Source organism: Megascapheus bottae, chromosome 2, assembly GCF_031878675.1.
Source record: "Megascapheus bottae isolate mThoBot1 chromosome 2, mThoBot2.hap1, whole genome shotgun sequence".
Lineage (NCBI taxonomy): Eukaryota > Metazoa > Chordata > Mammalia > Rodentia > Geomyidae > Megascapheus > Megascapheus bottae.
Window position 1 is genome coordinate 24,219,420 of NC_143510.1, and position 576,716 is coordinate 24,796,135.

At 38.9% G+C, this 576,716-nt stretch overlaps 1 protein-coding gene and 1 pseudogene across 8 annotated transcripts; both read right to left on the reverse strand.

Annotated features, from left to right (window-relative positions):
* Nucleotides 1-23,142: 23,142 nt before the first annotated feature.
* Thrb (thyroid hormone receptor beta) lies at nucleotides 23,143-372,659 on the reverse strand. 8 transcript variants are annotated; one of them, XM_090322280.1, is made up of 11 exons: nucleotides 372,583-372,629; nucleotides 367,900-367,972; nucleotides 228,686-228,754; nucleotides 131,563-131,626; nucleotides 99,932-100,189; nucleotides 51,802-51,902; nucleotides 46,715-46,862; nucleotides 44,227-44,432; nucleotides 36,187-36,333; nucleotides 32,052-32,310; nucleotides 23,143-27,028 (listed from the first exon to the last, which is right to left on the reverse strand). In XM_090322280.1, the coding sequence occupies exons 4-11, from the start codon at nucleotides 131,582-131,584 to the stop codon at nucleotides 26,787-26,789; spliced, it is 1,383 nt and encodes a 460-aa protein (XP_090178406.1). In that variant the 5' UTR covers nucleotides 131,585-131,626; nucleotides 228,686-228,754; nucleotides 367,900-367,972; nucleotides 372,583-372,629; the 3' UTR covers nucleotides 23,143-26,786. The 8 variants fall into 8 exon arrangements, with proteins under 8 accessions (XP_090178406.1, XP_090178421.1, XP_090178389.1 ...); XM_090322295.1 differs by lacking the exons at nucleotides 367,900-367,972; nucleotides 372,583-372,629 and adding exons at nucleotides 223,295-223,454; nucleotides 372,156-372,268; XM_090322263.1 differs by lacking the exon at nucleotides 372,583-372,629 and adding an exon at nucleotides 372,156-372,268.
* Nucleotides 49,116-49,539, reverse strand: LOC150066583 (small nuclear ribonucleoprotein G-like; annotated as a pseudogene).
* Nucleotides 372,660-576,716: the final 204,057 nt, after the last annotated feature.

A 576,716-nucleotide genomic window follows, 5' to 3' on the forward strand; every position in this document is an offset into this window, starting at 1 on the left:
TGAGCTTCCTGAGAAGCTAGGATTACAGGCATGAGCCACTGGCATCTGGCTCATGAATGTTATTTAGCAGCAGATGCTTTTATTTTTTTCTGTCTCTAGTTATTTTCTTTCCTGATGCTAAATGAACCTCACAGGATTCCATGGAAGGGAGGAAGAAACGTGCAAAGGATGGGTAATGAATGTTAGGATTCAAAATGGTAGAGATAGGGTCTTCTTGCCTCCAACTACCTACCTCTAACCTAGATCTGAAATTCCAGTATTACAGACCCATGAATTTCATCTTCAAGACTCTTCAAGGTTTAAGTGCTGTATTATAAGCACTTAAACCTGCAGCGAGCACTGCTGCTGGGCTTCTGGAAGTTGGTTCCTTTGTTCTGCATGTGGGAAGAGATCCACAGGAGACTGTATGGGAAATAGGATGGGCAGTGCAATCTTACTCTTACTGTCAGCATGATTTTGTGGAGACCCATCGTCCACTAGGTGACTTAAATAAGAAACAAAAGAGGAAAACCTGATTCATGTTCAGTGCCTGCTCTGTACCAAGTGCTTTATTAGGCTGCCTCATTCAATCTTTCAATAATTGTGATGGCTGGGCACCATGCTTTAACACCTGTAATCTCAGCTATGCAACTGCAATCTCAATCTCAGATTGGGAGGAGTATGGGTTTGAGGTTAGCTAGGCAAATCATGAGATCCCAATCTCAACTAACAAGTAGGCTTGGATGCATGGGTAGATGGAGAGAATAAATAAGATCATGGTCTGAGGCCATAATGGGAAACAGTATAGGAGGTGTGGCTCACGTGGTGAAGCACTTGCATAGAAAGCACTGTACTTCTGCACTGATGACTTGAACTATAACAAGCTGTCTGCTGACTTAGGAGGGCAGCGAGTTCAATTTTTTTTTCTTAGATGGACTGTATATAGTCTTGGGTTCTTATTGGCGAGAGCGGTCGAAGGAAGGATGGTAGAAGATGGGGGTGTGGATGTCAGGATCTCTAGGATGGTGGAGAATATAGTTGGTGCAGAACAGAGCCCTCCATCTGACTTTCTGTGCAGGCTCCAGGACTCCCCATCCCACCAGCTTGACTGCACTCCTTGCTTTGTTTCAAGCTACCTTGGGCCACCAGCTCCTCTGGACCACTCCCTGTGCCAGTGACTGCACGTGGTGAAGAACACACAGACTAGGCCGGTTCTTCCACCTTCACTGGCCTCCAGATACCATTGCCTGGGCCTTGGATAACTGTTTGGTGGTGTTGAATTTGGGGATAGTTCCTGGTCAGTATGAGGGAAGGGTCTCTGTCACCAAAATGTTTCCTGCTGGAAAAAAACAGACATTAAGCTCTCAGAGGTCACCAAGAAAGATGGTGAGTGGCAGCAATCCCCAGCTGAACTGTGCCACTCCCACATTCTGATAAAAGCTGAGGATGATGTGAAATATGATGTAAAATCAGTGTTAATAAAATCTTTTAATAAAAAAACTGAGGATAATTATTTTATACTTTCGACATTATAGAAGTCTGATATATATATATATATATATATATATATATATATATTTTTTTTTTTTTTTTTTTTGCCAGTCCTGGGCTTGGGCTCAGGGCCTGAGCACTGTCCTTGGACTTTCTCAAGGCTAGAGCTCTACCACTTGAGCTTCAGCACCACTTCCGGCTTTTTTGTATGTATGTGGTACCAAGGAATTGAACCCGGGTCTTCGTGCATGCTAGGCAAGCACTTTAACCACTAGGCCAAACTCCTGGCCAAGTCTGATATATTTTGAAAAAGGTCATTGTTTATCTTGTATCTAATTTATTTATACTACTTAATTCTTGCAAAGGGACTCCAGCACTTCATGACATTTTCCCATTCTTAAATGCAATTTGGGAAGGCCTGAACTGTATCCTCAATTATGATAGCTCAAGGTTATCTCACTGGCTGCTGCTGAACCATTTGTGCAGTGAATGATATGCTGTGGGTTTTTTTTTTGGTGAACTACCTTTTTATATACTTAATCTTTTGTTGTTTGAAATAGGTAAAATATATTACCTTCGATAAAAGGCATCATAAATATAAATGTATCTTCATAGGTTGAAAATTTTAATTTAAAATTAACATTGTATATATGAAATACAGTGTAACATTTAAATACATGTATACAAGGTATAATAATTGGAACAGGTTAATTGACATATTTCTTACTTTAAGCATGGGGAGTGTAAATATTTAGGATCGTTATGTCTTCCTGGAGGAAAGATCCCTTTAGTAGTATGTAGTAACCTTCTTTGTCTTTTCCTACTAATTTTAGTTTGAAGTCTATTTTATCTGATATGAGGATGGCAACTCCAGCCTGTTTATGGAGGCCGTTAGCTTGATAGAGTTTATTCCAACCTCTCACTTTCAAAAGATGATTTTTTTTTTGGGTAAGATGTGTCTCTTGAAGACAGCAGAACGATGGCTCTTGCTTTTTGATCCAACTAGAGAGCCTATGCCGTTTAATTGGAGAGTTAAGTCCATTGATATTGAGAGTTAGGATTGAGAGATATTTATTAGGTCCTACCATTTTTAAAAGCTTTTATTTGGGCCTGTGTCTTGACAGTTCTTGTGGTCCTTAGATGGTATGCTGTTTAGGCGCCATTTCTTTCCCTATATTGCATTTATTTTGGTTTTCTATGTATAGAACATCTTTCAGAATTCTCTGCAGTGTTGGTTTTGTTGCAACATATTGTTGCAGCTTTTCCCTGGAATGGAATGTTTTTATTGTTCCCTCAGTTATGAATGAGAGCTTAGCTGGGTACAGTATTCTTGGTTGGTAGTTATTTGACTTAAGGGCATGACATATATGCTTCCAGTCACTTCTTGCTTGCATGGTCTCTGCTGAGTAATCTGGGGTTATTCTGATTGGTTTTCCTGAGGACCCAGATATTAAACCACAGACCTATGGCCACGTAATCTTTGACAAGGGAGCCAAAAAAATAGAATGGAAGAAAGACAGCCTCTTCAACAAGTTGTGCTGGCAGAACTGGTTAAGCACCTGCAGAAAACTAAAGCTGGATCCTTCTTTGTCACCTTGCACTAGAATTAACTCCAAATGGATCAAAGACCTGGAGGTAAAAGCTGACACACTGAAAACTCTACAGGAAGGAATAGGAGATACACTAGGCCTCCTTGGCCCAGGTCGAAACTTTCTTAATAAGGACCAAGAATCACAACAAATCAGAGAAAGGCTGGATAAGTGGGACTGCATTAAACTATAGAGCTTTTGTATGGCAAAGGACATAGCTAGTAAACTAATCAGGAAGCATACAGAGTGGGAGAACATCTTCACCAACCAAACAATGGACAAAGGCCTCATATCTAAAATATATCAACAACTCAAAAAATTGAATCACTCCAAAACTAACCTCCAAAGTAACAACCATCCCATTAAAAAATGGGCCAAAGACTTAAAGAGAGTCTTCTCTGAAGAAGAAACAAAAATGGCCTATAGACACATGAAGAAATGCTCAACATCTCTGGTCATAAAAGAAATGCAAATCAAAACAACTCTAAGATTCCACCTCACTCCAGCTAGAATGGCCAGGATCAGGAAAACGAATGACAACAGATGCTGGAGGGGATGTGGCCAGGAGGGATCACTACTACACTGTTGGTGGGAGTGCAAACTCGTTCAACCACTATGTAAAGCAGTGTGGCAGTGCCTCAAAAGGCTAAACATAGAACTCCCCTATGACCCAGCAATTCCACTACTTGGCATTTACCCAACCACCCAGAAACAAGGACATACTAAACCCACTAGCGCAACAATGTTCATTGTAGCACTGTTCACCATAGCAAAGATATGGAACCAACCTAGATGTCCCTCAGTTGATGAGTGAATCAACAAGTTGTGGTTTTTGTACACAATGGAATTCTATGCTGCTGTCAGAAAGAATGACATCGCCCCATTTGTTAGGAAATGGAAAGACTTAGAAAAAATCATATTAAGTGAAGTAAGCCAGACTCAAAGGAACTTAGGCTCAATGGTTTCCCTCATTCATCCTAATCAGTAGAAACCTTGGGCTCTAGTAGCAGAGATTTGCAATAGAGCAAAATCTTGATACATAAGGCCATATAATGTGAAGCTAATTGAAAGGACCTCCAGAATATTGAAACAAAAGCCATATAATGAATGATTGTTGTCCTTAATGTACTATGTTGTCTCTCATCTCCTTTGCTGGCCTTGGTTATCTCATATTGTTATCTCACTTTGTTATCTGATATATTGAATTTATTTGTATTTGGATATTTGAAATTTGATAGGGAAGGGGGGAAAACCAAGACGGGTGGAGGGTGTGGGGGGGAGGGAAATGGGTACCAAGACATGTGAAAGGGTATCAATGTATTTGAATTAATGCACCTTCTATCTGGCAAATATCATGTAACCCTTTTACTAATTACAATAAAAAAATTAATTAAAAAAAAAAGCATGGGGAATAGTCAGCCCTTCTTTCTTCCCTGCCATTGTGAAACATTCAATAAATTGCTGTCATTCACACTTAGGTCACTGTGTGGAAGAACATTAGAAGCTCTATCCTCTTTCCATCTTTCCAGTTTTTTTTTTTTTTGCCCTTTTCCCAGTCTCTAGTAACTACCATTCTGTCTCCTACTGATTTGTGACCAATAGTTTTAACTATGTAAGAACACAGTATTTGGTTCTTTTTGTCTGGCTTTTTTTTCACTTAAATCAGATCCTCCAAGATTTTTTTTTTTTTTGCTAGTCATGGAACTTGAGCTCATGGCCTGAGCACTGTCCTTGGACTTTCTCAAGGCTAGAGCTCTACCACTTGAGCCACAGCACCACTTCCAGCTTTTTTCTATGTATGTGGTATCGAGGAATTGAACCTGGGCCTTCATGCATGCTAGGCAAGCACTCTACCACTAGGCCAAACTCCCAGCCCCCCTCCAAGTTTTTCTATCCACCTGCTGCAATCAACTTCATTTTATTCCTGTTTTGGTGACTGAATTATACACTTCTTTGTACAGTCATCCAACCCGAACACCTAGGTAGATTCCATATCTTGGCAATAGCGGATAGTACTTCATTAAATTAAGCATGGGAGTGCAGGACTTTCTTTGGTTTTACTTTCTTTTTTTTTCTTTTTTTTCAGTATTTTTTTTTATTGTAATTAGTAAAAAGGTTACATGATATTTCCCAGATAGAAGGTGCATTAATTCACATACATTGATCCCCTTTCACATGTCTTGGTACCCATTACCCTCCTGGTTTTACTTTCTTGGGAAACATCTACTAATGGGATTGTTGGCTAGTGAGCTAGCATTTCTAGTTTTCCCATCACGTATTAATTTACATGCTCATCAACATAGAAGAGTGCTTGCTTCATTTAGCCAGAATTTGTTATACTTTGTCTTTTTTGGTATCTGTTTTAGAATGAGGTCAGATGATAACTCATTATGGTTTTGATTTGAATTTCCTAGGTGATGTGTGGTGTTAAAAATATTGCTTCTCAATGTTTTCCCTCATTTGTAATAATTAGTACATACCTAGGACTTTCCTAGCAGAGGATTACAATAGTGTAAAACCTAGATACATAAGGTCATATAGGATGAGGCTAAATGAAAGGACCTTCAGGATATGGAGACAAGAGCTTTATCCTGTGATTGTTGTTCTTAATGTACTATATTCTTTTTTCTTTTGTTGCCCTATGGTTAATCTCATATTGTTACTATATCTGCCTTTGTTACCTGGCATATTATATATACGTTTAGTTGTTTATTTGAAATAGGAAAGGGAAGGGGGGAAAACAAGATATTGGGAGGGGGTAGGGGAAGCGAAATAGGGACAAAAACATGAGAAGGGGTATCAATTTGTGAGAAGTAATATATCTGGCGAATATAACCCCTCTATACATTACAATAAAAATATTGTTTCTGTACATTTTTGATCATTTGTGTATCTTCTGCAAAAGGGCTAATGAACTATTTATACTTTTTAAGTTAAATGTTATTGTTGCTATAATTATTGCTGTTGAGTTGTTTGAAAATCTTATATTCTGGATATGAGAATATTTTCTTCGATTTTGTTGATAGGCTGTTAATTCTATTGTTTCCTTTGCTGTACAATAACTTTTAGTTTTATATAATCCCATATCAATGTTTTCTTTTTGTTGCCAATTGGAGGTATAACTAAAAAATTCTTGGCCACATCAGTATTCTGAAGTGTTTTCTCTGTTTTTTTTTCCTAGTCTAGTTATGTTTTACTCATTTGTATACATACACCAATTTTCTTAACACCATTTATTGAAATGATTGTCCTTTCTCCAGTGTATGTTCTTAGTCATTTTTTTCAAAAATCAGTAGGCCATAGATGCATGGATATCATTCTGGATTTTATTTTTTCTTTTATTGTCTCTATGTATATTTTTATGCCAGTACCATACTATTTCAGCTACTATAGCTTTGAAGTATGTTTTGAGGTCAAACATACTGCTTTGGCTAATAGAAAAAATTAAAATCTCAAATTTTGACTCATGAGCACAGGGTACATTTCTCTTTTTTAAATGTCCTATTCAATTTCTTAGTGTTTTATAGTTTTCATTGTAGAGGTTTTTGTCTCAAATTCTTTGCACTTTTTTTTTTTTAAAAAAAGCTTTGTGTATTATATGGAGTGCTTAGGCTTTCTGTATATAGGACATTTTCTGAGACTAGGGCTGGTTTGACATTATACTTTGATATTTTGATGCCCTTTATTTCTTTCTTTGGCTCAATTTCTGTGGTTAGGGTTTATAATACTAACCAAGCAGGATCCTTATCTGTTGGATCTTGGAGGAGCCTTTTCTTGGTTGGATCTGATGCTAGCATTTGTATCTCATTTGTTGAGAGTATTTACCATGAAGAGATACAGGATTTTATCAGATGCCTTTTCTGTATCTATTGAGATAATAGTAAGGTGGTTGTTCTTCCTTCTTTTGATAAAAGGTAACCTGATCACCTAGGTATGTGCTTCACTGTGGGGGGGGTGGGGGAGGGAATCCCACTTAATCAAGGCATATAATCTTTTTGATGTGTTCTTGGGTCAGGCTTGATCACATTTTGTTGAGACAGCTTACATAGATATTCATTCACCCAAGGATATTTGTGTATCACTTTATTTTTTCATTGTCTTTAACTGGTTTTGGTGTCAGAGCATTTTGGTGAATGAGTTCAAAAGACTTCTGTCCATTTCATTGTTTTGGAAGTAGTATGAGAAGAATTGGCACGAGTTTCCCTCAAAAGTTTGGTACAGTTGAGCTGTAAAGCAACTGTCTCCTCAGCTTTTCTTTCAGAGACTTAATATTTATTCAGTCTATTTAGATTATTTAGTCTATTTAGGTTACTTTTTCACAGATGAAAATTATATCTGTTCAAGAACATATCCATTTCCTCTAGGGCTTCTGTCTTATTGGGATATAGTTAATCATAGTAGACTGTAGTCTTTGATTTTTTTTGTAGCATAAGTTGTAATATTGTCTTTTTTCATCACTAATTTTACTTAAGTTGAGTCTTCTCTCTTTTTTTGTGTGCCTAAAGGGTCAGAGGTCTTATTCTTATTTTTCTAAAACCTTGTTTTCCTTTTTTTTTTTTTTTGGCCAGTCCTGGGGCTTGAACTCAGAGCTAGTGTGTTGTTCCTGAGCTTGTATGTTTTGCTCAAGGCCAGCACTTGAGGCACAGCTCCATTTACAGTTTTTTTTTTTGCTGGTTAATTAAAGTCTTAGGGAATTTTCTGTCCTGGCTATGAATCACCATCCCCAGATCTCAACCTCTGAGTAGCTAGGATTCGAGGCATGAGCTACTGGTGCCTGATTTGTTTTGCTTTTTATATTTTTTTAGTCCCAATTCCATTTATACCTGTTCAAATCTTTTTTCCCTAATAATTTTAGACTGGTTTTGTTTTGTTTCTTTTTTTTTTTTTTTTGCCAATCCTGGGGCTTGAACTCAGGGACTGAGCACTGTCCTTGGACTTTCTCAAGGCTAAAGCTCTACTGCTTGAGCCACAGCACCATTTCTGGGTTTTTTCTATGTATATGATACCAAGGAATCGAACCCGGGTCTTTGTGCATGGTAGGCAAGCACTCTACCACTAGGCCAAACTCCCGGCCCTAGATTTGTTTTGTTTGTATACTACTCATTCCTTGAGCCATGTAGTTAGGTTATGTATGTGAAATGGCATATAATTAATGCTATACAATACTTGATACTTGTAATCCCAGCTATGTGGGAGACATAGGTTGTAGGTCAGGAGAATTGCAGTCTGGTGCCAGCCTACAACAGCAAAATTTGAGACTATATTAGAAATATCAAAGCACAAAGTATCCTTGGCTCAAGTATCCTTGAGTTCAAACCCTAGTATGGAAAAAAAATCTCTAATATTCTTTTTCTGAATTCCAAAGGTTTTGGTATGTTTCCTTTCCATTTTTGTTTTTAAGAAAACTTTTAATTTCATTTCACTCTGATTTTCGTGTGTGTGTGTGTGTGTGTGTGTGTGTGTGTGTGTGTGTGTGTGTGTGCATACAGTTCCTGGGGCTTGAACTCAGGGCCTTGGTGCTATACCTGAGCTTTTGTGCTCATGGCTAGTGCTCTACCACTTGAGTCACAGAACTACTTCTAGCTTTTTGGTGGTTAATTAGAGATAAGAGTCTCATGGACTGTATTGGCAGAGCTGGCTTCAAACTGTGATCCTCAGATCTCAGCCTCCTGAGTAACTAGGATTGCAGGCCTGAGCCACTGACTCTCATCTTCATTCACTGGTTTTTAAAGAGCATATTGTATACTTTATGTACTTGCAGACTTCCCACAAATAGTCTTGTCAATGACTTCCAATTTTATACCTTTGTGATCAGATGAGATAAATGATAATATTTCAATTTAGAAAATACTGCTGAAATTTGGATCACTGACTAACATACTTGTCCTGCAGAATTTGCAGCTGTTGGGTGAAATATTTTATGATTGTTGATTAGGTCTATGTAGTAGTATACCATAAGTGAAAATATGTGATATTTGGATCTTCAGCTTGACTTTACCTTGGTCACAAGTTCCTCCATTTTCCTGCAGAGGATATAATTTCATCTTCATTTTGGTTAAGTGATATTCTATATGTACCATGTTTTCTTTATCCATTCACCAATTGTTGAATGTCTCCAAATTTTATTGTTGGAGTCTCTTCCCCTCGCCTTTTTTGCCAGTCCTGGGGCTTGAACTCAGGGCCTAGGCACACCTTGAGCTTTCTCAAGGCTAGAACTCTACCACTTGAGCCACAGAACCACTTCTGGCTTCTGTGTATGTAGTAACAAGGGATTGAACTCATGGCTTCATGCGTGTTAGGCAAACACTCTCCGACTAGGCCACTCTCCCGGCCATCTCTCCATTTTTAATAATATTTGAATCACATATTTGGTGGTTCTGAGTTGGGTACAAATTAATTTGTATTTTTCTGTATCCTTTCTTTTTTTTTTTTTCTGGTTGGTCATGGGGCTTGAACTCTGGGTCTGGGTGTTGTCCCTGGGCTCTTCAGCTCAAGGCTAATGATCTACCACTTGAACTACAGCACCTCTTCTGGTTTTCTGGTGGTTAATTCTTATAGACTTTTATGTTTGGGCTGGCTTTGAGCCATGATCCTCAGATCTTAGCTTCCTGAACAGCTAGGATTCCAGACTTGATCACTGGGGCCTGGCTGTATACTTCTGTTGAACTGATCATTTGTCATTACATAGTATCATTGTCTTTGTAGAGTTGGTTTTTCTTTTCTTTTTTTTTTTTTGTGATAGTCCTAGGATTTGAACTCAGCACCTAGGTGCTGTCCCTGTGCTTTTTTTGCTCATGACTAGAGCCACAGTTCACTTCAGGCTTTGTGGGGTTAATTGGAGATAAGAGTCTCACAGACTTTCTGGCCTGGGTTGGCTTCAGATTGTGATCCTCAGATCTCAGCCTTCTGAGCAGCTAAGGTTACAAGTGTGAACCACTTTGGATCTTTATACAGTTCTAAACATTATTTTTTAAAATTTTAGTAAGATATATTAATTGCTTATTCTTTCAGTATGATTTTCTATACATGCAAATATCATGCACAGGTCAAATGTAACCTTCCTTTTTCTACTTTTCCCTTCCTAGATCCTTCCACTCTACTAATCATTACTATAGTTAACTATCAAGTTGACTTTTAAAAACCTTGGACACATGAGAAAGTCATGTGTCTCTCTATATAGAAACACACACATATGCATGTGGGAGGAATATGTGTCTGTATTCTTTGTGTCTATCTTATTTAGTTTAACATACTATTTTCCCTTTGCTGCAAATGGCAGGGTTTTGTTTATATCTTATGGCTGTATAATACTCCATTGTGTAGAAGACCTTCCTTTCTTCATCCATTCATCTATTGATGGGCATCTGGGCTGATTCTGTATCTTAGCTATATGCAAAGTGCTGTAATAAACATGACAATAAAGGTAAATCCTTGGGTATGCTGATTTCATTCCCTCTATTCACTTAGAAATGAGTTAGCTAGATTTATTTAACTTTTCTGCTGTTTTTGGTAGTGGCTGGAATAATTTACATCTTCACTAGCAGTGTCTAAACCATTTTATCCATATGGTGTGCAAACATTTAAAAAAATAACAGCTATCCTAAGTAGAGTGAAACGGCATCTTATGTTTTATTTGCATTTTCATGATTTCTAATGATATCGAACATTTTCACTGATTCATTTATATTCATATATTCACTTGTAATTTTTCTTTTTAGATGTGCTATTCAGATCACTTGTCCAATTTTAAATTGAATTACATGTGCTTCTGTAGTTAAGTTTTTTGGATTCCTTTACATAATCTGTGTATGATTCTCTGTCAGATGGGTAATTGGCTATTATTTTCTCCCATAATGTAGGTTGTTTCCACTGTTGATTACTTCCTTTGCTGTGTAGAAGCTTTTTAGTTTGATGTAATCCCATTTGTTAAATTTGCTTTTATTTCCTGTACTTTGGGGGTCCTATTAAAAAAGTCATAACCTGTATTAATGTCTCCAAGTACTTCCTCTAGATTTTCTTCTAGTACTTTCAGAGTTTTAGATTTTACATTTGACCCATTTTGATTTTTAGGGGTCTAGTTTCAGTGTTCTACCTATACGTATGTTGAACATACATTTTCATACACTCACTGAAGAGTCTGTTCTCTTTACATAGTTTGGTTTTAGTATCTTCATTTTAAATAAGTTTGAGAATGTATTTGCTTATGAGTTTATAATGGTTTATTTATGGTATCTCTTATTCTGTTCTGTTGGTCTGTGTGCCTGTTTTTATGCCAATATTATGATTTTTATCCTGTGTCTTAAAATCAGGAACTGTGATATCTACAGTTTTATTCCTTTTGTTCAAGTTTGCTTTGGCTATTTAGGCTTTTTTTGTCTTTCTATGTCAATTTTTAGAAGCTTTTTTTTCTAGTTCTGAGAAGAATATCTTTTGTTAAGTATTTCACTGGGGATTGTAGTTCACTTTTGGATTTTTGGACATTTTAACAGTATCAGTTTTTCCAATCCGTAATCTTGGGGTGTCTTGCTATCTTCTTGTGTCTTCATTTTCTTTCAACAATGCTGTATAGTTTTTACTGTAAAGGTCTTCCACTTTCTAGGCTAAATTTTGTCCTTTTTTTTTTTTGAAGATGTTTCTTTTATGCTTTTTTTTTTGCTTTTGATATTTATTTATTTTTTAGGTTGTTTTCTTTCTTTTTTTTATTGTAATTAGTAAAAGGGTTACATGATATTTGCCAGATAGAAGGTGCATTAATTCACATACACTGATACCCTTTCACATGTCTTGGTACCCGTTTCCCTCCACCCCCCACCCCCCACCCATCTTGGTTTTCCCCCCTTCCCTATCAAATTTCAAATATCCAAATACAAATAAATTCAATATATCAGATAACAAAGTGAGATACTATACCAATATGAGATAACCAAGGGACAGCAAAGGAGATGAGAGACAACTTAGTACATTAAGGACAACAATCATTCATTATATGGCTTTTGTTTCACTATCCTGGAGGTCCTTTCAATTAGCTTCACATTCTATGTCCTTATGTGTCAAGATTTTGCTCTATTTCTTTTATGCTTTTCTTACACACACACACACACACACACACACACACACACACACACACATATTTCTAGTGGAACTCATAGTTTCATATGGTTCTCTAATAGTAACTGTCTTTCACTTCTGGTTATAGGACTTCCTTAAGCATCTTAGTCCGTTTTTGTTTGATGGTCATGAATTCCCTCAGTTTTTATTTATCTTGGGGAGGACTTGTTTCTCCTTCATTTCTGAAGGACAGCTTTGCTCAGTTGTATTCTTGGCTGATAGTATTTAACATTCAGAATTTATCATCTTCCCTCCCAATCGTCAAGGTTTCTGTTGAGAAATATCCGGTTATTCTAATTGGGAATTCCCCTTATATGCAACTTAATATTTTTCTCTTGAGCATTCTGTGACTTTGAGTTTTGACATGATTATCATGTGCCTTGGAGAGGGGTTTGTGGCTAGTTGGTGCCTTTCTTGAGCCTCATGCATACAGATATCTATACATCTCATAGGACTTGTGAACATTTGAGCTATTACTTCATTAACTGTACGCTCTCTGCTTTTCTCCCCGTCTTTTCTCTCTGGAACTCCCCTAAAGCAAGTATATGTTCACTTCGTAGTTTCCTCTAGTTTCTGTAGGTGTCTTTGCTCTCTTTATTCTTCTCTTTCTTCTCTACATTTAGTCTAATTCAAAAGAGCTGTCAGGTTGAGAAATAATTTTTTTTTTTGCCAGTCTAAGTGCTTAAACTCAGGGCCTGGGCACTGTCCTTGGACACTTTTTGCTCAAGGCTAGCCACATCACCACTTCTGGCTTCTTCTGTGTAGGTGGTACCAAGAAATGAAACCTTGGTCTTTGTGCATGCTAGGCAAGCACTCTACCTCTAGGCCAAGCTCCTGGCCTGAGAAATTGACTTGTTGGATGTAGTATGCTATAAATCTCATATATGTATATATATACATGTCATATACACATATATGTATATATTAATACACATATACAAATATGTACACACATATGTGTATATATATATATATATATACACTTTTTTCTTTGTCTCTAAGCTTTGTTATTCAAAGCTAGCACTCTACCACTTGAGCCACAGCTCCACTTCTGGCTTTTTTGCGCCAGATGTGAGTCTCATGGACTTTATTGACCTTGCTTGACTTGAACCATGAACCTCAGATCTCAGCTTTGTGAATAGGTAGAATTACAGTCGTAAGCCACTGGCACCCGACGATTATATTTTTTTATACCATTCACTGAATTCTTCAGCTTAAAGATTCCTGTTTGATTCTTTTTAGTGGTATCTGTATCTTTGCTGAATTTCTCCATTATGTTACAGTTTATTTCTCGGATATGTGAATTGTTTGCTTGTATCATTTTGTAATGAAATGAACTTTTTTTACTAAAGAATTTATTAACCTTGATTTTTACATCATATATCTTTTTTCCATATATTTTCTATTGTAATTAATAGAAAGGTTACATTATATTCACCAGATAGAAGGTGCATTACTTCACAAACATTGATATCCTTTCTCATGTGTTGGTCCCTATTTTTCTTCTCCCACCCGCACCCCTCATCTTGTTTTCCCCCTTCCCTACTCAATTTCAAATAACCAAATACGCATATATACAGATATCAGATATATACAGATATATCAGATAACAAGGTAAAATACTGTAACAATATGAGATAACCAAGGGACAGCAAAAGAGATAAGAGATAACATAGTACATTAAGGACAACAATCACTCATTATATGGCTTTTGTTTCTATATCCTGGAGGTCCTTTCATTTAGTGTCATCCTATATGGCCTTATGTATCTAGGTTTTGTTCTATTGTAAATCTCTGCTAGGAGAGCCCAAGGTTTCTACTGATTATGACAAATGAGGGAGACTCTTGGGCCTATGTTCCTTTGAGTCTGGCTTACTTCACTTAATATGATATTTTCTAAGTCTTTCCATTTCCTTACAAATGGAGTGATGTCATTCTTTGTGACAGCAGCATAGAATTCCATTGTGTATATATACCACATCTTGTTGATCCACTCATCAACTGAGGGGCATCTAGGTTGATTCCATATCTTTGCTATGGTAAATAGTGCTGCAATGAACATTGTTGTCCTAGTGGATTTAGTATATCCTTGTTTCTGGACGATTAGGTAAATGCCAAGTAGTGGAATTGCTGGGTCATAGGATAATTCTATGTTTAGTCTTTTGAGGAACTGCCATACTGCTTACCATAGTGGTTGAACGAGTTTGCACTCCCAACAACAGTGTAGTAGTGATCCCTCCTGGCCACATCCCCTCCAGCATCTGTTGATCCTGGCCATTCTAACTGGAGTGAGGTAGAATCTCAGAGTTGTTTTGATTTACATTTCTTTTATGGCCACAGATGTTGAGCATTTCTTCATGTGTCCATGGGCCATTCTTATGTCTTCTCCAGAGAAGACTCTCTTTAAATTTTTGGCCCATCTTTTAATGGGATGGTTGTTTCTTTGGAGAGATTCAATTTTTTGAGCTGTTGATATATTTTAGATATGAGGCCTTTGTCTGTTGTATGGTTAGTGAAGATCTTTACCCACTCTGTAGGCTTTCTAGTTAGTTTGCTAGCTATGTCCTTTGCCATACAAAAGCTCTGCAGTTTAATGCAGTCCCACTTATCCAGACTTTCTCTGACTTGTTGTGGTTCTTGGTCCTTATTAAGAAAGTTTCAACCTGTGCCAAGGAGATCTCTAGTCTATCTCCTATTCCTTCTTGTAAAGTTTTCAGTGTATCTGCTTTTACCTTAAGGCCTTTGATCCATTTGGAGTTAATCCTGGTACAGGGTGACAAAGAAGGATCCAACTTTAGTTTTCTGCAGGTGCTTAACCAGTTCTGCCAGCACCACTTGGTGAAGAGGCTGTCTTTCTTCCATTCTATTTTTTGGCTCCCTTGTCAAAGATAATGTGGCTGTAGGTCTGTGGTTTAATATCTGGGTCCTCAGTTCTATTCCATTGGTCTTCAGGCTTGTTCTTGTGCCAGTACCAAGCTGTTTTGGTCACTATAGCTCTGTAATAGAGTCTAAAGTTTGGTATTGAAATTCCTCCTGGGCTGTTCTTTCTGCTAAGAAGTGTTTTTGCTATACAGAGTCTTTTATTATTCCATATGAAATTTTGGATTGCCTCTTCTATTTCTTTAAAGAATGACATTGGGATATTGGTGGTATTCTGTTGTATTTGTTGATAGCCCTTGGCAAGTTTGCCATTTTCATGTTGTTAATTCTTCCAATCCTGGAGCATGGGAGGTTTTTCCATTTCCTTAGTTCTGCTTTAATTTCCTTTTTCAGGGTTTTAAAGTTTTCATCAAAAAGGTCCTTTACATTCTTAGTTAAGCTAATTCCTAGGTACTTTATTTTCTTTGAGGCTATTGCAAAAGCAGTTGCTTTCCTGATGGTTGCCTTGTTCCTCTCATTGTGGACATATAGGAAGGCAGTTGATTTTTGAGGGTTAATTTTATACCCTGCTACTTTGCCAAAGTTTTGAACCAACTCAAGCAGTTTGGGAGTGGAGTCTATAGGGTTCTTTAAATACAGAATCATGTCTTCTGCAAAGAGGGAAAGTTTCACTTCCTCTTTCCCTACTTGGATGCTCTTTATGGTTGCTTCTTGCCTTATTGCTCTGGCTAGGAATTCTAATACTATGTTAAAGAGGAGTGGAGAGAGTGGGCATCCTTGTCTCATTCCTGATTTTGGAGGAAATGACTTTAGCTTTTCCCCATTAAGTACAATGCTAGTTGTGGGTTTATCAGACACAGCCTTTATTATGCTGAGGAATATTCCATGGATTCCTAGTTTCTCCAGAGCTTTTAGCATAAAGGGGTGTTGGATCTTGTCAAATGCCTTTTCTACATCTATTGAGACAATCATGTGTTTCTTGTCTTTGCTCCTGTTGATGTGTTGAATTATATTAATTGGTCTGTGTATGTTGAACCAGGTTCCCATTCCTGTGATGAATCCTGTTTCATCATAGTTTACATCATATTTCAAATGGCGTATTTAACAAACAATAATTCAAGAAGGGAATCTCTATAGAACATAGTTAAAAGTAGGCTGAGGGTTCATATGTCACAGATATATATTAATCTATGTAATAAAACATTATGTCTATGGATTCATAAATTTTTATGTCTATGTAGTTGTGTTTATATTTTCAATACCATGTCCATAGCATTGGGTATGCAAACATTGAGTCCTTGTTCTTGTACTCTTTGGATCTAATAGCCACATATTAAGGATACCATGCACCTTTGGTTCCTTTGGTCTTGACTTGTCTCACTCAACATGATTTGTTCTAGATTCATCCACTTCCCTGTGAATGTCATTATTTTATCTTGTCTATTGGCTATGTAGAATTCCATTGTATGCATATACCACATTTTCTGTATCCATTCATCTGCAGTAGGGCATCTGGATTCTTTCCATCACCTGGCTATTGTAAATAGTGCAGAGATGAACATAGCTGAGCAGGTGTCCTTATCATATCCTGGGTTATGATGCTCAGGGTAGATGCCCAGGAGTGGTATGGGGGTATCATAGGAAAGGTCAATTTTCAGTTCTTTAAGAAACCTCCACACTGCTTTCCAGAGTGGCTGAACTAGCTTACAATCTCACCAGCAGTGTAGTAGGGTTCCTTTTTCTCCACAACCCCACCAGCATCTGTCATTGAGTTCAAAATCTTGACCATTCTTGTTGGGGTAAGGTGGTATCTTAGGCTTGTTTTTATTTGCATTTCCTTTATGACCATGGATGATGAGCATTTTCTCATATGCTTTTCTGCCATTTAAACCTCCTCTTTTAATAAGAATCTCTTTAGTTCCCTTGTCCATTTAGAGAGTGGTTTGTGGGGTTTGGAGGGGTTTAGTTTCTTGAGTTCCCTGTGAAATGAACTTTTATTTATTTATTTATTTTAATTATTATTATTATTTTTGCCAGTCCTGGGCTTGAGCTCAGGGCCTGAGCACTGTCCTTGGACTTTCTCAAGGCTAGAGCTCTACCACTTGAGCCTCAGCACCACTTCCAGCTTTTTTCTATATATGTGGTACCAAGGAATCGAACCCGGGTCTTCGTGCATGCTAGGCAAGCACTTTAACCACTAGGCCAAACTCCCGGCCTGAAATGAACTTTTAAAAGATGATTATTTTGACAGTCTTCTCAGGTATTTCTAAATTTCCTTTCCTTTGGCTATATTACTGGAAAATTACTGTGTTTCACTTTCTGGCCGTCCCTATATTGATATTTGCATGCCGAGAACAACAGTCATCTTTTTCATATTTGTGGAGTATTTCTCTCTTCATAGGAGAGACATTTTTCTATGAGTGAGTGTTAAGGTGTTGGCTGGATATGGTGGTGTGTTACTTTTAAGGTTAGGTGTACTTGAGAGTGTGAGTCTCGTCAGTAGTGTCTGTACCAGTTACACAGTTAATATGCAGTTTCGCTGGGTATTAATTACAGTGCATGTGCATGTGGGGGCTGTAGGTCAGCTGGCTTTGGAGTGGTGAGCCACTGCAGGTGTAGATGATGCTCTGGCCAGTTGGTTATACAACTGAGATAACAGCTTCATCTCTGTGTATTCCACCCATTCCCTGCTGTGCGGGTACTATTTGGTTTAGGAAGCTGGACTCTAGCCTTTTGGCTGGATCTGCTTACTGAGGAATGAAGTACATGTTGCTGCAGCTATACTTGAGAGTATGGTGGAATGATGGCTGAGTCTCAGGCGTAGAGATACGCCATGGCTACCAGCTCCCATTGTGAGTGACAGCAGGGCAGTGAGTCTGATGTTAGAGTGATGCTGAGTCACAGCAGTTTAGGTTACGGGAGGTAGGATGCATATTGTGAACTTTTACTCGGTGAAAATAACAAGTGCATGAACTCTGGCAGCTCTGTAAATTCTGTTCAAGAGCCAGTGAGGACCCCATAGGTCTTCAGTGCACTCTTGTATTCCAGTTTACTTTTTTCCTGTAAGAAGTTTGTCTTGGTTTGAGTTAATCCAGGCAAGGTAGACAGTATGGGTGAGGCTGTTTCTCTCCTTCCTGTGGCACTGACAAAGGAATTTACACTCTATCAGGATGTTTCCTCTTCCCTCTAGCTTCCTAGCATACTCCCTTGATCTCTCTAGTTCCTTCCTGGTCTCTCTTTTTGGAAAGAATATGTTACAGATAAGTCTATTCAACCATCCTGTTGATGCTAATTGAAATGATTAAGTTGCTGTGTATGTGTGTGTGGCCTGATACTAGGGCTGAATTTAGGGCCTAGGTACTGTCCTTAGCTTTTCCACTCAAAGCTAGTGCTCTAGCAGTTGAACACTACCAACCTTAATGGTTAATCATCTTAGGGACTTTTCTGCCCTGACTTTGAACTTTGTTCCTCAGATCTCAGCCTCTGTAGGTAGGATTACAGGTGTGAGTTACTGGTGGCTAGCCTAATGGTTTTGAGTTGATATGTATGATTCATTGTAAATTTGTTTGTACTTTAAGTTGAAAATTATCTTTGGAGTGACACTTGAAATTGTTAAAAATGTTTTAATAAAGATTTTGATTTCTGTCATTACCTCCTTAAATCCCAGGGTTAGTTGGATTTAAGAATGCACTTTCTAGCTGGATTGAGGACAATACCCAGGCCCTGATTCAAGCCTTAGCATTGGCAGAAAGAAAGAAAGAAAGAAAGAAAGAAAGAAAGAAAGAAAGAAAGAAAGAAAGGGAGAAAGAAAATCACTTTCTCTGAATTGCTGAAATTAGTAGTTTTATTTATGCTGGGGACACAACACTTCCAGATATATTCCTCTCTGCCACCTCTGCCTCAGTATCTCTCTATATACAAGATATACTTCTGCCTTTTTTTCCCTCCAGAGAGAGCTTGGGCTCTTATTTTTGTAAAGAAAGAAAATATTGTAGTAAGTGTAATGGAGAGATTCCTGGAGATGATTAGTTGATTGTGTCTGAAATTATTTTTCATGTCAAACTGGATGTCATCAATTCTTGTAAATATGTGATTTCCTCATTTAGAGGAAAAAGTTGTACTAGCACATTTTTGTCCTATATGTAATCCATAGTAATTTAGAGTGGTCAGAATTGAATTATGACCATGTTTGAAAGACATTCAAAATAAGCCCTCTTCTTGGCTGGAAAGCTTTGTGAGGCAACCATGCAGAAGCTTCTGAGATTTTACAGGGGCTTTCTGCCTATTTTAAGGTAGCAGTCTGTATCACAGGACACTCTTCAGTGCCCAGAGATGTTTCTACAGTACCTGCTCATGGCATTGAATAAAAGTATTCTGGAATGCAGGAGAGGGATTAATTCATCTCAGGACAGTTTTTAGAAGTTCATCTCTAACCTATGAATTGTTGGAGAAGCAACTCACAGTGCCTGCTGGCTATGGTTTTTGGCTGTACCATTACCCAGTTAAGCTGATTAAGCCTAATTTTGGTCAAAATAAGTTTATGCCTGGGCAAACAACCAATGTGCAGTCTCAACCTGAGGCAATTAAATTGAAATTCATTTTGTGATGGAGACTCTTAATAACTACTGTGGTATTCAACATCATTCTGATAAACCAAAGACACCATAATGTCCCCATTGTGTCAGACTGTCCTAGAATTTATTGGCTATATTTTGAGTCATATTTGTGCTCTTTGATTCTGGCACCTCCTTGTCTCTGCTAATGGTTCATATCAGCCAGTCTGATTCATGGCTACAGGGAAGGTTTTCACAGGAGCTGCTTGGATGGTTGTTAAAAGTAATAAAAAGCCTGGAGTGACAGATGGTAGACTTTATTTTTTTGGATCATTATCTTTAGGAAATAATTATACATTCCAAGTAAGAAGATCGAGAAGTCAGATGCTCCTAAGGTCTACCTCACATGTTCCCTTATGGAGAAGGTAAGATACAGCAGCAGGGAGAACAAAGCAGGGAGAGACCCACTGAGGACACAGTGATAATGCCATCTGGGTCCTTTCTTATGGTGTCCTAAGTCTTCTTACCTCATTGTCTGCCCATAGACTAGGCTTTGCTTGAATGCCTTGAGTTACAATGGGAAGCTTTATTTCCCTGTATACACAGTAATTATGATCTTTCTTCCTTCTCCTCCTCTTCTTCCTCTTCCTTCTCCTTTGTTTCCTCCTCTTCCTCCTCTCCCTCCCCCTCCTCCTGTCCTCCTCCTCCTTCTCCTTGTCATCATTGTCTTCTTATTGTTCACTGGGGCTTGAACTCACTGAGCTGTTTTGCACAAAGCCAGTGCTCTATCCCTTGAGCTTCACATCTAGCTTTTGGTAGTTAATTGGAGACAAAGGTCTCATGGATTTTCCTATTTGGGCTGGCTTCAAATTTTAATCCTCAGATCTCAGCCTCCTGAGTAGCTAGTATTACAGCCATCCATACCAGACTGACACAGTTCTTCTTTTGAGCTGATGTTGACTAACATTGATTTCTGGCAGCTGGCTATCTTAGAACGAGCTAGAATGCCATCTCAACTCTTTTTTTTTATGGCAATCCTGGGCTTGAGCTCAGGGCCTGAGCACTGTCTTGGACTTTCTCAAGGCTAGAACTCTACCACTAGAGCCTCAGCACCACTTCCGGCTTTTTCTATATACGTGGTACCAAGGAATCGAACTTGGGTCTTCATGCATGCTAGGCAAGCACTTTAACCACTAGGCCAAACTCCCGGCCCTCCCATCTCAACTCTTTTTTTTTTTTTTTTTTGCCAGTCTTGGGCTTGAGTTCAGGGCCTGAGCACTGTCCTTGGACTTTCTCAAGGACGCTAGAGCTCTACCACTTGAGCCTCAGCACCACTTACGGCTTCTTTTTCTAGCTTTTGGTAGTTAATTGGAGACAAAGGTCTCATGGATTTTCCTATTTGGGCTGGCTTCAAATTTTAATCCTCAGATCTCAGCCTCCTGAGTAGCTAGTATTACAGCCATCCATACCAGACTGACACAGTTCTTCTTTTGAGCTGATGTTGACTAACATTGATTTCTGGCAGCTGGCTATCTTAGAACGAGCTAGAATGCCATCTCAACTCTTTTTTTTTATGGCAATCCTGGGCTTGAGCTCAGGGCCTGAGCACTGTCTTGGACTTTCTCAAGGCTAGAACTCTACCACTAGAGCCTCAGCACCACTTCCGGCTTTTTCTATATACGTGGTACCATGGAATCGAACCCGGGTCTTCATGCATGCTAGGCAAGCACTTTAACCACTAGGCCAAACTTCCGGCCCTCCCATCTCAACTCTTATAAGCATTCTCATCTCAATTCCCTGGATGGTTTTCCTTATTAAATGATTGAAAATCCTGATGTGTAAGGCTGCTGAATTTACAGGAGCTGAGCAAGTATAGAAATAGCTTAAATGTGCAAAATGAATACTTGAGAAAAAATGGAAATTCAATACCAGGATCATGAAAGTAAGAGACATATGGATTTGGTTTTGGGGATAAGTCAGGAGTAATGGTAGCATGTTCCTGTTTTTGTCCCAGGCAGTACAGCTAGGCCCAGACTCTGTCTCTTGGAACTCTTTATAATATTAAGGAGATCTAGCAACAACATCCAAATCACATTGGTCACTGTCACCCAGATTTTGCTTCTTAGGACCCCCCCAAGGGTTTTTAGAGCCTGACAGAGAAGTAGGTCTCTCTGGAGTCTTTGGGGGTGGTTTGATGGATAGGCTTTTTCTGCTAGAGCCTTCTCTCTTTTATTTAGCAAGTTTTTCACATCTCATATGATGGATTACAAAAATAGGTTCTGCATCTGGAAGGCTATTTGTCAATGGGGACTCTTCCTTGCTTTTCCTCCTCCTTTTGATCTCTGGTTCTGTAGCATGGTCCAGGACTGGTCATTTAGTGACCATTCTGTAATGTGGTTGATCCAGTGAAGAGTCCTAAATAATATGTTTAAGACATCGAAATTGAAATATATGTTGGTAACTGCTGCTGGTATGATTCTATGAGTAGTGTCCTGGGATATTCTGATATATGAAAACGAATGTCATCCTTGAATTACTAAAACCTCTTGGCCCATCCTTCCAAAGGGACCATCTTCAAGCAGCTCCACCCCTCTCCCCTGGGCCCTCTCTCTCAACTGAATCTACTTGTCCTAATTGGTGTGTTCCTTGGTTCTTCTCTCCACCTGTGGCAGCATCAGAGGCGGGAAGAGGAGGCAATTCTATGTCTAGGTAGAGAGCAACAATATTTAAAGAAAGAGGCAGGAAAGTATATCCATATAAGCTTTTTCTTTTTTTTCTTTTTCTCTTTTGTAGAATTGAAGCTTACGAGTTTATCTATGCCCACTATGTTCATAATTACAATTTAATATCTGCATACAAAAGCTAGGTAAAAATCCATTGTTTTCCCCAAATATACAAATTTCCTTTTTGGATAGTTTAAAACATTTTGATCACAGATTTCAACAGAGTTTTAGGCTGAAAAAAATATATATAACCAATCTACCAGTATCACTTGACACTGTTTGCAAACCACACATCTTCCAAAGACTGTAAACCTCTCTGTTCCATAGCATTTTTTTCTGATCTTTTTCCCCAGGGCATGAAAACATTATCAGGTGGAGGAATGTCTCAGACTTCAGAGAAGTCTGAAGAAAGTAGGGAGAACTAATTTGGCTGTACAATCACATTAAAGATGTTGGGTTCATGAGAAAGAGATGGCATAAATCATCATGTCAGCTCATCACGCCCCGATAGTGTTTGTATCCAGAATGTGTGCAAACAGTGTCTCCTGTCTTCCACTGTGCCCATAGCCTTTGTGAGAGATGCCTGAGCCCCGAGGAACACAGGCTTCTGATTGTCTTGTGCACTAGGGGAGTCAGTGTGAGCTGAGCAACAGAAAGCCACAAACAGCATTTTACCTGCACAGTATTGCTCTTGAAGGCGGCATTAAGTAATGTGGAAACACACTAGAAATGTACACTTTTTGCATCGGCAAATATTTATACAGCACAGTTAAAAATTCTGTGATAAGGCCAAACCTTTTTCTTTTCCTCCCTAGTCTGTTTTTTTTTTAAAAAACTGTGTGTGTTTTTAATGCATTTTTTTTAAAGATGAAAGTGAAACATTTCAATTGTAAAAAATACACACCGGGCAAATCCTTACCTGGATAATAAATATCTACATCACAGTACAATAAAATTTCTTCTCTATAAAATTTACATATAGATTATAGCCTGTCACTATTAAAAGAAGCACTAATGCTAATATTTCCATATTATTAAAATAACAGGAAAATTATGAGCTTATTTTAGAACCTGATGCCATCACCATTGGAAAGGGCAGAGATTCAAATGTTTGCCAGCACTCTCCTTTTAAGGAGGAAGTGAGGCTTGGTTATCCACTTAAATTAAGTTCATGTAAAAAAAAAGGTTTAGCCTTATAAACACTGGCTACATTTCAAAAACCATGATAAGACCGATTTCATAATTTATGACTCATGCAGCAAATGGTCAATATGACACGAACAGGTTCGAGTTCCACAGAATAAAGGTGTCACATAACAACATCATGCTCTCAGGGGCTCTGCAGGGCCACGAGGCTGTCTGGGAGTTATGGGGAGCTGTGTGGAGGGGGAGGCCAAGGCCGATACACCTGTCACAGAGCAGAGCCGGGCCAGGCAGCCCGGTCTCAGGATGGAGCTGCAGACCGAGGTGGTGACCCTGAGGGCACAGGTGGTGGCAGCGCTGGGCTGGGTTGAGGTGTCAACAGGTCAAGCGCGTCTTCGAGGACGGTGACTAGAAAAAGCAGTGAGGCAGCACGTGATGGTGGTTTTTTTTTTTTTTTCTTTTTCGGCAGAATCAGAAAGAAGGAAAGATCTTTTGTTAGATTCTAGCAATTCTTCACATCTAAGTTGAAGAGCAAGGTATATCCGAGTGTACAAACATACCTGTTCACGCATGTCCGTGCCCACATAACAGGTGTGGTGTGTGCACCAACTCCTACTCATCCCTAAAAATAAGTGATTTCTAAAGAACCCCCCATCAATGGGGGGAAATGTCTTCCCCACTATAGTGCACACTTGATTTGAAAGTCTGAACAGTGGTAAGGAGAAAAGAGTAAAGTAAGTCAGAATAAATCCCTTAATCTGATTGCCTGTTATAAGATGGAGTCTTATGATGCACTAAGTATCCCTGCTAGCTTCAAAAGGAATGAATGGAGTCCCTCCTTCCAGCAGTCAGGATTCTTGGAGTCCTTAATACTTTTTCCTTTCGATTGTTCTACTCAGCACGAAATACTCAGCCTTCAGCAAGGCTTCTAGACCAGCCGTTTGCCTATTTAAAGGCAGTTGCTCAATAAGCTGAGGATGAAAATTTGCTTGGGGCTGGATGGATTGTTGATATCTAATGTGCCAGCCATTTGGCCAGGGGCCAGCAGTGGCTAAATCCTCAGCCCTGTGATGTTGCTGGAGAGAAACAGATGAAGTAACTTTCCCCACAAACTCCGATGCTCTCGGAATTTCTGCTTTTGCTCAGCAACTCACCTGCTGGCTTCTCCCCCCTTTCCCTTTGGGAGGAAAATATTTCTCCTATAGCAAACTTTTTTGATTCCTGGTAGAGTGCTGAGTGTTTTTCAGAGTTTCCTAAGGAGAGTTCACAGAGCGAGCCAAGATGGTCTCAGAGCAAGGAAGGAGACTGCCAGACAAAAATGAAGCCAGCACTTGTAGGTACCAAAGGCAGGCACTCTGCCGATGAATTTCATTCTTACCATTTGAATGTCTTCACATTGTTTTTCTCATTTCCTTTCCTCCAGAAGCCAGTTTAGGTGATTTAGTGCATCAAATATATCCCCACCCCACAACCCCTCCTCAATTGTTTCCAATCACACTTGGGATTTTCAATGCTGGTCCTTTTTGTACAAGGCCATTCTGCCTTCCTCTGATGAGTGAATTAATATTGTGTCATATATATATATATATATGTTTCTTAATTGCGAAGGGGCCATACCCTTTGTGTAATAAGCTAGATATTTAAACAGGAAAGAAATCATCAAAAGAACCACATATCCCTTACATAATTTCATACAATATTGAGGATCAGTAGGCATTTTGGAGACCATAACTTATTCTGATTAAAAACAAAAAACAAAAACAACCTAAGGTCCTGAATCTACTGGCTGACAGAGCATAAACAAGAATGCAGGCACCCTGACTTCTCCAGTTATGCCCCACTAAACCTGAAATTAAAATTTCTACTTGGTTTTCACAGTGACTTTCATTCCTTTGTAGGTAACTCTCACTGATATGGCTTATTTTCCCCAATATTTCCAGGATAAGGCAGTAAAAGGCAGGCAAGGAATAGTTCATATCTACTATGCCGGTGAAGAATGAGATACATTCAATTGCATGGGTACATTCTTTGCCCATTTTCTGGTGTTAAAGTGATGATGTGTCACCATTTGTTTTCTGGACACAACTACTCTCATTGGTCATTCGAGTGGGCAAGCTGGGCATGGAAGGGAGAGTGTTTCCATAAGTAGTCCACAGGAGTTTCCCTGTTGAGTATCTGTCAGGGTAACATTATTGAAAGGATGGGAGGGCCATCGGCATGACCAGTGTCAGAAAGTCGAGCTATTTAGTACTTCAGAATCTGATGGGAAAGGGGACTGAGAACAAAGCAAAGAGCTTGAGGGTGTAAGAGCAGAGGACAGCATCATCCAGCCTCTATACAGGAACCCTGCATTTCCTTCAACTTTAGATGCACCTACACTAATCTCTCCCCAGAATTCATCCCAGCAAGACTAAGGAGTTCAACTTTCTATTGCTCCTTGATTAGAAGATTTGATCCACAGAGAAATCTTCGGTTAGCTCAGCAATAATGCAGCTTGGGGAAGTTTTTTCAGGACCTTGACAGAAGACAGACCAGATGCGATTGAGAATGGGCACCTCCCTAGATATAGGTCTGATTTTTGTGGGAATGTGGGGAGCCTAAACCCACAGGACAAGTCTTCCTGAACATTTTCTGCTGTGAGGAGAATTTTGGGAAACTACCAAAGATTCCTAATTTGGGGGAGGAGCTCACTGAAAAAAAAGTTTTCTTCCTGTGGCCCCAACCAGTCAAATTCCTGTATACCTTGGAGCCACTGGTGAAACTTGAATCATAGTTACAAAAAATGATAATTGAAAGGACGGCTGATATGTTAGGACACAAATAGTCCTGTACATTCCTCCTTCTTGGAGGGAGGAAGAATGCTGAACACAACATGCTCCCGAAGAGTGGAAATTAGTGTGAATCTTTCCCTTACAAAGCTACCGGTCACATCTAACTGATGATAGGTGATCTCTGTTCTGTTCGCTTGAGCCCTGGAAAGAATCAGGATCAGATAGTCTAACTAAATTGTCTTGGTTTTCAGGCTTCTTTAGTCTTCTGCAATGCCATTTTGGCTCACTTAGGTCTCTGATGAGGACAGGTGGGAGCTGGTGATGGCTTGGTGCTGGTGAAATGATCCTTCCCCACCCCACCTCTACCTCCACTGCTGTGAAACCTCCAAAGCATTCACATCCAAGGACAAGAGAAGTAAATGCAATAGTGACAAGTACCTGTGTTTACACGCTCCCTCCAGACACAAAGAAACAAGGAAACAGAGAGCTTAGGCAATGGAATGAAATGACACCCAGCAGTGCTGTAGGAATTATGAGAATGAATCCAGTCTAATCCTCGAACACTTCCAAGAACAAAGGGGGAAAGAGCTCTGTGGGGCATTCCACCTTCATGTGGAGGAAGCGGCTGGCGTGGCAGGCTCCGATCATCCGCAGGTCTGTCACTTTCATCAGAAGTTTTGGCCAAAAGTGTGTCACGTGGTGTTTTCGGTAATTGATATAATGTTCAAAGGCCAGCAGGAAACTGTCTTGGTATTTCTCTATTCTCTCAACACAGGCCAGCCCTGGGCGATCTGAGGGGAAGGAAGCAGAAGAGTATGAATTCAGGGGCAGATATAGTCCAGGTCCAGTTGTTTAGAGGGTGGTGAGAAGAACTCGGATTTTTTGACCCCTAGAGATGGGCAGGAGGCACTATGCACTTGGCACCCAGGGGCGAAGTTACAGGGAGTGGCAGTGCTTGGTTCAGGTAAGTGTTTCTAGTTTATGCTGATCATTGTCTTCTTCAGTCTGAAAGGTGCCGCCACCCTTTCCTAGATTAACGCAGTTTGGCACATTTTTGCATAGTGAGGGACAAGATTCTGAGTTTCCATAGTCTGCCCAGGAGAGAGGACAGACAGACTTGGCAACGAAGAGGCAATGGGAGGAGTGAGAAGAGACTGCAGACTTCACAGGAGGTCTGGATTCCATGGGGCTCCATTCTGAATACCAGGTGGGAAGATAACCAAGTCCCTCAATGGTGTGGGGCTCTGCATAAGACTTTCAATATCCTCCCTACGTGATCTCTGGATTACTTATGATCGAGGGCAACACGAACGCTATGGAAAAGGCTTTTCTACTTAGCTGCTAAGGAAGTGACAAGAAGGGAAAGCCAGTGCATGTTCACTTAATATAGATGCATTTTCCCTTCCAAATATTCTCCACCAGTGGTTGGTTGAATCTGTAGATGGCTTGAGAACATGGAGGCCCTGATGCACCTTTTGTTTGTTTGTTTTTCTGATACATATACACCTCTGATAAAGTTTCATTTATAAATTGGGGAAAGGAAAAGATTAACCATAATAGCAATGAGCAACTGTAAAGAACAATTACAACATATTATAATAAAAGTAATATAGGGCCAGGAGTTTGGCCTAGTGGTTGAGTTCTTGTCTAGCATGCACAAAGACCCAGGTTCAATTCCTCAGTACCACATACATAGAAAAAAGTCAGAATGGTGCTGTGGCTCAAGTGGTAGAGCTCTAGCCTTGAGAAAGGCTGATGACAGTGCTCAGGCCCTGAGTTCAAGCCTCAGGACTGGCAAAAAAAGTAATATAATGTGGTTTCTCTTTTCCCAAATAACCTTAACCTACTTTTTCAGATACAGTGATTGCCTGCTTTTAAAAATTTGCATATGCAAATTGCCAACGTTAATACTCTTGTGCTTTGGGGAGCACTGCTAAAGGAAATAATTTTTTTGTCAGGTATGGGGCTTGAGCTCAGGGCCTGGGTGCTGTCTATGAGCTTTTTTGCTCAAAGTTCTCTACCACTTTGAGCCATAACGACCCTTCTGGTTTTCTGGTGGTTAATTGGAGATTAGAGTCTCATATACTTTCCAGCACTGGCTGGCTACGAACTGCAATGATCAGATCTCAGCCTCCTGAGTAGCTAGTGAAATAATTGTTATCTGAGTAGATGCACAATGATAAGTATACAGTGGATGTGAGCACCGAGATGCCTACTAAGCCACTCGTGGGCAGGTAGTGTGTACAGCATGAATACTCTGCATAAAATCTTGGTTCATATCCCAGGAGAGGGAAAACAGGCAGGAGGAGTTTCCATCATGATACTCAGAATGGTACATAACTTAAGACTTCTGAAATTCTTTCATATGGAATTTTTCATTAGTAGTTTTGGATGATTGACTAAAAGTAATTAAAACTATGAACCTGAAACCACAGAGGAGGGAGTACTGTCTCTTTTGTAGAATGGCAGCCATGTGGTATGGTGGTTTGGGGAACTAAATTGAAAAGAGGGGACTGTGAAATGAGACACACCAGAATCACCTTGTATGGAGAAGAGAAAGTACCAGTGGGAAACCAAAGAAAACCATGACCACAGAAAGCCTGGAAAATAATCCTAGTCTTAAAAACCCCTGTTCTCTCCACTGCATGTGTCAGACATGAGAAAGGGATAACATGAGAAGGACTGATGCTATTGTTCAGACAGGATTATCCAGGCTGTGAGCCCTTGGATAGCAAAATCACTTAAAAACCCTGCTGAATTCCTCAAACCAGGCAGCAAGCATGCTCTCCTGCTCAGTTATCATCAGTTGGCTCTTTGCAGCACTGATCAAAAGGATGCTCGGTTACTCAAGGTCATTAACATAAACTTGGAAATATAAATATAACTATATAGACATAAGTCCATGATGGGCATATATTCTATAGACATATTGATGCATAGATTGATATAGATAGATATGTATCTGTGACATACAAGGGCTCAGCTTAATTTTAATTTTGTTCTTAAAATTTATGTGCCAGTGATTGCATCTAGAGATTCCATTCTTGAATACTTGTGAAACTTGACATTTGAAAGATGATGTAAAAAAAATCAGTGTTAAAATCTTTTAATTAAAAAAAACCCAAAACGGTTGCAAGTGTTGAGAGTCCAGTTGCTGGAGGGTCTGTAGTAGTTGGATACTACATAGTGTTCTGCTTTGTGTAAAAGGAGGTTGCAGGGTGAATGTCTCTTACCACCCTCTGAATCTACATGAACCCCATATGGCCTTTATGACATATGGGACAATACTGTTCTGTGGATCTGGTGGTTCCCTTTGTTTTTTTTCTTTTTGTTGGTCATGGGGCTTGAACTCAACGCCTGGGCATTGTCCCTGAGCTTTTTTTGTTCAGCACTCTACCACATTGAGCCACAGCGCCACTTCAGGTTTTCTGGTAGTTAACTGGAGATGAGAGTTTCATGGACTTTCCTGCCTGGGCGGGATTTGAACCATGATCCTCAAGTCTCAGCCTCCTGAGTAGTTAGGATTATAGGTGTGAGCCACCAGCACTCAGGTTGATTGTTCCCTTTCTTTTCCTGTCTTTCTTTGAGCATGCAGGAATTTACCATGCATTCCTTTAAGTTTTGATCCCAATAGGAAATCAACATAATGTTGCTTTGGATATATTCTTTCCAAAGGAAAAACTAGCTTGGATTTTATGGCATTAAAATTCTGTTTTGATAAGACATACAGATGAGATGGTCATATAAGTGATGGAGAGAGAATGGACTGACATTTTGTTGGTGTGCAAATTACATTACACAGGTTTGTGAAGAAAGCAACATTTGAAAGATGAACTTTTATTTCTTAAGACAACAGATCTTACTGGGAAAACAGAAATATGGAGGAATTTTTTTCCTATGGGGTGTGTGTGTGTGTGTCTGTGTGTCTGTGTGTGTATGTGTGTGTGTGTTAGTGAGATCATCTCAGCTAAAGAGCCAGAAGTAGTTGCACATATCTGTAATCCCAGTTAGGTAAGTACTGGTCTCACAAGTGTGAGGTACTGAGTTTAGCATCCTATTACTTAAAAAAATTATAATGGAAATGCCAGACAGAGCACTGACTTAGAAGATAAGGCTGCTGGGCCAGGAGTGTGGCCTAGTGGTAGAGTGCTTGCCTAACATACATGAAGTCCTAGGTTCAATTCCTCACGACTCCATACAAAGAAAAAGCTAGAAGTGGTGTTATGGCTCAAGTGGTAGAGCGCTAGTCTTGAGCAAAAAGTGTTCAAGGACAGTGCTGGCAAAAAAAATATTAAAAAAAAGATAAGGCTGGGGGTGTTTGTAGCTTTTGTGTTCTAACATGTAGGCTTTATTTGTCAAGTGTACGAAATCTTGCTTGTGATCTTTTTTTCTGGTCTATCAGTGCTATTGAAAATGTCCCTAAGTAGGATAGGGTTATTTAAAATGTATAAGCATGTCATATGACTATCAGCAGCTGTTCTTCTAGTCAGAGGACTTAGATGGATTGTTCAGTTAGGTGCTTGGCCATGTTGGTTTAGATCTTAAATGTCTCCTCAGCCTTCTGTGCTGGAGACACAGTCCCCAGTGGTTCTGCATGCACAGAAGTAGAGGTTTATAAGAGGGTGGGAAACAAAAGGTAAGAAAGGGGTCCCTTCATAGGGTCCATCCACCAATCTCCGAGATGGTTCATTGGGCTAGTCCGACTATTTGAGATTTGTCATAAACAATGATTGAAAAAAAACCCCACTGCTCTAAAGAAGTCTGCTGTAACTGAATTTCCTGTAACAAATGCATTTCTAGATCATTTTAAGAACTATGACTCTCAAGTATAAAGGACTCTCAGTATACTTGTGGGTGCAATTTTATTCCTGTATTCAGTGGAATTAAACACATCTGTGTCATCAGAAGACGGCCCCTTCCATGGAGACAGACAAGCAGGAGTTACAAAAGAAATGTCAAGAGCCAAAGAGAATGTTCATCATGCTCAGAAATCAGCTTTAGTTAAAGTCTAGCTTCCCTTACACACTGTGGTATGTTGTATATTTCCTATGATATAAACAACAAAGAAGTGTCATCATCACCATCACCATCACCATCATCATTATCATCAATAATTAGTCACACACCCCTTACAGTTTTGACAAGGAACTATGGTGGGCTGCCTATTTCTTTACAACTCCATCTGGCAGTGGGTTGCTGAACCAGGGCAGGAGAGTGAGGACTGGTTGGCTCAAGTGAACGTGGCTGATGAGACTTAGGACTGGGCCTGCAACTTTGGTGTGCTCACCACACTCCCTTGCAAAAGCCAACAACTGTGGAAGAAGTCTGATGACCTGCTAAGATGAAAGGCTGAGCAGAGAGGAGAGTGAAGTGGTGTTCAAAGGCCCATTCCTCAACTTCAGCCATCTTGGATATTTTATGCACATAAATTTTGTATTGTTAAAAAAAAATAAACCCTAAATTGTGACTGTGATTTCCACACACAGAACTTAACAGGCAGTGGTTTGGCCACTCGTATTTCTATCTAGAATATATAAAATCAGAAGGTGGCAGAGCTGGCCACAAAACAGGCTAGGTGGTGTCTGCTGGAGATGGGTCATGTCATGTCTTTGCTTTCTTTCCACACCCCTGGGAGAATTGCAAAAAGTATCAGATACCCGACACCCTGGTCCAGTTTCCAGCTCCCTGGCAGACCCCATCATTTCTCCTTGAAGGAGAGTGAGCAGGGATTGAAAGCTTACTGAATGATTTAAATTAGGGCTAGACACAGGCATTTCCCCCCACCCCTGTCCACAGTAAGCTTGCCATACTCACCTGAGGACATCAGCAGGACAGCCTGGAGGAGGGCGACTTCCGTGTCATCCAGGTTGAAAGAGGACAGAGACATGCCCAGGTCAAAGATGGCATCTGACACCACCCCAAGACCTCCATTTTTCAGCTGGCCCCGTGTCACAGCCATTTCTCCATTCAAGGTTAAAGTCTCGCTTTCTGGGTCGTAGCGCACGGCGGCTCGGAGTGACATGATCTCCATGCAGCAGCCTTTGAGGAGGATAATCTGGTCTTCACATGGCAGCTGGAAAGAAACAGCCACATCAGCAAAGCACAGGACAGCTGCCTGTCACAGGCAGTAAGAGTCCTCCTGTGGTCTGGAGCCTAAGCCTCTCCCTTTCCCAGCGTGGTGGCAGGATTCTGGACCACCATTTATTAAGCTGGAAGTTGGTGGTGCTTCTCACTAACTTTAATCTTAGTAGTTTGCATTTTTTTTAAAGCCAGATAGAGATGTCCTACTGAAACTGTCACTCACCCCTTTCTTTGGGGGTCTGGAGTATGCCTCTGTGTGGTAATTGTACGAGAGCAGGATTTTTGTTAAACTCATCAGTGTTTGTCTTGTGGCACCTAAGCTTAGCAGCAGACTCATGGTTTAATAGTGACAGTGCTTCAGGTTTTTATTTTTATTACTGCTTTTTGCCAGACCTGGGCCTTGAACTCAGGGTCTAGGCATTGTACCTGAGCTTCTATTTGCTCAAGGCTAGCTCTCTACCACTTGAGCCACAGTACCACTTCTGGCCTTTTCTGTCTATGTGGTACTGAGGAAATGAACCCAGGACTTCATTCGTGCTAGGCAAGCACTCTAACACTAAGCCACATTTCCAGCCCTAAGTGCTTCTAAGAGCAAGTTTCTTTCTTGAGTATCCTCAAAGGCACAGTACTAGGAGATCATTGACAGATGTGGACTAGAAACAAGGCTCAGAGATAGAAAAGGCTCTCCCAGTGTTGCCCAGTGAGTGAAGGGCAGATTTGAGACCAGAATGCAGACTTCATGGCTCTTCCGGTTATGTTCTTTATAGCAACCCAGACAGGAGAATTGCTTAGCACCATGAGATCTTTTGCTGGTGTTGCAATCTCACTGTAAGCTCATTTGCTTATTCTGTTAATTAGGATTTGGGATAATAGGATAAGTAAATTTTACAAAATGTTACTAAATAGGATGTTGCTAAATTTTGATAAACTTCATTTATGTAAATCATACATAATATCTTCCTCTTCATTAAATGTGCTAACAACTTTCTGGAAAATTTTCTTAGAGATTTCGAGCTATTCCAATAGGTTATCATGTAGATGAGCTGAAGCCCAATCTCCTCTACAGAGCCAGCTGCTTGCCAGCTTTTACTAGCTCAGAGCAGTATCCTTGGTGTTTCACATTGCTTATATTTTCCTACAAAATAAAAGTCATTTGATTTTGAGATTTGTACACAGATTCTCTCCTTCCACCCATTGAGAACTGACTGGGATGTGCTTTTATTTAGGTTTTCCACATGAATGCCTCAATTACAGCCTAAGGTTCCTGTCCAGAGGTATGGCAGGAAGCAGGAATCTTGTGCCTGGTAAAGTACTTCGCAGGTGAGAGGAGAGGAGGCTGGTGTGGGCAGAGGCTGGCTACCCAAGGCTCTGGGGTTCCCCATTTTAGCTCCTCAGGCTCAACTGAGGTCTCTTGAAAATCACCAGTCCCACCCACAAATATCTGCACTTCTCCAGGTTCTCCAGTAATACTTCTGCTGCAGGTATTTGGGCCCCATTGTGTGTGTGTGTGTGTGTGTGTGTGTGTGTGTGTGTGTGTGTGTTTTACCGGGGTTTGAACTCAGGGCCCTGAGCTTCCAAGGCAAGTGTTCTGCTGCTTGAAGGGCATCTATAGTCCTTTGAATTTAGTGATTTTAGTGATTTCTTTTTCCTTTCTTCTTTTTTTTCTGAAAAGGGTTTTGTACTTTTTGCCTGAGTGAGCCTCTTACCCCCCCCCCCCCAGCATAGCTAAGAAGTGTTTACTACCATGCCAAGCTTGTTTGTTTGAGATGGGGTTTTGCTAGCTTTTTTTTTTTCTTTGTTGGTCTCTGCTGGCCTAGAATGGTGATCTTTTTGTCTTTGCTGTCCAAGTAGCTTGGGATTATAGGTGTGAGCTCCTACCCCCCCCTCCCTGCAATGGACTGTACTCTTGAGAACCCCTGGAATAGAAGAGCAATGAAAATTTGTAATTGGATCAAACTAATTTATCTGTCACAAAGTATGCAAACTCAGGCAGGCTCCATCTTCAAAGTTAGATCTTATTGATGAAGTCAGTTGAAGTCTTCTTTTTAAAAAAACCTTTTGATGACCAGTTTACATTTAAATAAAAGCGGAATAAGTATTTGCAAAGGATCACCCAGGGCTTAGCAACTGGGCCAAATGCCTTTTTCTTAAGGGGTTTACAGCGTCCTGATGAGATTTGTTTCAACACATGGTGAATAATCTCTGTGGCACCTGCCACAGACCTTCATTGTGAGAACAGGCCAATAAGGGCCTGACAGGCAGTGGGGAGAAGCAGGAGGCCTCCACAGGCTTCCTGTCTCCTTAGGACAGAATCATTCAGGCTGATGGGCAGAGACGTTGCACTCGGAGTGGTTCTCAAGTGTGGGGTTTGGCTGCTCTACTGATAATGGCTGTAGCGCTCACAAAGGCTCCGTGTCATACCAGCCTTCTTTTGTAGGTGGGCAGAATCTCAGTAGAGTAATTACCCCACAGACACAGTTTGAACTGCAGATGCATGAGACTACATTTGGCAAGAGTTCATTTCCCTCTGTGGGTATATAAGATTATAAGGTTGTAAGGCGGATGGGTGCTCAAGAGTCTAAAATTGTCTTTGCTGTTATAGCGCCTCCCATACTCTTGCAAATTGGAGATGGTAAAGTATCATGCATATAAATTTGCTAAGTTTCCATAAACAATGAAGTGTTGAAAGACAGAGGGAATTGTGACAGCAAGGCATTCTCACATTTCTAGAGGAAACTTGGAGAGAGAAGCTCACCGTAATTCAGGCTTGGAAAGCCCGACTCCACCTTCGTCCATGCCACAGACATAGGCATGATGTCTGTTACTTCAGGGAAACCTCCTCTTCATTCTCCTTATCCCCCTCCTCTCACTGAATTTTCTTTTTCAGTGGTTCACATGCATAAGTTTTTTTATTATTATTTTGCCAAACGTTGGGCTTGAACTCAGGGCTTGATGCTGTACCTGAGCTTTTCTGCTCAAGACTAGTGCTCTACTATTTGAGCTACAGTTCCACTTTCAGCTTTTTTTCCTCCCAGTAGCTAACTGAAGATTAGAGTCTCACAGACTTCTGCCCGGATTGGCTTTGAACCACAATCCTCAGACCTCAGCCTTCTGAGTAGCCAGGATTACAAGTGTGAGTCACCAGTGCCCAGTTTAAGCTTCACATTTTTTTGGGGGGGGGGTAGGTCATGGGGCTTGAACTTTGGGCCTGGGTGCTGTTCCTGAGCTCTTCAGGTCAAGGCTACCACCCTACCCCTGGAACCACAGTGCCAATTCTGTTTTTTCTAATGGTTAATTGGAGATAAGAGTGTCATGGACTTTAATGCCTGGGCTGCCTTTGAACCACGATCCTCAGATCTCAGCCTCCTGAGTAGCTAGGATTACAGGCATGAGCCACCGTATTTGGCAAGCAAACAGTTGTTAGTTTAGTTTTGTTGTTTCATTTTTGCCAGTTCTAGGACTTGAGCTCAGGGCCTGAGCACTGTCCTTGGACTTTCTCAAGGCTAGAGCTCTGTCGCTTGAGCCACAGCACCACTTCCGGCTTTTTCTATATATGTGGCACCAAGAAATCGAACCTAGGTCTTCATGCATGCTAGGCAAGCACTCTACCATTAGGCCAAACTCCCGGCCCAAGTTTCACATTTTTTAACAAACATTTCTGGTGGACGTTTGGAGGTTGTCCACTCGGACAAACTCATGAGTGAACTGAGTAGAGAAAGATATTTTCACTTTGCACTGACTATGCATTCAAATGACTAAGCCTTGCTAGTTAATAGCCATGTAAATTATTGTAAACAATAGCCACTATTGCTGGAAACTGATGGGGCTATGATGAAATACAATGCAGAAGGAAAAACAATGTCCTCACCTCACAAAACATAGGCAACTTTTTGGCAAAATCCACCACTCTGGTGATCGCTGGTGTGATGATTTTTGTAAAATGGCTGAAGGCTTCCAAGTCAACCTTCCCACCTTCTGGGGCATTCACTATTGGTGCTTGTCCAATGTCTTCTGGCTGTGGGGTAGAAGCAAAAGGGATTTCACATGCTGAGGGAAGCCTGGCTTACTGTCCTTCTTACATGGCAGAAAATCACTTCTGAGTTGACATCTAGTTATGATATTTTTTTGATTTCCACTTTGTCCATTAACAAATGGCATAGTTTTCACAGCATTCATTATTGAGCTGGGTTCAAAGCCAGCCCAGGCACTAAAGAATGTGACACTTATCTCCAATTAATCACTAGAAAACAGGAAATGGAGCTATGGCTCAAGGGGTAGGGTGGTAGCCTTGAGCTGAAGAGCTCAGGGACAGTGACCAGGCCCAGAGTTCAGGCTCCATGATTGACAAAAAAAACAAAATAAAACACTGTGTGTGTGTGTGTGTGTGTGTGTGTGTGTGTGTGTGTGTGTGTGTGTAAGAGAGAGAGAGAGAGAGAGAGAAAGAGAGAGAGAGAGAGACAGACAGACAGACAGACAGACAGACAGAATATGAATGTAGAAAAAGGGAGGGCAGAGATTTAGAGGTTCTATTTCTCCTAGCAAAAGAGTGTAGGCTTTGGCCAGGTGTGGTATGCATTCTGGGGTGACATTTTCACAGCACTGCACACTGGTATGTTAGTAGGGGGGAGGAAGGCACAGTGTAGATTGGAGGGAGGAGTCAAGGGTTGGGTGTGCCTGTGGAGTCATTCGTGTATCTGATCTTAAGTTCCTTCTGCTGTTACACAGTTTGAAATGGTGTCTGTGGAACACCTAGGGGACAAATCTCCTGGCTGGGAAGTGAGTTGCCCAAGCCTTGGGGAAGGATGGGAGTGTTAGACTCCGCTATTTACTTGTTCAAGAAGAATCTATGACCTTGCAATTTGAAGGGGATGGGCAGCGTAGGTAAAAATCAGCTGGAGCTGATGATGCACCTTTGCTGTCACTTTTGGTGTTTGTGGAAATTGGCTTCTCTGTGGCTCTTGGTCTTGCCTGTCTTTGTGACACCACTAGCCAATGCTTACTTGTGGTGGTGACTTGCGAGCTGCCCCTGCACATAATCTCAGGTGACCCTCATTGAGGGCCAAAGGGGCAGGCAGGCAGGGACTGGGAGCCCTTATCCCCCTTCTGAGGGGTTTTCTGCCCCCCCCCCCCGCCCAGTCCTGATAGCACTTTCCCCGACTCTTCACACTGTTCTTGCCATTCTCTTCACGTTTCCTCCAGGACATGGTGACTATCCCTAAAGAGAACATGGAGGATCACGGCCTGCTTTGTGGCGGCCATAGACAGGAACAAGGCCTGGTCTCTTTCAGGCACCCATGGTGCGGGATAGGGAGGAAAGGGAGGAACTGATGCTAGGAAAGAGTGAAGCAGGATATTGCTCCTCACTTGCCCCAAACTTCCTAGGCTTGAGAATCCCCTAGATTTTCAGGCCCTTCATCCTGGTTCTGTTCTGGCAGAAGCTGCATTTCTGCTATGTTTGCAGGACACAGTGGCTGATGCTGCTGGCCTGGGGCCACCCTGAGGACACTGGACTGGCAGTGACCAAATTCAGCTTAGAACGATCAGCAACCATCTTTCTTCCCACACGGCCCCTTAGCTTCTAGTAGGAAGAAGAGCAGGCGAGTCTCACTGTTAAGCTGCCAGCATAGTAGCATGGACTGGGACAGGCAGGCCCTGGAGGGCTATGGGAGAAGCCCATCTCGGCTCACCAGGAATCATGTTAGCAAACACTCTGCACTATCCAGGTGGTCTTCTGTTGATTTGTATTGTTTGCTTTGGTTGTAGTGAGCAGACAGAACTTCAGTTCCGTCCTGTTTTGGTAGTGAAGTGACTGGGGCAAGGACTGGCATGCTTGCCAGGCCAGATTTGGGGCTTTTGTGGGTGCAGAGGGAATGACTAGAAAAATCACAGACATAGTTCCTGTTCTGCCACTGGTGAAGGCATGGGACAAGAGATATCATTCGCTCTTTGGGTGACACTGCTCCCTGAACCCTGCTACTATGTACATGGAGCTTGCTTCCCTCCTCATCTACTTCACGAGGCTGCTGTGAGGCTCGGCTGCTAAGAGGAACGTGACACATTCTAAAAGGAAGAGAGTTTTGCAAGAAATTCATCAGTATATATTTGTAGGAACACTTCCAAAGAATCACATGGTTTTTGGTTTAGCTGACCCAAACGCCTCCTGGCAGAATACTGTTAGGTCTAATGTGATTGTATATGACTGGTAAATACAGTGTCCTTTGAAATGCTCAAGAGTTAATATGGATCTGTAATCATATCCATTCAATCTGTGGGTATACAAGGCATTTCAGTCAAGACCTGTGAGCCCTCCAATGATTTGAAAGAAGTGAAATTATGCCAGGAAATAAGGCAACATTAACCAAAGTAACATCTCAGATGTAATTTTACAAACTTTGCTGTTGATACATTTATGTCAGGGTAGGAAAATGTTTCCTATTATGAAAGTGGCAAATATAGTAGCTGAATGTCAAACTATGTATATTGTAAAAGCTTTCCTTTATATCATGAAGGTTTCTTCACATAGTGGATCTTAGGAATAGAGAAAAAGGGGAAATCTATGAATTAACAGGGCTTAATATCAGGTGTGGATAGCCTTGTGACTGTCCCCTACAGTTTGTGCCTGTAAATACAGCACAGCTTGGCTCTCCTTAAGCTGTTAGTTATCTCCCTCTAAAGCTCTTAAAATTCTCATTCTAACTTCTTTCCTATACCATAGATACATGTCCTGGGCCAGCCCAGCTGATCATACCATATCACTTCCACAATTTCCCTTACACGTTTCCACTTTGCCATTGCCTTTGTACTTTGCTTTCTTCTGAAACCCCCATTTCAGTCTCTCCTATCTGTTCACCCCAGAACCTATACCAATCTACACCCAACTTAAGTCCTGTGATGTAGATATCTTGTCAGATGATTTCAGTACAAATTCTACCTCATCTGAACACGTGTGTCCCTCCTGCGGTGTTAAAACAAATACCACTTTTTACATGGAGGTAGTTATACATCAAAGATGAACTTTTCAAAGGGAGGAGAAATAGAGTTAATGTCTATTTGCTTAATCTAAATGCAAAAGGGGTCCACCAAAAGGCTTCATATGAGAGAGGCAAGGGGAGACTCATGATTGTGTGCCAAAGAAAGGATCTGAAAATATCAGTAGCTTGGGAAAAAACTTGAGAGTAAACTATAAAAATGACATGATTTCAGTGCTTTTGGAAGCAGCTCTGCTCTGCTGAAGTGATCTGGACTACAGAATTGCAGTCCAGATGGACAGAGATACAAGGAGATATGTTTTGTAGAGGTAGAGAAGATGTACTGGATGTGAAGTAAGGAATCCAGAGTAGCCTCTCTAGCCAGCTTTAATGGTTTCCTCAGAATTGTTCTAGAGAAGTAGGAAATGATGCCAGCTGGCCTTGGGACAAGTGACTGGCTTAGCACCAAGGGCTTCTTGGCTTGACCTGGTAGTTCTCTGGCACAGGCAGAGTGGGCTGGGGCCAAATGGACCCTGCCTTTCCTCTGCTTATTCACTGGGTGTCTTCTTGCATTTGGGCAGGGGGCCTAGGTAAGTGGAGATTCTAAGTTCTGGGCCCACTTTCCCTGAGACCTGAAGGTGGTTGTGATAGGGGTTGATGTGCCAGGTACTATTGCATCCTTTCTTGTTTGTTTGTTTTTTTTAACTCTGATAAGGGCATTTGATAAGGGCACAAAGTAACTGAGCCTTATACAGGTGAAATGACTCACTCATGGACACACAATTAAAAAGCAACTGCTGATCCAAGCTGTCTGGTTCCAATGCCCATTGTTCATCCCCTGTGATTCAGGCTCCCCTGCATTCTCTGAAATCATAGCTTGATTGCATCTGTTCTGTAACCTGTCCACGCAGACCACATGTGGCTGAATCACTCATCAGGATCCACCCTTCTGTGGGTGCCATTCTGGCTGGAATAAAAGAATCAAGCAATGATTTCTTTCTTGGGTAGAATGTGCACCCAAAGCCACTGCACCTTTGCATATGCACTGGGGAGAATGATAGTGTCAAAAGATGGTAAGAGGACTCACAGACAAGGCTATGGGTCATGCTTGCTGCTTCTGGCAGGCACAGAGGTAAGTAGCCCTTCCTCCAAATAAGCAGGATTGCTTTCCTTTTTTTTTTTTCTGGCATCAGGCCTCCTTTGCCTACTTTTTCCCCCATCACTGTCTATATACAAAATGATTGGTAAAATTGGGCATTTCTGTCATCACAAGCCCAGAGATGGGAGTAGGACACTAGAATATGGCATGAGTTAAAAGGTTTTGGGGAACAATTTCTATAGCATGGTTTTTGATGTATTATGGAACTCCACATGGCTTTTGCATAAGTTCCTCATTTTTGTCAATGTATCATTTTCCCCAAAGATAGATTTAAAATTGAGGTTAAACCACCAGTCTTTCTGATTTGTATCTTAGGAGCAGCTTCTTTTGAGAAGAAACTGCTTACCCATTAATGTGTACTCCTAGCTTTTGTGACAGCATATAATTTTTAATCTCTTGTGACAGATTACTGTATTATTAACATAAGCCTTTTCAATTTTATTTTGAGAACAGGATGGGACATCACATAAAAATGAAGGAAATATGTGTAGAAGCCTATTTTGTTCACAATTATCTTCTGGCACATGGACACCATTGAGCAAAGCTGTCTCTAGGTAAGGATTCTGAATTTGTTTGCTGGACTAACTCCCCCAGAGTGCAATTTTTGGCCGGGAGTTTGGTCTAGTGGTAGAGTGCTTGCCTAGCATGTACAAAGACCTGGGTTTGATTCCTTGGTACCATATACATAGATAAAGCCAGAAGTGGTGCTGTGGCTCAAGTGGTAGAGCTCTAGCCTTAAGAAAGCCCAAGGACAGTGCTCAGGCCCTGAGTTCAAGCCAAGCCTGGAAACAAAAAAAGAAAAAAAAAGAGTGCAATTTTCATTTTGGGCATAAATATACAATCAGAGTCACCCCTCAGCATAGAGTACCTGTAAGTGTGCAAACTAGACATAGCTTAAGCATACGGTCTGTATGTTCAATTTTTAAGTATTTATTGAGTCTGTTCTGATTATCTATGATAATATAACTATGCCAAAGCTTATTGACTACAATATTAGAAAGAGTGGGGCTCTGCCTGGAGTTTCCCAGGCAGCTGCCGTCAGATGGCAGTACAGGCTGTGATCACTGAAGGCTTTTCTGGTATCAGAATCTTCTTCCACACAGTCAGCTTACACTTCCTTGGGGTGGGCTCCGAACATTTGGAGGGAGAGGAGGTTAAATTAAATTCCAAGACACCCAAATGGGAACAGCAAAACATAAACTCTAGTGTGAGAGGCCACTCAGGCATCTTTACCTGCCCCAAATCCATTGTTTAAATAGGAATCAGATTTGCCCAGATTCAAGGAGAAAGAGTGACAGGAATTCTCTGTGGGAGAGAACATGGAGGGCTGGCACTGAAAGGGCGACTGACTGGCTGCTGGAAAGGCAATGCACGCATTGTGGAGACAGATGGGACTGTGGAGTTCTGGTCTGCCTGGCATGTCTCTAAGAATAAGTGGACTGTGGATGGTTAAACAGGTTATATTGTGATCAAGAGGGACAGTTTCATATCAGCTCCATGGGTAAAAGAAGACGGACAGGTACAAGAGTGGCTTAGCTTTCGGGAGAAAATTCTTGTTAGTGCAATCATTCTTTGATCTGCTTTTTTTTCTGTCTGTCGTGGAGCTTGAACTCAGAGCCTGGTAGCTGTCCCTGAGCTCTTCAGCTCAGTGTCACTTTTGTTTTCTTTTTTTTTGTGGTTAATTGATGATAAGAATCTCACAGACTTAAGTGCCTGGGCTGACTTTGAACCACGACCCTCAAATCTCAGCCTCCTTAGTAGCTTGGATTACAGGTGTGAGCCATCAGCCTATCTACCTTGGTTCTTCTTTAGGCATTGGATTCATGACAAAGGCCTTTTAAAAGTATAGACCGCAAGGCTGGTTCTCATTTCTTGACACTGTGCTGTCTCTGCTGAGACCAAGAAAATGGAGAAATCTGTGTTCATTTTGCTATGAATTTGGTTTCTCAAACGTCATCTCAGATATCCCCTTTCTCTATAGACTATTTGATTATTGCAAGCGAATCTCTCTTCATCTTCAGTTTATAAACACTATTGTCTTACTTACCTGCATTTATCTCATTTAACCCTAATCATCTGTTTGTCTCCTTCCACTGGATTGTGGCTGATTTACTTCCTGGTACCTGGTGGCTCCTTAGTAAATGTTTCAGTCTGGAAAGAAGCACCTTTTAGTGACTACTGAAACTAACTTTAGATTTGTAATGGATCCATTCTGTGTCTGTGAGTAAAGAAAATAGGTGTAAAATTCCCCGTGAGAAGTCTGCGGTGTGCCCTGATCTGCATGGGACTCAGCTTGGATCCCACTGCTGGGTTATCATGTAAAACCAGAAGGCAACTACAGGCCTGGAAATGTTTTTTTTTAATTTTTCTTCTGATTTAGGCTAGTGGTTATAGGACTCTGTCTTTCTTCTAAGTCCTAAATCTATGGGGATAGAATGGGCCTATTGGTCCAGAATGAATGTTTTTGGATTTTCTGTCAGGGTTGCAAGGTAAAGGCATTAAGAGGTCATCTTTGTGTATTTTGGGTTTGGATAGGTGTTGAGGCTGCCTGGAAAAGGGAGCAAAGTACAGACTGGAGGTGCCTGCACCCACTACCCCACCACCCTGGGTGTGGAAGCTTTATTGTAATATGGAGATATTTCTGTATTTATCATAGGGTTGGTGGACGGAGACAGCACTCTGATGTAGTATTCTAAGGCTTTGCTGCCAGAGGAGGCCATTAGCAGAGGTGGAATAGTCTTTTCAGTTCCACAAGAATGAAGGTAGTTGTCTTAGGGCAAGTGAATTATGGTGTAAGCTTTTCTCTCTTTCCCAAATCTTCCTTTAAAGTTATCATTCTATTGGTTTAATGTATCACCCCAACCCTTAAGATGGGGAAGGAGCTCGGATGTGTCCTAGTGGAGAGAATCAGATTGGAGCAGGACTTGGTGAGGTCTGGCTCACATAGGGCTTCACATCTCCCTGGCTGGGCAAAGCGGTTGAGCGAATGAGGCAGACATAGAGCCTGCGCTCAGGAGAACTGAATCAGCTTTTAGGCCAGCCATTGACCACATCATCTGGACTTGATAGTGCTAGAAAAGCTTAGGAGGGGCTTCCCTAGCTACACAGCACTATATAAAATATCAGTGTTCCATAAGTGTAGAAAGGTCTGTTTTCTCTACTGGCTTCCTTCCCACCATGCCCATTGTCTTCTTGGACTCAGATTCATTATTCCAAGCCAAGTAAACATTTTGACTCTGGTCACATAAAAATACACCCGAGGTCTGGGGCCTGTGTCCTAGAGGTGGTCCTGAAGAGACACGACACCATGGAGAAGAAGCACAGAAGGTAAGTCACCATGCAGTCACAGGAGGGAGAAAATGAGTGTAAAAGGGAAAGCTGGCAGGTAATAAATTCTGCTAAGTACTTGGTCTTCTCAACAGCAGTAGTAACCTAATGTCACCTGGCCTAGGGAACTGCTTTGAAAATCAGTGAACCCCAGAGCAAATACAAGTGGCTGTTATGTTTTCTACAGACCTGCTTCCAATCACAATGCTGCAAGATTGTTTTCTCCTCTCTTTCACCTCTCCTCTTGCTCTATTTTCTTTTCCTTCTCTCCATTTCCTCCCTTCTGCCTTTCTTCTTACTCTCCACCCTCTCCCCCCTCTCTCTGCCTTACAGTTTATCTCTGACAGAAATGGAGGAGAGAGCACAGCAGCCCAGGGTTAGGAGGCCAGTCTGAGTTAAGTAGGAGCCCTGCGAGCATACAGACAGTGCTGAGCTCTGCAGAAAAAAGCCTTACCAGAAATTTCCGTTTCTGCTTCCAGTGGCTGCCCTGGGCGTTGGTGGCCACGTGTGCTTCTGTCACCGTCTTGATGAGCTCCCATTCCTCATCTGTGGGCTCTGGCTTGTGCCCGATGGACTTCTGCAGCTCTTCCCGCCGTCTCTTCTCCCGGTTTTCTTCAATCAGCTTCCTCTTGGCCAGCCGCTTGCTGTCATCCAGCACCACTGGAGAAGGGGAAGGTGAGATGCACACAGCGACACTTTCAAGACATCTGTTAGACTGCACACCCCACAGTCTGGGGGGCATGGAGGGGTGGGAGTTCAGAGGGTCGTTCCCTATCTCCTTGGACTTGCCCCTGTTTAATGGGTGCCTAGTATCCAGCCAGCTTGTAAGAGAAAAGTTCTGAGGGAACTTGGACACGAGGTGTCTTCACTCCATAGAAGGTGGTCACAAGTGAAGCAGAGAGAGGTAGAAGTAAATTCTGTACCATTCACTGTACCATAGGTAGACATGTCTACTTGTTATCTGAATTCACTCTCAAGAGTTCTCCCCTCTTCCCTTAGAATGGTTCAGTAAGGCAATTCCACCTTCCTGTGCCTTCCCCCCCCCCCCACCGCTGACTAAGGTGGATGTGCCTCACAGGCACCATCTTTGTACCACTCCTTATACCCGGACAGTTCTCAATGACAGCTAAAGGGTGGCAATTGGAACCTAACCCTCCCAACTTCATCTCTGAAATGAGAGCAATATTATCCACTGCACATGGTATGCAACATGATAGTGCATTCTAAGTACTCAGTAAATAGAGCCACACTGTTTATAATTTGTACAAAAGGGAAAGGAGAGCAGGTAATAAGAAACCTATACTTCTATGGTTAATTTCCAAAACAAAACCATTTCACTAGACTTGTAATTGCAGTGGAAAGGCTTGGATCTTATGTCATATACCCAGCATGTGTTAGAGTATGAAGGGAACTTAGATATTACCTAGTACATCTCCTTCCTTCACACAGGAGGACATTGAGCCAGAGAGGTAGGAACTTGCCTAAAGTCATCAGCAAGGCCCCGATGGCAGCTCTTGACTGCCGGTGTCCTATGGCCATTTTGTTGATGACCAGTTCTCCTCAGCTGTCCCGCAAATAGAATATAAGACCCTAGAGCAGCCACCCTGAGTTGGATGGTAAGAGCTATGTAAGTATTTACAAATGTGGGAAAGGCAAGTGAACTTGTTTGATGTGGACTTTCTTACAGAAGGATAATTATAGCCATACCCTCATTTCCCCAACTACTTCCATAGTACCAGAGGCTACTGCACTTACATTTGAGATGTTACACAGCTTAGTCCTGGATGCAACCACCTATGGCTTCATTTTAGAGGCCTCAGAGCTAGTAAGCATGAGACTCAGAAGTTTTATAAACTCTGAGCTCTTAACCTCACAAACAAGTAAAGGACACCCACACTCTTTTAGATGAACACTGAAACATGTTTAATCTCATAAACACTCATATCTTTATCTTCTTGGCAAAATAGATATCCAATAATAAAGGCTTATTATTAGTGACATATCTAAGCATTTGGTTCTGAGTTGCACAATCGCATATTCTTATCAGGAACACTGCTGGCAAGAGCAGCCATCTCTAAAGATCAAGAACACTCTCTGTGGAGGTAGGCTGAGGTTTCCAGCCTTACATCCTAATACTAACACAAGCCTCTTCCAAGACTCTCATTCTATTTTCCTATTTGGGCAAAGGGGGACATTCCATGGATGTTTTGGTTCTCTCCAAGAAAATCCTATTTATTACACAAATGGCAGTCATGAGTATTTTCTCTTACATCAGGAAAAAAATGTTCATTTTTCACCTTTCCTTTAAACATTTTTAACTCATAGCAGGAACCTCTCATTTGTGTGCAAGAATTTATGACAAGAAAACTCATGAATCCTGTTGGCCTGGCAAGAGAGAGGCTATCCCTTTCTAGTGATACGATGAGTTGAAATGACCGGTCTAAATCTCTCTTACAGTGCTGGGGAGGAAAGACTCCCATACGTGGTACTTTGAAAACGGGGTAGACTTTAGCTCTGGTGTCTTTGGCTAAAAATACAAGCAGCCAAGTGATAGGTGACTCATGTAATGACATTCAACACTGAATTCTTCAGACATTGCTGAATACAATGCTTTCTGCCACTGCCCATCTCAAAAAAGTCCATAAATCAATTTCCCACTCTTTTTTGAGACTAGATGAGGACAATTCCACAAGGCTCTCACCAAATGAAACCTGTGCAGAAAAGTATAATCTCATGTTGCTAACATTCTGCCCTGTAGTCACCCCTCAGAACTCTTGAGAGTTAAGAGATAATATAGAATGAGATAAGGGCTGCTGGGAAAACCAGGTATTCCCCTCACTATCCTCCAGTTCTTTCTTTTTTCCTACCTAGTTGATCTTGGGCCAAAACCCTTCCCCAGTCAACAACACTCCCTGAATATGAAGCAAATGAAATCTACTTACAATCCGTTGCCATGCCAACATAGATGCATTTCTTAAAGCGACATTCCTGGCACTGATTTCGAGTGACTTTGTCTATGACACATTTTCCTTCATATTTGCAGGAATAGGATGGATGGAGATTTTTCTGAATGGTTCTTCTAAAGAAACCCTATATGGGAAAGAAAGGCCCAAAACAACAGTTTCATATTTTCTAAAAGTAAATGTTTCTGCAGTTTGGTGTCCATATAACTAAAGTCCAAGATCAGTGGACTTCAATTAACTTGTGTTTGGACCTCAATTTCAATAAAACTTCAATCTGAATATATTCAGTTACATCCTCAAACATAGGACAGGAAGCCCAATGTAAACTGAAGGAGCGGTCTCAAGACTGTAGAGTCTATGTCTTTTTGACATTTGTTCAAGGAAAAAGCAAAAGGAAGAATTGAGTGCTTATGCTTCTATATCGTACATTGAGTAATAATTTATTATGTGGAGTGATAAATAGAGCTGTGCTAAATACAGCTGTGGACACAAAAACTTTTATAATGTAACCAGTAATTAAACATTTAAAACTTGTTGCATTTAGAAAAATTGTTTTTTGACTCTGGAGAGGGCTGTGACCAGCCCAGTTCAAATAATAGAATTTGGGTGAGAGGGAATTCTGTGTTTTCTACCCCAAAACTTAGCTCCTAGCATCTAGGATTTTCTTCTAATTCTGGTCTTTTTTTTCCAGTATCTACCTCCAAGCACAATGCTTCTTTCTTTCTGATGCTACTTAGCCCTAGATCTGAGCCCCTCCCCCCTGACTTTAGCGTTCTCAGGGGATTGTGCTGCATCTTTCTGGACATGATCATGGGATCCTAGCAGCTGTACTCTGAGTTGCAGGAACAGGAATTAATAATGGCAGTGAACACAGTACAGAGTGCCGCAAACCCATTCATGTCCTTTTATGTTCCAGACAACTTTATGAAAGAGATACTCAATGACAATACATTGAATGAAAAGACAAATATTAAGCCCAGGCTCAGACTGGAGGTAGAAGAACCGAACCCCTTGTAAAGGTGTTTTGACTTCCAAGAGGTAAGATGCTGCCTGTTGCAGCTGGTGATTCTGTGTACCTCCTTCACACTGGAGGGATGAGCTTGCAGAGCTCCGGGACCCAGACATCTCTAAGGGTGAGATATGCTACAATAATAATAGTCTGTGCACTTTTTGTTGGAATGATTGAAACTTTTGCTCCTTTACAAAAATAAAAGAGTGCTGTTGACTTCTGTGTCCTACCTCTCTGATGACTTTCCTTGAATATTTCACAGGCTTGAATCCTTCTATGCTATTACCCTCCCCAAACATGGAGCATATTTTGACATGCAAGGAACCACTTCACCTGAACAAATGTAAAACTGCCAGGTGCCTTGATTGTAAACAATGAGGAAAATGAACTCCTGGGAGTAAATCCCAGTCTACTTAAATCCTCTTAGTGGTTGAGAAGTTAATGATGGAGTATGTACATAGCAAGTGTGAGGTTCTCATGTCCCTGAACAAATAAATGAGGACAGACACACACACACACACACACACACACACACACACACACACACACACACACACACACACACACACCAGTGACTTGAGCAGGTTGCATTTATACATGCACAGCTGAGGAGGAACTGGGTCCATTGCTCAGTCGTTGAGACACCACTAACTGGAAGGACAAGGAGCTAATAAGTGCTGCCCACCTAGTTCAGTATGTATGCAACTGTTAAGTTGTGAGTCTTTCTTAGGAAAGAATGTATTATGGAGCAGTGTGATGACATACCTTTCTTACAAATAACAAACCTTTCCTCCTACAAAAATGTATTAAAAAAAACTGGTACATCACGATAGAAAATATTTCCAAAAGATTTTATTGGGCAAAGAGTCCACTCATACTCAGATTCTTTGAAGTATAACAGTTTTGAAGTTGCAGCTTTAAATAGATAGTATATGATGCATTAACCTTGTGTGCTTTATTTTTCAAATTTCATTTGAAAAACTCTTATCACTTCCTAGGATGTTCTGTTTTTGGTTTTGGTATTGGTTCTGAGGATTGAACTCAGGTCCCGGGCATTGCTCAAGGTTAGTCCTCTATTAAATCGAGCCACTCCCAGGTTTTTGGTGGTTAATTGGAAATAAGAGTCTTATAGACTCTCCTGCATGATATCTGTCTGATCTCAGCTTCCTGAGTAGCTAGGATTATGGGTGTGAGCCTCTGGTGCCAGGCAAGAGGCTCTGTTATTATTGTTACTATTATTATTATTATTTTGATCCTGCAAAAGTTTATTGAAAAAGTTAACTATAAAAATGCACATGACCAAATTTTATACAGGAACATAGTCCCTTTGGAGAGGGGATGCAGATTTCTGATGAGCTGTCATTATTAAACTCATTCCAAGTCTTCTAACAGAATGATAATATTTCCTCATATAACCACCATTCCAATATTGTTTTGTTGCCCACCAGTAACCATCTTCACACATTCATCTATTACCAAATTCAGAAATGGATCAAATCTACACAATATTCCTTGGACATGTCTGCCACCATTTAATTTCAATGATAGCTTATTGTCCATTTCTTTTTTTGCCAATCCTGGGCCTTGAACTCGGGGCCTGAGCACTGTCTGGACTTTCTCAAGGCTAGAGCTCTATCACTTGAGTCACTGCACATTTCCAGCTTTTTTCTATGTATGTGACACTGAGGAATGGAACCTGAGTCTTCATGTATGCTAGGCAAGCACACTTACATTAGGCTAAATTCCCGGCCCCTGTCAATAAATTTTTTAGCTCGGGAGGGTGAGCTTTTCTCATGGTTTTTACTCGGTGGGCTCAGAGATGCTTTGGAACCCAACTTGCTGGCTCCTTCACACACCTGCGAGAGTAAGTCTGTTCTGCCTCTGGCCAGGTCCCTTTCTTGTTTTATGTTTTATGTTGGAGGCAATCTAGAAACAGGATTCTGATCAGAGACAAAGGCACAGAGATAGAAAAACCTAGTCCTCAGTTGAGGGACCAAATGTGATGCTGGAAGCCTGGCCATTCAATAGGTAGAGGTAAGATAGTCATGGTTCAAGGCTGACCTGGGCAAAAGTATGAGACCTTATCTAAAAGCAAACTAAAGCCAAGGGATTGTGGCTCAAATGGTAGAGCTTCTGCCTATCAACTATGAGGCCTTGACTTCAAACTCTCATGCTATCAAGAAATGGAAGAAGAAGTGGGTAAGAGAGATGAAGAAAATAAATCTCAGCTGAATCAGGCCCCCAGATACCTGGTGGTCTCAGCAGAGAGGTTTGTTGACGTGAGTTGGGCACAGCTAAGAGGTTCAGCCCTCCCTTTGTGAAGGGTAATTGCTGGTAATTCTTTTAGTCAGCTTATAGATCCACTTTGGGAAGTATTAATTGGAATTTTTACTAGATTTTTCTCCAAGAAGTCATCATTTATCCCAAGAAACTGATGTAAAAGAATTTTAATGTTGCTTGACCGGGTAGGTAAAGACTTAATGAATTTGTGCTAACTTAGGAAAAATGAAAAAGGCCGGTTTCAATTACTGGGCTTTGGGAATGAGGGAAATATACCTAAAGCTAAAGAATTTTATTAATTTCACAACAAACTAATAAACTATGCTTTCAAAAGAGAGAGTCTGCTGGTTTCCTCATGAATAAATAGCCACGATTTACTTGTAATCAGGTTGTATAAACCCCTAAAGACATTATTTTCAGAGCTATTATAGGAAGCAACCTTTAGTCTAGTTTATAGAACTGCAAATTGCAGATCTAAGGTATTCAGATGCATGAAGGCAGGCTTTTCCACACTGCAAATAACATTGCTGCAGAGACTGGGCCTTGGAATGCCAGAAGTGAGTTAATTCCTTAGGTGGGCCAGGTAGGAGTGAAAGTAGAGTGCTAGCCTTGAGAAAAGCCCAAAGACAGTACCCAGGCCCTGAGTTTAAGGCCCAGGCCTGGCAAAACACCAGGTTTTAGTACAATTGCCACAGTGCCATTTATGGCTTTTTCAGAGTAGTTTATTAGAGATATGAATCTCAAGGATTTCCTGCCTGGCCTGGCTTCGACCTGTAATCTTCAGGTCTCAGCCTCCTGAGTAGCTAGGATTATAGGCATGCGCCTCCAGCACCTAGCTAGCCCTTAGTTTTTTTTTGAGATAGTCTCAACTCTGTAGATCAGAACATCCTTGAATGCAATATGGTCTAGGCTGGCCTCTAACTGACAATCCTCTTGCTCAGTCTCCCAAGTGCTGAGATTACAGCATGGGAACTGAACTTTAAATATAAGAGGCAAATACAACATCCCACAAAAAATTATTTCTCTGACTTTAAGTATATCCTCATTTGCAAAACATTGCCTGAATGCTGAGTACAACATGAGATTAAACTTTAAAAAATGCTTTTGAGAGACTATTTTCTGGGTGAGGTTGATGAGGCAAAGGATATTATTCATAAAGCCTAATTTTGTCAGTAAGATTTTAAGTAGGCAAATTTTGCCTCCCTTTGGAAGTGACTGTACTGGTATGCTCTTGTCAAGTTATCGCCTCAAGAAAGGTCTGTAAGAAATAGAATTACCTGATGGATGACTAGAACATATTTAAAACAGACTGTGCAGAAAGCCACTTTGGATAAATTTCAGAACATAACTGAACCTGAATAACCTCAAAGTGATTTCCTAATGAAACCCTTAAAGATGGGCCAGTTCATGAAATTCAAAAGATCCTCTCTAGATGAAAACAGTACAAGAAAATATTTATTGTAATGATAAAGATAAGGCATTTTAAAAAACTTAAACCAAAAGCTTAACTGATTTCATTTTATTCCCTCTAGAAAAGCTACTTGGAAAGGTAAAAAAACCAAACATCACATTCTAGCAAAGTTTCGTGCTATCGCTTATGATTTGTGATAAAGAAAATTTTAGATCTTGAAGACATCAGGAATGAAGAGTGACACTGGCCCCTGAGTAGTCACAGGCCATCAATGCTGTTGCTTGGAGTGACATCAATTTCTGGAGGAGCCCTGGCAGGGGATCGGAGTTAGGCAGAGGTCTGCATGCTAGGCCCACGGGCACTTACCTTGCAGCCTTCACAGGTGATGCAGCGGTAGTGATACCCTGTAGCCTTGTCTCCGCACACGACACAAAGCTCGTCTTTGTCTAAGTAGCTGGGGATGTACCCTGTGAGAGAAGTACAGAGAGAACAGTGAGAAAATAGCACCACCTGAAAAGATACACCATACCCTCTCATTGTCCGGCCAGGAGCACAATGCTTTGCTAAGAGGAGCAGGAAGCTACAAAAGCCTTCAGTGAAACCAAACAGTTTATCATTCCTCGATTTCAGAGTGCTGTAGACTCAGATAGAACCTGTGCACTGTGCAGTGGGAACAGGCAGGAAGACTACCGGGTCCTGTGAATCAAATTGTTTTGAAACTGTTACCATGCCCTGAATCCTGAATGACACCATCTCAGTCATATGGATAATTTCAGAACTTGTTCCTAAAAGCCTATCAAGTTACTCCATGCAACAAACTCAGAAAGGCCCTGAGAGATTTTTTTCATATATTTTTTATTGTAATTAATAGAAGGGTTACATTATATTCACAAGATAGAAGGTGCATTACTTCACATACCTTGATACCCTTTCTCATGCCTTGGTCCCCATTTCCCTCCTCCCACCCTTCCCCTCATCTTAATTTTCCCCCTTCCCTATCCGATTTCAAATAACCAAATAAGCATATATATAATATATTAGATAACAAGGTAAAATACTGTAATAACATGAGATAACCAAGGGACAGCAAAAGAGATGAGAGATAACATAGTGCATTAAGAACAACAATCACCCATTACATGGCTTTTGTTTCTATATCCTAGAGGTCCTTTCATTTAGCGTCACCCTATATGGCCTTATGTATCTAGGTTTTGCTCTATTGTAAATCTCTGCTAGGAGAGCCCAGGGTTTCTACTGATTATGACAAATGAGGGAAACCATTGAGCCTAAGTTCCTTTGAGTCTGGCTTACTTCACTTAATAGGATTTTTTTCTAAATCTTTCCATTTCCTAACAAATGGGAAGATGTCATTCTTTCTGACAGCAGCATAGAATTCCATTGTGTGCAAATACCACATCTTGTTGATCCACTCATCAACTGAGGGGCATCTGGGTTGGTTCCATATCTTTGCTATGGTAAATAGTGCTTCAATGAACATCGTTGTGCTAGTGGATTTAGTATGTCCTTGTTTCTGGATGATTGGGTAAATGCCAAGTAGTGGAATTGCTGGGTCATAGGGGAGCTCTATGTTTAGTCTTTTGAGGAACTGCCATACTGTTTTCCATAGTGGTTGAACGAGTTTGCACTCCCACCAACAGTGTAGTAGTGATCCCTCCTAGCCACATCCCCTCCAGCATGTGTTGTTATTAGTTTTCTTGATCCTGACCATTCTAACTGGAGTGAGGTGGAATCTTAGAGTTGTTTTGATTTGCATTTCTTTTATAACCAGAGATGTCGAGCATTTCTTCATGTGACTATCGGCCATTTTTATTTCTTCTTCAGAGAAGACTCTCTTTAAGTCTTTGGCCCATCTTTTAATGGGATGGTTGTTTCTTTGGAGATTAGTTTTGGATTGATTTAATTTTTTGAGCTGTTGATACATTTTAGATATGAGGCCTTTGTCTGTTGTATGGTTAGTGAAGATCTTCTCCCACTCTGTAGGTGTTCTAGTTAGTTTGTTAGCTATGTCTTTTGCCATACAGAAGCTCTGCAGTTTAATGCAGTCCCACTTATCCAGACTTACTCTGATTTGTTGTTTCTTGGTCCTTATTAAGAAACTTTCAACCTGTGCCAAGGAGGCCTAGTATATCTCCTATTCCTTCTTGTAAAGTTTTCACTGTATTTGCTTTTACCTCGAGGACTTTGATCCATTTGGAGTTAATCCTGGTGCAGGGTGACAAAGAAGGATCCAACTTTAGTTTTCTGCAGGTGCTTAACCAGTTCTGCCAGCACAACTTGTTGAAGAGGCTGTCTTTGTTCTATTTTTTTTTTTTTTTGGCTTTGGGAGATTTTTTTTTTTTTTAAAAGCATTTCTGAAGTGAAAAAAAAAAAAAAAACAAAACTGGCCTTGGGAGGGAATAGTCCAACATACATTACAATTCTCTTTGTTAGTTTAAATTGCTGTACCCAGGATACTGCTGATGTTTAAAAACAGCAACATAAACTGCCGGTTTTCCACCAGTCACTGTTTCTTCCTTACATGTGGAGAAGATACCGCACTCTGAAAGTACCTGCCCGTGTGCCAGCCCTGTTCACAGGTACCAACACTTTACTGCAAAAGCCAGGTTTAGATTAAGCCCACAGTCAAAGCAGGACTCGATTTGTTGGGATTTGAATGAGGGAAAGGCTGAGAAAAATATAAGTCTTTTCCCCATCACGGTGCTTAGAAGCTCTTTACCTCCGTAAGCTTTCCCTAGTTGGAACAGATTGGTTAGGTTAAAATGATTGATGACAATGACATTTTTCCCTAGAACTTTTATGGAAGTTCTAGGTCACTGAAGGCTCACTTTTCAGGGCACAAAAGCATATAGAAAATAGAAGAGAGGGAATTGTTGCCATGATGTGTTAGGAACTACTTTGCTGAGGCTTCCATTTAGAAAAGTGTTACTTCCTGGATGGCAGATAAATGACTTCAGCATGGGATTTGGTAATGTGTAGGATTATATTTTTAAATATCACAGCTTTTCTTAGTTTACTTTTACATCAGGCAAACCATGATTCATCTGTTCAGTTTACTTCAAAGTTTCCAAAACTCCCATCAGACATTTTAAAAACGAGATTTCTGGGAGGAAAAACAAGGAACTGCAATCGTTTGTGTGTTCAATCACTCACTATTCAAGAAGTCAACAAACATCTATTTAGCATATGCTAAGTGCTAAGCACTTTGGAAGACACGGAAAATATAAAAATGAATGAAGGATCGAGTTCTGTTTCTCCAGTTCCTTTTTGCTTACAGAGGAATGATTTGCACTCTTCTTTCCCTTACTTCTGTACAGTGTGTTTGATCATTCCCAAGTCTTTATTGGAACAGCTGCACACAGTGCTTGTGGGAGATGCTATAGGAAGAGACATGGCTGGGGTTCGGGGTGGGGGGTACCTTCACCAGAGTTGGAGTAGCCCAGGAAATTCACCTGCCCACCCTCATCCTCACCACCCCTCATGGCTTTAGCTTTTGGAGTTGGTAGAACACTGAAGTTTTCCTTCTCTTTGTGGCTCAGTAATTTATTTAGGTGGTCACATAGTCCAACACTGAAAGGTTCTTACAAACCTTGGAACCCACTGCTAACTCAGAAAATGAAATAAGCTCTTTTTATACTCTGGAAAGTAGTGGGGGGGGTCAATGGTTTGCTTTTCTCTTTGCTTTTCCTAGATTATTTTCTTGGTGGGTGGAGGTGATTAAATGTCTTTTATCATCCTACCTTCTCTAGAGCCATCTACTTGAGTCAGTGGCAGTTGCTTACAGGATCACACCAGTGCTCTCAACCCACCGATTTCTTTTCCCTACATTAGTACCATACAGACATTCATTGTATTTAACTAAAACAGTCAACGCAAGCAACAGATATATCCATCATGATGCCCCAGTCCATTATTCACTGTGAAATAACTTCTGGCAAGGCAAGGTGAGTTGGGGATTCTTTTCAAGGACTAGGTGCATCATAGACGATTGTCACATTTTGCTGTTCTGTTTCGAGGCCTTCCTAGACTTCCACAGACAAGTTACATTCTGTCCAGCGTACTCACAAAGGAACATGCAACACTAGTTTCATTTCCAAGGAGGGACACCAGTGGGTGTTAATCCCATTGGTGGTGGCCTGTCTAGAAAACAGACAGCTCATGTGAGAAACTACATCCACATGATATGCCACGGGACTGCTAAGAAAGCCTACCTAATTTCCACCCCCCCAACCCTGACTCCTTCAGGAAAACAGCTGAGCCCCAAGACAGTATATAGTCAAATACAGTTTTCAGACCAGTAAACTCTGGTTTCATAAACATATGCTTGATAAAGTGGCAGCAAACAGGCTGCTTGTCCAGCAAAGGACCTGGAGATACCATTTGTAATTGACATTTGGAAATGTCAAATTAGTTAAGTGCTATCCTTCATTAAAAAATAGCTTGCCAAGATAAAACATAAACTTTGTTGTTGATGGTGGTGCTGGGTTTTGAACTCAGAGCCTACAGCCTCCTAGGCAAGTGTTCTACCACTAGAACCACACCACCAGCCCTTTTTGTTTTAGTCTTCTGCTTTTTCCCACCTCTGTCTCTCAAGTAGCTGGGAACTACCATGTCCAGCTGACTTTCAAACAATATTTTTTTCAATAAGAACTTTATAATTAACATACTGTACAATTAAATAGCTTTTAATACACCCACAGAGCTGATTAATCATCAACACTACTAGCCATAGAACATTTTGATCATTCCCAAAGCAACTTCATAGCTTTAGGAGTCACTCCTCCATCCCTCTCATCTCCTCCACTCCTTATTATGCCTTAGGCAATCATGAATCTACTCTGTATAAATTTGTCTATTCTCGACATCTCATAAAAATGCCATCATACCACATGTGGTCCTTTGTGATGGCTTTTCACTTTGTTTAAGGAATGTCTTCCTAGCTTTTACCTGAGCTGGCCTCTATGGGATCTTCCTGTCTTGCTGAGAAGCTGGGCTTATAGTTAGGTATCACCATGTCTAGATAGCAGAATATTGTCAAGGGACATGGAACAGAAGAGAGGAAAGCTTTGTGCAGTTGTGCTGTAAATTGTGCCAACAGTAAGCTTGCTTCTTGGATTCCACTAGATTCCATGCTTTCTCTTAGAGTAAAATCAGAAGGCTGCCTGGTTTAGTTCTTTTTAGTGAATTATAACAGCATGGACAGGAGGAGGAGGAGAAACCTGGTGCCCTAACAGACACATGGTTCTAGGTAAACAGAGTAGAAAGTTGCTCAATCTTGGTGGAAGATCCCAAAGAGACGAGGTGGTTCTGCCTTGCAGAACCAGTCCTGGCAACTTCAAGGGAGCAGCTGTGATTGGAGATGGAAGGAAATCCTCTGAGCAGGTGAAGTGTACTTGGATGCTATGTTGTTTTCCTGAGGAACCACATCTGCTACCTGCTGAAGAGTCCCCGGTACTAACCCTAGAAAACGGTTTTGACTCTCACCTAGCCTGCAGATTATCCTCTTCGAGCCATTAAGTTCCTCACATTAGCTCAGGTCCTAAGTGGAGACTGCATTTTAACACGCATGAAGAAATGAACCTATTAGCATGTGTACTTTTGCTTCCAATTTTATACTGAAATTCCTCAGTTTACCTCATGATGTAGATTCTTTAAGCTGCCCTTACCAGAATCTCCTTTAAGTCAATTCTTTACATACTTAAAAAAATCTTGTGCATTAGTCTTTTCTGACATACTAATCCTGCTCCCTTTTGTATTTAATTCTTGGTTCTAGGAATCAGGCTTTGCCTCACATGCATCATTAACCCTCTGATAAACACTATGGCAATTAATTAAGCCATTTATCCATGTATTTATTTAGCAAACATCTATGGGCTTACTGTGTGTAAGTCACTGGGCATGGATTTGAACTGATATTAATGCAGAGAGGCTTTCTTTTATGGCTGTCCAAGAACCCCAGCAAAGCTATGCTTCACTGACTCTTCAGAACAGCCATTTCTCTCCTTCCCTTCCTGCTGCCCTTCTGGTGGCACTGAACTTTTTTTTTTTTTTTTTTTTTTTGGTCTGTCATGGGGCTTGAAGTCTGGGCCTGGGTGCTGTCCCTGAGCTCTTTAGCTCAAAGCTACCACCCTGCCTCTGGAGCCACAGCCCCACTTCCCGGGACTGAGATTTTTATACTTCACCCTCTGGGTGGCTGAGAGACAGCAGACGCTGAAGTCCAAGGCTTCAACCTCTCACACACTGGGAGGGGAGATGGTTGAACCAGGACAGGAATTAATTCTGGAATAGGGATATAGACATGACAGGGACTCTGGATTCTCAACCAAAGTCCCAGGACAGTAAAAAGGGTGAAACAGGTGCTATATTAATGTTTAGTCCTAGGCTTTGAGTATAACAGTTTCATGCACAAGAAATTCTAGTTAAGCTTCCTTCTTCCTGTCCCTGTAGACTCAAATTCTTAGTAGCTGACATAATTTTCCAATCTGCAATTCAAAAAAAAAAACAGTGCAATTTACTGAGAGGAAATAGAGTGGCATAATGAAGTTTCAATCAAAAGGGCACATGCATTGGCATTCTACTGGGTTTGCCTTACAGAGTCTTTAAAAAAGTCATAGCCAAGATTTAAAACCGAGACTGCACACAAAATCCAGCATTCTTGCCTCATGTGAGAGAATTGGGACACCTGACAATTCTGAGCCCAAAGCCTGGCAGGGTAAAGACTGACTGAACTGAGAAGGCAGTAAAACCCCCCTGTTCCCCAAGAAAGAGACATTCATGTTCGTTCTCTACAGTCATCAACACACTCTACTGTGCCTCATCTCCACAATGCCCAACCTTAGCATAACTTACATTTAGTTTTATATTTTGTTTCTTTAAAAGGAAAACGTATTTTTATTTATTTTTTTATTTTATTTTACTGTCAGGGTGATAGAGGGGTTACAGTTACATACATCAGGGGATGGGCACATTACTTCTGGAACATTGTTACCCCTTCCCATGTTTTTCTCCCACTTTCTCTCCCCCAACCCTCTCCCATTCATCTCGAGGAAAATAATCATAGATACTTTACCACAAGTAGGAAGACCAAAGAAGTCTAAGGGAAATAGAACATACTCCAAATCCAAGTTAGAAAGGCTCGTATTGTGTAACATAAACATTATGTCTTGGCTGAGAATTAGGCAGTGATTATGAATTATTACTGTCTTCCATTAACATATCACCAATGATAGCGCTGGCACTGATGGGCACTGAAGTTTTAGATGGTTGGTAGGTACTACTGAGACTGCTTCCTAGTTGAAAGGAGCTAGGGAGATGCAATGGACTGGAGTAGAGAGTGGAGAGAAAAAGGGAGGCTTACCAGAAGTGGGCGGCAGTTGCTTCTGATTTTGCTTTGAAAGTCAGTGTATGGCTTTTTAGGCACACTCATTTGTTCCTACAGATATTTCTTGTCTCAGATACTTTAGAAAATGCATTTGAAAATCTATTTGGAATACAATTTAAGGCTACATAACCCTCAAAATGTAGATTATCAGTTCCTCAGCTGTGCAGTGTGTACTGTGGGACTTGGACAATGTCACTGTTGCTGTGTCAGTTACACTTATCTCCCCTCAGGTACGTCTTAGAGTCATGGTCCAAGTGTACTTTGTGCACAGCGCACAGTAAAAGGACTTAGTGCCTCCCTCATGCTTAGGAGCTAGAAAGACATTAGATAAACAAGTGTACATGGCTTGTTGCATGCATGTAAGCATTGAGTCACATGAAGACTTGTAGATATATGTTCAGGTGTACTCCATGGGCTATCAAAATGGCCAAATAGTCTATAACACACATGCAAGTATTAAGTTGCATGAATCTCTGTCACTGTCTGTTCAGATGCATGCCACAACCGTTTAATCACTTGGAAAATAGAGAAAAGAATTTTCAAAAAAAAAAGACCCCTTACAAAATGAACTTTATATCCTGTGTTCTGAAAATACTGAATTCTTCACTATCAAGCCAATAGCTCATCAGCACTAGGGGGTGATTTTGCTGTTTGGGGGACATTTGGCAGTGTCTGGACATATTTTCATTCTCACAACCAGTTGTGTACTACAGGCATGTAGTGGTCGGAGGTCAGTGACCTTCATAATCATCTTGCAGTGAGGCCTCAGTCTGAAACCCAAAAATCACTTATCTTGCTTTATTTGTTTATTTAGCCAGTCCTGGGCTTGAGCTCAGGGCCTGAGCACTGTCCTTGGGCTTTCTCAAGGCTAGAGCTCTACCACTGGAGCCTCAGCACCATTTCCGGCTTTTTTTCCATGCTGCTTAATTTTTAAAATAGAAAGTGACAACCCAGTGTCGGTGGCTCGTGCTTGTAATCCAAGCAATTTAGTAGGCTGAGATTTGAGAATAACAGTTTGAAGCTAGTCCAGGCAGCGAAGTCCCTGAGACTCATATCCAATAAACTACTCAGAAAAAGCTGGAAGTAGTGCTGTGGCTCAAGTGATGGAGTGCTAGCCTTGAGCAAAAAGAGCTCAGGGACAGAGCCCAGGTCCAGAGTTCAAGCCTCAGGATCTTAAAAAAAAGTTACATACATAGGATTCAGTGATATTGTGTAAAACAGAGGACACTTGATTTTGAAAGAAGCTTCCAGGATGATGGCAGGAATATGGCTCTAGGGAAATGGCAGAAGCTGTGACCTAGGGTGACATTGGACATATCTGCAGTGGATCTAGCTGGAAGAATGCCTCATTGGTTCAGGGCTGGGGTTGTGGCACACAAAGGAACCCAGGGAGAGACCAGCCAAGAGTGTTAGAACAGAGGCTGTAAGTATTAAGCCAGATCAAAATGGAGTGTCTTGGGGCCATGAAAAGTCATCTAAATGTGTACTATTTAACAGGCCATGGAGGAAGACCTGAAGCCTTGAGTCAGAGTCCTATGGTGGGACAGAGAGCTGCAGCAAGTGGCGGGAAGCCGGAGGAGAGCAGGACATTGTGCTAGCAGGCATTTCCAGGTAAACCCAGAGCTCTAAAGCAACTTGTGCTGAGGGAGCTAGGAAAGGGTGGTATCAAGGGCAGTGCCTGGCAGCTTGGCTGTCCAGATACTCTGGAAATAGAAAGAATATGGTAGGTAGCAAGTGGGTACTGGCGAAGGAAGCATGCTGAAGATGGTTCCCAAAGCTGGACTAGTACACTGGTAGAATGCAGGGCAGCTTGACCTCAGGTTGAATGCATCCGGAGGCTGGGAAGTAAACAAAGGACTTTGCCCTGGGCTGTGGACAGTATCCACGGAGGGATGCAAGCACAATTCGGTATGCAGGAAATCAGGAGGGTCACTGTTCCTTCCCAAGTCTGCCACGCATCTGACTACTTCAATTGTTCATTGTGCCTTGGATTTCTACCGGTGGCTCTCAGAATAAGCAATGACAATGTGTGCTTCAGGATGAGGTTAGGTGTCCAATGCAAGAGCTGAAGGACATTCTGTTGCTAAGACAGATGCTTAATTCTCAGGAAAGAAAAGGAAGAAGAGCACACTCATTTATCTGCACTTGAATTTGGTTTGGAAAGGTATTGTTCTTTGTTTTCATTTCTGCGTGCAGAGAGACACTTTCATTTAGCCTTGTGAGCAGCAAATGCGTTTAGAATTTTAAAAAGTAGCATTTGTTGGATGGCAGTGACTCACACCTGTACATCCTAGCTACTCAGGAGGCTGAGATCTGAGAACTGAGACTCAAAACCAGCCTGGCCAGGAAAATCTGGGAAACTCTTGTGTACCAGTAACCACAAAAACAAGAAATAGAGCTGTGGCTCAAGTTGTGGAACAAAAGCTCAGGGACAGTGTGTAGGCTCAAACTCTAGGACTCCCTCACCCTATCTCTACACATACCAAGTAGTATTGTTTTCTGGAGTGATATTATCTTTGTATAGTGTATGGGCAGAAGTGCCTAATTTAAAAGATGAATCTTCGTCACTATCCCAGTGGCACATATTGTAGATAAATCTACAATCACAGTTCACTGGGGACGTTTCTGAATTTAATAAGCTAAAAAAGTTCAATTGGAGGGCAAAGGAAGGATGAGAGGGGAAGAAAGGGAGTAGTGGGAGAGATGGAGAGAAGTGTTGGGAACTGCTGAAGAGACACTGAAATAATGTGATTATCTTATGTTCATGTTTATGGGTTGCAAGTGATTCCATGATAAAATTCATGAATCATTCTGTCTTTCTGCTTTACATGTGACTAGGTGTGGCTCGGAGGCTTGACAGTACCTGTTTGTCATTTTCGATGTGACTCTATGGTAATCCTTCTCTAACTTAAAAAGAGGCCAAAGACTTTCTACATTGTGATTCTATTTCTTTGGGGCTTTTTAAAATCCATTCCCCTTGGTGTGAGTCACTTCAAACATCTTCATCTTGCTACACATGGACCCATTTCATGGAGACACAGAACACAGAAAAGGACTAAGTCCTGTTAAGAGACAATAAAGCAGACTCAAACAGTATAGTTCTTATATAGAATTTCTACTTCACTTAAGTTTTCTCTCTGCAGAACTAACACTGAGCATGGAGCAGGAGCATGTCTCATGGGAAGCAAAATTAACAACTGTTTCCTTGACAATGGATGGTTCAGAGGTAGTGAATTCTCAAGACTGATAGCAGCTCCACTGGAAACACTCCAGCAACTTTTGGACATGGGTTCCTGTAAAGGTGGGGTGGAGAAGGTCATGTAAGAACCATGTGGAGGATACCTGCCCAGGTCAGACTCCCGGGAAGGATTCTGGGTGAGTGGACTTTGAGGCTGGCCGGCTCAAGCTGCCTTCAGAGCAGCCAGATGCAAGCGTTTGGAGGACTGTGGAATGTGATGAAAATTTCTGATGAAACCAGCCAACCAAAGCAGAAAAGCTGGGAGGGAAAAGATGTAGTCACTTTTTAACCACAATCACAAAGCAGAAGGTTCTTCAACTTCTGTCTGCTAATTCTCCATCTCATTTTATAACCCATTCTCTTTTTGCTCTTGAACAAGTAGTGGTGGTAGGGGGGCCAAAAAGTAATCACAACTAGCCACCATGCCACCATGACCAATTTGAATAAAACACGTGCCAAAGACAAAGATATGTCTTATGAATGCTTGATAGGTAAGCGATTTTTGTTGTTGTTGGTCATGGGGCTTGAACTCAGGGCCTAGGTGCTGTTCCTGAGCGTTTGTGCTCAAGGTCATCATTCTACCACTTGGAGCCATAGCTCCACTTGTGGTTTTTTTTTTTTGTTTGTTTTTGTTTTTTTTTGTTGTTGAGGAATTTACTGTCCAGGCTGGCTTTGAATTGTGATCCTCAGATCTCAGCCTTCTGAGTGGCTAGGATTATAGGCATGAGCCACTGTAAGATTTTTTTTGGTTGGTTCTGGGGGCCTGGGCACTGTCCTTTGGATTTTTCAAAGCTAACACTTTGCCCTTGAGCCATAGCACCACTTCTGTTTTTTTTCTGTGTACATGATACTGAGGAATCAAACCCAGGGTTTTGTGCATGCTAGGCAAGCACTCTACCACTAGGTCACGCTCCCGGCCCTCTGTAAGAGATTTTATGTGTCCTAACTTGTTAAAATTTTGTTTTCTTATCAACTGTGGTGGTATACATCTGTACATCTGGAGGCTGAGGTAAGAGGCTTGTGAGTTTGAGACTAGTCTTGACTATAAAGCAATCTGTGTCTTAAAAAGATGAAGGTTTGTTTTCTCATATTCCTTTAGGAAAAATAAGAGTATGTATCTTCTATTTCAGCATTCCGAATGTGACAATGATATTGATCTTCTTTTTCAAGATTCTTGTAGTTTTATTTTAAGTCAGAATCCCTGGACTAAATAAAGCATAACTCCTTCTTGGTACATTTCTTCAGAGTCTGATAACATTTTCCTTCCTGGCTATAAGTACAAACACACAGAAAACTAAAGGTCACTCTAAAGTCTACCAATTAAGCAGTCTTTGTTTTCATATTTTTATAAGTGAATATTCTCCAGTTCTGGTTAAGTCTATTGTTATAGTCACCTTATGAAATGTGTACATCTCATTAAGGTACATTTTACATGAAACCAGAGTATGGCAACTCTCTACACAGTAGAAAACTCCTACTAAAGGCTACAGAAGAAAACATCCTTAAAGAAAGTTGACAACCATCACGACAACCAAACACAATTATGAGGCTCATGAAAATAGGGAAAATTTCCATTGAAAAATGAGGCCTGCCCCACTGAACACCTGCTTGCGGTCTTAATTTTGCCTTAATGAGACAAACTTATGTCTTTCAACAACAGCAAAAATCAATAATGGAGCACTAGGGATAAACAAGTTGGGTATGACCTTTTGTCTTAAAAGCCAGTTAACAGCTGGGTTTCATTTTTCTGGGATTTACTTAAAGAATCATACAGTAAATAATAGTGCATTTAAGACTATTTGATTTGATTTAGTAGGTTTGGCAGGTGGCAGTGGCTTCTCAATGGCTTTGTGAAATTACATAAATATATGCATACAGTGTGTCTTTTCTTCTAGTTCATGCATCAGATTAATTAGTAAATAATCCCTCGTTTCACATGTTATAAGCAGATATTTCCTAGTGCTAGTTGAAGTAAAATGGAGTGAAAAAGACAAAAGGAAAGAAACCAAAAAGTTGTGCAGGAATTTTTTTAAAGACAGTGGTATGACAGACAGATAGTGGTTATTATAATTCTGCATGTTACAAAAGGACTAGACAAGCACGCTTAATGAGGTAATGTTGATTCCTTTCTTCCTTATAAATAGAAACATATACCACTTTACTTGTAGTTAAAAACTAAGTAGGGATTTTAGTTTTTTTAAAAAACTACTTTTAATTAAGTGACACTAAGAAAAAACATTTTTATAGAAACTGCAACTAAATGAATCATATTATTTTTAAAAGATGCATTTCATTAATTTCACAGAGAAATTTACCTTTGAAGATCATAAAGCATCATATTCTTGCAAATTATAGACATCTGCAAGTTTGGTTCTCTATGAAAAGAGTTGTAGCTTGTATTCAGGATGTACAAGGTGAGTTTGAGTCATATTTATGGTGGAATTTAAACTTACTAAAAGCTTTTCTGGGGCATTACTTGTTTGCCTCTTTTATCTTTCGATAATACAAGAAGTATTTTACTGCTTGGGAATTAAGAATTATTATGTTAAGAGAAATGTATACTGTACGTATTTTAATATTGAATATTCTGAAAGTTATTTCACTTGATTTTTCTATAATGAGCTCATTTCTTATCATTGCAAACAGATTTTAGGGGAATAAATGTTAGGGTACATAATATATGTTTTTGTTTAAGTTTTATAGTGTTACTGTTTGATTTGGTTACACATATCTTCATTAAGCATTCACATGAATAAATGAATGTATGAAAAAGAACATTTACCAATCTAACATAACCACATTATTACAGTGTCAAAGAAATCATTCAACTATTTCACTAGATAACAAAAAAACTTTCAATACTGAAGAACTACCAAAAAGTCAATCGCAATTTTGGTTTGGACATGAACTGAGGAGAATTATCTCACTTCAGACACTACCATGTCTATCTAAGAGGAAACCTTATGCCTATTTTCCTTAGCAAAGAAACCAATACCAGTCCTGTCGGGTGGTAGGTATAGACCAATGGGCCCACAGGTACATATATCCTAGAAGAGCAACTTTCTCCAGCTTTCACACACAAAGAAAGAAAGTGTTTGGAAATCACTGTGGCCAACAGTCTTTCAATCACCTAGCAACCTCTCTTTCTGCTGCCTTTTAATGTCGAATACTCAGCATTCATATACAAAAATGTGACAAAAGAGATGCACACTAACTTCAAAAGGAAACAGAAACAACACTGGAAGTTGGGGAACACGCGTAAGCAGAAAGGGTCCCTACCTTTTTTTTGAGAGTGCGATGGTGACTGCACTTGAGGAAAAGTAGGCTTTTCTTCAGGGAGATATGCAGGCTGGCTGTACTGATGCAGGGCCATATCCAAGTCAGAGTCCTTGCTTTTCAACATGTTTCCAGGGTAACCACAGGTGTACGGCTGGTTCACTGCCCAGGCCTGTTCCATATATACGCTGTTTCTGGGCACTGTCTGAGCAGCAGCACTACCGAAGCTCGGACTGTCCTCCAGGCACGTGTAATAATCAGTGGCCTGCATGTAGCAATTGCTGCCGGCTGCCGGGCACACTTCATACATTTCTTGCATACAGTAGTTCATTTTGTTATCCTGGTTCACCGTCTCCTTTACATATACATACGCTCTACACACGCATTCACCAGCCCCCTCCACGGCCTATACGCCCAGACGCATATATACATACACATGGAAGGACAGGGGACGATGAATAACCACCAGCGAAGCCAGCCAGCCTGCTTCACTTGGGAATAGCACCTGATGTGCTAAAATCCTACCCAGATGGACGTGTCTTTAGAGCTCTCCTGCTCTCCACACACAGTGGAAAGCAGATTTATGACTAGAAAGGTCTTAAGCTGTACATGCAGCTAATTCCTGGGGAAGATGGTGGGCAGGTGCAAGTGGCCTTACCCAGATAGGAGCGTTCCTGCTCTTGCTCCCCTGTACTGTGAGGCTGAGAAAGATTCATTTTATACATGGGGTTTAACCCTTTTCAGCTTGATTAGAAAATTATTACTCATCGTTATGTCATTATAGTTGACAACTTAAGCGTGAAATGTGTTGAAGACATCTTAAGAGAATATCCGTGGATATGCAGACAATCCTAAAATCAATAATCTAGTTTATTAGCATCAACCAGAGAAAATCTAGGAGTAATGAGCCCAGCAACTGACTGGGAGATTTTAATCTAGTTGTATGAACATTAGTGCATGATTCTGTCCTCAGATACTACCATCTGGCTTTTAATAGCTGGTTCCAATCATTCTTCCATGATCCCTGTGTCCCACTGGCCACCTTGGAAAATGTGCTTGGTGTTATTTGCTCTATCCTCTTCCTTGAACCTGGACATTTTCCATATTGTTGGCACTGATCGACATTAAATCTAAAACAAATCAACTGTCTTCCTGACTTAAAAAAAATAAGGGTGAGAGTGTGCCAGCGAGTCACTATGAGGAAGGGACCTGTGTAAGAGCCACTTTCCAGTTCCTTTGTGCTGAACACTGCTGATTGGCAATGAGTGGAAAACTGTGCACCTGTTTGATTTCCAGTCACATCTTTGTAATTACTTTTAACTTCAGTGTAATTGAAGTAGAATTCATGGATTTGTCATTTAAAGATAGTGATCTGGGAGGAAATGTATTTCCTGTAAGAATCACCGTGTCTTTTTAAAGAATTATCCAATTTGACTAGAGATGCTTACAAGGTGATTATTGGTGGTTTCCTTTCTATGGACGGTGGCTGGTGTTGTACACATATACACACGGTTTCTAGAGCATGGCATCAGTGAGGTAGGAGGTGCTTACAGTTATGCTTGTGGCTCCTTCTTTGTTCTGGTATGTTAAAGTGGACTGTATTTGCACACCACTTTATAAATGTATCAAAGGGGTCACTGATTTAGAAAATAGCTAACAAAGCAAATTAAAATGAAAGAGACCCAAGTTGACCCATGTGTATGGCTGGTAACAAGACTTTACAGATGCCAGGCATGTGCTTGTAATACCAGCACTGAGAGGATTGTGAATTTCTGGTTACTCTGGGCTATACAGCAAGACCATGTCAAAAAAGGAGGAGGTAGAGAAGGAAGAAAGAGATGGAGGAAAAGTACAAAGAAAAGCAGGCAACGAAGAAGGAACTATCTAGAAAACAATTGAGCTATAAGTGAAGAAATGTCTTCTAATTGGTATAATTGAAAGTGGAAAATGAATTAAGACATTTCATAAAGTTTCCATAAGGAGTAAGAACTAAGTATAACATTTTTGCCTGGGCTTGAACTCGGGGCCTGAGCACTGTCTTTGGACTATCTCAAGGCTAGAGCTCTATTTGAGCCACAGCACTACTTCTTGCTTTTTTCTATGTATGTGGTACCAAGGAATTGAACCTGGGTCTTCATGCATGCTAGGCAAGCACTCTACCACTAGGCCAAACTCCCGGTCCTTAAGGATAACATTTTATTTTATTTTTTATTTATTTTTTGTCATGCTGTTTTTTTTATTGTAATTAATAAAAGGGTTACATGATATTTGCCAGATAGAAGGTGCATTAATTCACATACATTGATACCCTTTCACCCTGTCTTGGTACCCATTACAAGGATAACATTTTAATAAAGGCTTGACAATCTTCTTCCTCTTAAAATTATTTAGAAGCATTTTTTTATTAAAGAATTTATTAACGTTGATTTTTACATCATATTTTAAATGACAAGTTTAAGAAACAAGTGTTCAAGGCGGGAATCTCTATTTACAATCACTGGGACTTAGTATTTAGAACTTAATCAAAATCAGGCTAAGGGTTTGTATGTCATAGAAACATTAATTTATGAAATAAAACATTATATCTATAGAGTTATAGGTTTTTATGTCTATATAGTTATGTTTATATTTCCATTACCATGTCCACAGCTTTGGGTATGCAGTTATTAAGTATTTAGAAGCATTTTTAAGAACACACGTACATTATAATGAATATTTCCTCCCTCAATACATTGTGTTAGAAGTAATGACTATTTTCTGCAAACCAAAGAAAAAAAAGATCCAAGGTTTTTTTGTCTAATCTCATTTATCTTCCCAAAATGAAACTGAAAAAAAATCAAAATATGGCAGTTTTCTTCCCTGGCAATCATGCACTCTCTAAGTCCCTCTTTTTCTGGTTGGGGGCTGGATGTGGAACCCATCTGAACTTGTAGTTATGCCCAGAGTGCTGTTTGGTGTCCCTTCCTGCTTAGTGACAGCCCACATCTAAGCTTCTCCTTGTTTTCATCACTAACAATGCCAATGAAAGCCAGAGCATGAATGGACATTCCAAAGGCATGCTTATACACAAATTTCAGACGTCTCTAAGTGGGCCTGAAAACCCCAGTGCTATCCCTCCTCTGGAGTGAAAGAGGGTGAGGACAGATCATGAAATCTTTCTTCCTCTCACTTTTTTTTTGGTCACTAGTTATTGGAAGAGTCAACTGCATTTTTATTGAATTTAGGAAAGGGTGAATTCCCTCCAAAATGTTTGACTAGAGTTATCTTTGACTTTTATCTTTTGGAGAAAACAGAACAAAACTCTCACCCCAAGCTGGAATACTCTACTTGTAATGAATCTGTGGAACCCGTGCTGCTGTCAGCTGAAAATGGAGCTCAATGCTTACACTATGTGAGAAACAGGATCTCTCCCTGTCACTCCGTGGAAGCAATTATACTCATTACTGAGACTTGCATGCTTCCTTTTAAGTTGATAAAGCCCTCGGAACTTATTACATGTCGTGAGTGAGGTGGGATTCAGTAAGGGCATCTTCTGATTTCCTTGACTGACTGCTCTAATCTAATCATTTAACTGGAAGCTTAAGAAATATTTGGCTCATTGTACATCAAACTGACTTAAATAAGCTCTGAAGAGCTTCAAGAATGCTTATTAGACAAAGCATTTCAGTCAATACTTATGATATGAACATATCTTTTTCTATGGCAGAAGGAAATAGCTTAGAAGACTAAGCACCTATGCTTGGAAAAATATCACAGGTGAATAACAGATCCTCCAAGTCTTTGAAAAAGAAAAAGGTGCATCTCACATCTTTAAATTTTCAATTATTTTGAAAATATGAATATATATTAAAACATACTAAAGTCACCCAAGAAATTTTGTTTTGCTAGTTCTGGGACTAGCAAACTCAGGGCCTGAGCACTGTCCTTGGGCTTTTCTCAAGGCTAGAGCTCTACCATTTGAGTCACAACACCACTTCCAACTTTTTTCTATGTATGTGATACAGAGGAATTGAACCTGGGTCCTCATGCATGCTAGGCAAGCACTCTACCACTAGGCCAAACTCCTGGCCACTCAAGTGGCTTTTAGAAGCATTGATTACCTACTGATCATCTTCAGGAAATCTTATTCAACCAACAGAGTGAAACTTTAGCATGAAGACTTGTGGTCCTGGAGACTAAACTCAGGGCACCATACTTTCAGGGCAGGCTCTGGTTCTAGTACTTGAACCATACTTCTAGCCCCCTTTGCCTTGGTTATTGTTTTAGGATCTGTGTTATGCCAAGGCTATCTGGAGTGTGATCGACTTACACTTTTCCTGTGTTGTAGTAAGTGACAGGCATGTACCACTATACAACTATACTCTGCCAGTGATGGAGGAGTATCATGATGTGTATTTCCTGATCTTGGGGCTTGAACTCGGGGCCTAGGTGTTGTCTATAAGCTTTTTTTTTTGTTCGAGGCTTAGTGCTCTATACCACTTGAGCCACAGCTCTACTTCCAGCTTTAAAAAGGCTCAGGAACTTTCCTCCCCAGTCTGGATTCAAACCATTATCCTCAGAAGCTAATATTATAGGCATGCGCCACTGGTGCCCAAAGTCTCTAATTGTTATGTCCAGGCTGGCCTGGGACTTCTCTCAGATGCCTTCCAAGAATTTAGGATTATTGACTCGAGTTACTTTGGCTATCATTAAGATTTTTTAAAGTTCATGTTATTGACATAAGCAGTGGAATTGGAAAACAACTGTATAACCTCCCTCACCATCCAGACCATCCAGAAAATTTATGCCTATTCTTTGTGTATTTCCTTTATTTTATTTTTTTTGCCAGTCCCAGGTCTTGAACTCAGGGCCTAGGTGTTGTCCTTGAGTGTTTTACTCAAGGCTTGTGTTCTACCATTTAAGCCACAGTACCACTTACTTCTCTTTAGTTTTTGTTTTTAAATTTAGTTTTTTTAAATTTTGAAGTTGAATATTCTATGTTCAAATTCTATTGGAAAGATTAAAAAAGTATCAGTTTGTAACAGCCAAGTTTTTAGAGAATTAAATATAGTTTATAAAATAATTTCACATGTTTAATTCTTCAAAAGATCCAAATACATACGATGAAATTACATTATTTTTAAAAATAAGGGAAATATTAAGTCTTCTCTCTTTACATGTTTTCCTTGAAATGTTTTTGTTGAATAAAAAAATGTATCATGTAAATTTTTACTATACATGTCATAAGGCCATATAGTATGATGCTAAATGAAAGCATCTCTAGGATATAGAAACATAAGCCATATAATGAATGATTGTTATCCTTAAGGTACTATGTTATCTCTCATCTCTTCTGCTGTCCCTTGGTTATCTCATATTGTTACAGTATCTCACTTTGCTACCTGATATATTAGATATATTTGTATTTGGTTATTTGAAATTGGATAGGGAAGGGGGGAAAACAAGATGAGGGGTGGGGGTGGGGGGAGGGAAATGGGGACCAAGACATGTGAAAGGGTATCCATGTATGTGAATTAATGCACCTTCCATCTGGCAAATATCAGGAAACCCTTCTATTAATTACAATGAAAATAGATGAAAAAAAGTTGGAAAAAAAGAAAAAAATAAATAAAAATAGACACAATTTAGGAAAAAAAATGTATCATGTAAGTTTTTACTATACATGTTGCTGATTTTCCTGTCTGCCAACAGCTTCCTCTGTTCTGATTCCTGTCAATAATGTCTACATGTCCAATTTGATTTAGGCTTAAATTTTTAGCAAGAATATGTCATAAACTGTACTGTGTGCTTTATCTTTAAATAGTCATACAAAGGAGTTGTCATTTAACAAAAAAGTTTATGAATATAATCTTGATCAATGTCACTCTTCTCAACATTCTCACTCACCCATTCCTTCCTTCTTGATTTTATTGTACATACATTGAATTTTTTTACTGCATTCTCTTACCCTTTTCCTCCTCATTCATCTAACACTCTCCCCTTGGCCCCATCCCACCTCTTACAAGTATCCTTTTCTTGGTGCTTATTTTGTTAGGTCTGACTTTGCATTTGTAAGAAAGGCATTCTTTCAGTTCTCCTTTGAACCTATTGTATTACAGTTAATACAGCTGTAACCAGTTGCATATTATGTGTTTACTTTCAGGTTTATAGGCTAAACTTTTAAATTCTAGCTTCAACATGAGGGAAAACATGCACCCTGTTTCTGAGCCTGACTTACTTTACTCAATGTCATTTTGTCCAAGTGCTTCCATTTCTTTACAAATGGTACAATATTATTGATTCTAATGGATGAATAAAATTCAATTGTTTTTATATACCACATTTTCTTGATCTTTGTTCAGTGGCGGGGGGGGGGCATTTGGGCTGATTTCATACCTTGGCTAGGGTGAATAGTGCTGCAATAAACATAGTTGTGTTTGTGGCTTTCCTGTGTCCAAGTTTGTGATCTTTTGGATAAATTGCTGGGTCATAGGGTAGTTCTATGTTTAGTATTTTGAGAAGCCCCTATATTGTTTTCCTGAGTGGTTGAACAAGCTTACACTCTCACCAACAGTTGAATAGAATTCTCTTTTGGCTATATCCTTGCCAGTATTTGTTATTGTTTGTTTTCTTGATATTGGCCATTCTAAATGGGATGAGGTGGAATCTCAGTGTTGTTTTAAATTTATTTTATGGCCAGAAATGTTGAGTAGTTTTTCGTGTGTCTGTTGTCCAGTTTTACTTCTTCTGCGATGTCTCTAGGTTATTAGCTTATTTATTAATAGGATTGTTGGTTCTTTGAGGGTTTAATTTTTCCCCTATTATAAAGTGGTTTTATTAAATCTATTTGGACATATTGGAGGTCAAATAATATTTTCTGAAGAAAACCATTATGGACTTTAAAGCTTGACATAAAATTAGTAGCTTCAAAAGTGTTAGTCATTTTCCCAGCAACAGCATGATAAAATAATTCAACTATGTACAAATATAGAACTCTAGGACTAGTTGGAAACTCAGAAATTTAGGCTAATGTCCTCATTTTGTGAGAACTAGACTCAAAAGATTAAATAATTTTCCCAAGCTCACATATCTAATAGTAATGAAGCTAGAAATCAAACCAATTTATCCTAAAACTAAAATCCTACCAATGGTATTTCAACTGGTTCTCTATTAACTAAAAGTCTAGGCTTTTCTCTAATGCTCCACACTATCATGACATGAAGTAATAAGACACTACAGTAAATTGCTGTGGCGGCCATAAGGCCTGGGGCAGCTGCAGCTGGTACCTGTGCCCGGTGCTCTGGACAGGGTAGTGGTGGCAGCAAATCAGAGCTTGTCAGAAGAGGTATAAGCACTGAGATTTGGGTGGTGATGGGCAATCTTGATCTCGCATTGGCCTCAGTGCATAAAACCCCCTTCTAGGTGACCAGAGACAAGGTGACCCTTGAGGGTCATCTTGGCACTGCCATGGCCACCTGGAGAAGCCATCTCAGCCTCTTAGACCGCTGATAGATGCCACCACCTGACCACCCACTTCACAGGTCCTTAATTTCCCCAAAGACTTCCTGAGCAAAAGGACTGTATGTGGGACACACATGAGAATGGGAATGAGGAGAGAAACAATGTTAAAAACTGATCACTTTTTGTTCTTGTCACTGGGGACTTTTGGTCTTCTAAACATTCCTTGAGTTCCTCCATTTAAGTTTATAATAATCAGCAAAATCAAGTCAAAACAAACAACAGGTCTACAGAAGTCAAGATACGGGGCAGGCCAGCATCTTCCCTCCCCACGCCAATGCCAATGCCTGCCTCCCTCCTGTCTCCAGCAAGCAGCACCTGCACTGTGGCCTGGCATCCTCTCCACCTGGCCCCAGGTGCCCTAAGCAAGGCCGGCTGCTGCCCCGGACCCTGGTGAATACTATCCCCCCCACCTCTCCACTACATACCACCCTAGTTTATGTCTTCATAGCACTTAATCACTATCTCAAACTACATTATTTGCTTACTTGCTTATCATCTGTCTGCCCCACTGGAAGTCACCTCCATGAGCTGCGTCCTTGTCTGTATTGCCTGTCTGATCCAGTGGCATCCCCAGTACCCAGCACAGTGCCTGGCACTCAGGCCTTCAATAAATATTTGTTGGATGAATGAAAATGGGAAAAAAAGATGGGTTAAAAATACACATCCATGCCTACAAAGGAATTGGTATGTGGTCTAGTGTGCTATGATACGGACACACTACTGCCCAAGACGACAGAAACGGGGACAGGAGCTCCTCTTGACCTCCTTCCGAAGGCCCCCACCCTAGAGAGAGCCTACCTGGGCAATGCTGGAGACAAGTGGGCACACCTTTCGTCTTCATCCTGCTATTTACACTCAGTTACTTCAAACAAAACAAAACCAAGTCTAACATGGAGACAAATGATTAGCAGAGTCCCCAAACTAAAAAGTTCCAGGGTAGACATGCCTGCTGATAACTTCTTGACAGGCTGAGTGAGTCAGCTAATCTAAAATGAATCAATGCCATCTAGGAAGGGCAGTGATGTCATCTAGTTGTCTCAGAGGCAACAGGAGCTATGGAAGGTTATGGCAGGCCAGGTAAAATGGCCACCTCAGAATATGCTCTTAGTGGGATTGTCCATTTTCAAGTGCGTTGACTGGTAGACTTGAACTGAGGGGAAGGAAGGGGCATGAGCTTCAACGGCAAGCTTTGAAGAACAGCACAGACAAAAAGCGACTCGGGGCACTGCTCAAGGGTTTTGGGTAGCATTTCGACCACTGAGGCCCAGTGCCAGAATCTCCGAAAACATCTTATGACCGGCAGGGATGAGAAAGGCTGACTGCCTTGGGCACACAATCAGATTCCACGTTCAACGCCAAGTTGAGGGACACACTGGTATGAATGAGTGACCAAACAATGCCTCACCTAGGCCTCCTCAGTGTTCTGCCAGGGATTGCTGCAAGAATTCTGGGTCAATGAAGGTACTCAGGGTTACATCCTAGCGGCACTTAGGGGTTTCCGGATGATTAACTCTCAGCAAGTGCTCTCTCTATATGACGGCTATCTTCAGATGGTTTCTCTCCTTGCTGTGCATTCTCTGGTGGATGCACAAGCTGGTGCTCTGGCTGAAGGCCTTCTCACACTCATCACACTTGAAAGGCTTCTCTCCCGTGTGCACCCTCTGGTGGATGCACAGTTGTTACTGAAGCCCCTTCCTCACTCACTGCAGACGTAGGGCTTCTCTCCTGTGTGTCTCCTCATGTGAATTTGCGGGTGGGAGCTCCAGTTGAAGGCCTTGCCGCACTCGTAGCCCTTAAAGGGCTTCTCCACTGTGTGGATTTTTCTTGTGCCTGTTAAGCTTGGTGGTCATGCTAAAATCCTTCCCACAATCATCATATTTATATACTTTCTTTCCTGTGTGGTCTCGCCAGTAAATATGAAGCTCTGATAGGTGAAAGAAACCCTTGTCACACTTGTCACATTTATGGGACTTCTCGGCGTGTGGATTTTCTGGTGCATGAAAAGATCTGCTCCCTCACAGAAGAACTCCCCGTACACGGGGCATGTAGATCATTTTTCCTATTTGGTATGGTGACTCAGAAGACAAACTTCCTTACCAGCACTCGTTCCTAGTTTCTTCTCAAGGCCTTCTACTTGGCCATCCTGCAGTCTATCTCAGGCTCGCAGTGCGTGGCAAGCTTGCAATCAGCCTGTGCTTCTCCCTGCCTGTCTTTCTGTGGAAGGTTTCTCCCTGCATAGTGCTCCTCACCCAGTGGCATTATTGACTATAAAGTGACATTACTTCCATACAAACCCTACAACACATCAATAGAGAACTTTCTCTTAAGGCCCTGAGTGGTCCACATTGGAGATGTTTGAAGCCCTGGAATCTTCCTTGTGCAGAGCAACCTCAGCTTCTTCTGAAAGAGATATGCACAGTGTGTCTGTGAGCTGAGACACCCTGTCAGTCTGTGTGCCTCTGCCGCCCAAATACCAGGCAAGTGACCTTGCCAGTGCACAGGCTCCTTGGCGCCAGGGACAGCTGGTGCTGCTCTGTCTCCCCGCAGGCAGCTTGCCAGGCTCCACAGTGCCAGGACATTCCAGTAAGGAAGAGGCAGGCCCTTTGATGGCTGAAGGGCTTCAAAAACTTGAGGTCCTGGTGCAAGGCCAGCCCTAGTTGTGGTCACACAATGGAGGCGTCCAGCAGCCTTCGGCGCTGGGTGCACCCCGCATGCCTCATCACCTGAGTGGGATGCTCGGGGATCACGGCCGGACATGGAGGCTTTATCCAAGTGCGGGATGTGAGCATTCCAGGCCGCAGGCTCCGTGCGCCCACTGGTCCGCTCCTTAGGGGACTGAGGGTTTAATTTTTGAAGATATAATTTTTGACCTTTAAGTGTCTTTTGGATATTAGGCCCTTGTCTGACAAATAGCTATCAAAAATCTTTTTCCATTCTGCAGGTTTTCTTTTTGGCATATTGGCTGTGTCCTATGTCCGATGTCATGTTGGCTGTAAAACTTTAAAATTTTCTTTAAGTGGTAGAACAAAAGAGTTGTCATTCAATAAAGCAATTTATGAATATAGTGCCTCTTGATCAATGTGACTCCTTTTAACATTCTCAACTACCCCACACCTTCCCTCACTTTTCTAGGTTACATATTGGATTTTTAAGAAGTCATTTAACAATGCAAATGGATTTTTTAAGAAGTCATTTAACAATGCAGTTTATGTGTCCAATGCATCTTGATGTGTGCCATCCCTTCAATATTTCTCTCCCACCCTTCCACTTACCCTTTCTCCCCTCATTTTCCTCAGTTCTGTGGCTCATTTCCCCTATTTATTCTTCTACTACTCTTCTCTTGGCCCCCTCCCCCATCATCTGCAAGTATCCATTTTTTCCATATATTTTTATTATAATAGAAGGGTGACATTATATTCACCAGATAGAAGGTGAATTACTTCACAAACATTGATACCCTTTCTCATGTCTTGGTCCCCATTTCCCTCCCCCCCTGCCCCTCATCTTCTTTCCCTCTTCCCTAACCTATTTCAAATAACCAAATAAAGTTATATACAATATATCAGGTAACAAGGTAAAATACTGTAACCATATGAGATAACCAAGGGACAGCAAAAGAGATGAGAGAGAACATTGGGCAAGAATCCATGTCTTATTACTCATTTTGTTGGGCTTTGACTTAGTCTTTCTAAAGAATTACACTATTTATGTTTTCTATTGATTCTAGCATACTTAATTCATTTATAACTGCTTGAATGCCACCCAGTGTGATAACTTCTAGATTTACAAGAACTTTCTAGCTCCCACTAATCAGGAAAATCATGCAAACCATATGTCTCTGGGTCTGGCTTACTTCACTTAACACAATCCTCTTCCTTATGAATGGTTCAATGTTATTCTTTCTAATGGATGAGTGGAATTTCATTGTTTGATAAAATGTCTTTCTTTGTTATTCAGGATCTCAAAGTTTCTGTGTTGAGACGATCTAATGTTTCTCCTTCTTTCTGTAATAGTGTCATGGTTAAAAATCTTACATTGAGGCCTTTGATCCATTTTGAGTTGATGCTGGTGGAGGAGATGTATAAGAATCTAGTATCAGTTTTCTATATGTGAATATCCAGTTTTCCCAGCACCATTTGTTGAACAGCCACTCTTTCTTTCATCCTATGTTCTTGGCTCCCAAATATTAGATGACATATAGGTCTGCAGGTTATTTTCTGGGGTTTCTATTCTGTTCCATTGATTCACAGGGTTGTTTTTTTTTTGCCAATATCAAATTGCTTTCATGACTATAACTCTGTAATTGAGTTTGAAGTTTGGTATTATTATACAGCAAAGCAGGTCATGTCAAATCACCACTTAAAGCTTTCAATGACTTCGCAATGCATTTGGGATCAAATCCACTCTATCAAAAGGCAGTCCTTCTCCAGTTCCCATCAATCCCTTCTGTTCTTGTATACTTAACTGCAGCCCAACTAGTGTCCTTGTCCAGTGAATACTCAAAGTTCTTGTCCACATCAAGGGTATCTCATATGTTTTTTTTTCTGTCTGAAATATCTTTTACTTGAGCTCTTTATAGAACAGAGCCCTTTCATCTTTCAGGACTAAGCTAAAATGTTACTTGCTCTGCCTTTCAGGAGCCACTTGATTCCATTATAGGTCTGGAGGCCTGTGACAATCATCACATACAGCAGCATTTGCTCTTAGAAAAAATATGAAGGACTAAGTGCATTATAAAGAAAGATACCACTTTCTGGATGGACCTAGACAAGTTATGTGATGTGAAAGAAGACAGACTCAGAAACAAAACATGCGCATTTTCTCTCATGTGTGGGAGGGAGATCTAAAAAACAAACATGCATAATAACATACACAGGCTTTTACACACAAATTGAGTAAAGGGTGGTATATGTAGGGGGAAAGTCCAATAGTATAATTCCTCTTGACTAGTTAACTGCATAAGAAAATAAATGCTAAGTTCGGGGAGAGGGAAACTGTGGGGCAACAAGAATGAAGGAAGAGTGAATAAATGTATTAATTGTATTCAAGGTACATTATGTCAAAATTGAACTACTTAACTTGAGGGTAGTAAGGGGAGGGGGAAAGATAGGAGGAACAATAGAGTAATACAATGCATTGTACTCATAACCCGACTTATAGAAGTATAACTTCTTTGTACAACTAATACTTAATAACATTATGATTAATGCAATAACTAAAAAAGGATACCATTTGAAGACACACAAAAAATGGGGAACTGTTTTGAGGAGATGGCCAGTGGGAAGGAAGAATGAAAGTGAGGGTGGAGAGTATGATCAAAGTAAATTATATGCACATATGGAAACATCTTAGTGAATCTCCCTTGTATAATTAGTGATATTTTACATATGGTAATAAATGGATTGTCTTAGGTTCTGAGCATTCCTGAGAGATAGGAATGGTATAAAATCCATCCAGCTTTCTCTTTTTTATAATCTATGGCAGTAGGGAATTTTATATCTCTGGCAGTAGAGAACAAAGGTAGAACCATTTAGCTATTTAGTCTCTCTCAAATGAGTTTATAAAATTGTGATTTCTTATCACTGCAGAAAACTCCCTGCTCCTAAAGAGACTATATATAAAAGGCCAAAGCATTTCTTTCTCTCTAGAGGAGCCCAAATTACTCAAAAGGCAAGTTTACTTCCTAAATGTAAAGCGGTAGGGCTTTCAGTTTCACCATCTAAATGCTAAAAGACACCTAAATATTAGCTAATATTTTTGGGTGAAAGATATATGCTTACTTTCTTGGTCTCTTGTTTAGAATCTTGACTCACCACTTTTATAAATAAGGACTGTGAAAAAGACATGGGAGATACATTAAAGACAAAACAATAAAAAAGAAATTCAATAGTCAAATGATTCTGGGGAACAATTCGCTGTATAGCTTTCCCTTGGAGATTCTCTCTCTCTCTGTCTCTGTCTGCCTCTCTGTCTCTGTCTCTGTCTCTGTCTCTGTCTCTGTCTCTGTCTCTGTCTCTCTCTCTCTCTCTCTCTCTCTCTCTCTCTCTCTCTCACACACACACACACACACACACACACAGACAAACACACATACTTCTGCTGTGCTTTGTTAGCGAAATGCTGCTGCAGAAAGCCAATAAGTCTTGTCACAGAACTCCATGTGTCTTGTGACATTACAAATACCTGGTGAAACAGATTCTTAGAATGCTATCAGGCATTGTCAGGCATCATCACTTTGGCGCTGTTTGGTAAGTACGCAGGATCTGAGGCCATCTGCAGGGATAGGGTCTCACCTGGAAAAGTAGCACCTTTCTCAAGCTACCCACCTAAAAGAGGCAGGGGCCTGGGAAGGCACTGAGAGTGAGTTTTGTGTTTATCTAGGAAGAAAGCTACAGACAAGGGTTTCACAGAACAAGATTCAGATCTCTTCTCTTTCAAAACACGTTGTACTCTGCATTTGTTTCTATTTTTTCCCTTTTAGTACTTAATAAAAGCTTTGTGACAGTGCCAGCTTGTTACAGCTCCACAAAAGGATAGCAAGGGGAGCCTCTGGCTCACAACTGATATGAAGTGAAATGTAGTTTAACAAAAATGTGCTTAAAAAAATGACAGAACAGCTTACTACACAGGGAAAGGTTTCTGACCTGGCACAGTGGAACAAATAAAGTGGGGTCATGATACTTTTGGGGCCCACTGACAAATGGAGAAGTTAGCAAGGGAAGTTCCGGTGGCCTCCCCCTTCACTGGATGCTGTGCATCTGGGTCTGAGGATTATTGGATGTTTTATTTCCCTAAAGTGGGCTGGATGTCCTGGCACAGTCACAAAAGACAGTACAGCAGCCTTCAACTAGGTGAAATGCAGTCAATATTTACAATTAGTAAGTGGATGAACAGACCTGGCATGTCTAAAACAAGTTTTCGAATAGGCCCTAAAGCATTTGGATCCTCAAAAAGTAGTTCTTTGACCTACACATTAACATCTCCAAGCACTACTTAGAAACACAAACTTTTCAGCTCTATCATTGAGCATCTGGATTAGAAGCTCTAGAGGGAGTTGACATTCCTGGGGCTTCTGATGCAGCTGAAGTTTTTAAAATTTAATCTATTTACTTTATTGTTATTATAAAGGTGATGTAAAGAGGGATTATAATGACCAGAGCTGGGTATTGAGTACATTTCCCTTTGCACACTGTCTTCCCTTCCTTCCTTCTCTCCCAGTCCCTCCCTCCCGTCTCCACTCACAAGTTGTACAGCTCACTTTTATTTTAGCATCCCGTGGGGATCCACAGCTATGCAGATCAGGTGTGAGGGCCACCACCCTGTCAGGTAGACCAGGCACCTCTTCGGATGTCTCTCTTGACTATTCTGCCTGCTCTGGCTGTTTTGGGAGGTCTGGATTCTTAAGGTTTTTCACTCACTCTTTCTTCTGTTTGTTTACTCCAGGTCTTGAGGCAGGATAACATAGAGGAGATGAACAGGGAGATTAAATTTTTTTTTTATGTGAGCTGTTAGTAAAACTTGACCTTAAAGGCTTCACATACTTGCTTAGTATATTAGCTCAGATTTGTACTAACACTTGAGTTACAGCTCCACTTCGAGCTTTTTTGGTGGTTAGTTGGAGATAAAAGAATGTCTCAGATTTGTTTGCCTGGGCTGGCCTTGAGCCAGAATTCTCAGATTTCAGCCTTGTGAGTAAGAATTATAGGTATGCTGGATTATAGAAGCCCAGAGAAAAGCAAGATTGCAAGGACTAGACTCAAAACAATAACAAAAACCCTATAACAGCTAAGTGGATCAATCAAATGTGGAATAGATATACAATGGGATTTTTCTTATCCACTAGGAAGAATAGTATATCATTTGTAGGCAAATAGATGGATCTAGAATAAATTATGCTAAGTGAGGTAAGCCACATTCAGAGAGAGAAACAACTCATGGTTTCATATGTGGAAGCTAGATCTAAAGTATAACTAGACATGATAACTTACACAGGACTCAAGGCTACCCTTAGGGAGGAACCCAAAATGTAACTTCTCTGAACCTTTAAAATGTTATTTATTTATTTAAATTTTGCCAGTCCTGGGCTTGAGCTCAGGGCCTGAGCACTGTCCTTGGACTTTCTCAAGGCTAGAGCTCTACCACTTGAGCCTCAGCACCATTTCCGGCTTTTTTCTATTTATGTGGTACCAAGGAATCGAACCCGGGTCTTTGTGCATGCTAGGCAAGCACTTTAACCACTAGGCCAAACTCCCGGCCCCTAAAATGTTATTTATTGAATGTAACTGTAACCTTTCTATATGTTACCCCAACAATAAAATAAAATAAAATATTATTTATTGAAACAAATTCCAGGAAATGGAAACATAGCGGTGCTTTGGCTGCTATACTATGTTGCTGTTGGTTTTTGCTTTTGCTTTGGGCTTTTTTTTTCTTTTGGTGGGGGCCAGGACAGAGAGAGGGAGAGAAGGGCAAACAAATGCAATCACTATATTCAGTATACACTATGTGAAAAATGGCCTATATAACTTGTGGACAGAAATGGGAGCGAGAAACTGGTAGTAAGTGAAGGAAAGAGTGACACAGTCGAAAAAATAAAACACACTCATTATTTGACTTATGAAATGGTAGCCCCTTTGTACAACACCTTAACAACAAAATTATCTTTTAAAAAACAGGAAGTAACACTGAAAAATTAGAGCATCATTCTTTTCTTCCATGTTTAGATGTTAAGTTAGAAGACTATGAAATATGGGGCTGTCTGCATCCGTCTCTTCTGAGATACTAAGAAGCTGCCAACATCTTAAATGAGTAAAGAGAAAACTGGAGGACATGTATGGAAAATGCAAGTTTCCAGAGCCATTTCTGACAATAATTAGGGGTTGGTTAATGACCTGACTGCTTATAATCACCCATCTCAGAAAGACTCAACAGTTCAAACAAGAAGCATCATTTCCAGTCTCCATTCCTAATGTGGGAAGTCTTCACTTCCAATGTTTGAAACATGAAGTTCTTCCTTCCCTTCTCTGTTTTTCCATACTTTATTCTGGTATACTAAAATAAATCCCTAGTAAATATCTACCTTGTAGCTGGGTACTCACGGCTCTCAGCTGTAATCCTAGCTAACTCAGGAGGATGAGATGGGATGACTTCGATTGCAAGGCAACTGTAGAAGACAAATCTGAGACTCTTACCTCTAAATAATCAGAAAATAGCCAAAGTAGAGGTGTGGCTGAAGTGATACAGTGCCAACTGCAAGTGAGCAATCTAAGCAAAAAGTGTGAGGCTCTGAGTTCAAGCCACAGGACCAGCACAAAACAAACAAAATACTGCTAAACAATCCTTGCTGGATGCTTAGCCTATGAAATTCTCTTTCAAATACTGACAAATGACAGTCTGCTCTCAGTATAAGGATGCATTCTATTTGTCCCATTTCATTTGCCAAGCAATGGACCACAGAGCCATTATTCCCAGATATATTTGTACAATTTCAAGGCATCTCTTGAACAGTGTGTCCAACAGATGGAAGAGTGCAAGTTAAAGACTGGAGTTCTAGAACAGTATCTTATATATATGAACTCCTAGGATGAAGATTTAGGGTTTTATTCTGAATCATATTTTCTAAAATCAAAGCTAAATTGTAAAGTTTTCTCAATTTATGAGAGAAGTCAACACTATTCAAAAAAGATGCATGATCCAAAAAGTTGGGAGTTGAAAGTATGACTTCTGAAATACTTCAAACTATTGCATTATCTTGGAATTCTTCTGTTTTCTAAGTCAGCAGCAGAATGTTTGTGTTATTTTCATGAATTCAAAAGCAAGTCTGAAATGATCCAATAAGGTCCAATAAAGTCCAGAAAACACAATGAAATTTTGGTTTGGGAATAACTTGAGTTAGAATACTGGTCTAATATACTAATGAGGTATACTGCGTGGCTACAAATGAAGTGGGTGAGGAGGTGTGTTCATATATCTTTCCCAGTAGAAAATGGAGGGATGGTTTTGCTTTCCCACACATTTGAACAGAAACTAAGCAGGGAGAGGTTGGTAGTAAAAGGCTCTTATTTCACTCACCTGTACTACTTCTGTTAAGTAGAAATTGATTTAAATGTTTTGAAAGTTCACTGACTTACATGTTTCAATACATTCTAAGATCACTTTACGATTGATATTTTTTTGCAAAAATGTGCAGTTAATTCTACCTCATATTTATTGTGCATGCTTAATTCTACCTCATATTTATTATGGTTAATATGTTTCCCTGTATCTCTAGGAAAATACCCCCACACTCTCCTGCATTTTGTTATTTATGGATGTCATTTGTGTACTTCATTTTATATGATTTTAGTTACCTATAGCGATGCATTTCTCTTAGTTGGATGTGTTAAGATAATGGTTTCTTTGTAATTCACACTGATGAAATTGAGTTGAAAAGTTGAATGGCTTTGTGAGTAGAATATTTTTTTGACATTTAAAAGTGAAAGTATACTTTGTGCTAGGGAAATGTCTCAGAGATTACCTTTAAAATAAATTTCCATCATAATAGGAATAATGAATGAGTGATGAAGTCATTTACATTTATGTTGCCTTTCCACCTTTCAGAGTAACTAGTGCAAAGATCTAGACTATACCACAATTGATGTAATTCTCAAAAGAGTGATTCTTTGTTCACTAAAGGTTTCAGTCCTCCACTTATACTTTAAAAAAAAAAACATTAGGAAGAATTGCAGGTAAAAAGTTCAAGGTACACAGTACCACATAAGTGGGCTGTAAGAACAATTGCTATGTGCAGATGCAGATCATAAAAGACTGCATATCATGTGCGTATTCAGAAAAGGAAAACCTACAGGAAGAAAAAGTGGGTGAGTGGTGGCCAGCGGAATAAGAGTAGCTGGAATTAGTTTTAGGGTGATGGAAATGTTCTAAAGTAAGATTGTGGTGATGGGTGTAAACCTCTGTAAGTATACTAACCATCAACTGTCCATCTGCAACAGGAGAATCTGATGTCATATAAGTTATATGCCAATGAAGTTTTATAAACGTAGAAGTGGATGCTCACTTTGGCACAGGGTGTACATATACTAAAGTACATGACGTAATAGAGGGAAGATCGACATGGCCCCTGCAGAAGGATAAAGTGCAAATTTATGAAGCATTCCATACAATGTAACTCCCCTGAACACCACTTTTACAATAAAAGAAAAAAGAAATTAATAAAGAGTATATATGAGAAGCCATAGCCAATATCTTAGTAAATGGGAGAAAAGCTGAAACTGCTTTCCCCAGAGTCAGCAATATTCACAAGGAGGTGGGGGGAAGGAAAGTGGGAGAACAATATGGGAAAGGGGAGGAACAATGTTCAAGAAATAATGTACTCACTACCTTACAAATGTAACTGTAACCCCTCTATACATCACCCTGGCAATAAAATTAAATTAAAAAAACAGAACAGAACAAAGATGTCCATTTTCCCATGCTCTTTTTCATTGTACTAGAATTCCTAGCCAGAGCAATTAGGCAAGAGAGAAAAGGAATGAATATGGAACCAACCCAGATGTCCCTCAGTAGATGATTGAATCCAAAACATGTGGTATTTATACACAATGGAATTCTATGCTGCCATCGAAAGAATGACATCGCCCCATTTTTAAAGAAATGGAAAGACTTGGAAAAAAATCAAATTAAGTGCAGTAAGCCAGGCCCAAAGGAACACAGGCTCAATGGTTTCCCTCATTTGTAATAATTAGTACACATCTAGGACTCTCTTAGCAGAGGATTACACTAGCTCAAAACCTAGGTACATAAGATCATATAGGATGAAACTAAATGAAAGGATCTCTAGGATGGAAACAAGAGCTTTACTTGTGTGATCATTATTCTTAATGTACTATGTTATTTCTCCTTTCTTTTGTTGTCTTTTGGTTAATCTCATATTGTTATTGTATCTGACTTTGATACCTGGTATATTGTATATATGTTTCTATTTGTTTATTTGAAATAGGAACGGGAAGGGGGAAAAATAAGATATTGGGAAGGGGTGGGGGAGGGAAAAGGGGACAAAAACATGAGAAGGGGTATCAATGTGTGAGAAGTAATGCACCTACTATATGATGAATGTAATTGTAACCCCTTTATACACTACACTGACAATAAAAAAATCAAATTATCCCTATTTGTTAATGACATGATTCTGCATTTAACAGAAACTATAGACTCTATCAAAATGTTCTAGAAATGATATTTTGGAAAATTAGAATATAAAAATCAATTCCTCCTCCTCCTCCTCCTCCCCCTCCTCCACCTCCCTCTCCTTCTCCTCCCCCTCCTCCTCCCCCTTCTCTTCCTCTTCTTCCTCGCCAGTCCTGGGACTTCAACTCAGGACCTGGGCACTGCCCTTGGCCTTTCTCAAGGCTAGCATTCTACCACTTGAGCCACAGCACCACTTTTGGCCTTTTCTGTGTATGTAGAATCAAAGCCAGGGCTTTATGTATCCTAGGCAAGCACTCTACCACTAGGCCACACTCCTGGCCTCCGTAGCTTTTCTATAAATCTGCAATAAACAAGCTGAGAAAGAAATTAGGAGAACAATTCCATTCACAACAGCCTCTAAAAAGTAAAATACCCAGATATCAACCTAACAAAGTAAAAAGTCTTTATAATGAGAACTAAAAGTCTTTGAAGAAATTGAAGAAAATATCAGCTGGTTGAAAGACTTCCTATACTCATGGATTTGCAGAATTAATATTGTGGAAATTGCCACATTGGCCAAGGAAATTCAACGTGATACTGATAACAATTCCATTTTTTAGGGCCACAACACCAGTTTTCAAAGTATACTATAGAACCATAGTAATGAATCAGCATGGCATTCACACAAAAACAGACCTGCTGATTAATTAATAGTAAAGAGGGTTCAGAAATAAGACCACACACCTATAGCTAATTTTTTGACACAGGATACATGAACATACAATGGAGAAATTACAGCCTTTTAAACAAATGGTGCTTGGAGAACTACTTTCAGGAGACTGAAATTGGACCTTTCTTACCCTGTACAAAATTCAACTCCAATTGGATTAAAGACCTCAAAATTAAGAAATTTTAGGTGTATCAGCAAAATATAGGAGAAATGTTGGAAGATATTGGCACAGGTGTAAACTTTTCCCAAATAGGACTCCAGATGCCAAGTGGATGGTAGTAAGAATTGTCAAATGTGACAATGAAAGAAAAGTCACAATAAAAGAAGTCACTAGAACCAAATGACCCCTCACAGAATGGGCAAAAATCTCCACTAGCTATGTTGTAGATAAAACACTACTATCTAGAAGAAATAGATAACATAAGAGAACAAGCTATCCTATCAACTAATCGGCAGGGAAACTGAACAGGCAAGAAGAAATATATGTGGCTAATAGATATGTAACAAAGATTTGAATTCCTTAGTTATTATGAAAATGCAAGCTAAAGCCATAGTAAGATTGTTATCTGGAATATTGTTATCCCTTCCTGAGAAGCAATGTACTCACTTCCTTATGTATGAAACTGTAACCCCTCTATAAATCACCCTGACAAAATTAAAAAAACACACAAAAGAAAACAAACAATATCAACAAAAAGATTTATATCTCATTTTGGTCATAGTGGCAGCCATCCAGAAAATAAACAACAGACATTGGACAGGATATGGGTGGATGTCAGTATGGACCTTCTTCAAAAGCCTAAAAATATGAACTTACTGTGGCTGAAGGAACAAAATCAACACTCAGAGGGTCACTTGCATATCCATGTTTATTGCAACAGTGCCTACAGTACCTAGATGACAGAATCAACTGAAATCCTCAACGGATAATGTATAAAGATGTGTGCTGGGCACTGGTAGCTCATGCCTGTAATCCTAGCTACTCAGGAGGCTAAAATCAGAGAATCACAGTTGAAAGTCTGCCCAGGCACAAAAGTCCATGAGAGACTCTTATCTCCTACTAAAAACCGGAGAACTGGAAGTGGCGCTTTGGCTCAACATGAGAAAGTGCTAGCCTTATGCTGAAGACCTCAGGGACAGAGCCCAGGTCTGGAGTTCAAGCCTCACGACCAACAACAAAAAATGAAGAAAAGAGGTGAGTGTGTGTGTGTATGTGTGTGTACTTACACTATGGAATATTACACAGCTATGAAGAAAAAATGAAACCATGTCATTTGCAGAAGAATGGATACAACTAGAGGACCTCATACTAGGTAACACATGGTATTTTGCAATCAAAATATCATGAAAATATCATGTTTTCACTCATTTGTAGAAGCTTGACCTAAAAGACATATATGCTTAAAAGACATGTACATAAGTGTATATATATTTATATATAGTCATATTCACAATTATTTATACAATGGAACATAGAACATGAAGCAACCTGAGACTCCTCTGAAGGAGGGGGAAATGGAGAAAGAAAAAGTATATATGAACACAGCCTAGAAAAAACATCAAGAAAAGCTGATGAGCAATAGGGAGAATGGAAAAAAGAGAAATAGACTTTAGTTGGGTAGGGACTAGCAGAAGGGGTTTGTGCTGATGGAAAGGGTAAATGAGGTTTAATACCACCAAAAGAGATTATTTGCAACTATAAAAAGGAAACAAGGAAGCCTGCTGGAGGTGATCATTTGGGGGGGCGGTGAATGAAGAAGAGAGTATGGTTAGAGGGGTGAGATTGGTCACAATGCAGTATAAACTATGTATGGACACGTAACAGTGAGCTCCACCCCTGAGTAACTAATACCAGCCAGACAATAGATGTTTCATCATTGCTAGATTGGTGATAGATTTACTGACAATTTAAAACCTAGCCTCAACATTTTGTTAACATGTCTGTTTAAAAATCATAGGAAGGGCCTGGAGTTTGGCCTAGGGTAGGAGTGCTTGCCTAGCATGCACAAAGACCGGGATGTGATTCCTCTGTACCACACATATAGGAGAAAACTGGAAGTGATGCTGTGGCTCAAGTGGTAGAGTTTTAGTCTTGAGAAAAAAGCCCAAGGACAATGCTCAGGCTGTGAGTTTAAACCCCAGACTGGCAAAAAAAAAAAAATCATGGGAAGACCTGGGCACCAGTGGCCCACACCTATAATCCTAGCTTCTCAGGAGGCTGAGAGCTGAAAGTCACAGTTCAAAGCCAGCCCAGGCAGGAAAGTTCCAATTAACCAGCAAAAAGACAAGTGGAGCTGTGGCTCAAGTAGTAGAGTGCTAGCCTTGAGTACAAAAGCTCAGGGACAATGCCTAGTCTGGAGTTCAAGTCGCAGGAGTGGCACACATGCACATGTCTGTGTGTGTGTGGGGGGGGGAGAGGAGGTGGGCTTGTCCCCAGGGATCACTATTCAGGAGGGTAAGACTTAGGGGATCGCAGTTCAAGGCCAGCGGGGGTAGAAAAATATCTGTGAGATTCCACCTCTAATAAACAAATTGCCAGACTGGAGGTTATGTGGCTCAAGTGCTAGAGAGCAAGATTCCAATCAACAGTGTGGGGTCCTGAGTTCAAGCCCCGATATACAAGCACACACAAATCCCAGGAAGGAAAGGGGTATCTTCTTTAGCTTCTGATTCTGAACACATAGTACATTATTGGATACCTAGAACATAGGTGAATGAAACATTCTTAGTGTGCACCAAGATGAATTCAGCGTCCTGTGAATTAAACCGACATAGTGAGCAGCCAAAATAAAGTAAGGGAGAATACAGAAAGTATTTTAGTAACATTTTGTCATCTCACAAAGAAAAAGAAAACAGTTACCCTGATGGAGAATGAGCCAGAGAGGAAGACATATTCGAATTAGGGATGGAATAAAACTTACTAAGATTTTGGAAATAGGATCCACTTTCAATAATTTTTAAGTTAACTTGGAAGATCTCTTTTTGTTGCCACTCCTCAGATCCAAATCTAGCAACAGTGAACCTAAATTCTAATTTTTATATATTTTTCATTGTAATTAACAGAAGGGTTACATTATATTCACCAGATAGAAGGTGCATTACTTCACATACACTGATACCCTTTCTCATATCTTGGTCCCCATTTCCCTCCCCTCACCCCCACACCCACCCCTCATCTTGTTTCCACCCCTTCCCTATCCAGTTTCAAATAACCAAATATGCACATATACAATATATCAGATCACAAGGTGAAATACTATAACAATATGAGATAACCAAGGGACAGCAAAAGAGATGAGAAATAACATAGTACATTAAGGACAACAATCACTCATTAGATGGCTTTTGTTTCTATATCCTGGAGGTCCTTTCATTTAGCGTCATTCTATGTGGCCTTATGTATCTAGGTTTTGTTCATTGTAAATCTCTGCTAGGAGAGCCCAAGGTTTCTACTGATTATGACAAATGAAGGAAACCATTGAGCCTGTGTTCCTTTGAGTCTGGCTTACTTCACTTTATATGATTTTAAATTCTTAATTTTATTTCAAGATGTCAAGATGTTCTACAAAGATTCATAGGAAAATATGCAACTACATTCTTTTGTTGTTGTTTAATAATATAATCTGATTGGATTGCAGGAAGAAAATTTCCAGTAGAGCCAGGAGTGTGGTCTAATGGTAGAGTGCTTGCCTAGCATGCATGAAGCCCTGGGTTCATTTCCTCGGTACTGCATACACAGAAAAAGCCAGAAGTGGTAACGCTGTGGCTCAAGTGCAGAGCACTAGCCTTGGAACAGCCAAGGACAGTACTTAGCCCCAAGTTCAAGTCCCAAGACTGGCAGAAAAGAAAAGAAAGTCCAGTAAAAATATGAGAAGACACTAAGTGGTGGCACCTACTTGTAATCTATAGGGCATCTGCCAAGCCCTAGAGGTTTTACCAGTATCATTCTGCCATTCCTTCTTGAACTGTCATGGATGACTAAGAAAGAAATAGCTTTTTCTCTCCAGATTCACCCTCAGAACACGGAACGGAGCTGCAGAGCGGAGCTTTTGGGAAATATACCTCCCTCTAATTCAAGGGGATAACGATGGCTGGCTGATGGAGAGCCAAGCTATGTGGGAGCCTTCTCACATAAAGATCCAAACTATTTCTGAGTCATATAATGAAACTCCAATTCTTATAGGAATATGTGCCACAACTATTCTTTAATACTTTTGTCTAAAAACATTAGCTGATTCTAAACACAGGGAAAAGTCAGTCAAACCTAACTTGTGGTTCAGGATGCAAAACAATCAGCCTTAATCTTCCTTAAAAATACCATTACCAGGGGCTGGGCATTTGGCCTAGTGGTGGAGTGCTTGCCCAGCAGGCACAAAGACCTGGGTTTGATTCCTTGGTACCACATACATGGAAAAAAAGCCGAAAGTGGTGCTGAGGCTCAAGTGGTAGAGCTCTAGCATTGCAAAGGCCCAAGGACATTGCTCAGGTCCTGAGTTCAAGGCCCAGGGTTGGCAAAAAAATATGCCATTACCAGCCAGGTGCTCGTGGCTTACTAGCTGCAGTTTGAAGGGAGCCTGGGCAGGAAAAGCCTGTCGTGAGACTCTCATCTCTAATGAACTATCCAAAAAGCCAGACGTGTATTTGTAGCTGAAGTGCTGGCTATAAGTACATAAGCTCAGGGACAGTGCCCAGGCCTTGACTTCAAGCCCCAGGAGTAGTTTGTGCATGTGTATGTGGAAGTGGCACTGAGGCTTAAGGGGCAGATGGCTGGCCTTGAGCAAACATGTTCAAGGACAGTGCTCAGCCCTAAGTTCAAGCCCCAGGACTGGCAAGAAAAAAACAAAACAACAACAAAGCAGAAACTAATTCAAAAAGCAAATGGAGCTACAAAAACAGTGATCAAAATCAAGTGTTTCATTTGAGAAAAATCAGTGAGACTGACTAATGCGATATTGTTCATCAGGCGTACAGTCTTAATACTGCAAAGCCTTAGAAAAGAACCATGGGATAGGTATTCATTTCCTTTTGGGAAGGAGGAAGTAGGACTCAGAATGGTCACTTCGGGAGAAAGTGCAGCAATGTGTCTATTACGGGTGATTAGCAGGGGTTAACAGTGCACTATTACCTGTGTCTGCTCATAAATATTAAGGGAGATGAACCTATCGTAGATACCAGTTTCCTTGGAAACCAATTTAATTGAAACTGCTGTAAAAATTAACATGCATTTCTCCTCCCCCCTCAAGGGCAGTAGCTCCTTTTCTTTACACAGTTTTTGACCTTTAGTTTTATATATCTTAGGCTTCATTATAAGTCCTCTCCAGAGCTAGTCAAACAAAGATCCCAGTCCACAGTTATCTTTTCATTAGTTCTGAGGGTTGACTTCAAAGAGTATATGGCCTTTCTAGCTGCACGTTGCGGGCAGATCTGGCTAGTGGGGGTAAAACATGCCACTCAGAGCTCATCGCCATCTAGACGAATAAACCATCAACCCACACAGTACTCTGTCTCAAATGCCAAGTGACTTGGTAATAAAGAATTGAGTTCAACAGTTATATTGGCAATGTGGTTCTGTATTTTAAGAGGCCCTAAAGTTTATTAATAAAGTTAGACAATGCTGACAAATGTCACAGGACAGAGTTCTACCACAGATCATGATCCAGTGTCAGGCCCACACCTTGAGAAGGCATTGGACTGGGCAGGTTTTATGTCTCTCATTTTATTTCCAAAGCTCAGCTGGTTCTGGATTTCTGGTACCCCTCCTACCCCCCAAAACAAAAGAGGCCCATTTAATCAAGGAGACCTAATTATCCAGATTTAAAAGACTAAGCAGTAAATACAGCTCACCTTCAGACTCAGCCACAGTGAGGATAATCACAGAGAGCAAAGAGTCCTGTATCAAGGCAGGTGGTTGGTACAGGTGAAAGGTTCTCCAGTGTGTCACTAACATTGTTGGCAGTGCCATTGTGACAGACTACTTTGACTTGCATCACCTGGGCACACCACTTAAGCCTTTCCATCCTGGAGGTGAGGAAGACATAACCAGTCATGTCCTCACAGAGTACAAACATATCTCTTGGGTTTTTCTCAGAGAACTGCAAATGGGGTCAAGACATCCAGAAGATTCTCTGGTTCTTGGAGGGGTGGGTTGAAGAAAGAAGCATTCTGAGGGGGAGGGAAGGATGCTGAGACAGTCAGGGAACCAGTTTCTCTGTGCAGCATTTCCATGTGATTGCCACATAGGTCTGGGGAGCCAGTATTGATTTAGGGTACTTTGTCGTGTTTTTGCTTAAAAGGGGAAATACAGTTTTTCTGCAGAAGAGCTAATGTAACCATGGGATGTTGACTCTTAAATTTATGATTCATTAATCTCTATGTTCTTTGTTGGAGAGAATTCAGTGATTTGTGTAGTGTTAAGAAGTTAGGTAAGAACCAAACAACGGACAAAGGCCTCATATCTAAAATATATCAACAACTCAAAAAATTGAATCACTCCAAAACTAATCTCCAAAGTAACAGCCATCCCAATAAAAAATGGGCCAAAGACTTAAAGAGAGTCTTCTCTGAAGAAGAAACAAAAATGGCCTATAGACACATGAAGAAATGCTCAACATCTCTGGTCATAAAAGAAATGCAAATCAGGGCAGGGAGTTTGGCCTAGTGGTTAAAGTGCTTGCCTAGCATGCACAAAGACCTGGGTTCGATTCCTTGGTACCACATACATAGCAAAAAAAAGCCGGAAGTGGTGCTGAGGCTCAAGTGGTAGAGCTCTAGCCTTGAGAAAGTCCAAGGACGGTGCTCAGGCCCTGAGCTCAAGCCCAGGACTGGTTAAAAAAATAAAAATAAAATAAAATAAAAAAAAAGAAAAGAAAAAAAAAAGAAATGCAAATCAAAACAACTCTAAGATTCCACCTCACTCCAGTTAGAATGGCCAGGATCAGGAAAACGAATGACAACAGATGCTGGAGGGGATGTGGCCAGGAGGGATCACTATTACACTGTTGGTGGGAGTGCAAACTCGTTCAACCACTATGGAAAGCAGTATGGCAGTGCCTCAAAAGGCTAAACATAGAGCTCCCCTATGACCCAGCAATTCCACTACTTGGCATTTACCCAACCATCCAGAAACAAGGACATACTAAATCCACTAGCACAACAATGTTCATTGCAGCATTATTCACCATAGCAAAGATATGGAACCAACCTAGATGTCCCTCAGTTGATGAGTGGATCAACAAGTTGTGGTATTTGTACACAGTGGAATTCTATGCTGCTGTCAGAAAGAATGACATCGCCCCATTTGTTAGGAAATGGAAAGACTTAGAAAAAAATCATATTAAGTGAAGTAAGCCAGACTCAAAGGAACTTAGGCTCAATGGTTTCCCTCATTTGTCATAATCAGTAGAAACCTTGGGCTCTCCTAGCAGAGATCTGCAATAGAGCAAAACCTTGATACATAAGGCCATATAGTATGAAGCTAATTGAAAGGACCTCCAGGATATTGAAACAAAAGCCATATAACGAATGATTGTTGTCCTTAATGTATTATGTTATCTCTCATCTCCTTTGCTGTCCCTTGGGTATCTCATATTGTTACAGTACCTCACTTTGTTATCTGATATATTGAATTTATTTGTATTTGGTTATTTGAAATTTGATAAGGAAGGGGGGAACACCAAGATAGGGGGGCGGTGAGGGGGAGGGTAAAGGGTACCAAGACATGTGAAAGGGTATCAATGTATGTGAATTAATGCACATTCTATCTGGCAAATATCATGCAACCATTTTATTAATTACAATAAAAATAAGAAGTTAGGTAAGGTAAGCCAACCTCAGAGAGACAGACAGTACCTATTGTCTCATATGTGGAAGCTAGCTCTAAAATATAACTGGACATGATAATGTAGACAGGACTAACAGACTAAAGGAGAATATCCTTAGGGGAGAAACACTGTGGTGTAACTTCTCTGAACATTTATATTTATGGAAACAACTCCAGGAAATGGAAATATAGCTTTGGGCTTTTTCCCCTTTTGTGGCTGGTAAAGGGGAACTCAAAAGGAGAGAGGAAGTGTGAACAAGTGCAGTCTTGCTATTCAGGATACACTTTGTGGAAAATGGCCTATGTAACTTGTGGGCAGGGATTGGAGGGGAAAGCAGGGGAAAGCAAAGGAAGTAGTGACATTGTCTGAAAAAAAAGGAAATGTACTCATTACTTATGAAATGATAACCACTGTACATAACATCTTAGTGATAAAATTATTTTCAAGGAAGTTATAGTCAGAGCCAAGAACCAAACTGTGGCCATGCTCCCGGCCATGCTTGCTTTTATTAAGTATTTCTAAGGTCATCTCAAATAAATTTGAAGTTTGCTAGTAGATGTAGCATCATTTATTTGAATATGTCCATATAGATTGACAGGTAGGTATATGGCATCAAATTTATCAGTAACCAATACACACATGTAAAGAACACTTTTTAATACAAATCTTCTAGCTCCTGTTAAGGATTTCTGTGGGATAAAGTCAGAAGAGGGGAATTGTGGAATCAGGTGTACATTTCACAGAATGAGAAGACACTGCTACATTGACCTTGCAAAGCTCATGGCCACTTCTCCACTAGAGCCAAAGTGCCAAAATGGAACAGATCCCTAAATCTGTTGTTTTCCTTTCTTTGACATTGCCTTGTGTCCAATTTAACACTCACCCCAATCCCATGCTGATAGAAGGACAAGCAAGGGGAAAAAAAGCTATTTCTTCCCTGGCCTACTTATAGGGTACTCTTCCCTGTCTTTGAAGTGTAAGATCCCCAAAGATCTTTCCCATGCCAGCAGGTGGTAGAGAGCCCCAGTCTTGTGTTGATAATGGAGGCTCATTGGAGTGCCTGCGAGGTGTATGAATTGTTATTTCTTTCAGTGAAGCCTAAAGACTGATTCATGGTGAGCAGGGCAGAGTGGAGAGAGAGAGAGATGGATAGAGCAGATGGTTGCACTGTGGCAGAGCACAAGAGCCTTAATCTTCTACCTTTTAAAGTACTCATTCACCTGAGCATGTCCTTGTGTTTTACTTGAGGACAAAGATAGCGATCACCCACTGAAAATGTGAATGTCTAACTTGAAGGATTATAATGCATGTGGTAAATGGCATCAAAGTCGCCATTTTGGGGGAACACTTTATTTTGGTAAATGAAGAAATGTACATCATTTAAAAATGTCACCATAGATTTGATTCATTTTCTTCTCTTTATGAAGAGCATGGAGTTAATAGTCTGCCCTGTAGCTGACATATTGTTTTAAAAATTACTTTACCTTGTCTAAATCTTGGAGACTCGTTTAATAAATTATGGCCCATCTACAAGCAGGAATAATCTATAGGCAATAAAAGTCAAGATTTGGAAGACTATTTAATGATATGGGAAACTGTTCATGATATATTACTAAGCATCTAAAATGGGATAAAAATGGTATGCTTAGTGTGCACACTCAAAAATATAAAAAGATGATATAAGCCTAGTATGATCTCAAGTTGGTAAAAAAAAAAAACTATATACAGAAAGAAGGGCTGAAATAAAAATTGTTACAGTGCTTGGTCCCTGGGAAATGGGATTACAAAAGTTATTTGGAAATTTTAAAATGAGAATTTTTTTTCCTGCAAGAACATAAGGAGTTTTTACAAGAGAAAAATAAATTATGACTTGCCTTCCTCGGTATTTAAGACTCAGTTTTTCTTTCCTTCAAACACTAACTGCAGCAGGTATCTACAGAAAACTTCAGTGATTTCAACAGATTGTAGCAACCCTAAAACCAGGGAGGAGGAGTGTTCCAGTGTTCTTGTCCTGCTGGGGTTCAATATTTCAAGAAATTCTGAGGGTTCAGCAGCAAACAGGAAATATGGAGCCTGACCTGCTCCAGGCGTCCACACCAGCCCTGTGATATTAAAAGGTGGACCAGAGCCCCAGGAAAACAGTGCCAACTTTCCAGAGGACTCAGATCCAAGAGGGATGCACTGCCAGGAAGAGAGAGCCAGTAGATCTTCAGCTGAAAATTATCTTAGCCAGGCCTAAGGAAGGCTCAAATGAGAGTTCAGAGTCAATTGGCTCCCAGCTAGGGGCCACAGAGGGGAGCAAAAACATACATTCTGAGCACCCACTAGGTGGCAGACCAACTCCTAGTCTGAGAGTTTAGAAGTGTTAACTGCCTTCTGATGAGCAGGCAGATTCCTGGGCCTCTCTCCTGATTCCAATTCAGAAGTCTAGGCGGGGCAGCAGGTTGTTCTTTCTTTCCCTTCCCTTTCTCCCTTTCCGTCCCTTCTTTAGAAACGGTCTCTGTGTTGCCTAAGCTTTCCTTCGAATGCATAATCCCCCCTGTTACGGCCTTTTAAGTAGTTGGAATTACAGCTTGGATTCTTCCTCTCTGTAGTGCCCAACCTTGCCCTCCATTTCTCCCTCTCCCTCTCCCTGACTCATGTCCCTCTCGTGTGTGTGTGTGTGTGTGTGTGTGTGTGTGTGTGTGTGTGTGTGTGTGTGTGTGTGTGTGTTTTGATTCTGGTGTGAGTCTAAATTTGGCACATGTACTTTAAGACTTCCTACTTTCAACTGGCTTCTTTTTCACTGAGATGAGAGTTTCATTTTGCCCAGACTTTGAACTGTGACCCTCTCATCTCAGTTTCATGAGTAGCTAGGATTGCAGGAGTGAGCATCTATCCAGATTCTCATTTCTAGCAAGCTATTATCAGAAATGCTGCTAAGTGCAGTCTGATATCCATTCATGCTGAACACTTTCTGTCTCCTGGCTGACTGTCACAGATGTGGGCTACATTTTCAGGCATTCAGGATATTCATATGAGTCCCTACTGTGTGCAGGATGTTGTTCTTCATGTTCAAGCCTGACGGAAAAGCACCAGGACAAAGGACACCCCAGTAGTCCCTTTCCAAGGGCTTGAAGGTCATCATATGGGTCCACCTTACAGAATTCCAAACAATATAAACTGCCCGACTTTGTGTAATGAGCAACTTGTCAGACCACCACACTTTGAGCCCCAAATATATCATGTCCAATACATCATGTCCTCAGAGTGACGACAGACATAACAGAGGAGTAGATCGATAAGAGTTCCAAAGAGGAAAGACACACTACCCACTTTATTTTCCTGGCCTCACTGGTGCTTCCCTTAATACACGTGTCCCTTCTAATAGAGTAAAACTGAGTTAAGATTTTTGGGCCATGGTGATATAGGCTCCTGGTAACACTTCCATGTTCAATGAGTGTACTGTCTCATGAACAGATTAAGGTGAACCCTGGTGGTACCTCTGGAAACCACAGGGGAATTTATCTTAGTTTCTTTTCTTTTATACTAGCATCATGCAGTTGAATAATTACATCTTTTTTTTGGGTCAGTTACGGGGCTTGAACTCTGGACTTGGGTGCTGGCCCTGAGCTCTTCAGTTCAAGGCTAGTGCTCTACTACTTGAGCCATGGTAGCCCTTCCAGTTTTTTGGTGGATAACTGGAGATAAGAGCCTCAAGGACTTTCATGCCTGGGCTTTGAACCAAAATCCTCAGATTAAAGTCTCCTGAAATAGCTAGGATTACAGGTGTGAGCCACTGGCACCTGTCTATATCTTCTCGAATGATCTCTGACCTTTAGTGAAAAGAGCTGGAAGATGCTCATATTTCCAAGAAACATCGCACCCCATTCAGCACCAATCTATTCTCCCCTCACTCCATTTCTCACATGGACAGAAGGATATGTCATTTAAGGGCATATAGAGAATAATCATCATCATCACAGAAGATGCCAGTTGCTATTTAGAGGACACTACATGTCAGATATCATGTCAAAAGCTTGAATATAGGCTTTTAGTTTTACCAGCTATCATGTAAGTTTGCTCAAGGGTAGAAAGGGAAAAGTGCTAGGATCCTACCCACAACATATCAATCCCTAAAAACTGTGGTCTTAGCTACTTTCAGGTTTTGCATCCAGAGACTGTTTCCTCTTGCACACCACCCCTTTATTTCTAGACAAGATCTAGCTATGTCATCCAGATTGGCCTTGAACTAGCAACCTTTTGACTGTAGCCTCTTAAGTGCTAGGACTACCTTGTACAGAACCATGCCAGTTTCCTCTCATTTTTAAGGTGTACCAACAAACTGAAAAGTATCACATTGAAAATTCTAGCAACTCTAGGCCAGTACTTCTCATTAATGAGGCCAGTATTTCTCATTAATAGAAGTATGAATGAATACCTATAGATATCAATTATGAATGAACCAGCCTTAGTTCATGAGAGTATTTCTTAAATCACAAGAGCATTTGAAGCTTCTTGCTGGCATTTTACTATGCATCACAGACAGGATTTTAAAACTGCTTATAACAATTGAAGATAAAATCCATTAATATCTCTTTGCTCTCCAATGATTCTTCAAGCCAAAGTAGGTACATTCACACACATACACAGAAACACATCTGTCCTCTATCTCGATTTCTTTGAGATACTATTTTGTTCCTTTTATTACCCCTTTTAAAATTTCAAATCTCTTAATCAATATGACGATTCAAATACAAACCTTCCCAAAGAGACCATGTTTAATTTTGACTGCTCAGAGCCCTAGTTAACCATAATATTTGAATACCCTGTTTTCAATTCAAACTACCTGTACACTTAATTTTCAGGTAAACTAGTAGTTATAAATAGCTATCAAGGTCTTTTCAGAAAAAAAACAAAGACCACCCTTTTGCACGAATGACAATTTTGCATTTATGTTCAAGGTAAAAGTTGGTGTAAGTCTTTTATAGCTCACAGTTGGAAGGCAACAAATGTTCATTATTATACATTGGTATATGGCTGTGTAATTTTTTTCATATATTTTTATTGTAATTAATAGAAGGGTTACATTATATTCACCAGATAGAAGGTGCATTACTTCACATACATTGATACCGTTTTTTCATGTCTTGGTCCCCATTTCCCTCCCCCCACCCCCACCCCTCATCTTGTTTTCCCCCCTTCCCTATCCAGTTTCAAATAACCAAATATGCACATATACAATATATCAGATAACCAGGTGAAATACTTAACAAATATGAGATAACCAAGGGACAGCAAAAGAGATGAGAGATAACATAGTACATTAAGGACAACAATCACTCATTATATGGCTTTTGTTTCTATATCCTGGAGGTCCTTTCATTTAGCGTCATTCTATATGGCCTTGTCCATCTAGGTTTTGTTCTCCCTGCTAGGATAGCCCAAGGTTTCTACTGATTATGACAAATGAGGGAAACCATTGAGCCTATGTTCCTTTGAGTTTGGTTTACTTAATGATTTTTTCTAAGTCTTTCCATTTCCTTACAAATGGGGCGATGTAGTTCTTTCTGACAGGGGGCTGTGTAATTTTTAAAGTATGGGTTTAAAGTCTTCCATGAGCCAAAGCCCTCAACAATAACCAAAATAACACTTTTAGTTTTTAATACTCTAAATTAGAAAAGATGGGAAGTGACAGAAACCTGGATGCTGAATGACACAGATTGATTTGAGAAACACATTTCGGGGAACCCTAAAACCATAAAGTGATCAGCCCCAGGACATCTGTTGGGGTGCAAGCCATTTGAGGTGAGGAACCACTAAGTCTTAGACTACCAGGAATTTAGACCAGTTCGACCTTTTCCATCTTATGAGGTGACAACCTCCTAACACCATAATCTCCCCCTTTTGACATAACGACACAAGAATTTAAGGAGTACATGACAACTTAAGACCTCTCTTCTGAGCATCCATTTTCTACTGACGTAGAAGGCAATTTTTTCTAGCTGCTGGCACAAGCATAAAAAGGAACATGTAAATACATTTACACACGCCCTTTTGAGCAAGTAGCTGAGTATACAACAATGTCTGTTTCCACTCAGATTTAAAAATAGAATGAAAGCCAAAACCAACAGCCTTTCTGTTAATTAAAAAAATAAACAAGTGTCCCAACACAATGTGAAACTAAAATTAACTTCTCTCTTCTGGATCCTATTTGTGTTTAAAAGTTGAAGATAAGAGAAACCTTCTGACAAAAGGATTTAGGAAAATGCACGGATACTACACGCTGAAGAAATGAGGTACATGGTTACAACAGAGATAGTTTTTCCATCTTGTGCAAATAGGTAATAAAAAAAAAGTCTGGTTACCTTTACATTTCTTCTCCTCCGTTTGGAAGGTCTGGGCACTGGAGACACTCTGATCATTCACATCGTCGTGGTCGAGGTGGAAGATGGAATTTGTCCAATTGGCTTGGATGAGGTGTGGCGAGTGCTCATTCTTCAGTGTGCTGCGCCTCTCTGCATGGCTCTTCCTATGCAGGCAAGCTTCAGACATTCCTAATAGCTTCCAGTCCTCCTGCCGGTCTGGACAGTGCTTCGGTTTGTCCCAGGCTGGAAGGCCATTTTCTGGAAGGGTTGAAACATAGGAGGTGATGAGTAGTTGGCATTGTCAAGGTTTTGCAGAGAATCTGAGTTCTGGAAGGCAGGCTGTTGCTCGGCTCTTTGGGGCTAACAGCACTCCTCTGCCCTCTGTCTGGTGGCAGTGATGACAGGCAGGCTCCATCAGCCTGGGCCATTTAGTCACAGTAGATGGACTGCTTGTTGGAAGTTGTGAAAACACTCCCTTTACTTTCAGTCCTCAGAAAGATTTGAGCTCCTCCATGGCTATATTTCACCAGTACCCTGCCCACAATAATGGCCTAAGAGTAAGGTAACACTGGTTTATGTCACGGCTTAGATGACCATGTGAGGCCTTTGAGAGGCAAGGCTGGCCATCACCTTAGGTTGGATTCTCAGGAGATAAAAAATCTGCGATTCAGCCTTGTTTGACTTGGGTATTATCATAGGCTGACCTGAAGGACACCCAGGTACTTAAGTGGAATATGCTCACATGGCCACAGCAGGAGTGACATTAACTTATTCCCTAATACAAAATACAGACAAAACCTTATCCCCTAATACAAAAAATAGACAAAGGCAAACAAACAGCCCTCTAAACCCAAGAAACAAAATCTTAAAAAGGAGTCTTAGAAAATGGTTTCAAGTTGGCACTGCGAAGGAAAGCAGGTAATACTTTAGCTACATGGCACATTAAGAAATAGATAACAGAATGAATGAGTCTCAAACCTCTTTGGCTTGGGTACTAGCAGCTTCTTTAGGCATATCTATCTATCTATCTATTCTATTCCATTTATAGAAATTCAAAGGTCTATCCTCTAGAAAATGGGCAAAGTATTAAGAACATGAAAAATGTCTCCTGTCTAGCTCCTTGGTGACAAATTTTACTTCTTTATGTCTTTATAGAGAATAAAGCAGAAAGAAAAAAATAAGCTGTATATATGTGCCTATATGCTCATACACATACATTTAAAAATCTAGATATCTGGCTATCCCTCTTTCCTGAAGTTTTTAGCAACTGTATGTCAAAATTGGGAAAATTCATGAAGAGTCCATCTGCTCAAGTGGTCATATAATAACTATAAGACTATAATCAATGTGGCTTTCTTTATACTAAAATCATCAAAAAGTTATGAAATGTCCATATCCCAATGTTTATGGCCAAATCTACCCCGACCTGGGGGATTCCCTGACTAGGGAATTTTCTGATATTTAGGAGTATCAAATGAAGAACACAAGCTCCATCTAGTTAAGCTTTACAGAAGCTCCCTCTGTGAAATCAGACATTTTCAGCCAAGGCTGGTAATACGGTTTCCCTAAAGGTGTAAACTACCATCTGTTACTTTTGGAAGTTGTGGTTACACTCCAGAATCGTCAAGTTCCTCCTAGGCCCAGGGACTTTCTACTTCCATGCGAGGGAAGACTGAACAACAACATGCTAATCAGTACATGCTTTCTTTGTTAAATAGACATTTCTTTGTAAATAGAAATGTGAGGGCTGGATGTAGTTTAATTTGGTTCATGCAAAGTCTCCTTTACAAAAATCAACAGTGTGCTAATTTGGGGATATACCCTTTGGTCTTATTTAGAGAAGAGCTCTGAAAATGCACTGTATGGAAAGGGCCTTGTGAGGCATTGTTATCAGATAAGTTAAATAAATATGCGCTCTTTCTTCTCAGTGTTTATGGAACATTATTGATTGCATAGTGAACTAGAAAGATCTGACCCCAGTTCTATAGTTCAACCATGTCAGTCACTAATGCAATTAGAGCCATTTATTCTCACTGCCCATTAAAAGGAAAAAATGTTTGGAGGCCTTGGGAGATTGCATTACATTTCAAACTAAACATATCTAGAACCCATTCAGATATTATCAATGAGAATTTAAAGTTTTCATGAACTAAATCAAAAGTGGATGAATGCAAGGGTTAATTCTGGGCCTGAAGAGATACATTTGATTTCTACAGAAGTTAAAAAAATATCACCTGTGCACATTGACAGTACCTACTAGATTTTCAGAGGCTTAATGATCAGCAAATTGTATCCTGGGAAGTTTAATTTAAATGTTAAAGTTCTCATGGTATTTTAGAATGCCTCCAATATTTTTTTCCATTTTTTTCTCTGCAGAAATTCTTAAAAAAAAATAAAGGTACTAATTTTCCCAGTGCCAACAGAAATGAAGAAACACATCCAAACTGAGTAGTCACTGCTACCTCGTAAAACAGGGCTTTGATGAAAAGTGAAAGGCTCTGTACCAAGGAATGCTCTGCCTTCTAGCATGGCCATTTTGAGTTTGCTCAGCATGTCTGCCGGACCAGGAAGAAGGTGTTTCTTAGACGGCTCTTTTTGAGGTAAGGCAAGGGATAAGATTGTCTTCCATTAAGCACTCAAGATGGATTGGGAAAAGGGCTACACTCACACAAGCTCGTAATTACTGTCTGCAATTACCTTCATAATAATGATATTCATTTGCTTAACTGGCAGGCTTATTGGTTGGGGCAATGCTGGGAAATGGAGACTCCTTGGGTTTGGGAAATCTCAACAGGATTTTTTTTAAGGTTCTTATCAACAACAGGAGGGTGGTAGGGGCAAGCAATTCCTATTCCGATTTCCCAAGGAAGGATGAGATGTCCATCACATCAGGCCCCTGCTAGTCTACCTACTGGGTGTGCTGTCAATAATGAGAAGTCCAAGTTACCACCATGTTCACTGGGCTGGCAATTATTCTCAAGAAGGTTTGTTATTACAATGTCAAGTGCCTCTCCCAAAGCTCAGAGCAATGGCACGTTTCTTTTAAGAAAATATCCTAGGGCCTAGGAATATGGTTTAGTAGTAGAGTGCTCGCCTAATATGCATGGAAGCTGGGTTCTATTCCTCAGTACCACATAAACAGAAAAGACTGGATGTGGCGCTGTGGCTCAAATGGTAGAGCACTAGCCTTGAACAAAGAAGCCCAGGGACAGTGCCTAGACCCAGAGGTTAAGCCCCAGGATGGACACAAAAAATTATCCTGAAGTTAAATCATTCTCAAACAGTGGCATGTATCAGAATCTCCTCAGGAGCTATTAAACACACAGAAGACCCAACTTTTGAATTAGGCTGTGGGCTGGGTGTGTGTTTTCCTGGTGCCTGGATAACCAACAGTTTGAGACTCACACGTTAAGATAAATTTAAGAAAATGATTGTCAGGTGTGGATCTGTAGGTAACCTCAGACTTGAATGTTTTAAATACCCTCAGAATAAATTAAAAAATTGTTATGGGGGTTTTCTAACTGAAATGTTAAGAGTCAGGTGTGACTATTACCTTGTAATTCCCAGATAGGATGCAAATAAGTAGTTTATTTGAAAAGTGTTTTTTGAGCCTTGTCTGGGAAATATTGCACAGAATGGAAATATATAAGATGTTTTTAAATGGGGGACTCTAGAAACAATCATATTTTCTTAGCCACACAGCATCTTAATCATATTTCTTTGAATCTGCAGTTCTCTGGAACAGCCTCCTGAGAAGCTAGGATTACAGGCATGAGCCACTGGTGTCTGGCTAACATTTGACTTTTAACACTTTATCTTCTAGCCACCAAGACAACCAATGTCATGCCAGTTATGATGAAAAATTATTAGTAGGTATGAAAGAACTACTTGCTGCTAAATCTGTGTGTTTCAGGGAAGTTAGATGTAAAGGGTTGAATTTTGCATTTGATAACGATCACTCTACTGGCTTTGAATATCACAACACTGATCTGAAGCATCTTTTGCAAAGGAGACAAACAAAAACCTCATTAACCTAACTGCCTATGTTTTATCTCTGGAGATTTCACTAAAGATGATAGAAAATAAATCTGTCCATCAAGGAGGGAAAATTATTCTAAAAATATTCAAGCATTTCAGGACACAAAAGGAGTCAGTGCCTTACAAAAGAGTGAAAGCAAAGGAAGCAGGGCTATGATAAACTGGTTAGAAAGGGTCAGTGAGTAAGTTGAGATTTTCTGGCCTTCATTAGAAAAGAATAAGCAGTGCATGGTGGTATACAATTGTTAATCCCAGCACACAGGGGTATGAATTAGGAATATTGTAAATCTGATAGCAGCTTGTGGCACATAGCAAAACATTGTTTGAGAGAGAGATAAAATATATATATATATGATAATTCTTAATCATTATTATTCAGATTAGTTTTAGGTTTAAGCCACACACACACAGAGGTACTATCTTACTATGCAAATCTGTGATGTTTTTCTGCACTTGAAAACCATTACCTGTTCCAACAACATACAATTGTGTACTTTTTCTAACATGTTCCTCATGAATAAAGGTATGCTAGTATTTCCAGTGTAGACATTTGGACCTTGACTTTAGGACATAATACTGCTTTGGCATTCTCCATAATTTAAAATTGAATGATGATGTAGAAAGTTCTGGCCATTCTAAAGCACATTCCTGAAGTTTGGGGGTTACAAGTTGAGAGGAGGCTACTTCTAAAGGAATTTGTACAAAGATGAATAAAATCATATTATTGTATACAAATAATTTTAATACTGGTGTTACTAGCTAAAAATCCCCACTTTATGCTATATACTATAAATGTACATTCCTATTTATTTAGCATATATACATGAGCTATTGTAAATTGCTTTGCATGCTACCTGTCACGTAGTGCTTAGTAAGTGCTTTTATTTCTTGTTATCTGCCCTTAGTCCTCATTCTATTTCCTCAACATCCTCTTCCTTCACGTCTTCCCCTTTCCAAGGACCAATTGTCTGTGGCTATGTCAAGACCTAGTGCAAAGATCTCTAAAGAATGGTGCAGAAAAGTTCTACTTATATTTCCATTGAAAAGTTTTTTCAAAAGTTCAGCGTTATTAGTAGCAGAGAATGGATGATACATAGTAGCTAGAACTAGCCTATATGGATCTATTAAGTAGACACAATTGGGTAGATGCAAGCACTTATAAAGTTATTAACTGAGCTATGGTAGACAGTAGGGAGAACTCTAATAGTGTGGTTACTTAGAACAGCTCAACAGAACAGACACCAGGGGATGGGCAGGTGCAAGGAAGAGGTGGGTGGGGTCAAAGGAGAGGGGTACATAAATGAAGAGGAAGTGGTGGTGGGAGAATACAGTCAAGAATGTATTGACAGTACTATAAAAATCAAAGAAGGGGAGAGGATGACTGGAGGGAGGGGGTGTTGAGAATGCTAAAAGAGGTGACACTGATCAAGATGCATTGTATTCATGAACTGCTTTGTTAAATGGCAACTCTTGTACAACTAGAGATCAGAAAAATATTCTAGAATGAAGGGATTGAGTGCTGGGGGCTAGTAATGTGCCCGGGCATTCCATCTCAACAATATGTCTGCTGCTACCCCTCCTGAGACTTCAGCAATGAGGATTTATGAAGGCCCTTAGTCAGTCAGCCTTTACTGAAGGTGCCCTCAAAATAGCTTCTTGTAAATGAAGACTTGTGAAACTACTGCCTTTGTTTTAGGTAAGGCTGCTTTCCATTGCCATATGGTTTTGTCTTTCTTTTACTAAGCACCTGCCTATTAGTTTTCCCTCCTGTTGAGACTGGACTTTTCTGTGCGTTAGGCACAGTGAATTTTAGTTTGCTATCCAGAGGATTTCTCTTATTTCATTGGCAGGGACTCTCAATCCATTAAGGGAGGGAGATTTGGGAGCTGCTAAGAGACAAAGAAATCTTTTCCTTATCTGGTTGTTCCCTGTTCTCTGGTTTTCCTCTGTATTCCATTAGGCAATCACTTCTAATGAAAAACAATCACCATGGATATAGAAACCTCAAATCATTATTCTGAAACCAGAAACTACAATGATAATCTCTTGATAATAAGTGAGAACCATGAACAGTTTAATAAAAGAGTTTGTGTTTAGAACATTTAAATAGGATATACATCAGTGTAATTTAACATAGGGCCTGAAATTAACAAAACAACTGAATAAACCCTAACACATGTTCAAAGATGGTGGAGGCACCTTCACTGGTGGTTTATGAGCAACACCTTACAATTATATAACTATAGGATACCTCTCTGGCTGCTGGAGCATTAACCAGAGGCTTCTAAGACAGATGAAATCCTTCCTGGAATACACAATGGAATGGTCATTTGATTTTCTATAATTCATACTGGATTTGATCAGAGAATCCTCAGGTTAAATGACTCAAACTTTGAAGTAATTACTCTAAAGGCCACAGCAATTCCATTTAGGAGATTAGAAAAGTAACAGCTGTTCAGACACCTTCATATTAAAGAGCCACAGATGCATATAAAAGGGAACAGATGTTTCCTGCCAGGATTAAATAGATTCTCCTGTGTGGAAGTTCAAAACATAATGCTTATCCTTGTTGGTTGCAACCATGATAAAATGTATTATTACTATTAATATGTTGTACTGAGGGGCTACCATTTCATAAGTCAGGTAATGAGCACGTTGTTTTTATACAATGTCCACTCACTCCTTTGCTTTCCCCAAGTTTCTTCCTCCCATCCCAGCCCACAAATTGCAACCAGCATTTTTGAAAGAACGTGTAAGGTAGCCTCTAATGATGGCTCTGTTCAAGTTCCCAAATGTGAGCTGCCCCTTTCCAAAGCAGGAAATACATGTGACTCTACTAAGTTTGGAAATGAATGGGATATAATTTGTGGATAAAGAACGGATAGACTTAGGATTTTTCAAGTCAACTGCAAAAATGTAATCAGATTGATTTTCTACATCCCACTGGAAGAGGAGTCTCAATACTTATTAAAAGAACACACATGTTCATTTTATAAGTTATACTTAGGGGATTAGCAAAATGGACAAAAGTACATGTCGTGTTAACAGCATGACAAATAGGTCTACCAGTTGCCCTCCACCCCCGGGGTTTTCAGAGTACTTCACTAATTTTTTCCATTTCTAAAAATAATTAGCTAGCTCAATATGGATGTTCTCTTCATTTAGGGAACATTTGGACTCAGGGAAGTTTTGTGAGGAAAGGGGTTCTGCCATTCTAAGCATATGTCTTATTCTAGGCTATGACTTCAGGCAAGACTTTTAAATCTGAAGACTTCTTGGAAGTAGAGACTTTGGGGGAAGTTTTCAGAGCCTCAAAATAATACAAAATATATATTTTATTAAATGGGCCCTAGTGGTAATAACACAATGACTTGGGCATTTATTGTCCCCTAATCCAGTGCCTTAGAATCTATACCCCCCACATGCTATCCAAATAATAGAACTAGAGGGAAGAGGCTTGGAATTGTGGTACAGGCCTATAATCAAATTCAAAGCCTCTTGAGGGCATGTACAAAGATGCTGTCCTAAGAAACAAAATAGCCAGGAGCCACTGGTTCATGCCTATAATTCTAGCTACTAAGGAGGCTGAAGGAGGCTGAGATTTGAAAGATCAATGTTTGAAGCCAGTCTGGGCAGAAAAGCCTGCAAGAAGCCTGCAAGATACCATCTCCAAAATAACCAGAATAAAGCCAAGCTAGAGTCAGGACAAGTGAGACTGTCCTAGTAGGGCAAGCAAGCCAAGTAAGTGTGATGCCCTGAATTCAAACCCTGCCAATAATACAACACAACAAAGCAAAAAAAAGTGCCTAAATTGGCAAAACTGAATTGTTTAGACCTGTGTTGTGAAAGATAATTTAGCATTCTAGATGGGTCCACTGTGAGTCTTTTACCAGACAGAGACATGAAAACAAGTAAGTATAATCTCAACAGTTTTTCTCCTGCCCTTTTTATGCTTTGCAACTGTTTTAAATAGTGTTGGTGAGCCTGAGGCTGGGAAAGGGGTGGGGTGATGAGTTGCAGCAGCCTGATCCTCCCCAATCTGCCCCCCTCAACCAGGATCAGCTGTCCCTAACATTCTCAAAAGGTGGCAACTAAGCCCTACAGTCTAAGCCCTACAGAGTCAGCATCACTTGTACAAAACAAGTTTGGTCCAGAGCTGGCCTGTCAGTTTAATAAGCTCTCCACGTCATTCCTGGGTGCACGTGGGATTGAGATGTTTGGTAGTTTCTATATCAAGTAGACTAAATTTGCTAACTGTGTGTTTTCCTGACTTAAACTTTGGTGGTAGACTTAGTATTTATTATTAGTTATAATATCATATCTAATATAGAGTTAAGATCTCTGAATTTTCCTATTCAGGTCTTTAGTTCCCAAATGGTTAGTTCATGAAATGAGAAAATCTAAACACCAAGACGTTTGGTAATGTTTTTGGTAGGTTTCCGTTGCCAGAGACATTCAGCAAAATAATAAAGAGCAACAGTTCATATTTTATATAAGATGACTACATCAGGGACTCATTTGGAGCATTTTCCATTTAATCTAGAATGATTATCTTCATTTTTATGAGGATACTGGGGGCTCAGACAAGTTCAACTAGCACTAGAGGGCACACAGTAGATAAATGGCAAAATCAAGATCCAAATCCAGGCTGCACACTAATGGTTCATGCCTGTAATCCTAGCTATTCATGAGGCTGAGTCTGAGGGATCAAAGCCAACCCAAGCAGAAAAGTTTGAGAGATTCTTATCTCCAATAAATTACTAATAAAAGCCGGAAGTGGTGCTGTGGCTTAAGTGGCAGAGTGCTATCCTTGAGTAAAATGAGCTCAGATATAGAGTTCAATTTATATTTGGTTATTTGAAATTTGATAGGGAAGGGGGGAAAATCAAGACGGGTGGGGGGTGTGGGGGGGGAGGGAAATGGGTACCAAGACATGTGAAAGGGTATCAATGTACGTGAATTAATGCACCTTCTATCTGGCAAATATCATGTAACCCTTTTACTAATTACAATAAAAAAATGCAAAAAAAAATCCAAATCCAACTTGGTCAAGATAACAGTGCTACACAACTCCCTTTTGGGGAGTGACTTCACTCATCTCACAGTGAGAAGAAGTAGATTCTATGGAGTAAAATGCATGGTAAGAAATTTGAATAATGGAAACAGAAGGTCATATTCTCATTTGATGTCACCCAATGGAGGGAAGAGCTGGCATGGATTCTTTGATTGCTTGTCTCCTGACCTTGTAGTTGAAGGGATGTTTTTCCAGTATACAGAAGGACTTTATTGCCCAGTTTCCATAGTTTAAAAAATTCTGACATTTTTCACTCTATACCTCCAACAGGAAGAGTTGTTTTTCTAACTAAAAGCAGTTTTTTTCTTCCAGTAAATTTTTAACAAACGAGAGATGGCTGTGTCTGGAGAGCTTCTGCACCTCACACTATTTGCTGCTGCCACGTGTTAGTGGTATGAACATGGTGGGTCTCTGCTTCCAAGTAGCCAAAGAACTTGGGAAAACAACAAGCCAACATAAGGAAGTGCTGATTTGTTTTTGAAATGCCTATTAAGAAGTTAAAAAAGGAGGAAGGAAGATGGTGCCGAGACAATAGGGATGCTACCTAGCTTTCTCTGACAAAAAGAGAGAACCAGGGAGTCCCACGAGCCAACTATCTAAAGAAATCCACAACAACAAACTCAAAAAGCAACGGAGAAGGACTCAAACCGGAAAAGAAATCCAGATAAAGCTCACATCCAACTTTCTCAAAGAATTCGGAACGCGAGGACCCCTCCCCCACCTCTGGCCCAAAGCCACAGAAAGCCATGCGGACCAAGCTGCGAACAGCGGCTTGAGCTGGCACCTGCTCCACACGGGGAAAGCGGGGGCGGGCACCGGCTCTAACCCACGAAAAACGGCGGCAGTGGAGGGCACCAGGCTGGGAGCCCAACGGCTGCAGAAACCAGCACAGAACTGGGCCAGCGAACGGCGGAAGCAGCGGAACCCAGACGCGGAAGCAGAACAGCAAGCGGCGGAGACCCGAGGGGAGTGAAAGACTCCCCACCACCGAGGAGCTCCCGCAGACGGACGCAGAGGCGTGAGTAATACAGCGCGTCCCCAAACACATCGGGAAAGCGGAGCGGGTGCCAAGCAATAGAACTTAACTCAGACCCCAACACCCCGCCCGAGAAAGACTGGCGGGAGCAGGGGGGCAAGGAATTTAGAATCCTGTCCCTCCCCTCAACAGCCCCCTCCCTCAGGCCATTGACTGGAGATTGACAGGCGGGCTACCCATAAGTCCCAGCACCCCACCAAGGGAGGCGGGGCTGCCCCAACTCCCACCCGCCCAACGGGCTCAACCCCCAGCCCTCTGACTGGAGACTGACAAGCGGGCAGACCCTAAGACTCAGCACCCCACCAGGGGAGGCGGAGCTGTCCCAGCTCCCACCCACCCACCAGGCTCCTCACCCAGGCCACTGGATCTGGAGAGTGGAGCGATTTGGGACCCTGCCTTACAACAGTGGGTAGGGGGTGCGGGTAAATAGGAGCCAGCATCTGCCCCCCCTCAATTCTCGAGCGGGGCATCCTCCAGCTGGGAATCCTGAGCAAGACACCACTGAGGGCCCCCCCCCCCCACAGTCACAGACTCTGACAAAGCAGTGGAAACACAGCAGGGATCTGAAGGGCCGACCAGCAGCCAAGCTCCCCTTCTGAGAACCAAAAAGGCGCAGCTCCGCCCTTGGAGCCCACGTCCCCAGCTGGGCCCCGCCCCTGGGAACAGAGGGGTCTCCTGCTGGTCCTACTGAGAGCTCCTGAAACTCTCAATCCCCAGACCCTTGGCTTGGGGCCACCCCTGGAAGCAGCACAGGAAAACGTCTGCCAACCACGCTCAGACGGAAGCTCGCAGATCCATCCCATGGTCCACTGTGAGGCCACTGGTTGGGCTAAGAGCTAGTCGTGCAGCAACACATAAGTTTTATTCTAATACTTTCCAAACATTGTACTCAAATACTCTACCTACTTACCCCCTGACCTCTCTCATTCTATTTCTCTATCTCTGGACCTCTGCTCCTCTTTCAACCCTTATACTGCATGGATCTACACTTGATGGCTGTTGAGCAACATTGTATATCTAGGTGTTTAATCATTCTCTAGGCTCAGAGGGACTTAAAGACAATAGAGATTGGATTGAGAGGCTTATTGTTTTGGATATAAATCGCTTATCAGTGAATAATTAGACTAGTCCATAACTGCACAAAAAGAAAGAGTGATAACACCAATCAAAACTTGTGAACATCTAGAGTCTGCCAGCTACAGAGGTCTAGGTTGGACATATCTGAAAAACTATAATTGTGTTTAGTATTAATCTTGCTCCCATTTTCAAATGGGCAGAACAAGAAACTCAAGAAAAATGTCAAATCAAGAAACAACACCTCCCACCTCCCCCACCCAATGTAAACAGCCAATGGAACAGTCACTGGCAAACCTAGAGGAGAGTCTTCCAAGTGCTGTACAAATGCAATTGATAAACATCATTAATGAAAAATGTGAAAATATAAAGAAAGAGATAAGGGAGGAAGCCATAGCTGAACAAGAGGAAACCATAAACAAGGTGATAAGTGAAAAAGAAGAAGCCATAAAGGAGGCCATAATAAAGGCTGTTCAAAGAAAGATGGATGAATTCATAGAATCCACAAATAAAAAGGTGACTGAACTCCAGCAAATGTTCAAAGAAAATAAAGCTACTGAGCTAACCACTCAAATGGAAATCAAGGAGCTAAAGAAATCCATACATGATCTAAAAGAAGAGATGCAAGGCATCAAAAATGAGCAATTAGTAGCAAGGGAGATGAAAAATAAAGTAGATAGCTTTGATGTCAGGTTAGACAATGCAGAGGAGAGAATCTCCGGGGCTGAAGATAATTTAGTTATTATAGAGAAAGAACAGAAAATGAGTCAATACAAATCTAGGAAAAATGAGAGAGCGCTTCAAGAGGTCCAAGATACAATTAGGAAGCCTAATTTAAGGCTAATTGGTATTGAGGAGGGTCTGGAGAAAGAGGTCAATGGTATTGGAAATATACTTCAAGGAATCATCTCAGAGAATTTCCCAAATATCCAGAAGGGCAGACCCATCCAGATACAAGAAGCTTTTAGAACCCCAAACAGACCTGACCAGAAAAGAACATCTCACCGCCACATCGTAATCCGAACTGGATCAGTAGAAACCAAAAAAAGGATCCTAAAGGCAGCCAGGGAAAAGGGTTCAGTAACCTATAAAGGAAAACCAATCAGAATAACCCCAGATTACTCAGCAGAGACCATGCAAGCAAGAAGTGACTGGAAGCATATATGTCATGCCCTTAAGTCAAATAACTACCAACCAAGAATCCTGTACCCAGCTAAGCTCTCATTCATAACTGAGGGAACAATAAAAACATTCCATTCCAGGGAAAAGCTGCAACAATATGTCGCAACAAAACCAACACTACAGAGAATTCTGAAAGATGTTCTATACATAAAAAACCAAAATAAAGGCAATATAGGGAAAGAAATGGCACCTAAACAGCATACCACCTAAGGACCACAAGAACTGTCAAGACACAGGCCCAAATAAAAGCTTTTAAAAATGGTAGGACCTAATAAATATCTCTCAATCCTAACTCTCAATATCAATGGACTCAACTCTCCAATTAAACGGCATAGGCTGTCTAGTTGGATCAAAAAGCAAGAGCCATCGTTCTGCTGTCTTCAAGAGACACATCTTACCCAAAAAGACAAGCATCTTTTGAAAGTGAGAGGTTGGAATAAACTCTATCAAGCTAACGGCCCCCATAAACAGGCTGGAGTTGCCATCCTCATATCAGATAAAATAGACTTCAAACCAAAATTAGTAAGAAAAGACAAAGAAGGTTACTACATACTACTAAAGGGATCTTTCCTCCAGGAAGACATAACGATACTAAATATTTACACACCCAATCCCGGAGCTCCGAACTTCATCAAGCAAACTTTACTTACACTGAAACCATACATAGATCAAAATACAGTGATTGTCGGTGACTTTAACACACCACTTTCACCTATGGACAGATCAACAAGGCAAAAACTCAACAGAGAAACCTTAGAACTGAACAACTATATAGACCAACTAGATCTAACAGACATCTGCAGAATATTCCACCCAGCAACGACACAATATACGTTTTTCTCAGCAGCACATGGAACATTTTCCAAAATAGATCACATGTTAGGCCATAAAATAAACCTGGACAGATTCAGAAACACAGAAATTATTCCATGCACACTCTCAGACCACAAAGGCATCAAACTGGAACTGAACACACATCTCCACCAACGAAAACCCTGTAACTCATGGAGACTGAACACATTGTTGAATCACCAATGGGTCATCGAAGAGATCAGAACAGAAATCCAACAGTTTATGAAATTTAACAGTAAGGAGCACACAAACTACCAACTCCTTTGGGACACAGCAAAGGCAGTACTCAGAGGAAAATTTATAGTGCTGAGTGCCTACAACAACAAGTTGGAAAAATTGCAAACCAACAAGTTAATGTCTCACCTTAAGCTCCTGGAAAAAGAGCAACAAACCAACCCTAATCCCAGTAGAAGAAAGCAAATAATTAAAATCAAAGCAGAATTAAATGATTGGAATCCAAAAAAACTATAGAAAGAATCAACAAAACAAGGAGTTGGTTCTTTGAAAGAATTAACAAAATTGACAAGCCCTTAGCAAATCTTACCAAAAAAAGAAGAGAGCATATCGAAATAAACAAAATCGCAGATGAAAATGGTAATATCACGACAGAAATTACCAAGATCCAGAATATCATGAGGGAATACTTCTCAAACCTTTATGCCAACAAATTTGAGAATCTAGATGAAATGGATGAATTTCTAGCCAATATTAACATACCCACACTGAACCAAGAAGAACTAAGCCAACTCAACAGGCCTATTTCAAGCTCTGAAATAGAAATGGCAATTAGAGAACTTCCACCTAAGAAAAGCCCAGGGCCAGATGGATTCACAGCTGAATTCTATAAGGTCTTCAAAGCAAAGCTCACACCAATACTCCTCAAGCTCTTCAACGAAATTGAAAATGAAGGTTCCTTACCAAACTCATTCTATGAAGCCAGTATAACCCTGATCCCCAAACCAGACAGAGATTCATCAAAGAAAGAGAACTATAGACCTATATCTTTGATGAACATCGATGCAAAACTTCTCAACAAAATACTGGCCAACCGTCTACAACAACTCATCAAAAAAATTATACACTATGATCAAACTGGATTCATCACAGGGAGGCAAAGCTGGTTCAACATACGCAAATCAATTAATATAATTCAACACATCAACAGGAGCAAGGACAAAAATCACATGATTGTCTCAATAGACGCGGAAAAGGCATTTGACAAGATCCAACAACCCTTTATGTTAAAAGCTCTGGAGAAACTAGGTATCCATGGAACATTCCTCAATGTAATAAAGGCTGTGTATGAGAAACCTACTGCTAGTATTACACTTAATGGTGAAAATCTAAAGCCATTCCCTCTAAAATCAGGAACGAGACAAGGATGTCCACTCTCTCCACTACTCTTTAACATAGTACTAGAATTCCTAGCCAGTGCAATAAGGCAAGAAGCAAGCATAAAGGGGATCCAAGTAGGGAAAGAGGAAATAAAACTATCCCTCTTTGCCCATGACATGATTCTGTATTTAAAGAATCCTATAGACTCTACTCCCAAGCTCCTTGAGCTGATTCAAAGCTTTGGAAGAGTAGCAGGCTATAAAATCAACCCTCAAAAATCAACTGCCTTCCTTTATGCCAACAGTGAGAGGAACAAGGCAATAATCAGGAAAGAAACTCCTTTCACAATAGCCTCAAAGAAAATAAAGTACCTAGGAATTAGCTTAACTAAGAATGTAAAGGACCTTTTTGATGAAAACTTTAAAACCCTAAAAAAGGAAGTTAAAGCAGAACTAAGGAAATGGAAAAACCTCCCATGCTCCTGGATTGGAAGAATCAACATTGTGAAAATGACAATCTTGCCAAGAGCTATCTACAAATTCAATGCAATACCCATCAACATCCCAATGTCATTCTTTAAAGAAATAGAAGAGGCAATCCAAAATTTCATATGGAATAATAAAAGACCCCGTATAGCAAAAACACTTTTTAGCAGAAAGAACAGCGCTGGAGGAATTTCAATTCCAAACTTTAGACTCTATTACAGAGCTCTAATTATTAAAACAGCTTGGTACTGGCACAGGAACAGGCCTGAAGACCAATGGAATAGAACTGAGGACCCAGATATTAAACCACAGACCTATGGCCACCTAATCTTTGACAAGGGAGCCAAAAAAATAGAATGGAAGAAAGACAGCCTCTTCAACAAGTTGTGCTGGCAGAACTGGTTAAGCACCTGCAGAAAACTAAAGCTGGATCCTTGTCACCTTGCACTAGAATTAACTCCAAATGGATCAAAGACCTGGAGGTAAAAGCTGACACACTGAAAACTCTACAGGAAGGAATAGGAGATACACTAGGCCTCCTTGGCACAGGTCGAAACTTTCTTAATAAAGACCAAGAATCACAACAAATCAGAGAAAGGCTGGATAAGTGGGACTGCATTAAACTGCAGAGCTTTTGTATGGCAAAGGACATAGCTAGTAAACTAATCAGGAAGCCTACAGAGTGGGAGAAGATCTTCACCAACCAAACAACGGACAAAGGCCTCATATCTAAAATATATCAACAACTGAAAAAATTGAATCACTCCAAAACTAACCTCCAAAGTAACAACCATCCCATTAAAAAATGGGCCAAAGACTTAAAGAGAGTCTTCTCTGAAGAAGAAACAAAAATGGCCTATAGACACATGAAGAAATGCTCAACATCTCTGGTCATAAAAGAAATGCAAATCAAAACAACTCTTAAGATTCCACCTCACTCCAGCTAGAATGGCCAAGATCAGGAAAACGAATGACAACAGATGCTGGAGGGGTTGTGGCCAGGAGGGATCACTACTACACTGTTGGTGGGAGTGCAAACTCGTTCAACCACTATGGAAAGCAGTGTGGCAGTGCCTCAAAAGGCTAAACATAGAACTCCCCTATGACCCAGCAGTTCCACTACTTGGCATTTACCCAACCACCCAGAAACAAGGACATACTAACCCCACTAGCACAACAATGTTCATTGCAGCACTATTCACCATAGCAAAGATATGGAACCAACCTAGATGTCCCTCAGTTGATGAGTGGATCAACAAGTTGTGGTATTTGTACACAATGGAATTCTATGCTGCTGTCAGAAAGAATGACATCGTCCCATTTGTTAGGAAATGGAAAGACTTAGAAAAAATCATATTAAGTGAAGTAAGCCAGACTCAAAGGAACTTAGGCTCAATGGTTTCCCTCATTCGTCATAATCAGTAGAAACCTTGGGCTCTACTAGCAGAGATTTGCAATAGAGCAAACTCTTGATACATAAGGACATATAATGTGAAGCTAATTGAAAGGACCTCCAGGATAGTGAAACAAAAAAGCCATATAATGAATGATTGTTGTCCTTAATGTACTATGTTGTCTCTCATCTCCTTTGCTGTCCCTTGGTTATCTCATATTGGTATAGTATCTCACTTTGTTATCTGATATATTGAATTTATTTGTATTTGGATATTTGAAATTTGATAGGGAAGGGGGGAAAACCAAGACGGGTGGGGGGTGTGGGGGGGGAGGGAAACGGGGACCAAGACATGTGAAAGGGTATCAATGTATGTGAATTAATGCACCTTCTATCTGGCAAATATAATGTAACCCTTTTACTAATTACAATAAAAAAAAAGAAAAAAAAAGAAGTTAAAAAGTCACAAAGTCATTTAGGACTGAAAGAAGAATTCTTTTCATTTGTGATTAGGATGCTGGGAGCTAAACCACATAGAGTGCCTGCTCTGCGCCAGATTGGTGTAAGTCCATATTGGCTTAGCTTCCTGTACCAGGGACGCCAGGGAGAGGCTCTTATTACACCCAGTTTACACATGAGAAAGCTAAAGATGGTGCCCAAAATGACTGGTGACAATGGGAAGCTGTTTTCCTCACTCCACAGAGGATGAAGCAAACATTCACCTCAGTCCCCAAACCAGTAAGGGGCAGAGCTGTGCCCAAATCCTTCTCAGTATAGGGCAGGTGCCCAATAGCAACGGGAGGTTCCTATAATCTAGGAATGCAGCCAAGGGGCCTATTTCTTCAGACATATATTTAACACCTTATATCCAAATGAACAAGCTTGTCTGATACCAACAGATTGAATCCAACACTGATGCTTAGGAACTTGAAGAATCTCATTTTTATGGGAAAAAAATCTCAGCTTTGGATAACAAACATTCCAGCTATATGAAAAGCTGGCCTGAGATGTTTTGTGTGTAAATTGTAGCCTAAAGAAGGCCCACTCTGCTACTAGTAATTACCCTGTTCATTGTGGCATATCTCTACTTGGTGTCTACAGATGATGGCATCTGCAAAGAGAGCTGAACTGCCAAAGTCATGCTGTCCACATGCTTTCCAACCTCCCCATGGCAAGCTTGCCTGTGTCACATCCCTGCTGTGTGACGCAGCAAGGGGAAGGTATTGCAAGATCACTCCATTTGCTGCATGGTCAAGAAAGGGTTATCTCCTGGGGGTGGGGTGGGCTACCCACAGCTGTGCCAATTTGGGGGACAGCAAAGGGGGAGGTATACTGGCTTGAAGAATGAGGGATGGGGAAGGATAAAGCCACACTGGAAAAACAATCCCATTTCTGCCAATTTTCTCCATGGTGGATTCATGTATATTAGCTTAAAGAGAGATCCAGACACAAGACTGCTGTTACCATATGTGTCATGGGGCCGCCCGTAGGTGAGGAGGGTTTTTGCTCCATTTTCTGTCCTTCTTGGAGATGTTGGCAGTGTTGGCTTTGGAGGTCATCACTGGGGAAGGTGTTTGTGTGAAGCCGATAATGAGGGAGTATATAGTGCAGCAGGGACTGATAAAGCCTGACTTTGGCAAGAATTGTGAAGTGAGTTTGTCATGGTTCTGATTTAAAGGCCTTTACCCTTACTTGGTGCTGTTTCTGGTCTCTGCTTGCTATGGTCTCCTTCCTACCAATCAGCACAACTGACGCTAGGAGGGAAAGTCTGATAGGATTAATGCACATCAGGCTAGGAATGTGGTGGATTTGGTGTTAGCAGGAACATTTGTATTTGAAATAACTCACTAATGTAATCAAAAGTCAACTATGATCAATGGAATTTTTAGTGAGGGTGTCATAATAATATAGATACTTTTTTGAGTAGGTGGGAACAATGGAGGGATTTGTAAGGCATCACTTGCTTCAAGCATCATAATAGATATAATCTATCTGTGCTGTGGTACCACTAGAATGTAATCATGATGCTTTTGCCAACAATGATTTGCACTTGGTGCTTACTTTCCAGCAAGGGAAGAAAAACTGTGTGAAATTTAATTCATGTTGGACATCAGTGGCTCAAACCTGTGATCCTAGCTACTCAGGAGGCTGTGATCTGAGGACTGAGGTTCAGAGCCAGCCCAGGCAGGAAAGTTTAGTGGGACTCTTAGCTCTAATTAACCACCAGAAAAACCACAAGTGGTACTGTGGCTCAAAGTAGTATGGCACTAGCCTTGAGCTGAGATAGTTCAGGAACAATGCCCAGACCCAGAGTCTAAGCCCCAGGATCAACCTAGGACTTGGAAGAAAAAAAAAAAAGAGAAACTTCTTCCTGCATATTAAACAAGCCTTATTTTATTTCCCTTTATTGCTAAAAATATTGATTGGAGGGTTTGATATGATAAGAGCCATGTATATGTTAGCACTCATCCTAAGTCCGATGTTATGGTCTCTAAACAGCTATGACACCTGTTTGCAGGGACATGCTATGTCAGAAAAATAAGGAGACAAGCAGAAGCAAAAGTAAAACAACAACAAATCCCAAACCAAGCACCAGGAAAAGGATGAGCTACAGAGTAAATTCTTCTCATTTCAAGGTTTAGACTGCAAGGCTTTGTTCAGCTCATAATGATGAAAAGAAAGGGTGTGACTGACCAGGGCTAACCCATACCATGTAACTTCATGAATCATGTCACCTCATTCACCAGACTTTCTGACTGCCAGCTAAGGACATTTGGCTGGAAAACTCATGCTCAGAATGATTCTATGCCCACTGCTAGAGGCAAGTTAGTGCTTTTGGTACTGGGGCAATGGGCCCTGAGGTGTAAAATTCAGAGCATGATGAGGACTAACAGGTACCTTGGAGCTATACCAGTCCAGCCACCTCATCAATAGAAAAGGAAATAGAGGGTCAAGAAGGTTCCATCAAAGTCACTAAGACAGCTACAAGAAAAATCAATCCCGGATCATCACAAGCGTGGGCTAGGAGTGAGTGCTGTCAGGGTGAAGCTGAGTAAAGGCAAAGAATCTACAAGTGAACTCATTGTTCTTGGAACTAGCAGCTCATGTTCTCAGTGTTTCTAATTTGTTCGCAGAATTTATTTAGAATAAAATAATATTGGCCTGAGAGGATTCCTGTGCCAGTTTCATTAATGGTCAGACTTTACAGTGTGCCCCTGAGAGTAACAAAGGCATTCTGTAAGAGGATGGGCAACTCTGTCAAAGCATTGTGGCATGAATGCCGGGAGGAGACAAGAGAAGAGTAACGGGAAGGGAAGAGAAGAGGAGGGGAGGGGAGAGGAGTAAAGGGAGAGGATGGGAAAGAAGGGGAGGTGTGAGAGAGAGGAGGAAGGAGAGAGTAAGAAAAGAGCAGATTAGGAAGTGAGTTTGATGAAGTTATCAGCAGACTGAGCCAAGCTGCCCAGGTCCAGAAGCCAATTTACGTTTTGTCCTCTAGTCTAGGGCATGCCTGGATCAAATAGCTTTATTCAACTGATTTGTGGCACATGGAAAATTTCTGTGAAGTGATGGGGTTTGACAGGGTCAGGAAGCAGAGAATTCCTAATCTTGGAAATCTGGACTCTAACCCAGGCTTCTACTAAGTAAATATGCTTCGTCCTGCCTGTTTGGACAGCCCACCATGGATACGCTGTCCTGCCTGAAAATCAAGATCAACCAGCCAATACCAGCTTGAACTTTCCTAAGAGCAAGAAACAAGGAAAGGTAGGGACTGGAGGCAGGGTAACAGCCTCCCAGAAACTTTACCCATTGGTTTTCAAAGGTATCTTCTACATAAACAGATATTTAAATGTAACGGACAATCCTCAAGCATCAGCCTGGAAATTGGAAATGAAAAGACTCATTTCTGAGTCACACCTGTGACACTTAATTGGTATGGTATCCTTGGACCATGGAGTAGGTTGGGATGGCATTTGGCTAATCGGGAGCAAGATAACAAGACAACTTCCCTTAAGCTTTCCTGGCAGGACTGGTCCTCTTGGCCTGCACACATGGTGAGGATGGACCATGTTGATAGCATGTACCATTCTTTATTTGGACTTTGCTATGTCCTAGCCAAATTTCTAGGCATATTGTATTGTTTGTTTTCTTTTCTGTACTAGTACTAGGGCCTGAACTCAGGGCCTGGGCACTGTACCTGAGCTTTTGTACTCAATTCTAGTGCTCTACTACTTCAATGATTGTTCCACTTTGGGGCTTTTGGTGATTAATTCAAGGGTCTTGTGGACCTTCCTGCCAAGATTGGCTTTGAGGCATGATACTCAGATCTCAGCTTCCTGAATATCTAGGATCACACAGGTAAGAGACCCTGAGGCCTGGATGAATTATTTCTTTTAACCCTGACTAGTATATAAATAGCCAACCAACCATCTCTATTTCACAAAGGAAGAAACGAATGTTAAGAAAGGGAAAAGTGGGTGAGGTCACATGGAGAGAGGCAGTGTTATACTGGACCCTGAGCGGATTTGACCTTAGGCCTGTACCTTCAGACACTCTATTGCCAGAAGGAGTTGGTAATGGTTTGGGGCATAAAAAATGATTGGAGTTAAGATGCTTCATAGTCTCTTGGTTTGAATGTATAGTATCCTCATAACTTGCTTTCTTCCCTCCATCCTATTTGCTTTTAAGATACAAAGAATAGAGGAGAATAATTCTGGGTAAGAATAAAGCAAGAAAGTAAAACATAGATTATCAAACAAAACAAAGTAATTGGAAACAGTGAAACAAGAGCTGAAAGAAAAAAAAAAAGTCAAGGAGAGCGAGAAGTGAGAGTTTTCCCAGCGGGGATGGCAGCCATGTTGTAACCTGCCCTTTCTTGGCTTTCATGCTGGGTCTTTCTGCTCTATAAGCCTACTAGAGCGGCCTCAGCAGCCTTCTGGCTCTCAGGAATGACCCTCTGGCCATTCACAATCTGAAGATCTGCCTCCTCTGATTTATCAGTCTGAGCACTGTGAAGGCCACCAGCCTTCAAGAGAGCTCTCTCCCTTGATGCTTCTCTGCTACCAAACAAATATTCATGTGAAGCCTCCAGCATTATGTTTTAAGCCCTTGCAAGCTTAAGGTCTTTCATAGACATAAACAAACATTCTCACCCAGCAATTCTAGTTTGTACTTGACCTAAAGCATCTTACAAAAACATCAGTGTTTACTAGCTTATTTCATCTAAAATGTATAAGGATAAATGGCTTTTCTAAATAGGTCTGTAGGGGAAAGAAGACATCATATCCGATTGTAGAGTGGGGAGTACAGGCAGTAGAGGAAGCATGGACACTAACATTTATTGGGTGCTTAGTAGTGATGATGACTATATAAGTTCCTAGATCAACCTAGGACCCCTGTGTCTCTTGTCCTTGCCCTGCTTTCTCCAGGGTGTACTGTAGGATCTGACATGTAGAAAGTGCTCAATAAATGTTCACTGACCAATTTAGTAGATTTTCAATACAGGTCTAGGAATCTTTCTGCCCCTACTTGACAATTAGAAGTTGAATTCAGTTCTAAGCCACAAGGAAAATAAGTGATGAACCAGGGATTTGAACCCAAAGATACATGACTTCAAAGTCCATGTTCTTTTCATAATATCATAGCAACTCCAGAAGTAGAACTAGTTGCTTGGTTCTACTACTTCTAAAGGTGATCAAAACAGACTACCTTCACCTGCTCTAGAAATGCTGACAGAAGGTCAGACCATTGAAACATACTTTTTAAACAAACAAGATGACTTCATTAGAAAGAACAACCCCTTTCTAAGCCCCCTCATCTTCATAATTTTACTATTCATTTTATAGTCCCTTGTGAAACTGACTCAATCAAAATCAATGTACACATATTTCCTACCACATACCTAGACTGTGGTTTCTAGTCTCCTTGCAGTAAAATATGGTCATGTGAACAAGTTCTAGCCAACAGAATAATGAATGACAGCTTTGGCCTGGCCTATGAAATGACCTCTATGTGTTGATTTTCTTCTTCCTTTCCTTTCTTCTCCAGTGAAGTCACAGCGATTTGAGATTTATTTGCTGTAACAGAAAGACTTATTTTACTAACAGATGCAGCATGATTGCACATAGCTTTCCTCTCTACTATATCATTGAATATTTTACAAATCCATTTAGTCAGTGGAAACTTAAGAAGTATGAATTATCTATGAGAAAAACCAAAATATCTATATGGTTATATGGCCACACACAGGGGTCTCCATGTTCATAAGCTTAGCTTTTCTATCTGTAATTTTGGATTTTGGGCCAAATGGTCTCTAAGATTTCTTCCACTTAAGCTTCTATAAATCTCAGAAATTAAAAGAACACACACTGACATGCTCAGAAACTGATCTTGACTGTGAGCTCCTGAAAGAAAAAGACTATTCCTCTGTCATGTCTCAGCATCCAATATCTTAGATGCTCAAAAAGTGATCAATTTAATTAATTTTATGTGAAAACCTCAAAGAATTTACTAATGTTCTAATTTATGCCAGTAATTTCTTGATCTAATTTGGAGCATGACATGAAATAATAAAAATTCTTATATTTTCAATATGCATTACTCTAATAGTCTGTATTATATTCATTTACATACACTTAATCTTGATTTTAAAATAATATTGAAAAGACTTGTTGATTAATTATAATGCCAGAAGTAATTGGTATTCTGATGGCATCATTTATAGTTTTATAATACTGGAGTATAATTCCTACTTTGAGATGGGAAATTCAGACTAAATCAGAATTTTCTCACTCAGATGTCTCTTAATGAGGCCCATACAAACAGAATTAGGAGAAGCTATGACAAATTTTGAAAGTCTGGAAAGGTTTAAGGGAAATTACACAATCACAGGATGTAGCTGACACCTCTTCTCATGAAAAATCCTATACCTTGTTCTGAAAAAGATATAGAAAATGTTCTATTTATCTATTTAGTGTAGGGAACACTGATCATTTCATCTTGCACATAAAAAGAATAGAGAGGAAGAGAGCTCCCACCATGAAAGAACCTTGATACCTTCTGGATATCTTTTACAACATTTCACCTTAGTTGAGAACCGGCTTGTGAGTTATCACAGGTTTGAGGTTGAGATGGGGATGCAGATGATAGAGCTGGTGGGATGATGGCAGTGGAGGATGGTGAGTGGAGTGAAGAAGATGATGACAGAGGCGGGTTGGGGACTGCGGGGCTACAGGTGAGGGCAGAGAAGAACTCAGAAAGACACAAGAAGCTGTTGAGGAAGAGGGAAACTTATTTTTTTCCCATTCATTTATTTATTTTCAACAAAGCTCTAACTTGTGGATTATTTTCAACTTCCTGATTGCCTAGCTGCAGCTCCGATTTGGCAACAGAAGTTCTAGATTCAGCAACGTGAGAGAAGGGAATGGTAGTGTTTCATGAATGGTCTCTTTCAGGTATCTCCTTTCTTTTGGCAATAAGTTTCTCCTCCAGAAGATTAGGAAGTTAAAGATGGAAGACACAGGAGAGGGACAGAGGCAGAATACAGGAGAGTTGGCTCATCTCTAGAGTACCCCATGGCAAAGTCTAGCATCTGTAGATCATATCAAGTGTTACCGTTCCTTCTATTTCCCAAGGAAAGCAAAGCATTTAAAATTTTTTTATTTTATTTTTCTTGCCAGTCCTGGGCTTGAGCTCAGAGCCTGAGCACTGTCCTTGGACTTTCTCAAGGCTAGAGCTCTACCACTTGAGCCTCAGTATTACTTCTGACTTTTTCCTATGTATGTGGTACCGAGGAATCGAACCCAGGTCTTTGTGCATGCTAGGCAAGCACTCCCAGCCAAACAAGCATTATTTTTAATTTGAAAAAGAAAAGGCTGAGGGTAACTTCATGCTTTGGCTTGTTTTTTGATTGGTTGTTGCCAGTGCTGGGGTTTGAACCAGGACCTCTCATGCTAGGCCTGAGCTCTACCACAGAGCTACACTCTGCTATCTTTATGTAGTTCATTTCTTTATGTTTTTCCTTTGCTTTCATGAGAACTTACGGAAAACCTTGAACTGAGATTTCTGTTTGCTCTCTTCATTAGACTGCATGGACCCATGGTGGGATTATCATTGGCTTCTACTAATGCATGTGTGACAGGGAACAGTGTAAGATGATAAACATTTATGCGTTCCCTTCCTTTTCTTTCCAAGGCCAGTGGGGCTCCATGGAATATTTGTCTGCTTTGGGGTATTATGAAGACAGGGGAGGTGTAGAGGAGGGACTCAAGCCCTCCAGGGCATGAGCTGCTGGAGTTCTGGGGTGGAAGGAAGGGACATGCGGAGGTGGTGGTGGGTGCATGGAGACCCACAGGTTACCATCCTCCAGAGAGATGGAAGAGAGAATGTGAGGTTTGAGCAGTTGGGAGGGAGTGACCTGTGGGGGAGCTGTCTGAGGATAAATTAAAGGCCTTTTATGTGATGTGTGGGTCACAGTCTCCTTCATGCCCTCCACACACTGCAAGGGACACTGGTGTTTCCTTTCTAGTCTACCTGCAATGAGCTCTTCATTTCTTTCAGAGGCGATACTGGGCTAAGGAGGAAACTCCCAAGCCTCTGCTTGTATCATTGTGGCTAAATATCCAACACATGAAATTCAAGTCTTGTTTTTGTAATTGGCTCAAACCACAATGTAGCTACCTATTCAAGCATGCTTTTTTCCCCCACCTGTAAAATGATTCATGCAGTGTTGGTAATGTGTGCAGTTGGTTCTATAAAATACAAGGAAATATTTAACTTTTTTTGTCACAGGCTTCCAGATGCCTTTAGAATAATTAGAATTTGAAATAATTAGGCAAATTAGTCCCTAAACTGCTTTCTCTGGAGTCATGAGGGAAAAAAGGCAGAGCATCACATTGACATTGTGACTTACTGGACTCCGTGGGCTTCTTTGGGTCCTTCCTTTAAAAAGGCAAGAGGTGAAAGCCCTGGGGGCTCAATCATGCTGACTATGGGAGAGAGGACAGAAGAACCTTTACCACTTGATCCTCTTTCTCCCCTGCAGGCCAGTGCGAGGACAATTTGGATGGATGGAGGATAAATGATAACATGAGAAGACATAATTAAGAACTGCATATTCAATCCTCAGAGATATTTCTGTATCTAACGACAAAAGCACCACATGTTGAAATAGAAGAGCTAACTTACTCCAAAGAGCCCTTGAGCTCTGGCTCTCCATGATCACCAACATTTTTAAGCTTGTCAGGCCATAAATCATAACATGATACCCCAACAGAAGCTATCATATATAAACTAAAACAGTGTGTATGTCCCCCATGCCACAGTATCATGTTTTGCAAGTATATGTCAATGGTTCAAAAATAAAAATTAGACACAAATGAAGATGCATTGTATTCATAAACTGATTTGTTAAAGTAGCAAAAATTTAATATATATCTTACAAAATTAAGGAAAGTGAAGGAAAAAGTAGGTTAGGAGGGATGGGTGAGAATGTTGAAAGAGGAGACACTGATCAAGACACTGTATTCATAAACGGCTTTGTTGAATGGCAACCCCTTTATACAACTACTTAGAATAATAATAGTAAAAAACAAAATAAAAATTAGAGATAGAGGGAAAAGAATAAATCAAATGTGCTAGGATGTTAATGTAAGAACTCTAGATAAAGGAGTGGTTCATAACTGTAATCCTGGCTATTCAAGAGGCTGAGGATCACAGTTTGAAGCCAGCCCCAGCAGGTAAGTCCCTGAGACTTACAAATAAACTACTCAGAAAGGGCCCCAAGTGGCACTGTGGCTCAAGTGATAGAGCACTAGCCTTAAGCATAAAGAAGCTCAAGAACAGTGTGTAGGTCTTGAGTATAAGCCCCAGGACCAGAAAAAAAGAAGATTTTAAAGGTAAAATGACATAAATATAAAGAAGGGGCATCTACTAATTTTGGAAAATATTTTTTTAACATTTATCATAGGTAATGAATTTTTAATATATAAATCTTAAAAAGATACACACCATAGGAGACGACTTAAACACATGTGTTTTGAAAACAATAAAGTTTTTGTTAGTGATCCATTTGTGTGTATGTATAAGCAAATTAATTTTTAACAAGGAAAATGTATAGTTTTTAAAAATGGTAAGAAAGAAATGTTTGCTTAAAGCCGAGTAACAAGGGCTTAGACCTGTAATCCTAGCTACTCAGGAAGCTGAGATCTGAGAATGGTGGTTCTAAGCCAGGCTGGACAGGAAAGTCTGTGAGACTCTTATCTCCAATTAATGAAAAGAGCTAGAAGTGTAGTTGTGAGTCAGTAATAGACCACCAGCCTTGAGTGAGAAAGCTACAGGACAGCACTCAAATTCTAGTACCGACACAAAAACCAAACCAAAATAACAAAACCTCTGCTTAACAAACAACCTCCTCAAGCACAAATAGACTAAGTTCCTTCACATTCTGGAGTTAAAGGGTGTATGATTGAATTGAAATTTACATTGCAAATGATCTAGTTATAATTTGATAACAGAGGTTTTGGTGATGTTCAATTCTTAAATCTAGTCTTTCTTTTCGCTTAGAACTTGTCTAGAGGGAGATAAAAACAGGTGCAAAACAGGTACAAAGCAGATAATCATAAAATCTATTCCATTTTCCAACAAATATATATTTATATATTAATCTGGTAACGTAGTGTTAACAACCTAATAAGCAAAGACAATATCACTATTATGAATTACTCAGTATCCAAGAATAAGAACCTTTGGCTGAAGACTGTTTATTGACAACAGAAACATTAACGTTATGTTCACTGGTAAAACTAGCTATCTTTGGGCTATGGGCATGGCTTAAGTGACAGAACAGCTGGCTTGCAAGTGCAAGGCCATTAGTTAACTTTGAGGCATGTCATTAATTTGCTGTTAGTAACCTTCTGTCAGTAACCACACAAAGCTGTCAACTTACTGGTAGCACATGCACACACTGATTCTGTTTTTGGAGGAATTAATGGCTGTTGAAGAGCTGATGAAAAGGAACAGTTACACACATACCCTTGGAAAGTGCAGTAGGCTTTATAATAAAATCCTGAGTTCTCCCCCTTTCTGAGTTTTGTTTGGCTTTGAAAAGTTGGTTTCACATAGTCTCCAAACACAAAATACTTTGCTTTGGGGCTTACTTTTGTTTATGTTTAACCATCAGTGCTTTACATTATGAAAATTTAATTTATAAATATTCAGTTTAAAAATATAAATAATAGGGGCCGGGAGTTTGGCCTAGTGGTAGAGTGCTTGCCTAGCATGCACGAAGACCCAGGTTCAATTCCTCGGTACCACATACATAGAAATAAAGCCAGAAGTGGTGCTGAGGTTCAAGTGGTAGAGCTCTAGCCTTGAGAAAGCCCAAGGACAGTGCTCAGGCCCTGAATCCAAGTCTCAACTGGCAAAAAAATGTATGTATATATATATATATAATAGTATCTTCAAAGCAGAGAGGAGTTAGGAATGATCTAGTCATACTTTCTCACTCAATTCATAAGGAATACAAGATTTAGATAGATAACAAGTCTGTCTTGTCGCTATCCTTAGTATACAAACAACTTCATTAAGTAATGTAAAGAAAAAAGCAATGTTCACAATAGGTCAATGGACAGTAACTATGAACATCAAGTTAGAGGTGAAATCCAAGTAGATAAATAATCCCAGAAGTAATAAAGAAAATGCAAATGCTGAATTATGCTTAACAGAACACCAGTTAATAAAACAAGCAAGAAAAGGACAACACAAAGGGCACAATGTAAGAGTGGGAAACAGGGACAGGTACAGAGAATGCCATTGGGGTGCATATCCTTCCTGCTATACCAGTGTGATGCCTCCACACAGGGAAGAAGATGAACACCACAAGAGGTTAAATACACAAGCACGTCACAGGAAGTGACAGGGAAATGGGGTTCACTTTGTACTAAAGGGCCCTTGGATGTCAAGTATGTACCATTGTCTTGCTCATTCATTTTCTTTTTCTTCTATAAGGAAAAGGTAGCTGGTACCTATTTTTAAAGCCTCCCGCTGTCTCTTTAAGAGTTACTTTTATTTACTGGATCTGATCCCATGTCAAAGGCAACAGTGCTAACTTAATGCTACCTCCCAGTTTCCTGCTGTGGGACAGACATACATAGGACAGACCCTTGCCTCTGCTTCCTCAGGCAGGTACAGCAGTCTGAGTTGTTGCTTTTCTTTTCAAATAAGGCTCAGAGCCTCTAACTTTAGTACTGAAAAATTTTAGATCTTCCTAGCTTACAAAAGAATTTCCCCTATGCCATAAAATCATGATTTTATTCAAAATAAGAGTTCATCACATGTCATAACTGTCAGCAGAGCTCCCCTCAGATTACCTAGGAAGTGAGTCTAATTCCAGACTATTAAGATGTCATGTTAAGGTACTTTCTTATTTCCACTCTAGGAATCAGTTTTTTAAGAGAAATTTTATGAAGTCCTAATTTTAAATTAAGTGGGTTAAAGCAATTCAGTAGGCACTGGAACTGAAAAAGCCTATGTACCAAAGATGTATATGTGTTTTATATGAACACACTGGCTTGTTTGCTTTTAGGGAAGCAGAAGAAAAAATATGAATACTTGACTTTCAAATTCTGCTATTAGAACAAGCAGCTAGTTCAAACAGTATACAAGCTTATTATGGTTTTCCTTCAGGATTTATAAAATAAACATGTAGCTAGCCCCATTCTACAGAGAGAGAGAGAGAGAGAGAGAGAGAGAGAGAGAGAGAGAGAGAGAGAGAGAGAGAGAGAGAGAGACAGAGAGAGACAGAGAGAGAGAGAGAGAGAGACAGAGAGACAGAGAGAGAGACAGAGAGAGACAGAGACAGAGAGAGACAGAGACAGAGACAGAGAGACAGACAGAGACAGAGAGAGAGGGAGAGGAGGAGGGAAGGAGAGAGAGGAAGGAATATTTTCATTTTACATGTAAAATGAGAGTCTAAAGTAATGTTTTTCTTATTTGAGCCTGAGCATGTACATTTAATGAAATTGTTTCTTATAACTAACTACACACAGTTAATTTCTACCCAAGGAAACCAAGGCTGAAACAGTGTTTCCTCCCACTAGGAGGCAGCTGGGCTTCCCAACTCAGCCTGCCTGGAAGACATTAGAGCTGCCTCAGGCTCTGTCCCATGTGCTGAAGAGGTTATTTTAGGCTAGGCCAAAAACCTCCAGCCACTCAGCTGCAAGGGTTAAGCTCAACACTGCTGTGGGCTGGAGCTAAGGCTCAAATAGCACAACCAAGGGCTGTAGAATTCACATCAGCAAATGATAGCTCATGGCTAAAGATAGCCTGCTGCCTGTTTTGTAAATCAAATCAGTTCTAAAACACAGTCAGTTCTGCAAATTTACACATGGCCTGTGGGTTTTTATGCTGCCATGGAAGAATTGACTACTAATGGCAAGTCACTACGTGGTCAGTGAAGTCAGACAGATTTACTCATTAGCCTTTATACTCGGGTGTCAAGCCATCTGCCTCTGATCTGGAGGAATCTGGGATGGATCTTCCTATGGCATACTATGTAGAAGTCCCCTCTACAGTGAGCAGAAATTATTGTATTACTTACCTTATTATATATCTCAGGAAGGTGCATTCTGGAGCGTCTGTCTTCAGAAGGATTTTCAGGTGGGTAAATCATCACATTATAGAATCACCCTTGTGTAATACTTGACCTCACATTTCCATTAGCAGAGGGAGATACTTTCCCTTGGTTTTCAGTGCCACTGCCTGCTCTCTGCTATCATGCACCTACAAAGACCCAAGCCACAACTCCTACTGACTGAGAGTACCAATAGGTCCAGCAAGAACCCAGAGCCATGCTTGCGTTTATGGCATGGCAGGAATAGAGAGGTTTAAGTAGGGAAGAGTTTGGCTTTGTTGGCAGTGGAACAGTACTGGGAGTGGGTAAGCTGTTGGTATTTTCGAATGTGAAAAAAAAAATATGAGCTGGGCGCGGTGACTCACACCTGTAATCCTAGCTACTCAGGAGTCTGAGATTGGAGGATGGCTAGTCAAAGGCAGCCCAGGCACTGAAGAACTTGACACTCTTATCTCCCACTAATCACTAGAAAAAGGGAAGTGGGGCTATGGCTCAGGGATAGGGACAACACCCAAGCCAAGTTCAAGCCCCACGACCCACTATATATATATACACTCCCCAGGTCCTCTATCTCCCCCCCCCGCTCCCCTACATCAGGAGCGCAAGTGTAGGTGGGGAGAGAAGCATGGCGATGATGGGGAGATAATGTATGTTCACTCCTTAGGTATACTAGAGAATGGATTCTCAGAGGAACCAGAGGAAGGTGGGATTAATTGAACTACCTGCACTGTGGCACTCAAGGTTTATGAGTATCCTCTCTAATGCCATGGGAATCAAAAGAACAGGGCTTGGAGCTAGGCTGAAGGGCACACAACAGGGCCCGTAAACTAACAGCTCATGGGATGACATCAGGCAACACATTTTGACTGGACCACAAGTCTTCGATGTTTTTATCAGATAAAATGTGGGTTTCTTTCTTCTCCAGACAATGGGCACTCTCTGGACACACTGGGCTTCATTTCTGCTTCCCAGTGATTGCTGTGTGTGCTGAGTATTCTAGTTGTTTGTTTTTCCTTAAACCCCATTTCAGTCATTACTTTTATTTGCCTGCCCACCCCTCCTCCCGCCCCCCCAGCACGTGAAAGTGCAACCTCTGCTCTTGGTGCTGTACAAGGAACGTGTGCTGTGGGAACTGTCTATTCTTCTGGAGTTTGTTCAGTCTCTGCTTTGATCTTTGCTAATAAGTCTTGTAGCTTTCTGCTGCCTTTTGGATTTTCTGTTGAGTGGGAGGAAGAGCCCACTTTTGGGAAGGTCCATGGGGTTGGTAAGGACGTAGAGGCATCTGTTCCATGGATGTGAGAGACACAAAGAATCACGTTCAGTGTGTAAGGGTGATCTTTGGAAGTCTACTGACTAACCTTGCCCCTCCATTATCATCCTGGTTATGATGTATCTCATCGCTTTTGAAGATTATAGAACACATTGTAGGGATCTAGTCATAAGGATAATAATGGGTGCTGAGACTGTTAGATTAGCCTTTATATTTCGCTTCACAAATGGAGACACAAAGAAAAAACAAGAGAATAGATAGATACCTGTCATACTGTTGGGAGTCATAGGTTAGTAATCATTCTGGATCCTTTTTTTCACTGACATTGCCTATAAAGAGAGAATACAAAACAAAAATACCATAGATTATAATGTGCATTTTCCTTATTTTTTCTAATAATAACATGAATTAATTAGCTTGAGGTAAGATCTGTTACAACTCAGAACTGAGGATTGTTTTTCTTTTCTTTGTGCGTATCAGTTTTGAACTATCCCTGAGCTTCTCAGCTTGAGGCTAGTGCTCTAGCATTTAAGCCATACCTCTACTTCTAGCTGTTTTGGTGCTTAATTGGAAATTAAAGCCTCATTAATGCTTTCCTGCCTATCCTGGCTGCAAACTATGATCCTCAGATCTCAGCCTCATTAGGTAGCTCGGATTATGGTTATGAGTCACCAGCACTGAGCCAGAACTGAAAAAATTTAAATGTAGTTTTATAAGATCATAAGACCTATAAAGTTTGATCTATGAACAAATCTTCCAAAGAATGTTTTTCAAGGCCATATTCTTTCATCTCAGGGTTTTAAGAACACTACCGGCCTATTTTTTTTCTCTAGAGATTCTAAGGTGAATTATTATCTTCCATCCATGTCTTTGCTTTTTAAGTGTGATCTGTTAGCTAACAGCTTCAACTACAGCTGGTAGCTTGTCACAGATACAAATTTTGGCTTCATCTCAATGACAGTCACATTTGGACAAAATATCAGGTGATCAATGTTTACTTTGAAGTCTTAGACATCCTGCTGGAAAGAACTGAATCCCTCATCTGCACACTTAGGGCTTTTCCTCAGACAGAGCTGACTTCCTCCCCTTTACCACTACATTAATGAGAACCATAGCAATAGAGAGAGTGGCAGTCAGATTGCCTTTGACTGGTATACTGGGGACAGGGGTGTCTCAGTGTGCCAACCACCACAAGCATGTTGACTGAAAGAAGAGTGCTGATGGATGCAAAGATGGACACCGGCTGGTGAATACAGGTTAGGATGTTTCACATATTTCTGGCACAGATCAGGGTTTGGCTCCATTTTCTGGAGGGTGTCCTGAGAAGTAATTTCAAAGCCCTGTTTCATTCATATCAGAGTGAGGCAAAGAAAAGAAGAACAGACTGCATTTGTTCTCCAGGCTGTGCTAAGTGAACTATAACGTGCTGTGTACAGGAAAGCCACAGGACAAGGAGGGACCATTATAAGGTTAGAGAAGAGGAGCACATGGAAGAGAAACTCTGTGATGAATTATGTTTCCAGCACAGACTTAATATATAGCCAGTCTCTGACTCCATGCTAATGCTATGAACTCATCATACCTTGATCCTAGTCCTTGTCACACCTAGTGGAAATTATAGGCTTACTTGGTCATCTTTCCCACTAGATTCTAATCTTTCTATGGAAAGATCTGTCTGTCTCATCATTCTATCTTCCACATCAAGTAGAGTGTGATCTATGTAAACATAGGTTGAATAATTGCTTATAATGAAGTTTATGACATGATAGAAGCCATCTGAATTGACATCTGATAGATGTATGTTAACTACTAGAAAAATGCATTCTTGATACTAGATTTTTTGTCTTTTTATACTGAATTTTATTTTGTGGTAAAGGTGCTTTACAGAAGGGTTATAGTTACATAAGTAAGGTAATGAGTACATTTCTTGTTAAACAGTGTTACCAACTTCCTCAATTTTCTTTTTTATATATATCACTTTTTATTGTGATTAATAGAAGGGTTACATTATATTCACCAGATAGAAGGTGCATAACTTCACAAACAGTGATACCCTTTCTCATGACATGGTCCTCATTTCCCTCCCACCTTCCCCCCGCTCATCTTGATTGGATACTAGATTTTTAAGGGAAACCAGCCACCAGCACCTAGCCCCATCATTGCTCACCTACATAACTGCATTTGAAGTAAGAGAGATCAGGTTCAGACAATGAGAGAACACGTTGTACTTTCAATATCAAATGTCTGACTCTGTTGCTCTTATCAAACACTATGTTCCCATGAATCTCTGCTTCCATCCTATGGCTGTCATGTTTTCACAGGATACACTTCCCACTCTATTGACTCCACAAATGTTCTGGAAGGAGCAAGAACTTGGTTCAGGCTTGTCCAAGCACAATGCCCCACTCTCTGACCTAGCAGTTCAAGACCTGAGGTGAGCTGATAAGGTGTCTCTTCCAGGATATTTGAAGTGAGAGAGGGAAGAGAGAAGAGACAAAGGAAGGAAAGGAAGAGGGAAACACAGGAAGACATACTTTTATTTCCTTTCTAGGAGAAGAATTTATAAGAGAAGAATTCACTGTTTCAGGCCATGCATCTCAACTGCAAAAGGTCCATCTAAAAGTGAAAGAGAAGATAGATCCAACATTCAAAGAAAGCCCACGGTGATGAGAAAGCGGAGGCATTTGTCTGGCTTTAGCTTTCTCTCCCTGAGGCACAGCAGCGTGTCTTCTCTTCTAAGAGTCTGGCCAACTTGGCAACGCCTTCTGGCCTTTGACCTAAGCTGCTTCTTCAGGCATCTATGATGGACAACCCAAAGAGTATGACTGACCTCACCTGGATTAGAATGCAGCACATTTAATGACGACGCCCTGACGACGTGTCAGAAATAGAAACTGTCCAAAACCAGGAATAACTATCATATTAACACTTCAACCTTACTGACAGCACCACAACAGTTACTATTTTCATCATTCTGTATTTAGTATAATTTTCCTTGAATTATAGTGTGATTTGATACTATTGATACTGTAGTAGAACAATAGTGACTATGGCTGAAGCATTAAAGGCACACTCGAACTGTTGTTACACTAATTCTTTAGTATTATTTAGCATTTTGAGGAGCAAGAAAGAGAATTTCATATATACACCTATCTATCTATCTATCTGTCTGTCTGTCTGTCTGTCTGCCTATCATTCCTGTTAGGCTAGCACAGTACCACTTGAGCCATTTCTCCAGTCCTTAGACCTAGAGTTTTCAGTGTAGTTCTAGGACAGCTTTTAGCAATTCTCTTGGGTAGTTAGGAGCTTCAGGGCCTCGTTACTTGATCCCCCTATAGCACACTGTGGGAGTGAGCAGATGTTCTGCACCATGACAGGATCAGGGGAGTTCTCTAGAGCCATGTCAGGGGTGTGGACTCCCTGGCAACTCATGAGGCCAAAGGAGAAACGAGCTTAGAAAGCAAGCAAGCCTAATGAAGTGCTTGCTGAGATGGAAGCACCCACAGTAGAGGGCTCTGCTCAGACAAGAGGGAGTGTCTAGCTGTTTGGCATGACGTGTCAGCCATGCCAATGAGGGGCTGAGAATCAGAGCTGCCCAGGGAGTCTGAACCATGGCCTATTGATCACTGCTATTGTCGAGAGGGAAGGTTTCAACTAGATCCAGTGCAGGCACAGGAAGAACTAGGAAGTTCAGCACTAGCTGAGCTTCACAATGCTCTTCCTATTAGTCCTGGATAGGCATTCCTGAAGAGAAAACAGATCCTTCTTGTGCAGGTTACTCATCATTTTGACAGATGCAGGTTTTGTTCAAAGACAATGTTCAACCTTCGTACAAGAGACTTCTGATATAACAATGAGAGAGGACCTTATCAAAACAATTAAAAACATTTAAAAATACTATATGGATTTTATTTTATGTCAGAGAAGGCCAGGCCAGGAGGGAAAGAGAAGTGCTTCTATCTGATCGTGTTGAGGAAGTCTTTTGAGAAGAGGTGACATGTTTTCCTCTCCTGCCCTATGTGCCTCTGGCATTCAAACTGCTCTGCAGGAGAGGGCTCTTGTGCAGAAAAACCTGGGGATCATATAGGTGAAATCTATATCACATGGTAGGATTCAATTAAAGTTTTAAAACTTCCCTAGCAGTACCTGGGTAGAAAGCAGAACAGTGAGGTGCTACCGCAGGTCCAGGAGAGAGGACAAGGGGTTAGAGTTTGAATGGAGAGCTGAGAGGGAAGATTACCTGAGACAGGAAGTAGAAACCATAAGGCATAGTGATGCACTTGATATGAGCATTTCCCACTGGGGTAAACTGCAGATGTAGATAGGCTAACATGGGTGACTCAGCCCCTCAGGGACTTTATAATCCATTTTACAAAATGGCTGGGCAGAAGCAACTAAAACTGCAGATGACAAGGCAGTTGTGTGGAGACTGAGATTTCTCAGGCTAATTCTTTCCACTTTCAGGCCAGTGTCATGTTCTGTAGGAAAAATGTGTTCCCCTGCATAAAGTGAGTAGTCACCTTTCAAATGGATAGAATGTGTTTATGTTAAAAGAATGCCAGTGATGGAAAGTTGCTATTGCATCTTCAGAAGCCAAGAAGTAAATATTAGCTATCAATACTCAGAAATAGATCAGGGATCTTGGGTCTCCTTGTGAGCGAGGGTGATCTTCTGCAGCATGTGAGGGAGTACAACCTGCACACAAGGGCCAGGACATATGTGGCAGCTCATTTTAACAAAGACTTTTCATGTTGTATGTCTGTGAAGACAGCAAAGATATCTAAGAAAGTCTGAAGGAAATCTAGAAAAGGGAAGAGTCACATGAAGGTTAGATGGTGGGCTTTGAATATTTGACAGGTTGTCAGAGGGTGAGAGTTTGAAGCATGTCAAGTTCATTGAGGACAGATGGGGGTGGGGTAGGAGATGTTGCTGGAGACTGCTACAGCGCCTTTCCTGCTCTATCTTAGACACAGAAAATGCTGAATCTCCTAAGTGGGGCCGCTCCCAAAGAGGAACACCCTCTCTGCCTAGGCTGCTTCTTGTTCTCAGAGCATTGCAGACTTCCCTTGAGACTAGTGTTTTTGTGCTAAAATAATGGATCCCTGTGGGATATGGATATGGCTCTAGGCCAGTTCATGCTCCCCTCCACATTCTCCTCTAATGCTTCTTGTATTTGTTTAGTGGATCTCAATGATTAGGGGTGTCTCCACAAAGAATGAGTTACAAACTTCATACTCTTGAAATGCACTTTCAAGGATACTCAGACTCCTCCCCTCACAAAACAAAACCCACCCAGATGCCACATGACTCTGGCTGTAGACTTTGGTCTCTATTATAATTCATGTAGTTCATGGTAGAGACACACATTGGTGAAAATATAATATAGAGGGTAAAATGAAAGGAAACATGAACGCTATGTTTTTATCTGGAGCACAAAGAAGGGGACTTGGAAACTTTAGCCACAGGCGGAAGAAAGATGAATTTCTGAGAAGCCAGTCTGGAGGTTTATGAGGGACTTGCCAATCCACAAATGTAGCCTGGGGCTGCTCTGTTCACTCTATCAGATGCCACCTCTGTCTGTAGAGGACTCAAGGTGAATTGCTCATGCAGTACACCCAGGGAGTAAAGAACTAACTTATAACTCAAGGGTATCAGAGATGAACCCAAGGGGTTGAAAGTTGTTTCAAAGCTCCGGAGTGTGTCATTCATTCTGCCAGTAAGAGCAAAATGAGGGGACACACTCAGTGGGTTTGAAAAAATAAGGCTTTATTTCCTATGAAGGGGATAAAAAGTTATGGCTGAAGGTATTTGAATTATGGAATCAATAATCAGAAGCAGAAAAAGTATGTTTGAAGCCAGCATAGTAATCCTAGGGAGGAGGGATGGTTAAAAAGGTATCCAAGGCTCTGACAGAATTACTTGATTAAGATGTGGCAATGTAGCCATAGCTCAGGCTGTCCCAGGAAGCCGGGGTGTTAATGTGAACAGATCACTCACTTCTCTGAGGGAGGGCAGGGTCAGATTCCTCTGCTGGGTAAAGCTAGAGACTCTAGCCCAGGTGAAACAGACCTTGGCAAATAGCTCTTGAAGGGCTAAACTGTAATTTTCACTTCAGATTTTCAGCAAGTCACTGTTAAGTATTTTGCCTTAAGGAAGGAGACAATACAATGAGGTTGCAACTGAGGTACATTTGCTGACTATTTTTTGTTGTTCTTAGCATAATGAACATCCTTTATTTGTACTACTTAATCCCCCCACCTTTTTTTTTTAAAAACACATCTCCTCAGGCTCATTTTTGCCTGCACCTGTGCTGAATATTGTCTCTCCCTTCTCTTTCCATTTCTCTCACAGGCAAGATCACCGTAGAATGCTTCATAGAGCATGGGCTCTAATACTTAGCAACAGAATGACCCATAGGACCTTAAGAATCTAGAGATGCAGTCCTATGATGGAACATGACTATCTATTTTAGAGAGAGATGTAGAGACTAAACCAGATGCATGGCGGCTCTCCACCCTGAGCTGGGGGAGCCAAATTTTATTGTTACCTTGAGGGCTGGGTGAGCGTGGTTCAGGTGGGGTTCTTGACCAGATAACTCCTGCACATCTAAAACCATCTGCTACATCAAATATATTGCCGTACCCAGTGAAAGACAGAGTACCTTTTAGCCAAATAATTCAGTCATAGACAAGTAAAGAAGAAACTCGTTAGACTAGCCAACTCAGAAATGGTTGTCTTGCCTCCTGTTGAGTTATAGTGCTGCTTTGTTCTTGCTGTCTATCTCTACAGGTGGGCTCTTATCTTGGAAGCTCTTAGATAATGAGAGGAGCCTTCAACATGCAGAGCAGACAGGTGGCTTGGAAACTGTCTGGCTCAGCAGGAGCAAGGACTTCCACAGAGCCCAGCTGACAGAAGTCAGTCTTTCAAACTGCCTTTACTGCCACCTGGTGGACTTAAGAACAGCTTCTCTGTGACGACCTGAAGGAAAGCTTAGTAAAAAGTATGTGTACACTTGTGTATACGTGTGTGTGTGTGTGTGTGTATGTGTGTGTGTGCATGTGCATACATGTGCATGCGTGCACCACTGGTGTGAAAGCACACTCATCATGTCAGAGGAAATAAATAATTCCTGAGGGTACCACACAGAACCACCAGATGCCTGAAAGTGTAATTGTGGTTAGATGACTCATTGAGAAACATGCATGAAAAACAACAAACAAGAATGTGAAAACAAACATTCTCATTGAAGCAAATGATCTATTATTGATTTCTAAAACGTGTGCTTGATGATGAATCAGACAACAACAAACACCCCACTCCTGCCCTCGCCTGGGGTAGCTTCAGGAGGGTAGACTCCAGTCCATAACTACTTGGTAGAAGTATCATCCACAGGAAACAGAAGTAAATAAAAATTCAGCCATGTCACAGGGAGATGGCGCCACCCAGTCTGAGCTTGTGCTCTGCTTCTGCAACTGGAATCTGCAGGGGGCATTTACAGCACTGGGATTAAAGCAATCAGCTGTTAAGAAGAAAACTTTGCACTTACATTCCCTGAAGAAGGAAAAAAAATAAAACCAAACCTTCCTGATACATGTAATTATTTGCTACTTCTTAAATGCCCAGTGGTGGGGAGAGGCGGGAACTGTATTTCAATGTTCATAGAGAAATAGACTTCAGAGACAGAACATGGTTATGCATGCCTGTAATTCAATCACCCAGAAGGCTAAAACAGGAGGATTACAAGTTCAAGGCTAGTCTGAGATAATATAGAGATCCTGTTGACATATATATATATATATATATATATATATATATATATATATAGAGAGAGAGAGAGAGAGAGAGAGAGAGAGAGAGAGAGAGAGAGAGATCAAGAGCTGGAGGAGAAACTCAATGGTATGGTGGTTGCCTGGCACACACAAGGCCTTGAGTTTAATTTTAAGCCCTGAAAAAAGAAACGACTAATAGATTTCAGAAGTATATGCAGTTAGGTTAATGTTGCTTGGTGCGGGTCCTTTGGGTTAACTCAATGGTTATTCTGTAGTGCTGTGCACTTAGAATGAAACACAAAGAAAAGGCTGGAACTCTTGATGGGAATTTAGGCTATTATTATTATTATTATTATTATTATTAAAATTCCAGCCAGGGAGCTGAGATGGGTGGATCTGCGTAGGAAGAAGCATGAAAGTCTTTCCAAGAGGCATGTAGTCATACTTTGCTATTACATCCATTCCCCCCCCCCCCCCGCCATCCCGAACAGTTAAGTTTAGAATATGTATGTCCTTAAGTGCTGCCTTGATGTATGATCTAATCAGAAACTACGAGGTGGGGGCAGACGAGCCTCCATACAGACATGCCCTCATCTCAGTGCATGGCGTTCAGCATCTCAATCTTTTTTCTTTTCCTGCCTGGTGACTCCAGGTTGAAACAAATACTGTTTATTCAGTAATTATATTCCAACAGCTTGATCGTACTATCTCCAGGGTGTGTAACAGTTGTGTCTATGTTTCCCTCAAAAATAAAAAAAAATACCCCAGTGTTCCTGTGGGTTTGCTGTGGCATGCCTGGGTACCTGAGCGCAGAGTTTGGGTATCATGGATAGCATACTGTTGGAAGCCAGTGAGAAGTCCAAGGGTGGGGTTTGTCCATCACTATTCTCCTCCCTCCAAGAGCACTGTCACCTCACTTGATGTTTCAGCTTCATCCTAGGAAGCGGTCTGTCTGGATTACAAGCATAGGGTAAAGAACCGAGAGCAAAGTCTTTCCAGGGGCATGTCAACACCACATGCACTCTGTTTTTTTTTCTGTCATAATTCTCTTCTATTTTTATCATCTTTAATTCTAATAAAAGGAAGAAAGAAAGGATGAGAGAAAGAAAGCAGGAAGGGACATGAAGGGAAGGCTTAGCAAGTTTTAAAAGGCAGTCCTGCAAACCAATCTGGTCTGGTCAAACTTCAAAAGTTTCCAGAGCCCTCGTACATGGGCAAGATGTGCCAAAGACCCTGAAATGCAAAAGGAACCCAGCCTTGAGGGCAGAGAAGAGAGGGGGTGAAGAAAGACCTAGTGCCAGTGTGCTCTGCACAGCTACTAAAGAGAGCCTGGAAGCTGGTCCAGCATCAGGTACTTGGAGGTCTTTGGTGAGAATCTGACCAATGAGGATGAGGCATTAGCTCGGCCTTGCCTGTGTGACAACCTCAGTGGATGCAGTTCCTAGCTTTAGATACCTCGAGGTACCTGTAGCTTCCTCTAGCACCAGATTTCTGGATTCCCTTAACACCCCCTGCCAGTTTCAGATTTACTTAGTTTGGGGGCTCCTGGGAAGTCTGCATCCTAACACATGTTCCAGGTCCAGGAGCTGACAGCCACCAGCCTTAATCACATAGGAAACACGGAGCAGCTGTCTTGCAAGCTGCGCACAAGGCAAGGCTGGAGTTCCGTGTCTCCATCCATGTGGGCACGTGCTCAGCCTGCCCTGGAACTGGTGTGAAGGACCTTGCACTGTGAGGCACCAGCGTGTCCACCTCTCTGAAGGCCATGGAAAGCATGTTAAGTAGTCATCCTTGAATTTGGAATATGTGAGCCTCACAGTGATCAAAGCTCTGGTGTTCCGGGCCAGCTCACTCATGCGTACTTTGAAGAGGCCTCTCCAGGACCTGTAGAAAACTTGTCATGTGAGAGGTGCTTGAGCATGAGCCAGGGTGTGAGGAGAGGTCACCGATTGCTCCACTGATTTCTAGAGCCATGCGCTAGGTGGCTGCGATTGGGACTGTCCTGTATGGTCTTCTGTGGGATGCTCTTAGTCATGGCAGCTCTCCTCCCTCGCCTCTTTTAACCATCTCTTGGGTGCTGGAAAAATCACAACCAGCATGTTTGCTAAGGAAAAAATATGGAGCTATGTGCAGGAGAACCAGTTCACAAAGGGCACATCAGCTCAGTGACTCCTCTCCAGTGAACTTTGGCCCTCCATTGTTCACTTTCCTCACGTGCCTCTGTATTGATTACCTTAGAGCAGTTCACACACAGGGGTTCCCAGATCAGTAGCCCCCGCATCACACGGTGCATATGTCCAGCCTCTGCCCAATCCATGAACCGGAGGCCCAGAGTAAGGTGGAAGACCCCGGGTCCCCACACCTGCGGGCCACATGTGGGCAGCACTGGTGCTCCCTGGGCTGAAGACACAGATTGGAAGGTCTTAGAAAGGTAGGATCACTGTCCTGCTTTTTTTCCCTAGCTGGCAAGAGGATCAACACAAAAATAAGAACTCAGGGCACGTTGGCTTGTGAAGTTAGGACAGCTCTGCGGTTTGCCCGTGAGAGTGAATAAGCACTCGGCTGGCGTGCTAGCGCCGCTGAAGCCATCCTCTGCTTCTTACGCTTGCATTTTCCATATTTACAAATCAGCATTCCCAAGATTCTTACATTCCTCTCAGCTCCCAAAGCCAGAAAACCAGATGCCATGTTTTCGCCAGTGTCTGTTTCTTCTGGGAGGCGAGGGGAGGGCATTTCTGCATGATTCTTAAATTCCATCCTCCAGCCTGCTGATTATTTTTCTGCACAATAGAAGGAGATTGCTGATTCATGTTCAGCTTGTGGCTCTAAGTGGCTCCCCCCTCACTCCCCGCTGTGCTTGTGCCCATGCAACACAATAACGTTCTATTCAGCCTTCTGAATTAGCGATGCCAACAGCACAGATAGGCAGGCTTATTTAAAGCCTTCCCACAAATAGCACATTTTGAAATATTATATGGCCTTCTCTTTGGGCCATTTGGCTCACTTGCTAAGGTTCAAGTCATCGCCTTCAATACTCTGCACAGGTATAGGCTCAGGGGCTCTGTCTTCAGTTCAAGGACAAAGCCTCGCTAATTGGCCAAGGCTTTTGTGGGATTAACCTTAAGATCTGAGGATCCAGAAGGGCTCTGGGTTTGCATACTGTGTGTAGTCCCAGCCCCGTTTACCCGCAGCATGAGTCCTCTGGTAGTTTCTGGGCACAGTACAGCCATTGAGTATGTGGGGTCAGCTGCAGGGTGTTGTTTCCCAGCTGCAGAGTAGAAGGCCCTGGGATTAACTTGGGGTTCTGCATGCTCCAGGGTCAACTTGGGCTGGGCCTCAAACTCCTCCAGGCAACTCCCCAAAACACCAGTGCCTGGGCCACGACCCAGACCAATTAGTGCTCTGAACTCAGGCCACTTCTGAAGGGCTGCCCGGTGATTCTGCTGCCCAGCCTCACAAATGGGATGCATTCCTTATTATTGCTCTTCGAGAGAGCTACCAGAGTGGTCCTGTTAGAATAGAATCCAACTCTCGTTGCCTCTCTACTGCTCATGACCTCCCCTTTTCAATCGTGTCTCTTTGTCTTCTCTCCCAGGTTCAGCTTTGCTGACATCCTTGCTATTCCTCCAACATGCCACCTATGCTTTTGCCACAGAACTTTGTACAGAACTTTTTCTGTACATTTCCTGAAATGCTTACATGTTAGACACCAGTTTGGGACCTTTTCTCAATTAAGTACTGAACACCTTAACTGTTTGGGGATATCCACTCTGCTATCCAATCCCTGCTACAGCCCTCCATCCTAACACTCCTGCCCTACTCACCTTGCCCTCCATGCCAGGAAGCTTAGCATTGTTGATCACGGTTTACAGGTAATTTCCCTCTCCCTATGTTCTGTCTCCCTCCATTAAGAAGTCACTTTTGGTGTGTCCACAAGGCCCTCCCTGGCCTCAAAAGAGCTACTACAGTGAGCGGCACACACTGGCTCTTAATAAACTGGTATTAAAAGAACAGTGGCTACATTTGGAAGGTGCTGGATGAGGAGCAGAGACTCAGTGACACAGGAAAAGAATTTTCTCAAAAATTAAATGTTGATGATTCTAATCATTAGGAACTTGCAGGCCATGTCTGGGTGACAAAATACATCTTTTTTTGAGAGAGAAAGCAGCAGCATATTGAAAGCTCCAGCCTGGTGATAGAGTGCGGTGGGGACTGATTTAGGGGTAGAGAGTAACTGTTGGTGGATGGAAAGGTCTCATTTGGGGTGACTAAATGCCCTCTGGGGAGATTATGGTGATGGGTGATGGGTAGACCGGAGTCCACTTAACTCTACCTTCCCAATGGATGAACTTCTTACATAAACTGTTCGGAATGGACCTTTCAACCAAGCATCCCGCAGCACGTGAAGGCGAAAGGGGAAAAAAGCCTTAGCTAACATTGTTTCTCAGCACACCCTGCATTTTCTTTGGCCTGGGTTCTGAGCTAGAGAAAAACTTTCACCGCCAGTAACATCCATTCATTCCTAAAGAAAGGTAACTGGCAGAATCTCAATGGCTTTGGACTATGTTTCCCTGATACTTTCCATACCTTTTTGTAGTCTGAAGTCTTTTTCAGAACTTCCAGCAGGCAGTTTAAGTGAAATCATTACATACAGTGGATACCTTTGAATGTACAATGCCAGGAAGACTTCTAAGCCCTGGTGCCATTGTTGGCTCTCAATGGATGACCAGTTGTCCTGCACGTCAGAGAGTCTGTTGGCAGCTGAGCACTGTTTGTCTGGCAGCAGGGTGAGACCACCCTCTACCTCGCTGACAGTCCAGTTACATCTGTTTACACACAGGGCGTAACAACAGCATGCTGCCATTGTGATAACAGAGAATTACAACTCAGTGAAGACCATTCTCACTCTCTGAGAGGGAGGAAAGCTCCCTCTCTCTCTCTCTCTCTCTCTCTCTCTCTCTCTCTCTCTCTCTCTCTCTCTCTCTCTCTCTCTCTCTCTCTGTTTTTCTGCTTCTGTTCAAAGTCTTATCCCATTCTTGCCATTGGAAAGAAGGTCTTGTTAATAAGACTAGGCTAGAACTACTGTGCCTCAAAATTTTCATTAGGTGGGCCCTAAGAGGAGAACAGTGCTGTGCCAGGGGAAGACTACCAGGACTGTTCAGGGGTGCTCAGGGAGACACAGCTACACTGTTTACCAAAACCCAGCCTGGTTAAAGGAAGATGAAGTTCATAGTTCGTTTCTGCTATTCATGAAACAGAGGGAAAGATGGACCAAGAGCCTTGACCTTATCCCCCACTACTGAGGGGAAAAGGGAGAAGTTAGAATAAATACCTACCCCTTCCCTGGTATATTGTATATATGTTATTGAAATAGGGAAGGGAAGGAAAAAACGAGATGAGTGGAGGGGATGGGGGTGGTGGTGGGAGAAAAACATGGGGAGGGGCAACAATGTTCAAGAAGTAATGTATCCACTACCTGATGACTGTAGCTGTAACCCCCTCCTTACATCACTCTGACAATAAAAATTTTATAAAAAGAATAAATACCCATTGAGTGCTTCTGAACCATCCTGCTTTCCACCCACTGTGCGCACCCTCAGGTGGGGGCTAAGCTGGGCACACGTAAGGTCAGGAAGATGGCTTTCTCTCCTGGCAAGCCCTGCTTGGTAGAGATGTTGAAGTATCCACAGACACTGAGCATTGGGAACTCGGAATGAATTCCATAGTGTCCTGGTTACTTGGTGGCACAAAGAGAACTGGCTTCGGAAACTATGGTTTCATCACAAGGCAGCAAGTCAGGAGCAAGAATGGGGTTTACTTCATGTGGTTTTGGAAAAGTATGTTGTCGTGGTGAACTGGTTTAAAAAAAGAAGATCTGGTAATCTTAGGAAAGAGCAGTGTTGCCAATCTTCTAGCAGGATGCTATGTATAAGAGATCAGATAGGGGGAGAAAGTCCCACTTTTTGGGACAGCAGCTTTTGCGATTAATGGGTATTGTCTGATCTGAAGTGTCAGTGGAGATATCCACCACTGCTTTCCCAGTGAGAGAACTTTTTTTTTTTTTTTGTGGGTCATGGGTCTTGAACTTGGCCTGGGCACTGTCCCTGAGCTCTTCAGCTTAAGGCTACTTCCCTACCCTTGAGCCAAGCCCCACTTCCCATTTTCTAGGGGTTAACTGGAGATAAAAGTCTCAGGTTCTTTTGTCCCCAGGCTGGCTTTGAACCTTGATCCTCAGATCTCAGCCTCCTGAATAGCTAGGATTACAGAGGTGTGAGCCACCGTGCCTGGCTGAGAGAATTTGTTTTGTGGTTGGTTGTGGGGCTTGAACTCTGGCCTGGGTGCTGTCCCTAAGCTCTTTTTTCTTAAGGTTATTTACTCTACCATTGGAGCCACAGATCCACTTCCAGCTTTTTCTGAGTTTGTGGTACTGAGGAATTGAACCTAGGGCTTTACGCATGCTAGGCAAGCACTCTACCACTAAGGCCATGTTCCAGCCCCCCAGTCAGAGACCTTTTAGGCAAATTTCTGCTTTTACTCAAAGAATATGATTTAGCTTACAAGATGGCACCTTTTATAGATATCATTTGCAAAGTTTCAGCTGTAACAGCTTGGGAGTCGAGAGGTGTTACAGGTCTTCTTACCTATCCATTTTAGTTCATAAAAGGAAAGACAATGGGCTCTGGCCAACAGTTTATGTTGTTGATTTTTACCTGTCATTGAAACAGGCTGTTTTGATTTCCCAAGGAGGGAAAACAGTTACTTGATATGAAAGCAAAGTTACCCAGTGACATAGGAAGCAGCTAGTTTCTAAGACACCAAACAACAACCAATAACAACAATAAAAAATCAATCCATCTCTAATGAGAACCCCTATAAAGTATATGATTACATAACTAGAGCTCCCTATTATGAATCCCAGGACCAGATAGACAAATGGTCTCTCCTGTGTTTGTAATAAAAATCAAGTCTAAAGAGCTTCTCATTGTGTTCCATGAATTCATGTAAAGAAACAAAGAAGATTAGGACCCCTTAAACATTAATCATCATACCTCTTGCGCACGTATATCTGTTAAAAAGTGAGAACTACAACAATGAGGAAAATAAAGGGAATAGCAGCAATAGCTGCTAATGTTTATGGGAATGTTTGTGCAGCTCTGGGAATTCTCTTAAGTGTCCTACACATATGATCTGGGTTACAAGCCATCTAGGTTTTAGGTAATGCCAACGTGTTTTACAGCTGGGGAGACTCCAGTTGAGAGACATGGATTCCTTGCCTGAGATAGGAAAGATTTATATATACAAGAGTCAGGAATCAATTCCAGAGGACTGAAGTTTTGTGAATCCAGATTCAGTGTTCTGAACCACACACAATGGAGTACACTGGCAAGAATAACAATGCTGATATGTATTCACACTGGTGCTCACAACCTGGTTATTATCTTCAGAGGAAGAAGCTGAGGTTCAAAAGCTTAACGTGTGAACTTAATGTGGATATGTGAAAAAATCAGGGCTCAAAATGATGTCTCCTGATCTTGAACCTGTACTTCTCCCTGTAGTATCTGAGCTGAGCTTTTAACAAATAATTTTTAATGTCACTACTTGTGAAGACAAAAGCCAAAGTTCCCACCTACATTTATTTTAAAAGTGAAATTTCCAGCTCATAATAGGAAGCAACTAAAAATGTAATGTACAGAATCCAAGATTTGGCCAGCCTGACAGAAATTATTTTAAAAAGTTCACTCTTGATGAGCCTGGAAGTTTCTCATACGGCAAACTTTGTGCTGGGGAGACACTTATTCCTTAAGTGGCAGGAAAACATTTCTCATTAGACGTGAGACATTTCTGAGTTCATGAAAGGTGATGCCGTCTTTCAGAAAATTAGAAGTTCTATTAATAATGAGGGCTCCGTTTGATTGGGGATATTATTCCCGTTATTTTGGAGTCAGACTCATGAGAATAAACTTTATCAGTGTACTAGCTGAGTAGGAGTGTGTGAAGATGACCTGCTTCATTCCATCGGGATGCTGTGCTGTTAGAGATATGCTGAAAAGGATCACCAGGGAGTACTGCTTTGAGAGAGGAAAAGGTCTTTGCTGAAAATCAAACCAAGAAATCATTGGAGAAGTAGGCTAAGAATAGTTGTTCAAAGGAAAGACTTGATATAGCACGAAGGATGAAGATGATGCTCACTTCTGAACCACCGGCTTCCTACAGCCTGTTGGAGTGCCTGTTTGTTACTTGGTGGACCTCAGCTACAAATCCATCTTCCCATACTCTGATTCTGGGACCATTAGCAACCATTTCCCACTGTCCCTTACCCGAGTGCTTTCTGATCTGTCGGTAGGCAGCATGGATGGAGGACTGAATGGTGAGAAGAGACAAGAGGCCCCCTTCCTTTTCATTTCCATGCCTGGTGAGCATCTGCTAGTCTTGGTTACTGGTTGGAGGATGTTTCTAATAGTGCATCCAGAAGCAGCATCTTTGTATCACTCAAAAGCTCTAAAAGCAGCTTCTACCCGCCCCCTTTTCTTAGTGCTCCCCAGAACTCATGTAAGCTCCTGGACCTTCATAATTCCATCTTCTCTTTCATCCCCAACTCTAAGGATGACAGCTGCTCACACAACCAAGGTATCTTACTGTTCCTTTTTGCTTATTCAGTAATAACCCATGCTCTGTATTGAATCACGCTGTTTGAATAATCTGGGGGTAGCTTTATTTTCCTCTCTGGTGGCTGATCAGCCATGTTGGTGGCACACTTACCCAATATGAAGATGTCACTTTTCACCACAGTGCACTAGCAATGCATTAGCAATGCAGTAACAATGCCTTGGACTGAACCCAAACCTGTTTCTGTTTGTATGAGATGCTCTTATTTCCAGTTAAGAGATAAGTATGCATGAGAGACAATGGGGTGGAAAGCTACAAAGGATCTGACTTTGAGATTTTAGTTTTCATAAAATAATATCCTTTTGTCTTTGATATGTTTGCAAGCAGAACATATAGATAAAAATATTAAAACATGTGCTAACATTACTTTGACAAAATCTTTTCTCGTCTTTCTGCTGCAGGATTCTAAATGCTTTAGAAAGAACAATAAGGAGTGAACCAATGCAACAGTGATACTCACTAGGCACTATGTTGGAAATGAATTTACAACTTGGGGGGGTGAGTTGTGGGGGAGGGAAAGCGGGAGAAACTAAGGGCGGTAACACTGAAAAGAAAGATACTCATTACCTTACGTAAGTAACTATAACCCCTCTGAACATAACCTTTACAATAAAATAACATTTTTTTTAAAAAGGAAAGAAAAGAAATATTCACCTATTTTTTAAAAAAAGAATTATTTGGTGCCTAAGTGTCTCACATGTCAACAAGAGGAGTTCCACAGCAGAAGGAATGGGACTTCATTGCATCACGAGAATCTTGCTGCTCCTACTCAGGCGCTACATCAGCTGGTAATACCTTCTTACCTATGACCTGGAAGCCAAAGGACTGAGTGCCAGAGCCCCAGGCTCCGATCTCTGGCAGGTCTGCTATGACTCTCTCAGTTGAGGTCAGAAGGTAAATAAATCTGTACATATTCAGAAGAAATGCTGAGTATGTTGCAAGCTAGCTCCTGGGATGAGCTTATGAAAAATTGGGAAGGAATACAGAATACTAAAGTAGGCCCCATAAGGAGTCTCTGCTAATTACCCAATCTTCTACAACATTTAGGATTTTGTTACTGATCCAGTCATAACTACTTCTGGAGTTGCCATTAAGGGTGAGGGGAAAGCCAAATGCTTGCTGATGGGTACACTGATAAACAGGACTCTATCTCTGGCTAACAAACTTCCCAGCCTGAAGAATCAAACTCCAGAAAGAAGGAGCTACAATACCAAGAATGTATGACTTCATGTTTCTATTCCTGACTAATAAACACTTTATTATCACATCTATATGCTCTTGGGTCATTGACAGGTAACATCTATCACCAACACCTTGTTCCTCTTCAGAAGTCTTCAAATACGAGATCTTCTCAAGTGAGTTGTGAGATAGCTCACTATGGATATAATGTTTTAGTTTCTATTAGCCTTGGAATTGTCAGGTCAACAATAGATATAATTATCATAAATGATTATGATCCAAGTAATAGTATATTGAAATATACGAAATTAAACACTAGGGGAATTCAATGAAAAAATGAGAGTGCAATAATAGTTGTGCTAAACATACCTGGTGTTCCTTGAAAGATTAGATAGTTATAAAATAAGAAGGCTGGAATATATATATGTATATATTATATATAATTTCATTCTTGAAAAGCAAGATCATAGAATAACAGGACAGAATAATTATAAAATATGACCAATGTAAAGTATAAAATATAAACAATGTAAAATGCAAAATATGAGCAATGTAAACTTCCTAAGAATAGAAATAAGTAGAACTACTGGAGGTTACAGAATCTTCTCACAATATAATCAACTTAGCAATTACAAGAGAAGAAAGAAAAGCAGACATCAAAAAAAGAAAGAAAAGCAAACACATCAAAAGAAAAACTGAAATTTCTTTGAAAATATGAAAACTCTGCCTTAAGTAATTCTTTGTTAGAGTAAATAAGTCTTATTGGTAAGTATACAAAAATAATTATGATCTATACACTGAAGGTTAAAATTTATGTGAAAACTTCATTGATGTTCTTAAAAGATATGTTAGGAGGAAGTGGCACTGTGGCTCAAGGAATAGAGCACTAGTCTTGAGCTGAAGAACTCAGAGATAGTGCTCAGGCCCAGAGTTCAAGCCCACGACTGACAAAAACAATCAAACTAAAAGAAACCAATGAGAATCTGTCATAGCTTTAAAATAATGAAGACTTGTTAACTACGGCACCAAATATAGAAACTACCCATAACCTCACTTCTTATAACACTCACATTTTAAATGCCTAGAAAAGGAGATATGGAAAATGTCATTATCAGGTCCTAGGTAAAGGGACCTTTAAATACTCACCCAATGGAATTCTGTGTAAATGTGAGAAAGAGGGAGGGAAAAGTCTTTATAAGATGATAAGATAAAACTTAGTCCCCAAGAAATGTAGTTGATTGAGATAGGAATAATGTCCAGATTATGCAAAGAGAAGAGTAAAAGAGAAGGAAGAATAAAACTCACATGTAAGGTGTTACCTACAGATGGACAGGCAAAAAACTCACCACACTGCTTACAAGAAGGAGAGCTGAGTATTTAAGAGAGAGGCTAGAGGAAGACTTTCTTTACAGACTTTTGTTATCTGTTCAAAAAAAAGAAAAAGGAAATGAATAGAATACAAAGAAGTGAGTACAGAGAAAGATGGGAAATTGAGGGAGAACTCAATGCATACTTTATAAAACTGTTGTGTCCTAATCTTATGGTGACATAAAGTACTATAAGAAAGCATTATATATGATCTGAATCATTCTATATACACAGAACGATAACCATTTAGACTGGAGCAAGGATTATAACTATCCCTGGGCAAGTCATCTACTCATGTAACTCGACTAGCATTGAGGGCCAGCTTTGGGCTGGGCACTGGGGATGTGGCACTGAGCAAGATGGAAAAACTCTCTGTTCTCAGGTAGCGTTTAGTCCTGAGGAGAAGGCAATAAATGTCACATAGGACCACGAATGGTGAAGGGTAGGCGTGGAATGTGGTTGCATTTAAATTACATCTATCTATCTATCTATTTTTGTACTAGTAATGGAGCTTGAACTCAGGGCTTCTAGCTCTCACTTGGCTTTTTTTTTCTTCCCCCTCAAGGCCGTTACTTAAACTATACCTCCATGTCTGGCTTTTGCAGGTTCTTTGGAAACAAGAACATCATGCACTTTTCAGTCTGGGCTGGCTTTGGGCCGTGATTCTCAGTTCTCAGCCTCTTGAGTAGCTAGGATTCCAGGCGTGAGTCACTGGCATCACATGGGAGTTGAATTTTAAATCTGAGCTTGAGCAGACCCTAATGACAGGGACACTCAGCCTTGCTGTCTCCTGTGCACAGGCCTGCAGATGTTCCACTCCTGCAATGATCATGTGGGGATGGGGAATGACTTTGCCAGCTCTTCAGATTTTTCCAGAGGAAACAGAAATCCAAATGTATCCTTGAAATCTGATTTTTTAAAATCCTAACTCCATGTTAAAAATAAAGAAAATCACTACCTTGCCAAATAAAACACATCTTGTCAGCCAAGGCTGGCCCAATGGATGGCCAGTTCAAATCTCCAAAGAAGAGCTATCGGGTTTTAAAACAAACACATCAGAACTGGAAGGCCTGTCATCTTAGGAAGCCAAGTGTGTTTTTCATATCTTCCAACATTTCTGGAACTTCTCACTTAGAACTGAGAGTGGTTCTTTAAAGCTATTTTTTTTTCCTTCCCCACCACATCATTTCAACATCAAGCTTGTTTGGACCCTGATTTTATTCACTAGATCTGGATTCCTTGTAACATTTGGGTTTTTCTAAAAATTTAAATTTACCCTCAAAGGGCCTAGGATGTATTTAATAAAATCCTCCTGGCCTTGAAGGAAGTCCCAAAAGAAGAGCTGAAAGTATTTAGAATCTGGGAAGTAGAATCAATATGCATCCTTGTTAACTGCTGAAGAGTTTTGCATTTAAATGTGCAGGAAGCAATGCCAGGCTGTTGGCCTTGTGGGCGTTTGGAAAACGCTCAGTGCACTGGGTCTGTATGCTTGCTATTAGAGTCTCTCTTTCCTTTCCTCCCTCTTTCTTTTCCTCCCCTCCTTAGAGAAATAGTTCAGTTCTTTGGATCTGATTCATTTTGGGGATCCTTGGCATGCCTATTTGTCCAAACAAGGGCCTTGCGCCAATCACAACCAGCACACGCACCATTTTAATTCTCCTAAGTTCATTGGCTTAGTTTCTGTGGTCAGATAATGACATTAGTCATGTAAAAGTCATGTAGAATCACAGTGAAGAATAATTGTGGGGTTTTTTTGAGCCTTTGGCAGCTTGGATTTTCCTCCCTAACAGCATGCATGAATCAGAGGGCACGAGTTTGCATTTCAGAAATATTTATGGTAGTTAGGAAACATACACTGTACTTGTTATTACTGTTAGATTCCCATAGAAATAAGGTGTCCTTAGGAAGGGTATAAAGGAAGCATGCAGCTGCTTAAGATGTAGGCTCAACAATCCAATGAGGTCAAATGTTTAAGAGTCCTTTGCTCATGGTTAAGGAAAAATCTACAATGTTGATCTCATTCCATCATTCAGTTATCTATCTTGAAGTATGTTATCAGGACTTTATCTTAGATTACTATATCATAACTGTACATCCATCCATCCATCTTCCCACTATATATCCTTTTAAGAAATATGTTATTTTGGGGTTCTACTTTTGGTCAACTATTACGAGAGACGTACGAATGAAGTATGAAGCAAAACCAAACCTGCTATTAGAGAGACTAACTGTCTTCTCACTGAGAGCAGATAATACACAAGTGAACTCTGAAAGTCAATGTAAAATGATGGGCTAAGTTAGGTATTGATAGGTAAATGTGGGATTTGACTTAGGGTAGATAGCCTTACATGTTTTTGTTTGTGTGTGCCAGTTCTGGGGTTTGATCTCAGTGCCTAGGTGCTTTCTCTGAGCTGTTTTGTTCAATGTTAGCTCTCTACCACTTGAGCCACAGCTCTATTTCTGACTTTCTGTGATTTATTAGAGAGAAAATTATCCTGGGGATGGGAATTGTGATGGGGATTGTGATAGACTGCTTGCTTAACATGAATGAGATCTTAGTTTCATTCCTTGGTATCATATAAATAAAGCAAAAACAAAGATCACTAAATAAATCATATATTTAAAAGAGTCTCATGGCTTTTCTAGCCCAGGCTGTCTTCAAACTGCAATCCTTGGATCTCAACTCTCCTAAGTAGCTAGGATTATAAGCAGCAGTCAGTTTGGACTTGACTTCTGAAAGTTACTGATTGTTATGCTGACAAGGTCAGGGAGGCCCATGTTCACAGACAAATAGATGTACCAAGTTAAAATCTTAAAGGGATTTCTTCAGGAATGAGACAAGGATGCCCACTCTCTCCACTCCTCTTTAATATAGTATTAGAATTCTTAGCCAGAGCAATAAGGCAAGAAGCAAGCATAAAGGGGATCCAAATAGGAAAAGAGGAAGTGAAACTTTCCCTCTTCGCAGATGACATGATTCTGTATTTAAAGAACCCTACAGACTCCACTCCCAAGCTGCTGAGCTGATTCAAAACTTTGGCAAGGTAGCAGGGTATAAAATTAACCCTGAAAAATCACTGCCTCATCATGAAAATGGCAAACTTGCCAAGGCCTATCTACAAGTTCAACAGAATACCCATCAATATCCCAATGTCATTCTTTAAAGAAATAGAAGAGGCAATCCAAAATTTCATATGGAATAATAAAAGACTCCGTGTAGCAAAAACACTTCTTAGCAGAAAGAACAGCACAGGAGGAATATCAATACCAAACTTTAGACTCTATTACAGAGCTATCGTGACCAAAACAGCTTGGTACTGGCACAAGAACAGGCCTGAAGACCAATGGAATAGAACTGAAGACCCAGATATTAACCCACAGACCTATGGCCACCTAATCTTTGATAGGGGAGCCAAAAAAAAATAGAATGGAAGAAAGTCAGCCTCTTCACCAAGTGGTGCTGGCAGAACTGGCTAAGCACCTGTAGACAACTAAAGTTAGATCCTTCTTTGTCCCCCTGCACCAGGATTAACTCCAAATGGATCAAAGACCTCAAGGTAAAAGCAGATGCATTGAAAATTTTACAAGAAGGAATAGGATGGGGCTGGGAGTCTTGCCTAGTGGTAGAGTGTTTGCCTAGTATGCACAAATACCCGGGTTCAATTCGTCGGTACCACAAACACAGAAAAAAGCCAGAAGTGGTGCTGAGGCTCAAGTGGTAGAGCTCTAGCCTTGAGAAAGTCCAAGGACAGTGCTCAGGCCCTGAGCTCAAGCCCAGGACCAGCAAAAAAAAAAAAAAAAGAAGGAATAGGAGATACACTAGGTCTCCTTGGCATAGGTTGAAACTTTCTTAATAAGGACCAAGAAACACAACAAATCAGAGAAAATCTGAATAAGTGGGACTGCATTAAACCGCAGAGCTTCTGTATGGCAAAGGACATAGCTAACAAATTAACTAGAAAGCCTACAGAGTGGGAAAAGATCTTCACTAACCATACAACAAAGGCCTCATATCTAAAATATACCAATAGCTCAAAAAATTGAATCACTCCAAAACTAATCTCCAAAGAAACAACCATCCCATTAAAAGATGGGCCAAAGACTTAAAGAGAGTCTTCTCTGAAGAAGAAACAAGAATGGCCTATAGACACATGAAGAAATGCTCAACATCTCTGGCCATAAAAGAAATGCAAATCAAAACAACTCCAAGATTCCACCTCACTCCAGTTAGAATGGCCAGGATCAAGAAATCTAATAACAATGGATGCTGCAGGGGATGTGGCCAGGAGGGATCACTACTACACTGTTGGTGGGAGTGCAAACTCCTTCAACCACTATGGAAAGCAATATGGCAGTTCCTCAAAAGACTAAACATAGAGCTCCCCTATGACCCAGCAATTCCACTACTTGGCATTTACCCAATAGTCCAGAAACAAGGATATACTAAATCCATTAGCACAATGATGTTTATTGCAGCATTATTTACCATAGAAAAGATATGGAACCAACCCAGATGTCCCTCAGTTGATAAGTGGATCAACAAGATGTGGTATTTATACACAATGGAATTCTATGCTGCTGTCAGAAAGAATGACATCGCCCCATCTGTGAGGAAATGGAAAGACTTAGAAAAAATCATATTAAGTGAAGTAAGCCAGACTCAAAGGAACATAGACTTAATGGTTTCCCTCATTTGTCATAATCAGTAGAAACCTTGGGCTCTCCTAGCAGAGATTTACAATAGAACAAAACCTAGATACATAAGGCCATATAGTATGACGCTAAATGAAGGCACCTCCAGGATATAGAAACAAAAGCCATATAATGAGTGATTGTTGTCCTTAATGTACCATGTTATCTCTCATTTCTTTTGCTGTCCCTTGGCTATCTCATACTGTTACAGTATTTCACCTTGTTATCTGATATATTGCATATATGGTTATTTGGTTATTTGAAATAGGATAGGGAAGGAGGGAAAACAAGATGAGGGGCGGGGGGGAAGGAAGTGGGGACCAAGAAATGAGAAAGGGTATCATTGTATGTGAAGTAATGTACCTTCTCTCTGGTGAATATAATGTAACCCTTCTATTAATTCCAATAAAAATATATGAAAAAAATTTAAAGGGATTTCTTTAGGATTGCTGATAAAGCAAGAAGGGGAGTACTGGACTCTAAGACTGAAAAGTTGGGAAAAAGAGTTAAGAGAATGTGTGAGTTAACAAAGATTGTAAGAGCTTGGGAGTGTGAGGTACAAATCGATCCCAGAGAATGTTTATTTTTGGTCCTGGGACTTGAAATCAGGGTCTGGGTACTGTTTCTGAGCTTTTGTGGTCATAGCCAGCACCTTATCACTTTGAGCCACAGGTCCACTTCCACTTTACTGGAGATAAGAGTTAATTGAGTTAGCTTCCAGTTAATTGGAGATAGGAGTCTCATGGACTTTCCTCTCAGATTTGCTTCACACCATGACCTTCAGATCTTAGTCTCTTGAGTACCTAGGATTACAGGCATGAGCCACAGGAATCTGAGGAAGAATATGGTGACTAGAAGGAGGGAATGTTCAGAGGTGATGAATTCTTCCCAGCGGGAACAGAATAAAAGCTCCAAAGACTGGTTGCTGCATGTAACAACATTTAAGGTCATCAATGCTTAGATGGTGGGAGGGGACCTGATGGCCAGCTGGACTGGGTTCAACTATTAATAGGAGATAACAACAACAACAACAACAACAACAGCAACAACAACAACTGCAGAATATACACACTGAGAGCCCCTAAGAGAAGTGGTTATGAATGAGATAAGAAATAATTAGGAGTCAGGTCCAAGGGATTTGTTAGGACAAGAGCATAAAATATTTTTTAATGGAAGATATGAATACATTAGTACAACTGAAAAGCATTGGGAGGGTATTCCATGGGGGAGAAGGGAAGACTACTATGTTGTAATAGGAAGGAAGGAGGATGGACACAGATGAGGGTGGTTTGTGTGCTTGGTGCCAGAGCAGTTAACATTTTCTTAAGACAGGTTTCATTTTCAGAGGAAGACACGGGCTTGTGTGGCAACAGTAAGGATGACTGAGGATGAGGAAGGCTGCAGGAGAATTCTAGAAGATGGAAGTACACATTTACTAGACACCTGGTGACAATGCAGGATGCAGCTGATGGCCTATTGGAAGCAGGTCATTTGAACCACAGTGGCACCATGGGCCTTTCTGTGTGATGACATTTTAAAAGCAGGGCTGGCAAAGCTCTGGGCAGGAGTTTGGGAGGGATTATCAGTCGTGACAATCATAATTTATCCTGGGATTTGGGGCCCCGCCTCCTCTGGTTCCTAGACTCATTAACTCAGATGATGTCTAAACATCCAAGGATGACCTGAATCATCATCATGGCAGACCCTTTCAACATCTCTATTGATCCATGTAAATTTCTTTCCTTCCTTCCTTCCTTTCTCTTCTTTCTTTCTTTCTTTTTTTTTTTTTTTTGGATTTTTAGTGAACCAAGAAGAAATACCTACCATGTGAGAAGATGGAGGCATGTGTACCATTAAGAAGAAAGAAAAAAGTGAGTCTGAGAGTTATGGGAGCTGGGGGTATAAAGAAGCACAGGAGAACTTATTTCTTTAGTCCTGCTTCTCTTCGTTCTAAGATCTATAGACAAATCAATGCTTCACCATGCTATATAGGTTACCAAAAAGACATTTAGGTAATTTACATAGCTCTACTCAATGGATAATATTAAGACATATAATATATGGAATTAAAATATCTAAATTAGGGCTGCCAAACTTTGCCATGAGTAGGCCAGATAGTAAGTATTCTGGGCTTTCAGGGCTTTCTTACCCCCTTCAAGTATTCAATCTTTCTGTCCAGTGCAAAGGTAGCCATAGATCTGAGTTAATAAGCCATTTGCCAATTTCCATGAGATGAATTCTAATGTGCACTAAACACCTACCCCAGCAGGTGAGTGCACTTTTGTAGACACAGTCTTAGCCGCCTGGGGTTGCTGCTCAGACTCAAGAGTTGCCTACAGCTGAACACTGGGTGGCCTGTCATTCACTTCAGTTCTTGGAACTCTGCAATCAGGAGAGTGGTTGTGTGGTTTGGCTCCCCACACTCGTACTCACCCTTCCAAATCCACGGAGTGGAGAAGCACAGTCTGAAGCTTTTGGGGATCAAATTGGTGTAATAAATCAAAACCTTCAACTTTGTTCATTTATCTGTCACCAGGCTGGAGATATGTGCCTTGCATGGCTCAGCAAGGAAGGAGAGAAGGCAGATGAAGCCGACAAGGAAGCAGAATGAAGCCTAGTGCCTGCTCCCCGCCCCCCACACCTCTCCCTACCCCACCCCCATCATCACTGAAGAAAGAGGGAAAACTTTCAAAAGGATATCCAGCCATGCTGGGAGCCCAGGGGCCAGTGAACTGGGCTGAGCTGCCTCTGAGGCCCAGAGACAGGAAGAAGAGGCCAGGTTTGCTGCTCTTAGTGAACTCCCTGGGGGCGGGCCTAGTTTCAAAAGCAAAATAAACTTGAGAGAACAAGAAGGGAGGAAGGAGAGACCCAAACAAACAAGTAGAGCTGCAGCTTATGCCTTCTCCCAGCCAACTGTCCAGCCCTGTGCTTAGCTGCTGGGAACTCCCGCCCTCCTGAGCTGGGCTGTTGCTTTGTATTTAGCACTACTCGGTTAATCACTGCATCTATGCTGTTCCAGCTAGGCTAGAAGTCTGAAGGCCTCTGTGTTGAGGCCAGGTACATGAATGCCTGTCTATTAAATGTAGGCTCTGTGTGGACTAACACTTCCATATGACTACTATACAGGCCATATTTGAGCAAATTGCCAGCGTTCTCATTCTCTTCCTCAGCAGGAAGTGAGGCATACAGAGGTATGAGGTCATCATACATAGTGCACCCAGGTCAGTGGACCCAGCTTGTCATCTCACGGAAGTAGCTTGCCTTTTCTTGAGTTCTGAGTTAGAAGAGACCCCAGAGATGGTTTGATTTTCATTCCTTAGTTTTAGATGTGTAAATAGAAAATGAAATGGCTTGCTCAAGATCGTAGAGAGCCACTCGTGGCAAAGCTAATTTGGCTAGTGGATACTTCTCCTTCATGCCGCTCTGGGAGTATTCAATCACTGCTCCATAAACAGCAGTGAAGGAGCAGAGCACCACGGCTAAATGTGGACAGAGCTGGCTTTCTGGTTGTATGAAGCCAGATTCTGCACGGGCTCAGGATTCCACACTGTGCACAGATGCTCCCCAAGCTGAAACAAACCGGCCAATCTGTGACCACTGGTGGTACGAGAAACGCATGGTAAGGAAGTGTCAGCATGATTTTGAACAGGGGCAAGTTGCTTATTTCAACTCTGAAAGAGCTGCCTCCCTAAGCTAAGGGCAAAAAGATACTGCAAATGTGTGTCCAAAGCCATTGTCAGTGCTCAGCCACCAGGATGATGGCAGCAGAAACCAGTGTGTTGAGTGCGTTCTTCATGCTTCTGCCTCCCATGCCAGAAGACGCAGAGGGAAGCATTTGTTTTGAAGGGTCACAAAGAATCCAGATTTAAAAAGTAGCATGAACAATAGATTTGATGTCAAAGTCTTCAAAACCAAACTAAATAGTGGGAAAATGGTTTTCCTTCTTACTTTCTGCTTCCTTTTTTTCCTTTAAGGAAAAAAAAGCTTACCTCCTAAAAGTTGTTTTCTTTTTTTTCCATATATTTTTTATTGTAATTAATAGAAGAGTTACGTTATATTCACCAGATAGAAGGACTTCACAAACATTGATACCCTTTCTCATGTCTTGGTCCCCATTTCCCTCCCCCGACCTCCGCCCCTCATCTTGTTTTCCTCCCTTCCCTATCTGACTTCAAATAACCAAATATGCATATATACAATATAACAGATAATCAGGTGAAATATTATAACAATATGAGATAGCCAAGGGACAGCAAAAGAGATGAGAGATAACACAGTACAATAAGGACAACAATCACTCATTATATGGCTTTTGTTTCTATATCCTGGAGGTCCTTTCCTTTAGCGTCTTACTATATGGCCTTATATCTAGGTTTTGTTCTATTGTAAATCTCTGCTAGGAGAGCCCAAGGTTTCTACTGATTACAACAAATGAGGGAAACCATTGAGCCTATGTGCAAACTCGTTCAACCACTATGGAAAGCAGTATGGCAGTTCCTCAAAAGACTAAACATAGAGCTCCCCTATGACCCAGCAATTCCACTACTTGGCATTTACTCAATCATCCAGAAACAAGGACATACTAAATCCACTAGCACAACGATGTTCCTTGCAACACTATTTACCATAGCAAAGATATGGAACCAACCCAGATATCCCTCAGTTGATGAGTGGATCAACAAGATGTGGTATTTATACACAATGGAATTCTATGCTGCTGTCAGAAAGAATGACATTGCCCCATCTGTAAGGAAATGAAAAGACTTAGAAAAAATCGTATTAAGTGAAGTAAGCCAGACTAAAAATTGTTTTCTTATCGCAGTCTCGGCTTGTTTTGGAGACATTCGAATACCCAATGCACTGAAAGGAAGTTTTTTTAAAAATCTGTTTACAGATAGATGCCAAAGAATCCAATTATAGGCTTAAATGAATTGGTTTATTTTTGTTAACAAGTAATTAATTTTCATCTACTCAGATAGGTTGCTTCAATGTGTGGGTGTGCAAGTTTTTTTTAAACCAACTTTATTGAGCTAGACCCTTATATCCTGCTATTCACCCACATAGAAAGTATATACTTTTTATAAAGTGTATAATTCAGTGGCTCAGAGCACATCCGCAGAATTGTGCAATCAAGACAAGTCAACTTTAGAACATCTTCCTCATCTCAGGAAAGTTCCAGACCCTCTAGCTCCCAAGGCCTCAGCCTAAGTATAACCTACTAGACAACTTTATTTCATATGAAGATAATTATATGACATTGTGGTCTTTTGTGTCTGCAAGCTTTTGTTTACATAATTTATCCACAGAGGAAGACAGCATGGACAGAAGAAATGTGTTTGTGTTTTGCTTTTCTGTGAGCACTGCACTGAAGACATCAGGGACACATGGACCCTGAGATCTCTGCTGAAAGCAGAAGGAAGCAGGCAAGGACAGGCCTCTAGGCTAGGGTTTGGACTTGAGGAGTGTAAAGTCAGTTCAACTTTAAGAAAAGAAAACAAATATCCTTGGGAGAGAGCCCAAGGATCTTTCTCCATGAAAGGCCACTTTGACGAGGCATTAATGGTTTTCACCTATTTTCTTTAATCATGTGATCATGGTCATGTGATCCTGGGCCTCTTGTTGACCAAGAATGATAGGCAGGGTTCCACTCTCCAGCCCTGGGGTCACTCAGCTACTCTCTGCCTAACTAATGATTTCACAGGTTTCTGTCCTTTCAAGTTTCCAAGTATTTCTCTCCATGTCTGTACTCAGCTAATGTCTCTCCCTATTTCACAAAGAAAATAGAAGCAACCAGCATGCAGTTACCCCAAGGGCCTAGGACTGCAGCAGCGATGCGCCAATCAGCATCTCTAAATGGACAGTCTCACACTTCAGACCACGATTCCTAAGTTTTTTGTTTTCATAGTACTAGGAAAGATTAAATAGTAAAGTTTAAAAAGGAAAGTAGGGCCTCAACTCCAGGGTTTCTGAATCATTAGGTCTGAAGAGGGTCTGAAAATATGCATTGTTTGTAATTCTCCGTGTTGTGGTGTTTCTGATGTAGGACTCACTTTGAGAAGCACTGTGGCGGACGAGGAGGCAGTGGTTCCCAGGTTAATCCCTATGTGGGCCCTGGGTGCCAGGCTCTCCTACCAGCGATCTTTTCCTTCTTTCTCCTCCCCACTTATTACTTTATTGAGTCATTTGACAAGCATGCTAATTTCTTGGATGTCTATTGTTGGATTTGATTTGACTTTCTAGCTTGTGTCATCTCTCCCTTCTGCCTTACAGAAAGAAAGTTTATTCTTAAGACTGATTCCAATTCTCTCCTTCCTTCTCTTATGACCTATCCCATCAGCCATGGTTTTCACCACCCATGCAATCATTCATAGCTAAGGCAAAATTCTATGGCCAGTGCTTGGGCCTTATTTTGTTGGACCCATGGTGGATGACTTGTCTATTTGCCCTTGAGAGTGAGACGCTTGCTAAGTAAGATGCTTGTTAGTGGATACTAACTTTCAAGCATTTCTGTCCTTTACCGTCCATCTGTTGGGATGCTATTGTCTCACTCCTTGGATTCCTTTTATGTTTTAGTTTTCTGTCCTTAAAGCCTTATGGTTCCAGTTGCTGTATCTTTGCTTTAAACAACCCTCATGCTGGGATTGAGGGCTGATCTTACATTCTAACTTTAACATCCAATTGTCTGCATTAATGGTCATAAAAACCTTGACACATCCAAAGCTATATGACAGACCTTTCTCATACCTCGGAAGTCCCAGACAAATCCGATCCACCCTCTTGTCTGTAATCACTGGGGACCATTATTTATTTATTTATTTATTATTATTATTATTATTTTTGCTAGTCCTGGGGCTTGACCTCAGGGCTGGGGTACTGTTCTTGGACACTTTTTGCTCAAGGCTAGTGCTCTGCCACTTGAACCAGAGAGCCACTTATGGCTTTTTCTGTGTATATGGTACTGAGGAATCGAACCCAGGGCATCATGCATGCTAGGAGAGCACTCTCCCACTAGGCTATGCTCCCGGCCCCCAGGACAATAATTCTAAATAACAAAAAAGTTCCTCCTACTTCCCTCAGTATCATCATTTCTCAACGGAATTATTGTAACATCTTAGTCTTTCTTTCACCTGCTTCTCAGCATTTTCTTCTTAACACAGCAGTCCAAGGGGATTCTTTTGTCTTTTGTGTCTTCATGGGCTAAATGAACAGTCAGCTCACTCCATCTTTCTTCACCAAACTATCCAATGCTTTCTGTCCCACTCAGGATATCCATCAAAATCTGCTTTCCTTTGAATACCACTTCCTGCCTCTCTCCACTCCATTCTAGCCTTGCTGTGATGAACATGTTATTGTCACTTTTCCCTTAAAGCCTTTTGACCTGCTTTTCTGCCAATCCATGCTTTTTCCTGCCACCATCTTCTCCAAGCCATGGCTCAATGGTGAACCTTATCAATAAAATGCTATCCACTTCTCATTTCCTGATTTCTTTCCTATTTTCTCCTCAGTGAGCAATCTCACCTTCAAATAGCTACATGGTTTATTTATTTATGTTATTTATTACCTACCTCTCACTAGTTGTAAACATCATGAAGACAGGATTCTTTCCCCACCTCATTAATTACTCTGACTCATTTCTATCCCCAGCAAGCCCTAGATGAATTTATTTGTAGAATTAAGCTTTCAGCCAACTTTGATAGTTTAAATGCCTTTCAGTCATTTATATGTAATGCTCAGAAATTTCGCCACTTCTGGCATCCTGCCGAAGCTCGCTTGGCTGCTGGACTGCTTCCAATTTTCGCTTTTTGCCTTTTTCACCTCACAGCTGCCACATATTGAGAACATATGCCCAAACCTTCATACAGGCTTACTTAACCCTGTAAAGCCACTGTGAATCAGGGAGTGACATTTCTGCTTATCACAGGAAGAGACCTGCGTGGAGCGGAGAGGGCAGCTGGCTCGCTCACGATCATACAGCTGACTGCCTATGAGGCAGAAAGAGAATCTGTCAGATCCTAAGGCTCATACTTAAAACCTTACATTTAATGCCACTCATATGCATAATATATAATAGGCTCAATTTCTCAGCACTTAAGGTTTGACATTTACCTCGTAATTATTTTTGAATAATTACTTAAAATCCTGGGAGTGACTTCAAGGCCCATTAGATAGAATGATTTATATAAACTAGAGTTATAGATACAATTACGATTTTTCATTCCTCAAAGACGGTGATTTTTAGAAATTATCTTTAAAGAGCCGTATAAAGGGCTTCAGCTCAACATGTCAGTTTATGAGTGCAATGTATCTTGATTAATGTCACCTCTTCCCAAATTCTCCCAACCTCATCCATCCCTTCAAGTTTTCTACTTCTGTTCTCATGTATGTGTCTTCAGTATTGACTGTATTTTCTCACCACTCATTATTATTGTTATTGTTATCTTTATTATTATGCTGGAATTTCTTTTTTAAACTTTTATTTTTATCAGTGTGTATTAATTTTATATTATAAAAGGGCTTCATTATGATTGCTTCTATACATTTATACAACAGATTAGATCATATTCCCTCTATTCTTTACTCTCATTCTGCTTCTTTATGACCTTTTCTCTTTTATCTCCCAGCTATTTTCATGACTTTGTTCTTATTTGTCACCCCCTTAGCTTTTACAAAGACAGAAAAATTGTTGTCTTTGGGGAGCTAGCTTATTTTTATGCTGGCATTTCTTCCCTGGAAGTGTGAGGGCTTAGAAGGAAAGGGTGCTGGATAAATATGTATGCGATGATGCTTGCTAAGTGAGAGACAGAGACAATAATAATAATATCCACCATTTACTGTTCTCAGACTATATTTACCATTCACAAATTAAGGAGAGGAAGCCCAAAGAATTATGTTAAAAATGTTTGTCTTATGCTGATCCACAGCTGTACTCAATGGAATAAAATACATGTTCTCATTGAAAGCAGTGTCCCTTCCTGGCATTGGCTGGACACAGTCACTGGTCATTGGCCCTTCCTGAAAGTGTCTCACTTCTAGAGTGGCTCTCAGCTTCATTTACGCTTTTGAGGAAATGAATCAATCTACACAGCATGCGCATTAGAGTTGAGTCAAAAGCCTAGAGCTCCTTGCTACTAAAAAATATTCATTTGGAATCTCTCTCTCCCTCCCTCCCTCCCTCCCTCCCTCCCTCCCTCCCTCCCTCCCCTCCCTCCCTCCCTCTCCCTCTCCCTCTCCCTCTCCCTCCCTCCCTCCCTCCCTCCCTCCCTCCCTCCCTCCCTCCCTCTCTCTCTCTCTCTCTCTCTCTCTCTCTCTCTCTCTCTCTCTCTCTCTCTCTCTCTCTCTCTCTCTCTCTCTCCTATGAGAAGCTGAAGACAAAGCTTGGGCACAGAGGATAGCCTTATCATGTAGTTTGGTAAAATTTTCTTTATATGTATCAAATGATTGCATTTGTTTTTTTGCCAGTCCTGGAGTTTGAATTCAGGGCCTAAGTGCTGTCCTTGGGCTTTCTCAAGGCTAAAGCTCTATCACTTGAGCCACAGCACTATTTCCAGCTTTTACTATGTATGTGGTAGCGAGGAATTGAACCTGGGTCTCCGTGCATACCAGGCAAGTACTCCACCACTATGCCAAACTCCTAGCCACTGACTGCATTAGTTTTATAGCTAACAAAGCCTGCGTAAATGAGTTACTATATGACAATTCCTTAGCACAGTGGTTGGTGCTGAGAAACCACTCATTAAACTATAACTACCATTATTACGTCAAGGGTACTTTATGTTCTAAGTCATTACTCTTCCAGGTAGATGAAGGCCTCAATTCATCTGCTATCTGAAATTCAATTATCTTGACAGTTTAACCCTTGGACAACTCCCCGCCCCCCCCCCCCATCCTCTAATTGTAAACAAAAACAGAAAGAAGTTATTTTACTAGCAATATCCCAACAGTCCACAAGAGGGCAGTGCCCCTCAGAGCCTAGGCCACCAGAGCAGTGGGCAGGCAGAAAGGTATTGTGGGTGCTGAAGTAAGCCATACTGTAATATGATGCTTTTGGGTGCTAAGGTATGTTGTGAAGAAAATGAAGGGGTATTGGATAGAAAATGGTGAGGAGAAAACTTAATGGAAACACCAAGCTTTGGCAAGGAAGAGAGTAGTCGAGTAGATCAGGGGAAGAATATTAATAACATTTGAAGGAACAGTAGGGCCCACGCTGGAAGTAGTCTTGGTGTACTTGAGAGGAACAATGAACAGCACTGTGGCAGAAAAACAGTGAAAAGACATAAAGAATATGATTACATAATTTGCCTGAAATCATATGTTTTAGACCTTGCATTCATTTCTTTTTTTTAAAAAGCAAACCATGAAGAGAGCTTCACCTAAACTTACTCAAATTTTATGTTCCAAGACTTAAAGTGGTACAGAATGTCTCTTTTGTACTTTTATAACCTTGTGTAAAAAAAAGTCAAGATTTATAAAAATGCCCATTATTTTTCTAATGCAATGAAAAATATTGAGGCTCCTGGTTCAAGATAACTCCAGGCAGACAAATCCATACTGCTACCTCCAATTAGCAAGAAGCAGAAAGGAGGTTTGAGCTGTGAGCAGATACCTCAAGACCCTGAGTTTCAACACTGCTACTAGAACAAAAGCAAACAGAGAAACAAGTAAGAAAGCAGACAAAAATCATGAACTATTTACACTACGAATAACTTCTTGTTTCTGGAACTGGGACTTGACCTCAGGGTCGAGCTTTCACTGGAAGGCTGGTGCTCTATCACCTGAACTGTGCCTGTAGGAAATTAATCTTCAGATTAATATAGAAGAATGTTTATTGGAGCATGATTGTTTATAAACATTTTAAATAGCATTAATGTCCAATAATTAGAAATTACTTGAATAAGTTAGCATGTTTCTAAGTTATTACAATCTCTTTTAAAAAAATTTAAGTTTGGCTGGGGCATGACCTAGTGGCAGAGTGCTTGCCTCGCATGCACAAAGTCCTGGGTTTGATTCCTCAGTATCACACATACAGAAAAAGCCAGAAGTGGTGCCGTGACTCAAGGGTAGAGTGCTAGCCTTGAGAAAGCCCAAGGACAGTCTCCAGTCCCTGAGTTCAAGCCCCAGAACTGGCAAAAAAAATTAAGTTTAGTTTAAATGTTCATAGTATATTCTTAGAGGAAAAACAAGCAGCAAAATAAAAACCATGTACAAACAGTGAACCCAATTTTTAAAAGAAACTATATTCAGAAAGCAATAAAAAATAAAAATGACAGAATGCTTGTCTGTGCCATTTTATAATACTTTTCTGTATCGAAGTTTTTCAAAGAATTCATTTTCTAGTCATAAAATAATGTGATTAAACATTTAGCATGGAAGTTTTCATTTTTGTTTAAACTTAAAAATATATGCCTAGTACTACTTTTATATAAGATAGAAACTGGTATATCTTTTGAGATGAGTGAGAAAAGATCATTGCATAAAATTAGATTATGGAACCTTCCTCTTTAGTACTTAATATTTAATGAATGAATAAAACAAATCATGGCCAAAAAAAGCAGCCACAAAAAGAAAGAAAAGAGTATACTCTACATCATCATCTTTATAGTACTGACCCTAGAAGCTCATGCCTGTAATGTGAACTCCCTGGGAGGTATAGGTCAGAAGAAGTATGTTTCAAGTCAGCCCGGGCAAAAATGTAAAATGCTATCTGAAAAATAACAAAAATAAAATGAGTTGGAGGCATGGCTGGAAGTGGTAGAGCACCTGCTTAGCAGCAAGTTCAGGAGAGAAATACATGGTTGGCCTAAAGAGGAATGGCTGCAATGCTTCCCTGAGGTCTTACTGAGGAGAGTGGGGCAGGGGCTGGGGGCTTCTGCACACAGGCCAGCACTAATGGCAACTTTAGACCAGAAATGGAGTGACCTGAGAAAAGTGAAGGGAAAAGTCAAGAAGACCCCCTTAGAAAGCTCTCCTTTTATGTATGATCATGAGGTGATGAAAAGCAAGGCTCAGGTTGTAACTTCCGAGAGATCTGACTCTCTCAGGTAGGAGGGTTCACTGTGGGAGGCAGAGGGCCCCGGGCGTGGTATCTCTAATAACACTTAGAGGAAGGAGCCAGGCTCAGGCCTCCAGCAGAGGCAACATGTGGTTCTTGTGTTCTCACTGCATCTTCATGCATTGGGAAGAAAGCTGAGTGCCAACACTCAGCTTTATTATTTGTTAAATGTACAAAGGGAGATCTGGGGCTTACAGAGGATATGAAAAAAATGTAAAACCAAACAAACAAAAAACAAAAAAGTAACCCAATCATTGACAGAATGGAATGTTTGGATAAAGTTTCCTCATGAAGCATGACGATTTAAGACATATAACATGAACCTATGGTGAAGGGAGAGAGGAAAGCAGAAATGGTGATCGAAGGAGAGGGGGAAGGAGAGAAAGGGAGAGACAGTGAAGAAGGGAAGTGAGGCTAGGAAGAACATAAAACCAAGGGAAATAAGAAAATTCCCTCTGAGGACTTTAGTAAGACAAGAGATTAGAGCAAGATTCTATAATAACAAGATGAAAAGCAAGAGGGTAGAATTAAGGAAACAAACAGAAACAGAGAGGAGGTCTGTAAAGCTAAAATGGACAGTTGAAAACTATGAAAAGAATGAGCGGAGAGGGAAATGAGTTTATAGTAGGTAAGTGAATGGAGGTAGGCAAGGAAGTATAATACAACAATAAGTCAAAAGGACAGTCTAGATTCGAGGAAGAATCTGGTTAAGAACTACTGAAAAAACTGTCTGACTCCACTTTGGTCAGGCTCCTGACATTCTAGGCTCATCCAGACACTTCCTTGTACAACCCAGTTTTAGCAAGAAATATTTACAATATGTAAGAAACCTTGCTAAGTAGCATTCACAGTGTGAATTGACATTTATAAAGTTATTTCTATTTACCCAAGTTCCTTTCTCCTATTTTCGTGGATATTCCTGGATAAATAATCTAGGAAGAATATTCTCCAAATGCTAGTGCCTGCTATTTCTGAGTGCTCTGGGCTATGGGCTATTCAGGTTTGACTTTAGTTCTTACATTTTTTTCCTGTTGTGCTTAAAGTTGAGTAGTACATGCTAGTCTATTTAGTTGTAAATCCTACTAAATAACTACTGAGGCAATATAATCATTACATTTTATATGTATTATAGCAACAATGAAACTGAGTGCTTTCTTATATTTTGCTAGCATTTAATTATGCCAACTCCCCTTGTATGTGGGCTCTATCAGTGACCACAGGCCTACAAGGCTTACCACAGGGGGGACTGAAGCATGTATTCCCATCCAACGGAAGGACAGATTGTGACACTGCCATGGAGAGTCATGACAATCTACTGTGATAGTTATCTCCTCCATTGGGAAATGTTGCCTTCCTCTTAAGGAATGTTGTAAGTTTAGTTAATTATATATGTATATATATGAATGACAGTAAATTATATATATATATATATATGAATGACAGTCCTGGGGCTGAACCTGGGGCTTCATGCATGCTTGGCAGGCACTCTACTATCACTAGGCCATGCTCCCTGCTTGTGAGTTTAATTAAGTAACAAAAACATGTAGTACAAGTAGAGGAAGGATTAGAGTTTTAATGATTTACCAATGCTATCTCCAGGGTCCAAGGACAGAAGTTTTCAGTGGCCTATTAAAATGGATCTATATTTAAATGATGTTTGCTTAAGAGCTAGGATATCAGCTTCTGTGTTCTATCACTGGCTTATTCCTTCCATAGATAATCTGATCACACAAATTATGTGTAAGAAATTATGTGTAATTGTTTTTGTATTTTGATATATACACTTATGCTTTATATCAAAACAATCTCAGCTCTTGCTTGTTTATTATTTTTCCTGAATTTTATCTCATGAGAGAAAAGTTTACTTTCTTTTTTATAACAGAATTAGATATTTATTTCATAAACAGGGAAGGTAACAGATTGAAAATAACAAAAATTTGAGACAGCAAATTCGAATACGATATTGCATCGTTTTAAAATAATGTATTTTCTGGTCTTTGAAAAGCAAACAGGCCATTGGAAACATGCATGGTGTGCTGGAGATATAGCCAGGTGTATTACTGGAATGGGTACAATTTTTATTAAACTTTAAACACAAATTAATGTGCTATGGGTATAGTTTATGCCGCAAAGCTTCCGTGAATGTTCATTCCCTGGCTCACTTTAAAAATGAAATACACGTGTCATGTTGGAGGTGAAATGGAAATGCCTTTCATTATCAAAACTAACAAGAATGTAAAGGGATCCTTGCTGCCCTTTAATCAAGTGAGCTTGCCCTCTTGGGTGTGAACATTATGAGCCTCTCTGTATAATGCCATTACTCAAGCTGCAAGAAATGAGATCCTTCAGCCCTTCCAGCTGGGGCTGCAGCATGTGTACCCTCTGGGCTCAGGAACTAAGGTGGCAGCAGCCGAGAATGAGTTCCTCAGAATGTGAAGATAATGCTCAGATGATATTCTAGAAACTACACAGGACTGAGAGGGTCACACAGAAATTTTAGCTTCCTTTCTCTCTCTAGTTAGCCTTGGCCTCTTGGACAACTCTCTGTGGCCCTTCGGTCTCCTGGAAATTTATGGAGATTTGTCTAAAGATCTTCCCTTCTCTAACATTTTTTTTTGTATGTACAGGCACTAGTTTTCATCTAATCTTAGTGGCAACATGGAAGACTCTGCCCATCTACTTGGTGCCCCTGAAAAGTTCATCTCAATGAATTCAAGAGGGTGAACAGGTTCTTGTCTTCCCCCAATTCCTCCTCTCATTGACACACAGGTATGAGAGGTTTCTCTCTTACTAACATACCTCCAAATATGCATACAAGAATAACCTGGCATTCTTTTTTCAGAGTCAAGTTTTTAATAGCTATTTCAGTTATCTGTGTGCAGCCCCAATGTAGTCACTTAAAAAAGTTCTTTATCTGAAGGATATATTCAGTGCTGGAATCTGTATTACTCTAGTCTTGTAGAAAGTTTTCATGCTTACACAACCAAAGCACCAGTAAAAAAAAACCCCAGACTATTCTATACTTGAACTTGGATGCAATGTGGTTTTGAAAACACCAAGCAAATCATAGTCTGTTCTCCCTCCCCCCTGCCCCTCTGCTCCGCCCTTTTGATGCAGCTCTAGGAAGGCAGGGAAAGAGAGTGCTGAAGACATTCCTTTCTAGAATGTCTATCACTAGGGGGTGGCTAAATTTGGAAAGCAAATGTGATGGGTACCAGTGCTATGATGTGAGATTACTGAAAATTTTTATAAGGCAGAGGGAGGACTTTTCTGATTCTCTATGAAGAAAACACTCTACATTTGACGTTAGAGAAACAGAATACTTCTATTTTTTTTCCCAAGTAAGAGGTTCTCAGAAGTTCTAGAGCCTGTCAGTTTTACCACCGTAATTTACTAGCTCGATGGGATGGCCCTCTGTGTCTCACAGAGCTGTTTCTCAATTACCACGCATGCTTTGATACCAATATCTTTTTTCCTTGAGAAGGAAGCAAATTTAGTCTCTAGGGGTCCTGTCTTTTCTTTTCAAAACTAATGGTGAAACCAAAAATACTCATCACCTGGTAGATGATATAGAAAAAGGAATAAATGAAGATATACATTAAAATGCATCTAATGTTATATATTCAAAGACAAGTGAATAAAGATAGTATTTGCTTTTCTATTCCATATGCTTTGTAGATAGCACTCTCATGCTTCTTTTAGTAGCATCCCATGGATAATGAATTCCTTAAAATACAAATGCTCAAGGCTTAGACACATTCCAGCAGTAGATAAATCAATAGTCACACCAGAATTTTACATAAATATGTCAGAATTCAGGTCTTTTTAATGATAAGATTCTTTATGTGGGTTGTCTCTCCTTTAACTCCCATCTTCTCCCTACTTGACTTGTGCTTTCCCTCCCCTCCTTGCCTCTGACTCCCTCTCTTCCTCACCTAAGGGAACAACAGAATGAAGATTTAGTTTCAATTTGCTATAGTGACTCATCTTTATCCTTATTTAGGGCTCTAGGGGTTTGGAAAGTGGGACCTATCAGTTCTGCTCCCAGGTGCTGTTAGCTCCTTGGGATGCATAAGGGACTCCACAAATATCTATAACAAAAGGTGGAGACAGATAAATGCTCTGGAGTTGATCCAGATAAAATGCTAAGTCTGTAACAGGAGAGGATTGGTAAATCTCTGTTCCTTCACTTACCACAATAAATTCAGTCTTTCTAAGGTGAATGGGACTCTTAACCATTCATTAGGACGTATTAAACTAAGATTTCCAGGTATCAGAAACAGATGTTTAACCTGTATCATGCTCCTTCCCAGTTCTCTAACTAGAATTATGGTGGATATTGTACACTTATTCTTTGTGTAAAAATATAGATGAATATAGATACAGAATCTTGGGACTGGAATTTAGTTCATAACTTTCTGTTACCTCCTTTTTAAAATCAAAGAGGGGAAATTATGGTTACATAGGGGAATGCCGCTTTTAATTCTAATAACTATGACTTTATATTGACTGCTTTTTCCTGGGAAAGCCTGAATGATTCAAGAGAATTATTAAGACTGGTACAAAAATAGGCTGAAAAACATCAGGTGTGTGATTTGTTGTACTAGTAAGAAAGGTAAAAGCAAATTTAGATATTTTGAAATCTATATTTAAATCAATCAATCTACCTATTTGTTTCTCTATTTTTCTACATATAATTTTTTGTTAAAATTGGGAGTTGAGGGCTGGGAGTTTGGCCTAGTGGTAGAGTGCTTGCCTAACATGCACAAGGGCCCGGGTTTGATTCCTTGGTACCACATACATACAAAAAAGCCAGAGTGGCGCTGAGGCTCAAGTGGTAGAGCTCTAGCCTTGAGAATGTCCAAGAACAGTGCTCAAGCCCTGAGCTCAAGCCCAGGACTGGGCAAAAAAAATTTGGGAGTTGAACTCAGGACCTTTTTGATGCCAGGCATGTGCTTAACCAATGAGCTACATACATCCTCAGCCTTTCTAAATATATACATATTTGACAAAACACAGATAATGTACTAGTAGTATTAAGGAGAAACATAACCCATGAGTGGTTTAGGTGGAAGTGGCAGATGGAAGAAGGAAGGATCACAGTGACATTGGCTGGTGGACCTCAGCTGTGTCCAATGGAATAACCCACATGCCAAGGACCCACCTCAACTAACCTCTATATATCAGACCCAACACAAACTTCTAGGATAAAAGGCAAATTACAAAGACAGACTATAGGTATCTTTGTCACACACAGGTCAAAGGTATAGATATTTATCCTTAGCAAAATGGCAAAAAGCGTAGTCAGGAACAAACTTTTTGTAGAATAGAACAGTCTCTGTTTGTTACATTTCCTTCTTATTACCAGAATGAATGTTTGTTCCTTAAAAAACAAACCCAATAAGATATACCAGACTCGTGTTCCAATGGGCTCAACTGTAGGAAGGTGTAGAATAGCAAAGTTTGGAGCTCAGCTCAGAAAAGCAAGGAAGAGAACAGTCCAAAGGAAAGTTGATCCCAAGAGATAAGTCAGGAGCAGAAACAAAATGCAAATGAAGGAACTGCAGCTACAAAGATGAGGCCCAAGGACCTAAATGTGCAAGGCAGCAGGAAAAAGGAAAGAAGAGAGAAGGGTCCAAAGGCAGGGAGATCATACTTCCATACTCTGGGATCTGGGAGTTTCAAATTCGTACAAAGTATTGTAGGAATTTGAAAGACATCAGGACCTTCAACTACCCAACAGACAACCCTAAGCGGGAAGAGATAATGGGTAATATCATGGGATATTGGCTGAGTAACGGTGCAGGTCCTGAGGCTTTGAGCCTCAGCACCAATTCTAATCTTTCTGGTAGTTAATTGGAAATAAGAATGGCACAGACTTTCTTGCTTTGGCTGGCTTTGAACTGTGAGCCTCAGAGCCTAGCCTTCTGAATAGCTGGGATTACAGATATGAATCACTGATGCCTGGCTTGTATTTTGATTAGTTAAAATTATCATTGAGGAGGATAACTTTTAGAAGACAACATTGAGAAGATAACTTTTTAAAGGTGTTATGAAAAGAAACAGAAGTCCAAAACACAGACACAAAACCCTGACACGCTTTTATCTTTCATCTTAACTCATTAGAGATAGCTGGTTTACTCTTAAATTCATGGTAGATCCTGAAGTATCAGACAACATGCATCAGACAAATCTTGTGGTATAAAATGGTGAAAACAAATTTGTTGGTCATTTTTCCAACACTCAAAAGGACAAAAACCAACATGTTACAGCAATTGGAAGTTTATTGTTTGTAAAGGAAAACAAAGGATGAATGCGTAGAGAAAGTCTATGGTTCTGTGGAAAGGACTTGTGCCAGAGAGGCTGGATTCAAACTCCATTTTGCCACAAATGTGGTATGTAAATAACTTAGGAAGTGATTTGTGTTCGTGGGGCTCAGAAAAAAAAAATCACATTCCACACTAAGAGCCATTGCAGGTTCCACAAGCTCATCTTCCCTTTGAAATTACATTTCCTTCTACCCTCTCTTAAACAGCCTACACTCACTCCTGGTAAGAAGGTCACCTCAACTACCTGGCTTTGAGTTTCATACTCTGTATGTCTGCTATGCACACGTGCATGGTAATTGATCAGTGTGGATTCTGTGCTGTTAATCTGCCTGGGGTTAGTTTGCTTCAGCAGGTTTAGGTACTGAAACTTCAGAGGAAAACTTTGAATGCCCTTACACTTTTCTGAATTCTAACCTCCTCAAGGATAATGTGAGAGTGAGAGTAATGATACTAGCTTGGTAGTATTTATTGCAGAGTGGCTGGTGTGTACAAACAGCAACGCTAGGGTTATGAGGCATTCAGGGTAATGTTTATAGAGAATGGGAATCACTGGACGCTATACTCATTGGGAGAATAGGATTGTGGACATTTACATTTTCCTACCTATCATGGTTGGTAAATGTCAGCAAGATTTTGTCTCAGTTCTGAAAAAAAGTGTCAATGATTTGTGATGAGCTTGCCTGTTGACTCACCAGAAAGATAATGATTCTGTCTTACTCTTAGTTGAAGATAAAATATTTCCTTACAAAGAATTATTTTTTTCTCAATGAATCACAATTTTGTCAAAACCACACCATTAAGTCAAGAAAATGTTATTACCGGAAGGATTCGGCTGTGCCTATACTAGTTTTCTTTTACCATTACAGTTTGGTTTACTGGAGTTGTGTATTAATATATGCATGGATGTATATATTAATAAATGTTAATGCAGAGTCTTGGTCACTAAACAGTTTAAGATTTCAAATGTTCATTCCTTGAACTGTCTCATTGTGCTCATGTCCCTTTCCCCTGCTAAAGTGCATTGACCTCACACCTCTTTTTAGAGCATTTGCATCCAAGATAGCAAATCAAATGAAATATTATGTCTCAAAAAGAGCACCAAATCCTCGTTTGTGTTTCAGATGACTGAATATATGACTTCTCCATTGGGAAGTCTCTTATCCAAATTGTGTTTGTGACTGAGGCATGGAGGGGAATGTTACTGGCATCCGACCAGGAGAAGGCAGGGATGCTGCTAAATATCCTATAACATACAGGACAGCTCCTTACAAGAAAGAATGACCTCATTCGAAATGCCAGTGGTCCCAGTTTTTCCACACAGTGTGCATCAGAACCACTCCCAGAGCTTATGAAAATTCACACTGCAGAACCTGTTCTCAGAACTTGGGATTCAGCAGGTCCCTGTAGGAACAAGAAATTTAGAATTTGCAGTTCGAGCAAGTCCCCCTGTGATGCTGAAGCTGCTGGCTTAGGGGTCACAGTTTGAGAACTGCTGGTCTATCCAACCCCTACCTTCCCTCACAAATCTAAAATCAGTGGTTTAAGTTTTTTTCCTTTATGCAAAATTTGCAATGCTGAAATTGCTCAAATTATATCCATGTCATTTGCCAACGGAGCCATTCAATGAACTATAAAAATGTAATTTAGAAGTCAGTTTTCATCATGCTGCCCCAAATCTCAGCTACTGCCTTTCTGAATTTCTTATCAATGGATTTCTTGGCCAAAAGGAATGTGATATAAAAGTTTTAGACAGAAAGCATTTTCTCTAAAATTCAAATTGGTTACAAAGAGTCAGCTTGTACCAATTTGCTACACATTCAATGTTGTGAATTAAGGGGTACCATCTTTAATAATCTATTCACCTGATAATAATTATGCTATCATACTTGCATCATTCATAGATCTATTTTTATTAAAGCTTAGTTTTCCTTCCAAATAGAAATCTAGTGCTGTTTTTCTTATCTTAAGAAGGATTGGGAAATTTAGCTTGGGTTAAAAAGGATTCTATAATGATGCTAGAACAAAGAAAAATCTGCAGAAAGAAAATTTAACAGAACACAAAATAGAAAGATTTGGCATGCCCTGCAAAAACACGTACTCTCTCGCTAATTCACTGTTTTTTTTTTTTAGATAAAGTACATGCAGTATGGAGAAGTTCTTGTAGAGTTGAGTTAATCTCCACCCTCAAAACAGACAGATGCAGGTGTAAAGTATACCATAAAAACTATGGGAAAGAATCATCCAGAAACAAGGGCATACTAAATCCACTAGCACAATGACGTTCATTGCAGCACTATTTACCATAGCAAAGATATGGAACCAACCCAGATGTCTCTCAGTTGATAAGTGGATCAACAAGATGTGGTATTTATACACAATGGAATTTTATGCTGCTGTCAGAAAGAATGACATCTCCCCATTTGTAAGGAAATGGAAAGACTTAGAAAAAATCATATTAAGTGAAGTAAGCCAGTCTCAAAGGAACATAGGCCCAATAGTCTCCCTCATTTGTCATAATCAATAGAAACGTTGGGCTCTCCTAGCAGAGATTTACAATAGAAGAAAATCTAGAGACATTAAGCAAAATAGTACGACACTAAATGTAAGGAACTCCAGGATAAGGAAACAAAAGCCATATAATGAGTGACTGTTGTCCTTAATGTACTATGTTATCTCTCATCTCTTTTGCCATCCCTTGGTTATCTCATATTGTTACAATTTTTCACCTTGTTATCTGATATATTTTATATGTGCTTAATTGATTATTTGAAATTGGATAGGGAAGGGGGAAAACAAAAAAAAACTATGGGAAAGAAATGAGAAATAACTTGAATAATATTAACACCGAAAAGACTTGCTAAGAAAGGATGTGCTAAGAGACAGGCACCTGCAGATCACACATTACTACATCAGAGGCTGAGATCTGGGGAGTAAGATTCAAAGCCAGCCCAGGCAGAAAAATCCATAAGACATTTGTCTCCAATTAACCAGCAAAAGGCTGGAAGTGGAGGAATGACTCAGGTGATAGAGTACCAACCCCAGAGTGTAAGCCTTGAGTACGGTACTGGCACAAAACAAAACAACACAATACAAGAAAGGTTATATAAAGTACAAAAGCCAAGCAACTTTTGTTCTACTATGGAGATCTGAAAATGTCATGTTCATAGGTAGGGGCGGAAGGGTGCCGGACCTCCCACACTCTTTAAGGAAATCACGTAGGCAGCATGAATTCATACTTTTCACAAAAGGATGGCATTTTTAATTTCGAAAGAACCTAGAATTATGAAAAACAAAGGCAATTTTTATTATACCCCTCTATTAAAGTTGTAATATTTGCAAAATCCAGAAGTCAGTAATCACATTGCACTGTGCGTTTGTCTTACTTTTCTGTCACAGCCTCCAGATTTTTCATTTCTTCTTTTTTATTTTTATTTAAATTTTTATTGTAATTAACAGAAGGGTTGCATTATATTCACCAGATAGAAGGTGCATTAGTTCACAAACATTGATACCCCTCATCTTATTTTCCCCCTTCCCTATCCTATGTTAAATAACCAAGTACCCATATATACAATATATCAGATAACAAGGTGAAATACTGTAACAGTATGAGATAACCAAGGGACAGCAAAAGAGATGAGAGATAACATGGTACATTAAGGACAACAATCACTCATATGGCTTTTGTTTCTATATCCTGGAGGTCCTTTCATTTAGTGTCTTACTATTTGGCCTTATGTATCTAGGTTTTGTTCTATTGTAAATCTCTGTTAGGAGAGTCCAAGGTTTCTACTGATTATGACAAATGTGGGAAACCATTGAGCCTATGTTCCTTTGGGTCTGGCTTACTTCACTTAATATGATTTTTTTCTAAGTCTTTCCATTTCCTAACAAATGGGGGAATGTCATTCTTTCTGACAGCAGCATAGAATTCCGTTGTGTATAAATACCACATCTTGTTGATCCACACATCAACTGAGGGACATCTGGGTTGGTTCCATATCTTTGCTATGGTAAATAGTGCTGCAATGAACATTGTTGTGCTAGTGGATTTAGTATGTCTTTGTTTCTGGATGATTGGGTAAATGCCAAGTAGTGGAATTGCTGGGTCATAGGGGAGCTCTATGTTTAGTCTTTTGAGGAACTGCCATACTGCTTTCCATAGTGGTTGAACGAGTTTGCACTCCGACCAAAAGTGTAGTAGTGATCCCTCCTGGCCACATCCCCTCCAGCATCTGTTGTTATTAGATTTCTTGATCCTGGCCATTCTAACTGGAGTGAGGTGGAATCTTGGAGTTGTTTTGATTTGCATTTCTTTTATGACCAGAGATGTTGAGCATTTCTTCATGTGTCTATAGGCCATTCTTGTTTCTTCTTCAGAGAAGACTCTCTTTAAGTCTTTGGCCCATATTTTAATGGGATGGTTGTTTCTTTGGAGATTAGTTTTGGAGTGATTCAATTTTTTGAGCTATTGGTATATTTTAGATATGAGGCCTTTGTTGTATGGTTAGTGAAGATCTTCTCCCACTCTGTAGGCTTCCTGATTAGTTTACTAGCTATGTCCTTTGCCATACAGAAGCTCTGCGGTTTAATGCAGTCCCACTTATTCAGATTTTCTCTGATTTTTTGTGTTTCCTGGTCCTTATTAAGAAAGTTTCGACCTGTGCCAAGGAGACCTAGTTTATCTCCTGTTCCTTCTTATAAAGTTTTCAGTGCTTTTACCTCAAGGTCTTTGATCCATTTGGAGTTAATCCTGCTGCAGGGGGACAAAGAAGGATCCAACTTTAGTTGTCTACAGGTGCTTAGCCAGTTCTGCCAGCACCACTTGTTGAAGAGGCTGTCTTTCTTCCATTCTATTTTTTTTGGCTCCCTCATGAAAGATTAGGTGGCCATAGGTCTGTGGGTTAATATCTGGGTCCTCAATTCTATTCCATTGGTCTTGGGGCCTGTTCTTGTGCCAGTACCAAGCTGTTTTGTCACTATAATTCTGTAATAGAGTCTAAAGTTTGGTGCTGTTCTTTCTGCTAAGAATTGTTTTTGCTATACGGGGTCTTTTATTTTTCCATATGAAATTTTGGATTGCCTCTTCTATTTCTTTAAAGAATGACATTGGGATATTGATGTGTATTCTGTTGAATTTGTAGATAGCCCTTGGCAAGATTGCCATTTTTACCTTGTTAATTCTTCCAATCCAGGAGCATCGGTGGTTTTTCCATTCTGGAAGGAGTTCTTAATCAGACAAAATAAGGCTACTCACTTCACTTCACTGTTTGATAGATATGATAACATATTTTTGATAGAGAAAGTTGCAACAATGCCCACACCTAAGATAAAGCAACTGTGTTTTCTGCCAGCAGAACACTTAAAAACTTACTTGAAGTACTTCCACCACGCCTGTGTTTTTACTTCATGATTTCCCCACTTATGGTCAAATGATATATAACAAAATACCAAGTATCAATTTTAAAGTAAAAATGGAAGGACAAAATATTCACAATAAGCTCTCTTTTAGAAACTAGGAAAATGGAGAATTCTAAATGCATTTATTCCCACTGACAATGACAGACAATCTATCTGTTTTCAGCTGAAGAATGTGGCCTAGTATGTATATGTATATATATATATATATATATATATATTTCCAAATGGTAAAAATAGAATCTTCTTGTTTAAGTCCCTCCATACTTGTCTCTCAAAAGAATACTGGGAGATTCCTTGATGCGTTGGTCATTTCACTTGGAAAATTCTTTTTATTTATTTATTTATTTATTTTTGTTGGTCATGGGGCTTGAACCTGGCCTAGGTGCTGTCCATGAGCTCTTCAGCTCAAGGCTGTCACCCTGCCCTTGAGCCAATCCACACTTCCTATTTTCTAGAGATTAACTGGAGATAAGAGTCTCAGGTCCTTTTTAAAATAGCTCAAAACCTAGATACATAAGGCCATATAGGATGAGGCTAAATTAAAGGACCTCCAGAATATGGAAACAAGAGCGTTATAATGTGTAACTTTTGCTCTTAATGTACTATGTTATTTCTCATCTCTTTTGATGCCCTTTGGTTATATGAGATTATATTGTTATAGCATCTGACTTTGTTACCTGGTATATTGTATATATGTTTATTTGAAATAGGAAAGGGATGGGGGAAAACAAGATGAGGGGAGGAGTTGGGAGAAGGAAATGGGGACAAAAACATAAGAAGGGGTATCAATGTGTGAGAAGTAATGCACCTTCTATCTGGCGAATATGACTGTAACCCCTCTATTAATTACAGTAAAAAATAGTGTCTCAAGTCCTTTTGTGACCAGGCTGGCTTGGAACCTTGATCCTTATATCTCAGCCTTCTGAGTAGCTAGAATTAGAGATGTTAGCCACTGTGTCTGGCTGGAAAATCCTTTTTCTTATTTGTTTAAGTTTGAAACAATTTGATCTTGCTTCATGGATGAAATAGTCTCAGTCCTCTGATAAACTTATATAGCAATGAGGTCATTCAATAATTGGATTAATTCTAGGCAATTAGGGTTTTTTTCTCTTTGTCTTCTGTACCAACTTCCTAGAGGATAATAGTAAATTTTCTAAGTCTATTTAATATGTTTAGATTTTTAACTTCTTACAGGCAGGATCTTTACCTTCAACCACCTGCAATGCCAGTAATAAGTCCAGCTCTGGATGTGGCAGGTGTCAGAACTGCTCAGTAATAAATATGTACCTGCCACCCATTGTATTTACAGTTTAACATTCCAACTTCACATAGCATTAATTTGATTGATACCTTTATTCTATAAATGGAGAATTGGAAATAGTTATAATAGTAAATCAAACATGTTCAAAAGAAAGATAAAGATTTCTAATATTGAAAGAAAAACAACTCAGGTAAGTTCAGAAGAGAGAAGAGAATTGTATTTTTTATTTAAAAGAGGGTATAATTTCTGTAACTCTGTTACAGTCTTCCTCTAGTCTCTATCAGAAAGCTCTTATACTATGTTTAGATCAATTCAGAATTTTTATCTGTTATCACAAAAATGCCTTGTGAGACAGTAATTATCACACACTGAAAAGTTTTGCTTTTTAACCTTTTATCATTTTCCCATGATCTAGGATTCATGGATGTAGTTTTTAGAGTAGAGTGTAGGGAACTTGTAGCTATATTGATAAACTCTATTTCAATATAACAAGTTTCCTTTAGTAATTTGTATTTATTTTATGTTGCACATTTAAGCTTTGTTTTTTTCTTTCCATGATACTGGTAGAATTTTTAAAAACTGTTATTGTAAAGGTGATGTACAGAGGGGTTACAGTTACATAAGTCAGGTAATGAGTACATTCCTTTTGGAACAGTGTTACCTCCTCTCTCATTTTCTCCTTATTTTTCCTTCCTGCCCCCCCCCCAAATTGTATAGTTCATTTTCAACATGATGTCTAGTGAGTATCACTGCTGCATTTGTTCAACTTTTGTTTCCACCATTTCTGTGCTCCCCTCTCTTCCCTCCCCCAGATACACTTGCATATAAGACAAAGGTTCAATAGCTATGGGAACATGATCATATACAATGATGATTATTGACATGAAATGGAAACAAGAGGTTTAATACTATTTTTTCCATGTTTATTCTTTTTCTCTTTTGTTGCTAGTTTTGATTTCTGTACCTTTTGTGTTGTATGTGAGCTTTATGATGATGAGGTGTCAATAGACTTTACCAGACAGCCAAAGAGGTGTTTGGCACAAAAATTGTTACAAATGTCAGGCTGCATTGACTGCAAGATGATTACCCATTCCTGTTTTTTCATGAGCTACCATCAATTTTTCATGACATATGTATCTTATTTTCTTCCCAAAATATTGACCACTGTGGTTATTTCCTGGGTCTCAGAAAATAGTACTTCTACAATCATATATTGTATAAATAATTGTTCATCTATAATCCACCCTTAGAGCCAAAATGATTTCATAGTACACTAACCATTGAAAAGATAAACTTTTTATGGCTAAATGTCTGTGCTCTCCTCAGAGTAATACATTGAATCAATCCTATTATACCTTCTAGCCAACATGATATTTAAAGGTGAGGCCTTTGGAAGATAGTTACATTCAGATGAGGGCATGGTTGTAATACCCTTTATTTTTAGATTCTTTTCTTTGCTACTGGACACTTCTGGATGGCTTCCCCCTACAAAGAAAGTAGCCTTGGTTTTACCATCTTATTTCATCTAATCCTTGCATACTCATCTAAACTTCTACTTTCTGGGGCTGTGGGACTAACGGATCCTCCTTTTCATTAGGTCTGTGCTGATTGGAAGCACACCAAGACCTAGCAGATGCACATTAGATGTCACATATAGTGCCTTATCTAATGCTTTCCTTTATTTTCTGAACAATGTGAAGTGAATCATGTTTTTTTTTCCTGGCCCTGACTGAGCAAATCAGTGGTAGTGAAGCGTAACGTCTACAAGGCTGTTGCCTTCTAGTTTGTAAATGTCAGGAGAGATTATTCAAAGTGTTCTAGGTCCTTGAGGGCTGTGTGTTGAACTCTTCTCTGTCCATTTGAGCGGGAGAAGAAAACTAACTTCCAGTGACAGAAATATCTCATTTCCTCTGCAGTCTTCAAGGGTGTCCTAGAACCTTTCCTCAGGAATCTCTTAGGGGGTTTGAAAATATTTTTTTTGGATGCTATGAAAATCAAGAAGATTTGAAGACAGACCCTGACTCTACATATTAGGGAAATGATGTCCAGATTTAGAGTCCTAGATAAATGAGATCAAGTCCATTTTTATCATCTTTTAAATTCCCATTCTGCTCTGGCATGAGTTGAAAAAGAAAACATCAGCTGTCAAAGGCCAAGAGGAGAAGGAATATTTAATCATGTAAATAATGAATACTGCCAAGTATTGGATTCCCTGCACACTTTTCTCTACACTTATAATTTCACAAAAGTTGCAGCTCTGAAGCTGTATTAAATACAATTCTGTGTATTAAAATTTAGCATGGTATCAGAACTCCTTTGGCCAAGTTTTAAGAATATCTGTAAGTCTTTCCCCAATCTAGAAAGCATGTCTTTACTCCTCTATTCCCCAGCAGGACAAGATGTGGCATGGTAGAAAAGCTGGACAGTGTGAGGCTAGGACAACAGTGAAGGAAGTGCTCAAAATCTAGAGGAGACTTAGTTCGCCAGTGCTCAAAGTCTAGAGGAGACTTAGTTCTCTGCCCCAATGAGGAAATGAGGTTTGATTGACAGCTACATAGTTAGACTCTGAACCAACATTCTGCATTCTCATTTCCATATCCTGAATTAAAGAGTCTACAAACTGTACTACATACATGAAATAGAGGGCCAGCCTTGGATTGTTATCAGCTGAGAGTTCACTCACATGCTAAGTTTTACACTCAGGTCCTCTGGGATTCCATCTTCCTTCTGAATGTGTGTGGCTGGGCTATCCTCCATTAATAGACTTAATAACTGTTTATTTCCACTGCCAGTAAAAGAAAAAAAAAGTCGCCTGAAAGCCTCAAGAGGATGTTTTTTACCCGGTTCCTAGCAATGAATAGTTCTGCCTTTTTCTGCCAGTATAAGCAAGCCTGCCAAGATTTAAATTTCCTGGGCAGAATGAAGTACACAAAAGCAGTGTTTTTCAAAGTATGGATCCTAACTCATATAAGTGGTTTATGAGATCAATTTATTGGGTTGCAAGCAGTACCCTTTTCAAACAAGAAAATAATAAAGAAAAGTAAGGCAAAGAAAGAGAGAAAAAGAAAACAGAGCAGGTTGGGGAAAATAAGAGTTTATTACTTTAAGTGGAAGAATTGTTTGGTAAACCTTTTGCTTGCATCACAAATACACATTGCTTTTATTCTTGATCATTATGTAAAATGTATTTCTTGCAGAGAGAGGGCCATAGTCGTCAATTCGAAAGCCACTGCACCACAGCAATGCCAGAATCACTGAAAGAAGTGACTTGCTTAAAGAAAAATAAAGACCTTCTGATTTCTGACTGTGGTCCAGAGTGTTGGCTAAGAAAAGGGAAGGAGAAGATGAGGAGACGTACGAAAAATGGACAGGAGCCCAGTGTAGGGTTTCAAGCCAGAGCCTGCTTGCCAAATGGGAAAGCTGGCGACGGGACACACAACAGCTTCATTACTTCTGATTATTAGCTGCATGAAAACTGAGGCATTTCTAAAGAAATCAAGCACATATGATTTAAAGCACTGGCGAGATCCCCAGGTGGAGTTGGAAAAAGAAGCTTCAAAAATGCGTGTTTGCCCATTTGCACAAAGTTCAAGGGGCAAACAAAAGTTTAAGTGTGAGAGATGAATATTCTACTAGGCAAAAACATGACATATTGTCAACATGTGGTCATCTTACCTTACCAAAATGTCATTTTTATATGGTTCTGTCATCAAAAGAACGACATTCCAAGTTTGCTTCGCCAAACAGTCAATGTGTTGATATATAACCATCCATCTATCCATCAGCCTTATTTATTTATTTAGTTAGTTTGGAGGGAGAAAACTAAGGATTAAAGTACAAGTTGCCTTTCAGAAATAAAGTCAAATGTTAAAATGTCACTTGGTATTTCAGTTACAGATGCTACATAAAGAAAAAAAAATAGCCCTCATTGCCACAAGAAGTTTATTTCTTGGCTAGGGGGTATTAATTGCAGCCTAGACTAAAATATCTGAAGTTTGTCACAGTTTTTCTTTCATGAAATTCCTCTAAAATATTTTTTTAAAACCCAGACTGAAATCAACTTGGCTATTTATTGAAGCAACAAAAATTTCCTTTCTCTAAGATTAACTTAACCATGGCTAGCATGACATTAGTATACACAGTCTTCTAGCATGCTGACTCATCTAATATCTCTTCCTTTGTCTTTATCATTGGTCTCCATCCTTGCATATGTTCAGGGGACAATGCTAACCATCTCTCTCCTTATTTTAACTGTGGCAGAAAGCCTACAATATTGGATCGTATTTCCTACCAGAAAAAGAAGCGAAATGAAGCTATGCTTCCTTCTTATTTCCTCAGTTACTCATGTTGCTGAGCTATGCCTGCAATGTCCATAATTTCAGAAATGAAACAAAAGAAAACCAAACCAAACCAAACAATAATTGCAAAACAAAATGAAACCAAAAAAGCTAACCCCTTCCTCCCCAGAACACTGGCAGAAAAAAAATTCGGTGCTTCATTTTTAGACATGAGGTTGAGCTACAAATTGTACAGAAATTCAGTAAATTGCTTTAAAGACATAGTGTGTGTGTCTCTCTCTTCATGAGCCTTAAAATTTTTAGTGTGGGTGTCTGTCACAATTCTATGAACAATTGTGAGAGATATGGACAAGAATCTCTCTTTGGGCCACTTGGGAAACGTCTGAATTTACACAAGAGGAAACAAAATAGAAACAAAATGTTATTTTAAGCTAACAACAACCCCCATACTTGTCTGCCATCAACTTCCAGACTGGTTTTTTGAAATAAAAAATAGGGATTGAAGTTCCTTCATCGATGCATTCCAAAGATTCATGTCGAAGACTTAATATTTCCAACCACTCAATGTAGCATCTGCTTTGAGACAATGATGCCCAACCCAATTCTGTAGTTAAAATACCCTCATTAGCTGTGGCTCAAGTGGTACAACACTTTGCTTAGCAAGCACATGACCCTGAGTGCAGACCCACTATTGTAACACAAAACAAGATCCCTAATTAAGTAGAAATTGGGAATCAACTTCTTTGTGACTAGAGGAGCCTGCTTTGGGTCTAGCAATGTTCTATCGTGGGTGGGAATTAGAGTCTCAGCAGCAGACCTGCATAGCAGTGAGATTGAAATCTTATACTTTTGAGATTCCAGTCCCCACCCTGTAGGATCTAATATTTCTCTATACTCTGCCAAGCACAAAATAAAAGAAACTAAAAATGATGCTTGAATATTTTCTGACTAACTTCCTGTATTGGAGATGGAAGAAGTTACCAAGACTATCTCAGCCTGAAAATCACCATACCAAACGGAGTAAGTAGTTCAGGAGATCCCTTTTAAATCTAAATTTAAAGAGATCGCTTAAAGAGAGCCTGGCCTTCTGGACTCTGTAAGACTGTTGAGTAAAAGACACTACTGATTTCCCCTTCTTGTCTGTCTCTCGTCTTTCCATACTTTACCGTCTGAGAACCTTACCTAATCTAGAAAATAGGATCCTGTTACATCCCTCCCATGACAGATTAGGAGTTTAACATGAACCCCGAAATTCAGGTAAACTCAAACATAAAGATTTTAAAAGGAAGATTGAGAAACTCAAAGGCCTTTGAATCCTCAGCTCTACCCCTTTCACTTACAGAGCACTGCGCAGACCTAGCTAGCTCCTTTCTCTCAAAGCTTCATCAGTCACCTTGTAAATACCTGGCCTATTCTCAAGCACCTTTCTTGTAAAAGAAATAGATGTTTTCTTTCAGGTTGTCATTTGGTGAACAAATGAGTCTAGCTTTTGACAGCAGAGGATGGGCATTCTTAATCTAAAATCCTGAACTGGCAATCTTTCAAAAGTTGAAACCTTGAATGTGGCATCATACAAGGGAATCTCATTTGTGATAGCTCATGTTTCAAACACAGGTACATTAAAATACTTCATAACACTGGGTGCTGCAGGCTTGCATCTCTAATCTTAGCTACTCAGGAGGCTGAGATTGGAGGTTCTAGCCTGGGCAGCAAAGTCTCCAAATTGTACTGCTAATTAACCTGAAAAAAAAAAAAAGGTGGACTGGAAGTGCTGCTTAAATGGCAGAGTGCAGTCTGCATGGAAAAAAAAAGCTGAGGAGGAGTGAGTCCTTGATTTCAAGCCCCAGTAAAATAACAACAATATCATGCTCTAAAAGGATATAATCAACAGAAAGTTGGGCTGAAAGCATTGCCTCAAGTGGTAGAATGTAAGCAGCATCAATGAGTAAGCAAGCAAAGCATTCATGGGGCCCTTAGTTCAAACCCCAGTTTAAACTCCTGGCAAAAATAAAATAAAATGAACAAACACAATACATAAAATTGTTTATAAGCTATGTGTAAAACCTGTACATTGAACATGAATGAATTCTGTGTTTAAAACTAGAGATCCTAACATATTTCATTATATAAATACATATATGCAAATGTTCCAAAATGAAACAAATCGGAAATCCAAATTATTTCTGGTAGCAAGCATTTTGGATAAGGAACAGTCAACATGCATTTTGACACTATGTTTCTACTTGTTGAAATTTATTTCACAGAGAAATATACGCACATATAAATTCCTTGTGGCAAGTTATAACACTCTAGAAACAACTTGAATTCCCATTAACTGAAGATTCAGCAAATACATTTTTGTACATCTAATAATTCAATAAATTTAGATGTGACTATTAAAAGGAATGAGGAAGTCATATAGAGTGGAATAAAGTTATATGAAGTATGGAAAGACTTTTTTTTTTTTTTGCCAATCCTGGGGCTTGAAATCAGGGCCTGAGCTCTGTCATTGGGTTTTCTCAAGGCTAGAGCTCTTCTACCTGAGCCACAGCACCACTTCCAGCTTTTTTTTTTATGTATGTGGTACCAAGGACTGGAACCCTGCTCTTTATGCATGCTAGGCAAGCACTCTACCACTAGGCCAAACTCCTGGCTCCAGGAAAGACTTTTTTTTTTTTAAGGAAAAAAGAGCTCTTTTGTGTAAAATCTATAAATACACAAATATCCCCATAATACATATGTACTATAGCTATAGAATTTCTAGTAAGATGCATAAAAATGGAAAAAAAATGACTAGTGACTACTAGTTAGAAGTGTGGCTCAGAGATAGGATGGAGGACTTTTATATCTACAACTCTTCATTGGCATTATGATTATTTTACTATAAACTATTTTTTTAAACAAAAACTGTGCTTAACTGTACTGCAGAAATTCTGAAGAAAAAGAATTCTGGCAAAATATGCTCCCTGCTTCTTAGATTATTCCCTTCTTGGAATGTGTTGGAGCAGGCATGTGAAGGCGGGAGGGATCAAGCAGCTAAAGAACACAGTTGCCTTGTGTGACAAAACTCTTTGGGAAGTCCTAGTCCGTTGGACCAGGCCAGAGGCTCTCCTTGGTCTTGTTTCGAGAATCAATATCGTACATGGCTTTGAAGTCTGGATACCTTGGGTTAGCATTTCCTAGCTGTGCCTTCTTAGGCAATGTACTCAACCTCTCTCCCAACTTCAGTTTCTCTACTGGAGAAATTTGGATCATGCTATCTCATTGAGAGGGTATGAAGGTTCGGTGAGATACAATTTATTATTTTGATCAAGCAACTGATCAAATATTATTTCATTATACCCTGAATTTAGTGTTTTTCTGTCTTGTTTTTGTTTTTCTGTCTTATTCACATATTTTGTTTACTGTAAATGTAAACAAAATATTAAGTAAACTTTTGAGAAGATGATGCCAGATTAGTTTAGGTCTCTTGAGTGGAACTCAGGTATGGAGTGTTATTTCTTGAGGGTAACACTGCCAGTACTGGATTCCCAAGGGCTGCCTGAGGAACTTCACTGAAACTGGCTGTGCCTAGGTGATGATGGGGCAGCAAAGCAGGTGACACATGAAGTCTGTAGCCATGTTAGTTTAGGTTCACTGTTTTATAACTCCTTCCTATCATCCACATCTCTCTGAAGCCTGGAATCCACCAATATGTGTGCTCTTGGTACAGCGGATTGTTTCCACAAATGGCTGAAATAATTCCGCCTATCTTGTATCTCTATGGCACTGTGAGTTTGCCACCCCTTTCATCAAGGCAAGTGGATTGACTATGAATCCAGCCAACCTTTTGGCTTGTTTTGACCAAGGGAGTGCTTAAGTGGTGCTGTGTGGCTTCTGACACTACACTTCGAGAGGCCCTGAAGCCTTTATTTCACCTCTTGTTTGAAGCTAGCCCCTGGGGAGTCACAATCAGACCTCCCTGACATAACCACACTGTGAGGAAGCAAGCTGGCCATCCTGAGAGACCATACAAATTAAGGAAGTTAGAGGCCTGGATGTTGCAATCCTAGCATATGCCACCGAAAAATACCAGCCAGTAGAACCCAATCCAAACTATAGAATCACAACAACTTGTTCAAATCCACTGAGTTTAGGGGTGACTTGTTAGTGGGTAACTGAAACATGTAAACTCCATCATTGTAAAATATTAGCACGTGACCAAACAAGATGTGTAAGGCAGTTTGAAGTGGAACAGCATTTCGGGAAGATTTTTATCCTTATAATGAAATGCAGGTAAGGAGAAATTACTTTGAGGCTTAGACATATGATGTGGTGTCATTCTGAGGGGACAGCCTGAGGACAAATGTCACTATGAGGAAGACAGCAGAGGGACATAGCAAGGGGCACTGTGATCACCCTAGAATTATGCCACATTGGCAAATCCTAGAACCACTCACTGCCACAATTCTTTCTTTGGGAAACTACACACCTTGAAGTCATTTTTGCTCTCAATTCTGTTATTTTTCAGCTAAATAACCCAATGCAATGGATTGGATTCCAAGGAAAAGAAGGAAGTTCCTGTAATACCAGCTGTAAGTTGCTTTCTAATTACACACTGGATTCTGGCATAGTCAGCCCAGGTGCTAAAAGAGCAGGATTGAGATGTCTTCACACAAATGCAAGAAGACAAATTACCTATGAATTTGGTAAGAAATCTCTGTTAGCTTTCTGAAATACCATCTCCAAAGAAAATGTTGACAGCAACTCAAATTCCTCATAGAATCATAGTTCAAATGCTGTCCCAGGTCTTCAAACTTTCCACATTAGTTTCTGGAAGTCCAATTTAAATGTATAAAAAGAAACTGGTAGTCTTTCTAGGAGATTAAACATAGGTAGAGCACATTATTTAATAAAATTATTCTGAGATATCAGTGAGAAAGAAATGTGAATACATGAAAGCATAAACCACATTTTGGAAAAGTGAAGATATTTACATCTATGGAGGAAGAGTGACAGCACTATCCACATGTGTGTGCGTTCAACAGATGTAAGAAATGCTTTTCTTTGGGGATTATTTTACTACAGGATAGTATATGTAACAGTATTTAAATAGGTACAAATATGTGTGTCTGATGTTATTGATTATCCTGAAAATTTACTTCCTGATTTGCTGAACAATTGGATAAAGCTTCTTAGGCTGATAGTGCTGAGTATTTTATCTAAGGTATAAAGATAAGTTTGTCCAGAAGTTAAATTTTCCACTTAAGATAATCTCTATGGCATGGATTTATTTATTTATTTTTTGAGTGCTGGTACTGGGGCTTGAACTCAGGGCCTGGGCACTGTCCCTGAGCTTCTTTTTCTCAAGGCTAGTTCTCTACTACTTGAGCCACATGAATTTTTCTTTACTCAAGGATGGCACTCTACCACTTGAGTTACATCTCCATTTCTGTATTTTTTGATCATTAATTTGAGATAAGAATCTCACCAACTTTCCCTGCCTGGTGTGGGTTTGAACTGTGACCCACAGATCTCAGCTTCTTGAGTAGCTAGGACTACAGGGTGAGCTACTTGTCGTGTTTGTGATGGATTTTTTTCTTTCTTTCTTTCTTTCTTTCTTTCTTTCTTTCTTTCTTTCTTTTCTTTTCTTTTCTTTTCTTTTCTTTTTTTGGCCAGTCCTGGGCTTGAGCTCAGGGCCTGAGCACTGTCCTTGGACTTTCTCAAGGATAGAGCTCTACCACTTGAGCTTCAGCACCACTTCCAGATTTTTTCTATATATGTGGTACCAAAGAATAGAACCTGGGTCTTCGTGTATGCTAGACAGGCACTCTACCACTAGGCTAACCTCCTGGCCCCGGATTTTTTTCCTTTAACTTAAATTTTCATCTCAGTTTTTGCCAAGTATGATTGGATTTCATGGCTACTTGGAACTTTTGAGTTCACCTAGAACTTGCTGGCCTTCTTCACTTTCTTTGATTTACCTAGACAAACTGAGCAGTGAAAGGACAAACTTCCCAGAATGCCCGAATGCCTTAACTTCGGTACTCTGGCTGGGTGGAATGTGCCTCTCCGTGCCAGTCACTGCATCGAGGACTGTGCAGAGGACAGTTGTGTCCAGTGCTGTCAGATAGGATGGTCCGTGATAATCATCTCTATCTGCACAGTCCAGTGTGGGAGCTTCTTACTCTGTGTGGTTACTGAGCATGAAACATGGCTTCCAAGAAATGGAATATTTAAATAGTTCACAGGAGTATTTCAATTTATTAATTGATATAGAACATTAAATAGCCAGCTTGGGTTAGCAAGTACTGCACTAGACAGTGGAGAGAAGCAATTTGAAGTCCCTTCTCATGGAAATGCAATTGACTTTTCCTATCCCAGCTTTCTATTTCGTTTCCTTTTTCCTATCTCTCCAATAACCCTCCATTGTCTTTTTATCTAACTTAGAGTTAAAGATCAGATATGCCTCCATTGCCACTCTAGTGTATCAAGAGTTGAGAATTAACTATCAGAATTAACCTGCTTCTTGAAATGGAAAAAGGACCAGGTCTTAAGAGGCTCTTTGATCTTCCATTAGAGTCCAGTTGGAGAGACAGGAGCTGTTTGCAAAGAATGAGAGCTGGCATTTGCGTCAAAAGGTGGCCCTGGATGTGGCTTTTTATTTTAGGATAATAGTAGCTTCAGTTAGAAGCCTCACTGTTCAAAGCTGCTACTAATAAATGGCGAGGAAGCAACATCAGATGGGCAATTCGTTTCCAAACACTGTCTACCGCAATTATTTGGTACAATGCTTCTGACATGCCTAGGCAGAGGAAGAGGTTCAGAAGCTGGGAAGAATGCACGCCTCATGAAGGAACTGGTCACCTGGTGAAAAGATAAATATGTACAACTCACTGGGCCACAACCTGTAATCAACAGGTTGGAAAAATAAAAGGAGAGAACAAGCCCTTATCTCCCTTTCTGATGAGCCTGAGAAGGTTCCAGAAGGAAGATCCTTCATGAAAGATGATCACGAGCTTTAAAGATGATGATGGGGGTGCATTTTTGGCCCAGGAATATGGATCCTTCAAGGGCTTCCCACCGAATGGGGTTACTCATACACTTCGTGTTTCAGAGACTGAGGCAAGAGTTATATCCTGATTTCTTCACTCATTGGTAAAAAGCCCTTTTGCTTCTCATTGTCTATTTAACATGAAAAAACAGAGGAAGTGAGGCTCAAGATTTGGCTTCTTGTCCCCTGTATGCTTAGTGCAGTGTCTCTCATGTCTGTAACCAACTGAGAACTTGTATAAATAAGAGTGTAAATTACTGCTAAGTATGGTCCAGGAAACAGTTAAGTTAGATGTTTCTTTAGAAATTCTTTCATGCATGATTTGTAAACCATACAGGCAGGAGTTTGAGTTAACATGGTCTTTCCCTACTAGAAGAGCAATGAATGTTCGTGGCAGAACAATATAAACATAGAACAAACTAAAAATCATACTTTATACCTAAGGGTTCCTTAAAAATAAGAAAGGCCTTCAAATACCTGGGCTGGGTTAATCTCCAGCTTTGCCAGCAGATAGAAGACTCAGTTATCTGTGGAAGCTTTCCAAGAAATTCAGTGTAAGGCCTTGAAAGTGTGCTTTGTTCCAGCTTGATGCTCTACCCCATACAGCAAGCAGACAACTGAAAAATATAATTACTTCTATCTGTCTTGCTTTTCCCCAACTACCAGGTATGACCACATTCCCCTTCACCATTTTAAGACAGTTCCTCTGAAGGAGGGAGCAGCGTTTCTTAACTTTTTTTTGTATTTACAATAGTATTGACTGAAATGAGAATATATAGGAATTTATCATGCATACATCTAAATTCTTTTTATAAAAATTTTAGTTTTATTATCTTTAAGTAGTTGTACAAAGGAGTTGCCGTTTAACAAAGCAGTTTATGAATACATTATGTATTGATCAATGTAATCCATTTCAACATTTTCACCTATTCTTCCCCTACCCACCCCTTCCCTCACTCTTCTTAATTTTGTAGGAGATATATTGGATTCTTTATATATATATTTAAAATTGTATCTTATTGTTGGGGTAATATATACAGGGGTACAGTTACATTCATCAGGTAGTGAGTGCATTACTTCTTGAGCCTTGATACCCCTTCTCATGTTTTTGTTCCTTTTTCCCTCCACCAAACCCTCCCAATCAATCTTGTTTCCCCCTCTTCCCTTCCTTTCTTCTTGTTCTCTTCTTTGTCTACCCCTTCCTCCTTGGCCTCACTCCATCCTTTTTGAGTAACCGCTTTCCTTGTGTCTTATATTGCTAAGATTTAAATTTTGGCTTCCTAAGAAATTACAGTGTTTGACACCTCCATTGTATCTATCATATTTTAGTTAATTCCCAAATGTATGTACTTGTGAGACTGTAAGTTAAATCTAGTTTCCACATTTAAGAGAAAAACATGGATCTTTCATCTTTCTGGGCCTGACTTGCTTCACTTAACATACTTTTCCTCAAGTTTCTCCATTTCTTTACAAATGATACAATAAAATTTGTATATATATATCAGTGTGTATATGTATGTTTGCATATATACATATATACATATATATATATAATTTTCTTGATCCATTCTTCCATTGAGGGGCATCTAGGCTGATTCCATACCTTGGCTGTGGTGAATAGTGCTTCAATAAACATGGCCGCACTGGTGGTTTTAGTGTATCTTGGTTTTTAACAGAAATTCCAAGAACTCTGAGGTTTCTTGGCAAGTGTACCTTTTAAAAAAATCCTGTTTTCCCCCCTTATTTACTTTTGAAGCAATCACAGCACAGTTTATAGCTGTCAAGCGTGTGGTTTTCCTTGGAGGAGGAAGCTGTGTGCCACTTTCAGTGAGTCCTTGTTGCTTCAAGTACTCTGGCAGTGACAGGAGGCGGAGGCAGGACAGCCCTGGCTGAATGTCCTCCACCCCAGCTCCGGCTCTTAACTTGTACTAGCATTTTCTCACTTACTCAGCAATGACTCAGTCAAAAGCATTTGATTGTATCTCTGGATCTGTCCAGTTAAATCACAGAGCAATATTCTCACAGTGCCCCAGGGAGGGAAGAAGCTTTGGCGACTTCTGGAATTTAGCATAGGCTCCCAGACAATGAGCTTGAAAGACTAGCAAGTGCCATCTGCTCATCTGAGGATGAGCAATGGAAACCATTGTGGCTGGTGACAAGTGATGGTACTTGTTATATCGAGACATAGTTCTATGAGTTATGACTCAGAAGAAAGTAATCTTTTCCATTTAATCTCACAAACATGAATTCTGGAGTGGCCTAGAATCACTCTGAACACTAGAAAATTTGATACTTCTCTTTCTATATATTTATCAAGTCTTTTAGAAATACATATTCATGATAAAGGTACATGCTGATGTTTTTCTCCCGATCATTCTACAATTGCCATGCATTTACTTAGTTTTAGGATTCTCTTATTTCTCCTCACCACAATGATGCAACACAATTTTTATATAGAGAATGTTGCATATTGTTGTTTTTGCTTTTATAGGCTAGTTTCCAGTAGGCTGAATCATTTAATATATGATACATGTGTGCGTTTTATTTGCAGACTGTGCTAGACTGTTTTTTCAAAATTTATAAGATCACAGGCATGTGTTACTTTTTCCTATTTCTTCATTTACTGCAGTGCTGGGTATTGTCAACCCTTTAACATACTTGCTGATTTTATTGGAGGGCTCATTGTATTTATCTCATTCATGGCTAAATGGTAGCTTCCCAAAAGATGTTCATGACATATCTCCAGAATGTACAATTTGGTGAGGGAGTCTGCAGATATAATTAAGGGTCACCATTTGAGATCCGCCTGGATTGTCTGAGGAGAAAGGCACACAGGGATAAGAGAAGAAAGAAGACACATACTGGAATGGTGCACCAGGTATTGAAAAGTCAAGGAAGGACTCTCTAAAACCTACAGAGGACTAGTTCATATCTTGAATTTGGAATTCTTGCTTCTAGAAGCATGAGAAAATACATGCCTATTATTTAAGTGCATCAAGTTTATGACAACTTGTGTAGCCATGCTAGGAGTCTAATGTACTCATTGTCAATAAACCTGGGTATTTGTCTGAAAACTGTTGAAGTTATGGATATTTTCACATGGATTTGTGTTTTTTATGAACTGACTATTGTTTTCAAAAATAGTTTCACAAAGGATTTTATGTATATTATTCAAATTAGTATTATTACTATTACTACTATTATTTTTCTGTCAGTTGTAGGTCTTGAACTCTGGGCCTGGGTGCTGTCCCTGAGCTCTTCAGCTCAAGGCTAGCACTCTACCAATTGAGCCACAGCGCCACTTCTGGTTTTCTGGTGGTTAAATGGAGATGAGAGTCTCATGAGGACTTTTCTGCACAGGTTGTCTTTGAACTGTGATCCTCAGATCTCAGCCACTTGAGTAGCTAGGAATATAGGCATGAGCCACTGGTGCCTGGCTTTTACTGATTATTTTTATGTACATTCACAGTTTGTCTTGTTACAGAGAGAATTTAACCTACACATATAACTGATGGTTTCTAACAAAGCATGCCATGTACAATCCTAGTTGAAGACCTATGAATTTGTAGCTTCTTCTGTCTAGAGAGAAACATGCTAATCTCAGTTACTCACATGAGTTTTTTCCTCATAGAAACTGCAGATTTAGTCTCCTCCATTCACTGATATTTCTCCACAGACCAGAAATATACCTAGCACCAATAGATGTTCAATAAATAAATTTTGTTATTAGCTATAATGGTTAGCTATAAATGATTTTCCTTCATTTACTTTTGAACCCAATTATCTTATAATTTTTTAAAAATTAAAACCCTTTTGTATATAATCCTATCATCAACAAAAATGATAACAATACTCATTTGGCTACTTTAACTATGCCAGTATCTTACTGTTCTGCCAAACTCACTGACACAATGATAGTATTTTTGGTGGGAGGAAGGAGCTGCAAGAAATTGTAGGGATGGTCTCAGTTGTTGCTTTTCTCCAGATTGCATGTTCTTTGCCATCAGTGCAAGGACATTTAGCTCCAAGTTCAGTTTCAGCCACATGAGAGCTATGGCCAAAAGATTGTTGGCAGACATGATACAAGCAAAGGTCTGAAAAGTGCCACTGACACCACACTTGCTCTACTCTTAACTTTGCAGCTACCATGACAGCATGTCTAGGCTGGCCTGGTGGGAGAAGGATGGGAAAGTACAATTTTCCCCATTGTTCTTGTAGATGCTATTAACCCACAGCCAGCCAGCCCCTGACATGTGATCATATGTATCAGGGAGTTAGAGCTGCTACAGAATTTCATACAAGCCCAGCCTGAACTCTGGCCTCCGTTCGTTCCTGGAAAATCATTTCCATAGAATGCAAGGGGTGTGGAGGGCAAAATCTGCACATGGAGTTTGGTGGGTGGATTAGCTGGATGTAGAGCTGGCAATTGAAGTTGTATGTATGGAATGGGGCTAAAGGGGTGGGGAGCATGCATTGATAATATCTGCTTATATATTGGCTCAAATAATAAGTGGCAACGGACTCAAATCCAATTTAGATATGATAATTTGCAGGTAGCATCATAATTACCAAATAGGACAGACAGATATGATGAGATAGAAGCATTTTGATGGTTTCTAATCAACTGTATACCACGGAAGCCAACATTTCACATCCATTATCAAATTTCTCTCTATATCTACTATTAAGAGTGATTATTCACAACTCCATGTTTTAGAAGGTGAAAGATCAGAAGAGTCCAAGAATCTGCACTTACTCAGTTTTGTCACGTTTCCCTCCACTTCATCCTGCCCTACCTCCTTCCTTTAAGCCTCTTGGACCATTTTCCTGAACTTGAGTTCACTCCCAAGAAATGTGAGTCTATCTCCTCCTCCTCTAGTGGCCTTCAAGAAGTGTCCTTTCCAGGAGATAAGATACTGTCTCCACTCCCCCATTTATTAATTTAGAAATGCTTCAAAGTTAAAGGGTTCCAATGATGTTTTTATTGCATTGGTCCAGAGACTAACAAATCGTTAAACATGGTATATGAAAAGAAACCATTTCAATATTAATAGCTCAGTCATTTGGGGATTAAAGGTTTGGGGTTTGTTTTGGCTCACAGAAGGAATATTAGTTACCTGTACTTCTGGTTTTCAGGAGGCTCATAACTGTAATAGATAACAGCTCTCTGAATCTAAATTTCCTGGCACCTGACAGGCCCGCGCTAGTTGCTCAGATTTCCCTGTTTCTGACCACCCACAGGTAGCAGGCTGAATGCGATCAACAGTGTGGTCTCTTCGAGAAGGCTGCTTTCCACAGAGGGCTCTGGTTCTCACCTGGAGAGACCTAAGACCACTGGGTTGTCATAAATATAGATTCCCTGAGAGTAGAAAATATAAACAGAGCTGGAAAACAAGGGAGAAATTCTCCTCTTTTTTTTTTTTGCCTGCCTAGAGTCAATTAACTAGGCCTTTAGGAATCGAGGGAATTCTGTGCCAATGCCTTTTCAAGGGGGTCAGAATTGCTGGATGCTTCTTTCTAGGGCACAGCAGCTTGACAACTAGATGAAGAAATAACCAGTTTGGCTGGTTATATTTACCCCCTCAGCTTCCCCTGCTCAACGTTCTGAAATTGGCTGTTTGAATTGGGGAGTCTGGTTTGATAGGTGAATCCTCTATCTATGGACAAATGCCTCCAGCCTTTTAAATTTGTCTTTTTCAATACGGTATCATAACTTTGCCCTGGATGGCTTCAAACCTTGATCCTCAAGAAAATAGAACTTCAGGCATGTGACTCTATATCCAATCTGATTATACTTCATAACTTTATAACCACATACATCTTGCAGAGGGTGTGTGTGTGTATATGACAGAGAGAGAATTTGATGTAACTTTTAAAAAGAGAACTAAAATCTATCTCCAGGCAAAAATAATTTTTTCTTTCTTACAATTAATTGACAAAGTTAAGTGTGAACAAATTAACCTAGCATTCATGTTCTTTCAAAAGTCACATCTTTAACACAAATTAGTATTACAGGCCTTCTTTTTCCTTCAAGCTAAAGAAAAAAAAGCCTTCAAAGAGAGTTCTTGATTGTTTTTGCAAACACTTCCAAAGTAAATGGTAATATACTAGTGTTGCTTTATTTCTTGGCAATAGAGTAAACAAGTATACATTCACTAAGTCTGGACAGCAAACTTTGATATCACACGGAGTCATATATTATGAATGCCCTCTCAAGCCATGGGTTATTTCCATGTTTACTGAAGATGAATAACATGAGATTGTTTAAGTGAAAAGTTTGGAACATAAAGGAACACACGCTTGTGGGATGATAAAATTAAAACATCAAAAGATACTTTAAAAGAATTAGAACTAAGGGAACTATTTAGATTTAGTAAGTCATTCCCTTTATTATATGCAATAGCTGAAACTGCATTGTAAGCTTCTATTTTTATCCTTTTTCACCTAAGATTAAATTTAACTATTTACCCACTCTATAATCTCTTCATAAACAGCTATTCAAATTATTTTAATTAACTCACCATATGAAGTTAACATTATTCTACTGAAAGATATTTGGCTGATTGCCAAATACAAGTGGTGCCAAAGATAATATTTCTATGCCACAAAATTTACTTATGAACCCTGAATTATTTCTTTAGGAAAAATCTTGAGAAAAATTCCCGAAGGTTTCAAAATTGTTGCTCAAAATAATACAATTAGTAGGCTCCTTACAAATTGTGATCCTCAATCTTTTTTTAAAATTTAAAATTTAATTTTATTGTTATTAAAAAGGTGATGTACAGAGGAAGCACAGTTTCATAAGTCAGGTAATGAGGACATTTCTGTTTGGATAATGTCATCCCTTCTCTTGCTCTTTTTTGTTTTTCCCTGCCATCCTTATCCACAAGCTGTGTAATTCATTTTCAACATAGTGTCTAGTGATTACTACTGCTGTTTATCTGTCCATTTTTGTGTCTCCCTTACCCTCCCCAAAGACAGATAAATGAACCATAGACAAAAAGAAAAGAAAGCAAAAACAACAAAGAAAAAATCTTTTGTTTCCATTTCTTGGAATTCATGTCCACCAATATTATTCTACATGATCAGAGGCACAAAGACATTGTGCCTTTGTGTTTTTCCCTAACAGTATTCTCCTTTGGTCTTATTGTGAGTGTCTACAGCTCTATCTAATTTATCATGTCATGGGGTACTTTAGATATAGCTTTTACATAGGAGAGAAAACCTATGCCATTTCCCTCTCTGAGCTTGGCTTATTTCACTTAACATTCTTTGTTCTAGGCCCATACATTTCCCTGTAAATAACATACTATTGTTCTTTCTAATGTCTGTGTAAAATTTTATGGTATATAGGTACCTTACTTTTTAAATCTATTCATCTATTGTAGGGCATCTGGGCTGTTTCCATAAATTGGCTATTGTGAATAGGGCAGCAATAAATATAGACTGCAAGTGTCATTTTTGGGTAGTTGCCCAGGAGTGGTATGGCTAAGTTGTAGTGATATGCCTAAATTTTGAGGAACCTCCAGACTGCTATCCATAGTGGCTGTACTAGTTTATGTTCCCACCACCACTGTAATAGGATTCCTTTGATTCCTCATCCTCACCAACATTTGTTGAGCAAATTCACAGTATTCAACCATTTATGTGTATGTGTGTGTGCGTGCATGTGTGCATGTTTAATCTGTCAAGTATTTCTTTGTGACTTTGTTGTTTATACTTATTTAAAAAAACAAATAAACTGAATTCCAGTTGCTTTAAACTAAGGTTTAAAGCTTGTCAATGACCTGAGCTTCCACTATCCATTGTCATTAAAGCTGGGACATATTTTGGCAGTCCCTGAAATGACCTTTGCAATATGCTTACCCAGTGAAGGATGAGAGGCTGAGTTTTGAAGAAGGTACAGGCTGTAAATTGACAGAAAGTTGGAAAAAATACTAGGTAAGACTACCTGGATAGAGAGTGAGCTTTGCTGCTGCTGGCTTTGGCAGTTGGAGTTCTATGAAGAATGTGTGGGGTTTGGGTGTCATGGAGTAATGAAGTCTCTGCAGAGCAAGGGCGTGGATAGAGAACATCTCTCTCTAATGAAATCTAGGCAGAAAGTATGCTAGTAGGAATGAAACTCTTATTATAAAGACAAAGAAAAAAATAAATTTGAAAGTGGGCGAAAAACATGGGAAGGGGTAAAAATGTTTAAGAAGTAATGTACCACATCACCTGATGGATGTAACTGTGACCCCTCTGTACAGCATCCTAACAATAAAATAAAAAAAATTAAAAAAATAAAAATAAATAAATTTGAGGTGCATGAAACAGACTTTTGAAAAGAGATCTAATTGTTTTGTTAATTAAATAAATTAGAACCACATACTTACATCTTAAAATTCTTGATGAATGTTTTGAATGCATCATAGCACTTTTGCTCAATCAACAGTTGCTGAATTCTTTGGTGAAGATATCCTCCTTCTATACTATTCGATGGAGGGGCTGTCCATACCTTTTCAATGAAATTTTGTGGTTTTTACGGCATAGGTGTATACTTTGCTTTTGCCTTTGTGACTCCATCAGCCTAAAATGCCAGAATCTATTTTTCTGAAGGAGGAAACTACCCATTTTCTATGTCGTTCAGGTGCTACACTCCAGCTAGTCAAGTAGAACTTCTGCACTTGCTAGTTTCCCTGTCTGCAAAGCTCTTCCTGACTCTCCTACCCTTTCCTCCTTCGGCCAGCTCTCCTCATCAACAGGTAGTCTCTTTACCATCTAGAGTCTATTATGGCTCAGTGGCCCATCTACAGCATGCATGGTAATTTCTTTTATTGAGTCATTCAAAAATTTTTAGTTCTTTTCAAACTTTTAAATCTCACAAGAACTTATTTACATGAATTTGAGTTCCTCTATTACACAACTGAAACAACAGTTTGTTGAAATAATAGATTTAAGATGCTTTGTAGTAAAATCTGGTTTCTTTATTCTACTTGGGTAAGAACAATCACAAAGAAACAATAAAAAAAAGGCTGTTGATGACTCACTAAATTGATCTTATAACTCACAGAGTATTACATAAAATTTGAAATACTGGTTGTTTTCCGTCTTTCCAGTTACTTTCCCTTGGCCTACAAAAAATCTATAAGGTCAGAGAACATATATTTGTCCTGTTTACTAGCATACAGTTGACAAAAATCAATATGTGGCAAAAATGAATACATTCCTGAATAAAACCTTACTAAATTTTTCTTCCTTTATTTTGGCATATCCATGATTTTAAGTAAAAATCATTATTGAAGAGAACTATGATTTCCCTTTCTGATAAAGTGATTTTTGCAATTCAATTTAACATTTAGGTATTCAAAAGGATTTGTTGAAGAACATGATGTCAGTAAATTCTTTGGCAAGGTACACTCGAAGAATAGAACTTTAACTCAACTTTATTTGTATGATGCATTACAACACTTCCATTTAAACAAATCAGTAAACTCCACTCTCCTGTTCAGTCTTGCTTTGGGTAAGAAAAGCAAAACAAAATAAAATAAGGGGACAAGAAGGTAAAACAAAAGACAGGAAGGATTTCCTTGTAAGAACATTGGGCTTTTGAGTACTGGGCAGCAAGTTAGGCTTGCTGATCTGAAGAGAAGTTGAAGAGAACTGGAGAATATGTAAAATGTCTCTGTTCTACTTGGAAAATGTTTTTCCAGCATGTTTCTTTAAAATCGAATATTCAGTGCCTTGTTAGCTCAATAGACAGAACATGAGTCTCATCATATCAGATACTCAATTATGTTCTTGCTCTCTTGTCTTTGAGACTGAGGAAATAAGGAATTCCATTCCATGTAATACAATTTTGAAGGGATTTAAACGTTATTGGTCCATTCCTAATGATTTTCTATGATAGGAAGCTGGAAATTGTCTTTTCTTTTCTAAACTAAAATGACACAGCAGGGAATGGTACTATGTGCCTATAATTCCAGGAGTCTGAGGCAGGAGAATTACAAGTTCCAAGCTTAACCTGGGCTACAGAGTCAGTTCAATGTGAGCCTGGACATTTGGGAGACCCTCTCAGAAAACTAGTGCTGTAGCTCACTGCTTTAGCATTTGTGCATCGGTTATATGTCTGTGGGTTTCATTCCCAGCCTGTAAAACTTAACAAATATCCAATGCATTTTCATTTCCTCTTGTTAAAGGGAAAAGCAAAGAACAAGAGAAGATTCCCTTATTCATTCTTTACATACACATCATTCATAAGACTTCAGTGACTATTTCTCTGCTCTGAAGCCTTCTTAAGCTAGTTTGCCTTAGAATTGGTTGAAGTGTTTCTTAAAGAGATTGTAGGGATTCAACTCCCCAAGCTCTCTCTCAACAAATTTGTTTGGGATCATAGAATTTGCAGTCCTAACAAGGGTTCTGGGAATTCTGATGCTTTCAGTCCAAGCATCACAGTTGGAGAATCACTGCTCTAAAGCAACGATTCTCAAGCTGGGACAACTCTAATAGACACTGGACAATGTCTGGAGACACCTTTTGTCTCTTCTGGCATTTCATGCATTCAGGCCAAGGATGCTGCTACATACATAAGTATGATGCACAGAACTCCACTCTCCCAACAGATTTTCCAACCACGAAATGTCAATGGTGTTACCGTACCATCTAAACTCTTTCTCATGGAAGCATACTATTTAACAAGAACTTAAATAACAAGTAAAACAAGAGCTACTCATTTTAGAAGCCTACAACTGAAGTGGGATGATGTCACAGACATTAAATTAATTGGGTGCTGTCTCAAGCAGCTATCTACTGTCATCTTTCTCTGTGTCTCTGTCTCTCCCACATTCACATGTCCATTAAGCTTATAAAACACCACTCAGCCCAGACATTTACTCATCCAAAATGTAAATGAAAGCCTATGTATTGTTGATGAGGGGTGGGAAGCAAGCTGGGACTGGGAAACAACTTTATTCATTCCCTGAGGGGCAACACCTTTTCCAAAGCAGATAGGATTCTGGAAATCATAAATACCAAGTACCACAGAATAATGGAGTTAGGAGGACATTGTGATTTCCATTATTTACTTTTGGTATCATCTATTAATGCCAGAAGATTTTGCTTGGTATCTTGGGCAGAGTTTAAACAAACTTAGGAGGGATTTAATTATTCCTTCTTTGTCTTCCTCTCCCTCTTTCTTATTTTTTGAATTCTTTTTTTAAAAATATTTTTTGTTGTAATTAATAAAAGGGTTACATGATATTTGCCAGATAGAAGGTGCATTAATTCACATACATTGATACCCTTTCACATGTCCTCTCCCTCTTTCTTAGAACCTCCTCTCCATGTAAGAATCTCCTCTCCATGTATTTTCAGAACTTCCAGAGATGATGCCACAAAGACACTTGTTCTCATGTAAGAGAAAGGTATTTCACTCTGTATGCTCTCTTCTTTCCCTAGGCTTCTTTTTACCTGTGAGTTCATTTTAGTCACTGATGATGGAAACTTAGGAGTCATTCTTATTTCTCTCTTTCATCCTCATCCCAAATATTTAGTTCATCTTTATATCTTGAGGGTTCTCTTTTATTACATCCCTTTTCTAGAATTGAAATTCTTTCAACTTCAGCCTTGGTTCAGACCAATATTCTATCTCCTGGCAATTATAGAATAGTCTTTCAGATGGCCTACCAACCTGTATACTTAGCCCCTATTCGTGCTGCATCCAGAGTAGGCGCTTTAAAACACATATTGGATCATGCAAGCTCACTGCTCATTTCTTACTAATACGTTCAAAAGCCTATGATGGTTTAAGAGGTACACATCAGTTGTTACTGGTCATAGTTTGCTCCATTTTTCTCCATTTACCCTCATTTTTTCCATTATATTGTAACTAGTCTGAACAGTTTTGGGTTGTATCTTGGCACTATCTTAGTACAGCTAGCTTTCCATGTTTTGGGGATCGGCAGACATAGATTCGGCCAATCATAGATGGAATATAGTAAAAATATCACATCCATAATGAACATTTTTCTTGTCATTATTCCCTAAAAATACATATAACAACTATTTCTATAACATTTTATATTAGATCAAAGCTTGAAAGTAATCTAGAGATACTTCAAAAACGGGAGATGTGTACAGTTTAGATGCACTTATGATATTATTTTATACCAGGGATGTGACATTTGAAGCCACTCCCTGGGGAAATGGAGGGACAGCTGCATTGTCCTTATACTACTGCCATGTCCCCCGCTGAGGACTGCTGAGCACTTGTTCCTGTCTTCTGTCCTACTTCCCACTATTCAAGGCTTCAGCTAGGATGGTTCTTGTCTTCAGAAGCTTTCTTTGACTTCCCAATGCAGAGTTAGGTGCCCCATCCCTGTGTTTACATGGCACCTTGTAAAACTCCTCATTGCAATTATCCTCTGTGGTAATTGTCTAGGTCCCCAGCAGTCTGCAAAGTGCTAAGAATGCTGGGTCCTCATGTCTATTTGTGTTATCATCAGAGTTTCTGGACACAATAACTGATGGCTATGCTTCTTGGTGGCACTTTTAGAAAAGTATATTACCCTGGGAGCCCATTTAACAAAGCTAGCAGTGAGAAACTAAAGCATCCTTTCCAAGAGTCCCTGAATTAAACCCATGCAACCCGTATTTCCAACTCACCTAACCACAGAATTAAAACACCACGCGGTAGTGATAACAGTGAGAATCAGTCTCCTATAATCTTCCATTCCTTCTATATTCTTTTTTCTCTATTGGACATCTAAGTAGATAAATGAGTGGCAGGAAGCCAGTGTGGCTCAGTTGTGAGGAGTCAAAGTGAGAAGCATCATCGGTCTAGTAGGTATGAGAGGGGCAACCATTTTGTGTTTAGCTTACCAAAACCCCTGAAGATGCTTAAATAAAGAATGATATCATCTGGTTGATGAATTGAAGGATGTGCCAACAGTAGAAACAGAGACCAGTGGACAGACCACTAGAATGTGGCAGTGGCCACGGGGGTATGATTGGATGGCGGGAATGAAGACCAAAAGAGTGAGCAGGGTCACCCTATCGTTTGCAGGTAGAATAGGTAGCAGTCAGATTTGGTAGTAGGGAAAGAGGAAGTATGGTATCTCAGTATGGAATCCACTGTGGGATGAAGAATGTTGCTGTTTGTTGAGATGGGAAGACACGGTGTCCCACTAATGTCACTTCTGCAGTGAATTTCCAACAGCAGCTACAACTTCCATCTCTTTTCCTCTCCACGACTTGGGAAATCAGTATCCATACTCCTGAAGACACCGACCTAGCTTATGTTCCTTGAAGGTGCGAGCCCTGGCCGGTCTTCACATCCAGAAATGCCTGAGTCAAAGCCTCCATACAATTTACCAACAACAACATTCTGAAAGCTGTTAACTAAGAATATCTTGCCACCCACTGAATGTTCACATCCTCCAGATCTTATCCAAATTGAACATTAAAAAAAAACAAACCATTGCCTTTGAAAACTGTTTTTCTCTAGAAAAAGCCAGGCATTTGACTTCTATTATAGACTCTATTATTATTGAACATTATTCCTTTTCACTTTATATGTACTTACTTTTCTTTCCCATTAGGAAATAATGGCTGTAAAATGCAACCTCATTTCCTCTTTGATTGACTAGGAAGTCAGGACAGGTTTCTCTTCATCAAAAACCCTGAATTATTTCAAGTGCATTTCCTTTTCTAGAATGTTCATTCACATTATGGTTAGAATGCTTTTTATAAAAAATATGATATCATAATATCACCTTTCACTTGATTTTACAAGCATTTTTTGAAAGACAAATCGCATGCATATTAGGAGTGAGACTTATATTGTAGCTTCCCACACAAAGCTAGAATGCTGTCTATAATCCTTAACAGTAAAAAAGGAACATAATTATGAAGAATCGATGCAGAGGCAGAAATTATGCCTTTTCTGTTCTTCCTTTCTACTCATGACCTTTGAGAAGTACTCAGGAAAGTTTATTTTTGTTCTGTCTACTAGAGTACTGAAATATATATTTTATCCACGCTTTGTCATTTATACCTCTCACATGTGATAGATTTTTAACTTTCCTTCACAGCACACACAGCAAGGGCATATTTAGCAGGATGAAAAAATCTGTTGGAAGACATAGGTTCAAAACAGTACCATTTCCATCCAAAGCCAGATCTCAATGGACAACAAAGCCCCAGGGATTTTCTGTATATAGCAGCCCATTCGGATTCTAGTGTGCAGGAGGGGAATCATCTTCAGACAATCCCTTTCTATTGAGGCTCTTGCCAAATTATCTGAGAAGTCCATGCTTTGCACAGGGGTCTGTGAAATATTTGCTCTATGTGCCAAGTTCACATTCATGTTCTGCAGGTAGGTCTTTTTCGTTTTCTTGGAACTGGATTAAATTAAAAACAAAAAGCTTTCCCCTCCTTTCCTTCCCAAAGTACCAAACCCTCTTCCTAAGAATCTGGGATAAGTCAGTGTTTCCCATACTAGAAGTGAGGGGAAGCCTTTCCTTCCATCTTTCTTGGTCACAAGGAATACTCTCCAAGGCCTTCGTCTCTAGGGAACCATCCTCTTCTATTTAGGCTTTCCCTCTATCCCCCCAAATCAACAGGAAACTAGACTAGCACTCCAAACATGGCACTGGGAACAACTGCAATCTTCTCTTCAATTATTCATTCAGTGTTTGATTTCAAAATAGGAAGATAAACTTCTTCCTTGGGGACTGGCTTCCTTAAAAATTTTAAAGTTTATATTGATCAAGAGGCATAGTACTTATGAATATGTGAAACCCTTTGTACAACTACTTAAAAGATAACAAAAATACAATTTTAAAAATAAACGTTTAGGCAACACAGAATTTTAACCACATCCTTTGATTTTCCTTCTTCCCCTTAATTTGTGACAGAAAATGCCTGGCCCTAGGATGTGGATTTCAGCCTTTCCCTCTTTAACTTCAAGACACACAGGAAACAGTAGATATGTTTGTGGAATCTTGCCCTTAGCAGGGATATATTGGGATTTCAAGAGAAGCTGGCCATTGGAAGCCTGTAGCTGGTCTATGGCTAGACCTTGACTTAAACATTAACTCTTAACAAGATGGAAAGTATTCTGAGGTGGTGTGACACTCACCTGTCTTCTCAGCTCTGAAGACCTGCAGATATCACCACACCTTCTGCCTGAGCTTCTCCTACTCCAAGTCCAGAATGCAGACTTTCTAAACAAACAAACTGCTGGAACACAAAGCCACGTCCTGAACGTAAGTGGCTGAGCTAGCCCAGGTTATACGCTCTTGAGATGCATCTGAGATGCCAGTGCTGAGTGCTGCTGAGCTGGCATCATGACTATGGGGGTTCTGCCACACAATGCTCCTCCCAGAGAAACAGTTCTCAACTCCAGGCTGCTCTCTGTGGCTGGAGGCTCCTCACTATGCCCCCTGGCCTGCTGTGGGAAGCTGGTGTTGCAGCAGAGACAGGATGGTGAGCAAGGCTTGTGGTAACCTAAACCCCAGTGAAATGAGACTCCAGGAGGATCCCAGACAGCGAACACCTGACATACTACCCTACCCACGTGCATAGGCGCTGCCACCATTCCAATGCTCCCTCCCCTGCCAGTCCTTGTGTATGTCCACCCAGCCTGGTAATAATAATAATTGCACACAGCAATGGTTTTCTCTGCTAATTATGCTGCTTATAACTGGCAAAGAGTAAAACAATAATTTGACATGAAATAAAGCTTCATGACCCCCTTCATATGGTAAGTATCTCTGAGTTTGAAGTCACCAAGGCTTCAGATTGATTTTTTTGTCAGAATGAATTTCGGGTGGTTTTACTTTTTTATTTCTTCAAGCAGTTTTATGACAATGTCCCTTGTTTACTGCTAGGGTACCCAGCAATGAATTTAATTTGCTTTATTGCCTGGTTCAGAGAACATGTTTCTGCTGGTGTGTAAGGTCTGGAAGCTGCTACGTGCCAAGGCAATGCCCCCTAAATGAAGTCTTACATAAACCTGACAAATTATCTTCAGATAGAAGTAATCTCTGCTATTGCAGAGCCATAAAAATAACTCACCACTGTAGCTGGTGGAGCTGACTAAAAACCCTGAATCCCATAGGTATTGTGCTGGTAACATTTTACTGTAATGGTTTTTTTTTAAGTTAGTAGAATACTTTATTTTTTCTCCTCTTTCCCACCCTTTTTCTTCTTGTTGTTTGGGTAGTGATTGTGTCCTTTCTCTTCCCTCTCTCCTTACTTAGTCTCCCTGTTTTCTTGGCCCCCCCTCTCATAAGGTATAGTTGATATTCTATGCCTTATTATCAATTTACATGAAACTTTCCAAACATCCTGTATCTTCTTTTGGATAACTAATGTTACCCAAGCTACATCTTTCCAGAAGGTGTTTATCACCACAGTCTTCTACTTAACAGTTTTTAATGGCTTCAATGGGTACAAGGTGCTCTCCAAGAGCTGGGAGCCAATGGCTTATCCCTTTCATCCAAGCTCATTACAAGATGGATATTAGGAAGATGGATATTAGGATATTAGGCCAATCCAGACTCTCCCCACCCCTGAAAAATGCTTATGAGACTAATCTTAATTAAGGAAAGCTGGCACAGTGGTTTAAGCCTTCAATCCCAACCATGATAGAAAGCATAAACAGAAAGATTGCTGTTCAGGCAGAAAGTAATATTCTATCTGAAACATACACCTAGGGGAAAAAAAGCTGAAGGTATGGCTCAAATGGTCAAGAACTTGCCTCGCAAATACAAAGCCCCAAGTGTAAGAAAAGACAAGAGAAGACTTCTCACCTACATCTACAATCACTGCCTTGCACAGTCCTGCCACCCGTCTTCACTCAGTATGTACCCGGAATCCAGGTTCCTGGAAGTCTACCTTGACTCTAAGCACACTGACACCTCCCAGACAAGCTTCACCTTGTCATAGATCAGAACTGTTGCAGCTACTTGTTCCTTTCCGTGAAACCCTCACTGGCCCATGTCCCTCCCTCACTTCCTCAAGCAAAGGAACGAGGGCCACGTTCCTGCTCCAGTTAGTAGTGCATTGCAAATATTTCTCCCTATCAGTTCCCCCAAGTAGGTTATGAGTTCCTGGGACAAAGGTGTTGCTGATTTGCTGCTAGGCAGTTGCTCAATAAGTGTGTGCTGAATGAACTTTGTTTCTTTGAGTTTCTCCTAGATGCCTTACAAAGAAGAAACAACATAGTCTGGTACTTAGGAATATGATAATGTGGGTCAAATCCTGCCCCTCCCAGGACTTGAACAAGTGAAATACTCCATTTCCCTGTTTGGAAAAAGAGAACTAGATAAAACATTGCTGAATCCTAAGGTATTTGTAAGGGTTAAATGAAGCTAGATTATAGCCTAGAAATTAGAGGCTCATGTTACATGAGTGTTTGTTAAATAAAATAGAAGTGATTCAAACACCACATGGCAGTGTCCACAGATGCTTGAGAAAGAAGGTTCCAGATGCTACTAGAAGTGGCTTCATTGAGGTCAGAAGATTGTTTATTAGGAATAATATTCCTTTTCCAATCAAAGTTATAGATGCAGAGGATCGCAATAGGCCAAAAGCTATCTACATAAGGCTATATAAAATGAGGCTAAGTGAAATAAATTACAGGATCTGGAAACAAGGAGTTTATCACTGTGATTGTTGCTCTTAATGTACTATGTGAAGTTATTTCTTTTTTCTTTTTTCCCCTTATGGTTTATCTCATGTGGTTACTGTATCTGACTTTAGTACCTGATATATTGTATATATGTTTATTTGAAATAGAGAAAGGAAGGGGAAAAATAAGATGGTTTGGAGGTACAGATGCTAGGTCTAGCAGTAATTGTTCTTATGTGTAGTTCCAGCTAGCTATTTGGGAGAGATTAAGGTTTAAGGCCAATCTAGGCAAAAAAAAACTTAGTGAGACTAAAACTGAACAATCTAGGTGTAAGGATATATATATATATAATCTCAGCTATTTGAGGCAGAGATAGGTGGATTGTGGTCCAAGGCTGGTCCTAGGCAAAAAGTGAAAGACCCTATCTGAAAATAACTAATGAAAATGGTAGACTGCTTGCCTGCCTGGCAAGTGTAAGACTGACTTCAAACCTAGGAGTGCACCACTACCACATGCAAAAATGCCCAGATGTTAACTCCAAGAATAAAACCTGAAGGCCTGTTACCAGAAGAGAGGATTGGAGTCCAGCCTGAAATTTATAGTAAAACCCTGCTTCAAAAGACAAACCAATACATAAATATAATAAAACTTCTTTCCAGAGGAGAGCTAGAGTGGATTTATTCTACACTCAGGACTTTTCCCAGGCTGAATTGTGAGGTCTGAAATGCATATAACAAACAGTTTGAAACTATGATTCTTAGGTTATCATAGATATGAAAGCATTTATCAGTTCTAAACTATTTAACACAAAAGCTGTCTAATGTCCAGGAAAGGAGTTCAAAGGAAGTCTTCATGCAACTTAATTTTTTAAAAAAACACAAAAAACAAAAGACTTAGGAGTTAATTCATTTGGGATTTTCTTTGTGTACAAGTAAACAAAAAAAAGCCATTTACTGGGCTGAAATTCTTCAAAACGTATTTTAATTTCACCTAAATGGGCCCTTTATGATTAGCCATTAGCCATTTGTGGGATATATCCTGATGCATTGTGTGTGTGTGAGTGTGTGTGTGTGTGTGTACATGTCAGTGAGGGCTGGGGCTTGAACTCAGAGCCTAGGTGCTATCCCTGAGCTTTCTTACTCAAAGCTAGCATTTGATCACTTGAGCCACAGTTCCTGTCCCATCTTTTTGCCGGTTAACTGGTGATTAGGACTTTTCTATCTGGCCAGCTTCAAACCTCAGTTCTCAGATCTCAGCCTCCTGAGTAGCTGGAATTACAGGTGTGAGTCACCAGGGGCCCTGTGAGCCCGTCCTGCCCTGGACCAGAGGCTTACCCTGTATTCAGTGTCTCCCAGGATTCCCTCCCTCTCTGGGCTGTAACTCTAGTTCCTAAAACTGCTCTCTGCAAAGCCTCCTGAATGAATCTGCTTCTCAAAGCACTCATGCTGCATGACAGTGCTACACTACCTTTTTGTTTCTCTCATCAGAATATGAGTCTAGATCTTTGTTGACTTTTCAATTCCATACACATTTCCTGGGTCGCAGTGGATATTATGGAATGAGCAGATTTCTCTGGGTCTAAAAGGGTGAATTTACTGTGAAGTATCTCAGACAGCAAGGCTGTCTCCCTCATACATGGCCTGGGATACTGTGAACTGGGAGGTGTGGTTGAGGAATGTTCCCGTCGGTTGAAGCTTAAAGCAACTGTACAATCAGGCAGCACGTCTCCCAGGATGGAGAAATAGTTAGGATTCCTTAAAAGGGTTAGTTAACTTCAGAGTCTGAGTCAAGAGTTTAAATGGATTTAGAGAAAATTAATTTTAACGATGGCTCTCTTCTTTTAGAGGAAAACATACTTGGTATCCATTGTGGACTGCTACCATTTATGCGCTAGAATGACTAAATGTAGAAAGGCTGGCACTACCAAGTACTGGAAAGGACAGAGAGTGACTAAATAATTCTCAGACACTGAAGTTGTCAGTTTTGTGCAACTACTTCTGGAAAGCTGTGCGAAAGTTTCTAATATAGTTGACACAGACCTACCTTATAATCTGTCAAACCTATTCTTAGATATACAGCCAAGAGAAATGCATATGGACCCCTAACTGTGAGCCCCATATGAGAATCCAGTTTCCTATTTTTCAACAGGAGAATAAAAACCCATTTGTGGTGCACCTACATCATCGGTAATACATGGCAATAAGAAGAATGTACTACTGATCACTGTGCCAACAGGAGTGAGTCTCACAAGTTATGCTGAGCAAAAAATACCTAGTCCCAAAAAGCATGTATGATTTCATATCATGTATAAGAAGTTTAAGAAACAGGCAAAGGAAGCAAATCAACAACACAACCAAACCACAAAACAGCCCTTGATAAACAGTGATACAAATCAGGAGACTAGTAAATCCAAAATAAAGGTGAGGGAAACCCATGAAGACACTTTGGGGGTGCTGGAAGTATTCAGTATTTTCTTCTGAGAGCAATTACATGAAACTACAGGCATGTACTACCAAGGCCCTTAAGCTTTTTATAGATTGCAGGAAACACATGTTCTAATATAGTGAGGATGTAGGAATCCAGATGAACAGAGGACCAAAACCATCCATTATTCACACGCAATTCAGAGCTGGGGAGACTGGGTCCTATATATCTTCTCTAGCTCTGAGCAAAGAACCCATGTCATGGCTGCACCAGTGTAGGTATGGATCAGAGCATGGTGGTAATCTCAACATGTTTACAGCTAAGGGCACAGATGGCACCTGTTCAGGTAGCCACACTTGTAGCATAACTCCCTTAGTATTACTGGCGGAGATTCAGCTTGACTGTTTTATTATTTTAGCAACATAGAGAGAAAGAGCCCTTTTTTCAGTCACTTACCTTGAATCAAGTTATCTCTTTGGGGAAGGAAATGCTCTTTGGAAATCATGTCATAAAAGAATAAAATTAGAACTCTCTGAAGACTGTAATCTTTCTAATATCAGAAGAAGGGTAATAAAGCCACGCTGAAAAGGTTCACAGAGATATAAGAGAAGTCTGAGATGATTAGAAACCTCAACCCTTATATAAAGCCTCACAGTGCCTGCCACATCTGTTTAATGTATAAGGCAAAGATACTGTGTCACCAAACAGGGCTTTGGCCATGAGCCAGGCTGACCCTGACCACGGTGACTTCTTCAGTGTTTTCAACTGGATGGGATTGCATTTGGGGAAGGCTAGATGGTCATGCGAAGGCCTGTCCCTTTGACTGAATGTCCTGAAGCTCAGTCAGTAGTGCCCAGCCTTCCCACTGCTGTCAGCTCAACTGTGTGCATGGACACATTCCTGAGTTTAAAGAGCCACACTGCTGGTATGCTGGCATCCTACTCAGGGTTAGAATCTAGCATGGATATTCTCATGAGTATTTATGGCATTAAATACCAAGTGAATGTAAGTATTAGATAAAATAGCATTGGTAAGTGAGCATTTTTTAAAGAGTGATTGCGCCCCTTAGGAAGTGAGTCATTCCTTACCTGTCTAGCCTTTGCTGAGGTGGAGTTTGCACTCTCGGACTTGTGGTCTATGTGACAGGTAGATCAAGTGACTAGCTATTTGTTTTCTTATTCTGTGGTTCGTGAGGTGCTTGCCAATTGGATTGTGAAAGCAGGAAGCTTATGAACAGATGACAGAAAGAACCATCTCTGAAGTACAGGATGGTTCATCTAAACCTCCACCTCAGCTCTCCTCTCTCCCTCTTCTCTGCCACCATTCCCAAAGGCTATAGTTTCAGGTATATCTTCTGGAAAATGGAGCTAGGGAAGGCAAATCATTATGCAAAGAAAAAAAAAACCAACCTAAGTTCTCTGAACCATGTCATAGGAAATGAGTCTGTCTAGTTTTATGCCTTCAGTCTTCACCTCACCGTACAGGCTTAAGAACCGGTTGCGTTACTCTAATGACCTAATAGCAACTCCCTGGAGACTCTGTTTCAATCCTACACCCTTTCATGGGAAGGCTCAGAACAGTCCCTTCCTCTAGTCGCCAAAGTTCCAAAGGTGACTTCAGGAGGATCATTTCTGGATGAATAATATAAAGAAATTAACACTAAAACTTATTTATAGGCACTCTTTGCTTTAAAAGAGCAGAGACATTTTTTTTGTTTATAAGAATAATATAAAATTCCCTTTTAAAACTTACTTATGGCAATTCAAACAGTCAACATTTTTAAAAAATGTGAGACGAGTGATAGAATTATGACAATGTGAGCTGATTTTAATCCTAAATATGCTCTAGAATTTTGTAAATCTTCTGAAAATTTATGTAGGATTATACACTGATACGACTCCCACCCCACCCCTCACCTCCCCAGCACCAGGAAAATGGTCCACAGCTTTTATCTGATTCTACTAAAAGGACCTAACTCTCAAATTATTCTGGAGCCAGATCTGTGCTGTTTAATAACAGTAGCCATAGGCCACCATATGGTTATCCAGCATTTGATACCAGGCTAGATTCAAAGGAAATATGCAGTATATACACATCTCTAAGTCTTGGCATGGAAAAGAAAAGGTAAAAAAAAAAACCTCACTAATCATTTTCATATTGGTTACTTCTAATGGCTGTTTGGATACTGAATTATATAAAATTTAATTTAAAAATGAACTCTACTTGTTTTTTTTTATAATGCAGCTAACTAAAATCTTGACTATTGCATATGTGATTTGAATTTGTGGCTTATACATTTACTGGGACAATGCTCTATTGGAGGCTATGGCCAAGGAAAAGAAAATAAGCTCAAAAGTGTATGAAAAACTTCAATTGTGAATATATTTTAAGGCAAGAAACTAGAGAATCATTTGGAGATGAAAATCAACTTTTATAAAATACCAGTTTGTAGGGAAGCAAGGATATAAGTGTAGATTTCACTTTGTTCTCCTAATCGCTTAGCCAGGAAACTAAGCCAGTAGGAGCAGCTTAAACCCTTTTATCTTTTCACATCAAAACTATGTTTCCATGGGTTCAAATAAAGGTAGAAAAACAGTAATTTTTAAGAAGTTCTTGGGAAAAGTGGTAAGAGGATAGTATCATTTTTCTTTTTTTCCTTTTGAATTAATCTACATCCACCAAATAACATAGTTTATTGTATTTGCCCTGGGCCAGGCCCAGCTCTCTCTACCATTTTATGGCCTTCTGGGTATAATTAAGGGGATAAAGTCTTTCAGAGACCTCTTGAAGCTCAGGGGTCCAGCTTCAGACTTTGAGTCTGCAGGTTAGGGGAATCTCAACATTTCTTTCCAGCTTTTCTTTCTGAAATGAAAGCTGCTTGCTTCAGGGGACAGTTACAAAGAAACTTTATTGGGAACATTTTTCCTTTTCTGTTGTTATTATCAAGGGTCTGACTCACCCAGAACATTCTTGTTATAGGAGTTGGTGTCTCTTGTGGCTGAAGAATAATGTGAGTAGAGCCCTATGCTCATTTTTTTTTAAATGACATTCCCTGGACTAATCTACAGACAAGATCAAAGCCGTTAACTTCCCAGCACACTGCCACATCCACAAGGAAACACACTCTGGCTACTATTCCATGGGTCATTCTCAGGTTGGGTGAGATAGAGAACTCAGGAGTGAATTTAGCCAGGAGTAAAAGCATTGTATGAGCATTAACAGGGCCCACTCCACTGCCCTGCTTCTCACTCTCCTGGCATTTGAGAGCTGGCCTAGTGGTATCCAGACTTTCCATAAAAATTCTGTTGTTCCCATGAGTTCTATGTGGCTTGGAGATAACGTCCACACCACGGTTTTTCTCAATGAATGACATGTGCTAACAAACAGGCTCCAGGCTACTGCATGTCAGGCAACTCCAGCTCTGAAGCACCTGTTTTGAGGATCTTCTCTCTTTGCTCCTGGAAGTGGCACTTCTACGTTTTAAGATGGCAGCCAAGCCAAAGAAGTTAGGAGCTGTGCTGCTTATGGTTTTCTTCTAGACTTGAAGATTCTCAGGGTAGCAACAACAATCACACCAGTACCTAGCTGAGTGCAGGGTGAAGGGGCGTATCTCCAACTGTGCCCCCAAACTACTTAGGGACCTTGTTGAAGTACAAGTTCTGACTTACTAGACTGAAATGAGCCCAAGACTAAGAATTTCTAGAGAGTTCTTAAGAGACACCAATGTTATTTGTCACAGAACATAATGAGTAGATAAGGAGACCATCTCTAAGAACCCTCTCATTTCCAGAAATCTCTTTCTGTGTGAACAGCAACACAAGTAACTGGCATAAGCAGGTGGAGATTTCCCCATGGCCTCTGTTAGAAGATTCTAGAAATCTTAGAAAATTATCTTAGTAGGAGGATTTAGAAAATTAAGTCTGGGAGTCTATGTTCAAATTATTTCAGCATTTTTGTGATGGTATTTTCACTATGTACTGGTTCATACAAATGCACACTTAGGTAACCTGTTTCTTCTCAGAATATGTATACACTCTCCACACTAGAGTGGTGTGCTGAATAATGCAAGCTGCATGCCAGGGAAGTGGTGGTGGAGGTGGTGGTTTTTCCCCAACTTGTTACATAAAGTAACAATGGAAGGATTTTGCTCAATAAATTCTGCTCAATTTATTTGTTCTGTAAGTACTAATGCTCTCAGTGAGGTTTGATTAGGGTAGGATTTATTTCTGTCAGCCCGTAGCTGACAAGTAGAAGAAAAAAAATATCCATGGTGATTGCAAAAATTTACAGAACTTTATCCATTATCCCAATAATAAAAAAATTTACAGATCTCGTGGTGCTGTGGCTAAAAATGGTAGAATACTAATCTTGGGTTAAAAAAAGCTAAAGGACAGTGCCTAGGCCCTAAGTTCAAGCCTCAGTGGCAGCACAAATAAAATAATTTAAAAGTTTACAAATATTTCCATCATACCAGTTGCTTTTCAATACCAAGTAGATATATTCACTGCCGTGTAACTGATGCTCCTGATCAATTTCTTGAATATCTGATTCCTTTCAATATAGCATACTGATAAGTTAGCATTGAAATTCTAAAACTAAAGTATACTAAGTGGAAGTCATAATGAAGCTTATATGCAATTTTTTTTGGCAGTATTGGGGTTTGAAATCAGGGCTTTGTGTTTGCTCAGCTGACACTCTACTGAACCATACCTTCAGCCGTAGATTTTGCTAGTTACACTGGAGATGGAATCTTGAGGAGCTTTTCAGCTCAGTCTGTATTTGAATAGGGATCCTCTAGGTTTTGGACTTCCAAGCAATCTAGAATGACTAGGTATGTCCCACCAGTGTCTGGTTTATGTGTAATTTTTATAATTGACGCGAATTTCTACCCTAAAAAGAGAGCTGAGGACATATAGTGAGCCTAACATGATTGCATGTGCTGGATGCTGGGGTTGGGAGGGACGAAGTAAAGGAGATATCCACTAGCCGGGCTCCAATGAGTTTCCAACAGACAACCACATACGTGATTGTCATGAAGCACAGTGTAAAACAGGGGCATAATGGAATAACTGTACCAATGGTAAGGCTGGCCTTAGAGTTCAGATACAACCTGCAGTATGGTCTGAAATTGGGGGAAAATATAGCCATGCACTTAACTTTTTAACAAGCCTTGAAATTTAAGTTAATTGACAGCAAGTTCTGTAAAGGGATGACTGTCTCCTGTCTTCAGTCACGTATCTGACATACCTGGTGTCACTTAATCTCAAGGATTAGAGAGGTTCAAGGTCACAGAGGTGGAATTTGAACCCATCCATGTCTCATATCTAATTCCACATGAGTCTCAACCAGTTTTCAACCAGTTTTAGAATTGGCTTTCCTGTTTTCCAGTAACTAGGTAAATAATAGTAATAAACAGCAGTAGCCAGCACTTAACAGGATTTCTTGTATGTGCCTGGCAATACTGTTTTATGCATTTCACGTACATTAACTGACTTAACATTCACCACATCTTACCGACATATCAACTTGGTGTTAAGGCTGAGAAAACTGACAAAGGCATGTTGCATGGATCCACGAGCTCTGCTAGGAACAATGCCTCTCAGGCCCTGCCACCAGACATCTGGATGGAGAGTGAGCATTTTTAGCATTGAAAATGGGAGAAGCATTACTCTGTGCCATCAAGGAAGATTACATCTTCTAAAGTGGATGTAGAAGACTTCTCTTTCCACCCTCAATGGAGCTTCCAATTTGAAAGGCTTCTACAACCCTTGACCTGATTTGGACACCACCCCTATAAGTAACTTACCTGTCTCAGTTTCACCTCATATTGACCTGGGTCAAAGGTAGGTCTTTTTTAAGCCGGGTGTGGTGGCATATACCTGTAAGCCCAACTTGCGAAGTAGAAGAAGGATTGTGTATTCCAGGCCAGCCCACCCAAATGAACATAACCCTATATCAAAAACAAATAAATAAAAGGTGCCAAAAGTTTGGCCCAGTCTTAGAGTGCTTGCCTCGAATGCCTGAAGACCTGGATTTGATTCCTTGGTACCATAAACATAGAAAAAGCTAAAAGTGGTGCTGTGGCTCAAGTGGTAGAGCTCTAGCCTTGAGAAAGTCCAAGGACAATGCTCAGGTCCTGAGTTCAAGCCCCATGACTGGCAAAGAAAAATTGCTGGAGCTGGTGGCTTGTGCCTATAATTCTAAATACTCAGGAGTCTCAGATTTGAGAATTATGGTTCAAAGTCAGCCTGAACAGAAAGTCTGTAAGACTCTTATCTCCAATGAATCATCAAAGATGAGCTGTGGATCAAGGGATAGAGCACTAGCCTTGAGCAAAAGAGCTCAGAGTCAGTGCCTAAAACCTGAATTCTAACCCAAACACAGGTTGCACAGGCACACACATCAACAGAACAAGAAAAACTAACAACAACAACAAAACACTCAATAGCAACAACAAAGACAAGACCCAAAATGGTTGAGGGTAGAGTTCAAGTGGTAGAGTTTAAGCATGAATCCCTGGGTCAATTTCCAGTATTGAAAAATAAGAAGAGAGAATAGGCAAAGGCAGGTCCTTTCTATGGCAGATCCAGGACTACCTCCATAAGCTTTGCTGTGGATTGTTGCTACATTACAGCTCAATATACATATCTGAATAGATTTTTATCTTTATTTGAAACATTTGACACAGTAAATAATCTGAAAATGAAAATTAATTAGGAAAATAACTAGGATGGCCATATTTATGCAAATTATAAAAAACGATAGCAAGACTATTCTCTGCTTCTTTAAAAATCACTAGCAATGAATTAATGAAATTCTGGTCACTTTCAGTACATTTTCTTCCTCTGAGAGGAAACATTTATTCTGGCAGGTGTATCATGTTCCATCTATTGCCTGTACCACCAAGATTGGCAATGTTAAAATCAAGCAACCAATCCAAACCAACTGTTGAATGTCGGGAACAGGTTTGTAGACAAATCACCCTCTCTCCCTGTTATTATCTAAGCTTGGTTCAGATTTTTATCTCTTCAGTAAAAGTTTCATAGATACTACAATTAACCATAATTTCCTCTTCTCCAATATACAATATCTTTTGCATTCATTTGGTTTTGCTAAACAATACAACTAGATAATCATATTCTGTAAATTTTGTGTGAGCATGTATCTTGTTGATCCAAATCAATTTTGCTTCAAGGAAGGATAACTGATTTTATGTTTTTGTACCTGTCCTGGGGCTTGAACTCAGGTCTTGGGCACCATCCATGAGCTTGTGTGATCAAAGGTGGAACTCTACCACTCGATCCACTCTTCACCTCCAATTTTTCAGTGGTTATATGAGATCTCATAGCCTTTCCTGCCTACGCTGGCTTTGAATTGTAATCTTCAGATCTCAGCCTCCTAAGTGGCTAGGATTACAGGAGAGCCAACAGTGCCCAGCTTAACTGATTGTATTTTATGCACTCCTTGTTGGCATAACACAGTGTTTTACCTAGAAAAAAGTATAGTAAGTATTGGTTTGGCTACATGTTTTCTTAAAAGGAGCTGGTTACTAGCTGTTCTATTATTAACAGGAAGCAAAATCACAAACCAGAAATTGTTAGCTTTTGTATAGTCTCACAGTTCTAAACAAAGTTGCAGTCATTAGTATGGTTTACTCAGTTGAGTGCCACTGGAGGTGCTATGAAATAAGTCAACATAATACAAATAACTAATTGCAAAATGAGATGTTTAACATAAAGTAGCCAGTTAGATAGATTGTTTTGTGAAAGACATGAACATTTTTGGAAAAAGATTTTTGTTTTCCAAAGTGAGTGCTACAGGACCCCATGTACATTCTCTCACTTCTAATGAATGTGTTTAGGAATTAAGACATATAAATTTTGCTTCAGTTCAACCAAAGGCTGCTACTGGACTGTTAGCAAATATTAAGGTAATAGTTTTAAACACTCATAAATACACAGTGAAATAAGTTAGACAGGTTTTAATCAGACACTATTGTGTGAGTTTAATATAGAATTTTTAGAAGGAAGCCTTATTAACTAATGATGGGGATGGAACAATTTTTAAAAAAAGAAGAAAGGAGAAAGTGTTGGAGAAATTATCTAAGTAGAGTCTTGTATTACATTATACACCAGTGAGTGCCATATAATTTAAAGAATACTTATTTTCAGGAAACGTTTTTAAAAGCAAGAAAATGCTACTGAATAATAAAATTTCTAAAACAGAGGGATTTAAAAGGTAAAAACAATGAAAGAAATTGGAAAGGAAAGTGGATAAATTTGTATGGATGAACTTTTCAAATGCTAGGACAGATAGATGCATAAAAAGTATTTATTTAAAAGATACACACTGGTCAACTATGCACAAGGCATAATTCTAAGTCCTCGACAGATCTGTAAAGAAACTGATAAAGACTCCTGCACCCCAGGTTTCTTGGGACATTTATTTATTATTTATGCCAGCCCTGGGCTTGAGCTTAGGACCTGATCACTGTCCTTGAGCTTTCGCAAGGCTAGAGTCCTACCACGTAAGCCACAGCACTACTTCTAGCTTTTTTTTCTATGTATATGGTATTGAGGAATCAAATCCTGTTCATTGGGCATGCTAGGCAAGCACTCTTACCACTAGACAAAACTCATAACCCATGGGCTTCTATTTTAGTAGAGTCTAGCAACAAAATCAGGCATAGTCAATGTGCACTTTAGTCAAAGCTACTTGGAAGACAGAGGCAAGAGAGTTACTTGAGATCAGGAGTTCAAGAATATCCGGGCAATACCATGAGCCTTTATGTTGAGAGTAGAGAGCAGGAGGAGAGAAAATACGAGGGAGAAAATAAATCCGAGGAGGCTGAAGTTTCAACACAGTTTTCAGGCAAGTCTCAGTGAGTACAACTTGAATCAGGGCTTGCAAGGGGAGAAGACATGAGCTCAGTGGATATCGTGTGAGACTACTGAAGGCAAGTAAGAGACTGGGAAACATTTTCAACAGGTAAGATGGAAAAATGATAGCATTTTCAGCAGAAAATAAGAGTTCTTGAGAATCAGTTTTAAAACATTCAATATATGATTCTGATGATCACAGGTGAACATTGTATAAATGTGTGCAAAAAGTTCAGTGTGTCCAGTCCAACAAATAATCAGAAAAGTAGATATGAAAGCAGCCTCACTACTGGGTTATTCAATTTGTGAAAATCATGTAATTCTGGTGACCTTATAGGAGAAAAACACTCTTTCATCCAAGGGATACAGGAAAGATGCAGCCTTTATAAAATTACATCAATAATATAGATTAAATCAGTAATATAAAGAATGTAGCCTATATCAAATTCTCTTGCAAAAGGCTGTAAAATAATGTGTTTATCGGCAGCCTTTATTTTAGAAATACCTCTTACGTAAGCGGTCACAAATTAAGATGAATTTATGTGCAAGTCTATTCTTTAAAACTTAGGATACATTTGTGAGTGGTTTGTAAGAATTAGATTGCCTCCATATGATTGAAATAGAAGTAACTCAAATTTCAAATACCCAAAGCCCTTATTATGGCCCTTGAATATCCTCTTCCTTCTCTTCCTCCTATTTCTTTTCTTCCTCTTCCTCTTCTACTTCCTTTTCGTTTTCCTTAGATCAGTGAATGACACCAACACACACTCAATACTTAAGACATAAGCCCAGCAGTGGTCTTTGGTGGCTTCTCTTTTGCTTCTTGCATTCCACCAGTCTCTGTGCTGTCTTTTCTAGTACTGTTCTGTCTTTGAAATCTATTGCCTCTGCTCCATTCACAGTGGAACTGCACTCACCACTTTACACTCAGGCAGCCTGTTCATGATTGTACCTGTTTATGTGGTTGCTGCAGCCAATTTCACCTCCAACCTATCTTTTACATCTTTGCCATACGACTCTTTCTAAAATATAAAAATGATTAAATCCTTGGTTTGTTTAATTTTTAAGCAGTTCTCCACTGCTATCAGGTTAACATCTAGGTACTACAGACAGACTTTCACAGCCTGACACTGATGGACAATGGGATTCTTGTCCATACAGCCTAAATCTTTGCCCCTGTCTGGAACAGTACTAGCACAAATTATATACCCCATGCTGCCCCGCACCCCAGGTAATTTCTGGTTACCTTTCTAATATCAGGTGAGGCTATCCTATCACTTAAGAAGCCTTGCCTCACCCCCATGTCCACATTTGGACTTGGACATCTTACTAATCTCCCAAAGAACATGGCGTATTTTACACCATAGCTTGTGTTATGCTGCAGTATAAACGGTGGTTTGTTTAATGAGGGAAGAAATGAGTGATCAACCGCATCCTTGTGTCTTTGAGCAAAAATTCTCAGAGATTAGTGGCCCCTAAAGTGTGGTCTGTGGATCACAACATCTACATCCCTGGGGAAGGTGTTAAAATGCAGATTCCCAGCTCCCACCCAAGGCCTCCTGGATCAGAAATTCTGAACTTGGCACCCTGGAAACTGTTTTTAACAAGTTTAACAAGTTAACTGTAGATGATCTAATGCATACTTGACAGTGAGACACACTGCTGTAAGACTGCTCAAAACTAAAGGCAACTCTAACACTTTAAGGACACATACAACATGGCTTTAAGAAGAGCATTTGCTAAATGTTTTTATTTTATTTTATTGTTGGGATAATGTATAAAGGGTTTACAGTTAACATTCATCAGTTAGTAGGTGCACTACTTCTTGCACCTTGATACCCCTTCTCATGTTTTTGTCCCCGTTTCTCTCCTCCAACCCTCCAATCATCTCGTTTTCCTAAATGTTTTTTTTTATTCAAGTTATAAAAGAATCCATAGCTCTGCTCTATGTGAAACAATATTGTAGACATCCCTTTGGTAACAATTCATATTTGTTCCATTTGCTTCATCTCTCAACAACAAACAACTAATAACCTATCTTTTCTCTCCCCGTTCTTTCACCAAGCTAATCATGATTTCACAGTTAAGTGTGTGCTTCTCATGCCCATTTTTCCATATTTTACTACATAAGAGAGCAGATATTTATCTTAAAGAATAGAGCTTATCGGGGCCGGGAGTTTGGCCTAGTGGTTAAAGTGCTTGCCTAGCATGCATGAAGACCCGGGTTCGATTCCTCGGTACCACATACACAGATAAAAGCCAGAAGTGGTGCTGAGGCTCAAGTGGTAGAGCTGTAGCCTTGAGAAAGTCCAAGGACAGTGCTCAGGCCCTGAGCTCAAGCCCAGGACTGGCAAAAAAAAAAAAAAAAAGAATAGAGCTTATCCAGGAGATTGCTGAAGAAATCACAATGCCTGCCTCAGTAAGCTATGGATTCACCAGCCAACCATCATTTACCAGTCTTCCTCACCAACATTTGGTGAAAACACACAGGAGTCTCACAAGCCTTATCAAGTGTGCTCGCATTGGGTTACAGTATTTATTATAACTGAAAAAAAAGTCTTTGCCTTGAAGTCAAGGGTGTCTTACACACAGTACCAATAAAGTTTTGTGTGGTTAAGCTTGGTCATTTTGCCCAGCCCTGCAAATCACATACACAGGGGAAAGAAGGGTGCTTATGTGAGTGTGACATATATCTGTGGATACAGGGTACCCTGAAACAGTCACACTAGGGGGGGGGATGTCCTGTTCATTCCTTAGCACAAATGGGCTTCCATTTTATCAACTGCTAATAGCCAGACATTACAGGGCATTTATGAAAGAGATGTGATAATAATTTAGGGATTAAGTTCTTAGTAATTTGGAAATCATGACAAAAACTTTATGAAAATATGGTTACCAAACTATATACTTATTCCTCCTAAAATGAAAAGATGAAAGAAGGAAGGAATAGATTGAGGGAGGGAAAACAAGGAAAATAGAAAAAAATTAGCAATTTGTTTCCTTCTCTAGCCTACCTTAACTTTTCCTCCTCCTCCAGCATGGTAATTCTTCCTCCTCCTCATTTTCCTCCTTTTCTCTTTCGCCTCCTCTTTCTCCTTTCCTTCTTTTCCTTTTTCCTTTCATCTCCTTCTTTGTCTTCTTATCTTGTTTCCTCTTCTTCCTCATCTTCTTAGACTATGTGAATTTAGTGTATATTAATTGAAGGGGTTTCCTTGTGCTATTTCCATAGTGTGTATCATCTATTTTTATCCAATTTACCCTTCTATTGCTCTTTCTTATCCCTCTTTTAAAACTATCTTTAACAAGTTTCCTTATTCCATTTTCAGACATGCATGCAGCTTGTAGCTGACTTCTCAGTCATTTTTATAACTCTTCCTTCTTTTATTACCTTTAAAAGTCTGTTCCCCCCTTTTTTCATTTTTCTTTCTTCTTCTAGGTAATTCTTAGTGAGTTTACCTTCAAATATCGTTGCTATTGGTAGAGTCCTAGAAAACTTTTATGCTGTTTTTATTATGTATGTGTGTGTATTTATTGGTGTGTTACTGACATATTGTGGACAGATGACACCCTTTGAGTACTGCCATTTTCTGCAGATACATACATTCATGTACTTCTTTTGTTTATCCAGATCCTTTCCTAGAAGCTTAGCTGCTGTCTGTGCCGGGTTGCCCTTGCTACACATTAATGGTTGATGAGTGTACGTATGTATGTCCATGTGTGTTTAAACAGTTTTGTGTTTTCCCTTTTTAATATCTTTGAACATTGTTTTGAACATAGCTAACAGAATACATTTTCTGTGTCCAATTCAGTCATCAAAAATACTATTACATATATTTATTATCTCCTGGCTTTGATGCTATTTAGTAATACAAAGCTTGTTACCACAAAATGGAATCTTTAAACACTCGCTGCTTTCCTATTTATCCAAGATGTACTCTTCCCTGACTGTGCTGGCTTTCAGGTCAGAGGAGCCTCTAAGCTCGTTGGAACCCTGCCTGTTAAGAGATCTCCACAATAACTGTATTTCACCTTTACTCTGGATGTCAAGGCACCTGGCTACAATTTTCAGCTTTCTTTGCAACTAGGAGTCAAGAAATAAGATTGCAGGTAGTTGGTGGATGGGTAAGGTCCGAGAAAGTTGAAAAACATGAGTTGCCATAGAAGCGTTTTATCCTCCTCACTCATCTTTCTTGCTGTCTAGAACTTGTACAGGAAGGTTAGAGTTCCAGCAGTTATCTTGAACCGACAGGAAACATGGGGGATAAAGTTGTATACCAGGAATATTATTGCAGACAAAAGCTAGGTAACTTAAGTGCCTGATAATCATGGAAACATGTCTCTGACTCTGCAAAGAAAAAGAAATCTCTGTTTACCTCACTGTTATGAATGGTTTTCTGTTGTGATATGCTCCAAATAGTATTTATTCTTTTGACAGGATATATTTGCCCAACATAAAATGCTGATTTAATTTCAATGTATCATTTCTTTTCCTAGAAATGGGGCCTTTGCAGCCTGACAGATCCCAGCCAAAGTCTAACCCTGTCCCCTTAACAATGGAGTCTTCAGTTACTGCTCTATTTCCCCTTTGCTTTCCTTGTCTGGATACAGACAATGGAAATTATAAGCACAGGAGAGAAATTGTTACATTTCTGTCATCTCAATAGCACTGCTGTAGGAAATAGTCTAAAATGGGAAAAAGAGATATAATTCTAGCTAGAATATTTTTCATTTGTGAAAATCACTTATATGTAACTGCATTATCAGAGAGAGAGAGAATGGAAGGAAGAAAGGAAGGAAGGAAGGAAAGAAGGAAAGAATGAAGAGAAGAAGAAAAGTGAAAAAAATTCTAAGAACTTTGGCTCTAGAACTTTGGCCAAAGTCCTTGGAATGATGAAGACATAATTTCTGTCTTGGTATTTTCCAATAGGTTATGTTGACTCTGAATGTCTTGAAGCAAGCCTGTTTAAATGAAATTGCAAAAGAAAAAAGCAAATTCTGCTCAAACTCCTACATTATATAATTTCATTTCTGCTCTCATGCACATTAAACTAGTTGGAGAAAAATCTTTTGGTAAATTAAATTTGGTTTGATTAGGAAATTTGTGTCCTGTGTAGGCGAAGCATGGGATGAGTGGGCTAAAAAAAATGTCTTGGTTATTTAAAAAATTTGTTTCACTGATGACTCAGTTTTCCCATTCCTTCGTAAGCAAAATAAATTGGTACAAATGAGGATCTGCATTAGGAGTGAGCAGGGCTTTTGCCCTTTGTTGGGAAATCACTCAAGGAGAAGACAGACAGTCCTTTTGAAGAAAATTAATACAGGAACACTCGAATATCTTCAAATCCTTCCTGCTCTGACTCCACATGTGCCTTTCTTGCAACACTATCATCTTTTCTTTTCCAAAAAACATTTTTCCTTGCTCTTCTTATTTCATTTTTTTCCCAACAAGATTTAAAGGGCAAGGTTGGCCTCTGGATTGCTTCAAAATGAGAGAGAGGTGCTTGTTAAATGACTTTGGCAGAATGTAGGTCCAGCAGCAAGTATTTTGATAGTGCTTGATACCTAATGAAAGCAAAATTCTACCAGTAGCCTGATGTAGAGGTATCATGAAAGCTTGTTTTTCAACCTCAGTCCACAAAAGTTCTACTCTGCTATAACATGTAAGGGGAATTTATACATTTTACAGGTCACTGAAAAAGTATTCAGGTACATAAGAATAAACCTTTTAAAAATGAAAATTTCTGTTATTAATACCACATGTCAAAAGACTACAGGCAAAAATAAGAAATGGACATTACTGTACAGTAAACAAATGAAAAGCTAGCATCTTCTGGGACTCATGAAGTTCAGGGTATCACTGTGGCATATCATTTTTCTATCAAGATCAATGTGGCATTGTACAGAGAGTTACTTGCTCAGACGATCGAGAAGCACTAGTCCTATTCCCATTATTTTGTTTTCATTACTTCATCCTTTCTATATTCCACATGGGCCAAAATTCTGGAAAGAGGCTTAGAGGATCTTGACATCAAGACTATCCCTAACTTTTGGACTGAGTTTGGGTCAGTAGGAACCTGTAGAATAATCTTGTATGTGCCAGGCTTGGCGCTTTATCAACATGCACACCACAGGAGGCACAGATGCATTCTATATCATCTGGCTTCTTAGGGAAGTAAGACACATCAGAATGACCTAAGTATGTGTGTGAATGTTACATATTTTTCTCTGGTGGATCCCACTATATTCATGGAATCTGACAGAGAAGTCCAGTAGCCAACAGATGAAAAATACACTGCTTCTTGGGTGCGTGACTTGGATCATCCTTACTCACCATCATTACTCTCCTCAAGGACTTTTAAGGGGTTTCTTGGATCTCTTAAAGCATAAAGGACCCCAGTCTGGAAAATACTGTCATTCAATGGTCGGTGGTCCTTAGTCTGTGATACGTCTGTGATACCAGGGGAAGGCAGTGATGCTTGGCCAACAGAATCAAGCACTGTAGCCAGGACTCCACGCCTGAGCCTCCTTGGGACACATTGAGTCTTCCTATGCTGGAAGTCTCTGACAAGATTCAGTGCTTCCATTGCATAGAATGTGCTGATGGAATATTTGGTTGGTGATTATTGAGCAAAGATAGCACAGGAAGAACACAGGATCTCTGATTTTTAGGAGATTTTTATAATGAGCTTAGACTCAAATCAATGAATAGTTCATGCAACCACAAGAAAGCAGATAAAATTCCAGCTGTATTATTCTCATTTGTTCTATGCCTAATTTAGGTTTTGCATTGTTTATTTTTATTATCAATGAAAGTATCATTTCTTATAGGTAAGAAACTTACAGGTAAGTTCTGAGAAATGCCATGTAGCTCATAGTTGTGTATAAACATATATAACATTTCCATAATTCTGGAAAGTTCCCTCCTGCCCTTGGCCTATCACCTTTTTTCCCTGAAATAATGATGGTTTGTGCTATTACTATGGATTAGTTATGCCTTTTTCAAGACAAGACAAACATGGATTAGCAGTCTATGTACTCTTGGGTTTAATTCTTCATGTTTTGAGCCTCTACAGAAATCTTCCCTTAGTTTTGTTGTGTGTAAATGAGGAGTGGGACTGATCAATAGAAATGCTTATAGGCATTCTGAGGTATCCTAGGTTCCTAGATTTGGGTAGGGGTTATAAGAAGCCTCCTTGATTGGGACAAGAAGAGGCTGAGGAGTAGATATTTTTAAAGGTAATCTTTTGTCTTCAAGGTGGGAAAGAGCAGTCCTTTTCTATGCTTTACAAATTATAAGATTTCATTAGGAAAAGGCAAAAATTATTTAATATATGTAATATGCAAGATATAATACACAATAGATGCAATATAATACACAATAGATGAAATATACAACACGCAACACACATGCAATATGTAATATGTATTGTATGTTCAATATATATAATATGTTATGTATATACACACAGGTTAGAGACCCATAGATCTGAAAGATTCTTAGTCATCCCTTTTTCATGAACAGTTCATGCATTACCCGAGGTATTTTCAGACAAGAGAACTGGGACTGGGCCATTGGTTTGGAGCGCTGGGAAACAGAGGCAGCCAGACTGGGGCCCCCTGAGGGGAGGGCCCGGGCACTGAGCACTGTAATATTAGTACTGGTTACAATCAGATAGCACTAGCCCAACTGAGGCGCCCAGACAATAGGCCAGAGACCATGAGTGAGGGGAGACACAAAGACGGCATTCAAAAGACCCAAACTCCTGCCGCCAGTGAACATTTCTATGGACTACACTAGACCCCTGAATGCAGCTTTAGTTCCAGAAGACTATTTTTTCCATGGTGAGGTTATAAACTGTTAAAAATAATAAACACAGAAAGGAAAGTGCTGACACAACCTTAAAGGCAGATAAACTGAAACTGTTATTCTAATAATAAAAATAAATTAAGCTCCAAATTAGAATCCAATGTTCCAAACAGGGTGCTTGATTCTTTTTACCACATCTCTCTAGCCAAAATGGGGAATCCAGGTTTATCACTAAAGAAATGGATTTCTACTACTGGAGTGAATCCCTTTTTTTCTCTGGATGTTCTAACCCATGCTTATCTAATTCTTAGAATGATTTTAGCTCTGAAGGAAAGCATATATGACACAGGATGGCTGGATCTTTGTAGAACACAATTTCCTGCATATTAAGTGGGGAATGGATTCTTACTTCTCACTAGGTTATGATTGCTTTCCTTCTTCTGAATAGTTTACTATTTTTTGAATAGCTACACAGTTTAAAATGATAATAAATCACACATGCAGCAGTGCCATTATGGGAAGATCATTCCTAGAATGTCAGTTAATAGTAAAAAAAATCGTAATTTTGCAAATAGTCAAGTCAAGCTTAGCATCTGACCTTATTTGTGAATCATGGGCAGAACTTGTCATCCACGCAGGTCAGCCAACTGGAAAAGAATCCACAAATCTGGAAAAGAAAAAAAAGATAAATACATTTTATTTTTGTAAGTTCCTCAACATTTGAGCAATCTGTATCTGCTCTTATTTCTACGTTTAAATAGGGTCTGGTTTCCGAGCTGTCTCTGATTTTGAATACATGCTAACAGACTAGATAAAAATCTCATTGTGAGGAGAAGATGGTTTCAGGGGGAGCGACTTTACAGCAGTACAGAAATGGAATGACTCTGGTGGTTCCCATAGACTTTCTATAGAGCTTCCGGAACAAAACCTCAGAGCTTTGGATTCCCACTTCAGTAAGTTGGCTGAGAGACAGGCATAAATATCAAAGTGATGAGAAATTTCATGCTAAAGAGTCCAGCATCCTGTGAGAGGATAGTTCCCAGTTTAGGTCTTCATAGATAAATGATGTGGATGCACTGCTAGATGGCACTGGTGGGAGGAATAGAGACATGAGGATATAGAGCCTGGAATGATGCAGTAGAGTGGTCTAGACACTGCTCTGAGCTATCATACTGAACACACTGCACAGATATAAACATGATGAGAAAGGCAGACAAATAACCCACATGCTTAGCAATGTCTAAGAACCTTTCTGTACTGCAAGGGAAAAGGTGCATTTCAGCTGCTGTGGTACCCAGTTGAGCAGCAGGGAATTGTTGATTTCAGAGCCCTTTCATATTGTCCCAAGAGTAGGTAATTAAAAAAAAAAAGAATGAACAACAATGCATGATCCCACAGTATTTGTGATTATGCATAACTTAGCAATCTTGGAATGCCAGAGATGGTTAAAACAAGTAAAAAGTTTGAGTTCCCATTACCCTAAATGGACAATTATTAACATTTTTGTTGTGTCTGTTCTTTATGCATAGTTAAGAATAGGAATACAATTTCTTTGGCAACCCTAACCTAAAATCAGAACATAAAGTTGTTTGCACCTCTCCTGGCTACTATTTAAACATACATTTGCATACATATTTGCATAACCAGTGCAACAGTGTACTGTGACGGGAATATCTGTGCCTGCATCTCTCTGTCTATACTTGACTCAGCATCACTCATGGAAGCTCTACCACGTGGACCAGCAGCAGCTCGTTCCTTCCAACCGCCACACCTAATAAATACCCAGTCATTGTCTCTTCACCCAACACCCAACGTTTATGGCACCATAAAAAAACGCTTGTTATGTCATTAAAGTGATTGCTGGTTATGTGTGGGTATGCATGTGCATACAAGCATGTGTGTGTGTGTGTGTGTGTGTGTGTGTGTGTGTGTGAAAATTGTATCTTCTACTCCATTCTTGGCTCTTCAAAACTTGGGCTCTTCCATGTAAAAAAGGCAACACATATTTGTGAAGAATGGACTTGCATATTATTAATTCCTCCTCAAAGCTATGTAAATGAAGACTTTGGAAGTGTAATTATCTCTTCCTTCAGACTCTTTCCACTGCTCTTGCTATAAACCTTCTGATTCAAGCATTTGCTTTCCTCTCACTGTTTGAGACCACCAGGAATGCTGGGAGCATGAGGCTGAAGAACAGACATTTAGAAGTGTATAGCATTCTAAAAGTATTTGAAAAGATGAAATCAATAAACCAGGAAGGAGCTCAGGTTTGTAACTGTCATTATAGCTTTATGGCAATTATGGATTAATTTCTAAAAATAAGTGGTACATTTTGTATAAACATAATATTTGCCCTCCAATTTATATTTTTGCGTTTAATTCCTAGTTAGATTATATATCTATGCATATACATATATTTATATAAAGTTGGCTCATGAAAATAAAAATTCTTACATAATGAGAATACATGTTTTATATTTAACATTCATTAAGCACACTTAATGGGTATGGTTGTGTTCATTTTTTACCTAGTTTCACATAACTGAATCCTCAGAGTGATCATATAAGACAAATATTAGCAATTCTATTTTCCAGATGAGGAAAAGGAAAAAAGAGAAATGTTCAAAATTTTACCCAAAGCCAAACAACAAAGAAGAGACTGGCTAGGAATGTTACTTGAACAGTCTGATGTTATGAATGCCCCCAAACAATCACAGGCTCTAAATAGCTGAGAAGAAACTGAAAAACTGTCATTGAGGGTAGCTTCCAAATAGTGCTACAATACAAACACATGGCGTCTCATTCATGATGTCTCCAACTGAGAGCAAACTAAATTAGAGTCCTTCAAGCTGACAAATTCAAAGTGATTTCCCCATCGTGAAGGCAAAGTTAAAGAAGCAAGGTCAAGGCCCAAACCCTTCCAACTTAAACAGACCCATTTTTGCATTCTTCTCTTTAGAAAACAGAGAGCTGTGGGTTTGTGTAGAGCTGAAAGGAGATTGCCCAGTTTTGTTTACACAAGATCCCAAGCAAAAATGAGAATTCCTCCCTGGGACAACTTTAGCTCAGTATGTGTGTTCTTAACACAATTTTAATTGGGGCTCCAATATATTAACAGTGCGGTTATTTTGTAGTTTTGTAAGAATTTGTTTTATAACTGAATCCTATTTATATTTGGAATACATTTATTTCTGGGCATGAAACAGTTCATTTTATTAGGCCATCGACCTGAGGTGAGGTTGGCTCTATTTCCCATGGCTGCTCCCAATTAATGCAAATTGAAGGGTAAAGGGGACAAAAGGCATCTTTACCTTGGTTGACTAGTATGTTATTTATAAATGGGTCCTTACAAATATAACTGTACAGAACAAATTAGCAGATACATAATGTGTACCTTACTACAAACATTTAGAAGGCTTATATTTATATTTAATTTCAAAAGGTTAATATCATGGCAAAAGTTAATTCAATTTATCTAGAGAGCTGTCTCAAGCTGTTTGAATAGCATTAGTAGCCTACATTCCTTTTGTGTTTGCTTTCAAAGAGCTTACTCAGTCGTTTTAAATTTTATTTTGACAGTTACAGAGTATCCTCTTATACCATAAACCATAATCACACTTATTGAAAGCCAGTGCAATCTTTTCTTCTACTATTTCAAAGAACTCTAATTCATAACACTACATAAGTACCAGTTCTCACATGTAAGTTAATGTATAGGACAATTAACTATTTAATGAGAATGCAAATTTTTTATGTTGGTTGAAAATTTTTAGACTCTTCAGAAGTAGTTTCAATTATATTTCATATCTAAAAGTCCTATTTCCCCATGCCTTTGCTAACATGATCAGTTATTAAATATTATCTTTACCTGTTTGATAGCAAACAAATGGAACATTTGTTTTACTGCAGGTAAATCCTGAGTGAATCAAGTTGAGAACCTTTGAGTATGTTTGAAAGGTTTATTCTTCTTTTGTTATGTTTTCCTTCCTCCTCCCTTCTCTCCCTCCTTCTTTTCTCCTTCTTTTCCCTTCTCTTTCTTCATCCCAATTGTTTATTTTTGTGTGTGTGCTAGTAAAACACTTTCCTATCAGTGCATGCATGTGTTGTACCTTCTACAGAAACAACATCCTATTCTCTTGGCTTTGCCTTTGTAAACTTTGTCAATGTAGGTTTCTTTTTACCTAATTTAGTTTTTCTTTTTCTTCTCTTCCTCCCTCCCTTCCTTCTTCTTTCTGTGCCGTTCTCTCCTTCCCTCCCTTCCTTCCTTTCACTTTTTTTGTTCCTCTTCCTCCTTTTCTTCCTACTCTTCTTTCCCCCTCCTCACTTTTCCCCTTTTTCCTCCTCTTCTTTTTCCTCCTCCTCCTCCTCCTCCTCCTCCTCCTCCTCCTCCTCCTCCTCCTCCTCCTCATCCTCGTCCTCCTCCTCCTCCTTCTTTTTTTCTTCTTCACCAGCCCTGGGTGCTGTCCTTGAGCTTTGTGCCAGGCTAGTGCTCTACCACTTAAACCACAACTCCATTTTAGGCTTTTTGTGGGTAGTTGGAGAGAAGATCTCATGGACTTTGTAGTCTCATGGGCTTTTCTTCCTATGCGGGCTTTGAATCATGTTCCTTAGATCTCAGTCTCCTGAGAAGCTAGGATTACAACATGAGCCACCAGAACTGCTTTCTTTCTTTTGTGGTAAGATATTTAACATGAGACTTACACTCTTGAAAAAAATTTTAATGCATAACAGGGAGTAGTTAAGAATAGATGCAGTGCTATGCATCTCTTAATATTGTAATTTTCTCCTCTTATACTGTAATTTTACAATTTTGCTCACTGAAGTGATTCAGTCTGCTTTTGTATTGTCTTTGGTTCTGTTTGTGGTCCAGTAACTTATTTTGCCTAATTATCAGAGTGTTTTCAGATATGCTGCTTATAGAAATTTAAAGAAGTCCTTGTGTTATAAGTGTTTCTCTGCCCTTCTGTATTTACAACATACCTGAACTGGCCTGTCACTGGGGAAAGAAATACATTGGAGCTGGCTCATTGCAGGCCAAAATAAGTTCCTTTGCTGAAATACAGCTGACCACAGAAACCTATCAGTGACTGTAAGAACCAGCCAATCTTTAGATTCATAAGCCAAATTTCTGAGTTTTGAGATGATTTGTTACCATCCCAAATAATATTATTATTCACTAGATAACTCATATAGGACTTAGCCTATCATAAAATGTAGTAACTATCCACCAAATGCCAGCTATACAGGTGGAGGTTTATCTAAAGAGAAACACAGGCTAACTTAAGTATTTGAGTATATAATGCAGGCAATTAGTTGGGTGAAGGAAAAGATAGGTAGTCAAAGCAAAGAGAAAGAGTCATCTAGGAATTCACAAATGTAGGAACCCCCTAAACCACTTAGATAAGAATGAAGGTATGACAAGTTATCCAGAAAAAGCTGTAAGCACTATGAGCCTGTCCAACGGATACTGAAATCCCAGGGGAGAGAGAAGTCTATGTGAGGGTGGAAAGATCCTGCACTGTCCCTTTCTTCATTGCTACTTTATCTTCCCAAGGCCTTCTCTCTGATCCCAGAAAAGGCACAAATCTAGGCAGCTTCCCCTCAGTAGGACAGTAGGGGAGAGTGGAAAAAGGATTTAAAGGCAGACAGGTACGCATCCGTCAAGGTGTATAGAGCCTGCACATGGAGGTGCCCTAGCCACAAAACTAAGTGAGAACTGGAAAACTAGGCCTGGGGATGTGGAAGGGTCTGGCTGTGGAGGGAGGGAGGAAAGGAGGTATAAAATGGCAGTAACAATGTCACAAGACACAGAAAATCCTGGAGATAGCCAGTATTTTGGTTCCACCTCGAAAGCTGTAGATTGGGTGTTTGTAAGAAGATGCTGGCTTGAAGAGTTGTGATGGGGATATGGAGGCAGAAATAAGTCAGAAACCTGAACAGAAAAAATTTGAGTTTTGTTCTGAAGGCAACAGAAAAAGGACCTGAGCAGAGATAATATGATCCAAATTTTTGCAACAGAACAAATTACTCTAATAGAAAAACTGAGGGCTAGATTGGAGAAAGAAAGAGACAGACAGAGACAGAGACACAGAGAGAAACTAGACCAGGAAATATTAAGCATAGAACTCTGGAAATTCACCACCCTCCTTAACTAATTTTCAGACATTTGTACAAGCGAGAGAAATGGTACATAGCTTTCTCATGGCTTTCAATGGACTCCATGACCTCTGACCCCATCAAATTTTTTTAAAGCACTTGAAGCAACAAAGACATTACTGAGTGTCTACTATAATTCTTTTAATGAGGATCAAAAAACACAAGAATGAAAATCGGAATGGAAATGAGACAGATACAAACATTCATGAGATAAGATCTAGAGGAACAACAACAGGAACAACAGGAACAGGAGATTCTGAAAGACTTAACTCTGGTGTAACGCCCACATGTTGTTATTCCTTCCCTTCCCTTTTGCAGCATGAGGAGTAATTTATGCTTCAAAGACCCCTGAAAAGTTCAGGTAAGCATCAGCCAAATATGCTATCACTGCCCCTCCCCCACAGACATTACTAATGAAGCACAACAAACCCTTATTATTGCTAAACTCAAACATAACTCAAATCTTTCTCAAACAGTGCCTCAGGCAGATGAAACATCTCAGCTCTAAGTCATTCTTAAAGCTATTTTTTATTTATGACATCAACTATTCTATCATTTTTATAAAGGTGAAGTACCAATAAACAGGTACATTTGGCTGAATGTATTACACGCTAATATGATCCGTAGGTGTGTATTTAAATACCTAGTTTTCACTAAGTTACATTGAGTTGGATCACTACTTACATCTTACCCACATTTGTGAATCCACTTAATGTTCAACACAAAGCAAATAGCAGGGCTGAATTACTCTGAATTGAAGGAAATGGTTTAGTGTATGTGAGAACTTATTCTATTATCAAGCTGTCATAGTGAAGTTTTAAAGTCAGCATATGTCATCACAATAAACTATAAGCGACTTTACTGGGTGGCAAATTATTAACTCCACTTACAGGCAAGTAGGTTTACAGTATTAAGATGAATCATCAGCCTTATAAATTATGGTGATCCTGAGGTGGATATTTGAACATTATTATAGTGATTTACTATCTGACGTTTGAAAAGAGTGCAACTGTCAGAACTGCCTTCAGTTATAATAAGAGATAGATTTTGATACAGCAGGTTTATTTTCTACCAGCAACTGGTCAGCAAGGACACTGTGACTGTCTATATCAACATGAAGATTAAAGTTCACTGCAACACCAAACTCTAAAGTACAACCTGCTTCATTTAAAACAAACACTTTGGAAAACTGTCTACATATCAACCATACAATAGTGGAGAAAAACTGATTGTAAAAGATTCCCATGAATAGTTATTTGATCATGATTCATGATAAGTGTATGTTTTTAAGGCTCTAATGTATACATATATAAATCTAATTAAACCAAAGTTTCATAAAACCATATTTCTGTGATGCACATTGGAAACTAGTCTTTTTACTTTACTATTATATTCAATTCATTACATTCTTTTTCTGTTCTATTTAATACACTGTTTCACTAAACAAGTTAGCAATGACTTGCTAAATTGATTTTATTACCCACTAATTGTGCCCAACCCACAGCTTAAGAAACACTTCTGTAGCAAAATTACTGAAGTACTCTGATTTTATTCACCAATGTAAACATATCCACAAAAGACCAAGGCTGAAAACTTAGCAAGAGAGGGGAGGGGGAAGCCTCTTGGCTTGCTTTCTGGCATCCTGGATGAAACCAAAGTTTGTGGAGCCAACTTTTGTACTTGGTGTTTGACAATGCCTGAAAACTGAAAGGCAGAGATCAAATCCTCACTCTTCCTCTCACCACATCTCTTCCGCTAATTTATACCCAGAGCCTATCAAGCAATTCAAGTTTGCTGTCATGTATTGTTCTTTTTCCAGCCGCAATGGAAATACATCATTGGTTTACCACATTCTGTCTTAGGTCTTTCACTGCAAACCCTTTCAACAAAAATGGCATTCACCACTTCAGAGGGCCACCCTTGGAGGGTCTGTAAACCAAGTGTGGCAGAGAAACTACTCCATATGAAGGAGTAACAACAGAAGCCCCGTCTAAGCTTGTCAGTCTACATTATGCACAAGAACGTGCTTTGTGATAATTTCCTTGACTGACTGAACACAATTGCAACTGAAGCAACATCATCAAAAGCAAAAACAAAGGACAGACAGGCAAACGGACAAATCTTTTTTTGTCTACAGACAAAAAGCCATTAACTTTGAAAATTAAATCCTTTTTTCTTCTTTTTCTAAAAGGACAAACACAAACAGATAATATGGTATCCTCAGATCCCAGATTCGTTGGGGATTGTATTGAAAAAGACTGTGGTTCTGGAATAGTCTGCTTTGTATTTTGATCTTTTTTTCATTCACTTTAGCATCCATGTACATCCTGTATATTCTCCTCCATATCCCTGCCATCAAGACAATTAACAACTAGTGACGATACCAGAAGCCATGAGGTTTTCATCTTAATTCAGCATTTGTAAGAATGCATCCCAAATAGGTAATTATAGCTATGTACAAAGGGTTTGTGACAAAGATTTCTCTGTCGTATTATTTAACATAACAAAAGATTAGAAGGATATCTAATAGTTGCTAAAACTGTGTGTGTGTGTGTGTGTGTGTGTGTGTGTGTGTGTGTGTGTGTGTATGTGTGAGGGGGTGGAGAGATTTGGTGATTGAATTGCTGGATTGCTTACAAACTTTATATTTTACTATCACTTCTAAATAGTCCAGGATAATAAAATAAAACAAATGTTGAAAGTAACAATTATCCAGTTCTTAAAACGAAACTATTGTGAAATTTAAAAAAAATGTTGAGTTGATGTACAGAGGGATTGAAATGTTCTTTTTTAAAATTGTTATTGTAGAGTTGATATACAGTGGGATTATAGTTACATGAATCAAGTAATGAATACAATTTTTTATTTTAATCAATGCCTCCTCTTCCTTTTTTCCCTCCTGTTTTTTTCCCACCCACAAGATACCCAGTTCATTTTTCACACAGTATTTTGTATTAGTATTATATTTGTTTATCCTTGTTCTACCTTTGATGTGCCCTCCATTGCCCTCCCAAATAGAAGCTAATGAACAAGACAGAAGGAAAAGAAAAAAAACAGCAACAGAAACTAAAATAAGTCTCTTGCTTACTTTTCTAGGAGTTCATTTCATAGAATATTATCTTCCATGATCATCTACACATACCTAGAATGTTCTTATAAATCTACAAATAAGCATACTGAATGATTAATTATATAAATATGTGTAGATATATATGCACACACACTGGGATATGATAAATTATATAGGACTTTAGACATTCACATATTGAGGCCAAAGGAGGACTGTGAAATTTTCATGCAGAAGATTTTCACCAATCTAAGTAAGCCATGATTTTAGAGGGTTGAAGTGCCTATCTGAGTTGGGCAGAACACAACTCTGAAACAATGACATCTAATGTTCAGAGTTATGTTGAAGATTAATTAAATAAGATAAATATCAAGTGTACAACATGCTTAGAAGACTACCTGGCACATTAAAGCATGGTGTATTTGCTATGATCATTAGCCAGGAAAGGGCAGTATTTGTCTTACTTCTTGTTGAATGTAACATGAAGGCCCAGAAAAAGATGGGCTACTTCTAAGGGACCCAAAATGTATGCTCCTTATCTGGCCTATTAGAACTAGGCCTGAACACAATAACCAAGTCATGGAATCAGCATAATCCCTACCCAGGAGTAAATGAATAAACAAGGCATGGTACAGATACCCAATGGAGTTCTATCCAAGCCATTAAAGAAAAATAGAATTTTGTCATTGAAGGAAAATGGAAATCATCATGTTAGATTAATGAAATGCTGAATGACAAATAAAGAATATTTTCTTTCATATGTGTAATACAGCGTTTTAAAAAAAAGACATGAAAATAGAGTGAGGACCACTAGGGAAGAGGCAGGGGACCAGTAGGAGGGAGAAAGGGCAATAACAGGAGAAATGAATGTGATTCATGTATATTGTAGACATGTATGAAGACGTCATAACAAAGTCCTTATAATTAATGCCTGATAAAGAACAGGCCAGAAGAATTTGATCAATGTTTTTGTTGTGGCAATTTCTTGTGTATTAAATTGTATAGTTGAAACATGTCCAATTTGTTTCAATTAGACCTTAATATGGCTATTTAAAAATCAAGATGAAATACTTTTTTAAGGAAGCAATCCTGAGAGAATTTGTGGCCTACGGGTCAATACTAGAAACATCTTTTAAGACTGGATTTCTGGCAGAGGGAGCTCCCAGATGGGAGCTAGAAGGACAGGAAGGAAGGGTGAGCATCAGAAATGGTAATTGCACAGTGATTCTATTGCCTGTTTAAAACAGTAAGTGGCAATGTCTTCTTGGATTTAAAGTGTGTAAAAATTGAGTAAAAGACAATAATAACACTAAAGGAAGGAGTGATGAGTGCAATAAAGTACTCCAAATCACAAACTGTGACATATGTCTTCAACAGATGATCATTTCTTAAAATTTATAGAGTAATTGCTAAAGAAGAATAAAAGGATAAATGACTAATAAGCCAATAGAAGATCCTTCATTAATTCCAATTGTGGATATTAAAAAAAGAGGAAAAATAAATGCTAAACAATTGGGAGAATAAAAGAATGGTAACATGATAGACTGTACCTAAGCATATCAGTAGTTTCTTAAGATACAAATACACATATTAAATATTATATTTTTAAATCTAAATTATTTTCAAAATCCCATTTGGGTGCCACTGAAATGAGACACAGATTGGATGAAAGGCTCTTACATTTTCAAGAAAAATAGAGGATTCATGGTAAAAGATATCAGTAGAGATGCAAACATATATTTGAGAGTAGTAGAAAGAATCAAGCCATAGGAAGATAAAAATTCTAAATGTGAATTATCAGGGCTTAAAAGATATGAAGTCAACACTGCTGAAACTTAAAAAAAGCAGGAATATATATTATGGGTGTGGAAGAGTTTAGTGTGTTCTTTGAGTCTCCCAGTTGGGAGACCATGCTGTTAGAGATGAGTAAAGATATAAGTGAGGAATTGTGATGAATAGTTTGACCTAACTGATCTTTTAAGAGCACCTGTGGTAACAGCTACAGTATAAACACAATGCACTTGAACATGTTCCAAAGTTTGCAATGGACTGACTGGAAAAGAAATAAGTCTAAACAAGTTTCAGAGGGCCAAAATTATACAGAACATCTTTTCTGACCACAGTGCAACAGAAACGAATATCACATGACTAAAAATTACAAAAATGTGGGGAAATTAAGTAATGTACTTCTAATTAACCCATGGATCAAAGATAAAGTATGATGAAAATTAGACAGTATTATTAGGAATTAGAGAGAAAACATAACATATCAATTGTGTGAGATGCAGTTAAAGGCATGATCAGGGCAAACTTAAACAGTTAGATACATGGGTTAGGAATAAAGAAAATATGATAATTATACAGGTATATATATATATATATATATACATCTCACCAAGTCATGTAAAAAATGCAAAATTAAAGTGAACTAAAAAATCGAAGAAAGAAAATAGTGACAGAAGCTAATGACCCAGGAAACAGAAGTGTAACAGATAAAAACTACCAAAAATTGCTTCTTTAGAAATGTTAATGAAAGTTAGGTATGATAACACATATAGGTAATCCCAGCACCCAGGAAGCTGAGGCAGGAAGATCATAAATTTGAGACTAGCCAGAAATACATATTTAGACTGTCTTAACAAAAAAAATAAGAAGAAAAATATTAATAAATTGATGGGCCTGTAACCAGATTAATCAAGAAAAGAAAAAGAGAAGAGTAACATGAAATAAAGAAGTAAATCACTCAAATACTATAGACATTAAAAGATAAGGGGATTTGTGAGCCCTCTGGCAATATTAAAAAATCATTAGCATAGATAAAATACTAATATCTTTTTCCATCATAAACAGGACAAAAATAGTAAAAATGTGAATGCTTTTTGTCTACGTTAAAGAAATGTTCTGTTTGTTGAGTACTCATAACCTGTAATACTAGCTACTCAGGAAGCTGAGATCAATGATTAAAGCCAGCCTGGTAAGGAAAGTCTCTTAGAGTCTTTTTTCCAATCATGCACCTACCTCCTCCCTCTGCCCCCCAAAAAGGCCACAAGTAGAGCTGTCTCTAGTGGTAGAGCACTAATATTGAACAGGAAAGTTTAGGAACAGGCTAGGAAATAGTGACCCATGCTTGTAATCCTAACTACTCAGGAGGCGGAGATTTGAGGATATTGGTTTGGAGCCAGCTGGGACAGGATAAGTCTATGAGACTTATCTCCAATAAGCTACTCAGAGCAGGCAGAAGAGGTGTTGTGGCTCAAGTGATAGAGTTCTAGCCTTAAGCCAAGCAAGCTCATGGACAGCACTCAAGCCCTAAGTTTAAGCCCCAGGAGCAGTACAAAAAAGAAAAAGAAAAAAGCAGTAGACTTACTGATAAAAATTGAATTCTGAACTATGTTCCCAGTACTAAATTGCCTTACTGATGAATGTAATCAAATATTTAATGTAAATGCCACATCAATCTTACATAACCCATTCAGAATACAGAAAGATCTTGTCTCAAGTCATATTATGAAATTTCCATTTTGAAGCCAACATCATCTTCATTCCACAGCAGAATAAGACAATCACAAACTAGTAGTCCTTGAATAATATGAAGTTAAACAGCCTCTGCTCGGGGAGACAGGTAGGAGTGGGGAATGTTAATCAATAGGGTGAATAATAGTGATGTGTGAAGCACTTTATATGCACATCTGCACACAGAATGATGAAAATGTGGAAATGGTTTTAAGAATGGGAGGAGGCTGAAAGGAAGAGCATTAGAGGGAGGGTGAATGGGATTAGGAAACATGTATATATGCATGTATGAAAATGTCACAATGAAATTCCCCCGGTGAAAATAATATATGCCAATAAAGTTAACAAAAAGCATTTCACAGGAACATACTACATGGAATATTAGAAAACCAGACTCTAGGATATGTTTTGAAAAGACAAATATCATCATGAGAAAGAAGAATTGATTCTAAAAATTCAGGACTTGTTTAATATGGGACAAACTAATCAATGTAAAATACTTGACTAAGAAAAATATCTGTATCTGTATAGGCATAGATGAAATTAAAGCACTTGAGGTCATTTAAATACTCACAATAAGATAATGAATAGAGTAGATGTACTGTGAAGCTTTAAAACTTCCAACTTTCCTGGTAGTGTCTTAACATCCTCACCAACAGGCTGAGAACTCCCATGGCAGGTCTCTTCACAAAGTCTCTTCCTTGCCTTCCCCGGAGGACATTCCAACACACCAGTGGCAACCCTCATACCCTGTACTATAAGACACATGCCCACAGTTCTTCACTCTCACTTGGCTCCATGTCTGCTCATCTGACTCCAGTTTCTTGGTGCTAAATCCGGCTGCCATCACACATGTCTAGGACACACCTTCCCCTGTAGGCCTTGTGAGAGCAACAGATCCTGTACTTTCATATACCTCAAGTGTATGGCCCCGGCCATGTTGGAGTGATTCTTAGAAACCCCAAGAGAGAACTTACTCTACATTCACAGTACAGTACAGTGGGAAGGACATATTCTACAGCTGGTAACATTCTACAACAAATATCTTACTTTCTGATGAATACTGAAAGTTTTCCTCTGAAACTAGGAATGCCTCATTCTAGAATACCTTCCATAATTACCTCCTGAATTGAGTTGTTAGATGTTGCATTAAGGATTAAAGAAGACACTGCAATAATGAAGGAAGATCTCACATTTAGAAACTTCCTGTATGAAGAAAACCAAAATATTCTACAGATAAATTACTAAAACTAATAACTGAATTACGCTTGGTCACTAGAGATAAGATTAGCATTTAAAGTCAATTAGAATTCTATACACAATCAACAAATACTCAAAAATTATTTATCAAATTTAGACTTTATAGTGGACCAAAATGTCAAATATTTAGAAAAATAAGTAATAAATACTCAAATAAATGTATATATGATGTATCAAGTACCAAAGTCAGATACAGCAGTGGCAGAGGATAAACCATAAAGGAAAGGAAAAAGAAAAAGAGAAAAAAGAGTAAAGAAACATCTTCACCTAGAACATTAAAAACAGCAACCAGAAGGATAAATCTCTAATCCTAGAGGTCATTTTCCTTGGACTCTTCCTATATGGCCATATACACATAGCTTTTGAGCTAATATGCTCCTCTGCTAGGGGAGTCCTCGATACATTCTAATTATTACAAATGAGGGAAACCGTGGAGCCTTTGTTCCTTTGGGACTGGCTTACTTTGTTTAATATGATTTTTTTTCCAAGTTGTTCCATTTCCTTACAAATGGAGAAATGTCATTCTTTCTGATAGCAGGATAGAATCCCATTGTGTGTGTGTGTGTGTGTGTGTGTGTGTGTGTGTGTGTGTGTGTGTGTATACCACATCTTTTTGTTTTTTTCATATATTTTTTATTGTAATTAATAGAAGGGTTACATGATATTTGCCAGACAGAAGGTGCATTAATTCACATACATTGATACCCTTTCATATGTCCCTCCTCCCTACCCTCACTGCTCATCTTGTTTTCCCCCTTTCCCTATCCAATTTCAAATAACCACATACAAATATATCCGATATATCAGGTAACAAAGTGAGATACTGTAACAATATGAGATAACCAAGGGACAGCAAAAGAGATGAGAGATAACATAGTACCTTAAGGACAACAATCATTCATTATATGGCTTATGTTTCTATATCCTAGAGATCCTTTCATTTAGTGTCATACTATATGGACTTTTGTATCAAGGTTTTGCTCTATTGCAAATCTCTGCTCCCCTATGACCCAACAATTCCACTACTTGGCATTTACCCAATCATCCAGAAACAAGGACATACTAAATACACCAGCACAACAATGTTCATTGTAGCACTATTTACCATAGCAAAGATATGGAACCAACCTAGATGTCCCTCAGTTGATGAGTGGATCAACAAGATGTGGTATTTGTACACAATGGAATTCTATGCTGCTGTCAGAAAGAATGACATTGCCCCATTTGTTAGGAAATGGAAAGACTTAGAAAAGATCATATTAAGTGAAGTAAGCCAGACTCAAAGGAACTTAGGCTCAATGGTTTCCCTCATTTGTTATAATCAGTAGATACCACATCTTTTTGATCCATCATCTATTGAGGGGATTTGGGTGGTGCACTGTATATACATTTATTTGCTTATTTGAAACAGGGAAGAGAAGGGGAAAACAAGATGATGAGTCAAAGGACAAAAGATGAACCAGTGTAACAGAGATATTCACAAGACAACATGTTGGCAATGAACTCTTGGAAGGAGTGGGGGGAGGGAAAGCAGAACAGCATAGGAAGGGGTAACAATGTTCAGGAAGCAATGTACCCACTACCTTATGAATGTAACTCTATACATCACTATGATAATAAAAATTAAAAAATACACGACTTCTGCATATAAGAGGTATAATTTTTATCGAAAGTAAAGGAGGGAATATATGATCATAAATGGAGAGACTTAATAACCCAAAGATGTCTATTCTCCTCAAATTAGTATATATATATATATATTCAGTGTAGTCTCTATCAAAATACCATATATTTGAGGAGTGGGTTTGCTGGAAATAAGTAAATTAATTCTATATTTATGTGGAAAGACAAGGAACCAAGGATAGTCAGGGAACACTGAAGAAGAACATTACAGAATGTAATACTGCCAGTGTTACAAGTCTACATTAATCAAAAAAGTATGCTATTGTCACTTGATAGAGAAATATATCAAAAGAACCTAACAAAGAATCTAGAAACACATCCATTCACATGTCATCATTAATTATTAAAGATGACTCGGTATTACAGTGAGAAAATGCAGGAATCTGTTGGTTGTACTTTCTTTTGCTTCATACAGAAAAATAAGTTCTAGATGGACTTCTGATCAACATGACAAAAATAAAACACTAAAGCTTCCAGAAGATAACATAGGTGAATATTTTATGATTTAGGGGTAAAAAAAAGTTTTCTTAAGCACAATGGTCACTAAGCAACAAAATAATTTAAAAAAACAAAAGGAAGAATAAAGGAAAATATGAAGATTTTATTAAGCTTAGGAAATGTTTCTCACCAACTGGCAATTATTATTAGAAAGGAAAGTGAGAAATAATATTTGCAATACATATGACTACTAAGGAACCAAATAAAAATATTACATAGCCCCTATAAACCAATAAGAAGATAGGTATTCCAACATAATTTAGCCAAAAGACTTGAATATCCCCACATAAGAAGATACCCAAGAAAGTATATGACAAGGTACTTAATCTTATTATTGGGAAAGTGCAAATTAAAAACACAATGAAACACTTATACATACTCACAAGAATGACTAGAATTTAAAACACTGCCAACATCTAGTGTTGAAGGAGACAAACAAACAGGAGCCTTCCCATATAGTTAGTGGGAGTAAAAATGTTAATTGTTATTATAAAGCTGATGGGCAGAGGGGTTACAGTTACCCTAAGTCTGGTAAAGAGTACATTTCTTTTTGGATGATGTTACCCCCTCGCCTTCCCCTGTCTCTCTCCAAATTTTTCCCTCCCATCTCACACTCACACAGACTTTTGTTTTGTTTTTCCAATTTTGAATTTTATTTTGGGCTTTACACATCATACAGTTAGACATTTGGGATTCTGTTAGGTACTGATTAACAGTACTCACTATGCACATATAAAATGTTTTAATCAAACCCACTGAAATTGCCAAAAAGAATTTACAAAGCAACAGTACTTTTTATTGTGTTCATTTCTGTTCTTTTGATTGCATGACTACAATACTTGGAAGGCTGAAGGAGGGTCATGATTTGAAGCTAGTCTGGTCTATGTAGTATGTTCCAAACCAGCCTGGATCACATAGGGAGATCTTGTCTTTACCAAATAACTTTTGATTGTCACATACACGCACATAAATTTGAAACATATATTTTTAGCAAATAATAGCCTTGCTTTGTGTAGCACTTTCTGATATATTCTATTTTGTTCTGGCCTTCATATCCTAGTCCATTAAAATGGCTGCTAGGAGTGAGTGGCCTGTAATTCTAGCTAGTTAGGAGGCTCAAATGGAGAGGATCGAAGGTCAAGGACAGCGCGGGTAGAAAACTTTGTAAGATCCATCTTGCAAAGGCTAGGCTGGAAGTGTTGCTCAAGCAAGCTGAACAAATACAAGGCCTAAATGAAAAGACAATGAGCACGAGGGGAGGGGAGGCTAGAGTTACATAAATGAGGTAATGGGTACATTTGCTTGTAACCAATGTCCCCATCCCTCATTTTCTCCTGCTTACCCTTCTCTACTCACCTTCCCTGAAAACTGTCCATATCCAACAGTGTCAAGTGAGTATCAAATTTTTATAAATAGACTTAATCTATTTTAAAACAAGTGTTTTAAAGGACATTTCCAAAGGTACATAGTAAGTGGGCCAAAATAAAGCCTGTAGAGAAAGAGGCTCCAGAAACAGGAAGCTCAATACTTGTACGACAGGCGCTTCCTGTCCCACCATCTGTCACAATGTCAGGACACACTCAAGCAGATGGTGTGTGTGACTGAGCAACTGGAGCTCACCCTTAACCTTTCGGGGAACCATATATACTCTAGCTTTCCATGAAGTTCTCTTGCATTTCCGACAGGTGGGAAAGAGAGTGCCAACTAATTCTGAGAAACACAAAGCCACCTTTGAGAGAGGAACAAAGGGCTCGGCACCTGACAATGCAGAGTGGTGTGAGCATCTCTGTGCATCACCGTGATAAAGGAGTCCACGGTCTTGAGTTTCCTTTTATCTCTCTTTTCAGGGTGTCAGGTCTTTCTCGGGCCATTGAAACTGTGTCTACAGGGGAGTCAGCAAACATGTCGGCAAACAACTACCTCAGACATGTGAGAAGAAACCCTCTCTGTCTAACACAGGGCACAGTTTCACCTTAGTAACACTTTCATTTTAAACCATTCTCTATGGTCTGATTGAACAAAACTTTCCCAACAAAAGAATCTTGGATGGCTATTCGTCAAGTTGACAAACCTGGCTTATGTTCAGCACCCGAAGAAAGGAAGACATGTTTTGGGCTGAAAAAAGTGGTCTGGCTTACTGTTGCTGTCCCTGTGAGGACAGGGTTTATAGACCAAAGGTGATACAAATGTGAGCTGCCATTCTTTTGTGAAAAAGGGTCGAAATAAAGAGGAAGGAATAGGGTGAACTGGACCAGCAGTTACTAATGTAAACTAAGACTCCCATGCACAAATGTCTACAAGGCATTTGCTGTAGCATGAGATTGTAAGTGCCTACAATTAGAAGCTCGAGGGGAAGTGCATAAATGGCTGCATAATGGGCAACCATTAAAGTATTACTTACAAACTCACAAGTTTAAGAAAAGCAAGCTAAACACAAAAAGGATCAATTAAGCACTATTTCTTTCTCTCTCTCTTTTTTTGTTTGTTTGGTTTTTTTTTTTTTTGCCAGTCTTGGGGCTTGAAACTGTCAGGACCTGTGCACTGCTCTTGAGCTTTCTCAAGGCTAGTGCTCATCATTTGATCCACTGGGGATAGAGTACCTGCCTAGCACAATGCCCTGGGTTCGATTCCACATACACAGAAAAAGCTGTAAGTGGTGCTGTGGTAAAGTGCTAGCCTTGAGAAAGCCCAAGGACAGTGCCCAGGTGCTGAGTTCAAGCCCCAGGAATTGCAAAAAAAAAAATAGAAAATAACTTCGAATGTTATCAGAAAAAACATGACGTTTACAATGGATGGCTAGGATCAAAGATCTAATCATTGGGTCTTCTTGTTTATAAAGAAGGTAAATTATTTCAACATCTTACCATGCAGCCCTTTGGCAAAGACATTGCTCCTGACTTTGGAAATAACATTGGGTCATTGATAGTCGACACTAGAAGAAAGACTGTAGAGTCCAAATGGGAGGGGAGGGAGGAGCTTCGTTGGAGTATGTCTGGATTTCTTCTCTGAAGGGAAAGACTGTGGCATTAACTTATGCATAGAAAGATAAACTTGATGGCTATGTGAAGAACTCGGTTACTTGTTTAGTTGAAATAGGGAACAGAAGGGGAAAAGTAAAATGATTGGAAAGGGGTGGGGAGAAGGAAAGGAGGACAAAACATGAGAAGGGGTATCAATGTCTGAGATGTAATGCACCTACTACCTGTAACTGTAACCTCTCTTTACATTACCCCAATAATACAATACAATAATAAAAAAAAAAGCTTGGTTTGGAAACAAGACTACAAACTCCTGTGGCTGATGGCGCTCCTGCCTGTCTGCCGGCCCGGTCTTCATCACAGGTAGCTCCTTACTTCCTCTTTGAAGCTGATTTGCCACAGTTTATTGGGAAACTCATCACAGAAAGCTCAACATTGGGCAATGAATACTAAGTTCTCACTGACCTTGGTAAGTACATGAGTAGTGAATGAAGAGTAGAGAAAGGTTTTTTTTTTTCCTTACGGCAAAAATGCAGTTCATAAATGCAGAAAGAATGATGGCAAAAGAAAATGGTCAATGGATAGAAATTTGAGCAAGAGAAAAGGTAGGTGTGTAGTTTCCAGGTATTTCCTTCAAAATATGATGTTGACTACAAGAGAAAAACAACTACTTTACAGAGAGAAATCCGGGCAGATGGTACCAAGTGCTAGAGAATCCTGACATCCATAAAGAGTGTAAAATGACTTTGTGAACTTCCCACTATGGTGCACAGACAAGAATTTCCTCCCTCCTGTGTTATTCCTTCTAAACACACAGCACTAGGATCTAACATTCAAGAACCTCAGAAACAAAGGTAGTAGACATCCAGATCTCTGACAAAGCATTTGGTCTCTACTCTCCAAAAATGTTAAGGCCAAGAAAAGGAAAGGAAGCTGAAGAACAGTTTATGAACAAAAGGGAATAAAACACGACCAGCTAATGTACTGTCATAGGTTAGGGGGAAAAATCTATCACTGGGGGTGGGGGAAGGCAACTATAAAAACCCATTATCAAGGACATTGTAGTACAACTGACACAACCTGCATACGGTAGGTCAATTATATAATTGCATTTATCAATGTTCCATTTTCTAAGTTTGATAATTGTATTTGCATAAGAGTCTGCCCTTGTCGGTAAGAAATATTTACTGAAGTATTTAGGAGTGAGGGTGAGAGAGACAGGAAGGTAGGTAGGTGATAGAGACCACAGTACAGACATACCATTTCTCTACCTTGGGATTCCTCCCTAGCCATACCATAGAGTCAGGCCATGGAGGGATCTGGCCAACTGGGAAATGGGGTTCAGGTTATCACCTGGGAGAAGAAAGAATGCATACATGTGTGCCTGCACAGCTTAGGAACAGCTGGGACATTTCTACAATCTTAATATGCTTAATGCACCCAGAGGTCTAAGATACCATCTTACAGATCATTTAAGGTAGGTGGGAGACTTGAAGTATGATTCATCCTGAGGCGGAATTTGGCTCCAGCGGCAAACAAGTGAAATCAGACAAAGCATGTGTGTCCAAATACACAGTTGGACAGATATAAAGAAAAACAGTGTCATGCTAAAAAAAGAGAAACAGAAAAGATAGAAAGGATGAAAGTCAAAGGAACTCCCCAACTCTAGCAAGCTGATAACTTGCCCAAGAGTCAAATTTTAAGGTCATTTTGTTTGGGTTTGTAGCTGCTTCCTACATTGGGATTTTTCCAAGGTAAATTTTATTTTATTTTTTTGTCATTTGTGGGGCTTGAATTCTGGGCTTGAGCATTGTCCCTGAGTTCTTCAGCTCAAGCCTAGTGCTCTACTACTTGCGCCACAGTGTCACTTTTGGTTTTCTGGTGGTTAAGTGTAAAAAGGAGTCTCACAGACTTACATGCCTAGGCTGGCTTTGAACTGCAATCCTCAGATCTCAGCTTCCTGAGTAGCTAGGATTACAGGCGTGAGCCACCGTGCCTGGCTGGTTCTTCCCCTTTCTTAACCTAATGCAGGTCTAGAATGGTTCTGGAGAAGCCATGGATGCCACAGAATCCAGGAAGTTCAACCCCTCTATGCCTTCGCCCAGTCTTTGGCTGACTCACTAGGATCAACTATACACCCACATTTCCAGTACATACCTTAAAACTCTTTCAGTATTTACCCAATACTCAGCCTCTAAAGCCGATCCTATGTTTTTTAGTTATTTGTGAGAGGAGTGTCCTCCTTCTCAGCGCATAAAAGCCTTTAGAAGGGCCACATCAGATATGATATGAACCGCATATACTAACAAGGAAGGACAGACTTGGCGTTTTTCCTCTGCATCTCAGACTGGTCTGTGTTCTAATGAATGCTAACAGCTTTCCCTCAAGAGATCACAGTTAGAACCCAAAGACATCAAATAAATTGTCACTGGGCACTCCAGAGAGATTTTTACCTGAAAAAAAGTTTTCAACAGTTAACTACATTTTCCAGTAATCTAGTGCCAATGATTAAACAGAAATGTGAAGCTCTTTGCTTTGAGGCAACGGGCCTAAAAATTGAAATTGAAGAAGAAAAAGGGATAAGAATTTTAACTTATTTTTTCTCTTAGTTACTCTATTATTAGTTTTCTTTTTCACAAAAAAATTTATACTTTAGTTTCAGAGCTGAAGGAAGGGTTTAGAGAGTGTCAGTCGAATACCCCTTTCTACAGTTGAGGAAAACAGGTATACAAAGGCAATATGATTTTCTGTCATTAAAAAATCAAACATGAAGATTCAACCCTGCAATTCTAAATATTCAGGAGGCAGAAACTGGGGGGATAAAGTTTGGAACCATCTCAAACATACAAGTTGAAAAGACCCCAACTCAACCAACAGATGGATGTAGTGATATGTGTTTACTTTCTATCCTAGCGAGGGGGGAAGCACAGGCCTTAGTGTGTGTTTCTGCCATCCCCACAGGAAAGCACAAGGAAAAATCTCACAGTCCAGGGTGGATGGCCCCAGCAAGAGATTCACCTTGAAAAATAACCAGTTCATAAAAGGCATTCAAGCACCGCTCAAAGTGGCAGAGCAACTGCCTAGCAAAGTGTCAGGCCATGAGCTTGTTTCTCAGTATCAAAAACAAACTAACAAACAACTCTGACAATGGAATCCCAGTTTCTTTTGAAGGAGAAGAAAAACATACATGAAATTTTGAAAAACAAATTGAAAACTTTAAAAGCATCACTAAGGAAAGGATGTCTCCCAAGGGCCGATGGCTGTCAAGATGACCTTATTTAATCCAGAAATTATCCTGGGCTACAACCTTACATGCATCTGTAAATTCCTATTTTACCAAAGAAGACAGTTCATTTTATAACCCTATCTTGCTCTTTTGTTTGGCCTTTAATTTGAGCTTTTTTATATCAATTCAATAAAAATTTACTATGATCTTCAAAATTAACTACAAAGTATTCCATTATACTTATTCCACTTATAATTTTATTAAGCCATCTCCCTAATACCATATTTGAGGTTTATTGCTATTTTTGACATTATAAGTGACGTTGTACTGGCTGAGTACAGTTATACCTTGTTTGTACCTTCTTGTAAACTTATTCTGTGTTTTAAAACTTAAATATTTGTAACACTGATCTCTTTTTTTATCCTACCACATTGTATTATTTTCCTCTGCAGCATTTACTGCTACCTGAAAGAGGGATGACATTTCTTTCTTTTAAAATGGAATTTTCCTGGGATCAAGAACTCATTCATTGTTGTATCCTTAGATATGGAAACAGAAACTGTCTTCTGGTCAGGGCAAAATACATGTTTGATGAATAAATGAATGATTTGCACATTTTACTATTATGATCATTGGTTGTGTTTTTCTTATTGGTTAATAAAAGTCCTTTAATGACTGAATGATTCTTTGATCATCATTTGTATTACCAATATATTTACTAGTAGGTGTTTACTAGATTGATGGTGGATTATTTTTGCCATAAAGTGTTCATTCTGTAGATAAAATAACATACTTGGTTTTTTTTACAGTATTGTATTTTGTGCTTAGAATGGCCTGATGCACTCCAGTGTTACTTTTAAAATGTGTCTGGTATTTAATAGCTTGTTTTCATGTTGGAAACTGATCCACTTGCAATTTATGTTGGCCTAGTTTGCAGTGGAGTCATTCAGTTATGTTATTTTTTCTTGAATAGCCATTTGACCTCACATCAATAAAAGAATATTCTATCCTTTTCTCATTATTTGAATAGTGTCTTTCTCCTATGCCACATTCCCTTAAATACTGACAACTGTATGGCCTTTCTGTTATTTATCATGTATTTGCCTGCCTAGTTCTGTGTTGGTATGTAATTCTATTTTTTTCTTTTTACTTTATAGTGTATTCTAACACCTTGGTAAGGCTGGGCCCTCTTCTTTGTATACTGTTTCACTAATTTTTGTTTTGTTAATTCACACAAGGTTTTAGTTTTTCTCTAAGAACCTCAGAAACCGCTGAACCAGTTGGTCCTGTCTCCCAAATATTCTCCCTTTGATAATGATCAGATGATTGTGTGGCTTAATCTAGGATGAAATGACCTTGATATGAAATCTCAGCACCCTGATACTGAGTGCTCCACTGCTCTTCCAACAGCAGAATGAACACCTTTATAGCAAAAATAAATAAAAAATAAATAACACGAGCAACAGAATCAAGTAAACACCCTCTAGCAAAGATATTGGTAATACAAATGACGGAGAATCACTCAATCATTAAATGTGTGTGTGTGTCCTGGACACACATAAATAAAATTTCACTTTCTTCCAGAGGAAGGCTGAACATGACTCATATCTAAATTAAAATGAAACCATTGGTTCCAGCTACCATTTGCAGTGAAACAAACCGCTCTAAAATTTAGTGGTTTAAAACAACAATCACTTTTACTCCATCTCATGATTTTGTGGGTTAGAAATTCAAACAGAGCTTACAGTGTGCTAATTGGTGATCAGCTAGTGGCTGGACTGAGCTGGAAGCTCAAAGATGGATCTCTTCATTCACTATTCCCGTAGGTGGCAGGAATGCTGAGCTCAACTGTGATTATTTCCTATAGAACCTGGATGTGGCCTCTACAGCCCTTTCAAGGTCATGGGGATTTAGCTGATGGCTAAGCTTTCAAAACCAGGTGGTTTAGAGAACAAGGCAGATATTCCATGACTTTCAATGGCCCGGCCTTATCAATGCCCTAGAGTCCCTTCTACTAGGTAAACTTTGCATGATGAAGTCACAAGCCTACACAAATTCAAAGAAAGAGAAATGGATGCCCACAACGCAGAAATAGAATAGGCTTCTTTGGCAGTACTGGGGCTTCAGTACTCGGGGCCTCAAGCTTGACAGGCAGATAATCTTTCTGCTGAGTTATGCCTCTCATCCTGATTTCTGTTGGCTCTTTTTAGATGGGGTGTTTTTTCCCACCTGGAGTTTCTGGGATTTACTGGGCGTTGTTAGGGTTTCAGTTATAGCTGGGATAATAGACATTGTGTCCAGCTCTATGTTCAGAAGAGGCCTCATGAACTTTTCTGTCCATGCTGACCTGGATCCACAATCTTCTCTATCCTAGGTAGCTAGGGTGACAAGCTTCAGCTACCTACCAGCTCCTGACTTTCTTTTTGCTAGTTTTGGGGCTTGAACACAGGCCTGGGTACTGTCCTTGGGCTTTCTCAAGGCTAGAGCTCTACTACTTGAGCCATAGCATCACTTTCGGCTTTTTTCTATGCATGTGGTATCATGGAATTGAACCCAGGTCGTGGTGCATGCTAGGCGAGCACTCTACCACCAGGCCAAACTCCTGGCCCCTTGACTTACATTTTTTTTTTTGCCAGTCCTGGGCTTGAGCTCAGGGCTTGAGCACTGTCATTGGACTTTCTCAAGGCTAGAGCTCTACCATTTGAGCTTCAGCACCACTTCCGGCTTTTTTTTTTCTATGTATGTGGTGTCGAGGAATCGAACCCGGGTCTTCGTGCATGCTAGGCAAGCACTCTACCACTAGGCCAAACTCCCGGCCAACTTTTTAAAGATAAATTTCAATTGAGTTTTATTTCTTGCATGCACAAAGAACAAGTGGCTGCTCTTGGTATGACACTGGCTTTCCCTCTTCTTATTGCTCTTTGTTCTTGGCCACTGCCACAGCTTATTGGGTGTGTCTTCAGAGGTGTTAAGAGTAAAGAAAGTCACCTTGAATTTGTCAATTTTTAAAACTTGTTAAAATTTAAAGTTTAGCAAATTAAAAAAAAATTGCTAGTTGGAAACAAGGTTGCCTAATGGCAGAAAAGAAAACTAAAAGTACATGCCCAAGGACTAAGAATAAAGCTCAACAATGCATTACAAAGAGCAGTGGAACTGGTGTTCTTGGCATTGATCCAAGACTTTATTTCAGAAACCTTCAACAAATATTTCAGCAAAATGGTAGTGATATATTGATTATCTCCTGTGCTAGGTACCTATGCATGCCTATTGATTTGCTGAGAACGCTACTACTCAGAGAGGCTATCTCTCATGGCCACAGAGGAAACTATAGCCCAGCCTGTTCTTCACACCTGGGCTTCCCGTTACGCTTGGAAGGCCAGTAGTATTAGCATTACCTGGCAACTTGAGACAAAGTCAGAATCTCATGTTGAAACCTACATGCACTGTATCAGAAGATGCATTGTTAATTTTGTGGAGGAGGCGGGACTGGGGATTGAACTAAGGACCTTGTGCTTGCTAGACAGGTGCTCTATGATTTGACTGACACTTCTAACCCTTTTGCTTTTTTAGTGTTTTTAGATAGGGTTTGTTGGAGTGTGGTCTTTCCTACCTCCACCTCCTGTATAGCTGGGATTATACACATGATCCATCATGCCTTGATTGTTTGTGGAGGAGATGGGTTTTTGCTAACTGCTGCCCAAGCTGACCTTGAACTGTGACACTGCTGTTTCTACCTCCTGAGTAGCTGTAATTGCAGGTTGCTTGTGATGATACTGTACGTTGCCCAAAAGAGCATAGTAATTTAAACCTGCTATGATTCACATTCACATTCAAAAATTTAAACTATGGCTCTTATCCTTGATTCACAAATATTACCGCACACTGGAAACTCCTGGAGAGATGTTAAAGAAATTCAATGCTGATGTCTGAGCTCCTTTCCTTTGCCTCAACTCCACTTTAATTGGTTTGGAGTGAGACCTGGACATGAGGATCTCTCAAAGCACCCCAAGTAATTCTAACATGCAGCAAAATTGAAGAAGCACCATTTTACACATTTTGTACTTGATACTAAGTGTATGTCATATTTGGAATAGTTGTTTATCAGCATTTAAATACGTCTTGTACCCCAAACATGAATGTACTTCATATAACAGTTCTTTTCCAAGGCAGTTTGCTTTGCATAAAATGTGCATATTCGCTGCTATTACAGTTGCTGAAAATGGTATTTTAATTGGCCTTCAATGGGACTCAGGCATCCAAATCCCTGAAAAAAAAAAAAGCCTTGTGTGATTCTATTGTGAAGCCAAGGCTGAGACCCATTGGACTGATTTCTACAGCTCTAGCTGATGGTTGCTATGGAGAAATTTGGGTGGAGGAGTGCCAAATCTTCTGGATTTAAGATGCACCTCAAATCCCAGACTTTTATTTCTTTTATAAAAATGTTGACAACAAATTCATATTTTTTTGTTTTGCAAAAAGTACATGAGCAAAATAAAGCACCTCCGTGGGGGGGGCAGTCAGCTGGTAAGTGTGGGAGTATGGCTCTGAATGGGTCACAGGACATTCAAATAAACTGAAGGTCATGTTTGGGGATCCAGAACCCCCTAAAGCTTAGATTGGCTGACTATATATGCTACCACTGCTGCTGCATGGGAAAACATATCATTACCATTAAGTAATCGTAGCTTAAAAAAAATCATGATTATACTCCTGTCAATATACATAATATATAGCCCAAACTAGACACAGTGACATTCTCGGAGAATAATAAACCGTACCTTATTCAGTATGTGACAAATCTGCATGTGACAACAGAAGCAAGGAAAGTATAGCAAAAAGGTGGGTGGGAGGCACTGTGAAGTTCTAGGAAGAAAGAAGCCAGGCATTGTCATGACCTCTACCCACTGCCCGAGTACCATCAGTGAGGAAGCGAATCCCAAAAAAGGGAGACTGAGCACAAAGGCTAGGGCAAAGAGTAAAGGTCTGGAAGAAAATCCATCAGAAGAAAGGTTTTCTACCTAGTTTCGATTTTCTTTATAGCCTCTTCTATAGAGATTTATTTCCCTGGGTTGTTAACCAGGAGGCCTTCGTTGAAAGTGTGGTGCTGGGATGGGAGCCAGAGCCAGCCAGGCTGTGAGACAGAGGACCTAGTCTATGTCCTGCTGACCTGGGCACAGATGGCAAAGGGCTCCTAATCTGATACGTACTGCTTACGTTTTAAATCAAATTAAATGTTTCCTACTGCTTGTCAATTCTTTTCATTTACATTTATTTTAAATGGTGCACAGAAACAAAACATTTATGGGGGTACTGTGTGAGGCCTCATACTGGGTAAATGTTCAGATCAGGATGAATGTTATCAATCTCCTCAAATATTGATCATTTCAAAATCCTCTCTTATAGCTTGTGAAATGTTCAATCTGTTATCATGATCTATAGTTGTCCCCTGAGCCACAGCACACTGGTACATCTTCATCATACTAATAAGAGTTTAATACCAGCTGATTAATTCCTCCTCATCACTGCTTTTCCCTTTTTCCTTCTTCTCCTCATCACTGCTTATGCCACTGGCATATCATTATACTATTAACTTGTATGAGATAAATTTTTAATATCCCACATGTCAGTAAGTGAGATCAAGTGACACTTATCTGCTGGTCTTATTTCATTTTTACATAATAACCTCTAGTTTCACCCATGTTGTCATAAAGTATAAGATTTTACCCTTTTTGTGGCCAAATAATATTCTATTGTGTGTTTGTACGACATTTAAAAAATCATTATCTTTAAATATTTGTACAAAGGTGTTTTGGTTCAACATGTCCATTTATTGAGGATAAATACCAGTGTCATCCCTCCCAGAATTTTTCCCTCATCTGTAAGGGATCTCACACATCTGTCCTCCAAACTCTTCAGTGGTTCCCATTCTACTTGTCATAAAAGGCTAAATGTCTTCCATGGCCTGCAAGCCTTTACTTGCACCAACTTCCCAGGATCCTTTTCTGCTCACTGTGGCTCCGCCTCCCTGCTTTGCTGACCTTGCTATCCTATCTGTCCTTACCAACCATTTGCTGTTCCTCAACATATAGACCTTTCCTCTTTCTTACCTCCTCCAAAGGAACTCTCTTCTTCCTTCTCCATGAGGGTTTCTTATATCCACTCTCATGTCCATACCCCCTTTTCTTCTTAATTCTCTCTGTAGCACCAGCTCCTTAAAACATTCAGTATTTCATAACTGATTCTTTTGTACATTGCCCTTCAGCTTCTTGAAGATGGAGGTTTCCTGTTGGGTTCATAGCTGTATATCTAGAATTGATACCAATACCAGGTACCTTAACTGGCACTTAATTACTATATCTCATAATCATTGAACTAATGGTTCAGTGTGAAGTTAGGGCACATCCATTGAAGATCATAAGTGACCAATTATTAGAAGAGACAGTGTGAACCAAGCACTGCCTGACATAGATTGATAACAACCTCGAGTAACTTATTTTAAATACTGTGGTCCTTGGTGGGCAATGGCAAATGTAATGATGAGAATGGAAGTAGGCCCATGTTTGGGACGGTTGGGAATGGGGAAATTACTAGAAGATGGTGAGAAATTGAAAGAAGATTCTCAATTTTATTTACTCTGATTAGGATTCATAAGTCTCAGGGCAATTAATGGCATTTCTTAGATGAGTATTTATTTGCAAGAGTAGAATCTTTGAAGTGTTATTCTGGTGACGAGTAAGTCAAAGGTTAGCAAATCATATTTTCCCGGGGGATAAACATGCCAAAGGCTAATTTAGACTGTAGTTTGCTTAAGGAATTTTATCCAATGAAAGCAAGCTGGAGGAATTTCAGAATCTAAAGTCACTGTAGGAAATGACCACTGCAAACATGTCCCTGGGACTCTTAAAGGCTTCTGTAGAGAGCTCATTAACTCAGTTTTTAATGTTTCCAACACTCCCTCATCCAAGCATAAATCAGATGTAATGCACTTCATGCCAGATACAGGGTGCCTTGCTAACCAATTGTGCCTAAAGCCTCAGGGCACTTGGTAAATATTAAGCAACCTACTCAAGCCTGAGCTTTGAGTGGGTCAAAGTGCTTAGTCCATAAGGTCTTCATTTGTACGATGTTGAGCAAAATTCAAAAGTGAAGTTCAGGGAAGAGAATAAAATATTTTCTTTGGATACAAAAAGTCTTCTTTTCACACATCTTTTGAAAGTTGTCTGAAAAAAAGCTCTACAAACAGGAAACATCTTCCGGCAACTATGTGAGAAGCCTGAAGAACATGAGCTTCCTAAGTCCTCCATACAACTTATTCATAAGGATTAAAATAGTGACTTGACATTTATAACTCATTAATTTAAAGCAATGAACTTTATGATTTCCATAAAAACCATTTATGCGAATTCTACCAGGGGAAAACGTCTAATATGTGTTAAAAACAAAGAAATTCGGAAAACTGGTAGATTCCTTCTTCAAATATAATAAACATCTTTCACAATTTTCAATTATTTCCCATTCCAACCATCCCTCCTTTCCTCTCTCCTTTCCTTCCTTTCTTCTCTCCTTCCTTGAAACCTAGGGCTCTATGACCTGAGACACAAGTCCATTTCCTATTCTTTTGGTGGTTGACAGGAGATAAAAGGCTAATGAGCCTCTTTTCTTTCTGAGCTGGCTTCAAACTAGTATCCTCAGATCTCAGCCTCTGAATTAGCTAGGATTACAGATGTGAGCCACAGGCACGTGGCTTCCGATTGTTATATGAGTCCTAATTGTGAATTTTATTAGTAAAGAGTGAATAGACCTTAGGAAATAAAATGAGTTTTTAGTTTATGTATCTAGAATATCTTGAATTATAACTATTAATATCCTATGTACTCCTTATATGAGCTCTCTATATCATCCTTATATCAGTTCTCTATCACTATAGAAAAATACCTGAGAGAAATCATTTATGAAGAGCAAATGTTGATTTTGGCTCATAGTTTTGAAAGTTTTGGTACATAGTCTATTGACTATGGTAGGGAGTATCAGAATCTGAATTCAGGATACCATGCCTGTTTTGTTCACTGCTCTTTTCTGTGCTCTCCCACTTGAATCACAGGGACATAGAGTCTCCCTGAGGGTCCTGGCTGTGTCACCTAAACTGAAATCTTCCAGGTCTCAACCTCCTGAGTAGTTAGGCTCACTGACGCCCCCTGTCTGGCCTGTCTTGCTTTTGATCCTGTGAAGGGGCAGCATGTCATAATGGCCTACAGAGCAAAGCAAAATCACTCACTTCATAGCCAGGGAGCAAAAAAAGGAGGAGGGAGCTCGGTCCCTACAAATACTTTTAATGATTCCCCGGCCTCCACCACCAAAGACCTAAAAGCCCCTCACTCTAGCTCTCACCTTCTACAAGTTCCATCAACTCACAACAGCACCATCATGGAAATCAAGCCTTTAGCGAATGGACTTTTGGGGAACAGTTAAGATCCAAACTACAGTAAATGGATACTAACTTTAGCTATAGAGGACTCGCCCCGCAATGAAAATATTTAATAGTTTCTGTGTTCATCTGTGGGGTTTTTTTGGCAAAAATTGTTTACTGGCAAACAAATACCTGAGAAGACTATGATAGCAGCAAAGTAAATCAAGGAGATAGAGCATGGCTTTGGAAATGACTCAAGGGGATGAGTGAAATGTAAACAAACATGTCAGAGAAATTAGTTATAACAATGAGTTCCCACCACTACCCTCCATTGTTCTGTACATCAATGGAGGAATCACTTGATTGTTCCCACTCTAACACGGTGTTACCTACTGCATTACTGTATCCCTCTATTGCCTGTGTGAGGAAATGCATTGGTTCAGGATGGAAGGCAAATCACATTTTCTGTCTACTATGTGTCAGATACTCATATTTTAATAATGATGGCTCTATGCAGAAAAGGGTCTACAGTACAAAAAAGACACATACCTTATTTCCATCCTTTATAATAATTCTATTAAGGAGATATTATTATTCCTATTTTATAGAGAAGACTGGACCTGAAAAGTGTTAAATAACATGCTTTGTGTCACTGAGTAGGTAAGTTAGAATTCAAACTTCTGTCTGTGTTTAGAGTCCCCAAATCTTCTTTCCTTCTTTCCTGCCTGAAAACAAGACAAAAATCAATGGGAGGTAACTTACACTGCCCTCTGTGGAAAGGACTTGTGATAGGATTTACATGAGAAGAATGATAAAGCTGAACACAGACAATAAATCTACAAGTTACTCTTTCTAGATGAGCAACTGAGAGAAGGATGCCTTGAAAAACATTGTGCGATGTGAATATTTGATTTTGCTGTGGGGGGGGGGTGTATCTGGCCCATGGGCCTTATAAGGCCTACAAAATCATTTGAGCCAGCCTTGTGAAGGCAACTATAGGCAGGACTTGGAGTGTTTTTCAAAATAAATTCAATAAATCTAGGCCAGTGAATGATGCTATAAATATCCAAAGGGCCTTTGGCCTTTGGCAGAAAATATTTTCCTACCCTCGCTTTAGAGAAATGAAAATAACCAAATCAGGTCATTTTTTTGATGAGATGTTAATTCATAATGATGTGTTGTCTATGCATAAACACCTAGATTTTTCCACCCCACAATGTTAACTTAAAAACATGCTTCACTCATATCTTAACTCCAGATACGTACAAAACATACCAGGAAAAGTTTCACCATCATCTGCTTATAAACTTTCTCCTTTAGAAATGTATTTCTTTTTTTTCAATTTCATATATTCTTACTTTTTATGTATTAATTGTACAAAATACTAGACTTCATTATACTTTCATTTATGCATGGAATGTATTCACACCCTCTCTCTGACTCCCTTTTCATTTATGCCCACCTCAGGCTCCTTCCTTTTTCTTGCTAATCAGGCCATATGTCCTTCTACTTCTGAAGTTTTGTGAGTTTGTGTGTTTGTGTGTGTGTGTGTGTGTGTGTAACATATCACATATGTTATATGTAATATATATTTTAAATACTCGTATATAAATCATACATTTATTTAAAAACATTTATCTGTGATTGTTATTAGTTCAGCCATGTTTTATGTAGGACATAATTCTTAGTGTTTCCTTCTGCAAGACTTACCTTACTTACAAAGTACATTAATCCAGTAATGAGTCACTGCATCAAATTCAGCCCCTATGAACTTGTGAGAATTCAGGGGCATTCAGGGCTGGGCAGAGGGAAGGCTAGATACTCACTTTGACCATGTTTGCAAACTGACAGAACTCTATAGAGGAAATGATAAATGCCACAGAGTTTCCAGATAACTCTGTGTCATTGGACTCACTGAAAACAAATAGAATAAAGTCTTCTGACTGACTAGAACTGCTTCAGTGACCTTTAATAACATGCCTGCTTCATTAGGTCCTGGGGCAGTTTAATCTTTATAAATTCAGACTATAGATAAAATTCCTTGTAAAGATCAAATCCATTAATAGCTCATTACTGTAAACTGGATTTCTTACTTTAGAAATTTAAAGAAAGATGGCAACTGTAAACAAAAAAATAAATTATCACATGGAAAGTTGACTAGCTAGAAAACATAGTTTTCTTAAATGTTTTAATATTACTTTTAAGAATTTGAACTTTAAAAATTTTAACTTGCCTGGTATAATTAATTTGTGGAAGTATCATCAAATAACATCATAATTTATACTGTGCCTTCTATTTTCTTCCTTAGTGACTTTTTTATGGTGTTTGAAAGCTTATGAGAAATGCTAACTCATTTAAATTTGTTTTTGTCAATGTATTGCCAATACAATATAAAAGATACTTTAGATACTCTTTGGCACATTTCAGGGAAATGATAGGAAGAAATAAGAAGAAAATAGAAAGAATAAGGAGAAAGTAAGACGTTCTAAATAGGGATCATTTAACCTCATTCAAACATATTAGCTAAAACAAAAACCTGAGTAATGTTTTTAGAATGTCAGACTTCTTCATTTATATGACTGTTTCTATTAAAAGTTGGGCTAGCTATTTATTTCCATATTGAAACTTAATGTCTTCCCCAAATTAAAAGGTATAAGCATAGTTACCACACAATGGGATGAAATATTTGAAATTGCTTTTGGAAAAGCAGATCACCCTATTCATCAATTCACTACACCAGGCATGTGAGGCAGTGTGGATCACTACAAGACCATCCTAGCACCCAGTGTGGGGCAGGTGAGTATGGATGAGCGATAGATCCAAGTTGAAACACAGCCAACTTAGCCCCTATAGAGCAACATTTTCCACTTTGTACCACTGGCAGCTGTTATCATTCCTGCACGGGCTTTGAATAGAGAGAGTCTCCTTCAGAAAGTGCTAATGAACACTTATAAAATGAATGGCCCATTTGTGTGTTATGAACAGAATGGAAGACTGGGGATATGAGACTGACAAAGATGTCAAGGTCTTTACCTTTAAAGAATGTTCTCTTATTGGGAGAAAGAACATGGAGACATTGGGATACAAGTAGAAGAGGAAACAAAGGTCAATGAAGACAATGAAGAGAGAGTAGTAGTAGTTGTACAAGGGAGGTGGCATTTAACAAAGTAACTGGGATCGTAGATAGACACACAGCACCTTGTATGACTTGTTAATCGAGCCTCACTAACTTTTTGCCCAGGCTAGCTTTGAACAATGATTGTCAGGAATTTTGACAATTCTTTGTAAACCACATGGGATTAAAAGGGGCATGAAATAACAATTCTTTGGGTACTTTTCCTCATAGGGTACACATCAGCATTTATGCTTGATAGTTCAAGTTGTTATGCAGAGACTTTGGGCTCTAGGCTCAAGTCCTACTACTGTGCCACCAAAGATGAGTAGTAGAGTTGCTTGTGTTCCTATTTTCTCATCCGTAATAGGAATACTTGTATTGTAGATCACTTAAGTGTACGTAACTTGCATTGAAGATTGCTACAGCAGTACACTTAGATTGCAATAATGTGTTTCAAGTTCTGCTGAGCTTATATGAAACCTCTCAGGGGTACAATCACCAGAAACACCTCAAGACTGAAACTTGAACCTTAAGACGGAAGATGACTTGAGAAAGTCAGCCATAGACATTTATTGTGCCTATATCATATACTTCCCTTTTGATGATCCATTCCTGGTCACACCTAAATGGATCATTGATGCTGGTCTTGCAAGGATTTGAGGAATGTTCCTCTGTACTAGGGTGAGCTAAGGATCAATAAGTCATTTCAGGCCAGTCTCACAGGCATTCTATCTTGTAGCCAAACACCTCTAGCATTTTCCATGCTTATTTGGCCACCCCCATTTTACAAATACAGGATGTCCAGTTTGGGAAATGAAACAAGCTCCAAAGCATACAATACATTACAATTAGAGTGAATTGCACTACTGAACCAAGATGCTTTGTCCATTGCTTGGAAAAATGTGGGAGAAGGCTAGAATATCCAGTGAATGTGACAATAAAATATCAGATACAGGGATGTTTTAGGCCCACAGACATCCTACAAGTTTTGGTTTTCATCATGGTGTTTAGACTACAGCCATGAAGCCTCAAGTGGCCTATGACAGTGTCAAAGAGAGATTGGGTTCAAAGGGAGGAAGACTTTACCCTCCTCACCTTCAATCTAATGTGAATGAAAGCACTCTGTATATACCTATTTTATATACTAAGTCTCAGATGGATATTTTTAAGAGATGGTTTCATCACTTAAAAAAATAGAAAAATTCCAGTAAAACCCAAGGTCTAACTTGTTAATTTTTAACAAAGCTCTTTGGTGTGAGATATCGATTCTCATAAATTTAAGGAGCCTCTTTCTACCCTTTTCCCACGATCTGGAGAGATAATGTATATGTAAACACAATGAAAAGAAAGGTATATGAAAACTAAAGTTAACACTATTCCTGTAATTCTAGTCTGATCCTTCCTAAAACCAAGTGTCATTTCAGGGCTGTGCCTAACAACCTCACTGATCAGGGTAACTTCAGCTGACTTCCCAAATATTCCTCAGCTGACACTTCAGGGACCAGCCATGACTCCTGGCTCCCTGAACAAGTACACAAAGATAACCACTTTTTTCACACCTGCTGAACTGACAGAATCATAGTCTACACAGGCATTTGACAAGCCCTCTGTGAGCACAATGAACAAGAACATCAGGAGATGAGATCTACAAATAGCGAGTCACCACATAATGCATTCCCGATGGAAAAATTGAAGAAAAATAGCATCTAAAATAGCTAAGAATTATTTCAACTAGAAAAGAGAGACACAGGGGGTGTAGTACATTAAATACTGGAGATTTGATTTGCACTGTACTGTATTACCTTTAGTAATATTAAAATACTCAATATTTTTATGGCCAACACTATTAAGGTCACAGGTAAAGATAGACATATACTGAAGCATATTTTAAAATCAATATTCATCTTGGAAATGTAGCTTTTCCATTTTAGTTACAATGAAGAAGTACATAGAAAATTCTATTTGGGCATTATTTGTTCCTACTATGTTTCAAAGTACTTAAATATATATGTCCATGTATACATATATACAAATATATAATTCAAATATGTGTATGTGTGTATTTATAATTTTTTATAATTTTTTGTGATGCTAAGGGTCAAACCTGGGACCTTCAATATGCTAGTCAAGTACTCTACTACTGAGCTTCTTTCTCAGCTCTATAACATTGTTTAAAGACTACTGAAATGTATAAGTTCTTGTTGAAATGAAAACACTGTAAGTCTGATACTGTAATTTTAAAGGAAATTAAATAATTTAATTTTTTCAAGCTACATTAAAAATTGACATGGATTAAAGTATTTCCAGAATCAAGGTAAGAATGCTAATGCCTAGGGCAATGAGAATTCTTAGTTATATTTTTATTATCTTTAAGTAGTTGTAGAACTCAACATGTCAGTTTATGAGTACAATTCATCTTAACTAATATATATCATACCTTTCAGCATTATATCTCATACATCCAAACCCCACTCAGCACCTTAATCTTCCTAGGTTTATAAGATATATGTTAAATACTTGCTTTTTCATTCTTTAGATATTAATGGTATGAAATAAACACAAATAGGCATAAAAAGCAAAGCGAGTTAAGATCATCAAAGCTTTCTCATTTCATTTTCTCTAAGGTTATTTAAACAAAGATAAAATACCTGAGTCATGGTTACCAATGATGTAACACATTGCTGATAGCTTCTTGTGTCTTAATAAAAATCCAGACCACAGGCAGAGATGGAAAATATTTCTCTACTCTTCTCAAAGCTTCAATTTTGCCATACTTGCCAAGAATATAAAAAGTTAATCTTCAGCAAAGCTAATGTGCTTAAAATAGTCTATTGTTCTCAACAAGTTATAAACCTGGATTAAAGAATTGTTAAACAGTAGTGATACAAAATTCAAATACACTGGTTCTTTTGCATACATTTTCCTCTCTGTATTACTTTTATAAGGGCCCAGAATCTGATTTTCTTAAAAAATTTAAGAAAAAAATACAAGCTATGTTACAGATAGCTGAATGTGAACTGCTATTCTTTAAAGTGGTATTTACTTTCTTCTAAATAACTTTGGATTTATTTGCTTTGTCATAATCAAATGATATATTCAAATATTTTATTAACATTATATATAACTATGCAGACAGAAAGAAAAAAATTCACATATCAGGGAACATACTTACGTATTACCTGAAGTTAAAATTTCTAGTTTGCAATACCACTACTGATAAAAATATAACAGGATACTAGAAATAATCTCAATGGCACCACTAATCTTAAATGTTGATATTTTATACAAAGTTGTTGTCTGGTGCTGGGATTTGAACCCAAGTTTCTAACATTAAGTTCGTTTTTCTTCCCATATCTATAAAGCTGTTCCATATCGATGACTACATCTCCACTGAAGAGACAATCAGGAGATAACTTATAGCAACAGAAACATGTCAGAAATAGATGATATGCTTTTCTCAAAAGATCCAGTTCAGATTAAGTTACCAGTCCCCATAATTCATTTAGAGAGGCCTAAGCTTGTCCTCCGAGAACTCCCTGCAATGTGAGGTAGCTTTGTAGATAGAGCCAAACTTGGTGAAAGATCAAATTTATTTGTGTTTTAGTTGTAGTATCACAGGAAAAGATTTTAAATTGACTCTGTAATGGAGAAACAAAATACCCCATAAACTGAGACAAAAAAAAATTTAAAGCAACAGTTGCATGCTTTTGACCACAGATAGTACTGGGATTTCTACCTTGGGTCACTGTCACATTACAGTTCATACAAGTGTAGCCCAGTGAGATGTCTGTGGGGTAGAAGAAACATGTACATTTGGACTGAGCAGGAAACTGGGGAGCGAGAGGTTAGAGAAGAATTTTCATGAAGGATAAACTCCAAACATCTGAATAATGTCAGTCATCTTACATTTTTAGCTAACATTTAAGTAAAACATCTATCAGGCTACCCAACAGCTATTCTGCTGATGGACAAGAAAGATGCCTGCTAGTTGTACAACGTCGAGATGTGTGCATTACAGTCAGCCATGTCAACTGAAGCTCTAAAAGGGGAATGCTGCAGAAGGACTACTCCACTCCTGGGGTAAAGACTTGCATGTATTTGTCCAAAGACTACAACTAAGCCTCCGTTACTTCCAGGGAATCTGTCAGAAAATTAACTCACTTCTGGAATGGAACTCGTCACTTTTTAAAGGAACATGATGATTATGTTCACCATAAAATTAAAAAAAAATCATTGCATATGTGTCCTGGCTGAACCCTGAAGTGGGTAGCTATCAGTTCTGCAAGCTCTTGTCTGTATTCTGCTTCTGTATCCTACTTATAATAGTGCATGCCTAGGCTCAGACAGAAAAAGTGTGAGTTTGAGGCCTGATTGGGTGACATACTGAATGAGACCCTGCCACAAACACAGAAGTAAACAAACAAAATACATATTTATAGCTAGAAAATCCTTATGCATAGTAGGGAACTCATCCATTTGGTTCAGCGGGTCCTTCCATTCTCATTATTGACCAAGTAATCAGGAGAAACAGAGTGTCCTACTTTGTGACACAGGGATGATGGGTACATGACCCACCTGGACCAATGAGTGTCCTTTTGGCACTGGTCTTATAAGAATGTTGCTATGTATGCTTGTGCTATGGGAGAGTAGGGATGCTTGTGAATCATGTGTATTTCATGAAGCGAGGTCTACTCAAGAGATGGGGAAGCAGAGGTGTGGCCATGATGATATATTGTATCTCTGGATCCAGCCACATCAAAAGGACTTGGAAGACCTGGATTGGTGAGATTGAGAAGTGTCTGAACTCTAAGTTATTATGTAGTAACAGTCCTGACAGGCTCAGATGCTCAGAACAGCATCTACATAGTGACCGAATGTGACTTCCTGGTGAGAGTCAACACTTGATATCTGAAAGATGATCCTTCCACCTTCATGTTAAAAGGCTGTGTTATCATGACCAATCTCCTTTCCTCCTCCAAGATACTGAGAAGTGAGACCTTCCAGTACTTTTTCTAGCCACAAAATTCCATGAGGCTATGAAATAAGGGGCTTTCTAAAGGTACCGGGTTAATGCTAATTTATAAAAGTGAATTATTCAAGCCAACAAAGAAAGGGTGTTAAGATGAGAGACACAGGAATTCAATGACAAAGCTTGAAACAAAGCTCATAGGTAGAATTTCAACGTTTTTTGATTTACATATTTTTTTTTTGCCAGTCCTGGGCTTGTACTCAGGATCTAAGCACTGTTCTTGGGCTTTCTCAAAGCTAGAGCTCTACCACTTGAGCCTCAGCACCACTTCTAGCTTTTTTCTACATATGTGGTACCGAGGAATCGAACCCAGGTCTTTGTGCATGCTAGGCAAGCACTCTACCACTAGGCCTAACTCCCGGCCCTGGTTAACATTTTTTTTTGGTGCCAGTCCTGGGGCTTGAACTCAGGCCTTAGGCACTGTCCTTAGACATTTTTTGACCACAGCTACCACTTTGTCCCGTGAGCCACTAAACCACTTCCAACGTTTTTGAGTATGTGGAACCAAGGAATCCGATCCAGGGTTTAGTGCATGCTAAGCAAGCATTCTATCACTAGGCTACACTCCCGGCCCTGATTTCCCTGATTTACATTTCTTTGATGAGCAGAGATGTTAAGCATTTCTTTATGTATCTATTGGTCATTCTCATGTCCTCTTCAGAGAAATCTCTCCAAGTCTTCAACCCACTTATTAATGGTGTGGTTGTTTCTTTGAGGACTTGTTTTTGGAGGATTTAATTTTTTGAGTTCTAAATATATTTTAGATATGAGGCCCTTGTCTGTTGTATGTAGTGATCTTCTCACACTCTGTGGGCTTTCTGTTTATTTTGCTACTCATGTCTCTTGCCAATGAACCCTAGTGTTTCTCCTATTCTCTGCTGTAATGTTTTCAGAGTATCTGCTTTTAACTTGAGGTCATTGGTCCATTTGGAATTGATTCCAGTATGGGGTGATATGTAAGGATCTAACTTTAGTTTCTAGAGGTGTTTAACTAATCTACCAGCACGTTTGTTGAAGAGGCTTTCTTTTTCCATCCTGATTTTGGAAGCTTTACCAAAGATTGGGTGGCCATAGAGCTGCTCGTTCATTTCTGGGTCCCCTGTGCTAGTCCACTGGTTCTCAGGACTGTTCTTTTGCCAGTACCAAGCTGTTAATTTTATTACTATGGCCTTTTAAAGAGTTTGAAGTTTTGTATTAATATTCCTCAGTGCTGTTCTTTCTGCTAAGGAGATTCCACCTCACTCCAGTTAGAATGGCCATTATTAAGATGCTGGTGGGGATGTGGCCAAAAGAAAATGTTCCTACACTGTTAGTGGGAGTGTAAACTTGGTCAACTACTTTGGAAAGCAGTATGGAGGTTCCTCAAAAGATTAAGATATGGAACCAACCCCTATGCCCCTCAGTAGATGAATGGATCAAGAAAATGTGATATATATACAATGGAATTGTGTGCTTCCATTAGAAAGAATGACATTGCTTCACTTGCAAGGATAGGGAAAGACTTGGAAAAAAATCATATTAAGTGAAGTAAGCCAGACCCAAAGAAACATAGACTCCATGGTTTCCCTCATTTGTAATAATTAATATGTCTAAGGTAGTCATAGAAGAGAATCACAATATCTCAATTGCGAGGTACATATGACCATGTAAGATGATGCTAAGTGAAATGAATTCCAAGATATGGAAATAAGATGTTTTTCTTTGTTGTTGTTCTTTTTAATGTGCTGTGTGAAATTCTTTTTTCTTTTGTTTTTCCCCCCTTTGGTTTATAACCTATTGTCACTGTGTTTTATTTTGGTATCTTGGGCCTTGGATATATGATTATCTTAATTAGGGAAGGGAAGGGGAATGATGAAATGGTGAGACAAAGGAAAAGGGGTAAACCAATGCAACAGTAATACCAGAAAATTTGTTAAAAATGATCTTTACAACTTGGGGAGGGATTGGGAGGTGAGAAAGTGGGATAAAAACATGAGAGGGATAACAATATTCGCCAAGAAATATACTCATTACCTTACATATGTAACTGTAACCCCTCTGTTCATTACCTTGATAAAAATTAAATAAAAAATAACACTGAAAAATACTATAGCTGCCCCCCCCCCAAAAAAAATCTCATAGGGCCTTTCAATGTCCTGAGCTACAAAAATCTTTGACCAATTTATATTTCTCATGTTTGCAAGGTTCAATTCAGCCAAATCTATCATCTGTTGGCTCTAAGTAAACTCCTTAAGAACAATTTCAATTATAATTTATAAGACAAACCCATGGCCATTTCAACTTTACAAATAAAATTCAATAAGAAAGTTAACTTAAGAAAAAGTGAGACTGAAGATTTTGGGATGGAAAATAAAGAACAAAATAGGGCTTTGGGAGACCTAATAATCAGATTAGAAAAAAAATGGAAATAAGGCTGCTATATTTTATTCAATGCCTTATTCTGTTATCTAGGGCACCTGTGACAGTCATTATATTCCTTTTCTTTTTGTTGGTCATAGTATTAAGATCACAAATAGGCTTTTTTTTGCCATTTCTGGGCTTGAGCTCAGGGCCTGAGCACTGTTCTTGGGCTTTCTCAAGGCTAGAGCTCTATCAGCACCACTTCCGGCTTTTTTATTGTAATTAATGGAAGGGTTACATTATATTCACCAAATAGAAGGTGCATTACTTACTTCACAAACAGTGATACCCTTTCTCATGTCTTGGTCCCCATTTCCCTCCTCTCACCCCCACCCCTCATCTTGCTTTTTTTTTTTTTCTATGTATGTGGTACCGAGGAATCGAACTAGGGTCTTCATACATGCTAGGCAAGCACTCTACCATTAGGCCAAATTCCCAGCCCCACAAACAGGCTTTTATAAGACAAATATTATTGGATAAATGAATAAAGGCTATGGATAAGTCTGTCATACTAAAAATAACTAGAAATGGCCAACACACACAAACACCCACCCACCCCCCCCCACACACACACACGCTCACACAGGTACACAGGCATACACACGCACATATACTCAAACTCATTTTAAAGAAAGGCAAATCATAAATTTGATACTAATCTGATTGGCAAAAATTCATGACTATGTTACAATTATTGCTGGAATAAGGCACCAAGCAATCTCAGAAATCAGTGACGGTAGAAATTACTGCAACTTTAAGGACATTTTTATAGTATCTGTCAGATATTAAGGGTGCCAATTCTTAACCCAGCAATTCCAGCAATAGGAATATACCACATGACTTGTTTGCTCAAAGCTTCAAATGCAAATAGTATGGAAATTGCACTTTTGTTTGAAGCAGTAAATGAACTACCTACCTCTCAAATTTAAAAACCCACATGCACAAGCAAACTCTTTATGTCTAACAATGAAGTAATTATAACACATTTATACCATGAAATACTAGGAGCTCCTTAAAAACAATTATTGAAACATGGAGGAGGAATCTTCAAAACACCTATGTAAGAGAAATATGCAAGGTCAGCATGTTGAAACTAAGATAATTGCATATACATTAAAAATGGAGAAACAAAGAGAATCATTCCTTACTATTTTCATCCTATCCTTATTAAATCATGTAGGATTTTTTTACAGAAGACTTTGAAATGCATTCATTTTTATCCAATTAATACTAGTCCAAAGTGTCTTCATTTTCTTCTTATACTTTTGCACTAGATTACAGCTAGATCCCAGCTCAGCACATCTGTCCATCCTAAATTCCAGCTGTTCTGAGAACCTCCAGTTAATTGGATAGCAATGGTCCTGGCACAGTCTCTTGCATGAGCATTTGCCTCTATATGGAACCTTTCCCTCCAGGTCAACTCACTTCTCCATTCTCCTTTCAGATTTCAATGCATTCAGCCTTTTCTCCTATAAACTCATATATGCGCTTTCATTGGACATAATTCATAATGTGTTGAACTTACTGTTTTGTTTAACATTGAATCCTCAAAAAAGCTCCTGACCTAGGATTCAAGTATATTTCAATTTCTCTCTCCCTCTCACTGTCTTCCTACGTATGTGTCCATTCATTATCTACCTATCCTTCTTTTGGTCTATCCTGTAATTGTATTTGAATATATGAAAGCCATCGTTAATATCTAGGACTGAGGGTGAGGGAAGGATTAGGTGTGAATGAAGACTTGATTTTTAAGTATTTGTATATTCACCAGATGTATTAAATAATTTAAAATGATATCATAAAAATTATTACTTTCTTGTTAATGACATCATTTATATTAAAAATGTCCTCAGTCTACAAAGGCAATTAATATCTTAACTTACTGTCTATAAGACTACAGTCATCTCTAAAAGAACTGTTTGTTAATTCTTTTTCCTTGTCAAATCAACTCAGTTCTAGTTTAAGTATCTAGTAAATAGAACTTTTCACAAGCATTCTTCTGGGTGTTTGTATACTCATGAGAACACACATCTGCTTTTTCTCTCATAAAAAGTGTGAGAAAATTCCCCAGGAAATTCATACACTCTGACATTGTCTTTTCAAAGAAGGAACAATGCCCAGGAAACAATCCGTTGATTTTGATTAATGAACAAAGGAGCCTCTTCAACCTAATTCACCTATGGTTACATTTCCTTGATCAAATGTACAACAATAAAATAAGGTACATTCTAAACTAGTAGATGGAAGAATTCTTAAAATTTATATGTTTAAAAGATCTTTGCTGGCCTACACCTCAACTAAATGTACCTGTTATTCCTTCTTGTAAGTCTTTTCAGTCTGAGGAATTATTTCAACAGCCATATTTCAGCAGGACTACACCAGGTCTTGTCACCTTCAGACAAGGCCACATAGTATCTCCTTATTCACTGGTTTTCACTGAAGACGTAGATCTCCGATCTCTGCTTTTGGTCTCTAAACAGAAGCAAACCTGGACTACAGAACTTTATAGAAAGAGCCTTTGATTTTTGGGGGGCCTTCTGAACTATTATGTAGCAGATGGTGACATCTGGTTACTTATTAAATTCTGTATTTTGAGGTTTTAGATAGTATCACGACTCCAAGGGATTTTGGAGTTGGAGATAGCCATAAAGTATTTTAAAGTATTGTTTGTAGACACAAGAAAGGGTTCTAATTTAGATAATACCCAGCAGAACACTTGGGGGTGGGGTCCAGTGAAGGAGGGAACATCTAGTAGGAATTTGAATCTGTGAGAATCTCTGATTTCATTTAGAGGACAGACATACATAAAACTCATTCACCTTCAGTGTAATCTCCACCCGAGGCATAATTCATCCTCGGGAAAATTAGAGCATGTGTCTTCTGATTGCCAAAGCCCAGGGGTGAGTCACTTGACTAGACAGAGTTTCTCTTACACAAATGACCTCTGGAAAGAAGTCAAGAGGACTTCCGTGTACTCCAACACACTCCAGTAAACATGTTTGGGAATTTATTGATATGGAAACACTGCACTTAAAACCTGTGCTTCTCTAACCTATGTCACAAATGATCAGAATAAGGATTACTTTTGGGGAGACATATGCAGTGTAATGAGACAGAGGGAGGGGGCCTTCTGGGTGCTGGAAATGTTCTAAATTTGATCTGGCTGTCTGTTGGCTCCATGGTTACGTACACACATTAAAAACTCACTGAAGCAGACATTTATGATTTGTGCGCTCCATGAATGCAATACCTTGATTAAAATATAATGTAAGCAAAGGTACAATTATTTTCTGAAAGACTAGGAGATTTATGTATCAGAGAAAAGGACTTTTTAATAAGAAAATCAGTATACAAATTGTCATTTCCAAGGTCTAATAAGAACTTTATAGTGTAATAAGGATATTATATTACAGATGATCGCTTGCAGATGTCCTGAAAGATGGAGCCCCATTAATAAAAAAACTGCTGGAGCGTAAGAATATAATTTGAAATGTTCAGTTTTTATTAATGATTAAAAAAAGGGACAACTGTCCACCAGGCTGCTACTTGGGAGAATAAACCACTTTGAAAATTTCCATGAAAGAAACTGCTTCCTGATCTTAGCTTTGAGATACATTATTTATATCATAGAAGGCCACAAACTATTAAAACATTATCAAGGAAAATGAAATATACTATATTTCACACATATACACATGGGTTTTGTGTGTGCTAGAGCACACACAAATGGAGATTCTCTCTCTGTGTTTTTCTCTCTCTCTTCCTCTCTCTCTCAGAATTGAGAAACTTTTGTTCTCTTTTTTTCATGCAGCATAATTTGCCTTTACATCTTTGAGTTTCTGGACTACACATTTCAAGCACAGACCTTGACACTGGATCAAAGTTAATAATAGTTACGCTGAGAAAGACAGAATTAGACAGCATCAGTGAGAGTCAAAGAAAAAGTATGTAAAAAGAGTAGTAAACAAATAACTGGAACAAAATATAAGAGTTATTGGCACCAATGGAAAGCAGCACTGCTGTTTCCAAATAGAAGTAGCCTATGATGCCTCTAAGAAATGTCCAGATCCACTATCCTTTCCCCCATCCTGAAATGTTACACTCAATCCTACCCTAAAATGAAAATTTCCATATTTCTTTCCATTGACAGCTTATTTTATATGAAATGATGGAATGCACAGAATGGCTGTTAAAATCCATCTCCCCTTACACCCCACTGAGCAAAGTAATTTCAATGTTCTTAGCCTCAGGAACCTCAAGTCCATCCCATCTAAGCTCCAGCATCTGCTTCCAGGTACAAGGTTCCCACATCTCAGAACAGAATCCTTCTCTGGAGACCCAAGCTTTTGTGTCCACAGTTTAAAATCGAGTCTATATTCTTTGTGCACCACTTTCTCCATCCTATATTCTCAACAGCACAAACTCAAAACATGAGCCAATGCAATCATCTCTCTTATTGCTGTCTCTTCTTTCCAGCTCCTTCACTTACAAATGGCAAAAGGACATGCAGCAGCTTCTCAACTTACCTACTTCTTCTTTTCTACCTTGCCAAGAGTTAAAATTTTAAAAAATAGAGAGATACCACCCCTTTCTTGCTCAACATCCTTTGTGGCTCCTTATTTCATACAAGATAACTTTAACTCCCTATTAACAAATGCTGGCAAAGATATGGAGGGAAAAAGGCCCTTATATACTATCGGTGTGAATGTAAGTTAGTGTCATCACTGTGGAAAACAGTGTGGAGGTTCCTCAAGAAATTAAAAAAAAAGAACTATTATTTGATATTGCTGTGCTACACCTAAGCATATACCCGAAGGAATCTAAGCCAGAATATAGTAGAGATAAATGTATACTTATGTCTATCACAACACTATATGCAGTATCCCATTCAAAATATGTATCACCTCATGCATGGATAAAGAAATGTAGTATACATACAGACATACACACACACACACACATACACACACACACACACATATTATTCATTCATGAAGAATAAAACAGATGGAACTATAGATCATCTTGTTAAGCAAAATAACCCAGTTTCTGAAAGACAAGTAGCACGTGTCTTCTCTCATATGTGGAATTCAGGAAGTTGAAGAATTCCGTTCCTTTTAAGCAGTCCTTACACTCTCCTCCTGCTTTTCCCATACTGTTCTGTGTTCTATTTAGTTATTTACCTGTCCAGCCCTGACGACATTGGAGTTGATAATTCCTGTCTAATTTCAGAATTCTAGTTTCTAACTTAAAGGCTACTACTTTCTTGGTCAGGTTACTACTTCCCTCTCTAACTACACACCTTCCTGTAACTTTCTTTACCATGCATACATAGTGTCTTTGTGGCTCTGTGTAATCATTTCTTGGTAGTCTTTACCAGCTACCAAAATGCCTTTGGCTGGTGAATCTAGCCAAATGTGCTTGCTAAGAGAATAAAACTAAACTGGGCAGAGAGCCTATGGTTCACAATGATAATCCTAGCTATTTGGGAGGCTGAGAGCTGAGAAATATGGTTCAAATCCTGCCCAGGCAGGAAAGTCCCTGAGAGACTCTTATCTCCAATTAACCACTCAAAGCCAGGAAGTGGCTCAAGTGGTAGAGAGAAAGCCTTCAGCACAAAAAAGTTCAGGGACAGCCCCCAGGCTCTGAGTTTAAGCCCCACAACCAACAAAAACAAAACAAATAAAAACAAACAAACAAAAAACAAAACTGGAAGACCACTTTACCACATCATTACAACCATGACTAGTGTCTACCCTTCCTGAATGTTTTGAATGATATTCTGCATAACTTGTTGGATATAGGAAGATGTTTTCCTGACAAGGAAAAGAAGCTGGGATATCCTTTCCAGAAAGGATGCTTGCCAGTGTGCTTTTAAGACTAAAGGATGAATTCAGGCCATCCAAGTCATTTGGAACTGAGTATGTAGCCCTATCATAGAATTCACTGTCTTGACTGAAGTTCCCAAGAGCAAATCTCTAGAGAATTTAGCAATGCAGGCAGGTCTTGGCTGTGTTACTCACGTACAGGTAAACGGCCCAAGTAATTGCCATCGTGGGCAGTCAGTCAAAACTCAGAGTTGAGACTATAAAAAGGCAAGTGCTCTCATGAAGGAAAAATTATAAAGTATTGTTAGATAGAATAATATGTGACTGATGACATTTCACCTTTTATTATTACAGCAATACTTTAGAAAAGAAATGTAGTTAAGGTTGTCAGAATTTCATTTTAACCCTCTCTTTAAGGCTGTTAAAAATTCACTCATGCTGAAACTTGCCTTTCAGGTTCCCAGCCAGATTTGTCCTTTGTTTTCAATCTGTTGTTCTCTAATGGAATGCAAAATATAATTCAGGGGGAAAAGTTTTTCTCTTTTTCCCCATTCCCAGATGATTTTTCTACATACGGTTTCCTGTCTCGTTTCCTTTTTCCTTCTCCATTCCAGTCACTACCAGAAGGTGAATGCTAACAACAAAACAACTCAGAAGATACTCTCCACTAAGATAGGATTAAAGGCTTTCTGGAAATACTTACAAAAATAGCTGCAGCAATAAGCAAACCTCAACAAGTAAGAATCCGTTCAGTGGCATGCACGAGAAGAAGCATCACAACCTTGGACCCATGTAAATGTCCACTCGTGACGCAACTGAATCAACAGGAATTTTTGGAACACTTACTGAATAAAAGGTAGCTGATGACAGCTGGAAAGTTTTCTGATAGGTTGACATATCTCACCAGAGAGGAACCAGAAATAGTCTTCCAAAGAAACATCTTATATCCAACACACTGATTTTATTAGACTGTGCTCTTGACAAGAAAAGCCATATAGTCTTCCATATAAGCCATCTCATGGGAGGGGTCAAGGTGCCAGCTACCATGTGCTAGGCAGAATGCTCAATACTTTATAATAATAAGGTATCGAGAGGCACAGACAGGAGGTGTATGCTGGTAATCTCACCTCCCAGAAGGCTGAGACAGGAGGATGACAAGTCTGAGGCCAGTCTTGGCCAAAAAAGCATGAGACCCCTTGAGATTACTTTGTAGCTGAAACATACTTTCAGTAGATCCACCTAAATGCCCATAAATGGCTTTAAAACACTCCCAGGCTCGCTTGCTTATCTGAAAACAGCAACTGACTGGCTTGAATTCCTGTGCTGTTGATATCTCACACAAAATATTTAGTTTGTAGACATCCTGACAGTGCTTTGATAGAATGACATGTTAGGTCTTGCATGTGCCATCCTCATTACAGAAGTTCCGGAACCTGGGAAAATGCTATAATTAGCCTTTATCATTATAAACAATTCTGTAATGCTTTCCATTTAAGAATGCTGGATCATATCAACTTGCTTTTTTTCTTTTTTGTGCTGGTAGTGGGGCATGAACTTGGGGCCTGGGAGTTATCCTTTAGCCTTTTTGCTCAGACCTGTCACTCTACCACTTGAGCCACAGTTCCACTTCTGGTTTCTTGCTGGTAAACTGGAGATAAACTATCTCATAGACATTCCTTCCCAGGATGGCTTGGAACTACAATTCCCAAATCTTGGCCTCTTGATTAGAAAGAATTCCAGGTGTGTGCCACTAGTTTATGGCCTGGTGCTTACTCTGTATATCTTACAAGAAATAAGATAGGTCAACATTTGTTAGCTTTATACTTCTGAGTTTTCAGGCCCAACACTCAAAGTAACTAATGGTTGTGAAGCTGGCTCAAGTTTAAGACCAACAAACTGCTCTGATTTTAGCCAGGCTTTCAGCATGATGCCCAGCTGCTTTCCAATCCTTTTCTGAATATAATATATATATACATATATTTCATATATATGTATATTATTTTTAAACTCTTGGAATTAAGAAAATTGTAGTAAGACTATTGGCCTCAATTCTTTATTTTTAGCATGAAGAATGCACAGCCTGGGATTTTGCCAAGTATTGCTGGAATGATTTTAGAGACAGTTCTTCAGACAATTTCACTGAGCTTGTAGAAAAAGTAAAGGCATCTTTTCTAATCGTCATTATGTCTACCTATGTCTGTAATATCAAAGAGACAAGGTGTGTCCCAGGTAGAAATCAGGTTCACTGTCCAGCTGGGCAGAGGCAGCAGTGGGGTGGCTCAGCATGTGAGGAGGCAGCTGCTGAGTCAGGCAAAGGTCTTTGGAGGGTGCTAGGCTGCTGGGTGATATGCATCACAGATCTGAGAAGGAAGGTCTAACTGATTCTGCCTTTTTGTATGGGACCTTTAGCACTTGTATTAGAATATGAGTGCTAAAGTATGGTCAAAGATATAAAAGAAGAACTATGCTCTGGAGAAGGTCATGTGGACACATACTCCTTTCTCTGAGAAGCCAGAATATTTTGTCTACCATTCTTTGTGTAACAGTCTTAGGGCCTGGGTGCTATCCCTGTGCTTTTTTTTTTGCTCAAGGAGAGCACTCTACCACTTAGCCAAAGCTTTGCTTTCAGCTGTTCTGGTGATTTATTTTAGAGAAGAGTCTCATAGACTCTCCTTTAAACTGTGATACTCAGATCTCAACCTCTTGAGTAGCTAGGCATACAGGCCTGAATCAATGGTGCCCAGATTGTTGTATCATAAATAATGTCATCTTTTCATAGCTGTGACAATAAAGCATTTGTTAAAACACATCATGTCTTTATAATCTAATACTTGTTATTAAATCTGAAGAGAGTAATTCCAACTTGCTTTTTAAAGTACTATTTTCACAGTCTATAGGCAGAGATTGCTCCAAGTATTATGGGTGCCAGGCTAGAGTTTTAACTTAAGACATTGGCACTGTTCCTAAGGCTTTTTTCCCTCAAGATTTGCACTACTCATCATTTGAGCCACAACTCTACTTCTAGCTTTTTGGTGATTAATTGGAGATAAAAGTCTCATAGACTTTCTTGCCCTGATTGACTGAACTGTGATTCTCAGATCTCAGCTGCCTATATAGTATTTCAGGCATGAGCACCAGCACTGGACTGGCCCAAATGTTCTATTTTAAACGTATATAAAGTGTTGTTAGTCATATTTCTGACAGTACCGAGAAAAATAATTGTCTAACTTAGAACAGAGCTCTCATCTGGGTTTCTCTTCCCATTCTAACTGTAAGGCCAACTGGCTTCTGATATTCTGTCTACCCTACTTTGAGTTGACTAGATGACCTGATCCACTTCTTATTTCCAAAATCTGTCCAAATACACTTTCCCCAAATACAATTGCATTATCATCATGACCAACATCACTGGAGCTCCTTCTTTGTGCCTGGAATTGTCTTGACAATGCCAGAGGTGCTAATTTACTCCTTATGAAAGTGGTGGGAGTTAATGTGAGCTCTGTTAGAGGGTTGCACATCCTGGTATCTACAGAGGTGAAGCAATCCACACTGGAACTGCCATGTTGAATGGGGAGCATTCAACATGGCAGTGTGGTCAAGAAGTTGTCACATCCAGCACTACTGCACTTTGCTGCCCCTAGCGGCATGTACCCAGCCATAGCATCCTGCTGAGGGTGCTGCCATTTCCAAAGCACATGCGTGTGTCTCTTATTTGCTTTTTACAACTACTCACAGGTTTTGTTTAAATGAAGTTCCTTCATCTGATTACTTCCTGGCCTAGTGGAAATAGCTAACATTTTTGTTATTGGAAAACATGTTATATTTTCTTCCCCAGATAAAATTTTCTAGATTTCCTTGAGAGTTAATTCTAGATTTAATCTAAACTAACACTTTGGACTTCACTTAAAAAAAAATTAAATCACCTGTAAATCATCCTGATTTATCCATCTCATGGCTTCTTTTTTTCCTTTTATAAAGTCCTACATCTTTCAAGGTGATTTGCTAGAGTCAGCAGAAACAGGAAATATTTAAATGTGTCTTAAGTTATAACTGGATGCATTTCAAAAAGTCAAATATTTTAGTCTTTACATATTTATAGTTATATGAGTAACATTTGTACTTATATGTTTAGATTTATTTATACTAAGCCAAATCCCAGGAAGAATTTTCATAACTTTGTGACATATTCTATTTAGAATTTCAACATTCCTCTCTTCTTATTGCTTGATATAGAGAATAAAATAGTTTATTTTATGTCCTCTCCACTTACATATGCAATGTTTTTCAAGACCTATGTGATAATGTGGCCTAATAAAAATAAATGCAAAATGATTACTTACTAATTTCTGTCATGCTTTTCATTCTTAGCTACAAATTTGTGGTTGGTTTCCAATTTTGCACAATATCCCTAAAAAAAACTATTGAGGTGTGCGCACGCGTGTGTGTGTGTGTGTGTGTGTGTGTTTCTGTAGAAAATAACTAGACATAATTTCTTGGAGAGAAGTCTTCCCATGCCACCTTACTGATTTTTCAGGACATTTGTGGGAGGCCCATGGAAGAAATTATTGGATGCCAAATAAGTCTTCAAGAGAGGAGGATTAGGCACCCACTGTCCCTGGAAGAAACAAGCGCTGTAACTGCTCACAGTAGCCTCTTCCCAACAGAGACTCACATACTTGTCATGAAAAGGCTTCCTCCTGCTAATAGTCACACAAAGAAACCCAGCTCAACAACTAAGTTCTCAAAGCAACATTTTGGGGAAGGTGGTACTTAGGCTTATCTTTCTCTGCAAACCACAAATATACATACAAACAAGTTCCAGGAGTACCGGGGAACCACCACTGCATAGATTATACTATATTCTACCACTTAACCCAGCCAAATGCCATAGACCCAGAAAGTACTTCCAGAGCTACTCAGCTACATTTCATTTTTGCATTCAGATCAAAGGAAACAACTACCTGATGCTTCAAACAGCCGGATACTTTTCTGGAATGACAAGACCATAAATTCAGGAACAGTATTAATGTTTATCTTAGAGTGGCAGGGAAACCCCATAAAGTTAGATCCTACAGCCTGCTTAGAACTTAGGTTGTGAGATGCTGAAGGAACAGAATGATGGAAGAGACAGATCTGATATATCTAAACAATCCAGTACCACCTTCAATTGTCGAATGAGCCTTTTAATTCTTAGGATTCAAGTTTTGTTGTTTTTTTGTTTTAGTGAGATAGAAACCAAGAGTTTGTCATGTCTTTACAGTCCCACTGAAGTCTCAACTTGGACCTTTAATTTTTTTCGTTTGTTACTTGAGTTATTTCAACATGGTTTTTCATGGATATTTTTTGTACTTTCTTAAAAGAAAGAGTAGAAAGCCTTGTAGAAGTTGAGTAACCCAGTGAAAAATCACCAGGTTATCCAGCAGAGCCAGGATGCAGACTCAGGTCTGTAAGATTCTGTTCCTATTTCACTTGCTTATGTACCTCAGGAACTTAGGCTACATGATGGAAGTTTACTTATGGTTCCCCAAAGCACAGAGAATGTGAAAAACAAATCTGCCTTTGGGACATTTACTACTTTTACAGCTACAGAGAGGGTAGGCACTTGACTTGTGCTTGAACTTGGTGGCCTGACTGATGGGAGTTTCCCTCCCTGCTTGATTTGTGTTTTCAATTCACACTTGGAATATAGAGGTCATACCCTTCTACTTTAAACTGTATTTCAAGGACCAGTTTCTAAGGGTTCAAGGACTCTTTGGAGGAGAAAGGTTTTATTTGCTCCTAATTAGTTCCATAGGAGCTAATTTTACAAACTTTACCTATTTGAGAGAAAGACCTGTCCTAAAATTTTTGAGTCAGAAATCACTTTGGGAAAAAAACAATAAAATACCCAAACATCATCAAATAGTACCAAGGCACTTCCTCAGTAGATCACACAGTATAGTTTAAATATGTTTATGGGGATTACTGAGGACAAGTAGTCTTCTTGTTGTTATTGTTTGTAATTGATATCACTTTTAATTCCTAACCACTACCCTCTACCTAGGGAAATCTTAGCTTACTAAACAGACACTATATAAATATGTTCTTCAGTCATTCCAAGGGTTGTTTAGACTTTCAAACAGTGTATGGTCTGCATGGAAGAGTAAAACCAAGCTGGGACTCTCTTGGTGTCAATGTTTCATCTCCATGGCCTAGCCACGCTCTTGGAAAAAATTCATTCCAGGATATTTACTTGTAAAAGAACACATTTGGAACCCTTCCTCACACTATCAAGAAAATAAAATACCTCAAAATGAATTACAGACTTCAATGGATTTTTAGATTTTATGAAGCAAAAGAGGAAAATATAGGAGAAAAATTTCACAACATTTGGTTATTTAAATCCTTTTCAGAAACGAAATCTAAGACATAAGACATTAAAAATATATAAATTTGACTTCATCAAAATAAAAGAAATTATGCTTCAGTAATACCTTTTGGAAAGTAAAAAGACAGCCTACAGAATGGAAGAATATATGCACAAACCCTATTATAAAGAACTTGTATATAAAGTGCATAAGGAACTCAAATTCAATTACAGTAAGACAACTCAACTCAAAAATGAACAAAGTCAGGCTGGAAGCATGGCCTGAAAAAGCCAGAAGTTTCACTGTGATTCAAGTACTAGTCTTAAACAAAAGTTTAGGGACAGTGCCCAGGCCTGGTTAAAAAAAAAAAAAAGTACATTCCAGCCGGGAGCATGGCCTAGAGGTATAGTACTTGCCTAGCACTCATGAAGCTCTGGGTTCAATTCTTCTGTACCACATACACAGAACATGCCAGAAGTAGTGCTGTGGCTCAAGTGATAGATTCACTAGCCTAGAGAAAGTTGAAGGACAGTGTCCAGACTCTGAATTCAAGCCCCAGTACTGGCAAAAAAATGAGCAAAATTTCTAAATAGCCATTTCTTTAAAGATGAAAAAAATAAAATGAAAACATAAAAAATTCAACCTATGGGCAAGGGAACTAAAGAGAGACCTATCAGAAGAAGAGATTAAAATGGCAGAAAAGCATATGAGAAAAATGTTCATCATCTATGGTCATAAAGGAAATGCAAATAAAAACAACCCTAAGATACCACCTTACCCCAACAAGAATTGCCAAGATTTTGAACTCAGACAATGACAGTTACTGGCAGGGTTGTGGAGAAAAAGGAACCTTACAACACTGCTGGTGGGAACGTAGACTAGTTCAGCCACTCCGGAAAGCAGTGTGGAGGTTTCTTAAAGAACTGAAAATAGACCTTCCCTATGATCCTGCCATACCACTTCTGGGCATCTATCCTGAACAGCATGACCCAGGATATTATAAAGACACCTGCTCAGCTATGTTCATCTCTGCACTATTCACAATAGCCAGGCGATGGAAACAATCCAGATGCCCTACTGCAGATGAATGGATACAGAAAATGTGGTATATATACACAATGGAATTCTACATAGCCAACAGACAAGATAAAATAATGGCATTCGCAGGGAAGTGGGTGAATCTAGAGCGAATCATGTTGAGTGAGACAAGTCAAGACCTAAGGAACAAAAGGCGCATGGTATCCTTAATATGCGGCTATTAAATCCAAAGAGTATGAGAGCGAGGACTCAATAACTGCATACCCAAAGCTACGGACATGGTAATGGAAATACAAACATAACTATATAGACATAAAAACCTATGACTCTATAGACATAATGTTTTATTTCATAAATTGATATGTTTCTATGACATACAAACCCTTAGCCTAATTTTGATTAAGTTCTAAATACTAAGTCCCAGAGATTGTAATTAGAGATTCCCTCCTTGAACACTTGTTTGTTAAACTTGTCATTTAAAATATGATGTAAACATAAGCCATATAATGAATGATTGTTCTTCTTAAGGTACTATGTTATCTCTCATCACTTTTGCTGTCCCTTGATTATCTCATATTGTTACACTATCTCACTTTGTTACCTGATATATCGGATATATTTGTATTTGGTTATCTGAAATTGGATAAGGAACAGGGGAAAACAAGATGAAGGGTGGGGGTGGGGGGGAGAAAATGGGGACCAAGACATGTGAAAGGGTATCAATGTATGGGAATTAATGCACCATCTATCTGGCAAATATCATGTAACCCTTCTATTAATTACAATAAAAAATATATGGAAAAAATTCAACCTGAGCCAGGAGCCTCTGGCTTATGCCTATAATCCTAGCTATTCAGGAACCTGAGCTCTAAGGATTTGGGTTCTAAGCCAGCTTAGGCAGGAAAGTGCATGTCTCTGTCTCCAATAAATTACTCAGAAAATGCCAGAAGTGGCACTGTAGCTCTAGTGGTAGAAAACTAACTTTGAGCACAGAGGCTCAGGGAAAACAGTCAGTGCCCAGGACTGGCAAAACAAAAAGCTTAACATCTTTAGTCATAGGAGAAAAACAAAAACCACAACCGAATAGAATTTTCATACCCATTAGAATGTTTATCCCCATAATTAATCAAATAAAACAAATAATTTGGGGGAAACAGAAATTCAAGTGCTCATATATTGTGGATGTAAATGTCAATAGTATTATGTGGATGTTTTAAGAAAACAATATGTTAGTTCTTTAAAAATTTAATATAAAGTGTAATATATGTCCCATCCATCTAGTTATCTGCCCAGGAGAAACGAAAATGTGAGTCCACCCAGGAACCTGCACTCAGATGTTTGCAGCAGCATAATTCATAATAGCTAAGATGTACAACAACTAAAATACCAATTAACTGATGTGTGGGTCAGCAAAATGTGGAATGATATGATTCCATTTACACAAAATTTCAGACTAGAAATTGGATCAGTGGTTAACTAGGGCGCGGATCGAGAGGGAGATATTGGTGGTGACTAGACATCCTTAGAGAAGGAAGCAAATGTCAAATGGATGGCGGTGGTGGCCCAGCTCCGTGACTATACCAATCACCGTGATGACATATTATACACAGGTGAGCAACATGGTATGTGAGTTATAGCTCCACACAGTTTATGTGTGTGCGCATGAAGCTGTAAGTCTTTATATATACTTTTATAGTCCTAAAATCATCTAAGAACAGCTACAATCCAAAGTTGGGGGCCACATCCTGGACCAGTGATAGACGGATAGAATCCAGATATCAGCAAACCTTCTCTGCTAGCTGATTCCGACATTTAGCCAAGGGTGAGAGCACAAACTCCATGTGTGGGGTAAATTGCCAAAACACTCCCTTCTCTGGAGGTGCTTCTTCCTCATGTCCCATTAGGAGGCACTTATGACACCTGTCATGTCAGAAGACTTTTCACTGTGACCCTGGTTGGTACCACTGCAGGTACATCACAGGGGAGACTGAATGCCTCTCCTAGATGTCACAGAGGGGGGATTCTGTACACTGCTGGGTGAATACCCAATGCTTGATCCTCCTCTTCACACAGGTAAAACTCTGGCGCTCACTTTAGAATCGTCTTAGAAGAGCGTTCAAAGAAGAGTATTCGAATAAAAATGCACAGGGCCAAAGCATTTCCTAATTAGTGGAGTAGTTTCACTTTGGTTCTTTTCATCTTGAACTCCACAATTTCACAACTACACATTTACTGCTAGAGCAAGTGCATGACCTGGTTACAAAGAACTTGCATACAAAAGCTATGACTCCTGCCTCACTGTTCATCAGTAGCAGATACAAAATGCTACTGAGGGATGCCACTTGCATCCTATTTTTCAAGTGACTGACCCTGCAAATCCTAAAGCAAAATGACAGTTTATGTGATTTTTAGAAATAAGAATGAAAGCTGGGTGCTGGTGGCTTATGCCTGTAATCCCAGCTACTCAGGAGGTTGAGATCTGAAGATAACAGTTCCAAAGCAGCCTGGGCATGGAAGTCCATGAGACCCTTATCTCCAATTAATCACCAGAAAACCAGAAGTGGTGCTGTAGGTTTATGTGGTAGAGTGCTAGCCAGGAGCTGAAGAGCTCAAGGTCAGGGACAGTGCCCAGGCCCAGAATTCAAATAGGTGGGCAACACAAATAAATAAAATAAAAAAATAATGAAGCCAGTTACTCAGGTAGCTGAGATCTGAAAATGGTAGTTTGAAACCAGAATACTCCAAGATGCTCTTATCTCTAATGAAGCACCAAAAAGCCAGAAACAGAGCAGTGACTCAAGTGGTAGAGAACAGCCTGTGTGAAAAAGCTAAGCAAAAGCACAAGCCCTTGAATTCCTAGTAACCCCACAAAAATAAACAAATATGCAAAGAAAAAAGAAAAATGATGGAGTGCATCATTTAGGATTCAAAATAGAAACTGCTACTTAAATTTTTAAATTTTTATTAACATTGATTTTTGCTACTTAAGTTTTACAACTGGATAGGAAAGGAGGGAAACAAGATGAGGGTACGGGTCGGGGGAGGGAAATGGGGACCAAGACATGAGAAAGGGTATCAATGCATGTGAAGTAATGCACCTTCCATCTGGCAAATGTAATGTAACCCTTCTATTAATTACAATAAAAATTATATGGAAAAAAGAAAAATATAAAAATTTAAAAGCATCCAGATATTAATATAATATAAACATACTACAATTAGCTGTTTTCCCCCTAATAATGGAGCTTGAACTCAGACCCAGACATTGTATCTGAGCTGTTTTGCTCAAGACTGGCATACCATTTCTTGAGCCAGAGCTCTACTTCTGGATGTTTGGTGGTTAATTGGAGAAGAGTCTCAGGAATTCTGCCTAGGCTGACTGATCTCAGCCTCCCTGAATAGCCAGGATTACAGGCATGAGCCACTAGTGCCTGGTGCTACCATCAACTTTTAAGTAAATGGAATAAAAGTTTATGTAGCAAGGGGGAAAAGATAGGATGTTGAAAGATTATGAGTACTGGGTTTGCACAAAGCAAAAAAAAGGCTGAGGATAAGTTTGGGATACATGCCCCTTAGCAACTGATGGTCTAAGTTTTGTTCTAAGTTTAGGAAACTACACCCACACATAAAACCCCTACAGCTACCCAGGTACCTAGAAATCCATTTATTTGATTGATGTGTTCTTTCTTTCTTTGCCTACAACACTGCTTAAGTCATAAGCATGTCTGCCTTGCAAGTCATGCAATAACTTTCACTGGTTTTAATGTTCACAGACTAGTGAGCCCTGCATGAAGGGCACATGGCAGAAGTTTTACCAAGGTATTTTAATATAACATTTACTTCTGACATTTCTGGGCAGCTATTCTGCTTTCAAAATGGGAGTAGAACACATCTGGTTTGAAGAGAACAGCTGCTGATAAGAATAGCTCACATCACATGCAGAGAGAAATTTCTTTATTAGTGGCATCAGAAGAATTCCCAACTCAGGCAGTTGCTGAGTTTCCCCAGAAAAATTAAAATGTACAACAATGTGATAATTCAAAACAAAAACTAACCTTTATTTTGTCCAATAACCACTTATGTAGCAACAGAGAGAGATGTTGAATAAAGAGACTGTCATAGTACCAGTCTGTGATAGATTCCAGCAATTAATTTTAAAAAGAAAGGGAGAAAAGGCAAGCAAACACTCAGGTTAATAAAAAGTAACCTCCAAAAGTCAACATACATAATTTTGTCAAAATCATGCTTTCTCAACTTACCTGAAACATATATAGTACAATGGTGGCAAAAGTGGTGAATTTGATATTCTGACTCTTTTCAACTTGTCAATACGATCATTTATTTGTCTGTCCCGGAACAAAGTGAAAATGCAAAGTCCTTGTTGAGAGCTTTAAGATAGTGGTAACAAAGCCCAAAGAGAGCCCTCTGAGCACAGGGATATGACCACAGGTCATAGGCTGTAAAGTTGATGGTCTCAAAATGTAACAAAGGAGAGGCATAGGTCTCTAATCCACATGCATGTCTCATTCTCTAGTTAGTTTAACTTCTCTTGTTAGATTACATAATTCTATAGACTCAGAAAACAGCTTAGGAATGACCTGTCACTTTCTTTCTTGTAGACACTAAGAAAAATTAAATGCCCTGCTTAAGATATGAGTCAAATGACAATGCCACAATTCAATTCAAACTACCCCATCTCTCACACACTTACCCAGTACTACCCTGTTCTACAGTTCCCAGTAGTTTTTTGTGGGGGGAGATAGGTCAGGATGAGGGGTGGTATTGGAGCTTGAATTCACAATCTCAAGCTCTTACTTGGCTTTTCACTCAAGGTGGGTGCCTTACCAGCTGAGCCACACCTCTACTTTTTGTTGGTTAGTTAGAGGCAGGATCCTGGATTTGGTTGCCTGTGTTGACTTCAAATGAAATCTTCAGATCTCAGACTCCTAAGTGGCTAAAATTACAGGCCTGAGCCACCAGTGCATAACTTTTCTCCAGTGTATATGCAGACAATTAGGAAATAGCAACCATAAAAAGTAACACAAAGCTGAGCACCAGTGGCTAATACTCCTAGCTACTCAAGAGGCTGAGTTCTGAGGATGGAAGTTTGAAGCCAGCCTGGGCAAGAAAGTCCATGAGACTTTTATCCCTCATCAACTACTCAGAAAAGTCTGGAAGTGGTACTGTGACTCAAGTGGTAGAGTGGCAGTCTTGAGCACAAATTGGTTCAGCGACAGCACCCAGGCTCTGAGTTCAATCCCCAATACAGGCAAAAAAAAAAACCCAAAACAACAACAACAAAAAACAATGTGAAGTTCAAAGTGTGAACAAACAGCAGTATTATATGAAAAAATGATCTGTTCAACTTGTGGGTGGACAGGACGGAAAAAGTGTAAGAAAGTGAGGGAAGGGGTGATATGGTTCAAAAAGAAATGTAGTCTTTATCTGATTCACATAACCACTCTGTACATCACCTCTACAATAACAATAATATTACTTTTATAGATAGAGAGGAGAGAGAAAGAGGAGAGACAGAGAGGAGAGACAGAGACTTCATAAATGTATATGGGAAATTACAGAATGGAGTCCAAGGAAATCAAGAAAAAAAAAAAAACAAAGAAACCTAGGTGATGGTAAGCGTAGGGTGTCATCACCAGATCCAACTTTTTTGGTGAAAAGTCAAGATGAAAGTAAGTGCAGCTGTGCCTCAAACGGCAGAGCTAGCCTTGAGCACAAAGGCTTGGGAATAGTGTCCAGGCCCTGAGTGTAAGCCTGATGATTGACAAAAGACAAATGTTTGCCGGGCACTGATGGCTCATGCCTGTAATCCTAGCTACTCGGAAGGCTGAGATCTGAGGATTGTGGTTCGATGTCAGCCCATGCAGAAAAGACTCTATTTTTGAAATAATTTTTTTATTTCAATGTATAGAGGGGGTACAGTTATATTCACCAGATAAAAGGTGCATTATTTCTCACCAGAAAAGACTCTTATCTCCAATTAACAATCAGAAAACCAGAAGTGGCATTGTGGTATGAGCAAAATAGTTAGGGACAGTGCCCAGGCCCTGAGTGCAAGCCCTAGAACTGACAAAAATGAAAGTCAAAATCCAGTTCTAAAAATCAGTTTTTCAAAATTATTGCCTGATTCAATATTTCTGAAAATCATGAGGTAAAGGACATTATATGACAACTTCAAACCTTGCAGCTAATTACCTTTGTTGAGAGCTCATTGAACCCTCAGTGTTAATGGTGATAGGTCAAAGTAGTTATTACTGGTTATGAAAAAACGCGTTAGTACATTAATCAGTATTCTTGCACAAATATTTAAAATAATTCCAAAACAAACTGAACTTCAACACAGAGCTAAACAAACAACTTTGTGATCTGAACTGAGGGCTCCAATAAGTCGCTGCCTTTTGGACGTCCTTCAGCACGAGAGGTATTTTTTCTTTTTTAAAAAGATTAATTAACACTTGAGTGAAAACAAAGGTTGACATTTTCAACATAAACATGAGGGCAATTTTTTTCTTGCAAATATACAAAATGAAACACATCTATCTTTCTAAACTCCAGCCTATTTGCAGATTTACTGCACGGAAAGACCTGGCAGCAAGGACACAGCCTTTGAAAGATACTGTGCAAATTAAATATCAGTGAAACTTCAACAGTGTATGAAAAGCACTCAAGCAGAGGATGAAAACAGTTCAAGGTAGACCAGCAACGGCATAATGCAAGGAAAATCCACTGAGAGAGGCAGGTGCTCACCTCCCTTCAAACAAGGCACAGGCTTTGTGCTACCAGCATCAGGGACCAGCAGATTCAATCATATCTCCATATGTATTTCATTATGATCAACCTCACTAATTCATCTGCAGAAGGTGGTGAGTAGAGTCACAAGGCTAGTTCATATGCTTTCTAGATGTCTTTGTAAACTCTGCAATTTGTGACGCATACACCTTTCCTTTTACCTAACTGTGCTGTATGCTCCTCCCACCTCCCATCCCACCCAAAAACACATCCACTGGATGGGTAAAATTAGTTTTGCATGAACAACATTCTTGCCTGTAGGTAGCAAAAAGAAAAAAAAAACAAAATATTCTCTGGCTTGAATAAATTTTGGCATAATTACAGGTCTGGTGTTTGGAAAATGAGGTCTGGATGAAAATGGTGCAGAGACATGAATTACCCAAAGTGCCTGAGACTACAGCACTTACATCTCATTAACCGCCAATTACTGTATTCATAATTTAACACAAAAAGGAAAAACACAAACGGGCTTAAAAATATCCCTTTTATCTAGACTTCAGTTTACACTTGGCCTCTAAAGACAGGATTAATGTAATAGGTTGAGAAAGGGAGTAGTTAGATTGAGCAATAAAAACACTTTTGATAACATGGAAAGCTATAAAAAAGGTTTGGCTGAAATATTAGCCAAAGATAAATAATATCCTGCAGGAAAAAAGAACTATATTTTTCTGGATTATTAGGTCTGGTATGGTTTTAAAGATTTTTTTCTGCTGAAAAATGTACTATATCTACTTATAAAACATTTTTGAAATTCATAATTTCATAGCCTTTGTTCATCAAAGTTTTCTTTTGTGGCAAGATGATGTTCAAGAGTTTTGTGGAAACATGGAAAGGGGATCTAGGTATGGTGGCACCTGCCAACAATTGATAATGGTAGCTCTGAAGAGGCTGAGGCACAAGGGGGGTTCAAGAGTGGCTTGAGTGACATAGCACAACCTCATCTCAACACAAAACAAAGCAAAAACCCCAAACTCACACCAGGAACCAAAGCATGGTACCCAGAAGGGCATTTATTTATGTTTTTCTTTTGTTTTATGATCAGGATGACTATTTGTATAGCAATACCATTATTCTTATTACCCCTATTGCTAAAAACATTGCTGCCACCTCCTCTAACCACACACCTCCTAATGAGAATACAATCTTAAGATTGGTGTGCTTATTGCGTTTGTGAGTTCTAATGAATAGCGCTTTTATTTCCAGGCCTTGTGCTGGCTGTCTCTCTCCAGTGAGTCTGATGAGCCTTGCCAGTGCAGTCCAGGAACCAGAGGCTTCAATATGATTTGAGATCTGCTTTTAAATGCAAATTCCTGGGCTTCAGGCCAGACCTACAGAATTAGAAGCTCTGGGGTAGAGGTTTACTAAAGATTTCTGATGTTCAGATTTGAAAGCTCTGCTCAAGGGAGGAAGTAGCCCAGGTGCTAGAGAAGTGAGGAGGGAGGGATGGGAGAATGCTGGGGGATTCACACCAGACACAACACCTGCAGGTTTTACCTGTCTGCTGAAGGCAGGCGGCCAACGTTAAGGAGAAGAAAGCAAAGTTGTAGGCAATGTTAAGCTAAGGAGAAGAGCGCAACTCTGATGTAGGTTTCTTGCTTTAGAGCACCAAGAGAGGCACTACCAGAATCCCTCCCACTTCTCCACCCTTCCTAGCCCCAGCTTTTGTTTGCCTCTTTTGTCTGATAAATATTGATAATTTCAAGACTCCTTATTTTCTATCAGCACAGACACTCGGATTGTTTTAGCTGTTCTTTCTCTATTAGTATTTCTTAATGTACGAAGGTATTTTCAGGGTACTGATGCTTCTCAAGCAACCAATTAAAGAAGTTGGAGGCCATTACATACACACAAATGACTTGTGTGCACTGTCAAATTTGAAAACCACATTTCTAATGTATGCGCTTGACCTGACAATTTGGTATAGCTTTCAAAATATATCCGCCAACTTTTCTCTCTTCTTCTCTTCCCCCATTTTAGAATAACATGCTCCTCAATAATGAAGTAGATAATCAAAAAAGAAGAAAATATTTTTGACATGTATTGCTATCACCATATCTACTTATATAAAATAGCATGTATTATTTAAATAAAAGATATAAAATGACTCCAGTCAGACCACTAAAAGATGCCATAATTTATCTCAGTTATTATTAAACAACTCTGTGCAAAGGTGTTTGTATTTATTCCTGGTGGTCCATCTGTTTTATTAGCAAACAGAGTAAAATGTTGACACGTGGCAAATTAAGGACATAATCAGTTGGACAAAGTCAAAAGGAAGTTTGTAAAATATGAATTGAAATTATGATTTTTGTTAAATTCTTTAATTTTGTTCTATTGATTTTGGCTTAGAGAAAAAAACAAACTAAATTAAAAAAATACTGATTGATAAATAAAAGTTTCAAATATTAAAAAAGGACATAATGCCCAAAACATGGGTCAGTGAATCTCTATGAGGCTCCAGGTCTCCAGTAGGATGCCCTCAGGGTTAAAATATATATGTTATAGTCATATTAAGATGATATGTGTCTTTTCCATTGTGCAGACATTTCTACTGTTGGTAAAATCAATAATGGGTAAAACTAGCACAAGTTAGGTGGCAGTAGTACCTCAGGAAGAACCATTTTATTCTTCACACCACTACTTGCAGTAGAGCCATCCAATGAGCCAGTTTGATGAGAATATTCTTGATGCAACAGTAAACATTATCTTAATGAATGCCTAGTCTTGGGATTGGTTCTGTAATGTCCTGAGTGACAGACACAGGACACTTGTGCACACGGTGTGCTGGTACAGATGGCACATGGGGAGGTCTAGAAGGGAGGCATTTGTGTGACATAGCTAAGAGCAGACCTACAAGCTTTTGTCATTGAACATCATGCTTTTCTTTAAAAAGCCACTGAAACTACAGTTATTCAGACTTGGTTGCTTGGTGAACTTTTTTTTCCTCAAAAATGAATGAAGTCAGACCTTCAACAAAAATAACTGGTGGTGTCTGTTACCAATGGTAGAATTCAAGTCTTAAAATGAAAGCAAGCATTTTGAAAAATGCATATATCACCACCATAGGCTTGTTTTATCAGATTCTTTTTTTGGGGGGGGGGAGTTGGTCATGGGGCTTGGAACTCTGGGCTTGGGTGCTGTCCCTGAGCTCTTCAGCTCAAGGATAGTGCTTCACCACTGAGCCACAGTGCCATTTCCAGTTTTCTGGTGCTTAATTGGAGATAAGAATCTCCAACTTAAAAAGAAAAATTAGGTCATGATATTAATTTATATCTCTCATGTGAATTTGAACAATGTTACATGTTTACTAGTAATTTGTTTTTGAAGGATCTGTGTTTTTGTTTTTGTTGATGGTAGGTCTTGAACTCAGGGCCTGGGCACTGTCTCTGAGCTTTTGCACTCAAAGCTTGCACTCTACCACTTTGAGCCACAGCACCACTTCCAGTTTTCTGGGGTAAATTGGAGATAAGAATCTCATTACGTGCTGGGGCTGGCTTTGAACCATGATCTTCAGATCTCAGCATCCTGAGTAGTTAGGATTACAGATAAGCCTGACAGATCAGTTCTTGTTATTCATTTACTTATTAATTTAACATGTTTGTTGAGCAAGCTCTATGTATGCTGCTTGCTTTTAGGCATATCTGGAATTCATCATTAACTCATTTGCTTGTTATAGAAGCTGGGGCTCAGTTTGACATATATTTTACTTTTATAAAATATTGAAGTAGAATCATGTTCATTTGTTTATGCATTGTCTGTAGCTACTTTTGAGTCACAAGGGCAGAAGTGAGGAGTTTTGATGGGGATTATAATGTCTGCAAAGTCAAAAGTAGTATTTGTCTTTTACAGATAAAGCTTGCTGGACTTAGGGTTTCTATGAGACTCTTTATCTCTTTCCTATCTAGATGCTATACTGCTTTGTGTTTTGAAGATATTTTCCCACTGTATTTATAGGTTTTAATTTACTTGAGCTTTTTGTTTACTGACTAGACTTCCATATCTTATGTAGCAGTTTTATTATATGTAGCTAATATTTTTATTAGCTTTAAATAGTTGTATAAAAGACGTCATTCCACAAAGCGGCTAAACCATTACTTAAATATAATTATTCCTAACATTGAGGGGAAACACTGAGAATTTAAAAAATGTATCTGCTATTTTGCTTTTTTTTTTTTTTTGTCAGACTTAGGGCTTGAATTCGGCCTGAACCCTGTCCCTGAGCTATTCAGCTCAAGGCTAGTGCTGTAATACTTTGAGTCATAGCATCATTTTCTGTTTTCTGGTGGTTAATTGGAGGTAAGAGTTTCATAGTCTTCTGTGCCTGGGATGGCCTTGAACCATGATCTTCAGATCTCAGCCTACTGACTAGCTAGACTTACAGGCGTGAGCCACTGGCACACGGCTGTTTTGTTTTTTATTTTATTTACCGGTTAATTTTTACTTTGCCAATTTGCAAAAAGACTCCCTCAGTGATTCTGACTTCAGTTGGATTAAATTGCTAAACTACTTTGGGGAGAAGTAACATTTCTAAAATATTAATCACTCTTGTCAATGAGCATAGGATGCGTGTTCCCCTGTTATATCTTGAATTCATCTAAATAATTTTATAACTTCTGAGATAGTCTTATAAAATTCATGCTTATTCTTGGTTGGTCTTTATTTTACAGTTAGGTGTAGTTTCCTCATTTTCTAGCTGTTTATAGATAATAAGTATATTTTATTTTTGTATGTATTACACTAAACTCTTGAAAGTTTAGATAGCTATTTTTCTTTTTTTGGGACTAAACTTTTTATTTTTATTTATATTGTCAGGGTAATGTATAGAGGGGTTACAGTTACATTTGTCAGGTAGTAGGTGTGTTACTTCTCACACATTGATACCCCTTCTCATGTTTTTGTCCCCCAACCCCTCCCAATCATCTTGTTTTCCCCCCTTCCCTTTCCTATTTCAAATAAACAAATAAGCGTATATACAATATACCAGGTAACAAAGTCAGATACTGTAACACTATGAGATTAACCAAAGGGCAAAAAAAGCAAAGAGAAATAACATAGTACATTAAGATCAACAATCACACAAGATAAAGTTCTTGTTTCCATATCTCATCCTATATGTAGATAGCTATTTTTCATCCAGTTGGTTCTCTCAAATTTTCAATTTAGAAAAATGCTTGATTTCCCAATGTCATCACTTTATCTTTTTCCCCCTTGACATCATGTTGGATAGATTTCAGAGAAAATAATCCTAGATTCTTTTCCTTCTCAGTTTGAAAAACACAATTTTTACACTGAATGGATAGTAAATCCTTATTTCATATAAATAGTCTTCACCAGCTTAAGTACTTAGAATAAGTTTTCATTATCAAAATGAATTAAATCCTGTATATTTAGGGGCATTTGTAGAGATGCAAGGAATGTTCTTATATTATCTATTAATAAGATGAATTATAATGAAAGATTTCTCTAATAGTAACATTTCCATGTTTTGGGAGAACCTATTCTTTTGGCCATAATTTGTTATTATTCTTAATGTTATTTGATTAAATTTGCTGGCATTTTACTTGGGATTCTTTAATCTATGAAGCAGATGTGCAGGGAGTCCCTCTTATCTTTGTTATTATTTCTTGTACTGTAAGAGAAAATTAAATTGGAATGGCCATATGTTTTTTCTCTCTGTAATATTTTACTGTTGTTGAGATCATAAACTTATATATATAAGACATAAAGTGAGGAACTAAAATTTAGCTAATGAGAGTGACATATGGTGCGAACTTGTCTCTACAAATAATAGGAAGAAATACACTCATGCTATTAAGAACAGCACTAGGAGTCAAGTTTAGATTTCAATTGTTTGGTAAATGGGGCAACATTATGTGCCCACAGTGTTCCAAAAACCAATGTGTACGTAAAGAAATAACACTCTCTTATAAGTACTGAGCCAATTCTATTAGCATTTCTCCTAGGTCTGTTCGAATAGCAACTGGATTGAGACCAAATACAGAGCCTAATCCATGTATTAGCACATCCGAAGAAAGAAAAGGTCAACCCTTGGAGCACAGCCATTATGGATAAACTGAGCTCAGAAAGAAAACAAACTTTGGCAGGGAGTGTTGGGCATTTCCCATAGGAAGGATACAGAGCTATGATCATTCGGTGACACTAAATGTGTCCTCCACAGGTGTGTTTCCCCAGCCCACATCACAACCTGAAGAAATGTCCTTCCACACCCAGTACCTTCATGGGCTTGGTGCACACTGCCAACTTTGTGATTCTGTAGTCATCTCTGCTGGTCTTAGATAAGAGTATGAGAGGTTCCTAGAACCCCCTAATTGTCTTCTGCTAGGAAATATCACTCTTTTCACATGAGATTTACTTTCAGGCATATCTTAGAGAGTCATGTATTCAATACCTGCCCCTTCAACTTAGATGGTACTTCTTTATGTTTTGAAATGCTATTTGGAAATAATTTCAAATATACTCTAATTTATGCAAAAATGAAATAGCTAATTGCAGTACTTTGAATATTAGAAACTAATCACTTGCAACATATCTCACTACACATGACAGCCTATTTATGTGGGTCTCCACTCTTTTACTGGGTAGCTGAGACTGTGGCTGAATAATTTCAATGGCATTTCCATCTGACCAATCTACAGCCTATTTCATCTGGTTGTAACTGCCTCATACAGTGCAGACAGATATTTTTGTAGAATAGTCATTGGACCATCCTTAACTTTTTTCTATGGTTAAATTTTTGTCTATCAGCCAATGGTATCAATGGAATTGGGAAATAATTCTTACTCATATTTCTAGTGAAATTTTCTATTGATGAACAATTGCTCTATTTTTAGCTCTCAAAATAGAATTCACAGACTCTAATATACTGGAAATATATTTGACTCAGAATGCAGTGTTGCCCATCTTTAAAATGATTCCCTTTACATGCTTAAAAATATACCCTCTTAAAAGTTCAGAGAGAAAGGAATCCTAAAAGACTAAATCTGAACACAATAAAGATTATTTTCTGATAGCCTGAACTATATGAATTACCTCAAGCCATTTTTTGATGAATGACAGATACATTTTGACCAGTGGGACAGAAACAGTCAAATATCAGCAATTTTATCTAATGTCACTCAAGTATCAAAGGCCTGTCAACATACTTTCTCTTGAAGGTGAAGAGAAATTTCTTCATCAATATACTAATGACAAGGAACTATACTGAAATACGTTGGCCTTATTTTCACTCAATTATTCAGACATAACACTTCTGAGAAGGGAATGACATTTGTTTCATGATCTGCTCTCATTTGGCTTCTCTTCCTGTATCAGACTGAGTGAAACAATATTGTACCATTCTGTTGTTGTGATCACACCAAATTTCAACATATGCTTAGTACTTGGCTCCAAGTGCCACTATGTCACCAGGTTCACACTTGGATCCATCCTTGAACACGTGTGTGAGCACGTGTATGAGCATGTGTGTGAGCTTGCATGCAATCTCATTTGGGTATTTGTTTCCTGCTAACAGAAAGTCAAGCATATGCTTGAGACCAAGCTTCCCTTTCTTTTTGACACATTTTATGTGATGAGTTGCATTAAAAAATATAACAGCATTAAAAATTAGAAAAGATGTGTATTTGTAAACATTAACTATGGGTATAGCAAAGACCTTCATATCAACTAAAATGTATTTGCTAGAGCCATAATCCAGCAAACACAACACATTTTCATTTCCTTTAGAGCACAGCTCAAATCATTACAAAAAAAGAAAAAAAAACCTCCCCCATAAAAAATAAAAATGGTGAAATACCACAGGGCTTATTTGAACATTAAACTATCCTCTATAAAAATGTCAGCCTAACTGGATTGCTTCCATCAATGCTGTAAAAGTAGAAACAACAAATGAGATTTTGATGGTGGTAGTTGAAAAAAAAATCTTCTGGTATTTCATTCTTGTGGTTTATGAGGTTACTAAAGCCCTCAGTGTAATTATGGTTTGACACTTTCTATCATTTTTTATTTATAGCCTTCTAAAGGAAGTGGTATAAAGTGCATTTGCTAAAACATCATTGGACATGTTTTAAGTACCCAAAATGTCACAGGGTGTGGGATAAGATGACTCAAAACAGGAATAAGTCTCTGGCTACAGATTTAAGATGCATGGAAAGCAGTGGTAAAGCTCAACTCTTAGTTAAATTAGCACAGATAAGCTACATTCTGTAGGAATTCAAGTTTGGGTAACATGAAAGATATTTGGCTATCTTTGCTCTTGAGTAAGTGTAATACATAAATGAAATCATCTTTTGACAACAGCAACAACAAAAATTTTAGAATAAGCAAGCCCTTATGATAATGTCTTCTAGGAGGCTATATGATGTGAGCTCTGAATTGTCAATAGATCTTACTGAAATTCTGGCATTGTCACATGTTAGAATTAGCTATATACCCTGGACTATGATTAACCTTTACTCATCAACTTCTTTACATACACCAATGGGGATAAAAGCAGCCAGGGGATTCCATGGGGCCCTTGTAAAAACTACTCTATAAAAGTGCTAGTAGAGCACCTGATAAGTGGAAATGCTAGACAAAATTAGAATCCTCGGACAAAGGAGAACATTGTGAATTTTGAAAGAAGCAATTCTAAGCACATTCTAAGAGAGAGGTAGTTGGGGAAATGTGTGCAGATGCAACTACAGAAATTGTATATGCCCATGCACTTGCTGGCTCAGAGATAGTCCATGGAAATGTCTATAGACATTTTTGCATTCTGAGCTCAGCCTGTTGGGATTGTCCACCATTAGCGGAGACAATGTAATTAGTAGACCTCTATGTGATGAGAGAAATTAAAATCTCTGAAACCTATTTTCTCCATAGGCTCATTTTGATGAATGCATTTTGAATGGAAGATCCCAAAATTGGGTATCTGTTCATCTAGACCATACGCCTAATATTGTTGATAAAGAATTCTGGGTATATCTTGCTAAGCCAGGAAAATTAGAAAGCAATGAGAAAGGAAAATCATAGCCTAAACTACATTCAGTTCTAGAAGCTTCTGGGGGGGCGGGAATATAACCCAGCATTAGTCAAGGATAATTAGAACACACACACAAAAATAAAAGAAAATGGATAGAAGGACATGTGTCTCGACCACAAATGGATCTCAGACCATAATCCAAACTGCCCTACCTGTGTGGACATCCATTAAGTTCTACATAGACAGACCAGCAGGAGCCATACAAAATTACATTGGGCAGAAAAGACCAGGTTTCCATGTTATTTACCCTTTTTGCAACATTTAAATTAAAAAATATTAACAGCAGAGATCCTTGTTAATATATGGTAACAATATAAACCAACAGTAAATGCAAGTAAAATTGAATCTTCATCTCAATATTTACAAAAGACTATCTAGTGAGGCAAATTCCTTGACCAAGCCATTCTACTTACATAATGGCTAGCAAATGTATGATTGTGACAAATGTATTGTGAGTAGACAAAATATAGTCACTTCAAATATATGGTTAGCATCACAAATTCAAAAGCAAAATTAAAAGCAGTTTAAGTGTCTTCTAACACTGCAGCTATCCTGCTTGTTAAATTTTCAAAAGCTTAAGTGAGAAGGTCATAGCCTCAGTGATCTACACTGGATATAAAGGCAGTGGTTTAGAATGTCTGCATTTTGTGTTTCCGCAGTGAGCTGCGGCAGGAAGATGACACGATGACCCAACCTCATCAAAGGGTGAGGGCCTCTGCTTGTCCAGGCTAAACAGTCCTGGGAGTGCTGAGTTGGCAACATCCTCTATTCTCATCTTTCTCTTCACCACTGGCTGAGTGTGGTGGCCAGGGCAAGGCTAATTGAAACTGCAACAGTGGCCCCATTATCAGCTTTAAACCCTGTGAGCTAATGGGCTCAGACAGCCATGGTTATATGCTAGCAGCAAAGCTGAAATAATTCCAACTATTATGAACATCAAATTCGAGCCATTTTCTAAATAACAACAAAAAAGGTAAGATTAAAACTCAGGGCATACTTTATTTACATGTTCTCATAGGATTATCAAATCGACAACTTTTCAAATTCAACATGTACCAAGTTGAATAATGACCGGTGAGCTGGAGGAAGTCCCCGGGGGCTTTTGCTTGGAGCAGCCATAGTGGTTCTCTTCTTAATATGATCAAGCCATGGGCTTGGTGGGGTTATTTTTGTTTTTGTTTTTTGCCCAGGCCAAACAACATGGATTCCTGTGCAATTAATTGGGCTGCTTTAACTCCATTATGTGATTAAAAATCACAACAGCAGTATTAATAAGTGAATGAAAGTTAAAATGGTTATTATGCAGCATGCTCTATGACTATTTTGATCTAAGACTCAGTGAGGGTGATTTTGCTCCCCAGAGGCTATCTGGCAATATCTGGGGACATTCTTTTATTAGTGTCCATTAATAGTACAATGGGGTTTCAATGGTCTTTCCATAGAAGTGTACAATGGATTTATTTTGTCAGATTCAACTCCTCATTTATGCTCACTTAACTTTGCTCCTCCCATCCTCCCCCTTCTAAGTATGTAGTGGATCTCATGATGTCTCCCCACAGATGGATATATGTATGCATGTATATGTGTGTATATGTGTCTGTATACAAAGGTGAATATGTGCACATACACATGGCACATAGCAACATTTACAACTTAGGGACAGAAGAAAGGACAGGTTGATGCTGCTGAGGAGTACTGCCAATCAGCATACACATAATCAGGGACATAGATGATGCAAGCATCTGACTGGCTCACCAACTATTGCTATGGCTGAAGGAAAAATCAGCAGGCTGGAGGGGTGAGAATGGTTAAAAGGGTGACATAGATTATAATGCACTGTATTCATAAACTTCTCTGCACAACTACTTAAAGATAATAAACTTAAAAAATCATAGCATACTGAAAGTATTTGTTGTACAATATAAAAATTTCAGGATATTTTAAAATACAATATACTCATTGGTAATGAGTTTGAAGACAGTATAGTAACAAGCAAGGGGAAATTTCAAACATTATATGTGTAGAGTACTTCATTGTAATGAACCGTTCAAAAAATGTTAGGGCTAATTACAGAGATAGAGGCTGATATGATGTAATTTTAAGATAATTTATATGCTAATCAGTTTTTTTTAAAAACATAGATGTCAACATTGCATTTAAGCAAAGGGTTTCTTTGATTTAGGCACAAATACATCTTCATGCCTATATATTAGAACACATTTTAAAGTTTCAATATTTTCAAGTTCTCATCTTGATCACAGAATAGGGCTGGGAGCATGGTCTAGTAGTAAAGTGTCAAATGCAAAACACAGCTCTTTAACTTTTCCTGGGCACAGATACACTATATTAGGGGGAAACAAAGATATCTATGGGTGGAGTCTTACTAATAGCTTTTCCTAATGGTACGTATTTTTGTAAAATGAGTAGCTTCCTAGAAAACTGTACCAGCCACTAAACATGTCTGAAATAAAATAATATCTGCTGTAACCAATCCCTAAAGGGCTCAAGTAAGTGTATAGTCAAGCATGCAGGCCTCATGTCATTCATCTTTTATGTGTCGGCCCATTGAACAGAGGCACCTTCTACCTCTAGCTCAGACTCACTTTCCATGGATGTTGTTAGTACAGTGAGCAGAATTAAAAAACAGGGAAAATCATTTGGTGCCCGTGATAAAAGATCGGGACAGGGGGTTTATAAATTCACTTATCTGGAAAGTGTCATGAGGACTTCTTATCACTGTGTGGGAATTGGGTATGATACAGGCAGGAGAAAATGATGATAACTCTAGTCATTACCATTGTTGTGAATAATAAACTCTGCTTTGTGTTATGATCCAAGAATGATGAATGTGCTGCCTCCATTTACAAATGAGTGGCAAGCTACTCTGTTCTTGAGAGTGTGGTAAACATTTCAGGATCCTCTACAGTTCTTGACAGCAAGAATTGTGCAAGGAATGTATCCCCCTTTCTTATTGAATGATTGACCTGATGGTCAATTTTTCAATAAAGGTAACTGGAGGCCGGAGCAAAGCCTAGTGGTAGAGTGCTTACCTGGCATGGATGAAGCCCTGGGTACCACAAACACAGAAAAAGCCGGAGATGGGGCTGTGGCTCAGGTGGCAGAACACTAACCTTGAGCAAAAAGTGTCCAAGGACAGTGCTCAGGCCCCAAGTTCAAACCCCAGGACTGGCGAAAATAAAATAAAATAAAGCTAACGTTTTGCCTAGTTTCAGGGTAAGTTTTTGTTTTTTTCACTCACAGTCAAAGGCTTGATTTCTCATACTTCAGAAGCTACTTTATTACTGGTCCTGTTACTGGAACAACTTTTAAGGCATCCAGTGACACATATAGTTAGGAGGAAAAATTAGTTTAAGAGATCTGACTGAAAGATATAGAAGCTAAGGGTTCTGAAGGAACTATACAATAAAGACTTGCTTCAAATGAAAGGAATTCCAGAAGCTCAGAGTAATAGGAGGAGAGCTACAAAGTTTAGACATTCTCAAGCATGTTGTATCTTTCTGCTGTGAAAGTGCTGAATGGGTAAGGCAGATTTTTGCACTCCTCACTTAACTATGTGTGCATGAACTCCTGGGATTCTTTGTATTGACTTATTTATTATCTTAAGTAGCTGTGCAAAGTGGTTTCAATTCAACATGTCATCTTGATTAATGCCACCCCTCCCATCAGTAGATACTTAATGACTCATTTTTTAAAATTTGCTTATTTTCTTGGGGCTAAAATAGTTACAGTACATACAAATACTTTGTACAATATAGTCCCTGTCATGTAAAACTGAAAATGAAAATTATTGTAAGTATTGGTATATACTGAGCATACAATATATGCCATGTAAGACACAGACATTGCCATATATAACTGAAAGTATAATAAGCACAAATGCTGTGTAATACACAAACATTGAAAAGTAAAGTATATGAAAATGTTATATAAGGTACAGCATATAAAACTTAAAGAATATTAGAGTCACACTGCACACTTTTAGTATACATTTAATCTAATTATTTGTACTCCTTTGTTTCATAGTTCAGTTTTGATTATAATCACGTATCTACTCCATTTAGTTTGTGACTATACACAGCTTCTATCCATTAATTGTAGATCATATTCCAACAAGTGTGAGTATTCATAGCACACACAGAGTGAAATATCTGCAATCCAAGCTGTTTCAGGAAAGTTTCTATATAATATGATTTTGCTGTATATTTGAGAGCATGACTGTGAAATTTCATGGTAATTTCCCTGAGGAAATAATAAAACAATAAAAATAAAATAATACCTTCATGATTTCTGTTTATTTTCTTCCTACTGTGTTTAGGATCTTGGAGGAATATGTACAACAAAGGAGACAGGAATTTAAGTTCAGAAGACATGATACTTGACCCTGGACAGGCCAGGACCACTGCCACGAAGGTGTATAAAGTAGAAAAAGTAGGCCAATGGGTAGTAGTATGTGTGGCTTTAGATGAGAGGCAATGAAAATGTTTTCTGGGCTTTAAGTACCTCTCAAATGTCACCGGAAGCCATGCTTGTAGAATGGAGTGCTAACAGTTTAACTATTAAATGTTGATGATGACGAACATGAATCTGTTATCTTTCCCCTGTGGCTGTCCAGTGGGTAGCCTCCCCTGTTGACAAAAGGCTCATCAGTGTTTAATAAATTGTTCTTTGATCTCATATGGGAACCACCCTTCAGAGTAGTCTACTCTCCAGTCCTTGTTTAATTCCTAAGCAAATCATCTAGCCCAAAGTTTGTCAAATTCTGATACTTTGAACATATGGATCAAAATCAATGTGGCTAGTTAGAATGCAGATTTCTAGGCCCAGCTCCAGGCCTACAGAATCAGTCTCCTTAGATAAATCCGAGACCTATCTACAATCTTAATAACTCTCCCACTGACTTGAAAAATGGCCTGAAATTTTGTGTAAAGGTCTACATTAACCATAGTCTTGCTCTGGAATTTAGTACTTCAATATTAACTCAATTCAAGCAAAAACTCCTTAAATAAAAATGCAAAAAAGTAGTTTCATAATCTTAAGGGGGTATCTCTAAGTGTGTTTTCATGTTTCATGTCTATTCACTATTTCTTGACTAAAATCGATAAATCAAACACACACAAACACATACAATATGATGACTAATTTATCTGTCCATACGCTCCTACAGAACTGACATGGCCTATTAATAAAGCGCATGTTATACAGCTATTTAAGAGTGAGCCCATCAAATACATATATATCCATGTACATCATTCACTTAAGTAGGCTTGAGCAAATACACTGACATAAATTTTAAAAGAAAGACAATGCAATGTAGCAATATTTTAAAATTTAAAAGGAGGAAACATCAATGTATTGTTGTGCTTGACCTCTTAATTCTAGAATGCCTGAAAGTAAGATTTAAAGCCTTTGGCTTTATGTACTTGTTTTCTACTGGTGTATTGGGTTGATTTTGTAAGTTAGGTCCTCTCAATTCAGTCATCTCCCCCTGTGCAGGAAAGCTGCTCTCTCAGCTCATTTATAAGTCTGTTAACATTAAATGAAAAACTCAAATGCTTGGCTGGCACTCACTAAAGAGCAACTGCCCACTGTTTGTGCATATGGATGAATACCAGGAAGAAAATTTACCTCTGTGTTTTCGGTTACCTTTGGTTGTTTGTAGTGTGATAAGTGGGACACTATTCTTGTTGCTAACCAAGTTGTTCCATCTGGAGTCTCTGCTTCTGAATGCACAAAGTCAATGTCATTTAATTTGCCATCAGAAACAGCCTGTGGCTTAAAATATAGTCTATCCTTGAGCTATGGTTACAGTGTTTTGCAACCCTGCTCCTCTTTTATGGTTTGTCCATTTATCATGCACATACACACACACCTAAATGTGCACACACAATCAAGGGTTGTAGCTGTTTTTTTTAAAAAGGTATTATCTGTGGCTTTTCTTAAAGTTAAGTAATTGGGTAAGCTATGGACATGAGACATTATATTTGTGAGTTTTTGTTTGTTGATTGGTTTCATAAAATTCAGTACTGGGGTTTGCACTCAGGGCTCATGCTTGCTAGGCAGCTCTCTTTCACTGGCACTGAGTTACCAGACCTTTCCTTAAGTTTTATCTATCTATATTCTCTATACTTAACATTGAATAATTTATTTTATGGAGGTCTTTTTATTGTATAACCGATACTGATTTCTGACATCATTACAGTGCACTACTCATTGTATTGAGACTCTAAATTAAACAAAAACATTGCCAAAACAGAATTTTTCATGCTTAGTCTTCTAAACATATTATTCTCCTACTTTAGTGCCACACAAAACAAAACACAGCAATTCTCTCTCTCTCTCTCTCTCTCTCTCTCTCTCTCTCTCTCTCTCTCTCTCTCTCTCTCACACACACACACACACACACACACACACACACATCAGTTACTGAAAACATTTGTGAAAATTCAAGTTCTTGGCCCTGGCCCTCTGAAAACTATCTTCTTTTTTTATTAGAATATATTAATTGGGCCAGGAGTTTGGCCTAGTTGTAGAGAGCTTGCCTAGCATGCACAAAGCCCTGAGTTTGATTTCTTGGTACCGCATATACAGAAAAAGCAGGAAATGGCATTGTGACTCAAGTGGGAGAGGACAAGCCTTAAACCCAAGGACAGTGATCAGGCCCTGAGTTCAAGCCCCAGTACTGGACAAAAAAAGAAAAATAGAATATATTAATTGTTCAAAGAAGGGTTTCATTCTAACATTCTCTTAAATATTTATAATGTACTTTGATTGTATCAATCCCGTCTAAACCCTTTCTTGTCTCTTCTCTCCACTCTTCATGACCCAGTCTCCTTATAGCATTCATATATTAAAAAAAATCTAGAATCTGCATATCAGAGAATCTGGCTTATTTTTCTTGACATGATGATTACTAGTTCCATTCATTTTCCTACAAATGAGGAGATTTTATTTCTTTATGTAGGAATACAACTCTTTTGCATCTAAAACACATTTTCTTTATTCACTGTTTTGCCAACAGACACCTAAGGTGAATCCTCTGACAGACAAGTATGGAGTAGTACTGCAGTAGATACGAGTGTGTATATGTCTCCCCTTTTTGCTCACTGGGGTGCCTTTAGGTACATTCAGGAGTGGAATAACTGGGTCAAATTGTAGTTCTATTCTTAATCTTCTGAGGAACTTCCGTGCTGAGTTACTAGTGTGGGATGACATTCAGGCATCTGTGCTTTTCGCCAGCTTACTGGGTGATTGTTAATTTTGTTGATGGAGACATCATCATCATCAACAACAATAAAATCCACATTTTTCTCTTTAGAGAGTGAGCCCTCTAGCAATTTATTAGCCAAATTCTAACTACATTTTATTCTCACACATAAAATAAATTTAACACTAACAGCTTTGCCTGCTCTTTTATCAAATAAATATTTCTTGAAAGTCTACTTCAGTTATGGCTGGCAAATAGCTAACATGTACTACATCTGTTGCCCCTCCACATGCAACAGTGCCGTGACAGACATCATTTATCGCAGATAGCACTTCTGTCAGTTAAGCCTGGGCCCAAGACTGGGAAGCCACTTCTGGTTAGTCTAAGAATAATAAGACACAATCTTCAGGTCCTTGGCCCATTGAGCATTAAGATTGAAAAGAAGAAATATGCACCATGTAGTACTTCTCCCAGCTTTGTATCCAATCTTCCAGGATGAAAGACCATCAGTAAAGAGTGATGAGAGCCCAATTATGGATAGGAAGGTTGTCATTTCTCAGTCCCAATTTGGAGGGAAAGAGAGGGGTTAGAATTAAATCAGTCCTAGATCACCTGTCTCCTCATTTCACAGGAGGAAAGTAGACCATTTGTTACTTCCTTCCTTTTTCTTTTCTTTTTTCTTTCTCTTTCTTTTCTTTCTTCCTTTCTCTCTCTCTCTTTCTTTCTTTCTTTCCCTTCTTTCTTCCCTCCTCTTCAATCTCTTTAATTGCCTTCTAATTTGCTTTGCCCAACAGAGCAAGGAGGAAGCTGTGTTTTGGGTACTGGGACATCTTAGCCCCAGGCTTGAGGAAGGACAGAAAACTGCTGCTACTTTCTTCCTCAGATGCAGCTTCCCTGTAAAAATGGTAACTTCTAAAATCACCATGCCATGAGGAAAGCGTTTTCTACATACACTAAAAGTACATCCTAATATTTTATCCTCTAGAATTGTCTTTGTATTACTGGGGATTGAATGTATGGCCTCATGCCTGCTAGGCAGGTGTTCTGCCACTTGAATTACGTCCTCAATCTTTTTGCTTTTATTCTGCATTTGCCATAGGGTCTTACTATGTATTTGCTCAGGCTGGCCTCAAATTCACAATTCTCTTGCCTCCACCTTTTGAGTACCTGGAATTACAGGCTTGCAGCATCTTATTCAGTGAAACATTTGTACAAATCATATGTTCAAAAAGCCATATAATGAGTGATTGTTGTCCTTAACGTACTATGTTATCTCTCATATCTCTTGTTGTCCCTTGGTTATCTCATATTGTTATAGTATTTCACCTTGTTATCTGATATACTGTATATATGCTTATTTGGTTATTTGAAATAGGATAGAGGGCAGGGGTGGGGGGAGGGAATTGGGGGCCAAGACATGAAAAAAGGTATCAATGTTTGCCAAGTAATCTGGTGAATATAATGTAACCTTCTATTAATAACAATAAAAAATATATGGAAATATAACAAATCATATGTTCAAAGTTGTCTTGTGCTCTACCATATGATCATCCATAATTTAATGAAACCATTAGAAATTATTTAAATTTTTCCTTATCTACATATTTTATGAATTACTTTTCAGAAAATCTTTATTGACCTTCATGATAGATTCCTGAAACCAGCTTATAGATAGCTGGATAAAATATGTACAGCTTTTTTTGCCAGTCCTACTGCTTGAACTCAGGGCCTGGGCACTGTCCTTGGGCTTTCTCAAGGCTAGAGCTCTACCATCTGAGCCCACAACACCACTTTGGGCTTTTTCTGTGTATGTGGCACTGAGGAATCAAACCCAGTTCTTAAGGCATGCTAGACAAGCACTCTACCACTAGGTCAAACTGCCGGCCTCATATGAACAGTTTTTTTAAGGCTATTGATGGTACATAATGACAAACTGTCTTGTTAAAATACTACATCTTTAGCACTGGATGAGGGTCCCAATTCTTGCACTATAGTTACGGTATACAATATAGCATTATTTTATTTAATCTTTGTTGTTAGCACTAGGATCGGTTCATATCATTCTTTTTATTAAAGAAAGTATTTCCACTGTTTTTCTTTATAGTTCATTTGCATTTCTTCAATTCATTCTTTGTTGAAGCATTTTTTTTATAAAATGTGAGTACTCACCTTTTATATTCCTGTTGCCTCGTAAAAGTTCCTCAGCCATTGAGGATTATTTTCAGTAACATTTGGAGTCAAGAAAATTAAAAAACTCAGTCTGATTGATTCAAAATGAGCTCATCTCATTTTATTGTTACTAGAAATTAACAAGAAGTAAATTGGTTTGGGCATAATATTGGAAATCTATAAAGAATCAGTATATTTCCCTTTCCTGGGACTGTACTATGCTAAGGAGAATGGATCAGGGGCCTTGTAGTGCCTCAGTTTGAATTATTATGAAATTTGAGTCCTAAACTAGGCATGGTAGGATTCACCAATAATTTGGTAGGCTGAAGCAGAACTAAGAGCACAAAGCCAGTCAGGGATTCAGAGTGGGCTTGAGGTCACCCAGGACAAGGTCCTGCCTCAAACATGCCTTTCTCCTCAAACTTCGGGTTCTATGGGTACCCATTTTGGAGGGTCTAGACTAAGGCAAGGATTTAATCTCTCAGTACTTTTGTTCCTTCATCTCTAAAAGTGAAACAGTAAAAATAACCTTTGCAGCATATGGTTTCTGTGAAAAGGCAATGTGCACAATGGTCAAGGATACAGATTTCAGATTTCTATTTGGATTTGAATTCCTACTCTAGTTTTACTCGTGTACAGCTTTTTATTTGGGCAAGTTCTTAATTTCTCTGTTGCTAACTTTCCTTTCCTATAAAATGAGGATAATAAATGAATTAAACTGCTGGGATGATGGTAGTGGTCAAATGAGTGAAGCTAGAGATAGATGTGGATACAAATGGATCACATACAGATCTATCTGGGAGTTAGAACAACACCTGGCAGGTACTGACCTCTATGTATTAGCACAATAATAATTGTCATTTAGAATCATTTGCCTATCACATGCTGTTGTAACCTACACTAACGTAATAATGGTGGTGTCATACCTACTATAGTGGAGGCCAGCAGTGTTTGGAGTTGTTCAGCATTGGGCTGTGGATCTACAGAGCTCTGGATGTATTCTGGAATGGACTTCTGACTAACACTCTGGTATGCACTTGGTTTTTGGTGATTAGCCTTTTTCTATTCAGTTAGGAATACAGGAGAAGCAATCAGGCTTGTCTTCTTTTGTTTCTGTTTTTGCTTTTGGTTAGCTGGATACTAGATGCAAAGCTAAAGGTGTGAATGTATAACCTGCTTCCATGCTAGGCTCACCATCAGCCAGCAAACTTGAAAATCTTGTACTGAAGGTGCCCTAGACAGGTTTGTGTCAGGTTCCTTTCACAAATACTTGCAACCAATTGATTTTTTGGAGTTACAGAGTCTTAGATTAATTTAGATGAACAAAATTCGATGTTCTCTAATTTATCTTCTATGCCAATGAACAGGGAATCTTTCAGTCTGAACTCTTAATATGAATCATAATTAATACAGAAGATGGCTAAAAGATTCAGCATTTCAGTCATTTTTATCTGATAAAACTCCCACTTTTGTCTGCATGATTTACACTGTGTCAAAGGAAATGTATCCATATGGAATATGCTTGTGAATCAAAAACAAAGCCAGTGCCCAAAATACAAATCAAAAATACCGTCTAGAACAACAGGCCCCAACTAATGAATTAAAATGATTGGTGGTTTCTTTAAAATATTAAGCCCATCAATGCTTGCCAAGAACCTCTTGGCTAGCTGAGGGATTCAAATGTATTGTTCAGCTGGAGTTTGAAATCCTTCCATTCATCATTGACATGTGAGAGACAAGACGAGGTTTTTGACAAAAAGGGGATGAGGCGCCAGATGGTTTCCATCTGTATCTCCATTGATTGTACAATGAAAGCCCACCTACCCTAATCAGAAGGCTGCGGGGTACATGGAAAATGAATACTCAGTGTTTTTAAAGAAGCATAATCGCCCCTTCCCAACCATAGATATATAAATATTAATGAACACAATCTGGTTCTAAGCAAATTTAGCATGAACTTTTAGCAACCCTCTCTTGACAACTTCCTCCCGTTTTAACTGAATTAAGCTTCTAAGTTCTGTGATTAAAAATAGCAAACCCTGAACTGAAGTTGGATGTGTAACTGAGGAAAACCTTTCCCTTCCAGCTAGTAACCAGTTACCATAGTTCATATCATTGTGTGCTTTTTATAACCAAAAAAGGGCCCCAATTCAAATTAAAAATAAGCCAGGAACAAATTATTAACTTATTATTTATGCCATGTCTGCTTTAAAAGAATGTGAGGAAAATTTGAAATTCTCATATATAATACAAAAGAGTTGTTAAACTGTTTTTCTGTATTATATTTTAACTTTCCTGCAAACTGACAGAGTGTTAAGAGAATTTTAAATGCTAATATTCTAAGGTAAATATTAGATGCTTTTCTGAGGTGTTTGAACTCAAAATGTAGTATCCCTAATCATGTTTATGACACTGGGAATAGAACCCAGAGACTTGCACATGCTAGGCAAGACTCTACCACTAAGCTATATCTCCAACCTGATGTGGTTAATCCTCTTCCTTCTTGACATGCTACCAGAAGTTTTCCTCAAAAATATCAAGAGATTTAGGATTGAAAATTTCCACTAACTCCTTCCTTTACTTTCCTTCCTTCTAGTTCAAACAAGAAAGGTTTACATATTTGCTCTAATGTTTTCCAAGAAGTATATTCCACATTTTCACCACTAATGGCTCCCTGTGGATCTAAGTGGTTAGAATGTTAAAGCAAAAAAAATGTCAGATCAGTCCAAAGAATATATGAAAAGCTTAATCCATATACTCAACTTTAGTCAACCATGTGACTGAAAGGAATTAATCTTTCTTTCTCTTCCTCAACATGTTCTGATTCTGTCAATAGCCAAATGTGTGCTGAGCACCTACTATGCACTGGGCTTGGAGAAGGCACTGAAGAGCAGTCTATCAGGGAGTGCCACTGGTTTTAGGCACAGAGCCAGCTGTCAGTTGGTGAGAGTGTTCTGTGCCAGGTGTTAGCTATGTAGTGTGCAGAATGCACAGGTGATCACATCATCCTGTGGTCCCCTCTCACCAGGTCTTCTAGACACATTCGTACAGAGGTTGCTGGCTCCACTTACTGCAGTGTTAGAGTTTGTTTAATGTCAGTTTCATCAGATCTTGTTTTTAAACCTTTCCTGACCCAATCTTGTGAGGTGCGATTAGATGTCAAGATAGTGTCAGCAAAGTTGAAGAAGATAAACTAACTTATGCTTCCAAGAAAATGCTGAGTCTATCAAAAATGAATTTTTGGTTATGCTAAAGGCAAGAAGAGGAAGTGCTAGGCCTGCAGCCTGAGCCAGATGGTATGACATTAGCACATGACAAAGAGGAAGCAAAATCATTCCTTCTCCCATTTCTTTTGCAATTACTATTAAGAGGATTGATCTTCAAAATGCAAAGAGAAAACCTTAACTGGTTAATTTTGGTAGTCCACCGAGAAAATGAGAAAATTAAAAAAAGAGCACATAAAAATATTTCTGACCCTAAAACTAAGATTAAGGAAAAGAAGCAAGCATGGGGGAGCAATGTAAAGATTGGAAGCAATGCTTATAACAGTTACAATTCTAGAAATCATGCTTAATTTATAATGCCTACTAAAAGAAAATAATGATGAAATGAGTAAAGGATAATCTAGAATTGGGAAGGATATATATATGTGTATATATATATTCCACATATACATGTGTAATGTGTATGATATTCAACATGTTGTACATATGTAGATTTTACATATATACATGCATATTTTTAAGTTATGCCATATGCCTATTTAAATTACATCGTTGACATTGTTTTGCAAAATATCCTTGAGATTAGAGGATAGAATGTGGCTTGAATTACAAATAATTAATAGGTAGTGAACAAGGGTAAATTAATTAACATCAGTTGCTAAGATATTAAGTATGTGGAAACATACTTGTGCCCCCTCCTGCCCAAAATTTTGTTGATTTGGATAAAGATAGATGAGACAGTAGAATGGTCATATAATTATGTTTCAAAACTATATGAATAAATGAGTGAAATTATATGAAATTTAGAGATTAAAAATATAAAGTACTTCACTTAGGGCAAAAATTTGAATTAGGGCCGGGAGTTTGGCCTAGTGGTAGAGTGCTTGCCTAGCATGCACGAAGACCGGGGTTGGATTCCTCGGTACCACATACATAGAAGAAAGCTAGAAGTGGTGCTGAGGCTCAAGTGGTAGAGCACTAGCCTTGAGAAAGTCCAAGAGCAGTGCTCAGGCCATGAGCTCAAGCCCAGGACTGGCAAAAAAAAAAAAGTTGAATTAGGAGGTAAAGGATGCATGAGAGAATCATGGTTGATAGCAATTTAAAAGGGAAATAATGTGGGCAGGGAGTTTGGCTTAGTGGTAGGGTGCTTGCCTAGCATGCACAAAGACCGGAGTTCAATTCCTCGGTACCGCATATATAGAAAAAAGCCGGAAATGGTGCTGAGGCTAAAGTGGTAGAACTCTAGCCTTGAGAAGGTCCAACAACAGCGCTTAGGCCCTGAGCTCAAGCCTAGGACTGGCAAAAAAGGAAACAATGAGTTAACAGGGAGATACAGTAATGATCTTGAGAAAATGCAGGGAAATCTTAAAGAAAGAGCAATAGGACACATTTTTGGATTCCTTTATTGCAATCCTGACAGTGATGGGGACCTAATTGTGTATTAGCATTTGCTCTGAGAAGACAAATGAAGAAAATAGCTCTGGTATTTGCTATTGGTAAAATATAGATCTATAGGATATTTGTAAGGATCTGGCTGATGCTATGAAAGACTTAGAATCCTTAGATAAAGGCTTCAGAATGGAAAATGAAGAAGGAAAGGGAAGCTTCCCTGAGACACTGACACAGAAATAGATACATTATGCAATAAAATAAAATGTAGAGACAAAACAAAAGGATCTCAGAGATGAATGTTTTCATTTGGGACAGCCTTAGCAGTTCAGATCAAAATAGGAATCATGGACTACGCAAGTTATGCTACTGTAAATTGTTTTCCATATAGGAATCATGAGATAGTTCTCATGCCATATCATACAAAAAACATTTCCAGATTGACTGCCCTTTCCAAGATCTTAAAAAAATCTACGGGAGAAAACATAGCACAGAAAGGAGAAAATTTCATAGCACAATTGAAAAAAAAAAGACACTAACTTCGAGAAGAGATTGATGGTATTAGCTACATTAAAATTCAAGCCTGGCAGAATAGATTCCATAAAGAAAGATGGAAAGAAGAGCTGTTATAGTGCCGATGAAGTAGTAACACAAAATACATGATCAGCATTCACAAAAGGCATCCATTTAGTGTGCTTCAAGAATAACTTCATTTGGGCTCATGGGTAGATGTGATACTTACAGAGAAAACTGGACACCTCCTCCCCTTGAGATGCATTCCCATACCTGCTTCTGTGCTGGCCAAAGGAATAAAGAATGTCCCATGTCAGAGTGTTCAATTGTTCAGAAAATATAAACAAGATAAATATTTGCCACACAAGTCCTATTCATTGGTTATATGTATCTATTAGTCCTTTAAAAAATTATTGTCAGTGGTCTATTATACTTAACCATTCATTGTCAGATAGTATTTATACAACTTTCCAAAATAAATAACGGAATGCACATTCATTTAAGAATAGTAGGGCCAGGAGTTTGGCCTAGTAGGGTGCTTGCCTAGCATACACAAAGGCCCAGGTTCTATTCCTCAGTACCATATATATAGAAAATAGCCAGAAGTGGTGCTGAGGCTCAAGTGGTAGAGCTTTAGCCTTGAGAAAGTCCAACAGTGCTCAGGCCCTGAGCTCAAGCCCAGGACTGGCCAAAAAAAAAGAATATTATAAAGTAGAATAGCAAGCAACAAAATTAGACCCTTGAAACAATTTAAATGGATGAAGGATTTCCCTCTCTCTCTCTCTCTTTCTCTCTCTTTCACACACACACACACACACACACACACACACACACACACACACACACACACAAACCTATAACTACTATGAATCCCAAACAAAAAAATAGAACTTCCCCCAACAAAAAGATGTGACACGTGTGCGTTCAAAATGCACATTTAAGCTCATGCTTGTAATCCTAGCTACTCAGGAGGCTGAAATTTGAGGATCAAGGTTCAAAACTAGCCAAAGCACAAAAGGACCTGAGTCTTTATCTCTAATTAACCTCTACAAAATGGGAAGTGGGGCTTGGCTCAAAGGCAGGGTGGTACCCTTGAGCTGGCCAGCACCCAGGGCCCCCCGCAAAGCACATTTAAAAATGGCAAGCCATGAAGTTAGGATAACTTGGCAACACCTAAAAGAGTATTTTGTTCACAAACACAAACAATATTACACACAACAAGACATCTCAATAGAAAAGAAAGGAAAACATCTTCCCTTCTCTAGAAGTCAAGCAGTGCTTTTCAGCCCCCCACAAGATACTCTTCAGCATTAGTCAGATACTCATCTGACATTACCAAGTGTTACCAAAGATGTGGAGTACTGAGAAACTCTAACACACTGCTGGATCAATCGCTTAAAAAATACAATTTGGAGTTACGTACTAAGGAAGGCATTTACCCTGATTCGTCAATTCCACTCCTAGAGAAACTCTTATTACCATGTGCCATATTGAATAAGAGGTTCTCTTATTGAACAGATACTTCTGAGCAGTAGTTTCTGTAGTAGGAAGTTACTGGAAATAAACTCTTCAAACAGCAATAACTGAAAAGTCTACACAAGGACTATGGCATAGTTGCACAAGTGAATATTATGTAATAGTGCTAAGTAGGCATAATGTGCCTCAACATACTAAATTGGTAAATCTTTGAAATACAAATGTGAATGAAAAGAGCAAGCTGCATAAAACCATGCTACCATCTCTACGTACTTCAGAGAATAGTCAAATTTTAGAACGTGTATTATTCAGAAAGGTCTGAAACTAAAAATGACTACAAGAGAAAATAAATATTTTCTAATAGTTCCATGACAATAGGGCCTCATTAGAGGTATACTTTTCAAATAAGATTGGGGAATCCCTCAACATATTCAGAATTATTCAAACTATATTTCAATAGCATGTTTAGTTCTTGGGACCACATTTTATGAAGACAATTTGAAAAAAAAATAAAGAGCTTCCTCTAAAAGTTAATGTCAATATTGGGTATGGAAAATACATTTTACAGGAAAGGTTAAGTGAGCTAGATTTTGAAATATTCAACTAAGAGAAGACCTTAGGAAAATACATGATAGCTGACTTCAAAAATTAAAAGAAACTCTATGCAGAAGAAAGCTGAAACTTCACATACAGTGGCCACCCACTGTCAGTAGAGAGAGATATGCTGAAGCTGACTTAAGCTTTGAAAATTAAAATATCACCTCACAGCAGCTAGCTGGAGGACTAAAGCTGGAATGTAGCCTATTATAGTCCAAGCATTTGCTACAGCTGTTAAAAACTGATTCCTTTATAAATGTTTATAATTTTCATTTTTCTTGAAATGGGCAATATTTTATAACTCAGAGTAGAGGCTTAGTATAGTCATATATATGTTATATAACCTTGAAAAAACCTAATAGACCTAATAATGTTTATCTTGAGTTATATCATTCATTCATCCCCTTATTTATCTGGCAGTTTTAGGATTTGAAGTCAGGGCCTCACACTTGATCAGGTGGTACCATTTCAAGTTATGCTTCCAGTCTTGTTTTTGCTGGTTATTTTGGAAACTTTTCTGCCTGGGATGGCTCGACCTGTCATCCTCCAGAATCTCAGCTTCCTGAGTAGCTAAGATTAGAGTTGTGATCTACTAGCACCCAGCTGTATTAGTTATTTGTATTTCTTTTCAGTCCCTTTAGTACAGATAAAAAAAGGATGACTCCTGGGGAGGCAGAATTAGGAGGAGTGTGGTTCAAAACCAGCCTGGGGGAAATAGATAGCAAGATCCTGTATCAAAGAACTAGCCAGGTATGGTAGTGTTCCTTTATAAAACAGGCAGCCCAATTCTATGGATGTTACCTAATACTGCTCAGCCTCAGCTGTAAAGTAGGATGATAAATATTTACCAGTGATAATGTTCCTTCCAAATAATTCCATGCCTTAATCTCCAGAGTCTATCAATATGTTAAGACAGACAAGGCAGACTTTGAAAATGAATTAAGGAGAAACTGTGGTGTGTGGGGGGTGAACAGAGAAAGAGAGACAAAGAGAAAGAGATGGATAGGCAGAGAAACAAAAACAGAGAAACAGGGACGAGATTAACCTGGATTGCATAGTAGAGTCAGAGTTTGCAAAAAAGAAGAATGTGAGAGGGCTGAGGAAGAGAAGATTATTTGATGGCAGAAACAGAGATTGGAGTGATGGATGCCTTCTTAAAAAATGAGGAAAGAAACCCCTAAATCAAGGAACAGTGGATCACTAGAAGTTGAAGATGCAAGAAAAAATAGTAACTGCAAACAGTACAATTAAACAACACCTCTTGTTTCCATTTCTTGGAGTTCGTCACTGTTTTGAATTCTGTACCCTTTGTTTTATCTGATCTGGAGAGAGAAAGAGGAAACACAGAAATAGTGGGACAAAGGTTGAACCAATTCCATAGTGATACTCACTAGACATTTTGTTTGTTTATAATAGTATTATAAAAATTTTCTCGTGCCAGGAGTTTGGCCTAGTGGTAGAGTGCTTACCAAACATGCAGGAAGACCTGGGTTCGATACCTCGGTACCACATACATAGAAAAAAAAATGGAAGTGGTGCTGAGGCTCAAGTGGTAGAGCTCTAGCCTTGAGAAAGTCCAAGGGCAGTGCTCAGGCCCTGAGCTCAAGCCCAGGACTGGCAAAAAAAAAAAAAAAGAAATTTGTTCATATATATATATATATATATTCATGTAAGACTACCAACCATTCATTTTTTTTAAAAAATAATGTATTTGCCTGCTTTCCTATCAAAGTAATTCTTGCTTCATAAAATAAGTTAATCAGTGTTAAAAATAAACAAACAAACAAAAAATGGGGCCTCCTCTGACAACTTCCAAAGTCTTTTGACTTTTAGTGCTGGAAAATGAATTTCTGACTTCTTACTTCTTCACTGTAAGATAATTCATGTATGCTATTTGTGAAAGCAGCAATCATCTCACAGGGAGTTTTATAAAGACCAAATGAGATAAGCCAAATGAGATAAGTTCTTGACCTCTGTAACTATTCCCATGCACACAGTTGACCTCAATGAAAGCTAACATGTACAATCAGCCATAGTGGCGTGTCTTCAGTTGTTTTTCCATACTCCATTTTCATACTTCTGTGTATCACTAACAAGAATTTCACAGCCATTGGTGCTGAGGTTCTGACACCTGGCCAACTACTCCAAAACTCCACACCTAGGTTGGTGTTAGAGGCCATACTGTTGCAGCTCTAAAATTCAATGACCAGATGTTTACATAGGATGTCTACTAAACGCCTTTCAGTCTACCTCTGATCTTCTCATATGGCTTAACCTGTAGTTAATGTCAGAATTTTCTAATGCCAAATTCTCCCGTGTTATCATTGCTATGGACACTGATTAGGCAATCTTAATCTTGTCACTGAAACAAACAGAAAGAACGAAAGAACATTCATACCACTTTATTTAGATTTAGATTTTTGTTAAAAAAAAAAGGTATTCGATGTTTTGCAAATTATGCTTTTAGCAAAAGCGTCTAGCTTTGAGAGTCCATATGGATCCTCTGGCTCCTTCTGTCTCAAATCAAGTGAGTTGCTCTCAGGAACAGGGTTGGCCGGCCACCCTCACTAAATGTCCTGCCAGCCCCTGTCTTCCTAAGTGGCAGGACATTTGACACACTTTCCTTGCTGCTAAAGGTGTAGATAACAGTACGTGGGATCAAACGTGACCAAAATAGCGTGAACACTGAATTGCTGTTGAACACTGCCTCCTTTTATATCCTACTTCCTCCAGCTCACCATGGGAAGAAAGTCTGTGAAGAAAGAAGTTCTGCCATCCACAACTCAGTCTCAAGTATTCCTATTGATTTTAGTTCAGTACAGGGAAGGATATTATGAGACAGACTGACAATGCTTGGCTAAGTCTCTGAGGGTTACTTTGACTTGAGGAAATCTCCACAAGATGCTTGTGAAAGAACAATTAGATTTCTGTGCTCTGGAACTAATGAAGAGGATATGAGGGGGAAAAGACAGGACTATGCATTAGCAGAGAAGCATCCTCTGAAACAATAAGGAACTGGGAGTTTGAAAGCCTGTGAGAAGGAGAGAGAAGACAGTGGGAGATGGAAGTAACTAAGGTCAGCTACATCAGGTCTAAGCTAGCTATCCCGACCATCTGAAATTTTACTGTGCAGAGTTCACCTAAAGAGCTAGCTATCATCAGGCCTACAGCATATGGTCTTTTATTTTCATTTTTTTTTAGAAAGAAGGAATAAATAATCACTTCTAGGATGTGACCATAGTATGGGTGACGGGGAGGCAGTGGGAGTGGGAATGGAAGCAGAGGGGTACATATGGGCTAGGCGGTAGGGAGGAGAGAGAGAGACACAGGACCTGGAAGCTTCCTATTGCCTGGTTATGTGCATGAAGACAAACCATCACTAATGAGTGAGCCAAGCACAAGGCTACAGACACCAAATCAAATAGAGTGGATGATCGTAGGTGAAGAGAAAACCAGAACCTTAAGAAAACAGAGTAGCTCACATAAAGAGCTGCAAAGGAAGCAAAAGGAAAGGAACTCATGAGCAGCAGGACACAAAGGAAGATAAGCAATGTAAGAAAGGCTGGGAGTGGTTCATGCCTGTAGTCCTAACTATTGTGGAGCCTGAGATTTGAGGATTGTGGTTGGAAGCCAACCTGGGCAATAAGTCTATGAGATTACAATTAACTCTCAAAAAGGGGACAGTACTGAGGCCCTAGGACCAGCATACATAAACATGCAAGAATGATGTCAGAGAAATTCCTGTGGAAAGATGGCATTGGAGGGTGCTGTGTAGCTGGGCCATAAGCAGCAACATGGTTCAGTGAAGCGAAGTTTGAAACACCACTGAACCCTGAATCCCCAAAGCCCTGAGCATCCCTATGTGATACGCTTTTATCTCCTGAGCTGGGTGAGATGACCCTCACAAACTTTTTATAACATGAAGCCCAGAAGACAAATGAGGCTTTCTCATATTCCCAAGAAGCCAGTGGTCAGATCCCAGCTCCAGCCACACCACTGTTATTTACAACCAACTCTTTCCCCAAAGGATTGAAAAATCAAGATGGAAAACAAGGAATCTATGATCTAGCAAGCATATAACAATGTGCAGAGTAGACACAGCGCTGGCCTCCACCTCTCAGCCCTGCCAACTGTTAGAAAGAATACATGGCTAGGCCTTGTAATTCATTCTCTCACAGAAGTAGAAATTAATTGCAGTTTAAGTGACTAGTAAGAAAAAAAAACAATCAAATAACTCCATAAATGCCTATACACACAATATTCATTAAATGTTCCCTTAAGAGCAGTGACTAGAAGCAGGGTCTGGAATAGAATGAAAAATGACAATTATGCACTGAGAAAGGAATTAGATGTTCCCCAGGGTGAGTCACGGAAGAGAATGACTGCTGGAAGAAAAAGAGAGGAAGAAATTGGACTAGCAAGCAGTATGTTACTGAGGGTCAAGGAAAGGGACCAGGGGCTTTTCCTGGTGACAAGGAATACACAAGACTGAAAAAGGTTAAAAAAAAAAAACAAAAGAACCCACACAACAGAACAGAAGACAGATTGATGAATGAATTAACAAGAAGCTGAATCACAGAAAGGAAGGACCAGACTGGAGATGGGGGGAGAGGGAGGGATCCATTTAGAATGCATTGTTTGTAAATGTCCAGTGCTGAGCAAGATAAAGTTTGATCTATGACCCAACTTAGGTAGAGATGGAACTTCAAGTTCAGGTTCCTTTAAAATGTCTATCTAGGGGCCGGGAGCATGGCCTAAAGGTAGAATGCTTGCCTAGCATGTAGGAAGCTCTGGGTTCAATTCCTCGGTACCACACACACAGGAAAAAGACAGAAGTGGTACTGTGGCTCTTGTGGTAGAGAGCTAGCCCAAAGACAGTGCTCAGGCCCTGAGTTCAAGCCCCAGGACTGGAAAAAATAAAAGTCTATTTATAGCTATAGATATAAAGAGATAAATTATTGAGAGAGAACTTATATAGAGAAATAGATACACAGAAACAGATATATCTACACATTTCTATTTCTTGAGACTTAAAATTACATATCTACTTGAGTCCATTGGAGGAATAACTAGAACAACATGTGCTTTTTAGCTTCACTCTGGGGCCTGCCCATCAAAACTAATGACAATTCAAGTCATAAAACAAAAATCTGCGTTCCAGTCACCCTAACACTAGCCTTGAACATTGATTTGGATGTTGTGTTCCTATGCTCGCAGCATTCCTTATGCCTAGAGTGAATGGTGTGGATGCTCATTTACCTATCAACCACCTGGCCAGCTTCTTTGGACTATTCTGAGCACTTCTCAGGGAGGATTCTACTCCTTATGCACCATAAGAATAATGCGAAGATCCTCATATTATAATCTTGGAGCCAACTAATAAATGCTGAAAACACAGATCCATACAAAATATTCTTGTTCTCAAGCTCCGCTGGTGCACTACAATCCACTTGGAAATACATACACCCTTCGCTCTTATTACAGAGGATGGGTTTCAAAGAAAATTCTAAGCCTGTACATCAATCTACTGTTAAGGGGCCAATAATTTCTTCTCTGTGTTGGTTAAATTTAGATCTATAGATTTTTAACTTTGTTGGCAGCATGCCCCAAGACATAAAATACAGAGAAAATTTGAACACACTCCTGGTCTCAATGAACAAACTTCCCCAGTGGGAATCTCATGGGTAACAGGAATCACCCTCCACCTTAAATCCTTTCTGTATGTGTTTATACCTCAGTTCTTCCCCAATTTTGCAAGCCCTCTATGAACAGGACTGCATCCTAATACCATAGCTGGCTCATATGTTCCAATGGTATTGTGACTGTCAGAACACACACACACACACACACACACACACACACACACACACACACGTGTGTGTGTGATTGACTGTAAATCACTGCCCTGGCCCTTTTCTTACCAAGAATGGCAAAGTCAGCATCACAAGGAAGGACCACCAGAAACACAGCCTCAGATGACAAATTCTAGGCAAATGAGGCTTTTAGAGGAAATATAGAAGGGAGTGAGGGAAGTACATTGGGGAAGAGCAAAGGCAAGCAGAGGTGTGGTATCTGAAGCCATGTCTGGTCCCACAGAGAGCTCCTCAGTGTGAATCATCAGAGGCCAAACTGCACAGAGCCAGTGGAGCTGAGTGTTCGCACCTCAGCATTAGCCAGTCGGTAGTTAAGGGCTGTTCCCAAGGATGGGCTGCAACCTTAGGCATCCTGGCATAAAGTAGATGTCATGATCCCACACAACTCTCCAGAGGAAAGTGCAGATGAGAGGGTTGGCAGCTCCTGCAACACTTGCCAGAACTGGAGACCAGGTGTGGCTCTACACCCTACATGCACAGCTCCTGCCTAAGGCCACCACTTCGTCCCAGAGCAGCTACACTGCAGGCAGGCAACCTTCTTTAGAGCCTGGAAGATTTCTCATGGAGAGGGGGGATTGCCTGGCCAGGGAGCTGGGAACTTCCTGTACTGCCTCCCACTTTATAAAATCACACCTGTAAACCTGTAAGATTCTGCCTTTTAAACTTTAATGAACTTCTGTGTGTGGTCTCTTTGCTAGTTGCTGCCTTTTTAATTGGCCACTGTCCCCTCATGAGAACACCTGCAAAATTTCTTCTTAGTCTGCTTTTCTCCACCTAAATTCCTACTTGTATATCTCACAATGGTTCAATAACTTCCAAATGCCATTCATTCACTTTGCTATTCATCCCATGTAAGTAACTTCTTTAGTAAAGCAACATCTATTTTTTTATAATTTTCTGTCTTCCAAAGTCATCAAAAAGAGGTCTAATTCAAAGTACCTTCTCTTATACAAAGTGAAATAGTCATAGCTCAAATGATTCCACAATATGGGGCATCATTTCAAATCTGCTTATCCATCTGCTTCCTACTCATGGAGAAATTCCAGTTTGTCCATCACTCCAGTTAGGGAGTTCCTGGAGAACTACCCAGCCCTCCAGGAGTGGTATGACCCACATGGATCAAAAGAGGAATATTCTTGCTCTGGGCTTACCAACTCAATTAATGCAATCTAAAATTAACTTTATGATTTAACCAAATCCTACGACAAGGTTCATTATACCACTGATTTACACACTGACTGTAAACAAGTAATTTACATATTTTTGCATGTGCTGTCTTATCCCATCTTTAGTTTCCAGATTGACTTTTATTTTAATTCAAGTATAGTCAATCTTCTGTATTCATGGATCAAAACTATTTGAAAAAAAAAACTTCTACATCTGTACTGAAAATGAGCAGATTTTTTCCTTGTAATTATTCCCTAAGCAATACAGTTTAACAACTATTTATAAAGCATTTATGTTGTACTAGGTATTATAGCTAACATAGCCACACTTTAAAGTATATGAGGATATATGTATATTTTTCTCCTTTACATAGGGGCTTGAAGGTATGTGTGTTTTGTTGGGGATACTGGAATATGTCAACCCCTTGACAATACCACAGGGAAATAGAACAGGCCTTTACATATATTCAGTGAAAAGCTTTGGGTGATTTGCTCATTCCAACCTGAAATGATTTCTTAGTTTGTAATTGCGTAACTGCTCCTAAATTTCATGTCAATCATAACTCTGACAAACATACTTTATCTAGCTATGAATCAACTAATAGACATAGTATATTTATAAACACATATTTATATATACACATATTGCTGTATATTTTTACATGTGTGTGTATCTTTATCAAAATTATCAATCAGAAACAATATCTTGACAGGAGTATGAATGGATCTTTATAATCCACCACTGGAAACCACTGTCCCGTGATAGTATCTACAGAACTTAATTCATGCTTTTTCAAGAGCTAGTCCAAAACCTACAACTCACTCATCCCTTCAGATATGAACTCTCATATCTGTTGAAGAATACAAAATAATTTCTAAAATACTTGTAGTTACTTGTCACTTTGATATTAAAATTACATACTAAAGACAAACTCAGTGTGAGATAGATACTTTTTTTCCAATGCTGAGGACAGAACTCAGGACCTTGCTTTTGCTTGGCAGGAGCTCTACTACTGAGCTCCACATGTAGCTCTGAAACAAATATTGAGAACTGCTGGTATCTAAGGAAATATTTCATCATAGCCACCTAGACTTGGTCTCCAAAAATGAAAAGATTAAGTATTAGAAAAATATCTGTGATTGAAGTGCATCATTTCATTAGATCAAAGGTAACACACAATATGGTATTCGTATCATCTATATGAGTAGGAATATGATATGAGGTATATTAGGTATATTATAAACAATTCTCCTTAATGGATATCATCACCATACGATTTTCATATTACAGAATAAAAATCTTAAATTGGATAAAAATATTATCTCCTCTCCTCAGGAGAGGAGATACAATTTGAGCCCAAGTCTGTCTAGCCATAAATCAGACACCCTGGCCTCCATTTTACAGTCTCCTTATAGATGATAATCATTTTGTAATATCTCAAAACACATGTTTAATAAAAGTTTCAGGACATTAGAACTGCAATAAGATTTCTTTGGCATCTCTTGGAAAATGTATCATAAAATAAATACAATTAGAAATTAGAATACCAATAATTATTTTAAACATTGCTACGTAAATTACGGTTAATGCTATCAAATGTGATACCAAAAGAATTAGTATGCTCTTTGAAGAAAAGAGCTATTTTATTTTAATATGATTGTTGACTAATAAAACATGGGAAAATCAAGTGAAATATTATTAGCCTTAGCAAATAAATGGAAAGAAACACAGTGTGTAATAGATCTGTGACCATTAACTAGAAAAGCAAGAGAAAATGATCTCAAATATAATTAAATTAAAAGCACCTATGAAAATCCATTAAAATATGTATAAGCTCTGTAAGAAAATAATATTTTCTGTCATATCTTCAGACTTTAAAACCCAAAGATACTATGAATGATTGAAAGCTGTGAGAAAATAAATGCTTGAAGAGTATTTCAGTTTGCTCATAATTCCATTAGAAATGTACCAAGATTTTAAATTAGAAAATAAATTGTTACGTTCACTTTGTAGAGTGATCAGGGGGTAATTGCTAAGATTCATTTGAAACCAAGAATCATATAGGGGTAGAGGCCAGCATTTCAGAAATAAAAGGATATAGCATGCTTTTATATAAGTCATGTAAGTTAAAATGGGCTACACAACTATAATATGGTTCTGCTACCATCAGAATTAATTAGCAGCAGCTAATTAAATAAATAGTACACTGCCCAGACACAGAAACACATACACGAACTTAAGGGTAGTTTTAATCACAGAATAATAAAAAGAAATTTTCAATAAATGCCATCAGACCATTAGAAAAAATTATAATTATATCCATATTTCATTCTGTATTGCCAAAATCAGTCACAATAAATTTTGTTAAAATTTAGAGTACACTTATTAAAGGCAATAAAAAACTATAGGAAGTTACTTACTAAACACAATGACAAATTTGTGAGATAGGTCAGCAACTAATATTTGAGTGCAATAACAAACATGAAAAATACCCATATAGCAGACAGCACAATAGAAAGCAGACATCAAACTAGAAAAATAATTTCCAGAGTTAAGACAAAGATAGTTTATAAGCAAAATACTGATACCATGATGGACAAGTGGCACAGACCAATAAGATATAACTACAAATATCCAGTTAGCATTTGAAATTTCTTTAAGTGATAAATGCTGCTGAATTTGAAGAAAAACAGACTCTCCCATGCATGTCACAAGAGTGCATCTTGTCCCACATCCAAAATGAGCCATAAAAAATGTGCAAGCCCTTTGACTATATGGCCTAAATATTGTCAGAAGGAATTAAGATGGTCACAATAGAAGAGATGCAAAGCTAGGAGCCACATTTTTCCTTCTAGAAGGAAGAATGAACATTCAGTTCTCACTGTACATTGCAAAGTGTTAGTCACTGAATCACCACCCCACTGTGAAGAATATTTATGGGACAAGAACATGCTTCCCATTAGGTGAAGATGAGTAAGATACAAAAGTTTAACTAGACCATGGCTCTGATTCTGTCATATCAATATATGCAGAGAAAGAACCTAAAGAAAATACTCCATCATGTTACACTGGCTATCTCAGAGTATTAGAATAAGTAATTTCTAATTTTAACAGTAGAATAAATTTCTTATAGATTTTAAAAGTGAAATTTATTACAGACAAGGAAACAAGCCATTCAATATTAGACATGGCATACCTTTTAAATGTGATACACACACACGCGTGCGCTCGTGTGTGTGTGTGTGTGTGTGTGTGTGTGTGTGTGTGTGTGTGTGCATGCCTTTGCTTTTTGTGTCCTACTAGTTTTACGGCTTTGCTGTAGAGGGAAGTGAGCTGTTTAAGTGGCCCATGAGTCATCTCAGCCTCTGAAAGCTGTCTCATCCAAGAAGCCATCTCTTCATCAGATCTAGCTGATTCCTTTTCTGTTCCTTCTACTCTGGCCTCTTCCCGCTCAGTCCTGTCTATTTCTACTTCCCTCCTCTTCAAAGTCTGGTCACAACAAAATAATCCCAACACGAAAAATATGGCAGCAGTGTGGTGGGCACGCTGAGAATGGCACAGGAATGATGTGCATTTCTCATAGGTACATTCTGCTGCTGCCCAATGAGGGCTTCTTAATCCTATTTTCACTGCCAAGGGGAAGCACCTCGGCCCGCTCCTAACCTTCACTCTTGAGAATCCCTCCAGTTCCTATTACTCATCATGACAACAGAAGTCGTGTCTACTTCAGAAGTTTGAGTCAGGGAGCTTCACTAACAAAATCTCCTTTAGCCACTCGATAGTGTTTAGTAAAGATTTAGCAGGTGCCTTATGTGGTTCTGGGAAGTATAACAAGTGTGGGCAGCTGGATAATGGCTCTTAGAAATATCCCCAGTCTTTTGTTGTTGTTGGTAGCGGTGGTGGTCAAGGAGGTCATGGAGCTTGAACTCAGGGCCTGGCTGCAGTCCTTGAACTTAGGTGGTCAAGGATGGTGCACTACTACTACTGGACTCCATTTCTAGTTTTCCAGTGGTTAACAAGAGATACAGAGTCTCATGGTCTTTTTTGTCCAGGCTGGCTTTGAATCATGATTCTTACATCTTAGCTTCCTTAGTAGCTAGGATTACAGCATGAGCCACCAACTCCTGGCCCCACTCTTATTCTGGAAGTATGAACAAATGAAAGGGCTTACTGAAATGACAGGATTTTGATTTGAGAGCTTATCATGTATTATTGAGTTGTAATTTGTTATAGAGGGCAAATATAATAAATGCCAATAAAACCAAGTGACCCTCTCCATTGAGCCTTACTGGGCATGTAAGGCATTTATTTTTATCCCTCAAAATTTCTCTAATTCACTTCAAGTTTTACAAGAGTTTTCTAACAAGACAAGAGTTTTTGAGTTAAGAAAAAAAAAAACTTCCTCCTCCTGCTCCTCCTCCTCTTTTTTTTTGCCAGTCCTGGAGCCTGAACTCAGGGCCTGTCCTTGGGCTTTCTCAAGACTAGTGGTCTACCACTTTGAGCCACAGCACCACTCCTGGCTTTTTCTGTTCTGTGTTGTGGTACCGATGAATCGAACCTAGGACTTCATGCATTCATGCATGCTAAGGCAAGCACTCTACCACTAGGCCATGCTCCTGGCCCTTGTGTCACCTTCTTGAGGATTCATAATTTGCTTTTGTTATGAAAAATGAAATACTCTAATACTTCAGTATGTTTTACTTTTTGCAACCCCAAATTTCCACATGTATTTGACCAAAGAAGCTTTAAACATTTATTTACATAACATTATTAACAATAACCAATATTTATTGCTTTGCATGATCATATGTACCAGGTGCTGGGCTAGATTCTGTGGATATGATGAATCCATTCTTTAGAAGAATCCATTCACTATCTCTAGCCATGTCTAAAAAGAACCATAAAAATGTTCAAGCCCATTGTTCGCGTGTTTGAAGACCTGTCCGGCAAAAGGCATTACAAAAATGATGAGAGGTCAGATGCAAGCCTACTGAAGGCCACTTGCCATTTTAAAAAGTTTAATCAAACTTTCTATTGCTCTTCAGATGACCTGTGTGTATTATCATCAAACGTGTTCCAGTTTATCTTACCCAGAAAAAAGTCATGCTGCTAGAAAGGAAATATGTCTCTTTGGATATAAAATTATGAAAGTCTATCTTCCTCAATATTATTCATATTCTACTTGATAGTGTACCCAGTTATGTTTTTTAAAAGTTATTTTGGGAGGAAGATAGGAGAGAGTTTTTTAATATTTAATTTGCCAAACAGCAGATAAATACTGTTACTGAGAAATTAAACTATCTGAAACTATTTTACCAAAGGTTAGCTAGATCATGTTATCCAAAAGAGATTACTGAACAGCATGCAGGGCCTTTTAAAAAAATATTGTTATTGTTGATTTATTAACTGTTTTTGCCAGTCCTGGGGCTTGTACTTAGGGCCTGCACACTGTGCCTGGGCTTCCTCATGGCTAGAGCTCTGCCACTTGAGCCACAGCACCATGTCTGGCTTTTTCTATGTATGTGGTACTGATGAATCGAACCTAGGCCTTCATGCAGGTTAGGCAGGCACTCTACCACTAGGCCAAACTCCTAGCCTTATTTTTTTTTTTTTGCCAGTCCTGGGCTTGAGCTCAGGGCCTGAGCACTGTCCTTGCATTTTTCTCAAGGCTAGAGCTCTACCACTTGAGCCTCAGCACCACTTCCAGCTTTTTTTCTATGTATGTGGTACCAAGGAATCGAACCTGGGTCTTCATGCATGCTAGGCAAGCACTTTAACCACTAGGCCAAACTCCCGGCCCGACTCCTAGCCTTATTTACTTAACTTTTGAGGTAGAGTCTCACTGTGTATCCCAAACTGGAGCTAGCCTCAAACCCTCAGTCGTCCTCCATGAGCCTCCTGAGCACTGAGGTGACACGGACAGACCACTATGCATTGCTGCAAACCATTGCTTTTTAAGCTCAGTCACCTTTACAATCTTTATTACTGTCCTTCTGCATCACTCCACCTTCAGTTCTTAAAAGTCTAGGAGCTTTATGGATATTACTTTTGTAGCTTCTAGGACAGTAAATAAATCCTGTGGATTCTCAATTAAGTAGGCAATAACATTAAAGCATATGAATTGCACCCCTGTTTTGTCAGGTAGTAAAGACTGAACATGCATACTAGTCTAGTCCAGCTACAAATGTTGCCACTGTTGTTGCCCTTGCCAAATTTCTTTTGCAACTCCTCCCTCTCCAGCAGTTACAGGGGACATGGGTATGCAAACACTGCTCCCGTTTTTACAAGAAAGTAATTTAAAAATAAAACCAGATGAAGACTTTTTAGCAGGGTATATTTTAATCATTAAATGAGTAAGCAGGCCTCCTCTTTCCAAATACTTTTCAATTCCAATTAATAGATTTTAAAAAATCATCGATTTATTTTTAAAATTCAATTAGAAAAATATCTGGAGCATTTAATTAGCAGTCATAATGCATACTAATGAGAAAATCCCCATCAACTGTTTTTAAATACTACTGAATATTCATTCAATACAGCCTACCATTTTATACCAATCAAGTAGGTAATAAAAAAAATCAAAGTCCTGCTCTTAAAATGATCTCATCAACAATTCAAACAGTTCTGCTGAGAATCTGTAGTAAACCTAGCACTTCCTCATGCCACACCTTTTTTTGCAGTAGTGGGAGGGTTTGTCTCCAAAGAGAATGCCCTTTGCTTCTTCTTGTCCTCTTTCTGTAATAATTCTAAATTCTATTGTTAGAGGTCAGTGTTCAGTTCTGTATCACCAAATGACAGAAATACCTACTTCTACTTCACTTTAATTCAGCCAGTGGATGATCAGTGGTACTCTTGGTGTAAATGACAGTGGTCACACTTTTGAGAAACTTGACTCTAGATACTACTACTAAGGACTAGCAGGGAGCCATGAGAAGATGAGAGAATCTGTCCATCTTGTGCTTAGAATATGTCAGGGGTTGACGCTCTTAAATTTGCTGCAAGAAGTACCCGTCAGTCAGTGGTCTCAGTGGTAACTCAAAGATGTCATGGGTGCTGTGTCACAAAGAGTATAGATGCTTCTTGTTGTCTAGCACAATGACCACAAGTCTCAAAAGACTCATCACAGTGACATGGGCTAGAAGATTTCTGCTCTCTTTCTTCCCTGACACATATGGCTCTGTGGTTGATCTGATTGTAGGCACAGAAATGCCACCCATCTCTCAAGTTCTCTTCCTCCCTCCCCGCCCCCCGCCACCGTGATTGGTTGCCAAAGAGTAGAATCTAATAGCTATATAAAACAAAGCTGAAAGAATCCATATATTTGCATTAGAAAAACACAAATTGGGGTCAAATCCAATTTAAATATTTTTCAAAGGCTCCATTTGAAAATCTGTTACTACTTAATTCTGAGAAAGTTGATATCAACCAAAAATGTTTAATTCGAATGACATTTACAATGTAGGTGATGTTAATGATTACATGGATATAAGCAATTTTGTACACAATCTCCATGAATTAAAAACGTTACAATATGAAGAATGATAGGAAGCCATAAGGAGCTTCTGGAGGGGCAACAAAGCAGTGGTTGTAAAGTTGTTTGAAGAAAAATAAAGAACAAAGGGGAAACACAGGATTTTTAAAGATAAAGATTACAAATCCTCCCATGCAAACTACTTCCAATAAGCTATTTCAGCTCAAGCATGATGAGCATAACATCGTGCAATGCATTTTCCCTACTTAAAATCTGTTCTCAATCGTTTTTGTGAGTTCACATGTACACAATGCATGTCTGAAATCAGGCAAGGTCTCTTTCATACTAAAAGGCATTCCCATCAATCGTCCCTAGTAAGGTCTGCTTGCTGATTGACAGAAATGATCATGTCAACAGGTACTTGGCCGGAACCAGCAGAGAGAAGGAAGTAAGATTCTATTTTAACTTGATTGGGAAAGAAGATAATTTGTTCTTCCTGCATATTAATAGACCAATATTTAGTCCAAAATCTCTAATTTGTAGTGGACATTTGCTTCTTCTGAAAATTCAAACAGGTGAAAGGGTCTTTTCTAACAGTTCTTTACAAATGCCACATTTGCATGCATGCCTTTTATGGAGATGAATGATTTTAAAATTATGGAAATTAATCTTAAAATATTAATCTTGTATTTTATCTAAGTACCTATGAGAATAGTTTAACTCAGAAAAGGCAGTATGCTGATAAGAATTTCTGCACAAGTGCTAGTTTTCATAACAACATGTAATGATGAGGTAAAAGAATAACTATTGATGAATAATAGGATGGCAAGAAAGTTATTAATGTGGCTATTAAATAAATATCATGGCAATAGAAATAAGACAATTTAACATCAAAGCTTTCAGATAAACATAAGAATGAGTGAGAAAAAAAGAAAAGCAGAAGGACAAAAGGAGAAAAAAAAGGAGGGAGATGAATTGCAAGCTTGATAGTTAGCTAGAAAAGAAACCGCAGGCAATGAAGGGCAAGGGAAAAAAACTAGGATCCTTTAAATCAGATGTCCTAACTTAATATTTTACATTCGTACTTTATATCAATTGCAAATATTGTTGAATTCTTAAAAATAACTCCTTTTCTCTATGGTAGCTCAGGGACCATGTGACATTTATTCAAAGTCTTTATGTTAATTCAAAGGAAATAAAAACTAAATGCTCAGAAAATATTCCTGCAAAGAGACAAATAACAAGTCAGCATAAATTACAACAGATCCCATATTTACACACTGGCAATTCTTGAAAAGCTAAGTTGCTCTGAAGTTCTTCTCTCTGAACTTTCAAAATTTGGAAGAAAATGCAATACGAAATAACATTGTCTAAATTTAGAGAAAGGGTACTTTGGGAGGGATGAGAATGTTGAAAAGGCGTGGCATTGATCGAAACTCCTTGTATTCATAAATTGCTCTGTTGAATATCAGCTCCTATGTCCATTACTTGAAGATGGTAAAAAAATTAAAGAAAAATTATTTTCTTCCCCATTGAAAACTTGTGTACATAGTCTACATTATTCCTGAAACATTCTTTACTTTTTTTCTTAAAAATTCTACTACCCTGTGTATCTACAAAGATTGTCAGAGTATTCATGGCAACCCTTGGACTTATTTTTCCTAAATACTCAGAAGAGTGTTCCTGAGTTGTGTAATAATGAACTTCATCCTTCTGTACAAATTAAACTAGGCATTGTAAAGCACAGGTAAATGAAAAACTGGGTTTGAAAAAAAAAAGTACTGACCAATCCATGTCAGGCTCAGTTTTTTTTTTTTTTTGAGAGAGAGAAAGATTAAGGTACATACAGTCAACTGGTATGAAGGTCACCAAGCAAAATGTTGTAACCTTAAAGTGCCACTGCCATGTAGTTGGTAAATGGCAACCAATTTACTTGTTCTGTTTGTTTACTTGGTATTAGTACATGCCAAATTATCCATAAATACACACTATTAAAGTCTTATATTTTCAGCAAAGTATATCAACGATGAGTGCATTTTTTCTATAAGTTGAAACAAAAATAGTTGAATACTGTATTAAAAAATTGGCTCCCTCCATCCAAATTGTTAAAAGTGACAGCCAAGCTCAGAATTCCATAAATGATTTATTTAAGATATGAGCCATGACAAATCTGTTCCTGTTCATTATCTGCGTGCTGACAATGTTTAAGTTACCAAATTACCTCAGCTAGTAAATTTTTCTGATTCTCATGGGAAAGAACTAAGAATCATGAGGCACTTCAAGTACCTTGATCTTTCTCAATGAAAACCAGAAGGAAGTATTCTGGGTTTGAAGGGCTCCAATCATTTTCTGCCTGCTTTGGCCTAGCTGTTCCTATTGACAAGGAAAGTTCCTTATGGAGCAAGTAGTTCCTCACTCTGAATGCAGATGCTCATCTTCTTAATCCCTATAGCAGGTAGTCTCTATGCAAGTCTCTTCTGAATGAATCAGACTTCAGCAGATGAACATAAGGCTATCCTTTGAACTGTAGGCTTTTCTAGAGCATTGGGTTATTTTACTTTGTGTTTGTGTAACAGTTCCAGGGGTCATGGGGTCTGGATTTACGGAGGGTGTGTATTGGGGATGGGGGAGGTAAGAACCTAAGATCAATATCTCTGTTGTAACTGATAGAAGAGAGAAGGGGCTAGTGTGTGTGGAGAAGGGGGCCAAGGTCAAGTGCACTTAGTTGTCATAGAGGTCAGGATACACATTCTGGAGCCCATGGCACCTAGAGATCACTGGGCAATCCCCTTTCCAATGATGGGAGCTCCAGCTGTAGGAGAAATAGGAAAATCATGGGGGTTGGGAAGGGGTTTTAATCTCTCTGCTGTCCACTTGTCTCAATGGCCAAAGGAGGACCCACTAAATGCCAATTCTCTAGTTTCAAACCAGTATTTTTCATCATGGGTCTTCTCTGCATTGATTTTTGATTGTTTTGGCACTAAAATATCTGTTTTGATGGCTTAATCTTTTGCCATGCCTTTAAATGTTGTGACCAGAGCAATATCCTCTACTTCTTTTCCCTGACTCTGACCCTGACCTGTCACCTCACTATACACTATGATCTGAAAATAGTGGCAGATGTATAAATCCTGGGTTATGTCTGTAATCCTAGATAGGTGGGAGGCTGAGAACTAAGGATTGGAGTATAAGGCCATTCTGAGCAGAAAACCAGACCCTTCACATGCCATGACTGGATACAGTGGTATGTACCTGTCATCCCCAGCTCTGTGGGAGGCCAAGAGATTAGGAGGATCAAGGTTCCAAGACTGCCTAAGCAGAAAGATGAGAGAGATTCTACTTCCATGGAAAGGAAATTGGACATGGTAGCAAACACCTGTGATATCAGATGCTATGTATGGGTAAACCCATTGGATCTCTTGCCTTTCTTTAAGCCCGGCAAACTCTAATCCATGTCTTGGCCTTTGCATATCATTTATTCTGGGTGTGGCAGTGTTTTGCTCCCCCTCTACAGAGCTCTATTTCACCATTTACAGCAACATTTTTATCTTTGTAACCATTAAAAAAATAACTAAACTCTACGTTTACTTGTATTTTCACCTTCTTGTTCTTATTCCACAAAGCACAATGTAGGTCATTTTTATCTACCACTATAGCTCTAGCTCACAGTCCAGAGCCTAGAACACCAATGATACAATGATGAGTTGTTTGTTGAATGAATTAACCTCTATTTAGTTTTAGCAATATAAATTAACCAAAAAGGCCATTTAAAACAGTAGCATCACCAACATCAGTAGAGAGGTCCTTTATAACTCTCTCTCACATACACACACACACACACACACACACACACACACACACACACACACACAATGTACACATACACAAACACAAGGTCACATTCACATATCTCATAATATTTTAGTCAATCACAAACCACATATATAATAGTAGTCTGGGAAGACTATATTACTGGATGATATTGTAGACATTTAAATTCATTTAAATATCTCCATTATGTTTCACCTAAGGGTGAAAGTCTTAGAGCCTATCCTCATTGTTAATAAATTCACAACTGTACATATGTATATATGCATGTATGTATGCATATAAAACATCTTTTCATTTCCAACATCTGTATAAAATTTTTAAATAAAATATTCAATATTTGTTTCATAGAAGGAAACAACCAAAAAATCTCAAAGAAAAGGTTTTTAAAATAGTATAAAAATTTGCAACACACCTCGACTTTCTTTTTTAAAGCCTTGTGACAGTGCTGGTGGCTCACACCTCTAATCTTAGACACTCAGGAGGCTGATTTTAGGATTGTGGTTCCAAGCCAGCCTGGGCAGGAAAGTCCATGAGACTCTTACCCCCAATTAAACACCCATCCCCCCAACACACACACAAATCTGTGAGTGGAGCTATGGCTCAAGTGATAGAGTGCTAACTTTGAGCAAAAACAGTGCTCAAGTCCTAAGTTCAAGCCCCAGGATCAGAACACTCTAAAAGCAAAATAGTCTTTGTGTTGTCATCATGACTGCCAACCTCATACGGATAAGTCCCTCAACTGCTCTCATTCAATGCCAGTGCAGTAAGTATTGCCAAGGGTATGAGGAAATCAGAATTCTCCTACACTGCTGATAGAGATGTTAGTGATGAGGCATTAAAAAAATAACATAGTTTATCTAGGAACAATCTTCTCCCATTACTATATAATGCTTACAAATCTACAAGTAAACATACTGGATTGTAAAAGCAAAAGATTACACTTGGACATGAAAATGATACAAGATTCTAAACATTCACACAGTGAGACCAAAAAAGGATATTCTTAGCAGAGGATCACAAAGCCTTAATAGCTCTGTGCCTAGGATACTATAAAATGATGTTTATTGAAATTAACTCTAAGAAATGGAAACAAGAGGGTTTTTTTTGTTATTTTGCTTCCCCCACCCTTCCATGTCTCTGGTCTCTATTTTTGGTTTTTGTCTTGTATGCAAGCTTATCTGTTTTGGGGGAAGGTACAGGGAAGCACAGAAATGACAGGACCACGAACAAACAAATGCAGCAGTGATTCTCACTAGACACTATGTTGGAAAAATGAACTATGCAACTTGTGGGGGTGAGGGGTGAGGAGGGAAAATCTGAAAGAATATGAAGGAAGAGATGAGGCTGTTCAAAAAGAAATGTACTTATTACCTGACTTATGTACTTATAATCGCTCTGTGTATCACTTTTACAATTAAAAATATATAAACCACAAAAAAGAAACAGCTTAGCAGACCCTGAAAAGATAAAGTTACCACCTAACCCAGTAATTCTACTCCTTGAGGGAAATCTTAAAGAAATGGAAATAAATGTGTAAAAACTCATACCCAAATGTTCACATCAGAGTAACTCAAGTGGCTATTAACTGAAAAATGATTAAACAAACTGACATATGACATACCTGATAAAACATTATTAAGCAATAAAAAGGATTATAAGTCCATGCTACAATCTGGACAAGCCCTGAAAACATATTAAGTGAGGAATGCATCATAAAAGGCCACAGGTTGTACAATCTGATGAATCTGAGATGCCTGGAATAGGCAAGTAAAAACTAAAAGTAGACCATGAAAAGAATGCAAATACTACTTATCACTTTTTTAGATATGAGCTTTAATTTCTTCTTTTCAATAGCATCATAAAAAGGTCAGGTAAGAAATGCCATTTTCTAGAGCAGAAACAACCGATAGTGTAGCCTCATGAATGGGAAAGGCATTCTAACTAAGCAATAAGAAGAGCAAGCCTCATAGACACAGTGGTGGATTTTCTTGCACATGTTCTTTGGCCTTATACTTACAATGATAAGAAAAATGACATTTGTTTAAAGTCAGCACAGACCAGGAAGTTTAGAGTAGAATATCTAACCAAGCAGGAGGCCTTCACAGGTGTCAGCTCTGAGGCCAATCATTACCCCTTCACTCAGTTTTTTTTGTTTGTTCATTTTTTTTTTGTCAGTTCTAGGGCTTGAACTCAGGGCCTAAAAACTGTCCTTGAGTTTTCTCAAGGCTTGCGCTCTACCACATGTACCATGGCACCATTTCTGGCTTTTTCTGTGTGGGTGATACCAAGGAATGGACTCCAGGGCTTCGTGCATACTAGGCAAGCATTCTACCACTAGGCCAAACTCCCAGCCTCCTTTACTCAGCTCTTAAGCAGAGATGCAAGGAAACCCAAATGGGCTGAAGAATTAAATTTTAAATTCTCTAATCTTTCCAACAAAATTGTTTTATACTGGCCTCTCTTTTCTGCCAAACTCTTGGCTTTGAGATTCTCGGAGAGATCATCTAGTTTGTTGATATGTTTTCTCTATCAGAATCAGTGAGAAATGTGAATAGATAAAATCATTTCATTTTGGTGTTGCTGCGAGTTGTTGGTCAAGCAGAGATTGAATCATAGCTTAGGACTCAAAAAAAATTGGTATCAACACAATACTCAAAAATAATTAAACCTGGCCAGGAGTTTGGCCTACTGGTTAAAGTGCTTACCTAGAATGCACAAAGACCCAGGTTCGATTTCTTGGTACCACATATATAGAAAAAAGCTGGAAGTAGTGCTGAGGCTCAAGTGGTAGAGCTCTAGCCTTGAGAAAGTCCAAGGACAGTGCTCAGGCCCTGAGCTCAAGCCCAGGACTGGCAAAAAAAAAATAACCAAACCTTTCAGATAAGAATTCTGACCCTGACAGTTCCTCAAAAGACTAAACATAGAACTCCCCTATTACCCAGCAATTCCACTACTTGGCATTTACCCAATCATCCAGAAACAAGGACAGACTAAATCCACTAGCACAACGATGTTCACTGCAGCACTATTTACCATAGCAAAGATATGGAACCAACCCAGATGCCCCTCAGTTGATGAGTGGATCAACAAGATGTGGTATTTATACACAATGGAATTCTATGCTGCTGTCAGAAAAAAATGACATCGCCCCATTTGTAAGAAAATGGAAAGACTTAGAAAAAAATCATATTAAGTGAAGTAAGCCAGACTCAAAGGAACATAGGCTCAATGGATTCCCTCACTTGTAGAAACCTTGGGCTCTCCTAGCAGAGATTTACAATAGAACAAAACCTAGATACTTAAGGCCATATAGAATGATGCTAAATGAAAGGACCTCCAGGATATAGAAACAAAAGCCAAATAATGCGTGTTTTCTCTGATGTACTATGTTATCTCTCATCTCTTTTCCTGTTCCTTGGTTATCTCATATTGTTACAGTATTTCACCTGGTTATCTGATATATTGTATGTATTCATATTTGGTTATTTGAAATTGGATAGGGAAGGAAGGAAAACAAGATGAGGGGTGGGAGTGAGGGGAGGGAAATGGGGACCAAGTCATGAGAAACGGAATCAATGTTTGTGAAGTAATGCACCTTCTATCTGGTGAATATAATGTAACCCTTCTATTAATTACAATAAAAATATATGAAAAAAAAGAATTCTGACCCTGAAAGTTAACCTTTTACTTGGGTGTTCCTTGGTGACTGCTCTTTCTGACTTCCCTCTTGCCGAAAGTCTAAAGTATCTACAGGAACTCTGGCTTCATCCCAAAGGAATCTCTTATTTAGTAGGCAGGGATAGGGAAACTGAATGTCTATGGCATGGCGTGGAGGGTTCAGTTTTACTATTCCACTTATCTGGCTGCTGAAGAGAAATGAGTGTGTCCAATCTAGTGCTGGCCTACATGAGCTGGAGAATGTGACATTCCATTTGAGCCTCACTGTTATGCTGTTACTCATCTACATTCAGAAATGCACGTTAGAGCATTTTATTAGCTGCTTCACTAGACTCCTCTGCAAACTATTTTCTTCTCATGTAATTTGGCAAAAAAAAAGAGAAAAAAGTCTTCTAGGGCAAAGCATTTTAAAAGTAAGTTGGAAGTGTTTGTGAAATTATATAGAATCCATTCATTCAATCTTTTGTAGCTGTTACTGAATTGACTTAGAATGAAATCAGTTTCTTCCCTATTTGAGATGATGAAACTGAATTTTACTGATGACAGTGATAAATATGTTTAACTATTGTCCTATCATCCAGTTTGTATGATAGTGTATTAATTCTCTTTTGGAGACTTTATTCATTTGAGCCATTAGCATCTATCCTAGCTAGAGGAATAAAGGTAATCAATTATGACTTTGTCTAATTTCCAGTGTGTCTAGATAAACTTTAGGAAAAGTGATCACAAATTGTGGCAGTTTGAATGTGTGTCGTAAAATAATAAACCTCAAGTTTCTAGCTAAACCTCATTAAACTATACATATTCTAAAGAGCCTATCAAGAAGGGAAAAGACTGAGAAGGAAGGAGGAAGGAAAGTCAGGAGAACAGATGGGTAAGAAAAGGATTAGAAACAATGGATTGACTCACAAAAATCTGTAAATTGCCATCATTTGAAAAACTGATATTTTACCATGAAGCCAAGATTTCTTCCCCACTCCCCCATAACCAGAAAGATAGTCACTCAAAACTTCTTTGCAAAATAAAATAAAACTATACATTTTTGTTTAAAGCCTCTTTGCCACAGGACAACACAGAAGAGTAGATATAGATTAGGTAAGCTATACTTACCATTCCCTAAGATCTTTTTTAAGTCCCTTCATGGCTGGTCCCTAAAAACATTTGGCCTACACTTGGCATTGGATCAGGACATAGTCACATATGACTGATGAATGAGAGAAAGCCTCATAGTATGGAATAGCATTCCCCTAGATTCTTTTTTTTTAATCCATTTTTTTAAATTTATTTATTTATTTATTTATTTGCCAGTCCTGGGATTGAGCTCAGGGCCTGAGCACTGTCTTTGGACTTTCTCAAGGCGAGAGCTCTACCACTTGAGCCTCAGCACCACTTCTGGCTTTTTTTTTTTTAATATGTGGTACCGAGGAATTGAACCCAGGTCTTTGTGCATGATAGGCAGGCATTCTACCACTAGACCAAACTCCCGGCCCTCCCCTAGATTCTTATGCATATTTCTAAATAATAAAATGGAGCACACATCACTACTTTTTCAAATAATTTTAATTTGCTGACCACAACTCTGGCCTTCTTTTGCAGAGTCTAGTAAGGCCATCTCTGAAAACATTCCGTCTTTGCTATCCATGTAAGTGTTTTCTCAGAGTTCTTAACGTTTTTTATAAAAGTAGGGCTGTTTTAGCATCATTGTGTCATTAAATACAGCATTTAAACAAGAGAAAAACCATGTTGAAATCTTAACACAAGGGAGCCTAAGCCACTTTCTCTTGCTATCTTCAGAGGCACCAGAGCCACATCTCCCAGTGAGGACACTTGCCTCCCAGGTTAAGCACAGTTGAAAGCCACATGAATCCAGCAGGGTCATGACTGTGGCAATTGTTCAGCATTGCTTCAGTGCCTGAAAGCAGAGCCTCTCAAACTGAATAATTCACTGGGCATGTTGTCAAATATAGATTCTGGTCCAGCAGGTCTAGGGTGGGGCTAACAGTCCACGCTTCTTTTTTTCTGGCATATATCTTAATTTTAAAAAATCATGGGTTTCCTTATGATATTTGCAAACAAACATATTGCCCTTTGATCATATTTATTCATCTCCCATCGCTACTATTTCCTGTCTCCCTATCCACCTTCTTTTTTTTCCTCCAAATAACCCTGCTTCTACTTTCAAGTATTTGTTTAAACCTAGATTCTGACTATGAGAGAAAGCATTTGATATTTGTCTGAGACTGGTTTATTTTGTTTAATATGATAATCCCCAGTTCCATCTATTTTCCTCCAAATGGCATAATTTCATTCTTCGTCTGAGTATAACGTCATTGTGAAGTTATGCCATGTTTTAAAAAAATCTATTCATTTGTTGATGCATACTTAGACTAATTCCATACTTGGTTTTTGTAAAATAGTGCTACAATGAACATAGGCATGTATGTATCATTATTATAAGCTGACTTTTAATTCCTCTGAGGATATTCCTACAAATGCCACGGCTGGCTCATGTAATAGTTCAGTTCTATTTTTTGCCTGTGTGAGGAATCACTATATTGATTTCAATAGTGGCTTCATTAATTTACATTCCCATCAACAATGTATAACAGTTTCTTTATCCTCTGCATCCTCACCAGAGGATGAAACCAGAGTCTAATAAAGAGGTTTAAGTTCAACATATCATTTTATTGCTTGACTGATTGATTGACACTCCTGGGGCTTGAACTCGGGGCCTAGGACTTGTCCCTGAGTTTCTTTTGCTCAAGGCTAGCATTTTAACATTTGAGTCATAGCCCCAATTCTTGCCTTTTCTGTTTATGTGGTACCAAGGAATCAAACCCAGAGCTTTATGTATGCTACACAAGCACTCTACAACTAAGCCACATTCCCAACCCTAACATATCACTTTATGAATATTCATCTTGTTTTCTTGTTGACAGACATTCTAACTAGAGTGAACTGTAATCTTAAGATTGTTTTGACATGCATTTCTTTTATGACTAAGAATATTTAACACTTCTCCATGAAGTTATTGGCCATTTGTATAATTTCTTTTGAGAACTGACTGATAAATTCATTTTCCCATTTATTTATTGGAGTATTTGTTCTTTTTGTTTTAGTATTTTGAATATTAATTTCTTGTTAGCTGTACAGCTGGCAAAGATTGTCTCCTATTCTGTTAGCTGGCTCCTCACTCTGGTAATAATACCTTGGTAGTGCAGATGGTTTGGTTTTTTTTCATTTGCAATACTGACATCGTTGGTTATGTTTTCCTAATGGCCAATGGTGTGAAGTGTCTTTGGATGTGCATATAGCTATGTATCTTCCTATTTTCATAAATAGTCTGTTGAAATATTTTAAAAATTTGATACAATCTCATATATCAATTAATGAGAAAATTGTTGCCTATGATTTTCCTTGAAATGTTGTCCTTAATTTTTGCTTAGTTGTTTCAGGTCTTTTTTTTTTTTTTGCCAGTCCTGGGCTTGGGCTCAGGGCTTGAGCACTGTCCTTGGACTTTCTCAAGGCTAGCACTCTACCACTTACCAGTTGAGCCTCAGCACAATTTCTGGCTTTTTGCTATGTATGTGGGGTACTGAGGAATTGAACCCGGGTCTTCATGCATGCCAGACAACCACTCTACCACTATGCCAAACTTCCAGCCCCTGTTTCAGGTCTTTTAAATTGAATTTATGAAACAAAGTGTGAATATATAACTCTAAATAGGCCTTCAAATCACTACGCAGCCAAGGCTAACCTCAAACTGCTGTCTCCCTGCTTCTGCTTCTTGACCCCTAGGAACACAAGGCATTCATCTCCATACTCAACTTGATTTTTATACAGAAAGAGAGATAGGAATCTAATGTCAGCCATCTACGTTAGGCTATCCCATTTTCCCAGCATGATTTGTTGAGGAGGCTGTCTTTTCTCCAAAGTGCATTTTTGGTTTTTGGCATCTCTGCTGAGAATCAGATGGCTGTAGCCATGTGGGTTTATTTCTGGACCCTCCATTCTATTCCATCAGTCCACATCCTTGTTTCCACATATTTGTTTCCATGCCAGTACCATGCTATTTTTGTTACTATGGCTCTGTGGTATAATTGGAAAGCAGGTATTGTGATACCTGTAACCTTTTTTTTCAGTTTAGGATTACTTTGGCACCCCCAGAGCCTTTTATGGTTCCATATAAATTTCAGGACTTATTTTTTCTGCTTTTATAAAGAATGTCATTGGAATATGAGATTTTATATTTCTAACACATCCCTATGGTACAACTATGGAATGGTCTAAAGAAAATATGAAAGTGAAGGAAATACAAAACACTTTGAGGCAAATTAATCACCATGGCTGACAGATTATCTGTGGTTCTTAGGAGGTCCAGTAGCTGGATTTGGGTGATGGTACCTCAGCTCTCTTAAGAGACCTGGCAGGCTGGAGTTCCCTACTATATCTCCGAGTCCTGGCAGGGAAGGCCAAAAATGGGTTTGTAATAAAAAAGCACATTTGAGGTTGGCTCTGAAACGGTTAGAGAAGACTTAAATTATGGCCTTCAGTTTATGTTAAAAATACTTGCTTGTGAATATTTTTAAGAGTGTGAGTGTGTGTGTGTGTGTGTGTGTGTGTGTGTGTGTATGTGGTGTGTTGTTAGGTGTTCTGCACATTTATGACTCCCTACTGCCTCTCTGTGAAGTCCACATTTTCAACCACTCAGACCACCCAGTCGGTTATTATTCAATATACTGGCTGCTGATAATGTGGCAATTAGCATCAGTTTCATATACTGAAATGGTAAAATAAAGTAGGCATCCCTTCTCCCTCATAGTATAGCAAAATCTGTACCAATGGCTAGAGAAAAGGGATATACACACACAGTTCAAAAGGAAACTTCAGTTTTACAACAGTGTCATATAAAAAATAATATTCAGATAGAGCCTGTAATTCTTAAATCTGTTGCACACCATACACATCCTAAAAGGGAAAAATAATTAGGCTTCTTAGTTTTTATGTACATGTCATATCAATGTTTTGATTGAGAATGTATTTATTTGAAGCTGGGGATATGTTATTATATTTTTTATTTTTATAAGACAAATTCAGCAAATAGCACAGTTACATTTTGATGCTTCAACTCACACAGACCAGGGAAACCCTAAGATGTCATCCACCCACCCAGTCTCTTATTGGTATTTTAGAATGCCGATTCTGAACTTTAGAAAAGGTTTGTTTCCAAAGACCCAGGCAGCACTTGTTAGAAGCTTTACCCATTCAATCCTCCTTTATTTTACCATGGCCAACCAGTTTGGGATGTGATATCTAAAAATTCTAGTGCCTGACCATCTCAACTCTGAGTAACTCCCTTCGTGCAAATCTCAAAATGAAATAAATTCTGAAAGTAGTCAATTTGTGATTTAGGAAATATACATTCATGTTCTTTTCCTTTACATTAAGATAGATTAAACAAATGAGAGGAACTTTAAGCATTGGTCTGGCGTTTGGCCTAGTTGTAGAGTGCTTGCCTAGCATTCACAAAGACCCGGGTTCGATTCCTCGGTACCCGACATACATAGCAAAAAGCCGGAAGTGGTGCTGAGGCTCAAGTGGTAGAGTGCTAGCCTTGAGAAAGTCCAAGGACAGTGCTCAAGCCCTGAGCTCAAACCCAGGACTGGCAAAAAAAAAAAAAAAGATAAGAAATCTGGTGATAAAAATCAAGCACATTATAGAACTAGTCTTATGTATGGTTTAAAAGTTTCTATGTCTTTTCTATTACTAAAGCAGATAATTGAGGGGAAATTATTTCTCAGGGCAATTTGTGTGATCTGTGATGTCCTAATGACGTTAGTGTTGTGTTTCAAACCAGTAGATTCAATTTCCCAGTGTTATATGAAACAAGGAAATAAACAACTTCTGCACAATCTAGGAAAGATAAATTCAGATGGATAAGATTGTTCTGCTTACAGAGTTTGCCAAAAGCAAATTACTTGACCTCTCTGAGCTATAGTTCTTTTATACTATGCAATGGTAATAAATCCAGGACCTATTCCACTGAGCTGTTGTGTGGATTTAGGATAACACTTAGAAAAAGTTTGGTGCGTAGCTATGCACTCTTTGAATGAATTATAGCAGCTATTTTATTAGCACCACTGTTACTTGTTAATATTATAAAATATACTGTGAAGGTACAGGCCTTATTTACCAAGATATAGCAGAATATCTTTATAAAAAAGAGGACATAGCAAATTAATTTAATAATTAAGCTATGTTTGGCCAAGTCAAAGCTGAATCGATTGATCCTCTAAAGCAATCTGACTTTATGTACTTTATAAGATATCTATTCTAGTAAAGTGGGATGACATTGGTTTAAAGACTGTCTGGCTTTCCAAGCATTTCAAGCGGTTTCTAAGGTGTGTTTGGTGTGTCATAACTGCAGTGTGGGTTGCCATACAGCCAATAAAAATGTTCACTCACATGTGATAATGCCATTGGACATTGGTGAAAAAATCAGTAACAAAATTATGGGAAGACTGGGTTAAGAAAGTCAATACTTGACCGGGAGTTTGGCCTAGTGGTAAAGTGCTTGCCTAGCATGCAGGAAGACCCGGGTTCGATTCCTTGGTGCCACATACTTAGAAAAAGCCAAAGTGGTGCTGAGGCTCAAGTGGTAGAGCTCTAGCCTTGAGAAAAATCCAAGGGCAGTGCTCAGGCCCTGAGCTTAAGTCCAGGACTGGCAAAAAAATAAATAAATAAATAAAATAAAAAGAAAGTCAATACTATTTTTCTTCTAAGATGAACACAGGGTCTACAAGGAAATATAACCAATATGTCAAGTAAGGTAGAGGGTAGTTATAAAAACGATTACTTTTTTCAAAATTTTTTTCTGCTAGTGCAAAGGTTGGAACTCAGGAATGTTTGCTTAGTTGATGTTCTGCCTTTTGAGCCACATCTCCAGCCTAGCATTTTGGTGGAGTCTCACAGGCTTTTCCACCTGAGATGCCTTTGATTATTCTGATTATCAGCCTCCAAAGCAGCTTGGATTACATGCTTGAACCACCAACACACAGTTTAGTGGCTGCTTTTGAGTAAATAATAATTGCAAGTATTAGGAACGAATTGTTAAAAATTAAAACTGTCAGCAGAGAGCAACTCAGACAAGACTGCAAAGACTTGGATACCTTGCTGAGTCCCAACGCATTATGCCTCTGACCAGTTAGCACCCTCATCTGGGCCAAATGCTGTTCCTTGGAATTGAGACTATTTGAAAAAATGATCTATGTCTCTTTCTAGGCTAACTTTCTAGAATCCCATGTGCCATAGACATATGTTACAGAAGACCCCTCCCTTTTTTTCCCTCTTTCAAGCTAATTCCAAAAAGGAACCATGAGTGACATTGGAAAGGGTTAGAACGAGTAACGTCCTTGTGTTCTTGTTTTTTTTTTAGATTATTGAATTTAACAATACAAATGTTGTTCTTTTGATAAAATGAATAAAAATGTAAGAGATCATTTGAAACAGGCAAGGAGCTCCATGTATATATGAGTCATAAATTGCACCATCTATCTCACATTGTACCTTCAAATGGACTCACATCTTATTTGAACTTAACAAATCACTCAAAATATGGGCCAAATATTTTATTTGCATATATAAAAACAGGACAATGAAACCTGATGAAATTATACTGGAAGTGGGAGGAGGGAAAGGGAGAACAAATGAGTTGGTGGATTTGATATGGATACATTGTGTTCGTGTCTGGGAATATCAGAATGAAATACTTCTTGTACAAATAATGTATGCTAACACATACACACATGATAGTCACAATTCTGGAATAAATGACCAAAGTCAAATAGAATAAATGATTGCAAGTGAAGATAAGGAAACTTTCAGATGGAAGCCTCTGTATGACACTGCACCACCTACTGCTTTCAGGAGTAAAACTTAGCTGGTATACAGCTCTAGCATAAAATCTAAATATCCTGAAAAATCTCTATTATTAAATTTAGGGTAATAAATAGCCAGCAAAGCAGCTCACGTTGAAGCCTCAGGCTCCAGACAGAACAAAATCTGTTGTCAAGGGCTCTCTTCTACTGAGAATGAGCGAAATCTTGTGCAAGATCCAAAGGGAGAAAACACTTCCTGTTGTTCATGTTCCTCTCCTGAACAAGTGTGCTCAATGCTGCCAGTGGGGTGGGGGATTCCTGAAGGTGCTTTTCCAATGGCATTGAGAGGTAGTAGCAGTGACCCAGTAGCCTGGGAAAAAATTTATTTCTCAAACTACCAGCCCATGAACTCTTCTGGGCAAGGTACTCACTTGTATGCTCCAGTGCATCAGCTAGGAGCAGGTCCACCCATCAAAGACCTAACTCCCACCACTGCTGAAAGGCTATCCAGCTCAGCCTTCCTCCTGGAGAGAGATCTACTCTTCTGAAGGATTTACTCAGGCCCTAGGCCCCAGAGGGTGATCTGGCTTGGTTTCTGTAGCCAGAGTCATTGAAGAGGTAAGGGAGATGTCTCTGAAATCTAAGCAGAAGTACAAGGATTAAGATGGCTGCACAACTGTATTACTGGAAAAAGAGTCAGTAGGAAAGACCTGTCTTCATACTCACTCATTTCTGAATCTGATAGTAATCTCTTAAAGACCTCAACGGTACTATATTTTTCAAGGCAGAGGTAATTATGTTACTGTTTCATGAAGTGAGTTTAAAAAGGAATTAGACTGCCTGGGGAATTTCCTCTCTGATTAGAAGCTGCTTCAAGAGTGTACTTAATTTGGATATAAAGTCTCATGGTGGACAAAGTACCTCCCAGGAGTTGGGAAAGCAGGCTTGGAAGTTGTCAGTTAGCAAGCATTTCCAACTATTCTCTGAAAATTAATGGGCACCCATAGACATAGTGCTGATAATTTAGATGGTTTCCTCCGAGGACACTGAAGAATCATCTGTCTCTTGCTATTCTGTTTGAAAGAGATATTGACACTTGAAAAGTGTACAAGAATTCCCTTCAGACATAGTTGCACCCCTTTGGTGAATATAGTATATTTCAACAGGAATAGTGATAAGTGTAAATGATTAAACTTGGGCCCAAAAGACCAGTGGTGATAACACAGTTCTTGTTTAGGTCTCATCTTAAAATCTTTCATCTAATGTGAACATTACAGTTCTAGCTTTATTTTCACTGAAATCTACCTGGTAATTCTATGTGTATCCTATTATTTTCAACCATTTTGAGTTACTGTTTTAGGTCTGATGTGTATGCACTTAGGATTTTTAGTGTCATGTGTGACCCTGGTTGTCAAAATGAAGAGCTTACTTTACTCATATTTTATGTGATCAAGTACATATTGTATTTATTTAAATTGCATTGTTTGTTGTTGCCTCTTGATCACAATTCTTTAATACTGTTTTATTTCTTTTCTGATATCTACTGAATTGGTTTATTTTATTTATTAGTTTAGAAATCAGACATTCTATTTCTGGGATTATGTTCAAGTTTGCATATTAAGAAAATGTAAAGAACGCAACGATCTCTAGCTTTCTCCCAAATTATATGAAGATGGGACTATTTTCATCTCCACTTTATCAATGGTAGGAGAGTACTTAAGTTCTGTACTATTTTTAATCAAAAACCCATCAGAGTACTGTCCATTAGTACTGCTGTTTTAACAATAGTGTTTGGTTAGATTTTTCCTTCATTTGTCACTTTGCATACTACTTCCTCCCATGACTTCGTCCTTCCTTCTTAATTCGATTATCTTGTCCTGTAAGTAATCCTTTAGTAGTTCATTCAGCAAGGATCTCAGAGTGGTGAATTAGGAGGTTCTTATTTACCTGAATAGGTTTCTGGTTAATCCTCAATTCAGTCCTAGAACATGAATTTAGGGCCTGAGCTCCTCTGTGCTCAAGGCTAGTGCTCTACCATATGAGCCATAGTACCACTTGTTTTTTTCTGACTAGTTTATTGGAGAAAAAGAGTCTCATAGACTTTCCTGCTGGGACTAGCTTTGAACCATAATCTTCAGATCGTAGCCTCTTGAGTAACTAGGAATCCTCAATTTTGAATTATATTTTAGCCTTTAAAGAGTTCTGGGTTGACAATTTTTCTGAATGTTTAAACACACACACATACGCACAGTTTTTTTAAATTACTCTTGGTGTATAAAGACGTGGAGGTAAGGTTCTAGAAATCCAGAGAGAATGGAGGGGTCTGGTGTGAATACTCAGTATATATTTCTTTACTTTACCTCCCAACTTTACTGTGTCTAGAGACCTTCAGTTTAGCATACACGTAGCACACACACACACATACATAAACACATATATCCAGTCCTTCTCAGTCTGATTCTTCCTAACTCTTGATCAAACATCTCTTTCCTTGGGATGTTTTATAGAAGCCATACAGGAGCTGGAAAAGCATCTCAAGTAAAAGCCACTCTCATCGGCCTTTTATATCCACACAAGGTCCCCTAACTACAACTTCCCAACAATCTAGAAGGCCTAGATAAACTTTCCCTCATCACATGTCTTTATTAGAAATATGTATATTTGGGAAGCAATCAATGTACTTATTGAAATGCAATGTAATATTCATGAAAATGTTACCATTGCTCTAAAACATGATGGACCCAGAAACATTCAAAAATCAGAATGCAATCTTTTTTTTTTTTTTTTGTCAGTCCTGGGCTTGAGCTCAGGGCCTGAGCACTGTCCTTGGACTTTCTCAAGGCTAGAGCTCTACCTCTTGAGCCTCAGCACCACTTCTGGCTTTTTTTCTATGTATGTGGTACCAAGGAATTGAAACCGGGTCTTCGTGCATGCTAGGCAGGCACTCTACCACTAGGCCAAACTCCCGGCCCCAGAATGCAATCTTAATATAGCAAACAGGGATAAGGAATCAGGGGGGAAAGACCTGCAGGTACTCATGTCTCTTGCAACACAATTTACCATTGTTTTTTTTCAGTCGTGGGCCTGGGCCTGGGTGTTGTCCCTGAGCTCTTCAACTCAAGATTGTCACCCTAGCCCTTGAGCCACAGTGCCACTTCCGGTTTTCTAGTGGTTAATTAGAGATAAGAGTCTCATGACTTAAGTGTCTGGGCTAGCTTTGAATCGTGATCCTCAGATCTCAGCCTCCTGAGTAACTAGAATACAGGCATGAGCCACTGAACCTGGCATGATTCACAATTTTTAAGCAACACAATTAACCAAACTGCCCATTAGTAGGTGAATGGTTAAAGAAAATGAGGCATAGATACCCAATGCAGTATTATTTATCCACAATTAAAAGCAAAATCATGTCATCAATAGCAAAATGGGTGAAGATCATCTTATTGTTAAACATGTGACATTTGTCATGCGTTTCCCGTCATATATTTAATTTTGCAGGGGGAAAAGCCACGAAAGCAAAAGAGGAACTCTGGGATGCAGGAAGGGGAAAAAGGGAGAGGAGAAAGTAGGATGAATGAAGGTGTGAAGACAAAGTCCATAATACACATATACAGAAATGTCACAATGCAGCTCCTTACTTTGTACAATTTATATCTACTAATTTAAAAAAGAAATGGCTGCTAGTTGACAGTTCATTATACTAACATATATAATGGAAATCTGAAGAGCAACACACTGAACAGCTGTGTCTGTCTTGGTGAAAAGGTGGCAGATATTAGGAAAGCAAAGAAAATAAAAATTAATTTTATAGAGCCGGGAGTTTGGCCTAGTGGTAGAGTGCTTGCCTAGCATGCACGAGGACCCGGGTTCGATTCCTTGGTACCACATACATAGTAAAAAGCCAGAAATGGTGCTGAGGCTCAAGTGGTAGAGTTCTAACCTTGAGAAAGTCCAAGGACAGTGCTCAGGCCCTGAGCTTAAGCCCTGAGCTCAAGCCCAGGACTGGAAAAAAATTAATTTTATGTCTATCTTATCTGTGACACACAGGATCTTTAGAACATACAGGAAGATTCAACCAAGTGAAGAGAAACCTTCAATGGACTGGAGAAGACTTCTTAGAATGAATTGAAGACATTGTTTTTCTCCATTTTGTTTTGTTTTGCCTTACATAGTGGAACAATTTTAAACTCAAAATGTTTATATTCAGCCTCCCCTCCAGGTTTAGATACTATTCATGACTTTCCCAATGTAGTCATTTCAAGTCCAAGAAACACTGTCAAAGCTGAAGTCCTGGCATAGTATTGGATCCCATCATTGGTAGGTAAATTTTGTGACCCACCCCCAACTTTTCCCACTGCCTCTACTTTTTTGCTTGCCTACCACTTAAGTTCAAACAGCAGACACTAGATCAGTCCTTTATGAATATTAGTTGTATGACTAAATAAATATTAGTTTTTTATGAAAAAAAAAACTGTGAAAAAAGGATTCTTCCATTTTAAATAGGAAGGGACAAAGTCACAGAACTTTGGAGATATTACCAAGGATTCAAAGGCAATCTTCAGAGGAGAGGCAAGAGTAGGGAGGTCATGTGGTACTTAAAAACTTGAATTTCATGTGACTCCCTGGATTCAAATCTTATTTCCTATACAACCTAGCTATCGTCTTTAGGAAAGTTGTTCAACCTCTCTAAACCTACTTTCTACGGTTTTTATGAGGATTAGCTGAGCTACATATGTAAACATATTTGGAATAGTGTCTGGTGCTAACTTAGCAATTACAGTAGTGTTAAATATATAAGAAGGCACAGCTATGAATCAAAGCCAGGTTGAGCTAGATCCAACGTAGACACTTTCAACTAAGACTCTTCAGCCCATCAAATCTCTTTAATGCTTGGAAGAAGCTACTACTTCTAGAAGGTTCTCTTTCCTCAATGATCTTTAATATTATCTAATTTCTAGAATTTTGCCCATCATTCTGGATTGGTCTGAATGAAAGAGTAGGAGCCAAGATTTGCCCCAAATGCTTCAGTATACAACAACAAAATAATTTCTTACTAGGTATAAGTTAAATTGTCCTTATGTTAGAGAGGTTTCTAAGACAATAATTTCTGGGAGCCTTGGCACGACTAGGGAACGTGTTACAGATATAAATTCTCAGCTCCACCCCAGGCTTAATGAATCAGAAACTCTGGAGAGCTGGCCCAGCAATCTGTGTTTTAACAAGCCCTTTAGGTGATTATGATGCAGCTCAAGTTTGAGAATCATTTTTTTCTTGGAATTTAAAAACACAGTAAGAGCTACGGTACCCACATTTTGGCAGCAGCTTATACTAATGATTGGTGGTCTCTCAGAACTTGAAACTCCAGCATGTGGACTGAACAAGGCTCTGGTTTGAGGGTGCCTTATCCTTCATATCTTCTTGATCAAGACCCACTAATCTAGCCCCTCTCTATCTTTCATTTCAGTCCCTGTATTGGGGCATTTTGGCTCTCCTCTCCAACTCTATGACTCCTGGATATTGGTAAGTATGTCATCTTTATGATATCCTTCACAACATCCATAAGGTGGGAGCGGCAGAAAGCTCATGGTTCTTTGCAAATCCCCACTTCTAGCCTGTTGTTTACTCATGAAAACATGCACGTGACACTTCCATTCTGAAATGCCCCGTCATTAGCTGCCCATCTCCATCTTGTCCAAAGGGACACCATAAGAAACATGCTTTGCTCAAAAAAGAAAAACTAAAAGAAAAACTCTGTGAATACAGAAGTGAGAGGTATTCTTACATTTGCCTTTTCTTTTCTTCCCTTCCCTACCTGTTCCTGATTCTAACACAGAGAAAATGGACAGGAAGCCAGTGAGAGTCACAAAAGACTCAGACCAAAGGCACAACTTCACAAAGATGATTTTCTTCTCCTTTCCCACTTCCTTACACTTCATAGTCCTACATGGTAGGCCATTTTTAAATCTTGCTTCTACAGAGCAGAAATGGAAACACATAAAAGTGAGGGTGTCAAATCAGTTGGTTAGTTGAGATATCCACTGCAGTCGGTACACCACTTTCATATTTTGTCTACCATGTTATATCGATACTACTGTGAGTTTGCATGGTAAGACAATATAAACACTACAAGATCTTTTTAGCCTATCCTCAATATTCTCAGCAGAGAATACTAAATTCAACCACCAATGGTCAAAAATCCACCTATACAATCAATTAGAATGGCACCATCTTAAAATGTCCATGGGGATCTAACAGTCCTTTCTGTTAGAATCCCCATAAGTATATGGACACATCTGGCCAGGATTTATTTAGTCCTCTGGCCTCCTGGCTCCAGAAAAGGAATTCAGCTCTACAAGGGGCTCTAACATGAAGCCCATTGTCTCCTCCCACTCTCTCTGCCAGTCTTGGCAAAGTCAAGTCCTGGACTTGTTGAAGAAGGTGATTCATTCCTATATGGAAAGAATGCCAAAATCCAACTGTACAAAAGATTTCTTTCTTCACATTCTTAGTTCCTGAGGACCTTATAGTCACTTACTGAAATGCAAACAATTATGCCTTTCCAGTTTTGACAGTTGAGTAGAGTGGAAGGGAACACTATTTACGTCTTCTCACAGACAAGTTTCCAGGGAGTCTAATTGAACTGATTGACAGAAGACCTAATTCTTCTTGGCAAAATGAGAAATACAGCTCTGGAGACTTTCAGATAGCACTTGCACACTGTTGTTTTCTCTTTACCAGTTCTTTTTTCTTCCTAAATTGGTAGACCTAGCAGGAGTTTGTGTGTAATCCCTATGTATTTTATCTTCTATAAACTACTTCCCTCTTGTTCTTCATGGAAAGGGGCTGATCAGATTTTTCTGAGATAGCGAGAATTGTTAACCAAGAAATAGATCATGAAGTTAAAATGACAAAGTACATAAATACAATTTAAGCACTCTAGAGTGTACTACATTATTTTTTCTTGTTTTATTTTGAAAATTTTGCATATTAAAGTAATGCCAACCATTTTGACCTTCGATGTTTTTTAACTTTTTTTAATATACTGGTCCTGGGGCTCAAATTCAGGGTATGGGCACTCTCCTTTAGCTTTCTGCTCAAAGCTAGTGCTCTACCCGTTGGGCCATAGCTCTACTTCTGGTTGGGGTCATGGACTTTCAGCCTAGATTAGCTTCAACCCAAAGTCCTTACATCTCAGTGACCCGAGCAGCTAGGATTGTAGGTGTGAGCCACAGGTTCCTAGTTTCCTTTCCATTTTTAAATACTATCAATGATGTTTTTACACATAGTTTCAGGACTCAGAAAATAAGTAAAATGTTCATTCTATATTTTACGTGACATTGTGCTTAAACTTCTATTAAATGTGGTACACCTGTGGTCACAGTTCTGCAGGGAAAGGCAGGAGGATTCAAATTTGAGGCCAGTCCTGGGGGAGTTACTAAGATATTAACTTACAACAAAATGCTAAACAAAAGACCAGAGAGCCAGGGTTCAAGTGGTAGAGCATTTGCCTAGCAAATGTAAATCCTTGGTTTCAATCTCCAGTATTTAAGAAAAAGAAACTACTTTTATATAGTCTTTATTTACAAGGCTTACTCTGGCAAAACTATAAACCAAATCTGAGAGCAAGTATAGCCTCAGAAATCAGAAAAATAAGACCAAAGACAATCTAATGGTACAATATCCTAAACATTTAGATTTCCTTTGGTAAGGACACCAATATAAACAAAACCAAAAACAATAAAAAGACCAAACAACAACAACAACAAAAACACATGACACTCAGTTCATTATTGTCTTAATCTTTTACTGTAGCAGACATTACGAATCCAAAACACCCATGACTAAGACCAGATTATCTGGCCTTGTGATACTTCCTAAATATATCATCCCAAACAATTACTAAAACCTTTTGCAGTTGAAACAAAACAGCTGGTCATCTGGAGCTTTGGGTCAGAGATACCTGTGATAGCTACTGCTTTGGGTTTCTTATGTGAGGGAGGAAAACATCTACAATCATTCAAATACATGATCTTGAAAGCAAAATTCTAGCTAATAGATTGTGTAGATAACTGGGGGAGTTATAGGAAGAAGTCCAAGCCTTACACATTCATCAGTGGAAATAATAGATTTAACTGTGTGTACATTAGTGATTATGGAAACATTTGCTTTTGTTACTAACTTGCAAAGCATAAATAAAATCAGTCTAATATTAGGCAGATTAAACAATGACTTAGGGCCACGAGTGTGGCCTAGTGGTAGTGTGCTTGCCTAGCACGCACAAAGCTCTGGGTTTGATTCCTTGGTACCATATACCCAGAAAAAGGCAGAAGTGGTGCTGTGGCTCCAGTGGTAGAGCTCTAGTTTTGAGAAAGCCCAAGGACAATGCCCAGGCCCTGAGTGGCAACCCCCCCCCAAACAAAAAACACACAAAACCCCACAAAATCCCAAAATAAAAAACAATGACTTAATATAATAAATTACACTTTTTAATAAAAAATGGACTAGATCTATGACAAATCACAAAGGAGAAAACACTATACTAATATGCAATTTTCTGTAGCCAATGTTCTAAAAATAAAATGTTCTACTTGGCATGGACTTCAAAACTGTCCATGTTCTTATTAGTCTAGAGGACAATGGTTATACAACTACCTCTACCATGCAAAAAAGCTTCACAATTTTTTCAATGAACAAAATATTGTTAATGATACATATCACATGTTGATACTCATATTAACATCTTAATTTACAAAACAACAACATCTTATAAAAATGGTCAAACACAATATTTAAAGATTTTGATTTGTTTCATTTAGAAATAAGTGTAAATTATTATATGTGTTATAATAACTCTGCTATAGTTTCTCATATTGCTCTTTAAACTGAATTACATATGTTTTGATTTTAAGTTAGTCCATATTAAAATGGTATTTCATTGATATGTACATAGTCACAATATATAAAATCCTAAAGGCCCACGCATTATCAAAAAGATAATATTTTGGCAGGTACTAGTGGCTCACATCTGCAATTTGAGCTACCCAAGAAATTGAGATGTGAGGATCTAGACAGGAAGAAGTCCATGAAATACTTATCTCCAATTAAAAAACAAAAAGTTGGATGCAAAGATGTAGCTCAGGTGGGAGAGTCCCATCCTTAAGTGAAAAAGTTAATAGATTATTCCCAGGCTCTGAGTTCAAGCCTTAGTACTGGCACATGTAAACACACAAACACACACAAACATGTATGAATGCACATGGACACACAAAGATGGTTCCTGGTTACTTTTGAGACAAAGTAACATAATGGTTTAAAATAACTAAAATCCCATACTTCAACTCTTGTACCTCATAAGGAACTCTAGTTATAAATATAAATATATTCTTATAGACATAAGCCAGGCAGTGGTGGCTCACACTTATAATCCTAGATACTCATATTTGTGTATTTGAAATAGGAAAGGGAAGGGGGAAACAAGATGATTGGGAGGGGGTGTGGGGAGGAAAATGGGGATGGAAACAGAAGAGGGGGTATCAATGTGTGAGAAGTAATGCACTTACTACCTGATGACTATAACTGTATCTCCTCTATACATTATCCCAACAATAAAAAAGTTACACTTTAGAATCGAAGAGTATGCTTAAAACAAATGCTTTCTCATTTTTGAGACATACAAATTATAGTAGAGAATAAAGAAAACATTCACAGTTCTATGAAAATGCACTTTAAATCATGTTTAATAAAATATTATTTTAAGTAGCCCTTTGGACATTTCTGAGAAATGACGTGAGTAAATGATCGTTTGGTGACAGCGTGGGAAAGAGGGCCAGATCAATAAGGGCCTGCAGAGCTGTGGAGAAGCTACGAGGTGTTAGGCGGTTGCAGTTGATGTCTCATGGGGCAAAGGCATTTCAAAGACAGCTCATGGCTGGCACAGATCCTGCCTGGGAGATTGAAATCGCTTCCTGGGAACTGTATCCCAGCCTGGCATTAGCACCTGCCCGTAAGAAGTGCTTGGACCTCACCCCACTGGCTAGTTCTTTCCCACATGTGGTGAAATGGGACTCCTTGCCCTCAGACCAGTGTTTCAAGAGGGACATGGTTTTCCCTCTGTCTATAGATGCACATGGCTTTGCAAAGGCTTATGGTTTTAATTATCTAAACATCTTTTGTGCTCATTTACAGTGACTTTGGAATGATGTGTTTAACTTTTTTTTCCAGTCCTGGGGATAAGACTCAGGGCCTGAGCACTGTCTTTGGACTTTCTCAAGGCTAGAGCTCTAACACTTGAGCTACAGCACCATTTCTGCCTTTTTCTATGTATGTGGTACACAGGAGTTGAACCTAGGTCTTTGTGTATGCTAGGCAAGCACTTTACCACTAGGCCAAACTCCTAGATCCTGTGTTTAACTTTTTTAACTTCACTAATAAGAAAAAAAATAAATTTTCATGTTATTAAAAACCACTTTTCAGAATCTGTACAGCTACATGAATATTAAGGACATGCACCTGAGTTAGATGTCTATGGAATATACCTATAATTGTAGCTATTCAGGAGGCTGAGATCTAGAACATCACATAGTTCAAAGCCAGCCTGGGGAGCCAAGTGTACTAGATACCATCTCCAAATCAACCAGTGAAAGGTGGGGCTGGAGGCATGGTTCCAGCCATGCTGCACTTGAGTTCAAATTCCAGTATTGACATGTAAATGACCCAATTTTCAAATAATGATTTGACTTCTAAAGATCTTACAAGTATACCAGCACTTTGGGACATCCTGCAACTCTAATAACCTGAGGAATTTGGGGTCCGTAATTATTATACATATCCTTTGGATACCTAGCAGCTATGCGATCCTATCTTGATTTTTCCTAAGGTATCTTTGGGGGATGATGAGGTATTCATTGCTATAGGATTGATTTCTGAGATTGAGAGAACATTTTAAATCTGTTTTGCAGTTCAGATAATTTAAATTCTTTCATTTGCTACTTACACAGCTCATACAAGAATCTGAATCAGAGAATACCTCATTATCTCAAGTGGAATTCTGACCAATGTATGCAAAAAAAGTATTAGGTCTTTATGATAGTGGTTTTCAAGAATTGTTTTCTTTTACTGTAACCTGAATTCCATTTGGCAATTATCCCCCCATACTGAGGAGGGGAGTGGTCACCTTTTTTAATGAATGTAATGTTTCAAAAACGTGACATATTCAAATATTTTCTATTCTAGTATGTTTTAATTACATTTTCTATTTATTGTGATTCATATGCACATTAATTTGTTGATAACCAAGTAAGAAAAATACTAAAGGAGTTAGTCAGTACAGAACAGGGTAGTGTGTGTGTGTAATGGAGTGGCTTTTTTTCCTTCGCACTTAACCAGAAGTAGAGACTTAACTGCTCCTCAAATTCTGCATGTACTTAAGAAGCCTCCGGGGATCTTGTCAAATACAGTTCCTGGCTCAGTACCTCTAAGCAGGGGTCCTAGCTGCATTTCTAACCATCCCTGAGTGGTGCTGTGAGTGTTGTGGGTGCGTAAAGCATCACCCTGAGAAATGAGTATATACAACTTAGAAGAGATATTAAGGCATAGCCATGTCACCACCTTACAGCTAAGGCAGCAAAGGCCTTTCTATAGGACATGGAGCATACTCAGGTGGCTTAGGGGACCCATGTTCTACAGAAGCATTCTCAGAGACATCAACACTTCATAGCGCTCTCCCCTGTGCTTTTTACCCTAGTCCCTTTCTCTACACCCTATCCCCAGCCAAAAAAGTACAAGCAATGCCATCCTGTTTCTCAGTGCTTGGAAGCCTCTGTGGAGTGCATAACTGCTGGATTAGGCAAAGCGGGAACAGGTTACATAAAACTAGCAAAAGAGGGTGCCAGCAAACCAGAGTGTGAAATACTCATTTAAGGAGCTTGTTAAACTGTGAAACTTGCTTGTCCAGGTGGACTGCACTCCTAAACCCTGTCTGAATGTGACAGAAGGCAGTCCTGCAATTCAAAGCATGATTTCCTAATTCTATTCTACAGAAGTAGGGTTTTCAATTTAAGAAGTGTGGAGCAAGAAATTTTACATTTTTCTGGGACAATACTAGGTTGCTGCACATCCAGCTTCCATGATTTGAAGATACCTGTATGGATAAAATTAATGTACACTTTGTTTTGATGAGGGTATCTTTGGTATTATTTTGTATATAGGTGGGAGGCTGGAGAGGATGTTTCTCACTATTATACCCAGTCACATAACTATAGCATATTGGGTGCCAGATAAATGTTTGATAGCAAAAGAAGATGTATGAACATATTTTTTTACAATGTTATGTTCCACCTTGCTATATGCCTTATCGGCTGATTTGCCCTGACAGTTTTCTTTCTTGAGTTGAGCCCACTTTAAGAAGGAGACAGCAACAGAAAGTAGCATTCTCCAAGGTGCACATGTCCCCTATACAGTTGGAAAGAAAAGAGAGGAAGGGAAAAGGGTTTGAGGAGAGACAAGTTATAGAGCAGAGACCAATGATTCCTAGCTGCTGAGTGGGATAAGCCATGGACAGGTGAGGCAGAAGCACTAAAATATCTAAGGAGATATATGCCATATACTAGACTTTGCATTCCACTTCCTACCCCATGAGACCCAAGATCGTAACAAAGAGACAATCAGTAGTGATAAGAAACTTGAGAGAGATTCACACACAGAACTCAGGTTTAAGGTAATGGTTTTCAGTGGGAATGATTTTTGGTCTCTCAGAAATCACTTGGCAATGCATTAGACATTTCTGTTGTCACAGAGGGGACAGTGGAGGTGTGGGGGAGTCGGGGTGAGTAAAGGTCAGGATTCTCCTAAATACCCCACAATAGGAAATTGCCCCATAAGTAACTATGACCTGGCCCAAGAGTGCCAAGGTTGAGAAACCTCATCCCAGGGGACTAAAGGAAACAACAGAAGCTAATAGGAATGAGAATGCATTTGCTAAGCCCACCTGACTATGCAGATGAAGACTAGGATGTCAGGAGAAGGGAAACAGCATGGGAGAGAGAGGATGAGCTAGGGAAGACCCTGGGCGAGCTGGCTGTGCCTCCTGCTTTCATGGATCTCTCTAGTAGATTTGAAACCACTACTGATGTAGTCTGGTCCAGTGTCCCAGCCAAAGACAGTCTAAAGCTCAGGAGTACAGACAGAGGCCCTGAGGAGGCCAGCAAAGCCTTGGGCATCTCGGTTGGAGGTTGCCCTGCATGGGAGCCTGCCAGTGACAATAACGCCAAGGCCTAGTCAACACAGTGAACGCCGTGACATGCCAATGCCTGCTGCCATGTCTTCTGATAGTCAGCAACTGCCTTCCTTTGCCTCAGGCTTCCTCCTGGCCCCCCAAGTGGTAGTCTTGAAATCCCAGGGGATCAATCGCTTTGGGAGACACAAATATACTATCATCCTTTTCTCTTGAGTAAGAGAAGCACAAACCATGTAGGGCTTCAAGCTTCCCCAGTACAACTCTCAGTTTAGTACCCACAGTGGTCACTTGCATTGGCTAACCCCCGTATTAGCTGCCTCTGTTTCCCTGGTTCACTTCTCACTCTCCCATTGATATTTTCTTCACCAGCCCATGAAGAAAACATGTACTTGAAGCCAGGTCTTTTAAAGAAACACTGGGGTGAGAGCTATGTGCTTCTAGGTGTCTCTCTCGTGAAAAAGGGGCACTGAGCCCCTGTCTTTAGGGTGGCACCAGGATTAATGAAGACTGGCTAATTTTTCATCTCAAGGTTCTGAGCACAGGATCAACAGAGCTTCCTGTGATCTGAAGGTTCTGGTCCCACTTCTGGTCCATCAAAAAAAATCACAGCTTCCAGCACATTTCATTCCCTTGCATGGAGAAAATAAACAAAATCAGTTTTGCTCAAGGGTGGCAAGGATGGAATGGCGGAGGAGCACAGACATGAGCTATCCCTACTGCTGACCAATGGCCCCACAGTCTAATGTGCACGAGACATCTGACTTTTTCTACAGAGCTGGGAAGAGGCAAAGAGGAAGAGCCAGGACTGCTAGGGTTCACTCAGATGTTAATGAATCACCAGTGGAGATTTAAAGCCACAAAACACCACTACTAAAACAATTATTTTAAACATCAAGAAATGGATTTAAAACCTCCTCAGGGAGAGGTCCAATCACCCATGTTTTATGTAGTGAGTACTGTGAGCTACTTAAAAGTGGAAAAGGCTGCAGAAAAAACTAAGAGCCATTAAAGTTGTAGTCACGGTGCTGTGTCCAAGAGACTCCTTTATATCCACAAAAAAAGGAAACTTAAACACCAAAGTCACTTGACAGTGGTCTCAGTATTGCTGTCCCATCCATTAGAAACCTGAATTTGTCACCTAAGGAAGTCCTTGCTACTATACAAGCTGAGGAACCAGGACACCTAGCTTGGAGTGTAGTCAGGGTAAGTAAGCCATCTTCAAACATGTCACCTTACTAATGTTCAGACGGGATTTTTGCTGAGTTTCACTTTAGTGGAGAAGGTCCACTTTGAGGCTCTGAATTCCTGCCAACTCAGCAAGAAGAGATCTTCTATCTCAGGTCTGCTGTGAGTGGATCACTATTTTTTTTTAAGAGAAAAGAAAAGAACAGCTGAGCTTTTCTGCAGGACAACCTATTCCCTTATTTATAATGCAGGACAGCAAGGCCTTGTAAGTGTATATTCTGGTTCATCTGAGGACACTCAGTTGTTCATTTTAAAATTAGATTCATCCTAATTATATGAAAACAGCCCGCATATGGTTGGCCAAAACAGCAGGAAAGCTTTGCTTAGCACCTGCCTGCTATGCAGACTTCTGAGACAGCACTGAACTTGTTTAACTGCGTTTCTTGCCCTCTTGCAACTTAAAATCTAGAACAGAAATGTCTGACTGATGAATGTGAGTTTTGGATAACGTAGACATGATAAATGACTAGACACACAAAAGCATAGACAAAGGTATAAGAGGCAGTGTAAGGAAAGGTGGTTTGTGTTTAGCAAGACAGAATCAGAAAGAATTTTAATCTTGATTCTAAACTAAATGAGGCAGGATTTTATGAAATTATGTGAACATACTATGCTGCATGTGTGTGTGTGTGTGTGTGTGTGTGTGTGTGTGTGTGTGTGTGTGTGACGGGGTGCTAGGGACTGAACAAGATTTTCTTCTATTGAGCTATTCCCTATGTCGTATGAGCACTGAGTATCTATAGGATTTGGTAACCACTGGAGTACTGTAATCAACTCTCCCATTCATTACAGTACATCACACTATGCAAACATGAACACACTCTGTAGTAGCAGCATTTCGGGACCCAAATGAGAATAAAGTTGAGGGAGGAAGGTTTCTGCCCCCGCATAGCCTCTAAACATTTTTGAAACTTTCAAGCTATACAATATTATCTCCATGGCACAGATTTAGTGACCGAAGTTCAAATTAACCTACCAGAGAGATCCCAGCCAGGAGATGGCAAAGCCAAGGATTCTGCCTGGATATCTACATCCCTATATTTACACTACACAAGACCTAGGACTGTTATCTTCTAGCTTTCCATATTGCCCCTGATCAACACATGAACGAGGGTTTTTTCCTCTCTGCTCTGAGGCTGGAGCTTACATTCAGGGATAGCCTGAACTTAGATGTCAATCACCAGCAGCCTTTCTCAGGATTACGTTCCTAATGTTTCACATTTTAATTTTCAAAATGTTTAAAATATTTCACAGAAACAGACTTGTTAAAAGAAAAGTGGCCATTCCCAGGCTAATTGCAAAGGCATACTATTTTTAATGCTTTGATTCCATATCACTGGTCATTTCTTAATAATCCCAGTTTAATATGATCTTAATTAGTGTCTCCTTTTTGTTTTGCTTTGCAGTGCTGGTTATTGAACACTGGGCCTTTACATACTACATAAACACTCTTCTATTGAGCCACACTCCTAGCCCTCATTTCATAGACTAAGACATTCTAATAAAAATTAAAGCACCATTGGCTCAAACCTGTAATTTCAGCTACTCAGGAGGTTGAGATCTGAGGATCATGGTTCAATGCCAGCTCAAGCTTTGAAAATATCAAAGATTCTTTTCTCTAATTAATCAACAAAAAGCCAGAAGAGGAAGTGTGGCTCAAATGGTAGAATGTTAGCCTTGAGCACAAAAGCTAAGTAAGCATGCAAAGCCCTAAAGTTTAAATAATAAAAAAATTAAATAATGTTTTTATAAAGGTGCAATATTCTGCATAGTTACTGGAAGAGCACTTCATTTTCTTTGTACTTGCCTCAGGCTTATTATGCATGTTCTTTCATTTAAAGACTTTTTATGACAGTATATTAATGGTACAAAGCAGGATTAATGATATGGCCATACATACATGCATACCATGTACCCCGTAACTTTTATATTCTTTATGGAACAAATGAGTCTGGTGTACATGTGGTAAAATACATTTATAGTTTGAAAACAACCCAGACTTACTTTTGACTGCCCTATTTTAGTAAGCAATTACAGAATATAAACTAGAATAAATGCTAAGGAAATTAGTATTTTTCATCAAGCTGTTATATAATGAATCATTTGTACAATCTAAAGCTCTTAAAAATTATCCCAAGGAAATGGCTTCTACATTTCTGTCAATATAACAAAGTCAACTCTGGTCTGTGTGCCCTGACATTTCCATTTATGTGCTTCTGTTTTGTATAAGTACTACAACTTAAACTATGTCACCAATGATCCATACTGATTACAGGCAAGCAGTATTTTGATGACACGAGGCAAGATAAAGTACAGTATTAAAAGTAAACTCATGCGTTACTTTTTATCTCTTTATAATGTGATTATCAGAAAATACTTCAGTGCTGAGATATTAAGGCTCTGTAAACCACAACTTATCACTTGTTTTTGTAAACAGTTTAATTGATATGCAACCAATTATTTGTTTACCTGTTGTTTGTGGTTGCTTTCTCCTTACAATTACAGACTCCAGTAGTTTCAACAGAGAATGCATGTCTTGAAAATGTTTACTATGGGCCCTGTTACAGAAAAATGTTTGTCAAATCTTGGGCTACAGATAACTGAGATGATCTACTGTATTTACACTTATCATGTTTTGACTAAGGAAATTAAAGATCAGACAAACCAAGGTAAGAGCTTGACACATTGTTATTACTAATTAGGCAATATTTCCATAATGCCCTTTTCTAAATCATTTACTCATTCTCATATTTCTCATCTATCTCTAATGAGATAAAATCCCAATCAGGTAAACAATCAACTTTTGATACTAAATACTGGATCAAAACAACAATGTCAGTATCACTTTAATATGGCCATAGATGATGCATCTGTCAGATAAGGAAAGAGAGGCGGGTACATACACTGTTCCCCCAAAAGGCTGTGAGGTACTTTTTAAGCTGATTTGAAAACGTTTAAAAGAGAATTTAATCCAGCCTTGTTTTCAAGGTAAACTTGAAATTCCCCCATTATTTATTTATATATTTATTTATTTTGCCAGTCCTGGGGCTTGAACTCAGGGCCTGCGCACTGTCCTTGGATTTTCTCAAGACTAGCACTCTACCACTTGAGTCACAGCACAACTTCTGGCTTTTTCTATGTATGTGGTATTGAGGAATTGAACCCAGGTCTTTGTGGTTGTTAGGCAAGTACTCTAGCACTAGGCCAAATTCCCGGCCTGAATTCCCCCCATTTTTAGCCTGCTAAAATGATTCATTATCAGCATTAAATTAGATAAAACTTCCTGCTTGCTGGAGAGGATGAAAACTGTTCTCACGCAACTGTCTCCACTCTCTCTACCACCCCTGAGAGCAGATTCTTCTAACAGTTCCCTTCACCTCCAGACACTTTCACTCATGAAAGATCCTAAACAATTCCTTAAAAATGAACATCTGATTTTCAGAATTTCTTGGATGTCTTCATGCTATAAGCTCAGTTCATCTTCCTCCTTGTAGCTCCAACATCCTCCTAACAATTTCCCAAATATGTCACACTTTTATCCCCACTTTCATTTTTTTTGGTCAATCCTGGGGCTTGAACTCAGGACCTGGCCACTGTCCTTGGGCTTTTTTCTGGTTTGCTTTTTTTTTTTTGCCAGTCCTGGGCTTGAGCTCAGGGCTTGAGCACTGTCCTTGGACTTTCTCAAGGCTAGAGCTGTACCACTTGAGCCTCAGCACCACTTCCAGCTTTTTTCTATGTATGTGGTACCAAGGAATCGAACCCGGGTCTTCGTGCATGCTAGGCAAGCACTTTAACCACTAGGCCAAACTCCCAGCCCCATCCTTGGGCTTTTTTCAAAGCTAGCGCTGTACCACTTGAGCCACAGAACTACTTCTGGCTGTTTCTGTGTATGTGGCACTGAGGAATCGAGCCCAGGGTTTCATGCATGCTTACCTACCACTCTAACCTGCCCCTTATCCCCACTTTCTATGCTTGTATTTCATGCTCCTTTTTCCTAGAACCCTCCCTCCCTGTCTACTATCTACTGTCCTTACTACTTCACAAAAGGTACCACATGGCAATTGCCACCTCAGTATTAGCCTTACCACTACTGTGAATTGCTGATATTAAATTGTGGATCAGATACCGCATTATTGTATTTAATCTTCACATTTCACAGATGAAGAAACTAAGCACGTATAATGGAGTCAGCTAAAGGGAGCATATGGGCTCACATATTCAACTATACAGCCCTGGCTCTTATCCTCTACAGCAGTGGGAATGGTTCCACCTCACAGTGGAAGACAATGCTGAGAGACTTTTATGATTATCACAACTGGTGCTAGAGTCACCACTGGGTTGAAGCCAGAGATGCTGTTAAACCTCTCGCAATGTCCAGTAGAGAACGCTAATGTCTGGTGATGCCACTAGTATGGAGTGCAAAGGAATTGTCTAGCCCCAAATGTGAATAATAATTGCTGTTGACAAACACAGTGCTACAGTAAATTGCTTTGTCAACCAACTCCACGGACTCTGCACATCTCTTTAGCAAGAAGTTTTAAATGTTGGCACTTTCCATCATGCCTGGCACCTAGCATCTGCCCAACTGGACCGGATGTCTGGGTGGAAGGATGGACGCTGCGGGTAGGGAAGGAGTTTATTTGAAGGTTTAGTTTGTGATAATTTCAATTATATGAAACCTAAGTATACATTACTTTTTAAAGTTTTTTATCATTATTATAAAGGTGGTATCCAGAGGGATTATAGTTACATAAATCAGGTAAGGAGTACAATTCTTTCTGAATAATATCACCCTATATTCTTAATTACTAATAAAGGGATACATTTAGACATTTCAGAGCATTCCTTCACTGTATGGTCAGGGACCTATAGAATGGATCACCAAATAAACTGGTTTTTCACAAGGCCCCAGGAAGTCAGATGCTTTTCAAATTCTTCATAAATGCTACACTAGAGAATGAATCCATAAGTTCATCCTCCACACAGATAATAACTTAAATTATTTTTTAAAGACTTAACTGCATAAAGTTCTCCTGGTTACTTTTTTATAAAAAAGAAAAATATTATAAGTTTATTTTAACCTTGTACTTTAATCTGCTATAACTACAATTCAGATATAAAACATCATTCTAGGTCTCCAGATATGGAAAAAATGACAGAAATTACAGTCAGGCTTAGGTGAAATTTCAAAGGAAATAAAACATAGGCAACAGAGAAAAAAGATTTGTACAAATCAATAATATAAACATTACAAGTAAAAGGAAGCTATAGATAATTATAACATTTAAAAACTAACACAGCACGATTTTCAGAACATTGTAAAGTACTTTAGTAGTAGCATTAATTAGCATTGCATACAAACAACTAGATTTTGTCAAAATGAAAAAACAGAAAGGTCCACTGTGGGCTAGCACAGCTGCTGTGACTTATCACTTAGTATGAGCCTGATAAAAACAAATGAGCCTGATTTTGTAAAAGTGCAATGAAGTGAATTTTTTCCTCACAATTTCTTGTATGGTAGATTAGCCATTTGCCCCTCCCTCAAAATATGATAATCAAATACATTTTGTCCCCTGCTCTCCACACTCTTGGGCATTCACAACATGTTCTGCAAGTTCTATAGGAAGTTATTACGCTCACGATTTCCAAAACACAAGTGACAAAAAAACAACAACCAGATTTGCTAACATGTCCAGGTATAAGAAAGGACTGGATACATGACAGGATTTGTGGTGTGGCAGTGAGTGGCATTTCTTACCATGATTTGGAAATAGGGCATGGGGAGTGCAAGAGAAAAGAGACAAGCAGGAGCTCCAGTGGCGCAATCGGTTAGCGCGCGGTACTTATACAGAAAAGAGACAAACAGTGCCTTTGTTAGTGTATGTGAGACAAACCTGCCACAAGAAGTGACACACACTCGTTACACAAACAGATTCTGCAGGTATGCACATGAATGAAGTTGGTTAGACAGCTATACAGATGAGGGAGAAATGTTGGGGGGGAAAAAGGTGACTAAGCCCAGGAACACTATGATTGTTATCATCATCCATCATTTTTGAGCACCTGTTCCAAGTAAACATTGCAGAAACTTGGAGAGACAGACTTCCGAGTAAAAGAACTAATAAAGTGAGGAAAGCATACATGAGGTTCAAGAGCTACAGGTCACCAAATTAGGGTCAAAGTTGGGACCAAATGTTAGAGGTCACAAGAGACTGGCCAATGGGTTCCTGAATGTCAAAGTCATATATGATACCATGAAAGCCACGACTATACTCTTGATTCTGTGCATGGCAAACACTCCTGAGCCTGCAAAGATGACATGAATTTCTTCATCCACATTTTTGCTTCAATCAGCACTTATAACTCTCTGGTAAATCCTTAAGTCTGGATCATAAATGAGAGCCATGAATCCCAGATGGCCTCCTTTGGACACTAAAAACTTAAATGCCTAGCTTAGTTTAAACTCTTTGCTAATTATTACATGTGACTCATCTTCATTCAGTATATACACATACATGCATAATATATACATGTATGCATAATAATATATAGGCAATTTTTGAAGGGTAGGATTAGAATAAAATACAAATTATATATATGTATATAATCAAATTATAACCCAACATCCAGATTTGGAAGATCTCATAAATGTAAACTAGAAGTTTCTTCACAGTGCCAAAATGGATTAGGAGTTTGTCTTTTTGCTTTGCTTGAACATATTTTTATAAATATGATTTAATATTGTGTGTGTGTGTGTGTTGTTCCTAGGGCTTAAACTCAGAGTCTGGGCTCTGTCCTTTAGCTTTTTTGCTCAAAGTTATTGGCTTATCACTTGAGCTGCAGATCTACTTCTGGCTGTTTTTTGTGCTTACTTGGACTTTTCTTGCCTGATTTGGCTTTGAACTTAGATCTTCAGATGTCAGCTTCCTGAGTACCTAACATTACAGGTCTGAGCCACTGTTGCCGAGCTTATCATTTCAATTTCATTTTTGGTAAGCATCTCCCAGTAGACTGCTCAAGGTTATATTTTCTAGCCACAGCTTCAAATGTCATTTATTCTGGGTTAAGAGTGATAGATGCGCCGATTACAAATTCAGATAGTCAGAGATCAGCATTATCTATGTCCATTGAAATATATTCTAGAATATGTGACTGTCAAGATGGAAAGGCTATTATTTGCTTTCCCGGGTAGAGTCAAGGCTCCTGGGTTCTAATCAGACCCTCTTGACTTGTCTGGAAAGAGATCCTTGAGTTCAATAAAAATAGTTCCGCTCAAGAAGGACTGCCAGTACAGAAAGTCTCCAAAGTCTACAAAAATTAGGGTAATGGAGACCAAGGAACATTAGCATAGAATGCCAATCCCTATTGTAGTTGTAAGTTGGCCAGTTTCCCGAGAAGAGGCTACAGAGGATATAAGTGTGACTCAGTGATTTAGATATGGTACTTGCTTAAGTGCCATAGTTAACTAGCAAGTTTAAAGATTTCAGAATGAACAGTCTTAATCAGAAACTCACAGGCCTAAGCCTATTCAACATTATATTACTTGGACACAAGAGGATTCTAGTTGAATTGCAATAGAATCCACACCACACTGGGGCTTCTGAGACCACAAGGCAATCATCTCCACAGAAATAAAGCAATTTTATTACCTATGGTGTCACAGGAGGAACTCAAATAGGCATAATCATTCCATCATAATGGAGGGCACTGCAGAGCATTTTGGTCTTAATCTATACCCTTTTCTCACTGGCTACACACTACACCTAGCAGGGTCAGGCACATAGCAGACTCACACATATCTGTACACTGAGTGAGGAGTCAAATCGAAACATCACAATGACTAAATCAAGCAATGAGTTAACTAGCCCTGCATTGCCCAACCATCTCTGACACTAGCATGAGCCCTTCTAGTAAAACAGTCAGCGATCTGGACTTATGATGCAATCCAGGCAGCAAACATTCATTCTGGGCAAAATCAAATTAGAAGGCACCCAGCACAGGGAGAAAAAACAAGCACTGCTCCTTCTCCCCAGCTATCACTTCTTTCAAGTTCCAGCTGTGTTCATGTGCTGACCTTTCAATGAGGCACTTACTAGACTGTCAAGAGAAGGTAAACCCACACAACAATCCCTCTCCCATTTCAATTCAGAGGTGGGGCAGAAATGGAAACAGGAAAAGAGGTCTGCAGACTAAAGCAAAAACATCAGGCCCACTTGTTCAGGGAAGTCTGTGGCTGTAGAGTTATTTTTCAAGTTCTTGGCTTTCCTGTCCTCTCAGATTGCTCTACCCAAAAGCCTGGCTGATACATTAGATATCTGAGAAAATTAGCTTAAAGGACATGCTAGCCATTCATTCCTCTAGTTTTTCTGAGTTCTATTTCAGTATCCAGGACCATCGCCAGAAACTCTACCACTGGAGCATAGTAGCCTGTGACCCCAGAGATGAACTCACATTGGGATATTTTTCTTCACAAAGCTGTCTGCAGTTTTCCCCGCCTCTGGATCAAGGGTACAGAATGTGTGGCCTGCAAAATGACAGAAAAAATACAAATGCTTCCAGAGATGCTTCTTGTGAGCTGTCCATGGAGCATTTTCATGCACAGATAATTCAGTATGGCCCTTTTATGATATTATAAATGTCCAAATGGCCTGCAGCAGATAAAGAAAAGATTGCCTCCCCCCTGTGAGGACTGGTCTTTAAAGACATGACCCTACGTCATTTTCTATTGAAGTATTACTGTCCATAATAGGATTAAATAATCCATATGAATATGTATTAGTTGCCAGGCACCACAGTAAATACTCCGTATGTGTTACGTATCAATACTAATCACAATCCTACATACCACCTCCAGATTTCTTATTATTTGCTGTGAAGTTGGCTACACTGAGGCTCAAAGCTAAATAAATACTCTAATGCAGTAAGTACTTAAGATTTCACTTTTGTCTTCCATTGTCTCTAAGATGATCGTTCCTTCGCACTTTAAACAGTCTCATTGTTTTGTGGGATTTTTCGGTGTATGTGTGCCAGTCCTGGGGCTTGAACTCAGGACATGTGTGTTGCCCCTGAGCAGTTTTTGCTCCAGGGTAACACTTCACAACTTGAGCCATAGCTCTGCTTGTGGCTTTCTGAGTAGTTTATTGCAGCTCAAAGCCTTATGGGCTCTCCTGCACAAGCTGGATTTGAATTGCAATTCTCAGATCTCAACTACTTAGTTAAGATTACAGATATAAACTATATGAGCCTAACAGTCTCTTGTCAAGTTTTTACATTGCATTTACTTAGACAATACTGAAGGTTATCTCTCTAAACAAAACAAAATTTGTCATAAATATCAAGTATAATCTTTCATTTTTCAATTGTCAAAATTTATCATGAACAATAATTTGAAGATGATCTCTTAGGTAACATACTCTGGTGACCTAAAACCTCAGAAAATGCAGTATGTCTCACAATCATCTGATCCAAAACGTGTCTATGAAAGTATAACTTAAGGAGAAAGAGTAAAGGTTGTCTGGCTTCTCTTACAACATAGGGTAACTTTCAGGTTATTCTCAAATATACCCTCAAGAACTATGTCTGTCTAATTTTAGATCCTGCCAGGCCCATGTTTGCCTCCTACAACCACCATTTTTACAGCCTCAACTCAACCATTGCATGCCCTTGATCTCTTTAGGACTGCCAAGGCCAGAGCAACTGCCAAGACCTGCTGAGTGAGAAGTCTTTGCTATCTCCCAATGATGTCTGGTCTGTGGAATTTCACTCTTAGTACTGACAATGCCTCTGGAACAAATAAAGATTCTACTGAAATTCAGAGAGGTTAAGGTCAACGTCTTCAGGCAATCAAGTGGACACATATAACAATTCTATTGTTGAGGATTTCCATGTATTCGTGAAAAATATTCCAAAAGGAACTTGGAGAAGTGTCCCTCTTCATTGTCACTACTCGGAATGGTGAGCCCATCGCTGAATTTGTGAGTAAAAGAGATGAGAGACAGACAGTGAGAGAAGGAGCAGTGATTTTGAGCTACATACATGGGGTTTTATGCATGCACACACATGCTGAAAATGCTGTCAGAACCAATTGGCTAATGATGCTCAGGAGTTTTGAAGAGCACCATGTTTGGATACAGCTATTAATGTGTTCAACATACCTAGCAGAAACACCTGCTGTGCACCAAGAACTTGACATGCCAGGAATCATCAGTTAAGGAGTCAGTCAAGATTCCAGCTTTCACTGACTTCATTTTCTAATACAGGGGATTGTCAAGGTAATGAACGATTGCCAAGTCAAAAGAACAATTCCGATTGCAAATAGGAATGGAGATGGACAAACAAGCAAACAAAAACCAGTGTGGCCTTTCTGAAAAAAAGAATAAGGGACAGCCCTTGCTCCAGTGGTCAGGGAAGGCCTTTCTAAGAAGGTGACATATCGTCTTACACTAGAATGAGAAGGAGGTAAAGAAACCAATCACCTTTACTCTGATTTCCATCAAAAAGATGAGCTTACTAAAAAAAGAAACACACAAATGCACTAGTGGCTCCACAAGATTCCAACAACCTCAGGTAAAATCTTCAACTTTCTTCTTGAGATTTTAACTTGTCTTTTTCTTGAAGATTCTCCATTAAAAGAAAATTCTATTAATTCATCAGAATCTGCTACAAAAAGAAAAAGAGAAAACCCTAAAAGATAGGAGATGGAGATTTTATTTCTCTTCATAAAATCAGCAACTTTATGTAACAATCTCCCAATATTAACAAAATTGTGTCTTTGCATTGTAATACCAGCAGGAATTGTTTCATGTAAAAGGAAAAAAATGAACAATTTTGTTTCTGAGTTATATTCAACATCATCTACTTTTATTCATAAAACAAAGCCAAACTGTATTTACTATCAGATGTTTCCCCTTCTAGTACACAAGAAACCTCTCAAAATTAACCAAAAATCTGTTGTGATGGACCTGTTTAAGATGCACGAATAATAAACAGGTGACCACTAAAACCAATCACATAAAGTAACACCAAACAAATCACTTCTGATCAAATAGCTCTTTGAACCAGATGAAACACAAGCAAGTGTCATGAAAACATCTTAAAAAGTCATCCTCTGCTCAAAATATTTCTCACTGAAACATGTTTTTTCCATTAGTGTATCCTGGGCTTAGTCTTATCAGAACTAGAAATAATTAACAGAAGTGTATTAGGGAGCCAGATCAGTTATCATGAATATTCAAAATGAATCATGGAACGTTTCTCACTGAAACACATTTTTTAAAATTCCTTTGCAACACAATGTATGAAACATCTCATTACAGTATACACAAGCGAGAGGAACCAAAGGCCAAATCGTGAAGAGATGTTGCCCAACAGGTCTAAGTTACCTAACATTTATCACTAAAGAAACTGCAGGTTTTGTGTCCATACACTTAATGGAATCGTTAATTTCTCCAGCTTCATATTCGTTTTTGTTTTTGTTTTTAAAACTGATTCCCACTGGTACCTACGATCAATTAACAAGCTGAGTAAGAATTTCAAGTTCATTCACTGCCTAGACACCGCATTGGAATGGTTGCAATTTCTCAATATATCAAGAGAGAAAGAACGAGTCGTCTGAACCTGGCTGTTCACTTAAACTCTCTTTGACTCATTTAATAAATGCTTCTAAGCTAGGCCCTCCTTTAAAAATTTCCCACTTGGTGGTGGGGAGGGGAAATCCCAGACAATTAGCCTTTAATTAAAACAAACAAAACAACTCTTACCCCAACCCACCCCTCCATAGGACAAATCAGAAGGCTTAAGAATTAGCTCGCATAATAATCCTACTGTGGCCACTGGGAAAAATCGTCCTCCAAAATGACAAGTCCAACTAAGAAGGACGAGAAACACTTGGAATAATAATAATAATAATAAACAAGACAACATTCCCCCAGATGAGTGCTGGCCGAGGGCTGGTTCGGGAGGGGGGGCTGTGCCCAGCTCGCGGATCGCAGGGGGACCCCGGGAAGATGCTGCCTCAAGGAGAGCCGCAGCCCCCAGCACACCCTCGGGGCCCATTCTCCTTTCCAATCCGCAGCCCCCCCTTCCCACCACCACGAGAGGCCAGGACACGGCGGGCGCACACCGGAGACCAGAGTCTCCCCGTCCCTTTAAACTACCCCCGCCGTGCCTGCCAACCTTTTCCGAACCCCCCTCGGGTCACACAACTTCCTTCTCATGGAAACTTCCACTGGGTTCCGCGGCGGGCGCGGAGGATGCCAAACTCCATTTCCCAAGGAGCCTGTCAACAACCAAGGCGGCTCGGGGGTAGGAGGCACCGCGCCATGCACGGCGCTCGGAGCTTGGGGAAGAGGGGGTGGGGGGTGAGATCAGGGCCCCCCCCCACACACACCCCGCGGTCAGCCGGCCCCAGGGACTGCCCCCAGGCCAGGCTTCCCAGCCGTCACGGCACGAGCGGGTGCCTTCTCCCAGATACGGGGCGCGCAGCACCCCACGCGCGCACACAGGTACGGAGGTGACACCCCCGCCGCCCACGCGCGTCCGGCGCCGCCGCCCGCCACCCCGCGACACGCGTCCCTATCCCGCCCACCCTGCTGGACAGTTGCCACGGACGGGGCGCCCCGTTTATCCCTGCCTGTCCCTCCCCCCCCTCCGCCTTCCCCAACCCTCTGTGCCTCCCGCGCCCGCCCGCCTTCTTCTCACCCAATTACCAGCGCCCTGGAGCCGGTCGGGTCGGGCGCCCGCGCCCGGGGAACGCAGCCTGCGGGCGCTGGCCCGAGCCCGGAGCCCAAGGTCTCCTCTCGGCGCGCACTCACATTATTCATGTAAAGTTAATCCCCGCCGCGTCACGGCCGCCCGCCCGCCCTAGGATGTGCGCCTTCCTTGGCCAAACCCCGCAGTCTCCACCCTCCTCCCCCGCCCCCTCCGCCCGCCGGCGGGGTCCCGGGCAGCGCCCGCCTCTACTCTCCGACCCAATGTCAACTCCCGGAGCCCAGCCGGGAGTCCGAGCCAGGCCCGCTCCCGCCCGCCCCGGCCACTCCACTTTCCCCCGCGCGGAGGAAGCGAGTGGAGTCCCGGGGCCCCGAGTCCCCGCCTCCCCGCGCCCCCCGCGCGCCCGGCCCGCGCCCGGCGCGCTACCTTACTCCGGAGGGCCCCCCTCCCCGGGGCCGCCCCTGCTCTGCGCCGGCGGTGCCAACCGGTGACCTGGTTTCCCCTCCAGTTCTCTTGGCGGGCCGACTCTCGCGACGACGGTGGCGGCGGCGGCCAAGAGCAGGCAAACCCGGCTCCGCCAGGGGCGCAGCGAGGAAATGGCCTCCTGGCCGCGCACCCCGCCGCCGCCGCCGCCGCCCGGGGAAGCCCAGCGGGCGCTGACGTTCTCTGGTCGTCCTGCTCGCGGACGGCGCTCCGGCGCTCTGCCCGCGCCACCTGTGCTGACCCCGCGCCCTAGCCCCACGCGCTCGCCCCACGCCGCCTCCGACCCGCCGCCCGCGCACCTGCCTTCCTGGCGCCACCTGTGCCGACCCCCCCCCCCAGCCGCCCCCGGGGTCCTCGCCCCTTGCCGCACGGGGCAGGCCGCCTGCGCACCTGCCTCCCAACGTGCCAGCGCTCTCCCTCCACCCGGCCCCACCGTGCCCTCCACCCCGCACGCCTGCCCAGACTGGCGCCTCTGTCCACCACCCGAGTGCAGGTGCACGGAGGTTGGAGTTGGGGCGTCCATTCCTGTCGTTGGAGAAGAGGCAGGAACCGGGGTGCTGAGTGATGGGGGAGGGGGAACTCCCAGGAGCCGGGCCTTCTTGGCTGGGCCTCCTCCTTCTGCCTCCCCAAAACCACTTGTGGAGCAGCGTGCTCATGTCTGAACATCTGGGCGCTGGCTCCACTCCTCTTGTGGCCCCTCTCGCTGGCCCAAGCACCTGGAAGTTCTCATGTCGTGGTTGCTAACCCTGGAACAAATGGGAATTTGGAAAAAGGTTTCTTGCCTCTCCTGGAGGGCACCCCGTTATTTGCATCCTGGGGGTAGTTATGTATGTGCAGGGTGGAGACTCCTCAGGTCACTTGTAAAGAGAGGCCTCATGAAGTTTTTTTTTTTTTTTACTTTGGAAATATGCAAATAAAAATCTAGAAGACAGGGGCCAGGAGTTTGGCCTAGTGGTAGAGTGCTTGCCTAGCTGGCACGAAGACCCGGGTTCGATTTCTCGGTACCACATACATAGAATAAGAAGCCAGAAATGGTGCTGAGGCTCAAGTGGTAGAGCTCTAACCTTGAGAAAGTCCAGGGACAGTGCTCAGGCCCAGAGCTCAAGCCCACGACTGACAAAAGAAAATCTACAAGACATAAGTAACTTATACACTTGAAGTTTTCTGGTCTGGTAAATATATAAATACAGGTCCCTGTTCCTGAAATCTCAAAGGCAAAATGGAAATCTGGTGACTTACGTCCTGCACTATTTCTTGAGAAAACTATGTGTGCCCGGCCAGCTAACATTCAGCCAATAAGAAATTACAGCGCAACAGAACTATTCTGACAACAGAATACACTACTTTCTTATAAGTAATGACAAACACGACTTTCTAATTCATCATTCCATGTACGCATTTATGGATGTAACCCAGTGTGACTGAGCTAAGATGATTTGCATCTTCCACTCACTGTGGGAGTAATGTACACAAGATTTCTTTTTTTAATTACAGAATTTTCTAGCTGTCCAGCTGGTGACATGTGTCATATTCCAGCTTCTCTTGAGTAAGGCAGCTCCACCCTCTTGCTAACAGCATTAACCAGAACTACCAAGAATTCTGAAGCTAGAAGACCAGGGTTTCCCTGTGTTTTAAGAAAGAAAGAAAAAGATATACCCCCCCCACACACACACCACCCCAAGGTTTGGCTGGGCAAGTGAAAAGGAAACCTTCTGTCCCTCAACAGGCTCTGTAGACTTCATTTCCTATGGGCCATTTGCAAATTTATGCTTTATTCTTTGCCCTTAGAAGGTTGCACCATAGAAGTGGTGGGCTTCTATAGTAGGAGTTGTTCTCTGTGGGGAAGTTTCTGGGCTTTGCTCCAGAGCTGCCCTGGGATGTTTGGGTTGGTTTGGAGGAGAGCTGTAGTCTCCACCACTCTGCCTTCTACACAGGCAGCCCCCTGGTGGCTAACTGTGGCTGAAAGCTGGTCACTACAAAAGCCTGGCTCAGATAGGCCATCAGAGTTTACAGGTCTTTGCAAGGGTCTAGGAGCCTTGTGAACAATTTTGTGGTAAGGGGTGATAAGGGGATGCAAATCTGGGTTCCCAAGATGGATAGTAAGACCGAAAACATGATGAATATTGGTTTTTTTGCTTATTTCCTCTTCATGAATATATAACTTGCAGCTATTTTTTTCTACATCTTTCTTTAAAAGGAAGCATACAAACAAAATGAAGTACAGAAACATGGTTGTTTTTCTTTGTTCAAATGGCTTTGTTGTTCTGATCTCATTTTGCCTGGAAACTTCTGACAATAAAGAGTCAGTTGAAGTGCTCAATAAATCATAGTAGCATTATTCAAATCATTGGTGAGGCTGTGGTTGTAACATTGTTATATAGCAAGCATATTGAAACAACATGAACTGGTTAGATTCATTTGAACAGGTCCTCTGAGAGCAGTGTTCTAGGATGTATGGTGGTAAAGGATTAGCAATGGAACATGACAGCTATTTGTCTGGTTTTACACCAGAAAAGGTGAGGTGGGAGGTTGAATGATGGGTGACAGACTGAAGGTGGAAGGTATTATTCAAACCTACCAGTACAACTAAATTGAGAGGACTCATCAGAGTTGTTTTTCGGGACACATAGTCATCCCCTTTAGCCATCTTCATAATCAAAATCTAATCATTTCAACTGGATGACTCCTTTGAAACAAGTGATCCATTCATAGGCATTGCTTCAGCGATTGGGGTAAGAAAATAAATAGAACCCGGGGACTCAGAGGACTAAGCTTAGTCTAAAGTGAAACCAGTCTGAACTAATCTTTAGTTAATATTTTGAGAGATGGTTTATCATGGATGTTTAATTGTATTTTTATTTTAAGTATTGCATTTTAAGCCAGGTACCCATGGCTTGTGCCTGTAATCCCAGCTATTCAGGAGGCTGAGATCTGAGAATTGCAGTTCAAAGCCAGCCTGGGCACAAAAGTCCATGAGACTCTTATCTTCAATCAACTACCAGAAAACTGGAAGTGGCGCTGTGGCTCAAGTGGTAGAGTGCAAGCCTTAAACTGAAGATCTCAGGGACAGCGCCCAGCCCCAGAGTTCAAGCTCCATGTCCACAAAAAAAATTACATTTAATTTACCATAGCAAAGATATGGAACCAATCCAGATGCCCCTCAAGATTTTGTATTTATACACAATGGAATTCTCTGCTGCCATAAGAAAAAATGACATTTGTAAGGAAATGGAAAGACATAGAAAAAAGCATATTAAGTGAAGTAAGCCAGACCTGAAGGAATATAGTCTCAATGGTTCCACTCATTTGTAATAATTAGTATAAACCTTGGACTCTCCAAGCAGAGGATCACAATAGCTCAAAACCTAGAGACATAAGGCCATATAGGATGTGACTAAATGAAAGGACCTCCAGGATATGGAAACGAGTCATGTAATGTGTGATTGCTTCTCATCTCTTTTGTTGTCCCTTGGTTATTCTCATATTGTTACAGTATCTTATATAAGATTATTTGTTTATTTGAAATAGGAAGGGAAGGGGAAAACAAGATGAGGAGAGGGAGTGGGGGGAGGGAAATGGAGACAAAAACATGAGAAGGGGTATCAATGTGTAAGAAGTAATGCACCTTCTATCTGGTGACTATAACTGTAACCCTTCTATTAGTTACAATAAAAATTACATTTAAATATCACCCTTGCTTATGAGCTTTTTGGCCACTCACTGTGTTTTAGCAAATGCTATATGTCTAAGGTTAGTACCTTACCTATAACCCTGCTCGTGCTCTACTGGGTCCTTGTTTTCAGTCTAACTGGAGAAATAAAGCTGAATTTACTAGGTAAAAAAGCTAATTAATATATGGCTTGATATATGTGGTTAGGGAGTTAGAGATGTGAAAGAGACAGTTCTAAGATGTGAATGTAAGATGGACTTGAACATGACTTTGTTAAGGACTGAAAGGAGTGGAGGGACTGAAATAACATTGGGTTTACTGAAAACATTGGTATCCTTTCATTTATTCAACACTTCTTAGGCTGATTGTACAGCCAAATGAGCTAGCCCTGGAGATACCCAGTCTGTGCAGTGACAGTTCATCATTTTTTCTATGAAGGGCCCAGTGCCTCTCTTCCACAGCAATTTGATATGAGTATAAACCCTGCATCAATCTTTAGGAGAGAGAGATTCTTAAAGATACTAACAGACTCCAAATGAACTATTTGAAGGTTAGCAGTCGAAAGGGAAAGATATAAATTATAGTCATTCGGAAATCCTTGAGCATTGGTTCTAGAATCTTTCTAGTGACCCTTAGTTAAGCCTCATATAATTTCTTATAGTCTACACACGTCCTCCCATATATTTTATCTCATCCTTAGATTACTTGTAATAACTTAGGCAATGTAAATACCATGCAGTTGTCATGCTGTAATTGCTAAAGGAATAATGACAACACAGAAAACTCCATATTTAATAGAAATGCATTTTTCTCCAGTGTATCTTTAGTCTGTGGTTGTTGAATCTATAAATGCAGGAACCAGTGATGTAGAGGACAAAGACAGGTTCAGGAAAAATGGATGAATCGGTTGAGACTTTGGCTGCTTCCAAATGTTCCATGCAGCCACTTTCTGCACAGAGAGAGGGCATGCAGAAACAACAATATTATTTGCTGGTCTTAGTAAAAGTGTGGGGCCTGTTAGGCAAAATATCAGGGAAAAGGGAACTATTTTCTTCATTCTTTTTTTAATTTTATTTTTATTGTAATTAATAGAGGGGTTACAGTTATAATAGCCAGATAGAAGGTGCATTACTTCTCACACATTGATACCCCTTCTCATGTTTTTGTCCCCATTTCCCTCCCCCATCCCCTCCCCCAGCCTCTCCCCTCATCTTGATTCCCCCCCCTCATTTCCACTTCTTTCTTTGGAATTGTTATGACATCCTTTATTTGCTATTTAGACTCGTTCTCAGTAAAGAAAAATAAACGTTTTAAATGACAGGCACCATTCCTCTTTATATTGTGCAATGCCAGTTTTAACTGCAAATATAAAAAGCCTCTTGCTTATATACAAAAATCAATGAAATTACAGTTTGAATTTTGTAGCTTATGTATGCCTGTGCGTTTTGTCCTTACCAGAACAGTGCAACATGGAACAAAACTGTTTTTGTTTCACTTCTTAATGCGTGCCAGTTCTGTGTGCCAAAACTCTGCCTTTGGCCCACTGATGTGTGAGAGAGAAGTGAAAGGAAAAGGAACTGGGAGCTGTCTTATCTTCCCTTTCCTTCTAGGTCATCATTTTCAGGCTAAGTGGGTAGCAAATACAGTGAGGCAATGGGACTGCAAAGGGAATAAAAAGCTTCCTCAGTCATCCTCCTTCTGGGTTCAAAGTTATTTCAGGGTAGAATGGAAAGCATAGAAAGAGAGTCCCTCTCTCCCAAATGTTGATGAAATTTGCCTACCTCACACTGACTTTGAGTTTGCTCATGTCTCATCCACTGGAGCACCTTCAGATTTCTATGTTAGTAGGACATCAAGAATGTTATGCGTGTCAGTGGCCATGCATGTTTGCGTGTGTTTCTTATGTTCATACACATGCTCCATTGTCTCAGCAGACATCCTCTGTAAAATGCAAGTTCAAAAGACAAAGTTGGTTATGTGTGCAAGAGACAGAGTTATGAGGCCAGAAAGTGGCAGTTCAGGTGCCTCTCTCTCAGTCTTCACTTAAGGGACTGCTGGGTCTTGGGACACTGTGAATGGTGGGCAGAGAATACCACTCCCTTCCTTTGTTTTTCCACTGGAGCTAGAAGGTGCCAAGATGGTTGGACAGGAACTAGTAAATGCTAAGCTGAAAGAAGCCTGGGTTCCCTAATTACCATGTGGTAGAGAAGTAGGTTCTCCAACTGAACTGTTACTGAGATTGAATAAACAACACCTTTTGTGTTAAAGTCACTGAAAAGTGAGAGTTTATTCATTGCATTCACAGTAGTGTTATCTTAATATACCTGTCATTGGGCCAAGCTTCATCACAGCATAAATCATCTTTCTCTAAATAGATGCAGTTAAAATAATGAAATAGTCCTAGGTGCATCAGTGCAGACGCAGATCCAATACAAAATGTGTTAAAGCAAAGTTCACAGTGATCATTTTTAAATTGATTTGTAATTTACATATGATAATATAGATAAATCCTATCTATTCAGTTTGATAAATTCTATACCTTTATGCCACTATTTAATTACTACCCAGAAAAAGATAAAAAATATTCCCAGCATTATAGAAATTGATCATGTATCTCTCAAGAGCCCTCCCTCTTCCTTTCATAGGTAGCCACCATTTTGAATTCTATCCCCATGGCTAATTTTGTGTGACTGGAACAACAGCACATGCTCTTTCTTGTAAATGATTTTCTGTCAGTCAGTGTAGTGGCTTTTGAGCTAAATTCACTTTGTTGTGGAGGTTAGAAAGTTGCCCTACTTTAAATTTCAGTTTTACAGTCCCCTGTATAAATATGTGGCAATTTATTTTTTTCTCCACTGCCTGGGCATTTGGTGTTTCCAGCTTGGGAATGGAAAAAAATATCAAGCAGCTATTAACATTATCGAACAGTTTCTTCTTGGATATTTATGTCTCTTGGAAATCTGCTTAGGAGTGGAACTGCTGGCCATTCATCATTCTAAATGTTAGAAAATACATACTTAATATGCAATAATTGAATAAGTAATTGATGAGTCTGTATAATAATTCTATTAACAGTAGTAGTGAGATGCTAGCATAATTATAAGCAACTAAAAGACAATCAATTAGCACTTGGTGACTATAGCTCATTCTTATAGCTATCATAAATAAAATATTCAAGATCACATGGAGTCTAACTAGAGTATTATTCAGCATTACAAGTATAAAATCTTCCCAATGTTAAATATTCAATACAACATTGTTTTATGTATCAATTTGTTATGGGTTCTACTTTCAGCTCTCATAAATAAATACACATGCTATAAAAAGGCGATTTAAGACAGATGCTAGTAGCTTGCTTCAATAATTCTAGCTACTAAAAGTGGTTGAAAACTGAGGATTACTGTTTAAAGCCAGCCCATGTAAGAAAGTCCACAAAATTTGTTTCTCTAACTAGCAAAAAGCTGGAAATGGAGCTGTGGATCAAGTGGTAGAGCACCTTGAAAAAAAATCTAATGAACAATGCACAGGCCCTTAGTTCAAGCCACAGTCCAGGCACAAACACAAAACAGAGGAATGAAAAAATGAAAATTCTGATGTTACATTTAGTACATCAAAGAAAAGGTGAACGAGGAAAATGGTGGCAAGAATGCTGAAACATTTTTAAGTTAAATCTTAGTTTTTAGCCATTTGGGTAATAGAGTTAAGATGAATCAATTAATTGCTAACTGTACTCTAATAATATGTTCATTATGAGCACATAAAAGTACAGTATGTTGCTAAGTTGCCAATCACAGAAGAATTCTAGTTGTCAAGAAGTATCTTCCCAAAATATGTCAATTAAATGTGTGTTTTAAAATCACACTCCTGTGCACCTAATATGGTTTGGATGTGGTTTGTCCTTCCAGCATGCCATGTGTTCGAAGCTTGGTCCTCAGTGTGGTGGTATTATGAGGTGATAGAACCTTTAAGGAGAAGAGGTAACTTGGAGGGAGCTAAATAAATCATTGGAGGGACACCTTGAGGAAAGATTCATGTAGTTCTTAAAGGGTTCTGTCAAGAGCAAGCTATTATAGGTACTGGAAGAGCAAGATCATCACTGCAATCTTGGAAACTCCATCTACTTTCAGTCTTCCATGTGGGCTATCTCTTGTCTATATTCTCCCACTATGCTGGAATATATCACCTGTCATGATGGAATGAAACTAACTGACCTCACCAGAGGCTGCATCAATTAAATGCATATCTTTACTTTGCAAACCACACAGCCTTGAGAATTTTGCTATAGCAATGGAAAATGAGCTAATACATAAAAAATGGAAGTGCAATTAAGAAAAATTTTAGTGGAGATATGCTTTCTGCTTAGGAATAAAGTGAATGTTACTTGTTTTCAGGGAGTAAGTGCTAATTCTGTATATATATTATATATATATATATAACATATATGATATGACATTTGTGGAAGATTTTTTTTGCCAGTCCCGGGGCTTGAACTCAGGGCCTGAGCATTGTCCTTGGGCTTTTACTTCAAGGCTAGCACTCTACCACGTGAGCAGCAGCACCACTTCCGGCTTTTCTATGTATGTGGTACCGAGGAATTGAACCAAGGTCTTCATGCATGCTAGGCAAGCACTCTACCACTAGGCCAAACTCCCAGCCCAGGGATGATATTTGTGATTATGGTTATACTTAGATTCTTAAAATCCCGGAATCAGTCATATTTGGAACAATAGTCCCTAAGTTCTGATTTACTTGCTTTTGTCATTTTGAGTGAAATCTCAATTTGAGGATAATGTAGGTCTCCTATTTTTCTTTAATATAGTTTTCTTTTATAATAAAACCTCACCCGTGGTTAACAAAGTATTATGAGAAGTACTAGTCAGAGATCTTTTCCAACCTCTGCCAAATGTATTTTGAACATCCACAAATGATACATTTAAAGAAAACTGAACCTCAAGTTAGTACAAGAAAAGCTTGTTTCCATTTTTATTGACAGAGTGAAAATATGTTCATTGGGGCTCTGATGGATAATATCTGATTAAGATAATCTGTTTGGATTCCAAGGTTTGTTGTTTGAATTTTTTTTAAAGCTTAGTTAGCTTCTCCAAGCCTCAATTGCTTCAATGTGAAAATGGAGAAATGAATCACACCTACCTGACAGGTAGAGAGGGGCGAAGAACCTGTGACAATGTCGGATAATATGGTATACCCTACCTGCCATGAATGATGTCCTCCGTTATTATTTTGGGGAAATAGTAATGTCTGGCCCCCAAAAGCTTAAGAAAAATGACAAAGATGAAACTTTGTCTTGAAAGGTCATTTTTTTCTTTCCCTAATCACACAAGTATTCATAAATTTCTGCATAGTGTAAACTACCTACTACCTTGCAGAGACGCCTGTATTATTGAACAAGATGTCAAGTGTATGAAAAGGGGAAAGACTCCTTAGGAAAGATTAACATACATCCAAGTCAGACTTGTGGAAATAATAATTTCTTGACACAAACTCCTTTTGCAATTGATGACTTTTGACTTTCAGCAGTGATATTGAAAGGAAACAACTCCATTCTTAGAAAGATATGTTTATAAATGTTGCCTTCTAACTATATTGGAGTTCCTTTTTCCAATATCAACTTCTAAATTCCTGGATTTTTTTTTCCAATACAAGAGTCAATTGAATCATCCAGAACTCTGCTAATTCTGGATTTGGTGCTAATTTGATCTGAGCCAAATTTGTGGTCATGTGTGTGCTCTTAACGTATTATTTATTTCCTGGTCCACTTGAGTGAATCAAAAAGTACAAGGGAGGAGGAGGCGCTGTGGCTCCAGTGGTAGAGCTCTAGCCTTGAGCTGAGGACAGCATCCAGCCCCAGAATTCAAGCCCCATAACAACAACAACAAAAAGTGAAGGGATAGGACCAAGTAATCGACAAATCCATTTCTTACATTCATAAGACCTGTGCAATTCTAGCCCCTCAGCCATTAGACAAAAAGCTATATTTTATAGTGTGAATTCTATGCTTTCTTAGCAACATATAAATGTGGGAATTAATTTTTTAAGCCATAATCTGGCTTTATTTTTCCCTTGTGGGGTAGAAAAGGAAATAGGCCTAATTTCCATTCTCTAGAAAGATAAGAAAGCAGCTCTTTTGTTTTCGTGATGACTCTAACAGCATTTTCTTTTGTCAAATGCCAGATAATTTTCATCTTCTTTGGTTGGATGAACTATAGATTGAATTTATCCTTACTCTTGTCTTTATTTAACTAATGACCAGAGACTCAGTAAGTTCAAGTAATGTTTTGTGATTTCCACCCATTTTTTAACTCATCTAAAATTCTTTTTTTGTTGTTGTTTTCCCCCCGGTCCTGAGGCTTGAACTCTGGACCCAAGCACTGTCTCTGGGCCACTTTCACTCAAATTCTACCACTTGAGCCACAGCACCATTTCTGGCATTTTCTGTGATTAATTGAAGTTAAGTCTGACAGACTTTCTTGTGGAGGCTAGCTTTGAACCACTGTCCTCAGATCTCAGTCTCCTGAGTAGCTAGGACTACAAGCATGAGCTTCTAGTACCCAGTAGTTAATTGTCTTTAATCTCTTTATCTCTGACTAGGAAAAAAAATGTTCCTGATTCCAACTGTTGGTCTACTTACCATAAAACTTTCCCTTCCAGAAAGTGTCTCACCTGTTACTGTGTGTCATGCTTCTTATTTTTGTGTATAGACTTTGGTGAAAAATTTGAAACAAGGTTTTACTATGACTGAGATTCCAAGGAGTATGGGCCAGAAGAAATGATGCTGAACATGTCTCTGTGTGTCTGTTGGCCATTCTTTTTCCTCTCTCGAGAAGTCCTACCATTATCCCCAGACCCATTTGTTAACCCTCTTTTGTCCCATCACTTATTTATTTATTTTTATTTTTGGTCAGTCATGGGGCTTGAACTCTATCTGGGCCTGGGCACTGTCCCTGAGCTCTTCAGCTCAAGGCTAGTGCTTTACCACTTGAGGCACAGCCCCACTTCCAGTTTTCTAGTGGTTAATTGGAGATAAGAGTTTCATGTACTTTAGTGCCCAGCCTGGCTTTGAACCTCGATCATTAGATCTCAACCTCCTGAGTAGCTAGGATTACAGGTGTGAGCCACTGCACCCAGCCTCATCACCTTTTGTACTGAAGAAAATCTTCATTGCCAAAAAAATGAATGAAAGACATCTTTTGGACAACATACTTGGATCATGGACAATCGGTAGAGGTTGGTAGTTTGTCTTGTCTTCTCACAAAAGTTCTTCTTTGGGAATGAGGACCCCAATGAAAGATTGATGATGACTAAAAGCTTAAACCAAGTGCACCAAGTAGTGGCAGGCAGTGTTCTGGGATGGAAGTTCCTTTAGGAAAGTTCTGATGAGAACTGGGTGGCTGGCCCTCCATCCTCGACCCCACTGCTTCTCTGTACTGTGGAGGCATGGACAGTGATTCCTACTAGAGGAATAACTGTTTGACAAGAAAAGAAGCCCAGGTTTGGCTTTCCTGTGCCTCAGTGTTCTCCTCAGTGGCACAGACAGTTCAGATGTTTTTCCTTCCTCGGGAAATTAAATTCTGATGATCCAATGAAGTAAAGCAATGAAAGACATCTCCCAACATTCTTAAAAATGGGGTTTTATTTGGGGAAACACAAATGTCAAAGAAGCTGCACCCAAATAAAAAATCATTGCCCCTCCCAGCAAGCCAAAGACAAGGATTGAGTGAATTTAGGTCACATTGCTTCTGATGTCAGAGTTCAAGGCAGCAGATCTCCACACGTGAAATGCTACTGGAGAGCTATTTTTTTTCTTTACTTTTGGACACTATTTTGAACCAAATTTCTCAGTTCTCAAGGTTCCTCTTGTTTTTCCTTCCCTCTTAGTTACTTTGACTTTAAATTTTGTCAGGAAAATGATTTATCTGTAAGCTGGCTTCCAGTAGATGCTGAAGACCATATCTATGAATGATTTTGTCACTCATATTTATCCTGTGCAAGTGACAATAGTCATGGCTTGTTACTGTAGTGATAATCACTAGGAAAATTATTCTTTTTATGATTCTAGCACAATATGTTCAATTCTTCCTCAGGGCCTTTGTACATACTGGATTCTGTACATCAGGCTGTCTTCCCAGATCCTAGCAAGGCTCTCTCCATCAGTTTAGAGTTTCCAACAATGAGTATTTTCTTTTCTTCTGACCATTACATCCAATAAAGCAATTATCTTCCCCTCCCTGTCTGATTCTTCAAATTTTGTCCTCCTACCAAAAGCATAAGCATCATTTGCTAATGTTTTTGATCTAAAAATTCTTAGACCACATTAAAGACCCACTGAAGTAGAAACCTGGGAGGATAAGGTGTAGAATACGTTTATTGGTTTGTTTGAAATAAGGAAGGGAAGGGGGGAAAACAAGATGATTGGGAGGGGGGAGGGAAACGGGGACGAAAACATGAGAAGGAATATGAATATTTGAGAAGAAATGCACCTACTACCTGATGAATATAACTGTTACCCCTCTAAACATTCTCCCCATAATAAAAAAGCATTTAAAATTTTAAAAAAAGCAATCTTGATTTTTAAAAGATACCCAGGATTCTGATAAGAATAGAAGTTCAAGAACCATTGTTCTATCTCTTCACTCTGCCCTGCCTCACAGTCCTTATTACCAAGATTATATTAAGTGCTCTGTTCCTTTTACCACCCAATTCCTTTAGCAGACCTCAAGTCCTCTGCTATAGTTTAGATGCGTTAGGGGAATTTACAGCTCTATTGTGTTCGAGGCCAGAAATGTGTCCCCTATATTCTTCAGACATGAAGAATACTTTCAGGAAAAGTCCCTGTGTGAATGAATGATCTACAGTCAGATACTAGTTGATATCCTGCTGGCTTTCATTGCATGCAGACTATTTCTAAACCAGTTGTTTAAACAGAATCTGTTGATGGCTGTTCATTCATTACTCCATGGATTCGCTGAGTAATTGTGTCAGTTTAGAGTGGATAATCTATGATTAGACATAGAACACAATACAGAGCACGAAGTAACAGCTTGTTCTCTGGACTTCTCTCCCAGGTGATATGGACAAGTGGACATGGACTGAAAAGGAACCCAGGATAAGAATTGCCCTGTCATTTGACTTAACTTTCCTGAGTCAGACTTTCTAAAGCTCTCACTGGTGGTAAATGCTAGGTCTTAGAACAAGACCCAGCTCTCACCATTCTGGCTTTAACGTTGTGTTTAAAGTGGATTGCTGGGAAAGGCTATAATACTAAGACAGAGAGAGATCATAGGATCTGGAAAAGGCATGACATTAGCACTTCCTTAAAGCAGATTTTGTTTTGTTTTATGCCTTCTCAGGATCTTTAATGTGCTAATTTGTTTTATAATTGTTGAAGTGGGAAATGCTTTAGAATTAGTGGCTCCAAACTTTGTATTAGGAAGTGTTTTATGTACCACGACCATCTAAGGGGACTAGTGAATGTGAGAAACTGTCAAACCCATATTTATAGGCATCTAACATGTCTCCTCAAACAGTCAGATAGTAACACTCCATCTGATATCCTTTGCTGCATAATGAATGATTACCAAATTAGTAGCACAACAATTATTTTATTATTGTTCATGGCCCTGTGGCCCTGTGGCCTGAAGAGTACATCATTTATGGGCATTTTGCTTGCATGTTTGGTGGTTTTCACGTTGATTAGCACAGGGATTTCAGCTGAGATAAGTCCATTTGTTCCTTATAAACTCTTACCCTTGCCAAGGTTTCTTTACATTGTGGTCTCACAATCCAAAGAGAGCAGCAGAACAGGCCTCATGTCTCTGCCATGTCATGTCTGCTAAAACTCTACTGGCCAGACCAAGTCAGTTGTCAAATCCAGATTTAAGGGAGGGAAAATTAGGCTCTTACAATTGAGAGGAGAATCTGTAATTGCATATTGCTAGGATATATTTAGAGGTACAAATCAAACATCTATTTCAAGAAGTTTGAATGAGAACAATCATGTATTGGTTTACTTTGTGTTGTCATTACAAAACACCTGAAACTGGGTACTTTATAAAGAAAGGTGTTTTGTTTAGCTCCCAGTTCTGGAGATCTAGTATACAAATCAGGCTCAGATTGGCTCTGGCAAGGCCTCATGCACATGGCAGAACAATGATGAATATGTGTACAGAAAACACAGGATGAGGTAGGAAGGGAGAGAGATTGAAAAGAGGCTCTTTTAAAGCAACCTGGTCTTACTTGCTTGAAGAAAGTATTCATCCCTCCTAAAGACCTAACAAGTCCCCACTAGGGCACATCTGTTCAGGGTTCTACCATTTCCCCAATTGCCACATGACTTTCAGTATGTGGATTTTTGGGACAAATTATACTCAGTCTCTCCTGGAATTGAGCTATTTTTTAATCCAGTCTAATGAACCCATCACCATATGAAAAGTTTTATACCAAGACTTTTCAAAGTTTCATCCAGTGCTTCAGAGACTAAGACAAATAATCAAGAGTAAAGGCTGATCTTGGCCAAATGATGTTCCCTTATTTACGGGTAACAACTTACCCTCATTGTACCACATGAAAAAACGACTAGGGCTAAATAATTGCATATATTTGTGCAAGGAATGCGCAAGGGATGTCCCTTATCCAGACAAGGGACAGAGATATATTTGGATGATATCAGGACTATTGACAGTCATGTATCTTGAATGCTCAGCTTTCTGTGTGTGTGTGAAGGGGTTGTACTGAACACAATGCCTCACACTTGCTAGATAATAGCTCTACCACTGAGCAACCCCATTAGTCTCTTATGTGTTGATTTTCAAGGCATGGCCTTGCTTTATGCATGGTCCAGCCTGGACACTATGGATGTTTCCTTTCTTCATTGGGATAACAAGAGTTCAGTCGTTGGTTGGAAGAGAATCTAGGCTGACGTGGAACCACGATACCCTAAACTATCTCCCAAGTAGCTAGTAGTATAGGAAAAGTCAAGACACCATTCTGGTTTGATGGTCAGCTTTTATCTGCCTATTATCTGTGATGATGCTTAGAACAGTGTAGTAAATCAGATATCAGGTTCTGGGCTTAACCTCAAGGCCTGGAGTCTGTCCCTGAGCCTCTCTGGCTTTAAGGCTAGCATTCTATTACTTAAGTCATAGCACCACTTTCCAATTATTTATTTTTTTTGAATAGTATATCAGAGATGAGTCTCAATGCACTTTCCTGTCTGGGTTGACTTTGATCTTTGATCCTTAGATCTTAGCCTTCTGAGTAGCTAAGATGACAGGCATGAGCCACTGGCACCTGGCTTCTGAGAAGATTTTGATGGAAAAATAACTGAGGTTCTTTCTTTGTGAAATTGAGTCAAACAAGATGGAAAGCCATTTAAAGGAGTAGTGAGGTACATATATCTGTACTACTGAAAGGAAATAGAGCTAGACACCAGTGGCTCATGCCTATAATCCTAGCTATTCAGGAGGGTAAGATCTGAAGACTGAGGTTCAGGATAGGCAAATCCAAACTCTTATCTCCAATTCCCCAGCAAAAAAAAAGCAAGAACTAGAACCATGACTCAGGAGGTAGAACCCCAACTGTGAGCAAAAGAGCTGAAATATAGCAAGAGCCTTTGAGTTCAAGCTCTGGTACCAGCACAACAAGAAAAAAAAAAGATAAGAAAGGTCCATAGAAGAGAATTATGAGTAAAGGCACTTAATTTAGATGGGGCAGTCTCAGAAGCCCTCTTTAAGAGTTACGTCAGTTAAGAGCTGAAGATAATACTATATGTAGCAAAAATAGATGCCAGAAATAATCCAGAAAGAATAGACTAAAGCAACAGGAAGTACAGAATTAAAAACAAAGCACAGAGTTAAATGTGTCCTGAAAAGGAAGAAATGGAATGGTCAAACGATTATAAAAAGTATAATTTTTTTTATCCTGAAGCGCTATCAATGTGTCCTGTTTCTTTTCTTTTCATTTTTAAAAATCTTACTTCTGGTTTTGAGCAAAAAATAGTTTAGGAGAACATCTGCTTTAAATTACCATCTTGTTTTAAAGGCTGCACTCCATAAACAGAATAAAAAGCAGAACAGCACAAACTATCACAAGTTTAAGAGCACGTGTGACCACTAACTTATGAAGTATTGGGGACAAATTAGGAAAGGGAAAAACAAATTTTTATGATGTCTGGTAATACTATAGCCAGCTTTGACAGTAAGCTAAAATTAGGACTAAGGAATAAAATGATTTGTAGGGACTAATGATTCACTGTGGTGGAATTGTTCCAGCATTTTTATTTCTTAGTGACATATGAAACAGAGAAGAACAAATATTCCCTTTTCTCCTATTCTTTGTTGTGTTTCTTGCGGTTGTCTCATCTTTGGGTAGGATCATGGTTTCATATGTAAAAGTTCAGACAGCTTTAGTCATTTAATTGGTATTTATATCCCCAATAAAATTCCAGGCTCAGAGCACTATTGACATTCTGGGATAGGTTATTCTTGGTTATAAGGGGGCAAATTTTGTTATAGGAAATTGAAAGCTCCCTGGCCTCTACTTCCTAGATACCATTACAACCTATAGCCAAACTTCCTTTCATTTCCCCAAGTCTCCAGATTCGCCACATGTCCCTTTGGGGCCAAAGTCATCCTCAACTGGGAATTTCTGTTCTCACTTTCACTCACAGAAAATACAACTTTTGCTGCTGTTTGATTTCTAGAAGTAAGAAACTGATGATTGGCATGTTTTAGCATGGCATAAAGAGTAGAGAAATGTGGCACTTTTTAATAATAGCATTTTATCCAGTTCTATCTTAAAACAGTATCTAATTAAATTAGAATCTTAATGTTTTCAGAATCAAGGAAAAGACAGAAGCAAAATGTTTCAATATATTTCTCACAAAATGTCCAATACACACCAAGTTACCAATTGATAAGTTGATTTTTACAAAGGCAGTGACACATTCACTAATCATGAATCTGCTACAGTACTCTTGTTTGAAAATTAGTCCCTAACCATGTAACAAAGGAAATCCCTTGTCTAGGAAGTACACAGTAGCCCTGGGCTATCTCTGAATATCTTATAACAACATCATATTTTGTGGGTGCCTCTGCATGCAGAGCTTGGGTATGTAATTTATAATTCCATACCTTGTACTTCCTCACTCACACAGGATATTCTATTACTCATGGGCAGCATAAAACAATTCATTTTTTATAGAATATATTAGCACCTAAATAATATAATCAAGTTGAAAGACCTTAGGAAGATCTGTTTTCTCAGGCTGTAGATAAAGTAATACATGCTTACTGCTTTTGCCAACATCATAAAATAGGAGAGAGAAGAGGATCAGTTTACCCAGTGGATATTGGCTGCACCATGATGATAAATTAGCAAAGAATTGTTCATGTACCTCCCTGGCTCAGGACTAGTTAGCAAGATGTTGACCTTAGTCAGAGCATACACAGGCTGTCAGGAATGACAAATGAAAAGCCTCTCTGCCCTGGCCTAGCCATGACTAAACAGACTTATTGACTATGGGATATAAATGTAAGACTGTCTATTAAGTGTAATGATGCATTATTAAGCAGATTTTTGCTAAGATATTGCCACCTAGTGAAAGAAGGTATGGAACAAAATCCTGATGTAAAAAGAGATCTTTTCTTACTTTTCAATTTCTACTCAATTCTCCTGATTTAAAACACCTTTCCATCAGTCATTCAAAGTTACTATACCTTTGTCAATAACAAATAAAAAACAGGATTTGTAGAATATGCATATACACCTATATTCAGTTGGTCAAATAATGAACTTATAACCATTTTAAGTGGATGAGGAATATATTTTAGTAGAATCTACAGTGCAATTATATCTTCTAGTCATTTCTAACAATCTTTCTCCAAGTTACCACTTAAAATGTAATTTGTGCTGAAATGCAACAGCAAGCTTAATAAAGTCCTATTACAACAGATGACAGCTAACACAGGAGGCTAAATATTGATAGTAAGATATTGATGTAAGAGAAATAAATAAAATATAAGATAAACAGAATTTCACACGCGGAGACCTTAAATCCAAATCCTGCACTGAGTGTAGAATGTTCTCCTGTAGTCTGCTCACTCTTGCTGTGAATGCATTTACAATGTAAATAACTGCTTGCCAAGTTTGTTTGTCATATACTTTTGTGGAGCTAAACAGCAATCCATCCGAGATCAGGTTGGAAGAAGACCCATGAAGTCAGTAAGTAGCAAAGGATGGCTGTTGGGAATTATAATATTATGTTATCATTCTGGCAGCAAAGATTAAATCCCTAAGGCAATCACCTGGTTATATAATGTCACCACATTCCAAAAGAGGAGCAAGTGGTGATAACTCTGAAAGAATCAAAATCAGAGAATCTGGATTGCAGAAGCCTCCAAGTCTACCCTTGTTTTGCTTCCAGTTTCTCATCCTTCTTCTGTAGGTCTGTAAAGTGGCATGCTTACAGATGCTTTCAAACCTCAAGGAGGATAGTAATTTGTCATACCCATACTCAGCTCGTTTAACGGAGGGACAAAAAGGCAAAGCTGAGGACAGAGCCCTCTGGCACAGGACAACAATCATCTACCCTGTGTGTCCTCTGTGCTTTAACAAATTCAACATGCCTTTAGTGTTTCCTGGTGCTAGTCTATGCTTCAACCATTTCTGCAGATTACCATTCTGGCAATCATGAGACCAATGGAAGTGAAATCTACCCCACGTATTTATACTTAGGGGCCCATGCAGACACAAAAGTGTCACCACCAGGGGCCAGGAGTTTGGCCTAGTGGTAGAGTGCTTGCCTAGCATGCACAAAGACCGAGGTTCAATTCTTTGGTACCACATACATAGAAAAAAGCTGGAAGTGGTGTTGCAGCTCAAGTGGTAGAGCGCTAGCTTTGAGGAAAGCCCAAGGACAGTGCTTAAGCCCTGAGTTCAGGCCCCAAGACTGGCAAAAAAAAGTCACCACCATGTTTCCCCAGGTTCTTCCATGATCCAATTGCAACACTTTCTGGAAATGTTTAGACTGACTTTAAGATTGTAAGTCAAAAACCCCATTTCCTTATCCCTATCACTTCTAAATTCAAAATGAGTTAAATACATGATGACAGAACAGTTACATTTTATTTAAAAGCTCCTGGTCATAGAAATAAAATAAAAGAGTATATTTTAGAGAGAAATTCATAAAAATGGAGTAGAATGAGAAAGCACCTTTATATCTGGGGTCATGTAACTTATATGAAAAATTCCTCCTCCCCTGATCATGCCATTTGCAGAGAGTAACTGTGGGCTAAAGGCTCTTAACATGTGATCCCCAAACCAGCAGCATTTGTCATCTGTGAACCTGTTAGGAACGTAGAAGCTTAGACCCATTCAAGTCCTCCTTACAGACTCAGGGAGAGAGGCTCAGCAATCTATTTTATAATAAACCTTGTGGTTGATTCTAGATTTGACACCACTGCTGCAGAGGCAGAAATAGGATTGTACTGTAATGTGAGATAATAATAAAAGTGTCATTTCAATAGATAATGTGGGCATTTTACAGTGCACTTATCCCTTGTTCTAAGTACACTGAATTGTTACTAGAACCTCAAAAGTGCTGCTATTGCTTTGTTCTCTGTAGAAAAAGAGGTTGAGGAAAATTTAGCAATTTGACTAGCATCAGCCAATAATTTGCAGTGTTACAATGAATCACGTCTAGTGAGTAACACACAATACATACTCACATACACTTTCTTTACTATTATGTCATGCTACCTTTCAGAATCAGGGAAAAGAAATCTCTCAATTTGGAAGTTGAGATGTAATGTCTCAAATTGTAGAAGGAAAAATCAAAGGGATAGTATGCAGGCCTGGAGGTCCAGCACCTACACACACACACACACACACACACACACACACACACACACACACTCCTCTACCCTCACATTTTTTGTTTCACGTCTGTAAAATTGCCTCTGTTCTGAGGATCATGTCTGGAAACAGAGACCTTTCGTCATCACTTCTCCCTGAACTAACACTCAGCCCCTCAGACACACTCTGACCTTTTCTCCTAATCTCCTCAGGGCTCTCGAACAAAATGTTCAGGATAATTTGAGACTGTTTTTGTTGTTGTTGTTTGACATGAATATAAATCAATTATTCACTCACTGTCTATAAACATGGATGCCATTAACCATCTGTGCGCCTCAAAACATGCTTCCTGGACTTTCAGTCCCATTCTTATGCTGGCATTGGTTATCTGTAGAATCTCAGGCCTCTTTGGAAGCTACTGGATCAAAATTCCTATTTTCACAAGGTCCCTTAGAGTATTCTATGTGCACTAAAATTTAAGAAGCATTAGTTTATCTAAATTAATCCCTTCCTTTTACCTGAAGACCAAAGGAATTAAGTGATCCCTTCAAAGTCACAGGTCTAGTTAAAGTGGAACTGACCTTAAGTTGAGTATGTTGAGTATTTTTTCTAATGACCCCACAGCCTTTGACTATATGCCACAACATTTTTCTAGCTAAAATTATTGGGAGATTCATATATTCTGGACATAACACTAGCCACCTTATGTGGATTATCTCACTGACTTCTGTACATCTTATGAATTCAATGTTATTATATTGTACACAGCATACAAATTCAGTCCATTTTCTCATGGGTAAACTGAGATCCAGATTGGTTTGTCTGAAATTATGAACTTTGAAATGATATATCATGGATACAAACACATATGGCTGAATTTTTAAATAAGCCTGTAACTACTTGCCTGCTTGTACCCCTTTATCTTTTTTATTTTTTTAATGTTGGGGTGATATACAGAGGAGTTATAGTTACATTCATCAGGTAGTGGGTCCTTATCTTTTTCAGTGACTATAAATCTATCCAACCGTCCATTTAGCCATCTGTTTTTTGTTAGGAGGGAGAAATATGCAACGTGTATGCGATCATTCGAATTGATACCCGTTTTTCTTTTATTATTCACAGTAATAGCATTTTCCTCCCATAGATGTTTAGAAAAGGAATGGAAAAGTCCATCATCTTCCATTCATCTCCTCATCTTTTTCAGCTCTACTCCCTTATCCTCCAAGTCTTATTCCTCATCCTCTCTCCTGTTGCTCTAGGAACCCAGGTTGGCTGGTGATCGATCTCGGCCTACAGAGATGGAAGGTTAAGAAGGTTGTTAATTTCCTTTCTGGGAAGCACTCAAAAGATAAAAGGAGGGGGCTAGTTAGGAACAGCTATGAGAGAGCCATACCTTAGATGAAATAATTGCTTTTGTGTGCTTCTTGAGAACCCAGCATGGAAGAAGTTATTTCCAACAGAAACCTAACACTCCAATCAATGTAACATCTGAAATTCAACCCAAGGATAAATTGAAAATAGCCCTGGTTATGTTCCAGTATAATTATGAAATTTCCACTTTGTAGCACCTTTGAAAAGGTGAACGAATATTTCAGATTAAAATGATTTTTCCTTAAAATAACCTGATAAGTTGCATTTGCTTTGTGCACACCAATGAGCCAAGTGATACAGTGAAAAGTCCAGGTCTTACAAAAAATTTCAAATTTAAATTTTACTTAACTGTTAGACACATTGAGAGTTATATTCCATTTTCAAAAAGGTCAAGCTTTACATGACTTTTTAGTTATTAGTTCATGTAGAAAGATGAAATGCATATACATTCACTGGAGTCACTGTGAATCTAGACAATCAATAATACTTTAGCCATTGTTTTTATGTGAATCAGAGGTAGATGACCTGTGACATCTCCAAGGGAAAATAAATATTCTACAATTTGGTTTACATTGGGAAACAAACTATTATTGATATTTTTTCCATAAGATGTATATGTATGTGTACATGCATAAATGTATACAGTCTTTCACTCTGTAGATCTTCTCTTAAGCTCTAAGAGCTTTGTTTTATTTGTGTTTTAATTTCCCTTACTATGGTAACATATTCCTGTAAATATTTTCTATGATTTATGACACTTATGCATTCAAAACTTAACAAGTCTTTGCTGGAGTAAATGTCACACTTTAACTACAATATGTCTGGAGTTTCTGTGTGGACTTTACTTAATGGGACATGAAAAGATTCATGGGTTTTGTGGGGCTATAATTTTCAATCTCCTGATTTTATGATCTTTAAGGAATGGCTGTAATGCCACATAGTTCTGTGATTTTATTTCTTTAGTTTTTTTTTAAAAAAAGCAAAATGAATGAATTGTGATTGAGCCATGGAACCCAGTTGTTCGCATATGTAATAGGGATTCTAAATTATCGCATAAACACAGCTGCAGTTTTTCAATCTGAAGGCCTGGAGAAGCTTGTTGACTGATGGGTGGGGGTATTTGAAGCTCTAAATTGAAGTGCTTTATTATGAGCTGCCATGGACAATCACACCGCCTTATTTAAATCTCTGGGCAACCATAAAACCAGAGTGAGTCAAACTTCTTATCTATGCCCAAATCAGAACAAGCAGGTTTAGCTCCAATCTTAAAAGTTGACAATTTGTACTTCATAACATGTCATTGGCTACTGCCTTTATGAAGTTACCAGAAGGTTAATAGTTTAAGAACAGTTTATATTTGAATCAACTCTCTGTCAACATTATTTCAAACATGGTACAAAGAAATATAAATCATACTTTATTGATGGGCAAAGAGCCTTGTATAGGAAAATAGAAAAAAATATTTACAGTTCTGCTTATACACAGACACCAATACACATTCTCAACACTCTGTACCTGAGTTTTGGTTTAAAAAACACTGAGGGAATGTGAATTCAAAAGCGTTATTTTTTGCTAATATTCTAATTACACATTCTTTTATTTTTTATTTTTTTTAATTATGCATTATTCTAAAGAAACTTGTTGGCTAAATATTGTCATTTAAATGAATTTGACATGAAATACAGTTTATGGTTTTCAAACACTGATTTCCAAAACTTAAACATCCAGTGCCATCTTTTTTTTTTTTTTTTTTTTTTGCCAGTCCTGGGCTTGAGCCAGGGCCTGAGCACTGTCCTTGGACTTTCTCAAGGCTAGAGCTCTACCACTTGAGCCTCAGCACCACTTCCGGTGCTGTGGTACCGAGGAATCGAACCCGGGTCTTCATGCATGCTAGGCAAGCACTTTAACCACTAGGCCAAACTCCCGGCCCCACCCAGTGCCATCTTTTAAATATACTTCATAACATTTAAAGGTGTTTAAGAGAATTAACTAATACTGAAAGCAAGCAGACTCATTTTGTGCCTCTGGGCTTTTGAACTGTTGAACTGCAATGGGTCCAATCAGAAAAATTTTACATACTAAATGAAATGGAAAACATTACTGTACCCAAATACTATTTCGATTAATTCAACAGAGAGTTGGAATTAGAATTAGTGTTTTTCTTTACGACATGGCTTTTTTCCTAAGGCTAACTGGATTTTGGACAGGACTAGTGACTAACACCAGGCCTCAGTAACTTACACAATAAATAATCTAATATTTAGTGTGACTCCAGGAAATTACAAGTCCAAGTTCTTTTCCTGTGGGTAAACAATACTACTATGAATTCTCTGAATGTCACTTCAAGAAATTCAACCTAAATGCTTTCATTGCTCAAATAACATTATCACAACTGGGTAGGCAGTCTGCCCCTTGACCTCAACTGTCTCAAATAAGATTTGGGAAGGTACTCATGATTAGTAAAGAATTCCTAACCTCATTTCCATCAAAAATGTTTGTAATGGAGAAGCAATTATTTTTTTGCCAGTCTGGGGGCCTAAACACTGTCTTTGGGTTTTCCTTGCAGGCAAGCCCTCTAGTGCTTGAGCCGCAGCACCACTTCCAGCTTTTTCTATGTATGTAGTACCGAGGAATCGAATCCGGGTCTTCATGCAAACTAGACAAGCTCTGAGAAGCAATTATTTTTAATTGATTTCATTTGTATTTATTTCCTTCAAAGAAGCAATGTTTGCATCTAATGTTTTTCAGACTCTGCAATTAATTCAAATCACCACAACATTATCACATTTTCCTGATCTATTAATATTTAGTCTTCCACATAACGTATGCAACAAATATATAAGTAATAGGTTTTGTTTGTCTGTTACTCCTGATTTCTAGTCTTTGGTGACATTAGAACCTAGCATAGGAACTGAGATGCAAGGAATGGTCATTAGCTGTCCAGGCAATCCAGAGGCATCTCGTGTCCAAGCCAGCCATGGATCTGTCAAAATGTAGAGCTGTTTTCATCTTCTTCCAGTCATGTAATCGTACTATTGTAGTATTTCCTACCAGTGTATTTTCCCCCATTTTTGAGTTACCTGTAGTCAGTCTTGAAAATCCCAGAAATAAATAGCACATAGATTTTAGTATATCATTCTATGTAACACAGTGAACTCTTTTAGCGCCCTTTCTTCCTGGGATAGGAAACATTCCTTTGTCCAGTGTATCTACACTCTCCCACCACTGCCATGCTGTTGTCATGCTTGGGCTCAATTTACCTTTTCTTATCTTGAAGTGCAGAGATGCTGGCTCAGAGGAAGGGACAGTCTGGTCCATGTGCTATATAAGTCTCACAAAAGCATTTAGTTTATGATGGGATGGATATGTAACTTTTTGTATGCTTCCGGTCAACTGCCCACAGCCATCTGCTTAGATTCATAATTTTGTATGACTTGCTAATTATGGTACAAATACTCAAACAACCCTTAGGAGAAAAAAAGGTCCCCTATTCTACAATTATCTATTTTTGTGTGTTTTACTACTGTTGGTTTAAATCTCTTGCTTTGTCTAGTTTATAAACTAGACTTTATCATAGTAGGTGAACAGTCCTATAAGTGATGCAAAGAACCCAGGGGATCCCTAAATATTTTCCAAGAGATCCACAAGACCTCCCTTTGTCAGTGTAGGAGAGGATGGATTGTCAGTGTAGGAGAGGATGGATTTTCTACATTAACTTCAATCTAAATATCACACAACAGCCCAGTGTTGAAACACTTATGACATTGAGCTGTTTCACTAGTAAACTAGACATTAAAGAAATGTGCAGAAATGTCATTCTTTTCATTGAAAATACAGCTATTTAAAATAGCTTCTACTTATGATCTGACTTGTGAAATTAAAAACCCTTAGTACAACTGCATAAAAATAAATATAACAATCATACATTGTTCCTTGCTTTATAATATCATTGTTTATCATGGCTATTTTGAAATCAATAACTAAAGTATCAAATATTTCTGTCTCAATTTCAGTTACATGTATATGTATGTATATATACAGGTGCATTGTGTGTGTGTGTGTGTGTGTGTGTGTGTGTGTGTGTATTGAGGTCTGAGGTTTGAACTTAGGGCTTGTTCTCTCAGCTTGTACTTTATCATGTTAGCTACCCTAGCCTTATTTTTTTATGGTTGTTTGGAGATGGAGTCTCACAGACATAAGCACCTAGAATGGCTATGCACAGTTATCTTCCAGGTCTTAACTTCCTGAGTAGCATGGATTAGAGGAATGAGCCAATGACACCAGGCTCCTTCTAAGTAGTTTTGGTGTCATTTATGTGTAGAAACAAAGCCCATTTTTTCATATAATTTTTATTGTAATTAATAGAAGGGTTACATTATATTCACCAGATAGAATGTGCATTACTTCACATACGTATTGATACCCTTTCTCATGTTTCTACTGATTATGACAAATGAGGGAAACCATTGAGCCTATTATGTTCCTTTGAGTCTGGCTTACTTCACTTAATATGATTTTCTATGTCTTTCCATTTCCTTACAAATGGGGCAATGTCATTCTTTCTGACAGCAGCATAGAATTCCATTGTGTATAAATACCACATCTTGTTGATCCACTCATCAACTGAGGGACATCTGGGTTGGTTCCATATCTTTGCTATGGTAAATAGTGCTGCAATGAACATCCTTGTGCTAGTGGATTTAGTATGCCCTTGTTTCTAGACGACTGGGTAAATGCCATGTAGTGGAATTGCTGGGTCATAGGGGAGCTCAATGTTTATTAGTCTTTTGAGGAACTGCCATACTGCTTTCCATAGTGGTTGAATGAGTTTGCACTCCCACCAACAGTGTAGTAGTGATCCCTCCTGGCCACATCCCCTCCAGCATCTGTTGTTATTAGTTTTCTTGATCCTGGTCATTCTAACTGGAGTGGGGTGTAATTTTAGAGTGGTTTTTATTTGCATTTCTTTTATGGCCAGAGATGTTGAGCATTTCTTCATGTGTCTACAGGCCATTTTTATTTCTTCTTCAGCGACGACTCTCTTTAAGTCTTTGGCCAGTTTTTTCCATATATATTATTGTAATTAATAGAAGGGTTACATTACATTCACCAGATAGAAGGTGCATTACTTCACAAACATTGAAATCCTTTTTCATGTCTTGGTCCCCATTTCTCTCCTCCCACTCCCTCCCCTCATCTTGTTTTCCCCCCTTCCCTATCCCATTTCAAGTAACCAGATAAGCATATATACAATATATCAGATAACAAGGTGAAATACTGTAACAATAAGATATAACCAAGGGACAGCAAAAGAGATGAGAGATAACATAGTACATTAAGGACAACAATCACTCATTTTATGGCTTTTGTTTCTATATCCTGGAGGTCCTTTGATTTAGTGGCATCCTATACGGCCTTATGTGTCTAGGTTTTTCTCTATTGTAAATATCTGCTAGGAGAGCCCAAGGTTTCTACTGATTATGACAAATGAGGGAAACCATAGAGCCTATCATGTTCCTTTGAGTCTGGCTTACTTCACTTAATATGATTTTTTCTGACTTTCCCTTTTCTTACAAATGGGGCAGTGTCATTCTTTCTGACAGCAGCAAGAATTCCATTATGTATAAATACCACATCTTGTTGATCCACTCATCAACTGAGGGGCATCTGGCTTGGTTCTTTGCTATGGTAAATAGTGCTGCAATGAACATCATTGTGCTAGTTCTTCAACCCATCTTTTAATGGGATGGTTGTTTCTTTGGAGATTAGTTTTGGAGTGATTCAATTTTTTGAGCTGTTTATATACTTTAGATATGAGGCCTTTGTCTTTGTATGGTTTGTGAAGACATTCTCCCACTCTGTAGGCTTTCTAGTTAATTTGCTAACTATGTCTTTGCCATATAGAAGCTCTGCAGTTTAATGCAGTCCCACTTATCCAGCCTTTCTCTGATTTGTTGTGTTCCTTGGTCCTTATTTAGAAAGTTTTGACCTGTGCCAGGGAGACCTAGTGTATCTCTTATTCCTTCTTTTAAAGTTTTCAGTGTATCTGCTATTGCCTCGAGGTCTTGGATCCATTTGGAGTTAACCCTGGTGCAGGGTGACAAAGAAGGATCCAACTTTAGTTTTCTGCAAGTGCTTAACCAGTTCTGCCAGCCCCACTTGTTAAAGAGGCTGTCTTTCTTCCATTCTATTTTTTTGGCTCCCTTATCAAAGATTAGGTGGCCATAGGTCTGTGGGGTTAATATTTGGGTCCTCAGCTCTATTCCATTGTCTTCAGGCCTGTTCTTATGCCAGTATCAAGCTCTTTTGGTTACTATAGCTCTGTAATAGAGTCTAAAGTTTGGTATTAAAATTCCTCCTGAGCTGTTCTTTCTGCTGAAAATTGTTTTTGCTATATAGGGTCTTTTATTATTGCATATGAAATTTTAGATTGCCTCTTCCATTTTTTAAAGAATGACATTGGGATGTTGATGAATATTGAGTTGAATTTGTAGATAGCCCTTCGCAAGATTGCCATTTTCATGATGTTAATTCTTCCAATTCAGGAGCATGGGCTGTTTTTCCATTTCCTCAGTTCTGCTTTAATTTCCTTTTTCAGGTTTTAAAGTTTTTATCAAAAAGGTCCTTTACCTTCTTAGTTAAATTAATTCCTAGGTACTTTATTTTCTTTGAGGCTATTGTAAAAGGATTTGTTTTTCTGATTGCTGCCTCGTTCCTCTTGTTGTTGGCATATAGGAAGGCAGTTAATTTTTGAGGGTTAATTTTATACCCTGCTACCTTGCCAAAGCTTCAAATCAGCTCAAGCAGCTTGGGAGTGAAGTCTCTAGTGTTCTTTAAATACAGAATCATGTCATCTGCAAAGAGGGAATGTTTCACTTCCTCATTTCCTATTTGGATGTCCTTCTTGCCTTGTTGCTCTGGCTAGGAATTCTAATTCTATGTTAAAGAGGAGTGGAGAGAGTAGCCCAAAGTTTTTGAACATGTAAAACCATCCTGAAACCAAAATGTTTGTAACATTAAAGATCCTGGGAGACGTTTAAGGGCACCACAACAGATGTAGGCAACCTGTGGTATTTTAGAGTCTAGAGTATCCTGGGTATTCTGGGTATTTCTGCTGTGGAGGGGTGGGCTTTGGATAGACTGTGTGATTTTGAGTGATGCACCCTTCCTTTAGTCTCTGTGGTATATTGACTGCTAAGGGCCCATAGCTGTCTCCTTCTCTGGACAACTGCCAAGGCTGATCCACAGTGTTTTGTAAAGGCCTTCTGTGCTTCAAAGGGAGGATGACTTAGAGCTACAATTCATTTTTTTTTTGTGGAATAAACTAAAGCCAGTTATTTTGGGGGGGGGCATTGGAGGGCAGACAGCATTCTCATTCTGCCTTTCTCCTTGCTCCATCTTGCTTCTCTCATTTTCTCCTGAAAACATTCCCCATGGAAACCATCTCCATATGTTTTTACCACAGGCTCTGCTCTAGAAAATCTGAGTTTCAATGTGAGACAACTTCAGAATTTCTATCTACACATTCCCCCCATAGGCTTATGTGTCTTTAAGTAGGTTAGATACTGTTCTTCTACCTTACTTTCCTTTATGTTACAAGGACCTAAGGCTGGGTAGTTCACCTCTTGCTGTGGGAGTTGACAGGATACTGTAGTGCAAAGGTCCTGGGCCCAGTGCCACAACATGGTGAAAACTGCTCAGTGCATGCTTTCATCTTTCACCACTTTGCCCTTTGGCACGTTCATGTTTTCATGCAGTTTGTTTCCTGTGGGTCTAACACCAGCTACCTCATCAGTGACTGGAGGTCAGAAATTTTTTTCACGTGGTGAAGTGCTTGGCAATACATGGAGTGCATGCACAAAGCATAATGAGCTCTAATTACACAGTCACAGATGGCAATACCCTGGGAAGGAAGTGCAGTGCCTCTGGGTTCAGAGCCAGGGAGTTGATGCTCCAGCCAGGGGCTTTCCCACGTTTTCAGGTCCTCATAAGTGAACTTGAAGACCCAGGAACTGGCAACTTGATGCTCTTCAAGTCTGAGGAATTTGCACTTGAGCCCTGCAGCTAATTAGCAGTCACCCCTTCACAGCCTTCTCTGGCCGGCCCACCTCAGGCCTGCTTTGCCATCTCATGGCCCAGTTGTACTGTTTCTCAGCACTTCCCACAAGTGAGTGGATGTGTTAGCTGAGCACATTTCCTGCCCTTCAAGAGAGTAGTAGAGGGGGACCTGTTGTGCTGTTCACACTGAGTGCTCCCACAAGAGGCCCAGCCCAGCCTCTGTAAAGGCTTTGGAACCATTGGAAGTCATACTTTGCTGGTGATTGGCAAATCAGGTAGAACATCTGGTTAGCCACATGGCTAAAGCTGAGCCTAGCCATTTCATGACCCCAGGCCTAGATCATCATCCACTGGAAGGTGGGGCCCAAGAATGCTTACTCCAGAGATTTCCTTTGTCAATCCCAAAGACATACGGGGTAGCAGAGTGGACAAGCAGATCATACTGTCTTCTCATAGAACAGTGTGCCACATGGCTTTCATCATCACAGGCAGAGAGGCTGAAGTTAGAAACAGTCTCCGGAGCACATCCGATTGATGCCATTTATATAAAGTATAAAAATAGGTGAAACTGATCTCTGTGTTGCCAGTGGGGTAGGGATTGACTTGGCGGGTGAATGGATACTGGTTGGTGGGAGGTGTGTGTGTGTGTGTGTGTGTGTGTGTGTGTGTGTGTGTGTGTGTGAGAGAGAGAGAGAGAGAGAGAGAGAGAGAGAGAGAGAGAGAGAGAGAGAGAGAGAGAGAGAGAGAGAGAGAGAGAGAGAGAGAGAGAGAGAGAGAGATCTAGATTGGGACCTAGGAACCCCCAGTTCCCCGTGGCTGGGGTCAGTTTGGGGTGAGGGGTTTGGGCTGGAAACACAGGGTGCCAGTCAGGCTCAATGGCCCTCCTAGTCCTCCTCTCTCCCCAGTCCCTCTGGCACTGCTTGGGGCTGGGCCCTGGGCTGTAGGGGTTGGCACCCTGCTGCTTGGGGCTGGAGGAGAAGGGGAGGAAGCTTGTCCTGGAATGACCCTGCCACAGGGGAGAAGGGGAAGCCTCAGGCTGCCAGCTGGGCAGTGCCAGAGGAGAGAGGAGGCTGAGGTTGGGGTCCAGGGAGTGAGGATTCCAGGATCCTATTGACAGCTGTGGGCACAGTGGGATGTCCTTAGGAAGTCAGAGTGAGAGGGAAAGAATGGGGGTCTCCTGAGAGTTCCAAGTCTTGGGGGATCCTATGGAAGAAGAGGGAAAAAGGAGGTTCTCTCGTGGCTAGCCCACCTCTAGGGGAGAGAGGAAGGAAATGTGGCCTGTGGACTCTGGAACCCAGAGACAGTCATGGGACAGGCCGGAGAGAAGCTCAGGGACCCAAGGAAGGAGAAATGGTGACTCAGTGTTAGAAATAAGCAAGGCATAGACACTCTAAGACCTGGGGGACTGACTTGTCAACTTGTGCATCCGAGTATCATTAGCAGGGTCTTGCACTACATCATGTTCAATGGACTACAGAGAAGGATGTCTCTGCTGGCTCAGGAGGTTTGGTATGTCAAAGGTCCGATCTCAGCACTGGGCAGCCTTCCTGGGCCACCTGAGAACTCTGCCTGCACCAATCCCCCATGCACCATGGGTTACCGGGACTTGATCTTGCTTAGCACCAGATAAGGCCACAAAGACCTGACTGGCTCTATAGAGGGGTGGCTGTCTCTTGTCTTCATTCACCTGTTACCTTTGCTCCCAGGACAGAAGGAAGTCTGAGATGGAGATCTGTAGGAGACTCTGTGTGTGTGTGTGTGTGTGTGTGTGTGTGTGTGTGTGTGTGTGTGTGTGTGTGTTGGCCAGTAGGAACCTCTGGAATCACCACGGAGTGACATAACACTTTTTCTAGAGAACCACAATGTCAACTAGTTTTCAAAGACAGTGATATATGACTATTAATTTTTTCTGGAGGAAAGAAAAGTAAAGGAAAGGGAAGAAAATGGGAGAGGAGGGGATTTTTTACCGATATAGTTTTATCCATTTTTACTTGGTCAAAGAAACATTTTTGTCAAGATTTCCCCTTGATAACAAGTTTAATAAAAATCAAAAGCATATTGAGTAGGTTGCCAGTAGCTCATATCTGTAATCCTAGCTATCCAGGAGGCTGAGATCTAAGGACTGTGGTTGAAAGCCAGCTCTGGTAGAAAAGTCCCCGTGAGAGTCTTATCTCCAACTAGCCACTCAAAACACTGGAAGTAAAGTTGTGGTGTCAAGTGGTAGAGTGTTAGCCTTGAGCAGAAAGAGCTCAGGGACAGCATCTAGGATCTGAGTTTAAACAGGCCAAAAAAAAACAAAAACAAAAACAAAAACCAAACTATCAATTCCCTGTCAAGAAACTATTATAATCGTTCAGAAAGAAGATCACTGGACTTAGCATTGGGAGACCTGGGACCTTTCTTTGATAACAATTTGCTGGCCACATGAGTCTCATTTTCTGTCTTCCTTTCTTCAGTGAACTGTGGGTGTCACCATAGGTGACCAAGATCTCAAAGTTTCTGTAGGGAGGAAATTAAAAAAAGATTTGAATGCATTTCTATTGGCTAAACAGCTTGATGTTTAATTTCCTCTGTTTCCGGCAGAGGAGCAAATGTCTGAATACCCGTGTCTTCGCTCTCAATCTCTTCTCTCCTATCCTGATGTGCCAAGTGCCGTGCTGATGTCTAGCAGGCTTGTGTTCAGCTTGTGCCATTTGCAGACATAGTGGGATTGGGGAAGGGCTGCAAGATTCTTGGACCAGAGATTCTCACACTTCACTTTCCATTTTCGCTCTCATTAGCACACAACTTTTAAAAGTTGGCCTGGACACAGCAACACTTTCACACATCCATACTAAAATCCATGCTAATCTTTCCTAAGGGATGTAATTCAAAGGAACTGACATTCTAATAAAAAGCTGGCGAAGATAAATCACAGTTTCCCTGCAATACATAATTAAAATAGCACTGTGCAGTTGCTTATGCTTCAGATAATGGCTTCCTATATATTGTTGGTTATGGTTTTCATTCTTGGATGTTAATAGGACATTTTAAAACTACATTTGTTTTTATTTTTAAACAACGTGGGTTGTGGTCTTAGTTTGAACTACATACTAAAGCCTAAGCTTGTCTTCATATGAGTTTTGGATGGTTTATTTAGTATATCTAAATCTGTCTGCAAATTTACATTTTCTAATGATAGCTGACTGAGTCCACTATTAACACATTGACACAGATACACATTTGTTTGGGGAGCAGTTTGAGTCTATGGTATATAGCTTTTGGAAAATCTTCACTATTTTCTAAAAGTCTAAAGACAGGAAGATTTGCTTTGGGTAAGGAAATTCCAATTGTGCTACGGAGTCTTTTATACTGATGGTGTTTTATGCCAAAGTATTTTATCCTGCTATCTGTGACACTTCCTTCCTTCATTCCCTCTAAAGCTTGTGATTGTTTGGATTGCTGCTATTCTTTGGGCTATGAATTGATCCATAGTCAAAAGCAAACAATTTCACCTTTGCTAGTTTTACTTTATAGTCAAGAAGAATCTGAAATTTTGATGAAGGAGCTGTAGAGAGGAAAGGACATCCTCTGTGAGGATTCCTGCATGTTTAGGTGAAAGCTCAGGTAGTTGTACACTCTTCATATGTGGCCCCCTTTATACTGGGGTTACTTTTGGTAGTGACATTGACTAAATGCACTCACTTGATTCTGTACTTTATGATGGCAACACTCTATGATCAAGGAATGGTATTTGAGTCATATTTTCCATAGCTTGTTACTGGGGCTAGCAAGGGCCACCCTACTTACTGGAGCTGAAAGCTCCTGATCACACATGCACTATAAAGTAGCACCATCTTCCAAAGCAGAAATAGGTTTAGAATACACAGACCAATGAGGTGGCCAAGGAAGGACTGAACTATGTTCCTCTGCAAATAGCATGCTAGTGTTTGCTTTGAATGAGCTGCATATTTAGATAAACTGCGCTCAGGTAGAATAAAACCAGACAGTGCTCCTTATTTAAGTCGAGGAAAGGATCCATGCTCAGTGTCTGAGGGCTTTTATGCTTCCCATAGTGCATATGTACTTCTTCAGATTGGAAGAACAATGATTTCATATCTTGCTTTCATATCCCTTGGGGATTTGAACAAACTATTCCTTTCCTCCCCTCCCCCTTCAAAAATCGCATGCTGTTTTCACTGTATTAACAAAAATTAAGTCCAGAAGAGAGATAAATATATGTATATCCAAGAGAGGAGTGAACAGTTTTGGAAGAAAACTACTCGAGAGAAAACCTGCCTAGAGATGCAAAGGAGTGTGGCTAACTTAAGTGGAAAGTTCCTTTGGTTTTATAGCGAAAGTTGTTCACTCATCTAACTTAGTATGAACATTTTAAAAAGTGCATCCTGGCTCTCTACTAATTCATTTAATTATTCAAGATAGAGAGCAATAGCAAATAGGACCCCAGATAAATAAAGGCACAAAGAATTATCCAAGGAAGTCATTCTTGGTTGCAGTATACAAACATCTATAGTTCTTTACCAAATTCTTCTGGGGTACTGGCTTCTACTGCCTTTGGCTCTTCTGCTCCCTAGGATAGCAGGATGGAAGAGAGAAAGACTAGCAAAGGATATACGTCAAGTTTTCCAAAGACCCAAAGCAAGAGACTTTTGTCACTCTTCTCTTGGCTGGAACCCAGCCATCTATAGGCCTCCTCCTCCCTGTTAGAAAAGCCAAACCACAGCCTGTAGAAGAAGAGGAAGTGGATCAACTAGCACCCTGGGCCATCCCGTGCTGATTCCTAGATGTCCTTTAGTACTTACTAAATGCTAAGTGCTTCCTCTACAAGTATTTTTCCCTTTTTCCATTCAGTTGTTTCACAATCCTATGAGATGCGAAACATGGTTGTGGCATGGATAGAAAAGGACACAAAGACTTGGTGTCTAGGAGTGTGCCTCTTGATAAGCTCAGAGCTGAATGAAGTATTAGGGGCTGGGGTCTGATTGGGGAAATAGGTCAGTGGGAGTGTGTCTTTGAAGGCCTCTACCCTTTCTGGGCAGGTTGGCAGGTGGGAGTTGGGCAGGCTGGGGAAACATCTTTCTTGTTACCTGGTCTGATTACCATGATTTTCTGCCTTGCCTCAGGCCCAAAGCAACAAAACCATACAACTTGGATCCGAATCTCTGACACTGTGAGCAAAACTATGTCTCTCCTCCTCTAAGCTGACTTGCTTGGGTATTTTGTCTCCGTGATGGAGAGCTGACATTGACATCATTCACATCTGATGGCTGATGGAATGAGGGGTGAGGAGAAGCCAGAATGTACACAGAGCAGAAAATCCAAAGGAGAACCAGGATCCAAACGTCACAGGCTATTTGTCGTGAGCTGGGAAACAGAGGCTGTAGGTCTCAGTGCTTCCTTAATGTTTACAAAGCAATGAACTGGTACCAAGCCTTCCTTTAGACCTGCTGGGAGGACAATTAGAAGGCAGAGGTGCTGTGTTACTTCAAATATCTTCTTCAAATCTCCACTTTCAGGATGGATGCGGTAGTACATGTCTATAGTCCAAGCACTATGAATGCCGGCCAACTGGCAGCCTGGAGGATTTAGCAAAACTTATTTGCAGAAATGTCTTCTATACAAAAGCTTTCTGTCTTAAAAAATAAATAAATAAACAATGGCTGACTGTGAAGAGAGCCAGGGGAGAAACTGAAGGCAACTTCTAAGAGACTGGCTGGTGTGGCTAAGGTAGCAATTGTATTGAAATTTCAAGATTAGTAACTTTACCTACAGCCACCAACAGCTGAAGGAGGAGGAGACATCAGGGAACTGGTTTTGTATTCTCTCAACTGCCCCTGGGGGCTAGAAATGGAAAGTTTTGTGTGACAGTTTATTTTTACAACTTGAAATTTTCCTTTCCTTTGAAAATTAAGACAGCCTAAGAAAGCCTTATATTTGGGCCAATATAGCAGCCAATTTATATAGTGAAGTGAAAACGTGGAGGTTTTCATGGAGTCAGGAGCTCACCCACACTGTACATAATGTATCGCTTAGAACACTCCAGACTGAAGTTTTATTATAGAGGAAGTGTGCTATGAACAAGTTAACTTTGGGTTTAGAGTTTTCAAAATCAGATAGCAGTTCCCAGAACTCATATAATCCATTTCTTTTAAAAATAGCATTGCTATATAAGCCTTGAAAGCAACAATAGTAAAAAGAAAAAATACCTGGTTTGAAAAGGCATACAATGTGTGCGACTGGATATAGAGAGTTAGGAAACTATAATTTTTAATTAAGCCAATAGTTTGGAATTGGCCATTTAGAAATTATCTTTAATAATGTAATTCTTCTATTAATTATAATAAAATATATTAAAAATAAAAAAGAGAAATTATCTTTAACAATGTTAATACTTCAGGTGACCATTTTTAAGGCTTAATGATATATATGTATCCATAAGCTATGGGTTCAATTAATGGAGACATAAAAAAGGTACTGAAATCTCTTCCCTCCTCTCCTCTCCTCCCCTCATCTCCTTTCCTACCCTTCCCTTCCCCTCCTCTCCTCTCTGTCTTTCCCTCTTTCTCTTTCCTTCCTTTTTCTCTTTCTCTCACTCTTTTTCTTTCTCTTTCCTTTTCTTTCTTTTTCTCTTTCCTTTCTTTTCTTTCCTTCTTTCTCCCTTTCCTCTATTTATCTCAACCTGCTCAGGAGCTGTATTTCAATTCAGGGTAGCTTTTGCTTACAGAGTACAGACTAGCTGAGCTGAGCCAAATCTGTCTATCAAATTACTGGGTTAGGGAGCTGGTGGTGGCCTTAAGCAAAACCTGTAATCTGTAAAACTCCATAGTATCAGTGACAGCCTAATGAAAGGGAGGGTCAATGAGTGTATATGTTAGTGAGTAGCACACAGATGCACAGCTCTCTCTACAAATAGTCCACATCAAGGCTTTCGGCAAAGAGCCTTAGAAAATAATCATTTTCTTTTCTACAGTAATTTCTAGATGGGATGACTTACAAAGGACAATAAATTACCAGATCACTTGCTGGAATAGTAATCCAAATACTTTCAACTAGGTTAAACAGCAGCTTTAGCAACTCTTGCCATTATCAGCTAGCTTTGTGACTTGGTAATAATTGGTCCACTTTTATTTTTGCCAAAATTTCCATTATTCATAAAGAAAATGAACTCAAGTGTAATATTTAATCTCATCATACAAACTGTGATTCAATTTAAGAAAGTCAATGGTTTAAGTAAAAACACAATACTGAGTAAAGAAAGCCAGGTATAAAAATTACAATAATAGTAAGATTCCATAAATATGAAATGTAAGTGTAGGCAAGACTTATTTATTTATCAGGCCAGTGATAAGATGGAAAATTAATTTTAAGGGAAAGGAAGTTGGAATTGTTTAAGGGCAACTAGATTTTTGGGTACTGATAATGCTTTACATTTTGACATAGATCTTGGGTACCTTGTGTTCATTTTGTAATTATTCTATAGTACCATCACAATGGTACTTCAAAAATTACAAATATTAATCTGTGATATAATAGCTTTAAAAAAGACAGGATTAATAAATATGACTCCAGATTGGCCATTTTCAAATTAAATAAGAGCTTTGAAGTCACTATAGAGCTAGAGATACTTCAAAAAAGAAATTCAGATTATCTCCCATTGTAGCTTTTTTCATTGTAGTTTTTTTTTAATCCATTTCTATGGAAAAATTGATTTAATCTGTATTGGATTGCCGATTCTTGTTTGCTCTTGCCTGGAAAGACCAGCAAGAATAAAATCAGGGCAGCATTTGCGTGAGAAGATATTTTAATTCATGTTATCAGTATATCTTTAAAGTAACCCAAAACCACTGTAAGTGAGGTTTCTGCTAGGTCCAGCATTTTTAGCGGTAATGAAGTTTCATGGTGATTATCATGACCATCTGGTAATCAATACTGGGATATCTACTTCAGTAGAAATAAAAACCCTGCTCAAATGTTTCCATTTATAGTTCCTTTTTCTTTTTTCCTTTTGATAAAGCTGAGAACAGATAATAGATAACTTAGTAAATGTATGTCCTATGGTTGAGTAGCCATGCAACTTTAAATAAATTGTGCCCTAATTTTGCTTCCATCTTTGGTTGGTTTCAATTATTTTACAATAATGGCAAGGGGCATAAAAGAAATTTAGCGTTGTTTAATAGTGGCAATGTAAGTAACTTAAGGCTGCTAACAGTTACTGGGTTTTCTATTCCCTATGTCAGTGGAGAACAATGATGCCGAAGAAACAGACATGTCTTCTAACAGTTAATAGTCCAAGAGGGATATGAATCTTTTGTCTGACAAATACATTGGCTCTATTGGAATATGAACTCAGGACTGCATCCTCATTCAGCTTGCTTGCTCTGCTGCAACTTGACTACTTGAGCCATGCCTCCTACCTTGCTTTTGCTGGAGATGAAGTCTCACAGATTTTCCTTCACTGGCTTCAAACCATGATCCTCTGTATCCCAGTTTTCTGAAAATCCAGGATTACAGATATGAGCCACCAGTGTTAAGCAAAATATCTATTTTTTTAAAAGCAGCTGCTATATGCCAGCCATATTTAGGCTTTCAGGAACTTAAGAAAGAGGGAGCATCAAAACCACGAATAGAATAATTTTTCCAATTTGTTATTGTAGGCACTCAGAGCTATACATTTTCCTCTGAGTACTGCCTTTGCCGTGTCCCAAAGGAGCTGGTATTTTGTGTGCTCCTTTTTGTTAAATTTCATAAACTGTTGGATTTCTGTTCTGAGTTCCTCGATGACCCATTGGTGATTCAACAATGTGTTGTTCAATCTCCATGAGATACAGGGTTTTCGTTGGTGGAGATGGGTGTTCAGTTCCAATTTGATGCCCTTGTGGTCTGAGAGAGTGCAGGGAATAATTTCAGTGTTTCTGAATCTGCCCAGATTTGTTTTATGCCCTAAACTGTGGTCTATTTTGGAAAATGTTCCATGTGCTGCTGAAAAAAAAACATAAATTGTGATGTCGCTGAGTGAAAGAATCTGCAGATGTCTGTTAGATTTAGTTGTTCTGTACAGTTGTTCAATTCTAAGGTTTCTCTGTTGAGTTTTTGCCTGGTTGATCTGTCCATAGGTGAGAGTGGTGTTTTAAAGTCACCAACAATCACTGTGTTTCGATCTATGTATGGTTTCAGTGAAAGTAAAATTTGCTTGATGAAGTTTGGAGCTCCGGGATTGGGTGTGTAAATATTTAGGATCGTTATGTCCTCCTGGAGGAAAGATCCCTTTAGTAGTATGTAGTAACCTTCTTTGTCTTTTCTCAATAATTTTAGTTTGAAGTCTATTTTATCTGATATGAGGATGGCAACTCCAGCCTGTTTATGGGGGCCATTAGCTTGATAAAATTTATTCCAACCTCTCACTTTCAAAAAATGTTTATTTTGGGGGGCAAGATGTGTCTCTTGAAGACAGCAGAGGGATGGATCTTGCTTTTTGATCCAATGTTTTACACCTCACCCAGGAAAGACAAGGGAATGTGATATTTTCAGAGTCTTCCTCACGTAGGCATTTATAATTCTTTTACATATTTGGTATTAAATATGTTTCATATGAATAGCATGTAGTTGAAGCTTTTAGTTTGTTTCTGGTCTGACAAACTGAGCTTTTTTTGTTAATCTTTTGAGACAGGGTATCACTAGGTATCCCAGACTGGCACGTGTCAAAATTGCATCTTTCTGCTCTGGCCTCTTGAGTGCTGAGATTAGAGTTGTGTGCCACCAAGCTTGACTAGTCTATGTTTTGACTGGAATGTTTAGTCCAGTTGTACTTCCTACTGGTCCTCATTTTCTATAAATCAGGACACATTCCTTTTTGTACTCACAGTGGCATTGTTGAGCAGAGCAAATTAGCACTAACAAATCAATGCTAAAGAATTTTCACACATCAGTCAAGTTTTGTCAGTTGTCTCAATCATACCTCTCTTATAAAGTACATATTGTCCACTTTGAGCAGGACACCAGTGGCTCATATCTCTGATCCTCACTACTCAGGAGACTTGTGATGTGGAAGATTATGGTTTGAGGCTACCTAAGAACAAAAGTTTGTGCTTTCCATCTCCAACAAAAGCCCAGACTGACAGCATGGCTTAAGTGTTAGAACGCCAGAGGAGCAAGCAAGCTGAATGAGTGTGAGGCTCTGAGTTCAAACCCCAATACCACCAAAAGAATGAATGAAAGAAAGAAAGAAAGGAAGAAAGAAAAAAGCACCCACTTTAAAGAACTGTGACAGTTCTTCATCCTTTCTTGAATTCCATGAACTTGACATATATGAAGAGTAAAGACCAATATTTTCCAAAATTGTCCTTCAAATTTATCTTCCAAATTCTTTGTGAAGAATACCACAGAGGCCATGGCCTATTTTCATTATTGTATGACATTAGCTCAGGTACAATTTTAATCTGTCCCTTTCCTATTTATTCCTGTCACTTAACCATGGAGATCTACCAGGTTCTGCACTCACTCAAGTGTTTTATAGGCATGTACTTTGAGCTAAGCCAATGTCTAGTTTCTGATCATGAATCTACATTTTTTCATTTGTTTTTATCAAAAAATATGGGCACAGGCTTTCCATGTTTCCATCTTGAATTATATAGTGTATGGCTTCTTATTCATCTTATTGCTTCAGTTTACTTTCCTAGCTTTCCAGATGCTTTTAAACTACTCTGGAAATGTCTATATGAACTTCTTTTCTTTATCATTAGCAGAAAATCTGGGTACATCTATTTCTTTTCTTGCCCCATCCCACACTCAGTTCTGCCTCTCTTTCTTCAAGTGCAATGCCTTTCCCACTCATTTGTACTTCGCTTATACACGTGGATCCTTCCTTAACTTGCATTTAAAATTATGATTCTCCTATTTTCCATGCCCAGAGCTCTCCATTCTTTCATGTAGATTTACCACTTCAGTCAACATCATTTCCTGCAGTTTGAAGATCTTTCTTCAATATATCTTGTAGAGCAAATTCAACGGCGGTACAATTCTCCTTGCATCTGTTCATCTTGAAATATTTTTAGTTTGCCTTCATTTTTGAAGGATATTTTTGCAAGATCTGTAATTCTTGGTTGGCAGCATTTTCTTCTCAGCATACTGCAGATGTCACAGCATTGTCTATGGCTTGAATTGTCTCTGGTGAGAAGATACAGGTGAATCCTGACATCTCCACTCTTCCTGTAGTAAAGTATCTTCCCCTCTTATTTCTGGCATCTTTAAAAACTTTTCTTTTACCTGGGTCTTAACATTGGATTATAAAGTGTGAAGCTGTAGCCCCCTTTCCTTCTTACAAAACACTATTATATGCTGAGTGCTGTGCCCGATGCCTATAATCATAACTACTCTTGGTTTGGAAGCAGTCTGGGCAGACAAATTTGAGTCTCTCATCACATATTATTACACAAAAAGGTGGATTTGGGGGGGTGGCTCAAGTGGTAGAGCATAAGCCTCAAGCCCAGTGAGAGGCACTGAATTTCAATTCTATTACGCAAAGATTAGTTAACCTGAATTAATTGGACTAGAGTTAGTTGAGCTTTCCCCTCCTTCTTCAAAATTGGAAATATTTCAACTGTATTTCCTCAAATAATTTTTTTCTATTTTTTCTCTCTTTCCTCAGCCTTGTTGGCATATATAGCAGATTATATATTAGATGTTTTGCTCTCCAGCCACTGGCTAGTCAAATTGTCAGTAACCCCAGGCCCTCAGAGCCTCTGCTCAGCTCACTGTTCTCTGGTGAAAACTGTTTTCCTCGAGCTGTGTGGAGTCTTGACCTCACATGCATAGATTTCAAGTCAATTGATGACCAAAGAGAACCTCTGAGAACTTCTAAGTAGCTCCTAATCTGTGAAGCTTCTCTTACCCAGTACCCTGTCAGCCACCCGGGCAACTCTGAAGTCTAATCTCTCCTCAGTGCCCCAGGCCACTCTGCTCTGCTAGCCTCTAACCCCTGTCTTTGGAAAGCACCTCCAGGAAGACAGACAAAGAAAGCTAATGTAGGACTTCTCTTAAGGTCAAAACCCTATGCTTCCTGTTGTCCAATATCAGATGATTATATGAATAGTGCTAATTTGACACCAGCCACTCTGCCATAGCCAGGAGTGAACACAGAGTAAGTGCCTGGGCATGTGTGAAAGCAGCAAATGCTACATGAAAACAGTAGAATAGAGTAGGGAGGAAGCATTAGGCAGGGTAAAGGAGGTGTACTTCAAATAAAACAGCCTTAACAATTTAGCCTAAGCAGATGGCCCTTCAGATGTCTAAAAAAATGTAGGGAGGGGCACCTACCCCATCTGGGGGTGTCTGAGAAAGATCACACAGAAGAAATGCTGCTAGTCTAAGACCTGAAGCATTAGTAGGCGGTAAATGGTCAGTGGGATGAGCTATGAGAGATCTGTCCTATTTCACAAGATTTGGGAGTGTTTGATACTTTTTTTTTTTGCCAGTCCTGGGCTTGAGCTCAGGGCCTGAACACTGTCCTTGGACTTTCTCAAGGCTAGAGCTCTACCACTTGAGCCTCAGCACCACTTCCAGCTTTTTTGTATGTACATGGTACCAAGGAATCGAACCTGGGTCTTTGCGCATGCTAGGCAAGCACTTTAACCACTAGGCCAAACTCCTGGCCCGTGTTTGATACTTTTATAAGCATTGGTTAGTTGCACAAAGGGATTTCATTTTGACATATATATATATCTTTATATATATATCTCTATATATCTATATATATATAAAATGTACGGTGATCAGACACTACGTTTGATCACTCTCTCATCCTCTGTTTTCTGAACCAATCTTAATAAACTTCATTGTTCTATTTTTGCACATGTATATAAAGTATTTTGACTATATTCACCCTTCCTCATTCTCATCCTCTCTCCTTTTACTTGAACTCATACGTCATTAGGGTGTTTGCTAATATTTAGTTTTTGTTCAATTGCATCTTAATTATGTACAGAGGCTTCAGCATATATCACATATGCATATAGCATACTCAAATAAGACCAACCCTTTCGCCTACTCTCTATTTTCTAACCTCTACCTCATAACAGCTTTCGGTGAGTTTTGTTTTTGCCATCCTCATCCACAGGTGCAGTGCATTTCTGTATTACACATCCTTGAACATTCTCTTTTTTCATGTCCATTCTATTCCCCTTGAACATCCCCACAATTATGAACATGGTTTACATACTCATTCATTTGTATGTATTTATATATGTAGTTACTTTTAAGGTCTAGCATCCATACTATATATGAGAAGACATGTAACCTTGTCCTGAACTTGGCTTATTTAGTTTAATATAATGATTCCCATTCATTTCCCTGAAAATAACGTAATTTCATTCTTTTTATGGCTGAATAAAAGAAGAATTGTACATTTGTACCACATTTTCTTGTTTCATTTATCAGTTGTAAGGCATATAGATTTTTCCTCATAGCTTGGCTGTTGTGAATAGTTCATCAGTGTTCAAGGGACTTCATTGTAACTTGACTTAAATTCCTTCAGCTCTAGTTCAAGAGTGGAATTGCTATATGGTAGTTCTACTTTTAGTATTTTATGGGACCTCTGTACTGGTTCTCAAAGTGGTGTGATTAGTTTGCACAATCTCTCAAAGCATATAAAGATTCCCTTTCCCATCTAAATCTTGGTCAGCATTTATTATTTGTATTTATGAGGATAGACATTCTAATTGAACTTAAATGCAAACTTATTATTCTTTTCATTTTAATTTCCTTTGTTTTTTCTTTTTGCCAGGGATGTTGGGCATTTATTCATGTATTTATTGGTTCATTGTACTTATTTCAAGAAGTGTCTACTTAGTTTATTTGCCCAATTGATGCATCAAATGTTGATTCATTAGCTCTGGTTATTTAGCTCTGGGTATATTTCGGTTATTATTTCCAGTCAGATGTACATCTGGCAGAGATATTCTTTCATTCTATAGAATGTCTCTTCAGTCTAGATGCCTTGTAGTTTGATGCGATCCCATTTGTCAGTTCTTTCTCCTATTTGCTGAGCTATTAGAATTCTCATTAGGAAGTTTCTACCTGTGCCAATGCATGTTAGTATTTTCCTTATTCTCTGCAAAATTTTAAGTCTTATATTAAGATCCTTTCTTCACTTTGAATTGGTACTAGTACAGGGTGAGAAATGGCTATTTTTCAGTTTTCTGCATATGGAGATTCAATTTTCCCAGGACTATTGGTTGAAGGGGCTGTCTTTTCTGCAGTGTGTGTTGAGGGATCCTTTGTCAAATATTAGATGAAGGTCATGGAGTGAATTTATTTATGGATCTCCCATTCTATTTATCTTTGTGTCTGTTTGGTTACAGTGCCATGTTGTTTTTCTTCCATAGCTCTAAATCAGAGTATTTTAAGCAATAAGTGAGATGCATTAAGAGCCTGTAGTGGGGTTGTCATCAGGTGTAAGTAGCTTCCTCTTTCTGGAATAATGTGTACGAAGGCAGAAATTGAGTCAAGATGAGTCATATTGAGAGGTCTTCATTTTGACATATGGGCCTTGGAAAATGATTAAACATTTTAAAGCAGATATAAAACTTGATTATAATTTATTCTCTGAATTATCAGTGCAGAATGAGCATGATGAGAAGCATGCATCAGCTAGTTCTTTTATGAGTCCAGTTTTTACATAAGGCTGGGAATTTTTATACCCATTTCAAAAGCCAATGTCAATTGCTTCATATAAGAAGTCCTTGAAAAGACAATGCTTTTCAAAGACCTAAGATGACCTCAAAACACTGTATAAAAATGATGTGAAACTCTTAAAAAGACCATGAAACTTTTAATTTCTCAACCATCAGTGCTTAAAAAATAAAGACTGAATTATAATAGAAAGTAGTTAATTGAACTGTGGTATTTGTGCATACTTAAAATAATTTAAAACAAAATGAATAAAACGCTAAATGGAAGCGCGGTTAGAATCTTGAAAGAAGAATAAAAGAAAGCTAGCAAATAAGAAATTTGTCTTTTTACTTTCATGCCAGATGGGCCAGATAGAAAAAATTGAGTCAATTAAATTGAGTCAAATCAAGTATTATATAGAAAAAAGTCAGAAAATCAGGAAAAGCAACATTTATTGGTTTTCTGCTAGGTACTAAGGAATGACAAAAAAAAAAGATGACTAAGACTATTTTCACACCTAAGGCATTGATAGACTTTGGGGAAGCAGATGTCCATAATTATTGTTACAAATGGAACAATAGAATGAATGGCTTCTACTTTGAGCTTAGAGGAAAAAATAAGCGCAGTGTGTGTGTGTGTGTGTGTGTGTGTGTGTGTGTGTGTGAATGGTGACATTTGACAGTATCTACAAAAAATGGGAAACAAAACATTACACTGAAAGAAAGAACTGAAAGAAAGGCCTAGACTATATATATATATATATATATATATATATATATATATATATATATGGAAGGCTACAACGATATTGGTTAGTTCTACATGGTAGAAAGGTTATTGCATGAAAGGTCTTGTATGATAGTTGGAGAAGGCATACATGGAAAATAGCAAATGTTGTTGATTGAAGCTGCAGTTGTTGATTGAAGCTGCAGGCAACAGAGTGAGAAACCTCTTTGTTAGTAACCAAAGAGGTTCGCTAATCTGCAGTAAGTGAACCAGCTCTAGTGAGCGTTGATTGCTCATATGGTGATATATGTGTCCATTTTCAGAGTCCTGCTCATACCAGAATGGGAACCATTTCAAGAGAAAGCTGAGCCTTTTTACTTCAATGTATGATGGAGCAGCTCCTTTTGCCTCAAAGGTGAGATAAAGTCTGTGGTACAAACCAGGCTGAAGCTAGACTCTAGCTGCAGAGACCCTATCCTCGCTTAGCCTTTTTCATTTGACCTATTCTACTTTCTTCCTCTATGGGTTTTTATTTATTTATTTTTAGTAGTAGTTTGGGAGCCATGGTAAAGTAGAATTTCTTTTCCTGTTCCTGACATCAGTGGAAGTTTTCCCAGTTTTTCACTTCTGCACATAATGAATATCAGTAATATCAGTGTCATGTCAAGAAAGCATTCCTCAACTGGGTGCCAGTAGACCACGCCTATACTCCTAGCTACTAAAAATTGATTGAGACACATTAAGAACATATAAATAGCTTACTATTGCTGGAGTAATATATGCTAAAGCAGCAGACACTGAGTCATAGGGAATCAGATCTGGAGGATCAAGGTTTGAGGCCAACCACAGTAGAGTCTGTGAGATTCCATCTCTGAAATAAGCAGCATAAAGCTCACTTTGGAGCTTGGTTTAATTGATAAAGCCCCAGCCAATGAAGATGAGTGAGAACACAAGGCCCTGAGTCAATCCCCACTAAAAGAGGCCAGAGGAGCAGAGAAAGGAAGTATTGTTACTTTTCTAAGATTTTTATCTCAACCAGGGATGTAATTTGTGAAAAGTCAAGCCATATAATGAATGATTGTTGTCCTTAATGTAGTATGTTGTCTCTCATCTCCTTTGCTGTCCCTTGGTTATCTCATATTGGTATAGTATCTCACTTTGTTATCTGATATATTGAATTTATTTGTATTTGGATATTTGAAATTTGATAGGGAAGGGGGGAAAACCAAGACGGGTGGGGGTTGTAGGGGGGGAGGGAAATGGGTACCAAGACATATGAAAGGGTATCAATGTATGTGAATTAATGCACCTTCTATCTGGCAAATATCACGTAACCCTTTTACTAATTACAATAAAAAAAAGAAAAGTCATCAGGTATATTCTAGAACAAGAATTAGAGGTTTTTTTTTCCCCCTTGTCTTAGGGAGAGTGGTAGTGACCACTTTTAATTCCAATACTTGACAGCAGTAGGCAGAAGGATTACAAATTTGAGGCTAGCATTAGCAAAGTTAGCAAGACCCTATCTCTAAAACCAAAGTACAAACTGAGAGCTGGTGGCTCATTCCTGTAATCCAAGCTCTCCAGGAGACTGAAATCCGAGGATCATGGTTCAAAGTCAGCCTCAGTAGAACTGTCCGTGAATCTCTTATCACCACTTAACTACTTGGGAGCCTGAAGTGGTACTGAGGCTCAAGTGGCAGAGCATTAGCCTTGAGCACAAAGAGGCTCAGGGAAAGCATCTATGCCCTGAATTCAAGCCCCAGGACCAGTAAACAACAACAGCAACAATATCAAGGCACTAAACAAAGGGCTCATGGTTAGCTCAAGTAGTAGGGAACTTTCTTAGCATACACACACACACACACACATACACACGCGCGCGCACACATGGACAGACAGGCACACATACTCACAAATACTGTGACCTATTTGAGTGCTATTTCAATTAGTAAAGTTCCTAATATTGTATTTTTAATGCCTTTCTTCTTTTCGTTTTTTTTTTGCCAGTCCTGGGCTTGAACTCAGAACCTGGGCACTGTCCTTGGACTACCACTTGAGCCACAGTAGCACTTCTGGCTTTTTCTGTGTATGTGGTGTCCAGGAATCAAACCTGGGTCTCCGTGCCTGCTAGGCAAGCACTTTACCACTAGGCCAAATTCCCAGCACCTCTTCCTTTTATTTTTGTCCCGAATGTGTTCATACTTTGTTTTTTTCATGACTTCCACATGGAGATTAATCTAATGTTTCTTTTGGGCGGGCATCTATGTCAGGTTTCTTATCAATGTTTTGTTGGCTTTAAGGAAGGTATTTGGAAGGTTTGGAGCAGTTTAAGTGAACTACACTTATCTGATCTTAGAAGGTGGAAAGGTTCATTTTATAGGAATGCTGGCAGAAAGCCCATGGAAGGAAAAACAGTTGACTCTGCATGTTGAATTCATCCATGGTTTTATTCTTCTTTTTGCCGTTCTACATTTGAGATTTGCTATTTTTCTCAAAAGTCAGAGTCTCACTGTATATTTCAGGTTGGCCTGCAACTTGTAGTTCTCCTGACCTTGCTTCACTGCAGAAGTACACCACTGCCTCCAGCTTCCTTTTGGGAAACTTTTGAGCATAGGTATTTTATAATATATGTGAGAGAGATAAAGGAAGAGAAAAAAAGGGAAGGAATGCAAAAGGGGAAATAGGGTTTTTATAGGATGAATTGTAGCTAAGAAGATTAAGCTAGTATTCTAAACATCCAGGGAAGAAATGATAAGAATATCTTGTAAAGCAATGACTATGAAAGGAGGTGATGAACAGAATTGATAATTAATGCCTTGAGCATGCATGAAATAGCACAGGAAGAAAGAAGCATGCTGTAGAGATGAGAGAATAGAAATCAGCACCATATAGCAGGGCCATAAGTGGCAGCAAGTATGTGTGAGTCATGGGAATAAATGTACCTAAGAAGGGACTCCAGCCTTAACAAAAGAGACTGAAGAGAATTCATTTAAAAAGTTGATGGGAGAACACACTGGACTGAGCCCAGAGAGAAGGAGAGGACGAGAGGAGGTGGTCCTTCAGGGCACATGCTGCATTGAATTATATTAAGGGTGGTAGATCAGTGGCATCTGTGTGTGTGTGTGTGTGTGTGTGTGTGTGTGTGTGTGTGTGTGTGTTTGTATCTTGGAATCTACTGGTACCCAGAAACTTTTTCTTTGGGGCTTTGGGGCTTTGAACTCAGGCCCTGGGCACTGTCCTTGGGCTTCTCAAGGCTAGTACTCCACCACTTGATCCACAGTTCCACTTCTGGCTTTTTCTGAGTATGTGGTGTTGAGGAAGTGAGCCCAGGGCTTCGTGGACACTAGGTAAGCACTCTACCACTAGTCTTCATCCCAGAAACTGAGTTGTTTAGAAAAGATATAAAAGAATGGTGGAAAACCAAGGCCTTAGTGAGTGAGTGGGTGTGGGAGGAACAGAAGTTCTCAAATGAAATTAACTGAAAGGAAAAAGAAATGTAAGCGTGCCTCAAGTCGCCTTAGGGGAAGGAAGGAAAGTGTTTTGTTTTTCTCCAGAGGAAAGAATTGTAGGACAAGGCAAAATACTCTGTGTTCTTGGCTGAGTAGATAGGCTTCCTGTTGCTCTGGATTTTTTTTTTCATACTACATTGAATCCAGCTGAATCAGTAAGGTGATCAAAAAATATTTCTCAAGATCTACAAAGATCTCCATATGGGTCTGAAATATCAGAGTAACAAATTATTTCTAGGCTTTGAAGAAATCAGACAGTAGGCAGTCTATTTTTCAAAAAAAATTCTCTTTCCTTAATTTTTCTAAGCAGTATAGACCATGGAAAGTTTGTGTCAACTGCTTCAAAAATAAATGGAATGCTAGCCACATAACTTGAAGTTGAGTGTTCACTTTTCTTATGGAGAAAGGAAAGCAAAAGCAGGCATAGTCGTATCATTCTCAAAGGGTGAGTTTCTCCAGCAGTGGAGCCAACGGTTTCTGGCCAGTTCTTGGCACACTGGCAGGCCTTTCCTTGGCCTCTCTTTCTGAAGGTGCCCTGTCTTTGAAAGTTGGCATGGCTGCTGCAGGGGAAGTAACAGCCTTGGCCACTTATATATCTTAGGGTCCTGGAAGGAAGGCTTTGACTGGTCCTGACGACTACAAAAAGGACGGCTCTGCACTCTGTATTTACAAACCTTCATAAACATCAACAGCAACTCTTAGGATGATACTGCCTATGTAGGTTTTGCAGACAATCATACTCTGTTTCAATAGCTGTTTCTCCAAGGAGTTATCTCCTAGCTTTGTATGATCAGTGTGAACACCTTATTCCTATATTATATGTATTATTATTCCCCACTATATGTGAAACCCTTCACATTTTTCTGCTTCTAAGTAACAGAATGACTTCTATTTAAACATATATGTTATGGCCATATGAACTATAGTTAAGGATGATGTGTAACAGTAGTCAGTTCGTCTTTCTTTTGCAGAAATGAAACATGAACTCTAGTTTTAGTTATACTGTTCCTTGTTAAAAAAACACAACAGAGCTATACATATATATTATAATAGCATATATGTGTAATATATATAATTATATTATATATATATGTATATGGCAGTCCTGAGGCCTGAAATCAGAGCCTGGGCAATGCTGCTGAGCTTTCTCAAGTCTATTATTCTACCACTTGAGCCACAGCACCACTTCCAGCTTTTTCTGTGTAGGTAGTACTGAGGAATCTAACACAGGGCTTCATATATACTAGGCTACCATTCTGTCACTAGGCCACATTCCCACTGGCCCAGCTTTATATTTTTAAAGGCATACACTACCCATATAGGTGAGATGAACATACCTGTAATCCCAGCATTTTCAGGATAGAGGCAGAAGGATCTTGAGTTTCAGGGTGTAGAGTGAGACCTTATCTAACACACACACACACCACCACCACCACCACAATAACAACCACAACAACAAGAAGGATGGGACTGGGATACAGGCAGTGGTAGATCACTTGCCTAGCATACACAAGGCTCTGGAGTTGATTCTCAGCACTTCCAAAATAAACAAAACAAAAAACTACTTTCCAATCACCAAGATTTAATGCTTTGAAAATCTTAGGCAAAAAAAAACAACTGGATATGATATCTGGTCAGCTGCATTGGAGATGACTAAAATGGATGATAAGCAGTGTGCCAAAATTCTGAGGAATTTACAAGTTCACAATTAGCAATTTTTACTGTGAAGACAGCTGTGCAAACAGATGTGTTCTGGTGTCAGGCTTCACTGTCAGACACGGGATTGAGAGGTAGAAGTGGAAAAGAGCCTTGGGAGATGAAGGCCAGGAGCCTCTATAAGACATGGGTTCTCTTCCTTCCTTGACTTCACAAAGGTGGAGCTGTGTCTTGTTTCTCCTTGGTTTGAGGGTTACTTGGGGTTGCTGATTCCTACAAGGCCCCTTGTGTTGGTAGGAAATCTGTCTACTGAACTCAGTGCCAATTCACAAATAATCTGAACAAGGTTTTGAGGGAGAAGAAATAAATTTTTATTAATTGATTCCAGGTAAAATGAGGACTCCAGTAGTAATTGCAGCTCAGGAACTCAGTTTCAGAGTATGTGATGAAATGCATATTTCTGACCAGGTATTGGCCTTGACTCATACCTTTCAGTCACTGGTGCCTAATCCCTCTCCTTGTGTGTCCTTTCTGGTGGTCAGTGAACAATCAGAGATGGGGGTGATTACCTGGTTTACATGAAAAGTAGCCCAGCAGAGAATGGCTCCTAGCATAGGCACCAAAAAGAAGCTGGAGTGCCCAGCTTTCATCCTGCCTTTGGTTAATTCCTGGTCTAAGTAAGGAGTCAGTGTTCCTCAGTAAAAGCACCTTTTAAGCATCTGTTACACTTGCAGATCTGATTTACACCAACATATATAGGTATCCCTTCGCCTCCCAAGAAATAGGGCTACTTGGGTCTTAGCAAGACATTTGTCTTTTCCTCTAACTCTGGCCTTATTTCTATGAATATGAAGACAATTGGAATTTCCCCAACTCATTCTTTCCCAGAAAGGCTTGGTTGATGACTTTGCTACCAAAGTTGTGTTTTTCAAAAAGAATTAGTCTCTAAGCAGAATTAAACCATCAAGCACAGCCAAGGCCTGTGCTGCAGAAGAATGGAAACATTTTTGTTCTTTTCTGCTACATTTCTGAACAAATCCCTACTATTAGCAAGAAGGTGTTGAAGCCATCTACAAGCACAAGGTCAAACCCAGAGAGGCTGTCAGAGGAAGGAGAAGAGACAGAAGGTACTCAGTTCCAGGAACTTTAAATTTATGTAAGTATGTATTTAATATCCTTATTTCATCCTATTCCTTGTAAACAAGAACCACAAATGTTATCCCTCTTGTATAGGAGAGCAATTTCTCTGGAAGCCAGAGAAATTAAGACTTAAGATAATATAGCCACTATTTTTCTGAACTTCTGTGTACCCACAGGGCAAACCACTGGCTGAGTTACTCATCATATATTATGTAGAGCCTGAATATCTAGCACTTAATGTCCCAGTTTCCATTGAAATGGTGGCTGGCCAGGGAACCTGATTCAGCCAACAAAATATAAGAAGAAAAAAGACTGATGGGAAAGCTTTACAAATCCTTTATATAAAGAGCCAGATGGTAAATACGTTTGCCTTTGTGGGGCACATTGGCACTAAAGCATCACTCAATTGGACCCTTGTAGAGTGAGGGTGGCTGCAGAGGTTAAAACAAATGGGCATGGTTGTTTTCCAATATGTTATTTAAATGAGAATAGTCAGAACTGTTGCCTATAGTTTGCTGACCCTTGATTTGAAAAACTAGAAATATATTTGTGGACTTTTTTCTCCCCAAGTCTGTTTACCTGGTGTTCTTGTCATTCTGAAAATTTTGGACAATCAATACAAATTATATCATCTTATTCTTGATAAAAATGTGTTCTTGCCTTCAACACTTTCAATCACATATGAAGACTTAAAGTATTTTATTACTGAGAAGTTTTCTCTTAGCACTCTAGCAAGGTGCTCAGCCTTACATTTCCTCTCTCCAAGCTTTTTGAGACCACCACAAATGGTTATATATTAGCTGAGGTGTTATTTAATATCTATCTTATCCAATCAGAGCTGGAACCATGATTTTGGGTTTCCATATATTGAAATGCATACAAAAGCAATGAAGAAATTTGTAGAGTAAGCAAATGATCTTTTGGACCGTCTTAATAAGACAGTTCAAAAAACTACATGTATGCATACTGATTGTAGATGAATGAGAAAATGAAAACTTCATGAGAAAATAGAATCAAGTATCCTGAGGAAAACAAGAGCAGAATGTCAAAGTGAAACAGATGACAACACATGCTAATTTTTCTGCACAGCCTGAGCAGTGGCAGATTATTGCAGTCAAGCTTTAAGGTAAAACCCAGCACCTGGCCTCATCATCCAGGTCTGCCCACTGTCCCCGGCATGCCAAATAAAAGTTAAGGATAGAGAGAGGAAGCTTATTGTAGAACAAGATCAGCAATGACAAGAAAGCATTTCAGCCTATTTTCCTGGAATAGACAGTGGCCTTTGGTTTAAAAAGCAGGAAGAACTGAAGGTAGGATGTGAAGAATGCATATGTTATCCAGTCCTAGTTGTATCTCAAAGCTGGGGTGTCTGACAAAAGTCACAGGTAAGCTAAGAGTTCATTGTCCCAGAATCAATCAGATGGGACCTCGTTATAATCAGTATCATTGACATTGGATCTGACAGATAATCTAGTCCCTTCCTACATATGAGTAAATGAAGGCGAATGGTTCAGGGCAAAATTCACAGGTGCAAAGAAAAGACTGGAATGCTTAGCTTTTATCCTGCTTTCTGTTTAGCACAATTAAATTGCTAGTGCTTCTCAGCAAAATCAGATTTCAAGCACCTATTAGAAAGGGTCCATGTTCGCAATGTTAGAATGAAAATGATGAGTGCATGGAGATAGTAGCAAGAGACAGTCTTCCAACAGTCTTCTTAACTTCACTTTGTGGAAGTTCTGAAAAATCATTAGGTCATGCAGAAATAAAGAGGACCTTGGGGAAGACATTGAACTACACAAAAGGAAACACTGAGGCGATGAACATGGAGAAGCTGCAGGAGGCTTTTCTCATCCTGATCTTGGCTTGTCCATGCAGGTTATAAACTTGGAAGAATGAAAGCCTTGTGGTGTTAACTGTGGAGGCAGACCAATTGAGAAATTAATGATTTATACAACAGTTTCAGAACCTTTCATTTGCAAAGCCCTGGGGTACAATCAGCAATGTTGTATCTGTAACTGAATTCAAGTACTTAAAATTGCATACATTTTAAGCTTTACAGTTTGAGAGAGTTGTGTTTTCTTGTTTACTTATGGCAGAAATATGCACATTAGGTTGTGAGTAAAGCAATTGGAACATCCCCAAATTCAGATTATATTTCTTCTTTTTTTATTGAGAGAAGGAAGTGAGGAAAATTAAATTGTTATTATCATAGCTATTAATATCCATTATTAAAATTAGAACATGTGTAACTTATAAATGTGTTAGATATATTTCAAAATATGTATTAAAGATAAAAACTGGATTTGATGTTGGATTATGTTTAACAAACAGTGCCAAAGATTTGGGAGTTGGCTTCATCAAAGAGCTACTTAACTTTTATGAACTAGTTTCTCTATAAAAGGAACTTTAGATCAGATAATAAAAGAAACAATAAAGGCCTTCCATATCATTTTATAGATGAGGCTCAGAGGTGTTAATTGGCTTGCTTCAGAGTACATACTTAGCAACTTGTAGAATGGACTTAAGCTCAGTATATGGATCTTCAAAATTCCCACATTTAGTAATCTAGATAGTGTCTCAGACTTGATAGTTTTATTTTTGGAGACATATTGGAATTGCCTAGAGAGTTCTGACTATCTGTCTATCTGTCTATCTATCTATCTATCTTCTATTATGCTATTTGGTTTATATGAGGAAGGGATTTCAATGATACATCTCCACACTCACCATATTCAGTCTCACCTCTTCTATCACACTCACAGCTTTATAGGCATTTTTTTTTAAAAGTACTACTATCTATACTCCAATCCCAGTCATAATTATTTAACCAATGTGAAGTATAGCCTGGGATTCAAGACTATTTCAACTGATATTGAACACTGAGACCTATTATTCTAGCTGTAAAATATAAAGATTGCATGACAACAAAATTATGGCTCACCTTAAGTCAGGAAAGCATATCTGGCACAGATGAACAAATGTGCAGCATGTGTGAAAAGTCCATAGGATCCAATTCTTCTCATACAAATGGCTTACATTTCTCCCTGAGGAGTTTTGAAAATTCTACATGTGATTCTTCAACAGTATATTATTGCTGGGTGCCAGAGAATTAATACCTACGTCTCCCAAATGACTTCATAAAAATTAATCTGCTCATCATATGGTATTCACAAAATGCTTAAGATTCTAGTAAGTTTATTACAAAGCCCAGTTAAGGCTATAAATAATCTCAGACCTCACAATCAATGTCCTTTGTTCCTTCCTCTCACAGGGTATGTATGCCATTTCAAGGCTTGAAAACATGATGTGAAGTTGGCGGAGGAGTTGAGGAGGAGTGAGGTTTTTGGGTTCACTAAAGGTGTTGGATGAATACATTGGTAAGACTCCCTTGCATGACTTCTGCAATGTTGACACCCACTTGCACTTTGGCCTCTCCATGTCTTTCCACATTGAGGAGATTTATGGCCTCTTATATCTAGAGAGTTCCTCCTTCTATCAAGGATATATCAGGTTTACTAAAACCTCTGTATTTGTTACATGTTGAATAAGGGCAAGGGATAAAATACAAATGCTGTACATTTTCCTCTGTGTATAACTTGCTTCTCTTTTGTAGTGCAGGGGCCCCTCTACAAACTGAGGGATAGAAAGTAATCAATTTTATTGCAAATGGCTGACAGACACAGGGTTCTGTGGAAGAAATGTGCTGCCTTTGGGAAGTAGGAGCAGTGATGAAAGTACACGATAATATATCAAACATTTTTATTCTCTTCCAGATAAAGTAAATGGTCAATGGATTTTATAGCTGTGGAAGAATCATGATTTAGGAAAAAAAGAAATATGGAGTACATTTATTTTCCTGTGGATTAAATTATAAATTGGAGTGATAAAACAAATAAAATGTACACACAAACTTATCTACATTGGAAATCCATATATTTTAAAGTATAATTTTATTGTTATTATGAAGGAATTGTACAGAGAGGTTATCATTTCATAAGTCGGGTAATGAGTAAAATCCATGAATTTTTTTCCATATATTTTTATTACAATTGATAGAAGGGTTACATCATATTCACCAGATAGAAGGTGCATACTTCACAAACATTGATATGCTTTCTCATGTCTAGGTCCCAATTTCCCCCCCACCCCCACCCCTCATCTTGTTTTCCCTCCTTCCCTATCCGATTTCAAATAACCAAATAAGCATATTTACAATATGTCAGATACCAAGGTAAAATATGGTAACAATACGAGATAACCAGGGACAGCAAAAGAGATGAGAGCTAACATAGTTCACTCATTACATGGCTTTTGTTTCTATATCCTGGAAGTCCTTTCATTTAGCGGTATCCTATACGGCCTTATGTGTCTAGGTTTTTCTCTATTGTAAATCTCTGCTAGGAGAGCCCAAGGTTTCTACTGATTATGACAAATGAGGGAAACCATTGAGCCTATGTTCCTTTGAGTCTGGCTTACTTCACTTAATATGATCTTTTCTAAGTCTTTCCATTTCCTTACAAATGGGGCAATGTCATTCTTTCTGACAGCAGCATAGAATTTCATTGTGTATAAATGCCACATCTTGTTGATCCACTCATCAACTGAGGGGCATCTGGGTTGGTTCCCTATCTTTGCTATGGTAAATAGTGCTGCATTGAACATCGTTGTGCTAGTGGATTTACTATGTCCTTGTTTCTGGACAATTGGGTAAATGCCAAGTAGTGGAATTGCTGGGTCATAGGGGAGCTCTATGTTTAGTCTTTTAAGGGACCACCATACTGCTTTCCATAGTGGTTGAACAAGTTTGCACTCCCACCAACAGTGTAGTAGTGATCCCTCCTGCCACATCCCCTCCAGCATCTGTTGTTATTAGATTTCTTGATCATGGCCATTCTAACTGGAATGAGGTTGAACTCAGAGAGGTTTTGATTTGCATTTCTTTTATGGCCAGAGATATTGAGCATTTCTTCAGAGAAGACTTTAAGTCTTTGGCCTATCTTTTAATGGGATGGTTGTTACTTTGGAGATTAGTTTTGGAGTAATTCAATTTTTTGAGCTGTTGATATATTTTAGATATAAGGTCTGTTGTATGTTTAGTGAAGACCTTCTCCCACTCTGTAGGCTTTCTAGTTTATTAGCTATGTCTTTTGCCATACAGAAGCTATGCAGTTAAATGCAGTCCTACTTATCCAGACTTTGTCTGATTTGTTGTTTTTCTGAATCCTTATAAGTTTCAACCTGTGCCAAGGACACCTAGTGTATCTCCTACTCCTTCTTGTAAAGTTTTCAGTGTATCTGCTTTTATTTCCAGGCCTTTGATCCATTTGAATTTAACCCTGGTGCAGGGTGACAAAGAGGGATCCAACTTTAGTTTTCTGCAGGTGGTTAACCAGTTCTGCCAGCACCACTTGTTGAAGAGGCTGCCTTTCTTCCATTCCAATTTTTTTTTGGCTCCCTTATCAAAGGTCTGTGGGTTAATATCTGGGTCCTGAGTTCTATTCCATTGGTATTCAGGCCTGTTCTTGTGCCAGTACCAAACTGTTTTGGTCACTATAGCTCTGTAATAGAGTCTAAAGTTTGGTATTGAAATTCCTCCCACGCTGTTCTTTCTGCTAAGAATTGTTTTTGCTGTATGGAGTCTTTTATTATTCCATATGAAATTTTGAAATCCATGTATTTTTAAGAAAGTGTATCAGAATTCTTTTTGTCATAAGACCTCCAGAGTTATAAATATGTGAGTATGTATATATGTATGTTATAAATATGTATATATATATGTATGTATCTAAAATCACTTCTTCTACAAACATAAGAGCTTTTATTTTCCTGTTGCATGTAAACTGAAAATGATAGCATATATATAATCAATGCCTTGAGATACATACCATAATTTGTCACTTTGGTATCCATCCCGACATCTGAGAATGTAACTTTATTTGAAAATAGAATGCAGTGAGCAATGACTCAATATTTGCATACCCCATGCTGTGGACATGGTACTGGAAATAAAAACAACTACACAGACAAACATTTATGACTCGGTAAATGTTTTATTACATAGATTAATGTGTATCTATAACACACAAACCCTCAGCCTAATTTTAATTATGTTCTAAAATCTAAGTGCCAGTGATTGAAATGGAGATTCCCTTCTTGAATACTTGTTTGTTAAATACGTCATTTGAAATATGATGCAAAAATCAATGTTAATAAATTCTTTAATAAAAAAGAAAGAAGTCTAGGAAAATAGAAACCAGAATGCAGCAGATGTAGTTGAGCTGGGTTGTACAGGGGAAGGTGGGCCCTTATCCCAATACAATTTTTGTCCTTATAGACAAGAGTGGTAAGGAGAGGATGGCTGTATTAAGGTAGAGAACGGAGTAAGGATATTACAATCCAAGGACTTCAGGGGCTCCCAGCTGTGGGAAGAGGCAGGCAGGGTTGGAAAGAACAGAGTTTGGCCAAAATCAAGATCTGCTAAAGCCTTGATTTCAGATTTCCAGCTTACAGAATATGAAAGAATACATTTCTATTGGTGCAGTCCATCACTCTGGGTTATTTTTTGATGGCAGAGTTAGGAAAAGAACCATGCCATGATCATAATCTTGATATTTTGAAAGTCAAAATAAATGTCCAAATATGGTAAATTTAGTAAGTTGTGAAAAGTCAGTAAGCTATTTTGCTGCTTACATGACTAATATGTGGGTTATAGAAATACACAAAACTCCTGCTGAATAATAATAGTCACATGCCTCAAAATAAAATGAAAAGGGCCTTGGGCACGCAACTTGAAACAAAACGAAAACTTAAAAACAATGGTTAAAACATATTTGGGCCGGGCATGGTGGCTCATGCCTGTAATCCTAGCTACTCAGGAGGCTGAGATCTAAAGATCAAGGTTCAAAGCCAGCCCAGGCACAAAAGCACCAACAATTCTTATCTCCAATTAACTTCTAGAAAAGGGTAAGTGGAGCTAGGCTCAAGGGTAGGGCATTAGCCGTAAGCTGAAGCGCTCAGGGTCAGTGCCCAGGCTGAGTTCAACCCCATGACCCACAAAATAAATTCAGTTATTTGGTACAAATTTAGTTCATTCACATTGTTTAATAATTTTTTAAAAGCTTGAACTAGTAGCATATTTTGTGAACTGAGAAAGGGGGACCTTTAAAATTTCCTATCTGGGAATACTTCAAAACCTATAGGAAGGAGTATCAATGTTCAAGAAGTGATGTATGGAAGAGTAGTTACATTTATCAGTGAGTACATCACCAGACAATATAATAAAATAAAGCAATAGCTTCTGAGAAAACATAAAAAATCTGTAGGTTACATTGATTGTCTAAAATATTAGATTTCCTGGTAACTGGTTCTAGAACAGACGAAATGGCAATATCAATAAATAGTTATAGCCAAGCAACTCTGAAAACAAAAGAAGTTTGCACCTCTGTTTACTGGTTTTCTAGAACCTAAAGTATAATTAATGCTTTTACACCACAAAATAGGTACGATTAGAGGGCTTGGTTTTGAGAGAAATATTTGCAAAGAAAGTTGGAAAGCTGAATAAACAGCTTATTAAACTTGACCCTCTCTTATAAATACCATACTCTATGAAGTGATGAAAACTTATGAAAAATCTCTAAGATTTCAGAACCAGGGTCAACTTTTATTATATAACTGGAATTGGAGTTGGCTGCTTTATGTGTGTGTGTGTTTTCTGACATTTTAGTTTGTGCAACAGCATGGTTGTTCTATTTCTGTAAAAATAAATATTTTCTCTTCCTATCTCTGCAAGCCCATTTTAGAAATCAATTTGCCATATTGATGAATTACAGTGATACCAGTGAGTGGCAAATGTAGCAGAATTAAAATATGACCGTATTTGCCAAGGGACTTTTGCCTTACTGATTGTACTTGTGGGACCTGCAGTGGCCATTTTTATTTGTGGAACAAAACAGGAAGTCACTCTCTGGATGAAATACTAGATAAGAATCACTTCACCAGATGATCTGTAATCCTTTCACCAATTAACCATCTTTTCTAAGTCTTATGATAAGCTTGTTCTTCCTGACAACTGGAAAGATGTGGGTGTTTGACAACCATGGCATCAAAACGCCAAATCATCTGCTAAACAAGTTTCCAAGAAAAAGAACATCAGTGAGAGATTTTCATCATCATTTTAAATTTGCTCTTTCCCTATCTAGGAGAAAATCTGAATGAGAGTATTTTGTAATCATCACTCAACTTGGTGAAATCTCACTTAGAAATTGTCTTAAGAAATTAGGACACAGAAAAAATAAGTAAGTAGAAGGAAAAAAAGTAACCCACACATACGTGGATCCATTCAGTAACATTTTCTAACTTCTGTGTTAATGCCCCAATTGTATATTCATTGTCGATTGGATAATTTAGACTTGGGAAAATTCTTGGAACTATATCAGTTATGTATGTTATAAAATATATAGACTATAAGTCTATATATTTATATATAATGTATACTATATAATATCTGAGAGCCATTCCTGAAAGAGTTTGATCCACAAAGAACTGAGAGTATTACTGGAAGAGATTTTTGTTTTTGTTTTTAAATGTGTATGTGCCAGTACTGTGACTTGAACTCAGGGCCTATCTTTCTCACTTAGATTTTCATTCAAGATAGATACTCTATCACTTGTACCACATCTCCACTTCTGGCTGTTTGCTAGTCAGCTGGAGATAAGAGTATCTTGGCACTTTTTTTGGCCTTGGCTGGCCAGAACAAAGCCTCCTATGTAGATAGGATTACAGACAAGAGTTATTACTGTCCAGCTGGATTATGTTTTCAAATACGGAAGTTAACAAGCTCCTATGTCATACCTAAGATAATCTAAACAGTATGGAAGACTTTTTTGTAGGGTTTAGTGTGCAAGTAGAGAATTTTATTTATCACTTGAATGGCTCTAACAGGATTCATTTTAGGCCTTTTATATAATTCAAGATGATAAATTCTGAATGTAATTTTCTTCTGCTGCTAAATAGGATACATTCCCCTAAGCACACAACCTGCCCAGATATTGCTTCGGTGCCTGACAATTTTTCCCATTCAAAATATCCTACAGAAATCTAGCCTAGACTTTAAGGATGTGGCTTTTTATGAGACTCAGTTTCCTTTACTTCAGTAGAGATGGCCAGTAGAGATTATTTGGAACACACAATTTCTACACTTCAAAGATCCTTCCAGGTCATTTTTGAAGCATGAGAAACGAGCCATTCCTCTGAGTGAGCTGTAACCCGAGGAATTTTAATATTTCCATTTATTGGCAATTTCTGGAAAGGATGGTTCTAAAACACATTTCAGACTTTACAGTGTGAAAACTCCAAATGTACGTTATGGAAAGCAGAACATGTGCTATTTTTCAGGTTTTTTTTTTCCCTGAGGCTTATGGAGCTCAGTGATGTCAACTCATGTGAGGATGGAAGGCCGGCAGTGACTATACTTCTGGAAAGAAAGTAGATTCAAAATGAGATGGTTTTCCTGATGGACTTGATCCCACTTCAGAAGATACAATTCTTTTAATCGCAATGACTAAATAACAACTGCCCAGCAAAACATTCTGGTGAATTCTTACTAAGTGTGTAATAGTAATCAATGGGCTTCCCGGAGTTCATTCTTCATTCAGTTGAGAAGGGAGACTCAATCTTACCCTCAAAAGTGGTAGATGATTGCAGGTTTGTTATTTATTTGATTCTAAAATATACATGCCATTATGTTAGGGGACCCTTGAAATGAGTAGATTAAAGCTCAAGGAAATGCATAATAAACAATCAGTCACAGTACCTCTGTTGTTACTTTATTCTATGATTGTTCTAGACAGATGCTATTGGGTGCCTAGGGTTCTGTGGCAAATCTGAATTTATGCCAAATACACAGAAAATGTGAGTAGACAACTTTCTTACTAATTGTGGTAAATGAGGATACATGTTAGAAGTGAATAATCACATTAGATGAATGTTAATGTGTACCCTCTTTCCTCATTCTATCCTCTTTACCTACTGAAGCAATGTTTGTTTGTTTTTTTAAAATTTCACAGCAATTTCACTAGTTTGGCAGCTAGTTTAAGTTAATGCTACTGATGTTAGTGCCCCTCGTTTCTTAATATAACAGGTAACAATGTGGAAGAGCTTCAGTGGAATGATTCTACCTTCCATGAACTGTACGTTGAGGACTCTACAAATTACCTTAAGTTTTATGTCCTTTATTCCAGATGAGCAAAGAGTGTGGAAGAACGCAATAATTTAGCCCAATGTCATAAAACCAATAAATTGCAGAGGTCCAGAACAAGAATAAATTCTGCTTAATTCCTGAGCTTCAGATTTAATTTCTGTGTGGTATCATATTTTTGCAAATGCTGTATGTATCTACTTTCTAGATGCCTCATTCTGCTTGGTATTTTCTCTTTCCTTTTTTCTTTTTCTAGTTTTTTTTTTAATGATGGTACTGGGGTCTGAGCTCAAGGCCTTGAACTTATTAGGCAAGTGCTTTACCACTTAATCCATATTCCTAGCCACAGTCTTTTGTTCCTTTTCATGTTCTCAGTATAGTTTCATTTCTTTGATGATATCAGTAATGCTTTTCTAGAGTTATTATTTTCTAGGCCAGTCTCTCTTTCTTCTACTTTGTCCTTTTCTGATCATTTCTTTCTCTAACATTCATGTTTACATCAGAGAATCTCAGCTCTGCATGTGATTAGAAACCTGTCCTCTCCACCCTGATTGTTCTAAGGGAAAATTTTCTTCTCTATTAGCTATCACTAATTTGGATTCTAGTCTTAACAAGCAGCATAAAAATTAGTTATAGGACAGATTAGTTCATTTGATATGAGGATATTAAGTTTAGAGAATTAATTTAAAAACTCCTCTCCTCCACATTGTACCTCCTATTTGATGAAAGAATCACAAGATTGTAAAATAAATATTTGGGTCATTAAAGAATAGCAGTGAAGTTAAACTTTAATTTTCCTTGAATAAAATCCCTAGCTAATTTGGAGCAAACCTGAATAGGCTTTCTAAACTCCTTTTACATGGAAAGACAAAGAAAAAAAGTAAAAAATCATTGCTAAAACTTTAACTATACATTTCAACATTGGCTGGATTTCAGCTCTTAATGAGAAAAGAAAAGGAAGCCAAAACTGAAGAAAAATTGTTAAAGCATATTTAAAGTTTGAGTAATTTATTTTATGGGCACTTTGTAGAACATTTTGATTTAGTATTTTTGGATACAGATGATGCATTATAAAATTCTTTCTTTTAAATGTCACATAGTAAATGATTTGAAACTTCAACTATTTCATGAGTTTAAGGGTATTGTCTTCATTAACATTATTTGTATTCCTGCTTTCTCGATGGAATCTGACACATCTTTTTCTAATTTTTTTCTTTGGTTTATAACATTTCATATGTTGACTACGTCGTATTGTCACCCTTCTTATTTTCCAGCAGCTTCTCTGGGCTTTTGATTATTTTCTACTTGTTTAAAATTCTTAAATACATTTTTAATATTTGTTATTTTATGATTTTTCTTTATTCCCCTATTATACATTAAAGCCTTTCTACTTTTAAAATAAGTCATTATAATTAGCATTCTCATTAACAATACAGAGAAACCACATCCTCTGACTTTCAGGTGTGTAGGCTTTGCTTATCTCCCAAACTTATAATCTATATCTTGTTATCTGCTTGGCCATCGCTAGTATAGGTAGTAAAGATTTCATATCTATCAAACTTGCTGTACTTGGAATTAAAATGTTTTATTAATTTACAATGCCTATTGGCTTTTTCAGTGTGGGTAATCATGTGGAAAATGAGTACCTCTTCCCCTCCTACCTCAAATACACTGTTGGGAAAGACTTTAGGTCATATATTCAGATCATAGCCTAATATTTTTAGTGGAAATGTAGCTATGTTTCTTCAATTTTTATTTGGTCAGTACTGAGGCTTGAACTCATGGCCTGAACACTGTCCTTGGGCTCTCCTCAAGGCTAGTACTCTACCACTAGAGCCACAGTCCCACTTCAGGCTGGCTATTTCTATGTATGTGATACCCATGAATCGAACCTAGGGCTTCATGCATGATAGGCAAGTACTGCACCACTAGGCAATGCTCTGGGCCCTGTCTTTTTTCAATTTTGCCTAATGTTTGCCACAGCTCTTTAGATAATAGATTTTTAAAATTCAGGACATTTCTCTTTCAAAGTGCCTTACTTCTTTTAATTGAAAAGAATAGTGGCTAGTCTTATGGTTCCATTTTCAGCACCTGTGTGTAATACACACACACACACACACACACACACACACACACACACACACACACACACCACATATAAATATGCTTGTGTGTGTGTATGTAATACACATTTCTTCCCTATGTAATGGTGTGTAGCATAGGTAGATTTCTGAATGCCAAAATTTGCCTGCCTTACTGTGGTAAGTTATCATGGAGCTGTCTCTCTTCCTCTCATACTATGTAATAATTAGTATCTTTGTGGAGACCCTTACCTAAAACAGTGCTGTTCCTATGCTCTTGGGCTTCCGAAAGTGTAAGCTCCAGAAACTTTGTTTTTTATAATGTATCCAGCCAGTCTCAGGTGATTTGTGAACAACAAAATGGGTTTAAACTAGCATTATTTTTCAGGGACCACAAGTCCTGACCATGAGAATATCTCTTCTTAATTGACTAAATTCTGGAGGTTATAGTTTTAGTGTGATGGTAAAGAGACTAGACGACTCCTACAAACGCAATTTTTCATAAAAATGTAACTCATTTTTCTTTTGTCCAAGAATGGGAAGGATGGAAACAGGATGGAATACGTTCTATTCCTTTCCATTCTTTTAAACATGACACAAAACAGTGGGTTTCCATCTGGTTTTTCTCTAACCAGTTTCTTCAATCTTATAATTTGAACATTTGACAAATGCTGGCCTTAGATAAAGTATTATTAATTTTAAGCATTTATTGTAAGTGTTTCTCAACCTTTGAATGTCAAAGGTATTTTAGTTGGAAGAGTTGGAAGACAGACAGGGTAGCTTAGCATCCTTTAAAATGGAAACACCCAACTTTACTAGTCTTCACATTAAATAAATTTATGCCTTTTGGCCACACATACAAACACACACATAAAAAATATTGGGTGTTGAAATTGGAATTTTCATGCGTATTTAAATAAGATCCATATTTTCAATTGTGAATATCTTTTCCTTTTTATGGACATGTCATCGATACTATAAAAACTCTAGGCAAAACAAATAAAAAGACACATGCCAGAATCACATGTGATATTAAAATGACTTCAGATGTGTTTTTAGATTTTGCTATTTTTCTCATATCTATTCCAAAAGTATAATACGTTAGTTAAATATTTTCCAGAGTGTCAAATACTTTGTGAGCAACAGCCATTTCTTATTATTTTTATGAGCAACAGCTATTTCTTATAATTAATTATTTATGATACAATATGATAGTAATCTAATGCCATATTAATATTCACATCATTTTCGAGGGTGGGTAATAAGTCATTTATGCAAAATGTACTGGTTTTTTATTCTGAAGATTGAAACTAATTTTAAACAGACAAAAGCATCTCACCCGTTTAGTGGGCAAAGCTTTATAAATTTTTGCTGCTGCTGGATCTTGTACTGTTATAACTGTAAATAATAATATCATTTTAAGAGTATTGACATAGGAGTTAAGTACTATTATATAACCTTAAATGAATATTGAAAACTTTCTAGCCCTCTGCTTTCAAACACAGAAGACACAATTTATAATACATCTCCTTATAATAATATGGCTATATGACTCATGTGACATTTATGACTTATAGCATAATACTTATAGTCACCAAAAGCTGGCTATTATAAAATACCATATTACTATCAAATTACACCAAAGACTAAATAAAGTTTTATTTCTGGTTGTGTGTCTTCTAGTAGAATAGGTTCTAAATTAAATATTACTATGTACTAATGAGGGTTTTGTAGATTGATTTTTTTTTTTTGGTCAGTAATGGGATTTGAACTCTGGGCCTAGGTGCTATTTCTGAGCTTTTTGCTCAAGGCTAGTATTCTACCACTTTGAGCCACAGCACCACTTCTGTTTTTTTGAGTGCTTAATTGGAGATAGGAGTGTCAGAGGGACTTTTCTGCCTTGGCTGGCTTTGAACCACAATCCTTAGATCTCAGCCACCTGAGTTGCTAAGATTATAGGTGTGAGCCACCAGTGCCCAGCTTGCACACTGATTTGAGTAAAATATCATTAATTTTGCTAAGATAGAACTTGATATATAGAATCAGGATATATGCTTGTTCTTAAATTCTTAAAGGTAGTAAGATTATTTATCTTATATTAAGAGAACTATGGCAGTCATAACCTAATATTTCTGATGTAAATCAACGAGCACAACATTTATAGATTCTTGTTAACCTGAAGTTTTGTTTTTATTCTTTGTTGAATTTCTTTCTTTTTAAAAATCTTTACTGAATAGATGATGGGAAGGAGGGTTACAGTTATATAAGCAATTATTACATTTGTTTTTAAATAATGTTACCCCATACTTGATTTTCTTCTGCTTACCCTCCCTATTCCCTTTTCCCCAAGTTGTAAGGTTGTAAGGTTGATATCCAACCTAGTGTGAAGTGAGTGTTTTTGTTGCATCAGTTCATCCTTTGTCCTGCTTTTCTGTGGTTCCCTTTCCTTCCCCTGGTCAAGTAATCTTGTATACCAGACACAAGGTACAAAAAACACAGAGAGACAAAAGAAAAACATGAAAATAAAAAATAAAAAACACACAGGACATAATAAAATCCTTTTGTTTCCATATCTTGGAGTTCATGTTGGTACACTTTGTTATATAAGGTCCTATGCATTAAGTAAATTGAGATCCACTGTTAAGAATATCATAAGCATATTCTACTTCTGACAAATGAGGGAAACCATGCAACCTACTTTTCCTTCAAATACAAAATAGAAGTCATTCCAATCAGTGTATTTCATTATTTCTCTCAAAGATTATAATAAATTTTAATAAGCCACCATGATGATAAACATCAAAAAACTAAATATGATTTGTATGACTTTTTTTTAAAGTTAAGCAAGGATTTATTTTAGTATAACAGGGTAACAATAGGAAAATATTTTAAAGAGAAACCTTTCCTGCGCTTCCTGCAGGAAATAGAAATTCAAGATTCTTTGTATTACTTTTTAAATAAAGGAAAAAATGCTAACTCAATTCTTGCTACTTTATTTTTTCCACTTTCCACCTTCTATTCAAGTTCCCGGTCATCTTGTTTCTTTGTTCTCTTGGGTATATATAGAACACCAAGAGATTTTTGGGTAATGCTGATAGACAACAGGACAGGAGAGACTCAGTTCATCCTCACAGGACTGACCAATGACCCAGACCGCATGCCTTCCTCCTTATAACTTCCTGTCATCTGGGAACCTGGGGTTTATAACCTTTCTGTCATCTGGGAACCTAGGGTTGATCCTATTGATTTCCTTGGATTTTTATCTCCTCACTCCCATGTATATTTTCCTTGGTCACATGTCTTTAGTAAAACTATATTATTCTTCAGCCATCACTCTAAGGTCAATTCCTTCAATGCTTGTGCTACTCACATTTTCTGAAAGAAAAAAAAAGAACTAACCCCACAAAGTACATTGAAAACAACAAATAACAAAGAAAAACATCTTATTTCCATATCTTGGAGCTCATTTCACTTAGCCTCATTTTACTTGGTCATATGTACATAGCTCTATCTTATTTTTAAATCAAGCTTGCAAAACACTCATTTATGTTTACACTGTTTTAAGACAAGATTTTTTTTCTAATTGAAATTCTATGGAGATAATCACAAATTCATATTCTGCTCTGAAAAATAAGAGTCATCCCACATATATTTTATCTGGCTTTCTGCAATAGAAATGATTTACAAGATTATAGAACAAGATCAGAGCCATGTTATCAACATTGATACAATGTACCTACTTTAAATTCCCATACCTGCACTTGAAAACCTGTGTGTGTGTGTGTGTGTGTGTGTGTGTGTGTGTGTGTGTTTAATCCTTACAACTTTATCACTCATGTAAATTGCTCAGTATTTTTAAATTAATATATTCCTGGTATACGATTTTCCATTAAAAATTCCAACCAGCCTAAACTGAACTTGAAGTCAGTCTTTTCTAAACAGTGTAAGATTGTGTTTATTTTTTTTTTAAATCTTCTGGGGCCAGGAGTTTGGCCTAATGGTAGAGTGCTTGCCTAGCATGCACGAAGAGGGTTTGATTTCTAGTACCACATACATAGAAAAGGCTAGAAGTGGTGCTGTGGCTCACATGGTAGAGCTCTAGCCTTGAGAAAAAGCCCAAGGACAGTGCTCAGGCTCTGAGTGCAAGCCCGAGGACTGGCAAAATAATCTCCGGCAATCTCTATTTTATGATTGGTATAGCTAAGTCAGGTGATTATTGATCTGCTATTGATTAAACCATGGTATTGATGTGTACTTTTTAAAATGTTTTTGCTAGTTTCTCTAGTTCCCAGGTCTATAGTCTTCTTTCTTGAGTTCTGTGGAATACTTGAACATTTTTAGAGTGCTGTTTTGACTTCCATAGCATGTGTTTGAGTGTACATATCTGCCATTTCACAATGGTTAATTAGTCTATCCCCATGTGACTTATTACAGTCCACTGGTATCAACATTCCACCATGGAGTAAATTGTACTACCTGAACTTTCTGTTTTTAAATATGTACTCTCTGATAGTTTGCATATTATGTTCCAAATATCAAATATGTTTACATATTGTGTTCCAAATATCAAGTAGGATTTATTAAAATAATGAGGTGATAGAGTCTGTTTTATGTAGACTTTCTAGTTCCTTTTGTATGTCAGCCTTCTTTCCTGATATTCTTTTACTTCATGCTCTTATTTTTCTTCGAAACACTTTCCTTTGGCAGCCAGTTATGCTTTTCAGGTTCCTTTACCCATAGGGATTTGGTGAGCAGTGTCTGTGAACAAAAGCCCTCTTGGTAGTCCACACATTCTATTGTTGATACGGGTTGACTCATATTTTCTAATGGATTTTCCTATCTCTGATCTTACCCTGTCCTCTACCTAGGTTCCAGAAAAGCATGTGGGGCCACCTTTTGGAAATCCAAGTATAGGTATCCAAGATGCACATTGATGAGATAGTCATGCCCATCTTAATTAGATTGTGGAATGAAGAACATATAATTGAGGCCCTACAGAAGACCACATTCATATTTCCTGGCTTCAGGAAGATTTACATCTTAAAAAGTGGGTTTTTCTTAGTTTGTGCAGATAAATTTGAATCTGTGATAGCTAAGAAGCATTCGTTCTTACTGGCCATGTAGTCAGATAATCCCTAATCATGGTCTCCTGGACAATCAGCAAGTTCTGCACTTGTAAAGGCCCCACTATAGTATTAACGCCCACAATCTATCAATTACTCTTGCCAATAAACATTGCATCATCTCCACATTACATAATAATGGAGGAGGGGGAGAGAATAAGAGGAAGAAGAAGAGGAAGAGTAGGGGCCGGGAGTTTGGCCCAGTGGTAGAGTGCTTACATAGGATGGACAAATACCCAGGTTCGATTCCTCCGTACCACATGCATAGAAAAAAGCTAGAAAGTTTGTGCGTTGCAAGTGGTAGAGCTGTAGCCTTGAGAAAGTCCAAGGACAGTGCACAGGCCCTGAGTTCAAGGCACAGGACTGGCAGAGAAAAAGAGGAGGAGGAGGGAGCAAGAGTAGGGAGGACTTTTACCAGTCCTTAAGAATAGGTTGACCAGAAATCCACAGGAGGCATTTTTATGTCCTATCTCTGACAGCCTGTGAATGTAATCTAATTTTACAAAACAAAATTCAGTTTAGTCTTGAAGTGAGTACATAATGGATTTTTCAGGTGGGCCCTAAATTTAATGACAACCATCCTTACAAGATATAAAATTGGGAGAACGTGAAGGTGGCAGAATTGGCATTGTGTGTCACCATGTCAGGAACTACTTAGAAACATGAGCTATGTGAAGATATTCCATCCTGAAGGCTAAGAGTGGCATCAGCTCTATGACCACCTTCATTGTGAACTTCTGCTTTCGAGAGCTGTGAAAGAATGAATTTCTATTGTCATGTAACCTAGTTGTTGATAGTTTGTCACAGCTATCCTAGGAAACAAACACACATGAATGTCAAAGTCGTGGTTGGCATTGTTTCCCTTCTGCAACTGAAAATGGCACTGCTTCCCCCTTAACCTTCTTGATTTTAGCTGTAGAGCTGACTGCCATTCAAATTTCTATTTTCCTGTCTGTCCTTCTTCTGTCTTCAGTTTTCAGACATTAACATGACATGTTGTGACATAGATTTCTTCAGTTTATCTGGGTCAGGTTCTCCTAAAGCTTCTAAAGTTTGTATGTTTATATTTTCACAAAACTTGTAAAATATCAGGCATGTTTTCTTACACTGTTCTTTCAGCACTGTTCTCTTTCCCCTTCCTTTTGGTAACTCTGATGACATATATGGTTTGATCTTTTCGTCTTGCTCCACAGATTCCTGAGGTTCTGTTCATTGTTTTTCTGTGGTCTCTTTGTTTTATGTTGTATAAAATTCATTTTTTCCATCCTTTAGGCCATGGACGCTGTCTTCTGAAATCTGTACTCTTCTATGAAGCCAACCCGGTACTATTTTTTTTTTAGCTTTTGTAATTTTGCTTTTCACTTTTATAACTTCAAATTGGAAGTTTAAATAACTTCTCTTGGATGAGATTTTCCTTTTCATTCTTTTTTAAGGAAATTTATACCTCATTGTGAGAGCATTTCTGTAATAGCTGGTTTAAAATATTTCTCAAATAATAATTCCAACGTTCAATTCACCTCAGTTTTGGCATTAATTAGTTTTCAAGTTGTGATTTCCCTGATTATTGGTGTGTCAGGTGATTTTTCATTTTACATGCTGGACACTGCATATTAAGGTAAGAGATGCTACCTTCTTCCAAAGTATTAGCAATCTGGCCTCCACTTTATTCTATCATCTAATTCTATGCCATCCACTAGACATTTGTCCCGTACTTCTAGTCCTCAATTTTGCCAAGTTTATTCTTACTGTAAGCACTTCAATCATGCAATTTTGAATCTGCTTCACTCTTTCTAGTTACTTTCTTTCCCAGTTTCCTTTTTTTGATTTGAATGCCACTCCTGCTGGGAGCTGGTCGCTTACATCTGGAATCCTAGCTACCTGGGCTGAGATCTGTGGATCACATTCAAAGCCAGCCTAAGCAGGAAAATTTGTGGGACTCATATCTAATTAACTACCAAAAAAGAAAAATAAAAGCCAGAATTAGAGTTATGGCTCAAGTGGTACAGTGTTAGCTTTAAGTGAAAAACGCTCAAGAATAACACTTAGGCCCTGCGTTTAAGCCCCAAGACTGACACACAAAAAATAAAATTAGAATGAAAAATAATGTCAGTTCTTTAGAGAAGCCTTCCAAGTAAATCAGATCCATGTATTTATGTTCTATTGTAGATTTTCATTTCCTTGTGCTTGTTACCAAGGTTTATTTATATGGTTATTAAAATCTAGCCCTTACTTTTGATTATAAACTCATTAACAGTGTAAAAGATAAACTTTTTCATTTCCTCTGTTTATGTCAAACATAAGCAAACACAGTACTTGCTACAGTGTAAATAATTGTTGAATTGTAAAAAAAAAAAAAGAGATTCTAGCTTCTATTTCAACCCCTTTCCACGTCCCTAGTACTGGGGCTCAACCGTAGGGAATTTTCATGCCGCTCAGAGAGAACTCTTCCTCGTCAGGTAAAACTTCCCTTCAGGTAAAACTTTCACAATAGTATGCAGTAACTCTCTTTAGGTTTGTCCTGCAGATTCTATTTGGTGGGCAGTGGTTACAATACATTTATTTTTTGTCGGTTGCAGGGCTTGAACTCTGGGCTTGGGCAGTGTCTCTGCGCTCTTCAGCTCAAGGCTAGCACTCTACCACTTGAGCCACAGTGTTACTTCTGGTTACAATGTTTTTTTAAGTCTTTGTGGTGTTATTTTGGTCTGTGTTCATTTGGTGCAACTGGACTCCCATACTGGCTTCAAACCATGAGTCTCCGATCTCTGACTCCTGAGTCGTTAGGATTACAGGCCTGAGCCACTGGTGCTAAGCCCCTGGATCTTTTCTGGTGGAGATATTCTTCATCTGGGTTACCAGGCATCTCTCAGCGGTCGGGGGTTGTCTTGGCCTCCTAACGACAAAGATGTTTCCTTGGCTAGGGTTTTAGAATGAGATGATCAGTTCTGCCTACCTCCAGTGGAGAACATTTCTCCACCCATGAGTTTCTTGTAGAAGGATTCCTCCAATCTCAAGCCTAGAGGGTTAGTGACATTTACAGCCAAGATTGCAGCAGTAAGAGCCATTGTGTGGCACTATGGCACCCTCTATACTGCCTGTCAGAGGGGAGACTCATACAAGGTAGACATGGAGGATAATACCTTTGTCCATATAGTGTTTATGAGACTCCAAACCAATTCCTTTTCCCAGTGAGGCAAGTGGCACTCCCTCACAGGGGGTGTGAGACTTCTCAGACTACATGCTGATGCTGATTGTGGGTCACTTTTTCTGTTGGATGGGAGATGTAAGACACACTCCTCCTGTGGTTGTTCCTTTACCTCTGAGATCTGAAACTAGTTTATCTTTCTCTTGCCCTACTTATAGTTTGCCACTTGCACTGGTTTACAGTTTTATGAGGCATGAAGAAACAGTGAGTGATGGCTTTATGTATCTTGTTATTACACAAAATGTTAAGATTTTTATTCTAACACAATGGGTAAGTGTAAAGAATGAGCATCTGACATGTACTTGATCTCTGTAGGACTCAAAAGTCCTTGTGCTCAAGTCCTTACTCTTAGTTCCTCAGAACAGGATTTTATTTGGAATTCTTGCAAGGTTAGTGGTTGAGATGCCAGTGGGAAAGAGTGGATGCCCAATCCAATGAGTAGAGAAGATATAGACATATCCCCTATGAGTGGTGAATGTCATGTCATGGTAGAGAGTCTGAAGTGTGCTGCCACCAAAGGCATGCCAAATATTCCAGCAACCTATTGGAAGCTGGGAAAAGACATGAGTGCCAGCATGGCTTTCCCTACATCTTGCTTACAGATATCTAGTTCCAGATTGGTGAGACGATTGTCATTTTTGTCATTTTTAGGCCACTCAATTTGTGTGATGGTAGCCCCACAAAATGAGTGTAGCCTATAGTATGTTAAAAATCATTTTCTTGCCAGAGGAACTCTGACCCGATTGTGATACTCAGCATTTTGTGATTGAAGGAAGTATTGCATATATTCCTAGTTTATAATTGAATTAAATTCTGGCCATTGTAAGCATCTAGGCTACTAAGCTGTTTCTGAAGGATGGAGCATGGGGCAGAGAGGTTCCTACATGCTTCTTTTTATAACATCTATTTGAACACCTACTCCCTGTAATTCTGAGATAAAACCTTCACTGTGGCATGCAAACCTTTTATTCCTCTCTTGTTGACTCCATGTCCATTTCCCTACATTTCCCCCTCACATTTCTCCCACTCTGCAAATTACTAGTTTTCGCTCTTCTAACTAAACTCGCTACAGATGACCTACCCTCCTACTCAAGTTACAAAATGAATCCCTTCTCCTCTTCTCCCGGAGTCAGGGATAAATCAGCGCTAGGTCTCCTCCCACATCTTTGTGTAGCCACTTATTTTGAGGGTAGAACTCTACTGCAGGTCAACGAGGCCCATCTGCAGAGAAAGTTTTGGCAGTAGGAATGACAAACTTAGCTCTGTTTCTTGAACTTTCTGAAGCTATTTCTTTCCTCCATAAAAGGATAATGTGGGGCTCAATTATCCAGAGATTCCTTCCTGCCCTAATCATCTAGACCCACTTTCAAGAGGTTACTTATGGTGATGGATGAACCAGTGGGAAGGTTTTGCCAGCAGTGTGAAGATGTTCAACCCAAGAGGACTTGGCTATAGACTACCTCTTTCCATTACCCTAACCTACTTCCTGGTGGTAAGTACTGAGGAAAGAGGTTATCAGAATGGTAGGTGAGGCATGCAATAAATGACAGGCAAGAGCATGTCGACTTAGTAGCAGGGAGTGTTATTCATAATCTGTCATGTACATTCCCTAATGATATAATGAGAGGAACAAATGTGAACCATACATATGAAGAGTAGATGAATTCATAACACTATATATAATATATATGTATATATGTACAAATATGCACACATATAGAATTACATATAAACTATGTACATATGAAATATACAATTTATTATATATATTTATTATGTATGTTATGTGTGAATATAGGCATATACCTATATATAGTATATATTGAAATGTATGTATGTTAAAATATACATATATTCCAGTATATGTATACACATACACATAGATATTTCAATATACAATTGAAGCATACTATGACTTAAACTATGACTCCAGCCCTTTTTGTTGGAGCTTGTTTATAGATAGGGTCTTGAGCTTTTGCCTGTCAGCTAGACCATGACTCTCCCATTTCTGCCTTCCAAGGAATGAGATGACAGGTTTGTGCCATCATTCCTGGTTCTTAATAGTATGTTTCATTTAACCCCAAACACCTCAAATATTATTCTGGTATATATATTCGATGTTATAAAAGGAGATGAGTGCATCCTATTCTGGTATATATATTCGATGTTAAAAAAGGAGATGAGTGCATCCTATTTTATACTATCTTTGGACTTTCATGTATATTTTTGTCTGACTGGTACATTTCAAGTGCCCTGTGGGTCCATGTGTCTAACTGTTACTACACTGAATAGTGTGGATTTATTCTACACTCTAGTACCTGCTTATTGAGTACACAGAATTGGTTTCAGTCACCACAAAAGAACCAGTGCAGAGTACTTTCCAGCTTTTATCTTTTTTTCCCCTCCTGTTACTATATCTGTCATTAGAATTTCCAGTATGGTTTAGGAGGGCAATCAGGAAGACTATTAACTCTTTCCTACCCCCACTAAAATGAGAATCTCCCACTAAAAAGAAAATACAGAGGGCCGGGAGTGTGGCCTAGTGGTTAAAGTGCTTGCCTAGCATGCATGAAGACCCGGGTTCGATTCCTCGGTACCACATATATAGAAAAAAGCCGGAAGTAGTGCTGAGGCTCAAGTGGTAGCTCCAGCCTTGAGAAAGTCCAAGGACAGTGCTCAGACCCTGAGCTCAAAAAGACTGGCAAAAAAAAAGAAAATACTGAGAAGGGGAAAAAAAGCTCTACTTATTTTAATGTGTTTTAGTGCTTTGTAATTTTTCGCTTCCCACAGTGAATTTCCAACAGGTGATTACAATACAGTGGCTCATCTCTGTAATTCTAGCTGCTCAAGAGGCTGAGCAATGAGGATCCCAGTTCAAAGCCAGCCCAGGCTGGAAAAGCTGTGAGACTTTCTTCTCAACCACCAAAAAGCTGGAAGTAGAGGTGTGGCTAAAGTGATAAGAGCGCTGGCATAAGAGACAGTGCTGATGCCCTGAGTTCAAAGCCCACTACCAGCACACAAAAGGAAACCCAAAACTCTCATGATGGTTGAGGCCTTGTCCTGTCATGTCTTAACTCTTGTTATGTCCTTCTCCCTGGCCTCTTTCTGCATGCTAGGTATTACTCTGTCCTTTCTGACACAACATTTATCATGCCAATTCCCACATGACATTTTAATGATGCAACCTCTTGGCTAGGGATTTTCTAAGTGTAGTGTGAGTTCAAAGAAGCTGGGTACTTTGTTCAAGTGCATATTCTGATTATAGGACCCCAAATTCTGCATTTTTGAATGGGTGCTGCTGCTTTTGTGGGGACCATGCTTACAGTAGTGGTAGTTGTTGGAAGAAAGGACACCTTCTCAGACACTCACTAAGCTCTTATATTGGGCCTTGCTCAACTCACAGTCTTTAAACCTGTTCCTTTCATCTCTAATCAGCATAAGGTGCTTATCCATCTGCTGTGTGGATGTCCCAGACATGGACAACTCATTCATTTTTGGCATGCCAATTGAAAAATCTCAGAATTTAAGCTTCCTTTTGCCTACCCACAAACCCACAAAACCAGAAAGGCAAGTGTCCAGCCTCAGCATCCATTCTGCCCTCTTGTGGCTTCTGCTGTCAAGTGAATTCATCAGGAAACTTTTCTGCAGATTTTGTAGTCGTTTATTGCTCATGCAGTTCAGCATATGTGGTATGAAGGTAGGGGTCAGAGAAGCTCAAACTCCTGAGCTTGGTAGGTCCATTTAACTCCTATGATATCCTTCAGATAGGTCTGCCATGTAGCTGCTCTCAGCACTGGGCCCACTTCTTTCAAGATCCCTGTCTTCATTTCACACTGACAATATAGTCTTGTCTGATGTTTTCCTCACTTAGTAAAAATACCTTTTTTATTCCTTCCTCTTTCTATCCAATTTGGTGCACCCCCTAGCCCCCTGCAGTCCAGTGCCTACTGTCCTCTAATCCAGACCACAGTGAGCACACTTGAGAGAAATATTGAGCAACATCTGGGTGCTTGTTTCTCTCCTAGGTGTTAGGATATAGGATTAAAGGAAGCAGGTGTAACTCCAGTACTTACCATTGCTCAAGGCTATGAATCAGGTACTTAAGTGGGAAGTCGATAATGTGTTTTTCAAAAGAGCTAGAAATACAGTGAGCTCTGGTAATCTATAGATTTCCTTGCTAATCCTGCTATCACTTAATTCACTTCAAGGAGTTCATATCTGCTGCTTACTTACAGTGCCACAATTCCTAATGCACCATTATTTTCAACTCATCTTTTTTTGTATTCCTATTGCTGTATTACTGTTGATATTTTAAGTTTTCAGAGTTCCTATGTTTCAATTCCTTTGTGATGAAGAAAGTTTAGCTATTCATTTTAATCAAGACCTCATTTGTTATGAAGATTGGAATCTGGGATGAACTTCATAAGTAAACAGGAATAGATCATAAGAACAACCGAGGCCATGATTGAACACAACCCCTAAGGGAAAGACAACAGTGTAGGCAGGGGTCAGAGAACCTTCTCGATCTTTCCATGTCTCATCTTAGTTCTATCCCCATCTCACAGTTTCTGCCACCTGGGAGAAGTCAACTATTCTTCATAGTTCCAATGCCACCATGCTCAGGGAAGACCTTGTTGATAATTGTTAGATGAGCTGTGCTGTGTGTAACTAGAGGCAAGAGTATGTCAGCTCATACTACCCAATGTGATGGATGAAAGAAGTGCAGAGTCTGGGAGAAGACAGCATGCCAGGTAGACAATGCTAGACATGTCTATTTCTTATATGTACATTATGGTTTGGGATTTATGACAAAGGGGTTGAAATTGTGACATTACAAGTTATCCTTAAAACCTAGCCAACATTCTTCATAGTTTTACAACTCAAGATGTAGCAATGTTTGCTTAAGAAATGAGAGATGTTCAACTTAGAATTCTTTATTAGGAACTACAGCCTACAGTGACTATCCCTCACTGGGAAATGGTAGTGAACATTGTTTGATAATGTTGTAGTAATTGCACATCTAGATGTTTTAGCCAGTTTATTAACATTACACCTAACAATATATTTAAACTCTAACTTAAGGACTTGGTTTCTCTCATTTGTTGGTCATTAGACCAACTTTCATATGTGTGAAGCACAAATTATAAGCGCTTTGCACAAGATTTAGACTCCAAGAGTGACTGGTGATAATGATCGTATCCCTCCTGCCAGTCACCACAACCTCTAGGTTCACAAGTCTTTTTCTCTTTTCTGGGCTTTTGACTTGACATCTGCACATTCCTTAGGACAGTGTGAAAAGTAGGCTGATCGTCAAGGCTTCATTCTTGCAGGAGAATAACAATTCTCTTTTCTCGTTTTCTCAATTGATTTTTCTTGGAGTTTGGCATTTGGAAAACCATTTCTTATGCAAATCTGGGAAGGAATTCCTACTTGAAAAGTATCATATTTAGAAACATTTTCAAGTTCCAAATGACTGATTTGCTACTGTGAACACTCTTGGAATGCCCTTTGTAGGGAGAAGGACTTTAAAACGGGGCAACATGGGTATTTCTCCCCCTCCCCAGGACACAGGTGCACAGGTAACATTCGTGTTATATTCAACTCCCTACAGCAGACTGAATGTCCCTTCTCAAAAATATATTATGATGCAGCAGTTAGCGAATCTGCCATGGTTTGTGAATTTCCTAGTGGATTTTATGCAGATACTAAGCTTTCTCGTAGCTATAACAAGAAAGCTTATTGCTAGAGAATTAAGGGGAAAGCTATATTTTCTCAGTTTGTTGCATAATCTAAAAAAGATGGCTCACTTATAACCAAAGAAGTTTGTAAAAAGAAACAAAATACACACTTTCTTTAAAGTGTCAGTAGGGATGTATAAGACAGTGGATAGACTCTTTTGGGGCAACTCGTTCCTAAAGCCCCAAAATTCAGCAATATCTCAAAGATGGAAGTAGCAATAATTTCACTAGCAGAAAGCTGGTGAGGAATGTGGACAATATTTGGACTTGGGAAGATCTTCCTGCAGAAAGTAAGTGATACCACCTCACAGATATCACAGTGAAGTATGAAATAATCCATTTGTGTGCCTCCCTAAATCATGTGTTGAGAGAGCCCTGAGGGGTGATATGCTGTAAGGTGGGTGGCAGAAAAGGGATGAAAGTCAGTTGTCTAGCATATGGACATTACATAGGCATTTTCTTCATTGAATTCAAGGCAGCGCTTTGCCTTTGAGATCTAGCGTGACCTAGATTGATGAACTAGAGCAAAGTCTAGAGCAAGTTGAATTAAAGTCACCTCTGAAGAAATTTATAAGCAAAGATCAATGAACATAGGGTAAACTTACCATAGAAAAGCCTTAAGAATGTTATTACAAGCCTTACCTAGAATTTTTTGGAGAGCACAAACACCAGAAAATAAGTGGGCATCTATGTCTATGCAGAAGGTAACATCCTATTTTGTCAGGGTCCTTCATCCCCGATCCCTCCCGAATAGTAGGAGGGATGGGAAAGACATGCTCCGACCAGGATGAGCCACGAGAGGAGAGGGCCCACTGTCCTCCCGCACTCAGCCTTCCTTCCCAGGAGCATGAACAGAGACGCCATGCAGCTTCATCAAGGCAGGAAAATCTCTCTCCAAACCCCCCCCCCCCCCCCGAGGAAGTCCCTCCAGCTAATATACCCTCACTCTAGGTCCCAGCAGACAGTGATAAACAATAACACATCTGTAACCAATGGTAATTAAGTCTTGTGCCCTGCCTCTTGCGCCTTGCCTTGTCTCAGCAGAAAGTTATTAGACATGGCGTTGCTCGGCCCCCCAAATCTCCGTCTTTATTTTAGGAAAAAGAAAAAACCTAGGATATGTAGGGCTACCATCATATCAGAATGACTGTGCCTGTCTTAAGTGTCTCCAAGCTTGCTAGTCTTCTTACCCGTCATGGGATCACCAAGTCCTTTTTGCTTGGCTCCTGTCTTAGGTTGATAGGCTAACAGCTGGGACTTGCCCGTCTTTGACTACCGGCCATCCATTTAAGCAAATCAGACCTGAGCAGATGCCTGTCGCATTAGCATTCACTTTCTGCATTGACTTTGTAGGCAAGCAATATAAGATATATTACAATTATAGCGCATAAAAATAAATCCAAACAGATCAATCCTGCCCATCGTTGATCAAATCCCAAAATGGTCTCAAGTAAAGATAATCAATCACCCAAAGTTAGCATATTGGTCAGAAAATACCAAAGTCTTTTTTACTGATGAGCGGGAAAGCATTCTCCTCTGCCTGTACAGGCACTGGTATATACTGAGGGGCTCTGACTACAACAGCCAGAGAAAACAGGGAAACATTCCAACATTAACTAAGAGAACATTATTGAAACCAATAGAAAAAACAAAGACTCACACAAGCCATAGGGAAGAGCAGGGCAATGGAAGAATTAGAAGAGTCTTCCAATCCCCTGCCTTTTTGTTTTAAACTACTGTCTCCCATGTCTCTAATTTATCCTATCTCACCTTCCAAAAATGACTCTGGTCCCTTCATTTTAAGGGGGTTATGGGCAAAGATCCATTTTCTGTAACTTCAAGCTGACTCAGGGGCGTTTTCTCTATATTTTGCTAGGGACCCTAAAAGGCTTTAGCCTGTTTTCAACTATGGGTGGTGGCTCCCTATTTTGCAATTCTGCACCTGAGCAAGGCTTTCTAAATCACTACCACTTAATTCTTTCTCTGAAGTATTTTTCCAAGTGTCTCTGCGCTTCTTTTCACCTGTTCTTAAACTTTTACTCCCGTATAAGTTGCCTCATAGTTTAGACTTAGATTTACCCAATTGCCTTTGTTTTTTAAGTATAAATTTATCTATTATTTAGCATGCTACTTGTGCAAAATTAATATCGGTCGTTCCTGTCTGAACCCATTTCGGTTCTATTCTAAAATCCCTTATTCCGGTTCTTCTTCCGCACCACTTATTGCCTCGCCCTTATACCGCTCTGGCCAGAGACTCTCGCGAGGTTCCTCAGTGACTCCCTACCTTGCCGAAGTGACCTGTGCTTCAGAGGTGATCTGGGAATGATTATTGCCTTGCCCTCCGCGAGGTTCCTCAGTTTCCCCACTGTGCCGAAGTGACCTACGCTTCGGAGGTGGACTGAGAATGATTATTAAAATCGTTTACTGTTAAAACACCTAGCTGCTTCTGCTGTGTTTGCCTCTCTGTTGCAGCTTCTTTGCCTTTTTTCTCCTTAGCATTGGAAGATTTTGGTTTTCAATTTTCTTTTTTTTTTTTTTGGCCAGTCCTGGGCTTTGAGCTTAGGGCCTGAGCACTGTCCTTGGACTTTCTCAAGGCCACTTGAGCCTCAGCACGACTTCTGGCTTTTTTCTATATGTGGTACCAAGGAATCGAACCCAGGTCTTCATGCATGCTAGGCAAGCACTTTAACCACTAGGCAAAACTCCTGGCCCGAGCAGGTGGGTTTTTTTTTTTTTTGCTTGCCAGTCCTGGGCTTGAGCTCAGGGCCTGAGCACTGTCCTTGGACTTTCTCAAGGCTGGAGCTCTACCACTTGAGCCTCAGCACCACTTCTAGCTTTTTTCTGTGTATGTGGTACTGAGGAATCAAACCCAGGTCTTCGTGCATGCTAGGCAAGCACTCTACCACTAGGCCAAACTCCCAGTCCCTGGTTTTCAATTTTCTATCTTTTGCCATTTTTATGGGTTTTTCTTTGTCTTTTGCATTCTTTAGTTTGTATTTTCATTTCAGGTTTCTCTGGCTTTTCAGTCTTTGAGGAGTTTTCCTCACTTCTTTGACTTTTGCAGGTAGCTGCTTCCCTTTCTCTTTCCCACCTTTTTTGTCTTTCTCTTTGTCCCTCTCTTTCTCCTTGTCCCTCTCTTTCTCCTTGTCTTCCTGCCTGTCTTTTTCTTTTTTCCTGTGAACAATTTCAGCCTTCATTTTCCCTTCAGGTTTCCCTGACCCTTCAGTCCCTCCTTTTTCTTTTTCTTTGTGCCTTTCAGGTTTCTCTGGTTTTTCAGTCTTTCCTCTGTGTATCTCTCACTTGGCTCAACTCACCGTCGTGCCCCTTTCATGCCCCACATTGGGTGCCAGTATGTCAGGGTCCTTTGTCCCCAGTCCCTCTTGACTAGTAGGAGGGATGGGGAAAAAATGCCTGGACCAGGATGAGCCGGGAGAGGAGAGGGCCCACTGTCCTCCCGCACACAGCCTTCCTTCCCCGGAGCATGAACAGAGACGCCATGCAGCTTCATCAAGGCAGGAAAATCTCTCTCTCTCTCTCTCTCTCTCTCTCTCTCTCTCTCTCTCTCTCTCTCTCTCTCTCTCTCTCTCTCTTTCTCTCTCTCTCTCTAATAACCGCCCCCCCCATGCAGTCCCTCCAGCTAATATACCCTCACTCTAGGTCCCAGCAGAGAGTGATAAACATCTGTAACCAATGGTAATTAAGTCTTGTGCCCTGCCTCTTGGGCCTTGCCTTGTCTCAGCAGAAAGTTATTAGACATGGCGTTACTCGGCCCCCAACACTATTTGCCCCCCTCTTTGTGTGTCATTTGTGGGCCTTTAAATCTGCAACTGGGCACTGTCCCTGAGCTATTCAATGCAAGACTAGTGCTCTACCTCTTTGAACCACAGTGGCACTTCTGGGTTTTTGGTAAACTGGAGATGAGAGTCTCATGGACGTTCATACAGGGGCTGGCTTTGAACTACAATGCTCAGCTCTCAGCCTCCTGAGTAGCTAGGATTACAGGCATGAGCCAGTGGTGCCAGCTCCTATCTACCTTTTGAAGTAATATAAAAACATACTTGCAAGGAGTACATTCAGCATGTTCAACTTTAAATGCTGAAATTGTTCAAATAATGACTAAAATGTGTCTATTGTCAAGTTTAGTAAGGTAACAAGATGAATAAAATTCAAGAATTGAAAGTAAATGGAAGTCATAAACCAGTAAAAGCTCAAATAAAGCAGAATGGTTAACTTCCTTCACATTCTGGTTTATTGAGGTTGCTTTATACCAGATCCCAGGTAGGACTTACAGCAATCTTCCCATACCTTCTGATTTGCTGGGAGTTCTGAGCATTAGCAGGATCAGATTTTTTGAAAATCCATCTAAAACCCAGTCCTCCCAGTGATACCGCTTTGTTTACCAAGCTCTTTCTTCAGCATCTTGGGAATTTCCATTTGAATCAAGCAGTTAGTCGTTGATGGAAGAGCTTTGGGAAATTTCCATGTGGAGGTTACCTAATATCTGATTTCTTCTCTCTAGGGCATCCTCTAGGGGCCTAGCCTGTATAAACTGAGGGTTATCTGAGCCTCCTAGAACTTATCTCCCAATGCCATCTTGTCTCAGCCTCAGAGCCGCCTTGGCAGGTGGTTGGGTAATACAGGCTTAATGTTGAAGCTGCCGAGACATAGCCATGCTAGGATCTATAAGCATTCTTGGGGCATCACCAAGAGATATGAGCAAGTTAACCAAACTTCAGCTTCTCCAAGGTGCTCACACCTTCTGCCAATAAGAGATGGAACCTCAGCTCTGAAAAGTTCTAGAAATCTGGAGTCATCTTCATTTCCAATGTTGATTGATACCAGAAAGCCTGAGAAACTTGAGTGACTTCCAAATCCCTATTCATTTCCTATAGAAACTAGTATATAAAAATGTAAAGGCATGCATAACAAGTAAAATGAATAAATAAAAGAATGAAAAGAGAAAGTGGACAGGAGGAAAAGATCAACCCTGAAAGAGCGAGAAAGAGCTTTCTCTTTCTCTTTCTCTCAAAATATATATTACATTGCTTTTCATTATACTTAAATTATACAGCTGGCTACAGGATTTTTTCCATGGGGGTGGTTGCCCACAAAAGACATATTTCTGAAATAGGGGGGAAAAATTAAGTGGAACATCTGTTTTCAACTTAGGAAATTCATTTTTCCCTTTTATATGCAAACTAAGTTACTCCAGTCCTTGGCATGTAATCCATCCTATGTCTTCTACCATAACAATTGTGAATGATTCCCCCACAGGTGTCCCATTTGGGGCACCCAAATCAGTCAGCTTTATGGCTTTTTCCCTAAGACAGGCGATAGAGAAGAAATCCCAAGAAGACAGCATCTTCTGAAGGCCGTTTTCAGAAAAGTTGGCTGGAAATGATCCCCATACCTCACTCCTGGGTTGGGAAAATGCTGAATGAGTCATTTCTCCAGGGAAATTTGTCTCCAATTCTTCACCTGCTGATGACCTGATAAATGGAACCGCGCACCTATATGTTCTGGAGGATTTGATCTATGACATGTAATTGAGGCTCAAGTTGACTTCCCTCTGCCCTCCTTCCCACTGTAGCTTCCAGCTCCCATCAGTGGGAGGGCAACTCATGTCAGAAGAGGTAGGTTCGGCCTCCAGTGGAAGAGGACATTTGCTTGGTTTGTGGCTTGGGGCTAACATTCACTCACAGTGAGTGTTACCTTCTGGTAACTTCCATTCTCAGTTCTACATCCTCCCTCACCCTCACCCCTCTTTCATACTGCTACCTTCCAACTGACATTCTTTCTCAGCAAGTAACTATTGCTAATTTGCTTTCTAAAAAATGTTAAAGCTGCCTCGACCAAAAAAAAAGAAAGACACCAACCCCCCCCCCCAAAAAAAAAATCCAGGTGCAGAACATGGGTACATCTCCACTTCTGGCCTGTAGATCTCAATTCATGAAGACCAGAATTTCTGAGGAACATATGGAAATCCAGATATTTCCTTTGATTGTCACAGCTAAGATAAAAGCAAGCAGAGCAACTCTGCCTACTACCCACTCTGTCCCTACTTCCCCAATCCAAGATAAGAAATTGTTTTAAATAGTCTGAAAGTACCATTGCTTTGGTTCTTATGATATGACTTCTGTTATTGCTTTCTATTTTTATCTTTTAGATCAACAGTTCCAAGAACTGTTGATGTGTAAAGTTTAAGGCAATTGCAGCAATTCGGAACGAAACTGACAGTTTTCTCTAGGTTCCCTTATTAAGAAAGTCTATAAGGCAAAAACAAGACTGAATAAAAAGAATGGATTATTCATTTCTGAGCAGATACTTGTGGAGCTAAATCAGTACATAACAGCTGTCTACCCCTTGGTTGGTTCTGCAGGCTGTGTTATATGTTGACCATTCTTTTAAATGTGGTCCCATTGAACATGGGCACAACTCTTTACTCAGACACTTGACTTCCTTCCTCTTATATAATTTTGGACATTATGTTTGGAGTTTGCCAAAGCAAGGCCCTAGACCACATACGCATGGATTTGCATGGACAGGGATTCAAAAGGCAGATTTATGCAGCCACTCTGAGATGATTCAATGCCATTCTTGTGAGCAGCCTGGTGATTCACAGATGAGTTACACATTCACAGGTTGGAGCCTTCAAATATGCAGGAGTGTGTAATCTCTTATTCCTAAGCTGTATTCATGGCCGCAACACTATTATTTGGCTACAGAGAAGTAAGCTAATAAACTTTTATACTAATACTTATTCCTAGGAATGACAAAGATTCACGTTAATCCCCATCACTGGAATGTGAAAGCAGAGTAAACAAAAGAAACATTGTTTTCAAAGAGTCAAATGCACCCACATTTTCTAATGGAAAAAATATGACACTTGCAAGCAAAACACTTCAGGGGGCCCAAGAAGGGCTCGTTTTTATTCTGTTTCAAAAGACTTCTGCTCCGGGTGCAAATCCTCTAGGATAGAAGTTTTGGATTCTTGATGGATAATAGAGAAAAATCAAAGAAGTAAGTTCACATCTGTATTGAGAGAAAGAATTCTTTGTGTTTTCCTCATAAAATTAGTTATCATTTGGATTTGGTGATATCTTTAAAAGGAATCTCGTGTGGTCTTATGTAAACGTTCTTGGGTTTTTTTTCATCTGTCAAGATGCTATTAAGTAAGTTCAGTCTCTTTAGAAATAATCATTGTTTCCTGGCCTTTGGTTTGGAAAGATTTCCAAAGAGGATGACAGAAGCTTGGCATTGTCCTGACAAGAATTCATCATAGGCATATAGAGCTGAGCTCAGAGAAGAGGGCTCCTACTTCAGAATCCCACAGTGATTGCTTATGGATGTCAACAAACCATGACGGCCAACACATCAAGTTGATAGGTAGATGAAACAAATATCTTCTTCCTGAATAAAAAACAGGGGCTGGGATCCCCTGATCTGTGTAAAATAGAATAATACTAATGTCTTCTTAAAACTCTCAGTTTTCAGAATCACTTACAAAAATATACATCATTTGATGAGAGATTTCCCACTTGTTACTGATGAAAAATGACAGCACGTGATAGTTTTCCATAAAGCATTTGTATTATTTGCTGGCTATGGTCCATGTTTTCACATCAGTGTGCACAAATGCTAATGTTTGTGGATTCATGTTACTGATCCAAGTCCTTCATGTTTTCATAGGAGCTATGTTTACTACAGAAGATAATTAATAGGAATGGTGACTAGTGAAAGATTTTTGCTCTATGGATGTTTTCCTACATTTCTCTGTCATTAGTCTGCCATTATGTTTTCCCCATCCCATGTCTTTCTCCTTTATTTCTCACTAAGAATTTTCCCTATTAAAAGATCTAGATTTGTTTTAAAAATCACTTTAATACTAAGATATGAATAAATAATATTTTGCAAAGCATTCCTGTTCATGAGTCATTGACCCAAGTAGCAAAACCCAGCCTTTTTATTTGAAATCATTTGAACCTTTGTTATTCTCCTTCTAATTAGTATCCATTGTGTTTCAAAATACATCATTTTGCATTTAATAATAGCAAAAGTATTAAATGAAACCATAGAAACCTCAGGAGGAGAGGCAGTTCTATTTCTTAAAAAAAAAACAACAACAACAAATAGTTCACATAGCTTCTTCCAGTCAAAGGAAAAGCTTTGATAGTTAATCATTGAGTGCCTTTTATCCAATATTTTACTCTCTCTGAATATCTACATACAGTTGGACAACTCCTTCAAGAGTTATTTAAATCAACAGAAATGCTTTAAATTTTTGTCCAATACCGGGCTTGTATTCAGTTTGTTAGCTCATGGCTTATGCTCTATCACTTGGATCATGCCTTCATCCAGGCTTTGTACTCAGGAATGGACTTGCCCAGAGTGTTCTAACTGGTTGTTTTGGAACTGTGATCCTGCAAGTCTCAATTTTGAGCAGCTAGTTTTGCAAGTCTAAGCTGCCAGTGCCCAGCTAACTGAAATATTTTTAAACAAGTCTATATGTGGATTAGCTCTATTTTATTTATTTATGTATTTATTTAGCCACTCATGGGGCTTGAAATCAAGGCCTGGGCATTGTCCTTAGGCTTCTTTTTTATTTTCTTTTTTTCCCTTTCTTTCTTTCTTTCTTTCTTTCTTTCTTTCTTTCTTTCTTTCTTTCTTTCTTTCTTGTTTTTTTCATATATTTTTTATTGTAATTAATAGAAGGGTTACAGGATATTTGCCAGATAGATGGTGCATTAATTCCCATACATTGATACCCTTTCACATGTCTTGGTCCCCCCATTCCCCTCCCACCCACCCCCACCCCTCATCTTGTTTTCCCCCGTTCCCTATCCAATTTCAAATAACCAAATACAAATATATCTGATATATCAGGTAACAAAGTGAGATACTGTACCAATATGAGATAACCAAGGGACAGCAAAAGAGATGAGAGATAACATAGTACCTTAAGAACAACAATCATTCATTATGTTTCTATATCCTAGAGATCCTTTCATTCAGCGTCCCACTATATGGCCTTTTGTATCAAGATTTTGCTCTATTGCAAATCTCTTCTAGGAGAGCCCAAGGTTTCTACTGATTATGACAAATGAGGGAAACCATTGAGCCTAAGTTCCTTTGAGTCTGGCTTACTTCACTTAATATGATCTTTTCTAAGTCCTTCCATTTCCTAACAAATGGGGCAATGTCATTATTTCTGACAGCAGCATAGAGTTCCATTTTGTACAAATACCACATCTTGTTGATCCACTCATCAACTGAGGGACATCTAGGTTGGTTCCATATCTTTGCTATGGTGAATAGTGCTGCAAGGAACATTGTTGTGCTGGTGGATTTAGTATGTCCTTGTTTCTGGATGACTGGGTACATGCCAAGTAGTAGAATTGCTGGGTCGTAGGGGAGCTCTATGTTTAGTCTTTTGAGGAACTGCCATACTGCTTTCCATAGTGGTTGAATGAGTTTGCACTCCCACCAACAGTGTAGTAGTGATCCCTCCTGGCCATATCCCCTCCAGCATCTGTTGTTACTAGTTTTCTTGATCCTGGTCATTCTAACTGGAGTGAGGTGAAATCTTAGAGTTGTTTTGATTTGCATTTCTTTTATGACTAGAGATGTTGAGCATTTCTTCATGTGTCTATAGGCCATTTTTGTTTCTTCAGAGAAGACTCTCTTTAATTGTTTGGCCCACCTTTTAATGGGATGGTTGTTACTTTGGAGATTAGTTTTGGTTATTCAATTTTTTGAGCTGTTGATATATTTTAGATATGAGGCCTTTGTCCGTTGTTTGGTTGGTGAAGATCTTCTCCCACTCTGTCGGCTTCCTAATTAGTTTACTAGCTATGTCCTTTGCCATGGAAAAGCTCTGCAGTTTAATGCAGTCCCACTTATCCAGCCTTTCTCTGATTTCTTGTGATTCTTGGTCCTGATTAAGAAAGTTTCAACCTGTGCCAAAGAGGCCTAGTGTATCTCCTATTCCTTCTTGTAAAGTTTTCAAAGTGTTGGCTTTTACCTCCAGGTCTTTGATCCATTTGGAGTTAATTCTAGTACAGGGTGACAAAGAAGGACCCAACTTTAGTTTTCTGCATGTGCTTAACCAGTTCTGCCAGCACCACTTGTTGAAGAGGCTATGTTTCTTCCATTCTATTTTTTTTTTTGGCTCCTTTGTCAAAGATTAGGTGGCCGTAGGTCTGTGGTTTAATATCTGGGTCTTCAGTTCTATTCCATTGGTCTTCAGGCCTGTGCTTGTGCCAGTACCAAGCTGTTTTGATAATTACAGCTCTGTAATAGAGTCTAAAGTTTGGTATTGAAATTCCTCCTGTGCTGTTCTTTCTACTAAGAAGTGTTTTTGCTCTACAAGGTCTTTTATTATTCCATATGAAATTTTGGATTGCCTCTTCTATTTCTTTAAAGAATGACATTGGGATATTGATGGGTATTGCGTTGAATTTGTAGATAGCCCTTGGCAAGGTTGTTATTTTCATGATATTGATTCTTCCAATCCAGGAGCATGGGAGGTTTTTCCATTTCCTCAGTTCTGCTTTAATTTCCTTTTTCGGGGTTTTAAAGTTTTCATCAAAAAGGTCCTTTACATTCTTAGTTAAGCTAATTCCTAGGTACTTTATTTTCTTTGAGGCTATTGCAAAAGGAGTTGCTTTCCTGGTTGTTGCCTTATTCCTCTCACTGTTGGCGTAGAGGAAGGCAGTTGATTTTTGAGGGTTAATTTTTTTTTTTTGCCAGTCCTGGGCTTTGAGCTCAGGGCCTGAGCACTGTCCTTGGACTTTCTCAAGGCTAGAGCTCTACCACTTGAGCCTCAGCACCATTTACAGCCTTTTTTAAAAAAATATGTATGTGGTACCGAGAAATCAAACCCTGGTCTTCGTGCATGCTAAGCAAGCCCTCTATCACTAGGACAAACTAGGTTCAGTGTGGGTATGTTAATATTGGCTAGGAATTCGTCCATTTCTTCTAGATTCTCAAATTTGTTGGCGTAAAGGTTTGAGAAGTATTCCCTCATGATAATGTGGATCTTGATAATTTCTGTCATGATACTACCATTTTTGTCTGTGATTTTGTTTATTTCGGTATGATCCCTTCTTTTTTTTTAGTAAGATTTGCTAAGGGTTTGTCAATTTTGTTAATTCTTTCAAAGAACCAACTCCTTGTTTTGTTGATTCTTTCTATAGTTTTTTTGGATTCCAATTCATTTAATTCTGCTTTGATTTTAATAATTTGCTTCTTTCTAGTGGGATTGGGGTTGGTTTGTTGCTCTTTTTCCAGGAGCTTAAGGTGAGACATTAACTTGTTGGTTTGCAATTTTTCCAATTTGTTATTGTAGGCACTCAGCACTATAAATTTTCCTCTGAGTACTGCCTTTGCTGTGTCCCAAAGGAGCTGGTATTTTGTGTGCTCCTTTTTGTTAAATTTCATAAACTGTTGGATTTCTGTTCTGATCTCTTCAATGACCCATTGGTGATTCAACAATGTGTTGTTCAATCTCCATGTGTTACTGGGTTTTTGTTGGTGGAGTTGTGTGTTCAGTTCCAATTTGATGCCCTTGTGGTCTGAGAGAATGCAGGGAATAATTTCAATGTTTCTGAATCTGTCCAGGTTTTTTTTATGGCCTAAAATGTGGTCTATTTTGGAAAATGTTCCATGTGTTGCTGAGAAAAACTTATATTGTGTTGTTGCTGGGTGGAATAATCTGCAGATGTCTGTTAGATCTAATTGGTCTATATAGTTGTTCAGTTCTAAGGTTTCTCTGTTGAGTTTTTGCCTTGTTAATCTGTCCATAGGTGAGAGTGGTGTGTTAAAGTCACCAACAATCACTGTGTTTTGATCTATGTATGGTTTCAGTGAAAGTAAAGTTTGCTTGATGAAGTTCAGAGCTCCGAGATTCGGTGTGTAGATATTTAGGATGGTTATGTCTTCCTGGAGGAAAGATCCCTTTAGTAGTATGTAGTAACCTTCTTTGTCTTTTCTCACTAATTTTAGTTTGAAGTCTATTTTATCTGATATTAGAATGGCAACTCCAGCCTGTTTATGGGGGCCATCAGCTTAATAGAGTTTATTCCAACCTCTCATTTTCAAAAGGTGTTTGTTTTTTTTTTGGGGGGGGTAAGATGTGTGTCTTGAAGACAGCAGAACGATGGATCTTGTTTTTTGATCCAACTAGATAATCTATGCCGTTTAATTGGAGAGTTAAGTCCATTGATATTGAGAGTCAAGATTGAGAAATATTTATTAGTTCCTGCCATTTTTACAAGCTTTCATTAGGGCCTGTGTCTTGATAGTTTTTGTGGTACTTAGATGTTATGAGTTTTAGGTGCCATATCTTTCTCTGTATTACATTTGTGTTGGTTTTCCATGTGTAGAACACCTTTGAGAATTTTCTGTAGTTTTGGTTTTGTTGCTACATAATGTTGAAGCTTTTCCTTGGAATGGAATGTTTTTATTGTTCCCTCATTTATGAATGAGAGCTTAGCTGGGTACAGTATTCTTGGTTGGTAGTTATTTGACCTCAGGGCATGGTATATATCATTCCAATCTCTTCTTGCTTGCATGGTCTCTGCTGAGAAATCTGGGGTTATTCTGATTGGTTTGCCTTTATAGGTGATTGTTCTCTTCTTCCTGACTGCTTTTAGGATCCTATCTTTGGCCTCTATTTATCCATTTTGGATTATAATGTGGCGGTGGGATGTCCTTTTCTGGTCAGGTCTGTTTGGGGTTCTAAAAGCTTCTTGTATCTGAATGGGCCTGCCCTTCTGGATATTTGGGAAGTTCTCTGAGATGATTCCCTGAAGTATATTTCCAATACCATTGACCTCTTTCTCTAGACCCTCCTCAATACCAATTAGCCTTAAATTAGGCTTCCTAATTGTATCTTGGACCTCCTAAAGCGCTCTCTCATTTTTCCTAGATTTGTATTGACTCATTTACTGTTCTTTTTCTTTAACTAAATTATCTTCAACCCCGGAAATTCTCCCTTCTGCATTGTCTAACCTGCTATCAAAGCTATCTACTTTATTCTTCATCTCCCTTGCTTCTAATTGCTCATTTTTGATGCCTTGCATCTCTTTTTTAGATCATGTATGGATTTCTTTAGCTCCTTGATTTCCATTTGAGTGGTTAGCTCAGCAGCTTTATTCTATTTGGACATTTGTTGGAGTTTGGTCACCTTTTTGTCTGTGGCTTCTATGAATTCGTCCATTTTTCTTTGAAAAACCTTTATTATGGCCTCCTTTATAGCTTCCCCTTTTTCATATATCATCTCGTTTATGGTTTCCTCTTGTTTAGCTGTGGCTTCCTCCCTTATCTCTTTCTTTATGTTTTCACATTTTTCATTAATGATGTTTATCAATTGCATTTGTATAGCACTTGGAAGGCTCTCCTCTAGATTTGCCACTAACTGCTCCATTGCCTATTTATGTTGGGTGGGAGATGCTATTCCTTGATTTGACATTTTTCTTGAGTTTCTTGTTCTGCCCATTTGAGGATGGGAGCAAGATTAATACTAAACAAGATTATAATTTTTCAGATATAACCAACCTAGACCTTTTTAGTTGTCTGACAATAGATATTAGCTCTTTTAGATTGGTAATAACACCCTCTCTTTCTTTTTGCACACTTACATACAAATCTAATACAATCACAGATGACCAATTTATGACCAAAACAATAAACCTCTCACTCCAATCTCTATTGTATTTAAGTCCCTCTGGACCTAGAGTATAATTGAACACCTAGATACACAGCATTGCTCAACAACCATCAAATGTAGAACCATGCCTTATAAGAGTTGAAGGATGAACAGAGGACCAGAGATAGAAAAATATGAAAGATGACAAGGGAGGTAGGAATAGAATAATACAGGAGTGTAAGAATATTATAGTAATGAAGAAAGGGTATCTTGTATGGATAACTGACCTAAGGTGATAGACAGATAGAGTATTTGTGTAGAAGGTTTAGATGAACTTAGATAAAATTCATCAAAATAAGAAGAGTAATAAGAATATATAGAAAAAAGAGAGAGGTTGATATAGGAGATTTCAATGATACCAATATAAGAAAGAAAAAAAGAAACAAAACAGCAACAAAATACACACATACACATACACTCACAAAACAAAAACAAAAAAGAAAAAAAAAGTGGGGGGAGACTCCTCACTGTTCTGAGTTCTTACCCAAGAGATACTAGGGTTGAGAACCCGGAGGTGACTGTATCAATATGGATATCGTTTTTATTCAAACTGTACCCAGGGCTGTTACTGTGTTTCTAGGAATGACCACAGTGACAGCAGGTTTGCGGGAAAAGAGAGGAGAAAAAAAGGGAAAAAGAAAAGGAATGAATCATAGCATTAGAAAAAAAGGTGTATGTTAAATGGCAATGAGAGAAATAAGAACATTTAAAAATACAAATGAAATGGGGTAAAAAAATTAAAAAATGGTATTCTTCAGTTGGTTTTTTTTTTTTTTTTGGTGGGGGGAGAGGTTAGGAAACTTGTGTCTCCACTAAATTTGGGATCTAAACACTTCACAAAGTCTTTTTCTCTTGTGATTTGGCTTTGCAGTTTTTCGGATGAGATTGCTTGTTTGGTAAAACCAAGCTGAAAGATCTGCGGGAGGCTTTGTTTACCAGGTCTGCGGGCGGCGCAGGGGGATGGACTTCAGCAGCGCTGGGGTCCGATTTCTGGCTAAGGGATCTCTGGGAAATCCTTTGCCCTATATGTTGGTGGTGCTGTTAGCAACACCTCTCAGGCTCCAATTGCTTTGGCCTGGGTCGTTGCCAGCAGTCAAGATGGCGCTGTTCTCAGCTGGAGGGGGAGGGGCTCCCTCCCAATGCCATTCCAGGAGCAGAAGTGGAAACTTCTCCAGGGAACTACTCAGAAATAGCTGGATTCTCCGGTTCTGGTTCCATGAAGCTGGCAGGTCCATGCACGGCCAAGTGTTGGCTCTGGGCTCGCGCAGGCTCTGTGTGGCTCTGTCTGCAGCCTGCGAGTCTGTGCTGCTGTGGAGCGCTTTCTCTGCTCTGATTCAGAAGAGCCTTTGTCTCCCCAGCCACCCCACGCTCTCTTTTTGCGCTGGTATTCTTCCTTTTTTTTCCTCTCTGCCTGAGTTCTCTGTGGTCCTAAAGCTTACTTAGGATCTATTTCTGTTAGAGGACTGTCTCCTGCACTGCCAGTACATGAATCTTGGCAGGAGATCAGTACATCTCACCCTGAACCGCCGCCATCTTCCGCCGATCGAGCTCTCTTTTTTTTTTTTTTACTCAATATGTGGATCTCTGAAATGGCACAATAAAAGCCCATATTTGCAAACATCTTCATTTCTTCTTCACTAATATCATAATTTAATTGACTTCTTTTGGATTAGATTTCTAAAATGTTGACTTTTAGTTTTATTGCTTCAATTATATCCGAAGCCCAACTCTCAAACCTAGCTTAGTTTGATAATGTATGAATTTTTATCATTCAAGACAGGCTATCTGGACCACCAGCATCTATAAACTTATCAGAAATGCTCAGTGTCATGATTTGCAACAGATTTGTTGAATCAGAATCTGCATCTAACCACATTTCCTAGGTGGTTACTGTGCATATTGAATTTGAGAAGCTCTACTCTGGCCTACTCAAAGGAAGTTGGTGGCCCAGTTTTGTAAATTACGGTACTTTGTGAAGTAATTACAGTGACCTGCAGAGAATAAGTTTTATTTCAATGACCTATTTCTACTTAAAATCTTCTAGTCAGCTCAACTTATACTTCAGGCTATAATATCTATCTATCTATCTATGTACATACCTATATATACATATATAAGTATGATGTTGTCTGGCTCCATACATAAATATGGTCCACTTGTGTATGGAGGAAAATCCCAATGAAGAGGGAAGAACACAGGTGACTCTGTTAATACAGCCCATCACTGACAACATGATGTGTGTGTGGAAGGTTGGGCCAAGAACAGAACAAGAAGGCTTCCCAGAGATGACTTGATTTTAAGCATTGCACAATGAGTAAGTTGGCTAATATCCCAGGCAGACAGGCTTGAAGATAATGAGACATACAAGCATGTAAGGAAACTCCCATGGTTTTGTTTTGTTGGACATGAGGTTTCAGCCGGTATTGGGAATAGTAGTTGGGGGTGAACTCACTGACATCATGGTGAATGAGGATGAGTCATAGACAAACAAAGAACATGGTCTAAAGTATTGTTATCACATGCATTAAAAATAATGGACTGAATGTGAGTGGGGTAGGAGCAGAGGAAGAGAGACTAGTGTGGAGGTTGCTGCAGTAGCACAGGAGAGAGACTATCAGGTATAAAGTGGTAGCATAAAGGTATATGATTGAGAATAGAATCCAAAAGCAGAGAGGAAGAATTCCCTTCATGATCAAGTAAGTTGACTCTTCTACCCCCAGCCTTGTCTCAGACTGCTGAAGTTCTGTGTGGAGCCTTTGCTTATTCAAAGCAAATATGTGCTGGGCTTTGACATAATGCTCATGTGACATGGTTTTACATATTTAGGTGACTTCTCCCCTTTATTTATATCCTTCATCTAATGCAGTATCAGAAGTTGAAGAAAAGGTAAATTTGAGTTGGGAAAAGAAAATAAAAAATGCTGAGAACATAAATATGGTAGGTGGAACCCAAACTCTGACTCATTCAGATTCTATAACTCTACAGAGTAAGTATTATCACATCTTTTTGCAGATGCAAAGAATAAGGCTCTGGTGATTAAGAATGTTAGCTTAGGATTTCTAGCAACTAGAAGTGGGATCTGAATGAATCTCCTCTCTGATGTGTAGTGCACATTAAACCAGCTCCATTTCAAGGATTTTTTTTTTGCCAGTCCTGGGTTTGAGCTCAGGGCCTGGGCACTGTCCTTGGACTTTCTCAAGGCTAGAGCTCTACCATTTGAGCCTCAGCACCATTTTAGCTTTTTCTTTATGTATGTGGTACTGAGGAATTGAACCTGTGTCTTCGTGCATGCTAGACAAGTACTTTACCACTAGGCCAAACTCCCACCCTCAAGGATTCTTAGAACAGCTTGCACTACCTCCTTTTCCAAAGTTTGCTGACACTAACCTTGATTTTCTGGCAACTTCCCTTGGCTATTTGACATGTTCTGCAGAACTAGAGAGCAAGTGGAGAAGATGCTTGAACAACCATGAAGACACCATTAAGTCCAAGTTCTTTGCAGGTTATAATGATAATGTTCCAGGCAGAACTTGTTTACTTGTTTGTACACAATTTCCCCCAAGCTTGGCCATATGTTTTTGCAGCCCACAGATGATTAGAAACAGCAAATTAAGAATGAGTGGGAAGCGGGAAAGAGCTAATAGATGACAAGCTGACATCAAGAAAACCAGCCAAAAAATATAAGGAGCCATAGGTAAAGTAAAGAAGCTTAGGAAATAGTGTTATTCTTATTAGATTTGATTCTAAACCTGGCTCTTGTGTTTACAAGTCTGAGACATTGCACTGTTGAAAAGTTCTCCATTGATATAGGTGGCACCAGTCCATGGACCATGCTTTCTAAAACAAGACTTCAGGAATTCTCTTTGAGTCTCACTCACTGCAATCTGTTTAGGGCAGACCAGGCTACTCCTTCAGAAAATGACCTTTGATTTACAATCACAATGGTATGAATTATGTCCTCTTGATGGTGGAGAACTCCACATTGGCAGGTCATCCCTTAGCTCAGAATGCATCCTCAGATTCAGCTTCTATGCCTTGCAGACATGATCTCTACTATTCATTGCCTTAGACCTTTACTTCCACCTGAATACCATTATTCTTAGGTAGCTATTTGTTGGAAAGCCACAGAGCACTCTAACTTTCCCAGGGGTGAGTCAGGATCCTGCCCCGTCTCTGCATGCAGTGCATTGGTATTTCTGAGTCCTCACCATGATGAAAACCAGGCACAGATTCTGGATTGGGAATGTGGGAGATGACACTAAACATACCATTTTCTTTGAAGAAATGGCTTCATAGCTTCTCTTTTCTTACATAATAATTTAAGGCTTTACATTTTTCAGTCTACTTGAGGATACATCTTATTATTTTCTTTTGAAAATGTGTTTCATAGTGATTGTTCCCACCGTTACCTTCAGTCTCATCGAATACAATGGTCCATTTTGACCTAATAGAATTTTTGAATAGTCACAGTGTCTTAGATGCTTTCCATTTTCTTTTTTTTTTAATGGTCAGTCATGGGGCTTGAACTCTGGGCCTGGGTGTTGTCCCTGAGCTCTTCATTTCAATGTTACTGCCCTGCCCCTGGAACCACAGCGCCACTTCTAGATGCTTTCCATTTTCTGAAGAAATTCTTGATATAGGCAAAGTACCCTTGTGGAGAAGGCCAAGGGAGTTGAGTTTCTGTCCTCTCCATAGTTGATTTCCATTCATTCTGGTAGCAGATGAGGATATGAGGGAGGCCAAAGAGAAAAAAAAAGAAAGGAGTGGATATCAGATGTAGAGTTCTATGCTTTTCTCCCTTGAAAATTGAGGTAGAAAATGGCAAAGACTTTGGAGAAAACAAAAAACGTAAGATGAAGGATTGAAATGACTCCTATGATTCTACAAGTGTGAAGCAAGATCTCAATTACATAGCCTTATGGAGAGGCATGTGGGGTGGACAGGAAAAGGAGAGCAGTGATTAATAGTAGACAGAGAACAGGGGAAATAACAGCCATACTGAACTTTAGAATTATAAAAGAAATAAAACCTAACATAGAATGCTACAAAGATCGATAAGGAAGAGTAAGAATTCCTCCAATGGAATTCAGAAAGAATAAAAATCTACAGATTCACAAGCTGTGTACAAAAAAGCTGAAAGTGTGCAAAAATATTAACTCTCCGATGGTAGATCTGGTCCTGTGCAGTAAGCAGTAAGATTCTTAAAAAATTAGAAATGAAGGAAAAAGAGAATATTGTAACATACACTAATTACATTTATAGGAGGATTAGGGATTGATTTGAAAACCTACAGCTGAATAAATTAGAAAAATCTAGAAAAAAGTATGAATCCCATTTTAATTATCCTGTTCCTGACACCAAATAAGGGCACAGCAAAACAGGAGAAAATTATGGAAAACTGCCTTGATGAACATAAATGCAAAAATTCTCAATAAAATACTTGCAAAATAAATCAAATGGCACATTGAAAGGATGACAGAGTGCCAGTTGCTCATGCCTATAATCCTACTTGCAATGTAGACACTAAGAGGGTCTAAGTTCCAGTTTGGTTTGGGGTAAAAAGTACCTACGATTTTGTCTCATCAGAAAAAAAAATGGTCATAGTGTCACATGCTTATCATCCTGGATGGTGGAAAAGAGTAAATAGGAGGTTTGTAGTCTAGGTTGGTCTTGGGCAAAAAAAAAAAAAAAAAGAAAAAAGAAATCCTTTCTCAGAAAATAACCAGGGGCTGGAGGCATGATTCAAGCAGTTGAGTACCTGTCTATCAAGTGCAAAGCCTGAGTTCAGTCACTGGTACCACTCAAAAGAAAAAAAAATAATATAGCATGATTAAGTTTCATTCCAGGGATGCAAAGATAGCTTAATATGTGCAAATCCATAAGTATAATATAGAACATAAATAAAGAAACAAAACTTATACTACTCATCACAATAGATATAGAAAAATCCTTGAAAAATTCATCATTCTTATATAATAAGAGTCTGAAGAAACTCAGGGATAGAGAGAATATACCTGAACATGATAAAAATTACACATGGCCAATATTTTATTAGATTAAAAACATGAAATTGTTTCCTCTGAAATCAGATATAAGACAGGGCTGTTCACAGTCCACTGTTATTCAATATATGATTGAATTTTTAGCCAGAGTAAAAGACAAAAGAGAGAAATAAAAGGAATATAAATAAGGAAGAAGCTAAATTGTCCCTATTTCTAGATGGTTCAATCCTAAACTTAAAAGAACCTAAAAACTCTGCTAAAAAGTTCTTGGAAAAACATTTTTCAGCAAAATAGCAGGAAGAAAAAAAATCAACAAATAAAAGTAGTTTATATATATACATATAGTTCAATAATGAACAATCTGAGAAAGAAATTAGGAAAACAGTCTCACAATGACAGTAGCTTTGGTGGGGGAGGGGATGGCAACAACCACATACCTTAACTAAGGACATAAAAGACCTTACAGTTAAGAAAGAAATTGAAGAATACAGTAGATGATATATATGGATTGGCAGAATTAGTACTGTGAAAATAGCTATACTACCAAAAGCAATCTACAGATTCAATACAATTGTCATTAGGATTCTAATATCATTCTTCACAGCAATGGAAAAATCAATTCTAAAATTCATACAAAAGCAAAAAGACCTTGAGTAACAGAAGCAATATTGCTCAAAGAGAGCAATTCTGGAGACATCACAACACTTGATTTCTTTTTTTCCCATATATTTTTATTGTAATTAATAGAAGGGTTACATTATATTCACCAGATAGAAGGTACATTACTTTACATACATTGATACCCTTTCTCATATTTTTGTCCCCATTTCCCTCCCCCCACACCCACTCCTCATCTTGTTTTCCCCCCTTCCCCTATCCAATTTCAAATAACCAAAAAAAAGCATATATACAATATATCAGATAACAAGATGAAATACTGTAACAATATGAGATAACCAAGAAACAGCAAAAGAGAGGAGAGATAACACAGTACATTAAGGACAATAATCACTCATTATATGGCTTTTGTTTCTATATCCAGGAGGTCCTTTCATTTAGTGTCATAATATATGGCCTTATGTATCTAGATTTTGTTCTATTATAAATCTCTTCTGGGAGAGCCCAAGGTTTCTACTGATTATGACAAATGAGGGAAACCATTGAGCCTGGCTTACTTCACTTAATATGATTTTTTTCTAAGTCTTTCCATTTCCTTACAAATGGGGCAATGTTCTTTCTGAAAGCAGCATAGAATTCCATTTTGTATAAATACCACATCTTGTTGACACACTCATCAACTGAGGGGCATCTGGGTTGGTTCTATATCTTTGCTAAGGTAACTAGTGCTGCAATGAACATCGTTGTGCTAGTGGATTTAGTATGTCCTTGTTTCTGGATGAATGGGTAAATGTCAAGTAGTGGAATTGATGGGTCATAGGGGAGCTCTATGTTTAGTCTTTTGAGGAACTGCCATATTGCTTTCCATAGTGGTTGAACGAGTTTGCACTCCCACCAGCAGTGTAGTAGTGATCCCTTCTGGCCACATCCCCTCCAGTTTCTTGATCCTGGCCATTCTAACTGGAGTGAGGTGGAATCTTAGAGTTGTTTTGATTTGCATTTCTTTTATGGCTGGAGATGTTGAACATTTCTTCATGTGTCCATAGGCCATTCTTATTTCTTCTTCAGAGAAGACTCTCTTTAAGTCTTTGGCCCATCTTTTAATAGGATGGTTGTTTCTTTGGAGATTAGTTTTGGAGTGATTCAATTTTTTGAGCTGTTGATATATTTTAGAAATGAGGCCTTTGTCTGCTGTATGGTTAGTAAAAATCTTCTCCTACTCTGTAGGCTTTCTAGCCTATGTCCTTTGCCATACAGAAGCTCTGCAGTTTAATGCAGTCCCACTTATCCAGACTTTCTCTGATTTCATGACACTTGATTTCAAACTGTATAGTATGGAGGCATAGTAGCAAAAATTGCATAGCATTCATATAAAAACAGATGCATAAATCAACAGGACTGAATAGAAGCTTAGGGAATAAATCTACATGGCACTACCATCTGATTTTCAACAGAGGTGACAAAAACATAATGGTGGAGAAAAGATAACCTGTTTAACAAGTGGCCAGACCTCCCTCATTCTGTAAGTAACTTAAAATAAGACCTTAAACTTGCAAACTACTATAAGAAAACAGAAAAAAAATACTTGCAGATAGAGGCACAGAGAAAAACTTTTCAACTGGACTATAATAGTTTAGGAAATAATACCAAGAACTGACAACTGGGACTTCATCAAATTAAAACCATTGGTTCACCAAAAGACACAATTACTGGAGGAAAGATCCTCTAGAATGAGAGGAAATATCTGCCAGCTATGTTTCTTCATGGGGATAACATGCAAAATATTAAAAAGAGCCCAAAATAATAAACACCAAAAGAATTAATAATCTCATTAAAATGGATACATGATTGGACAGTTAGTTCTCAATAGAAGAAATCTAAATCTCCAATTAATAGTGAAAATTCAATATCCTTAGCTATAAAAATGAGAATCAAGTGAATATTAAGAATTCATGTTATTTCAATCAGAATGAAATTATCATCAAGGGAATAAATAACAGATAGACATACTAACAAATAAATAACCCATGCTGGTGAGGATGTAGAAGAGAAATACTTTTACATGGTTGGTGGGAATGTAAATTATTGAAGTCACTGGTTCTGAAAGAAAGTTTTGCAAAACCTACAAATGGATCAATCATATGATCATGTTAAATCACTCTTGAGATATATATGAAGGAATGTGAATTAATATACATTGAAAGTTTGTCCACACTTGTCTTACTGCTGCAGTGTACACAGGAAGAAAGCTATGGAATATGCCTAGATGCCCATCAAAGGTTGAATAAATAAAAACACTATATGTGCAAGGAGTATTTGGCAACCATAAAGATAACTGCATTTATGTCATTTGGGGGAAAATGTATGAATCTAAAGATCATATGTTAAAATAATCCTAGAATGAGAATTCCAGATGGAAAAAATAACATGAATGTGGAAAGGAGGCCTCTCTGGTGGGAAAGTAGTGGAAAGTGGAGGAGGAAAGGAAAGGATGATACTAGATAGAATAAAATTTAATTACATGCATAAAATGGCTTTATTATTTCATTAGACAATCTCTACGTAGTTAATGACTTCATGAAAGTTTCTGAGTTTTAGCTAGTGGTTTATTTTCTTCCCCTCTTCTTTAAATTCAGATAATATTTCATGTTATATTATGTTTCTTATCTATAGCTATCAGTATAAAATAATAGTTTATTAATAATGAAGCAATGATAAGATAGAAACTTGTTTTCAAGATAATCCACAAATCTTTTTGCTTTTTTCTATTTTAAAAATGTAGATTTGTTTTTACTTAAAACTGGTATCAAACATTCAACTTTTAAAGTATAAGCACCCTGTATATGTTTTTAAAAATTTATTTATTAATTTCTCTTCTCGGTAAGTAGTTGCACAAAGGAGTTGCAATTCAACAAAGCAGTGTACAAATACAATGCATCTTGAGCAATGTCACTCCTTTTAACATTCTCATCCATCCCTTCCAATCCACTCCTTCCCTCCTTTTATTCATTTTATAGGATATACATTGACTGTACTCTCCCCCCTTCTCTTCATTCATCTACTCTTCTCCCCTTAATCCCATCCACCTCTTTCCTTCTGAAATTAACATTTAATAATCATTTAATAATCACTGAGTAAGTTGTTCTCGCTTCCCAAGTCCATTCTCCTTCGTCCAGCTGATGGATCTTAAAATACCTATCTTATCACATCACTGCCCTGGAGAGAGTCCTTTGATGGTGTCTATTGACTTCTTCCCAGAAATTGATCCCTGCCTAACTCTCTCATTTGTTTTCTTCTGAGCTTTCTTTAATCTGTTCTTTTTCAGCGAGAGATTATTGCAGTTAGGCCAAAAGAGTTACTTAAGCAAAAGCATAATCTTAGCAAGTTTACTGAAATTATATAGGCTTGTTACGACCCACTAGTTAATGAATCTAAAAGTCAAACATGGTCAATATCTTTATAGAGAAACAGGGCTCTGATTAGATAATTTGCTGGTGATACTTGTAGTAAATAAAGATGATAACATGGAATGTGTAACATGGTAGAGAATATTAAATTCATTCATTAAGATATCAACTAATTTTCCAAATGCCTTGTGATAATGAAAGACTACATAAATAGCTTATTACCCGAGTATCAGAAATTATAAAAGAATTTGGTTCAGATTTATCCTGCGCTATTTCCCTTGAGTAGTAGATGTACTTGGAGTGATTAATTATGAGGAGGGGGGATGAATACTGTTAATTATAACTTTATTTCTTCATTTGGATTTCATCTAAACATTCAAAATTAAAAAGACTAGGAGTTTGTGAATTACACCTGCTAAGCAACTAGGAATATATGTATGCTTTCTCTTAGCATTAAAGCTCTATATAAAAGCACATGTGGAAACTCAGTATTCTTGAAGACATAATGGTGCTTCTCCCCATGGGGACTGAAATGAAAGCACTGTTGGCTTGGTTTAATGACGGGTTAGGCAGGAAAACAAAGCCTTTTATAATTGGACATTCTACATGCATAGTAGGTAAATCAGCAGGGATGAGAGTGTTGTAGATAGAGATTTCTAGTAGACTGGAATTGCTTTTAATTTCCTTCTATAACAAAGAGAATAGCAGTTCATCAAAGTTTATAGTTCCATTCCTTTCGATGTAATCTCTTTAAAAGGTGGCCCTTGGGGAGATGAATACACCATCATTCAAAGACTGCATTTTTGGCTATGTGTTTCAACATTGAAAAACCACAGATCATTTATTTCAAGCCTAGGAGAAGTTATTTTCTGAATTATAATATGCTAGACTATGCAGAGAAGGAAAGATAGCATTGAACTGGTTTGATGTCTACTGTGGGAGGTGCAACTATTTTCAGCAGCATCCACAGAATCAGAAGCCCACCTACACTCAAGCTGTGTGGGATTGTAAATTGACCATCTTGTACAAATCCCACATTTTAGAAAGGAATCTGCCCACGACCTCAACAAGATGGAATTAACAAGATGGAATGGAGGTATTACTCTTTGGCTTCTTCTTTGAAGATGTCATCAGTTTCCTGGGGTCATTTTAAGGGACTTACATGGAAACAACTAGAAATTATAGCACTGATTCTCATCACTTAAATTGGATAAGGTCATGTAGCAGGTCACATGGATAGGATTAGCGCCTTATAACTTGAGAAGCCTTAGTGGTTTGTCACTTAGGCAGTTAGGGCACACTCAAGGCACATACATACATTTTTTTCTTCTCCAAAATCTAAGGTAACAGTGGTTTTAAGGACTGAGATTTTGTTCTTTATCTGTTCTGGATGTTTAAAGGTTTCTAAAACCTGAAGCTTTTGAACAATAAACTGATGCTCAGTTTGCTCTCACCAAATTCTGAGCAAACTAGACTAGAACAAAACTTAGTCAATCTCATGTGGTTACTGTATCTGAGTTTGTTATCTTGTATATTATATAAACATGTATTTGTCTATTTGAAATAGGGAAGGGAGAAGACAAGATAATTGGGAGGAGGTGAGGGAGGGAAAGGGGCACAAAAACATGAGAACGGGTATTAATGTTCAAGCAGTAATATACCCATTACCTGATGAATGCAACTATAACCCCTCTTTACACTGCCCTGACAATAAAATACAATTTTAAAAAACGTAATTTCTATTTATTAACAGGTACAGGTGATTGAGAGTTTCAAGGCTGAGACGCACAGAATGCTATTTCATTCAGTCTTCTTCATATCCTTTGTAAGTAGGCTTTACCATTGTAATCACATATGAAAGAGTTAATATTTGAACCTTGTTGTCATGGTTGGTGGTATTGTGGTGGTTTTTTTGGGGGGGGGGCTTTTTGATATTTTGGAAGGAGGAAATGGAACACAGAGTTGGAGGAAGTGTGAACAAATGCAGTCATATATACAATAACTAGAAAGTGAACTATGAAGCTTATGGCCAGAAATGGGAGGCAGAAATTGGGGAAGCAAAGGAAAGAGTGACATTGTACATAAAGAATTGTACTCATTTCACTAGAGCGCACAGAAATAGAAGTGATTTGAATAATTACCTACCCAGGGAGTAGTTCTGTAACATAGTGTAATGTCATATCTTGCCTGATTTATTATCAGTTTCAATAAAATCCAAGTGGACATACACACAAGAACTGTACTCACTACCTGACTTAGGGAATTATAACACCTGTCAAACATCTAAATAATAACAATAGTACAATTGTATTTACAAAATCAAAAGAAACTAATGTTTGAACTTATGTCAAGAATTCTTATCTATGTTTTTTTAAGACATTCAAGTAAGACCAAAGGATATCCATGGAAAGATGCATGTATCTATTGAGAAATGGAAAAAAAATCAATTATAGTGGTTAGGCTAAAAATAAATTATACAAGGATATTACTCAGGCCCTGAATTCAAGCCCAAGAACTGGCAGAAAAAAAGTTAATATGAAGTGTTATGTCCATTAATATCATTGTTGGGTTTCTCCTCTGAGTCTCTTGGTTCCTTGTTTATATGGGGGGGCTAAGGAGGATGTTGAACAGAAAGAATGTTATCTCGGCTTCTTAGGCTACTGTGCTCTGCAACACAAACATCCAAATGCAAAATTCTCAATCTGAGCTTCAGGTAGAACGTTTCTGTCTAGGATTAAAGCAGTGCTCGCTTCCTCCCCATCTTCACTTGCTGTGTTTGGCAGCATCTCTGGTAGCAGATGTAGTGAGAATATGTAGGGTTGCCAAGACTTGTAATCCAGTCCTTGGAATTGTGGTGGCTGTCACCTCAGGTTTCAGACTCAGAAACACAGCTTTATCAACTCATCCTTAAAGGAGTGGGGTCTTGAAGCGAACGATCCTATGTACTGACAAAAGGAATCAATTTATAAATCACAATGCCAGCTTGTGAAATCACAGGGAAAAACAAATGTAGGCTTCACAACTGTTTGCTCACTGGGGTCTTACATTTTTATTTGTTTACTCTTTTGATACTGGTGTGTTGAATGCTTGCATCTTATGCAATTTTTTAACCATTGGGTTAATTTTCATAGGATGACTGATTGTAAACAAAATGTTTTGCTGTGGTTGTTGATAACTGGACACAGAGCAGAAATAAAAGGTAAGGTGCACAGCTGTTATCAAGTAGTTGATTGGGATCCTTCTCTAGCACTTAGCTAGGAATTTTTGGTAGTCAAGGAGAAGTTCCTCCACTTACCCATTTCAGGGGCCAGAGCTGTGCTTTAGTAGCAAATTACTGTGGTTATGGTGAAGTTGGGATAATGTATAAAGGGGTTACAGTTACATTAGTTAGGTAATGGGTACATTACTTCTCAAACCTTGATACCCTTTCTCCTGTTTTGTCCCCTTTTCCATCCTTCCACCTCCTCCCAATCATCTTGTTTTCCCTATTCCTTTCCCTATTTCAAATAGTCCACCTCCTCTTGACTAAACCTAAACTTCCAAATCCTGAGTGCAAGTGTGGCTTACCACAATCTAAACATCTGGCACCTGGGCCATCCTGTCTCAAGGTATGGCATTTAGTATTGGTGAGAGGCATGTGTTAGACACTGCAGTTATTCTTGCATATCAGTGAATCTGAGGTTTCTCTTTAGGTATTCTCCTGCTAGGTGTAGAAATACGCTTGTGATACTTGCATGACTGAGACCTAGCTTATGGCAGGGAAGGACATTCCTTTCTATAAGCCATTGCATCTTAAAAGAAAGGGTAAGACTGGGAAACAGGGCCAGAGAAAAGGGAAAGTAAGTTCACATTGTCACCCTTTCAAGGGGACTTTTTTTTCCAGCTTGTTCCTGCTTTCCCCTCTTCCCCAAGTAATATGTTTTATAAGGTCCCTGTGATTTGTTTAGAGGTACAGGTAAGTTAACAACAGGAAAGACGTGAAACACACAGAACACTTTCTGGGATTTTTTAGAAAGTTTCCTAGACACCAAGAATGTCTGGTTGGATATTGCTCCTAAGTGGCTATTTCTGAGTCCTACAACTAGTATCTGTGATCTTACCTGAGATCAGGTATTTGTAGATACAATTAAGGTAAGGATCTAAAGAGTAGATCACTCTGGATTAAGGCAATCAATAGTCCAAAGGCCAGAGATATATTTTCACAAATAAGAAAAAGGAATACACACTGGGGATAGGGTGCTGGGGTGGGGAGAGAAAGTGGAAGAAAAATGAAAGAGGTGGTCAAATGTTCAACAAGAAGCGTACTCACTACCTTATGTATGTGACTGCAACCCCCTCTGTATATCACCTTGACAACAAAAGTAAGTTTAATAAAAAAGACACAGGCACAGGAACGAAGACCCCATAAAGGTAGAGGCAGAAGCCCAGCAGAGGTGACCTATACTTATAGTTCCAAATAGTTCAGAGGGAAGTTTGAGATCAGCCTGGCAATAGTGTGAAACTCGCCTGTGCCTCAACCTCGGCCTCCTTTGAGTAAAAGAAAAAGAAACAAACCAACGATGCAGTTAAAAACCGGAGTTCAAAGAAATGATCTTGAATGGTGGCTGTGGGCACAAGTTAGATATCCCAGGCATTCCTTGAGGATTCCGTAAATCATTGTGTTGTTTCACCGCTGAGAGGAGGCTTCACAGGATAAACATCTCTCTAAAGTGCTGGCCAAGAAATTTGAAATGAAATCTTTAGTCATACTGCAAGAATTTCTGTGATGATCAAAAAATAATTCAAGATTTTCAATGTCATTTGTACATTTTTTTCTAGTTTTAAAAATAGATCATTGCCTGATTCAGCTTTGGTGGAGGAAACACGAACCTTCGTTCTGAAGGCCTGTTGAAGCTTCTCATGGCTACGTGTTCTGGGAACTGAATTCCAGACCCCACTTACCCTCCAACATTCTCTAGACAACCTTAGCTATAAGCAAAGACTTGGTTTTCTTCACACACTACCCATAGTGCTATTCTGCCAAGCTCTAGCACACTGGGAGCCACAGAGCTGGTTGTTTTCTTAGACTTGGTATGTGTGACCCAAACCCTTGTGATTCTACACCAGCAGAAGACACACTAGCAATTCTAGTTTGTGCATAAGGAAAGGGAGGCCCAGAGAGTCTTAGCAACCTGCCCGAGACCATTTGAAAGATAGCAGACAATCATGCTCCCCTATATTCTATCTCCAAGCTCAGGCCCCCTCCCCATGCTTCATATAGCTTTGGTAAACCTTTTTCAGATGTCTGTTGTAACCTTGGATGGAACTCATGCAGTAGGAGAACCCAGGCTCTCATACTTGCTAAAAACAAAAAACAAAACATACTACTTAATGCATGCTTCTAGCTATTTTGTATTTTGTTTTTGGCCAGTCCTGGAGTTTGAACTCAAAGTCTGGACAAGTCCCTGAGCTTATTTTGCTCAGGGCTAGCACTCTGCTTTTTCTGTTTATGTGGAACTGAGGAATGGAACACAGGGCTTCATGCATGCTAGGCAAGCTGATAAGCCACATTTCCAGCCCTTAATAATTATTATTACTTTTTTGTCTATCCTGAGGCTTGAACTTTGGGCCTGGGCGCTGTCCCTGAGCTCTTCAGCTCGAGGCTACTGCCCTACCCCTTGAGCCACAGCACCACTTTTGGTTTTCTGGTGATTAATTGGAGATAAGAATCTCACCGACTTTAGTGCCCAGCCTGGCTTTGAAACACAACATTCAGATCTCAGACTCCTGAGTAGCTAGGATTGCAGGCATGAGCCCCCGTGCCTGGCTTTTAGTAATTATATTTTAGAGCAGATCTTCTATTTGTGTCTGGGCCTGGCCTGGGATGAAAACCTCTTTACAGTTTTCTATACACCTGTACTTTATTGGTTCAAATGAGGTTTTCTTGAAGTTTTGGCCTGGGTTGGTCTAAAAACTACAATCCTCCCAATTTCTACTTCCCAAACAGCTGGGAATACATGCTTGAGCTTGGCCTTCAAAATTCCTTTGATTGGAAGTCAACATGTATGCCATGACTGTTAGCTTGTAAAGTGATATTGGTGTACTGTGTAAATAAAAATTTGTCATTTCAGAATGTTTACTGCCACTAGAAATGTCTTTATTTCACTGAATGACAACAAAGTGCAGTCAGTCAAGTCATCAAACATGGCTCAAAGTAGTCAGCTTTGACTTAGGATATTCCAGCTATTTTTATGGGTGTGGGGAGGCAAACCCCTCAGCAATAGAGTTGCCAGCACTTAGTGAGCCAAGCTTGGAATCAGGTTAACAGCAGCACAGAGACTACTCTCTACCTTTAGGCCAATAGACAGCAAGCCCCAACCTTCACCGGGCTGAGCTTTTAAAGATAAACACCACACACAGGTGGAAGTCACCATATGACATCACCTTACAATGCTCGTAGTCAATAACCATGAGGAGGAGCCCACATGCAGGTGGTCAAGCAGGTTAAACATTTCTACAAAAGCAAAAACAATTTGGAGTGCGGGGCTGCTGGCTCACACCTGTAATCCTAGCTACTCAGGAGGCTGAGACCTGAGGATCATGGTTCAAAGCCAATCCCAGCACTAAAGTCTGTGAGACTCTTATCTCCAGTTAATCATCAGAAAACCCAAAGTGGCACTGTGTCAAGGGGTGGGATAGCCGCCTTGAGCTTAAGAGCTCAGGGACAGTGCCCAGGTATAAACTTCAAGTCCCATGACTGACCGACCAATCTACAGACAGACACACATACCACCACCACCACCAATTTGGCAGCTAAGCCTGCCAGGTTCTTATAGACTGTTTCTCTCTCTCCCTCTCTCTTCCTCTCTCTCCCATTCTCTCCCTCTTTCTCCCCCCCTCCCTATACTGGGGCTTGAATTCAAGGAAAGACCAGGACACTCTTCCTTAGCTTTTGGCTCGAGGCTGGCCCTCTACTACTTGAATCACAGCTCCATTCTGGCTTTATACTGATTAACTGCAAACAGGAGTCTCATCAACTTTCCTGCCTCACTAGTATCAAATCCCCACTCCTTAGATCTCAACCTCCCGAGTAGCTAGTACAACAGGTACTAACCACCAGTATTCAGCAAGCTTTAAATCTTTATTTGTCCTAATTTATCACAACAACCCACCACACCTTTAATTTTATAATGATTTAGTATTTTAAAGAACTGCAAAAGGGATAAATTCTCTTTGCAACAAGAGACTAGAAGGAGGCGTGAAAAGATAAACATTTGTTCTTTTATTTAAGTTTCTGCCAAACCCTGAAGTAACTAATGTAATACCATGGTATGAATCTTCAAAAAATCCATGCATAAATAGTGCTTGTCTTTCGGTCAATTTCTTTCTACATAAGATTATACTATAAATACAACATCAAAACGTTAAACTTTCACTTATGAAAAATTGCATCTTTTTTTAAATTTCCCACAATGGATGAGATCGATAACATTCTCATTTCTAGTCACTCTCTGTTCTACATCATGACTCATTTTCACATTTTACTTCCCAGTGTGTTGCATCTTTCCATACAACATGGATAATAAATATGTAGGTGTGAGTAGTGTCATTTAATCCATCATATGTTTTATTTTTGTTTATAGAGTCATTGCTGTATAGACTTGCATTCTAATATTCCCTGGTCAAATTTTTCTTCTGTGATATTTGCTCTTTTGGTATTAAGAAATCATTCTTCACATGTCTTAGCAAACATTCTTCATCCACTTTCAACCTGTGTATAGCATTAGGCTTATGTTTTCATCTTATATGTTTATATTTTAAATTATTAGAACATTACCTCAGCTGTTTTTGTTACCATCTGATGGCAGAAAGGATGTGCTTCTGTTTTATTTTCTGCTTGAATAGGCTCTTGTGCCACCCGGATGGAGCAAAAACCTGACTTCCCAGGACATCAGAATTATGGTGGTGTATTACATATCCAATTTTCTTGCATTATAGGATATAATTTTTGACTTTTACCCACTCAACATTTTTTGGCTTATTTAATAATTGTAATAACCTCGCAGGCTTAGCTGTCACGTTGTTTTTGTTTTTGTAAAAATGCTTAACCTGCTCCACCACCTTCGCGTGGTTTTGACCAGCTGCGTGTGGTTTCATCCTGTGGTCACTGACTATGAGCATTGTAAAGTGACGTCATGGTGACTATCACCTGTGTGTGGTGTTTACCTTTAAAAGCTCAGCCCCACTGAAGGTTGGGCTGCTCTCTTTCAGCCCAAAGGTGGAGAGTACCTGCTGGGTGGCTATTAGATCAACTCCTGGCTCAGCTCCCTAAATGCTGGTGACTCTATTGCTGGTGGGGTTCAGGGTCCCCCCAAATGGCTAGGATATTACACTAATCACCTTCTCTCAAAAGTTGCCAGAATAGGAGCATTTGTCTTCTCCAATTTCTACTCCATGAATAATGTCCTCAGGAAACATGTTTACTCCCTCTTGTCTAGACTCTAGCTCTACTTCCTCATCACTTCTAATAGCATTGACCTTTCTTCTCAGGCTTTGGAAAACAGGAGCAGGGAAGACTGAGCAATAGGGTTCCAGAAGCCTCTTAAGGTGTGATCACCATAGGCTTTCACGATGATTCTCTTCCCTTTCCCTTATCTCAAGGCCTTAGTGCTATCATCGTCATCTGTATGTATCTCTAGACTCCTCACTCATGCTTGCCAATATCTGACCAACCCCAACTAGTGAGAGCCATAGGAGAAAAGGGGCCCACAAAACTCAGAAGATTTTTTGCCTTCAGTGTTTTGAAAGTTACATTAGAGGGGGAGAGAAAGCAAATTTTCTCCTACTTATCTGAAGCCTATTATGAAAACTTTAACTTGATTACTTCTGGGCTATTTTCTAAGGTACCATAGCAATGACAGAAGTAATGCTGACAATAGCATCTCAAAATGAGGAAAACTGTTGTAAATCATTTTAAGACAAACAATTCCAGCAGCTTCTTCTGTCTCTGTGTCTCTGTGTGTCTGTTTTTCTCTCCTCCCATGTTCATCAAGTACCTTACGTACCTTTGTAAAAATAGATTTTTAAATGTACAGAGATGACATCCTTTGTGGTTGACGGGTCCAGTGTCAAAAGCAAGCAGACTAAATTACCAACCACGATAGAAACCAAGGAGCCTGGCTTTCACACTCAAATCCCTCTTCAAGGCAGCAGAAATTCTTTCCTGATAGCTTCAACCCACAACAGGTGGTAAGGGAAGAGGCTGAGTGCTGGCCATGACAGCTGGCTTCCAGGCCAGCCTGTGACTCTCTCAAGCAGCTCCCACCTGCAGATTTTTAGAACCATCTGCCAAGTGGATTCTCACCAGCTGAAGACCCTTGTATGCCAGCCACTGTCCCCAAATGGTTGAACTGCGTATTTCTGGTTAGCCATCCCATTCCAAGTCAATACAGAAAGAATCTAACATCTCTCTTCTGAATCGTGAGAATTTCATGAAATGCACTGTGTCTACACAGGACAAAAAAGCAAAACAGATGGTGAGATTTCATCCCCCCACTTTTTTTCTGGGAAGTTAAAAATATCATCAACCATGTACTTAGAAATTGGCAGTCATTAAAATTTTATTATTTGATGAGTCGTACCAGAAAGTCTTTAATAAGGAAAAGGGTATGGATGGGTCACCTGAAGCTACACATCCTGTGTTTGATGACCCATCCTTTGTTTTCCTTGTAGCTGGCAGGTCATGTGACCTAGGTACACCTGAGACTTAGTAGCATCAAGGACCTCATCAGGTGAAGTAGCAACTTCAGAAAGGCACATGCGCTCCACTGGGGTGGCAGATGAAGCCACCAGCTTCTGCGCTGGCTACATAGTGAGGATGAACGTCTGTCCCCAGAGCAGAGCCACACTAACGGACGAACAGAGCAGCCTCTTCTCTCCTGTTCTTTTAACCTCTTCTGCTTCATAAATGGGAGGCAATTTCAGTTGCTTGAGATTAAAAATATCTCGATTGAGATAACACGTGTGACTTACGCCATGAACAACACTCATTACAAATACGTGGTTCCTACTTTGGAAGTGAATGAATACTTAGCTTCTGTCTATTCCAAATCATAAGCAAAAGTAACCAGCCAAAAGAGGTCTAAAATGCTCAAATGCAAAAGAGTAGGAAGGTTTTTGAAAACTCAGAGATCCCAGACTGGGAAAGAACCCACAGCTGATTGAGCTGGAGCCAGAGCCCCAGACACCCCACTGAGATGGCCCACAAGCTGTTGAGGGTTTACTGCTCCCGGATGTAGAGGATGGTGATCCTAGGAGATAATTTCCTTGGGTATTTGAGTTGTTTTCCATCACCTTTCGTTATATCACACTTGTAGTGCCAGTGAATCATGCATTCATTGTGTTGGTTGTTACTTCTACATTTGGTTGACGGTCTCTCATGTGTGAAGGGAATGGATGAAAGACTCGCTTTGCAAGAGATGATTGGAGATGATTTCTAAGAGTTGGCTACTTTTATTTTCTCAATTTCAAAACTGGGAAATATCACATGCAGTGTGTGTGTGTGTGTGTGTGTGTGTGTGTGTGTGTGTGTGTGTGTTGTCAAGACTTTGGCTTGTACTCAGGCCTTCATTCTCTCACTTGTTTGTGTTCAAGGCTGATGCTCTACAACTTAGGTTACACTTCCACTTCTGGTTAATTGAGATAAGAGACTGGAGGATTTTTCTGCCTGGGCTAGCTTTGATCCTCACTCAGTTCTTAGCCTGCTGGTTAGCTAGGATTCCAGGAATGATTCACCAGCATCAGACATTGTGTAGGACTTTCAAAATGAATCTCTGACTGGGAATTTGGCCTAGTGATAGAGTGCTTGCCTAGCATGCAGGAAGACCCGGGTTCGATTCCTCAGTACCATATAGAAAAAGCCAGAAGTGGTGCTGTGGCTCAAGTGGAATATATGTCCTGACATTGTAAATAAGACTAACAAGTAATGCCAATACTCCTGAATTAATTTGCTCTCCCCATTATTAGAAGTAACTATTCCTAACTTTTGAGATAACTACTTTTGCTTTGCTTCATTGTTCACCATCCACTTATATATCTTTAAAAAAACAATTTTTAATTTTTCCTGTTTTAAAGTGTTATATGTATGTACCATGAGCATTCCTTCCTGTCTTTTCTTTTGCATTGCACTTTGGCAAAAACTTTTCATGTTGTTGCAGATGGCTGCAGCTTACTCTTTCATTGCTGTGTGATATTCTATTGTATAAGCCTACAACTATTATCATGACTGTTCTGTTATAGAGGAACTTGTGAGTAGTTTCCAGCAGCTAGCCAGTGCAAATAATGCTCATATGGCTATTATGTGTGTATCTCATGATGCAGACATTTATTTATTTTTGCATGTGTAAGTGGAACAGTGGAGCTACCATGTTATGGGATGTGACTAATTTTCACTGCTTTTGAGTACTACTAAACTGCTTTTGGGAAGTTGTATTGATTTAACACACTAGCAATAGGATAAAAGAATTCCCACCTTCTGACTTACCTGTGGTGTTTTCTTCATCTCTTGCCTTCTTTATGATGTCAGGATGGTTTTCGGTTGCATTTCTCCCCTGCAAAGATCAATGAAATGTAATACATACTTTTGTTTCTGAAGTTACTTGTAGCTAGTTGGTTTAGTAATAATTTGAGGTTTCTCTAAAGTGCTTTTTCAAGTCTCTTATTTTGTTCCCCCTTGTCTTGGCGTGGGTGGCTCAGAAAGCAGAGCCAATGCAGGCCAGTTCTTACCTCCGTGAAGGAACAAGCTGGGAGATGAAGTGTTGTGAGCCAAGCAGAGTGAGGATGGGAGGAATGAGGTGTGCACCACACATGTGAGGACATATGGCTTGTTTTAAACACTCAACAGTTATAATAACTATCTTTTATAATTACATGGAAGAGTAACATAGTAGTGCTATGAGAATTCAATACTATAGTGATGCTAATTTGTCAAAAAATTAAACTTAATATTAAGAGAAATGAGAGAGAATTTATTAATTAGAAACAGAGTCTCACTATGCAGACAGGACTGGCCTGGAACTCAAGAACCTCCTGCTTCAGTTTTCCAGGTGGTAGGACTGCATGTAGGCACTGCTGCTTCCAGCAGATAGGCTATCTCTAAAGTATAATCTATGCATCCTTCTAGCCACTGAAAAAGCTAAGGCTCAAGAGCAGCCCAGGAAGAAAAGTCTGAGACTATAAGACTATTTCCATAATAACTAGCAAAAAATGCTGGAAGGATGGTTCAAGAGGTAGAGTACTGGCTGAGGAAGCAAGCCAAGTGAGACCCCGAGTTCAAACACAGATGTCAGAATTTGTTTAATCTGTATATTTTCCCAAATCTTTCCAGGTAGGAAACAGGGAACCTTTTACCTTCTAAGACAGGCTGATGGTTCACAGTGGAGTCGGGGACTGACTAGAAGAGATCTCTCAAGTCTTCCATGTCTTTTCTGCCTTCCATGTTTCTATAGAGAATACTAGGTGGGAAGAAGACATGGCACAGGACACTCAAGCACATCACTCCACCACATGTTCTATCAGCTTCTAGTTCAAGTAAACTGCCTTCCATTGCCACCCCTTCTCAATACTTCACCCCTCACGAGTCTAACTTAACAATTCCAACAAGGCTCTCCAGATTCCCCCTGCTTGGAAGTTAAATCAGAGACAACACGAAGAAGGTCACAAAGCAGTTAGAGCAAAGGTGTTTGGAGGAGACGCAGGAACTGCCATGGCTCTTGGAGAGGACTTGCTGGACAGACTTGATAGGGCTGGACTAAACTAGGAAGAAATAGACCAAGAAAATCTCTCCATTCCAATTTTCCTTGTCCAAGTGATGAAGCAAACCCTAGGCTAAGCCCAGGCTTACTTCTGCAGCTGCGGAGATCAGACTATTTGTTTCTCCAGGCTTAGGAGATGCTCAGGAAAGATTTCTTCCTGCCATGTGAGAACATGTCTGGCGGCACCTTCATTCATATGCAAGTTTTAACCTGATTAAGAAGAGGTTGGTAATGAGCTGGGAAGGGTTGGTTGAAGATATGTCAGGGGTAAAAATGGGGTTGGAGTCTCTATGATAGGATTTCTTCCTGTAAAAACTAAGAAAGCTATAAGATGAACATTTACTTTTGCCACACTGTATTTACGTCAGTGTGAGATTTTTTTAAGTTAAAATAATAGTGTAAGTAGATGAAACTTCTTGTCTTTCCCAACATCAGGGGCATGAACTTGGTCACAATGTGTCCATGGGTGCTTTCCTGGTACTTAAGGCTCCATGTGTGCCTACTTCTTTCTCTGAGTCCATTCTTTTGAAAATTGGGAAGGTCAAGGGAAGGACATCTAAGGAAACTTGCTGTTCAGTGTCCATTTTAAAGGCATGTCTTCAGCCCTAATGCATTATGGAAACCACAGCAAGAAGTTAAAAAACAGTGCACACATACCTAAGTGGGTGTGAAATTCTAAGGGACTTGTTAAAACTCCGATTTCTGGCTGATTGCATAGTTCCTGGTTGAGTATCTTATGGGGAGAAGGCAGATGTGAACACATTTCCACTTGCTATTGACACTGTTGGTGTGGGACTATTCTCTGTGAATGATTTATGTAACAGTGTCACCCTACCCCCACAAAGAAATTCATGCATGCATGCTCACACACTTCCACACACATACGTGTAGAAGAGTTCTCAAACACACACAACATGCATGTGCGTACATGTTTGCCCCTAGCACAGGTGTAGAATTTTCTCAGTGGAGGAGGCACATCATTCATCAGTATTAATGAATATAATGTTCCTAATATGGAAAATTACAGCTTTTGAGTGGGAGAACAAACTTACACCCTTTTGTTTCCCCACCGTCTTTGGATCTCAGCTTTGTACAGGAAAAGCTTAGAAATTGCTTTATTGGAGTGGCTAAGGCAATATAAAGATAACTATAGACTAGTTCTTTTAATGATGTGTTTGCAAATTGTCTTTATTGCTTTTGGACATTATACACCTTTAGGAAAAGCATAGTAAGCTTCCTTGTTATAGCTGTTAATTCATTAATTTTCCCAATAGCTGTTGTTTTATGACTCGACTAATTAACTAAACCATGTTTCACAAGCATTTCAAACAGCCATTTGCAAAAGGACCATAATGTCTACAACAGGAACATAAATGAACAGATTTATAGCCACTAGAAAAATTCTTACTTTGTTATTGGGTTCTCAGGAGCTAAAAAATACATATAGTCAATCCAGATATTTACCTGCCCTTGCTTCATAAGTTAGCTACAAAACGATTTGCTTTTTAGAACCTGACTTTCATTCTTAATTTAAAAAAATACAATGCCATATAATGAATGATTGTTGTCCTTAATGTACTATGTTATCTCTCATCTCTTTTGCTGTCCCTTGGTTATCTCATATTGTTACAGTATCTCACTTTGTTATCTGATATATTGGATTTATTTGTATTTGGTTATTTGAAATTGGATAGGGAAGGGGGGAAAACCAAGACGGGGGGGGGGTGGAGGGGAGGGTAATGGGGACCAAGACATGTGGAAGGGTATCAATATATGTGAATTAATGCACCTTCTATCTGGCAACCCTTTTATTAATTACAATAAAAAAATAAAAATACCAAAAAATACAATGCAATATTTTCTTTAAATGGATCATATAGACTATCCTTCTACCTTCCTTCAATGTTGTCTTTTTTTCCCCATGTAGTCTTCCTCAATATGCCCCATCCTGCCCCATATTGCTTTGGTTTTTCCTGTAATTTTGGATTGGAACCCCAAGCCTTATGCATGCTGCGCAGGCTGTCTACCACTGAGCTATGTCTTGAGATTCCCTAGAGTGCTTTTAAAGGCTCTTTACTTGCTATTTCCATCCTGAATGGTTTAGTTGATGTTTCACCTCTTCAGACAAGCCTTCCATGGCCTTTCTATAATATATACCCCTATTACCTGGAGTTGGTTCATGCAGACTTATTTTCTAACAGTAAAAGTATAACTACCTGTTGAAGGTCAATTTTGCATTCAGAATGGAAGGGGAGTGAGAGAAGGGATCATATTTGTTTCCTTAGTGGAACTACTCCGCTGTAGAAGTTTCTTTGGTATCCATCTTCCAACATGGAAACCCGGATCCCTATCTTCTATCAACATCATGATGAATCCCCTCCAGAAAGTAGCAAACTTCAGCTATGGAACAGTAGAATGTGGAAGAGGTGTTGACATGTTGCAGTTGAGGTTAGGCAGTTAGAAAGTATGCAGTTTCCATAGTTAAGTGCTCCACTGCTCTTTCTTTCCTAGTCAAAGCTAGCTTCTATATTATGAGAAAGTCCATGGACATGGATGAGGACAGGATGTGAAACCTCTGGTTAGTAATAAAAAGGCAGTTATATTTGTTCTTCCAGTGCTGGGGTTTGAACTCAGGGCCTGGGCACTGTCCTTGGACATTTTGTGCTCAAGGATAGTGTTCTGTCATTTAAGTCATAGTGGATTTTTCTGTGTAGGCTTTTTCTGGGGAATCGAACCCAGGGCTTCATGTATGCTAGGTGAGCATGCTACCACTCTGCCCTGCTTCCAGCCCTAGAGGTAAATTTTTGAGCCCAGTGTACTCTTGGAGATGATTACAGATCTGCCCAACTACCTTTCTGCAAACTCCTGAGAGACCTTGCGTCAGAACCACTCAACCACGATGCTTTTACATGTTGATCTTCAGAGACTGATCACAGACTTTTATTTTCAGCTGTTGTATCTGTGGGTGATTATGCATCAGTGGATGCCTAATTTAGTTCTAAATGAATAATGTGATGACAAAATGAATGAAGGTCTAACAGGCAACATGAATCACACAATAACAAGCCATTATGAATAATTGATTTCAACTCTTGGAACATTACCTTGGCTGTATGAGAACAAAGTTAGAAACAAATCTGAACCAAAAACAGGACATGGCATTCTTTCATTATCTTAGATGTTCCTTTTAAAGATGATCTTGGATTATATCTAGGTTGGTAACAAGATTCATAGGAAGGTTCCTTCTGCAACTATACTTTAAAAAATTGACATTAAAACACTATTCAAAATGAAATGTACTTATTACCTGATTATGTAACTGTAACACTTCTGTAAATCATCTTTACAATAAAAAAAACTTATGAAAGAGCACTGTCCTAACTGACCTTTTAATAATAGAATAACATTGCTTCTTACTGTATATTTCATAACTGTCTCAAATTCATGTTTGGTTAATATTTTCAAATATCTCACTCAATAAAAATTCAGTAATGCAATGGACTCCAAGCATTATTAGATGTTGTAAGCCAAAAAGCAATTGGCTATTGTTGATGTTTATGCTCCGTTTTTCATCTATTGAATTTTAAAATCAGTTTTCTATACATTTAATTATTCCAAGATCTCTGTTACAATCTATTCTGCTATCTACACTTGTGGCAGCATTGTAGTTCAGTCCATGCATTATAAGCAATCCATGCCTAGGATTGCTAATAGAAATAAAAAATTACTTATTACTGTGTAATACTTAAGCTCAGGGCCTGAGCACTCTCCTTGGGCTTTCCTCAAGGTCAGTACTCTACCACTTGAACCACCGCACCACTTCTAGCTTTTCTATGTTTGTGGCACAGAGGAATTGAACTTAGGTATTTGTGCATGCTAGGCAAGCACTCTACCACTAGGCCAAACTCCTGGCCCCTTATAGATGATTTCTTACATAGATATTATTGTATATTGTATATTTGTGTAAGATGTTAAGAAATATTCATAATTTATTAGTCAACCATATTTTCTTCTCTCAATATGCTAGGATCATTTAATTGGTATTGTGTTTTACACAATTAACTATTAATAATTTGGTTTTATTCCAACTCAAAAAATGATCAGCATCATTATAGTCTGCAATATCATGGCTGCTTTTCTACTAGAAGTTGAGTATGAAAAAGGAATCATCCCATCTTGAAATAGAGAATATCAAGATAATCTGAGTAAATAAGCCAAACATAAAAAACAAACCATTTAGAAGCCTTATACTTCTTTATCTTGAAACTGACTGCAAATTTATAGGAAACAAAACCTAGAGTATGGGAGCTTAGACAGACCATTTCTATATAAACAGAAGTCCTGGCAAAAAGCCTCATGTGTTTGGTCAATAGAAGCAATTGCTAAGAACACTAAGTGAAGAGAAGACCAATCTTTCCATCAATGGTGCTAGGAAAATGTTTTCAGTCAGAAGAATAAGGATAAACCCTTTATCCTGTTCAAATTTTAACTCAAAGAGCTTAATGTGAACAACTAAAACTATAATACTTAGAATAAAACCTAGAGGCAGTTAGAACTTCCTGTCATCCCAGTTGGCAATGGTTCCTTGGATTTGATACGAAAGTATCACGAGTTATATAGAAGTCTCAGAAGTAGATTCATTTTCACCCGTTAGAATTTGAATTTAGTAAGTTTTTGAAAACTTCAGTCTTTTGGGAAATTAAAATTTTATGCTTGAGGTAGATGATATTCTATAAGAAGTTGCTTAAATTATAATACATGTAGCTTCTATCAGCAGAAAGTGTATCAATTTTAATGGATTTTTTTCCTCTAGTTTTCATTGGAATTCATCTGTTATGATTGAGCTATTGGGCAGTAAATTTATTCCATGCTGCACCCATAAAAAAACTGATTTCTTGGCTCTACAAACATAAATGTTTAGGAAATCCCTGACAGAAATTATCCACACAAATACCTTTCTTGCTGTGCATATAATTTCCTTACTCTTTAGTCATTTTTCATTTTCTCATCCTGATTTTTCTGAAAAATGTTCTCAGAAAAAGATGTGTTGTCTTAGAACACTTTAACTTGCTTAATTGTTACAGTGATTAATTTTTATACTAATGGAATTTCCATTAAATCACAATTACTAGAATGTAATTAGTGCAGTTATGTTTATATAATGTTTATTTATGCTCTTGAAAGGTAAATGAATCTAGTTGTTACTTTAATTAAGCCATTAAACATTGTGTATGTGTGTAGATTTTATTTTGGAACTTAGCCTAGCAAATGGTTTATTGCATAAATTCATATAATATGTGCATAAATATAATTAGTTTTATATACTAAAAGTAATAAAACTTATTGACAGTATATATGTATTAATATGTTTATATCTATTTTCCTTCAAGCAATGTTTAGCATTTCACAGTAAAGTAATTATGAGAAAAGTTAAATATACTGTTCTAAATAATATGGATAATGAGGGTGTCCTGGCTGAATGTCTTACCTGATAGATCTCACAATTTTAGTCATTTTTATGCTTTAGAGATTTTATCATTAAAAAACTAATATCCTACATGTAATTATGTATATAATTAATACATTAATGTTTAAATTAACAGTGATTAAAAACCCACTCAGCTTATAAAATGACTTGTACTCTACAGAAGTCATATGCAAATACCCTGGTGCATACAGAGAAATCTATGTGAAGACTTAAAAAGAAAGATTGGCAAAAGAAAATAGTGAAAAAGCAAATATTTAAGTTTAGGTAATGGCAGCCAAGCAGAGTGGTTCATACCTGTAATCCCAGTTACTTGGGAGGCAGAAATGGACAAGTTTGCCATTTAAGGCAAGCCAGGGCAGAAAAGTTCGAGACCCCAGGTCAAGCAGTAGCTAGGCACACTGGTACACACTTGCTATCACAGAAGGCTGAGATCAGGGAGATCCTGGTACAAGGGCAATCTGGACAATGAAGCTCAGCAGACTCCCTGTCTAGATGGAGAGAAAGCTGAATGTGGTGACCGAAACCTGTTAAGCTGGCTATGGCGGGGAGTGTCTATTCAGGTCAGCCAGGCTAAGAACTAGACCTCGTCCCCCAAGGAACAAAGGACAAAGGACATTGCTCAAGTGGGTGAGTAACTTCCTAGCAAACATGAATCTCTGAATTCACACTCTAGAACCAACCCAAAAGGAACAAAAATCCTAAGAATCCTTTCATTAAGCTTCTATCATAAAACTTCCACAAGCAATACCCTGAGAAGCAACAGATCAGCAGATGATGATGTTACAATGACTGGAACATGTAGGAATTGATTCAGGAACATTTTGAGTGGGATATAAATGGAAAATCTCACAACATATCTTGTATCTTCTCTCTATTTAAGCCCCCACTCTAGAAACTTTGAGAAAGCTGTGATAACCTCTTTCCTCCTCCTAAGCCTTTCCTGTAACTACTGCCCCTAGAAGATTTAGTCATTTTAGAATTCCATGTTAAACATGCAACGTCCTGTTCAGTTATTCTTTGGTCTTTGCCTTTAACCTTTTGTCCCCAAGCAGCCGTGAGATAACCATTCTTTTAGATTTCCCTGATTATAAATGCCCTCTTCAGAGCCCATTTTGAAGGTGAAAATCCTTGCTCTTATTGATTTGCAAGAGCTCCCTATGCTTTCTAAGTATTGATTCCTGAATGTGATTTCTGTTTCTCTAGTATCTGATACCTTTGTCCATAGGGGCTTGCCTGTAATTGAGCAGAAGTTGTAAATTCTGATAAAATAAAATCAATTTTTTGGCACCTTTTAATTTTTATTTTTAGTTTTGACTCTGAACTTGCTCTTAATCTCAGAAGTGACCCCCTACATTCTCTTCTATTAACATTACCATTTAAACTGCACACTACCATCGTACCCACTATATTTTTCTAAGATGGCATTGTATCTGCAAATGTTACTAACTTGTTATAGTCATTTCAAAATAGCTACACGTGTCATCAACATTCCTCTCTGTGCAGTAGCTGATTGAGTATCTTGTCCATTTTTCTGGCATGAAGAGAATCTCTAGGAAGCTACGCTGATCATTCAGGTATCTTTAAATTGAATTTAATATTTTAAAGTTTCTAATTATGATAAATGAAACTTTGGGGTTTTCAAATGATGAGCAGATGTTCCGCTTTATCAAATGCTTCTTTTTCATTTTCTGAGATAGTTTCCTGCTTCAGTTTATTAATGAATTTGATAGACATCTGAAGGAAGTCATACTTTATTCTTAGGATAGATTCTACTTGACTATAATTCTTATGAGTCAATGCATTTTTAGATTTACTAGTTTACACTTAATCCCTACATCTGTTATATGGATGAAATTATACTTTATACTACTCTAAGCAGAGCTTCCTATTTCATTTATGTTTGCCATTTGAAACATTTCCATTATGTCTTACTTTTATTTCAGCTACAAATATTATTTCTCTTTTTTTTTTTTTCTGTTTTGTAGGTTGTGGGGTTTGAACTCGGCCTGGGCGCTGCCCCTGAGCTCTTCAGCTCAAGGCTACTGCCCCACCCTTGAGCCAACCCCTACTTCTTTTTTCCTAGAGGTTAATTGGAGATAAAATTCTCAGGTCCTTTTGTGCCCAGGCTAGCTTTGAACCTTGATCCTCAGATCTCAGCCTCCTGAGTAGCTAAGATTATATGTGTGAGCCACTGTGCCTACCTTATTCCTTTTCCTATTTCTGATTTATGTTCAGGTGCCTTCATATTGTTGATCAGTTTTGACATGTCTTAATTTTTTTAAAGAAACATCGCTTTATTAATCCTTCCATTGGCTTTCTTAACAATATTCTTATTTTATCGTATTGTCTTTACTTTTTCATTATATTGTGGATTTTCTTTTGCAGTAGTTTTCTAATTACAAAATTAGAAGTCACTTGAATTAAGGTGACCATTTAGCTTGTGTGGTTTTTTTTTTCCCCTTTTTTAAAAAACTTTTTCCATTCTGGTCAGTATATTATAAGGCAATAAATTCCCTATGTTCTTTAGCTCTGCAAAATAAATTTGAACATAGAAAGTTTCATTGTCATTTTGGGTGTGAGTTATCAGTATTCAGCCTGTTCATTAAATATCTGGTGTTTTCTTATTATAGTATGCTAAAATTAAAAATAATATGATCAATATGGCATCAAATCTATGTAATATATTGAAATTACCTTTGCAGCTGAATCTGTAGTCATCTGCCCAGAAATAACATATTTGTTTTTCTATTAGGGGGGAAAAGTTTGGATTCATGCCTATCTAATGCCTTGAGGGGAAATTGCTCTGATTATTTAATAAATCTGTCAACTTCTTGTTATCTTAATCTTCAATTTTATGAGAATGACTGTAGAAATCCTCAACTGTAATTTCTGGTTAATTTATTTGTCCCCTCAAATTTGGGAAGTATTTTTATCCCTACTTGTGAGAACAAGTTGATGGAGCAATGTTCTCTCTGATGTTAACTGCCACATGCTGTTCTTGATCATGTATTATCTTTTACTTTAAATCAATTTCAGAGATGTTAAATTTCTCTTGTAGCCTTTTCTTGATTAATATTTTTTAATTGTTGGATCTGTAGTCTCTATAACCCGTTATTTTTCCATATATTTTTATTGTAATTAATAGAAGGGTTACATTACATTCGCCAGATGGAAGGTGCATTACTTCACATACATTGATACCCTTTCTCATGTCTTGGTCCACATTTCCCTCCCTCCCACCCCGCATCTTGTTTTCCCCCCTTTCCTATCCAATTTTAAATAACCAAATACGCATATATCCAATATATCAGAAAACAAAGTGAAATATTGTAACAATATGAGATAACCAAGGGACAGCAAAAGAGTTGAGAGATAACATAGTACATTAAGGACAACAATCACTCATTATATGACTTTTGTCTCTATATTCTAGAGGTCCTTTCATTTAGCGTATGACCCATAATTTTAAAAAAGATTCTCACAGGGTGTTGTTAGATCTCATGTTCTGTAAAAACCTTCCAGACAATTTACTTGTCTCCAGTGCCTGCAAATGACTGCATCATTTTTCTTTGTGTATGTGTGTGTCCTTTAAATTTTATTCAAGTTTTAGATGTTCTCAGCAGGAAGCTGAGTCTGATACTAGCTACTCTGTCATATCTGGAAACAAAGAAATGTATTTCAAATAAACAAAACCATTCAACTTTGTTCCAACTAAATGAGTTTAAAACCATATTGTCCTAAAGGAAATGTTCTTTCAAACATGCATCTTAACAAAAGATAAACACAAAGGAAAAATGAATTAGTGAATTCAGAAATCTTGAAATAAAAGTGAATAAAATGTACCACCCATTCTTATCATCCATAGTTCCTGTAACCTCAGCATCTTCTTCACATAACAATACAATATCAGATACTATTTCTGAACATTTGTATTTCAAAGGCAAAATCAAATTTTACTGCTTTCCCAGAGCCCAGGGGTGTCACAATCATGACATGAAAGTTTCTAGATGCATTAATATCAAAGATAATATGTAGTAATAATGAATCCATGCATTTATATGTAGTTGTACCTGTACTTATGGCTGATTGTTGAGCATTTCAATCTGATCAGTTCTTACCATAATCAAATGCTGATCAAGCTAGATGCATCTTCTAGTTCTGATTATGAAGCTAGTAAAGGTCATTTCAAAGTTGTCTTAATCTACTTGAAAATAACTTTTTCCTTATAAAAATTCTTTTAATGGTTTTTGTGACTTTCAACATATATTTTCTTTTTTTCATATATTTTATTGTAATTAATAGAAGGGTTATATGATATTTGTCAGATAGAAGGTGCATTAATTCACATACATTTCACATGTCTTGGGCCCCCTTTCCCCCACCCCCACCCCTCATCTTGTTTTCCCTCCTTTCCTATCCAATTTCAAATAACCAAATACAAATATATGATGAGATTGTTTCAACATCAGAAGCCAACTTTTTGGAACATATAATATAGTGCTTGGCACATACATAGATTTATCCGTGAAGGACTGTACAATCCATTCTTCATACAACTAATTTATGTATAGAGATCAAATTCCATGCAGAGTATTGGGGCAGGGGATAAGTGAAAATGTCTCAATGGCTTTGCACATTTTATCTCCCGTAAATGAATGCTGATTGTCCTAGGGCAGTTAGTATTATATTAAATATGCAAAGGAACTTGGGGAATACAAGCAAGAGTGTGAGGCCCTGAGTTCAAACACAAGTACTACCAAGATAAAGGTTTCTCTCAAGATTTTGCCAAACATTTAAAAGCATAACATACAGAATTTTAAAAGAAAACAAACAAAAAGTAATGAGAGAACTTGGTAAATACAGAGTTCTTTTTCCAACTTTTACCCATACTCTGAGAAAATGGTAAGGTAGTACAGGATTCTTTGCAAAAGACACAGGCTACAAAATTTAATAGCTAGTGCAAAGCCAACACATTTTCTTCAGAAATCCATGAACAAAACCATGAGCTTCTCATTGCAAAATCCCTTGTTTGTAGTGATGACACAGGACAAAATTGATGAGACAAAATCATTTTTGAGACTAAGTACTTGCATGAGCTGCAACAATTATGTGGGATGTATGATTGGAAACAAGAGCCAGTTTTGTCCAAAAAGTCCAATCTATCCCTTATAATAGCTTCTACCTATTGTACTAGATTTCCCCAGTGTCTTCTTCAGTGTCTGTCCCAAGAGAAGATTAGACTGCCCAATTGTACTCTGTAGCCTTTTCCTCCTATGGCATTTGTATAAAACTCTTCCCATATGAATATCATGACTTCCAGGGAAGGCATTCTTGCTATGGTAATGAGATTGGGATGATTTGTTGAGGCAATTAGTGCATGCAATTGTAATCTTTGCTGGGAACCCAGCTCTATCCAGCTGAGCTCCAACTGTGAACTTGGCTCAGGTCACACCACAAGTCACAAATGTTGAAAAATTATAAAACACGTCTCTGTCACATGTAATTTATTGATTGGGAAAGGGTTCTTTAGCTTTCTATCCAAAACATTCTATTTGTCATGATTATCTGACTTTGGCACCTGCTATATTGTATGTACATTAATTTGTTTATTTGAAATAAAGGAGGGAAGGGGGAAGACTAGATGATTGGGAGGGAGAAGGGGAGGGAAAGTGGGAGAAAAGCATGGGAAGTGGTATCAATGTTCAAGAAGTAACATACCCATTACCTGAGGAATGTAACTGTACCCCTCTATATATCAGACCAACAATAAAATAAAATAAAAAAAAATCACACACCTAAAAGGAAATCCCAAAATAAAAACAAACCGGGGGCCTAGGGAAATAAATAACCATTAAAATGCTTTATAATATCTAATAGTTAATCACATGCACGAATTAACATTTAATCCCATATGTGACTTCAATTTTTCAAAATGATTTTTGGATCAAATAAATCTAAGAAAATAAAATTCATTTTCCCTATCTACTATTTGTATGCATTGAGCTATAGTTCTTAACAAAAAACTAAAATAGATAAGGTATATAAGAATAAAGGCTTGTTGCTAAGGCTAAAGTAAAGGTGCACACACAATTACCTCACTCAGGTGGTCATCTATCTGATCTATATGATTTATGGTATAATGTATGTAATTTCTAAAATGATTAGAATAAACCTCACTATTTTGCCAGTCCTGTGGCACGAACTCAGAGCCTGGGCTTGTACACTTTTTGCTCAAGGCTAGCACTATGCCACTTGAGCCACAGCACCGGTCCTGGATTTTTCTGTGTATGTGGTTCCAAGGAATCGAACTCAGGGCTTCATGCATTCTAGGTGAGCATACTACCACTAGGTCATGCTTCTGACCCCAAACCTTACTTTTAATTAACGTAGTATAAGTCAACCCTGACCCTAAGAGCTTTACCAAAATCTGAGCTGCTTGATCTGGTGAAACATGAATTTATTCGAGCAGAAGGAAACATCACCATGCTCCAATTTAAACACAGTACAGAATATCATTTGCCTCAAATTTTAAAGAAATATACACTACTAAACTTATTGGTGCTTCAAAATAATGATAATTTAGTAATTTACATGCATTATGATATTTTGAAAATCACATCAGAAGAAAAGTTATAGCATTATAACCCTCCAGAATAGTTGCCTAATCTTGAGGTTTTCAACTAATTAAGGAAACTCCATAAAGAATAATTACCATAAGAATGACAAAGGGAGAGCAATAAAGATTTCATGAAATTCAGATTACTTGAAGAAATTATTTTTCTTACTCTAAGAAATCATTTCGCAAGAGTATGGCTTCCTAGAGTGGGTAATAATGAGATGAGCTAGAAATCTATGATTAAGGAGTTTAATTCTTGGTATCTTTTTTAGTGAAGGATTAGATCAGGAGGTTTCACTTATTGGTTTTAGGTTCTTGGACACTTCTGAAATTATATGTGAAGAGGAAAGTTTCGGGAGCAGCTCATAAGTTAATATAAGAATATAATATGCGGAGGAAGGAAGATGACGCCGAGACAATAGGGACGCTGCCTAGCTCTCTCTGACAAAAAGAGAGGACCAGGGAGTCCCACAAGCCAACTACCTTAAGAAATCCACAACAACAAACTCCAAAAGCAACGGAGAAGGACTCAAACCAGAAAAGAAATCCAGATAAAGCTCACATCCAACTTTCTCAAAGAATTCGGAATGTGAGGACCCCTCCCCCACCTCTCGCGGCTGGCTCCAAGCCACGAAAGCCGCGGAAAGCCACGAAAAGCGGCAGCTGGCGCCAGATCAAGCCGCGAAAAGCGGCTTGAGCGGGTGCCGGCTCCACGCTGGGAAAGCGACGGCGGGCGCAGGCTCTAATCCACGAAAAGCGGCCACAGTGGAGGGCGCCAGGCTGGGAGCCCAACGGCTACAGAAACCAGCACAGAACCGGGCCATCGAACGGCGGAAGCAGCGGAACCCAGACGCGGAACCAGAACAGCAAGCAGCGGAACCCAGATACAGAACACAGGCGGTGGCGGAGACCCGAGGGGAGTGAAAGACTCCCCACCACCGTGGAGCACCCGCGGACGGATGCAGAGGCGTGAGTAATACAGTGCGTCCCCAAACACATCAGGAAAGCGGAGCGGGTGCCAAGTAATAGAACTTAACTCAGACCCCAACACCCCGCCCGAGAAAGACTGGCGGGAGCAGGGGGGCAAGGAATTTAGAATCCTGTCCCTTCCCTCAACAGCCCCCTCCCTCAGGCCATTGACTGGAGATTGACAGGCGGGCTACCTAAGACCCATCACCCCACCAAGGGAGGCGGGGCTGTCCCAACTCCCACCCGCCCAATGGGCTCAATCCCCAGCCCTCTGACTGGAGATTGACAAGCGGGTGGACCCTAAGACTCAGCACCCCACCAGGGGAGGCGGGGCTGTCCCAGCTCCCACCCGCCCACCAGGCTCCTCTCCCAGGCCACTGGATCTGGAGAGTGGAGGGCATTGGGACCCTGCCTTACAACAGTGGGTAGGGGGTGCGGGTAAATAGGAGCCAGCATCTTCCCCCCCTCAATTCTCGAGCGGGGCATCCTCCAGCTGGGAATCCTGAGCAAGACACCACCTAGGGCCCCCCACAGTCATAGACTCTGACAAAGCAGTGGAAACACGGCAGGGATCTGAAGGGCCGACCAGCAGCCAAGCTCCCCTTCTAAGAAGCAAAAAGGCGCAACTCCGCCCTTGGAGCCCATGACCCCAGCTGGGCCCCGCCCCTGGGAACAGAGGGGTCTCCTGCTGGTCCTGCTGAGAGCCCCTGAAACTCTCAATCCCCAGACCCTTGGCTTGGGGCCCCCCCTGGAAGCAGCACAGGAAAACGTCCGCCAACCGCGCTCAGACGGAAGCTCGCAGATCCATCCCATGGTCCACAGTGAGGCCACTGGATGGGCTAAGAGCTACTCGTGCAGCAACACATAAGTTTTATTCTAATACTTTCCAAACTTTGTACTCAAATACGCTACCTACTTACTCCCTGACCTCTCTCATTCTATTTTTCTATCTCTGGACCTCTGCTCGTCTTTCAACCCTTATACTGCATGGATCTACACTTGATGGCTGTTGAGCAACACTGTATATCTATGTGTTTAATTATTCTCTAGGCTCAGAGGAACTTAAAGACAATAGAGATTGGATTGAGAGGCTTATTGTTTTGAGTATAAATCGCTTATCAGTGGATTATTAGACTGGTCGGTAACTGCACAAAAAGAAAGAGGGATAACACCAATCAAAACTTGTGAACATCTAGAGTCTGCCAGCTACAGAGGTCTAGGTTGGTTATATCTGAAAAACTATAATTGTGTTTAGTATTAATCTTGCTCCCATTTTCAAATGGGCAGAAGAAGAAATTCAAGAAAAAGTCAAATCAAGAAACAACATCCCCCACCCCCCTCACCCAATGTAAACAGCCAATGGAACAGTCACTGGCAAACCTAGAGGAGAGTCTTCCAAGTGCTGTACAAATGCAATTGATAAACATCATTAATGAAAAATGTGAAAATATAAAGAAAGAGATAAGGGAGGAAGCCATAGCTGAACAAGAGGAAACCATAAACAAGGTGATAAGTGAAAAAGAAGAAGCCATAAAGGAGGCCATAATAAAGGTTTTTCAAAGAAAGATGGATGAATTCATAGAATCCACAAATAAAATGGTGACCGAACTCCAGCAAATGTTCAAAGAAAATAAAGCTACTGAGCTAACCACTCAAATGGAAATCAAGGAGCTAAAGAAATCCATACATGATCTAAAAGAAGAGATGCAAGGCATCAAAAATGAGCAATTAGAAGCAAGGGAGATGAAAAATAAAGGAGATAGCTTTGATAGCAGGTTAGACAATGCAGAGGAGAGAATTTCCGGGGCTGAAGATAATTAAGTTATTATAGAGAAAGAACAGAAAATGAGTCAATCCAAATCTAGGAAAAATGAGAGAGCGCTTCAGGAGGTCCAAGATACAATTAGGAAGCCTAATTTAAGGCTAATTGGTATTGAGGGCGTGGAGAAAGAGGTCAATGGTATTGGAAATATACTTCAGGCAATCATCTCAGAGAATTTCCCAAATATCCAGAAGGGCAGGCCCATCCAGATACAAGAAGCTTTTAGAACCCCAAACAGACCTGACCAGAAAAGAATATCCTACCGCCACATTGTAACCCGAACTGGATCAATAGAAACCAAAAAAAGGATCCTAAAGGCAGCCAAGGAAAAGGGTTCAGTAACCTATAAAGGAAAACCAATCAGAATAACCCCAGGTTTCTCAGCAGAGACCATGCAAGCAAGAAGTGACTGGAAGCATATATGTCATGCCCTTAAGTCAAATAACTACCAACCAAGAATACTGTACCCAGCTAAGCTCTCATTCATAACTGAGGGAACAATAAAAACATTCCATTCCAGGGAAAAGCTGCAACAATATGTCGCAACAAAACCAACACTACAGAGAATTCTGAAAGATGTTCTATACATAGAAAACCAAAATAAATGCAATTTAGGGAAAGAAATGGCACCTAAACAGCATACCATCTAAGGACCACAAGAACTGTCAAGACACTGGCCCAAATAAAAGCTTTTAAAAATGGTAGGACCTAATAAATATCTCTCAATCCTAACTCTCAATATCAATGGACTTAACTCTCCAATTAAACGGCATAGGCTGTCTAGTTGGATCAAAAAGCAAGAACCATCCTTCTGCTGTCATCAAGAGACACATCTTACCCAAAAAAACAATCATCTTTTGAAAGTGAGAGGTTGGAATAAACTCTATCAAGCTAACGGCCCCCATAAACAGGCTGGAGTTGCCATCCTCATATCAGATAAAATAGACTTCAAACCAAAATTAGTAAGAAAAGACAAAGAAGGTTACTACATACTACTAAAAGGATCTTTCCTCCAGGAAGACATAACGATCCTAAATATTTACACACCCAATCCCGGAGCTCCAAACTTCATCAAGCAAACTTACTTACATTGAAACCATATATAGATCGAAACACAGTGATTGTCGGTGACTTTAACACACCACTCTCACCTATGGACAGATCAAAAAGGCAAAAACTCAACAGAGAAGCCTTAGAACTGAACAACTATATAGACCAACTAGATCTAACAGACATCTGCAGAATATTCCACCCAGCAACAACACAATATACATTTTTCTCAGCAGCACATGGAACATTTTCCAAAATAGATCACATGTTAGGCCATAAAACAAACCTTGACAGATTCAGAAACACAGAAATTATTCCATGCACACTCTCAGACCACAAAGGCATCAAACTGGAACTGAACACACATCTCCACCAACGAAAACCCTGTAAATAATGGAGACTGAACAACACATTGTTGAATCACCAATGGGTCATTAAAGAGATCAGAACAGAAATCCAACAGTTTGTGAAATTTAACAGTAAGGAGCACACAAAATACCAACTCCTTTGGGACACAGCAAAGGCAGTATTCAGAGGAAAATTTATAGCGATGAGTGCCTACAACAAGTTGAAAAAATTGGAAACCAACAAGTTAATGTCTCACCTTAAGCTCCTGTAAAAGAGCAACAAACCAACCCTAATCCCAGTACAAGAAAGCAAATTATTAAAATCAAAGCAGAATTAAATGATTTGGAATCCAAAAAAACTATAGACAGAATCAACAAAACAAGGAGTTGGTTCTTTGAAAGAATTAACAAAATTGACAAGCTCTTAGCAAATCTTACCAAAAAAAGAAGAGAGCATATCAAAATAAACAAAATCGCAGATGAAAATGGTAATATCACGACAAATTACCAAGATCCAGAATATCATGAGGGAATACTTCTCAAACCTTATGCCAACAAATTTGAGAATCTAGATGAAATGGATGAATTCCTAGCCAATATTAACATACCCACACTGAACCAAGAAGAACTAAGCCAACTCAACAGGCCTATTTCAAGCTCTGAAATAGAAATGGCAATTAGAGAACTTCCACCTAAGAAAAGCCCAGGGCCAGATGGATTCACAGCTGAATTCTAGAAGGTCTTCAAAGCAGAGCTCACACCAATACTCCTCAAGCTCTTCAACGAAATTGAAAATGAAGGTTCCTTACCAAACTCATTCTATGAAGCCAGTATAACCCTCATCCCCAAACCAGACAGAGATTCATCAAAGAAAGAGAACTATAGACCTATATCTTTGATGAATCGATGCAAAACTTCTCAACAAAATACTGGCCACCTGTCTACAACAACTCGTCAAAAAAATTACACACTATGATCAAACTGGATTCATCACGGGGAGGCAAAGCTGGTTCAACATACGCAAATCAATTAATATAATTCAACACATCAACAGGAGCAAGGACAAAAATCACATGATTGTCTCAATAGACGCGGAAAATGCATTTGACAAGATCCAACACCCCTTTATGTTAAAAGCTCTGGAGAAACTAGGAATCCATGGAACATTCCTCAATGTAATAAAGGCTGTGTATGAGAAACCTACTGCTAGTATTACACTTAATGGTGAAAATCTAAAGCCATTCCATCTAAAATCAGGAACGAGACAAGGATGCCCACTCTCTCCACTCCTCTTTAACATAGTACTAGAATTCCTAGCCAGTGCAATAAGGCAAGAAGCAAGCATAAAGGGGATCCAAGTAGGTAAAGAGGAAATAAAACTATCCCTCTTTGCAGATGACATGATTCTGTATTTAAAGAATCCTATAGACTCTACTCCCAAGCTCCTTGAGCTGATTCAAAACTTTGGAAGAGTAGCAGGCTATAAAATCAACCCTCAAAAATCAACTGCCTTCCTGTACGCCAACAGTGAGAGGAACGAGGCAATAATCAGGAAAGAAACTCCTTTCACAATAGCCTCAAAGAAAATAAAGTACCTAGGAATTGGCTTAACTAAGAATGTAAAGGACCTTTTTGACGAAAACTTTAAAACCCTAAAAAAGGAAATTAAAGCAGAACTAAGGAAATGGAAAAACCTCCCATGCTCCTGGATTGGAAGAATCAACATTGTGAAAATGACAATCTTGCCAAGAGCTATCTACAAATTCAACGCAATACCCATCAATATCCCAATGTCATTCTTTAAAGAAATAGAAGAGGCAATCCAAAATTTCATATGGAATAATAAAAGACCCCGTATAGCAAAAACACTTTTTAGCAAAATGAACTGCGCTGGAGGAATTTCAATTCCAAACTTTAGACTCTATTACAGAGCTCTAATTATCAAAACAGCTTGGTACTGGCACAGGAACAGGCCTGAAGACCAATGGAATAGAACTGAGGACCCAGATATTAAACCACAGACCTATGGCCACCTAATCTTTGACAAGGGAGCCAAAAAAATAGAATGGAAGAAAGACAGCCTCTTCAACAAGTTGTGCTGGCAGAACTGGTTAAGCACCTGCAGAAAACTAAAGTTGGATCCTTCTTTGTCACCTTGCAGTAGAATTAACTCCAAATGGATCAAAGACCTGAAGGTAAAAGCTGACACACTGAAAACTTTACAGGACGGAATAGGAGATACACTAGGCCTCCTTGGCACAGGTCGAAACTTTCTTAATCAGGACCAAGAATCACAACAAATCAGAGAAAGGCTGGATAAGTGGGACTGCATTAAACTGCAGAGCTTTTGTATGGCAAAGGACATAGGTAGTAAATTAATTAGGAAGCCTACAGAGTGGGAGAAGATCTTCACCAACGAAACAACGGACAAAGGCCTCATATCTAAAATATATTAACAACTCAAAAAATTGAATCACTCCAAAACTAACCTCCAAAGTAACAACCATCCCATTAAAAAATGGGCCAAAGACTTAAAGAGAGTCTTCTCTGAAGAAGAAACAAAAATGGCCTATAGACACATGAAGAAATGCTCAACATCTCTGGTCATAAAAGAAATGCAAATCAAAACAACTCTAAGATTCCACCTCACTGCAGTTAGAATGGCCAGAATCAGGAAAATGAATAATAACAGATGCTGGAGGGGATGTGGCCAGGAGGGATCACTACTACACCGTTGGTGGGAGTGCAAACTCATTCAACCACTATGGAAAGCAGTGTGGCAGTGCCTCAAAAGGCTAAACATTGAACTCCCCTATGACCCAGCAATTCCACTACTTGGCATTTACCCAACCATCCAGAAATAAGGACATACTAAATCCACTAGCACAACAATGTTCATTGCAGCACTATTCACCATAGCAAAGATATGGAACCAACCTAGATGTCCCTCAGTTGATGAGTGGATCAACAAGTTGTGGTATTTGTACACAATGGAATTCTATGCTGTTGTCAGAAAGAATGACATCGCCCCATTTGTTAGGAAATGGAAAGACTTAGAAAAAATCATATTAAGTGAAGTAAGCCAGACTCAAAGGAACTTGGGCTCAATGGTTTCCCTCATTTGTCATAATCAGTAGAAACCTTGGGCTCTACTAGCAGAGATCTGCAATAGAGCAAAATCTTGATACATAAGGCCATATAATGTGAAGCTAATTGAAAGGACCTCCAGGATATTGAAACAAAAGCCATATAATGAATGATTGTTGTCCTTAATGTACTATGTTGTCTCTCATCTCCTTTGCTGTCCCTTGGTTATCTCATATTTGTATAGTATCTCACTTTGTTATCTGATATATTGAATTTATTTGTATATGGATATTTGAAATTTGACAGGGAAGCGGGGAAAACCAAGATGGGTGGGGAGATTGGGGGGGGGGTAATGGGTACCAAGACATGTGAAAGGGTATCAATGTATGTGAATTAATGCACCTTCTATCTGGCAAATATCGTGTAACCCTTTTACTAATTACAATAAAAAAGAAATGCAAAAAAAATTATATAATATGCAGCATTGAGAGTGAGAGATGTACAGATAATTCCTCCTGTACAGAGAACAGAAAATCCATAGAAATTGATACCAATATATTGCAAACCAAGATCTCCATTGTTCCCTTTCTAAGTATTTATACATAAATAAGGTGCTACTTTTAGATCTTCACCAATAAGTGTCCTATATAAGAATGGGACACATATCCAAAAAATTACTGATCTTTCTATATATTCAGAAGTAGTACATTTTATTTTTTTAAGGATTATCCTAATTTTAAACCAATAAGCAAGAGAAAATTTCATTTCTCATAGTACAAATTCAAAGCCTCAAACAGAATTAATGTAACAAGTGTTACTTACAACTAAATTTTCTTTGTGTTGCCAAAGCACTATCATGACACTTCTAGTATTATTTTATTCCAATCAGGTTATTGAAAGAAGACTCAGAATTGGATCTTATTCTAAGAAAAACTGAAGCTATTATTGCAGCTCAGTTTCTCTGTTCCAATGTTTTGATTAAAGATATGTAGGCCATAAATGAGGAAAAAATGAGTCAGACTTCAGTGTCTGCCGGTAATCTCTTTTAAATCCAAAACATTCTGCTGTCAATTCAGGTTTTGCAATGATCCTAAATCAACATGTCTAATGTCTACAGAGCAATCCTTGGCCGGGTCCAAGATTGTAAATCATGATTTATTATGGCCAAAGCTACATGGCTGTTGGTAATTTTTGATCATCTACCCGGGAGTTGCATTGCAAATCTGCATTCTAGCAGTGCTGATGAAATCTTAGTCAGGTCTTTGCTGGTGATGGTGATGGTGATGATGGTGGTGAGCATTCTCTAATCTTATGATTAAATCTCATGACTTTAGTAAGATGATGTCCATGAAATATTACCTTTTCAAGGGTTTTTCAGGTATATTTTTTTTCTTGTTTAGATGAGTTGGGCTACAAGAAAATGAGATCCAGGAAATTCATCCCCTCAGGAGGAGATAAAACCCCAATGGTATTTCTCCTCCTGAAGAATAGGACTCTGGTTTTCGAGAATTCTCTTGTAGATTTTATAATGATTACTATATTTCCCTTCCTCTATCCAGGGTCATGAAGAACCTTACCAAATTCCTGGATGTGAACCTTAACTAAAGCCGGTGATTTATTAGACCTTCACCTTCTTAAGCTAGTCTACCCTTAGCCTCCAGGATTTATCATGGAGTTCATCACAGAACATGGAATTCATCACAGAACATGTCATAAGTTCCATGTTTCTACTGATTTGGGGCTCCAGGAGCCTCTGTTACAAGTAATTTGATCTGTCCAGTGGCGCTATAGATTCACCAGTCTCTCCTATTTCAATGTGACTTGCCTTGCAATTTCTCTTCTCAGAGATCTAAGGTAAGTCATTGGGGTTTATTAGTATTTTTCATTGTTCTTTTTTTCTTGTTGCTTGGTGACATGTGAGCTCTTTGCATGTTAGAACTGAAAACAAAAATCTATTCTTTTCTTTGTTACCAAATTTGAGCAACTTGCTTTGTTTTAGACTAGCTTTATGCAGGAGGATCTCTGTTGTGTGGTTTGTGGGAACAGATGAATCTTTAGGGGTTATTTTCTTCATCAAGGAAGAGGGAGAGATGAGTTCTTGGTAATACTGCTTCATAGCTATGCTTCCTTTCATGCTATCATGGCCTAAAGTATTTCCAGAGACTCTTATTTAATAATCCTGAACTCTTTAAAAAGCTTTAGTGGTTGCTGCCACAGGTTACAGTTATTGTCTTATATGACCTTCCTCTTCTTTCAAAAGGCAGTTGAGTTTTGCTATTTCTGGGTCCACTTTGGCTTTCTTCACCTCCTTCATGTGTCTTATGCCCTGTTCAGTTTAACTTCTGTTAAAACAGTTCTCACTCTGAGATACTTGTTGATTTTTGGAGAGTTATTGGCCAAAGGTCTCCTCAGTGCTCTCCATAATGCTGTGGTAGCTTCTTGCAAAATGCTTGCTGTTCTCAGTTGCTTTTGGCCACATTGACACATAATTTGGAGTTTGTGGATTTTTCTGTCTCCTACTTTCACCAAAAGATGTATTTCATGGCTTAATTTCATTCCCCTTCTTGCTATATTTGCTTTCCAGAAGAAGTGGGAAGATTCAAAACTAAGTAACCTCGGTTCCAAAACTGGAAAAAATAATAAAGAGTAAAAAAGAAGTTAAATCTCGAGTCAGTGCATTGCCTGGTACAGACTGCAGCATGAACACTTCTGAATGGGCACAGACCCGAGCCTTCCCATTCTTTGTCCTTGCCCCAGAAATGAAAAAATATATATAGTGTACACTTTCTTCTTGATGTCATATGCTTCATTTGAATCTTGAGAAAGAACCAGTTAGTGATGTAAATATAAAATAATTTACTCAATCTTTGTTGAGATAAGAAGCGAGAAAGGTGATTCAACTGTTTACTCCTCTGCATTTGCAAACCATCAGGATATATCATGGAAGGATTCTGAAGATCCAGCCATCTACCTGGGCATACACACACTCACGAGACAGAATTGCTTATTTTGTGGACACAAGTCCTTCAATGAAGTCTTTAGAGAGGAGTATCCCTTCAGTCATCTTGCCAGGTTCCTTCTGCATGGCAGACCATTTCAAAACAAAATGACTATCAGCCAATATGGTTTTCACATTGCTTCTGACTAATTGCTTTCACAGTAATATCAAAAAATCTTAAATATATTTGCATTTACATAAACTTAGCCACATCCATGTATCTTGTGTTTAAAAAGAAATCTGGCTACTTATTTAGGGAACTGAAAGAAATAACAGAATCTGTTCTTAATAATAAACATTTTTATTGAGTTTTAAAAGCATGTTTGTTGGAAGAGAAACGGAATCTATTTGGTGTCAGTAATACTTTATTACAAACTTAGGCATGAACGGTGTACTTCTCAATGGTTCATTAACCACTGTCCAGGACCAGCTTATTCTGTCCTCCACTGTTCTATTTTACAGTAGTGTATTAGCTCTGGGCTGAAAATTTGCTTAAAGTCTTTCCAAAGGGCCCAGGAGTGTGTCCTAGTGGTAGAGTGCTTAACTAGCATGCATGAAGCCCTGGATTTGATTCATTGGTACCACATACAGAGAAAAAGCTGGTATGTTGTGGCTTAAGTGATAGAATGTTATCCTTGAGAAAGCCCAAGGACAGTGCCCAGACCCTCAGTTCAAACCCCAGGACTGGAAAAAAAAAGACATTTCCAGAGCCTCTCTGCAGTTGGAGGATTTCACACAACCTTTCTAGTGTCATGAAGTTGGGGCCTAAGGGATGACTTTGTTACTGGTAACAAAATGGTCAGAACCATAAACTCCAGGGAGGAAAGAGCCAACTTAGGTCAGATGTCCTTCATCAGTCATCAAATGTTACAACCACACATGGAATGCCAAATAAGGAGAGTGAGGATCTTGTAAACCCAGGGACAGTAACCAGAAAGCCTCACAGTAGCTTATCATGGAAATCCTAAGAAATGAGCAGCAGGGACAAGAAGAAAAAAGTCTGCGTGTTTTTGCGGGCTATGCAAATAGCTGGGGCAAGGATGACTCTAGTTATCATGAAAATGTTTAGAAAATAGAGAGACAACGTTTATTCTCACTCTCCAAACTAGATAAAGATTCTCTTGGACATGGGTAATAGAGATAGGAAGTAATGAAGAAAGAGGATCTTGTTCCCCAAGCATCTGGGCAGGAGGTAAGGTAAGGAGATTGATTTACTGCTTTTTTTCTGCTACCTTCTTGAAGAGCTTAATGATCACATCAGTGTGTGACTTGTGTTTTGTAATTGAGAAAATGGAAGGTGAGGGAGCCAGTGGACCAAGCATGAAAACTTTCATATGTCACTGAGGAAAAGGCACATGCACAGCTTCAAGAGTGCATACTTCCTTCTGGACCTGGGTAAGAAACACAAATGACCGAAGCCAAGGAACTCTTCTCAGCTCTCCGTATCTACGTTATGGTCCTGTAATCGCCAGGCACCTTGAATACAATAATGCTGTGGAAGCCAATGGAGAACAGGCAGTTCCCAGTTCCTTTTCCTTTCAGTATTTTTTACTCATCTGTAACCCAAATGGAAGTGTGACAGAACACTCACATATCCAGAAGAGAAACAGACAAGGGAAGTTTTGTACAGTTTTTCTATTTAGCTGAACCTGAAATACATATTCATGTTCTCTCTGCAAAAGACAAATGGGCAATGTCAGTGTGTCCATGTAACATGTCCCAGGCTCCTGTGTTTGTGCTTCAGACTTGCGCTGCACCATGCTGATGTTTTATTTGCTAGTTAATGTTCTAAAAGAAAAGGAACAAGGACAGAAAAAAAGAGGCAGTGATTTGTACTTAGCACATTTAATGACACTTTGTTCACTGCTTTTCAGGCAAATTATGAAGCTGTCTGTGAAGTAGCAGATTCGATTTCCAAGTAGTTCCATCCATGTTTTGTGCTCTGAAGTGGCAGCGTGGCTCATATGCATAAAGGCTAGGGCTGTTAGCTTCTCAGCCCCCCATTCTTCAGATGGATAACTGAGGCCCAGATGGGCTTCTATCCCAGCATCCAGCACAACAGATGTCCAGCACTTTGACAAATACCTGCAGATGACAAAATAGCCCTAATGAGACAGGGTGTAGGTATTTCATCGATATCCTCTTAGTGATATAACGAACTCCACATTCTTGTGAGTTAAAGCAATGCAAGTTTATTATTTTACACTTCCAGTGACCTGAAGTCTTCAGTGGGTCTGCAGAGCCAGGCTCCTTCCAAGGATCAAGGAGGTGAATCAAATTCCTTGGCTTTTTTAGTTTCTAGACACTACACTTCCTGGCAGAAGGTTTCCCTTTATCATCAAAGCCAGCCAAGTAGCGCCTTCTCTTGGCTTCCATCGTCAGATTGTCCCTGTATCACAATGATAGGGATTACCACGAGGACACTTTTGAGGAGCCATTTACAGCAGTTTGAGTACTGCACACAGAAATTAAGGTTAATTATAATAAAATTTACTTGCTTCGTAAACTTGCAGGATGAGACTCATACCTCTACACCAAATTTCACACTAAGAAAATTTTTACTATTAAAACAGCTACTAAATAGTAGTAGCTAAAAGGCTTTGGTACTAAAGGGGAATTATATTAAGGTGCATAATAATTGTGTATGGTATTTCAAAACATTAAATCCATCAAATATAAATGCACATTATATATCACACATACAGATATATGTGTATACATATATACTATATATAGAGAGAGAGTGAGAAAGAGAGTATATATACCTGAACTTGAACTTGGGAGACCTGAGTGCTATCCCTGAGCTTTTTTCCTCATCCAGTATTCTTCCATTTGAGCCACAGCTCCACTTTTGGCATTTGGTGGTTAACTGGAGATGAGTCTTGTACAGACTGGCTTTAACTGTGATTCTTAGGTCTCAGCCTCATGAGTAGCTAGAATTATAGTTATACATCACCAGCGCCTGGAAAAAAGTATGTTTTTACTACTTTTAGAAACACAGTTTTCCTGCAGTTTACTTATTATCCATTATAAGACTTTTTTAGAGGTTCATTACGGTTAATCATATTTAATAGTAATAATAACCACAACACATAATAACATTAAATTCAGTGCCAGAAGCTCAAAGAAGATGTTTATCAAGAGAGCATAATGACAAAGAGATAAACAATTTATGTTCTTGCTCCTCTATTTAATACATTCCAAAGTTTATGGATAAAGACTTTTTTTTCAAATACTTACTTATGACTGATACCTTGCACATCTAGAAAGTTTCCCTGCACACTTAGAAATATCCTGTTTTGCTCTTAGATTAACTATGGTTGAATGTGATTTGAATAGTCTTCCAGTGATGTGTGTATAGTTAATATGCAGAAGAGAATAATGTCAATATTATTCTTAGACATTTTAAGACAAAAAATTTTAACCTGGCACAATCAACTAAATATGAGTAGTACACATTTATTTATATGAAAATATCCATGCTTTAGGAACACTAAAGTTTTAGTTGTCTTTATAAATAATCCTTAGATTAAAATTATTAGTTTAGGATCTACAATATTACACTTCCAAACCTTTGGGACAATATTAAATATTCCTCATGTTGTCAAGGAATATGTAAATAGCCATAATTGCCTTAAGTGGGATGCTTTGTGAAGCTACATTGTTGGAATTTGATAAAGCATAAACTCTCATTTGAACTGCTGGTCACCTGTCTCCTGGAATATACCACGTATCATGGAATGGAGCAGGCAGCTGAAGCGTCTGTCCCTCTGCTTCTGCCTGACACCCACATACTGTCCTTGCCAATCTGTTGATGCCTTTTCTAAGCAATCTGCCAGTATTGCCTTTGTTGGTAAATTATCCTCCAAAAATAACATCTTCTGGCTTCTCAATTAGAGCTGCTAAAGAATATCTGAATGGATTGTATAAGGCATCTCATGAGTAATAAATGGAGTTCTTTCCTTCCCTCTGGGAAACCAAATTATACTGGCCTGTTTCTCATCATAAACAATGTTATAAGTCTTATAGGAAGCACATAAAATCTGCTTGGGAGGGTGGATTTTTATATCCTCAGTGAGGGCTGAAGTATGTATTTATGGACTTTAGTTAGCTTGAATTCTATGTTGTAGGTCAAAGTTTGAAAACAATGACAGATAAAAGAAAATGGAGGATAGTTTTACTATATGATTTCTCAGGGTCATGGTAGGAATATACTAATCAGAAAGGGCAAGTATAAAAATGAGAACTATTACTATTATTTCAAGCATTATGGAAACAAATTATAAATACTGGAAGCTACACATGATAGAACTGGTTAACAGAAATGACAAATGGGACATTAGCACAGAATTAATTTATAAAACAAGGAAGATAATTTGAGAATTTAAAATGATAGTCAGCTTACAATGGGAATAAACTATTTAGCTTCCTTTAGAAAGTGAGGGCTTAATATAGTTGGCAAATTGCTCCCATAATGAAGCCATTTGTAACATACATAAGTTGCTGTTCTATTTTCACAATGAATGAGGTTTTAATGAATCATACTTACTTTAAGATCCTGCAGAAATAGAGCACAGTTGAAATATTCCTGATGACAGAATTAAATTGTCATTTACTATTGTCATTTTAGCTATGTTATGTGGGTCTTGGTAAATTTTATCTTAAAATTATTCTTTAAAAGAAAAGGAGAAAGGAACATTTTAAATGGATACAGTTTTGAAAAATAGGCCAATTAAATAAATCATAAATTCCTAGCAAAATGAGTACACTTCAGAAAACCACTTTTTCTTTAATTTCCATATGCCACTTTGGAGTTGGTCTCTTTAGCCCAAACAAAGGATGAAGTAAGCATACATTTTATTTTATTGATGAAATGATCATACTTGATAGTGTAGCTTAGTCATAAGTCATTAATTTGTTCAGGCAATTTGTAAGCATTCATTGACATCATAGGTACAAGCTATTAACCTCAAGCTCTTCCTTTTTATTATTATAGAGGTGATACACAGAGGGATTACAAGTACATGAATCCAGTAATGAGTACAATTCCTTTTGAACAAGGTTTTCAGCCTTATCTTTGCTTCCTTCCACATAGATGTTCATACATTTTGGAAAACATTTAATTCAATAGCTTTGTGGAAGAAGTAAACTACAAACTATCATCATCATGGCCCATAATTGGGCACAGTGTTATATATCTGTTATTCCAAGGCAGATATTAGCCTGTTGAGATTGAGATGAATGCAGCATCAGACTAGGCCTGGACGAATAATCTACGAGACTCTGTCTCCAAGGAAGGAAGCTAGATATGGCAGTGCATGTATGTCCATGACCCTGGAAAGGTGATAGGAGCCTAAAAAGTAGGTAGATCAAGGCTCAGGAGCATGCCGGTGTGGAAGGAAGCAAGATCTTGCCCTGAAAATGACCAGTGAAAGACGGGACTGGAGATGTGCTTTAGTGATATCATGACTGCAAACCAAATGTTCAAAATTTTATAAAATAATTATATTGGTAGGATTTTTTCTCTTTGATACCTCAAAATCTCTTTTTAATAAATTCAATGGAATTATAGTATGCAATTATTCCTTCTTCCTAAGAACATGCTTAGCAACATTTCTAATGTACTTCATGACTATTACTGATCATCAACCATTGTAAGACTCTGAAGCTATAAGAGGTTCCATCAGGTGGAGTTTTCCACAAGTTAATTGTAAGTACTTCCAATTTAAATTCTAATGTAGAAAAGATGATGGCTAATATTACCTCTCACATTTATACAAAGATGATTTGTTCTCATTAGATTGTCTAAGAATCTGAGATGCTTTCCTCAATGAAACCTCCACTCCAAGCTTGTGTAGAAGAGGAATACAGTGATTGTGGCATTTAGGTTCATGCACACACATGCAAAATATGTATATACCCATAAACACATTTACACATACACAGACATGCCTATATGCATGCATGTTCCCCATATGAGTGATGGTAAGAATGACCTACATCAAAGAAAGAATAAGTACCCTTTCCTTCCCTCTCAAAGATAAGCTGAAGAAGGACTGACCCTTCTTACCATGTTATTGGCTGGAGCAGGTATTTATTTTATAGAATAAATCAAAAGAACATAAAAAATGATATTTTTGCCAAGGGCTAAGCTAAATGAAAAGGAAAAAATAACTGTTTACTCATTTTTCTCTGCAAAGCATTGGCTCAGTTCTTATTTCATACGCAGCACAACTGATTATAGACAACTCCCAGTAAATTTTCATGTACTTTTTTGCCTCTGTTTCATATATTGTAAATAACAATTACATTAAATGATTTCTAATATTTGTGTAGAATTTTTTAAATTCTCAGAGTAGGTACTCTTATTCATTTCAGTATAAGAAGAAATTCATCATAAAGTTGGCCAATCAACAAAATTTTAGTAACAAAGTCCTATAAGAAATTTTTGTGCATGGACATTAAAACTTTCCTAGATACCACCATGCTGTCATTAATTTTTCAAGTCTCCAGCATGTCATAGACCATATTAAGTGAGTAAGCCAGACTCAAAGGAACACAGGCTTAATGGTTTTCCTCATTTGTCATAATCAATAGAAACCTTGGGCTCTCCTAGCAGAGATTTACAATAGAACATAGATTCATAAGGCCATATAGAATGATGCTAAATGAAAGGACCTCCAGGATATAGAAACAAATGCCATATAATGAGTGATTGTTGTCTTAATGTACTATGTTATCTCTCACCTCTTTTGCTGTTCCTTTGTTATTTCATATTGTTACAGTATTTCACCTGGTTATGTTATATTGTATATATGCGTATTTGGTTATTTGAAGTCAGTTAGGGAAGGGAGGAAAACAAGATGAGGGAGGGGGCAGGGTGAAGGAAGGGAAATGGGGACCAAGACATGAGAAAGGATATCAATGTATGTGAAGTAATGTACCTTCTATCTGGTGAATATAATGTAATCCTTCTATTAATTACAATAAAAATATATGAAGAAAAGGATTCAGTTTAATTTTATTTATAAAATAAGAGATAATTTCATTGGAAACTCATTTATATAACAATCTTATAAATATAGCTAATGATCACTTCTGCCTTTTTCCATTTGCAGTGAATTCTCCACTGCAATCATTGTTTCTCTCTTAAAAATGATTTATTTTTGCTGGTCCTGTGGCTTGAACTCAGTGTCTGGGTGCTGTCCCTGAGCTATTTTGCCCAAGGCTAGCACTTTACCACTTGAGCCACAGCTCCACTTCTGACATTTTGGTGTTTAACTGGAGATAAGAACGTCATGGATTTTTATTGGCCAGACTGGTTTTGAACCTTGAGCCTCAGATATCAGATTCTAAGTAGCTAGGATTGCAGGCATGAGCCCACATGTCCAGCCTCTTTTAAACTTTAAGAAGTTGTACAAAAGGGTTTCAGTTTAATCTGTTTGTGAGTATATTCTGAGAAGAATTCCAGTGGTGAAATACTTTGAACAACTAACTTACAGTTTAACAACATAAATACCAAGAAGCTAGAACACATGTTGTAGGAGCAGTGAGGTCTGCGGGAGGGGTAGAGATAAGTTGAAAAAAGAAGGGTGGCGATTGCAAACATAATAATCAATGAACATGTGTGAGTAAAGGATCAGGTAAACTGAGAAGGATGGGCAGGATTGAGAGTGATTATGACTACAGGAAAATAAAACTTTAAGTGACAATGATGTTCATGAATCTAAGTGAAGATAAGAATATTAATAAATTTTGGGCCAGGAGTGTGGCCTAGTGGTAGAATGCTTGCCTTGCATGCATGAAGCCCTGGCTTCGATTCCAAAGTATCACATAAACAGAAAAGGCCAGAAGTGGTGCTGTGGCTCAAGTGATAGAGTACTGGCCTTGAGAAAGCCTAAGGATATTGCCCAGCTCAAGACCCAGGACTGGCAAAAAAAGAATCTTAATATATTTTACCTTTATGGTTGAAAAGCCAAAGGCTGTGCCCCTCAATAATAATGTAGGGGGAAAAACAATTTGAATAAATAAGTATCTTTTTGTAGGCTTTGATAATAGAAAGAAATCATCAATGTTGTACTGATAATATTAAAATTTAAAACCTTTTATTCTGATATATGTACTATGAAATTCAAAATGGTAAGGTAAAAATTACTAGATTGCAAAAAATATTTGTATTTGGTTATTTGAAATTGGGTAGGGAAGGGGGGAAAACAAGATGTGGGCTGGGGGTGGAGGGTAGGGAAATGGGGACCAAGACATGAGAAAGGGTATCACTGTATGTGAAGTAATGCACCTTCTATCTGGCAAATATAATGTAACCCTTCTATTAATTACAATAAAAATATAAAAAATATCTCTTCTACAAGCTATGTCTAAATACAGAAAATCTGGTGGGCTTTTCTTTTTCCCTAGTAACTCTAATAAACTAGTAAATTGTGTTCATATCAGAAGAGCTGACGGAGAAGAGTCACTCGAATTGGTTCAGCCATTCAACATTGCTCTTAGGGATCCAATAGACACAGCAGCCTTCCTTGATAAGGCTTAGTCCTTTCATTTAGATGAGAATCCCTCTGTCCTCTAAAACTTTTGTTTTACATTTTTTTGGCAAAAAAAGAGCCAAATGTCCATTCCTAGGCACATTATTGACAGTAGAACGGGACCAGCTGGTTTAATGTCACGGGGTTGGGAGAGGGTTCCTTGGCTTGTGATCAGGAGACTCCTATCCACTCCAATTCTACAAAACCAATAGCGTGCCAGTCATAACAGCATCACCAAGCACAGAAATACTTTGGGGGACATAAAATAATCATGGCATTTGAATTTAAGGCATGGTTTTCCTATCAAAATAGCCTGAGATGAATACTTGCCAAAATCTTAGTTTAAAACAGAGATGTGCACATTTCTTGCATGCAAGCAGCCTAAATGAGGATGTAGAATCATATCAAGCTACTATGGAAGAGGATAGATCATCACATCTTTAACCTCTATCATCCAAGAAAGTCTGATCTCAAATCTAAATAAAGCTAAGACAGCTAAAATGATCAGTTTTCTTATCAAAATGCTGGAATAAACCCCTGGTGATTTTCTATCTTGTAGTATCAGACACTATTTTAAAAGTAAGATTGAATCTCATCACATTGCATAACAACACAAAAGGGTGTTTTTCGAAATGTACCAGAATATTCCCTAATCACATCCTTAGCATTGCAAGAGTCTGAAATTGAAAGATTTGAGATTGAGGGGTTTTTTTTACCCTAATTGCAGACAAATGAATCTCCTAGTTTTATATACATATGTTAACAGAAGACATCAGAGATCTATGTCAGTTATCCATGCTTGGTTTCTTTTGACAGGATGCTACAGGAGTTCAGTGCCCATCTGGAGAAAACAAGCCCCAAATCAGAAAACCCTGGGCCTCTTCAGGTTGCTGGTAGTTGGGCCTGCATCTCAAGAGGCTGCTGATTATGTTGAATGTAAGTAGTCTCTTCAGGGAGGCAAAGAGCACTTCAGCTTTACCATCTTAAGATGTCTCCACATGTATCCAGAAGAAAATACTGTGTTGCTCTCAAGGCTATATTTTGTACAAACAGCTTATTTGTTTAGAGGATCAGAAACAGTAGAAGGTAGGAAATTACTAAAGGAAAGTCTAATAAGGTTGGCTAGACACTCTGGAATCTTAGTCTTAACAGAGCTCAATATTTTTTTCACAGACCAATGGGACTTATTATTGAAATAATAAAATGTACATAATTTGAGTGTTTTCTTAAGTCTACAGGGAATTACCTTCTACTTTGCTGCCAGTGCCCATCAACACCACTGGGCAAAATTCAAAGAGAGGAAGGGGAAGAAAATGCAAAGTTTGAATTCAGGCTAATCTTCCCTAATAGATTTAAAGACTTTAACATAATGGCTCTTGAAAAATGATACTGCTTTCATTAGTCAGTTTGGGCCACTATAATAACTGGTATTATAGCACTATTTGTGGTGTAAACAACACACATTGATTTCCCCCAGTTCTGGAGGCTGAGAAGTTAAAAATCCTTGTGCCTCTTGATTAGATATGTGGAAAGGGCTTGTTTTCTGGATTCCTGTTCTGCTCTTACTTCTCCCCTCCCCTCCTTTCCCCTTCCCTCCCCTCTTCTCCCCTTGCCCCTCTCTTCTATTCCCCTCATCCCTCTTCTCCCCCCTCCCCTTGCCTCTCCCCTCTTTTCCCCTCCTCCCTCCTCTCCCATTCCCCCTCCCCTCCTTTCCCCTCCCCTCTCCTGTCCTTTTCCTCCTGCTCCTCTTCCTTTTTCTCCTCCTCCTCCTCCTCCTCCTTCTTTCTTTTCTTTCCTTCTTTCTTTTCTTTCTTTCTTTTCTGCCAGCTCTGAGGTTTGAACTCAGGGACTGGGCACTGCCACTGAGCTTCTGTTTTTCTCAAGACTAGCACTCTACCACGTGAGCCATAATGCTATTTCTGTTTTTTTATGTGTATGTGACACTGAGGTATCAAACCCAGAGCTTCATGCATGCTACACATGCATTCTCCTACTAAGCAACATTTCCCAGCCCCTGAATTCTTAAAATGTACTAACTTCATTACAGTAACTCTGTCATTATGACCACATCTACATCTAATCACTACCACACATCTCACTTTCAAATATCACCATATTGGGGATTAAGAGTTCAATGTGTGAACTTTGGATAAACACAAGCATTCATTCCATAGTGCTTGGAAATTCATTTTTTAAATAAATTATCACCCCAACACTAAAGAGAATATAAGAAAGAAAAGGACTCAATTTATTTAAAGTACACTATATGAATTTATTCAATGATTACAATAAAACACTCTTGTACTGCTCATGAGCAAACAATAAAAAAAAGAGAAAACGAAAAGATATAATACTTCAACCTTACAGATTCGTGTAAAGACAGTCTGAACAATTTTCTTCATTTAAGAATTTTAAGTCAATCAAACTAAAATTAGTAAGAAAAGACAAAGAAGGTTACTACATACTACTAAAAGGATTTTTCCTCCAGGAAGACATAACGATCCTAAATATTTACACACCCAATCCCGGAGCTCTGAACTTCATCAAGCAAACTTTACTTACACTGAAACCATACATAGATCGAAACACAGTGATTATTGGTGACTTTAACACACCACTCTCACCTATGGACAGATCAACAAGGCAAAAACTCAACAGAGAAACCTTAGAATTGAACAACTGTACAGAACAACTAAATCTAACAGACATCTGCAGATTATTTCACTCAGCAACATCACAATTTATGTTTTTTTTTCAGCAGCACATGGAACATTTTCCAAAATAGACCACAGTTTAGGTCATAAAACAAATCTGGGCAGATTCAGAAACACTGAAATGATTCCCTGCACTCTCTCAGACCACAAGGGCATCAAATTGGAACTGAACACCCATCTCCACCAACGAAAACCCTGTATCTCATGGAGATTGAACAACACATTGTTGAATCACCAATGGGTCATTGAGGAAATCAGAACAGAAATCCAACAGTTTATGAAACTTAACAATAAGGAGCACACAAAATACCACTCCTTTGGGACACAGCAAAGGTAGTACTCAGAGGAAAATTTACAGTGCTGAGTGCCTACAACAAGTTGGAAAAATTGCAAACCAACAAGTTAATGTCTCACCTTAAGCTCCTGGAAAAAGAGCAACAAACCAACCCTAATTCCAGTAGAAGAAAGAAAATTATTAAAAATCAAAGCAGAATTAAATGATTTGGAATCCAAAAAAACTATAGAAAGAATCAACAAAACAAGCAGTTGGTTCTTTGAAAGAATTAACAAAATTGACAAGCCCTTAGCAAATCTTACCAAAAAAAGAAGAGAGCATATCAAAATAAACAAAATCGCAGATGAAAATGGTAATATCACAACAGCAATTACCAAGATCCAGAATATCATGAGGGAATACTTCTCAAACCTAACGCCAACAAATTTGAGAATCTAGATGAAATGGATGAATTCCTAGCCAATATTAACTTACCCACACTGAACCAAGAAGAACTAAGCCAACTCAACAGGCCTATTTCAAGCTCTGAAATAGAAATGGCAATTAGAGAACTTCCACCTAAGAAAACCCCAGGGCCAGATGGATTCACAGCTGAATTCTAGAAGGTCTTCAAAGCAGAGCTCACACCAATACTCCTCAAGCTCTTCAACGAAATTGAAAATGAAGGTTCCTTACCAAACTCATTCTATGAAGCCAGTATAACCCTCATCCCCAAACCAGACAGAGATTCATCAAAGAAAGAGAACTATAGACCTATATCTTTGATGAACATCGATGCAAAATTTCTCAACAAAATACTGGCCAACCATCTAAAACAACTCATCAAAAAATTATACACTATGATCAAACTTGATTCTTCACGGGGAGGCAAAGGTGGTTCAAATACACAAATCGATTACTTCAACACATCAACAGGAGCAAGGACAAAAATCACATGATTGTCTCAATAGACGCGGAAAAGGCATTTGACAAGATCCAACACCCCTTTATGTTAAAAGCTCTGGAGGAACTTGGAATCCACGGAACATTCCTCAATGTAATAAAGACTGTGTATGAGAAACCCACTGCAAGTATTACACTTAATGGTGAAAATCTAAAGCATTCCCTCTAAAATCAGGAACGAGACAAGGATGCCCACTCTCTCCACTCCTCTTTAACATAGTACTAGAATTCCTAGCCAGTGCAATAAGGCAAGAAGCAAGCATAAAGGGGATCCAAGTAGGGAAAGAGGAGATAAAACTATCCCTCTTTGCAGATGACATGATTCTGTATTTAAAGAATCCTATAGACTCTACTCCCAAGCTCCTTGAGCAGATTCAAAACTTTGGAAGAGTAGCAGGCTATAAAATCAACCCTCAAAAATCAACTGCCTTCCTGTACGCCAACAGTGAGAGGAACGAGGCAATAATCAGGAAAGAAACTCCTTTCACAATAGCCTCAAAGAAAATAAAGTACCTAGGAATTAGCTTAACTAAGAATGTAAAGGACCTTTTTGATGAAAACTTTAAAACCCTAAAAAAGGAAATTAAAGCAGAACTAAGGAAATGGAAAAACCTCCCATGCTCCTGGATAGGAAGAATCAACATTGTGAAAATGACAATCTTGCCAAGAGCTATCTACAAATTCAACGCAATACCCATCAATATCCCAATGTCATTCTTTAAAGAAATAGAAGAGGCAATTCAAAATTTCATATGGAATAATAAAAGACCCCGTATAGCAAAAACACTTCTTAGCAGAAAGAACAGCGCCGGAGGAATTTCAATTCCAAACTTTAGACTCTATTACAGAGCTCTAATTATCAAAACAGCTTGGTACTGGCACAAGAACAGGCCTGAAGACCAATGGAATAGAACTGAGGACCCAGATACTAAACCACAGACCTATGGCCACCTAATCTTTGACAAGGGAGCCAAAAAAATAGAATGGAAGAAAGACAGCCTCTTCAACAAGTTGTGCTGGCAGAACTGGTTAAGCACCTGCAGAAAACTAAAGTTGGATCCTTCTTTGTCACCTTGCAGTAGAATTAACTCCAAATGGATCAAAGACCTGGAGGTAAAAGCTGACACACTGAAAACTTTACAGGAAGGAATAGGAGATACACTAGGCCTCCTTGGCACAGGTCAAAACTTTCTTAATCAGGACCAAGAATCACAACAAATCAGAGAAAGGCTGGATAAGTGGGACTGCATTAAACTGCAGAGCTTTTGTATGGCAAAGGACATAGCTAGTAAATTATTTATTTTTTTAAATTTTTTATTGTAATTAGTAAAAGGGTTACATGATATTTGCCAGATAGAAGGTGCATTAATTCACATACATTGATACCCTTTCACATGTCTTGGTACCCATTACCCACCCCCCTCACCCCCCCACCCATCTTGGTTTTCCCCCCTTCCCTATCAAATTTCAAATAACCAAATACAAATAAATTCAATATATCAGATAACAAAGTGAGATACTGTAACAATATGAGATAACCAAGGGACAGCAAAGGAGATGAGAGACAACATAGTACATTAAGGACAACAATCATTCATTATATGGCTTTTGTTTCAATATCCTGGAGATCCTTTCAATTAGCTTCATACTATATGGCCTTATGTATCAAGATTTCTAAGTCTTTCCATTTCCTAACAAATGGGGCGATGTCGTTCTTTCTGACAGCAGCATAGAATTCCATTGTGTACAAATACCATATCTTGTTGATCCATTCATCAACTGAGGGACATCTAGGTTGGTTCCATATCTTTGCTATGGTGAATGGTGCTGTAATGAACATTGTTGTGCTAGTGGATTTAGTATGTCCTTATTTCTGGATGGTTGGGTAAATGCCAAGTAGTGGAATTGCTGGGTCATAGGGGAGTTCTATGTTTAGCCTTTTGAGGCACTGCCACACTGCTTTCCATAGTGGTTGAATGAGTTTGCACTCCCACCAACAGTGTAGTAGTGATCCCTCCTGGCCACATCCCCTCCAGCATCTGTTATTATTCGTTTTCCTGATCCTGGCCATTCTAACTGGAGTGAGGTGGAATCTTAGAGTTGTTTTGATTTGCATTTCTTGTATGACCAGAGATGTTGAACATTTCTTCATGTGTCTATAGGCCATTTTTGTTTCTTCTTCAGGGAAGACTCTCTTTAAGTCTTTGGCCCCTTTTTTAATGGGATGGTTGTTACTTTGGAGATTAGTTTTGGAGTGATTCAATTTTTTGAGTTGTTGATATATTTTAGATATGAGGCCTTTGTCCGATTTTTGGTTGGTGAAGATCTTCTCCCACTCTGTAGGCTTCCTAATTAATTTACTAGCTATGTCCTTTGCCATACAAAAGCTCCGCAGTTTAATGCAATCCCACTTATCCAGCCTTTCTCTGATTTGTTGTGATTCTTGGTCCTGATTAAGAAAGTTTTGACCTGTGCCAAGGAGGCCTAGTGTATCTCCTATTCCTTCCTGTAAAGTTTTCAGTGTGTCAGCTTTTACCTCCAGGTCTTTGATCCATTTGAAGTTAATTCTAGTGCAAGGTGACAAAGAAGGATCCAACTTTAGTTTTCTGCAGGTGCTTAACCAGTTCTGCCAGCACAACTTGTTGAAGAGGCTGTCTTTCTTCCATTCTATTTTTTTGGCGCCCTTGTCAAAGATTAGGTGGCCATAGGTCTGTGGTTTAGTATCTGGGTCCTCAGTTCTATTCCATTGGTCTTCAGGCCTGTTCTTGTGCCAGTACCAAGCTGTTTTGATAATTAGAGCTCTGTAATAGAGTCTAAAGTTTGGAATTGAAATTCCTCCGGCGCTGTTCTTTCTGCTAAGAAGTGTTTTTGCTATACGGGGTCTTTTATTATTCCATATGAAATTTTGAATTGCCTCTTCTATTTCTTTAAAGAATGACATTGGGATATTGATGGGTATTGCGTTGAATTTGTAGATAGCTCTTGGCAAGATTGTCATTTTCACAATGTTGATTCTTCCTATCCAGGAGCATGGGAGGTTTTTCCATTTCCTTAGTTCTGCTTTAATTTCCTTTTTTAGGGTTTTAAAGTTTTCGTCAAAAAGGTCCTTTACATTCTTAGTTAAGCTAATTCCTAGGTACTTTATTTTCTTTGAGGCTATTGTGAAAGGAGTTTCTTTCCTGATTATTGCCTCGTTCCTCTCACTGTTGGCGTAAAGGAAGGCAGTTGATTTTTGAGGGTTGATTTTATAGCCTGCTACTCTTCCAAAGTTTTGAATCTGCTCAAGGAGCTTGGGAGTAGAGTCTATAGGATTCTTTAAATACAGAATCATGTCATCTGCAAAGAGGGATACAAACTAGAATTTATTGTAGATAAGATATTTGTGTTTCATTTTCAGTCAAAGTATATTCACTCATTTAGAAATCTTGGATCCCTGGGCAAATGGTTAATTTTGATACCTAACTAGCAAACTTATATTCCTTATTTGTTCAACTTTTATTAAATAATACAGGAAAGAAAGAGTCCATGTGGTTATCTTCTTTGTGTCTTCTGTTAGCCCAACCAATTCAGTTTTGGCCTCATATTTGCCCCTTCAACTCAACAAAGTACAAATTGTACTGGTCATCAGAATTGAACTGGAGCCTCAAACACCTGTGTGCTTACCAAAACCACTTGTCCATTTGCCTAAGTGCTTCTGAGCCTGGTGAATGAGATCTTCATTGGTTATGTTTTGAGCACCTTCTACAGATGGGCTTTCATACTCTCTTTACTGCTCAAGGTCAGGCATTGTACAAGATATTGGAATATAGCTAGGACCTGTCACTGCCCAGAGCTTTAACTCAGATAAGAAAGGCACATGGCCAAGCAGGCTCAGGCACCAGATATGTTGGGCACCAGGATGTGATGAGAACAGTTGACTGTGATCAGTTAGGCAGGGTCCAACTTGCCAGAGAAGATGAGAACCATCTAAAGAGATAAGATAGGGGAGGAAAAGATTGAGATTAAGATGAGACACTATCTGGAAAATGAACCACAAAGCTTATGGATGGGGACAGGAGGGAAAAACTAGGAGTGAGAGAGTGGGGGAAGGGATGACATTGTCTAAAAAGAAATGTATTCATTACCTGACTTGTATAATCATAACCCTGTCATACATCATCTTTAGAATAACACATTCTTTTTTCATATATTTTTATTGTAATTAATAGAAGAGTTACATTATATTTGCCAGATAGAAGGTACATTAATTCACATTCATTGATACCCTTTCTCATGTCTTGGTCCCCATTTCCCTGACCTCCACCCCCACCCTTCATCTTGTTTTCCCCCTTTCCCTATCCAATTTCAAATAACCAAATACAAATATATCCAATATATCAGATAACAAAGTAAGATACTGTAAGAATATGAGATAATCAGGGGATAGCAAAAGAGATGAGAGATAACATAATACATTAAAGACAACCATCACTCATTATATGGCTTTTGTTTCTATATCCTAGAGGTCCTCTCATTGAGCATCATACTATATGGCCTTATGTATCTAGGTTTTGCTCTGTTGCAAATCTCTGCTAGGAGAGACCCAGGTTTCTACTGATTATGACAAATGAGGGAAACCATTGAGCCTAAGTTCCTTTGAGTCTGGCTTACTTCACTTAATATGATCTTTTCTTTTTTTTTTTTTTGCCAGTCCCGGGCTTGAGCTCAGGGCCTGAGCACTGTCCTTGGACTTTCTCAAGGCTAGAGCTCTACCACTTGAGCCTCAGCACCACTTCCAGCTTTTTTCTATATATGTGGTACCGAGGAATCGAACCCAGGTCTTCATGCATGCTAGGCAAGCACTTTAACCACTAGGCCAAACTCCCAGCCCCTAATATGATCTTTTCTAAGTCTTTCCATTGCCTAACAAATGGGGCAATGTCATTCTTTCTGACAGCAACATAGAATTCCATTGTGTACAAATACCACATCTTGTTGATCCACTCATCAACTGAGGGACATCTGGGTTGGTTCCATATCTTTGCTATGGTAAATAGTGCTGCAATGAACATCATTGTGCTAGTGGATTTAGTCTGTCCTTGTTTCTGGACAATTGGGTAAATGCCTAGTACTGGAATTGCTGGGTCATAGGGGAGTTCTATGTTTAGTCTTTTGAGGAACTGCCATACTGCTTTCCATAGTGGTTGAACAAGTTTGCACTCAAAAGTTTGAAAGTATAATAGTATTACACAGGGTATTCAAACAACTGAAGAAATGCTAATGGGGAAGGGGTTATGGGTAGAAAGATGATGGAAGTGTGTGTATAACAAGACCATAAGGGAATGAATGAACCATATAAGCTGTCAGGATGCTTCCTGGTAACAACGGTGTGTTCCAGAGAGGTCTGCAGCAGAGCAGTGTGACAAGCAGACTTACATTCTGGCAGGATTGCTCTTGTTAGAGTGAAGAGGGGACAGTGAAGGGGAATTATGCAAGCCCTTTGTCTGCCTTCGATCCCTTCAGTAGCAAGGCATGGAGGTGATTTTTGTAGAAATGCATAAGGAAGTTTTGCCTCAGGGAAGTGGAAAAAGCAAGAAAGCAAAGGAAGGAGAACAAGTAAGGGTCCAGTGTGAGGCAGAATCCAGTGTGTCCCTTAGGGAAAACCATTGAGAAAATAGAATCACGTGTCAGGGAAAGGAGCTGGGCTTTTCTCTCCTGCCTGTCAATCATGAGTCACGGGCTCTGCCTAGGGAAATGTGAATTTCTGGAAATGCTTCTAGGTCCCTTCATCCGTGGCCACAAGTACACCAAAGATAGTTCTCTGAAGCTACCTCTAAAGTACAACTTGTAACAATAGAAACACAGAGGAGATGCAAAATAGCACACAGACCCCAGAAAGGGCCCTAGATGGCCTGAGTAGGGCTATTACACTGTCCCATGCTTTCCTTGTGAAGGGGAGCTTTGGCAATCCAGAAGCCAGGGAAGATGGATTTGGATCTGAATCTGGTTCTGAAGTTGGCACTGGAGGAGGTGATGATGCTTGACATGAAGATGGAGACGGAGAAAGAGGAAGAGGGTGTGTGTGTGTACAAAGAATGATGGCTATGCTGATACAGCTTATATAATTTTATGTTTAACAAGTATTAATATATGATTCTAGAATACAGAATAAACAATCTAAAGCCAGTGATTAAAAACAGTATTTTAGGAGAGGGACGGTGAGGAACACTGTGACAAAATGGGGGAAGAGTTGTTCAAAAACATATGTACTTATTACCTGATTTATATAACTGCAACTTCTTTGTACCTCACCTTTAGAATAACAATAGAAACAGAGAAGGGATAGCTGCAGCAAATAGATAATCAGAGACATCTTTATAAAATCCATACTAACAGTAGTAACATCCACCAGTGGACAGGCTGGAAAGAGTTAACAATTAGAAAGGGGACAGCCCAGAAATGGAATCCTTCACTGAGAACAAATCAGTGCTATGTTAAGCATGAAATTCTATTCCCCAGCCCTTTCATATGGATGTTAATCAGACTGCTACTTTTTCCATAAGCCCCAAAGAATGGATTTTGTCTCGTCTCTGTCTCTCTGTCTCCTCTCTCTCTCTCTCTCTCTCTCTCTCTCTCTCTCTCTCTCTCTCTCTCTCTCTCTCTCTCATCATGCTTTTGGCTAATCTCTCAGTGTTGATTTAATAAATAGGAAGACAAAATATTAATTTTTCCTAAAGCTTGTTTGGTTGGATGCCCTTGAAAAAAGCAAATAGATAACTCAAGAAATTAGCTGATATTAAAATTCTGCTATCTCATTGAAGTAGTTCATCGGCTGTTCAAGTTGATTTTGCTAATGGAGAGACCAGCTAGAAAAACATGTACGAAAACACAGTGTACCGATGGGATTCAATTATTTCCTCTATAGCTCCTTGGAGAAATCCTTTCTGAAAATGGAGTTTTTATTTAACATTCTCAAAATAGTACTTGAATAACTTAGAAATGGAGTCTTTGTCCAATATGTATGTTGCCAACCATAAAGGACTTAAATATGGAAGAGAATGCTCTTCCTCAGGAACCCAAAGCTTTTCTCTAGAAGAACAGCACATTCTAGAAGGCTCTAGAACAGTGTGCAGGTCTACAAGAGGAAGTGGTCTATACATAACCTAACCTTCTCTTAATCTTGTTTTCATTTGGGAAACAAACAAAATCTAACATTATCAACTTCACTTAAGGTTGCTTATAAGTAGGAAGATGCCTTCTGCTAGTGTATGATGTACTGGCTTCTGATAGTACAGGGTTTCTTGATGGGCCATTAAAGACAGTTTTTCCAATCCTCTATGGCATGTAGTTTTTCTCACTCCATAGGTAAATCCTAAAATTTGGTACCTGGTAGTCAGCCAACATCTGGAGCCAGGTGGTATGAAGTGGTTGGGGCTTGAGGTTCATAAGAGACCTTTGAAGTGAATTTCAAATGGAGGGGAGAGCAAGGAAAAGGTGGGTGAAGAGTTGTTAATAACAATCTTAGCTTGTGTCACAGACTTTTTCCAGCTTTCTGATTCATGTAAGCAGATCCATTAGTGGAAGATTAATTTGTTCTGTTCAATGTGGGCTATTGAGACTCTTCAGTTTTACCAGAAGTATTATCTCTGAAGTAATCTGACAGTTATGCAATAACTTTTGTATCAACCAACCCTGCTTAAAAATGTATGACTATTTTTATGAACAGAAGAGCCCTGTCACCTGTATATTATTAAGTCATCTCTGCTACTCATTCCATTTCTGTTATTTCTCAGAATAAAAACCCTGAATGTCATCAATTAGGAAGTTTCTCCCTTCTGGCCCTGGTGCCTTATGGGATTTTGTATCTTTACACCAGTCTTTCCTTAGTAAGCTTGCATTATTATCCAGTATCAACACTGCATTGAAGAATATGTAATCAGAAATTCTTACTTAGAATTTCTACTAAGTATCATATGCTGATAAACCACTCCATTTTAAGTGCTGCTATTCTCTAAGTAAATCAAAATATTCCTTGACTATTATTGAAGACACTAAGAATTATTTGAACACTCAGTTTTCTATGTTTCCATTTCTTCATTGACCATTCTGAAGATTTTTTTTCACTTGTATTTTCTCCAGTTTTATCCATGTTTATGACTAATGTACATTTGTTGTATTTAATGGAAAAGTTTCCTGGAGTTATAGAAGATCACAGAAGTCTATTAATCTCCTGAATGTTAAATTTTTCTCAAGGCCAGGCCAAGGGTCTGTGCTCCTCAGATTCCTGTTTCAAAGAACATCTCAATCATATTTACCGACTTGGGTACACGCTGTGTGCACTCTGCCCACAGATTTTTATCTGTGGTCTCATATGCTCCTCTGAATTCTGTACAAATATGCACACACACACATATTCACACTGTTTAGTTGACGTGTTTTACAGCCCATAAGTATTTGCTGAACAAGTAAACACATTTAGTTACATGCTTCTAAATCTCATTCTCATGCAAAACATTAAGCTCTCTCTCCCGAACTCCAGGACCCAGCTCTTTTTGTTTGAAGCTCTACATATTTAGCTTTCATTTCAAGGTTATCTTGTGCAAAACATACTTGGATTTAGGGATCTAACAAGAACTGTGCAAGAAGTTTTGTCATGAGTAAGCCCTGTCTATGTTCCTGCCGGCTTATTTCTGTGTGGTTTATGGACCTCTGGAGGGTCTGTGTGTTATGACCAACTCCATGATTCTCCCAAATGAGGGGGTAGCTTACAGCAGAGGAAATAGGACAGTAGCTCCCAGGATTCTCTGGTCTGGTCCTGTGCTCTGCTCTATGTTTTGAAAAGAAAATGGTGGATGGTCTGCTGAATGTTTTGTTATGGGCCAGACCAGCTAACTGTGCACATTATGAGAATGGAAGCCCTCTTGTAAAGTGTGTATACAGTTAGAATGAATCACCTGTATGCAATACAGTTTGAATCCCTCCCCCCACATAATGTATCTAGAACTGAAGAAACAAGTGATGACAATATTCCTACCACTATGTTTTAAGTAAATAATTCTGGGGGAAAATATGTTTTTTTCTATGACTCTGAAGGCTTCTGTTTTATATGTTTATGAATTCATACTCTTGATCCATTGTCTTTTCCTTTCCTTTATGGCACTATGTTATCAATGTGTTAGACATGACAAAAACAATCTAGTTGAGTTCTGGAGGGAAGGACACTGGCACTCCATTATCTAGCACAACTGGCATATGAGAATCAGATGTCTGGCTAATCACATTCTCATGGCTTGGATTTGGTTTGTGTCAATTGGTAGAAATTCAAACACTATAGTCAGTAAGGGATATTTTGTACAACTGAGCACGATCTAGCCATTCAGTGGTAGCTTTACAAGTGCTCATTCCTGACCAAATTTGTGCTACAATGTGGAATGACTTGGTTCAGTTTCCTTGGTTTTCTGCTGGCTTCTGAGTCTAATTCCCAATTCTCTGGCTATCAAGGTAATTCTGGAAGTTATTATTTTTGTTTATGGCATCCAGATTTCATTTCTATTTCTCCCATCTAAGAATCTTGAGTAATAAAGTGAAGCACCCACAGGGAATACACTAAATCTTCTCTGAGGGAGAGATGGCTCTTCTTAGCCCACAATCATGTGGGATGCAGGCTGAGCTTCCAAAGGAACCCCAGGACCCTGATTTCTTCTCAGGCCTCCAGAAAACCCTGCTTGGTTGTGCAGAAGAAATGTCTATGTACAGATGTTTATCCTCAGCAGCCAGGGAGTGAGATTAGTCCTGTGGTTACCTCAACTACATGATTCACAGAGACAGTCTCAATTTTCTGAGTCATAAGGAAACCTCAGGTGGGCTGTGTAGCCCCAGGAAACCTTTGTGGTATTTTCATCCTGGTGTTGCAACAGGAATATGATCTATAAATCCTACTTGCTGGCCTCAAAATGCCAACAAGGCATTAACATAAACGTTTTGAAAAACAAATGAGTAAACCAAAGAAGGGCAAGTAGAAGGAAGTGGGTTCCAAAAATGCGTGGTTGCTATTTCACTCACAGTGGTAAAAATGATCGAAGGGTGGGAAGCTTTTTGATGGTTTAGAGTGGAAATCAACTAGGAATAGATTCTTTAAAATGGAGAAAAAGGCAAGTTTTTAAATTAGCAACAAATAGATGAATCCTTTTTGGAACTTATGAGATCACTAGTTAATCACCAGGCCTAGCCCAAAGTAGCAATTTGAATTATCTTGCTGTTTACTGGAGAAAAAAAGTTAGCTAGAATATGGTTGTTTTTTTAATATGAAAAATATGTGTTTATTTAGAGTTCTCAAGAACAGAGAACTACTGAAAACGTATCCATGGTAGCCAAATCAGATAAGAGAGGGCGAAAATGGGGCATGTTGACGATCTTTGGAAGATGAATAAAAACAATTTTAGATTAAATTGAACCAGAAGAGCACTGAAGTTGAAGCCCTCGAATGGAAAAAGCCAGCCTGTAAAAATATTTTCTATCAAGATATATTAAGGTTCTATGTATAAAGGTAGTTTCTCTGAAGGAAGAAAGATTTGGACTTTTGTAATGCAAAAACTGATTAAATAAAAGGTGAAACTAAGGACAAATTACTATGGATGAGTATATTTAAGATCATGTTATCACTGATCTTGGCCTACATCTGATTTCTAATTCCAAGGAAGAGCGCTTGAGTATGAGAAACCAGAGCCTTTACATTAGCAGTTTAAATTAGCAGATCTTGGCTCTGCTATGCTAGGTAGGTAGTACTGAACTTTCAAAGTGCCACAGATGTGATGGCTTTAACATTGTAGATTCATTTTTGGACAACCCTGATAGCCAGAAGGTCAAGGTCAAGGTGAAGACTGTGGTAGGTTTGTTCCTTCAGAGAACCCTCAGAAAGGATCTGTTCCCAGTAGCTCTTCTGGCAGTTTTTTCCTTGTCTCTACATAATCTGTTTTCTATTTGTGTGCAAATTTTCTCTTAAAGCCTCTAATCATATGGGATTAGAGTCTACCCCTAATGATTTTATGTTAGGTCAACTAATTCCCAGTGATAAACTAATACAGTCCCCTATAGAGCCACTGGGGGTTAGGATTTTGACATGAGAATTTTGAGGTAGAACCAATGTAGCTCAATTTAGCACAATTTAACTATAGGAAGCACTCATTATAGTTTCCGTGAGCATGTCACTTAGTTCTTCTGAGACATTTCCATTATAGATAATACTCTCCATTTTAAAATAGGGGCAAAAGTTGTTGCAAGGTGAGAGAGAAACCATTCAAAACTGTCACTAATAGATACAGTAAAAACTAAAAACCTCAAAATTTATTATTATTGGGATAAAACATGAGTTAGAGTTAAAAGGCAGGAACTCCCTAAACTTTTTGAAATTATACTACTGTCAGAAAGCTTATGAAGATGTGTCCCACATAAAATATCTTTGACCATCACAATAGGGGATGTCTTTAATTAGATGCCATTATTATTCCTGGCTCAACTGGATAGTCAATATTGTTTATTCATCCAGGGAAATAGACATCTGGGTAGAGAAAATAGTCTGATATTTCTCATTCTCAGATACTGTTGTATGGGGGTAAGAGCCCCAGAATCTAAAAACATTCGAGTATTTTATATTTCTTAGATTTGGGCAAAGTCCTTCTCTTCTTACTTTTATTTTTCATATGTTTCTGTATTTATTCAGTTTTATAAAAGTAACTGCTGCATTGCCTTAGAATATGAGACAATTTCATATGTGCTTTAAAAAAAAAGTTGGTTACTCATATTTTTACAAAGCTAAAACCATTATATGAGCAGCTCTACTGAGAGTTACCAGGAGATGGCAGCAAAGTGCCAGGCAGCTGAGCCCACATGGATGTGTTTATGATGAGGGTTTCCATTGTACTGCAATCCAAGAATGCCTGATGTCCAATCTGCATAATTAATGACAGTTGACAACAATTAAGTAGCTCTTTTTTTCATATTAACTGGTCAGATTATGCCTATACTATGTCTTGATCATTGTCACCCTTTCATTGTTTTTCTCCACCTCTTTCAATTTCCCCGTTCATGTGTTAGTTTAAAATAGATTGTTATCTTGCAACAGGAAGATGTTATACCGAGGAGTTTAAAATAGATTGTTACCTTGAAACAGGAAGATGTTATACCGAGGGAGAGAGGAATTTTGTGGCATATGCACAAAGCCACTAGAAGCCACCAAAAGGAACTAGCTTGGGACTTGGAGAAGGACTGAGGCAGAAATAATAATGGATAAGAGCGGAATATTGGCAGCTCATGCTTACAATCCTAGCTACATATAAGGCTGGGATCTGAGGATCTCAGCTTGAAGCCAGTCTAGGCAGAAAAGTCCATGAGATTCTTATTTCTAATTAACTAGTCGGGGAGGGGAGTAGTGGTTGGACTCATCTCCAATTAACCACCCAAACAGCCCTATGTAAAGCTGTGGCTCAAATGGTACAGGACCAGCCTTGAGCAACATAGACAAGAGTGGAAGGTGGATCTAAGTTGAATCCATCTAGCTGCCCTTGATTGTTATTTCTTTTTGTGCCTATTCTAGGGCTTCATCTAGCCCGATTCATAGCTACCACCTTAGAGAAGAAGGCTTTGAAATTTTTAAAGGGTGTCCAGATTACAAGAATTTATTATTAGTTTGCCCAGACTGATAATAAAAGAGATGGTATTCAACGGGCGTACTTGTTGAGATATGGCAGGTACAAATAAGATTGGACAGATTTGGTAATAGTAAGAATGAAAAGAGAGCTGAATAGTACCTACCAAACTATGACAGGCAGGAAACCATGCATAGTACCTACTCAGCACTTTATGAAATTAGCCAAGGCAGCATATCAGCTCACAGAGCCAAGGTAGGGCCTAAATTGTTCTTAGGCAGGAGGAAGGTGATGAGAAAAAGGTCCAAGGAAGTACTTAGGATCCCTGACATGTAAGAACTGAGAGAAGCTTTTAGTGTGCAGCAGGAGAGTTTGGAGAATTAAGAGATCAGAGAGACATTCTGGATTTTGTTTACCATGCCTGAGGCGGGGGGAATAGAATAAGAACCCTGTGAATTTGCATATATGTGAGAAAGAATTGTTGGCAACGAAATGCGTTTACTAAGAATGTGGCTCAGAGTAAAGAATGGTTACTTCTCTGGCTATCTTGCAATTTCAGCTTTGGACACTGGAATTACCTAGAGAACATTCAAAGTGCAAGTGTCCTGGTCCCAGCACTAGAGAGTCAACTGTGAGGTTGCCTGGACAAGTGGTTTGATACCAGACTATCTTAAGTCAGCAGATAACTTGAAGATGTAACCAGAATTAAAAGCCATTCCCTAAATGACCTGCATTCTGGTTCTGATTAGACTTTTCTTGTTTTAGGAGAGCCTCAGAAATTGTGGTGATGACTCAGCTCAGCTTAGCTCACATTTGTTGAATGCGTTTTCATGGATTAGCTCTGTGTAAAGCACTTCATATGTATTAGTTCATTAAATGTTACAAGAGAAATGTTTTGTCTATTACCACCTCAGGTATACTATTGAAGGCCTATCACTCTGCAGCAAAATATAAAAATACTCTGCAGAATTGTAAGAAGAGGATGTTCTTAGGAGATGAACACAAAGGAAGAGTACCTGATCATACAAAATATTTATCAAATGAACTCCAGGAAATGGAAATGAGGGGTTTTTTTTCTTGTTTGCTCTTTTCATTTTATCTTCCTTTGGTTTTGTTTATGTATTTTGGGAGCATAAAGAGAGACAGAAATGGCGATACAAAGGGTAAACAAATGTATCAATGGTACTCACTAGACACTATGTTGAGAATACATTATACAACTTGTGGGTATCATGGGAGGGGAAAACCAGGAGAGAGAAAAGGAAGGGATGCCGTTGTCTAAAAAAATATATTCTCATCCTGACTTATATAACTGTAATCCCTTTGTAGATCACCTTTATAATAATAAAAATGTTTAATTTGTGCTTTCAGCTAGGGTTCCCACCTGTAAATCCTAGCTGCGAAGGAGGCCAGTATCTGAGGATCACAGTTTGAAGCCAATCCATGCAGAAGAGCCCCAAAGACTTTTCCAATTAGCTAACACAAAGCTGGACTGGAATTGTGGTTCAAGTGGCAAAGTGCCAGCTGTGAGCAAGCAAGATGAACAAAAGCACAACGCCTTATGTACAAGCCCACATTCTGGTAATAATGGTAGTAGCAACAATACATGTTAGAGAACTACACAGAGGTGCCCTTGTTTCTCTTTAAAATATATGTCTTTGAGTATGAGGAAAAAACAAATAAATGGAACACTATGGGTCCTATGGTTTCCTCCAGCTCTTGCTGTCAGTAAATGGTAGGCCTCCACTCTTCTATGACCAGTGGCGGTGAGGCCTTCTGGCATTTTCCATAGGCCATTTTATGCAAGTGTGCTTGTAAGAAGCCTCGAACTCTTATGATGCTGAGACTGCAGACACCCTCATAGAAGCCAAGAAGGAGAAATATGGAGTTCATGGCTTAGCAGAGCAATATTTATTTAAAAATGATCTGTCTCTGGCATCTGTGCTGATCAGCTCTTCAGGTTTGGAATTCTTTCTCCTCTCCTGCCATCTGGTGGTGCTTCAGAATCACGCTTGCTTTCATTCTGTTCTCTCTGAACCCAGGGAAGTTGGTTTTTACAAAATTTACTTCACGGTCATTGCTTTCAGTGTAGGCTTTGTATGGGACTCCATCCTTTTATTTGATGTTTGCAACAGAAAAGTGGCTTATGATGCTTTATATGCACTAGGGCATTTCTCTCCCGCTAGATAATTTACTTCTAAACTTTAAATATGTGTCACTAAATAAAATGGCTATGAATATATTCAAATCTACAGGTTTTATATCAAATAGGAAAGAAGGCATACAATTCTATTAACTTGAGTATTTCTTTAAACATATGAATCGATACTTACTTTGGTGTTGGGCATTGGAAAAAGAAGACATTATGATTTGGAAATTTCCTCCCAAAACAACCAATTGCCTGTGGCAATAGCTGCTACTTATTTCAATTCATCAGTAGGGGTCACTGACACCATAAAATAAATTGTCATCTGTTAGGTCAGTTTCTGTAATGATTCTTAGCATTTCTGTCTCTTGCAAGTCAGGGAGAAAAAATTTAAATCTCAGACTCTTGTTTCTGAAGAAGTAAGAAAGTCAGGTAAATACTGGCCTGCTCCTCTATTTTCCCTAAAGCTTGCTTTAGGTTTAAAACCTCTGCCTTAGGAACCCAAGAGGGATTATCTCCCTTTCTTTTTAAACTCTAGTTTGGAAAATATTTATTTTCCCCAGGAATCCAGAGAAACTCTAACAAGAGATGAAGAAAAACTTTCCCATATAAAGTTAAGACACCAGGGCCTGGCACGGTTGTTCACACCTGTAACCCTAGCTACTCAGGAGGCTGAGATCTGAGGATTGAGATTCAAAGCCAGCTCGGGCACTAAAGACCAAGAAACTCTTATCTCCAATTAACCACTAGAAAACCAGAAGTGGCACTGTGGCTTCAGGGGTAGGGCAGTAGCCTGGAGCTGAAGTGCTCAGGGACAACACCCAAGCCCAGGGGTAGGGTGAGCTGAAGCCCAAGGGTAGCCTTGAGCTTGAAGAAGGGACAGAGTCCAGGCCCAGAGTTCAAGCCCCATGACCCACAAAATAATAATAATAAGAAGAAGAAGAAGAAGAAGAAGAAGAAGAAGAAGAAGAAGAAGAAGAAAATAATAAAAGTTAAAACACCAAATTATAATAAAAGAGACTGCAAACCTTTGCAGCTTTATCTTAGTCAAACTAAAAGTACATTGATCAAGATGCATTGTAGTCATAAATTCTTATATTAGATTGAATCCCTTTGTATAACTCCTTAACTCAATAAAATAAAAAGCACAAAAGCCATATTTACTTGTTGTAAGAGTCAACCAAATATTTGAGTTTGCCAAAGGTGATAGCTGACCAGTGTTTATTCTCAACAGACAGTACAAATAAAATGGTTTGTCAATGAATAGAGGCAGCGGATATTAAATTCTTGACAGTCTGAAAGGCTGGAAAATACTTCAAAATGTTGATATAGTTAGTCAAAAACTTAGAGTAATTGAAAATTAATTTGTTCACTGAAAATAAACAACATAATTTGGTGATCAGAGAAAATGAATGCTAGTCTCTGAAAATGGTTTGTGTTCTCTTGTCTGTACCAGCTTTACCCACTTTGCATTTCTAGTTCACTTTCACAGTCTTATTTTCATGATGCTTAAAGGTAGGATTAAAAAAAATAAAGCATCTCAAGGTCTTTCATGAAATCAGATGAATTAGAGCACTGTACTGCTTTGTTAATGTACAACCTTTTGTTGTAATGCTTTATCCCAAAGCTTTTAGCTTTTTCAGTACAAGATGTTTCTCCACCTTTGACAGCCAAGCTTCAGGGTGTAATAAAACTTTAAAATGAGAATACACCATAAAATCAACTACTCTTTTTTTTTTAAAATGAAACTAAGGGACTAACATTTCCCTAGACCAGACTTAGGAAAAGAAGAAACAGAACCTTGAATTTTGTCCTTCTAGGTTCAGGACATTAGCCTGTCTAATTTTAAAAAAATTTTTAAGCATGAGAAAATATAAATTTCCATGCCAATAAAATCAGTACTCTGGAACACTGCTTCTAAATCTACGTAGTTTTCTCATGAAGCCCCCTGGCAAGACATATTTGGCTGTGCTGCGCAATCTACTTTAGTCCCAGGAGAGCATGGGTCAGTGAAGATGTCAGCACAGGGACTGTGTTGTGATGGTTGTCTTAGACCAGGCAGATGTTTTACCAAGACAAAATTAGGTGTTTATAAGCTACAGAAATTTATATCTCCCAGTGCCAGACCTAGGGAAGTCTAAGCTCAGCACCCCAAGGAACTCAGTGTCCAGTGACAAACCTGCCCTGTGAGAATACACACAAAAGTTAGTCAAGGAACAGAAGAGGCTAGGGAGTCCTCTCCCCCTGACCTGATCCATATCCTGCAGCCCCTGTCCCCTCATTTTGTCCTTGGGGATTCTTTTTGAGGAGACACAAACATGTGGATGTTAGCAGAGGTCTCTGAGAATTTCTACATCCAGCAGGCTACAGACAAAGAGAACAGACACCTATGGGGTGAATTCTCCAGGCATTGTAGCTTCTAGATCCTGTAGAGTAGTAACCTTGCTGGGATACAGGTCTACAGGAGCAAACTGAAGCCCCGGCCAGGTACCCCTTCTTGGGGGAGAACACAAGACTCCAGGACAGCTCCAGCGGCCAGTGCCAACGTGAATAATACGTGACACTGAATATGTTATTTTTATGTGTTTTTAGTGTTGCGTTTGAAAAACAATGCCATTTTGTTAACCAGCGAAATTTAACTGGCAATTTCTAATGAAGATTTTCTAAATTTGTAAGCTGTGGACTAAAGGTGTGTGGGGGAGGGAGCAGGGCCGAGACAGAACACATTCCTCATTCATTCATTCCTCCAAAGCTTATGTTATGTCTTCAGTTCCACCGTAGAGTTTGACATCACACTTAGAAATTATGCTTTCAAAAATAAGACGTTCCATTGCTTGCCTATTTTCTGATCAGCTTATTGTTTTTCTGCCTTTTACATGTGGATTCAATGCACTTAAAAATAGAAAGCAATCCTTTGAAGAATGCACACTACTCGGTCAAATACATTTGCTCATAAAAACTTCAGGCTTTTTAATAAGCACTGAACCAGAGATAGGTATATTGTCAATGCTTGCCACTGAGAACACTCATATAAAATCCCCTGTAGCTATTCAGATTTAGGCTTATATAGAATATAGCTTTTGTTCAGCAGTTTTATTTTCATATGAATGTGCAAAGACTTTCAGCAACTGTTCTTTATGGACCTGCATGCCACATAATGTTGACAAACCAGCATTTTATTGATGCATAAAAGCCTTTCTAGTCAAACAAGTAGGTCCAGACATCCATTTGTCCTCTTAAAACCAATATGAATCTTGTGCTTCCCAATTTAGATATTTGAAACTTTGGAGTGGAATGAGTTATCCTGTAGTTTCTAGAAAATATTCTTAGATTCTTATCTTTTGAAGAGTTCTAGTTGATGATGGAATACATTTATTCTTATCTCATCTCACCCTTTACAAACAATCAGAGCTATCTTCTAGGTATGGATAGATGGTCTCTGTATGGTCTTCCTTCTTGAGACTGATAAGGTCTCTGGTTGGAGCCAGCTGCCCTGTCAAATATCTAACCACCCTGAGGCTACAACATTGGACAGGACCTATGTAGACATTTATGTTGATATTCCATATCAGCATTAAACGATCATCAAACAACCTGGGCCCCACACCAAGAATCCATCTTCCATGTTCACTCAGTGATAGCCACTACAACTGATGTCTAGCTGCAAACTACATATGATGCCCCAAGCAAGCAACATCTGGGCCAGAATTTTGTCCAGAAGGAATTTTAGAGGCTATCAGAGTATGCTGGTTAAAAGGTTGCTAAGGGTTCTAGGATTATCTCTAGTGGTAGAGATATTTATTTACTGTGGGTTAAACCCACAATAATCTCAAATGTGACTTCTATAGTTTTATCTTGCAAGGCAAAATCAGTGGTGCAATGGAACCTAAGTGTTCACAGTGGCACATAAATTCTTGTTTAGTGATGAAGGTCTTTCCCTTTGAAGCTTCACTGGACCTGAATTATCACATGAATGCTGGTAGAGGCAGCTTCCTGTTCCTGCTTCTAAACCACATGAGGGCTGATGCCATCCATCTTTCTCTCTGTTTCTCTCCCCTCCTGAAGTTCAGTCTTTACTGCTCAATGTTCTATTTTACTCTACCAATTATTTACCGAATAATCCTTTCTCTCAGCACTGCTAATACTCTCATTAAATTGCAACATAATTGATTGTGAATATTTTATTTAGAACACACAGAGTGGTAATTGCTGTGAAAATCTGCAGGAAAAGAAAAGCACCTATAATTATTTCATTTGAAGAGAGTATTGTTTACACAATTCAGATAAAGTAACAGTAAAGTAATATACTTTGGTTAAACATAATAAACTAAACTTAGTTAACTGTCGTCTTTCTGCTGTCCTGAGGGTCATGTATCTTCTTTCCTAGAGGTGATTTTCAAGCAATCCTCGGGGCCAGAAGCCTTGCCTCTGTTCTTCAACAATTCCTTATACTCATCTTAGAAATCTGAATTTAAAGTCACCCTGTCAAAATAGAACCTTCCCTATTATTATTTTCTACCTCAGAAATCTTTCCTCTCATAACATTGATTACAATTACTGTAATTATAAGAATTCCATGCCTTCATAATTACTATTGTTTATTTAGCTACTTAAGGGCTCCTCAGTTATAGAGTAAGCTTTTTGGGGAAATAAGGGAAAAGGGCTTTTATGTTTATTTATATACCATGCCTAATTGTAGGTATACATAGTATATACTCGATAAATCCTGTCAACTGAGTGCTGGTGAGGTAGTATCGTGACCATTCTAATGTCATTCGCACAGCTGAAGTACTGTCACATGCTCTTGCCATGAAATTTAAGATTACAATGTAGAGTTGGTCTGTCAACATTATTATATCAGATCCACAATGTCTTGAACAACTTTATCAAACAGACAACGCTTGGCTGTGGTGACTTTCTTAGCTGTGGTTGTATTTCTTCTTTTAGTTTTCAGACATTCTAGGAATATTTAAAGCCTAGTAAGGTTTAAACTCCTATATTGCAATACATTGGATGGCTGGTAAATAATGGAAAATTATCTCCCACTGTTTGGGAGGTTGGGAAGCCCAAGGTCAAGTTGCCAGTAAATTCTACCTGGTGAGGGCTTTCTTTCTCATTCATGGAGGGTCATCTTTCTGCTGGCACATCATGTGGAAGAAGACAGGGAGGCTCTTTCCTACAATGGCACTAATTCCGCTATCGCATTGTCTAGCTCCATGGCCTAGTTATCTTCCAAAGGCCTTCCCCCGTAATGCCAATGACTTTGGGGGCTAGGAAGTTAGTGCCTGAATCTGGGGGAGATACAAACATTGAATCCATAACAAGGTCAACTTTTAAAGTTAAACAAAATAAAACTAAAAAAAAAAACAAGAAAATGTCTAATTATGCATTGATTTTTTTCCCCTCATGTTGTATTTAGAAGGTCATAATGAGAAAGAAGTGAAGATGATTTGGAATCAGCCATGTTAAGGATGTAATCTTGTTTAAACCTGCCCTCCAAAGGTCATGATTGGAAATGTTATCCACGAATTCATGTGCTGGTGAAGCCTGAGATGTAGCATGAGGCTCTCACTTGATGCCAGAGAGAAGACACTGGTGCCAGGTTCTTAGAGGTCATAGCTTCTAGAACCACAAGCCAAAGAAACTTTTCAACAGTAAGTTAATCTCAGATATGTGTCCCAACAGCCTTAAGTGTACTGAAATGGGTGTAAGACATCCAGTACCCTTCAGATTACCTTACTCTGGAAACTAGTTTCTCTCCTACTCTATATTCTCTTCTTGGGCAAGTGTGTTTATTGTAAACAGTGAGCAGTTAGGAAGAGGTTTATATGAGTGTATCTGGTCCCATTTGTGAATCTCCACTTCACAAGAAATGGAATTATAGCCACTCTCAAGTATACTCTAGCACAATACAAGTATGGCTATTGAGAACAGAGAAAAGGTTTAGATGCTGAATCAGTGGCCACAGTAGGCACAGGTAGATATCTGATGTTTCAGCCAACTTACATATATGAAATGCTACCCACCTAGACAAGTAACATCCACTAGTGACCCAATAAATCCAGACCAAATACAAGCATTATCTCTAATTGTATATAGAACTTTTTATTGTCTCCAAATTAGCTAACAATTGATGCACAATAACTTTTTCAAAAGAATAAATACCATTTAATTTGCTTTTCTTTAAAAGTATAAGTTATATAGAATATAAAGCACAAATCTGAAGTTTATATATTGGTCCTTTTTTTTGTTTCAAATGTCTGCCCATAAGTAGGCACTACCCACGTCCAAATGCAGAGGATGCACTGTGCCACACACAGGTGACATTTCCTGTCCTGCTCAGTCCATATTGCCCTGTGAAAACCACCACTTGTCACACCTTCACTGCTGAATCAGCAGAAATGAATTGCACAGAAATGGAATACTACAGTTCAATTTCTTCCTTGTGTCTAGCCCTATATGTCTATCATAAGAATCCACATTTTTAAGTGATAGCATCATTCCTGGACTTGACCAGGAAACAATTACCTTCCAAAGTAAAGATACATACACCTTTATCCCCCAAAATCTATTCAGGTTTTTATTTTTAACACATCCTAGATGGACTCACCGTTCTTCATTTTTCTTTATGAGTATTTTTGTTTGTTATTATCTGTGATCTACCCCTTCTGATTTCTGCAGTTTGCAAGGCCTGCTCATCATATATAATTATATCATCTAAGTCTGTCTCCATTTGGTAGACCATTAGATAAATAATGATGCTTTGTATTTTAGCACTCAAGCATGAAAAGGCACAGGGAACTGAAATTTTCACAAGTCTAGTGGCAAGGGCTCTCTGTAATCCCTGAGGGTGCAGGTGATTTATTTACTTCTGCATTGCTGGATTCATCTGACAGTTCAGCTTCTTTAAGGAGCAGAGTATTGCATGTTCCTGGAGGTTAAGTTTTGGAGTGTTTTTCCTTTAATTGCTGTAGACAAGGAAGAAGTGAGAGGGCTTTGGATGCAGTAGAAGTGTAACTGCCTTGTAGTATGGTTAAAGCAATTCTTTCATTCCATTGAAGACCTGCCACAAATCTGACTCATCTTCATTGTATAAATAGTGATTGATCAGGGCCTTCTGTCATTAGTCTTCAACTATTTGATTGGTTTTCCTTGTTTATTCCTATGCTAAGCAACGATTTTCTGATGATAGATAGGTGACACATAAGGTTTACTTTAATAGATACACATCTCATTGCAAAACAATTCATTAGTATGAGAATGGTATACTTCAGCTACCTGAACATGTACTTCATGCTGTGTGGCTAGCATTGACAGATAATTCTTGTAGCTAGGCTGAGTCAGCTAGGCTGAGGGGCTGTCATCAAACAAGTCTGTACAGTTAACTTCTCTGAAGCACCCTGTCCAGGTTCCTTATTCAGAGCCAAAATATTCACTCAGCCACCTTGATGTTGCCAGCTGCCACTCCTCTTTGGAGTTGGCTCTACTGAAGAGAGCCAGCAAGGTCACAAGGGACTGACTGGTCAGAGTAGGTCTCTAGTCTTGATGTGTCATGTGTGTTCTATTAGAATCTATTTCCTGAATATTTGCTTTCAGCTCACTTTTGATATGGATCAAATTTTGTCATCATTCAAAGTCTGTGTTGAGCCAGGGAGAGAGCTTGTACCAGAATCAGTAAATGACTTTTTTTTGTTGTATAATTACCCTAGTCTATGATGTTTTGTCATGGCAGCCTGGGCTGGAAAATATACAGCCTGTCTCATTGTCTGTGTGTTCTTCAGATTTTGAGAGCCATCAAAATAGAGTACTTCATATTCTCAGAGTACTTCATTTTCATTGAGTAACCTATTGAAGTTTTATACACACAAATTCCACTCATCAAGTGGAGTCCTCAGTGAATGTTTATTAATTGTGCACAATTGTAGAACCAGTATGCAAGTCAAAAAGTACACTTTTCCAACCCTAATGTGGGTAGTTTGGTTTTGGTGTTTTAGTTCCAAGTGAAGGTTTAAAGAATTCATTTATCTTTCTTTTGTTTTCATGAATTTTTATTGTTACTATAAAAGTGATGTACCAAGGGGTTACCGGTATGCAAGGCAGGTAAGAGTACATTTCTTTTTGAACAACGTCACTCTTCACTAGCTGTCTCCCAGTTTTTCCCTCCTGTCTCCACATACAAGTTATATAATTAATTGTCAATGTGGTGTCTAGTAAGTACCACTGCTGCATTTGTTCATCCTTTGTCTCACCATTCATTCACTCCCCTAAACACAGACAAATGAACAAATAAGACAAAAGAGGGACATACTTTTTCTTTCCTTCTTTCTTTCTTTCTCTCTTTCTTTTCTTTTTCTTTTTCTTTTTTTTCTTTTTTGTGGGTCATAGGGCTTGAACTCGGCCTGGGCGCTGTCCCTGGGCTCCTCAGCTAAAGGCTACTATCCTTGAGCCAAGCCCCACTTCCTGTTTTCTAGAGGTTAATTGGAGATAAGAGTCTCAAGTCCTTTTGTACCCCAACTGGCTTTGAACCTTGATCCTCAGATCTCAGCCTCCTGAGTAGCTACTGTGGTGAACCAATGCACCTGGCGGAACATACTTTTAATGTTGCTAATTTTCGTATTTGACTTTCTATTTTAATCTTTTCCATAGTATTTGTTAATTTCTACTTATTTTTATAATCATTTGACCTTTTATCATAACTGAGTTTGGATCTTTCTTCATTTCTAATCTATATATCTGAGTAGTAAAGTTCTCTAAGCAGTTATACATTGCATACTTCAATACTTAGTATATTTCACTTTTTATGCCTCACTTCTGGGGCTTGAACTGGGTCCTGGGTGCTAGTGGCCTTGAGCTTTTTTGCTCAAGACTTAGCACTCTGCCACTTGAGTCAAAGATCTACTTCCAATCTTTTTCTAAGTTCATTGTAGCTAAGAGTCTCATTGACCTTCCTGTCCAGGCTAGCTTTGAATCTAGAGTCTCAGATCTCAGCCTCTTGATTACATTTACAGGTATGAGCCACAAATGCCTGGCAATATATTACTTTTTATATTCAGTATAAAGCATTTGAAATTGCCAGCTGAAATACTCTGTATGACCTAGGGATTTTTTAGAGACATGGTTTTCAAAACATTTGAGAAATTGTTTAGTTATTTTAAATTTTGTTTGTAAGATATTATCAAAGAACATTATACTTATGATTTTTATATACTAAAGTTATTGATTTTTAGTGGTATGAAAGACATTTTATTTTGGTGGATATGCCATGTAAATTTGTGAAGAATAGATGCTTTCGGCTTTTGGTGGAAGCTAAGTACAGATGAACATATAAGATGATATGAATCAAAATGAACTCCAAGATAGGGAAGCAAAAGCTTTTTCATTGTTGCTGTTTTTAATATACTGTGTGAAGTGATTTCTTTTTTTTCATGTTTTTCTCCCCTTGGGCTTATCCCCTGTTGTATTTGATTTTGGTACCCTGTGTCTCATATATACTTTTATCTGGTTTGGGGGAAGGGGCACAACAAAATGTGAGACAAAGAATAAAGGGAGAACCAATGAAACAGTGATACTCACAAGACAATGTGTTGGAAATGAACTTTACAACTGGGGGGGCAGTGCTTGAGAGGAGGAAAATGGGGAAAAACTAAGGGAGGGGGTAACACAGTTGGACACGAAATGTACTCACTACCTCATGATGCAACTGTAACCTCTCTTCATTACCTAGACAATAATTTTTTTAATTAAAAAGGGAAGGGGGGAAAACAAGATGAGGGAAGGGGGTGGGGGGAGGAAAATGGGGACCAAGACATGAGAAAGGGTATCAATGTATGTGAATTAATGCACCTTCTATCTGGCGAATATAATGTAACCCTTCTATTAATTAAAATAAAAATGTATGAAAAAAAGAAAAACTACATAAAATCAAAAAGAAAAAGAAAAGAAAAAAGAGTCAGGATGGTGGCTCACGCCTGTAAACCTAGCTAATCAGGAATCTGAGATCTGAGGATCAAGGTTCAAAGCCAGCCCTGGCACAAAAGAGCCTGAGACTCTTATCTCCAATTACCTCTAGAAAACGGGAAGTGGGGCTTGGCACAAGGGGTAGGGTAGTAGCCTTGAGCTGAAGAGCTCAGGGACAGTGCCCAGGCCCAGAGTTCAAGCCCTATGACCCACAAAAAAAAGAATGTGGGTGTTCAGATATTTTTATTGTACACTGACTTACATTTCCTCAGAGTGGCATAGGAGGATTCTGTGGTAATCCTTATGTACCTGTAAATCCTCTGTAGAGATCAAGTATAATATTTGTATCCATGATTCTCCTCTGCATGTAAACACCAGTGTGTGTGGTGCAGGTTCCAATTTGCTTTCTATAAACATTTCCAAATAGAAGTCCTACTGATGCTTCAGAATCAACGTATCTATACTGTAACTCCTCCTCATCCATCTCCATGGCTTTAAACCTCCTTTTTATTACTCTATATTAATTATTCAAAGGGGCTTATTTGTGATATTCCCATACATTCTTGTAATATACTTTGATCTCATCACCTCTATTACTCTTTATTGCATCTTCTCTCTTTTTAATCTTACAATTTTAATGGTTTAATTAGGTTATTTGCATAATAAATATAATGTCATTTCATTTTATTGATCACCCTATAACCTACTGACATGATAATTTAGATATATTATTTTATTATTTTGCCATTTGATTTTTATTTATTTGCCTCACTATTTTTCGTATATACTTTTCACTTGGACCATCCTACATTGTTGAATTATTCTGCAGTTTCATTGTTTTTAAATTTTAAGTAGCTATAAACTAAATTTTATTTGTTCTAAGTTTTAGGATAGGCACAATATTTTACTTATTATTTTTCAGTAGTTGCACGAAGGGGTTGTTATTCAACAAAGGTTTAATGAAAACAAAGAAATTTGGTCAATGTCATTCTTTGAACATCTTCAAACTGTCTTAGTCTATTGAGGATTGACATTAAACCAGTTTTATGAAAGGTTAGAAGCTTGAGTCACTTATACTCATTTACCATTCCCCTTTCCTTTATCATTTATGGTGTAATTTTAATATGTTTTTCATCAAAGTATGTCAAAATCACATATACATACATACATAGAGAGGCTGTACTTTACTAAAAGTTTAAAAATACTAAGAGGTTGGAGCCTTGGCTTAGTTGATAGAGTACCAGCCAGTGATTGAGTGCATCAAATACTGAGTTCAAGTTATAGTCTCAGATCCAAAAAGATGCTATTGAGAAGGAAATCATTTCTATAATTATCTATACATTTGTTATTTCCAGATTTTTTTTCTCAAATGTTTTGATTGGGTACCATTTCAGTTATCCAAATCAAATAGATCTTTTTAGCATTTAGGTCTCCTGGTGAGATAGATGATTTATTTAATCTAGAAATGCCTTTATTTTGTTTGTTGCTTGACAGAGCAATGTGGATTGTGTTATTATTTTCTTTTTTTATTCCTCATCCTTTCCCCATATATTTTTTTAATGTTTATTTTTTATTGTAATTAGTAAAAGGGTTACATGATATTTGCCAGATAGAAGGTGCATTAATTCACATACATTGATACCCTTTCACATGTCTTGGTACCCGTTTCCCTCCCCCCCCACCTTTCCCCATATATTTTATTGTAATTAATAGAAGGGTTACATTATATTCACCAGATAGAAAGTGCATTACTTTACAAATATTGATACCTTTTCTCATATATTGGTCCCCATTTACCTCCTCCCCCAACACTACCCATCATCTTGTTTTCCCCCTTCCCTATCCGATTTCAAATAACGAAATAAGCATATGTACAATATATCAGATAACAAGGTGAAATACTGTAACAATATGAGATAACCAAGGGACAGCAAAAGAGATGAGAGATAACATAGTATACATTAAGGACAACAATGATGGCTTTTGTTTCTATATCCTGGATGTCTTTTCATTTAGCGTCATCCTATATGGCCTTATGTATCTATTGTAAATCTCTGCTAGTGGAGCCCAAGGTTTCTACTGATTATGACAAATGAGGCAAAGCAATGAGCCTATGTTCCTTTGAGTCTGGCTTACTTCACTGAATATGATTTTTTCTAAGTGTTTCCATTTCCTTACAAATGGGGTAATATTCTTTCTGACAGCAGCATAGAATTCCATTGTGTATAAATACCACATCTTGTTGATCCACTCATCAACTGAGGGACATCTAGGTTGGTTCCATATCTTTGCTATGGTGAATAGTGCTGCAATGAACATCGTTGTGCTGGTGGATTTAGTATGTCCTTGTTTCTGGACGATTGGGTAAATGCCAAGTAGTGGTATTGCTGGGTCATAGGGGAGCTCTATGTTTAGTTTTTTGAGGCACTGCCATAATGCTTTCCATAATGGTTGAACGAGTTTGCACTCCCACCAGCAGTGTAGTAGTGATCCCTCCTGGCCACATCCCTGCCAGAATCTGTTGTTATTGGATTTCTTGATCCTGGCCATTCTCACTGGAGTGAGGTGGAATCTTAGAGTTATTTTGTTGTGCATTTCTTTTATGGCCAGAGATGTCGAGCATTTCTTCATGTGTCTATAGGCCATTCTTATTTCTTCTTCAGAGAAGACTCTCTTTAAGTCTTTGGCCCATCTTTAATGGGATGGTTGTTTCTTTGGAGATTAGTTTTGGAGTGATCCAATGTTTTGAGGTGTTGATATATTTTAGATATGAGGCCTTTATCCATTGTATGGTTAGTGAAGAACTTCTCCCACTCTGTAAGCTTTCTAGTTCATTTGCTAGCTATGTCCTTTGCCATACAGAAGCTCTGCAGTATAATGCAGTCCTACTTACCGAGCCTTTCTCTGATTTGTTGTGTTTTTTGGTCCGTATTAAGAAAGTTTCAACCTGTGCCAAGGAGACCTAGTGTATCTCCTATTCCCTCTTGTAAAATTTTCAGTGTATCTGCTTTTACCTCCAGGTCTTTGATCCATTTGGTGTAAATCCTGGTGCAGAGTGACAAAGAAGGATCCAACTTTAGTTTTCTGCAGGTGCTTAACCAGTTCTGTCAGCACCACTTGTTGAAGAGGCTGTCTTTTTTCCATTCTAATTTTTTGGCTCCCTTATCAAATGCTAGGTGGCCATAGGTCTGTAGGTTAATTTCTGGGTCCTCAGTTCTATTCCACTGGTCTTCAGGCCTGTTCTTGTGCCAGTACCAAGTTGTTGTAGTTCTGTAATAGAGTCTAAAGTTTGTTATTGAAATTCTTCCTGGGCTGTTCTTTCTGCTAATAATTGTTTTTGCTATAAGAAGTCTTTTATTATTCCACATAAAATTTTTCATTACCTCTTCTATTTCCTTACAGAATGACATTGGGTTATTGATGGGTATTGCATTGAATTTGTAGATAGCCCTTGGCAAGTTTGCCATTTTCATGATGTTAATTCTTACAATACAGGAGTATGGGAGGTTTTTCCATTTCCTCATTTCTGCTTTAATTTCCTTTTTCAAGGTTTTAAAGTTTTCATCAAAAAGGTCCTTTACATTCTTAGTTAAATTAATTCTTAGGTACTTTATTTCCTTTGAGACTATTGCAAAAGGAGTTGCTTTCCCGATTGTTTCCTCTTTCCTCTCATTGTTGGCCTACAGGAAGGCAGTTGATTTTTGAGGGTTAATTTTATACCCTGCTATCTTGCCAAAGTTTTGAATCAGCTCAAGCAGCTTGGGAGTGGAGTTTATAGGGTTCTTTAAATACAGAATCATGTCATCTGCAAAGAGGGAAAGTTTTACTTTCTCTTTCCCTATTTGGATCCCCTTTATTCTTGCTTCTTGCCTTATTGCTCTGGCTAGGAATTCTAATACTACGTTAAAGAGGAGTGGGGACAGTATGCATCTTTGTCTCATTCCTGATTTTAGAGGAAATGGTTTTAGCTTTTTGTCATTAAGTATAATGCTAGCTGTGGGTTTGTCATACACGTCTTTTATTATACTGAGGGATGGTCCATAGATTTCTAGTTTCTCCAGAGCTTTTAGCATTAAGGGGTGTTGGATCTTGTCAAATGCCTTTTCTGCATCTATTGAGACAGTCATGTGATTCTTGCTCTTGCTCCTGTTGATGTGTTGAATTATATTAATTGATTTGTATATGTTGAACCAGCTTTGCATCCCTGTGACAAATCCTGTTTGATCATAGTGTATAATTTTTTGATGAGTTGCTGAAGATGGCTGGCCAGTATTTTGTTGAGAAGTTTTGCATCAATATTCATCAAAGAAATGGGTCTATACTGCTCTTTTTTTGATGAATCTCTGTCTTGTTTTGGGATGAACGTTATAGTGGCTTCATAGAATGAGTTTGGCAAAAAGCCTTCATCCTCAATTTTGTTGAAGTGCTTGAGGAGTGTTGGTGTGAGCTCTGCTTTGAAGACCTTACAGAATTCAGATGTGAATCCATCTGGCCCTGGGCTTTTCTTGGATGGAAGATGTCTAATTGCCATTTCTATCTAAGTGCTTGAAATAGGTCTGTTTAGTTGGATTAGGTCTTCTTGGTTCAGTGTGGGTGTGTTAATATTGGCTAGAAATTCATCCATTTCTTCTAGATTCTCAAATTTGTTGGTGTAAAGGTTTGAGAAGTATTCCCTCATGATATTCTGGATGTTGCTAATTTCTGTCATGATATTACCCTTCTCATCTGCATTTTTGTTTATTTGGATGTGCTCCCATCTTTTTTTGGTAAGATTTGCTAAGAGTCTGTCAATTTTGTTAATTTTTTCAAAGAACCAACTCCTTGTTTGGTTGATTCTTTCTGTAGTTTTTTTGGACTCCAAGTCATTTAATTCTGCTTTGGTTTTAATAATTTGCCTCCTTCTACTGGGATTAGGGTTGGTTTGTTGCTCTTTTTCCAAGAAATTAAGGTGTGACATTAAATTGTTGGTTTGTGATTTTTCCAATTTGTTAATGTAAACACTCAGAGCTATAAATTTTCCTCTGAGTACTGCCTTGGCTGTGTCCCAAAGGAACTGGTATTTTGTGAGCTCCTTTTTGTTAAATTTCATAAACTGTTGGATTTCTGTTCTGATCTCCTTGATGACCCATTGGTGATTCAACAGTGTGTTGTTCAATCTCCATGAGTTACAGGGTTTTCATTGGTGGAGATGGTGTTCAGTTCCAATTTGATGCCATTGTGGTCTGAGAGAATGCAGGGAATCATTTCAGTGTTTCTGAATCTGCACAGGTTTGTTTTATGCCCTAAAATGTGGTCTATTTTGGAAAATGTTACATATGGTGCTGAAAAAAAACGTAAATTGTGATGTTGCTGGCTGAAATAATATGCAGATGTCTGTTAGATCTAGCTGTTCTATACAGTTGTTCAATTCTGAGGTTTCTCTGTCGAGTTTTTCCTTGTTGATCTGTCCACAGGTGAGAGTGGTGTGTTAAAGTCACCAACAATCACTGTGCTTTGATCTAGGTGTGGTTTTAGTGAAAGCAAAGTTTGCTTGATCAAGTTTCGTGCTCTGGGATTAGATGTGCAGATATTTAGGATTGTTATGTCCTCCTGGAGGAGAGATCCCTTTATTAGTATGTAATAACCTTCTTTGTCTTTTCTCACTAATTTTAGTTTGAAGTCTATTTTATCTGATATGAAGATGGCAACTCCAGCCTGTTTATGGGGGCTATTAGCTTGATAAACTTTATTCCAACCTCTCACTTTCAAAAAAGTTTGTTTTTGGGGGAAAGATGTGTCTCTTGAAAACAGCTTCTATTTTCTTTTAGCTCTGAAAAATTTTATTTTTCTCTTTTGACTACAGATTTTTCTGATAAAAAGGCAAAAATATATTTATTTTTGATTTGCTTATAATGCAACTTTAAAACATTCTTGATTGTTTTTAAGATTTCTTGTTTACTTTAGAATTTACTCATTTGACCACAGTTACTCTGTATGGAGTTTTGTTTTTAAAAGATTATGTCAAGCATATATATATATATATATATATTTGTTTTGCCAAATTGGGGATTTTTTAAAATCATTACTCCATTATTATTTTTTCTGCTTAATTCTGTTTATCCTCTGTTCTTTGAAATTCCAATAACTTGAAACAAGGCATAGGCTTATGATCTTGAAATTTAATTTCAAAATTTATTTTATCATAATATTTCCTATGTTTAAATGTGAGTCTTTATGCAATTCATTTTTATTTTCCTTCCATGAGCTTAAATTTTCAAGTTTTGTAAACTGAGTCATTATAACACACGGTTTTATGGATGTTTTAATTATTTTAGAGAGATTTTCTTCCCTTTTTGCAAACAATAATTCTCTTTGGACATTTTCCATGTCATTTATAAGATCTTGAGTTCTCTTGGAATCTTCATGTGTGGGCAGATAAGTTACCAAAAGCTATTACTGGGAGACTAAATGTGTGTGATCTGAAACCGGTAATAGACTTGGACAATATTCTTGTTGTGTAAGGGATTTATACAACCAGGTTACTGGTAACTCAGACCAGAGAACATTCTGTCTCTTTGCTTCCAAAGCCAGGGTATTTGATATTTCATATCCTCTTTATAAGACAAAATTATCTTGGTTCATTATAATATTTCCACACTTCTTTCAGAGTGAAGATATCAGTGGCACAATCTGGCTGTAGTATGATTGGGTTTATATAGTGGAATTACTGTACAAAGTGACTACACAGAGTCTTTGCATTTTAGAACTGTAAGGTGTTACTGTATGGTCCCGCTGCCTCTCATCACACACTAATAGGGAGCCATTACAGTCTACAATTTGTGTGGGTATGTGTGTATGTGTGTGTGTGTACATACATGTGCATGTGTGTATATGTGTGAGCATTAGGGTTTGAACTCAGATCCTTTGTGCTCTCCTTGAGAATTTTTCCTCAAGAGTAATGCTCTACCACTTGAGCCACAGCTCCACTTCTGTTTTATTTGTGTGGTTGTTGTTGTTGTCTTTGTTGTTGGTGGTGTATGTGTGTGTGTGGGTACATGTGCACACACACATGTGTGCCTAATTGGCGATAAGTGTCTCATGGGCTTTCCTACCAGGGCTGGATTTGAACCCTGGTGCTCAGATCTCAGCTTCTTGAATTACTGGCATGAGCCATCTATGCCTGGCTATTGATTCAAAGCAGTTTTTTTCATTCACTGATTTCTTTAGATGTTTTCCTGAGGATGTGACATCTTGCCTTTGTTAGTTTTATTTTACAATTCTCACAAACAATATTTTTACCAATCAGGAGAGAGAGGGGGAAGAGAAATTCCATATTATTCCATGTTACAAGTGTGAGGAGTTTGAAGCATCAGAGTGCTTATTGCAGCACGGAGTACACCATCCATTGGAAACACACCTTTACCTCCAGAGTTAGCCAGAGTTCCATTTCTTTTATTGATCTTATCTTGACTAAAACCCAGCTGAGAGCCACTGCTCTCACTACTGAGAGCCAGTATCGGACAATAAAGTTTGACTTATAGCCCTATGTTACAATGCAGCAGGCACATTGAAATTCCAAGGTAAGCAACAGGAACCATCTTTTGAATAAGAGAATATAATCACATCAAAAATGTACTGATATCAAGTAGTCACCACTTCAAAAAACCATTTTATTAAGTTCTGGGTAAATATATATAATCTATCAGGTGAAGTAAACAGAGCAAACAAACGTGAAGTAAACCTGCCTGTACCCACAGGTATCTATTTCAGTTTGGCAAACAGTCCTGTGTTACTCCCAAAACATTGTGTGCTATTCCTTTAGATGGTTTAGCACTTCAGTCTTGTCCTATTAAATCCAAGCACTATTGCTGAGAGAACACTATCAGTTTGGTAACATTCCAAAAGTTCTTATATTGTATAATGAAATTATACGATATTTTAAGATAATAACAAGTTGGTTACTCTCAAGAAAAGAACTTTATCATGCAGAATAGAAAGAATAGAAGGGATATGCACATGTTACAAACTCCTCAGCATTAAGGAAATAAAAATATTGGGAAGGGGAGTGAGGATTTTATGTCTTTACTAAAAAGATATCATTATATATGAAATCAAACTGATCACTCAGAATCAGCAGAAGCCTATCCATGGAAGTTCTAGATAAATTGTGTTTCTTGCTCCACAGAATTTTCAGTGACATCTGTGATCTTAAGCCACTTTCCTTGATCAGCAACTTAAACTCTCTTTTCAAAATCTTGTTTAACTCTTATGATTTGCATTAATGTTGATTCCTATTAAATGCCGTGTCACTTGTCATTCAAGTACTTGTGTTAAGGTACAACCAAGGGTCAGGGAAAGAATTGGAGAGAGGAGGGTCTTACTGACCATGGGAGGTATGATAAGATATTTTAAAGGCCTACAAATTTTAGCCTGAAAGAATACAGCCATAAAAACAACAAAAAAGTTTAACATTTGTGCACAATTGAGAAAGGTAGATGTATAATATCTAAGTAGGGTTTGCATTATAGTAGGTCATAAAACCCTCACTGTCATTAGAAACATACCTATTACCTTATGTATATAACTGTAACCTCTCTGTACATCACCTTGACAATAAAATTAACTAAAGCAAAAATGGAAGATGTTAACTGGGAAAAATAAATACTATATGCAAATATCAAAAAAAGAGAAAGTGAATTATTAAAGGATCTTACCGACTGGATACATAGAAAGGAAGATCTCATACAAATAGTCGAAATATGGAGTATTGTTAAAATTCACAGGCATTTGAAGGAACAAGAGTCTCTTAGGTAACCAATCACTGAGAAATCCTTCTGTTGCCTTTTAGTTAAAATGTCAGTATAGTAATACTCCTACTATCAGTGGCTTGTTTGTGTTGATTTCTTACTATACTATATGGCAGACAATGAATTAATCCTTTTAACAATACTCAGAGGCAGGAGCTCTAGTTACTTTCATTTTTACAGATGAGGAAGTGGAACCTTAGAGAGGTTAAGTAATATCATCTAAGATCATAGGATTTTCACTAGAATCAGATCCACTAGAGTGCTTAAGAAGCACTCCATCCTAAACCAAAGTGCTCAGACAGAAGTAAGTTATTCAGTTAAGTAAGGGACCAAGTGAGAAAGCAGGTCAGCTGGGCCTCTTGTGTGGAATTCCTTTTTCCCTTCCCTATTTCCATCCGTGTCCCCAGATGGATTGCTCTAGCTACTTCTTCAAGGTTTGCACAAGACTTTGATTTGTCTTTTTTTCTGTAGCTGTTAATTTAGCAATTGTGGAAGAAAACTCTAAGGAATCTCTGATTCTCAGATTTCATGTAGAATACATAGTTACTGTGCTGGGCTGCAGTAGTAGAAATTAATGGTCTACTGTGAATGAAGGGGAATATGTAGCATGTTGCTTCTGCAAGGAAGGGAATGCCTGAGATTTCTTTCCCCATCTCCTTCATTTCATACTCTTTACATGGAACTCTGGAACCCCAGACTAAGGATTCTCCAGAGCTGTGCATCCTGGTGAAATTGCTCTTCTGTTGTTTTCGCCTAGATGAAATGGCTGTGTCATATTATACCTGGGAACTGGGCATTGTCCTGTCTGGCTTCAAACTGCACTCTTCAGATTTGAGGTCTCCTGAATAGCTAGGATTACAGGCATGTGCCACTGGTTCCTGACTAGCATGTTTTTCTAAGGATTTAGCACCTCCTCTTCATTTGGTTTTTTATTTCCCCCACTACTAGCCTTGAATTCAGTATCTTTGTGCTTGCTAGGCAGGCACTTTCCACATGTGCCATGACCCAGACATTATAGCTTTTAGATTATTATTTTGTTTTGTAAATAGGCTTCTTAAAATGGCCCTCTGTTTATCTGGAATGACCAATGTATGACACCATACCTGGCTTATTGATTGACCTGGGGGATTTCACTAACTTTCTTCATGGACACTCAGGCTCTTGTGTGCTCTTTGTGAAAGCAGAAAGGTGAGAATCCTCAGCTAGGTGGAACTCTTGAGACAGAAATCATAATATCAGCTGACCCTCAGTTATTCTTTGCTGCCATATTAGGTAAGGGGACTGAGTGTGTTAAGTTGTATTGTGCAGCAGGTTATGAAGGATTTCCTCTGTAGGCATATGATTTATAAAGGAAAGCTTAGGAAAAATAGTAACAAGACCAACCAGAATTGACCAACCAGATAGAAGACTGAGTGAGAGTTGGGATTTCTCATTCAGACCTTTAGGAACACCCTTTCAGGTACAACCATGTAACTGGATATTTTACATCTGAAAGGTTATTGGCTCAATTGTCTAAAATTTCATGAAAGTCAGTTTAGTAATTTCTGCCTCCTATGGGATGGATGCTGCAGACTTCACAACACTGGGATTCTCTTCTCTGTAAATACTGAAGTTCTGTTGACCTCATCTTTTAATTGATTTCTGAAGGAGTTGCCTCCAGGCAACACCAAAGGTCTTTCAATTTTTGTGATTAGCTCTCTACCGTAATGGTATCTATCTTTTGGAATAATCACATTTCATGAGGCACACTACGACATCAACTGATAAAGGAACACTCAGAAAATATCAACTTTTGTTGTGTTGGCTACTAGAAGAGCTTGCCTCATGAACAAAGGAGAGGTTCTCATTAGCTTTTCTGTGATTCTCACATCCAGCTAAATCTAGCTTTGCATATTATTCTCGTTGAATGTCAATCAACACAAAGCACAGCTATTTATTTCTTAGTTTATCTAGGTGGAAATGGAAAGCAAAAGTAAATATCAAATTAACTAAACATTTTGGGGCTATATGGTTATTTAAGTATTTGGTTTGAAGAATGGTTAATATTTGAATCCATTTCCTTTTTTCCCTCTAATTGCTTTTCCTTGCCAAGAGAGAATTAAATGACTTGCGCTGTTTATCCTCTAGCCCTGGTGATTTAGTGGAGGATTTCTGTTGGTGGCTTTGATGGCATAGTCTACAGTCCCAGGAGGCCAGTTGCTGAGAAGGTTAGAATTAAAGGCAGTTTGGCATGAAGTATGTATTCAATATATTCTTATTCAATAAGTCATTAGCAAAGAGGTTTTTGAGTTTGAGTAATTAGCTGTTCTTTCAGTTTCTTATTGTCTCCTGTGATCACTGATTGTTTTTGAATGGATGTAGATGAGAAGAGAAGCTTTTTCTCTACAAACCAACAGGAAATAAGTGAGTGGGACCGCATGCCTCAGCTCTAGTAACAAATGTCCTTTCCATGTCCATGTAATACAGGTTCGAATGGCTAAAAAGTAGATTAGATCCAGCTTCTACAATAATCTTGAACAAAATAGACCAAATTCTTAACATTTTATTCTGAAGAAGTAGGGAAAGACAGAGAAAATCGCTGGTACATTTTGGTAACATTTTTGTCAAAATATGCTGCATCAGAGCAAAGTAGGTTTCCAGAGAAACAAATATGGACAAGTTGGCCTCGCATGCTTCAGTGAGATCAAAGACACTGGGAATGGGGAATCAGATAAACAGAGCAATTGGAGCCATGGAAACATAGCTGTGCCCAAACAAACTCCACACAATTATAAGCCAGAGAACACCCACAGAGCTCTCAAATAAGGTACTGAAGAAGGCGAGGCTGCAGCTTCTAAGCAGGTAACAATGAAAACAGAAAGTCCAGCTGGGCTAGGCTTGTCCTTCTCAGCTGGCACCACAGTGACCATTGCTTGCAGAAAACAACATGAAGCCTGGCAAGTGAGGGCCCCCAAATAAGGGCTGTATTTTAGTAAATGGTGAACAAAAGATACAGTCCTTATTTCTTAAGAACACCATGTCTGTAATGTTAATGGTGTATATTATGTCTGCTTCCTTACTAGTTAGCGTGGATGTAGATGCTGGAAGCATGCATTGTTAGGCTCTTCTGAAAAGCACTGAGATTTCTTGGTAGATCATTCTATGGCCAGTAGTGGGTCTACATGTGGGCCCAGTGACTTGAGATCATTTCAAGATGTTGGTTTCCTGATTCCTAGATGAGAGCTGCTTCCTCTGTCATGCGCATGACACAATCACAAGAGCTTCTGGTTAAAATGTAGACTGGTTCAAGTGTGAGATGGAACCTGGGAATTCTAATTTCTAACCAGCTTCCAGGTAACACCAACACCACTGGCTCATAAGACACATCTTGAATTGAAATGTCCTAGCAAATATTATTATTAATAATAATAATTTTTGCCGGTCCTAGGGCTTGAACTCAGGGCCTGAGCACAGTCCTTGAATGTTCTCAAGGCTAGTTCTCTACCACTTGAGCCACAGTACCACTTCCGGCTTTATCTGTGTATGTGGTACAACCAAACCCAAGGCTTCATACATGTTAAGCAAGTACTCTACCAGTAGACAGTACTCCTGTCCCCAGAAAATATCATTTTATAACTGTGATAACGCATAAGAAGGACAAGTTTGGAACTACTCATGATTAGATGAGGTACTCATAGTAGTATGAGATGAACATACTCATTGCAATACGAGATAGAAGAGATTCCACTAATTTTTCGATATCATGGTTTTATTTCTCACACTGAATTCAACACTTCAGATGTGAAAGATAGCAATTAATATACTGGTATCTTTGGGTCAGAGAAGACTTAGCAGTCAGCCAGAATGTGTGTTTCCAGACTCCTTGTGCAATACTGCTGCTAGGGAGTCTTGTTCTGTATCCGTTCAGAGAACTTCCTTCTACCATGATGTACCAGTATTCTGTGGCTAAGTAACAAATGACCACAAACTTGATGTCTTAAGACAAGAGAAATTTATACTTTCATACTTTTAGAGGCTAGGATTCAATCTTGGTATTATTATGTTGAAAGCAGGATATTTACAGGGCCATATTTTTTTTTCTAGAGGCATAGTAAAAAAATCAGTTTTTGGCCTCCTCCAGGCTCTCAGACTTCTTGTCATCCCTTGGCTTATATAGGCAACTTTACCATATGACATCACCATCGGGAAGACTGGAACTCCAATCTCTCTCTATATATACCTTTTTGAAACTGTCTTTTCATCTATGAGATACTCTTTTTAAAGGACATGACTGCATATAGGGCCCACCTGGATAATCAGGATGCTCTGGCTCCTTCAAGATCCTCAATCTGACCAACCAAATATGCGAATAGCCACCCTCCTTTTTTTTTTACAAGCAAAGAAAAGTTTACAGTTGTAGAGATTAGTACTTAAAACTTTGGGGCATTCTATTTGAGGCTACTATTCAAGTCATCTTGCTATGATGCATGACTTGTGAACAGAAATATTTGCTAACATGGGACCAGGAAAGCAAAGACCATGACAGACCAGTAGTCCCAGGTGATTATTAGCTGAGGTACTAAGTTAGCTATCCACATAGATCTCTATTCACTGGAGATCAGTGCAGATAAATATCGCATAGGAGGATAAAGGTTTGCTCTGGTTACTGAGCATCATGACATTTACTGAACAAGGCAGTTACTGATGACTGAAACCATGAAATTTAGGTTGCTAGGAAAGATGTCTGTCTACTGGATCACCACTAACAGCGCATCAGTAACTCTTTGGTGGGAGGAAAAAAGAAAGGAAAAGAAAATATTTATTTGGGTTCAGAGCAAGTTGTAATGAAATGCTTCTGTGACAGAAGCATTAGGTTATCATTGGTATCACTAAAATGCAATAAATTGGTGATATAGTCTGCAGAGTCCATTCAGAAGACTCATGAGGTCACTGATTAAACAATAAAAGACTCACTCATTTCTTATACTTACTTTAGAAACATATGGTCCAGAGGTCATTATCGCAGCCTGTTTCTGCACATAAAGGTATAATAAATGCTACGGGTTAGAAATAGAGAAAAGGTGTCCCCCAGAGCTGACACCTTAAATGTATGTTATGAAACTCATGAACCAGGAAAGTGCAGTCACTTCTCATTTTATCTCTCCAGCATTTCATTTGCTACAATATGGCTAGTAATGAAATAAATTTAAAGACATGAATCCAACATTATATTCCACTTAGAGTATGTAGTTGTTTACATGTATAGTTAAGGCTTTTATGTGATAAGGTTTTGATTTTCATAGCAGAGCCCGCATGAATTGTAATGAATTGTAAAACATTTTAGGGAAGGTTATTATTTTCTGTGAAAGAATATTACGTTTGAATGTCAAGGTCTATGTACTCTTTGCTTCAGTCTCTACTTGTAAAGCTGCCAGCCTGAGGGTAGGAGAAAACATTCAGTAAAAAGACCAAATGGAGAAGCTGAGCAGGCAAGGCCTTGGGATTTGGCTGATGTACCTGAGTGGGTCAAAATGGAGATGCTTTTTTTGTGGGGGGGGGCAAAGATTGTGACAATTAAGTTCAAATTTCTCCAAAAATCACTTCCATTGTTCAGATGATCATAAATCAAATATACATACATGTTAAGAGAATGGAAACACTAGGAATACAACCAATAAGACTTTAATTTGTTCTTCATATATACAATTTCTTGGATGTCCAAGTCTTTTCATTCAGAAAGTTTTGGGAACCATGACTCAATGCACATAATTTATTTGAGAGGGCCACATATACCAACGAAATAGAAAATATCAACAATTTGCACACATCCACACAAACACATATATAAAGTTAGGCTGAGAGCAGAGATGGAAGAGATGGAAAATTGTGTTCTTACACAATTGCCAATGACAAAAGGACATTGAGGCAAAGTCATTTCTAGACACAGAGAGAGATAAAAAATTGTCCTATGAACAGTAAAGCAATGTTGGAAAAGACTCTTGGTGAAGAGCCTACTAACCCCAGAGAGATAGAGAGAGGCTACCCAGGTAAGATGCCACTTCCAGAATAGCTGTCTGGGAGGAGATGGGGAGCAAGATAGGTATCAGGGTTGGGGGAGAATTTAAGATCGTGTGAGATGAAAGGTGACTAAATCTGGAGCACTGGTGGTTCGTGCTTGTAATACTGTAACACTAGCTACACAAGAGGTTAGGATCTGAGTGTATGAATTTGAAGCTTGCCTGTATATAAACCAGAGCTATGTGTCTGTGAGACACTTAATTCTAATTAATCAGAAAAAAGCCAAGTGGAGATGCGGTTCAGGTGGTAGACCACAAGCCTTGGGTGAAAATCCCAAGTCAGAGCAGAAGGCTCTCAGTTTTGGTGGAGCCTTGATGGAAGCTGAGGAGTAAGGGAAAACTGGTAGCATTGATTCTTGATTTAAATTGACCAACGTGGATTTTATATGAATTAAAAGAATGATTCATTATTTGTCCTGTTTGGTTTGTTTTTGGCAATTTTCCAAGTTAAATCACACTTCTCTGTCTTCCCTCTGCAGTCTTCAAGTAGAGGTGATAGACTACTTTAGTAGTCACTTAGACACCAAGTAGATAGTACTGGTATTCTGGTTTCAGAAATGTGTTTCAAAACTTGCATCTCTCTGCAGAAACTGAGCAAAAGCCCCAGGAGCAGCTCCACCCGCAAAGTCTTCTCAGGAAACATCATAAATGCTAGTTATTGCCTGTGGGAACACACCAAACACTTTGGGAGAGTTGCTCCCAAAATACCAAAAGTGATCAAAACAAAGTGCTCACATTATTTCCAATCCATGCTATTTTCTAATATTGAGCTTTTAAAAGCCCCTGAGCTCCATCTCTGCACTGACCACTGCCCTCCATAGTTATTCCGACTTGGCAATGGTCCTCCAGTCACAATGATCTCTACATATACACAGACCTGCTTGCTGTCTACATGCTCATGTTCAAAATGGCTGGAGGGGGGCGGGATTGACAGAGAGCTGAGCCCTTGTCTATTTTTTTTTTCTGGAAGACTTCATTGAACCACTGACCTAAATGATTTGTGGATTCTATTTTCACAGAATTCACTCATTAGTACATAGAGATCTGGAAGAGCCATAAGGTTGAATCCACACAAATAAAGGACCATTATTGGAAAACACATTTAAAGCCAATAATAGCCTGGAAACAGATAAAAGACGTGATGTTAGCATTTGAAAATTATCACATTTTCGACTCAAGTTCTGGCTAGGACAAGAGACTGCAGATTGGGGAAGAAAACCATGAACAATTTTCTCATGCTATCATGACCACCAAATTTGTGGAGAAATTAAAAATTTTAGTCTTAAAATAAATGATACATTGGTATATGGAACCCATTCAGGAATGTGCAAAAATCATATGTGCCTTTCAATAATTTTACACAAAATTATCATACTCATACAGTACTTACATCAAGAAGTACCACCAGAATCTTCTTTGTTTCTCCTCCTAGAAAGCAGCAACTTCTCTGTGTATTTACTACTGCCTTCTACTAACCCAAACTACTCAGCCTGTTTTGGAACTTTCTATAAGTGAAATCATATAATATGCACGATATGATTTATCATACATGTAATATGTTCTCTATCATGCCTGACTTCCTTTTGACATTTTTTGTGGTTATCTGTTGCAAATTTATTGCCATTGCTTTAAAAAATTCTTTTATCCAAATATGCATCAACCTACTTAACTATTGTATAGTGGATGGACATTGCGCTGTTTGTAGTTTAGTGTTGTTATCAATAAGTTTGCTGCAGACTCCCACGGATATACATTCTTGCATGGCTGGGAATGCAAATATATATGTGTGTGTGTGTGTGTGTGTGTGTGTGTGTGTGTGTGTGTGTGTATCTGGAAAATTTGAAGCCTGTGTGTATGTCTACAATTACACAAGTATACCTGAAGTGAGGATCACTAATATGAGATACCAACTCCATACTTGAAGCATCAGTATTGGCTAGCATTTGCTACAAATTCCATTATCCAGAGAGAATCTTTCAACATGTTAACTCTTTTCATTAGTCTAATTCTACTACTGTTACTGTTATCTGGCAGCTGTCTTTCTAGGAAAGCTTAATACATTTTGATGTCTCAAATACATGGATATATCATGAATCCACTTTCAGAAATGATTGTGGTAACATAACAATGTAGCAGCTAACCCACTTCTAACAGGAATGTATGTAGGTAACCTCTACAGCTTTATTATATTTGCATAAAATATGATACCAGAGGTCATGTTCACCTGCTCAAAATCTCTTCAAAATTTTAATATAATATAAAATCTTTCATATGACACGTTTTATGAGTAACTAAAGATTTTTTTGATGTGGTAGAAGATTCACCTGTGAAATTTGTTCAGAAAAGCTCCCTAATTCAAATATATCTTATTTTATAAGGATAATCCTGATAATAATAATTTCAAAACAAATTTTTATTGTAATTAATAGAAGGATTACATTATATTCACCAGATAGAAGGTGCATTTCTTCACAAACATTGATACCCTTTCTCATGTCTTGGTCTCCATTTCCCTTCCCCCACCCCCACTCCTCATCTTGTTTTCCGCCCTTCCCTATCCTATTTCAAATAATCAAATTAGCATATATATATAATCTATCAGAAAACAAGGTAAAATACTGTAACAATGTGAGATAACCAAGAGACAGCAAAAGAGATGAGAGATAAAAATAGTACATTAAGGACAACAATCACTCATTATATGCTACAAAACATTTTCATGACCAGCAAATTTAGAAAATGATGCAGAGGAATATTAACTTTCCATTTCTTATTGCAACATCCTTAAACTAAAAAAAAATCCTCTATGTTCCAAAAGACTAGTTAATCTGCATGCAAAGACCATTTTTATTAGGAGAAATTTCACATGGAGATCCTTATGAATGATATATTGCTGGACATACAAAAATCCCTCCAAATTGTACTTAAATTGAATATAATTATTCATAGATAAATATGTGCTTTGAAAAATAATTATTAAAACAACATTGTGTTATAAATTTCCTTCATTCTTCTTTCTTTCCTTCCTTCCTTTCTTTCTTCCTTCCTTCCTTACTTTCTTCCTTTCTTCTGTTATTGGGGTTTAAACACAGGGATTTATGCATGCTCAGCTAGCACTTGCATGCTTCTATCACTGCTTTTTGCTGTTTATTTTGGAAATTGGATCTCATGGACTTTTCTGCCAGGACTGACTTCAAAATACAATTCTCTTCTCTTTTCTATATTGTTAGGTTCCCCTTTTAGTAATTAAATAAAGAAATACATGGAAGGCATGATGGCACATGGCTATAATCTCAGCAATTGGGAGAAGAAGGCAGGATAATTGTAAGAATGAGATCAAGATTTAGGGAAATATAATCTCAAAATGAAAAGAAATGGGTTGAGATGTGGCTCCAATGTTGAATATATGTCTTACATTAACATACTCTGGCTCAATCCCTAATATGGAAGGAGGAGGAAGAAAAGGACAAAATTAAGTCTCCACAGTTTCCCAGCCAGTCCAGAATTAGCATTTGATTAATACATTGTAATAGTATTTCCTTCATTTCAGAACAATCAGTCTTATTTTACTAAAATTTTGAGACCAGCTTATTGCATTTTGTGTTCTCACCAATTACAGAATGACTAATTTGTTTAGCTTGAAATGGATTCAATGATGTCTTTAAATGAGTAGGCTAGCTTTCATACAGAGCATAGAAGGCTAGAGGAGTCCCGATTTAAGTTTGGCTTGGAAAGTACAGTGCTAATAGGAGCCAAACGGCTCTTACCTTGACCTGCATTATAAAAATCTGTCATTTGAAATGCATCACTCATATGGAAGAAAATATTAAAATGGAGTTGTGAATTGGGTACCTGTGGCTCACACTTGTAATCCTAGCTACTCCGGAGACTGAAATCTGAGGATCACAATTCAAAGCCAGGAGGCAAGAAAGTCCACAAAACTCTTATCTCCAATTAACCACCAGAAAACCAGACAGGAAGCTGTGGCTCAAGGGATAGAGCACTAGCCTTGAGCAGGAAAGGTCAAGGACAAAGCCTAGGTGCTGAGTTGAAGTTTGATGAACTGCATCCCCAAACAGAACAACAGTCGGCCCTATTTATAGATGAAATAAACAAGCTTGACCTCTACTCCCATCCACAAAGACACCCTCCCACTTTTTGCCTTGGAGATTGACATACAGCCTCTGTCTCAATGGTGAGAACAACCAAACCAGGAGAGGTCAAACGCTCCTTTCATGGTCACAATTTCCTTAAGTGGAAGAAATTAGATTAGAGCCTCGGTTCCCAAATTCTAGGTCTGGCAGGCACACTCACATACTAAGAAACTTGAGCGTTAACAGACATAAGTAAACTTCATTTGGGATCATTTTGTTGAAACCTCTTAATGTGACCTAAATTTTCCCTCTTTTCCCTCAGGAATTTCCATGTTCTCCTACCCCTCCTTCTTTGGCCAATTTTACTGAATCAGCAGCCAAACAATGTCATTGGGAAGAATTCCCTTTCTCCATTTGTTTTAATGGAGAGTTTATTTTAAGACTTAATTATCAGAAACACTGTCCTTTTGCACTTCTAGTAACCTATTCAGAGTGGCAGAACAGAATTGGTATAATTTTATTCTATGCTTGCATGAGTGAGGAGTGAGGTGCCTGAAGGAAAGAGCGCAGGACAGAAGCCCAGGCATTCACAGTTGATCATTGTTATGGGGAACTCCTTGGGCTGTGTTTTTGCATTAGGAGCAGACCTCCAACTTCTTATCCTGTGGACTATAAGAATAGAATTTGCCAAACATGCAGTTGTATCTCCACTGTTTGCTTGGCTGTCTTCTCCAAGTCTCTCATAGAAACTGGGGCCCCATGCCTAAATAACCTTAAGGTTATACTTTGTTTTCTCAAACAAGGAGGAAAAAATGTATCATAATGGCAACTGGGATTGTGTGTTCTGGCTCCGCTTATGAGTACTGTGGGGCTTTCAGCAACTTAACTGACCTGTCCCTGGATCAGTCTCCTCTTCTGTACAATAACGATCATAATAAGTCTTCTTGTGATGAGAACAAGCACTTTAATCACCAGACACAGTAAATATCACCTATGTCTTATCTGTGTATGCAATAAAATCAAAGTAATATTTGTAAAGCATAGCCTTTATAGTCTTCTGGATGTCTTTTTTTAATTGTGACCAACACATTACATGATATGTATCCTCTCACTTTTAAGTGGATAATATAATTTGCTAACTACATGTACATTATTTACAGCCAGACTCTAGAACATTTTCAACCTCTAGGCAGAAACTCAGCATCCTTGAAAATCCAGTTTTCACTTTCCCTACCCACTAACCTCTGGTAAAATCTGCTTTGTCTTTTTCCTCAAGTCTAATAATTTTAAATATATCCCATGGGTATAGAATCGTTCAGTCTTGGTCCTTTTCTGGTGAATTGATTCCACTTAGCATAAGATCATCTATTATGCATTTTTCCTATGTATCAAAATGTCCTTTATTTAATATGGAATTTGAGTTAACCCTTTGTAAAGCTATATATTTTAAATTTTTTATTGTTATTTTAAAGGTAATCTACAGAGGGGTTATAGTTACATAAATCAGGTATTGAAAGCATTCCTTTTTTGAACAATGTCTATCTGTGAGCTAAGGAACTCTAACCCTTGGTGCTGCTAATACAGTATTGTGAAAATATTATCTTTAAATAGTTCTATGAAGGTACCATTCAACAAATCCATTTATAAATACAATGCATTTTTATCTGTTACGTCTTTTTTCGTTCTTTCCCATCTCTACTAGTTCAATCCATTCCCATCAATTTTCTTAATTTTGTAGGAATGCACTGGATATTAAGACTGTATCCTTCCTGTCTTCAAGGGGAAGTAAGGTGTATCCCTCTCCTTAAGTCTCCTCCATCTTTTAAGTACAAATTAGCTGGTGATCATTTTGCTGGAACAGGACTTGGATTTTCTAAGTAATTCTACTGTTTGAATTCTCTCCTGCAAATATCATTTTTCTATATACTTAGATACAGCCTCTTATGTATTTAGTTCTAGCTTTCATATCTGTGAGTAAAGATATCTTTTGCCTCTCTGGGCCTAATTTACTTCACTTAACATAATTTTTCCAAGGTTATCCATTTCTCTTGCAAATTTCTGAATCTCATATGGCATTTCTTAAATTTTTAATGCCATAATATCATTGGATGATCAATGCAGTGTTTCCTCTGCATACAGATTCCATGTAAAATCACAGGTCGTTGAGATCCACGAAGGAAAACATTTACAGTGATAAAAGCAGTGACACTAATCCAGATGCATTGCATTTATAAACTGATTTATTGAATGGTAACTTGTTCATCCAACTACTTAAAATAATAAAATATAATTTTATATAAAAAGGAAAGTTTCATAAGGTAAAAATTTTAGCAAGGATTTATTTTAGTCAAACAAGATAGAGAAGAAAAAAAATGAAGAAGAGAGAGAAACATTTCCTCCTCCACATTCAGAAAATGGAAATTAAGGACTCAAAATGATGGTTCTTGGCTACACAGCTATTATACTTTCTGAACTGAGAGAATACATTTGTTTATGTCTCTGTTTAGCAACTCCCAGTCCTTAGGCAACATTATTCATAACTATAGAGATATAACTGGGACTCAATGTAAAACACAAGAATAGTATGTGAATTTTAGATCTTCCTTTGCCAGGATATGTCTCTCATTTTTTGGTCTCTATTTCTTCTTGAAGAGTTGAAGTTTTTTGCCATTTCAAAAGAGGGGGCAGATTTTTGTTTGCCAGTCCTGGGTCTTGAATTCAGGGCCTGAGCACTGGCTTTGGGCTTTCTCAAGGCTAGAACCATAGCACCACTTCTGACTTTTTCTATATATGTGGTATCAAGGAATCAAACCCAGGTCTTCATGCATGCTAGGCAAGCACTCTTACCACCAGGCAAAACTCCTGGCAGGAGCAGGCAGATTTTAATCATTCCTTTTAGTTTTTCCACTCCTTGTAATTTAGCATCAGAGAAGAGTTATGTTTGGAGGGGAGCTCAGCTGCTTTTTCACAAATTACCTCCTGGATTTAATTTTTGTGTCTAATTCTTTGATATTTATTAAAGATATAATTTACCTCTCTCATATAACTATTCTGTCTCACTTATAAAAAGCAAGAAATGGAGATATTCTGATCTCTCTTTAGGGAATCACTTATCTGTGGATGTGTATCTTAATTTAATTTTCTTTTTTTATTATTGTAAAGTCATTGTACAAATGGATTTCAATTCAACGTGTCAATTTATGAGTACAGTGTGTCTTGATTAGTGTCACCCCTTCCAACATTATCCACTTCCACTATACCAAACCAACACATTCCCTTGAGTTTCCAGATTCCATTCTCACATATGTTCATGAACTATTATAATCACATTCTTAGTTTAAATGAGAATACTGTCTTTTATTCTTATTTAAAGTAAGAGTAAAATCAAATAGTATTCCTAAAATCATTTGACCATGGAGCAATACTAGCTGTTGAGTGCATGCTAGCAACTAGGCTATCTCTATTTTCCATTCATCTAATGCATATTTGTGGAGCATCCTTGGTAAAAGTTTATCGTATGCTTCAATCCAGATGGCTTCTCTGGATGCTTTTCTCTCTCTCTCTCCTCTAAATGCCAACAAAATTACAATTTTGGACCTTACCTTTGCCATTGGTAATGAGTAGACACTATTTCTCCATCAGTAGAGTTCAAACCCTTTTAAGTCTAGGATACTCAATGATTCAATGCGTGGTCTTTCCCTCACCACAGACATTTCCAGGTGAAAAGCTCAGAGACCCATACCGTTTCTTTAATCTATCCCTTTGCAGCCAACCTTCCAAGAGTTCCAGGAAAAAAAAAAGTCATGCATTGTTTCCAGGAAGGCCGATGCAAAATAGGACATGAATGATAACACGCTCCCTCAATCTTCTCAGGCATTCTCATTTCTGTACTCTTACAGGATTGTGCATCTAGAATTCCAGATTCTGTTCTCATTGATATTTAGGGTTTCCTCATAGTCCTTAGGTGTCTGCAGGGGCAGCTAACTCAATAAAGAATTTTGTTGAAAAATACTTCATCCAAGTTTTTCTGGCTCGGGTTTTCCCTTAGCAGCACCTGGCATAGTAATGGGTTCACATTTGATAAGTGCTTCCTGCATGGAAATACAAAATGCTTGGTTTTGGTAAGAGCATGTGGGGTTTCTTGGAAGATCTGAGAAAGTACTTCCCTATGCATGGATTAGTCCTCCTTCTACTAGGATTGCATAGGAAAGAAATCTGTCCTCTTAGTGACTGGAGCCATTTGGGAGAGAAGGTTTTTCTCCAGCTAGTCACTACCATTTCTTTAACCAATGACTTCAGTTTCAACTGATGATCACTGCAAAGAGTATTACTCCTCCTTAGCCATGCTAAATGTTCACAGTATTTTGTTTCTCTTAACTCTTCATGCCCAAACTCTAAGATAAGTTCATGGGTAATAAAGAAATCTTAAACCTTCACTGGTATCCAAGCAGTCTTGACTGTGCAGCCTCAGGGGTAAACAATATAGGTAGGCATTACTCCCCTCCATGTAGCAATTTAGATCATGTTTCTCTGTCTTTCCTTTGTGATACTCAAGAAAGTTGAAAGTTCCCAAAACCCAGAGGGCAAAGAGAGCCCATGTTCTTTTTTTTTTCATTTCTTTATTATCGAGGTAATTTATAAAGGGGTTACAATTACATTCGCCTGATAGTGGTGTATTACTTCTCACATATTGATACCCCTTCTCATGTTTTTGTCCCCATTTCTCTCCTCCCATCCTCTCCCAATCATCTTATTTTCCCCCTTCCCTTTCCTATTTCTAATAAACAAATAAACATTTATACAATATACCAGGTAACAAAGTCAGATATAGCAACAATATGAGATTAATCAAAGGGCAACAAAAGAAAACAGAAATAACATAGTACAATAAGTACAATAATCTCTCAAGATAAAGCTCTTGTTTTCATATCCTAGAGACCCTTTCATTTAGTCTCATCCTATATGACCTTATGTACATAGGTTTTATGTTATTATAATCCTCTGCTAAGAGAGTCCTAAAAAACAGAGCCTATGTTCTTTAAAAGCACAGCTCAAGAGATGTGCATACTAGCTAGCTTATAGAGGAGAAGCCTGGAAAAGACCAGAATCTACAAAACCAATGTGTAGAAGAGCTGTTGTCTATTTATGACTGAGGTGGCTCAGAGACAGAACAGTGTACAGTGTCCTTTGTGCTGGAGGGAGAACCAAATGAGGGTTAGTACTGCAGGCTCGGATTCGGGCAGAAGGAGAACGCAGGGCTTTCTTAGAAAAATAGAGAATACATACTCATTCTACTGAAGTTAATGCTTTCACAACCGCTTCTGGCACACAAAAAATTACATCATAGGGGCCGGGAGTTTGGCCTAGTGGTAGAGTGCTTGCCTAGCATGCACGAAGACCCGGGTTCGATTCTTTGGTACCCCACATACATAGCAAAAAGCCGGAAGTGGTGCTGAGGCTCAAGTGGTAGAGTGCTAGCCTTGAGAAAGCCCAAGGACAGTGCTCAAGCCCTGAGCTCAAGCCCCAGGACTGGCAAAAAAAAATTACATCATAAATGTCCGAGGATGGAGGAGACTGGTAAAACCCCAAATGAGTCTCCTAAGGGAGGATTGCAAGATTAATATGTAGATGATACCTAGATCATCTTTTAATTTTTGGTACCTGTGTTTGATTTAGTAATTATTGTCTACATATTTCAGCAAAGTAACGAATTTCTCATGCAGATGGAAAGTAGCAAGAACTGCAGTTGGTATCTTAAAGCATGTCCCCAAAGATGTCCAAACATCGAAAGCTAAATCTGCCACCCAACCACCGTTCAGTAACAAGGGCCTGCAACTGTCTGTGTGTGAACTGACACTCCATGTTTATTGTCATGTGCTTCTTGGGGAAACAGGCATAGAGAGACTTGAGTTATTGAAATATGATGATGGTGTGTGAGTAACCACATTTAGCACATTAATTTAGACCACCATTGGTGGAGATATTGCAGAAGAGATTCAAGCAATAAATGAGGTGAAATGGGCTTGGATATTCCATCCCTGTTGGAGGATGAATAACCCTAGCAGACTTGATGGAAAGCAATTTACTAAGAAGGGATAACCTCTTTATCATTGCCATAATGATGAGGCCTGGCATTTTATTGGTAGGGGTCAAGTTGTAAACATTCTACAAGGTGTGGGAGACCTAACTAAGACACAACACTGTGTGGCATCTTACATAATTTTCTGTGGCCTACTGGGCTATTGTTTAGGTTTCAAAGTAACAACCATGACAAACAACAACAGATTCATAGCTGGGTATTGGTGACTGATGCTTGTAATTCTAGCTACTCAGAAGTTGAGATTGAGAGGAATATGGCTTGAGGCCAGGCTAGGGCAAAATAAAAATGGTTGAGAGACTCCCCAATCTCAACATGTAATTGTCATCTCAGCTGTGGTGGGAAGTATAAACAGGAGAATCAAAGTCCAAGAGGCCTACCCGGCAACAAGTAGGATTTCTACCTCAAACCTGACCAGCAAAAGCAAGGGTTAGAGGCATTGCTCAAGTGGCAGAGTAGGCCTACCTAGCAAGTGTGATGCTCTGAGTTCAAATCCAGAACTATCTCCACACTACCCCTGCAAAAAAAAGTCTCTTTTATGGCTTTAATACATAGCCATTTTTTTCCAGAGGTGTGACTATGGAATAACTTACAGGAATATCTCTTGTATGATGAAAATCTATAGTGTTTATTTTCAGTTCCTTTTATTTAGAAAAAGGAGCTCCTTTTGTTTTAATAATTCTGTGTTTGCTTGGGTTATGTTATCTATGGATTTTGTAAATGGTTCTGCTTGATACTTCCTCCCAAGTTCTGCTCCTTCATAAGTTCTTTTCTCTTCCACAGGATTTCTGCTCATTTCCCCTGAAGATTTGGCCCTGTGACCTACTAAGAAAACTTATTTCGTTATAAAGATTCTAAATACTGGAATTTGCAGAAATCTTTAAGTTGAAGTTTCATAACCAGTTGAGCCTGGTGGCTCATGCCTGCAAATACTAAATCCTAGTTATCCAGAGACTGAAATCAGGAAGATTAAAATCTGAAGCCAGTCAGACAGAAAAAAAATCCTCATGATTTTCCATGTGCCTATGATAAACCAACTTAAAAGGATTTCGGTTCACAGTTTCTGAGGTTTCGGCCTATGTTTATCTTGATTGCATTGGAGCCTGTGGTGAACAAGCATATTCTGGGGGTGGGTACACAAGGTGGAGGAGACTGCTGTCCATATTTCAGTTAGAAAGCGAGAAGAAAAGAGGGAAGGAGAAAGTTATATCTTCCCAATGATCTGATTCCCTTCCACTAGTCTCCACTTCCTGAAGATTCTACTACGTTGTGATAGTACCACAGTGTAATATGATCAAGCCTTTAACACGGGGCCTATAGACATTTCAGATCTAAAACATTATACTGGCTCTAGACCAAGCAATCTGAAACAACAAGAGGATAGATATTTTCAGACCTATTGAGCAAGATATAAAATGAAGACTATCATATAAGTTCATTCTCCCTTTGTTGAAAAGCATATGAAATTATTTTCTATGTACGGTTTGCCCTCTGGGATTAAGCTTTCTTTTGTTTCCAGAGTAGTGTAACATAACAAATGTGCAAAGGTATTATCCAAGAGAATCCTGGTAATAGATGTTTCAATCAGTGTGGCACTGTATGAATGTGTCTACCTGTGTGACTCTTTTATTGCCCTCAAATTTTTAATTCTGAAATGTGGTCTCAACCTTTTGCTTTCTTATAGACTTTCTTGGCGGCTGTATGTACTCAAATGCTTTGGCAATAGTTGACCACCTTTCCTTAAGGTCTTCTTGTTTAATCTGGAGAAGAATTTTTTTAAAAATGAGTTTTAGTTCTAGTGAGTAGCTAGTTTTAACATGCTGAGACAAGCCAATGATGTTTATTAGCTTCTTTATGGATGTAATAAAGAGATCAAGTTAAATAACTGTCATCACTACTATGACTCTCAGTCTAGACAAATCTGAACACTGAGCTTAGAAGTGGTTTGAAGATCTGCCTTTTGAGACTTAATTCCTCTCAGGTAAATGTCCAGGCCAACAGTGGCACAAACAAGTAATTATTGAGTAATAAGACGGGTGGAGAAACTCACAAACTGTTCAGCTGTTTCAGAAATAGGACTTTGCCCAAATCAATTATTTTTTGAAGTGTTGTATCTTTAAAAATGAAGTGAATGTGTCCATACAGCATTGATTTTTTTGAATCCACACAGGAATGACTTTTTAATGGCCTGTCTTTAGAATAAGCTCTGTGAGTCTTGCCTTCAGCTTTGGCAAAAGTATTAAGATATGATGGAGGCATTCTATACATCAATTAAAGGTGTTTCAATGCTAAATTAACACCAGAATCCACATCATTACAACTTTCAGTGAGGAAGCTTCCTAATGCCTAGTGCTAGAACAGGGGGAGTTCTCAAGGAATGCTTGTCACATAGACTTAGAAATCAAGTATGAATTGTAATTGAACAGAATAAGAATAAAGGGTATCTAGACAGTTAACTCATTGGCTAGCTATTTGGTGCTAACTATACCAAATATGCTTTAGGGACTTGTGAAATGCTGGCTCAAGTCAGATTTGGTATGGAATGATTAATATTTATCTCTTAGCAATATATAAAATTATGACATAGTTTTTATCATTATCATCATCTTATAGAAGATAAAAGCAAATTTCAATTGGCTCTCAATTCAGCCAGAGTCTTCTCTACTTCCTACCTTTATGCTGTAATTCTGAAGCAAAATGTTACATTTTCTAACTTCAAGGCTGCTATGTTTAGAAAAAGAAATGTGTGTGTTTTTTCAAAATAAATAAACAGATAACTTAATATTAGCCTTCCTTCCTCTACATGGTTGTTCTGAATTTCTTGGAGCAAAAGTACCTGTCCAAATTTCTTCTTTGAGGGAAACCCCCAGATAAATCACATTTCAGCTTTCCACTGACTCACTCTGAGCTAGGTAGGTATTCTGGATTCTTGCTTCTTGCTGCCCCAACTACCACCCATTTGTCTGAGGCTTAAGAGTCCAGAAAGGTTGGTTTCCTTTTGGTCAAGACTGAAGCCTTTCTTATTTCTCTATGACTCTTTTTCTGGAAATGTCAGCCTGTACAGGGGGTAGGTTGAATTCCTTTAGACTCTGTTCTAGAGGCCTTGTCTGTCTCTCCCACTACAAAAGCCCATGCCTCTCCTGTTCTTCGCTGGCCGCTCCCAAGACCCCAGAAATGCTTTAGTATACCCTCACCTCCACCCACCAATCAGCAGCTTGAGGAAGGGATATCTAATTAGGTCTCTGCTGAAACCATTTTCCTGCCAGCCACAGAAGCGTTCCTTTCTAAGGAAACAACCTGCAGCTATGCTTTCACACTCCCATCTCGCAGAAAGAGATCCAAGGCTAATAGCTTTAGATTTGTGTCAAAGGCATTATTTATACTCATTAGACACAGTGTGAAAGCACATGGCTTGTACACACAGAGTGCTTTGTTTTCCTGCTTGCCTCTTCTTTGCTATCTTTCTAAGTATTATCTGAAGTTCATAGAATTGACTATAAAACTGTATATAGTGATGTCTAATATTGCAGACCATGCAAAGAGGTATAGACTTTGAATTTGCATATTTGTAATGCTTGTTGAGACTTTTTCTAGAAATGGGGTGGTAGATAATGAGTCTAATAAAATCTAATTCATTGAATCCAAATTAAAACACTGTAAATTGCCCTGAGACTTCCCTGGTTTTGTATTTTAAAGAATAGTCTAAAAGGACTGTAAGAACAATTTCCAAATGCCTAAAATATGAACCACATTGTTATTTTTTCATTCAATAGCAGATATCAAGCATTATACCAACCCACTTCTTTATTTAAAATATACCTTTTGAGAGCCACTAACCCACAGGTAGTGTAGAACAATTTGTAAGTTGTATGAGACAAGAATATAAGGTCCCCAATAGTTCAGGATTTTGATGATTGAGTGAATGCTGTGTTGTTCGAATGTTGATTCAAACCTTTTTTAAAGTTAGAAAATAAGATAATAGGAGGAAAAAATGAAAGGAAACATTTGTCATTTCTTTGGGTCTTCTGGAGATGTGCCAAATGCAATGACAATATGTGTATCATTTCAAGTGGAGACAACAGATAGATTTTTCAGTGTGAATCAGAAAATGATGGACTAATAGGTGACAGTCCAGTGTAATGGTTTCTATGAAAGTCCTCACAAATGAGGTCACTGAGAATGCTAAAAGCCTAACTATAGAAAAACCCCAGGAGACTTCTTAGAAGAGATGATACGTCATGACCAGGCTGGATCACCTCAATGGTCAGTGTTCTTCCTCCCGATGCTCAGCTTGTTTTTCCTTCACTTCACCTCGAAAGCTGTCACTCAACTGTAGGAAAAGCACGGAAATGTCCCTTCCTGATTCTTCAGAAGGATGTTAGCTTCTCCATCACTCAGGAGCTCACTTAGTATCATTTATGGAATCCCCTGTCATAAAATTTGCCACATTATAATATGATTAGCTATTATTTTTCTCCACCAGTTCACTGGATGTTCTTATTTAGGGAATGTGTTTTAAACAACTTCGATTCTTCCAAAACATATGCCACTATCCATTAAATACATGCTTAGTGAATATTTTGTAAATTAAAACAACAATGACAACAACAAGGCATTATCTGTACACTCAACCATTCTAAGAAAGCACAGTATTTTAGCTAACAAGTGTCTTAAAAAAGTATCCTTGGGGAGTTTGGCCTAGTGGTAGAGTGCTTGCCTAGCATGCACAAAGACCCGGGTTCAATTCCTCGGTACCACATACATAGAAAAAAGCCAGAAAGTGGTGCTGAGGTTCAAGTGGTCGAGCTCTAGCCTTGATAAAGTCCAAGGACAGTGCTCAAGCCCAGGACTGGCCAAAAAAGAAAGTATCCTAGCTTAAAGGTGGATTGTTCAGTAGACTAGCACTAGCATTACTTCAGCCTCCATCTCAGACCTCTGTTAGTTGTCTGTTTACAATTTGTAAATAGGGTTATTTTCTTCGGAAGGCTTGCATGTGGTTAGAATATTCATTTCCAAAGTGATTCACTCATGTGCTGCTAGGTTGATTCCTGTCTACTTAAGCTTTTTCTTAGGAATTCTTCAATATCTTTGCCCATAGCAGTTGGCCTCTTAGCAACTAGGCAAGTCAAATAACCTTCAAGGTTGAAACTACAAGGTCTTTATAACCTGATCTTGGAAGGTTATTATATTCCCTTATGGCTGAAGGGAAACAAGAATGGGAAGCATCTTTAAAATGACTGATTTACAATTGGCAACGAGATACAATATGAAAGTTATAGCATTCCCATTTTGAAGATGGGAGCCTCAATTCTTACTATAAGAATAATCCATGGCACAAGAGAAGTTGTCATGAAATAGATGTCTGGGTTTTCAGAAGACATGGGGAAAGGGCGAGGTAAACTCAAAAGGGATTTTTCCATAACTCCTAATGTGGAAGAGGACAGGATAAGGGAGAGAAAACAGTAAGATAGAAATCAATGGAACTGCATTGGAGACCTATGATTACACTACAGTAAGTAAATCCTTTTCTGATTTTTTTAAAGAGGGGATTCCATGTCTCTTTTGCTTGGTCATACCCCACAGGGATTTAAGGTAAAGAAGAGATTGACCCTTTGGAAAACTATACACAAACTGCATATGAGTTGTTGACAGAGTCTTTGACTTATCTTCAACCTTTCACCTACGGTCTTCTATGTCCTTTGGCAACATAAATACATTTCTACAATATTCCTCTTCAGTGGGTGTTATTGTCCTCATTACCAATGATAAATTAGGGTCAAAACACAGTCAGGAGAGTTGCCCCAGGGTGCCGATATGTCACTGTCGGAATAAGAATTACAGCTCAAGGTATCTGAATTGTAAGTCTCTGTTTAGACTGGATCACCTCCAGTACATAATGAACTATGGCATATGCTAACATC

What these genes read in the sequence shown, in the direction of transcription:
- Thrb (XM_090322288.1), bottom strand. Translation starts at nt 131,584, where the DNA reads ATGACTCCCAACAGTATGACAG. An exon ending in GACTCCCAACAGTATGACAG is followed by an intron (nt 100,190 to 131,562) that starts GTATCTATCTAT and finishes CAACCCTTCCAG; the next exon opens with AAAATGGCCTTCCAGCCTGG. An exon ending in AGTTGCCTATGTTTTGTGAG is followed by an intron (nt 32,311 to 36,186) that starts GTGAGGACATTG and finishes GTTTCTTTCCAG; the next exon opens with CTGCCATGTGAAGACCAGAT.